The sequence below is a fragment of the Pan paniscus genome, chromosome 7 (assembly GCF_029289425.2).
Source record: "Pan paniscus chromosome 7, NHGRI_mPanPan1-v2.0_pri, whole genome shotgun sequence".
NCBI classification, from domain to species: domain Eukaryota; kingdom Metazoa; phylum Chordata; class Mammalia; order Primates; family Hominidae; genus Pan; species Pan paniscus.
The window spans coordinates 108,034,372-108,469,901 of record NC_073256.2 but is presented as its reverse complement, the minus strand read 5'-3'; the positions used below and the strand labels follow the sequence as shown (position 1 = coordinate 108,469,901).

The window sequence follows — 435,530 nt, the reverse complement described above, 5'->3', positions numbered from 1 at the left end:
TGACCTTGCTTCAGAAGTCATACAGAATCACCTCTACCACATTTTATTCATTAGAACCAAGTGACAGAAATGAGCTCATATTCAAAGGAAGACAAATTAGACTCTGCCTCTTGAAGGCAAGTGACCAAAAATTTGTGGACATGTTTTAAAACCCACCACAATCCACCCTGTAGCCATGAGCTGTTTACATTCCTCCCATATGCAAAACAGAGACACTCTTCCTGGAAAGCCCCCTTCCCCAAAAGTTTCATCTATTTAGAACATCAGGTTCAAAGATCTTGTCATCAAAGTTAGGTACAAAGGTAGATGAAGCTCCTCTGAGGCAGTTCCTTGAGTTCAGCTTGAGTGCAGTTCATCTTGACCTGAAGACCTATCAACTAAAGAGACAAGTTATCTGTCCACACATACCTAGAATACAACATAGGTAAAACAAAGGGCAGGCAATAGTTAGTCCCATTCAAAAAAAAAAAAAAAAAAAGGGAAAAATCAGAGGAACAAAGTAGCCACAGGTTCATAGCAATTCTGAAATCAAATGAGGCACAAGGTTGTCATTATTTTTGTTTTTTGTTTTTTGTTTTTGAGATGGAGTCTCGCTCTTTTACCCAGACTGGAGTGCAGTGGCACAATCTCTGCTCACTGCAACCTCCGCCTCCTGGTTCAAGCAATTCTCCTGCCTCAGCCTCCCGAGTAGCTGAGATTACAGGAACGTGCTGCCATGCCTGGCTAATTTTTGTATTTTTAGTAGAGACAAGCTTTCGCCATGTTGGCCAGGCTGGTCTTGAACTCCTGACCTCAGGTGATCCACCCGCCTCAGCCTCCCAAAGTGCTGGGATTACAGGAGTGAGCCACTGCACCCAGCCCACATGTACTGCCTGGGATTAGCTTTTGGTTCCCCTGTTTGGGCTCTTGATTCCATCCTCTTGAATTTCTTTCCTTTTCCATAAAATGTAGCCCATGTTTGCCAAGTAGTTTCCTCAGTCTGCTTCCTGTCCATAGAAGTTCAAGGTGCCAAGGGCCTCTCATTTTAATTCTTTTTTGATAACAGCTTTATTGAGATAGAATTCACATACCATTAATTCAATCATTTAAAGTATACAAGTCGATGGTCCTTAGGATATTCACCAACTTGTGTAACTACCACCATAATCCATTTTCGAATATTTTCATCATCCCCAAAAGAAAGCCTGAAGCCTTTAACAATCACTTTCCATTCCTCCCATCCACCCCAACCCTAGGCAACTACAAATCTACTTTTTATCTGTATAGATTTGCCTATTCTGGGGATTTTATATAGATGAATTTATATAACATGTGGACTTTTGTGACTGGCTTACTTTACTTAGCATGTTTTCAAGGCTGAGATGCTTTGGATATGTGTCCTCACCCAAATCTCATATCAAATTGTAATCCCCAGTGTTGGAGGTGGGACCTGTTGAGAGGTGATTGGATCATGGGGGCAGATTTCCCTCTTGGTACTGTCCTCATGATAGTGAGTTATTGTGAAATCTGTTTGTTTAAAAGTGGTGGCACCTCCCTCCACTCCCTCCTGCTCCAGCCATGTGAAATGTGCCTTGCTCCTCTTTTGCCTTGCACCATGACTGGAAGCTTCCTGAGGCCTCCGCAGAAGCAGAAGCTGTTACACTTACTTTACAACCTGCAGAACTCTAAGCCAATTAAACCTCTTTTATTTATAAATTACCCAGTCTCAGGTATTTCTTTATAGAACTGCCAAAACAGACTAATACAAAGGCTTATTCATGTTATAGCATGTACTGGCACTCCACTTATTTTTATTGTCAAATAATATTCCATTGTATGAATACATCACAGTTTACATTTCCACTCATCAGCTGATGGGCATTTGCATTGTTTCTACTTTTTGGTTATTACAAATAATGCTGCTACAAACACCATCTGTGTACAATTTTTTATGTGGATATGTTTTCATTCTCTTGGGTATATACTTAGGGGTGGAATTGTTGGGTCATACGGTACCTCTATGTTTAGTCTTTTGAGGCACTGCCAGACTTTTCCATAGTGGCCGCACCATTTTATACTCCTACTAACAGCGCATGAAGGTTTATCTTTTCATTTTATTGTCCTTCTCAATCCAACCTGATGCAAATCCTTTAAAAACTTCATGGGTTTCTTTTAAAACAGTTTATAATTCACTCCATCAGACACAAACCACACCCACAAATCTCTTTCGGATGGCCCACCTCTATCTTGGGTTCCCATGTGAAACTGCCGTGAGACATTAAGATTTTTAGGGGCCCTATTGTTTGTTGGTAACACAGCGTATTTAACCTTCCTGTTCTTAACAAAGCCTTTTATAGCCATGCCTTTTCATCTTCATCATTTTGCTGAGAGTTCCCTGGATTGGCTCTGTCTGGAACAGATTGCTTAATTTTGGCATCATTCACTGTCTGGAGAGGTTACGAATGAAAAAAAGTATTTTTCAAACCCAAAAAGTTGTGGCTCCTTTATATCGAACAATTTTTTATCTTGCTTGCCTTTCTCCTTTTGTCTTTTGCTATAGGGGCTAGAAGAATCCAGATAGCACCTTTGACATTGCCTAGAAATCTCTTTAGTGAGATCATCCAGTTGAGCTATACTTATTTTCCACTGTTTCATGGAAAATAAATTTCCAGCATTGCTAAAATTTCTGCTACTATGTCACAAGTCACCTTTCTTCCAGCATTGCTAAAATTTCTGCTACTATGTCACAAGAGTCACCTTTCTTCCAGCTTCCAATAATATCTCTCACCTTGTTTAAACCTTCACCAATAGCTTCCTGAAGTGACATTAGGCTCCTGTTAACAGTCTCTTCAAGGCCCTTCTAACTTACACTCAAGCTCAGTTCCAAAGCTCCTACTACATGGCTTAGCAGCAGCAAATTGTATATCAAGATTTAATAAAAAATAACAACAATACAAACCATTAGGAATTGTATAAAACCTGGGTTTTATTACAGGAATTTGACCTTATATAACTATGGGAGCTGGTTAAGCCCTCTATATATGGTTGTTACTTTTGTGCCCAGTGTTATGCCTTCCCTAAAATCCAGAGAAGCCAAAGGAGAAGATCTAGCAGAAGTGACAGTACACAAAGTGGCAAAGAGTCTGATCTGTTGGTTCAAGGAAGATTTCCTGCTGTTGACTGCTGGGTCCAGTCATAACGGATTAAAAAGAGCTAACCAGATGATGAAATAAATGTGAAGTGGAAAAGCATTTAAATAAAAGCATGAAGAAAAGGTTCAGGGACATGAAATACACAGGACCATGGGGAGTATAAATAATTGATTCTAGTGCATATATCTAAAGAAAGGAGTGATGGGAGGTGACACTGGCGGAGTAAATAGGACCTGTCACGAAAGACCTCTTTTAAATGCCGTAATAAGGAGACTTCATCCTATGGGAATAGGAAGCCATCATAAGGATTAGGTTAGAAAGTATATTAAAATATACCCAGAATTTGTTTTAATCAAGTGATTAAGAAGTGATTGTTACGAAGGAAATTTATACTTGAATCCCTAGAAACAGAAGGCAGGGCCACGTGGGAAAGGACTGGGGACTGTCAGGAGGTAGAAGAGAGTAGCAAGGGTAGAAAGTCTAGGCCAGAGGGCTAAGCGCGGTGGCTCACACCTGTAATCCCGGCACTTTGGGAGGCCAAGGTGGGCAGATCACGAGGTCAGGAGATCGAGACCATCTTGGCTAGCACGGTGAAACCCCGCCTCTACTAAAAATACAAAAAAATTAGCCGGACGTGGTGGCAGAAGCCCATAGTCCCAGCTACTCGGGAGGCTGAGGCAGAAGAATGGCGTGAACCCAGGAGGCAGAGCTTGCAGTGAGCCGAGATTGCACGACTGCACTCCAGCCTGGGTGACAGAGCGAGACTCCGTCTCAAAAAAAAAAAAAAAAAAGTCTAGGCCAGAGCCTTTATTGGAGTTCTTGTGGAAAATACAAAGCAGGAAAGGGTAAACAGTTTAGGACTGGCTAGTGTGAATAATTCTGGTGGGTTTGGGGATTTAGAGGTGGTTCCAGAGTACCTGGCCCTAGGATGATTAAAGCAAAGGAATATTGTCTCCTGGGGTGTATGGGTCAGACAGAGGAGGTCTGGCTTAGGACTGGTTAGTTTGCATATCAAAGCCATGCTCCTGGCTGCACCTGCCCTTTGCTATCTCTAAGAACCAACTAACCCCAGTAGGAGCACCCCCTCCTCAGCCAGAAAGGTTTTTTAAGATGTCAAAACATCAGAATATACAAAAAATAAAAATCAAAAACATAAACGATACAGGAAAGTGGTAGTCAGATTTGCATTTGTGGCAGTTCACTTTATTAGCATAAAAGAACGGTTTAAGGGAATAAGATCGGAGGCAGGGATGGCTTCTGTACTATTCCAGGTGCTGGAGATAAAGTGATAGGTATAACCTGGGGAAGACTGTGACTAGAATCTGGTCTCTTTGTAGGAACATTAGATAAGCCACAATTTAGGATGTGGAGAGATGAGAGTTGTGTAATATTTAGCAGGGTACAGCTGTGACACAGGTCTAGGTTTATTAAGACACTGAGAATCTAGGAAAGACAGATTCAGAAAAAGAGATGGAGTTTGCTCTTTCAAACTTTTCAGTTTTCACCTGCATCTTAAACACACTCCTTATGGACACCAGCTGAAAATGAAAGGGTTGCTGATCTCTGTGCCGTATAGGCTAGCCTCATGGAATGTCAGAATCTAGAGCTTTCCCAGCAACCTGAAATCAATCCATTTGGCAGGCAAATCAAAAAAATCACCAGCTTTTTGAGACAGCATCAGCCTGTGAACTCAGCAAAAAACTAGGAATCTAAAGTTGAATGTTAATCCAGACGGTTACTGACTTATTGTGTAAATTTAGAAAGTCAGTCAAATTGCCTGTATCTATCTCTCTTCTCATCAGTAAAACAACAAGAAAGAATGCCAATCTATTCCACAGAGATTGTGTGGGAAACAGCTAACTAATGATTACAAACTATTCTGGAAGTATAAAGTGCTGTAAGAATGCTAAAATATATAGCATCCTAGGAACTCAAGGACCCTAAAGTTGAAACAATCATTAATTTTATTAACAGAGAAGGGTTGTTTCATTTATTAACACTTTATAATACAAAATAATCTGGCTAATTCTTAATATGACAAGGGCCCATGACAAATTAAAAATTTTGGAAGTTGGAAAAATGCATAAAAAACAGGAGTTCATAAACACAGGTTATGGCAGAAACCAATGCACTTACTTGATTTGTTTTGGCAAGCTTATTTTGTGATTTAAAATGTGGTCTGAGACTTGGGGTAAAAGTTTCAAACATGATCAGATGCTTCATGTACTTGAAAACTGCTATAGAAATTCTGTCCTGTAATAAAGAAGGGTACTGGGTTTCTCTTGGTTAGTATTCTTTTTAAATACGGAAATGGAAGGTTTGATTTAAAGGGCTTGGGATTCTCAAAGCCTACCTTCTAGAGTCACTTACTAGCTATGTGACTAGCCTTTGGATTCTCTAGCCTGCCTTCTAGAGTCACTTACTGGCTATGTAGCTTAAGCAAGTTATTCATTCTCAACCTCTTCAAGTCTCATTTTCATTCTCTAAAAAATAGGGATGAAAATAGCAACCCCTGCTTTCCTTGAGGCATAAGTAAGCCACATATTTAAAGCATTTAGCACACTGCCTGGCACACAGTAAGAGCTCAGTAAAGGGTAGTGGTTTGCTTTTGTACAATCTCCTATACACATTTAAATTAGGAGTTCCACTTTCTGTTAACAAATCTCAAGTGTGCAAGCACTACCCCTGAGGCTGATCTAAGGTGCTAATATGTGCCCACTGTGCCAAAGATGTCTCCCTGATGCCACTTTCTTGCCACTATACTCTTCTTTATCCATCACTACTTCAACTTATTGCTTAGATATCTGAGTACACTCTTGTTAGAGAAGTTCAAATGAGGGGCTAAATAAAGATCTGTTGGAGATGTTATACAAGAGATCCTTAAACTGGCTACATGGCTGGAAATAGATTACTGGTTCACAGACTTTAAAACAGAAAGAGATTTGTAAGAAATACAGTTACCAACTCTTAATTTTGTCAAGTGAGGACAATTTTTTTTATTCACTCTCAACTACTGCCACCATAAATTCATAAAAGTAAGGACATTTTAAACCCTTCTGTTGAAAGAGAATGACATATACATAAGTTTCTTAAATTGATTAAATTTGCTTTATGAAAATCTCACTATCTTATACTAAATGTTGTTATGTTGCCAATGGGATCAGTTTACAGACCAGCATTTAATTACCACTAGGCTAGAGGAATCTCTCAATACTCTACTTAAAATCACATACACAAATACACATACATATTTTTATATTTTTGGGAAGCTTTACCAAGTATTAAACACAGAAAACAGAAGTAGCCAATCAAAACAAAAAGTAGCAATGAATAGATTACAAAATAGAACACTGAGATAAACTAAGACCAGTATGATAGCCAAACATCTACAAAGTCTAATGAAGTAGGGAATAAACCAAAAACGGGGATAAGATAATGCCAAGATTTTGGCTTGGAAACTAGGCTTGCCTTTTTTTTTTTTTTTTTTTTTTTAAGACAGAGTCTTGCTCTGTCCCCCAGGCTGCAGTATAGCGGTGTAATCTCTGCTTACTGCACGCAACCTCTGCCTCCCGAATTCAAGCGATTTTCCTGCCTCAGCCTCCCAAGTATCTGGGATTACAGGCATGCACCACCAGGCCCGGCTAATTTTGTATTTTTAGTAGAGACAGGATTTCTCCATGTTGGCCAGGCTGGTCTCGAACTACTGACCTCAGGTGATCCACTGGCTTTGCCTCCCAAAGTGCTAGGATTACAGGCGTGAGCCACCATGCCCAGCTGGAACTAGGCATTTTTGACTGAGATAAGAAATTTAAGTTAGCAGACCAGGTGGAGATGGTGGTGGGTGAAACCCTGTTTGAAACCTCCAGCCATTGCTCGCTTCTTGTTGAGTGCTGCCACAAGGAAATCCTGGCTCAGTGTAGACAGCCCTTCCAACATTTTTTAAGAAGCTGGAAATATGAATTTTTGGTGAAATCTCCCCTTAAAAGCTACCAACTACCTCACATCTTTTTTTTTTTTTTTTTTTTAAATCACTACACAGGTCTAACAAAGTATGTCTCTGAGCCACATTCAGTCCAGCAGTTTGGAAGCTCTGACGTAAGTGTGAAAAAGAGGGTCAAGGATAACATCCTAAAGGACAGTCAGGGGAAGAGGCTCAGACCAGAACAGCACCTAAGGAGGAGGAACCGTTTAGCAAAGAGTAGTGTATTAGTCAGGGTTCCCTAGAGGGGCAGAACTAATAGGATATATATATGAAGGGGAGTTTATTAAGGAGTATTGACTCACACGATCATAAGGTGAAGTCCCACAATAGGCCATCTGCAAGATGAGGAGCAAGGAAGCCAGTCCGAGTCCCAAAACCTCAAAAGTAGGGAAGCCAACAGTGCAGCCTTCAGTTTTTAGCTGAAGGCCCAAGAGCCCCTGGCAAATCACTAGGGTAAGTCCAAGAGTCCCAACGCTGAATGAAGTCTGATGTTCGAGGGCAGGAAGCATCCAGCACAGGAGAAAGATGAAGGCCAGAAGACTCAGCAAGTCTGCTCATTCCACTTTCTTCTGCCTGCTTTATTCTAGCCATGCTGGCAGCTGATTAGATGGTGCCCACCCAGATTGAGGGTGGGTCTGTCTCTCCCAGTCCACTGACTCAAATGTTAATCTTCTACAGCAACACCCTCAGAGACACACCTAGGAACAATACTTTGCATCCTTCAATCCAATCAAGTTGACACTCAGTTTTAAACATCACAAGTAGTATTACGGAAAAAGATAATTTCAAGGAGGGTGTAGTCTACAGTGCTAAAGGCAGCAGAGATTTCCAGTAAGTTAAGGATAAGTGAGCAGTTCCTGGTACTACTCTTAGAGGCAGTTTCAGTGACATGGTAGAGACCAAATCCAGACTGTTTTGAGTCAGGAGGAGGGGAGGAAGAAAGAAAACAAAACAAAACAAAACAAACAAACAAACAAAAAAATATATATTCAAAATTACAAGTTTAAATAAATAGGTCCATGTGCAAAGGGTGTCATTCATTAGCAATAATTAAAACAAGCTTTGTAAATGTATTACAACATACACAAAATATTTCTTTAAAGCACCTGAATATTCTTTGTGGAGCTTAGGAAAGGTGTTTTCTTAATTCACATTAATTCACCCACAATACCAAAAGAGTTTAAGAATATCAAAACCAAACCTGACAACCTCTATGTCAATCAAGAATCTTGACAGCTAAATCCTAAACAGAATATAAATATCAAAGTTTGAGATATTCAGTAGAAAGCAAAACAGAAATACTATTAGAATGTTTACCTTATTATATCAGATAATTTCTTGGTCTCATAGTGGTCTAATTATGTCCTACAAGTTACTACATACTAAATTCCTACATGCTTAATTCTAAGAGCAACAGTGAAACGGCCCCTCATTCTAGCATTCCAAGGCTCTGCTTTATAAACCACCTTGACAATCCCACTTTTCCAAAAGAGATTAGTAGCCTATCACATTTCTGCCTCCCATTTAGGTGACATATAATACACCAAAAACCAACCTGTAAAATAATAACTATTATTCTCATAAATACCATAAATTATATAGAATATGCTATATATATTATCTAAACATTCCTACTTACCTTTATAGTTCTCCTACTAGGAAAACATTATTATTCCTATTTTATATAAGTAAACAGGAGCTCTGAAAGGTTAGTCAATAAGCGCCAGGGTCAAGACTGAAATGATAAGTCTGAACCCAAAGACCACGATTTCCAGTACATGTAATAATGCTTAGTAATGTTCACCAAATATTCCAGCTCCCTGCCTTCAGAACACAGGGTAGGACTGCACTTCTGGGCACTTTCCTACTTAGGTGAAGCCATGTGACTAATTCCGACAATGAATGGAAATGAGATGTGTTTCTGCTAAGCCACAGAATTTACTTGCTGGAGGGAGATCCTCCAGAATGCTCTCTTCTAATAAAGTTTAAGATGGTGACAGCTTGAATAGTTTGGGTCCTACAGCACAAAATCATGGAGCAGAGCCCTCAGCCAACTTGCAAAATGTAACAATACAAGAAACACTCCCATGTTGTTATGTGACTCCAAGATTTTTGAGTTGTTACCATAGCACAACTTAGTCTATCCTGAATGCTACCACCAGTAATCCCAAAAGCCAAATAAACACATTTTAGTGGTTAAGAATATGAAGAGAAAGGAAAAAAAGTTAAGGTCCATTCAGCTTTTTCAAAGGGGATTCATGTAAGTCTGGCATTAGGCAGTTGCTAAAGTCATGTAAAGTAGATGACTAACTGCCTAATGTGTCCAATTTGTGATCTAAATGGTTTTCTTTAGAACTTTCCAACCTCATTAGCAATAAAACTTATGATTTAGTAAGTGGTTCTCAACTGGGGGCAATTTTGTTCCCAGGGAGACATTTTTTGTTCTTACAACTTTGGAGGGGGATGATACAGGTACTTAGAAAGGAGATGCTGCTGCTAAACATCTTACAATGCCACAACAAAGAATTATCCAACTCAAAATGTTAATAGTGCCACTGATGAAAATCTCTGATCTAGGTATATAAGGCCTTTCCAATGTCAGTCACAAGAGTAGCGGTGGGTGGGGGGTGGGGGAAATGCCTGATTCAAAAACAGCAATTTTTCCATCAGGATTTGGCAAAGTGAAAAAAACCCTTACTTACTGCAAATTAAAACCACAATGAGATACCATCTCACACCAGTCAGAATGGGTATTATTAAAAAGCCAAAAATTAACAGAAATTGCCAAGGATATGGAGAAAAGGGAACACTTATACATTGTTGGTGAGAATGTAAATTAGTTCAACCCCTGTGGAAAACAGTATGGAGATTTCCCAAAGAACTAAAGATGTAACTACCATTCAATCCAGCAATCCCACTATTGGTTATCTACCCAAAGGAAAAGAAATCATTCTATCAAAAAAAATCTACACTCATGTTTATCAAAGCACTATTCACAATAGCAAAGTCATGGAATCAACCTAAGTGCCTATCACTGGTAGATTAAAGAAAATGTGGTACATAGACACCATGGAATACTATACAGCTATAAAAAAAAGAATGAAATCATGTCCTTTGCAGCAACATGGGCGTAGCTAGAAGCCATTATCTAAGTGAATTAACACAGAAACAGAAAATCAAATACCACATATTCTCGCTTATAAAGTGAGAGCTAAACAATGGATACACATGGACATAAAGATGGAAATAACAGACAGTGGGGACTCCAAAAGGGTAGGGGAGGTTGATAAACTACCTATTGGGTACAATGTTCACTACTTAGGTGACAGGTTCTATAAAAACACACATTCCAGCATTATAAAATATACCCATGTAACAAACCTGCACATGTACCCTTTAAATCTAAAATAGAAAATTAAGAAATAAAATGAAATGAAAAATTTAAAAAACTCATGTAATTTACTTTTTAAAGTGAGGTCATTATTTTTGTTCATCAACTCATGCACTGAGGTTATTGATCCCCATGTTAATCCTATATTTTGTTAAAATTATAAACAATAAATAAGACTTTTTGTCAATACAAGAGTGACAAACAAGAGCTAGATTATATATCATCCCTATTCACGGAAATAAAAATTCAGCAGCCTTATAGAAAGGCAGCAATTTGTTCCAGTATGTCTTACTAGTCATCCTGATTATACTGAAATAAGACAACTATAAAACTTCTTCATGGTCAGTATATTAACAAAGGTTTTAATTTTTTTCTAACTGTACACTTATTTTATAGGATTCTTATATTTGTGTAGATTTATTAAAATCAGACATTACCCTAATTGGTATGTGAAGGTAAATTAGCTGAAACATTACTATTGGAAGTTAAGAAAAATGAAAGCTCTGTTGGGTTCCCTTTCTCCCTTCAACTGACCAAAAGACTTGAAGAATTCATCCAAGGGCAAGGTAAATTAAAAAGCAGGCCTTTTGCGAGCAAGCACAATTCTAAATCATATCCATCTCTCTATTCCCAGCAGTCTGTTAACCTAATGCAACTTCTTACTCATATCCTATCCTCTCAACTGATAAGCACGCAATGCAGACAGGCCAGGCAATGTGCTAGGTATTTTAAGAGCAGTGAACAAGAAATTCTTGTTTCTAAGCTCTTAACACAGTATGGAAAAAAATAGATGAAAAACAACTAAATTCAAGTAAGTGATTACAAGTGTGTAGGTATTAGAAAGAAACAAGATTGGGAGGAGTCTGAGGAGGGTTGTCTCAGAAGGTACTATTAATATGTAAACTGAGACTAGAAAGACAAGGAAGCTGGATAAAGCAGGTTGGGTGAAACATTCAATTCTGAATGGTAGTTCCAAGACCTTAAGTGGGAGAGAACAATGGTGGGTTAAAAGACCCATGTGTTAAGAATTAAAACCTCATGAGCTCTAAGATAAAGACTTAAGACAGGAGGAAACAATCAATGTATGTGATAACAGAACAGGCAGAGAAAAATTTCATCTGTTCGATAAAAGTTTTTTAAAAAAAAGCATGAAATCACCAAATAAATTCTCAGATCAACTGATCTAGTCCTTCAGCTACTTCATAAGAACCTGTACCAATAAGGCACTATATTAACAATTGTGTGAAAACATTTATTTGTACAAACTTCCTTCTTACTGCTCCACATTCTTGCACACAAATGTTTATTCTTTATTTTAACATCTATGGGTCTTAAAATATTTTTCAAATTCACTTACCCTAAATAAACATTCATTATTCTAAAAGGTTCTAAGATTGTACCTGATTTCTAAGAGCTATAGCTTAAATGGCTATTACTTTATTTCCCTCTACTCTGGGGCATAAGCTATGCTCATATATTTATTCAAAATCCCTTAAAATGTAAGAATCTGTGTGTGAAGACAAAGTAAAGGCTGGATACAAAACAAAAGGAGTTTTCTCCACTTCTAAATTCTCGAATTGTTAAAGAATGACAATTCAAGCAAATAAATGTTGATGTAATTCATTCATCTTTTATTCTTTTTTTGGCAAACATCACATAATATAAGCAAAACTATGCTGTTCACTATAGTTACACACATTCTTTTTTGCTTTATACAAGTTGTAAACAAATTTAAGTGAATAAAATTCTTGGCTAAAGACATATTCCAGAACTCTGACATATACTTTTCAGAGTTAGGACAAAAGAAAGCATATGTAACTTCCATTAGACCATCATCATATGAAAAAGTAAATTAGCATATGCTGCTTTTAAATTAACATCTGTCATTTTATTTAAACACTTTTTTAGGTTATAGCTAAAATGATATTTATCTGAAGTTTTAGGAAAGAACAGAAGCTGACCATACAAATCTTGTTCATAACCACATTGGCCACTTAAATTAAAAATATAACAAAATTGAAAAATAGACATATAACCAAAAAGATTCTAAATCTTGTAAGGAAAAAAAGAATAAAGCTGCCAATAAGTTATTTTAGAATACTTTAGATGTAGATAACATTTATAATACTGGGTTTCATAATATCTTGTTTTATGGCTTCCCAATGTTGACATTTTAAAGTAACAGATTACTTCAAAATAAACCCAAAGCATTTAGTGTTTTACAATTTCAATTTCATTCTTTTGTAAATTTCAGACACCAAAAAATTCACATCAAGGGTTACAAAACAGGCATCTTCAGAATATAATTTGTTCGGCAGGCAGAATGGCTTGTAATCTTTTGAACTGGAAAGCCTTCAGGAAGTACTTACTTGCTATCAATGACCCTGCCAGCTTCCCACATTGTTACCTGCCGGGCGTATGAAAAGACTGACACCCCATTTTTCATATAAACCCAATATTTACTTATAAAAATTAGTTGTACTCATGGAGCAAAAATTCAAATGTTATAAACGATACTAAATCTTACTAGTTTTATCTCTAGTTTGGGAAACACACATCAAACTAAAAAAGTCTCATTTTCATAATATTTCCTTACATAAATTATGAGAGATATTTGTATATATCCTCTTAGAAAGAATACTGTTGTGAGTAACCTGAAATCTGAGCTAGAACAACCATTCATATACAAAACTACTGTATACAAGTCTTAGCTTCCAAACAGTAGCTTTCAACTTCATTCATATATGTAACATAAAATTTCTCAAATATTTGAGTTGAAGGAAAGGTGACATTAATAAGGCTAATAAAATAAGTGGCAAAGGTTTTATTCAAATCCTAGAGAATGAGGCAAGAAGGGAAATATCTGGTAAGACAAATCAGAAAAGAGGAAGAATTTCAAGTAAATGTGGTCTTGGACCTTTTACACTGCTACTCCCTAAAATTGCACAAGGTAAAGGCCACAAAATGCTTGTTCCTTCAAGGAAAGCAAAGTAGAAAACACAAAAGGAAATATAAAAATGTGTAGTTATGAAAGACTCAAGAGATGATGGTACTAACTCCAGTCCGATGCTTAAAAAATACCAAAGAATAACAAATGCATTAAAAAGGCAGTAACCTATTAGGTCTTTTTTAAGTTATACACAAATAAAAAACTAATCTCTAATTCTTTAGAGATTTAAATTTGACAGAGAATACCTATTTACCTTTGAATTTATCTCACTTCTTTAAACAACTGAATCCCATCTAAATAAATATTTTTAAATTATTAATTATTAAAGCAAGCTTCTTAGCTTGCTTTGATAAGGCTATATATATTAGTAATAAAGCTTCACTGCATTAATCTCATCGATACCATGGTTACTGCAATCAAGTTCATTTTATAAGCAATAATTAAATTGACCATCACCATACTACATTATTGCAATGACAAAGATATTGGGTAAACTTCTTCAAGACAAATTACATTGAAATGGTTATTTTGAAAGTTTTTAGGAACAGGCAGAAAAGGGAGAATTAAAAACATTGAAAATTTGTTCCAACACAAAACAGAATGTCCAGGATCTTACATAAATGAAAATATCAGCTAATAGGGGACCATCTTGGTCTATGAATGATGTTCTCTACAATGAACTTAACAAATTTGTAAAATTCCACTAAGAAGACACTGGTTAAAGTTTATCTCTGACATATTTCTAAAAACACCTGTTAGTAGCTTTGCCATAAAACTGATATAAGGTAGTTGTGTTTTTCAGTAGCATTTAGAACAACCCAACACTTGGTAGAAATACTCAGTTCAGCACACTGTATTAAAACATAATTGTACAACATTGTATAAATTAGCTGCAATTTTCAGTAACTATGTTTACCAACCGTGTAACCGAATTATAATGTTCTCCTAAGCCATATGCATGTCTCATATATCTGAAATTAAAAAAAAAAAGAAATGAGTAGTTTTGATGAAAGCAATTTTTCTATATATATATGCTTATTATATATATATAAACCAATGATTCTGAATGACTCAGTCCACATGGGTTTCACTCAATAGACTATGTGGACATATTAATTAAGAGTTCAACACCATTTGAAAAGTGGCAGCAGTCAGCAAGATCTGGTTCAATCACTGGGGTAAAATGAAACGGCTGAGATGCTGAAGGTTCAATCAGCTTAAATTGTCATCTAGCCATTGATGACTATCTTAATAGGTTTAGCTAAAAAATACTAAAGCCAATAGCAAACCCTGCATGCTGTATTTCAGAAGAGATTTCTAAATCATGTAAGATATTTTCATAAAATGAAGAAAAATAAATCTAAGGAATAAACAGGCAACATGAATGTATTTCAACTTTTAACACTTGTTGAAACTTTTAGCATTACTAATGTCAAACCAGGACAGTATACAAACTAGTCCTAAAATGTTATAACCTTTAGAAATGACTTTATTCTTAACTCACACACAAAAATAAATTGCTAGAGGTTTAAAAAATTATCTAAGTCACATATTTTAACACATATAATCTAAATTTTTTAATATTCCTTTTTGTATTAATTGTGAAAAATAAAACAGTAAAAATGTCTAGGTACTTACACAAGTATTAGTGGTTTTTTTGAATATTCTTCGCCAACTATAATGGGAGGAGAATCTGCCTGTATTATCTCTATTGGTGTTTGTAAAATGTGAGACAGAGCTCTTAGCTACAGGAAGAAAAAAGTATCAGTAAGGAAAATAAAAATGTAAATCACATTCAAATATGTGTGAACGGGCAACCAGTCAGAGCAGGGATACGCTGTGTTCACCACTGTACACAGAGAGCCTGGTATATACTGGGCACTTAATAAATATCTGTTGAATAAATAAATATAATACAGGTTGAATATCCCTTATCCTAAATGCCTGGAACCAGAATTGTTTAAGTTTTTGAATTTTTCAGATTTGGGAGTATTTGCATATACTACATGAGATATCTTGAGGATGGGACTCAAATCTAAACACAAAATTCATTCATGTTTCATACATATCTTACACACACACCATGAAGGTAATTTTATACATTTTAAATAACTTTGTGCATGAAACTAAGTTTGAACTGTGACCTGTCACATAAAGTCAAGTGTAGAATTTTCCACTTGTGATGTCAGCCCTCAAAAAATTTGATTTGGGAGCATTTCGGATTTCAAATTATCAGATTAGGGATGCTCAACTTGTATTTATTAAATCAAATGCAGAGACTGCTCAAGCCCTGCCTGCACAAAAGCTTTGTAAAAAATATCAATGCCACAGTTAATGAAGAGGGGCAATGGGTAGACTAGGTATATTATACTAGTCTACTTTTGAATACGCTTGAAAATGTTCATAACAAAAAAAAATTTTTAAATACCATTGCTGAAGCACCGGACCAAATAAATTACAATGTGAGAAAATGGGCAGGGGGAAGAACAAAATATTTATTTTTTTAAAGTTTTTCAGATGATTCTAATCTACAAATACTGTTGACAACCACTGCTCTATAATTTTCAAAGAGTAGAATATGTATATGAATTGTACTGCCCTATCAATGAATTTCTATTTGATTAAAATATACAATTTTAAGTAATTTCATACCATACAATATAAAATTAGAGCCTAAAGCCAGATGAATAATGGTGAATAATGAACATTAATGCTAACATTTTTAAAGACTTATTATGATTACGGGCCAGGCACAGTGGCTCACACCCATAATTCCAGCACTTTGGGAGGCCAAGGTAGGCAGATACCTTGAGTCCAGGCATTCGAGACCAGCCTGGGCAACATGGTAAAACCATGTCTCTACAAAAAAATACAAAAATTAACCAGGCATGATGGATCACTTGAGCCCGGGAGGCAGAGGTTGCAGTGAGCCAAGATCACGCCACTGTACTCCAACTGGGGTGACAGAGTGAGACCCTGTTTCAAAAAAAAAAAAAAGACATATGACCAAACACTCAAGCATTTTAAGTACTTTATGTGTATTAATTCCTTTAATCCTCTCAATAACTTTATGGGATGGGTACTGTCGTTATTTTAAAGACCTAGAATCTGAGGCAAAAAAAGGGTTACAAGACTTGTCAAAGTCACTTGAACTCAGGCGTTCGAGACCAGCCTGGGCAACACAGGGAGACCCCGTTTCTACAAAAAATACAAAAATTAGCCAGGCATGGTGGTGCAGCTACTCAGGAGTGGGAGGAAAGCTTAAGCCTAGAAGATTGAGACTGTAGTGAACAATGATGGATAGCACCACTGCACTCCAGCCTGGGTGACAGAGTGAGACTCTGTCTCAAAAAGAAAGTAAAAATCATAATGCCCCGATCTATGGGGGCACTATGGGATATGGACTTGCCCCATTACAAGAACATTCCATTGATGAACATACTCCTTCCTGAGGTTTTGAAAGAATTTAAGAAATTACTTCAAAAATATGGAAAGCACTCTGCTGCATGGTGGTAAATCAAAAACGTTCCTTTGAGGTACATTTTTCTTATACCTAAAATATCATTTTTAAGAAACTAGCATAGAATAGAGGATGCGAACCAAACTCTGGGAATCCTACTATGCCTTCTAACTTCAGAGATCATAGAATGATTTTCTTTAATAACTTAAATTTACTCTATTGTGAAAACTGCAACTCTTACTTCAGATGAATTCACAGATGAAAAAAATGTATAAGTGTCCCTCAAAAGATGTTTTAAAAGGTTTTTCTTAATTTCTTGATTTAATCTCTAATACTCATATGAATGATCCTTTTAAGAAAGTTCAAGCATTTTTAATTATTCCTAATGTAGTAGTAACAAAGCTACTATGAACATTTCCTGAGTTTCCGAGGCATACAAAACTAATGGATACAGTTCCCTCTGGTGGAAATGCACATACACAGCAGTACTAAGAAAAAGATTTTGGGGCAACATTCATGTTGCATCTTCAAATGAAGCAGTTCTTAAAGTGAATTATTTAGAGCCACAGACTATTCATGATGATTAATCATCATTATATATTACTAATCGTACTGCCTAGGTTCATCCATCTGGCACTTCAGCTTACAAACTTTTATGCAGGTACTCTCTGCCTTACTTAATGCTCAAAAATGCTCAACTGAGTACACAGAGAGGGTTTATTATGGCCATATAGTAATCAAGAAACTCAAGCTTGGGAGGATGGCTGACTCCCCTGTGGCCACAAAACAGAGGGGTGGAAGAAAATGCCAGGACCTGAACCCAGAACTTTCTTTCTTATCCTATTTAATACCCAGGCTGCTTCATCACCATCTGGCCTACCTACCTGTTTTTTTTTGTTTGTTTGTTTGTTTTTAACAAAACAAAGTTAACAGTAAGATTTTTTTAAAATTAGAGCTAAAAAGTAATCTTGATAACTTCCTGTAAGTGACTGAACATACTGTTTTCTTACATATGAATTTAATGCACCAACTACTGCTTTCAAGTAAGTCAGTCACTATCAATTAGGAATTCAAAATACGATTTTAATATATATGTTGTGGTAGGATTTGGCCTATAATTTCATATAATTTTTTTTCCATTTCTGATGTAAAAAAGATATTTTTCCAATAGTGACTTTGATCAGCTGAGCTACTAGGCTAAATTTTACTTTACTTCAGTAAAATTTTCACTTTCCTAAGTCCAGAAAATCAAATGTATTGCCAATACTACTATCACGATGAAAAGACTTACACATATGTATTTCTAACACACAGATCTAACACTGAGCTATTTAAAATGTAATAGTGTTTCAATCCCTCAACATACATACTTTAATCACAGACCTAATCATGTTAACTCCCTATTTCTTTGTCAGTTGAGAAGAGCAAATATATAAAGAAAAGGAATCTTCAAAGAGAAATTGGGATCAGCTGAGAAACATCTAAAAACTACAGAAGGGATTTAGAAATAATTTAACAACCCACAATCACTATGAATAACTACAAACTTACCTCAAGCTGACCTCCCCATGCAGCTGTGTTTACAATATCTTCACAGTACTTCTGAAATTCTTCTGTAGAGAATAGGTCAGAATACAGCACTTAATAATTTTTGTAACTCATGTTACAAAATCCCTTTTATAGTTCCCACAATTCCTGACAAAAATGCCCAAGTTATGAACATTCTCCTTCTCTACCAGTATCCTCCAGAATCTAATCTAACTCCCAGGTCCAAACTTAATTCACCCCAACTTTCTACCACATTTCCATCCAAGAACAAAGCAGTCCATTTCTGCTTTTCTTCTTCTGTCGGAGGCCCAGATACCCTCCCTATACAACAAACCTACCTCACTCTACCCCAAGCGTTGACCCCAAAAATTGCCACCATATTCACTATCTTGACATGTGTTTTGAAGCCCAAACCTGCATCCAAAGGAATACCATGAAAGACAAAAAAAATGTAGTTCCTGTATAATCAGGTTTACTGTAAGACTCTGGGAAATATACGAAGAGAATTCGAGTAAAAGTACAGATGAATTGAAATTCCTTCCCCAGAGATAGCGTCAAACAGTGCCTCCACTTGTTATTTTGGAAGCACTTACATTACTTGCATAAGTATCAGTTCTAACCAAGGAAAAGGCTTTTCACATCAGCCCTGAGAAATAAAAGACCTAATCACTAAATTTACAATGGGTATATTTTGTGCATACACCTTTTTATACAGTATGTTAAAATGGAAAACAATTATCCTTACTACAGAGATGGAAGGAAAGAAATTATGGACATCTAGAAGAAAAATATGTCTCATGTGTTTGTCTCATACCCTGTTAAATCCTCAGTGTTCAGAACAGTGCCTAGAGTAGTGCTTGGCACACAGCGGCCTTCAATTAGTATTGGTTGAATAAATGGAGATAATTAATTAAGTCTTTTGTGTTTTTCTCTGACTCAGCATACTGAACTGCCACCTCCTCTATACCCTACAACTAGCGCAATTGGGGAGTTTCAATGATTCAGTAATCATTTGGGAGATAAATGACAGAAGAGTCATTTATCACATTGCCTATGCATATATCAAAATATATGGAAAAATGTGTTTTATGTTCCATAGCAAATTCTGTTTATTTAGAAAACAGCAATGACCTAAAACAGCAAGAGATAAGTTAACATTTCCAATATGACATCTATGGGAAATTAATTCACTACAGAATTAGATTATGCTTAAGTCATTCTTGAGATCTATCAACAGATACCTTAAGCCATACACACTAAAGGAGACACACTTGACTGCCAATGCTCATTCTTATCAATTCTGCATCACTCTCTACCTTTCCTCCATGGAGGACAGACTCCACTAAAGGAAAGTCAATTTTAACCTTTCTCTCTCCAACCCATTCTGGCCATATGACTTGTTCCCAATGGATACTGCCAAACCTGCCATATTCTCTCAAGGACTAATAGTCCTCTATTCCATTCATTACTACCCCAAAACCTATTCAGATTTTTACTTGCTCTCTTCCTCATCTGCTAGTTGTGTACTTTTTTACTTCCTCATAAATATTTTATCTTAACTGTGATAGTATTGTATAGAATAAAGCAGGTTATTAACCCATTTGTTTTACTTGAACACTAATCTTCCTAATTATAGCTTATTGTAAATAAAAGTAAAGTTCCCAAATTATAAGATAAAAGCAGGAAATGGTTTTCCTAGTCATTCTCTCCTTATGGTCTTCAGACCCTATATATACTTCCTGAAGCTTACCTTCCTCAATACTTCACTTTGTCAAATAAGAACTTACATTTTTTTCAAAAATGACTAATCTTATTCCTATTTCTATCTTACATAAAATGATTAGCATATTATAATTACAAAATAAGTAAGTAATTAAGAAATCTTAATAGAGAAAAATACACCAACATCTATTAAAATTACAGAAAATAATTCTGCCTAAATCTTGTGATGTTTTTTCCTCATAAGGATCATCTGGGTTCTTCTTACGCTCAGTGCTGGGAAGCACTTTATTTAAAAACAACTACAACAAAGCAACAATGAAACATAGTAAAGAAAAATAAATTACCTGGAGTATACATATCTCCTGTATTAGGGTTTGTTAAAAATGGCAGAAAGTCTTCCACATGGCTTTGCATATACTCAGCGGTCTGACTTCTCAAGGCAACCACAGTCAGAGCACAATCCTTTTCTTTCAGTTGATCTTCAATGGCTCTATACATACAGTGGCCATCAGATGGAATCTGTTTAATTTCTAACTGTCTAGCTGCCAATATTTGAGCAAGTTTCTCACTTTCCATATGTCTGGCTCCTGTTAAGTTTTCAATTTCAGCTTCAGCTATCCGTTCTTCTCGCTCCTTTTCCAATGCAGCTTTCTTTTCCTAAGAAAAGGAGAATGCATGAACGTTAATTCATAATAATTTGGACTAATTCTCATCTATTAAGGGAAGGGAAATGTAAAGGTCTCAAAACTTTTCGGTGTTTTTTCTCCCTTCTCGCACAAGGACTATCACATTGATCATCTCAAGAATTTTCTACAAGGTGAGCTCCTTACTCTCTTACTCATCTGTGTGTTTCCAGCACCTTGCTCTATACTGGACATTAAGAAAGCCCTCTAATTTTTCTTTAAAGTCTACTTAAAAGCTACATGCCAAGTTTCTAAAAACCTTACTTACTGATTTCAAAGTATTCTCTTAAGACTGAGTTATCCTAGGCCTTAAAGCACATTATTATTATATTAAAGCCCAGGCTAATCCAGGCTTCTTATCAGTCCACCAGTAACGTGTTAATATGACACAGCCTTTAGAAGGGTACAGGCAGACACCCTTTTTATCAAGCTTTTTAAAATGTCTGTATACACATACATTTAATTAACAAATATTTTGTAAAAAAAAAATTAAAATATAAGAGAGAGACTCAAGCTCCCCATAACACCATTGCCATCCCAGTGCTTGCTCTAGAGGTTTGGTATGCATCCTTCTAGATTGTTTTTCCATTCATTTTAATAAATATGGTATACTCTTGAAAATATGTATAAATTCTTAATAAAAATGGTATCATATGTTACATTCTACAATTTGCTTTCCTTATGCAAATGTCTGATAAGCTCTTCCCATGGAAACATATGCAAGGATGGAGTGGGGTGACGGAAATGAGAGATTTGTGACATGAAGAATAGACAGGAGGTGTATAGGGAAGGTTGGGGAAGAAGAAAGGAAAAAAAATTCCTAACAGATGGACTAGTAATGATCAAAAGCCAGAAAGCACTATATGTTTCATAGCTAAAAACAGTTCCTAGAGCTACAGTGCCAGAGAAAACTGTCAAGAGATGAAATTGGAGGCAAAAAGCATAGGCATATAGTTAATATACAGTAGGTCTATACTTAACATAGGACTAAAAAGAAACTACAATATACACAAAGTATTTATAGTGCTTTTCTCTGGATGACGGGATTCCAAAATAAGTTTTATTTTGGGGTGTGTGTATGTGTGTGTGTGTGTATGTCTGTATGTTTTTCTGCATCTTTCTAATTCTCTATCATATATTTTGTTTGTACACTCAAGGGGAAACTGCTTTATAATTTAAGAATAAAAACTAAGTTATATAAATTTTTACATTAATAATAAGTTACAGTGAAGGATTTGGTAAGCCAAGAATAGGAAAAGGTAAAGACTTCCATAACGCTAGCTCTAATTTCTCCTTGGAACAAAAGTGAATGGGAAGGCAAGTTTCAATTAAACTTATTGTCATGTACCTGTACTACTTGCCTGTTATGTGCCATGCTAGATGAACCTAAAGTGATTTCTAAGTTACCTGAATCAAAAGCAGTAATATCTCCCTAATAAAACATAGCCTATTTAAGGTTTGTATAAGTAATAGGAACAAATTTATTTCACTGTGAACCTAGAACTGTGGATCACAGAGGCATAATATCTTAAAACACAAGATGGCACTATTACTTTATAAAAGACTAAAAAAGTTTCAGAGGGGAAAGGAAGAATAAGCACCTTAGATATCATCTAATCCAAAACCCCTCATTTTCCTCTTCTGAGGAAACAGCACGCAGAAAGATTTCCAAAGGCCATACAGCTGGTAAGAGCAGAGCAGGGACCAAGGACAACACAGAGAGCTCCTTCTATCCAGGCACCTGAATCAGAATAAAAGTTGGAGCAGATGGGAGCTGGAGTTAATGATGTCATGTACTATTTACTGAAAGAGTGGCACTTTATCTTATCTGCAAAACTGTTTAAGCCTCTAAAATACTAATTCTAATCATTTCATTTTTTTCCCTTCATGCTTTGCTTCATTAGAACAAAGCAATTGAGTTTCCTTTTCAGGGCACTAGGTAAGAAATCCACTGAATTCTTTTTCCAGCAATATATAGTTTCCCAAGAGCACTAGGCACTTTGGTTTCTACAGCTATAGTAGCGGAGATAGAATGGCACTAATAAGTTCTAATAAAAACGTATAAAAGATGAAAATAGCATGTAAATCATAAATATATTGTCAATAAAACTACAGTCATGTTGATATAGTAATATAACAAAGAAGATTCAAAGGGAATATTAAGAGCTGGACACCAGTCCTGGGTTTGTATCAAACTTTTAGTGTACAATTGAGATAACTTGGGTCTCTGCTTTCTCATTGGAAAATAGAGAAATTGAATTCAATCTCATTCCAGCCCTCAAATTCCATATTTTTGAAACCCAGCTCTTCTAAGTTCTATTTTAGACTCTTTCTCTCATATCAAAAAGCTTCTAAGTTCTTTGAATAAAATACTGTTTTTCTAGACTAAAAATAAGAGATATGCTCTACAATATTCCACGATATTCTTAAAATAAATCTTGACAAAGTTTTATCACGTTTTTCTTCCAGAGTTGTATCTTTCTCAAAGATAAACATCATTAATTAAATGACTTTGCATTCCTTGGTGCTTCTAGCAAAAAGGAGGTTCCAAATAATCTAACACCCGATTGTGCATCCTGACTTCAGGTTCCATTTTCTTAAGCATTATAAACGTTTAATGTTTTCTGTTCTAAAATCCCATTAATATAACCCTGTAAAAACATTACTTGGGCATTTTTTCTGCCAAGTGTTAAAGCAGCTGACTATAAAAGATACTAAATGGTTTGAGAGTATAACTGACAAAAGTATTAATTCCAGTTGTGCAGTATCTTAGGGAAAAAGTAACAAAATTTTTGAGAAAGGTAAGGGAGTTTTCGTTTTGTTTGTTTTGTTGTTAGAGGTCCAGCTGGGGAGGAACAAGTTTTGATAAAGATAGGAAGAACTTGTGCCCTTAGGTTTTCCAGAATTAAATAGGCTATTATAAGATGTTTCAATTACTAACTAGACGTAATTCCAATGTTTTGTTATGTTACTGGCATGCAAAAATTCTGCCCTTCCTTTTTGATCTATAGAAGCTAGACAATTGTGAGATCATCACAAAAGAAAGCATATCCTAAGCAGACAATCTCCAAGATTCCATGAGATCTAAATTTTATGAATCTACAAAATTCACAATTATATTTACTCAAGAATAAAATTCTACACAAGAATGAGAAATGTTGGACTATGTGCATTTCATCAACTTGCAAACAAAAAAAGACATTGCTTTTAGGTTTAATTTTTTAAGAGGCATAGTATGCACTACTTAACATAGAAAAAGACATTGCTTTTAGGTTACATTTTTAAGAGGCATACTATACACTACTTAATATAGAAACAATACTATCATTTGTTGACCCATTAGTTCTCCAGGCCTTGTGTTAAAGGCTTTGGAAATAGTACAGTATTTAATATTCACAATGAATTAGCTTATGAAGTAGCTATAATTTGCCCCCGTTTTATAGATGTGAAACTGAGGCTTAAAGAAGAACCATACCCAAAGTATAACAGTAAATGAAATTAAAACCTCATCTGTTTGACACTGAACTCCATGCTCTACTAAATTACATAGTATGTCATAAGATGCAAAATGAATTTAAAAATATGCATTTAAACCATAGAAAACATCAAGTGTTAATAAAATACTCGCAACTAAAAAGACTGAATTTAATCATTTTTCTTTTTCAAATTCAAAGGGACTTACCTATCTAATCTCATTTCCATAATGCTGATATGAACTAGCTACTTCCAATAAATCAGTTTCCTTATAGCTCTTCAATAATGCAATATATCACCCCCACATTTGTTTTTGTGCATGCTGCTCCTCCTATTTGGAATATCCTATCTAAATAATATTTCTTTCAAATTCCAACCCATTATTAGCATAATGAACTTTCCCTTCTCTAAATTTTCATAATTAACCATTATATAGATACCTACATAATTCTCTAAGAATTTTGTATACCTACACATGTTAACTTCTAGGTTCAAATCCTTATTTCTCACCCAATGGTATAGTTCTTGGCCAGGGTTGTGCATCAGAATCCCCTGGGCCCACATTCTGAATTTTTAAGTCTGGGATAATATATTTGTAAAAAAAACTACTTTGCACTCCCACTCCCAGCTTCGCTCTCCTATGAGAGCTGCAACCTGAATACGTTATTTTATATTCTCTTAGGATCATTTTCTTCTCCATAAAATGGGGATAAGAAATCCTACTTCACAGGATTATTGTCAGGACTAAATGAGATGTCATATAAGCAGCTTAGCATAGTATGTGACACACAGCAGGTGCTTAATAAATGTTAGTTCAAGTGCCTAGACAAGGAACTGCATCATTTTTTTTTCGTTCTCTTCCTATAACAAGACCTAAGATAGTACCTAAGATAGTATTGAACACACAGCACTAACTTATATACTTGGTGACGTGACTTTCATACCCGTCTCTTTTGTGCTTTTGATATCCGAGGTGGCTGATTCTCAAGCACCAAGTTTGAAATGTTAACAGCAACAGAATCTATCTGAAGGAAACAAAAAGCATTAACAAGTCAATGTACTTATTAAATTACTGAAAATCATAAATATATCTAATCCCACATTTCAAATTTGAGTAACAGCAATAGACACTGTATTAGATAATATGGTTTTGTCTCCTGTTTCTATTTTTATGGAAGAATTTGACAAGTTCCCAAGAAGTTTCTTTCAAAGATCATGCTCATCCCTGCATGCTTTCCTTCCTTCTTAGAATGCCTACTCCATTAATCTAAATGCAGTACTGTACTTCCTATAATCGCCAACTCATTTAGCACTCCACTCTTCTTTTCTCTGACTACTGCCAGTACATATAAGATAAAGGTCCTGTGCTGGCTCAGTTCATTATTAGCTGCATAACCTCAACTAGCAGCAGAGGCCTTTTTCCATCTTAATTAGCCAGAACCTGATGAGTACTAATCCTTGACCCTAGTAGCAAGTTGAGCTTTTCCTACCCTACACTTTTCCATCTACAAACTGATAACTGCAGGCAGAAAATATATTTAATTTATAATATCATTTGATATTATAATCAATCCTAAATGGCTAGTGTGTGTTTGCTAGAGTAAAAAAAAAGATGCTAGACTTTTAACTATAAGGATGAGTAGCTACTATTACTGCAACTCTAAGGTAAGCCAGTTTTTAGTATAACACATGCATAGAACAACTCAAGGCCTTTAATACACAGAGACAGAAGTCTGCAAAGGCTGTGTCCCAAATGACCAAAATATCAAAATCAGATAGAGACTTCAAAGAGTGGCTATCAACTATAGTGAAATTAGGAGTCTTGTGATTCTTCAGAGGAAGCTGTTAAAATCTACAAACATCTATATTGACAACAGGCAAGATAAAAGAGATGCATCTGAAAAACAAAAAAGCAATGGCATTAGTTTTTGGTAGTATTCAGAAAAGAAAACCAATTTAAATTAATGAAACAGATAAATAGTTCAAACTAAAATGGCAGTTTGTGTTTTAACAGTAGGACTCCATGTAGCTTATGAATCAAACATTTTTGTCCTTGGAAACCTGGGAAAGAAACCTCAAAATTGAAAGGTCTGAGGCAGCAAACAAAACTATCTCATTAACAGAAAAGATGGGGAGACAATTAGGAACACAATTGTCACAACACAATTTAACGCCTGGAGTATCATATATGCCTTGTTACCTGGCGATGAAGTACATTAAAGGCAAGGAAAGTTGGGAACTTGATAACTAACAAAGTTAAAGAAATTTAGACTATATTTAATGTAAGGACCATTATAAAAAGCACAGACAAGCTGTACTTGTCAACAGCAAACCAAAAATCAACCAAAATTTAAGTATGGCAGATAAGATTTTACATAGACATAAGAACTTTCTATCAAAGATGGAGTGAGGTTGTGGGGTCTATATGACCCTTCACATCCAAAACCCATACAATAAATACCACACTATACAAAGCTGTAACAGAATTCAGTATTCACTTCCTGGAGTAAGACAGTTCTCATTTGGAATTCTGGCTTTGGCAATCAACAGCTGTTACGACTCCTGGACAAAGTTCTTAATCTCTCTAACCTGTTTCCCACTTGAAAAATGGGATTATGTATACTTACTTCACAGGTAATACCTCACAGTGTGTTACTGAGGTTAAATGAGATAATACATATAAACCAAAGTATTTGACACATATATATTAGATCCAACGATAAAATAAATATTAGTTAAAATTATGAAAGTTAGGATGCTCCAACTTACCCAAGAAACATCAGTAAAATTTCATTCATTACAACTTGTTAATAAAGCACTTTTATAACAAAAATGACTTCACGTTCACTTTCTTGATTCTTACAAAAACCTGTGCTTAGAGTGTAGAAATATTTGTATCGTATTATATATGTGGGAAAATTTGAGCTCAGAAAGATTAAGTAACCTTGCTCAGGTTACAATCCCATTCCGTCGCAATTCTGGGATCAGATGCCTGGTCTTCCAACTTTCATTTGGTGAAGCTTCATCTTTTGGGCAAGTAAATAGGTAAAGTATAGCACTTTCTTTGCTGATCTCCCTTATAGAAACACACTGCCCTGTAAACTTGGTCACAAAAACATTAATGAGAAGTGATGCATGAGCATAACTAAGTGATTTCATTTCCCTACCAATTTTATGATTTTAGATAATAAACAGTTTAACAGGGCCGGGCACGGTGGCTCACGCCTGTAATCCCAGCACTTTGGGAGGCCGAGGCGGGTGGATCACAAGGTCAGGAGATCGACACCGTCTTGGCTAACATGGTGAAACCCTGTCTCTACTAAAAATACAAAAAATTAGCCGGGCGTAGTGGCGGGCGCCCGTAGTCCCAGTTACTTGGGAGGCTGAGGCAGGAGAATGGCCTGAACCCGGGAGGCGGAGCTTGCAGTGAGCCAAGATTGAGCGTGTTTTGCAGAGCGAGACACCGTCTCAAAAAAAAAAAAAGCAGTTTAACATTTAACAGAAGTGGACAGCTGTTTTCAAATGGTGTAGGCAACGACAAACATTTATTTCACATACCTTATTCTCCTTAGTAGTCAGCTTCAATTGCTCCAGTTCCTCTCTATGTTTCTGTTCCATTTCTTTTTCCAACTTGGCCACATCTTCGGTGAGTTGCTTCCTCCTCTTCTTGTCATTTTTGGGAACAGCATTCTTCATGCCCTGAATTTTGGCTGAAAAGCCATTAAAATCATTAAGTCAGACACGCAGGAGTAAAAGGAGATGAGAAACAGGAACCAATAAGGGGATGGTAACGGGCGAAGGGTACAGAAAAAGTAATTATGGAAGAAAGTCATCACGTAACAGACAGCTACAGAGAGAGAAGGGCCCAGAAGAAGCCGAGACCAAAAAAAAAAAAAAACTTCATTAACAAAATCTTGAATATGTTTCGGTTGTTTGGCGAGATAAGAGAAGGAAAAAAACCTGACTGTAGCCAGTTTTAAATCTTTCCGGTATCCTTTCTGAACCTCCTAAACTGAGGCGGGTCCATTCAAAATACACCCATTAGGGACAAGTATCGGTAACTGGGGCAGGTATAGAAAAGGGAGGCATCGTGGGTTTGGGAGCGGACCAAGACGGCGGCTTCTAGGTATTTTCAGACACCTGCACCCCGGCGGCGGCGCGGGGTAGGGGGCACGCCGCAGGCCTCAGAAGGGGAAGCCTCTGAAGGTTGGGGAATTAAAGGGCCGCCGGGGTAGGTGAAGAGAGAAGAGGCCACTTGCTACTAGGGGAAGTCTAGGATGATCCAGATAAGTCATGCCTTAAGATTCCCCAGAATCGACCCGCCACGCGCCCTTCCCCCAGTCGCGGCGGCTTCCAGATTCCCACTTCCTTCCGCCTCACCTTGCAACTCCTTCTTCTCTTTGCGATGCCTTCTCAGCAGCTGCTCTTCCTCATCAAGCTCTTCTGTCAAGATCGCCTCCATGACGACCAGGTAGCCCAGCACACGCGCTAGAAGAAACCTGCACCGGCTAGTAGGGACCTTCCACCCCTCAACCCTCACCCGGGGCTCCATTGGCTACGGCTGGGACCCAGCCCCGCCTTCAAGGCGGCACCGGATCTAAGCAAAGCCACTGCAAAGACGAGAAACTTAAATGGGGTGCTGCGCGTGCGCACTACCGTGACCCTGCCGTGATGGGCGGGGCGGCAGGGGAGGAACCAGACTGCGAGCGGAGAAGCGGAGTTTGCAGCCTCGGAATTGGCTAGAGCGCCAGAGCAGAGTCAGCCATAAAGCTACGCGCTAGGCTCTTGGCCCTGACGTGAGGCGCGCAGAGATGACGTAACGGGAATAGTTTTCAACGTCTATTTCATTCCCTGCTTCAGAGGACCTCTTTAATCTTTGATTTTGGTCCCTGTTTCTAAGAAAAGCAACTGAAAAGGTAAGAAAGAAAAATAAAGCATTTTAATAAAGCCGTCGATAATTATCAATGGGAATCTTTGGGCTGTTTGGGGCTGTGTGGAATTAAATTATGTTTATTGTCTCCAAGGTCGTAATACCGCCCCTGAGAAAAAAGGAGCAGCGCTAAGTAATCGAGAAAATGCCTCCTCTTGAAACGGATATAGAGATGGAAACAAGATATAAGAAGGATTGAGAATCATATAATACAGGAGCTTAAACACCTATGCGCGATGATAAAGAGGGTAATATTAGAGCGCTTGGAAAATACCAGGAAGTTGAGAGAGTTAACAGAAGGGCGCACGCTGGATTGGCCACAAAATCGAATTACTGAAGTAAGTGCAAAACGACAAATTGTCACAGAATACAGAGAAAAGGGGAAAAGAAATTAAGAGGAGAAAAAGAGAGATCTAGAGGGCCGGTCCAGGAGATACAATCTATGCATAATAGGAATACCTGAAACTGAGGACAGAGCAAGTGGAGCTGAAACAATAAAGGATCTACTTGAAAAAATTTTCCAGAATTGAAGAACGAACTAGATCTACAAATGGAAAAGGCTCACAGGATACCTTTAAAGTTTAATGAAAAGAAAGCAGCATCTAGACATACCCGGGTGACGTTTTTGAATTTCAAAGACGAAACATTTTACAAGCATCCAGTCAGAGAAAGCAGGTTACTTACAAAGGGGCAAAAGTCAGGCCGACCTCAGATTTTTCTCCTGCAATTCTAAATGCCAGAAGACAGTGGAACAATATCTAGAGTGTTAAGGGAAAATAATTCTGAGCCAAGAATTATATACTCTGCCAAGTTATCATTTCTTTACAAAGGAAACTGGAAGACATTCTTAGATATACAGGGGTTAGGAAAGTATATCAACCAAGAACTTTCCCTGAAAATTTTGCTGAAGGATTTACTGCAGCTAACAGAGAACCTGAATTAAAATAAGAACAGGGAGGCAATTGTATGAAAGAACTGATGGTATGCATTAAAACTAGTTACGGAGCATTAAGTTTAAATTGTTATGTATAGGGCATTAAAACTAAATACAAAAATAGAAACATAAGCTGGGTGTAAAATTTCAGTTTACATTTAAACTGGAAGGGCATACCACATGTTCAATATATTGGACAAATACTGTTTTATTTTTAGCATGTGGTATTGTAGATACAAATACGCATGTTCTTAAGCTAAACCTAAGTAAAAGGGCTTTGTCACTGTAGATTTGACAAATAACATTCTAAATGTCAAATCTGACAAAATTGGAAAACAATACAGTTTTATTTCCCTTATTTTTAAGTATAGCAGGAAAAAAAATAACAAGTTTGTCCATGTTACTACTGATACTGTAAAGAAACTTCCAAATCACTGGTTTGGGAGGGGGTGGATACATCCTCATTTTCTGTACATGATGCATGGGGAAAAACAGTAGTTACTGCATCATATAGTTCCAAGTAAATCATATAGTTCCAAGTAAATTTGACATGGAAATAAGTGTTAACTACAAAAATAGAATATATACATTCCAATGTTTGGAAAAGAAGTGGTAAAAAGAAAAATAGCAAAAAGACATTAAAATTAGCAAAAAGTAGATTGACAGTACAGATGACCTATAAACTGGTTAAATAGCCCTATTACAATTGAAATTGGGTCAAAAATCAATCTCTAACCTGAGATACATTTGTATAAAGCAAATGATCAAAGAGTTTAAAGATAATGGAAACTATAAATCATAGAAATAGCAACATTTTTCTTAAAATCTAAACATAAGACATTTTATGTAAAACATACAATATAGGATGTAACATTTAACAAACTATATGGTAAATAATATGACATTAATATATAAAATATATGTTCCAGATCTTGATGTGGGTGATAGTTTTACTTATGTACATCGATATACATCTATTTAAAAACATGTACGTTTAAATTGTTGCATTTTATGTATTTAAAATTTATTGAGTAATCCTTCTGTATGTATTATTAAAGAGAATATAGCAAAAAAATATGTTGGACTATGACTTCAACATTTATGATTTCTTTTTTTAGAGACAAGAGGGTCTTGCTTTGTAGCCTAGGGTGGAATGCAGTGGCAACATCATAGCTCACTGCAGTCTCCAACTCCTAGGCTCAAGTAATCCTCCTGCCTCGGCCTCCCAAAGCACTAAGATTACAAATGTGAGCCACCAACCCAGCGCAGTTACAGCCTTTGATAAATCAAGTAAATGGGAAGTTAAGAGATAAAAGGTAGTTAAATAGTTAAAATATGTGTGTAATATATATATTACTTTTCTACCTTATTTTTGCATTCTCTTCAAATTATCCTGAAGCATTTCTAAATGATTTTATACTCAAATGTAGAGAAAACTTTTAATATATTTCTAGAAAGCACTCATGACCACATTACAAAAAAAAAAAAACCCTAGAAAATAATAATTTTCAACCCTGAAAAATCACGTACTTGGAATTTTTTTAATGTTCTTAAATAATCTTTCGGTCAAAGAGGAAATTATAACAAATACTGATGATTTAGGAAATACAACAATGAAGATAATTATACTTTACATGCTATGGGATGGATGTAGAAAAGGCAAGAAACAAGAATTAAAACACTAAGTGAAGAATGGAATATGCATGGGAAGGACTCAGTAACTAAAGTTCTTCAATTTTGCTACCTTTCAAATGAGGAAGTAGTCTGCCTTCATAGTGGATTTATCCCCAATATGTTATGAGACCACAATTTACTTATTTCTCCCAATTGAGCTTTAATGTAGCATAATGAATTCTAAGCATCTGACAATTGATTCTCAAGGAAAGGAAAGCCCAAGTCTCCTTTTTTCTTTCCCCTCCCTGCACTGTTTTCCCTTCACAGACCTCCATATAACAATATTTTAATGTACAACACTTTTATTGAAAAGTATGGCCTTCAGAAAAACAGCATTGGCATTACCTGGAAACTTGTTAGAAATGCAGTATCTCAGGTCAATAGCAGCATAGTATTAGATTATAAAATCTTACACATTTACAAGACTTCTCAGCACAGTGCATTATATGTTGTGAATGCTCAATAAATGCTATCCAGAATATGTGTAGAAAAAAATATTTGGATGTTGCCAAAACATTAATAGTACTTATATCTGTGTGGCAGCTTTTTGGATAGTTATTTACTTCTTTATGTTTTTTAACATATTAAAAAGCTATTTTGCTTTTATAAATTAAACATTTCCGCAGAAATTTTGAAAAGTATATAGATGATGATAAATGTTACCTGTTGTATTAGTACATTCTCATGCTGCTATAAAGAAATACCCAAGACTGGGTAATTTATAAGGAAAAGAGGTTTAATTGACACAGTTCTGCATGGCTGGGAAGGCCTCAGGAAACTTAAAATTATGTCACAAGGTGACAGGAGAGAGAGTGCAAAGCAAAGAGGGGAAAAGCCCCTTATAAAACCATCAGATCTCATGAGAACTCACTCACTATCATGAGAACAGCATGGGGGAACTACCCCCATGGTCTAATCACCTCCCACGAGGTTCTTCCCCCAACACGTGGGCATTACAATTTGAATTACAATGAAGATGAGATTTGGGTGGGGAGAAAGAGCCAGACTGTTTCACCTATGATCCCACCATGTAGAGAGACCCTGAAAACAGTATATTTCCTTCTGGTCAATTAAATTACTATTCAAATTTAGAATAATACTATATATAAATTTCTGCTTCATTCACTTGCAGTTATAGACATTTTGCCAAGTCAATTATTTTTCAAAAACATTTTTAACCGCTGCATATTTTCCCATCACAAAATAGCTGTCACTTTTTAGCCCTTATCTTGCTTAACTTCTCAGCAATATTTGACACTATTTACTGCAATATTGGCATGATTGACTCTCCCTTCTGTCCACACTGCTACAAAAACCCAATGTGCGCTTCCTACCCAGCTGTCTTAGTTTCCTGTTTAACCTGCTTGATTTCTCTCCATAGCAGTCAACGCCATCTGAGATGGCCTTGTTAAATTGGGTGTTGCCTGTCTCCTCTCTTGGCTTCTATGATACACCCTCTTCCTTTTTATCTCCTTTGGTTCTGGATGCTCCTTATTGACTCTTCTATCTCTTCCTGAAATTTGCTGAGTTCCCTAGGGCTCTGGCCCAGGCTCATTTTCACTCTACATACTTTCTGCCAACTTCATCCCATTCTTCAATTACCACATCTATGTGCCGACTGGACCTTTCTCTCAAGTTCTAGTGTGTATTAAGATTCTCTGGATAAACAGAACTAAAGGAATATAATAGATATGTAAGAGGAGATTTATTATGGGAATTGGCTCACACAATTAAGTTGGTTCTCTGGGTTTTTGGTTTGTTTAGTCTTTTGTTCTTTTAAACTAAAATTTATGTGTTTCCAGGATTCTTTTTTGAAATCTTAGTACATGACACCACTCTACACCCCAGACAGCCCCGTATATTCTGGATTCATCTCTGATCCCATTTACTCCGAGTCCTAGAGCTTTAGCCATATTTATTTTTTTCTGTGTTTACAAAAATCAGATTTCCTCCTGTCACCAAAGTTTTCCCTAGGTGCTTCCTTGACTTGGGAAAAACATTCCTGAAATTTTGTAAAACTGACTTTTTGTTATTAAGATCAAAATTTATGTTTCACTTCATCAGAGATGCCTTATGTAGTAACAACCTACATAATGGTATCCACCACATTCATATCATCTATTGCAAGGAACTGTCAATCACTTTGCCTGCTCTATCACTGTCACTTATTACTGTCTGACAGAATCTCCTTTTGGCTTTCTAAAAACACTTTTACTGAGATATAATTAACATGTAATAAACTACAACCAATCAGCCAATAAGTGGCACTACTGACCTTTTACTTGCTCATGTTGGGAACCTTAATGTAATTCTTGACTACTTTTTTTCCCTTACCCTTTAATATCAACAAATAATTAAGTCTTAGTTTCTAAATATGTTTCAAATCAATCCACTCACCTTTAGTTCCACTAGCACCACTCTAAGTCCAAGCCCGAATCATTTCTCACCTGTATTATGAAAACGTGCTTCTCTCCAGTTTATTCTTTATAACACAATAAGAACTTTATAAAATTCAAGTCAACTTAGGAGTTTCAACTTAAGTGGGTTCTCAATAAAATGTATACTTCTTAATATGCTTCTCAAGGCCCATTCCAGTCTCATCGCACACCACACCTGATATAATCTATTTGAGCCTTTCTGGACTTCAGTGCCTTGAACTTCCATACTTTCTTTTCCTCGAGGAATGCAGTGCTTCTGGAAATAGAGCTTTCTTACCACTGGAAATATTTATCCACCATCACCCCTTGACCGCCCTGTCTAGAATTATTCACAGTTCTTAACCATTCGTTCTCTATTGAAAGCACCCTATTTATTCCCCCTTTTAATACTTTTACTTGCCTTCTATCTGTTTCATGAACTTGAATATAATGAAACATAGAATAACTAGGTCTGTCTCATTTGCCTTTGGGTCCTCATTACTTAGTATTATGCTTAGCCCATAGAAACCATTTAATAAACATTTTAATCAAGCATGAACTAGATGACTACTTAGGGATAATAAAGGCAGATAAAAGAACACTTAAAGTCACCTTCAGCCTTAAAATTATACAATTATGGAAGTATTGTCCTATAATTTATGCTCAATATTTTTCAACTGTAGCATCAAACCAGCTCATGGTAATTAGAAGACAAATCTTGTCTCTGTGATGATGTTTTACCCAATGGCAACCTCTGCACTAACTGGATATCAGTAAATGAAAGGAACTATTTTATAGAACTTTATCTTTTGGCCTTTCAATTTTCTAGCCTGTCTCTTAATTTATATTGTATTACACTTTCTTCAAATATTTTCAGTCGCAATATTTTAAAATCTCTGTTTTGTTTTCTATTTTCCCATTTCCAAATTCTTTTTGCTAAGTTATTTTTCTTCTTCTTTCATGATATATTTTTTTCTTTTACTTTTCTCTGAAAACTTACATGGCATCAGGAAAGAATCCTATGTGTGAAACTTAATGGCAAGTTGGTACTCAGTATCCACTGCAACTTTACAGAGTTGAAAGAAGTTTCAAAGATTGGAAAGATAAATAATACATTTTTCATATTCTCTTTTCTGTTATCTCAGGGCCACTACTGATTAGGACATTTATGGAGAACGTGGGTAGCACTGAAGCAGCATTCTAGTTTCCAGTGCCATCAACCTCATACGTATCTACCTGGTCTCTGATCGAAGCTACCGTAACGTGTTCTTGAGGTCAACATGTTTTGTGGAAGTCACTGTATTTGCCCCTTTATGTCAATTACCTATTATAAACCGAGAGAAATGGGAAAATTAAAAACCTGTTTTGAATTATTTATAATGCAGAACTATTTTTTCAAGTGAAATCTTATACAGAAGTCTGGTATATGAAACAGATAAAAATGAACCAATGAGATTGAAGGGAATGAGTAGCATGGAATCCTGCTCACTCTTCGGAGAATTTGAGGCAACTTTGTAGAGCCTTAGGAGTTCAGTTTGTATGTTACTGGGTAATTTAAAGCAGAAATTTTAATCTGACTGCACTTAAGAATCATCTGAAGTGTTTGTATTGTTTAGTCTTATTTTTAATACTGATGTCCTGGTCTCTCTCCCCTCAAAAAAACTCTGCTGCTGGGACCAAGCACATAGATGCTTTTTAAAAAGCTCCCGAAAATGACTCTAATATGCAGCCAGGATTGAAAATAACTACCCTACACAGCATTTTTCCTGATTCTGAGCACTCAGCTTTTCATTGATTTTCCCTAGGGCAAGTCCTTCATCTTATTCTGGGTCCTTGTGTTTTCTTTCTGAACCTACAATTTCTCCATAGGTCCCATGGTTTTCAAAATTTCTCATTTTCCATTTTCTGTCCTTTTATATTACCTACTTGAAAACCACAGTCATCTTTCAAAACAAAACACTGCCTGTTTCTTAGGTCTTTATTGTGGGCTTGTTATTCCTCAATACAAATTTACATAAAATAATAACAATTAAGACATGGGCCTTGGTGTCAGAATTATTTTATATCTTTCTTATTAACTCTGCAGCTTACCAGCTCTGGATAAGTTAAAGGACAGCTATAGTCTTACCACATAGAATCATTATAAGGAATTGGTGGAGTGATCCTTATAAAGTGTTTGCATGGTACCTAGCACAGAGAAAGTGCTTGAAGTTGTTAACTGTTATGGTTACAAAATATGTAAATAATTTTTATTGTCCAATTTTCTCTCTTCATATACACTAAATTGTTCTAATTCTTGAACCACAGTAACAACGTGTGAATGACTTATGCATTCAGTGTGTCCACTCAACTACTATTTATTAAGTACCTGTTATGGTCTATGAAAGGAACTGGCAAGACAGTCATTATTCCCCTTAAATATTCCCAAGTGTTAGTGGTCAAAGTTTCTCTCTGCTGAAAATGAAAAGTACCCAGTAGGATGGAGGAAACAGCCATCTTGAGGGCTAAATCTGGTCTAACATAATATTTGTTGACCTGTTACTACAGTGTTGCCACATATGCTTTGTTGGTTTTTTAATTTAGCCCCCAAACATTTTAAAAATCAGATCATTTCATGTTAAAAGAAATCTAGACTTCTAGTTCTCTTGAAAATGTGAGCTCTGACAAACATTGAAATTATAGAGTAGCAGGGGTAGTGTGCCCTTTATTTGGTGCATGTCTTCTGCAGGTTCCCAAGTTCTGCTGTTCTCTGTTGTTGCCTCATCACTGAGGCCAAATGTCAGTTGCTGCTTACATGCATTTGAACAGTTGTTATTTTTTATAGTGAAATTAAAGGTAAAATGTTTTGATATCCATGTTTCTACCAAAGGTAAGAAAACACAAGCCAAAAAGACACAGATTTCAAAAAAAATAAGAGAAAGCATAATTCTTTATGGAAGTGAAGAATAGTCTTTGTATCTAAGTATGCCAAAAAAAGCATGTATAAAAAAATACAATTTAAGATGCCATTATGAAAAAACTCCAAGTCAGTGTTTACTAACATGTTTTCAGTTTTAGGAAGGAGGCAGGTTGTCTTGCATCTCATTGGATCTCCTGTACTACCTATTTCTTGAAATACCATAAGTGCTAATATATACTTGCAATAAATAAACATGAGGAGTATTACAAATATAAGAGATAGCAGGAACTATTTTAATATTAAGAGATATCAAATATGCACGCTAGGATTAATAAATGAAATAATTATTTTCCTTCTTCTACAATATTTACTTAATCTGGAGGCAGAAATACATGTTGTCTCTCTTTCTGCTTCTCCATCAAAATCCCGACCAAGTAATCAGGATCTTTGAGAATCACAATAAGAATTACAGCCTCATGTTTGGATTTTTTAAATTTAAATTTTAAATTACTCCTTTCCACTGATATTTATTGAGAAACTGCTATGCTCCGGGTACTGCGATAAACACTGGGCAAATGTTGGAGAGCTAAAAAGGCATATTCCTCTTATAAAGACATTATTTACTTGTAACAAACAAGTAAATAAATGTATTAGTCAATATGTAAGTAAACAAAAAAATGGACAAGCACAAATTATATTAAGTACTATGTAGGAAACCAATAGAGTACTGTAACAGAATAATAAGGTATATGGGATGGGGGTGGGAATCTGTTCAGGGATGATCTACCTGAGAAGGTAACATGTAGGCAGAGATCTGAATCGTGAGGAGTCAGCCTTTCAGAGTAAGTGGAGTAGGCACTTCCAAGAGAAAAGCATATTCCTGGCTATTTGCCTATCAATGTCATCTTGAACAAGGGTTAGCAATCTCCTACCTGTACCACAGATGCTATGTGCCACCTCCATGCTACCTTTGCCACCAAGAGATTCAATGTGATGCATGATTTGAAGGTTCCTTATCCTGATACCCTGTGGAAAGTAAAATCAGTGACAAATAAAAGCAGATCATTATCTCAGATAGAGTCTGCTAAAGATGATACTTGCTTGTCAGTACATGAGTATCCACCCTAGTAAAAAACCACAGAAGAAGTGGGATTTATCTTCAATGTTCTCTCACTTCCCCTTCCAAGTCCCTCTCCTGCCTTCTGATGCTCTTTCCCACAAGTTGCAGGCAAATAAAGCATGTATATTACTCTCTTTTTATCCAGAGTTGCTCCTTGTCCTTATATGAAGTAGATTCCAGACCTCACAATTGTATATGCCTACCCTTCTACTCCAACGCCTCAAAAAAAGAGGAAGAATGAAAGAATGAACAAGAGAAAAAGAAGGAAGGAAGAGAGGGAGAGAGGAAAGGAGGGAAGGATGGTCCTGAAGATCACAGTTCGGTGCTGAAAAAAGCATTTCTATTAAACTTCAAGACAGAATGAATGACCATAGCTAATAATGTACCTTAAGCTTTTCTAGAATCTTTATATTAAAAAAGTTGATTGTTACTAAATGTATTTTAATCTCATAAAATTTTAGGAATTTAAATGAATTTCACAAAGGGTAAGAAAAATTATATATTATATTTATAAATTTGTCATTATGATTCTCCCATTGTGGAAAAAAAAAACAAAATCTCGGTACCCCAATTCACTAAGCCAAAAGGAAAAAAGTAAGCTGAACGCTGAGTCATGCAAGAAACTGCTCGCTTTTGTTCCTAAGCTAATAGCTACAGATAAAAGGTCAGATATCTCCATAGGTAGGTACTCTATGTTCACCTTATGTAAAGTGCCAATTTATTGAGCGTAAGAGGATTACCTAATTGACTATTCCCCAGCCTGCTCCTTTTCTCTTGCAACATATGGAGTCAGCAATGGGACCATATCCTCTCTCTTTCCCCTCCAGCCTGCTTTCCCCCTTTAAATACTGAAGCCCTCAAAATCATCTTTCTAAAAAGGTATGAACCATAGATTGTTCCTGTGGATTTGTGTTTCTTTCTTCCAGGCATATCCTTAAGCTTGGCAAAATAAAATTCTGAATTGATTGAGTCCTGTCTCGGATGCTTTTTGGTTTACACTATCAAGGTTTGGAAGGCTTAAGACATGTCATTAAGGTACTTTATTTCCTTCTAGCATTTTGATTATACTGAAATTCGGTAATTAGTCGTGCCTGTTTTGAGTAACATGGTGAGTAGAATTAAGAATGGAAAGCACTGGGAAAGGGAAAACAAAAACACATCAAAGATTTCCACCTTTACTTCCTTAGTTTTTTTAAAGAAAAATTAAATGTATTATCTAATCACAAGCTACAAATTAAAATATTTGATTTACTTTTTCAGCAAAAGTTATAAATTATCGAATAGAAATTGGGAAAAGATTATGTCATTTTTAACAGTGTTAAAATCTTAGTTATACTCATTTGACTAGTTAGTACAGCTCTTATTTACTTATTCTACAGACAGGTACACTCTTTTATCCTTGTATAGAAGTTACTTTAATTTTTTAGTATTTAAGTTATCCTTAAAATACAACATGAAGCTATTTTACCATATATAATTTACTTAAATATTCTTAAAATAACATTATTTTTAAATAAAATATGTATGTGAATTTAAGAATTCCTTTCTCTAACTCCAGTCCTCAAATGTGACCACTGTTAATAAATCCACTTAATATAAATATCACAATACAAACAGCAGCTGCGTGATCCTTACAAGCTGTGTTAGTTTCCTTGGCCTGCAGTAACAAAGTATCAAAATATGGGTGGCTTAAAACAATAGAAATGTATTATTTTATAATTCTGAAGGCTAAAGTTTGAAGTTAAGATGTCAAAGCCATGCTCCCTCTGAACACATCAGTTCTCTCAGATTTATTATTTCCTTTCCTTTGCTAAATTTAGGTTTTATTTGCTCCTTTGTTTCTAGTTTTTTAAAGTGGAAGCTAAGGCTGTTGACTTGAAATTTTTTTTCTTTCTAATACAGACAGTTTCATGGGATAATTTTTTATTTGAGGATTGCTTTAGAGCATTCCACAAATTTTGGTATGTTGTGGTTTTTTTTCCAATTCAAAGTACTAATTTCTCTTTTGATTTCTTCGTTGATACATGAGTCATTTAGCATGTGCCTTTTTTGGAAAACTTTATGTTTTGATTTATTTTAGGCTCACTTAGAAGTTGCCAAAAAAATAGAGTTCCTTTATACTCTTCAACCAGCTATGCTGCCATAAAAAAAAATAAAATAAAATTATGTCCTTTGCAACAACATGGATGCAGCTGAAAGCCATTATCCTGAGTGAATTAATATAGAAACAGAAAATTAAATACCCATGTTCTCACTTACAAATGTGAGCTTAACAATAGGTATGCTTGGACATAAAGATGGAAACAATTGACCCTTTTTGGGGACTCCAAAAAGCGGGGAAGAAGGGAGCAAGAGATAAGAGACTGTCTATTGAGTACTATGTTCACTATTTGAGTGATGGGTTCACTAGAAACCCAAACCTCAGCATTACACAATATACTCATCTAACAAACCTGCACATGTACCCCCTGAATTGAAAATAAAACACGTGTGCATGCGCGCGTGCGCACACACACACGCACACAGAGGAAACTGCCCCTGATGCAATACTATTAGCCATAGACTCTTTGGATTTCACCAGTTTTACAAGCATTCTTTTTGTGTGTTCTGTACAATTTAACTGCATGTATAGATTTGTGTAACCACCCCAAAATCAGGGCACAAAAATGTTCCATCACCTTGAAGAAACTCCCTTGTACTGCCTCTTTATGGTCATACCCTCATCAGAACTCCAACTTCTTCCAACCTTCTTATCATCCTTAAACTTACTTCCTCATCTATGCAGTTGTTCTGGCCCTTTTAAATGTTCTTTTATAGTTTGAATATTTTGTTAGGAGAGTCTTAGCTAGTACACTGTTTTATTATGTTAATTTTTGTGTAGTTTTTGCTTTGTGGATAATGAAAGGGATGTTTTTCTATTCTATTTTCTATCTTGTTACTGCTGGTTCACACAAATTACTGGTCTTTCTAGCTCCTTTTTTTCTTTCTTTTTGGTTGCTCTCTCTTCAATTCTTGTTTCTTTCTTTCTCAGTCTTATCTCCTTGTCAGAGGAAAAAAAATGTATTTTTCCTTTACTCATGATGAATAATTTTCTGACTTCTTTTTCCCCACCTTCTAATGTCAGTGCCCAGAAAGTATAGGGCAGGCTGTTACAGGGGTTAGTTAGCACTGTCCAAATGGTCAGGAAAAACTGTACTGTGTTCTAGATCAAATCTGTACCCAAGGGCACCTAATCTAGCTGTGGAGGTACAGTGGCAAGGTTATCAGCCCACCATTAGTGGGCTGATGAAAGTGATTCCCCAAACATCGATTTCTGACAGAAATTCTATATTCCTAAAAAATCTTTAAAAGATAGTTTTGACAAAAAAAAGATAGTTTTGACTAGAAAAACTGCATCAGAAAATTTACAAGTATTTGATCAGAGACCATAGCAAAGGAAAATGTGAAACATTACTATCAAGTTAAAAGGTTATTGTAAGGCAACAGTAACTAAAATTTTTATGTTTACTCTTGACAACTATTATAGTAGTGCATGAAATTATCAGAACAGTGACTATTTTCCTTTTCAAATTTTAAAACCAAAAGTAAAATTCTTTATTGTATAAAAATAGAGATTATAATGCAGACTACCAAAATACAACATATGTATAATTTACCCTAGAAAGGAAAAAAATATTAATTGTATTATATCTACTCCAATTTAATTATGAGGTTTTTTTTAAAGTTGTGTCTTCAGTGAAGATAAGAATCTCATTATGTTAATGGCTCATATGAAGGGATTGGAATAAATAATTCAAATAATAGGTAAAAACCTTTGGGAGAATAGAACAAAGACATGGAAGGCAGCTAAGATAAATGACCAGCTGCAAATAGCCTTGGTGGAAGGATAAGGAGGAAGAGGAATAGTGCAGAATTGAGGAAATGATAAAAGTGAACAGCCTAATTTTCAAATTCAGGAGCAGAGCATCCTAATAGAATTGAACAACATACATTTTTGCAGACTCTGACTAAAAACTAATTATTAAAGGATTATCATAGCTACCACCATCTGTGTATGGCTTCATACTTCTCAACATAAGCAATCTCTATATGAGAGGCAGACATGTTTTAAAAGAAAGGATTTGGGACCAGATGTTTTGGATTGGGTTTCCAATTTCAATACTTAAGGCTAGTAACATAATGAGTGTTTCAGTGTCTATCTCAGTATATACTAGTAGTGTCTGTTTCAAGGATTGCTTTGAGGATAAATTGGGATGATTCACAAAATGTAGTAAGCCCTCATTAAAATGTGTTAGCTAGTGTTAATATCAAAGATAACCCAATTTATTGTCAGAAACTTTTTCACTTGAGATATAAAGTATGAAAATCCTTGGCTTCCCCAATTGGCTCAGCTTTGCATCTCTCCCATTTTTGACCAGGGCTAACCTGTAAACCTGTGTAAAAAAATAAGTAAGACAAAATACATTTTTTAAAAAAACAAAACAAAACAAAACAAAAAACGTATCCACCAGGGCCATGGTCAGGATATCATCTGGCCTCTGCTTAGGAATTCTGAGCTTATCAACTTGTGTCCTCCAAGCCACAGCTTTCCCCCATATTTTCCCAGTCTACATGTGCCTGGGTGTCTGCCACACCCACCCCCAGCTCTGATTTCTGCTGCTAACTCTTGTGCTCTTCCTTGAATTTAAACCTACTTCACTAATACCCAAGAACCTGTGGAGCCCAAGCTAACCCTTTCTCCACAGGTTAGACCTGGGCCTCTAATTATTGGCTTCTAATTCTTCATCAGCTGGTTCAGTGCTCTTCTGATTTGAATTTCAGTTCTTCCTAGATAACCTTGCCACTGTACCTCCACAGCTAGATTAGGTGCCCTTGGGTACGGATTTGATCTGGAACACACTACAGTTTTTCCTGACCATTTGGACAGTGCTAACCAACCCCTGTAACAGCCTGCCCTATACTTAAATAAATTCTACGTATTCTGCTTACTTTTGATACCCCACCTTTCCCTTTCAAACCAATTATTATTTCCTAGGATACCTCTAGCAAAACCAGTCTCAATTGTGGTATAATTGGGTATAAACCTGTGGAGATGTTTCATGAGATAAGAAATTGAGGGTTGGATATATATGGCTCAATAGTATTATCTGTCCCACTTATTTATTACACAGGTTTACTCTGAAGTGAGAATCTATATACAAAGCATCTTTTGCATTATAAATTGTATGCACATACATACGACATTTCATTTCTGGCTCACCCTTCCTCTGCCTTTCTAGTCATGCCTTTGTTTCCCTGGTATGAATATCTAATTATATTGTTCTCCCTCACTTTCTTATTTCTCTTCTTTCTTATCTTCTACCCCCCATCCCCTATGTCCCTTACATTTTACTTTTGTCATCCAATAGGTTCCCATTTCTATATGAAAGGTCAGCTCTTCTCTGAGTCCAGCTTTTACACTAGCTCTCTTCCTCTCCCTGGTGCACATGATAGGACTGAACAATCAAGGCTTAAGACCTAGTAGGTGTACGCATGTTCTCACTCATAGGTGGGAATTGAACAATAAGAACACATGGACACATGTGTGCCGCCCACCCCGGCCTTCCAAGGTGCTGGGATTACTGGCGTGAGCCATTGCGCTTGGCTTAATCTTTTAAGTTTTTTGTCTTCGATGTTGTCTGGGCTGGTCTCAAACCTCTGGCCTCAAGTGGTCCTCCCACCTTGGCCTCCCACAGTACTGGGATTACAGGCATGAGCCCTCATGCCTGGCCTATATTTTACTTTCTTCTAAAATTTTAAAGCTTTATATTAACCAACTCATATTAATTAAGCAAAAAATTAAGAAGAGTTGAGATTTTTCTCTGAGAAAATATATGCACTGAATAGTTCATGACTAGACTAAATTTAAGAGTCATAGAAAAACCATGGAAGGGGCTTGCCTTTGTGTTATTGTGTCGATAAATCCTTCTGTGGTAAGTAGAATAAAGGCCTACCAAAGATGTCCACATTCTAAACCCCAGAACCTGTGAATATGCTACCTTACATAGTGTCTTAGTTCATTTGTGCTGCTATAACAAAATATTTGTGACCGTGTTATTTACAAACAAATTTATTTCTCACAGTTTTGGATGCTGTAAAGTCCAAGATCAAGGTGCCAGCCAAATCGGTGCCCAGTGAGGGTCATTCTCTGCTTGCAAGATAGCGCCCTGTTACAGCATCTTCTGAAGGGAATGGATGCTGTGTCCTTATGTGGCAGATGGAACCAAAGGGCAAAAAAGGGATGAACCCACTCTCTCTAACCCTTTTATAAGGGCCCTAATCCCATTCATGAGGACTCTGCCCCCATGACTGAGTCACCTCTGAAATACCATCACATTGGTGATTAAGTTTTAGCATATGAATTTTGGGGGACACATTCAAACCATAGCATGTGGCAAAAGGGACTTTGCAGATGAGATTAAGTTAAAGATACTGAGATGAAAAGGTTTTCTTGGATTATCCATGTAAATAATCACAAGGGTCCTTATAAGTGAAATGAGAAAGCAAGAGAGTCAGAGTCAGAGATTTGAAGATGCTTCATTGTTGGCTTTGAAGATGGAGGAGGGAGTCAGCCAGGAGGTAAGGAATGCTAATGGTCTCTTGAGGCCAGAAAAAGTAAGAAAATGGATTTCCCACTAGATATCCCACAAAGGAATGCAGAATTCCTGACTGCTTGATTTTAACCCAGTGACCAAGGTTAACCATTTTGGACTTCTGACCTTCAGAATTATAAGACAAATTTGCATTGTTTTAAGACACTAAGTTTGTGGGTAAGTCGTTATGGCAGCAATCGGCAACTACTACATCTTCCTAATGGATATATATATATATATATATATATATATATATATAATTGGTAAATTAAAATCCCCACCCATTATGCAGGCCACTGTTAGAGACAGCTGAGTAGGATCAGTTTAGCTAGTATGACTAGTTAGTGTTGACTAATGTGGCTAGGGTGATCGGTGAGATCAGTGAGAATATGTGACAAGTGAGGCTGGTAACAAGCTGTCCAGGCAAACAAGGCGGTATCCCTCAGAAAGACTGAGTGACATGAGGCATATCAAATGTCAGATGAACAAAGAGGGAGAGCAGCCTTCAGCGTGAATGTTCAATAGGTGTGAGAGGAACCAAGTGGGAAACAACACTCTACCCACACTTTCACTAAAGGTGAAAGAACAATGAGTGGAATGGCACACATCTGAATGCCATTTAATTTAAGAGTATCATGTACTCTGGGCTTAACATGAAGCAAGAAAGAATGAGGACAGGAATTCTATCAGAAAAGAAGACAGTTTGACATTTCATGGGCTGTAAATCACAGAGAATCTAAAGAAAGATTATATACAGAGACACCACATAGACAGTAAGAATGTTTTAAACACAGCAAACATTGAAAGAGAAACTACAAACTAGGAAAAAATATTCACCTTATTTATTACAGGTTTATAACTTTCAAAAGTTGTCTGAGACTGCAGGTGTTGGGCACTTCATACAGGCTGTTGCAGCAGGGAGAATATCCAAAGAGAGTATTTTCTGGAAAACAGGAAACAAAGAGGCTTTCTATGACAAATTAACAATGTTGCCAGTTTGTCTGCTTTGGTCAGAAGGTATTGCAATCCTTTAGACAAGAGGTATCTGTGAGAGAGAACATGAGAGTGAGAGCGAGAGTGATTTGACCTGTTTGACTCCATTACCTTCTGTTCTTGGAACTGTTCGCTTAAAGAAGGAAGTAAAAGGAGTGGGTCAGTCTCTCAGTACCAGGAAACATAGATCAGTGTCCAGTCAAAGAAGAAAGTTTTACATTTCTCCATAGAGCAAAAGGTCCACATATTTAATTTATGAAGGTAAAGAAATTCTTACAATTCTTTCTATATATTTCTTTAATAGTTAGGAAATACACCTGCTGCTGTAATTGATAAACCCTGAAATCTCAGTGACTTAACACAATAAAGTATATTTCTTACAACACTTCAAAACCGGTGTTCTTAGTGGGCAACTCTCCTATAAGTAGTGATTTAGTTTGCCAAGATCCTCCCTTCTTGTGCCATTTTCACCATGTGACTCCTGTGGGCTCCTTTGGGGTTCTTTCTTTCCACTTAGCTTTGAGTAGAAAAGAGTGTGGAGGATCATACAAGGAAGGTTTTCGTGGCCTACATGGTCTACAAGTAGTCTACATCACTTCCACTGACGTTCCACTACCCAGAATTTGGACGTATGACTACCCCTAAGTGCAAGAATGGCTGAGAAATGTAGTTTATCTGGGTTTCCAGGAGGAAAAGAGAATGGATTTTATAAATAAGTAAAATTTTAAATAAGAATTATAATTAAAAATATTAAATGATAAATAGACGAACTCCCTAGTGGAAAAAAAATGGCCAATACCATTGACCAATAAAAATATTAAATATTCAGAATCATTAAGGATAAAACTAAGATACAAAAACATATTTCCCTATTAAACTGTCAATATTAAAAATAATGATAATACCATGTTATTTTCCTATGCTGCTGAGAAATAGTCTCAGACGCTGTTTCAAAAAAAACGTGTAAAAATGTTTTTTCAGGTTTCAGAGGACAATTTGACAGTATATATCTGAAAGACTTTTAAATGGGTATAGTCTTTGATCTGGGCTTCCAATTCAAAAAAATTATCAAGAATAAATAATCAGAAAAGTATTCAAAGATTTCTGTCTTTCATATTCTACATCACATCGATGAGTAAATCATGTTAGATCTAGCTTCATAATATGTCCACAATCTGATCCCTCTTTCAACCTCCACTCCTTTGTTACCTATAATCCGATTTTCACATAGTAGTCATTGTAATCCTTTTAAAACTTACGTCAAATAAGGTCACTCTTCAAAAGCCTTTAAGAGCTCTATAGTTTTCTCATCTCAGAGGAAAAGCCCAACTGGCCCCATGTGATCTACCCCATCGCAGTCCATGACAAACTTCTCTGGTCTAATATCTACTTTCTACCCCTTCTCTCCTTGCTCCCTTTCATCGGGCTACACAGACTTCATTGCTGTTCCTACACAAACCAAGCATGCTTCCTCTTCAGGGCTTTGCTGTTGACCGTCCACATTTCTGCTTCACTGTCTATGAAGCTGATCCTATTCCCTCCATGTAAAAAGCAATGTGCTCCCTCCACCCACCTTTCCTATTTCCTTCAGTAATATTTATCTCCATCTGATATACATCCTTGGTAAATTGAATTTTGCTTATCTTCCTGTGTTGTGATGTCAGGAATTTTGTATCCCTTAAAATAGTGCCGGGCACCTAGAAGGTGCTCAGTAAACATTTGCCAAATGAATGAATAGTAAAATATTATAAAAATTCTGAAACATTGAAAAATGGGAGACTGGTTAAATAAACTGGGATGGTTGACTTAAAGGCCATACAGTCAGACAAGATGGAATCAAAAGCATAAAATAAATGAGAATGTGATTCTGTATCTCACTGGAGGAAGTGCTGGCAATACCAATTTCCAAATAGATAATAGTTACGTTTCTTACCCAATTGGTTTCTGAAACCATCGGAAAGGGAAGTTTCTCATCCTAAAGTTACTTTTACATGTATCAACTAATTCTATGGTCTCAAATAGATTTCTCTGTGAAGTAAGTGTGTGTGTGTGTGTGTGTGTGTGCGCGCGCGCGCGCGCGCGTGCACGTGTGTGTGTCCAAGGGCTAAATGGATTTTTTTAAAGTAATCTTATTATTTGCAGATTACATTGGTCATTGGTCAGCTAGGGCTGCTACAAAATAATACCACAGACTGCATAGTTTAAAGATCAGAAATTAATTTTCCCACAGTTCTGGAGGCTCCAAGCCCAAGATCTATGTCCAGCAGGGTTTGGTTTTTGGTGAGAGTTTTCTTCCCAAGTTGCTGGTGGCCTTTCCATGATGCATGCTTGTGCAGACAGCGAGCGAGTGAACAAGCTTTTTGTGTCTCTTCTTCTAAGAACATTCATTCTACCAGATTAGGGCCCTATTCTTATAACCTCATTAACCTTAATTACCTCCTAAATGTCCTGTCTCCAAATATAGTCACATTGCAGATTAGGCTTTAACGTGTGGATGGCAAGGGGAGGGGCACACAATTCAGTCTCAGGTATATTTACCCTGTTTATTAAAAAAGCAAACAGTCACTAAACCTATTTTGCATCACCTCAACTAATATTGCTTTTTCCTAGGCTTTCTTTTTAAGATTTATCCAAAGATCCTGAGAATATACTGAGTTAAACTAATAACCTTTTGGAATACTATTCTAGTTGAGACCATTAATTTGGAAACACTAGCAAAGCGATTAAGTGATAAGAATAATACATCAAAACCAAATTTCGTTAGTAGGAAAAATACACTGTTCAAAGGTTAAATAAATGTTTTAATGAAGAAAAAGAACTCACTTTTTAAAAACTGTTTTGTCGGGCGCGGTGGCTCACGCCTGTAATCCCAGCACTTTGGGAGGCCGAGGCAGGCAGATCACGAAGTCAGGAGATCGAGACCACCCTGGCTAACATGGTGAAACCCCTTCTCTACTAAAAATAAAAAAAATTAGCCGGGCGTGGTGGCATGAGTCTGTAGTCCCAGCTACTCAGGAGTTAAGGAAGAGTTTTTTGTTTTTTCTTTTGAGACGGAGTCTCGCTTTGTAGCCCAGGCTGGAGTGCAGTGGCATGATGTTGGCTCACTGCAAGCTCCGCTTCCCAGGTTCACTCCATTCTCCTGCCTCAGCCTCCCAAGTAGCTGGGACTACAGGCGCCTGCCAGCACGCCCGGCTAATTTTTTGTATTTTTAGTGGAGACGGGGGTTTCACCGTGTTAGCCAGGATGGTCTCGATCTCTTGACCTTGTGATCCACCCGCCTCAGCCTCCCAAAGTGCTGGGATTACAGGCGTGAGCCACCGCGCCCAGCCCTGGAGGCAGAGTTTGCAGTGAGCCGAGATCTCGCCATTGCACTCCAGTCTGGGTGACAGAGCGAAACTCTGTCTCAAACAAAACAAAACAAAACAAAAAACTATTTTAACCCTAAGACACACACATACACACACACACACACATTTTTCAGAGAAACTTGTTTGAGACAGTAAAATGTACCTGACAGTGCTCCTTCAAGGCAGCAATGATAATGCTTAATTACACACCAAGCTAGCTGTGTAGGGTCTGGAAACATCAAAAAGTATTTTTGACCAAAATAATTTGTTACAATGGTGATAAGTGGTCACATTTTCAATGTATGTTGGTAATCTTCCCAACTTCTTCTTACACTTGTGTTTATCTCCATGGTAGGAAGGAATGGTTTGTCTCAATATTGTCCCAACTTGTAACCCCAGCATTTAGCACCAAATACTTATGTTAGTTAAAAATGTTTAAATCAAGGGGAACATGAATTTAAGGTAACAGTCATCTCTCTCTCTCTCTTTTTCCCTCTCTCTGCAGGTTATTAAATAAGCCGAACTTGTAGAAGTATAAATCAGAAATGTTTATAGTTTTCTCCAAATACTGCCACTAACAAGGCCATTTTAAATTCCCCTTACCTCCTGTAGCAGATATCTTATCACATTATCACATCTTGGGAAAATTCTATAATTTCCCAGTCCATTTCAGTGATTAAAAACCCACTTTGTTGGCCAGGTGAAGTGGCTCACACCTGTAATCCCAGCACTTTGGGAGGCTAAGGCAGGTGGATTGCTTAGGAGTTCCAGACCAGCCTGGGCAACGTGGTGAGACCCCCATCTTTACTAAAAATACAAAAATAGTTAGCCAGGTGTGGTGTCACACAGGCTGTAGTCCCAGCTATTCAGGAGCTGAGGTGAGCAGATCACTTGAACCCAGGGGTAGGGTGGGGGAGGTTGCAGTGAGCTGAGATCATGCCACTGCACTGCAACCTGTATGACAGAGTGAGACCCTGCTGAAAACAAAAGCAAACCAAAACAAACAATTTGTCTAAAAATCAAATTTCCTATGCAAATTGAAGATTTTCTCTTTGTGGCTAACTTCTAGCACTGTGGCTTGAGGGACCTAACACAGGGAAGGAGGATATGATTTTCTTTTTATTTCTTTCCTATTACCTACATTGGGGACAATATATTTTGCCTCTGGTTCTCAGCTTCTTCTTCCCTCTTGGATATTCTAGCTTCTCCAGTGAGCGGACACAAGGATGAATCAGAAAGATTCATTGGGCCATTAGTGAAGTCTTCTTTCCTGTGTTTGACATTAATTGCTGGGCCAATAATGACTGTCCATTGGCAATGCCCTCTCAATGGCAGGCACTCAAATACTGGATTTATAGAGGAGACACAAAGGTGAGTTATTTCAAAGCCTTCCCAATCCACAGCGTCCTGCTTCACCTCATCTAACCCTCCAAGGCCCTTGCATTTACTGGTATACTCCATGGGCTCTTGTCGCTGGTTATTTCACCCAAGAGTTAGCTTTTTTGTTGGTGTCAGCATGATGGCATAAGTGCAGCTATTTTTTGTGGTGCTCACTTTGCCTACTGGAAACTTGTATGCTCTCATCAAAGCAGAAGTGATAGCTGAGCTGAACCACCGGCCTCTGTGTGCCCTGCCATCATTCTCGAGTTGTTGTTTTTTTTTCCTATTCACATAGACTTTCAGAAGATTGACTAGCCTATGTCCTAACCTAATGTATAACTAGAAAATTAGGTGCTGATTTTCCTTTTTTTCAGACACCCCCAGACTTTGCCAGTGACTCCCTTAGAGTCTGTCTCACTTGGCTTTTTGGGGAGGGGCAGGAGCAAGCCATAGCAGTGCCTCCCAAGCCAAAAGTCATGACTCCAGTAATTCCCGTTTACCTCCTTCCTATTCTCCTGTTTATATGGACTGAGGTAATTGTGGTTATTGAGGGGCTAGTTCTGCTGATTTAGTATATGGGGTTCCATCCTCAATTTTGGATCCTAGCTATGTTTTGTATAACAGGGAAAGTTTCATACAACTTCAAGTTACATGTCCTCTATTGAACTTTGCATTTCACTCTTTTGCATTCCATTCTTTTCTTTTTTGGAATTGTTTGCAGAGCTTTTATTTTATTTTACTCTTATTAGCATCTTGTGAGATGCAGGACAGCTACTTCAAATTTGCTGATGAAACTGAGACAATAAGAGGCAACCTAGGACTAATTACTTGAAAAAAAAAAACCTTTACTGAGCACCACATATGTGTGTGGTGCTGTGCTAGATGCTACAAAGAAACAAGTAGTCTCTGCTCATGTATATGTGTCAAATAGAATAAAGCTATTTTAAAATGATGTTATCATGGTAAAAAAAAAAAAGTCATGCAACTATAGTAGGGGAGAACATAATTTCAACTCTGGCATTTGAATGGGTATTTAAAGGATTGGCAAGAACACAAACGGTTGGAACTCAGGACGACAAAGTCCGTAGGTTTGACCTCTTAAGTTTTCTTGCAACATCAACACTAACAGAACTCCCATGATGCCTCTTACTGAAGAACTGCTCACCTGGGAGGAAACCATGTGGTCTTGCCTTTTCCTCGAAGTGTTTGGAAATAATACAGGGAAACAGGATCTCTTCTAGTTCTATTCCACACCTATACCTTAACTTTCACTAGGCTTCTCTACTGCTGCTCTGGGCTGTTGACTGGCTCTAGCCCTTTGTCTTCCTCCCTGGACTCTTCTGTGACTACAGTTAAGCCTTCAACCTTCCTCTATTATTCCTGCAAAATGTTGTGCCCTTTTAAATTCCTGAATATGGCCTTATTCTCTCAGGATTATTACTCTGTCTGCTGGAAAATATACTTCTCATATTGACTGTAGAATTTCATATTAAACTTCCTTCCAAAAGCATAGTGTTCCGTACAGACCTCTCCTCTGTCATTCTCTATGTTTTTCTTAAATGACATGTTTGTAGCTGGACTAGATCACTGTATAAGGCCCCCAAGGAATCACACCTTTCTGCATCCGTGCCCTTTTGCATGTGACATAGCCAGTGACATAGCCACATCTTCCATCAAGAGACTGAGTTTATCCCCGACTGCTTCAATATACTCTGTCCATGTCACTTTCTCTGACCAATAGAATGTGGCAGATGCAGCCATGTGCGTTCCAAAACCTTGGACTTATGAAGCCTTGCAGCAACTGCCTTTGGCCTCCAAGGACCCTACCCCAAGACTGTCATGCAATGAAGAAACTCACAATGAAACTGCATTTGGAAAGAGAGGTTCAGCCAACCAGATTTCTTGGCTGAGATCAGTCCCCAGCTGATCCACCAGCTGAATGCATTGGCCTAAGTGGGTGCAGGTGAGACTTGGCAGAAAACTACCTGATTAACCCTAATGATTATTAAAAAAAAAACAGTACATTGACAATTGATCCACTAAGTTTTAGGATGGTGGATTCTTATAAAGCAATAGATAAATAAAACAGAACATTGTACTAAAAATAGAAAGCAACAGATAAATCCACTAGAAGTTGGCACTGAAAGTACAAAGCAATAGATAAATGTAGCAAATTGATATTGCTGTAACAAAACCCCAAGTATATGGCATTGTCTTAAGAGCCAGGCACAGAACAATACTAAGGAGGAGTATGTGAAACTAGAAGAGTAGGGAGGAAATTGCTATTGGAGACTAGAAAAACAGAGGTGCACCAATTAACTGTTGCCTGTAGTAACTTAGAAAATAGAAAATGTTCCTAATGAACTTGTTGATTTCACTAAAGTAATTTCCATGTAGAAAATTAAAAGCGACAACTAGCTTCTTTTAGCTGTGTTAAATAAGGTATTTTAAGAGAAAGTTTTCATTTTCTGTTGATGCCATAAAAATTACCACAAATTTTGCAGCTTAATACAAATTTTATATTTTATAGTTCTGCAAGTCAGAAGTTTATCATGGCTCTTATAGCACTAAAATCGAGGTGTCAGCGGGGCTATGTCCCTTTCTAGAAGTTCTAGGGGAAGATCTATTTCTTTGCTCTTTTGGGTTGTTTGCAGAATCCATTTCTTTGTGGTCTAGGACTAACATTTGTATGTCCTTGCTGCTGTTAGCTGAAAGTCTTTCCCACCTTCTTGAGCACACCCATACTCCTTGATCTCTTCCTCCATCCTCAGGCCAGCAATGGTAGGCTGAGTCATTTTCTCACTTTAAATCTCTCCTGTGAATACCTCTGACTACAGCTGAGAAAGGTTCTCAGCTTTTAAAGACTCATAATTAGGTTTGGCTCACAAGGATCATCCAGGATAATCTTCCCATCTGAAGGTCTGCACCCTGTAATCATATCTGCAACATCCGTTTTGCTAAGTAAGGTAAAATATTCACTGGTTCTGGGAATAAGAGCATGGACATCTTTGGGGAGGCATTATTTTGCCAACCACAGAAATGAACTAAAGTAGGAACTTTCAGTTTGCAATTGAATTTAGAGGAAATATAGGGGGCTTAAGACAGTCTTTCATCCAGCAACAGATTCTTGATGTAAGAAATGGCCTCAGAATAAAGTTCAAATCAGGGATATGGCTGTAAAACCCTCCCTGAAGACCTCTGAAAGACTCAAGTAGTGACTTGGAGACTTCCTTAAATAGACAAGGGAGCATCTAAGAATTTGAAGGGCCTCAAATGTGACCCAAACATAGAGAAATACCTGTCTCAAAAAAAATATTATGTTTGTGGCTTTGTGGGCATGAGGTAAACCCCATTCAGATTCATTGGAAAGGCCTACACATTTCTAAGGAAGTTGTATCAATTTGGATTAAAAGGGACAGAGGCAGTTCAAAATGAAAAGAGGCCTCCGGGTTCCCAACTTTCTTTGCGGGGAGGCAGGCTGAGAAAGGTATGCAGCTGCAAACAGGAGCCATTTCTTATGAAAAAGACCAGACTTAGTGGGAAGGGCCAAGAGCCAAATATAGGAACAGATGAGGAAAAGGAGTAGCAACAGAGGCAGACTGTGCCCTAATAAGGAAGCATTCCATGCCTCTGGGGTCAAAAGAGCTGGTGACATGGGCCCAAGTGGATTTCAGAATTCTGTGGTCCCGTGTGTTCTATGTACCTTCTATTCAGAATGCCCCCTCCCCCTTCTTCTGTCAGTTGTTATCCTGTTCTTGTTCCACTGTTAAATGTTGGGGGTTGAGACGGCTGGGAGAGAAGAAGGGCACATGCTTCGTCCTTTTAGTTCACAGGTCTCTGGATCAACAGATGCTGTACGCAAGGAGCTGGACCTGTGGAATTATCCTCCAGGAATTTTGACTGCACCTGGATTGGATTTAGGTGAAAGATACATAAAGTTGACTTTAGTGATTAAACTAGACTTTGGGGTGTTGGGAGTGGATAAGTGTAGTTTGCCTGTGAGGGGGATGTGAACCACAGTGACCAGTGGGCAGACTATGGTAGATTGTTATATAATAGCATCCAGTGGATCATGCCTTGTTGTGTTCCACACCCCTTTGCATTGTGACATTGCTACTCTTCACTTGAAGTGATGGAATCTGTTCCTCCACCAGCCTTGTGACTTCCTTTGATCATGACGAGGCCTCTAGGTGCTTGTTTTTTTCCAAGCAGGAGGTAGGCTGAGAAAGCCATTGATGGTGGGAGAATGTGATAAGAAGCGATGTTTGAGAACCAGAGCCTAGATCTTAGGGGTCTCTTACCTTCCACCATCATCCTCTTAGAATAGTGTTCTGAGAATACGAGGTATATGAGGAAGTCTGGAATAAAGACTACATGAAGAGAATTGCCCAGTAAGCCCAAATTTCCCAGCTGAGCCTAGCCCCCAGCAAACCTGCCAGCTGAATGCTGCTGCCTGAATGTTCAGGCAAGTCTGACAGAATTGCCACCCAATCAACTACAGAATCATAGAAAATAACAACTCATGTTGTTTTAAGCCACTGAGTATTGGTATGGTTTGTTAGCAGTAGATCACTGAAACAACAGCTTAAGTACATTAGATCTCACATATTATCTGTTTATAGAGTGTTTTTATTCCAATAGACACATTAGCTCATCTCATGAATAGAGATGGCAAAGTATCATAATCATAATCATAAAAATACCTTGGATTGATGAGTATTATTTAACAACTATTGAGAAACCATAAACCATAGTATGATCTTTAACCTAGAATGAAGTAGTACTCATCTCATAAAAGCCTTTTGCTTTTTGTGGAAGCTGAGATTGCTGCAAATATAATCTCAGTATACCTACTACCTTTTGTAGTGTAAGAAGAGTAACTGTCATGAGCCTCAAATGAGTTCTGCAGTAGAGAAACCATATAATGAAGTAAAGAAAAAAACAAACAACAACAAAAAAACCTTTATACTGATCATTACATGGGCAAAAAAGAAGACAGTTGTAGAGGTATGATGGAATAAAAAAATTGATCAGTCAGATGGCAAAACTGTCATCTTCATCAAAATGCCAAGAAATGTTCTTAATCTTTTTGTGCCAAACATTTTGTTTTAGTAAGATTCTGGGACTGTGTATATTTGTTCATTCACTCAATTGTTTATTTGACAAATATTGAGTGTTTACTAATGTGCCAAGCATTGTGCTAGATACTGGAGATCTAGTTATAAATAAGATAGATAGGTTTCTGACCTCAGAAATTTGGTTGGGGCTGGAGTTGTCACAATGGAGTGTGACAGGTAACACGACAGAATACTATAGTAGTAAGATTTTGTTGATTTTTCTTATAATTTTCTTTAACTCAATAGTCTCCAGGCTGCAGTTATAAAAACACTGCTGTTCATTTTTGTAAATTACAGGTACTTTTGTAGGAAGTGCTACATCTTGATTCTGTACTTTCCAGGTTCCTGGAGACCTAGAAATGCCCTTATATCATATAGGGATCCTTATATTGTATTGTATCCTGATGCTACTGATCCACAAAAGATGCTGCGCTAGTGCAAACATCATTATTTGATTTCCCCTTAGGATTTCCAGCTGATGCCTAAGTGGATTTTTCTGGAAGAAAGAATGTATCTTTAGAAAGCAGAGTGAGGATCCTTCCTAATGTAATTTGAAACATAGTTTCATATGTCTAACTTCTGCTTTGCCTCATGCTCACTGAAATCTACAGCTAGCCTCATTTTCCACTTGTTTTTGACTCTCTCAGGCATCTTGAGGATTGAGATCATGTCGTAGTTATCTTTTAGACTTAGTAAATGAATAATAAATGTTTCTTTTGAGTGACTCAAAAATTATTGCAGAAAAATTATCATCCTAGATCATTACTATTTTTCTATTGCATTTTTATTTAGACATGTTCAAAACTTTAATTTTTTTTTTTTTTTGAGACGGAGTTTCACTCTTGTTGCCCAGGCTGGAGTGCAACGGCAGGATCTCAGCTCACCTCTACCTCCGCCTCCCGGATTCAAGTGATTCTCCTGCCTCGGCCTCCCGAGTAGCTGGGATTACAGGCATGCGCCAGCACGCCTCGCTAATTTTGTATTTTTAGTAGAGATGGGGTTTCTCCATGTTGGTTAGGCTGATCTCGAACTCCTGACCTCAGGTGATCTGCCTGCCTTGGACTCCCAAAGTGCTGGGATTACAGGCGTGAGCCACCACGCCTGGCCTCAAAACTTTAATTTGTTTTCATATTCATGTAAAATACTTTTGGATAATATGACAAACCACCAAAGAAAAAATAAAAGAAAAACATATAAAACATGGCAAGAACTGTGTTTTTAAAGAAAAAAGTTATTCAGTGATTCTTGTCAAAGCATGCTAAGGAAGACTGTATTTAGGGCTATAGTGATAGGTATAGGGACCATGGCAGCAGGGTCTTGCCATGTTGAAGAAGAGATTAGGCTCAATTCTGAATACAGCATGGACAAGTGGGAATTTATAGCCTAGGAGCATGCAGGACAGGGGCAGTAGATGGAAAATTACCAAGGAAATATCAGGGATAAGGGGGATTCTGACTAAACCAAGCAAACGGGATTCTTGCTGAAGACAGAACAGGAGTTCAGGCCTCACATGGGGGATGCTGGAGGATGAGGAACCTGATCAAATATCAATATTGAGAATGGGGCTTCTTGCTAAATTAAGTTAGTAGGGTTCTTTGCTAAAACTGGATTTTATAAGGAAGTGCAGATGGGCCCAGCATAAGATTCAGAAACCTTACTTGGTTGACCCAGCAAAGAATCTTTGTCAGTGCTTAGGGTTTTTTGTGTTTTAACTCTGTTTTACAAGTAAACGATTATTTTAAAACTTTTGCCTCAAGAAACTTGTTTTTCGTTGTTTGACGTTATTCATAAACCTACTTACTGTATATGTGTCAGGGACAATAGGCTACAAAACCAAAACTAAGATGACAACCTATTTTGTAAAATGAAACTTGTAAAAGGCAACACACTGCATAGTTCCAAAAAGGTACTGTTACCAGAGTTCCAAACCGGTCAGGCCAACATTCCTGTTGTTAAAAAAAATCAATCAGGAAAAGTAGGGAATGCTGACACTTCCGCAAAGATCTACTTTCTCTTAGATAACAGATGTTGAAAACTGATTTCCCACAAAAAAACCCTAGAGGAATTGATAACCCTAGGAAGATGTTTTCTTTATATAACTGCTGCAAAGTTTGACAGCAAAGAGTCAGTCCCTCCTCCTCCTTAGGGGAGATAAACTTGATAATCTGCTTTTGCTCCAGTTTTCTTGTAATCAAGTCACAGGCCTTTCCTCTTCGCTAGCCCCTTTCAGGCTGCTTTTTATCCGTCTTTCCTAGAGCAAAGGACTTGTCCCTCTCTATCCCATTTACTCTCGACCCCCTTTCAGTTACTTGGCATCTTCCTTTCCTCGCATTTCCCAGTTGGTCCTAATTTGTTCCCCTTTTCTCTGGCTGGCTAGGCTCCCGCTCCTCCACTCCTGCTCCTCCCACTCTGCGGGTTCTTTCTTTCTCCCTCCCCTCCCCTCCCCCAGCCATGCCTCCCAGCGCGCTTCCCTTCCCCCGCCTCCCGGTCCTGCACCCTCCCCTCCCCTCCCCCTGCTTCCTGCCTTGTGACACATCCCGGGCCCTCCCGGAGGCGGCAGCAGCAGCGGCTGCAGCGGCAGCAGCGGCAGCAGCAGTAGCCACCACTCCGCCGAGGCCGCAACCCCGGCTCGGCCTCCCCAGGCCCCGCCGCTGCCGCAGTCATGGCTGCTGATGGGGTGGACGAACGCTCGCCTCTGCTGTCAGCATCCCACTCCGGAAATGTCACTCCCACCGCCCCACCGTACTTGCAAGAAAGCAGCCCCAGAGGTAAGCCCAGCGTAGATCCCTCTACTTTGCAAGGAAGTAGATTTGCAAGGAAACGCCCAGAAGGATAAAGACCTGGAAGCTCTAGCTTGGAGGTGGAGGTGAGCCTCTCGCTTGGGCTGAGGAAGGATGCTGACTGTGCCTTCCCAGGCAAGCCCGCCTGCCTGATAGCTTCTCCGCAGGGTTTTTCTGGTGGTGGTGGTGATGGTGGTGGTGGTGGTGGTGGTGGTGATGGTTTGTGTGTGTATTTCACCACTTCTTACCCAGGGCTACAGTATGTGACATGAATTTCCCAAGCTCTGCTTAGCTGTTTTCAGAACAGCCCCTAAGCGCAGCTAGGAGGTGGTGCAAATCTTTCACAATCATTCACAAATCCTTTTCCGTTGCTGAGAAACCAGGAGTATTGCTCACCTTGGCATCTGTCCTTGAAAGGGCTTTAGCTTGAACAATATGCTTCTGCTACCATTCACCCAACAGTGCTCTGTTCACTCAGTGAATTGCCATACCCAAAACGAATACAGTTAATCAATATTCCTAATATGTCTGAAATTCCTGCCCCTCCTTTTTACTCCTACTTTCAAGGAGTATGTGTTAGATTTAATTGTGAATGAGAAGGAAGGACCTTACTTCTCATAGAAGGGAAGATGGGATATTTTTAACACATATCTGGGTGAGATTGAAATTAACTTTCAAAAAGTAACCCAAATTAATAATACATATATTTCTATTTTTTTCTCAAGAAGAATAAAAAAAGATTAAATGCAATGGGATCTGGAGAAATATGAAATCTATTTACCATACTATTCGATTTATTTAAAAAACAATCATTGTTCTAAGCCTTTTAGTTGATTACTATAGTAAATAAATAAGGTGGAGTCAGGCGTTACAAGAAAATGGAAGGCAAGACTTAAAAAAACCCACTTAGGTTAGTGAAAAGATTGGTCAAAATGGCACTTGCAAATGTTCCTTAAGTGCATCTCTCTCTTTTTTTGGCTAAATATGAACAAAGTTTAAAAACCCAAGGAAGCAAAAGTTAATGATTTTGAAAATATAAATAGGTAATGTTTCTTGTAATACAAGTTTTTAAGTTCAAGTCTGGAATTAGAGCTGATGTAGAGCAGGTTGAACTTGCTTAGTATTTAAAATTTCTGTTTAACATTTTGTAACTTCAAAATAAACTATCTAGATCTTAATCCATACTTAACAAGAAGAAAAACAAAGGAAAAAGATGCTTAGCTGTAAATAATTCAGTGTGAGCCATGGCTTGAGAAATAAGGTACAGAGAGAGACTTGCCCACAGAAAACCTACAGGTCATTTTTGTTGGTCAGCATTAAACTTGTATCAGAGGACACCAGGCAAGAGAATTTCCTCTAATGGGCCAATTTGATATGAATATTTTACTGTTATCTAAATTGTATTATGTAGAATAGACTTAAACACTCACTAATGAATGTTTCAACTTCATCAAGTCAGCCTTTTATGGCAAAATGTTTGGCGGTTTATTAGGAGACAAAGTTTCAATTTAAGTATTTGTCCTATAACCTATTTTCGTGCCCTCAACTAGTGGATAAGTTATTTTTTAAAAATGGTTGCACTCAGGGACCGGCTTATAGACATCTTTATTATTTTCCATATATTTGTTTAACCTAATAAGATTCCTCAAACTACACAAGTATAAGTTCCAGTTCAGCCACTGAGAAAAAGTAGTGTCATTGTAGAAAACTTTTAACAACCAGAGAAATTCAATGACTTAGCAAAAAGCTTCTTCTGCCTTATGGTAGAATACATTTTTTCTTAATTGGTGAATGAGACAGGTTAGATGATTAGAGAAACTCTTAATTTCATATGACATAACACCTACTAAGGAAGAAGCATAAATGAGAGGTAAAAGCATTTTATTTGCATTTTGACAGAATATTTTTCTTCATAAGTAACAAACATTGTAATAAATATTATGAGTAACACACAAGATCTGGAAGACCACCACTATTCATTCATTTATTAATTTATTGGGAAGCACAATGTGCCATACACTGCTCTAAGGGAACAAGAGTGATCAATCCCATACCCTCATGAAGCCTATATTGTATTAGGGAGAAAGAATAAATAAATACATGGCTGAATTATTTCAGATTGTAAAAAAAATTCTATCACTAAATCAGATGTTTTTGGTAGTTGAAAACCATTAGGGTTGACAGTTGGAATTCAATCAGAAATAGAATGCACTTTCTGATAATGAATTTTAGTTCATGATCCCATTTACAATTATTCAGACTTTTATTTTTTTAAAAAAAGAAGTTAAAAGCTATAACTAGTGAATATTTTCTCCAATCTAACCCTTTTCTCTTTCTTTTACCTTCTAAAGTACAGGAATGTTAGTTCCCACCTCCAAGATGAAATAGTCCATTTCAGGTTGAAAGTTGGTGGAGTGTTTATTTCTAGACAGATTATTAATAATGTAGCAGGGAGCAGTTAGTATTGTGTGTTTGGTTTTAGCACAAGAAAAATCATGTGTGGTCTGTGTAACAATCCATGTTGGTTTCTAAGTGGAGCACGTCTAGTGTTCTCTACTGTCAGTATTGGATTCATGCATAGGAAATTGCTTCTCTCCTACTTACAGTGCTTTGTTTAATATACTTGCCAGTTTTTGTTTAGGTATAGAAATTAAAATTAAAGAGAGTTTTAGGCTCATCTGAAAGGAGATTGGAAGAAATACCACAAAATTTACACAGTTTTGATGTATTAATTGATTCCTTTATACATCTGCTAATTTTGTAGTTAGGATATAACAAAAGAATATGACCTTTGAATTTATAAGATTTTTTCTGTGAAAATTGTTTATATCTGGGGTTGTCTAATTATGTATTCAATATGGAAATGGGATTATATACTTCACTATAATTCATAAAGGGAAAATAATAATTTGTTATACAGAGGCAGACAGTTTGATTTACTTAGTTTATTATTCAGCAAATAAATATTTGAGTACCAGCCAAATCTGTGGTAGGAGAAGAAAAATAGACATGGCTCCTCTTCCAGTGTAGTGGGGGTATTGAGAAATAAATTATGTAATCACACAAACAGATGCAAAATGCAATGGTGATGAAGACAGTGCTGGAAATACATGCAATACCTTGAGAGTATAAATTAAGATTTAATTTTGTTGAGGGAGTCGGGGAAGGCTTTCTTGATGCTTGAATGAGATCTGAAAGTTGAGCAAGAGTTAACTTGGCAAAAGGTGGACTGGAAGACCATTATAGGCAAAGAAAGCAGTATTGGCAAAGCCATCAGCAGGGTGGAGTATGACAAATACAAGGAACTTAAGGAAGGCCAACGTGGCTAAAATGGAAACAGCAATAGGAAATGCACTGCAAAATGGGACTGGAGAGATAGGTATGGTGGATATTCTCCCAAGACTCTCTTTCCCCTTCAAAGAACTATGTCTTCTGATATTCAGTTTCCTCCCCTTGAATCTGGGCTGATGCCATGACTTGATTTCAACCTCTAGAATAAGATAGAAAATATGCTGAATGACTTTGGAGGGTAGGTCAGAAGAGGTTTTACAGCTTTTATCTTGGTCTTTTGTAAAGTACACTCTGGGGAAAGTAACTTGTCATGTAAGAAGTGGAACACCCTGAGACTGCCATGCTTTATGGAACCTGAAACTAGCCTCGTAGAGAGAAAGATGCCTGACCAGCCCTCAGACATGTGAAGGGAGATGCCATCTTGGATGCCAAGCTCAATTGAGCCTTCACATGACTCCAGCCTTAGCCAAATTCTTACTACAACCACATGTGGTCAACTTGTTCTGCAGCAACAGATGACCAGAATAATGAATATGAATCAGCCCATCCAGGATATTGTTGGTCGTGTTAAGGAATATTGCCATAAGCAAAGGGATGACTGGATTAAATCTTTATTATTAGTTTTTAAACCACTCTATAGATTAGAGAATGAATTAGAGGATTGGCTAGAGTAGACAAGAATAGATGACTTCCTTGATTATTGTAATAATTAGGGCAATTTAACTGAACTATTTCAGTAGCTTGGACTCAGGTGGTGGTAGAGATGGAGAGATGAAGGATGATGTTAAGGAGGTGGATTGAACAGGGCTTGATGATGGATTGCACATGGAAGTGAGGGAGAAGTGTCAAGGGTATCTCCTAGAATTCTGGCTATGCAACGTCATGGTGTGATTACCAGAACACCAGAAGACGGAGAACACCAGAAGAGGACCGAGTTTTGGGGAACACGGATAATGAACTTAGTTTTAGACATGATGTATTTCAGATGCTTTCAAATATCCAAGAAGAGATGTGACAATTGGATCTACAGATCCTATTTCTGGCAAAATGGGACCTGTAGTGTAGATTCGGTTGTCATATCTCTTCTTAGTCCTCGTTTCTTAGGACTAAGAAATGGGACCTGGGCTGAATATATAAAATTGTGTGTTATTTGCATATTGGTGATAGCTAAATACATGGATGTTGATTCAGAACTTCCCAGGGCCCTACCATAAGATGTGCTGTGATGGAACATACATGTGCTAAGGTAGTGATTAAAGCCTTCAGGCCAGAGGCCTCCAGTTTTTTTGTTTTTGTTTTTGTTTTCTTGAGACAGGTTCTTACTCTGTTGCTCAGGCCGGAGTGCAGTGGTATACTCATAGCTCACTGCAGTCTTGACCTCTCAGGCCCAACTAATCCTCCCACCTCAGTCTCCTGAGTAGCCACCACACTCGTCTAATTTTTTTGTATTTTTTATAGAGATGAGGTTTCACCAGCTTGCCCAGGCTGGTGTCAAACTCCTGGGCTCAAGCAATTTGCCTGCCTTGGCCTCCCAAAGTGCCAGGATTACAGGCATGAGCCACCACACCAGGCCCAGAGACCTCCAGTTCTAAGATGTCATACACATATTGTCATTTTCACTGTGTACCACAGTGTGAAAAACTTTGAGGCGCTCCATGTGAGATAACCTAGGGAGAAAGAGTAATCTAAGAAAAGGAGAAAGCCTGGACAAAGCTTTGAAAAACCTTCACATTTAATGACTAGGGAGAGGAAGGTGAATGTAGCTGCCGGCAAGGTGACAAAAACCAGGAGATGATAATATCACAGAGTCAAGAGCAAGAAAATACTTCAAGAAAGGAGTCTTCGTGCAAAAGTTTAAGAAAGAGCAAAGATGATAAGGACCAAAAATGTCTTTTGAAGTTAGTGTCATGGAGATCATTAGGGACTTTAGTGACAGTTGTTTATATTTGTTTATATTCAAGCTCTTTTTAAAGAATTGAAGAATTATCTATTTCCATCTAATGTAATATTCCAATGTACCTTTATTTTAATTGCAAACTGACCTCAAAGCAGCTTAACATAAATGAAAAGGTTAATATTCCTTTACTCTGAAACTCATTTAGGTTTTCTATGAAGCATAATTGTCATAATTGTGTTTTAGAAGACATTGCCATATCCTTTTCACCTTTAAAAAACATGTAATCTTGAAATTGCTTGAGAAAATGTTTTCAGTGAGTAGAAAAATAAAATAAATTGACTCCTGGTTTTGAGACATATCATTTAATATGTACTCTTATGCTTTCTTAGAAATCCTACAGTAAATAGGTTTATTTTTAGTGACTCTCATGTCCTATACCTGGAGAAATCTAAGGTTAGAGATAGTGTCTTAGTTTAAAGTTAGGTAAGGTCTTAGTTCATTTTTAACTATGTTCTACACTAGGCTAGACTTTTACTGAATTAAAGAGATTGAATACATTTTGGCAGTCTTTTAAATTTCTGAGTCTCCCTGCATACTTGCAGAGTATAAGATTGTCTGTGGATTGGCAGGAAGAGATGACACAGATCCAGGGACTCTTACCACATGCACAACCCATTGTAAGACTAGATTAAATTCTCACTTTACTTGCCAAGGATTCGGAAACCCACTGGAAGCCAGATTGTCACAATGAGGAGAAAAGGATGCAGGATATTTGAGAGCAGCTTCCTGAAGCTCCCCCAAGCCCCAGTAGAGTGTTCACCTGCTGTAATACTGAGCAAGCAGGGCCTTGGCAAATATGAGAAGCCTGTTGTGCTATGCTAATGCTAATGCTCCATTTAAGGGAATTTTTTTCAAAATGGTTCTTGAATCAAAATTTGCTTCACTGAGGCCACATCCTCATCAAGGAAAAATAGAGCCCACACATTGGTGAAATAGATCTGCTTCTAGCTTTCCAGTATGGTGGTGAGCTCATTTGCTGTTGTAGTCTTTTTGTTATTATTCTGTAGGCATCAGGCTCCAGGATTCTTTTATTCTGTTTTATAATGCCCACATTTCCTTTTGTCTATACTGAGCATCTTTAAAATATTAATCAAGAAATGTTTCATTCAGTCATCCTTTCAAATATTTGAATGCCTATTACAGTATTCCAGATGCTGGAGAGCTTACATTCCTGTGAGAGATACATACAGTAAGCGTTATAATTTCAGAGGGTGAAGAAAATAAAGCAACCTGTGAGGGTGGAGAGTAACTGTTTGGATGGCAAATGTTTGAGATGAGCGTCCAGGAAAGACAACTCAGAGATAGCAATCACCGAGAGACCTGAAACATGAGTTGGATCAGCCTTTGGAAGATTTACCGAAAGAGTGCTCCAGGCAACGGGAACAGCAAGTATAACACTTGCTATTTTAAAAACAAGGAGGAGGCTGGGCACTGCGGCTCATGCCTGTAGTCCCAGCTACTCATGAGCCTGATGCTGGAGGATCTCTTGAGCCCAGGAGCTTGAGGCTGCAGTGAGCTGCGATTGTGCCATTGTACTCCAGCCTGCGCAACAGAGTGAGACTCTGTCTCAAAAATAAATAAATAAATAAACAAAAACAAGGGACAGTGGGTTAGAGCATGGTGACTTAGAGGACAGCAGAAGAGGTAGAGGAGGTGTGAGGTGTAAATGAGGGAAGCCCAGGGGAGATTTCTATTCCACCTGCTGAAGAAGGGATTATGTCCTGAGGATAATGAGAAGCTATGGAGAGGTTGGAGCAAAGGAGAGACATGAAAACACTTTACTTTTTAAAAAAATCACCCTTGGTTGGCATGTGGAGGAGAACAGACTAATGAGACATGACACTAATCAGGATGCTGTTAGAGCAGAAGAGGCAACAGGGGATGGTGATCTAAACAAGGGTACAGGTGATGGAAGCACTGAGGTGTGGTTGGTGTTAGGATGTATTTTAAACAGGACTTGCTGATGGGTTGAGTCAGTGAAAAGAAAGGAATCACAAATCTCCAAAAATGACCCAACTAAGTAGGTACAAGGTTATATCTGAGATAGGCAAACAGGAGGAAGAGTTGGCCATGTGTTTGGGAGGTGGGAGAAGAACAGTGGAAATCACTATTCTGTTTCAGTCATGTGGAGTTTGCAATACCTTTAGTTATTCAATTAGAAATGTGAATTAGGCAGTTTGTTGTACAAATCTGAGGTCTGAGAAAACTTGGGGTTGGAGAGCAAATTTCATTCAACAATTATTTATTAAATGTACAGTAGCATTTTCCTGGAGAGGGAGACGATGCTCTCAATTTCCTGTTTGTTTCCAAGGACTATGCAGACTCTTCAAGAATGTAAAACTTGTAGGGTAGAGCATTCTGTTAAAATTTTGGAAGGTTTGCCAAATGCATACAAATGTTAGCTAGATGGATATAGATATTGGAGAAGAAAGTTAACAGGAGGGATGTTCATAACTATCTTTGAGGGCAATAAACAGCTATCTGGGAAGTGATCTAAATGGAAACTGTAATACTTCCATTTGGGAAAAGCAGGTAACCCTGAATACACCTTGTGCTCAGGTGTTTTGTGTTTCTTTCTTTGTTTTTTTTTTTTTCTTGAGACAGACTCTCACTCTGTTGCCCAGGCTGGAGTGCAGTGGCGTGATCTCGGCTCACTGCAACTCCTACCTCCCAGGTTCAAGCAATTCTCCTTCCTCAGCCTCCCAAGTAGATGAGACTACAGGTGCCTGCCACCACACTTGACTAATTTTTGTATTTTTAGGAGAGGTGGGGTTTCACCATGTTGGCCAGGCTGGTCTCGAGCTGCTGACCTCAAATGATCCACCCACCTTGGCCTCCCAAAGTGCTTGGATTACAGGCATGAGCCACCGCGCCTGGCCTGTGCTTCATTTTTAATGAGTAAGAGGTATTCAATAAATTGGGAATGGCATTCCATAGTAGCTCCTGAAAAGGAATACATTCTTCCTGCTGTTTCTGTTATTTTATGAGGGTTTCTGTGCTTTTTTAGAAAAATTTTTGGTGGTAATGGGGGTGTGCAAAGGAGTTTATGTTGCTTTTGAACTTTTCTAGATTTTTTCTTTTCCAGTTGCTGTTGTAAAGTGAGTTCCTTTTCTTCTGTAAAAACCACAACAACCAAATGTGAAAAAAGCAAAAAGCATGGTTCCTTTTTCTGGACTTCAGGTGCATTGTGCAAGTATTGTGTAACTAACTCCCTTTAGAGTCCAGAGAAGGTCTGCCACCAGGTAGTGTTTGGCTTGGGAGACCTGAGGCTTTTTATCTCCACCAGTTACTACCTGTTTGGCCTTGGAATCGTTACTTTACATCTCAGGGCCTCAGTTTCCCACATTTATCCAAGGAGTGGTGCATTATGTTTCCTTTGGCTTTTATATTTTATGACACAGTTGTTCTTAGGAAGCTGGACACACTTAGGAAAATATATCTATAAATTTACCTTTGGCTTTTATATTTTATGACACAGTTGTTCTTAGGAAGCTGGACACACTTAGGAAAATATATCTATAAATTTAAAATGTAGATGCTTGTTATCCTTTCTTATCTCACTCTTTTACTTCCAATGTCCCTCTTTCACCTAAATAGCTATTCCTTCCAGTATGCTTTTAGAAATGAGAAAGATAATATATTGAAGATTAAGGATGTTACATGACTCTTGTAAAAATTAGAAGCCCAACTAGCATGCACTGTTTTATTTCTCTGTAGAATATATTTGCATGTGTGTGCTGCATGATTGATTAGGGCATTTTATTCTAAGCATTTACTTCTAAAGGCAATGGCAAAATTTTTCTTCCTCTCATATTGAGATATTTAGGCTTGGTCAATCTGTAGTAAGGATTTTAAAACAGTGTACAAGAAAGCCCCGAATTTTTTGACATTTTTAACATGTGATTTCCACAGGGGGAGAATTTGGAAGAAGGCATGTTACAATATGACATTTTATTGTTTGAGAGATTAAGTGCTAAGACCGACAATCCAGAGGAGAAACAATATAGAGAAATGATAGTGAGTAGACTTAAAGTGAGATTTTCAGACACCTTTTAGACCATTGGACATATCCAAATAAACATTGATTTCTATTAGCTGTATGGATTTTACAAACTAATATAAAGTTATTTTAAAGTTTTGTAACAAAAGCATTTTCCAAGTTTATAGAATTTGGTTGTCATGTTCTAGTTCTCTATATAAAATACCTTGCCAGGCTCAGCAAAAGTCGTATTTGGATTTGCTACCATCCCTTAATGAGGACATAGGTCATTATTAAAACTATCAGACATGCCTGAATATAAGATGACCTAAGTGGAAGCCATGTGGTCTTTTATGACCCAGCTTCAAAAGTCAAATATAATGTCATTTCTGCCATCCTCTATTTGTCAAAGCAGTTACAAATACCCAGATTCAAGACCTCACCTCTCAATGGGAGCAGTGCCAAAGAAGTTGTGGCTATTTTGTAAAACCACCATAATAAGCCATGTCATATCCATAGAATGAAACAACATGATGCTGGAAAAGAAATTATTAAACTCTATATACAGTTATGGAAAGATACACTGTAAAATGGAAAAACAATGAGATGAAGAATAGTTTATAAGTCATACTCTCTTTTGTAAGTGATGGAATAAATGAGAATATGTATATGTGTATATTACCTGTGCTACACTCAAGGAATACTTAAAGGATACATAATAATAACATAAGTGGAAATCTCTGAAGTAAGACTTGGCGAATGGGCATAAGGGTTGGAGTAACAATTCTGAGCATATGCCTTTTTACATGATTTTGATTTTTGAGCCATGCCAATATATTACTAATAAAAATTTAATATGTAATAAATACATTAAACTTTGGCTACATTATATTATTGGTATTTGTGAAGTTTGTCTTGGATTAGTACCTCAAACATGTTAACAAAGCCATTTTTTTAGGCTGTGTCCCCACATCTCTGTATAGGTCCTTGCAGTTGCATATGTTATTTCATCCTGCTTGATTACTCCAGCCTATAAAGATATTAATAGGAAGAATCCTGTTTTGAGATGGAAGATCTATTACTATCTATACACTTTTCCCTAAGACCATACTCATTGCCTCATACACTTATTAGCCATTTATAGTCTTTTCCAAATGAGATCTACTTTTTTTTTTTTTTGAGATGGAGTCTTGCTCTGTCGCCCAGTCTGTAGTGCAATGGCACAAATGAGATCTACTTTTTACTTCCTATAGGTAGATGAGTAGGAAAGGGATTCTTAAAATTGTAACATTTAAATTCTACACATTTGCTGAGGCTCCTTTCTTTCATGCAGTCTTTTCTAATTTCTGTTGCTGGAATATATATGTTCCCAAAACAATACCTCATATTCGTACTATATATCTTTTTGTTTTTGTTTTTGTTTTTTTGAGACAGAGTCTCGCTCTGTCACCCAGGCTGGAGTTCAGTGGCACGATCTCGGCTCACTGCAAGCTCTGCCTCCCAGGTTCACGCCATTCTCCTACCTCAGCCTCCCGAGTAGCTGGAACTACAGGCGCCTGCCACCACGCCCGGCTAATTCTTTGTATTTTTAGAGATGGGATTTCACCGTGTTAGCCAGGATGGTCTCGATCTCCTGACCTCATGATCTGCCTGCCTCGGTCTCCCAAAGCATTTGCACTACATATCTTAATACTTATCTATGCATATGATCCCATAAGGAGAGACAAGGAGGGAGATAGGATTCCTGTCTCATCAGGGAGCTCTACTATAGTCCCTTGCCTATGAACTTTTACATTTAGGCACTTAACAAATATTGATTGTATGAATGAATGATAGCCTGAGAAAATAAGGAAGGATGTCATGATGGTGATGATGAAGTCACTTAGGAACTGAAAGTTTTACAGGTTGCTGGAGGAATGTGGGAACAAAAGACAGAAGTGATCCAGCAGAGCATGTGGTCAGATCTTTGTCCTCATTAGAAACATCCACATGACAAAGGGAAGAACTCCATGGCTGTAACCCCTGCTTGCTACAGTGGGGGTGCCATTTTAATGGTTTAATTCCTAGATTTCTTTAGTAATTTCTTTTTTGTTTTTTTCTTTTTTTGAGACAGAGTCTCACTCTGTAGCCCAGGCTGGAGTGCAATAGCACGATCTTGGCTCACTGCAACTTCCGCCTCCGGGGTTCAAGTGATTCTCCTGCCTCAGCCTCCCGAGTCACTAGGATTGCAGGTGTGCACCATCACTCCTGGCTAATTTTTGTATTTTTAATGGAGACGGGGTTTCATGATGTTGGCCAAGCTGGTCTCTAACTGCTGACCTCTTGATCTGTCCACCTTGGTCTCCCAAAGTGCTGGGATTATAGGCATGAGCCACTGTGCCCAGCCATAATTTCTGTATTTTAAAATAAAATTCGATTCATCCATGGGCTACAGATAAACAGTAGAATTTAAGGGATTTATTCACTAGATATTCTCTCAACACCTACCTAAAAAAATAAATATTGATTCTAAAGACTCTTGACTTTCTCTGGCACTAGAGCTCATACAACGGCCTTATCACATCACTTCAGTTATGAAGCAGCAGTCAAATTTAGATAATAAGCAAGTGGAATGAAGATGTGATGGGTATCACCATCCTTGCATCTTAACAGGTCTTTCCTAGTGGCACCAAGCTCTGAAATTTCCCCAGGGATGTGGTGTTGCTTTTGGTATCAGTTCCAGGGACTGCCACTTGGCCATTCCTATATTAACCTATGGGCCAGGGAACAAAGTTGGCCATTTTACTGGTTGCCAAGAATATTTGTTCCAATTTATTATTCATAGCTAATAAAATAACTTCAGAGTGGATCCCCATATCTACTGGGACCACTGTGAGTTGAATCTGGGCTAAGGCATCATCTATCACTTGATAGCCGCTTTGAGTCCCTCTGGAATTAGCACTGTTTAACCACCAGTTTCTAGTAATTCCTGAACCATCTGGGTATTCTCTTTTCCCCAGTACACAGTCTTGTAAATAGACTTGTAAATAGCCTCAGGTCTCTTTGCAGAAAGTTTGAAGGAAGATTTACAGTACATGTTGAACCTACTTTTGTTGGAAACTGGTTGAAAGATTGTGACTCTCTCTTTCTTGTGGCTACCAAAGTTGGGTTGCTGGTTAAAATACTTAGAGTTTTTTCTAAGATATACAACCAAGCAACATCTTTGCAGGTAATCCATCCATTTCAATCCTAGGCTAATTTCAATTAGCCACTGCCAAAAGTCCTGTGGCTCAAAATATTGTAATATCCACTACTTCTTCTTGCAATAAATGCACCCACCTGTATTCAGTGTTTAATTGCTGCTATTTGGCCTGTTACTCCAGGATTTCATCATCCTCATTGAAATCAGGCAGCACATCTCAATGGGGTCATCTCATACTGTAATGTCTGGTCCGCATTGGAGAGAAACCACAGCAGGATGCATGTGCTCCTCTAAATAATGTATTTATTGATGCCTTAGTGAAGGGAGTATGCTCTGGCCCTTCCCAGGGGAGGTAGTGAGGTATGAATATGCAGGTTTCATATGATAAATCCTCTTCAACATTCCTAACTCTGTATGCCTTTGATTGTGTTTTCTGCATTATTCTAGGGATATTCTAGCATCTCAGCCTCACTAAATGTAAGACCAAGTCTTCATCAACCAATTAACTAAATGTTTAAAGCTACTTCTAGCTTTAAAACAAAGATTGAATCCAGAAAATCTCGCTGAATTCATTATTGTGTTTTATTCTCTTTGGTTTAACACCCTTAGGATCCACTTCACAAGTACTCTCCAGGTTTCTGGAAATACATATTATCAAAATGTTGCAATTATTTTATGTAGAAGCTGCCTCTTACTGAATTAGACTTTGTATTTGCCCTTCTGAAACATGTTGAGATTTGACCTTAGTTATGGATCTTGAGACAAAGGGCTTGATGGTGGATTTTAAGAAGAATGGTCATCCCCTTGTAAGGCAACTGCCTCAGGCAAGGGCATTACAGAGTTTTCCAGCAAGGGAAGGCTTAGGCACAAGAAGGAAAGATATTTTCCACTTGCAGTGGAGGTTCAGAGTGACTCAGGAGTTTAACATTTTCAGCTCTGTTTGGGTACAATCAGTTGGTCTCATTCCAAGTTTTAGAGTTCCACTTCTTTGCAATCAATGCCCCAACTTTCAATGAGAAACTTGATAAGGCTGTGGATTTACCTAGTAAGGCTGTGGAATTACTTGATGTTATAATTTTGCAATTTGCACAATTAATATTTCTGTTTGATTTCCAGCAATAAATTCTTTGTTTATTAGAAATAAGTGATACTTTTAAGGTTAAGATAGACATTCCCTGGTTCTCTAACCATGACTTGAGCTGAGAATTTAAAGACCGGAGCTTCTCATTTTCTGTCTGTAGAGGCCCAATGCATTCATAAGGATCCATCCACATCATAGTCCATATAATAATTATTACTACCATAATGCTCAAGTGAAGGAGCCACAAACATCACAATCAACTACTGGGGATAATCTGATTCATCAGGATGGCACCATGTGTCATAGATTACTACCATCCCATTTCCCATTGGTAAGGAGTTTGGCATAGCATTTAAGCTCAAGTTCACCAAACCACTTCTCCAATTCCATCTTTGAGGAATTGTTTCCCGAGATCACTTCTGATATGAATTTCTATATCAGTCAGGATTGGTCAGAAGATAGAAACCACACAATGGAGTTTAATATAAAGAATCATTAACCAAGTATAAAGTTACTAACTAGGTAACTGTAAGGTAAACATATTACTCTAAGGTATCAAGGAGGTAGCAAGAAGCAACTGCCACCACTAGGGCTATGGGAAAAAAGGGAAGAGATTGGACTTACTAAAACTTAGTAACTTAGAGGAGGGGTCCTGCAGAACTGAAATATGACTTCTGAAGAAGCACTGGCTAGCTTGTGCTGTTGTCTCTGAACTCTAGAGAAACTCTCTGAACTCCTTCCTTGGGAAGGAGCACTGGCTATTTGGTGTGGGGGTCTACACCAGGAAGCTGGTTCTGGCGAATGTTGAAAACTATAAACTGACTTCAGTGTTCCCAGGGGAAAGAACTACACTGCCAGGGTGAAGTAATACTCCTAGGGTGATGTTCAGAGAAACAGCAAGCAGATTGGGAGCAAACAGGTAACAAATAGAAGGAATAAGTCCCTTATTTCTCCTCCAGCCTTGCAGCCTCCCAATATCACCTCCTATTAAGAACATAACCTGGAGCCGGCTGACAAAACCAAAATGTGGTTTGCAGAGTTCCTGCTCCAGCATCACAAAAGAGAGTAAAGGTGGATTTGGAACTGAGGGTCAGTAACCTGATAACTAGCACATTTCCTTTTCAACCTGTCTTCAGCCAGATGAATTTTTCCAAGAATGTCATTGTTCTGGGAGAACTTGAGTCCCCAAAATAGTTTTCTTTGGTTTCAAAGATGGGGAGGAGCAGAAAGTTGTCTTCGTTTGCTCTGTATTGAACTGAACTGGAGAAGTGTGACACTAAAAGCAGCTAACCCATAGTGGCCAAGCTAAGTCTGTCCCTAACCTACATTCTGCACAAAGATACTAGGGAAAATGAATCCTTGCAATGAAAATTAGAGGAGAAAAAAGCCAGGCTTTCCTCAAAGGCTGCTCTTTTATACTTTTCTTGCTCCTCTTATAATCGTAAAATATCTCTCATTTTAAGCTGACGTCATTTTCAATTTTGATATAACATCTTTGTCAAGAGCCTGAAGGGCTGCATATAGAGGATGCTAATGTAGTAAGTGAATTAAACTGCCAAATATTGTCATTGAGGAGACGTATAAAGGAATAATTGAGATAATAAAGGTCAGAGCAATCCAACAAAACAATTTAAATCTTTAAAATACTGGAGGATATATCTGAGAAAAGATGAAATATGGATTAATACACCAGGATGAATTAGCAAGACAGAGGGGCTGTTTGGCATAAAATAGATAAATTAGGTAAATGTGATGAGAAATGTAATCTGATCACTTGTGGGTTTACAGGATATAATGCTTCCTTTTGAGTGTTTTAGAAAGATCATTATGTATGTCTTGTGATCCATAAACTATCATTCTCTCCCTTTTATGAGTCCGTTTTTCTCTGAAGTTTTTACTGTGAAATGATTCTTCTTTTTAAAATATATTCTAATTCCCCCCCACCCCGATTCTTCCTTCTCCTCTTCCTCTTAATTCTCTTTAACCAAGATTTCATTCTCCAGAAATCTACATTATCAGATGTTTGCTTGTTCCTAGAAAAATCCCCCCATTGGTCCTTAAATATTTTCCCTGTATTAAGTCATTATTTATTAAAGGAGACAGCTGTTATTGTGGAGCGATCTCCAGAACAGGAGTCAGCTCTTGGTTTTGCTGAAGTTGTGTATAACCCTTAAAAAGTCAGAATTTCTGGGTTTGTTTTCTCCTTTGTAAAATAAAGAAATTAGACTTCATAATTCCGAAGATTGTTTGAATTTCTAACATTGTTCTATTCTGGAGCTTTGAGGGAGTTTTTTTTTAGGATTAAGGACTACTGGCCTAACAAATACTGCTCACATGGAGGAAAAAAGCTTTTTAATTTAGAAAAACCCCATGGAGAAAAATGACCATTGTTTAGATAACAAGTAAGACTTTTCCAAAATGAGGAATTTTTGTGACTTTCAACATCTAATGATCCTAAGTTCTGAGATTACAGTGGACTTTTTAAATGTAGTGCAGAAATTTAAAATAGGTAGGATACTGGTGATCGGTTGTTTTAAAGTGAAAATATAGGCATGGTGGTGCATGCCTGTATTCCCAGCTACCGAGGAAGCTGAGGTGAGAAGATCACTTAAGCCCAGGAGTTCAAGACTGTATTGAGCTATGATTATGCCAAAGTGAAAAGAGACAAAATGAATAAATCTAAGTTAATTTAATTATTATAGGTTTAATCTATAATAATCTAATTATTAATCATTTAAATTAATAATCTTATTCTAATTATTGTAGGTTTACTAACTGTGGAATCTCCAGAATTACAAGTCCCATATAAGAGGAGATGGAGCTACAAGTAAATGTTTCCTTGAGGTAAAATCTGAGAGAAAGGGAAAGGCCAAAAGTACAAGAAATAATCTGTCTAAATCAGTTTAAGGCTGAAGTAATGGATAGAACATTGAAATGAAAGGCCAGGAAGCACTGTTTATTGTGGCAATTAGGCTGCAGCATCTGTCATTCTATTGATCTCTTGGATTGATTCCATTCATCTGGTGGGCCAGGCCAGTGTCCCCTGACTACTTCACCTCTCTCAGTGCATTATTTGGAGAGAGTTGTCTTCTATATAAAAGAAGCCCTTGTTTTCCATCAAGCTGCACGCCCCTGCTAGAACCTTAGCTCCTCTGCAAGGAGAGTAGGGTTAATGTATTACGTTGGTGCAAAAGTAATTGCGGTTTTTGCTATTTTTGAAAGTCGTAGCAAAAACCGCAGTTACTTTTGCAGCAACCTAATACTTGGTGTTATTTTTCCAAGACAAATAGATATGCCTAATAAATTTTAGTGACTCACTGATTTATTAATTCATTCAACCATTGAATAAACATTTAGTAAGCATCATCATAGACCAGGCATTATGACAAGCGCTGGTGAAGTAGCTGTGGACGAACCAGATGTGCCCCTGGCCTCGTGGAGCTTATGGTCTCTCTTATATTAGATTTATAATCCTCACCGCTTGTTCTGTCCATGTCCCTCCACTTCCCAAGCCTCCAAAAGAGTAGATTTGAGCATATTTCTGTCATTGAAGGCGTTTTTTTTTTGGCAGATTAAAAATTATATAGTACAAATCTTAGAAGAAAAATTCACAGGGTTTTACTGGCTCTAATGCCCTTTTATTGATTGTTAAGATCACCCTCTGAAATTTTCTTAGGAGATTTCTTTGAGCAAAGCTGAGGAGTGTATGGGTTGGTGTCCTTTTATGTAGTGTAGCAATATGTCACTTCCTCCTCTCCCCCTAATGCCCTTGTTTTCTTTATAAAACTGTCTTGCATTTAAGTTTCCTTTCTATCATACTGTGTAAGATAGAGACCTGGGATTATGAGAGAACTATGTAATGTTACTGTACAACTCAAGGAAAAGGCCAGAGAGGAAGCAACTTTTGTTAATAATGCTACTGCAAATAATTATTAAAATAATATTCATTATCATATACCAGGCAGTGTGTCTTGAATTTCTAGTGAGGTACATATTCTTTCCCCAAGAATAATGTCTTTATTGAGATCTGACAAAGTAATCCGCAAATTGCAAGACCTTAAGTATATTGTTGACTCATTGTTTCTTTAACATGTTTTTTTCTTCTTGATTAATACATTACAGGTCACTCTGGATCACGCTCAAATTCTTTTCATGGATTTAAAATTATTTTTATAATTTAAGACATGTACAGCTTCTTTTGAATTTCAGTGTTTGGCAGTGTTCTGTTATAAGCCTCCCAGAAACATAAGCATATCGTCATTTCAAAGTGGCCTCTTTCAGAGCCTTGGCTGCTGCAGAAATTTGTCTTATGAATCATTTGAACGAATACCACTTGTTGCTAATCCTTAGCAGTCTGAAAAAAATCCTATATTATAACCCAAGGATCAGGTAGAAATATGTGTATTTTAAACATACCAAAATGTTTTATGCTCTAATTCTTTTTAAAATATCACAAAGTTTAGAACCTAATACAGTGGATAGAAAACCTTTATTTCAAAAATAGCTCTTATTATGATTAGCTATTGTGATTATATTTTATAGTGTTACAGAAGCCTCTTGAGATACCAGTTCTCTTTCGTGCTTCAATCATGTGTTAGAGTGTGGCCCTTTCTAAATGTCCCAAGACAAAACTTTACCTTGGAAAAGTCTTCTATTCCTGTAGTTGAGATAGTTACAGAAAGGGGTTAGGCAGTCTCCTTTAGAAATCCCATTCCAGAGTAGTATATCAGGATTCCTTTTCTCAGACTTTTGTAACAAATATACACTTCTGGTAGATACTTGATTTTGAAAGTGGGCCTCCACCCTTCACTCACTCACTGAGTCAACCTTAGGACTCTCAAAAAAAACACTGTGTGTGTGTCTTTGTATTATGGGAATTTTCAAACATTCACAAAAGTAGTATGAAACTATGACCTTCCATGTCATTATATTCATCAGTTATCAACATTTTGCTACTCGTTTCATCTGGTTCCCCATTCTTTTTGTGGTTGTTGTTGTTATGGTTTTTGAAGTTTTTAATCCCACATACTACATTTTTTTACTCATAAACACTTTGGTGCATTTCTTACATTTTTAATGGTGGGTAAATTTTGAGACTAAAAATTGTTATATTTACTTTATTTTTGTTTTGTGTCTGAAATTAGCATGGTTCCCATTTTTGTTCCATGCTGAGAAGTTTAGTTTTCTTAGGTTCATTTTTGTTTCTTCTTGACTTCCTCCAACACCTTGTTTTATTCTTGTCATAGCCAGCAGTCATTATACTGGTTCCAATATAAAGACAGAGCATGACAGCTACATAATTTATATGTATGGATAAGCAATTTTAAAACTTTGCTTTCATCGACCATTTTTATTTCCTGGGAATCCGATCACTTGTGTAAAATTTTTATTGTAGGCATAAATTACCACTCTCCTGTTAGAGACTGTATGAATTTACTAATAGGAATGGAGTGACATTTTGAGTATACATTAGTAAAAGGAAACTAGGTTATTGGGATAGACCTAGGCAAACATGATTTAGATTTTATCAGAGTTAAGAATTATTTTACTTGATAAGAGTCTCATGGATGTTTGTGCTCTAAAAGTAAGATAAATTGGCTAGCTTTGAAAAATAAATAAAAGAACGTGGGAAAATCTTGATTGTTTCTTCTTTACTTATATTGCCTCTATACTCAAACCAGCCATAGTAATTTCTCCAAGACTCTGATTCAGTGACTAACATCTTTTCAGCGGAGCTCCCACCTCCATATACAGCCATTGCCAGTCCAGACGCCAGTGGTATTCCAGTAATAAACTGCCGTGTGTGCCAATCACTAATCAATTTGGATGGCAAGCTTCACCAGCATGTGGTTAAGTGCACAGTTTGCAATGAAGCTACGGTAAGTGGAGATTTCCATTAGCAAAAATATAAATTGTTATTTGACATTTTATTCCTAAAGGAAGTACTTCAATAATGTTACTTAAAAGTATATGTGGGCTGGATACAAATATGGTAATCTTTTTTCCTGTCTTTTCTTCTGTCTCTCTTTCATCATAGGATACCTCACTGTGTTTAAAGCTAACCCCATTAAGAGAATTTCATGGTGAATTTAAATATAATGCCTTTTGGCTTTTTACTTTCAAAAACTAGACTAAGCATGGCAGTTATGTATAAATACTTTCAATATCTATCCACATCACAACTACATTCATTCTAGTTTTCACTAAAATGAAAATATTGTGTACTAAACTTCATTACAGATGTAAACTTTGCCCTATTTATGTGGAAAATTATTTAAAGTTATTTTATGTCTGTAGGATGTCACTATTGTTTTTCTGGGCTTTTGTGATTATGCATTTATTATTAGCATCTGTGCCAAAGTGTTTACAAATAGTTTGACATTTTATTCAATTTAGTTGATAGTAATTTAGGAATGTTTAAAATATTGAATAACACCTTTCCTTTTTTAAAAATTGAGCTTTGGGGAGCAACTAAATTTTCAGCAGTATTTTTATAGCTTCAAGTAATAAACTGGTAAAGCATACACTGGTTTAGATGAAATATATTTCTTTCATAGTTAGGCTTTATATATTACATTTTGATCTCTCAAAATCTGCAATTAAATATTAATTTTATCTTTGACATTTTATTTTTTTCTCTTTAGAAAAGTCTAAAAAAAGTCAGCCAGTGATTATTGTGTCTTGAAGGACCACAAAACATGAATACTTGACTTCATATGTTTTATAGAAAAATCATAAAATAAAACCTTAAGTTACAAAAGCAATATATTTCATTAGTTTTAATGGAATCCTTTCCTTTTTAAACACAAACAAACTTTGACAATCTGTACTTTGGTTAATTGCTGTGTTTGCATTTTCTTCCCTTATCCAGCCAATCAAAAACCCCCCAACAGGGAAGAAATATGTTAGATGCCCTTGTAATTGTCTTCTCATTTGTAAGGACACATCTCGGCGAATAGGATGCCCAAGACCCAACTGGTAAGAGATAAAGATTAATTCATTGATTCATTCATTTGTTCATGCAACAAGTATTTACTAAAGGTTCTTCATGTGCCAGGCTTTGTTCTAGAAAGAGTTTTTGTTTTCAAAGTCATTCCAGAATCTAGATTATTTTTTTGTTAAAGGAATGATAAGCTTAGTTTGAACTTAGTCATAGATATTTGTAGGATATAATATTCTTAAATGAGCAATTAATGTTTTCTTTGTGTTATGTAAGTACTTAATGCACTGTAATAAATCAATGACACATTGAACTTATTTAAAAATAATGAGGTCAGGCCAGTGGTTCATGCCTGTATTCCTAGCAATTTGGGAGGCTGAGGTGGGAGGATTGCCTGAAGCTGGTAGTTTGAGACCAAACTGAGCAACATAGTGAGACCCCATCTCTACAAAAAATTAGCCAGGTGTGACAGCATGCACCTATATTCCCAGTTACTTGGGAGACTGAGGCAGGAGTATCATTTGGGCCTAGGGATTAAAGCCTTCAATGAGCTATGACTGTGCCTCTGCACTCCAGCCTGGGCAACAGAGTGAGACCCCATCTGTTTGTCGCTCTCTTTTTTTTTTTTTTTTTGAGACAGAGTCTCAACGGGAAGAGTCTCAAAAGAGTTGGCTCACTGTGACCTCTACCTTCTGCCCTGAAAGCCTTCCCACTATAGCCTCCTCCTGAGTAGCTGGGACTACAAGCACACACCACCACTCCCAGCTAATTTTTTTTTTTTTTTTTGTAGAGACAGGGTTTCACCATGTTGCCCGGGCTGTCTTGAACTCCTGGGTTCAAGTGATCCCAAAGTGCTGGGATTACAGGCATGAGCCACCATGCCCGGCCCATCTCTTAAAAAAAAAAGTAATCACTTAGTTTACTTTTGATATAATTAATCTTCACCTGCAAGTGTTTTAGTTATTTTTGTGTATCTCACTGTATATTATACTAATCTCTGCTGAATGTATATGTGCAATAAATTCTGGAATTATTCGCTCATGCCCAGTACCATTATGGATGTCCCCAGATACAAGTATATAAAGGCCTTACTTGTGTTTTTTTTCTGTGATCTCTCTGGCTTTTTGACCATTACATGAATCATGTACAGCCCTATCCAATGATAGACTAGAGAATAGAAATGAAAGCAGGATCCTGTTTGCTTTCTTTTCATCTCTGATTAAATACGCATCAAGGAATATCACACTGCTCAGAGAAATTTGGTTGTAACCCAGCCCTTCGGTGCCTTCATGGCACAGAGATTTTTGTTGGTATAGAATATTTTTAACTTAGTCTTCTACCAAACTCAAGTTGGCTTCCTAGATAAGGAAGGGTAACAACTGTTTTCTGATTTGAACTTACAAAAACTTGGAAATGACAGTTAAATGGTTGCCATTGATTAGGACCAATGCTATAATATATTGTTTCTATCCCAAGTACAGACTTGTATTTTGCTTTTGAAAAACTGACTGTTGCTACTCTTCGTAGTTTTGCCTCCAGCTTGACATTTAATTCACTTAATTTATGAAACAAGTATAGCACATTTCATATTTTTGGCCATATGTTGCAGGTTTTGCTCTCAGTCCATTTGTGGGATAGTGAAGTTGTTTCCTTTCTCTTTTCACAGTAGACGGATAATTAACCTTGGCCCAGTAATGCTTATTTCTGAAGAACAACCAGCTCAGCCTGCATTGCCAATCCAACCAGAAGGTACAAGGGTCGTGTGTGGGCACTGTGGAAACACATTCCTGGTAAGTCACTGGACATTTGTCATTAATCTGTAAATATAGGTCATGATCTTACAGATTAGACCACTGCTCATAGTCTTATAGTTTTGTCCAAATGCAAATTAATCAAAATATTAAAATAGAGACTTATTTAGGCAGACAATCAGAAGTGCAACTAGGATATAGAGCATCTTCTGTGAACTAGATAAAAGGTACGTCCTCTGATAAGTCCAGTTGCAAAAAGGATCCTCTCTATGTAGGCCAATGAGAAATCGTGCCCAGGCTTAGTTCCATGAGTATCTTGGCTTGGGGAGCAGCTGAGTCTTAGCCCTGCTCTCACCTGCTCAGCAGAGGTCAAAGTGCACAATCTCATGCAGTAGATTTGCTTCATGGCTTCTAGATTCAGGAAAAATTTGAATAATAATTTATCAAAAATTTTCTGACTTTTATAAATTATTCTTGGAGCAAAGGGAATTAACAGTTACCCATAATTAGATAAAGCCATTAGATAAAGAATAAGAAAGTATAAGTAATTTGATATGAGCAAAAGTTATAGAAGTTTTTTGTTTTACTATTTCTAACTTAAACTTATTTTGATTTTTTTTAAAGTTAAATTCATAATTAACTTACCCTGTCAGGAAGGATAAGGACAGGTTTTCTTTTATTGTTCAGCCCATATAGGAGACAAAAATTTTCTTTAGAACTTGAATATGAAAAATACTTATCAGAGTATACACATGGGAGTCTAAACAAAACCTGCTGTCACTAAGACATGAATGAGCTTAAGAAAATGTAAGTGGTTTGCTTTTTTTTATTTGTAATTTTACTTTTATTAAAGAACTTTATGTATATAGTTCTAAATGTCAAATGGGACTGCAATCTTCTCATCTAGCTGACCCCTAGTTACTGTTCCCAAAATGCTTTCAACTCTTTCAGCTGCTTTATTGATAGTCACTTCTATGTGTTTATTTTTTATAATTTTTTAATTTTTATTTATTTATTCATTTATTTTTTGAGATGAAGTCTCACTCTGTCGCCCAGGCTGGAGTACAGTGGCATGATCTCAGCTCACTGCAACCCCTGCCTCCCGGGTTCAAGCAATTCTCCTGCCACAGCCTCCCAAGTAGCTGGGATTACAGGTGCACACCACCACACCTGGCTAATTTTTGTATTTTTAGTACAGATGGGGTTACATAATGTTGGCCAGACTTCTATGTGTTTAAATTGCTTATCCTTTTTCTATTTGATTAAGCAATTTTAGACATTACCCACTAAATAGTAAACTGCAAAATGAGAACTTAGCACTTACACTGCCCTCCCACTCATATTCCTTTCCTTGCTTTCATACTCCCAGTCAAATTGCAACATTTTGTTTAATTAATACTTAGTGTTTACAATTTTTATGATTAGGTAAATTTTGTTCACAGCTGAACCAAGCAATGTGGTACATTTTTCTTGTGTATGCATTTTAACATTTTCTTGGACTTACAAATAATTGCCCCCTCCTTTGGATTTAATTTTCTATGTGTAAATCATTCATTCTTCTCATATTCTTGTGTAGAACTATAAAATACCTATTACTATAATTAAATGCATCAGGGAATCTATTATTTAGGCTTCCTGCTACATAGTTGTCGTCCTTCCCTTCACCATCATCATGAAAATTCCTTTTACCTCTTTCCTGTGTTGGATCCCATGCCATCCTCAGAGTTCTTAGTTTATTCCTTCATTTCGGTGGAGCACATCTACTCTTTGCTTTCCGAGAAAAGATGCAGGGAAATATTATATTTGAGCTCTTTTTCTCTTAAGTGGTTTTTAATCTGATCTTACATTCACTTTATAATTTGTCTAGATGTGCAATTCTAGGTTGCCAGTTGTCACCTTTCAGAAATTTAAAGTCTTTGTTCCATTGTTGATGAGAAGATCAACAGCTATTGTGATACCTGATCCTTTTGATATGACATATTTTTTCTTCTTTTTCTTTTTCCTCTTTCATTTTCTTCAGTGTTCCGAAATTTCATGAGTCTGTGTCTTCGTGACAGTCTTTTTGAACTCATCATTTGGATATTCAGTGGGCCCTGTTATTGTCCGTTCCATTTTTTTTGTTTTTAATTTTGTTTTTTCATATTATTTAGTGGGAAACTTCATTATATCTCCTCATCTTAATTTAAAATTTTAATTTCAGATGATCTAACTTAATTTTTAATTTCTAGGAGCCTTTGTTTGTCTCCGATTTTTTAATAGCATTCCTTTTTCATGACATCTTTGTAAAAAGTAAATTAGAGGTTCCTCTTCAAAGACTTTCGTCTCCGTCTAATTAGGAGTAAATAGTAACTTTTCTTAGAAGCAAAATTTATTCAAAGACCTGTGCTAACATTATTAAATATCTGCTAGCTGTAATAAAGAAATCAATGTACTTTATGTTCTTAGCTCCCACAATTTAGCCTAAATATTTGCCCTGGCATGTTTATACTGGTCCAAGCAAGCATTTGGTCATAGCCTGTTCCTCTTCTTATTTGAAGGTGTTTTTACCTTTCTCAGCATTCCACAAGTTACTTCCTCCTTCCTTTGTTCTCCTCTGCCTTTGCCTCTTTTAGAAAGTTCTAAGTTGTTAGCCAATCAAGACAAATACAGAATGTGAAGTCCTGTTCCAGCCAATAGAAACCAGACACAGCAGTAAGGTAGACGCATCAGGTTATAAATGACCCTGTCTCTTTTGGTCAGTGTACTCTTGTGGCAAAACTGCTGGCAAGTGTACCCTTTCTGCAGAAAGTATAAAAATGGCCTTGCTGAGAAAATTAAATTTATGTTCAAGTGCTATTTCTTTATGGCACCAAAGAACAAGCATTTCAAACATCTGTCTGAAGCCATTAATTACATTTTTTCTGAGGTATTCTTCTTCTTTATGCCTTATCTCTGTTTTCTCACTACTTTTTCTATTGGTATTTCTTTTGATAGAAGTTTTATGCAGAAGTTTATATTTGAGAGCAAGTCACTGATTGGAGTCTCTATGTATGCAGGCAGGGGATAGGTGAAAACTTTCTCCTCCTCGTCCTCTCCCTCCTTCTCCCCCTCCTTCCACTCCTCCTTATCCTCTTCCTCCTCCTCCTCCTCTTCTTTCTTTGTAAAGCTGTCAGCTATTAGTATCAATTGGTCTTTTTTTCTTTAGGGCAGATTTCTCTGGGGAAAGATCCTCTAATCTCTTGTAGGAGATATGCCCGAGAGACAGCCTTTTAGGAGCTAAGAGAGGTAATAGGGGTGAAGCTCTTATATGCTTTTCAAACAATAGACATTAATTTAAATCCTTTGTTTTTAGAGTGACTTTTTATTCGTGCCTTCTTCTGTGCCTGGTGTTCCTGGTCCACAAGCTCTATAGTCCAATTTCTCTACAGAATAAATCATTCTTCTCTTAATGTATTGGGGAAGGGTGGTTTTCTGGTTTTGTGAGAATTTGCAATCAATACTTCTGTTTTTTTTTCCCAGCTTTATTGGGTTATATTTGACCAACAGAAATTGTATATTTGAGGTGTACAGCCTAATGTTTTGATATACGTCTATACTGTGAAATGATTACCACAATCAAGTTAATTAACATTTTGATTACCTCATATAGTTACCGTGTGTGTGTGTGTGTGTGTGTGTGTGTGTGTGTCTTTGTGGTAAGAACACTAAAGATCTACCTTCTTAGTAAATTTCAAGTATATAATACAATATTGGTAACTATAGTCACTATACTGTACATTAGATCTTCAGAAATTATTCAGCCTGCCTAACTGAGACTTTGTACTCTTTGACTAAAATCTCCCCTTTCCTCACCCACCTCAATGCCTGGCAACCACCCTTCTACTCTTTGCTTCTATGAATTAAACTATTTTACATTCCACATACAGGCGTGATCGTGCAGTGTTTGTCTTCCTGTGTCAGGCTTATTTCACTTAGCATAATATCTTCCAGGTTAATACATGTTGTTACAAATGGCAAAATTCCCTTCTTTTTAAGGCTAAATAATATTTCATTGTATGCATATACCACAATTTCTTTATCCGTTCATCTGTTGATGGAGATTTGGGTTGTTTCCATATCTTGGTTTTTATGAATAATGCTGCAATGAGCTTGGGATTGTGATACTCCTGCTTTATCCTTACCCCAGCCTCCACCTTTAAAAGTATAGGGTCTATTCTGGGTCTTTCAGTGTGAAGCAGCCTGCCATCATTGGCTTATCTCTCTGTAGGTAGTTAAGTTTCAACATCCCTTTCGCTAAGTGAGTTGCAAAGTCCGTCTGCTTTCCATTGTCCAAAAATTTGAAGTCATAGTCCCTCTTTTTTTATCCTTATGGTATTATACATTTCAAAATTCATTTACTATTATTTTAGTCAGGTTTGGAAAAAAATGGAAATGCATGAATTTATTCAATTTACTGTATTTAACCAGAATTGCTAGGATTTTTCTGATTTAGTAGGATATATCTCCTTTGTTACATTTATATTTTATTGATTAAATCAGTGACTAAGTACATAAATTAGAAAATATACTTGGTGGGGATAGGTAACAACTTTCTTTTTAAAAAGTCACTATAGGCTGGGCATGGTGGCTCATGTCTGATATTCCAGTGCTTTGAGAGACCAACATGGGAGGCTCGCTTGAGGCCAGGAGTTTGAGACTAGCCTGGGCAACATAGAGACCTCACCTCTACAAAAACATTTAAAAATTAGCCAGGGGTAGTGGCATGCACCTATAGTCCTAGCTACTCAGGAGATTGAGGTGGGAGGATTACCTGAGCCCAGGAGTTGGAGGTTGCAGCGAGCTATGTTCATACCACTGCATTCCAGCCTGGGTGATAGAATGAGACCCTATCTTTAAAATAAATAAATAAAAATCAGTATATACTGATTTAATATAAACTAAAGTACTCTATAGTTACCAATAGATATTAAATGAATTAACTAAATTAAATATATAAAGCATATTTGTTATTTTCTTTTTCATATGTGAACAAACTTTTGACAGTAACACAATTTTAAAATCTTCAATATAGATTTGTTTCAACCTACTTCTGGAGATCTCCCTTCCACAGCTACCTTGCATTCTTTCTTGTTACATTTTATATTCCAAATATTTGCCATGGATAATCCTTGTAGCCACATTACAAAAGGAATGATTTTATTTTTTCAATTATATATATTGAGTGTGTGTACCAGGCACTGAGCTAGGTGCTAGGGAAACAGTGGTGAACAGGAAGCACAGTCTGCTTTCATGAAATTTTCTAACCTAATAGGAGAGGAATGGATAGCAAAGAGACAAGCCTGAAAAAGCACAAGCCTAGAATTTCGGCTTTTATTTTTCAGCAAAGTGATGATGATAGTCAAGAATAGCATAAAGAATTTGAGAGAGAATTGACTGTACTAATAGGGTAGAAAAGGGAATGAGGAGAAAAGAACAATCAAAAAGACAGTTGTTATAAAGGTTTATATTTAATTTTTAGAATCATCTGGCAATGAATTCTAGAGAATGATCTAAATTGAGAGTTTAGGTAGATATGTATGTGCCATGGTTTCTATTATTTTAAAAAGTAATTTGTACATTTAGATATTTTTCCCCAAGAAGAAAATTACTAAAGTAATGTGCAAGCCAGAGACTTACTTCTAAAGCTGGCTCTTTCAGAGACTAACTTCTAAAGCTGGCTCTTCCTTACTTAACATTCAGTGCAGGCAAGTGAATCATATTATCATATTAGCAGAGTAATTATTATTTAAAACTTTAATTCTTTAGCAAGAAAAGATGTATTGGATTAAAATACAGTATTTAAAGATGATTTTAAAACTTTATAGAAAATAAAGTTTTTGATGATTAGGGGAACACTGTATACACCTATAGGAGAGGTATTGGTTACTTTTGAGAGTTTTGGATTAATGAGAGATGCTCAGTATTATGAAGAATACACTGACTACAAAGTTCTTACAGCCTTATCCTTATTATTATGCTGATCTTGACTAATCTTATATTCTTCATAATATGTTTTTTGCCCTTCACACTGTTAATTATTAGGTTAATTCATTTACTCATTTACTACTTTGTTTTAGACTTAGCTTGCAAGGCTAAAAGCAATTGAGATAAGTTACAAAGATACACTAAGTTCAATATGATTGAAAATCAAATGTGAAAAAAAATCAGGAAAAATAATAAGTAGGGCAGAAAAAAACAACCTGAAGTCATGCATAATATGAGTATGCTAATATTTAGTCTAATACAGTTGATAAAATCAGCCTGAATCTTAGCTCTGAGTTTTCTAGAGTCAAAGAAAAGAAAATATGACCTGTGACAAAATACTCAAGATATTTTATTGGAAAGATCACATAGGAAATGCTTTTCCTGAAATAATGAGCTCTCTCTCCTGAGAGAGAATTCTCTCAAGGATTAAGATAAAAGAACTATTATATGTGACAAGGCTTTTATTATTTAAAAAATTTATACTTAAAAATAATTTAATTTTGATATTTTACCCCCAGAAAAAAACACAATTGCTAAAGTAATATGCAAGCTAGAGACTAGCTTCTCCATATTCTCACAGCATCCTTCTGTTTATAATAACATTGTTTAATATACCAGTGCTATAATGGTAAGGTTAAATTTTCTAGGAATTCACAATATTTACACTATTCATACCACAGCCTAGCTGGGACCATGGATAAATTTAGAAAAGCCAGATTTGCGTTTTCCAAAGTGTATTCAATGGCACATTTATTTTATAGGTTAATAACAGGTGTTTGTGAGTAAAGAGTTCCATGTTTGTTGGGAATTGCTAGGATTAAAAAATTAAACAGAATTTAAAATAGGATATTCTTTAGCAGTTTTAGCATATACCATTGTATATATTTAAGAGTGAGTTTTTATGTTGTATGTCCAAACATTTTTTACCCTCCAAACCATTTTGAGATCATCTAGCTGAGTGGTGATTTGAAGGGCATTGTTTGAAAAATAATTTCCCAGAAGAATGAATTGACTTATAAAGCCTTTAGCTAGTTCTCCATAAATGCAAAGAAGTTTCTTAACACAACTGAACAGCAGAGTTTACTATTACATTTCTGTAGGGCCCATGGTCTCTCTGTTGCTGGTGAAAGGCGTATCCAGATACTTTGTTAATCAACATTGACTGAGGGTTGTTGTTCTTTAATAAAAGTGAACACAACTTAGTTCTAACTTTGCCCTGAAGTGGGCCAATTTAGTACCTTCAGGCAGGGCCAGATTTTTTTCATTTGTATCTAGGGACAAATGGGTGCCATAGCAGAGAGGGATAATAGTTTTAACTTGAACATATTTCAAAGTGTTACCAGTTGCCTATTGTATCTATCTATCTATCTATCTATCTATCTATCTATCTATCTATCTCACTAAGATACTATAAAATTAAATTATTAGTTTTAAGCAATATAGCTTTTTTTTTTTTTTTTTTTTTTTTTTTTTTTACAAATCTTCTAAGATTAGTTGCAAAATATATCTTGGGGAAACTCAATTTATCCATTACATGTTATAGAATAGTTAGAAATAAGTCAAATTTTAGAAGATCTCTACTAAAAATGATTGGGTTTTAGAGAAGTTGCTTTTAATCTTGCTGATATAATTAAGATTTTTTTCTTTTTGGTCTAATGAGACTTCAAGGTCTGGCAATAAAATTTTAAGAATCCAGAGGCCAGATTTTAGATGAGAGAACAGTACTAAGTCAACTTCTTTTCCAAAGCATAGGTTTGGGATTCATTTGAATAAATTATAAGAAAATTATTCTAATAATAGATGCTTTTTGTTATTAGTTTGCTCCGTTTAAGTGAGTACTTGCAGATAACAACAAAACCAGATGTGGTAGGTTGCTGGCAATGTAATACATTAATTACAGAATAAAGTCCCTACTGTTTGTCAGTTATCATTGATTTTATCATGCATAATTTGTGCTAAAATGAAGAACACTATAAAATGATAACATTGGACTAAACAATCTCCTTAGGCATCATCTAAAATACTGAAATTCCTATGTTAGTCTGTTAGCCTTAAGTCTTGGATTTTGAGTTACTCTTGACTCAAAGGTTTCATAATTACCTTCTCAAACCAGTTTGCTTCTTTTAACTATGAAAAACTTAAATTTTTTATTTATAAATAACATTTGAAATGACATTACAAGTTCAGTAACTATCCTAAGCCTGTAACAGAAACATAAAAAAGCACTTAATAATAGTTCTATATTCTTCCACTGCTTAATGTTCTATACCAATTTCTGTAGAAATCTATATTAATATCTGTTTAGCACATTAACTCAAGAATTTTTACTTTAAGAGCAGTTTTAAAATAAATTAACTTGTTAGAAATTGATATTATAAGTAATTCTCTCATTATAATTAATGAGAGAAATATTCACTCTTGCTTGAAAAATAAGTGCCCTTGGTTTGACATTTGCAGATGTTTAAAAATAATCATTTTGTAAAGAGAGTGAACATTCATGTAAAGTTTTATTTCTCTTTTATTTATCTTGGGACTATATGTTCCTGTTGTGACTAAGCGAGATCATAACAAGGTTAACTAAATTTCATGAGATTTGAAATAAGAATGAAGAGAAAGGAGTTTAGGAAACCCAAATTTATTTTCTTTTCTTAACTCTAATCATAAAAGAAAAAAGTATGCATCAGATATTTTCTAAAAGGTATCTTCTATTGTGTGGAAAACGTTTGAATATCCGTAAGTTATTGAAACCCCTGTATCTAGAATTTGAGCCTTCTGAAAAGAAAAATTGGTGGCCTAGATTTCCAAATGAAACAATTTTAATAAAAATATGTTGTTTTGATGATAAACTGCCAAAGTACTTTAAGAAATTTTCCCAAAACTATCAAGGAAATACACCCTTTATAAGGAGGTATATAGAAAAGCAAACAAGATAGAAGAAGATTGTTAGAAAGTCATTTAACAAAATATATTTCATGGGATAAAGATTTACTTTAAATTTATATTGCATATTCCTTCAAAGACTATCTACAACCAGTAAGTCATTTCAAGTATCTGAATAACATTCATGTGAGGAAGGTAGCACATTTATTACTTAGATTTACAGGGAAGAAAATTGTACTAAGCAGTGTGTTTTTGTTATATTGTATAAGCAATGACAGAACAGGAAACAGTTCCCGACTTTTTAGTTTATGTACTTGGTGACTTTCTCACATAAGTAGAATAAATAGTTTAATTTTAGTAATGAATCTAAATATTCAAGTATTTAAAAGGCCAGCCCTCAAGACTTAAAAGAAAAATAACTTTGATGGTATATGAAATATGATTGTATTCGTTGGAAGTGAACTGAGACTTACTGAACAAGATGACCCCGATTATGGTATTACATTCAGTATTCATGTAAAGCAAACCTAGATTGCGTCAGAGCATTGGAAAAGTCATGGGAACTATTTCAGAGGAGGATCCCAAACTGTATTTTAAGAGAGGGAGAGAAGTGTTGGAGGGAAAAGCTCATGTAACCGTGAGAAGGTGATTGCTTCTGTTGTGATCCCTGATGACATTTAAAGTAAAAGAAATGTCTTATCAGATTGGATAGTTTTCAGTTGTTTTCTTTTCAATTCCTCTCTTTATTTATTTTACAGTGGATGGAACTGAGGTTCAACACTCTGGCAAAATGCCCACACTGCAAAAAAATGTAAGTTCCCTACCATTGGAAATATTATTGAGAAATACTTGAGACAAATTTGAAGAGTTCAGAATTTTCACTTAAGTAGATTTTGATTTTAAAACATGCTGTGGAGTGAATCCATGCCAATGTATTTATGCTTTTTAAGACTAAAAAGATATCCTAAAACAAAAATATCCCATTTTGAAATTAAAATGATTAGGCTTGATTATCATCATCTAAAGGGAAATCAATTTCTATTATAAGAAAGTGAAATTGCTAAAATTATCAGTAACCTGGTTAGGATATTATAATCTGTTACAAATAATCTAAAATTTACATTCATAAAATGGGCTGTAATCTAGGAGAAAACTCAAATTGTTCTGGACTTCATAATTAGGTGATTGTTGGCCTTTTTCATCTCCTGCCTAATAAGATTATTACTGATGGCAACGTTTATATAATTATTTGTTTATCTTAATTATTTAGCCTATTTCTCTCTATTCCTAAATGATGCACCTAATGAAAATAATATGACAATATAAAATGAAAAATAATAGAAGGTATTTTGATTAAAGACATTTTATGGCGTCTGTGTTGGGGGTCCCAAGACTACACCAAGGTTCCTTGGTTTTCTACAGGGACTCATAGAAATTAATATATAGTTGTACTCACAGGTATGATTTATTATAGCAAAAGTATGCAAAGCAGAATCAGCAAAAGGAAAAGGCAGATGGAGCAAAGTCTGGAGGAAACTAGGGACAAGATTCCAAGGGGCCCCTCCCAGTGAAGTACCCCAGCAGTGAATTATTACCATGCGTGTACCATGTTGTCTACCAGGAGGCTCATTAGAGACTTAGTACTCAAGGTTTCTACTGGAGCTGGTTACACAGGCACATCCTACCTAGCACACACCAAAATTCCAAATTCCTGTTTGAATGGAATTTATGTTTAGCATAAACCATACTGTTTACACAAACAATTTATACATAATAAGCCACTCTTACCAGTTAGGGAATGTTGGGAATTCTCCCCAAATCTAAATTTCTAGATGCCAGCTAAGGGCCAACCTTACAAGCAGGGCTTTCTAAGGATAGCAGTCTCAGGCCTGCTGTGTTAACTCTTTTCTGCACTGCATCTATTTTGATAATAAAATTATAATTTAAAAAATTATTGTTATCCTCTTATGTATGTGAATTATAACTGAAGCAAAGTAAATTAAACTGGAATGCTTAGACAATCCAATTTTTATTATTGAAAATAAGAGGTTTGAAATAATATTCATATTTTAATTTGTGTGATCCTTAGTATGATATAAATACCTTATCTACATTGAGAGTTGAGAAATCCCAAGAATGGTTTATAGGAGAAAGTAATTAAAAAGTATTTGGAAGTAGAATGTGTGTAGCAAAATATCTCCATCTCTGCTAGATCTGATTTCAACTAAATATAGCTCTGTAAGAATAACTTTACAGCATATCTTAGCTTATAAAAAATAGTTTCTTTTTTATTTGTGAAATTAATCATTCTAATTCCTTACTGAATCCAATAGAAGTCTGTACATGGAGAAGCAAAGTGGATAAACCCTTAATACGTGCACAAAATAATATATATGTACTTGAGGAACACACCTATACTCCCCCCTCCAAAGTATGTGAATATGCATATGGATGATACATATTTCTGGGTATTATGTGTATTTTCACGAAAATGTACAAAATTAAATTGCAAATATATTCACCAAGAACATTAAAATGGAAATAAAGATCTTATAGAAAAGAAAAGGCAGAGACTTCTTTTTTTTTGAGACAGAGTCTCACTCTGTTGCCCAGGCTGGAATGCACTGGCACGATCTCAGCTTACTGCAACCTCCACCTCCGGGGTTCAAGCAATTCTCCTGCCTCAGCCTCCCAAGTAGCTGGGACTATAGGCACACACCACCACGCCTGGCTAATTTTTGTATTTTTAGTAGAGGCGGGGTTTCACTATTTTGGCCAGGCTGGTCTCGAACTCCTGACCTCGGGTGATTCACCTGTCTCAGCCTCCCAAAGTGCTGAGAATACAGGCATGAGCCACTGCACCTGGCCTGACAGAGACCTCTGTGGTTAGCAGACTGTGTGCTAAGCAGAGTGATAGTTGCTTTATATATACATATATACTAGCTGTAATCTTTACAGCAATCCTGTAATACAGGGATTATTTTTGTAATTTTACAAATCAGCAACTGTTAAGAGAGGTTAAGGATTTTGCTCAAGGGACTTGCTTGGTTAATTATTTTCGTACAATGGCAATATTTTTACTACTGATAAGGAAGTATTGAATGTCTGAATACTCCGTGATTTGTTAAAATATCACAAGACAGTGTATTAATATGAAGAAGAATTTGTATCAACTACTTAGGGAACAACTTACATAGAAATTCACATGGAATAAATCGGCTTAAACATTATTCTAAGAGGAAGGTTTGTAGAATCAGAGTCACATGCTAAACATGGGAGGACTCAGAGCATTCATTACTTATTTGAGTGCAAATACTGTGACCACATGAACACTCCTAGCTGGTATCTAGATTTATTTTCTTTTTGAATGTTTTCCTTCAGAGCAAAATGATGGGTCATCTGTTGGAGTAAGATTCTGAGACAGAATTTTTTTTCTTTAAACACAAATATCCTAAAATTAGTTTTAAGTTACAGAAGTTGGTAAATTTATTACTGTGAAACAAGTGTGTTATGTGCTTTTATCTCACAAAATGTATGGGGAAAGCTTCCCCTAGAGCTCCAAAGACTGAGGGGCATTTTCTCATATTGCTGTTTCTTACTCGAATGGTAGCTGGTACTATGGTAGCTAAAGGTGATGTTGTTCTTTTAATTAGGTGGCTTGTGGCCACTGCCAGACTGAAGGTGTACTTGTAGCATTCTGAAATACAGTTTGGACTATGTTTCCATGCAAATGTTATAATGGACCTATGACTAGTAGAGACATTGATTTAATCCATGACAATTATCATTGAATATCATTTCTTTTACATCACTGATGTACTTTTGTGAATCACCTCCTGCCATTTTAAACAATAGTGGGCTTATTCTCAAGTGTTATCCTTTTATTTTGCCATCTAGTGTTATATTTTATAATTATTCATTAATTCAACAAACAATTCTGTGCTAAGTACTGATTGCTTGAAATAAAAGATATAATCTTGCCTTCAAGGAATTTAGTCTTGTGGGCATAGTGGGGAGAATAGTTAATTACTATAAAGTTTTAAGTGCTTTGAAAGAGGTATGACCAGAATGCTCTGCTTTGAAGAGTCCCTAATCCAGATTAGAGGCAAAGGGATCTTGAGTGAAGGTTTTCAGGAGGGAGTGATATATGAACTAAGTTATAAAAGATGAGTGAGAATTGTGTGAAAAAGAGGGTGCACTGTAGAAGGAGCTACCTGTGCAAAGGTACAAAGGAGTCAGAGTATAGATGTACTAGTAAGGAAATGGAATGGATAGGACTGAATGTGAAGGAATGAGAGAGAGAGAGATTGGGATCAAGAATGACCCTATTTCTGAGAGGCTGTAGAACCATTCACTGAGACAGGACATGCAGGATCTAGAAGAAATGTGTCTGGCAGAAGATGATAAATTCATTTTCAACATATTAGATATAGAATAGTAGGCTTGCTAGATTGGTTAATCATCATTCCATCTATCTGCTTTTCAAAGCAGCAATCTTGGATCAATATAGCCATGGCTTCTCCCTTCCTTCACCAAGATAACTGAGAGTTGAAAAAATTCCGTATTCTTTACAAATGTATAGATTTGTAATTTATCTAAATTGATCTATATTCCTAAGTGTCCTTGATTGACTTCCCATTTCCCAAAACAGCTATCTCCAGATATCTACTATTCCTCCTAAACCCCCACCTCAGTACCCCCAACTCTCCAGGTCTCATCCAATGAATTGCCTCCTATCTCTGAAATAATTGAGGCTATCTGTGAATTCTCTCATTTTTGTATTTCATACTCGTAAACCTGTCTTTATCCATGCTCACTTCATTTCCTCTTCTCAGAGGGATGCATGTCTCTTCTTTCCAAGGCTTATACCTTCATTTGATTATTGCACCCCATTCTCTCTGGAATAAGGCACAATTAGCTATCCATCCCCAGTGGGCCACTGAATTTGCTCTAATGAAATTCACATCCCAATAATAAATTCCAATATTTTGATTCTCATCCTGCTTGTTTTCTCTGTAGCATTTGATACTATTGATCATCCTGGGTGTGCTGATTAATTTTAGGTGTCAACTTGACTGGATTAAGGAATGTCTAAAGAAATGGTAAAGCATTACTTCTGGATATGTGTGAGAGGGTGTTTCTAGAGGAGACAGTGGACTGAATGGAGAAGATCTGCCCTCAATGTGAGTGGACACCATCCAATTGGCTGGGGGCCCAAAAGGAAAAAAAAAAAGCAGTGGAAAGGCAATTTTCACTCTTCTGGAACTTGGACACTCTTTTCCTGCCCTTGAACATCAGAACTCCAGGCCCTCTGGCCTTTGGACTCTGGGACGTACACCAATGGTCCCTCAGCTCCGCAGACCTTCCTCCCCAGACTGAGAATTACACCATTGGCTTCCCTGATTCTGAGGCTTTTGGACTTAGACTGAGTCACACTGCCAACAGTCCAGGGTCTCTTACAGATCCCCTGTTGCAAGACTTCTCAGCCTCTATAATCACAGTAGCCAATTTCCTTGATAAATTGCCTCTTATCTATTTCATCTATCTATCTATCTATCTATCTATCTATCTATCTATCTATCATCTATCTCCTATTGGTTCTGGCTTTCTGGAGAACCCTGACTAATACAATGGTTTCTTTTCCTTAAAGTTTGTTTTCTTGGTTTCCAGATACTGCTTTCTCCTGGGTTTCTCCTACTTCTCACAACTCTTCTTTGTTGGCTTTATTTTCTCTTCCAAGTTGTTAAATTTTGCTATTTTCCAAAGTTGGAACTTGACCGCACTTTATCCGGGGTTTCTCTTATGTTCCTATGTCATTTAGATGCCATTAAATGACCCCAGATATTTCTTTGGAGCTTCAGATTTAAATATACTATCTCTATTCACTATCTAACCTAGAATTATTTCAACTTGATATCTCATGGTCATTTCAAGCACAACCTGACCCAGCATTCCCACCTTACTCTGCAAACCAATCTCCCATGTGTATTGATAAATATATTATGTTTTTCTTTTTCACACCCTACATTATTTCTAGAAAAAGAATATATTATTTTAATGAATGTTATCCTGTCTGTCCAACTGACCAAGAAATATTAGTGTATTTTTTATCATTCTCCATATTTAAATGGTAATATCCTATCAATTATGTCCCTTGACATTTTAATTCTGTCCTCTTATTCTCATGATTTCTACTTCAGTTCATGTATTCAGCATCTCTCACCAGGACTATTGCATTGGTTTTCTAATTTATCTCTTGACCTCCAATACTGCAATTATCTATTCATTTACTAGAGTGGTAGTTCCTAAATGCATACGTCATTTTAGATTCTCTGGCATCAAATCTTTTAGTGGCTCCCAATTTCTTAGCCATGGCATACAGTTGTGCAAGTTGTATGCTGCACAACCCGAAGAGGTACAATTTCCATTGTTATTTTAGGTTTGTATATTTAGTTTCATATAAATTATTCTGAGGACTTCTTTTACTTGTTGGCATAAATGTACCATATGGTTTACTATCAGCCCATTGCCTAAAATCCAAAATCAAACTCCAAACTTCTTTTAGTCTTTGCCTAACTTTTCTAGGGATATCTTTGTTTTCTTCTGTCTCTACACACACAACCTAGTTATTTCCTAGCCCCAACAAATTGCACTTCTACTTCCACAAACATATTATGCAGTTTCTTTCTTCTGTTCCTGAGTCTTATCCTGCTAGACCTAGAATGGCCTGGCTACTCCTTTCCTTGCCCTTGTCTACCTAGAAAACACCTATTTAACCTAAAAAATTAGCTGAAACATCCCTTGCTTCTACTCTTCATCTGTAGAAACATTCTGTGGCAGAAAGGTTATTCTGCTGCTTATTCCTTGAACAAATTTTCTTTTCACACCTGAACAATTCTAATGTAATCAGCTGAAATGACTTACTCCCCCATCTATTCACATTTTAAGCTATCCTTAAGTCTTGTGTAATAAAGCCATCCCTGGCTGCCTTGTCTGAAAATTGTAAGGTAAAGAACATTGTTTGCCACCTTTTCCCCTTATAAATTCCTGTAGCACTAGCTACACTACCATTTTTCAGGTGTTCTTCATAATCCTAGTGTTTCATAAGGTGTTTTTGTGAAGCGAAAGATTAATAATTTGAAGAGTGAATAGTTAGATGTTTGAGAGCATTGAATGGTCTTTTCAGCTTGGAGATTCACTGTCCACATTTTTGTATATGCCCCTTGACTTTCACATGCAGTAATATAAAAAACCAATTAGCTGTAAAAATCATCCTTTTAAATGCATAGCTCAGCTCATATGACAGTTAAGAAAATCCCCAGGGACCAAAAATGAAGATTAAGTGACAACCAGGACTATCCTGAAGGTATATGCCAACACTAGGGGTCTACAGCCTTGGAAGAACGAGAGAGAAGGCGTTGGCCTCACACAAGGTAGCGGGGTTAGAATACTGCCTCCTCCCAATAAAGTACTTAAAGTACTCTTCCCCTGGAAAAGAGTGAGTTAGGAAAAAGAAATCAACCAGAAAAGGAAGATTGCAGAGGAAAAAATTTATAAGAACAGTGAATTTAGGTTTATATTTTTATATCACTTATGCGATCTAGGAAAACCTAGTTCCAGAAACTGACTTAAAGTTTAGGGTTAGTATCAGTCTAGGGAGCCTGCGAAAAGCAAATGAAAGTTCTGTATGTAGGAAAGCACCCCCAAACTATGCATGCCAAAATTTTTTATATTGAGATCTGCCAAAATAAGTTTTCAACAAAAGTTACTAGTCATAGGAGAAAACAAGATTCCAGAAGCATAATCAACATTGACAGCAAACAGCATAATTAGACCTCTAAAAACTTCAGATTTATAATTATTAAATATGGAGTATGTTAAAACTATGCCTAAGATGTTTTAAAATAAAAATAAGAGAAGACATGTAAGACTATTTAAAAATTCAGGTACTCACAGAAATGTATATGTGAGTGTTTGTAGCAAATTTGACACATGCAACAGCTTGGATGAATTGAATTTATGCTGAGTAAAAAAAAAACTAGCCATACAAGGTTACCTGCAGTAAGATTTCATTTATGTAACATTTTTCAAATGGCAAAATTGTAGAAATAGGGAACAGATTAATGATGGTGTGGCAGGCACAGGGTGCGGGATGGGCAGAAAGGAGGGTGTGGTTATAAAAGGATCCTTACAGTGATAGACTGTTCTCTATTTTAGCTGTGGTATGAACCTAAACGTGATAAAATTGCATAAAATTAAAGACAAATCCATACTCATATACCTGAGAAATCTGAATATTGGTGGATTATATGAATGTTAATATCCTGTTTATAATATTGTATTATAATTTGCAAGATTTACTATGGGGGAAATAGGGCAAAGCGTACATGGTATTTTTATGTGTTATTTATTACAACTGCTTGTGAATCTATAATTGTCTCAAATAGAAATTTGCAAAAAAATAACCAGATAGATATAGAAGGAAACAATAGAACTTCTAGAAATTATTACAGAAATTAAAATGCACGTATGGTTTAAAGAACACATCAGCTAAAGGTGAAGACTAAAGTTGTGAATTGGAAGATAGAGGTAAGTGAATTACCCAGAATCTAGCATAGAGAGACAAAGATGAATGTAAGATTAAGAGAAAATATATTATTAAGATGCCAATTATATATCTGATCTGGAAGGAACAAATAAAGAATGGGATATGGCATTTTAGGAGATAATCTCAAAGAATTTTCAGATCTATGAAAGATATGAATTTTTATATTCAAAAAGAACAATGAAATCCAAGCAGGATAAGTAAATGTGTTACAGTGAAATTGTAGAAAACCTAAGAGAAATAGAAGGTAATTAAAAGCAGAGAGACAAAAGGCATATTTTCAATAAGAAAAAGATAACAGTTCTGTCAGCAAATGTCTCAACAGCAAAAATAGAAGCCAGAAAACAAGTTTTAAAATACATCAAAAATACTAAGAGAAATTAACTGTCAAACTGGTATTATACACCTATCTAAACCATCAAAGAATAATGAAGGTAAAATAAGTATATTTTCAAAAGCAAAACCAACAAACTTACAAACAAAACCCAGGGTATCTACCATCCTGGTACCCTTACTAAAAAAAAAAAACTGCTAAATGATGAACTAGGGAATATGAACAAATATTCCAGAAGAAATTTCTGCAGTGCAGGAAGGAAAGGTAAACCAAGAAATTGTAACAATTCACCAGAAACGCTGACTGTATAAAATAGCCAAAACGACAGTACCAATTATATTAATGCTAATAAATTTTGAGAAACAAAAATACAATAAAACTGAAATATTGGAAAACAGTAGCATTAAGATGCTAGTGGAATGTTTGGTGTTAAAACTTTCTAAAATCTTTATATTTATCAGGAAGATGGATTTAATAATTGACTTTAGATTTTAAAACATATGAAAGTTAAAATTTTAAGTGCAACTGCCAAATGAATGAAATAAATTGTAAAACTTTCAGAATAATAAGAGGAAAATGAAATGAAAGAGTCATGGTCAATATAAAAGAAGTCTGGAAATAAAGGTAGAAAAGCAGAAAATACAGGAATAGTAGAAAGCCAAAATAAGGTGTCAGAAATAGTCCATGTATATCATTAGACTAATCTTGCTAGTAAAACTTAACAGAAATGGTAAGACTAGATGTAAGAACAGCTATATACAATTTGAAGAAGGAACACATGAATATTAGAACATAGAGTGAACGTATAAGGATAGAAAAAGATACAACCATAAATCACTAACCAAAGGAAAAGACATACCAGGCAAACACTAGCCAACATTAAAATGTAATGTTAATATCAATTAAAATAACAGAGACTGCTGTTTTCTCCTTCCTTTTATTAGTAGACCTCTGAATTTGACTAGCCACTCAGCTAGAGTTGGATTTCCTAGCCTGTCTTGCAGATAGTGTGGCCATCTTTAAGTTAGGACCAATGGAATGTGAACAAAAGTGATGAGTACAGTTTTCTGATACTCTCCTTAAAGACAAAATTGCCTGTCTTCGTTTTTTCTCTCCTCTTTGAATTGAGTGGAAAAGCCAACTGGCAGGAATGTTGTTACCTGTGTAGAGTTTGGTAATACCAATCAGGGAGTACAGCTGACTACCAACCCTAGGCTGTACATTTACCTTTAAGTTTTATCTGCTAGAAAAATAAACTTATTTTTAAACTTCTATATTCTGAATTTCTGAATGTTATGTTCCTTTCTCTCTACAACCTCACCAGCATCTGTTATTTTTTGACTTTTTAGTAGTATTAATTCTGACTGGTGGGAGATGGTATCTCATTGTGGTTTTTATTTGCATTTCTCTAATGATCAGTGATGTTGAGCTTCTTTTCATAGAATTGTTGGCTGCATGTATATCTTCTTTTGAAAAGTGTCTGTTCATGTTCTTTGCCCACTTTTTAATGGGCTGGTTTTTTTTTTCTTGTTTTAAGTTCTCATAGATGCTGGATGTTAGACCTTTGTCAGATGCATAGTTTGCAAAATTTTTCTCCCATTCTGTAGGTTGTCTGTTCACCCTGTTGATAGTTTCCTTTGAGGTGCAAAAGCTCTTTAGTTTAATTAGATATCATTTGTTCATTTTTGCTTTTGTTGCAGTTTCTTTTGGTGTCATCATCGTGAAATCTTTGCCTGTTCCTATGTCCAGAATGGCATTGCCTAGGTTGTCCTCCAGGCAACCTATATAACTATAAATGTTATAGTTTACATTTAAGTCTTTAATCCATCTTGAGTTAATTTTTAAATTTGGTATGAGGAAGGAGTCCAGTTTCAATGTTCTGCATATGGCTAGCCAGTTATTCCAGCACCATTTATTGAATAGGGAATCCTTTCCCCATTGCTTGTTTTTGTAAGGTTTGTTGAAGATCAGATAGTTGTACGTTTGTAAGTGTGTGGCCTTATTTCTGGGTTCTCTATTCTGTTCAATTGATCTGTGTGTCTGTTTTTGTACCAGTAATATATATTGCATGTAGATACCACATATGTACTAAATATGTAAGAGATTTTATGATTAATAAGTGCTTGTTGGTCATTGCCTTATCCTGTGAGGAGATGGCACTTGAGTTGTGGAGCAGCAGTAGGTTATTTTTTTCAGAGAAGATTTCTCAGATGTAGTGACTATTTAATTTGAGTGATGAAAAGAGAGCACAGGTTTTCTAAGCAGAATTCATGCACTGAAATTAATGTACTAAAGTGTATTCTCTTGGCTCACAGAAAAGCCGCTCTAATATTCACTTAGAAACTTTTGACTTATTCAATACATAATTTTAATAAGCTTAGTTGGCTTCTAATAAATGGTATATTACAAACTGCCAAATGCAGATGCACAGGCAGTGATAAGAAACAACAACCAGATGTGATGTATAAGGCAAGAAAAACCACCAGTGGATGCATAGAAATTAAAACCAAAAATAGACTAGGGCTAAATGTTACATAAAAGCAGTGAATCCTGCATGCCCTAGTAACTCTAGATAGCAAGCTGTACAATATATAGTAATTAATGGTGGTCCCCAGGTCATCCAGATGTTTGTGTTTGGGCTCAAGTACCCAGGAAAATTTACGATGTATATTTGCAACAAACTTCATCAGTTTTTCAAAAAGATTTGGAAATTAAAGGAAATAATTTTGTATGCAAAATTAACTATTTGGAATCACATGTTTCTAAATCATGCCTAGTAAGTGATGAATTTCTGTATTTTACTTATTCATCAGACATTCTTTGAGAGGTTATTATGTGTTAGGCATAATCTTGACACTGGCCACACAAAGGTGAATCAGATACTTCTGTGTCATTCACTAACACGATGCCTTGCATATGGTATATAGTAATAAATATATGTACGTTAAGACAGAGAAGAAAGTGCTAATTTGGCTACTAATCTCTGCTATAACTTATATCATTTTGAAAATTACCACAATTGGATACAGAGAGGGTTAATACTATTAGATTTGGAATTTCAATTGAGTAGCACAGTAGAGGGTTTTTAGCAGTATGTATTAAAAACAATTCAAAAAGTTTAATCCCTTTAATTTGTAATCCTAATTCTAAATTTAAAAATCTTAAGAATGATTAAAAATAAGCACAATGCTTTTAAATGATACTTTGTTGGCATTATGTATAATAATGAACATACTTTAATGTACAATAGTAGAAAATTTTTTAATTATGTTATATTCATCCATCAGAATTTTAGTTTGAGAATATTATGGGAAAAGGTTCATGCTATATATTGGTAAGGTACAAAATTGGCTACAGGAAAGTATGCAAAAATACTGAGTGACTATTTTATGATATTGGGATTATAGGTAATTTTTTCTTTCCTTTTTCTTCATTGTTTCTTTCCTTTTTATTCTACTTTCTAAATTTTTTACATAAACACATACTCTTTTAACTGTAAAAAAATCAAATGCTATTTGTAAGATAGCTGTTTTTCCGTTCTGAAATAGATTTTTTTGGAAATAAACTTTTATCTTGGGAGATTAGTAGGTACTACAATGGATTTCTGTGGATATTATCAATTGAACTTTGTTTAAAGCCACAATAATATCACAAATTCACCCTGAACGATTTTGTCACCCATTAAAAATGACATGTTTAATGCATGTTCTTGTCTGTAAAGTTGAAGCAATGAATAAAAAGTATATAATATTACTAAAGCCATAGATAAGAACTCACAAAAATGAAATAGAGAATTTTTATGTAAATACTTAATGTTCTCTTTTGCTTTCATGAATTTGCAGCTCCTCAGTGGGTAGTGCACTTCCACGAAGACGCTGCTGTGCATACATTACCATTGGAATGATATGTATTTTCATTGGAGTTGGATTAACTGTGAGTGTTACACTTTGATGTTAGAATTCTGTCCTCTCAACTTTATCAGTAGTCAATCATGAGGCCTGGGACAACCTTCAGGGATTCCTGAAGAGGCTGCATCCTTGGCATGCCAGCACTAGAAGCTTCTGAATGATTATGAGCAATCAGAAACCCAATCCATGGACCTCTTTTTGATTGAACTCGCCCATCCAAGTGAAACGGTGTCTTTTTACCTCCAAAAGTCCTTACTGTTGGGGATTTTATCATCTATTTAGCAAAAGCCCATTTAAAAAAAAATCAGTGCCAGAACTAATTTTTATGGCTATGGGGTCTCTTATTATTCAAAGCAATATTCATTCAGCTACAGAGATCTAAAAAAAACCACTCTTCTCTTTATCCAAATCAAGCAGAGATTTATTACCAATATGAGGATGGCTTGTTTTTAGAGGAGACTGGAGCTAAGCAGTTAGCATGGGGATTATGCCAGAAGAGGAAGATAATCTCTTTTGCTGCCATTTCCATGCTCCTTTGTTTGTCAGTACAACTAGTCCCTTATTACTAGCAATGTCCTATTGTGTCCCATGATAGTAAGAAGTTACATGGATTAAATTCCTTGTAGAGATAATATAGTTTAGTGTGCTTTTTTGCTTACTTCATAACATTTATAGTTACTACAAGTAGCAGTATGGTCTATCAGTTGCAGTCAACAGATACACCTACTCTTATAAGGACTTTGTGTATTTGGTCTGGGGGTATATTTCATAACAATCACATGTAAGCTGATACAAGTTCCCTAAGCAGATATTTTCTTAAAGTTTCTAATATTTTGTTTTTATATTGCTTTTTACTTTAGGTTGGCACCCCAGATTTTGCAAGGCGATTTCGAGCAACCTATGTTTCTTGGGCAATTGCTTATCTCCTAGGATTGATCTGCCTTATCCGAGCTTGTTATTGGGGAGCCATAAGAGTCAGTTATCCAGAACACAGTTTTGCATAAGCTTGTTTATGATTCAGTAATGCAGGTGAGAGTGTCTAGCAGTTCTTGGTAAGCTACTCTGGACATCTTTAAATTATTTATCCTAATGGATTCCATTCTGGTTTATGTATAATCGTTTCAAGACTTTGGGAGTCTTTTATGAACAAATGCTCATTGCACTATATTATATGCAAATTGTTTTGCTGCTAGGTTTTCAAAATTTGAATAATAAAGCCTTTTCATGTTCTTTTACATCTCTTACAGATATTTTTGGATTTGTTACCAAACATTACATTTACTCTCACCCTTTTATTATTTTTAAATAAGTTATTTCATTACTTGCTGATACATGAGTATTCCTAAGTGTTTATAAATATTTCTACAATAGTTTCACATTTATATTTACATTTTAATTAAACAGTATCAAAATTGCTTGCTTAAAACCTAAGCAATATGCATTTTGCTTGAACTGCTTACTGTAACTTTAACCTAAGATTATAGTGACCTTATTCAGGAAAAAAATAAATAAATTTAGTGTACCTTCAAAGACTTGACATTCTTGTCAGAGGAAAAAAAATTTCTAGATACTGTATGCTTGTTTTTTGTTGTTTGTAGAAAGATAAAATATTTTGGTAGTAATTTAAAATACAAGAATGAATATTTATTTGTCCACAGTTGGAGATGTTGGATAAATGTCTTTTCTCAAAGATCACAGGACTTTTGTCTTTCATTTTTGTCTTTTTATTTACCATTTATAAAAGATCTGGTCTGGATTATGGAATTTAATGTTTATCAGCTCTATGTATTCCTTTATAGAGGCTTGAGGAAGTATTTCACATAACATGTTTTATAATACTTAACCATTTATCCAAAGATATATTTACATTGGGTTGTGCCCCTTTCCCTTAGATCATGGTAAATTTTTCTTATTGAGGTAATTATGTACTACTTATATTTGAAGGAAGCTTATGACATTTTACAGTAGCTAAAATGTTGAGATTAGAGGTACTTTTACTATTCTTCTCAAAGGTAACTGATCAGATAATTACCCAAATTATTCAAGAAAATAGATCAGAGATAAAGAACAACATAATTTTCTAAGAATTCATTGAAATTTATGGAATCAGCTCTCGCACTGCCCATCTTTGCAGTTTTGAAAAAGAAATTGCTTAATCACAAATGTTCTACAGTCTTTAAATGTAGTAGAATTAGACAGTGAGATCATCTGAGTAAATTGATTGGTGATTCCAGAGATAAGACTAATATTTTAAATTATTTATGATACTGATTAGTATAAAAACGTACTCATCACAGAATTTGAAGCAAAATACATGTACACTTCAAAGAGTAAATGACAAATGTATAAATGCTGTAGCTCAGGATTATATGTACCTTTAAAAATACACTAATAAAGATTATTGTTCAAAAATTACCTTGTTTTATTCCATTAAAAATAATGTCACTTCCAGAGTTGCCTTGAAATCTTGCTGTAAAGTTTTCATGTTTAGGAATGTACCTGTTTCTTTATATAATATTCATTTATGTTTTTTGTACTATTTTCAAATGGTTTTATTTTTAAAATATAGCTTTTAAATCCATTTGTAATACACTTGATGTTAGGTATAAAATAATCTTACTTCTTTTCCTAATGGTTAACTAGTTGTAACAGCATTGTATACTGAATAATCCATTCTTTCCCTCATTGATTGGAAAACTCACATTAAATTATATGCTATGTCATATTCCTTCTGGAATAATAACTTTATGAGAGCAAGAACCCTGGTAGTCTTGTTCACAGCTTTATCCCCACTTAGAACAGTTCTTGGTGTACATGTGCTCAATTTATGTGAATGAATATGCATGAATGAATAAATGGTTGAATGAATTGCTATTTTAAATTCTTATATACACTTGAATATGTACTTTATATTTTGTACCAGAATGTATAGGTAAGTATTTGTATAACCTTGGGTTAAGAAAAAACGTTCTAAGTAGAACCTAAAAGAAGAAATTATATAGGAAAGCATTGATACAATGAAACAACAATGACAAAATCCCCAAAATACTTCTGTATGATAAAAACCCTTAAGCAAAGCCAAAAGACAAACTGGTGAAGCTATTTTCAAAATAGGAGAAAGACTGTAATATCAGAAGGGACTAACGGTATGAAAAAGCAATTCACAAAATGACTACAATAGGTCATAAACTGTTTTTCGATTTTTCTTTTTTTTTAAACAGGGTCTCACTCTGTCACTTAGTCTGGAGTGCAGTGGGGTGATCTCGGCTCACTGCAGCTTCCACTCCCCTGGCTCAAGCCATCCTCCCACCTCAGCCTTCCAAGTAGCTGGGATCACAGCGTGCGCCACTATGCCGGGCTTTTTTTTTTTTTTTGTATTTTTTGTAGAGATGGGGTTTTGCTATGTTGCCTAGGCTGGTCTGGAACTCCTAAGCTCAAGCGATATGCCCAGCTCACCCCCCGAAAGTGCTGGGATTACAGGTGTGAGCCACCACACCCAGATCCCAATTTTCTAATATTTGAAGAATGTAAGTTAAAACAAAGAGATACTATTTTTCACTTACCATATTAACAAAGAAGTAGAAATTACAATAATACCCCTGTAATGCTGAGGACATTGGAAACACACACACACACACGCACACACACACACCACATATTCTTTGATCTAGTAATTCTCTAAGAATTTATCCTAAAGGTATTGTCAATTTTCTAATAAAGAGTAAAAATATAGTCCAATAATCCAATAACATGAGATTGATGAAATAAATTATGGCACACCTATACAATGAAATAGCAGACAATCAAGAATATGACGAAAAATTTCATCTATTGAATTGGAAATGGCTCGCAAATTGTGTGATACATAGAATATGATCCACATTTTAGAAAATGTATTTTATGTGTACATACTGAAAAAACTAAGGAAAATAAACCAAAAATATTAGGAGTGGTTATCTCTGGGTGAAGAGAGAGAAATTATTTTTACTTTATTTTTGAACTAGATTGTTGGAAAGTAGGTTTTACTCTTGATGAATAGATAAGAGTAGTATATGATGATTACATCAATATTTGTTAATTTTCATTTTGATTCTTGAAAAGTTTTAAAATGAGTTTATTAAAATCCAAACCAATGACGGTCATTGATAAAACCTTAAGCTTTAAAGTCAGAGAATATATATTTAAGCTTAGTCCTATGTGAGTTACCTAAAATTTTTAATTAATTAAATTCAAATTTATGAAACTTTATACTCAGTGTTGTCTTTTGTTATTTTGTTTTGTTTTGCTTTTTTAAGTAGAGCATGTCTTCCAGTGCCTAGGGAACATAGAAAATAACTGGGAAGAGGTTATTTGAAAGAATACACCATAGCCATGAATCAGAAAAGGAATGATGTGTTTGTCCCTTGCTGTTCAAAGTAGCAAAAATTGCCTTAGTTCTTCTTAGAAAAGAGAAAAATGGCACCATGACCAGGTATTCTTGAACAAGTCATTTGTGAGTACATATATGTTATTTTAGAAGAAAAAAGGAAACTTGACATGTGCCAAGTAGAGTGCTAACCTTACAATACATGCTGTTTAAATATTCACAAGAACCTAGGAAGCAAGTACAGCATTCTTGTTTCTATTTTACCAGAGGAAATTGAACTGCTGCTCCCACAGATCTGAAAAAGTAGATGCTGAGTAGGACAGGAATCTGCATTCAAAACAATCACTCCCTCATGATTCTATTGGAGATTTTTCCTGGATCACACCTGGAGAAGAAGAAACACTACTACACCATGTAGAAAATAGTATTACATGTTTATATCCACTTTGGCATTTATATTTTCACATACAGAAAAATGCTGTGATTTATTTTATTTTATTTTTTTCCCATAAGTTATTGGGGTACAGGTGGTATTTGGTTACATGAGTAAGTTCTTTAGTGGTGATTTATGAGATATTGGTGCACCTTTTGTTTAGCTTTTGTTTAGTTTTGATATGGCTATACCTGCACTCATATGCTATGATAAACCTCTACAGCCATTTCCCTGTTTATGATCTGCATAAATTGCTATAAAATCTAAGTTTTCATTTATTCAATGTATGTTTCTGGTATGCTCATACATACATATGTAATAAGTAATGAAGACAAAAGCCCTAGTGTTTATGTAGCCACCTTACGTATGTTAACATTTAGTCTGTCACAGTTATTATTCTACCATTGAAGAGGCTAAGACAGATTCAATAATTAAAGGTCACTTAGCTTATATGTGAGGAAGCCAGCTGGAATCAGTCTGTCTGCTTCTGAAATGTGTCTGCTTTCCACTACATAAGGTTTTATTGTTTCACTTTGTAGTGAAAAACTTTTGATTTTTGTGCCCCCTGCTGTTCATTGTCTGTAGGTCATCTGTACAAAGAGAATTATTAGAAAATATTTGCCCAAAATAGTCATTTCAAAAGCATAGAATAATTTAAAATTTTTAATGAATTTGATATTATATCCAACTACATTAATTTTAGAGCATTTTGATTTATGTAGCAAAATATTATTACGTGTATTTTCTTTTTTATAATTAGCATAAAATTATAGGAAGGCTAAGTAAAAATATTTTTTTCTTTCTTTCTTTTTTTTTTTTTTTGAAAAAAGGTCTCACTCTGTCAGCCAGGCTGGAGTGCAGAAGCAGAATCTCAGGGCTGACTGCAGACTCAACCTCTCGATCACTACAGTCTCGGTCTCTGGGACTCAAGAAGTCCTTCCACTTTGACCCCCTGAATAACCGGGACTACAGGTGCACCACCATGCCCGGATAGTTTTTTTTTTTTTTTTCTCTGTATTTGTAGACAAGTGGCTTCGCCATGTTGCCCAGGCTGGAATGGAACTCCTGAGCTTAAGCGATCCGCCTGCCTCGGCCTCCCAAAGTGCTGCTGGGATTAAAGGCATATGCACCCAGTCAGAAGTATTTTCTATTAAATATGAGGAAATTGACATGCGATGAGTTTTAAATAACATAATTGTATTTTCTTTTTCTTGTAATGGCAATATTTATGAAAATGATTTGTTAGCACAAAATGCTAATAAAAATTTGTACAGGCTTTTAATTTTAAAATTTGTTTTACATATGCAGTTACACATTTAAATAAATACTATGTTCTTTATATTTTGCTAAACATGCATATGTTTTACTTGAAGTGGAATATTAGATTAAAAACAGAGAAATAAAGAGCCTATTTGTTTTCTTTTGGGGACGGCCTCACAGAGTAAGGATCAGATCAAGCCAAAGATTTAAGAAGTAGGTCTAGTTTATAATACAGTAAATGAGAGTCTTTGATCTAACAGTCTTTTCAATTTTGTAACTAAGAGTTATTTAAGGTAACTTATTAAATAGGAAGTGATCACACACATTGCTCTTATGAAATTTTGAATGCCCTGGGTGACCTGTTGATAGGTGTAGGTAATAATGGTAGGATATACAGAGTTATGGAAAAGTTCCCAGTGTTCCAATAAATTTTTCTGAAAAACCTTGCCTCAGTATCTCATATTTCCACATGAGATATACCTTTGGCTTAAGATAGTGGACATTTAAATAATCTTGAAAATGCATTAAATTTTTTATTTTTTAAATTATTTTATTTTATTTATTTACTTTTTTAAGAAGGAGTCTCACTCTGTTGCCCAGGCTGGAGTGCAGTGGCGCAATCTTGGCTCACTGCAAGCTCCACCTCCCAGGTTCATGCCATTCTCCTGCCTCAGCCTCCTGAGTAGCTGGGACTACAGGCGCTCGCCACCATGGCCAGCTAATTTTTTTGTATTTTTAGTAGAGACGGGGTTTCACTGTGTTAGCCAGGATGGTCTCGCTCTCCTGACCACGTGATCCGCCCATCTCGGCCTCCCAAAGTGCTGGGATTACAGGCGTGAGCCACTGCACCTGGCCAAAATGCATTACATTTTTATTAGTTATTAAGCCTCAAGAAAGAGTTTAGGAAACGTGGAGAATTCCCTAGCTTATGTAAGGCCATGTTTTTTTTTTTTTTTCTGGTTTCTTCTTATGTACCTGCCTAACTCCTTTATAAACTTCCCTTCTACCTACCATCCGCCATCCACAGATCTCCTTTAACTCCCTCCTCACCAATGCAGACTTCAGTATCTGGTTTTTATTCTTATCACATGCCACTGATTTAAATGTCAATGTGAATGGCTTATCTAATACTGCAGTCTGGACTCACAGTTCTTCGTCAAGTCTATTTTCCTTTCACTTCTGGTATTCACCTCTACAGCGGCATGCTGGGTGGTTATACTCAGAACCACTCCATCTCAACTCTCACACTCAGTTATCCCACTGTCTGAAAATACACCTCTTCGAAAATATACCTCGTCTGTCCAGAAGTCTCACACTGTGAGGACTTCAGGTTTATTATTCTTTCAATTTATCATCCCTTCCTTTATTTGCCAATGAATCTCACAACCACGCAGGTAAATGCCTTTATAAATTTCTGATCTTCACCTTCAGCTGTCTCCTCAACAGTGTTCACCTGTTTTCAGGTGAACATTCCCCAGAAATGCTATCTCAAAATTTGAAAGTCCTACTGCTTTCCACAGTAGACCCCTTCCACTTATACTGGATAATCTCTACTTCACCTATTCTTGCTTTTGTCCCTTCCCTTCACCTACAATCTAGATCCCATTCTCTTGTGCCTCCTCAGGCAAATCACAGTATCTTTTTATTTTTTTCCTGTATCGCTCTGGGTGCGCAAGTCAATAACTGGCATCACTATTTTCCACTTTCCATTCTCACACTCTACACTGTTAGCAGTTTTCCTTATTCTCTCAGCTATGTGTACTTTTCTTTCCTTATGGTCACTATCTACCTTTACTTATGGCTCTCAATAAACATTGCCTGGATTACTGTAAACCTCTGAACGGATTCCTCTGCCTCTCTTCTTGTCTTGCCTGATGCCTACTCTGCTTCCCAATCCATTTTTCATGTTGTCATTTAAGTAATTTTTTCCCAAATGGTCACAGAATACTATTAAACCCAAACTAAAATCCTTCAGTGTCTCTCCATATCCTTATAAAGGAGATAAAAGACACTTCATCTTTTATTAGCCTAATATCAAGCCACTACCAGGCAGTCTCTTGTATTTTGTGTTTCTGCAGTACTGAATTACTGATGTTTTCTTTTATTGGCTGCTGCTCTATTCCTGTATATCTCTGGGCTTGTTCTTTCACCTGCGAGGAATACCCTTTTCTAAGTGGGTAAATGTTTTATCCTTAAAAATCCTGCTCAGGCATTACCTCCCCTGTGAACCCTTTCGTGATGTCTCTTCTCCATCCTCCTACCGTTCAACAGAATTACGCCTTTCCATGTAGTCCTTCTTTTATTCCACGTAAACATTTCTACTACATATACTATCTTCTATTTCACATATAGGCACTATTATTAAGCTAGCGTTCTCTTCTTGCTAATTTTGCAGCAGCCTTTCTCATCATATTTGAGTTTTTCTTTGTAACCTCAGTGTGTATCAGCCTTTCTCGTCGTATTTCAGTTTGTCTTTGTATCCTCAGTTTCTAGCACATAAACATAGGTCTTCAAAACCTTTGCTGAGCTGAACTGAGCTGAATGAAACTAAGTCATTATTATAGCTTTTAACATAGGGGTTTCTAACCACTGCCCTCCCCCAGACCCCAGACTGGTACTGGTCATTGGCCTGTTAGGAAACAGGCCACACAGCAGGAGGTGAGTGGCAGGTGAGTGACTGAAGCTTCATCTGCATTTACAGCCCCTCCCCATTGCTGGCATTACTGCCTGAGCTCTGCTACCTGTCAGATCAACAGTGGCCCATAGGAGTGTGAACCCTATTGTAAACTGCACATGCGAGGGATCTAGGTCGTGTGCTCCTTATAAGAATCTAATGCCTGATGATCTGAGGTGAAACAGTTTCATCCCAAAACCATACCCTGCCCTTCCAGTAGTCCACGAAACCAGCCCCTGGTGCTAACAATGTTGGGGACCACTGTTTTAACACATTCCTATAATAATTATGAGCATCTGTGTTGTGTGTTTGTTAGTGTATCCTTCATAAAATGCTTCGTAAATGTTTGAGGAATAAATGAATAAAAGGCGACTATTGGCAGGAGGTTGGCAAGGAAATCATTTGGTAAACATGAGATAATGCTACCTCTTCAGCTTTCTGAGTTGCCAGGCTTTCAGTGGCACCACCCAGATTTAACAACTTACTGAGTTGAAATTGTCTGTTTGCATATCTGCACCCTCACTAAACAGCACATACCATGAGATCAAGTAACCAGTTTGTATGTGTGTGTGTGTAGTTCTAGGTACTGTGAAAGTGGAGTTAAATAAAATATGAAAATATAAGTTTAAATAAAACCTCTACTTATAAGTAGTAAGACACATTATAAATTATTATCCTTCTAACTGGGATATCTATTTCCACTGTTGCTTTTTCTCAATCCATTCTCCAATTCTTTGAGTGGCCAGAGCAGGGCAGGAAGCAGGGATGGGGGGCAGTGACCAAAGTAAATATTTACTTAGAATAAGAAAATAAGTGACAACAAATTACAGATTTTTAAAAAGATGATAAATACCACAAATATTTTAGAAATTCAGTAAAATGATATTTTAAATTAACTACCTGAACCATTGCTATGTTTTTCCTATATTTTTAGTTTTCATTTTTTTATTGCCTCATCATTTGACAGTAATTTTGTAATGCACTTTCCCTGGTGATAATGAATAATGTGGTAGTCTTTTCAAAGCAAAGTTAGTCAACATGTATTTTTTGTTATTGAAAGCTTAAAAAAGTTATTGCAGTTTCACAATTTGTTATTGGTAATAATGCCAATTTTTAGTATTGCTAAATTTGGGGAAACTCATCTTGAGGTTCTTAGGTGAACTCTGTGATTTCAGGGCACTTCAAGTTTTCTCAGGCAGTGACTAACCTTTAAGTTGCTAAAAGTCATTAACCTGTTTGTTGTCAAGTTCTTGTTGTAAAGGTATGAATTCTAGATTATCCTTGTAGATGCCAAAACTTTATGTCATTATCAATAAGATTTTGAAAAGTTTCGATATATTTATATGGTTCATTTTTCTTCCTCAATTATCAAAAAATCAAGGAGTCTGTCTAGTCTAATTTCTCTCTTCCTCTCAATAAATTACTAATACTGATCTGAATTGGAATTCTTCCAATTTACATTTTTGTCACAATAGTTTCTACTGACTTCATACAGTGATATGCACAAAATAATTTTATTGTAAGATGTATATAAAATTATACATGCTTCATTGTTAAGTATATTCCTGAAGAAGAAAACTTCTGTTGTGACTAGATGGATGAGAACCACATCCTGCACTTAAGATTTTCTACATCTGGTGGTTGGAATATATTGATTCCACTGTGCAGACTTCTGGTGCCTCACCGCAAGGGATGCCCTTTTATCATGACCCATCTCTGACCCTGGACCCTAGGTCTCTGATGCCAGGCGAGTTGTCTCAGTGGATAGTAGGAGTGTTTCTGGAAGCCATTTCTAAACGGAGACAGCTAGCAATAACTTGACTATACATGGAAGTGCTTGTGAAACTTTATACCTTCCAAAATGGTAAATCCTGATAGTGCCCCACTTAAAACCGTTCAGTGTTTGCCAGTGCATTTTCAACTATCCTTTTGGTGCTTGGGGACGTGAGGGACTGCCACCTCCACGTCCCTCAGTACAAGCAGACAGTCCCCCTCTGGGGACACTCAAAGATAATGAAAAATTAGCAAAAGGATTGAAGGTGAAGATTAAAAAGAAATGATTCGGATGGAGTTGCCTTAATTCATTTTGTTCCTTTCAGGATGGCAGTCTGTGTGAAACGCTGTATCCCTGGTCTGAGGTAAACCATGTCTCAAACATCTTCCTCCCTGCCAACCCGAATCCCGACACCCACTAAATGCACCAAGGGGAAAGCAGCGCCTGCCAGCAGCTCTGACGGGGGACAGGAGTGGGGTGGACTCAGTCGTCAGCACGACGGCGGCCTCCCTCACAGAGGCGGCCTCCCTCACAGACGCTGCCTGGAACCCGCCGCCAAGCCCCCAGCAGGCGGCCCGCCTGGCGCCTCCCAGTCTTCGCACAAGCAGGGCCACGGTCTGGGGCCCCCAAGGCCGTTCACGCGGGCGCGCCCCGTCGAGGGCTAGCCTGTCAGCGCCTCACTCGCGGCCTCCTGCCCTAGACGACCGGCTCTGGGCGGCGCCGCTCCAACCCCACGCGCCCAGCTCGCCCGGGAAAGCGCGCGCCACCCTTTTAACGGTTCTACCCCGGCAGGCGTGCGGCTGCTCTCGAGGCTCAGCGCTCGAGGCCACGCCCCGCGCCCGCCCTGGGCCCGCCTCGTGCCCCTCGGAGCCGCCTCCCGCCCCGCCCCCCGCCCCTCGCCCCCCGCCCCTCGCCCCCCGCCGCCGCCACCGCGGTCAGCCAGCGGACCAGCGGCAGGAGCCGTTCCTCGACGGGCAGCAGGGCGCTCGGCCTCCGCGTGTGGGCTGAGCGCGGCGACGCTGCTGCCCCGAAATCCTCGTGGATTTTGAGTCGGTAAGTGGCTGGGGAGGATGAGCGACACTGGGGGACGGAAGTCGGGCCCCGTGGTGTGGAGGAGGCGGGTGGGCGCCGTCTCCCAGGCCCGACCCCGGGAAAGTTGAGGCGAGGAAGAGAAGCTCTGAGTTGGGTCGGGAAATCTCTCAGGGCCCCTTCAGTACCCTGTGGACCCTGAATGGGAGTGGGATGGGAGCGAGCGCGTCGGATGAGGGGAAAGAAAGTGTAGGGGGCCAGGGGAGCCCGACGGAGGGGCAAGTGGCCGAGACCAAAGCCATCGCCAAAAAAGGAGCTAAGTACACAGCTCCCCTTGGCTCTGCCCCAGCACCTGGTGCCAGGCGGTGGGAGGCTTTCAAGACGATTTGCCCCCGCCACCCGGTGGCACAAGGTTTTCATTGCTGGTGTTTTAGTCAAAGCTACGGAAAGGACAGTTACATGACTAAAGTAATCACAGACACCTATTACCTGGACAGCTTTAGCCCATCCGAATGTTAAATTGTGTTTTGTTTTGAGAAATCCCTTAAATAGACCAAAAAAAAAAAAATTAAATTAATTATAAAGAGAAGGCATGAAATGGAAGATATGTTGGAACTCTCCTAGCTTCTAGTTTTTTGATATTTTCGTTTTAATTTTTCCTTAATAGTGCAACCAGATATGTGGAACGTGAAATGTCTTTCACCACTTGAGTCATAGGTGGTTTATTTCTTACTCCCCGATGTTTCCTGTATGTTTCTCTTCATCTATCATTTTGTCAGTGTGAGCAGTTTACTTACAAGCAGTATTGGGTTTCAAGGAATCCTAACTTTGTAATGTTTTGAAGTTGGAAATTGAGATGAAATTTTATCTGGTTATCATATGGGAATTATACACAAGGTAAATTCAAATATGGTCTTTTCATTTCATTATTTCACTTTATATGATCTTATTTCTCAACGGCAGCGGTAGCATCAGTACTTTCCAAAGAAGACTAGAATTTATATTGGAGTATTGGAGTTTAAGTATAGTACTCAGCTTCTAAAAACAGTGCATAGTATATTTCATATGCTGTGATCTATGGTTAGTATGGCAGTATACCATGTCTGTAGCGTGAGGAAAGCACAGTACTCCCTAATTTATTTAGTATTCTAAGAAAAATGGTAAATTGAAGAAATGGATATTATTAGTATATACCAATTTATTCTGCATGGCCTTATAAATAAATGTTACTTTTCACATTAATTTTTAAATCTATACACTCAGTGTCCACATGTAATAAATGGACAGTCAGATATCTTTCTTTTATGTAACAAATAGGCAAGTTTTGATATAAAGGTGTGAACTTTGTAGTCAAATCCTAATATCTAGCACTTAGTAGCTATGTGGACTTGGGCATGTCTCTTATTTTTCTGAGCCTCAGGTTTCTTATCTGTGAAGTGGGACTAATAATAATTTTCTTCCACCGTTCATATATGGCTCAAAATTAAATGAAATTATATTCAGTATGTAGTAGGACCTTAAAAATGGCATCTTAATTAAAAAATAAGATTAATAAGATTTTGGCCAAAGTGGTCAGTGTATCTGCTTATTATTTTTAGACAATTCTAGGTTTACTGGTAATATCAGGACTGATAAGGCCTGAAGATTCATACTTAGGTACATTTTTTAAAACAGAAGAGGAACCTAAGATATAGTTAGTATTGCCAGATGTAGAATAGCAACTGTAAATAACTAACTGATTTACCAATATTCTATTCATACAACTTGGTCTTTAAAGATGATTTGTTAAGTGCGTGTGATCTTGAAAAAAACCATTCAGCAACCATTTCTCACTATGTATTAATAGAAAGTTTTTTGGAGACATTGGATCAAAATATCCTTTAACATTTATACCACAAAACTATACATTTACATTTTTAAATTTACATTTTACAACCTTATGATAGGCCCACTACTTGCTACCCAATGTTGTAGGCAGAATTCTGTTTATTTTGTAACTGTGCTTTGAATCGTTGATATGATACATGGCTACTCTAGGTAGCACCAGTAGCTTCAAGGGAAACTTTTTGATCTCTACATTCCATAGATGAAGCAGGCATTAGAGTTTAAGATTGAATTTATTTTGTATAATGACTTTGTAGTGCAGTTAAGTCTTTATTATTTTTAACTAAACTGAGAATTAGGTTTTGGTTTATGGAGTTCTGCCTTAATTATAATCTCGTGAATCAGTTTTACAATAATAATTACTTTTTATAAATACTTAACCTTTTTCATTAATAACATGATGGTGGAATGTACTATGCATTGTAATCCCAAACTTGTCCCCTATAATGTCAGTGTTTCCCTGCAGGCATCGTTTACTTTAAAAAAAAATATTAAACAGAGTACTGAATGACACCATCTTTTCTAATTTCCTTAACTGATGTGGATTTATATACAGGGAGCCATTGCTGTATCTTTCCTACTGTAAATTGAAGGGTAGGTGGCACCAAAAGAGCTTTGATTTTTTGTTTATTTACTTGTGTTGCAAAGTCATATAATGGAGTTCTGTAATCCCCAACTCTTGAAAATCCCTAGTTTGAATACTGTGGATTTGCCTTGCTCAGCGATTGGAAAAGACTTAACAACCTACAACTAAATTTCAGCTGAGCAATGAAAAACAACGAAGTGTGTGCCAAAGTACTCTATCCTATTGTATTCTGATTCACTAGTTTCATATGGGGAACAGGATGGAAAGTTACTACATACTAGTATTAGGGTCTTAACTAAAATAACTAGGATAAACATCAAATAAAGCAACATATATTAGGTTGCTTTTTGGTCCTTATTTTAAATATACTCTTCTACATAGAAAATATTAATAACTTTATTTGAAGTATTTTTTCTATTTGTGCTTATAACTTTTTTTCATCTTGTTATATCCAATTGTATTGCACAAAAAGTACAGAGAGCATTAGTTTTGCCACGTTGAAATACTAGTTAACAGACACATTACAAAGCTGGGTTGGTATTAACTTGAAGTACTTGCTGGCTTATCTCCAAATAGTAACTTTTGGGTGCTTACTTATCATTCCTAATTTTGAGAGGTTGTTTATAAGTTTATAATTTTAACATTTGAATCATACATGTCCAAAGATATTTTAAAAATAGGATAAAGCATTTCTGGGAACTTAAAGGGTTACTAACTCTATCTTATACTTGGTGAAATAGGCACTTAGACTTATGATTTGCTTAATATCATATGGTTACAATGATTTCTGGATAAGCAGGTGCAAAATCAAGTGGAGTTTTATTTTTGACTTTGTCTTGATGGGCATCAAAATTTGGAAATCTTGTGTCCCATACAGGTGTCAGATTTTAGTTGCAATGACGAGGTACTTAACGTTTATAGAGTTTATTTAATAAATCTATGTTGCAGATACTAGAATACACAAATAAATAAGGTCTGGTTTTTGTGGCCTCAACTAACTGATAGTCCAATAAGTAGACATGTAATATATTTACTATGATATATTTTAGAAAAACTGATAAAATACAGTAGGGACCAGTGAAGGAGGAATGTAAGGAAGGAGGAATTATTATTATTGTTATTATTATTTTATTATTAGAGAACTTCATGTAGACTATTTTATTTAACCTTACCTGTTGAGACAGGGGGATATTTTCCAAGGAAGTGGCAAGAGCTTGATCTTGGTCTTGACAGATAAATAGCTGTTTGGAAGAAGAGCAGCAGAGATAGTAAGGGAACTATAGACAAAACACCTGAATGTCCAAATATATGGTGAAACAAAATAACATTAATATTTTGGAAGTAGCGTGAACAGAAATTAAAGACTGATTTTGGAATCAGAGGCTCTAATTTAGCCCGTCAAATTGAAGGCAGTTTTACCAAGTGTGGTCCAAGGGAGTTGGTGATGACTTTAAAGGAATACAGGAGTTAAAGTTATTAATTAGATTTTAGATATGTTGAATTTGAGGTACCTGTGATAATATATAAATTGAAATATTATTAGACAATTAGAAAAATAGAACTGGAGTTTAAAAGATAAGTAGATTCTGGAAGTATAAATTAGGGCATATTTATCATGTAGATAGGAAGTTGCAGCCGTGAGCATAGATGAGTTTTAGCTAAGAAGACCAAAGCCAAATTCGGAAGAAAGACAGAAGAAGAGGAATCAGCTAAGGAAGTTAGAAGAGACAATCGAAGAAATAGGAAACAAACCAAAAGAACATAGCTGGGGCAACATAGTGAGACCACATCTTTAAAAAAAATATATTAGCTGGGCATGGTGGTTCATGCCTGTAATCCCAGCTATTTGGAAGGCTAAGGCAGGAGGATCTCTTGAGCCCAGGAGCTTTAAGTTGAAGTGAGCTATGATTGTGCCACTGCAGTCCAGCCTGGGTGACAGAGTGAGACTCTGCCTCAAAAGAAAAGAAAAACAGAAATATAGAGTCAGTAAAGTTAAAGAAAATGTTTCAAAGAGGGAATGTTTAACTGTGACAAATGCTATAAAAGGAGTCTGAGTATTGCATATTAAATACTTTTTTGTGTTTGTGTTTTCCACTTTAACTTGTAAAATAGGCATCTTAAAAAAAGATGTAGTTATTTGTATACATGTAAAGCATCTTGATTATTTTGTCCAAAAGATAAAAATGTATTTTTTCGTCTTCTAGTATGGAACCTCAAGGTCTTTGTGACAATGGAAACCAAAAAATTAATTGGTAAACCGCTTCAACCAGCAAGACCTGTTCGTCATCTGACTTCTCCCCCAGGTGAGTAATAGATTGTACAGTTCTTTAAATATTAATGTATTAATGACTAATTAGTATTTGAAAAGCTAAATAATATATAAAGCAATTGTTTCAGGTGGATATTTAAAGAAATAATGAAAACTAAGAGTTTGTAAGTATTACTGAAGGAGAAAGATTCATAATTACCTACCAATCTATAATCTACCAGACCAACAAAAGTAGGAAGAATAACCCTTGACTGAAAGTAACTTTCTGTGTGTGTGTTTTTTCTCATGTCTCATTTTTGTAGGCTTCTGGCTTCTGGTCAGAGTGATACTCCCAGTACAAACTGTGCCCTGTGATTATGATCACTGCAGGGCAATCATGCTGGAGAGAGAATTTAACCTTTTAAAAGAATAAGTACATAACTAAATGCCAAAAAAAAAATTAGCACAAATCTTAAAGGTTCTGTAGTAGTTGTGTCATACTTGTGCTCTGATAGAGGTTATGGCTGTGTTTGAACTAGAACAGGTCTAATTTCAAAATATCTATTTTAAACATTCTAAAATGTTTTTCTTTTGCCCATGAAGCTATTCTTTTGGAGAAATTCCTGAAATACCTGGTATTTAACTTCTAAATTGGAATATCAGTCTTTTAATTCTGTTCATTACTTGTTGCTAGAATGGCTTCTGTGTCTACTTTAGGTGATACACATATAACTTTTTAAACTTTTTCTTAGTCTGTGTATTCAGCTGAATTAACTTACTACTTATAAATGGGAAAATATAGATACTTTGTTGAGTTTACAAATGAAGCAAAAAAGGTAGAAGTGGCACCAGTTTCTATCCTGTGTTCATTTTCCCATCATTGGATCCTTCAAGGAAGATGATAATCTCCACTTTTGGTTATGTTTGCTCTCAATATGCCTGTGACTTATGTCAGCTAAATGAAATTAATGGATCTTCTGGGACCATAGCTGAATAATGCGATTCTGTATACTTCTGGTGCAGTGGAAGCGGTTGTGCAGGGTCAAGTCTCAAATTTTATCCTAAAGGAAAGAATGTAAAACAATTGCAGCAGCTCTTTTCTGTGACCAGACTTTCTCCAGCAACTCCCACCCCCCTTCATCTCTGCAGATCCAATTTTTCACTGATTTCTCTCCAAGGTTGTTACATGGAAGAATGAGAATGAGAGGGGATGCAAGGTGGGCAGGTAGCCCTGGTATCTTATTTAGTTGTACCTTCTTAAGATCCAGACGCAGAGTAGGGAATTATTAGGCAGAAAAGTCTAGTAAATCAGAAATTAATTTTGGTGTTTCTTAACACGCTTACATACTCCCTGGCCATCTCAGATCTCTAAAGGAATCACTACGTTTTCTTTTAGATTCAGTTTCAGATTTAATTACTTCATGTTGTGAAACCTATGTGATACCCCAAACCTATTCCGTTTGCCCTAGTACTTTCTCTAAATCTCTCAATAAGCATACTGCTTATCAAATTGTATTATAATCATTATATATGAACTTGTCTTTTAAAATAGACTGTGAAACATTATATATGAACTTGTCTTTTAAAATAGACTGTGAACTCTTATCTCTGAACTCTTTTCATGTTTGTATGTCCATCCTTTTAACACAGCATCTGACATTTCATAAGGTTGGATGAATGTTGAATAAATGAACTATCAGAACACATTTCAAAACAGTGCCAAGAATATCTTGGATACTTAAGCTTTTTAGTTGATTATATTATTTATTGAAATAATAGATATATGAAATTGTTTTCTTCCTCTCCTAACAGGAGCAGTGTTCCCTTTCAACTTTCAAAATGAATATCCATGCAACACTCAGTGCATACAAAGTGGAGTTAGCAGAGTAAGTCTTAGAAATTATAACAGAAGGAAATATTATAGATTGGAAAGTAACATGTGTTAGATGGCTATTATGTGCCAGATACTATGCTTATATACTTTATAAAAATTTATGTACATATGTTAAAGATAATGTAACACCCATTTATCTGTCACCCAGCATTTTTAAGTCTAAACATTTTGCTATATTTGCTTTAAAAAAGTTTAAAGAAAAACAACTTCACATATAGTTACAAACTCTATATATATGCTTCTACCATCGTATTTCCTTCCCATCCTGCCCATAGATAACTATCCTCAATTTATTTTTTCCATGAATATATTTGTACTTTTGCTATGATAAATATAATTGTTTTATTTGTTTTACGTAAATAGGATTTTGTCATCTTTGCTTTAACATTTTATTACAAATTTTAATTTTTTGACTAAGTAAATTAGTCACAAAGTTTAAAATTCAAAATATACAAAATGACATTTATTGAAAAGTTTCCCTCCAATCTCTGTCCCAGTCTCCTATTTCCTCTGATCAGAAGTAAGCATTGCACCAGTTTCTTAGCCAGATGCATTGTACCAGTTTCTTACCTAGATACTATTTCTTTCTCTCTCTGTCTTTTGTTTTGTTTTGTTTTGTTTTTGAGATGGAGTTTCACTCTTGTTGCCCAAGCTGGAGTGCAATGGCACAATCTCAACTCACTGCAACCTCCACCTCCAGGGGTCAAGCGATTCTCCTGCTTCAGCCTCCCGAGTAGCTGGGATTATAGGCACCCGCCACGACGCCTAGCTAATTTTTTTTTTGTATTTTTAGTACAGATGGGGTTTCACCATATTGGCCAGGCTGGTCTTGAACTTCCAATCTCAGGTGATCTGCCTGCCTCGGCCTCCCAAAATGTTGGGATTACAGGCGTGAGCCACTGTGCCTGGCCTCTAGATACTATTTCTTATCCAGGAATAGACTATGCATGCACAACCATAAGTATATTTGTAAATGGAATACTAGGCAACTTTACAATGAATAAAGCAGTTAAATATGAACTGATGTAGAACAATCTTTTAATATATGTGACTATACCACATTTTTTTTCCATTTTCTGTTGATGGGCGCTTGTTTCTATATTATAATAAATGCTATTGTGACTGCCATCTATATGTTTCATTTTTACATGTTTGAGAAGTTTTCTGTGGCATAAAGTTAGAGTAGAATTACTAAGTATTCTTAATTTCAACTTTTAGATACTGCCAAATTACTCTTCAAAGCGATTTGTATGAACAGGGGCTCTGATTTGTCTATGTCCTCACCTTACTATTGTCAGAGTTGAACATTGGGTGAGACAGTGGATGAGAAATTATATATTTTGATTGGTTTTAATTTTTAATTCTCTATTACTTGTGAAGTAGAGCATCTTTTCATATGTTTAGTTTGACCATTTGGATTTCCTCTTTTGTGAATTGCCAATTCAAATTATTATCCCATTTTTCCAGGATTTTATTCTTTTTGATTTATATGCCTTTAAAATATGTTCTGGATTCTAATTATTTTTCTTATGTGCATAAAAATATTTTCTTTTCCAGGAATATGGTCTGCTAGAGAGTCATTTTTTATGTGGCATTTTTTGTTTAAAAGTTTTAAATATTAATGTAGTGATATTATCAATGTTTTTCTTTAGGATTTCACTTCTAAAAAGTCTTCCCATTTCCAAAATTAAAAGATGTTTTCTATATATTCTTCCAAAAGCTTTGAAGATTTGCTTTCATATTTAGGTGTGTAGTCTACCTCAAGGTGATTTTTTGGATGGTGTAAGATAGAAATCTAGTTTTTCTCCTATAAGCAACTGATTGTAAAGCATAATTTATTGAATAATTCATCCTTTCCACACTGATTTATAGTGGAATCTTAATTATATAATAATTTTTCATATAGATATATCTGTTCTGGGCTCTTTATTCTGTTCTAGTGATCATTTTTGTATCTGTATAATCAATATCATGATATCTTAATTACTCTGGCTTTATTATGAGTTTTCTATAAGTCATAGAAATGTTGTATTTGTTCTAGCAGCTAACATTTCCCTAATTAAATACAACAGTAATATTCATTACTTTTTGGAACCATTGACCTTCTTTCACTTTATATGTAAAAAATTAATATGTTAACATTGCAGTTTTATAGAGAAAAATCAAATTATGAATTAAATTACTTCTAAACATACAGTTTTGTCTGCTGCTTCAATTATAATGCAAAGGCTATTAGAACCTATGTTAGAGATACTTGATATATTTTCAAACCTACCTTTATTGAGGTATAATTTACATATAGTAAGGTGAACTCATTTGTTCAATGACTTTTGAGAAATATTTATCCTATGTAATGAACCCCACAATGAAAATCTTCCATCTTCCTCCAAAATGTCCTTATATCCCCTTGCAATAATTTACCACTTACACTTAACACTAACCCCTTGCCCTCCTTCTTGCCCCACACATCCACTGATCCACTTCTTTTAATGATAAGTTAGTTTTTACTGTTCTAGAGTTTCATATAAATGAAAAATATAATGTATATTCCTTGGTGCTGGGTTCTTTTGCTCAGCGTTATGTTTATGAGATCCTTTCATGTTGTATATATCAGTAGTTGGTTTTTTTTTTTTAATGTGGAATAGTGTCCTACTTTAAATATACAACAGTTTGTTTATTCATCAGTTGACAACATTGGATTGTATCTAGTTTTTAGATATTATAAATAATGCTACTATAGACTATCATGTACAAATCTTTGTGTGGAAATACACATACTACCCAGGAGTGGAATTGATAGATCATATAGTAAGTTTGTTTAGCATTATAAGATATCATAAAATGTTTTCCAAAGTGGCCATTTTACCTTCTCATCAGTAATATGAGGGAGCTCCAGATGCTTCACAGCTTGCCAACATTAGTATGGTCAATCTTTTTATTTTTAGCCATTTTAGTGTGTAAGTAGTGGTATCTCATTGTATTTAAATTAACATTTTCCTAATGTTTAGTGAGATTTGGCATCTTACCATGAACTTCTTTGACATCTGGTTTTCTTTCCGTTTTTCTTTCTTTAAAAAATTTTTTTTTGATGGTGTGTCTGTTCATATCTTTTTGCCTATTTCTATTATTTGGGTTGTTTGTCTTTTTATTATTGAACTGCAAAAGTTCATTGAAAAATCAGTATATCATACATGCGTTAATTTATTTCAAAACTATTATGATCTGTTGATTTATGTCTATCTTTATGTCAATATTACACTTTATAGTCTACTGTAGCTTTATGATGTCTTGAAACCAGGTTGTGAAAGGTCACTAACTTCGTTTCTAAAATTTATCTTTACAATTCTAGGTCTTTTGCATTTGCATATAAATTTTAAGTGAGCTTGTCATTTTCTACAAAAAGTCTATTGGCATTTTGATTGAATTTATAGATTAATATGGGAAGAATTGACATCTTATGATCTATTAACATGACATATCCCTTGATTCTTTGTATTTTCCAGCATAGGGCTTTTGAACATCATTTATAAAATTTATAAGTGTTTCAGATATTTCGATACTGTTGTAAATGGTATTTTTTGTAAATTTTAAATTTTACTGGTTGGTTGCTAGGGTTTAGAAAAATAATTGATTTTGTATAGTGATTTTGTTAAACTCAATTATTAGATCTAGCAACTTTTTTTGTAGAGACCACCCTTACATTCTTGTGCTTATTATGATGATAATTTTACTTTTGTTTGGACTGTAAACACACAATCATTACTAATGTTTTTTTTCTTTCTGTGTTATCTTTTAACTTTAAAAACTAAAAGAAAGAATTTTATTTTACTTTCATTTATTGCCTTTCTAGAACTTTTTATTTCTTTGTGTAAATCCATGGCTCTGTCTGGTATTATCTTTCTTTATGAACAACTTCCTTTAACCTGTTTTTCATTATTTCTTCATAACAAAGTATTTGAAAATTTTGGCTTAAAACAATAGCTTATTTTTATCTTTCAAGGTCTCCTGGGATGACTGGACTCAGCTGGCCCTATCTCACTTTAGTGTAGTCATGTAGTTGCAGTTAGTTAGCATCGAGGACAGGAAGCACTTAAAGGCTTGACTGGACTGGATGATGAAAATGGCTCACTCACATGGCTGTCAATTAATACTGGCCATTGGCTTGGAGCTCAGCTGGTACTATGAACTGGAATGAGCACCTACAAATGGCCTTTCCAAGTGGCATGGGCTTCTTATAACACTATATGTGGGTTCCAAGACTAATGTTCAAAGGGACAGGAGATAGAAGTTGCCAGTCTCTTAATATCTGGAACTGGAAACTAGCACTGTGTCACTTCTGAAATGTATATTGATAGGAGCAGTCATAGATTTTGCCAAGATTTAAGTGAAGGAGATACAGAATGTACCTCGTGATGAGAAGAGTATCAAGAATATGTGGCTAATTTTGATCTGTTTCAGAGTCATTTGGATTTCCTCTCCTCTGTGTTACCATTTCTTGTCCTTTGCCCATTCTCTTCTATAGGCTTTTTTATTTTTTAAAAAATTGTTTTCCTGGGAGCTCTTTTAGGTGAAACCATTTAAGATACGAATTGTAATTTTTTTTCCTGTTTACCTTTTGTCTTTTGATATTGCCTAGAAATCTCACACTTTAACTTTTCATTCTAGGAATGGAGAGTGATACGCATTTGTCTCTTTTATTCTCTTTCCTAATCTGAGTGGTATACATTTGTTTAAGACGAGTGACAAGAGGCTGGGAACATTCTTGCTATAGAATATAAAAGGGCCAGATGGGGTGCTCACACTTGTAGTCCTAGCACTTTGGAAGGCTGAGGTGGGAGGATCACTTGAGCCCAGGAGTTTGAGACCAGCCTGGGCAATGTAGCAAGATCTTGTCTCTACAAAAACTTTTGAAAAGTAGCTGGGTATGGTGGTATATGCCTGTAGTCCTAGCTCCTCAGGAGGCTGAGTTGGGAGGATGACTTGAGTTCAGGAGTTCAAGGTTACAGTGACCTATGATCACGGCACTGCACTCCAGCCTGGGTGACAGAGCAAGACACTGTCTCAAAAAAATACAAAAAGTCTAAATAGAAAATCTGGGCATGCATATTGGGGAATTGTGCCATTGCAAAGAGCACTTGATTTGAATAAAATTATAAGAAACTTGATGCTTATCCTGCTTTACTCCTCTGTTTAACCTTTTCCATTTCCTGAACTAGCCATATTTTCCTATGCTCTTCAGTACAAGGCTATTCCTTTATTCCATAAACATTAATTTTTCATCAGTTTGCCAGGCTAACTCCTACTGATCCTTCAAGAGTCAGTATAAGCATCATCTCGTATGTAAAGCCTTTCCTGGCATTTCTAAGCCAAGTTCGATACCCTGACTCAGTCCTTTTATTGTACTTTCTGCATATCTTTATTACAGAGCTTCTCAAATTTTATTATGATTTGCTCTTTTATTTTTCTGCCTTTTAGTTTGTGAGTCTCTGAGAACAGATACTGGAATGTCATGTTCATCTTTGTATTTCCTGACACAAAGCACAGTGCTTGTCATGTCATAGGCATTCTGTGTTTGTTAAATGAATGAGTTCAACAGGTCCACTACTACACATTTGGCACCTTTGCAAGAATTAGAAGAGGAATGAAAAATTATAGAAAAATACAAGTTTTCTTTTTTTTGAGTAAGATACTTTGCTGCTCTCTGCTAGAAAATATACAGCATTTCTGTGGTGAATGGTAACCCTTTAGATGCATACCCTTCACAAATTTACATAGTAGCCTTGAGTTTCAAAACCTAGCTCAGCTGTTTCTTATCTGTGTACTTTTGGCTTGGTCACCAAACTCTTCTGGTCTGATTTTCCTTACCTATAACATAGTGATCATAGCACTTGCCTTATTCCTTATAGGATTATAATTAAATGAGATAACATATAGATAATCACTGTATAAAACTTTTTGTAGGTGTACTTTTTACATGCTATTATTTGAAATAATCAGTATCTTAAGTTTTTAATATGTACAGACATGACAAGGTACAATTTTACCTTCAAGTTTGATTTTAGATCTTGCATTTAAGTAGATGTTACACAGTTAGTGAAATGTGCATCTGCTAAAATTTCTGGAGGCAAGAAATTGTTTTTTTTTTAATTTTTAGAATACCATTTTATAGTTAATTAAATACAACAGTCTAGAAGAACTTTGGAGAACCCAAATCTTAGGCATTTTCCATTTTTTCTTCTCTACTTAAAAAGCTCTACTAAAACTTGATTTCTTTTTACATTCTTGTTTCAAGAATTTTCTACATTCTTGTTTCAATAGTGTAGAATTATCTCCATAGACTTTATTGTGTCATAGCATTAGATAATTAGTCCTACTGCCTTTAGGTGGAGTAGTTAGCATTCACAGAAATTTAAGGAATGGCTTACAACTTGTCAATACAATGATTGATGGAGCAGAGATATTTATTTTTAAGGATAGATGTCTCCAAAGAAACCTACCTTCATGATTTACCTTAATTCAGGGATGGTTTGCAAACTGATTTTCATCAGCACAAGAGGAGATAATCTCTCAGGGGTAGATAGTATTAACCAAGTTTGTAAAACTGGTTTATAAAATCAGAACACCAATTATTTTATAATGAGAAATCTTGATGTCTTGCGTTCTGGGTTCCTCTTATTGGTACAACTGGTATATTGTTTACTTCTAGGGAGATTAATGGAAAGCTAAATTGAATCTGAGTATGTCTTGGTGAGCATGGGATCAGAAGAAAAAGATTTAGGTAAAAATGGATTTTTAAAATATCATCAGATTAGCTTAGCCAATCTTATCATAAAGATGGTCTTGCAAGTGAGACTGGAAAAACTCTGCACTAAGGCGTCTCTCTTCAAGACATAGAGCTCTACCAATGTTTCTGATTTTCTTCCTCTCATTGGATACATCAATTTTTCTTATTTCTCTTATTTCCAAGGCATTAGGTGAAACAGTCCATGGGCTTATAAAGCGACATCAGTCTCTACTTCAGAAATTAAAAAAGTAAATACTCTAGTATTATTGCAGAATTTTTGTGAATAAAAATGTGTTGTTTTCATCAATTAAATTTTCTGAATGGCATTTTTGTCAAGAAAAAATACTTTTAATGGCTATGGAATTATTTATGTTTAGGACAATAAAATTCATCTTTAGTTTTATATTCCTTTTCAACAATAATTATAATAATGCCAAAAACACTGTAGATATATGTGAATATATTTTGAAAGATGTTTTTGTCGCTCATTTTAAATAAGCAGACTTATAATGATTGCTTATTACTTAGCTCCTACTAAATGCATTTATTATTAGGAAAATATTTTTGGGTAGTTAAACTAATTATATAAAATTTTAAAACCTGAGTTAAAAAGTTTATTTTCTTCATGTTTAACAGTGTAAGACGAATGGAATGCAAGCCTTTTCTCAAGGTCTTAATGAGCAACAGCAACAGCAGTCTCCAGTTAAAAAAGGTAAAATTTTATCATAATTCCCAATTTTATCATTGAATGTCTTAGCATTCATATAAAGTTAATATTACTTTATCACTTAGATGCAAACTTATATGAAATTTTATTATATATTTTTAGGTTGATTTCTATCTGTATGAGTCAGGCTACCACTTTGACTGCTTTCAAGGAGAGACCAGAATACAATGGCTTAAACAAGATAGGAGTTTATTACTAGATTTTCTATATCACGTAAAATTCTGAACTGTTGTAATGATTTTGCCCTGTGGAGTTTCTATTTTCCCACTGTTCTGTTATCTTATTGCTATGCCATCCTCAACACATGGCTTCCATCTCATGGTCCCAAGATAACTGCCTCTGCTCCTGCCATCATGTTCCTGTGTAGCCATTAGGAAGGAGGAAAGGGGAAAGGAAGTTTCCCTTAAGAGTATGACCCAGAAGTTGCACATAGTACTTCCACTTACATCACATTGCCAGAACTTGGTCATACTGTGCCTACTGGCAGGGTAGACTGGGAAACATAGTCTTTAGCAATACAGTTAATTCTATTACTGAAGCAAAAAGAAAAAACTGCTCTAGGGGAGAACCAATAGTCTCTCCCACACTAGCTATTTTAAAAATAAAATAAAATGATTTTAGTTTCCAAATTTTTGTCAATTAATGTATGTAGTTTGAAAGTTTGAAGTATGAAAAGACCATTAATTTTTTTCTTCTAATATTTATCCTCATATTTCTAAATACAATTATTTCCAAATTCCTTAATTTTTGAAAACTTTATATTGACGTTTTATCTTGGTAAATGAGAACTTACATCTTTCACATCAGTTTCTTCACTTCTTCACCTTTTCATCTCCCCACCACATAGTTATTTCACAAGTTTCAATTAAAGTGTTACTCACTCTTTATACTACTATGACTGTGTAAAATATAACTGCTTAGCCAAGAGGTGCACATCTCCCTTTTCCTGCAATTTATTGTTTTTTCTAAAGCGAATGTTTGCCTTATTTTTCTATGTTATCTATTGTTAACTCTTTTACTAAAATGCTCCAACAACTCTGTCACACTTGTTTTATACTATTTATGCTCAAGTACATCAGTTCTTTTTTTCCTTACATGGGACATTCCTTTCAGAATACTCCATTATCCTATTCCAATATGGACTAGTTGTTCTTTAGTACTAATGTGCAGCTATTTTTCCGGAGTGGACTTTTGTTATTATCTTGGGATATCCCTTTATAATCCTTTGGTTTCTTTTTTAAAAAATTGAAGTGGAATTCACCCAGTCACCATTTTAACCATTTAAAAATGTACAATTAAATGGCTTTTAGTACATTCACAATTGTTGTGCAACAATACTACCAATTTCAGAACATTTTTATCACCCTAGAAAGAAACCGCTTACTCATTAAGCTGTTACTACTTTCTCTTCTCTCTGCTTAGGCCGTGTAGTAGACACTAAGCTATTTCTGTCTCTTTGGATTTAGCTATTTGGTCATATCATATAAATGGAATTATACAATATGTCACCTTTTTTCAATTTATTTTTTAAATTGATATATAATAGCTGTACATATTTTATATCAATTAAAATAATTGAGGGCACGTGATATTTTCATAACTGTGTACAATGTGTAATGATCAAATAAGGGTAATTGAGATATCCATCACATTTACCTTTCTCTTGTGAACAATATGTGACCTTTTGAGTCTGGCTTCTATCACTTTCCATAAGGTTTTCGAGGTTCATCATGTTTTAGCACTATTAGTAGTTTATTCCTTTTTATGACTAAATAATATTCCATTGTGTGGATTATGCCACATTTTGTTATCCATTTCTCAACTGACGCACATTTGAGTTGTTTTCACTTCTTGGCTATTGTGAATAACATTGCTGTGGACATTTGCGTACAAGTTTTTGTTTCAACACTTGTTTTCATTTCTCTCAGGCATATACCTAGGAGCCGACTTGCTGGATCATTGGTAGTTGTGTGTTTAACATTTTAAGAAACTGCCAAATTGTTTTTCACAGCAGTTCTACCATTTTACATTCTTAGTTGCAAGGTACTAGGGTTTCCAACCTCTCAATATTCTTGCTATTATTATCTCTTTTTATTATAAGCAATCCTAGTGGGTGACAAGTGGTATCTCATTGTGGTTTTGATTTGCATTTTCTTATGATTATGATACTGTTTTTTCGTGTGCTTGTTGGCTATTTCTATTTCTTTTTTGGATAAATGCTTTATTCAAGTTGTTTAACAATATTTTAACTGGGTTGTTTGTTATTGAGTTGCAAGACTTCTGGATATTAGACTCTTATCTATTATCTATTATTCTCCTTCCTGCCACCGTTTTCCTTCCAGTGTGTGCATATATATATATGTTGTCTTTTCATTCTCTACTGGAGATTGTGTTATTCTCTTGATAGGGTGTTTTAATGCACAAATTTTTTAGCTTTGATGAATTTTAACTATTTTTCCTTTTGTTGCTCGTGTTTTTGGTGTCATATCTAACAAATCATTGCCAAATCTAAGGTCATTAAGATTTACCCGTTTCCTTCTAAGAGTTTTATAGTTTTAGCTCTGGCATTTAGGTCTTTCATCTATTTTGAGTTAATTTTTATATATGATGGGAAATAAAAGTCCAACTTCATTGTTTGTCATGTGGGTATCCACTTGTCCCATCGTAATTTGTAAAACAGGCTATTCTTTTTTCATTGAATGGACTTGGCACCTTTGTTGAAAATCAGTTGACTATAGGTGTATGTGTTTAATGTGTTTATTCCTGGACTCTTAATTCTGTTCTCTTGTTTTATATGCCTGCCCTTATGTCAGTACCACATTTTTTTGATTACTATAGCTTTGTAGTAACTGTTAAAATTGGGAAGTGTAAGTCTTCTAACTTTGTTTTTTCCAAATTGTTCTGGCTATTTAGGGGTCTTTGCAATTCCATTTGATATTTTGAGATCAACGTTTCCATTTCTGCAAAAGAGGCCATTAGAAATTTGATAGGGATAGCATTGAATTTATAGATCACTTCGAGAGGAATATTGCCAACTTAACAATATTAAATCTGACAATCCATAAATATAAGAAATCTTCCCATTTAGGTATTCTTTAACTTCTTTTAGCAATATTTTACAGTTTTCAGTGTACAAGTCATGTACCTCCTTGGTTAAATTTATTCCTAAGTACTGTATTCTTTTTGATGCTATTGTAAATGGAATATTTTTATTATTCATTGATCATATATAAAATAAATTTATTTCGTGGGGGACATTACTATGAATTTATGAAAATGAAAAACATTATGAGAATATTATGAACAGTTAGTTGTATGCCAAAAACTAGATAACCTAGATAAAATAGAAAAATTATTAGGAACACAGAATTTACCAAAACTAACTCAAGAAGAAATATAAAATCTGAACAAACCTATAGCAAGTAAGAAGATTGAATCAGTAATTAAAAACCTCCCAACAAAGAAAAGTTCAGGACTAGATTGCTTCTCACCAGTAAATTCTACTAAACATTTGAAGAACAATTAACACTAATCCTCAAACTATTCCCAAAAAAATGAAGAGGGGTAACACTTCCAGTGAGGCCAGTATTATTCTGATACCCAAAGCCAAAGACATCAGAAGAAAAGAAAACTGTAGCCAATATCCCTTCAAATATAGATACAAAAATTCTCAATAAAATACTAACAACTTTTTATTATCAACATAGTAAAAAGATTATATACCATGTCCAAGTGGGATTAATCTCAAGAATGCAAGGGTGAGTCAACATATCAAAATCAGTAATAATAGACCACATTAACAGGATTCAGGGGAAAACACATGATCATCTCAATTGAAGAAAAAGCATTTGACAAAACACAACACGCCATCAAGAACAAGATAAGGGTGCCCACTTTCACTGTTTTTTTTTCAATGTTATGTTGAAAGTTCTAGCCATAGCAGTTAGGCAAGAAAAATAATAAATGGTATTTAAGTTGGGAAAGATGAAGTAAAAGCATCTCTATTCACAGAGAACACAGTCCTATACAGATGTTCCCCAATTAGGATGGTTTGACCTATGAGTTTTTGATTTTACGATAGTTCAAAAACAATATCTGTTCAGTAGAAACTGTACTTTTCTCATGATGCTGGGCAGCATCAGCAAGATGCCACTCCTAGTCAGCCATGCATTTTCATCTTTTGCTATTTTTAACTTATAATGGGTTTATTAGGATATAACTCCATTGTAAGTTGAGAAGCATCTGTGTATATAGAAGATCCTAGAGAATTCACATAAACTATTAGAGCTAATAAAAATAAATTCAACAAAGTTGCAGGATGCAAGACCATTGTTGTTTATTATTTTAGTAATTTGAGTCATTTTTTTCCTAATCAGTCTTGGTAAAGGTTTTTTAGTTTTTATCTTTTCAAAAAACCAACTTTTTTTTTTTTTTTTTTTTTTTTTTTTGGTGAGTCGCCTAAAGACAGCAGAGACTTGGTTGGTGAATTCTTTATTATTATTATTATTATTATTATACTTTAAGTTTTAGGGTACATGTGCACAATGTGCAGGTTAGTTACATATGTATACATGTGCCATGCTGGTGCGCTGCACCCACTAACTCATCATCTAGCATTAGGTATATCTCCCAATGCTATCCCTCCCCCCTCCCCCCACCCCACAACAGTCCCCAAAGTGTGATGTTCCCCTTCCTGTGTCCATGTGTTCTCATTGTTCAATTCCCACCTATGAGTGAGAATATGCAGTGTTTGGTTTTTTGTTCTTGTGATAGTTTATTGAGAATGACGATTTCCAATTTCATCCATGTCCCTACAAAGGACATGAACTCATCATTTTTTATGGCTGCATAGTATTCCATGGTGTATATGTGCCACATTTTCTTAATCCAGTCTATCATTGTTGGACATTTGGGTTGAAAAAACCAACTTTTGATTTTGCTGATTTTCTCTGTTGTTTTTATAGTCTCTATTTCATTTCTCTTCACTCTGATCTTTATTATTTAGTTCATTTTTTTCTAGTATTTGATTTAGTTTGCTCTTTTCTCCTAGTTCCTTGATGTGTAATGTTAGATATTGAGTTATTTCTTCTTTTTTAATATAGACATTTATAGCTATAAACTATGATCTGAACACTGTTTTTGCTGCATCTCATAAATTTTGATATGTTGTGACTTTGCTTTCATTTGTCACATATTTTCTAAGTCCCCTGTTGTTTATTCTTTGATGCACTGGCTGTATAAGAGTGTGTTTTAATTTACACATATTTGTGAATTTTCCAGTTTACTTCTGGTTTTGATTTCTAGTTTTATTTCAATGTGGTCATAGGGCATACTTTGTATGATTTGAATCTTTTTAAAATTTATTGAGACTCTTTTGTGGCCTAACATATGAGTTCATCCTGGAGAATGTTCCATGTGTGTGGAACATGTGTGCTGTGGTTCTATGTGTGCTTCAGAAGAATGTATATTCTGCTGTTGTTGGGTAAAGTGTTGTATATATGTAATTAGGTTAGTTGGGTTGTGGTGTTCATATTCTGTTTCCTTGTTGATCTTCTGTTAAGTTTTCCTATCCAATATTGAGAATGGGATATTGTAGTCTCCAGTTATTAATGTTAAAATGTCCGTTTCTGTGCTTAATTCTGTGTTTTTCTTTCTGTTGTTGGGTATATATGTGCTTATAATTCTTATATCTTCTTGATGAATTGATGCTTTTATCATGGCATAAATGTCCATTGTCTCTTATAACAATTTTTGTCTTAATGTCTATTTTTGTCTAATGTTAGTATACTCACTTCAGCTCTCTTTTGGTTACTGCTTGAATTGAATATCTTTTACAGTCTTTCAGTTTCAACTTATTTTTGTCATTGGATCCAAAATGAGTCTCTTGTAGACAGAATATAATTAGATGATTTTTAAAAATTCATTCTACCAATCTCTGCCTTTTATAATAATTGAAAAGTTTAGTACATTTATATTTAATGTAATTAACTGATAAAAAAGGACTTAATCCTCCCATTTTGCTATTTGTCTTCTATACGTCTTTTTTTGTTACTTAATTCCTCCATTATATTTTTGTGTTTAATAGATATTTTCTAGTATACTATTTTTATATCCTTTTAGTTTGCTTTACTATATTTTTTATGTTCCTAGTTGCTGTGTTGGGTATTAATTTAATATATAACAAACTAGTTTGAATTAATATCAACTTAGTTCCAATGTTATATAAAACATTGCTCCTATATATATTTCTAAAGTCACCTTTATGTTGTTGTTGTCATAAATTACATCTTTACACATTCTGTAATCTATCAACCTAGATTTATAATTATGCATTTGTACGCACTTGTCTTTTAAATCATATGGGAGAAAAGGATGAATTTCATACTGAAAATTTATTGATGCTTTTATATTTACCTGTGTAGTTACATTTACTGGTGTTCTTTATTTCCTCATGTGGATTTTAGTTGTGTACTATCCTTTAAGTCTGAAGGATTCCCTTTAGCATTTCTTGTAAGACAAGTTTACAAGCAGTAAACTGTCAGTATTTGATTATCTGTGAATGTCTCCATTTCTGCTTCATTTTTGAAGGAGCTTTTGTCAGATATAGATTTCTTGATTGACATGTTTTTGATTTCAGCACTTTAAATATGTCATCACATGACTTCTGACATCCATAGTTTCTGATGAGAAATCAGCTGTTTATCTGATAGATAATCTCTTGTAAGTGATGAATTGCTACTGTCTTTCTGACCTCAAGATTTTCATTGACTTTGACAGATTGATTATGATGTATCTATGTGTGAAGAATCTCTTTTATTGTACAGATAGATGCTCCTTAATTTATGGTGGGATTACTTCCCAATAAACCCATCATAAGTTGAAAATATAATATGTTGGTTATGAGAGTCTTTGGCCCAGAGAGTCTTTGGTCAGAGAATCACCAGTGCTTAAAGTTGGAAATCTTGAATTGCTTTCACATCATCATAAAGTCAAACAATTGTAAGTCAAACCATCATAAGTTGGGGGTTGTCTGCATTCTATTTGTAGTTTGTTGAACTTCTTAGATGTATAGATTCTTTTTTTGTTGTTAAATTTTGGAAATTTTATTCCACGATTTCTTCAAATATCATTTCTTCTCCTTTTTCTCTCTCTTCTCCTGGGACTCCCATTATTTATTTGTTGGTATGCTTGATGGTAATCCATAAGTGTCTTAGGCTCTGTTCATTTTCTTTATTCTTTTTTCTTTCTACTCCTCAGACTGAATAATGTTAATTGAATTACTTTTAAATTTGCTGATTCTTTCTTCCACCTGCTCAAATCTGCTGTTGAAACCCTCTCATGAATTTGTCATTTCCATTATTGTACTTCTCAATAATTTCTATCTGGCTTCTTCTTATAAGTTCCATCTCTTTATTGATGTTCTCTATTTAATGAGACACTCTTCTCATAATTTTCTTTAGCTCTTTGAGCATATTTAAAATAGTATATTGAAAGCCTTTCACAAGTAAATTCAATGTCTTGGCTTCCTTACTGAAAATTTCTATTTCTTTTTTTCCAGTGAATGAGCCCATCCTTTCTTCATTCTTTGCATGCTTTATAATTTTTGTTGTGGTGGTTGAGAACTGGACATTTTGAATGTTATAAATGTGGCTGCTCTGGAAGTCAGATTTTCTTCCTTCCCTTGGGTTTGTTGTTGCTCTTTGTTGTAGTAGTTGTTGTTAGCTTAGTGACTTTTCCAAACTAATATTGTAAAATCTATATTCTTTGTCATGCATGACCATGGAAGTCTCTGTTCTGTTATCTTAGTGGTCAGCTAGTGATTTGACATAATTGCCTTCAATGTCTAGAACCATACCAAACTGAAAAACAAAGAAGCCCCTCTTTCAGCCTTTGCATAAGGCCTCTATGTATTTTGAGGTATTACCTCAATTCTGCCTTCACCTTCATTTCCTGCTTGGCAGGAATCTGAAAGTCAGCCAGGAGTGAGTGCTTAGGATCTTCTCAAGTTTTTCTGTGAACATGAGCCTAGCTTTGACATGCATGTGGGCTTCTAGAAAGAATATTTGGGATTCTTTCAGTGCCCTTCTACCTCAAAGCATCCTGTTTTTTCAGTTTTTCCTCCGAAACTTTTTGTTATGCCTAATGTTTGCTCCAATTGTTATCCCTTGTCTCAGGTGGAAGCAACTGATACATTTTCCTGTAAATGTTTGGACAAATGGACTCTGGGCAGCAGCTTTAATGCTAGGAGAATTCTTAGTTAGGTGTGAAGTACAGGCAAGCTTCTCAAGGTGGTTCCTCAGGGAACTATAAGAAAGGTCAAAACAAATAATCATAATTTTTTGAGAATAAAGTCTGTACTACTCCCTCCAGTTCTGGGAACCTATAAAAGTAATGAGGGCTGTTGTCTTCAAGGCCATGGCCTATCTGGGGGATGGTCCCAGGTAAGTTAAATGCCACAAAATTTTTCCCAAATTTAGCTATTTTTTTTTCTTCACTAAGTATTCCCCTGGTTTTTACAGGCTTTGGGTTAGAGTCCAGGGTTCTGAGAAAGTTGATTCTGACAGTTTTTATGAGCTTACTTGTTGTTTTTGTGGAGTGAAAGACTTTTAGAGTTCTCTACTTGGCTATTTTCCCTGACTTCACTTACCTCCATTTCTTGAATTTTATGTTTTCTTCTTTATTGATTTACGTCCTCATTTTGCTCAAGTACATTCTCCAGGAGTTTCGTGAAAAAAGGGTATTGGGTTGGTGAATTCTTTGAGTTTGCATATTTGAAAATATCTTTATTCTGTTCTCACACTTGATTGATGGTTTGGCTACATAGAATGTTCCAGATTAAGGATGAACCTCAAAAATGTTAAATGAAAGAAGCCAGACCCAAAATTTTTGGTAAGTTAATTTTTCCTCGATGTATTTCAGAACTGTGTATTAGGAACAACACATTAATAATTGTTACCTGTTAGTTGATAGGATGTAAGGATAGTAATTCAACCCTTCTTATTCCTAGTCTTTTCATGTATATCTTTTTATATCCATTTACTTTCAATTTATATGCCTTTATATTTAATATGTGTCTCTTGCAGACAGTATATAATAGGGTCTTCTTATTTTTTAAATCCACTCTGTCAATTTGTAGTCTTTAATGTAATGTTTAGGGGGTCAGTAAATTATGGTTTACAGACCAATTCCTGTTTTTATAAATAAAAATGTATTGAAACATAGCCACACCCTTCATCTATATATTATCTGTGGCGGCTTTTGCTTTTAACAGTAATACATATTTCTTAAAATAAAACTTAGAGAAAAAAAGGAATCTGTTATACTTACCCACCTATTTACCATCTCTTTTGCTCTTCATTTCTGAAGAGTAAAGTTTCCATCTAGTATAATTCCCTTCAGCCTGTAGAAATTCCTTTAGCATTTCTTGAAGATCACATCTGCTAGTGATGGATTCTTTCAGTTTTACTTTATCTGAAAATGTCTTTCCTTCACATGTATTTCTGAGGGTTTTTTCCCCCCACTGGACATGAAATTCTGGGTTACTGTTCTTTTCTTTTAGCACATTAAAAATATTATTCCATTGTCTTCTGGGACAGCATATAATCTGTCTTGGTGATCGTTTCTGGTAATCATTTCTGATTTGAAATCTGCAGATATTTGAAACATTGTTCTCCTTGAAGATAGGGGCCCTATCTTGGGTCCTATTCATTATTACCTAGCACAGTTCCTGATACATAGTAAGATGTACAATAAATGTTTCTTGAATTTATTTTTATTGTGTTAAGTTTTTAGTATTGATTGAGACTTGATAGACTCATTAAAGTAACATTTTGGCAGGATCTGAATTGCCCAATAGTTATTACTGTGGTTATATTTTATACAAGATCATTTTACTAGACCTGAATAACCAGATGAAAAAAGCCATGCATTTCCCATTTTCTTAATTATATTTCTTTCATTTTTCCTTGGTTACTTGGTTTTCTTTCTATGTAAAAGGAGAATTGGAGGCAGTAGATGCTTTTCAAAGCCTTTTTTCTCCTCCTTCTCTTTTGCATAGACACACAACTCATCATTTTACATAATGAATAGAGGACATCCAGAAAGAAATGAACCAAAAAGTGATCTAGACAGCTCTACATTTCCTAACATTACATTTGATGTTTAATATCTACAGAGAGAATTAAATACAGCAGAGATTTCCTGTTGAAGCTCTCAAGTGTTTCCATCTGCAGAAAAAAACCAGACTTTCTGCCTGATCATCCCATTGTACTGCAAAAACCAGTAAGTAGTTTTCTAAGTTTGTATTGTAATATTATATTACAAAATATTTTTCTTTAACATTTTCATCAGACTCTACCTCTAGATTTTTAACCTTCCTTATTATAAGATATAAGTAATTCAGAAAACTACAAAAATCTAAAGATATAACCAATTATTATAAAGTAACTCTGTTCAAAAAATAGAATGGAATAGCTGTATTTTGTTTAAGAAATATTTTTAATTGAAAGGTCATGAAAATATTATCCCATACTCTAAAAGTTTTATTTTTTCAATTAAATTATATTGTCCACCTGGAATTAATTTTACTCTATGATGTGAGGTGGGCATCAAGTTTTACCTTTTTCTACATAGATATCCAGTCATTTTAAAAATATTTATTGAAAGGGTACTTCTCTGACATCTTTGTGGCAATGTATGCATGGTCTGTTAATGGGCTATCCATTCTGTTCAATTAGTCTTTTTATACATTATAACAAATCATCTCATGTATTTTTCTTTAACATGTCTTTGCTATTCTTAGCCCTTTATATTTCTGTGTTAACTTATCAAATTCCATCTAAATAAATACACATAATAAATACATACATGCAGCTCTTAGGATATTCATTGGAAAGGACATGGATTTTGTCATCAGACATGGCTTCAAATTGTAGCTCCATTCTATGTACCGGTAGTTCGAACTTGGACAAGTCACTTAACCTCATTGAACCTTAGTTTTGCAATTGCTGATAAGGATGATAATCTCTGGCTGTTAGGATTAATAAAATAATGCATGAGATTACTGAGTATGATACCTTTCTCTCATTATGCTTTTAGTAAATGATTCCCATTCTTTGTGGTCTCTACTTACATTTGACTGGAATTTAACTTCCTATTAGAGTTTTCGTAAATACCTTTATATAGGTAAAGGCAGCTAGGACTCTTCTGAAATGAGATTCAGAATATAGGTTACTGAGAACAGTTCGAATGGGAGATATACACTACTACCTTCTATCTCCATTTTTGGTATTCTAATTCTTTGGAATTCATAGTATTTTTTTCCTCAAATTATAATTTTTAAAAAACATTATGTTGTTCATAGTTTATGTTAATATTTATTAAACTCCCTAACTTTAGATCTCTAGCCAATTCTTTTTAAAGTTAATTAAAGCAGGAATTAAAATTTTTTATAATACTTCTCATGCATAAATAAGAAAAAATGTACTTGATGTTTCAACTTTCCCACCGGTTCAAAGATCTTTGGGATATGTAATCCATGGTCTGTAAGAATAAATGTAAACTTCAGTGCTATATAAACTATAGTCACTTTTTCATTTGTAGACTTTCCATCTTTAATAACATTTTATTGTGTAAATAAAAGCTTGACATAGACTTTTTAAGACAAACTTGTACATTAGAATTCATTTTACTTGTTATTTACACATTAATACATATTTTAAAGCTAGGTGCCACAGAAACAGAAGAACAGGTTTGGAATACAATTTAATATATTTTAAAATGAGTTACATATATTTTAAAAACATGAGCCATTTTGTTATTTGACAGTTCTAGTTACTTTAATAGTTTCTATGGTAACATGCATTTAAATCTGTAAACACCCGGTACGTTCACGGTATTTGGTTTGATAAACTAGTAAAAACTGTATTCAATCATCAGTTGATAAATTAACTTTCTCTTTTATATTACAGGAAAACAACCAAAGTTTTAAGTAGCATTTTAAGAACAGATGAATTTAAGTTTGGACATCTGCAAATGAGGTGGATCTAGCAACAATAACTGTAATGGACTGTGACAATTCAATTTATTCTTAATTTTGATGGTTGGCTATTTGACTTCTCTAAAAATGAGAAAGAGCTATTTTAAAATATAAAGAATTTTCTAATCAGTTTCAGCTTTGCAGGAGGTTTCCTGCATAAATTGGGAAGTAACACTGGAAAGTAGGAATTTGGTTAGTGAAGTGGGAAGACTGTATATTTATAATTTGCATACTACTTGCAATTTTTTGTTTTTCATCACTTGTAATAATGGAATGGAAATGTAAGCTGTAAAGACTCTCAAATATAAAATATTTGCTACAGTGTATATATGGTACATAATTGCTTGTTGCTTTTAAAGTTGCTTCTGTTGTTCTGCTTCCCACTGATTTCATACCAGCTCATGAATGGATCATTACAGTCTCTCCAGAGGCTTAGAATGATTCAGAATGTTCAATGCATAGTTCTCAATAAACAGGAGGCAGAATTTTTAATGGGTATTTCTTTTCAGATATATGATTGGTCTCTAGGTTTTTGATAATAATATGGTCTTAAATTCATAATTACTAGCAGAGATTGATAATTTGGAAACAATGGTAGTGAATGAAACTGAAGTCGAAAAACGGCTGCTACTTATGTCACTAATCAGACCATATGAATAGCAGAAGTTGAGCAATTTCAAAGTAAAACTGATATTTTTATTTCCAAAGGAATTTAGACATTTGAAAATAATTGACATACATTAAGTTTTAATTCTATAATTTCTTATATATGGATGAACAATTTTTGGGTTTAAGCTTTTAATTCCTAGAAATTATATACATTAAATCTCCTGCAATTTGTCACTCTGGATGTTACTGTTAAAAAAAAAAAAAAAAAAGGGTTTCTTCCAGAAAAATCTGCTGATATATAGGTAAGTGTAAACTCTCCCTAATTCTATTTCTTAGATCCCTAGGTCTATTGGCAAAAAGTTTGTTTCACTGAATTTTGAACTCCTAAACCAGTACTTTTTTTTCACTGTTTTTTGAGCTTGTTTCCCAGATTCAAGCTTGTATTCCATGTTACATTTCCCATCTTGGTCTTTTAGTGACCTCTTTTTTTTATTTTTTAATTTTTAAATTTTTTTTTTATTTTACTACTTTGTTCTTTAGGAAAATGGGGTTTTAAATAGAAAAAAATCTTCGTTAACTATAAACTTATTGTTTAGTTTAAGATGAGATATTTATACTTAGGTCCCAGTTTTTTCTTTTTTTTTCTTTTTTCTTTTTCTTTTTCTTTTTTTTTTTTTTTGGCCCTACTAGTTTCCTTTTCTACTATAGGTTCCAGTATATATGTGTATGTGAATACACACTCACACACATTCACATACATACAACTCTCACAAACATACACAAAAATACATGTATAATTTGTATAAGAGCTGGCGTCAGAATGACCATATAATTATATTGGTTTGCTTTGTTATTTGCCCATTCTCAAGTCATTCTAATTCTTGTTTCAGAATATGATAGAGCTTATTCCAATTTGGAATCTGCAGATCCCTTCCACTTAGTACTGTTACTGAAAACAGAACCCTTTTAACAAGTAATACTACCATGCTACTTTGGAAACTGCCTAGTACCCAAAATATTTGATATGCTTTTTGAGTTGGATACTTAAATGCACCAACCAAAGCAATGTTTTGATTGGCTATAATTTGTATTTTTGAAACCATTTACAACAAACATTCTCAAGAAGAGTTTGTATGTCAAAAGTCATTTAGGTTTTAAAGTCTTTTGATCTTTTCTTACTATATACAATCAGTCTGCAGAGACTGTTATGTGTCTGTTTGCCTTTGTACATATATATATAGCTTGTTTGAATAATCATTGTGCATCTCCATTAATGTTGTTCTTTGCTTTGTAGATAAATTAAAAGAGTTGACCCAGGTGTTGTTACACAGTGTCTGTCATCCTTAGAGTTGACCAGAGGCACACAAATACACACACACACACACACACACGTGTATATGTACAATATATCAAAATTTACTACTTATTTCTAATAGAACTATGAAAGGATTTTAAAATTTTATTTATACAGAATGAGAACTGAGAGTATACAAAGGTATTGGTAAAAGTTGCTGTTTCATGAATTAGTTTGAGAAAATATTTTAGGTCAAATTTATATTTAAGAAATAAAATTTTATTAGTTCAATCTTCCTTTTTTCCTGAGTTTTTCAAAGGGGGAAAAATAGGAAAATTTTACCTTATATTTTTCCCCAAAGACTTATAGTTTCAAAGGAATTTATACTAGAAAATAACATGGCTATACATTTTTATATGTATTGTATTTTCGTTAGCAAGGTTTATAATGAGAACAGATTTTTATTATTAAAAATATTTAATTTCTGAGCTTGTTGAGCACAGTGTAGATAGTATACTATCTACAGATAGTTCTGTAGGTAGATAGTTTTAGTCATTCTAGTGTTGAAATTGGAAAACAGATGTCTTCTAATACTTTCACTACTATTTTATGACTTCCCTAAGATTTTGTGCTTGTTTTATATTTCTTAGTTATTCATTTGGGTTAAAATTTTATTTTTCAAGTATTTTGAAATCATTGTTTACATGCAAATATGTATTTTTCATAAGAAAAGTTAGCTGTCTGTATTGCATACCAAAACTATATAGCATAAAACTTGAACCACATTTTTCCAAACAGTCTCTTCTTTCTTGATATATTTAACTTACATAACAAAGAATTATGATGCTAATAAATGACACAATGTTGCTGTATTACTAAATGGTACTCCAACTTATCACAGGATTGTTCACTTTTGAAAAACCAGTCTATAACCTGATACATGGATAGAGATTCTATAGGTTACAGCCAAGGTTGTTTGATGCCTATATACTAACTTTTTAACTAATGCAAAGATAGTAGTCATAGGGCTGTGAGTTGGGTTGGGGATGGAGTAGACGTTGTTAAAGAATAAACTTCACTCACAGTTACTTAAAAATCACAAAACGCTGATTTAACCCTTTACAGTATACAACAGTTTACAAAATCTGCCCTATGAAGTAATACTCTAAAAGTTTCCACTTTATTTTTTATCATAACAAATTCATTTTCACAATATTATTCCTTTATGCATATGCTTTTTTCCACATATTAGGATTTTGTCACTAAAAGGTTTTAGGTGAGTTACAATGTAGCAAAGCATTTAGCATTAAATATTGAGAATATTAGTGAACTTTGAAAATTGAGCTAAAATTCACATGAATTGATAAAGTTATAGAATAAGTTTTGAAAGAGTGCACTTAGTAAATATACCAAACAAAAATATACAGTAGATTAACAACTGCAGATAATTTTCTAATTGACGTTTTAGATAAGAACACCTGTTTCGCACTTGGAACCATAAAGAAAATGTCTAGGAACATCTAGTTGTTGTTCAGGATCCACCACGAAGCTGAAAAGAGAAAAACGTTTTCTAAAATAATGAAAATAACTTATAGGGCAAAGAACGTTCAAGGTGCAAATTATTTCTAAAGAGACCATTCCCCTTACCTTTAGTCTGCATAATAACTTATCTTTCTAGTCACCATTTCCTGACTATTTGAGGCAAGATTGAACTCTTCCTATGCACTTGTTATTTGTACCGTATCTTTTGGCACTTTGTTGCAGTCTAAAATTTTTTGTTCTATGTGAATAGAACTTGTTTTGGCAACAAGTTTATAAATGCACTGAAGACAGAATCATGCTATTGTTCTTATTAGAATCTACCCAACACTGGCAGTAGTTAGGCCATATATATATATATATATATATATATATATAGTATTTATATACCCAATATTTATGAAATCCTATATGTAGATATACCATATATTTATACATATGTACATACATGCACCTGCATTTATATATGTATATACATATATGCATATGTATACATATACATACATATATGTACACACATAATATATACATATATGTATACATATATGTATACGTATAATACGTATACATATATGTATACACATATACATATATGCATATGCATACACATAATATACATATATGCATATGTATACATATATTTATAAATATATGCAGCTTATGTATAATATATAATATACATATAAATACATGTGTGATTTATTATACATATATTTATACCTATATGATATTTATAAATACCATATATTTATACACATAGGATCTCATGAATATTGGGTATAAGCAAGTAGGTTATAAATAATATTTTAGTATATCTGTATGTTAAAATTATAAATGTTTATCCCAGTGAATATAGATATCCTGAAAACAAACCAATGGCAAAGATGTATGATTGGTGGAATGCTGTGAGAAACAGATAAATGGAAAGGATTGAAATTTGCTTTCAAAGCTGTTCAAGTAATTTGCTGGCAATAGGATCTTTTTTTTTTGTATCCTGTTTTCTCATAACCGTAGGTTTTTCTGTTATTACCAATGGACATTCTGCTCCACAGACCAAGTTTATATATTCCTTCTGTCTGGGTGGTTTGGGCTGCCATATTCCAGTATGCTTCATTTGAATGATTTTATACTTGAGAGGTCATTGGAATATATTATAGTGTGTATTTTCATATCTGGATGCAGTCTGGCTTAGTTGCTTAATTACTTTAGATGTATCTTAGGTAAACCACTTAGTAGTCTTAACCATAAAAAGCAATCTTACCAGAAATCATAATTTGTGAGTAAAATTAGAAATACAAACTTATTCATACTGCATTTTTAAATGTAATATCTGCTTTTTTTCTTTCAGATTTTAATTTTAGGTATAAATATGTGCAGCTAATTATTTATTTATCTATTTATTTATTTATTTATTTATTTATTTTGAGACAGTCTCGTTCTGTCACCCAGGCTGGAGTGCACTGGCACGAACTTAGTTCACTGCAACCTCTGCCTCCCAGGTTCAAGTGAGTCTCCTGCATCAGCCTACCAAGTAGCTGGGATTACAGGTATGCACCACCATGCCTGGCTAATTTTTTGTATTTTTTAGTAAAGAGAGGATTTCGCCATATTGGCCACTGGTCTCGATCTCCTGTCCTCAGGTCATCTGCCCACCTTCGCCTCCCAAAGTGCTGGGATTACAGGCGTGAGCCATAGCGCCCAGCTAATTATTTTTATTTTTAATCTTCATAACCATTATAACACAAAATGTACAAAACTGGTTTTTAAAAATAGTGTTAGAAGTTATATGGCCATTAAAACCCATAAATAATATTTATATGCTAGCTTCTGCTTACTGGAATAGGCCTGCTGTCACAGTGATAAAACTTTAAAATAAGGTGGGACGTCCCAATAAATGTCAAAATGTTGTAGGTTTTAAAATTGTGTCAAAAATCAAGCCTAACTTTTCCTCTTGTTCTACAAAATTCCAGTAATCATTATTGAAATTAAATGTAACATGAAATTAATACAAAATAGGGCAGCAATTAAAAGACATTAAATTGTATTGAACCTGGATTCACAGAACAAGAATTGATCCAGTTTTATCTGTAGTCAGTTTTTCTTTCTAAATTAGGAAATGCTCTGAGAGAGAAAGAGTAATATAATGCATGTGCCAATGACACTAGTAGTGTCTAGAAAATAATTCCAGATAATGATAAAGTTGGGTCAGAAAACTATCAGATTAGTCCACATTTTCAATTCTTGCTATAGCATTTTTCCCCTCACTGATAATTCAGTAGCTTCCTGTTCTATCCTCTTTTCCTACTCTATTTTTGATCAGGTTGTTTCTGTCCTGGAAAGACTCAAGACACTAATAAGAACAAGCCTTGTTCCTTTCTTTCCACATTGGTTTGGGAGAGATGGAAATGGGTGTGATGACAGACACAAAAATTACAAGTGTCAGGACTTCGTGGAAATTTTGACCGAAGACCAATATATTTATGATGATGCCAAAGTCCTATTCATTCCTTCATTTAGGAAATAATTTCTTCTTGCCATATACTGTACTATAGTAATACTGTAATAGGGTAGGGAATGTGAAGATAAATAAAATGTGGATCTCACTTTCCTGCATTCTATGTACAAAGCCTGCAGCAGTCATATTTACAGAAGTTGTATTCTAAGATTTTTCTCCCTATTTTATTTTATTTTATTTTATTTTATTTTATTTTATTTTATTTTATTATTATTGTTTTTTGACATGGAGTCTCGCTCTGTTGCCCAGTCTGGAGTGCAGTGGTGCGATCTTGGCTCACTGCAACCCTCCGCCACCTGGGTTCAAGCAATTCTCCTGCCTCAGCCTCCTGAGCAGCTAGGATTACAGGCATGCCCCATCATGCCCAGCTACTTTTTGTATTTTTAGTAGAGGTGGGGTTTCACCATGTTGGTCAGGCTGGTTTCGAGCTCCTGGCCTTGTGATCCGCCCACCTCAGCCTCCCAAAGTGCTGGGATTACAGGCGTGAGCCACCGCGCCCAGCCTTCCTCCCATTTATAACATCATAACACTATACATCCCCCACTCATCCCCAGGAGCACTGTATCTTTGCATTTTACTCTTTTGGTTTCCTTGATACTCCACTGCTTAAAGAAAGGCATCTCCCCAAGCTTCTCTTAGATATTTTGTTCTTACCTACATACTTTCTTACCAATCCCAGGCTTCAACAATCATCTTGCTGTGGTTAACTCCTGAAAATTACATCTGCAACTGGAGTCCCAAACTCTGGCTATTTCCTGGTGCAGGTTTTTTTTTTTTTTTCTTCCCTGGCCTAGATTATTGCCCTAATTGGTTAATCTCTCTCCTCTCCATGACATCCACCTTTCTCCCTCCTGTCAGTTGTTACTGATTAGAACATGTCACCATCCCTTTCAAAACTTTAAATTATTCCAGGTTGCTGTTCAAAAGCCTCATTATGACATTCTCAACCTCACTTCTTACTCTCTCGTCTGTCTCCACTTGTACTGTAAGTTTTATGCCTTAGTGACACCTTTGCACCAATAAAGCACATTCACACTTCTTGCATTTGTTCATGTCCAAATTTACCAAAGGACCCTTCCTCTCCATCTTTACTTTTCCACATCTCATCTTTTAAGGACTAGCTCAAGTCATTTTCTTAAAAACTATTAAAGAAGTAATCTCTTCTCCAAGTCCACAAAACACATATTATCTCTAATGGTGACAGCTATTTTATGCCCTTAGCTGGGTTTTTTTTTTCTGCTAAAATTTGTCTTTGCAAACGTTTCTGTGAAGCTGGACAGAAAGCACTTTATGGGTAGGGATTTTGCCTTTAGTTTGTACCCTTTGTAGCTCCCAACACAGTGCTTGTTCAGAAATGGAGCTCAATCAGTACCAGTAAATTAGGCTAAACACCCTGATGCCTAGCACATATTAATACTCAGTAAATATATATTTAATCAGTAATTGGATGGGTAGATGAACAAATTGTATCCAGTACACTAAATTACAATATGATAAAATATTTGAATAATTTTTTGAAATATGATTTGGTGGTACTTCAAGTTTGTTAATATGATTAGCAAATGACTAATGGTTCAGTATAGCTGGGAATACAAATAGGGTCAACTAAGGACAAAATAGAACAAATATATAGATCTTTTATTTCTTCCCCCCCAATCTCAAATCATAAAATATATAAAGAAATAAATAAGAGAGTACCATTGATAAAATATAGAAGGAAAGAGCATACTATCTTTTAAGAAACAAACAAACAAAAATACAAAAGGACACAGAAGCATTGTAAACCCAGGATAATTACCAGGAACTAGCATTGTAGATGTGAGTTCTGGAGTTTCCAAGAAATCCACATTACTTCTTTGGAATGTCTTGCTATAATTTGTCTGAAGGTGGCTGTATAAATAATTATAGGTTAAGGCTGTGCATTTTTATTTACAATCTTCCCAAGTACAGCAGAGATCAAATTTGATCAAGATGGCAAAGTTTGGGATGATTTGGATTAAATAAGCTCCTGGATACAAGCTTCTTTTAATTGTTGTTCAGCTTTCAAAAATGACTCAGGAGTAATTTAATAATTGTCATCAGAAACTTTTTTAAAAAGGTTTTAAACCAGGAGAACATTACTTTTTTAGAGGATAAAATAAGAAGTAGATTTTATTGCACCAAATTTAAATATATCTTGTTTAAAAACAAGATAGATAATAAGACAGACTGTATATTTTACATTTCTAGATAATAAAAATAAATCTAAAAAGCTACGTGAAAGTGTTGGCCTGGAAGCAGAGTCGAATAAGTTACCTCGTTTCCTTCTATGGCTGAAATACTGTTGGTGTCATTTTGCCTTCCTTATAGCACAAAGTGCCTTCAAAATTGCCACAAAAATAAAACTTTTGGGTGAAACATGGATCAACTGAATTTCCAGGTATTCTATTACTTCCATCATCATATTTAACACCCTAAACATGGACTTATTTAGAGAGCTGTATTCTCTGTACCATTTTAAACTGTCGGGAATTGTTATATACTCTCAGAAGAGCAAACATTTCTTTCATTCCATTTTAAAATTATATGTTTGTTTGCTATTAGTAATTATTTTAATTTTTAAAGAAGCTGATTTATTTTAATTTTTGACAACGTCTTGAATTTCCACTTTATTTTTAGTGTTTAAAGACATTTAGAAGGTATTGGGCTGCAATGACTCTAAACATTATATGTAGTTTTATTGTAAAATAAAATAACTGCACAGACTATCCTACGAAAAATTAGGAGGTAAAGCTTTTTTTTCCCACCTCACTTTCGTCCATCCTTTGTCTCCACCCCCACCACTACCCTCACCAGCTTTAGACACTCATACCCCCTATCTATATCTTCTTATCTGAAAACATCAGTAAAATGGTAAGACTCAAAGTGGGATCATTACCAAAAGTATTTGTACTTCAAGAGAGAAGTGGTTTCTAAGCTATTAAATACATTTTTTAAAGTGTGTAGAATTCATGGTAATGGGCAAATGGGACAGGTTTTAAGGTAAGGTAAAAGAGAATGGAGCTTTCCTACAAATCCTAAAATTACATCATGCATATTGCCACCTTCCTGGCTTCACATAAAATCAGGCTTGCTCACAACTTACCTATTCCATACACTACTATTCTCCCAGAACTCATAGATCATGTAGCGAGATTCATTTGAAAGCTTCTGTATAGAAATACTGAAATGGAAAATAAAAGGCATAATTAGCTACTGGAAATTAAAGATGCAAGCTAACTTTTCTAATATCCATATGTAGTATGAAACAATCTTATCCATTAATAGAGGAAACAATCTAAGGTGCCTGCATGAAAATCAAACATATTCTAAATATGTCTGTTAGGCATAAGTGTTTTTGTTTGTTTATTTGTTTGTTTTTTTAGTTTTCTGGTTTTGCATCATGAAAACAGTCTCAGTATATTGCAGACATCACAAATGTAACTTTTGCAAAATTGTGTTCATTCACTCAGAAAGGTTTATTGAGCATCTGTTGTGCTAGGACCAGAAAAATGTGAGTGCATGCTACCTGCCTTTGCCCTCAAATGTAGCTGTTAGGATTGGCCCTATCAACCACCATACCTCTGCCAAATTCTTAGCCATACAACATTCCTGTATTGACAGATTTTGTGTGGGTCCTGCTCTATGCCATTTGAGTCACTTGGACCACACTACTGCTATACAACTGACTCCTAGTTTGCCAATACCTAATGGCTCTCTCCCTCTTTCTCTTTTTTCTCTTTCTCCCTCTCTCTCCAACTCTCTCTCCCTCTGACACACACACACACACACACACACACACACACACACAAAGTGCCTGTTGTCTCTGGATGAAGTTTGAGAGTCCATATTCTGGCCATAATTGCAAGCGTTTTTTGTTTGTTTTACTTTTAAATTTCTTTTCCAATTTGGGTGAGACAAATTTGTTCCTTCCAGTCCTTTGACTAGCCCGAAGGAGGAAAAAGTCTACATAATATGTTTTGAAGGAGTGAAGAAAGCAGGCTGGCTGAAGACACAGGTTGAGGTGACTGCAAATTTAATCCTATAGCAATGAGAAGTCACTGAAGGATTTAAAGCAGGGAGAGTGACGTGGCTAGAGCTATATTTTAAAAGATCCTTCCGATGGCACAGTGGGTTTTGTATGGAGGGTATTATAAAGTAGAAAGAACAGCTGGAAAGACAGTGAAATAGCATAGGTGAGAAATGATGAAGACCCAAATTAATTTTGAAACAATAGAGACAGATTCATAAACTTAAGAGTGGGAGACAAAAATAAAGATGCCTTTAAAAACTGAATTACAAAAATACAGATTGTTCAGCCTAATGGTTCATAATATATTCGTATTAGAAAGCAAAATGAGGGGTTAGAAAAACAATAAGGCTTTTGGGTTAACAAAGAACTTATCAGTAAACTTAACAGTAAGAGAACAAATAACTTAGCAGTAAAATAGTTGATTAACGTAGATTTAGGATTTACCTAAGTGTGACCAGCAGGTGGCAGTAACTACACACAGAGATTTTAATTTTTTTTTTTCTTTAGTTCTGCTTGTGTTTTTTTCAGTTGTTTATCTAGTTTGGTTCATTAAGGTATGATGCAGCAAATATTGTTTTTAGCTCAACTTCAGATTTTCTGGAGAAAGGTTTACTATGGAATCATAAGAATTAAATGGAAGGTGGAATTTGTGATTTTCTAATCCCAGGAGTTCATGAATGTGCTCTTTGGGGGTTCACTAAATTCCCAGAAATGATCTGCAAATGAATGTGCATATATATGTTTTCCTAGGAAGAGAATCTATAGCTTTCATCATAGTTTCAAAGGGATGTAATCCCCAAACATAACCTTCAACAGTATACTGGACAAATTACAATCCATATCAATTTTCTTAAGGGTAAAGTTTAAAATACTCAGCCTTGTATTTCAAGCTCTTCATCAACTGCTTCCTGAAAACTAATTCATTTGTTTACTTATTACATTAAAATCCCACTTACCCTGCTATTTGAACCTTTCATTTTCCAGGCTAGCCATAAGACCATAAGATAAGAAATTCATAAAATTTTAGCATAATGCTAAAGCTTTTGAAGGAGTAAAAAGGAGGACAACACAGTATGAAATGGCAGTGATTTAAAGTATAGCCCAGCAGACCTTCCACCATCCACCATTTATTAGCTGTGCCACCTTGATTCCAATACTCAACCTTGGTTTCCTTATCTGTCCAATAATGATAACAATACTTTGAGAATTAAAGTGTTACATGTAAGGCCGGGCACAGTGACTCACACCTGTAATCCCAGCACTTTGGGAGGCCAAGGTGGGCGGATCACTTGAGGTCAGGAGTTCAAGGCCAGCCTGGCCAACATGGTGAAACCCTGTCTCTACTAAAAATACAAAAATTAGCTGGGCACAGTGGCACGTGCCTGTAATCTCAGCTACTCAGGAGGCTGAGGCAGGAGAATCGCTTGAACCCAGGAGGTGAAGGTTGCAGTGAGCCAAGATCAAGCCACTGCACTCCAGCCTGGGCAACAGAGCGAGATTCTTTCTGAAAAAAAAAAGAAAAAAAACAAAAAGAAGTTACATGTAGAATTCTTAACTCAGTACTTGGCTTATTCTGTGTGTGTGTATGTGTGTGTGTGTGTGTTTAGTTGTTAGCCCAATAGCTAAAAGGAAAGTATCACTTTCATTGGGCGAGTAGCTATGAAAGCTAAGCCTTAATGGTGTCTAAGCTAAGAAGCAAAGCTAACAGAAACAAAAGGAATGGGGTGGGAGGAAAACCAGAAAAGAAATGGAGGGAAAATGCACATATCTATTAAAGCAATGAGAAGCAGCAAGCTAATACTATAAGTATTAATGGTGGTGGTGGTGATGATTTCTACATGTATTGCTCTGTTCCGGGGTCTAATTTAAGCATTTTCCATAGATAAGCCATTTTACCTTCACAGGTACTTTGGGGGTCATGTGGCTACACTGTCCATTGCCTCCCCAAATAGTACTCTCCTCTTACTAACATGACTCTGCCACTGTTCAGTTTGCAATACACCCAATGTACCACTCAGTGTTGGACTGAGAATACCCTGATAACCTTACTCCTCTCTGCTGGACACTTGTTTCCTAGCCTTCCCAGTGGCCAGCAATGACCATGTGACTTGAATTCTGGCCAGTGAGATGCAAGGGGAAGTATGCTGGGAAGCAGGGACTCTGGGAAAACATTTGCATCTTCAGGATCAGACATGAGAGGAGAGCTTGTTGGTTCTCCCTTTTTCTTCCTGACTGTGGGCCATCTGGTGAAGAGCCAGAAGGCACATCCGAAAGACAGACCTGGGATCTTTGATGACAGCATTAAGCTGTAGAAGAACCTTGAGATTGTTGCCTCCGACTTCTTTTTGAGAATAATAAATGTACTTATAATATAAGTGACTGTTACTGTGCTTACTCTAGATTGCAGTTGCAAGCATTCCTATTTGATACCGGAAGGTGCTGTTGTCATCTTTGTGTATTTATTTCTCCATTGTTTACAGATAAGGAAACTGAGGAATGGAGAGACGAAATGTCTTGTCCATGGTCATCACAGCTGCTAGTGAGTAAACCAGACTTTGAACTTAGGCATCTTTGCCTCCAAAAGCTGCACTCTGACAAAGAGTTAGGAAACCTAATAAAGGTGACTGACAAGAAGAAGATGCAGTGATGAAAGTGCAGATTCTGTCTCAAAGGCACATGGGTGAAAGTGCTAACCAGAATTGCTTTACAGAATGGGTACTTTCAGTTAAGGGCCAAAAAGACCAATATGGGGCAATGACATTTAAGGACATTGATATTTGAGACTATACCATATAGATAATGACACACAATGATCACACTGAGACAGCAAGAAAAGTCCAATTGTGAAATAATTTTTAGAAAGATTTGTCAGCAGTTGTTAAAGGCTTAGGGCTTGAATGATTAGCTTTCGATTATTTGTAAATGTAAAGCTGCACAACAACACACCTGTGATTTGTTTCTTATGTGATTCTACTCACCCGAAACAGCCTGTGTCTTTCTCCTTGAAATCTTCATACTTCCTGTGACACTTAACACTCATTGGCTAAAGCAAGAGTTCTTTGGCTAAGCTGTCTTTGGGTGCAGGCCCTAAAAGCTTCAACCTCGAGCTTTGGGAGACCTTGAATATTCCTGGATGCTGGAAAATGTGTCAGTGAAATGGCTTCTGGGGGAAATGGATGTGGCTCAGGAACAGGTGGGATTAAAGATTTTAAATGAGGAAACTGCCCATAATGGACGGGACTTTCCCTCTTGGCTTCTTCCTTCCCCATGTGCATGTCCTACCTTAAATCACAAGCAAGGCCTAACCAGTGAAGAAAAGACATGGCAAGAGGGCCAGTCCTCACATTTCTCCATACCAAGCTGTGGGTCACTAATTTATTTCATCTATATAATTACTGATTAATGAGGCTGGGCACGGTGGCTCACTCCTGTTATCCCAATACTTTGGGAGGCCGAGGTGGGCGGATCACTTGAGTCCAGGAGTTCAAGACCATCCAGGGCAACATGATGAAACCCTGTCTCTATAAGCAATACAAAAATGGCCCGGCACGGTAGCTCATGCCTGTAATTCCAGCATTTTGGGAGACTGAGGCGGGCGGATCACGAAGTCGGAGGTTCGCGACCAGCCTGGGCAACAGGGTGAAACCCCGTCTCTACTAAAATACAAAAAATTAGCCGGGTGTGGCAGCACGCACCTATAGTCCCAGCTACTTGGGAGGCTGAGGCAGGAGAATTGCTTGAACCTGGGAGGTGGAGGTTGCAGTGAGCCAAGATCACGCAAGCCTGGGCACTCCAGCCAGGGCGACAGAGCGAGACTCCATCTCAAAAAAATAAATAAATAAATTAGCCAGGCATGGTGGCATGCACCTGTACTCCCAGCTACTTGGGAGGCTGAGGTGAGAGGATCACTTGAGCCTGGGAGGTTGAGGCTACAGTGAGCCGAGATTGCACCACTGCACTTCAGCCTGGGCAACAGTGTGAGACACTGTCTCAAAAATAAATAAATACTGATAAATGATTAATGATTCAGTGTGCCACCATTATTTCTTAAGGATGTCTCAGAGTTGATTCTTACAATGTAATCCTACATTCATATTCCTTAGGCCCTTGACATGGAGTTTTGAATATATTCAAATTCTCAAATTTCGTAGCTGAGTGACTTTAGAAATCATTTTGTTCTATTTAACGACTATGAAATTTTAGGCCATGAACATGATTTTAATTGTGCTCTACCTTCATAAATGAGCATCCTATTTTCCCAACTGGAGTCTAAGATCCTTGAAAGCAAAACTATTCTCTTGTTCTCTGGTGTCAAGAATGGTTCTGAGAACATACCGTGTACACCACTTATATTCAATTGGTACCTCCCTATGACAAAAACGGGGATTAATGAGCCTTCATGATTACAAAATAAGTGAAGAATAGTGTGTGTATGTGTTGTATCAAACAATGTGTGTGTATATGTTATAAACATGAATCCACATAATCTGCTTGAGTTTTTCACTAACTTAACTTTTTAAAAATTCATCTAACTACTAAAACAAAACCTCTGTAACTCCCCATACTTCGGAGTCTCCTAATCAAAAACTTACAGGGCAAAACCTCTAATTCAGTGGCCTGAATTTAAGAAAGCAAGACCTTGTTGTAATTGGAACAGGAGTGGACTTGTGTGTTCTACCCCTGGTTAATCACAGAAAATCCAGGAAACTCTAAGGATGACCAAATATTGACAAGAAGGATTAAACGCTAGTTTTAGAGTCAGACAAACTTTAATAAGTTTTTTTTAACCCATCTGAGCCAGTTCCTTCTAAGCTGAATGTAATATGTGCCTCTTGATTATTGCTGTGAAGACAGGGGGATAGGCACAGTGGCTCAAGCCTGTAATCCCAGCACTTTTGGAGGCCAAGGCAAGAGGATCGCTTGAGCCTGGGGGTTCAAGACCAGCCAGGGCAACATGGCATAACCCCGTCTGTAAAAAATTTTTAAAAAGTAGCCAGATATGGTGGCATGTGCCTGTGGCCCCAGCTACTCTGGTGGCTGAGGTGGAAGGGTTGCTTGAGCCCAAGAAGTTGAGGCTGCAGTGAGCCATGATTGTGCCACTGCACTACAGCCTGGGCAACAGAGCAAGATCCTGTCTCAAAAATAAATAAATAAGAAAATAGGTGCAAAATGCCTAGTCTTGTTAGTCCTTAATAATATCTGTTTTATTTTATGGAGGTATTTTGTGCCTAATCATTATGAGACTAAGCTAAACATCATGGGAGAACAGAACCTCTGACATTCACAGAGATTTACTTTCTCAGCCAAGCACTAGGCAATTGTGCTGGGTGCATTGGAGCATGACTGATGGCATCAGTGGCATTTGATTATCAATTGATACAGGTAGAAAATTGAATTTGATTAACTGGTACAACTGAAAAATTGAATGTAGACAGACACACTGGCATAACATCTATACCATATATATTCCATATGGGTGTAGTGATTCCCTGAGGCTCATTCCATCTGATATAGTCTACATTTTGATAATTCCAGTAAAAGAAATTACCTGAAAAATCAGCAATAAGAAGTGAACGAAGAATTGTATGAAACAAACCAATCTTGCAAAGTAAACAGAGAGGCTGAAAATCTATCTTACAGGAAAAAGATGCTCTCCTTTCCTCTACTTCACAGCAGGAGCTGATGGAGCAATTTATTGTGGTTATTGAGAGAATGGAATTTGCAGCAGGCGGCACAAATCTATCCACTCTCTCACTCCCCCACAGCCTGTTTCCCTTTCCCTGGGGCTGTTCTAGTAGCTCGAGGTCATTTTCCCAACACCCATTAAAGTAGTGTTTCTGAACCTAAAAAATAAACTTGTGTGCCTTTTTTATAAATATAAAACATGCACTCAATCCCTGGAGATTGTAATACACTGAAATAGACTTTATCTTCTCTATATCCTCATTAAAAAGAGTTTACTGAGCTCTATTTTGGGAAGTTTACACTGTGAACGGTGTATATATAGGTACTGCTTGCATTTTTCTTTTTCTTTTTTTTTTGAAACAGAGTCTCGCTCTGTCATCCAGGCTGGGGTGCAGTAGCGCGATCTCGGCTCACTGCAACCTCCGCCTCCGGGGTTCAAGCGATTCTCCTGCCTCAGCCTCCTGAGTAGCTGGGATTACAGGCACATGCTACCATGCCCAGCTAATTTTTGTATTTTTAGTAGAGACGGGGTCTCATCACATTGGTCAGTCTGGTCTTGGACTCCTGACTTCGTGATCCGCCTGCCTCGGCCTCCCAAAGTGCTGGGATTATAGGCGTGAGCCACTGCACCCTGAATTTTTAAATATTCAATTTTATTTTCAAATGAGTGGGCTCTTAAAAACTACACATATTCCCACCTTTGCAAGTCTTGAGTCACTGAAGTAAAAAGGACTAAAATGGGGTTTTGATTTGTGCCCTCTGAGTCTGGCGTGAAATAGAATAATAAAAATAATCATGGAAACACAGCATTTCCTGTGTTCTTGTTTCAAAGGCACTACTGGAAGATGATGAGCTGTTAGTGGCACTGAGGAAGTACTGTACTCATACTCTAGAGAGGAGGTCAGCCACCCAGACAACCAGGAAACAGTAGTAAACGCAATAGTGACTTCAGCTCACGTCTTCAGTGGATGGGAAGCATTGTGCTGAGCACTGCATATGGACTGTCTCACTTAATCCTCCCAACCATCTCATGAGCCTCTTGAGGAGGAAACTAAGGCTTAGAGCCAGTGAGGGTCTTTCTCAAAACCACAAAGCTAGTAAAATTCCATGTTTATTTCCAGAGCCAGACTTCTTAGCTAGAGAAATATTCTGCTGGGGTATGAATAAAATATAATTAATTGAACACCGAGAGGAAAAGCAAAACACCCAGAGACATGAAGTATCTGTTTATGCACACATGTACACACACATACACAAACACACACACATTTTCTAAAAACCTTCCCAAAGCAACATTTGAAGAGCATTATGAAATATAGTTTAAGCAAGCTCATAAGGTAGGGTTAGACTTGGTTGTGGAAGTTTTCTAAAAGCAGATGAATTTGGACCTGGGCTCTGAACTTGAGGCAGTGCATGGGCTGGCAGAGATTTGCAGCTGGGTGCACATTTCTGAGAGGAAGAATAGCCAGGTCTGAGGCACAGTGGGGAACAAACAGATTATATCAGAAATTCTATCTGTGCATCACCGAGGCAGAGTGTTTAGATGAGGGAGAACAAATAATAGTAGTGATATGGATTCCTGGGTCTGTCAGTAGGATTAAATATAGAGTCAGGACAAATGTCTAGCCTTTGATAAGATACTCATTAGAGAGTTACTTTAGGTTCCCAGTTAAGGGAATTCTATGATAACTGTTTCCAAAAAATTATTATAGTAACTATTTATTGAACCGGTTGGAGTGAAAAAATTGAAGATGAGGAATAGTATATTTTAGTAGCTTGAGATATCCGAAGCCTGAGCTGGGTGGTACCCATGGAAAGAGGAAAGAAAAGATCCGCTGCTGCTTCATTTTCTTTTAATGACCAAGGCCTGAAATCATGACTTCAGGGATGCCTGCAATTTCCTAATGGCTGAAATGGTCATTAGGCCACAGGGCGTACTGCCAAGGGAGCAATCACAGCTAGATGTCCTAGAGTTGGCGCCTCATCTACCAGAGATGATTTTAAATCAGAGTGTGGGCTGCCTGGATGCAAAAGGGAATTTCAACTTATTTGAAATTCAGTATCTTCATTCAAGTTGTTCTATTTCATTTTACTTGGTGCCCCAATGATCAGACGACACGGGGTTTAAAGATTAAAGAGAAAACATTCAGTTAAAGGCAGCAAATGACATCACCCAGGTGGAATGCTCTGTATAATTTAATGTGAGGATTCTCAAATATCTGTCTTCTAGACCCCCAGCCTTGTCTAAAGTAAGAAATGCCTTCACTGCATTCCCAGGCTGCCAAAGGCCTAAGGTGCAGGAGTAGGAGCACTTACCGCAAGCATCCACTTTGGGAGGAAGCACTCTCCACGTAGTGTTTCAGAGCGAGCTGGAATTCTTCCAGGTCCTCTTCTATCACAGACATCTGCCGCTGCACAAGCATGATGTGCTGCCAAGGAAGGGGCGAGGGTCACTGCGTTGGCTGTCACGGAGCCCGATTTAAGCTGACTCCTACTGCCCATCCCATTCCTCCTCACAAAAACAGATGATTGTCATCCAAAAATATGACCAAGGAAGGCCATGACTATTCCAAGTATAAAACTGTATAAAGGCTGTAATCTAGGCAAGATATTTTCCTTGCCTCTAGTCCCAGAAGCTAAACAAAGTGTTCTTTACAATGACGTGTTTCCCTTTAAAAGCAGTGATTCTCAATGACTCGAGAAGTTTTAAAATTATCTTTATATTTATATCAAAATCTCTGGGAGTGGGGCCCAGGCACTGCTATTTTTAAAACCTCCCTAAGTGTCTGTATTGTGCAGGCAGAGCTGGGATCACTTCCCTATAACAACTTACCAATTTTTAAAGAGAAGTCCTATTGTTCATTGCACAGGTCCAATTTCTTGAATATTTTGTGATATTAGACATAAGTGACAATCATTACAAACAACTAGATTTCAAAAAAATTAGTAACTCATGCATTTCCAAAGGTATATCAAATATTACAGGGTTGTCAAACACATTAACTACTTACAACAGGCCCTGTTCAAAAGGTAATGGCATCAGATGGTGCTTGTTTTTAATGGATCACACTGGATTGGATGCCAACTGTTTCCTGTAACAAATCCTATTAGCATTATAGCAATTGTAGTTTCAAGGCTTCCCTCAAGATCCGCCTGTGGGCTTCTCATGGAATTTTAGATATCAACATTAGTTCTTTTCAAGAATTGGTAGTGAAAGTATAAAAGTGCAAATCAAAGTAAGGATTGGCATGAATCATAAAAGTGCATAAACAAAAACAAAACACAAGGTAAGGATGATCTAGAATATGAGAAAAATAACTTCCACAATAATACCAGCTATGTAGCATGAGAGAATTAAACCCCTGGTCTACTGTTTTCTATTCCAATGGGTTTCTCATTTCATGTCAATAGCTACTATTTGTTGAATACCAATGATATTTTAGAGGTTAGGTATTCAGTATATTCAACAAATATTCCTACTTTTGTTGGACTAACCAAAGGACATGGGTTTAGTATTAATAACTAAGTAGGGTTAATTTCTACCAAAATAATGATGGATATATCCTTTTCACAAAAATCTGCAGGGACCTCTTGGTTGGACATTTGTGATTACTAACTCAGATAATTAGGAAAGCTCATGGGCTTTCCTAATGAGATATATAAATACATCCACCTATTCCATCATAATTCTTTTCGTCTAAAGGCAATTCTTACGTGATCAAGTGGGATGGATTGTAAAAATAACCAGAATTCTTCACTACCCCCCTGAACTCATGCCCTTTGACTAATTTGACTTTTTAGCTCCTCTCCTCAAGACATGGATTCTATTTTCCCTCCCCTTGGATCTGGTTTGGCTTTCTAACCTGCTCTGGCCAATCAACGTAGCAGAACTGACAGTGCACCAGTTTCAAATTCAGGCCCTAAGAGGCCGGTGGATTTCCACTCTTTCTCTTGGATCTCTGAGATTACCATATGAACAAGACCTGCTACAGCAGGGTCCAGCAAACATTTTCTGTAAATGGATGGGTAGTATTTTATTTAGGCTTTCTGTGCCACATGGCTCCTTTTGCAGCTAGTCAACTCTGCTATTGTGTAAAAGCAGCCACAGCCCACACATAAACAAATGAGTGTGGCTGTGTTACAATAAAACTTTATGAACAAAAACAAGAGGTATGCTGTAGTTTGCCAACCCCTATATTAGAGGATTAAAAACCACATAGAGCACACTTGAGCTCCTAGACATATGAGAAGGCTCAGCCAAGATCAGCAAAGCTAACATACAGCTTACTAGAGATACAAGGAGCCCATGTGAGACCATAAGAACCAGCCAGTTGATCCCAGCCTAAATTGCCTACCTGCAAAATTGTGGTTATTGTGTTAAGCCACTGCATTTGGGGATGCATTATTATGTTAGCAATACCTAACTGATTCATTCACTTATGTACATTGATGTATGAGTTGGAAAATTTGAGCTCTCGGCTTCCTAGATTGGGTTGCAATTTCCAACTTTGCAACCCAAACCAGATGTATCTTTTTCCCCTCCTTTCCTAAGATAGTTACACAAAGAAATCCATTTAAAGAGCCCCAGATAATCTGCCTAAGTTTGATGACTATTCTGACAAGCGGAGCTTTTTAAATAATAGTTAAAGTAGATTTTCTGAAATCCAAAAAAACGCTTAAATTTTCTGTTCCGGCTAGGCCGAAACAAATTGTAGGATGTGGGGTTTGGGAGAGGTGGAACAGGAGTCTCACTATCTTGTTAATATTTCTATGTGTCTCTTGTGTCAAATACACAGCCTGAAGCTTACTAAAATGTGGGATCCCAAGATATAGTTAGCTCAGAGCACTCTGTCATGGTTGAATATTCTTTCATGGTGCTACATTTTTGTTTCTCTATTATAGGAGTAGTAGTATATCATTTATCATTTACCTTATAGAAATTTTGTTGCAATAGAAGTATGGCTGGATATTTGGAATGTCTTGGACTAAATAGTGCTGTGTAAGTATGAAAGGCCAGTCTCAGTTCACAGGATAGTATTTGCCAGTGACATGAGATTTTGTTGCATCAGCCTTTGATTTCTTGGAACATTTCAAGAAATGTCATCTTTTTTAGTCTTGGGACACAGAGGCATGTTTTAAGTACAACTTATTTTTTCATGTTACTTTGTTCTATTTACTACATTTACAGTTGTGTTTCAAATATGTCTTCAGAGATACCATAGCCTTTCTTGTATGCTCTCACTGACTCTCTTAACAACCATTGTAAAACAAGACTTATATTTTGATAGTCGCTGTTACATTACTTGAGAATAGCCCCCAAAGCCTTAGGAATGTATGGCAGAATGGAATGACTTCAAGACATTATCCATTGATTTTATATGGGTGTAGAGAGGCAGAAAAAGATAACTAGGTTTGTAGACTCATTGTATGATCAGCTATTTTAGTGTATTACAACAACAATATGCTGAAGAAAAGTCTGAGTTTTTGAAAAGCACAAGAACGTGCTCAAATGTTGTTTAAAATTATCATGACTTTTTAAAAACCTTTGAATGAAGAAAATATCTGGAAAACGATCATCTTACTCCAGTACTCTTTTGGTAAGAAGTGCCATACAGGCACATCTTTATAATATGCTTGTTATAAATCATTTGGAACATTTGAATATTTTGATCTAGCACTTGAGTGTTCTTTCAGTGCAGTGTTAGAATCATTCGATGTAGTAAGAGATATATAAGTTTTTTTAAAAAACTTCTATTTATTTTTTATGATTTCATCTTAAGTATTATGTCATTTTGGAAGTATTCCTTGGTCTCCTAAATTGAGTTGTGTCCCCTTACTGTGCAAATCTGTACTTTCCTATAATAATCCTCATCACATTTTATTGTAGCTTCTGTATAATTTCCTTCTAGTTTGTTTTCTAGCCTATAATATTCACCACTTTATTTCCAGACCCTATCTCCAGGCCTGGAACATAGTTGGTGATCAAGTTATTTGTGGAACAAACACATTAAAGATGCTTTTGCTTTTAGCCATTGACTAATCTTAGAATTCCCTTAATAAACTATTTATTCCAGGAGAGGATTTGAGGTGGCCCTGGAAACTCAACAGCACTGCATAATTGTTAGGTGCTCTTTCATCTGTCTCCACCATCCTGTCCTCTTTTTATTTTCTTCCTTCTTCTTCAAGAGCAGGCATATAAAGTGAAAAGAATTAGCTTCACTTTTCCTATGTGGCCTTTAACAAGTTACTTAATTCTTTCTCAGTTTGTCTTCTGATACGTAAAATTAGAATAGTGGTACTTATATCACAAAGTTTTGGGAGGACTAAATAGAATAGTGTGTATAAGGATCCTTTCCATGACAGGTACTAAATAAGTGTTACATCTCTTACTCTGGGCTGAGAAAAAAAAAAATGGACTTAAAAAAAGAAATCATTTCCTGGACTCATCATTATGTAATGGCTCATTGCCCAGAAAACTAGAGATGGCAGTTGCTAGGGTTCAGGACTTTTGCTGTGTGCTTAAACAAGCCTGCCAGACAATCTGCTCTGCTCTTATGGTAGAGAATCTCATAAAACAATCATCCACTCATCCACAACCTCACTAGCAAAGAGCAATTCTACTTTACAGGCTAGAAATCCACTAAACACTTAGGCTGAAAATGTTAGAGCATGGTGATGAGCATAGGTCTGGGGTTGAACTGCAGGGGTTCAGCTATGGTAGGTAAACTCCTTTAAACCTTAATTTCTTCATTGATAAAATGAGTCTGAGGATAGCACTACCTCGTTTGGCTATTGTGAGGATTAAGTGAGTTATGTATGTGTTTAGTACAACACTTGGCACATAGCAAAGGATCAGTAAAGATTAGCATTTCAAAAACCAAGTGTAATACAAATTTATTCTTTGCTTTCTGTCATAGAATTTATTTTTCCAAGTTCTCAAGCATTCACTAATGGAAAAGGGAAAATACCTCTCTACTCAATAAATTCTAAAACTGGTTTTGGGCATTAGGATAGATCATTTAACACATGGTAGGATGGAATTATGAGCACTAGAGCACTAGCTATGAAATAACAGTGAAAAATGATTTTGGTCATTCTGAATATAGGAGGTTTTACAGGAATTTATAGTAATGCACTTACTACCATTAATTAAAAAACAACTTTTAATGACAAATATCTTATTGTTACTTCTGAAAAAAACAAACCAATTCAAATCTTTATGTCTATTCCCAAAGAGCATAATTGTTATACCTCTATATATGGCTGGAAATAGGGAATATCCTTTCCTGCTTTTAAACAATATTGAGAGCTGAACGACCTTCTTCAGTCTTATTTGTTTAAAGTACTTCTATGCACTACTGAATTAGTAATGTTTTGTGTGTTGATCTTTTAAAATTGGCCTTGGCTTTGGCTGCTCAGGGACCTGCAAATGGAATAGCTGCCTCCTTTCACAAACAATCCTTAGACAATTTTTCCTCCTCATAACTAGAGAGAAAAAATAATCTCACATTAGAAAATTATTTAAGAATAGGCAATTATCTCTCACAACATTAGATAAGTTATATTTGTTTTTCCTTTGTCTGGAGTATAGTTTTTCCTCTATGCAAACCTACGAGAAGATAACAGATGCATGATCACAAGGTTAACTATTCCTGTGCCTCTGGGACTGCACAAATCCACTATTCTTAGTATGTATATGTGCTCAACACCCCTCTCCTCTCTTTCCCATGAAAGTCTACCATTTTAAAATGTTGGGGTCTTGAGGAATTAACACAGACTACATCCCTGTCTCTGGAGGGATAAAAGCACTAGACATGCAGTGACAAATCTAGCTTATCGGGGTAAAGTATTCATAACTATAGGATTCTAACAGTAGCAGCCATGATTAAACTTTTCTGAGACTCCCACAAAGCTTCCTCTGAAGAATCCCTTTGGATTATGAGTTTGGACAGATGGGCAGGAGCCTTACACATAGGTGGGTCTCACCTTCATCTATCATGTAGTCAGTGCTTGTGCACGATTCAGAGATGAAAGGTTATTTCCTATCTTGGTTTCATATAAATGTGTGACCAATCCTTTGACATCTGTAAAGTATATAATACATCTAAGGGATTAAAAAATGATTTTTCTCCTAGTTACCCAAGATTTTAAAATCCAAATTTTCACTAAATGTAAATATAAACATCCAACTTCCTGAAACAAAATGTACTATGCATGTTTGCCTCAACATAAAGTAAACAATAAAGCTTGGTATGTACTGCTTTTAATTATTTGCTAACTTCTTTTTGTTGCATCTTAATGTACTTTTTAGGATCCCTTTGTCCATTCTTCTTCTGTTTCCAAAAACTGCTGCCACTCTGGATGGACATCTTGTCCCTAGGGATACAAATGTTCCCTTTTGCATCAATTTATTCTTTGAAAAATTATTTCTGAGCATTTTCAATGTGCCTGGCCCTAGGCTAAATGCTGGAAATATAATAATGAACAGAACCAGGTTTCCGCTCAGGTATATCCAGTGTACAACATAGCAGGATTTACAAAATGTTTATGATACAACTTAAATGTTGCCCTTCTCTGCCAGTCATATTCCTTCAATTATTCAATAATTCATTGATTTATACATGTATAAAATTTTCATTTTGCACCTATTACATGCCAGGTACTTTTGCAAAAACTGTGAAGTAGGTATTAGGTTTACACAAATCACAATGTAGAAACAACACTACTGAATCTTATAAAATGAAATACGACTACTTAGTTTTTCAATTTTTCATTGAGATAACTAATTTTTGAAGAAATTAAATTATGTTTTTAAAGAATATATTTCTAACATTTTTACCTGATAAAAATACTTACAGATTTAGTATTCCCTTCAATAATTTCTTCTTCTGGTGGTTCAAGTTTGAGATCCTTCAATAAGAGGAAGAAATGGCAGAAAAGAAAAAAAATTATATCATTTTAAAAAATGCCATATATTCAAATCATAGTTCTCTCATGGCTAACATTGAACCAAAAGAACCTCATTATCTTAAAGATGAAATAATACTGATTTTTTTTAAAACTCAGCTGTTCCAATAAAGACTCTTTGTACTTATTTATCAATTGTAAGAAGCTGTTTTAGACATGTTCAAAGTATTGCTTTAAATTTACTTCTTGAATGCCATTAGAGAGCAAAGTGGAAGAGAGAGGTACATTAAAACAGAGAGGGAAAGGGTAGGAAGGTAAACGAAAGAAAAGGAAACAGAATGACTAAGCCTAACAGTCTGCTTTATTTTGCTATGAATGAGTATTGCCACATTTCTACATTTCTTGGGACATCATTATAAACATTAGTCTATTGTTACAATACATTTATACCCTGGTGTTAATTTTTCTTTATTAAATAGAAAGTGAATTAAAGAGTAAATGAAAATACAGTTGACATTTGCTAAAAGTGAAGAACTCCTATAAAGACCTTGAAGTCTTAAAAAAAGTTTTTTTTTATTTCCATAGGTTTTTGGGGAACAGGTGGTATTTGCTTGTACAGGTAAGTTCTTGAGTGGTGATTTGTGAGATTTTGGTGCACCCGTCACCTGAACAGTATACACTGAACCCGATTTGTAGTCTTTTATCCCTCATCTCCCTACCACCCTTTTCTCCTGAGTCCCCAAAGTCTACTGTGTCATTCTTATGCCTTTGCATCCTCATAGCTTAGCTCCCACTTATGAGTGAGAATATAGAATGGTTGGTTGTCCATTCCTGAGTTACTTCACTTGGAATAATAGTCTCCAGTCCCATCCAGGTTGCTACAAATGCCATTAATTCATTCCTTTTTATGGCTGAGTAGTATTCCATCGTACATACACACCATAATTTCTTTATCCACTCATTGATTGGTGGGCATTTGGGTTGGTTCCACATTTTTGCAACTGAAAATTGTGCTGCTATAAACATGTGTGTGCAAGTTCTTTTTTGTATAATGACTTCTTTTCTTCTGGGTAGATACCCAGTAGTGGAATTGCTGGATCAAATGGTAGTTCTACTTCTAGTTCTTTAAGGAATCTCCACACTATTTTCCATAGTGGTTGTACTTGTTTACATTCCCACCAGCAGTGTAGAAGTGTTCCCTGTTCACCACATCCATGCCAACATCTATGATTTTTTAATTTTTTTATTATGGCCTTTCTTGCAGGAGTAAGGTAGTATCACATTGTGGTTTTGATTTACATTTCCCTGATCATTGGTGATGTTGAGCATTTTTTCATATGTTTGTTGGTCCTTTATATATCTTCTTTTGAGAATTAAGACCTTAATGTCTTTTGTGATGACCAATGAATAATGCTAATGTCCTAATGTCCCCAGTGAAACCTAGTGCTTCATCTCTGAGAACTTCATTCTGTGAATGGCTATCCTAGCATTGTTTCCAATGAGGATTATGTAGAATAACTCCTTCAAATAAATAAGAAATAAACTGAAAACTGTAGAAATCCAGACTATCTGAAATAACATATGCCTGTTAATAATAGAGCTATGTTGCTCTAGCTGTGCTGTTATTTTGTGGTGGAACTTTCGGCAAGGTATTTAACTTCTGTGGGGTTCACTTTTCCTGCTTTGCTGTAAATTCTCTATCCCTAAATCTTTACATAGCTGCCTTCTTCTTGACTTTCACATCTCAATTCGAATATCACCTTATTAGAGAGAACTTCCAGACCACTCATTTGGAGTTTTCAACCCCCTATCTGTATTATATTGCTCTACTTTTTCTTTATAGCACTTTCCATTATTTTATATTACCTTGTTTCATGGATTTGTTGTTTTTTTGGTCTGTCTCTTCAAAGACCAAGGATATTCTTTTCATCACTGCTGTATTTCCACTGCTGGAATAGTACCTGACACACAGTAGGTACTCAATAAATGTTGAATAAATGAATGGCTGAATGAATGCCCTGTCTAAATCATAGCTTTTCTATGAGGGCAAAATTATATGTAATGTATATAGATGTGAATTGAAAACTAAAAAGTACTCCGCAGATAGAAACTGTAACCTAGTAATCTCCTTGACCACTATTTCCCTGACACTAACTAAGGTACAATTTCAGTTCTACCTTTCCTGATCTAAGGTATGAAAAACTTAAAATAAGTTGTATGAGTGTGACATCCTGAATTACATCCTTTCAAATGAGAATGTCCTGTGATCTGATGATACACTAAGGACTTAATGAAGAATGAAGAGCTTTTATTGTTGTCCTTGTTGTTATTTTGTTTAACATTAAAGGTGGGGTTTTTTTTGTTTTTTATTTTTGTTTATTTTATTTTATTTTATTTTTTTGAGATGGAGTTTTACTCTTTCCCTCAGGCTGGAGTGAAGTGGCACGATCTCGGCTCACTGCCACCTCTCCCTCCGGGGTTCAAGCGATTCTCCTGCCTCAGCCTCCCAAGTAGCTGGGATTACAGGCGCACACCACCACGCCTGGTTAATTTTTGTATTTTTAGTAGAGATGGGGTTTCGCCATGTTGGCCAGGCTGGTCTTGAACTCCTGACCTCAGGTGATCCACTTGCCTCAGCCTCCCAAAGTGCCGGGATTACAGGCGTGAGCCACTGCACCCAGCCTTTAAAGGTGTTTTCTACAGGGATCAAGCAAAACACAAGACATAACCTCAGTATATCCCCATAAATTCTCATGGAGGCTGAAATGGATACAAGGAATACCTAAAGAAACCTATTTATAGAAATTGCTAAGTGTTATATTCCCCTACATGCATAGAATAGGGCTTGGTTTCAGTGCAGGAAGAATTTATCTTAAATACTTCATGCGGAGAAAAGATAACATATGTTCCACTGCAGGTACACTTCCTTCTAATGGGAAGATTAAAACTAGTGTTAACAACTACAGGAGACAAGGTACTCAGCAGTGAAATGACGTACTCAGCCACTGTTTGGCAATTGGGTAGTTTTTCTCTAAAAACCTAATCAGCACAGTACAGAATAAGTTGTAGAAGAAAACTGAACTTGTACTGCTTCTCCATTCATTAAGACAGCTCACACTGAGCTCCACACAGCTGGAGCCCCATGCTGAAAACCATCACATTGTACTTTTAGCAAACCTCTTAGACACTGTCCTCAAAATGAAACCCTTTTATAGGAAGGGAGGGAGAAAAAAAGTCTAGAAAAAAAAGAAATGTGACATACTTTGATTTAAAGTTAGAAAAAAAGGCATGAAATAAGTTTGAGCCATTCCTTTAAAAATAACTATAAAAATTTCAGATACCAAATAAAGACAGTTTTGTCCAAAAATTCAAAACCACTTTAAAAAGAGGTATTTGTATTCTTTAAATGAATCTGGACTTATTTAGCAAATGAATCCTTATGTTTTAACAAGCTTTAGTTTGCAAATAGAGGTCCTGGATTTGATCTTCCAATATTGGAAAACTAATTTCCATAGCCACTATTTTTCCTACAAATCTTTTTAGTTTCAGCTCACATATCAATAAAATAAGAAAGGAGGAAAGTTGATTTGCAGCAAGCTAGTAGTATAGGTATTTGCTCCAGTAAGTGTTCAATATAAATTTAACAAATAAAGGCACCATGGCAGAGGGACAAGAACTCTATAGGGTTGTTTCCCCTTAACTTGGCTCTTGCACAGAATCTCCTTTTCAGAGACCTTACCCATCCTCAGGACATGAGGGTTCATCTTTGTGGAAATACGTCTAAATACCTTAACCTGTTGGCCTGACTTCTCTCCTTCTAACATCTAACTAGGTATTTCTGCCTAAGTGTCCCATTGTACCTTGAAATTCACACATCAAAAACACTAGTTTACCTTCTCACCTTACCTCACAAATTCTCTCTCATGTGTCTCTTCCTTTTCTGTTAATGGTATAATTAATTATTTCAGAAACACAGGCTCCAATCCTCAGATTCTTATTTGAGCTCCCCCTGTCCTTAACCCATTCAATAGTGCTGTTAGTTGCACTTCAAGTGTTTCAAATCTGCCATTTTCTTCTCACTCATTAGCTTAATATAGGCCCATCTCATATCATACCTGATTTCACTGGGTTCAGTTTCACAAACCTCCTCTTCAATGCCATTTTCTGAGCTGGTATTAGTGTCTCTGAGCCTCATTTTTCTTGTTTTAACCCATTTTGCATTTGTTTTAATTCACTTTGCATCTTGCTGCCCAATTTCCTATCTAAAGGATTTTTTTTGGTTTGTCACTTAGCTGTTAAAAAATAATAAATGCCTTCTGTTGCTTCCAAGTCCAAATTCCTTAGACTATTATTTGAGGCTATCCATAATCTGGCCCTCTTTGGTCCATACAACCTTATTTGTTACTACTTCTCTACATGAAAGACTCTTAACCAGGCCAATCTACTGAATCTTGCAGATGCCATCGCCTTGTTCATGCCATCACCTTACCTGAATGCCCTTTCCAGCTACCCTCTACTGAAATTTTACTTCTCCATAGCAAATATTACTTTGCTTGTTAGTTTGTTAGCTTATCAGCATTTATTCCAACTTTAATGACAATACATTTTCTTTTCATTGAATTATCTCTTCTTCTTTCTGTACTGTGCTCTGGGATTGTTATCAAGACTTTTCCCCCTCCCCTATCCAGGAGGCCAGCAATGCAACCCTACCATGACCAACCAGACTCTTCCTTCTGGGAAGCAGAATTTTGAACAGAAGGCCAGCAGACTGGAAATGGTAGGAACTCATTTATTGCAGTGGAGGTAACTTCAGAGACTGTTGACTATTTCTTGCTATTTAGATCTGTAGGGTTATCTTGTCTTCTGACTTTTCCAAATTCAGACCTCTGGACTATCTGTTGATTCTGTGAGTACTTCCATATTCTTCCAGAAAACTCTCTTTTTTATTAGAGAAAAGATTTCTATTGTTTGCAATAAAATTTTTAATTAAGTCACCATTTTTAAGGCCCCACTTGAACTCTTCCTGCCACACAAAGTCCTTCCTGAGCACCCCAGGTCACAGTGATCAACCCATCAGGTAAGCATGGATAGATTTTAACATCTGATCCACTCCTTTAACATGTCTCGGTCAGTCATTAAAATACTTACTGACCATGAACTATGAATCCCATTCTGTGCTACCATATAATTTTAAAAAATTCTGTTATCTCTCTTGCTCTGCCTTTTTAGGAGAATAGCTTAGTTTTATAAGTAGACAGTTGCTTTCTTCAAATCAGTGCTGTCACAAACATAAATGTTTCTCCCTTGGTGCCTGACATGTGCAGAAAACACATTTTTTTCTTACTGATTGACAAAAGTTGTCTCTCCTATCAAAGATGTTTAAGGAGAATATCACTACAATAACAGGACTACTTGGTACTAACTAAATTAATAAAAATACAATAACTAAGAACATAAAATGTAGTTCTAAAGAACTCTTCATCACATTCTAACTTGCTTGCTTAGATAGTTTTAATAGCAAAACCATCGGTTAATGTGCTAATTTCCAGAAGTTGAGTGTGGAATCTCATCTTTTAGTAGATAGCACTGCCATTTTCCTGAATTAATTTGAAAGATTCCCAAGACTTCAACTTATCCCTAAGTTAAAGGGATGTTATCCCTTCAACATATTATCCCTAAGAGCTGTCATTAGCATCATTCAAGCACACTGTCACCTAGTTCATTTGAAAATGTAAGAGCCAGGCAGTGCAGTAGATTTATTTAACTCTCAACTCCACATCCTATTTTAAATATAATTGGGAGTGGGAGGTAGGGGGAGAATTAATGTAAGCTTCTGTATTTAGCAATGACAACAAAAACCTCAAATAACTACCAAGCAGCCATTCATAGAATCATTGGGATCCTGGCTGTTATTCTATCTATGGGGCAGTCATGGATATAAAGCAATGGGGAATATTAGGTAACAATATCTTGAAGAGTGGAAGAGAGAATAAAGAAAAGAAAGCACCTACCTTCTTTTCCAGTCTATCGATTAATTTCTGGAGTCTATTTATCTGGGTCATCCACTGGTTGTCTTCTTCTAATAAGCCTGGGGCCAGGGGGAATCATGAGGGCAATATGTTAAACTTTAGACAGAGAAGAAATGCTTGGTTGTATCAGAGCTTTCCTTCAACCCTGAAGGAAAGATGCAGTGTCACTGACTGGTCATTTTTTTAAAATGTATTCACGAGTGCTTTCTAAGGTATTGATTTCCATAGATCCATGCATCCCAGGGGTTCACTTCCACAGGCCTGTTTTTTATGTAATTGCCTATTTGGCCTTTGATATTCAAAGAAAAGATCCTGCTGAGCCATTTACAAAACCCCGTGATGTAATTGGTTTTCTTTTGCAAACAGGAAAGCATCAATCAACAATTCTAAACTTACTTGTAGGTCAGTGGCAAGAGCCAGTGAAATCATACCCCTGACCATAGCAAGGTGTAAATTGCTACCATCAAAAAAATCCCATAAGGGCAAGATAGTTGGTGTCTCCTTTCCCAGGATCTAACTTGAGTATATATACATGGACTCTATAATCATGGCATAGTGGTTAAGAATGCAGACTGGAGCCTGTTGATCTATATTCATATATATAATATAAACATACATATGTATTTGTAGGTATGTAGTGTGTGTGTGTGTGTGTGTATCTAGCACCAAGTTAAATGTTATAGAAGTTCTGCTACTATCATTGTTTTTATTAACATTGTTATGCAAAGGGAAGAATTATGATCTGAGCCTGTGCACAAACATCCTGGCATATTTGTATATACTGATTGCAGCTTAATAAAAATGTTTTCATAGGCATTTGCTGAAGTAGTATTGTTTAATATTTCTTGAAATCAGAATGTGATTGAATTCAAGACTATAAAGCCTTGTGTTAGCTTTGAATGCAATAAAGACAAGACCTAAATTATAAAGGGAGAGTGATGTCATCAGAATTTCCTTCTCCACCTGCCTTCTTGGAGGAAGCACCGTTCAAGGCCCACCAAATTATGATGTAAAAATGAGCACTGGCACTGCCACAAAGAAGTGGCTACAAAAAAAAAAAAAAAAAAAAAAAGAGAGAGAGAAAAGAAAGGGGCTGATTGGAGAAAATATTACAAATATACTAATAAAATTTATGTTTTTTAAAAATTCTAATACAATATTTCTAATCTGGGTTATTCCCAAAATAATTTAAGGTGGCTGTCACATCAGAGACCCAAGAAAAGATATTTTGGACTATTTTCTAAATGGTTAAAATGGAAAGAACAATCTATATGTTACTTCAGGAGCTTAGCATTGTCATTTTCTAGTTCCATGTGGTAGATGATATTATTTTTCCCAATTCTTCACTTTCTTCCTGCTATAGAAGTATCTGTATATACCCTTGCACCACAACTTTGCAGTATCTCCTATTATAATGAATGAAGCACATTTCCCTCCCCATTGTTACTGTGCTTGACATGTGATTTGTTTGGCCAATGGAGAGGTACCAGACAAGATGCACACAGTACATAAAACAATGGTTTTTAATATGCATGTATAATTTTGGGCTGGCTGCATGTGCTTCTGACACCCACTAGGAGAAGAAAATGCTCCAGCTGTTGCTTATTCCAGAAGGAGGCTACATGAGGAGTGGGGCCAAACTCAACCTACATACAGCCTGGAACCACATCCAACTGAAATTGCCCAAATCACCAACCATAGACTCATGAGAGAGAAAAACAAGTATCTACAGGTGTAACCATCAAGATTTTAAGGTCGTTTCACATTAAAAATGGACTAATATTCCATATGACCTTGGACAAATCACTTAACTTCCCAGGCTTGTTTCCTTACCTGTTAAATGGAGAAATAGGGAAATTAACATCTATTTTATCAGGTGTCAAGATAAAATAAGGCTTTATTCATGAAAATACTCTGAAATCTTTCAAGTACAGTTGGTGAAAATATAGAATATAGCTTATACCTTGATTTTCTGAATATTAGATACTTAAAGACTCGTGTTAAAATGACATGTTCAAGTGACGTATGTGCATGTATATATGCATGCTTTATAAAAATTACTCCAATATTTAGCAATATGAGTTTGCATATTTCAAATTGATTTTAAAATGGTTATAAGTGACACAGTTAAAATTTAATAACCTAACAATTATGGGTATGGTTTAGCCCAGTAAATCTTATATTACATTACAAACTTCAAAAACACCAGCTATGACTAATCCTATTATGAAAAGAAGGATCCTTTCCCCAAATGAACTTAGGATAGGCTTAGGGAGGCTTGGAGATCTAGAGCATATTCGGGTAGAGTCCCTTTATTTCAAGATCATGGGGGTCCTTATAGACTTCAAGTCTTTTAGATGTTAGCTGATGAAGCTACTGCCTTCCCTATTCACCATCTCTCTGTGTGCTTTCCAGGCACAACTGCTAGGATTCTGACCATGCTGATTTTAGGCTCACCACCCCAGTTCTTCATACCCTACACTCTTCACTGTTTCTGTCTCAAACTTACTTGGTATAAGGAAAGTGTTCCATTACTATTGTCTTGTCTGTTGTTTGTTAAAATAATCAATTGGAAAACACAAGATAAATAGACTTTTGACAAATAAAAACAAATGAAGGGTATGTTACCTGGACCGCTGACATTAAACTGAGGGCTGTTTGGGGAGAAGCTGTTGTGTCTCTGGACTCGGCGGCTTGATCGTTTTCCAGGCCATTGAATCGATAGGACTTCTGGCTTGGCTGGCCCTTGCCTTGATCAACAGAGATAACATTTAACCTTAATGTTAGTGCTTCAGTCTCTTCCTTCAGGGAAGAGATCTTTATGCGTCAGTCATAAAGGTTTTCTAGTGCAGCAAAATGAAAACTTATGAGAATGACTGCTTGTAAATGCTCTAGAAACCCAATGTAATTTGGTACTACAGTATGTGAACCTAAGAAAGAGAATTCTGAGCTTTATTCTTAAAATTCTGAGTAAAAATTGTAATTTAAGGTAGGCTTTTTTCCTTTGTTGGTCAACTTTCAGTGGAAAAACATGTGTATGCAGCTATTGTATTTTGTTTAATTTGAAAACACTTATGGAGTTTTTTCTGTAATTCAGTTTTTAATTTTTTGGATCAAAGCTATACACCCATATATTTTTAGGAGTCAAATGATTCTATAAATTTATTTCAACAAACAGGAGCTCCCTCGTTTCACCCCCATATCATATTCCCACTCCTCTTTCAAAAAGGCAACACTTTTTAGCAGGTGTTTACTTTCATATGAGTATATGTTATGATATGAAAGTAGTATATGTTAAAATATATATTATATACAGTATAACTTATATACTATATACAGTATATGTTATATACTGATATGAAAGTAAACACCTTCTAAATTATCAGTATATAACATGCTTAAATTGCTATGTCTTTAATTTTTAGTTTTAGGCTTTATCTATTAACTTCACAATATGGAAAAACTCAGGCCAATGATATACAAATGGAAATGTTGTAAGGAATTTCCAGGAAGGCTGCTTAAAAGTACAGATTCAGCTAGAAGGGATCCCTTTTGTCTTTCCTTAATCTTCTTTCCTGGTTGGAATGTGAACATGGTAGCTGGATCGCCAACAAACATCTTGGTCTATGAGGCAAACTTGGCAATAGTTTATTATGTTAATATGCACTTAATATGTGAAAAAGAAAGAGTGTCTATGATAAATCTGTAAGGACATAATATTTAAGCTGCCTCCAACAAGATTTCTTTATAGCAGATATAATCCCTTGTGTGTAAGATATAATCCTTCTGTGTTTAAGACAAATCTAAGATTAATGTACTCATCCAAAAATCTTCATTATCTATCAGCTAGGGAAGATTCCTTTAGCCTTTCTCCTGTGTTGGATGACCTCTGATCCCCCTTTTACTAGATTTCATTTTTTTTCTTACCTGACTCCTTTGTTTTGGTGGAAAATATCCCCTAATTGCTTCATAAGAAAAGGTGCATAATGAAAGGTAAAATTCTTGAAACATTGCATGAATAAAAATCTTCCTTACTTTATTGATGGTTTTATGGCATACAGATTTCTAGATTGCCAATTGTTTTGAAAAATTTGCTCCATTGTGTTCTATCTCCCAGAGTCACTAGTGAAAAATCTAGTGTTTTCTTGATTATTTGCATATGGCCTGGTTTTTCTCTCTGGGAGTTTTTAGACACTTGTCTTTGTTTCCAGTATTGTGAAACTTCATAATGATGTATTTTGTGTTGGACTTTTATTAGCATTATAATGAGCTCTTGATCTGTTCTATCAAACTGGACACATATTCCAATTCTGACTATTTTTCTTAAATTCTTCCTTTGATAATTTTTCTGCTTTGTTCTCTTTCTGGAATTGCTATTTTACAAACAGTAGACCTCTTGGACTGAGCCTCTAGTTGCCTTATCTCTTATATTTCACCTCTTTGTGGAGATTTCCTCACACTTTTATATTTCAACCTTCCTCAGAGAATGTAATTTTTGCAATCATAATTTCCAAGACCTCTTTTGTGTGCTTTGAATATTATTTTTAAAGCATTCTATCCTTAATTCATAAATGCAATATCTTTTATTTAGTTTTTGAAGGTATTGAAAACTTTCTTTTGAAATTTTTTGTCTGCTCTCTGGATTATCTGTTTCTTTCGAGTTTCTTTTCTTGTGTTTGATTTGTCCTTTTGGTTGACCCCATACATTTTAGAAGGAGGAACTACAAGTCTGACTGGAACCTCTTTGTTTGTGGCAGGGATTGCCAACTTGCAGTCTTCACTGTACAGTGGCCTGGCTGGGCCTATTCTTCAGGGAACCTTGACCATTGGCATTGTTAAGTCTTTTCTCTGGGATTAATCAGATCCCTCAAAGTAGCACGCCCCAACTGGAGGGTCTGAGCCCTGTTGTTAGTACTCTGGGAGTAAAATATATGAAGGAGATTTCACATCTCACTCTTCAGTATGGTGACTTTCAGTTAGTATCTCCTTTGTTAGTATTGTGCCCTATCAGCTGTGCCAGGTATGCATATGCTCACCTTCTCCAGACAGCTTATGTCTGGGGTTCTTCAAGGATCGGGTAGGAGCAGTCACTATATAGCACTGGGTGGAGCTTCCAACAATATATCAGCCCTACCTTCACCCTCATTTTCAGTTCCACATGGTACAGCCAAGTCTTGAGCTTTTCTGAGGTTCTGTGGTACCAAATATATTGTATCTTGGCTTCTTACATTGCCTGCTTCAGTTTCAGCTTTCTCAGAGCTTCTAAATCAATTTCCACTAGATTTACCTTCTCTCCACCTTCCAAGTTTCTGTCCCTTTGGCTCTTCTTCTATTCTTATTTTTGCAGTTTAATGCCTCCTTTTATCCAGGTACTTTTAATGTCATGTTTTGAAGGGTTTAGAGAGAGAGCAAAAGAAATCATACATTTAATCATCAATCTTTAACTAAATCTCCCTATGAATTTTTCTATGGTATAAAAAAATCCAAGTTTTTGGCCAGGCGTGGTGGCTCACGCCTATAATCCCAGCACTTTGGGAGGCTCAGGCAGGTGGATCACCTGAGGTCAGGAGTTTGAAACCAGCTTGGCCAACATGGTGAAACCCCGTCTCTACTAAAAACACAAAAATTAGCTGGGCATGGTGGCAGGCGCCTGTAATCCCAGCTACTTGGGAGGCTGACGCAGGAGAATTGCTTGAACCCGGGAGGCGGAGGTTGCAGTGAGCAGAGATTGTGCCCCTGCACTCCATCGTGGGCTACAGAGTGAGACTCCATCTCGAAGAAAAAAAAAAAAAAAAAATCCAAGTTTTTGGCAGCCTTGGTGGTCAGGGGAGTAGGTGATTAGAGCAATCCTTCTCTATGTTCAAGCTAAGGAAATCTAAGCTGTCTAAACTTTTATAACCACCTGTTTGTGAAATTAAAGCTTTTCCTCACTTCTATAATAGACAACTATCGAAAGGAGAAAAATAACTTTCAAGTCAAGAAGGAATTAATTACGTTCCTGGATATAGAAAAACTTTGGGAAATAGAGCAAACTTGCGGATTCCATTATAAAACGGAAATCCACATATAATGAAAACTGTGTTCCTAGAAATTTAGTTTGTGAGGAAGAGAGTTTTATGTAAGAGAATAGGGGACCCCTAGGGGGAAACTTCCATATAACATACTTATTATTCTTGTCATTAGCTATTACGTACTTTCTGAACACATGGAATTAATGTAATTCACATTTAGTCAGTTTGCCAGGGCAGATACAAAGAGTGTTGTAGCATGCCATCTGAAAATTCCACCTCTGTGGCATTCCAGCTGTACACATCCTTTCTCTCTCAAATATCCATTTTTACATGAATAGACACAGACATTTTGCCCAACATGGCATGTCTACCTCATTACTGCAGGATGAATGATACTGTGTGATTCTCCCCTGGGGCTGATAGATGGAATAGATGACTTCCCTAAATTTGCTATATTCCAAGGAGTCTTTGTATCCCTAGGTTTCACAAATATTAAATCCCAAAGTAATGTTGATGCTGAAGGGAAAGCAAATTATCACAATCCTAGAGATTTTAATGATACCTGCAGGTTGTAACTCTTGTTTTTTATTTTTTTTTTTTGAGATGGAGTTTCGCTCTTGTTGCCCAGGATGGAGCGTAGTGGCGCGATCTCTGCTTACTGCAACCTCCGCCTCCTGGGTTCAAGTGATTCTTCTGCCTCAGCCTCCAGAGTAGCTGGGATTACAGGTATCTGCCACCACCACGCCGGGCTAATTTCTTTGTATTTTGAGTAGAGACAGGATTTCATCATGTTGGCCAGGCTGGTCTCGAACTCCTGACCTCAGGTGATCCACCTGCCTTGGCCTCCCAAAGTGCAGGAATTACAGGTGTGAGCCACCATGCCTGACCTGCAGGTTGCAACTCTTGACTGTGAAGGGCATCACAAAGTCTTCCTTTACAACATAAAAAAACTGATGAATTGGCTGGGCGTGGTGGTTCAAGCCTGTAATCCCACACCTTGGAGGCTGAGGCGGGTAGATCACCTGAGGTCAGGAGTTCGCGTCCAGCCTGGCCAATATGGTGAAACCCCGTCTCTACTAAAAATACAAAAATTAGCTGGGCGTGGTGGCAGATGACTGTAGTCCCAGTTACTCAGGAGGCTAAGACAGGAGAATTGCTTGAACCCGGGAAGCGGAAGTTGCAGTGAGCTGAGATTGCATCACTGCACTCCATCCTGGGCGACAAAGTGAGACTTTGTCTCAAAACAAACAAACAAAAAACTGGTGAATTTTTGTTTGCATCTGTCTAGCTTTTAAGATCTTTCTGAACCCCAGATGACTGTTAGATTGGTCTCCTCAGTGTTCTGGGTCCTCACCAACTGCTCCTCTGTAGCACTCCTTTCACCTAGAATTCCTTTCATTCATTCACTTTCATATGTTTACCATGCAGTTGTAGTAAGTAGAGGGGACTTATGCAAAGTCTCTGCCATCTAAAAACTCAATGTCTAATGGGGGAGATAAACAAGGAAGGGGCTGAGATAAGTAGATATAAATAGAAGGCACTATGGGAATACATGGTAATGAGGTGGGAAGTATAAATGAGCAGTGAAGGCTTCCCAGAGAAAGTACTGTCCAATCAGTGACAAGACAGACGAGGAGAAGTGAGCCAGATGAGAGATGGGTAACATGAGATGGGTGAGACGGATCCCTCTAGAGAGAATCTCATTCTGCCATTCAAATTCATCCTAAAGTTCCAGTTCAAGTCTTGTCTTCCCATTAGGCTTTTTCACTGGTCTCTTGATTGACATCATAGGAAAGGTATAGTTTTTCTCTCTCTATCTTTTCCTCACTGATGAAGGTCCCAGGGCTCTCCTCACTTTTGGTGGCCAGCTGATAGGAAGATATAGCCTTGGGAGAGGAGACACAGTCCCTTTAGGTTTGGGCATAATTCACGTGCTTCAGTCTGGTTCATCAGATATTACGGGCATAAATCCATAGTGGTACCTTATTTTCTGTTTGCTTGTTTATGCATTTCTTTATAAACCTCTCAGGGGGAGTATCACAGATTTGGGGTGGGATTTGGTCATTCCTGGGTGTCTTAGTCAAATGCCATACAACAGCACCCCTTAAACTGCAATCAGACGTGTAACATTTCCCATTATTTGAAGCTGTTTTTGAGTGAGAAATCCAGAAGTAAAAGGTTCATTAATCCTCTAGTGCCTTCTACTTTCCTTAAAGTCTATATTGTCATGCTCCTACTCATTAAGCACAGCTGCTAGGCAGCTGCTGGCAGCAGTCACAAGAGTTCAAGGTTAGCCTGTGGCCTAACACAAAAAACAGTTGTTCATTAAACATTCACGGCATGGTGGTAAATGCAGAGCACAAGTTTTCAGAGGATGACTGTAGAAAAAAACAAAAGCGCAGGTGAAGAAGGGGAGTAGAGCACTTTTTCAAGCCTCTTCTCAGGTGGCAGATGACTGATTCTAAAAAGGGAGTTCCCATTTTATTTCCAGAAAGTCCAAACAAAAGAAACAACACAGGAGGCCTCATTTTTCTCATTAGGAACATGAAATCCATTTCACTGTGCTTCAAGACATTCAGTTATCCTCTGCTCAAAGCTGAGGAGGTGGGTTTTGCTTTTCTAAAGTGAATTGTTATACTTTGCCATTTGGTATAGAATCACCCAACGCAGTGAAAACAGGAAGTTTATGATGTAGAGGATGCTTCACAGATCTGCTGAAGAGTACTTCGCTGTGACAGTCAGCTGCATAGGCTCATTAGATTCTGGAATTACAGGATTTTTTGTTGGAAGTTGGTGGTGCTCACTCATTTTGACATTGTAAACACATGGTTGAAAATTCCACTATTTTGGAGATGTCCTAATAATTATGTATCAGTTAATTTGTTCAGGAAAATTGGTCCTGCAGGGTAGTCTATTATCAGCCTGTTCAGAAAACTTACTGTTTCCTTCTCTCTAATTTAAGATGTAAAAGTTAGATAAAGCACATCTATAAGTTTAAAGTAACACATCTGCCAAAATATGCCCCAGGAGCAAGAGTTTTGCAAGCTTCTCTAGCTTGCAAGGTATAAGCAATGACAACTCAGAAAAATATCAACTGTTGGCTGGGATCACCTTGATGTGTGCCCTACACATTTTTAGTATAGGTGTCTCTTAAGCATTAGTGCCTTTATTTATATAGCTATTGCAATATGACTACTTATTTTCTCAGTGATACCTACTGGTGGCATTGAATTTTGAAATAATTTCCATCATTCACTTTTCTCCATTTCCTGAAATAATTAGGCTTACTGAATTATCAGGTCTCCCAAGTATATCCAGGTTCATGTAGTCTGTAAGGGTCTTTCCCATCATTTCCACATTTTCAAAATTACACCAAATTAACAAGGAAGGGGCTGAGATAAGTAGATATAAATAGGGGGCACTATAGGAATACACGGTAGTGAAGTGGGAGGTATGAATGGGCAGTGAAGGCTTCCCAGAGAAATTACTGTCCAATCAGTGACCAGACAACCAAAGAGAAGTGAGCCAGATGAGAGGTGGGTAACAGGAGGTGGGTGAGACGGATCCCTCTAGAGAGACTCTCATTCTGCCATTCAAATTCATCCTACAGGTCCAGTTCAAGTCTTGTCTTCCCACCAGGCTTTTTCACTGATCTCTAGATTTTGCAAGACAAGCTCAAATAGAGAAACTCCATGAAATTGACTTTCTCATCCTTCCATCCCTCTATCCATATTTAATCTTTTAATATTCTGAAAACAATTGGCAATGTATTTCCTCTTCTCTGTGGTATTTATTATCACTTTGTTCCTTGCAGTATAGTTTTTGTGTTCATGTCTTATTTATATGATAGACTTAGGCTTCCTTAAGGATTGACATTATGTTAAATGTATCTTTACATTATTCATAATACTTTAAAGTCTTCTCCATCTACTAAATTTTCAATTAAAATTTGTTGACTCAGCTGGGCTCAGTGGCTCACACCTGTAATCCCAGCACTTTGGGAGGCCAAGATGGGCGGATCACCTGAGGTTAGGAGTTCAAGACCAGCCTGATCAACATAGTGAAACCCCGTCTCTTCTAAAAAATACAATAAATTAGCTGGACGTGGTGGTGTGTGCCTGTAATCCCACCTATTTGGGAGGCTGAGGCACAAGAATTGCTTGAACCCGGGAGGCAGAGTTTGCAATGAGCCAAGATCGTGCCACTGCACTCAAGCCTGGGTGACAAAGTGAGACTCCGTCTCAAAAAAAAAGAAATATATATATATATACACACACATATATATGTATATATACACATATATATATACACGCACACATATATATATATATATATAGTTTACTAAATGACTGACAGTAAAAGAAAAAGTAGAATGGTCTTTTTAGAGGCAAATAATAAGGCAAGCAACCAGTGGAGGTCACTGTCATTCTTTTTAAATTTATCAATTCTCTTTTTTAGTTTTTGCTAGTGTAAGTACAATGCCTCTCAATTGTTTTTTCATGAACATAGAGTCACTAAATAGACATCAGATGAAAACATGTAAATTGCCTTTCTTGACGGGTTTGCTCTTCAGTGGTTTCCATGGCACATTCCAGGGAATTCTGGAGAGACTGCAGCTGATTCAGGGTTTCCTTCAATAAAAATCGAGTTACGAATTGTTCCAAATTGGAGGCTTCTTGGTAGTCCTAAGGGTGACAAAACAAATGCAATTAGAAGTATGGTAGAAAAAAATACCCAGGATTTTTTTTTTTCTTTTACCATGTACCCATCAATCCCAGATTGATCCTAGAGAGAGAGGGTGGAGAGAAGGGAAAAGATCTGTTGAGCCCTGGAGGCTACAGCATCGCTCTCATCCACCCACCAGGAGATGAATAAAAAAGCTGCAGAAATGACTGGAATATCTTGCCTCCCAATATACCTGCCTCAAGATTAAGAAAAAGGACAAAACCAGCAGAGTTGCAAAATAGACATCTGTAGAAAAGAAAAAATAAATATCCGGGGGGGAAAAAAAGATCAGAATGTGACTAACTCAGGGTTTGTTCTATGTCTCATTTGAATGTTGACCACGCCATCATATATTTTCCCTATTACCAACAAAATGCAACCATGTTTCAGCAATTGGCTTAATTCACTCCTGATGTATTTATTATGCTTGATCCGTATTATGCTGAAGACAAAGAAAATTATGTGTAGTTATTTAAAATTCAGAAAATGTTAGGATTGGAATATTTAAATGGTTTACTAAATCTGCTTATGTCTTTCCTTCAGTAACTTTACCTGAGGCTCATTGACAATTAACTTCTAGGACAACACCTGAGCCACAAAAGCAGCATTCACTGAAACAGCCCCAGGGTCACTGCAGAGGTCACTGCAGACTGAATAAGTGTACTTGCCAAGCTTACTCAAGGTAGATGGGTGAGCTGTGGATGGTACCACCTGCTGTGCTTGTCTCCCTAAAGTCTCAGGGAGAACCAACAACAAAAACCAGGTTGGTGTGGAATAAGATGGTGACAGGGCCACTCTTTCAGATCATGGGACCAGCCAGTGAAATCTGATTTTCTAGAATCTTGAGTGGAAATGGTACATTCAAGTTCAGCCAAGGAAAAGATTTATTTGTCTCTGTCCCTAAACAAAATTTTTTTACGGCTGAAAAGACAAAACACAAAACGACTGAGGGTGATAACACAATACCACGGATCCTGATATGCTGAAGAAGCTTAGGGCATAGTTATAAACCCAAACAAGTAAGATTTAGGTATCTAACCTTCCTGGTTCTCAGTTTTCCCACTTATAAATCACTAAGTAACTCTGGCATACATTCCAACTCAAAAATATTCTGTGCTTCTATCAACTTTAATTTAGGAAGAATTGGACTATGGCCTCCTGATATAGTTTACTTTGGAAGTTTTTCTAATAGAAGAATAATGTAATAGCATAGAAAATCTCATTTCTTTCTCAATTTGAAATAGTAAAAAGTTTCAATCATCAGCCTCTTTTTAAGCTCTTTCATTACAGGTGAACAACACAGGAAATTTTCTTATCTACTGAGATGGTTAATATTGAGTGTAAACTTGATTGGATTGAGGGATGCAAAGTATTGTCCTTGGGTGTGTCTGTGAGGGTGTTGCCAAAGGAGATTAACATTTGAGTCAGTGGAATAGGAGGGGCAGACCCACCCTCCATCTGGGTGGGTACCAACTACTACAGCTGCCAGCGTGGCTAGAATAAAGCAGGCAGGAGAAGATGGAAGAGCAGACTTGCTGAGTCTTCTGGCCTTCATCTTTCTTCTGTGCTGGATGCTTTCTGCCCTCAAATATCAGACTCCAAGTTCTTTGGCTTTTGGACTCTTGGACTTACACCAGTAGTTTGCCAGGGGCTGTCAGGCCTTTGGCCACAGTCTGAAGACTGGACTGTTGGCTTCCCTACTTCTGAGGTTTTGGGACTCAGACTGATCCACCACTGGCTTCCTTGCTTCTCAACTTGCAGACGGCCTATGTGGGACTTTACTGTGTGATCGTGTGGTGTGAATCAATTATCCTTAATAAACTCCCTTCATATAAACATCTATCCTATTAGTTCTGTCCCTCTAGAGAACCCTGACCAATACATCTACCATATATAATAGTCCTATTTAAAAATTAAAAATTGCAATGTCTTTAAACTCCATTTAAGAAACTAACCATAAACTAAACATAACCATTACATGCTTATAATAATCTTAAGAGTTTTGGGTGAGTTAAATCAAGCTAAAAATATTCCAAATATTTAATTTGATCTCACAGCTTGCTATTTATTGGTTAAAAAAAAACTTCAAAAAATTCTCTCTGAATGAGTTTTTAAAATTGAGGAAGGCTTTTCTTTGAGGTTGAAAGAAAATGTGATGATAGAAAAAAAGGTGTGTTTGAGTCTTTTCCCACAGTTATTTCCATATCACCAATGGATATTTTAAAAAATAAAATTTATTAAAATGAAGATAAAATATAATTGCAAAGTCAGGGATTATACCAACTATTTTTGCATCTCAATATATACTATGACTAATATAAAGCAAATGATAAAAAGTTTTATACTTATTTGTAGACTGCATTGAAAAATGAAGAAAGCAAACATTTACTGAGCAATAAAGCATATAGCATTGTCCTTACTCTTTTCTCATTTAAATGTTAAATATTTGCCATGTCAGAATTATAGAAAAGAGATTAAAAAATTATAGTTAGTCATTTTAAACATTCCAGTCATTGCAATTAGGTTTCAGCTTCTTTGACAGAAAGGTCATGTCTTTTATTTCTGTATCCCTTATGGTGGAGTAGAGGTTCATTCATACCTGATGGTTTGCAGATACACTCCTAACTCTAAGAATTTATTGCATTTGCTATTGTGATCTTACATACAAATATTTTGATGATGTTAAAGTTAAATAATTAAGAAAAGTTAAAGTCAGACAACTGGCCACTCATCATTGCTCCACCATAGCAAATCAGAAAGTTATGATTAGGCTAACCCTCTTATCTCACTCTGATGAGAGTTTGATAACCTTACTAGTGACTCTGTAGGTAACATTGAAAAGTGGCAGAACCCAGTTGGTTGATACATTTCTTTGATATAAATGTTGATGCCTTGACATTGAGAGTGGTGGTGGGTGGGTTTAAGGTTTGGAGGATTAAGTTTTTTGAGTCAATTATGAAGGTTTGCTGTTTTGTACTACCCCTCATTGATAAGGAGAAAAAAAACCTTGTTTTCTAATATTCCTACTTATCCTTCCAGACTCAGCTTGTAACACTGTCTCTGTACAGATGTTCCTGTCCTTGAACCACCACTTCTCTTCATAGGATTAGGAATACATCTTTCCACTTCTATGTATTTTTGTGACATTTCTTCCCTACCTAGGATATAGAATTTTTCATAGGATATAGAATTTTTCATTGTGATATTGTGATCTGTTGTTCATTTGTCTATCTTCCCCATTTTAGGCTAGCTCTTTAAGCACAGGGATTATGTCTTATTCATCTCTGCCTCCAGAGTACTCAGAACAAAATTGCCTCATAACAGCTGCCCCATAAATGCTTAAGAAATGTGTGAGAAACCGGGTCCCACATGGAGAGTCAGGCACCAGAGGGAGTGTCCAAGCTCTGGGAAGTGCTCTTGCCACTGGCTGGTCACCACCTGCCTCCCCCTGCATCCAGCCCTTGCTGGTTGTAGACGTTGCCACCCGACTTGCCCAGTCATGTGGGCTCTGCAATAAAGAAAAATACAGCTTTGTTCTAACAGACTGTTTGTCCTCATTTTATTTTCTGGACCATTTGTTAGTCTCCTTCCCTTCCTTTATTCTGGATCTCAAGGTTTGCGACTGCAGACCCGGGTGGCACAGATCCAATCTTCCTTCCCTTTTCTCAGATATGCAGCAGATGTTCCTTTGGAAGGCAGTGGCAAAAGAAGCAGATGGAAAATTAAATAGATAACAAGCTGGAAAATGTCAAAGCCTGGCCCTTTTAATTCTCAGCAAATGTGTTGGTAGCGAAGGTACAAAAAGAGATTTTTTGCATTCCTAATTCCCCAAAAGACTGGTATGTTGGCATAAGGCATGCATTCCTTTGAGCAAAACCTGTATTTGAGAGACTGGCAGAAAGAACTCCTACAGACAAAATAAAGTAGTTTAAAAATGTACAGATTATACTCATTATTCAGATTTTGCTTCTTTTTTTTTCAAACGCAGTTTAATCCTCCGTGTCTATCAGAAAGGATATGGGAAAGTAAAAGCTAACGTTATACTTCTCAGATCCTAATAATGTTCATTCGTGTCATTGATAATTATTAGTTACACAAAACATTAAGTGGAAATTGTCAACAAAGTAGTATTAATACCTCCATTTTTGTCTGTGGAAAGCCAAAATGTAAACATTTCAATCTACATATTTCCTTTGGTGGAGCTGGAACAGGGCTAGAATTCATCTGAGTAAAAATCCTAGCATTGGAAGCATAGTGCTTTGAATCAGGTTTCTTAGAAAACTGTCTGTGCATCTTAATTTTCACATCATTTCTCAGTAAGCAAGCTCTGCCCATCAGGTTGATGGAATCATCTGAGTTAATTAGGAAAATCAGAGCATCAGTCTTCCCTGTTTGAAAATCAATCAAGTCAGTGACATCTAGGGTTAGTGTATTCTTGTTTATGAGGTCAGATAACAATCACATTTAGCAAGGGGCACTGCTTCTGACTGTCTTTTGGATTAACTCCCTGCAGCTCTCGCCATTCTTGTGTAAGACATCTGCAGCAGCTTCTATAACAGAAAAAAAAAATAACTTTACAAAGATAAGGTTGTCTTTTGCTCTTTTCTACTCTATCCACAATTATTACTTTTTAAAATACTAAGTGGGTTACACACATTATCTATGTCCCACTTCTTTTAAATATTCTCAGGCTTTTATTTTAAATGGCACATTTTTTTTTTCCAAACTGGGAGACCACTATATCAAATTTAAGCCTTATAAAAATACAAAAATAAAGAACTGGCTCTTACTTGTCCTAATAATGGACAGAGGTTAATTCCAGCTAGTCTTTGCAAACCTTAGATGGCAAAACAAGATATCAAAATAATTTCAGACTACAGATTCCCAAGGATTAAGGAAATGATAGATTCTCAGATTAGTGAAAGAGGAGACAAAATTATAATTTTGGATTAAATATTATTAAACAATTAATAAATTGAAATAAATTCTGAGCCCTATCTTAACCAGATATTCTGTAGTTTGAAATAAGTTGATACTTTAGAGATGAATTATATTAAGACCTTTACGTTGACAAACTCCACTTTAAAGGGCTCATCTTAAAGTCATCAAGAACTTATTTTGTGTAGGATTCTTTCCTCTGGCTCCTCCTATTGCTCTGTCTCATATCAGGAGACCCTAACAAGAACATAAGACTACTTGGATGTCTTTGCCTAAAGGACAGTCCCATTCTGCTGGGAAGTAATCCTCTTCAAACACTGGGAATTTTAGAAAAATGCACATGGGTATGAGGATGGGGACATCTAGAGAGTCAGCCCAAATCTGAGATTAACTACTAGATGAGGACCCAGGTCACATTCATAGGTGTCTAATAACATAATGTAGTCGTTAAGAAGCTGGCTCTGAAGACAGTCACACTTACGTTCTGTGTTTGTGCCACTTGACAGCTGTGTGAACTTTGGAAAGTATTCAACCTTTTTAAATCCCTATTTCCTTAACTATGGATAAGAATAGTTATCATAAGTTTGTTGCGAGTATTAAAATTAAATACAGCATGTGGCACACACAGTAGGGTGTCTAGCTCATAATTTTTGATAAATGCTCATTATTGCTATTAACCCATTGGAGAAAGGATATTATAAAGTGTAATGGACAGATCATTGGCTCAAACTTCACAAGACCTGGGTTTGTTTGCCGTGATAATACTTCACCTCAGAATTATTGCTAGGACAAATATGTAGCTAGTGTTTGGCACATAGCAGGCTCTCCACAAATATTAATTTTCCTGAGTTATTTTTGACATATATTTTCTACTGCATATCTGCTAGCTTGCTTATTCAAAAATGTACACCTTTTATATACATACTTGTTACCAGATTGAAGCTGTGATCCATGGAATTTGGTGTTTGAGGAGTGTCAAGTTTAATATGTAGAGTTCAAGTGCAAAATTTATCAAAAATTTTTCCATTCTTGACTTGATTCTCCTCAAGTATAGTAAATTAGTAAATTAGATATAGTAAATTAGATACAATTTATAATATATATAATCAGATACAATTTATAAACAGTACTTCTTGCATTCCCCTCTATCTCCTCTGAATTCTATGAGCCATATCCTCCTATAGAACATCTTGTTTTCTAGAATCTTTCCAAAATTCTTTCTTAGTCTTTGATTTTACTCCTCTTTCTTCCTGTCTCTCCTATATCTTTATATGTACATTGGCTAAGATTTCTTCCTTTCTCCTCAAATTTGTATGAGTCTGGTTTTACTCATCTAGGCCCAGTTCTTGTTCTGTATCACAGTTGTGTAGAAACCACAAAATAGTAACAGGAGGATTTGGGGAAGATGGCCATGTTGGTGGCATAGTTTATAAAACCCTTGGAATCTTCACATAAAAACAGAGCAAACAACTAGAAAACAGCAACAACAAAAAGCTCCAATAGACAATGAATGCAACAAAACTAGATGACAAGGTGTCATCATCAACCTACAATTGCAGGTGGGTAAGGACAAAATCACTGACAGCCACAAGAGGTGCACTGCATGGTGTTGCTGGATGTGTAGGCAGAAACAAAGGAACACAACGGGTTATGAGACAAACCTGAGAGCAAGAGAACTCCAAAGTAGCCAACAAATGTTCACTAGAATAACAATGGCTAATTTGAGAATAGCAACTGAAACTGGCAGTCATTTTATCCAAAAGTGGTTGAGTACAAAAATGAGAGAGCACAAAAATCTTAGTAAGGCCTAAAGGGATTGGAACTGTGTAGCCCCTGTGAACTCTTAAAATCGGTCACTCCAAAGGCTATGTCAGGAGGGACCTACACTGAGGAATTAGCTAGGAGTGGACTCAAAATTGAGAGGGATGGTCACAGAGACAAGAAATAAAAAGGGAGATTCAGATAAAAAGTTGGGGGGAGAAACAGAGCCAGAAAGCCTTGGAAGAAAAGCTCCCTTATTTTTTCAGTACTATAAGACAAACCACTTAAGAGGAAGCCCTGTGAAGTTAGAAAAACAATTTTGAACACAATTTCCTTTGAAAAAATTCAGGAAAACTGAATTCTTAAAAGCAGCAAAAAATTATTAAGGTCAAATCCTATGCAAGGTTATAATAAGAAAAAGAAAAATAAGAAGCACAATAACATCCCTGCAGACAATGAAAGCATACCAGAAAGACAAGATGACAAAACAGACCCAAGTGCAATCAAGTATTTAAAAATAAGCTAGAATATATTAAGAAAAAGATTTCAAGAAATGAACAAAAACATAAATCAGAGTTAGATTAACTCAGAAATGAAGTGATAGGATTCAGAAAAGAATTAGTAATGGAAGAAAATATTATTTCCAAAATTAAGTCAAAATTAGAAGGAACATAAAAACAAATAAACATTACATGTAATACCTTAATAAGAGAAAATGAAAGGAAAGAAAGCTTTTAAAATCAAAAATAACAAAGAAAACAAATAAAAGGGATTTGAGAGGAAGTGACAAATGTTGAATATACAAAGAATATACAATATACTGATAATGGAATTTCTAAGGAAGTATAGAAACTAACAAAGGAAAATAACACTTGAAACTATTATTCAAGAATGTTTTCCTAAAATAAAATAATTTGATATTATACACTGAAAGTATGCCATATGTATGAGAATATCGACTCAGAACAAACACATCAAGACATATTTTCGTAAAATTGCTGGACTTTAAAAGACAAAGCAAGAATTCTTCATGCATGGAGACATATAGAGCAAATGACTTATGGGGTAAAAAACAAAACAAAATAAAATCTAGATTACCACAAGGTTTTCCAAGACCAACACTTTTATTCCAGAAAAAAATGTAGTAACATATTTTAAGATATTTAAAATAGAGCCAAGAATTTTGTATCAGGAAAAATTGTCTTTTAAGTATAAACGGTCCCCGAAAACTGTGAACATACTAAAACTCAGGTAATGTTGTTCTTGTGAGCCCTTCCTCAGGAATCTTAGAAAATGAGCTGCAGACAACCAAAACAACCAGGGAGACTTCAACATAAATACTGGTGATCTAGACCAGATCCAGGCAACATTTTTTTTTTTTCGTAAAGGCCTAGACAGTAAATATTTCAGACTTTGTGAACAAGAGATCACATGAAAGCAGCCATAGATAATACTGAATTAGTTGGACTATGTTCATAGACCATATAAAATATATGACTGGCAGAATTTGGCCAATGGCTGGAGTTTGCTGATCACTATTTCAGTCACTGAGTATCAAAGGCTGCCAACCTAAAAAATAAAAACAACTAAAAGATGTGATCCTTGACAGGAGAACACACTATCCACTATAGTTTTGTCAAATTAGCCTCTGGATTTAGCTGACAATTTCTAGCAAAGATAGAGTTCAGAAGAACGTGCTTACTTGTACCATGATTGGCAATCAGTAAAGCCTAAACCATGAGCATAAGCACCTCTCTGGGCTCTGTAACGGATAAACTGTAAAAATATATAAATAAAAGCGATTGCAAGATAGCCTATAAATTAAAAGAAATGCAATACAGAGAAAATGAGTACAATTTAACTACAGTTTCTGGGAATGAAAATCTGTGTAATAAAACACAAGGATGTGACTACTAGAAGGATCCATTGGTAGCTATTTTCAGGGGAAGGAGGAATCATAATTGGGACAGAGCATGTGGAAAGACTTCTGGGGTAACTGGTAGGTCAGGTTTCTAAAATCTTGGTGATGGATTCAAGAGTGTTTGCCTTATGATCATGAAGCTCTACATTTGATTTGTGTGGCTTTCCTTTTTGTTTTACAATAAAAAGGTTAAGGTATGTGTAGGAACCAGTCTAGTAGAAATATACTATATTCATATGTTTGAGGAGCTGTGGAGTAGACAGATAGGGGCTGTAAAATACAGGACTCTTTGGCAGGCAGTAGGACAAGAAAATCTGTAAACACTTCCAAATTAGTAATTTTTGTCACCTCTTATATGCCATCTTCTCAACTGCTAGCATGCATTTTTCTGGAGTGTAACGTAGAACCAAATGTTATGTTTTTAAGTATGAAGAGCACAGAACTATGTTCGTACATAAATTGGATTCAATTTATGTTTGTTGATATTGATGATAAAATATCACCAAAATTTCTTCCCCATAAATACACTGCTTTCCACCTTATTGCTCACACACGTTTCTTTGAATATCATTTTTAAGCTTGTGGAATACACATGAGACAAAGTTGACATAAATGATACTCAAAGGATAACACTCATTTGTAATGTTACTATTCCTAAACAGTATATGTGTCAGATGGATAGTTCTATTTTAACCACAGTCCTATAATATGTTGAGTTAATAGGCCTAAGTTACTAAATTTGTCAGACACAAATACATTTTTCAAAATATCATATATAATCTCTCTGCTTTCAAAGGCGAATTATCCTTGCTTTTGATCTAAACAAATTTTGTGACAGAAGAATAATTGAACATTAAAATATTATGAGCATTTCTAAACAGCATAGTGTATGGAAAACAATAGTTTATAAATATGTGAAAACTGACACATTTCTGGATTTAATTTTCCCTTGTGGCTTACTATGAAAGAATACCAAAATATTCCGGTAATTTTTTATTCAGGAAAAAATAACCTTTGGGAATAGATAACTTGCTCAGAGTAACAAACAGGTAAGACTTTTTTTTCCAGTGGGATTTAAAAACCAAAATACTGTACTTCATCAAATATAAAGTGCCATTAATTATAAGATGCACCACTATTTTGGTATTTTATACACCACAAGGAAATAACAATATCACCAGTTAACTTTTATGCACCATCAATTGATAGATATATCCCAATTTCATAGCTGTCAGAAAAAGGAAACATGTATCCTAGAAATAGTGAAATATGTTGTATTTTTTATTACATTTCAATATGGCCCGTGACTGAAAGCAAGGGGTGTGGATGATCTGTCTGTACCTGTAACTTTATTGTGTTCTATATCCCACATTTAGAAATCAGGATTGAAAGACAGCACTATTTCTCACACATGTTCAAGAAAATGACTGGGTAACATAAGAGACTGGCTATAGCCTGAAATCATAGCCTGGGCTTGCCTTTCTTAGCATTGAGTTTGTGTCAAGGTCTGCTGGCATTTTAGGAGTATCTAGACAGGCTCAGAAGCTAACTGGAATTTTAATGGTCATCCGGAAAAATAAGCCAAGAGTTCATAGTATTAGCTAGCTAAAACAATGCAGTCTACTAATTCTCTCTCTCTCTCTCTCTCTCTCTCTCACACACACACACACACACACACACAAAATTGGGTGGATTATAAGAAGTAAAGACCCTCAAATTTTCATTATTAAAAATATATATGATATGGGAAATTAGCCAGGCATGGTGGCATGTGCCTGTGGTCCCAGCTACTCAGGAGGCTGAGATGGGATGATCGCTTGAGTCCAGGAGGTCGAGGCTGCAGTGAGCCATGTTTGCACCACTGCACTCCAGCCAGAGCAATAAAGTGAGAAGATATATATATATATGTATATCATATGTAAGGAAAAGGTGGATTATTCAAATCTACCTGCATACTCCTTTCTAAGAAAGGTTTCTAGATGACTATACAGACTACTTAAAATTAGTTCTGAATGTCTTATTGATAAATTGGAAGGTAATATTTACATTAAAGAAAATTTCTGAAAGTTCCAATTTTGGCATTAGGAGTAGTTAAATATCCTAAAATACTCCTTCTATAGAATGCACTATAAAAGGTAAAGTGTGGCAAATATTATTTGAATGTACAGCAAAGCTTCTAAGAACATAAGAGAAAACCAAGAGTGTCAACAATGAACAGGAGACAAAGAGACTGACAGTAATCTTGCATTGAAGGCCTTGCTCTACTGCAGGCATTTTATTTAACTGGAGACTCTTAAGTTCCAGATTTTAACAACTTTTGGAAGAACAGAGGATGAGTCAAGGTAGGGGGTTGAAGCTGGAACACTCAAAGGACCACATTTTTACTAAAAGAGAGCTGGAAAAAAAACTCTATGCGTGAACAAAGGAAGATGACAAATAAGTTTTCTCAGTCTTAACTCTGGGTGCAAAACTCTGTCCTGAAAACCTAAAATCAAGATTCAGTCCACTCAGCAGTCTGAGGTTCAAACTCCTATACCTGCATATTCAGAGAAGCCCAAAACTGAGAGATTAACTCACCTCAGTTCTGTATTGGTAGTATGTTGAGGCAGCTGGCATAAACAAAAACATATTCTCCGTAAAGAAATACATCAAATCCCCAATGATTTAATCAGCCAAGTATAAACTAATAGTGGAAAAATGCCAATCTATCTGCACATATCCGTATCACACAAAGAAAAAAGGTATCAAAAAAAAGAGTCAGCGGTAATATGCTTCAAATGTTCAAGGACATAAAAAGGGTAATGAAAAGCAGGAGAAAGGAGTGAGAGACTATTGCAAGAAACGGGGCAGGTTTCAAAAGAGGCAGTAAGAACTTCCAAAAAATAAACATCCAATGGATATGTGAAATAGATTAGATACAGATGAAGAATAATTAGGAACTAGAATATTAATCTGAAGTAATTATCCAAACTGAAGCAGACAGATGAACAATATGAAATAGAAGTGACAGAGAAGAGAACGAGAGTATTTAACTTACATATAAGGAGTTCTAAGAGGAGAACAAAGAGAACAGAAAAGAGACAATTGCTGATAATTTTGCAGTATTAAACAAAGGTATGACTCTTCAGAGTCAGAAATCACAGCAGATGCCCAGCAGCACAGATGAAATTAGCACCCAGATGCAATATAGTAAAACCTTAGAAAATAATAGAACAATTAATCTGCAATTTTTTTTCTTTCTCTCCTTTCTTGAAATCCACAGCTAAACCAATATGTATGAATCCTTGTTCCAACTGCCTATGAACCTGTGGCTATTAACTGTGCAGCCTTGCTCTTCTGTCTTCCACCAGACACTTAAACTCTAGGGTACAAGTGCTAAATTATCTGCACGGACCTCTTGAACCACTGCACTAACTTGGCTTAAGATAAGTCACAATTGCCCAACACTGCACATTACAACTCTCTGCAAACAAGAGTTTCAGTAATTCTTCATAGCTATGTTGGACTTTCCCTGGCTTCTTTTTGAAGTTCCTGTTCCTGTATTTTGCCAAATCATTTGCTATTATGTATTCTAATTTTTCCTTATTGATTTATAGCATTTGTTTAAATGTTTTTAACACCAGCCCTTGGTAGTTAAGTTTTGCAAATTCTCTTGGTTTGTTTGTTTTTTCAATTTGTAAGTGCTGTCTTTTGATATACAACTTAATAAAGTGAAAGTTATGCCATACTATGTTCTAAAGGTATAGTTTATATTTTGCATCTTGTTTAAGAAATCCTTCTTACTCTAGTCAGTCATTAAACTATTTTCTTCTATACTAAAACTTAAATTTTTACACATGTAAGTCTTAAACTGGGATTGATTTTTGTGTATGGATTCAGAATTTAACTCTTTTGTTTTCATATAGATAAGTCATTTTTCTAGCACCATTTATTGAACAGTCCAGTATTTTTTTTGGCACTGATATGTCATGTCAGCTCTTTCACAAGTAAGATTTCTATACATTTTTGCCAGATCCATCATAAATTAGGTTTCTATACATGTTCTAACTATTCTTGGTTTATAGATATACAATTTTTTTATTATTTGTCTTCTCTGCTAATTTTCTCATTAATTCTTTTGGAAATTTGATTAGAGGTATATTGGACCTTCCCACTCAATCTTCTAGGTCTCTTAACTTCTTTTCTATTTTCTAGATCTTTGTCTCTCTAAGTCACATTCTCTGTGGTATCTTCGGTTGTGTCCTCTAGTTCACTAATTCTCTTTTCTACTCTATTTAATCTACTGTAAAACTGGTTTCCTGATGTTTTCATTTCAATTATTGTATTTTTTAAATGTTTAGCAAATCTTTTTGTGCTTTCTCAAATTTGTTTTGTCTTTTTTATATCTTGCTCATTTCTCCTATTTTTAATCCCACATATATTTATATAAATACATTAACATACTTATTATTTAGCTGATGATTTCAATATATAAAGTCTTTTAATACTGTCTGAAGTATGTTTTGAGATTTTTTTTTTTTGCTTTCAGTACATATTCCTTGCAGGATTAATCTGTGGAAATTTTACCAGATCTAGATTAAGGGAGAATTTGATTTTGCTTTTGTCCAGTATCTGGGGGCACCATCATCTTGGAATAATTTTAAATTAAATTCTTGGCTTGAGGCTTTCCCCTCCACCCAGGAAATTGATTTGGCCTGCACATTTACATGAGGGCTGACTTGCAGTTATAAATTCTCAGGGCAGACTTCTTTCCCCCTTTGTTTATTTGGTGCCCTGGATCACTAGGGGTAACTTTCCTTTCGAGGAACAGTAAAGGCTTTTGGGTTCCAAGTTTTTGCAGAAGGTTGTTATCAGAATCCTTACCTTGCGGGGTGCTGGTGGCTACGCTTTCTCTTGCCCCAGTGCTGAAAGTCTTCAAAACTGAAATGTAAGGTCAATGAGTTAAAGCCGCTTCCAACTGCTTATTTCTTTGTGTTCCCTCTTTCACTTAGATTTTGGCCTCTGAGAAGTCTTTGCTTTCTTGCCAGGGCTTGGATACATTTCAGAAATGTAAAAATATATTCTATCCATTATTTTTAGTTTGTTTTGGCAACAGAATTGTTGAAAGAATCTCTTCCCCCAAACTGCTATAAACAGAAGTTGCTAAGTATTTTCTATGGATTCATTTATTTGGACCTCCCAAACTTGTCATAAGAGATAAAGTAATCTGCCTAAAGTCAGATAGCTAACAGGTAAGTTTTGACTTTTTTGTTCATGAGTAAGTAATCATTGATACATAGAAAAAATTAACAAATAAAAAGCAACTGGTTTTAGTAACTACCTTAAAACTCTACTGACTTTTATTATAACAAACTTACAATTACAGACTAAAGTGGTTGAAAAGATATGTGACTTTTTTTTCTGCAGATAAAGCTGTATGAAAATTTTAAATTAAAAATATAAATAACTTTCACTTTTGAAGTAGCAATGTTATAAATTAGAAAATACAGATTGGCAACATAAAATATTTTTAAAAAATTGTTCTAAAATGGGATTGCAGTGGTTGTTGTATAACTCTATAAATTTAATAAAAATATTTAATTGTATGCTTACACTTGGTTAATTTTATGGTATATAAATTATAACTCAATAAAGCTATTGAAATATCTATAATATATTGTTTTTTTAAAACCAACTACATGTACATTTTAAATCAGTTATTTGCACATAAAAATACATGCATCTTTCCATGTCAATTGTATTCATATATGACATAGTTTTTAATAGCCAAATAGTATATTTTATATTTGTAATTTATTCATCAATCTCATATTGTTGAATATAAACTAAAGATAGTTGTCTAATTTTTCTTAGTATAAACATTTATATGGTGAATATTCCTTGTATACATACTAAATTATTTCCGAGTTAATGTTCTAGAAATGAAATTACTAGGTAGAATAATACCTAAATTGAAAATGTGAGACATATTTTCTCACATTTGCCCTCCTACAGGTAGAAGGTCACTAAGTTTGCCCTCCTACAGGTAGTACTAATTTAAAGTCCCATTATCATGTTTAAGAGTCTTCATTTTCCTGTGTTTTTGAACAATTGGCATTATTATTTTAAACATTTTTAATTGATAGAAGTATATTTTATTGTCAATTAAATTTATATTTATTTAACTATTGATAACCTTGAACATTTATAGAATATAAACTGTAAAATGTGTGTACAGGTACATTATACATATAATTTATGTGTGTGTTATACACACATGAAGAGAGACAGAGAGCCCCTTTGCATTAGTAAGTACAACGTAATTCAATTGACTCCTTTTCTACATATGTAACTTAATAGTAATAATTGTTTGTTCGTTTGTTTTTTTAGAGTCTCACTCTGTCTCCCAGGCTGGAGTGCAGTGGCAGTGGATCTTGGCTCACTGCAACTTCTGCCTCCTGGGTTCAAGCGATTCTCCTACCTCAGCCACCCGAATAGTTGGGACTACAGGCATGTGCCATTGTGCTTGGCTAATTTTTGTATTTTTACTAGAGGCAGGGTTTCACCCTGTTGTCCAGGCTGGTCTCAAACTCCTGACCTCAAGTGATCCACCCTCCTCGGCCTCCCAAAGTGCTGGGATTACAGGTGTGAACCATCACACCCAGCCAGTAGTGATGTTTCATAACAGAACAATCTGAGAAGTTTCAAAAAACAGGCTTTTCTTATTTTTAAGAGAAAGAATAAAATATGTGGATTAGTACCTCTATTATTTATAGAATATTCCTTTGTAAATATAACTGTGCAAAGTACATTAAAGAAGGAAATAAAACATCCTTTCACAATATAGATTAAAATGCTTCAACAAATACTTATGTAACATTAACACACACACACACACACACACACACACACAAATACAGAGAGTGCAAATGAGGTTTTAGCCAAACACTAAATATAGATAGGGTTTGCTAATGAAGGAACATTCTCATTCCTCCATTAAATGTGTGTAACTACAAGGCTCAAGTTAGTGTGAGAGAGTGATACTATTCAATTAATGATAAGAACAGAGTATACATAGTCTGTTGAAGCGAAAAACAAAATTCAGGGTCAAATGGTCGTACTATACAAATTTCACAGGCAATCAGCAAACCCACCAAAGACATAGAGCTAGAAGGAACCACTGAATACAAATTCCTCATTTTCAAAAGGAAGCCCAGATAAATTAAGGAGACTTGCTGAAGACCACATAGCTCTCCTCGGCTAGGCTAGAATACTGGTGTCATTTTCCTGCACCCTTTTATCAAAAGATGTTTAAAGCACAAAACACGAAAAGCTTTTCGATTGTTCCCAGGTCTGTGTTAAACATACCTGGAGAGAAACAGCGGGTTCTAGTCTCATGAGGCTACAGGGGTCAAAGGCTCTTGATTATAAAACTGTGCCCTTGAGGGCACCGCTGGAAGGAAAGCTTTTCAGAGCTGAAAACCAGCAATTAAAAAAGGAAAGGAAACATCATCTAAATTGCAGCTGAATTTCTATTTAAGCTGAGAGTAGCAAAAAGGCAGCATAATTTATAAACACCAATTTTTTTTTTTTTTTTTTTAACAGAGAGACTTAAATCATATCAGCCTCAGAAGGTTTTTCTCAAAAAGGTTTAACTGCCTTCAGGAAAAGATTTATCAAAGCCTATGCTGGAATGAATATCTCCAGGCTGCCAGTTATTTAATTAATAATTTTATATTCCTCTTTTATATTTGAGATAGGTTTTCTGTGTTTTATATTGGAGCACTAAAAAATATTAATGTTGAAGGGTAAATTTTTAGATTCTAATTTATAACTTCACTCTGCCTCAGTCTATTTTTTACCACTGAAATAAAAATGTTCAAGTATTTAGACTGATTAAATATCTTACTGAAAAATTACTGAAGATTTTATCTTACTGAAAAATCATCAAGAAACTGCTGGAGCAAAACTAATTCAGTTATTATACAAACAACAAAAAGAAATTTCAAGTAGGCACTTTGAGCCCCAGGCTTGGGGTCATATAAAAAATGACAAAGAGTATAAGAGCGTGATGAAACCCTGACAGGGATCTTGATTATTTCTTACAAAAGCATTCATTTTAATCAGGGGCTTACATTTTGCTCCTTTGCCATGGCAACAGATAAAGAATCCTGTACCTGGAAGGTTACAGTGATAGTTTTAATTATGCTCCCAAGAGGCATTGTGTTAACAGTTTAGTGATTGGAAGGGAAAGAACTAATTCTACCCAATTCTGAATAATACTTTTCGTACCCTTATAGAGGATAAGATTCTACACTGGGTTATGGGCTTTGCCATTGACTCATACTATGATTTTAGGCAAGTCTATTAACCCCTTTGTGTTTGTTTTCTCAAATATATGAAATGAGAACATGGGGCTCAGTTTCCATCCTGGAACTGGCTAAGTCTGTGTTCACTGGTTCATCTAGAGTTGAAGAAGAAAAGAACCATTTTTCTTCTTTGTTCCATTGGTGAAGCAATTCTGTCATGCCTACTCTACCCTTCTGTTGTTACTTTCTGGCCTCAAAAGTGATCAATGTGGGAAGATTCAGAGTACACAGAATTATGCTTGTTCTGTTGTGTGTAGCTTGACATTTCACATGACCCTTGAATCATCCCATATTGGTATATAAAGACTAAGGTCAGTTGCTCTACTCCCGGGCAACTGCCTATTTTACTAATGAAATGAAAATAATTCTAATAAGGAAAATGCAGCAATGCTAAGTTTACTCATAGAGAAAGGCAGGGGAAAGGTTCATGCCTTTACAGCAACGTATTAAACACTAAGGTACTCTTCAAGGCTCCCCATTGAGTGCTCATTGTTGGTTTAGTAATGCTTATTATTCTCACTAGTGTATCAGACTGTAGGGAGGAAGGAATGTTTCCTTTCTTCCTACATACTGTGCAGTTTAGGTCCCAGAATATTCTGAAAATAATATTTTCAGAACTATTCTGTTTCAATATTTTCAATAGTTTCCAACTATTATGTTTAGCTTCATGCTGGTATAAGAAACAAGCACCCACCTGAATTATGAGTTTCTTATGACAAAGAAGGAAGCATTGTAAACCTTTCTGAATCAAAGGTATAATAAACACATACAAAAATCAAGTGTACTATACAATATCACATACATGAGGGACAAGATTTGAGCATCAACATATTTTAAACTATGGCAGAGCTAAACCTAGGGAATTGGTTTTTGGTTCATCACTATTTCTTTCTGCACATCTCTCTGTTCCAGAGTTTCTAAACTTGGTCCAGCTCAAATAAATTTTGGGTCCCATCTCTTTACTTTTAGTGAGCTTTTAACTACCCTCTGCTAAGTTATTCAGTAACTAGGACTTTAGATCTTTCTATTCCCAGGGATATTTACTTTTAAAAACTTGTAAAGACTAGACTCTTAAAGACTGAAAAACCTTTGAGAGTAAGAGAAGTGGATCTTTAAAGCTGAATTTTCACAGATTCTTGAATTTTTGCCCATGTTCCTCAAATCACATCCTGGTATACACTATGGCAGTCACTGAGGTACCACAGAGAGAAACTGTTTTAAGTATGCTTAACTACCCATCTCCAGCTGGGGGATCAGCAGTGTTCATGCTGAAGCCACATCCTCTCCAGTATTCCTTGCCACGGACTAAGGATGGTGTAAGTCTGGGGGGACTCCTCTTATGAGCAGTCTTTGCCCTCGGGCGTCCCATTGGCATAGCCAGAACTTTGTCAGAGGCTCTCTGCCAGCCCAACTTCCGTTTCTTCCTCTTTTCACAGGTGCCAGACCTGCAGGGCAGCCTGAAGGATCTTCCCACTGCTCTTGTTCCCTCTCCCCTTTACCTTCCAAGGGCATTTCTCCCAACACATCTCTTGCACTTGGCTTCTGTTTCTAGAGGATTTGAGCAGACACAGTATTCCATAAATACTTGTGCCACATGAACGAATCTCAGTTGGGATGAGACAAATGAACTATTAGGAAGGTGAAGAGAGAGCTGAGGAAAATAGATTGTGTACCTACCATGTACCAGGTGCCTGATTGTGAGAGTGACTCAGTGCAGTTGGGCTAAAAGACTAATTGAGATAATGCATGCACTGTGGTCAACATGTATTATGCTCAATAAATAGTAGCTATCTCTTTCTCAATAAATGCTGAATTAGGTGTGAAAAGGACAGATGGGTATGAGATACTGGGCATTATAGAAGATGCAATGAGCCAGGCAAGAGAAGAAGACAGGGGTATTGGAATAGGAAGCACAGTCCAAGCAGCAACTAGGCTTCAAACTCACTTGGAGCTGCTACTTCTGTTGAAGTTTTAGGCCTTCTGGAGACTGTCAGTTCTAGGTGGCCCCAAATATCAAATGTGTTAATTTTTTAGGGTCCTGTGGTTTTACAGATTCCCAAATGGTTAATATGATGTCTAATCTCAGTGAAATGGGACAATATTGATTTAAATACAAAAGTTGTGCTACTCTTAAGTCTAAAGACAAGGCTATATTTTAAATTTGGATTTGGGGCACTGAGTGGTGGTAGTGATGGAAGAGGGGAGGTGAGACTCAAGAGAGAGCATTGGGGTGAGCCTTGACTTCCTTCCTATCTAAACTTATTCTCATGGGAGCAGCCAGGCTTGGTAGTTCTTTTTTCTACTATCACTCAAAATGCAGCCTGATAGTGAGGTGTGTAATCATGGGCTTTTCTTAACTGTAATTTGATTACAGAGATGTTCTATATGCAAGGAACAAATTTGAGGTCATATTACCTCCAAAGAAGATACAGGCTATAAGTAGGAAAACTACTACAGAAAATGACAGAGGATAAAAAGCTTATAAAGAGATGATAATCTTATTCTGTAGCAATAGTAAAACATAAAAAGGAATTATTCTTTAAATCAAATGATTACTCTCACAGCCATTTAAATCATCTGCCAACAGTGACTTACAGGAGGTAAGTCCTGATTTCTCTTAGTAAATTAAGCCTACAAATGAAGGCATTCTTCATTTATTTCACGCCAATACACTTGCCACAAGCATTATCAGTTGAGTCTCCTAAAGTGTCATTTTTGAAACGTTAATAAATTCATTTACATTTTCCACAGACCACTGGGGGTCAATTTTCACTTGTCTATGCATATTATTTGACTGCTCTTTGAAATGCAATAAACTTTTCCAAGAATTGATAGTTTTTTGTTTTACTTTGTTTTTTAAACATAAGATAGTATTACATTTCAGCATTGCTGAAGCATGCAATCTGATAGTCTGAAAAAATAATTAGAACATCCATTTCCATAACATATATAATGACATAGCCATCTTAATTTTTTATTGAAACCATTGAGCCAGATACGTTTCAAAGTTCAGAATTTTTCAGGGTCTAGAGAGGTAATACCTAGCATATGTCATGTAATTATATAATACCACAGCAGGGTCTAGAGCAGTACCCTGTAATGACCATATTGGTAGTTTTGCAGCAAAATTATTAATATTAAAATAGATTTTGCTACCAAATGGACTTTGGTGCTAAGTTTACCAAACAACAACAACAAAACCAAAACATTCCATTTTCAGAATCTTTTGGATTTTGGAATTGCAGATAAGTGGTGGACCTATAGTAAATCTGTGCCCCTCAAAGGATCCTCTTAAGGATTGTGGGAACAGAAGAGGAAGAGTTGCCAATAATTTGGCTTGTAATTGAAGAAGAAAATTTTATTGCTGCTTTCTGCCTGCTAAATTCTTTTTTTAAATTTTTTTTAAAATTTTCTTTTTCTCAGCAAAGCAAGGTACTTCTATATAGAAGGAACAATGGAGTGCACACTTGCAGAAGGGAGGGCAAGGGGTTCTTATCCCTGACGCACGTCGCCCCAGCTGCTGTGTCGTTCCCCTATTGGCTAGGGTTAGACCTCACAGGCTAAACTAATTCTGATTGGCTAATTTAAAGAGAATGAAGTGGTGAGTGCTTTGGTGGGAGTCAGGGCAGAACAGGTAGCAAGTAATCAGAATGAGTTAGTGTGGAGCAGGTGATCCAAATGAGTTAGAGTGGAGTAGGTAATCTGAATGAGTCAGGGTGGAGTAGGTAATCAGGATGAGTCAGGGTGGAGTAGATAATCGAAAAAGATTGCTTTACGAGGAAGTTAAGTTTAAAAGTGGAAGGCAGAGAATTGAACATACTGACGTATTAGTTTGTTTTTTCTTTGTTTGTTTGTTGTTGTTTTTTTTTTTGAGACAGAGTCTCGCTCTGTCGTCCAGGCTGGAGTGCAGTGGCGTGATCTCGGCTCACTGCAAGCTCCGCCTCCTGGGTTCCCGCCATTCTTCTGCCTCAGCCTCCTGAGTAGCTGGGACTACAGGCACCCGCCACCACGCCCGGCTAATTTTTTTGTATTTTTAGTAGAGACGGGGTTTCACCATGTTAGCCAGGATGGTCTCGATCTCCTGACCTTGTGATCCGCCCACCTCAGCCTCCCAAAGTGCTGGGATTACAGGCGTGAACCACCTCGCCCGGCCGACATATTCTTTGAAAAGAAATTTAGAACTCATACCTAACAACTCTTCCTCTTGTATTTCCTTACAGCTTTCTTTTCAAACTTTTTAAACATGTCTTAGCTTAGTTGTTTTGCTTGATTTTCCAAAAGAAGAAGCTTCTCTGGATAAGGTGGAGGATAGCTAAGGGAGGTTTTAGTAAGTGCCGTTTTTATGAGCCTCTGCATCGACTTACAGATGCATGGTATGACACAGCACCCGACAAGAATAAGTATACCTATTACGGGTGTGAGGTAAATTCTTAAGACTCATCTGCAGAATGTCTCTTAGGCTGCATAAAATACAGACTTTGCACAAAACTTGGTCTAAAATGAGTAACTTGAAAAAATTATTCTCTACTGACATCGGCTCATTGAGCTTTAATTGTGCCTCTGATTTACATGAGAAAACATAAAAGGGAGTAGAAAGTTACAATTAAAGGAAGGAAAACAGTCCCTTTCAGCTACTGCCACAGATCTATTGTACAGAATACTTCTCTATGGAATACTTCTTCTATGGCCACAGGCCAGTTCCACTCAGCACTCCTCTCTTTGAAAAGAGGCCACAAATCTGACTAATTTTCATTTAACTTCATGGGGCAAGGAAGGGGGCTTCACAGAATTTCCTAATCTGTTTCTCTTTATCAAATACATAATCACTTTTTCTATCTGCTGAAAAATAAACCTGCAACAAAATGATCAAGACAGTAGAAAATGCTGTTATTATATTATTTGATTGGAGAGCAAAGGCTAATTTTTGTTTCCTATTATATTCCTTTTGATTACTAGCACATGGCAACACTCTGAACACAGTAGGTGCTTTTTGTGTCTATTAAACTGGATTTGAGGTGGCACCTGCTCTGTACATACATGCCTTTGGTTTGTTTCTTTTTTGCTTTTCGAAAGATTCCTATGCTTCCTCAGTGTTGAGACTACTTTTTCTGTTTTCTTTCTCTGGGATTCAGAGACACTGAGTTCTGCTCCTGGAGTTATTTATAGTTTTGGTAGCTAGGTCTCACATACCTCCTTTGTGCTTCCAAGAGTGTTGTAGGAGTATATGTTCTGTCACTGCAGATGATCTGTTTTCATCATATTAACAAGGAGATGGCTGACTAGGTGCTGTGCTTCCCTTTTAGTTGTTCCTTTATATTTTTATGAATTAATTTCTGTTTAGTTTTGATAATTTTCTTAACAGACATTTGTGCCTCTATGCAATCATATGTGTCTGTTCCCATAAGCAGCAGCTTAGTCAATCACTCAGGGAAATACATGCATCTCTATGCATTCACCAGACTGAAGTTCTCCCAGAAACAAGTCCCTGTGCTTCATTAAACTATTGATTTGGTTGTCATAGATCAGCTGAAATGTATATCCTTAAAATGAAGGGAAGTCTCATGAAGCACTTACACTTATTATCTGTTTATCTAAAAAAATCAGCATGTAAAATTCTGACTTAAAGTTAAAATTTTCTCTGAAGGGTCAACATTCCAAATTTTTACTTAGATTATTAGTTAGCTGCTCTGTTGAATTCTCCCCTCTACCTTATAGAAATAAAATATTTTGGTTGTTGTTGTAAGAAAGAATCCATCATATCCATATAAAGCACCAAGCCACATGTTTAGCAATTGTTTCCAATAACAAAGTATGAAACTTGAGAATGACCTTGGAAGTAGAAAGATAACTAGTCCCATGACTATTATGCCTATATTGTGCCTATTATGGGCCACTTGCAGTACTAGACCCCCTACATGCATTATATCATTTTATCCTCCCAACATCTGACAATGAAAGAAATGAAGGCAAAAAGATTAACTTGGGCATATGCTAGCAAGTAGCAGAGCTAGGAATCATATCAAGTTTTTCCTAAGTATGAAATTGTTATTTCTGGAGACATCTCTCCATTTATCCTACATATTCTGATTTGTATAGTTTGGGGAGTGAGAGGTAGTTTTCCATATTTTAATGTATATAAATGACCTATGCAGAACTCAAAGGCAGAATTAACAAGGAAGTGAAAATAGTTTTATTCTTCTAATATCATGTATTTCCTTATATATTAAGGAAGAATTGGTCTCTGTTTAGCATAACCATTATTAAAAATATTTATGTGAGAAAAAATGTGTCTGGAACTGTTACAAATATACAATTAAATATGTTATTTGTCCACTTTATATGATATTTGTGCTATATGTGTCTATTTCTCCTCCTTGCTTTTTAGGTTATCAGCATGAAAATCAGCCTCTGTTTCTAAGAAATTCTAAAAACATTACTCACCTATGCCTATCATGTCCTGCCACATTATAATCTTGGTTACAGCTCTCAAAATGTCAGAGCAGATCATGAACTAAAGATGTGTCATAGGCAAAATCATTTAAAAGGCAAATTCAACATAATGAACTGAAGAAAAAAATCCAACCATGAGAATAGTTGATGTTGACTATAATTTAAAAAAAATAGCATTCTTTACAAAATGCAAAACTGTATGAGCACTAGGATTAAAACTGCTAATCCCTTTCTTTTCCCCAGACCTCCCCAGCTAGCCATAAAATCCATCTAGCCGTTGCAGGGGGCCCTGATTGCCTCCTGCACTGCTGGAATTCAGGCAGGATGGAGATAGACAGTTTTCACCCCATGAGTTGGTGAGTCCAGAAAGAGTATTGTGTTGCTCTGGACAAGCAATCATTCCAAATTTTAGAAACAGTCTGGGGATGTGTATTCTAGAAATCTGCTCCCTTTTCACGTTCTCCCTAGTCCCTTGGAAGGGACACCCATCTGGGCTGTCCATCTGTCCAGAATTGGATTGTGGTCGCCAAGTCCCTCTTCCTTTCCAGGTGATTGATTCATGATCATCAGTGATCTTCAGCACATCCGCAGCTCCCCTGGGAGCCGATATATATTTTTAAAAATTAACTGAGTGCCTTAACTAGTAGTTGTCGGTGATACAGTGAGAGAGAAGACACTTCAAGACAGTTGGGATGACAGACAAGTAAAAAGTAAAAGGAGCTATCATGGGGATGTGCAAGAGGCGGTTTGAAAACACCTAATCTCCCCTCTACCCCCACCGACACCGCACTTGGAGGATCAAGAAAGGATTCCTAGGGGAAGTGACAGTTAAGCTAAGTCCCGTAGTATCACCAGGAATATTAGAGGACCAGCCAGATGAAGAGCAAGTAGGTAACTGGAGGAGCCCTGAGGAAGGACCTAGGGAGGGCAGAGTGATGTCATCCACAAGGAAGGACCACTATATGGCAAGATCCAGTTGGGAGACGGAGATGGTGGGGAACTCAGAGAAGTGCAAATGGCTGAGCATAGCTGGAGAGAAAATCATCTGGTAAGGACTGGCACGAGGTGGAACTAGAGAGATGGGGAGGGTACCAGATGAGCAGGGAAGGCTCAGATTTGGGTGGGCCTGTGTGCTCTGGGCAAAGAGTCTAGACTTTGTCCTGAGGTCAATGAGGAGCCAATGTAAGGTTTTAAGGAGGTGAGGGACAGTCTTATTTTTTGGAAAGATGTCTCATCCAGCAGGATGGAGCATGGTCTGTAGACAACACTGGATGAAAAATAATGACTTCAGTGCTGTGACAAGGAATCCCTGTGCGAGTCAAGGAGGCTCTGCCTCATGTGGCCCAGACAGTGGGTTGCGAGGGAAGAAGATGGACATGACCAACATCAAGGACAAAATCATTAGGAGTAGGTGACTGACTTGATCGTAGAGAATAAAGCAAAGAGCACAAGGCAACAAAGATCTAAAGGGGGTACAAATATGACAATCACCTTTTGCGGGGGTTAATAATCACATAGGTCATTTCTTTTTCATTTAAAATATTTATTTACTGTTAAAACATCATTTTAAATATTGTATGTTACAAAGAAAATTTGATAGATGTGATACTTAGCCAATGTTTTTTATGAAAATGGAAATTATGATGCTATCAATGTTTATTATAGTTAGATAGCTATTAATGCTCATATTTGACTGAATGATGAAGAAAATCAAGGCACATTTCTCTCCCACAATAGAGAAAAAACCTATGCATTAACCCCTCACCCACCTCAATTTTATTTCATTGAAATGCTGATATTCAAAGTAATATAGAAAAACTACATGACCATGTAAGGAAGAGAGTGATAAGCTATGTCTTCTGATGCTCCTGAGAAAACCAGGAAAAATCCTTACAAATATTTTCTGAACATTTTGCATAATTGCCATTTTGCCTGTCATTATAAACCAAAAATTCTTGGCCTTTAGCTGCTATGTTTGGATAAACATAAAACTTTATCAAGTATAAAAGTATACTTGAGGCTGGGTGTGGTGGCTCATGCCTGTAATCCTAGCAATGTGGGAGGCCAAGGCAGCTGGATTGCTTGAGCCCAGAAGTTCGAGACCAGCCTGGGCAATATGGTGAAACCCTGTCTCTACTAAAAATACAAAAATTAGCCAGGCACAGTGGTATGTTTCTGTGGTCCCAGCTATTTGGGAGGCTGAGGCAGGAGAATCGCTTGAACCTGGGAGGTGGAGGTTGCAATGAGCTGAGATCCCACCACTGCACTCTAGCCTGCACAACAGGAGTGAAAGCCTATCTAAAAAAAAAAAAAGAAAAAAAATCTTGACTAGGACAGCATTCAGTACTAATAACCTAAACTTTGTCTTTCTTAATTCCTTCTGTGACTGTCAACAACCAAAAAAAGAATCAGATCAAGAATGACATTTTTTAAAATGAGAAAAATTCTTGGTTCTATTACATTTTTTTATATATGGGAATAGGTAATATTTGTTGAAAATTGTGAAAAACCCTCTAGAATTCATAGAAATACCTAGAATATATATAAATATACACAAAATGGCATAATATGTAGAATAGCTACATATTATGTAAGTAGGAAACTTACAAATAAACAATAAAGATCAATAGTATGACTAAACATTATCCTCATTTTAGAGGTGACAGTTGGGAAACAAATAAGTAGATATGAGAGAAGTAAAGCTTTCCTAACTGACCCTCATGTGACCAACTTTCTTTATTTCCATTATTCAAAAACTTCCAATATACCTCTGCTACTTAATGATTAAATGCTAAATTTCTCAGCCAATTTGCCTGTCAGCCTGGACACTCACAATGTCCAAAATTGCTTAATGCTTCAAACACTCTGTATTCCCCAAATTTCTATGAAAATGCATTGTGTTTCTCACACTTTTGTTTCTATTACTTCTTTTCCTTGAAGTGACTTTCATTCTCATTATTTCCCAGCAATCTTCGGCCATAAACCTTCCACTCTTTGAAGTTTATCTTCAATACTGTTTACTCCATGATAACTTTCCAGATTTACTGGACAAAGCGATGCTTTCCTATTTATTAGTCTTACCACATGTTGTTTAAACCTTTCTTATGAAATCTACTTAAAGTTTTGGATGGCAGATAGTCCTAAATTACCCATTTTGCTTTATGGTGAGACTCTTGAGGGCATTGTGTTGCAAAACTTAGATTCCTTTCATTTCCTAGAATGGAATTTCTGCTGAACCCGTGAATAAACTGAGTTGTTTTTCAGGGACATGGATTTTCAGACATTAAAATCTGGAACCCTCTTTGTTTGAAAGCTGATAGTTTAAAAATACTTCTTTAAAAACTTGTTTTAGGGTGACCATATTTAATATTAACTCAAACTCAGGAAAATGTATTTTTCATCTTGTTATATGTGTTTTGGCTCTATTGATATATATTCATTATATATACATTTGTATATGTGGCTTAGTTCTAAAGATAAAACATAATTGATTCTCATTATCTTTCAGAATTTTTACTGTATTAGTCTGTTCTCACATTGCTATGAAGAAATACCCAAGATTAGGTCATTTATAAAGAAAAGACATTTAATTGACTCACAGTTCCACATTGCTGGGGAGGCCTCAGGAAACTTACAATCATGGCAGAAGGCAAAGGACAATCAGGCACCTTCTTCACAGGGTGGCAGGATGGAGTGCAAGAAGGGGAAATGCCAGACGCTTATAAAACCATCAGATCTCGTGAGACACATTCACTATCACGAGAACAGCATGGGGGAAACAGTCCCTATGATCCCATTACCTCCACCTGGTCCCATCCTTGACACAAGGGGATTATGGGGATTGTAGGGATTACAATTCAAAGTGAGATTTTGGGTGAGGGCACAGCCAAACCATATTAGAAGCATTCAACTAATATAAGGGATAGGCATGTATGTCAGAGTTTCAAAAATCAATTTGATTTATTTTAATGGGGTAGATATAAATGGAGGGAAAAAACAGATAAAGATTTTCTTCCACCACTCCACCACACACAAACACACACACACACACACACACTCACACACACAAAGTTAAAAGTTGACCACTATGGTAGTTTTAAAGATATATACACACAAGTGGAGTTTAATTCTGCTCCCACTGAGTGTGGGCTGGACTTATTGACTTACTTCTAGTAATAGAATATGGCAGAAGTGATCCACCTGCTTAGGCCTCCCAAAGTGCTGGGATTACAGGCATGAGCCACCACGCCCAGCCCATCTCTCTCTTTACAATCACTTCTTTAGAGAAAGCCAGCTACTATATCATAGGAGCAGCCCTATGGAGAGGCCCATGTGGTGACAAATGGAAGCCACATAGCTGACTCTATTTCCTTGGAATGTGTCAGCAGCCATGTGAGTGAGCTCAAAAGCAACTCCTCAAGGACCTTAAAATGACTACAATCTCATGATAATCTCTGAATAGGAATCACCCACTTAAGCCACCCTTGGATTCCTGACCCACAGAAACTTCCACAGTAGATAACGATTACAACTAACAAATCCTTCAATATATTTTCTGTCTTCTCAGCCATAATTTTTGTCATCTTCTCAAGAAATTGACTAGAAACTATAATAGCTTCATGCCAAGGAGGACCAGAAAGCAATTCATAGGGATCAACTTAAGATCGCTATCCACATCTCAGCTGTGTGACCTTGAGGGAGTTAGCTGACATTTTTTGTCTTCGTTTCCTATTACACTTACAGCGATAATCACTGAATCTACCCCAAGAAGATTAGGATAAAATAAACTACTAAAATAAAAGTACTTAGGATTGTACCTGGAAACCCTGGTAATGGCTCCATAGATGTTAGCTATGTTATTACATTATTATTATTATTATTATTTTGGTTCATAAAATAAAGCTAAGTGGTCTCCCAGATAGACATTCAGTCTTACAGAGTAGTAATACACAGCCAGTATTCTGAAACCTGCATGTACAACTGATGAAAACATCTCCTTCCCATACTGTCAGAAACTAGGCTGCTTGTGGCATAATTGGTAGTCCTAAAAAGTGAGTATGATCCATAACAGAAATTCAAACTGAAATCCAAAGAAAGTGTAGGAAAGTTTCCCAGAGATCTCAGTCAATTCAATAACCCTGCATGGCTGTTAGAACTACATTCCATGTGTTATTACACAACTGACAGGTCACGGGATAAATCATTCCAAAGGGATGTCACACAATACCATGTGGCCCTGAGCTCTCTTGTCCTGCAGCCAAGGGGAAGCACCTATAATAGCTTTTTTTGCACATATTCATTTTCTTTTTGAAAGTACATTCTTTTGGATGTACTTATTTTGAAAATAAGAACTTTGCCAAAACTAATTAATTCTCAAATAACATTTAGTATTTCTGGTTTGCAATATTTAGTATTTCCTTTTTGTAAATAAAAATGGGAAAGAACAACTTCAACATGATAATAACTGATGCCTATCAGATCTGAGAAGCACAACACAGACCAATTTTTAATCTCTCCCTCTGCACTTTTCCACTTCAGGCAAAAGAAATGAGTCATATCAAATTTAATTCTCGTGACAGAAGGAATCACATACTGTGCTGTTTATCCCCCATGAATGTCTGCATTAACTTCTCTCCCTTATCTAGCTTTTAGAATTTCAAAGTTCAGTTCTTCAGAAATGGGGCTGTATGTTCACTCAGGCAACTGTAGTTCAGAACTATATTTTTGGGCAAAGTAAAACAGCTTTTCTTTTTAAATAGAACAGTGTACTTTGTACTCGTCCTTTCATTAGGCAGAAAATTAACTCCCACTTTCTATTAGGAATATAAATGTTCCCGCTAGCAATCTAAGTAAGATAAATAAAAGAAAATCCCTACAAAGGAAAAAAATGGCTATTTGAAATTATAGGTACATGAAACAAAATAAAAATAATTTATCACTATATCTTATTTCTGGTTGGGATGGGGAGGAAGGATTGGTAGGTCTGTTGAAAATAGAAAACAATCATGAAAAAAATGATTACTAATAGGGACCTCTGTGGATTTGGGATACACCAGCAGTTGACCTGGAGCTTCTACCTACCACAGCTCTAGCAATCTGTTAAGTATTTTTTTTAAGTCCCCTTGATTCAAGATTATTTGCAAGATCGCAGTTTGCTATTTATACATTCATTCGAGAAACTGTAAATAAGGTGAAATACCAACTGCAGTCAGCATGACCTGACCCCTCCATCTGTAAACCACAGCCTCTTCTGGACATGAAAGAGGGCCTCTGATGGAACTAGGCTTCATAGCTGCCTCCTTAAAAAGTCAAAGTAGGGTCATTATCTGCAGGTTCTTCTCTTCTCTTTTTCCTTTATTAAAATTGCCCATTCTTTGAGACTCATTTGAGTCTCACCTTCTCCCTGATGTTTTATCTGATTACTCAGTGAGCACTGACCTCTCCCTTTTCTGAACATCAAGTTTATTTCTGGCCTATATCAATGTACTGCCAATTAATTAAATACATTATTTACTTACTTGTTTGTGTCTTTTCCGTTAAAAATGCGTAAGAATAGGCTAATGTTTTACATGTTTGTATTTATGGAATTTTGCTACTCAAGCTTTTTAAAACTGTGTTTGGTTTTGTGGAAAATGATCTTGTTCCCTTCAGACACAAGTTCTAAAGTGTAAGTCATAGTTTATTACTGCCTTGTGGTAATGAAGTAGAATTTGAAATCTTATGTAACAACAATAGGTGTAAAGTATAGCTTCAAAGTTCAGATAAAAAAAATGGGAGAAGATAGTCAGGGCATTAAAGACTATATACAGATTGGTCAACTTCCCTAAAAGAGAGATTAGGTGGGTTGTTTCTTACAGTGCAGAGGCTCTCGATGTTCAAGCTGTAATATCAGTAAAGGATGATAAATGGCATGTCACGGACAGAACAGCTACTCAAGATGGTAGCTAATCTAGTTACCAAATGTGTATACAAAAATTAATCATTTTCCAATATACCACCAACATTATGTTAGGAAGTTAGAGAGGGTGGCCATTTATAAAACAACAAAAATATAAAATATATATGACCTGATTTAACAAGAAATGTTTTGAACCTATATGAGGTATCATAAAAATATTTAATGAGACAAAAATAAGCTTGAATAAATGGAAAAATATATTTGTGCCTGCATGGGAAGGAAAAATATTACCAAGATGACAATTCTCTCAAAATTACTTTATAAATTTAATGAAAATTCCAATAAAAGTTTTTCCCAGAATTGAAAAAAACAATTATAAAACTTATGCAAACATGGCAAACTAAGGGCAAAAATCTCTGCTAAAGAAGAACAATCAGGACAGGTGCTGTGGCTCTCGCCTATAATCCCAGCACTTTGGAAGGCTAAAGTGGATGGATCACCTGAGCTCAGGAGTCTGAAACCAGCCTGGGCAACACAGTGAAACCCTGTCTCCACCAAAAAAACAAAACAAACAACATACAAAAATCAAAAACGAGAGAGAGAGAGAACAGAGAAGACCTGCGCTTTTACATTTTCAAATATATCTAAGTATACAAGAATTAAGATAACGTGTTAATAATACTTAACACTAGAAAAGACAGTTTACCACAGGAACAGAATAGTGAGCTCTGACACAAAACTGAGTACATTATAAGTATTTAGCAAATAGTAAACATGGCATTTTAAGTGTCAATCAAGAAATAGTACAGTTACCTATTTGAAAAAAAAACAAATCAGTAGGACTCCTATTGGAATGCTTTCGGATCCTTTATAAATTCATCCAGAGCCCAGAAGACCAATATTTTTGCTTACTTCTCTCAAGTACAGTAGCCTTTCCTTTGGATATATTTCATTCTAGTAAGTAAAAAGCTAAATATCTATTGTTTGACCTGGGTATGTAACTTCTCTTATTTTCTAATTAAATTTCATTTCTCTAATGACAACAAACTATAATAAAAAATATGAACTTCCTTGCCTAGAACTTTGCTTATGCACCTTCATCTTTTGATTTCAGGATTTAATTATGATTTCAGCATTTAATTATCATCTGCTTCTGTCTATAATTTCTTTCATATTTTCTTCACATATTACACTGAGCTCTGGACACCTACTTATTCATTTGTCAAAAACAAAACTGAAAATATTTTTAACAGAGAAGCTAAAAATCTTTATGCCTTTGCTGAGCCACAGCTGAACTCTAAAGACTTTGATTGTTTCAAAGACCAAAGGTACCTAATACCAGAAATGTTTTGTGTCATGATAGAACCTACAGCTGCATATTTATAGTATGTTCATATGGAACCACATAAACCTTAAATAAAAAAAATTAAACGAGAATCACTTGGTTTAAATCTCATTATCTTTAGGATATTGATAAATCAACTAGCCACATTGTGACTCAGTTTCCTCATTTTTGAAATGTGTATATTACCTTTTGCCTAACATTCCTTACTAAGATGTGATGAAGAGTAACTGAAATACTGTATATGAAAACATGTTGAAAACTCCAAGGTGCTATATGAATGCTAGTTGGCATTGACAGCTATTCCTCATTCTCTTTTTGGTCATAGCCACGGAAGCCCTAGTCCGGCAGGAAAGAAGAGTCATTAGGCATCATCTGGCAACTTGGCTCGGAGAAGTCAGATCAGTCACCAAGAGTCTGGTGGGGCTGCAGCAATGGCTAGAAAGAACCAGTGACATGGTTGCCAGGTAGGTGCCAGGGCAAGTCTTGAGCCTGCCCAGACATTACTATGTACTCTGTCCTCCATCCTTCTAGCATATCCACCTTAGCCACCACCTTGTTGATGATCTTTGCCTGAACTACTCATCTATACCACTGTGTGAACTCTATCAATAACCTCAAAGTGGTATTTTATCACCTTTAAATTATACCCAAAGTCATGCTCACATGAATTAGAAGGGTTAGGGCTCTCATCTGAGTTCTATCTCCTCCTTACCCAGTTAGAGGTGGAGGTTTCTCTGTCCAGGAAGTAGGTACTGCAGAGTCCTTCAGGATAACTAGGGTCTGATATGAGAGAATATGTTCCTCCTTACTTCATTGAGCAACCTTTCCAGAGGCATTGAGTTCCCCTTTGCCAGGTGTTGGGCAGAAGTCTGGCCAGGGCTGCATGGAGGATTCCAAGGCTTGGGCCTGACTCAGGGCTTCTGTCCTATTGAACCAAACTTGCAACCTCAAGACACTTCTCTCCTATTTTCCATCCTCCTAGTCTCTACTTCCTCTTCCCTAAGCAAACTTATTTTGACAGATAATTTCAAGGAAAAAAGAAGATGTCATATAAACGGTTTAAAAAGTATTTTTGTGGTTGCTCTGAAGTCCAAGAATAATTTTTTCATTTTATTTTTAAATACTTAAGGATTGAATACGTAAAGGATTGCAATGAAACTATAATGAATAATTAAAATGCTTGCCTTCTGTAAGCCTACAAGGGTATTTTACTATGCCACATATGGTATCATTTCAGCTTGGATATTTTGCATAAAACAAGGGAAAATTTTAATAATAAGTCCTACATAAAATTATAGTAATGATGTTTGTCCCAAATAGAAATTCTGTGTCCTATTGCTATTTCATCTTTTTCATAGTAAGACTCAAATAAAATGATTGTGATCTTTAGTGAAAGGACTATGGAGCCCTGGGAGGCCCAGATGCTCAACATAAAAAAACTAGAGATAGAGGAGAGATGAAAAGATTGAGATAAAGGGATCTGTAGATGCTAAAATCAACATAGTTCCTGAAGACAGATGTAGGAGAGTAAGAGAGAGGCAGAGGCCTGGCAGTGCTAGGATTCAAGTCTATTTCTTTCTTAGAATTATTGAAAATGTATTGTAGGCTGTGTTTGTTTGAAAAATAACTGTCAGAAGAAAAAATATATATACATTTTAATTTTGGAAAATTTAACGGCTGCACTCATTAAAGTAACTAACAAACCCCAAATAATTATTTTAAGAATGCCATTCTTCACTTTAGCTTATGATAATCTCCTTTTAAGCCCTACTAATAAACAGGGAATCCCATTTGTGTTTATATAACATAGCACACGATGAATTCAGCCGTAGCATCAGAATTCTACATTTGCTTTGAGATTACAAGCACTTCACATACTAATGCTGCAAGTTAGCTTATCACCTCTACCCTGTAGAAAGAAGAAAAACTAATTGACAAAGCTATTTTTTTGTGTGTGTGTGAGACATTCCAAATTCAGACAGAGGGTTCTGGTTTTCGTTACCTCTGGGACTTTCAAATGGCCATTTGGAATTTGACCTATGGTGTTTTGTTCCAGAATAACAAGCAAAGTAAAATAATCCATGTAGCCCTTGAGGATCTGACAAAAGGCTGGGGTTAAGGGAGAAAGAGGAGGAGGGAAAATAATGACGGATTGTATCTGTCCTGAGTCACTTCCTGGAGTTTAAGGTAGGCAGCTAAATCCCATTTTATCCATTCTCTGACACTGCAAACAGAGGTACTGCCAGTCAAGATAGATCACAAAAGGCTTGTATTTCATTTTTCATAAAACCCTAGAACAATCAGATCTTCCTACTGAGACAGGACTTTTTATCTGGGTAGAAATATAGAGAAAAATGCTAGATTTCTCATTCTGAAGGGTCCATGTGCTAGACAGTGTGAAGATGTCTATTCAACAGTGGCTTGAGAAACGTCAAAACTCTTGCATTTTACTCATCTTTGAGCTATTACACAAAGGGGCTTTTTCTAATTTTAATTTTGACTAATTCTTTTTTTCTTTTTCCTTTTTAATTTAAATCAGAGACATATGTTTTTCTTGGTTAAACAGTATAATATGAATCACATGCATTTTTAAGGGTCAGTGCCAAGAAAAAGATTTTGTAACTTAAGAAACCAAAACAACAGGTTGACCTCAATTTAAATCCCACAAAATCTCATTGTCTTAATACAAGGAAAACAGCATGATTTTAGTGCATATTTCTGAGGAAATAAAGAAGATTATATAACTTGTTTTTTTCTTCCTATTAGAGGCAATCTGGAAGCTTCTTAAATTAACTTAGGAGCAATTTTTCTTTTAGGAGCAAAAGTATTTAGCTTTTGGAGCTATATGTGTGTTCATTTAACCAATCAATTAATTTAATCCATCAATAAATTTTTGAGTATGATTTTAATTGTCAGGTCCTATGCTAGGTTCAGAGTAAACACGGTAAGCCAAAAACAAAACAAAAAAAAAACATAAAAAAACAAAAAACAGTCACTGCCCTTCTCTCTCTTTACAGACAACAAATAAACAACAACGAAAACATTGCACAGTTACTCACTGATTATGATAAATTGCCAGCAAGGAACAGATGATCTACTCTAATTGAGATGACCTTTTCTTTTTTTTAGATAGAGTGGTCAGAGAAGACCTTTCTGAGGCCATGGTATTTAAGATGAGACTTGAAGAGCAAGAAGAAGCTAGACACACAAAGCAGATAATTTTTTAATGGCCATTTCTGGAGAGAAGTTTCCAAGGGATGAAGTTATTATACAGTTTCCAAATATTCCTGAAGAGGTCTAAAGAAAATGTATTCTGATTCCACCTTTTACCTGTTTTCCTTTATTTTTTTTCTCTCTCTCTCTTTTTGGAATTTGTTATTTGGATATAGGATACACTAGGCTGGTGCTCCAATTTTCCTATATTTTCTGTTTTCCTGGAAGTTTTAGGGGACTTTCTGAACTTTATTTTTCAAAATTCAGTTGAGTCTTTATTGTTTTCCAAATATCAACATTTCTTACCCAGACTAATGAATTAGCCTACTCACTCATCTTTCTGATCCTATTCCTCTATATTATCCACCCCAATCCCAAGTTAATTCTTGTATGGTCTTTTTGAAAGACTGCATGAGGTTTTTTGTTTTTATTTCTGCTTAAATTATTTGCTGATTTATTTGCACTTAGGATACAGGCCTAAATCCTTAGCTTTGCTGACATCATGAAAGATGTGGGCCCTCCCTAGCACTCCAGTTTCATCTTACATCATGCCACGCTTTGGTACTTTATCCTTACTGTCCAGCTTCATTTCCTAGAGTGTCCTGTGACCCTCTTGACTCAGAGCCTCTGCACGTGCTGTTCCCTGTGTTTGTCTCCTTTGTCCAGCTCTACCAACTTCCTTTATCTCTAAGCGTTCAGGTGTCATCTCATCTCCAGCATGAATTAGATGTGTTATCTTGTGCTTCTCATTGGGCTATACTGTAATGCTTAGCACATTAGTCAGTTCCCTCATTGCTATAAAGAAATACCTGAGGCTGAGTAATTTATAAAGAAAGTAGGTTTAATTGGCTCACAGTTCTGCAGGCTGTACAGGAAGCATAGTGGCTTCTGTTTCTGGGGAGGCCTCAGGGAGCTTTCAATCATGGTGGAAGGCAAAGGAGAAGCAAGGCATGTCACATGGCCAGAGGAGGAAGGAGAGGGGCGGAGGAGGCGCCATACACTTTTAAACAACCAGATTGCATGATAACTCACTCATTCAACATCAGGAGAACAGCACTGGGGGAATGGTGATCCATGATCCAATCATCTCCCACCAGGCCCAACCTCCAACCCTGGGGATTACAATTCGACATGGGATTTGGGGAGGGACAAGATCCAAAACATACTACTTAGTTAACACACTTGCATCACCACCAGGCTGAGAGCTATTCTAACAGCTCTTTGTATCTTTGTATCCTCAACACAAAGCACAGTCTTTAGCATATAGTGTTTATAATTATGTTACAAATGAATAACATAGCTCATTTAGTATGAAGAAAAATAAACTATCAGTGATAATAAAGAATCTATAGTTGAAAATAGGTATGATTTTCAAGAAAAATCTTTTTCAAAGAAGAGATTTTTATAGAAAATAAACATTAACATTTTCTTACTTTCTTTGTTTTGCCCATTGCCTTCAGGATGGAAAGATTCAGGTCTTCAAGTGCTGCTAGTACATTCTCATACTCGCCCAAGTGCTGAGAAAAATATTCTGAAAAATGAAAATATTGAAATAAATTCATATTTGAGTTTAGGTAACCATAAAACAAAAAAATCAACTAATTCTTTACTCCTTAAATGAGTAAAACAAAATGTCAGCTATAAGTGAAAACTGGAAGGTTTCCAAATAAGACTAAATAAGGTGACAATCTGCTCATTTCACTAAGACATCAAGAAAAAAGAAAAGGAAATCTGAATGATTACCATTATCCTTGAAGAAATGTTCCTTCCTACAAAAGTAGGAAAAAATGAATCTGAATCTACTGACAAGGATGTTTCAATAAAAAATTGTTTTTGACAACATAGTATTATAGATCTCACTGGGATAGTAATTTTAGAAAAAAGTTACATTTTATTGTTTCTTGGAGGAAACATTTAAGGAAGGTAAGCTCTTTTCAAGGTTAAGAGTCAGTGATGCAAAACATGAGAGGGTCTTCTGTGGCACCTTCTATGTAACTGTCCCTGTCACAATCTTTTTTTTTTTCCCAACAATTTGGGCAGAGAAAAAGTAAAATCTATCACTCTTTTCAGTTGCTAGGAATAAATAATATAGTGGATTTGTGATTAAAATTAAAAGTATGGAACATGGACTGATCCTAAACTAGTAAGTTGAAATATATATAAATGCAAAATATTATATTTACTTATAGAAATCTATGCATTTCTATAATGAAAGCAAACCAGGTTAACATAAATTTATATATTGAGAAGATCTAGGGTTTTCAGACACTAAAACATGAATAGTCCTCACCATTCCTGTGAACCCTTCCTTGGATGAACTGTAGTTTACTGCCATCTCTCTTTAATGTGCCACAGTATTTGTGGAACTAAATTAAAATGATATATATTATCACATATAAGCCACTTGAGATTATGGGAATACATTTCAGCATGTTTGATGGAAACCGCCTTGATTAATTTATTTAATACTCTAGGAAATATTTGTTTATATTGATATTAATAACAACTGGAAATTGCCATTGACTGATATATTAGTTAATGTACAGACTTCTTTTGAGAAGAAAATAAACACAGGTGGACACTAAATCAATTCCAGATCATGGTTGTCAAAATACAGTCTGTATACCCTTAGGTTAAAAACAAATAACATATTTTTGACAAAAAGTAAAATGCATTCCTTAAAAACAATGTGGTGTAAACTATCTCTTATAAAGATTCTTTAGAAAGTGATTAGTTGGAAGATAAATAAAATATTTACTCCTTAAATACCTGCTTCAAAATAACATTTTAATTTGTGGTTATAATGTTGACTTTTTGATAAGGTTGACAAATATGTCTAACTTTATTTGTGCACTTATTTATAACAAATGAACACTCTTCATCAACCAGCGAGCAGTTAATGTGGCCGTAGAATATTCATAAGTTGGAAAAATAATGAATATCAGAACTGAGTCTATACTATGTTGAAACAAGCAAAAAGCATAAGAGAAATGCCAAAAAGTGAAGCTGTTACTTCATTTTTATTTTAAAACTTGTATATATAATGCCTCAAAGAGGATTGTGACAGGGGTTTTAAATGCAAATAGACAAAAACATAAAGTGAAAACAGGTTGGGCATGGAGGCTCGTGCGTATAATCTCAGTATTTTGGGAAGCCAAGGCAGAAGGATCACTTGAGCCCAGGAATTCATGACCAGCCTGGGCCACACAGCATGGTGGTATGTGCCTCTGATCCCAGCTACTTGGGAGGCTGAGGTGGGAGGATTGCTTGAGCCTGGGAAGTCGAGGCTGCAGTGAGCCGTGATAGTGCCACTGCACTCCAGCCTGGGCTACAGATGAGACATTGTCTAAAAAAAAAAAAAAGAAAGTGAAAACAAAAAAATTGTTGCTAAAAAAGCAACTCTGTCTCTCTCTCTCTCTATATATAATATATAGATATCTATATTATATATAATATAATATAGATATCTATATTATATATAATATGTAAGATATATAATATATTATATATCTCTCTATATATTATATATAGATATCTATATAGATATCTATATTATATATTATATATAAGATATATTATATATTATATATAAGATATATTATATATTATATATAAGATATATCTTATATATATTATATATCTTATATATAATATATAATATAGATATCTATATATAATATATTATATATAATATATATTATATATAATATAGATATCTATATATAATATATGTAGAGAGAGAGAGAGACAGTGATTAGTTAGAAGATAAATAAGAAAATAATTACTATATATATATATAGAGAGAGAGAGAGGTAAAGCCTCTTTTTAAAATAAATATTTCGTTCATGGACATTTGGCTTAATTAGTAAAGGTTCCTGGAGAGAATTTAAGTTGTCTTTCCACTTTGAAATTGGACCTATGCACACAGATGCAGTCATATGCTGATAAAGCATATAAGAAAAACAATGACTAGAAGCTTCAGAGCTGACACCTATCTAGACTTCATTCTTTCTGTCCATTCATCCATTTATTCATCTCAACTCTCCAAGTTAGAAAAAAAGAACAATCACTAGATAGTAAAGAAAATGACTGAGAAGGAAGAGAATTACAATACTTAAGTCGTGGATAGGAGCTTAAGTTGGAAATCTAAGTGTAAGGATTATTTTGAGGTGGTGCAGCTCAGTGTCACTAAGGCTCTTTTATAACTTACTCACTGAGGGATATGGGTCAGGCAGTCAAGGCAAGGGGGCTCCAATAAACTCAAAGAGGGAAGTTAGATGAAAGAGCCAGACACATCCAACATAGATAAAGAGAGAGAACTCCCCTCCACTTCATCATAGCGAGTGTTCACTTACTCATTCTGTGGCCTAACAAACCTTTACTTAGGGCACATAAAAATGTGCCAGGTGCTATCATAGGAGCTTGGAATACAAAGGTGAAAAGACAGAAGCCCTAAAGTCAGAGAGGAGAGAGAAACATTCCAAGTAACAACTGCAATACACATAATCATTGTTAAAGACAATGGTTCAAGGGCCCAGATACAAGGTGCAATCCAAATAGAGGATAAGGCAGGAGAATTGCTTGAACCAGGGATACCAAGGTTGCAGTGAGCCGAGATTCTGCCACTGCACTCCATCCTGGGTGACAGAATGAGATCCTGTCTTTGAAAAAAAAAAAAGAAAAAGAATGCCCAAGTCTGCCTGGGTGAGTCAGAGAGGGCTTCATAGGAGAAACACCAGCAATGGCTCAGTTAACAGATGAATAGGACTTAACCTGCTGGATACTCAGAGGAAAGGCATGGAAGCAGCTGTTTTCCTGTCATGTTTGCAGGAGTATGTGTAGTTCAGCACTGCCAAGACATAAAGAACAGGGCTGGAACATATTTGAGAATGGGAGGCAGCAAGGAAAGAAATCCTAAAAGTCAGTGTTGGGAGATAAAGCTGTATGTGTTGGAAACAGTCCTTGCCAGATGCTCTTTGATCCTCAAGTCTAGGTAAGTGTTTTTGACCACCTGCGTCAGAATCCTCTAGTACCTCACTGTCCAAAGTTTGTTTTGTGGACCAGCAGCATTAGTTTCACCTAGGAGCTTGTTAGAACTCAGTGTCTCAGGCCCACTTCCAGTCCTGTTGAATCACATTCTGCATTTTAATAAGACCCCCAGGTGATTTGTAGGCTTATTTAAGTTTGAGAAACACTACTCTAGGGTACTTGTTAGACATGAAGATAACTGAGAAGGTCTCATCTAGTAAATCACAATCTTTGGGTTGAGGGCGAGGTTCCCTAGGAGATTATGATGCAGAGTAAATTCGAGACCACTATGGGCAATGGGAAGCCATGGAACGGAGAGTGACATCCTCAAATTCTCCTATCAGAAAAGGAAGGGATGCACTAAGGATGATTTGGGAATGTTGGTGACACCATCAAGAGAGAAGGGAGGTATCAACTGCCGGGAGGGATTTCATCATACAACTAGGACTATGAGCCATGCCAAAGCTTTGAAGTGGAATGAGCGGTGGAGTCCAGAATTTCAGCACATCTGCAAACTCCAAGATGTGGCAGGCAGGAGGGAAGGACAGTGACATCTTTGGAAGTGGCTGAGCTTGGACTAAAGTTTTATTCCAAGTTTCTCATGTTTGTGACTGATGTTTCTCATTTGAATCACAATACCAGTGTGAGTAGGGCAAATGTATATTGTCCTTAAGGCATGGCATTAGAAAGAATGACTTGGAACAAATACTGATTCCTTAAAATGCTTTTCCTTTGGTAACTAGAAGAACTTCCTGAAGAAAAGACCTATTTTGTTGAAACCTGTATGTGGGTTTCATGAACTTGAGCAAAACAGAGTTATATTACACTTATGGAAATGTGTGAAAACCAATTCTCATCAGTTTAAATGAAGTATCATTGAAAAGTAGAGTCTGAACATTAGGTATGATGAAAAAGTAGAGCACAGTTTATAGGCAGATGTAGTAGGCCTGTTATCTGTCAGGAAGCAGGCTATATTCTCATGGATATCCAGTGTGCCATCTTCTCTACTAAAATGCTAACAATAAATTAGTTTCTACCTGCCTTTCTGTACTTAATCAGTGGTGTTGCATTACCAAACTACAGTTTTGTTCTGTTTTTCTATCCTGCACCTTAGTATTTCAAGTTGTTGAGTTTTCAGGTCAGCTTAATAATTCTGTCAGAAGCAAAGGACCCACAGCTGCCACAAAAGTCTCAGTGGAAACTGGTCTCACAAAGTATTCTCATGAGTTTAGATGAGTCTCATCTAAACTTCTCAAGCAGTTAGGATTTCTCAAGTAGTAGACTAGGTAGAAAAGAAAGTAATTGAGATGAGAGACAGTGTTAAAACCCGCATGTTCTGAATAGGGAGGTCAGTCAGATCTAGAAATGTGGGCTATTTTGAGGGGATAAGCGACACGCAAACTCTCTTACATCTCAATCATCAGTGACATGTGCCACTGGAGGAGGACACAGCAGTCTGGAGGAGGGCATAGAGCCTTCTGATTTCCTAGCACTCAGACTTGCTGGCACAGGTCTCTGAGCACTGTCCAGGCTCTGCCAATCTCTGCAGCCTTGGTGCTTAGTGCACAGCTACCGAAAGGAACCTTGGGTATGAAGGGAATAAGCTTTTATTCTGGAGTTTCCCGTACGCTCATTTATTTTATTTTACTTTATTTTATTTATTATTATTATTATTTGAGACAGAGTCTTGCTCTGTCGCCCAGGCTGGAGTGCAGTGGCCTGATCTCAGCTCACTGCAAGCTCCGCCTCCCGGGTTCACGCCATTCTCCTGCCTCAGCCTCCAGAGTAGCTGGGACTACAGGCGCCTGCCACCACGCCCGGCTAATTTTTTTTTTTTTTTTTTGTATTTTTAGTAGAGATGGGGTTTTGCCGTGGTCTTGATCTCCTGATCTCGTGATCCACCCGCCTCAGCCTCCCAAAGTGCTGGGATTACAGGCGTGAGCCACAGCGCCCGGCCCCCGTACCCTCAGTTTTTATCCATCTTATTTATAGACTTCATATAACTTTTAAAATAGTTTAATATTTGGTAGATAACAGCCGACTAGATGAGAAATTACACTATTAAATATATTCAACCTTCCTCACAAAGCTTTCTTACAGAAAGGCTTTCAGATCAAGCACATTCATTGCAATTATTCTTCGCTCATCTATAAATATTTCAACTACCTATTCTTAACTACCAACTTCAAGATCTGCAAAACGGTTCAGTAAAAATGAGTAAGGTTATGAAAACAGTCATAAACAGGGTAGGGCCAGGAAAGGTAGTAATTATACTCCTGAATGCTTTAGATTAGAGCTAATTATGGTAGAAATACAAAATCAAAGCTTTAATGCCAGAGTTCAAACACAATTGCCTAATTAAAACTGAGTTATGTATTGACTGATCGTGATAAGATAACGGCAAAAAAAAATGCATTTAGGAAGGCCTTCACAATTGTATGTGAAGAGTGGATAATTTCGGCACTTCTATAAACTGCTGGTGGGTGTGCACCTTAGAGAAAACTTGATTGAGGAATTACATGTTTGGGAATCTACCATTCAGAATTCAGAATTACTTGAACATGAGTGTGAGAATAATGTATATGAGAATATTTATTTCAATCCTGTTTTTCCCATGGAAAGTTGGATTCAAATTGAAAATCCATTAAAAGGAACTTGATTGAAAAAAATTAAGGTACATGAGACACTATGCAGCCTTTAAATAAAATGAAGGAAAAGGGGATGCAACTGCACTAATCATATAGTATAATCTCACTGTTGGAAAAAACAACAACACGTACACATATATATCAATGTCAATATACACATAATAATGTCTGGAAGAATATGTTCCAAGTAAATAGTAGAGCTCAGTATTGGGGACGACAATGAGTGGCAAAGAAGATTGACATGTTAGCTTATACGCCTACATAATTCTGTTAAATTTTAAAAAAGTAGTTATGTATTACTTTCACAATTAAAATTACAAACACATTTTTTTCAAAATAAATATTTTAAATTCTAGGTCCTTAACTTAGTAACTGACAAATTAAGTAAAAGCCTCAGAATTAAAGTTTTACATACCTGCAACTTTTAATTGGCTTCTAGGAAAGAACATATGAAATCTACTTTTCATGCCAATCAAGTTCTGCCCCTCCCACGCACAAGGGGGAATTTGTGCCGGGTGTGAATTGACATATTTCACTTGCTAACACTGAAGCATTTGGCTTTGATTAGAAGCCAACTTAAATATTTACTTTATATTCACAAAATAATGAGAAATGAAATGACACTCTGGAGATTAAAATGCATATTCTTGAACAGAGAGGGGGAGGATTATAACACATGACTGTGAATACAATCACTGGATTTAAAAAACACAGAACAATTCCTGTTGAATTAAAGCCCCACATACCAGTTCCCTAACTAAAGCTATAGGGGGAAAATCATAGCCAAACCTTTTTCCATAAATACAGGATAGGGACCTAATCTAGTTCCATTATAGAAAAAAGGCATATTTTTAAAATATTTTTTTCAGTAGAGGAGTAAGTGGAGATATGCTATCATACTTTAGAACTTGAAGTACTTTCAAGGGAAAACAGAGGATAACACAACATTCCTTAATGACAATAGGCAGGCAACATAGCAAATAAAGAAGAACCACTTAGTGTTTTTATCTTAAAAGCCTTTATAACAGTTTGCTTTGTCATCAGCTGCGGCCTACCCAGGCAAAGTTAAGTGAAAAACCAAAAATAGATATAAATGAATGATTTGCGGAAATAATTACTTTGGCCTGACATAGCTAGACATTTTAGGGAAATGGGTCTGCTACCTTAATGAAATTATCAAGATAATCTTGTGTTCTCCATTTTATCTTTTCAGTTCACTGACCAGGACTGTGTGCACATAGATGAGAGTGGACCACAACTTGGCCTTTATGGTGACTGCTATTCATCATAAAGCCTCACGGCAATGGTCCATATGGGCACTTTCAGGTACTTAACCATGTGTGCACAATGCTACTATCTGACTGTGTCTGAAAGAATGGCATGATTTTCCCTGTTGGTATTTCATAACTAACAAAAGCATGTCCTGCTTTGGTACCGGAGTACCTTGCTCCTCCATAAACATATCTTGAATTTCAATTGGATTTTCCTCCCTGAACCTGAGATGGACACTATGCTAGGATAAGAAGCATGAGTTTTTTTACAATCATTGGAAAATTTGAAAGGTCGTTGTTGGAGATTATGCTCATTTTGTTCAGTTATTGCCTTGAAACCCTGTATTCTGATATTTTGTTCTCATATAACATCTTTTGGTGTTGCTCTACCACTTTGATGAAATGGAAAATAACCACTCTTGAATATAAGAAAATGGCCTTTTTTATGGTTTTGGTAAATTCTGAAACTGTAAGAATTAGAAGATGTTCAGGAAATGCTGATAGTTTCAATGAGGAGTTCTCAGACAAAACTCAACTCTAACTACCAAAAATGTTTTGAGTAGCCTAGACAATAAGATCAAACTTAAATAAAAGTATTATCTTAAACATTTATCTTAAAACATAAAACATTAAACCTTCCAGTATTCAGAGAAAGATAGCTGTTTTAAATGGAATAGTCTCATAATGTTCTATTTTTTCATAAAATAATAAAATTTTAAAATTTTACCTTTCCATATTTCTAATCTTTAACTATTGTTCCAACCATAAAGATGAAGAAAATAAATGAAGAGGCTATTAAACCAGGCATTTGTAAAGATGTATCTGTCCCCATTGAATCACTTGTTTTGCAAGTGACATTTACAACTCCAGAATGGTTTAGGCAGGTATGAGACAAAGTTATTTTTACATTTCAAGAAGAGAGCTTTGTAAGATAGTAACAAAAGGCTCTGCACAATATATCATGCAGAGAATAATGAAGTTGTATTAAACATCAATTTAAAAATATATTCAAACTTGTGGAGAATTTGCTCTTGCGAAACTAATATACTGATTGTAACAACAATTCTTCTTCTATGAACGAACTAATGAGGCCCAACTCTTTCTGGAGTGAAATACATACTTGAGCAAAATTCATGGGTAAAGATAAATCCCTTGAGATCTCGATTAATTTTTCCTTTGTTTTTGAACTCCTAATATACAACATTAATTCCAAGGTTGATATATATCAGACAATACTCTTTTTCCTTCTTAAGCAAGTAATGGGTTTGACTGATCTTAAAGAAACACTTACCACATAGCTCTTCTGTGTCAAGATTACTGAAAAGATGAAACAAAAAAAAAACAGTGTTATTACTTTGGTAATATTTTTAACTACGTTTTAAAATAGTTAAATACAGTTAGTCTCCAATCTATATTATTAATTGATGGTATGTAGTTAAGGTATTTCTCTTATAAATTCTACATTATTTAAATAGTCTTAGGTCAATTAACAATGATTATGTCAGATTCTTTGGACAAATAATTCCTGAGATTTCTATTTTCCTCTGCAACATGATGGGGAAAAGAATGCATATTGGTAAAGAATGTAGGCTCTGGATCCAGAATGCCTGAGTTCAAATCCTGACTCTGCAATTTACCTTCTATATGACTCTGGCTACTTTACATCTCTGTGTCTCAATTCGTCTGACCCAAGATGATGATAGTAATAAAAATTTCTGGTTCATGGGATGCTGTAGGGTTTAAATGAATTAATACATAAAGCACTGAACTGTAATTGGCACAAAATAAGCACTTGATGAATGTTAGCTATCATAAGTCCTGACTTGATAGAAATGCTAGAATTTCCTTCCTAAATTCAGCCTTTGAGGTAAGTTTGATTCAATGCTTATTTCATATGATTTCTAAAACAAAATAAGAAATTAAATTACTCATCAACAATATAAACCTATTACTCTTATGAAGGCAAATGCCAAACATCAAGATGAAATATTAGCAAATATAATACATGACTATCAGAAGAATAATGTCCTTTACCAAGAAAGGTATGGTACAGGAATGCAGACGGTTCAATATCAGGTAATAAATCATTATAACTTATTACACCATAACTTAAAGGAGAAAAATGATCATATTAGCAAATGCTGAATGGGAATTTCCTAAAAATTTAACAGTAATTCATAAGTTTTAGAAAGTTTAAATGAAATAGAAATAGAACTCAACCTTGTAAAGATGCTGAAGGCTATTAAAGAGCAACGGAAAATATTAGTTTAGTTAACTGAAAATCTTGACTTTATATAGTTGTCACATGTCAATGCTCAATGTAAATATTCTTCCTAATCCAGTTGTCCTTTAAGTAGTAGCCAGGTTTGCTAACCAGGAGAGGCATTGGTATAAACATTCCAAACATTGGGTACTTTTATGAACTCTGTCACTCATTTTTAAAAGTTATTTTAAACTCAGTATTTCATTCTAGACACTAAATACTTGATCTTAGATAAATTATATCTTCATAACTAAATGAATATTTTTGCAAAGTAATATTTGCCACCAGGTAGAATATGTTAAGTGTTCTCCAGTAATTTTGGTATGGACTCCCATTCATTCATTAATTCCACAAACATTTATTGCTATGTGCCAGGCATTATTCTAACTGCCACAGATGTATGAGGTTGCAATATCTACAAACACGACTCTGTCAGATTACTTGTCTCTAGAATCTCAACTTAGAGGTAGACTCATACAGCACATAAACAATTTTAATACAATAAAATAGTTGTTACAAGGGAAATAGAGAATTGGCAAAAGGTGTCCGGAAATATATCATAGAAGATAAAATTGTCAAGTTAAATCTCAAATGTTAAATTGTTGAGCTAAATCTCTAAATAGTAGTAGAGGAGGCAGCCAAAGGAAACACATTCTGGTTAAAAGAAACACTGTAATAAAAATTAAAAGTATGAAGAGCATTCAATTTCAGAAAACCGAGTAGTTTTTTTAGTTAGAACATAGATCAATAATGAGAGAATGGAACTAGACAATAAAAGGCCTTATATGATAACCTAAGAAGTTTCTACTTTACCTTTCTGTCAGTTTGGAATTATAGAATACTTTTTAAATGGTGAATAACATGGTCATATTTGCACTTTAAACAGGCCCCTGACAGATGGGTTGAGGTTGGACAATGTATTAGTCTGTTCTCACATTGCTATAAAGAACTACCTGAGACTGGGTAATTTACAAAGACAAGAGGTTTAATCGGTTCATGATTCCACAGACTGTCAGGAAGCATGGCTAGGGAGGACTCAGGAAACTTACAATCATGGCAGAAGGCAAAGGGGAAGCGAACACCTCTTACATGGTGGGAGCAGGAGGAAGAGAGAGAGAGTGAAGAGGGAAGTGCTACACACTTTCAAAGAACCAGATCTTGTGAGACCTTACTGACTATCACAAGAACAGCAAGAAGAAAATAAGCCCCCATGACCCAATCACGTCCCACCAGGTCCCTCCCCAACACTGGGGATTAGAAATTCAACATGAGATTTGGGTGGAGACACAAAGCCAAAGCATATTGTTCCTCCCCTATGCCTCCCAAATCTCATGTCCTTCTCACATTGCAAAATTCTATCATCCCTTCTAACAGTCCCCCAAGTCTTAACTCATTTCAGTGTTAACTCAAATGTCCAAGTCCAAAGTCTCATCTGAGATAAGGCAAGTCCCTTCCACCTCTGAGCCTGTAAAATCAAAAACAAATTAGTTACTTCCAAGATACAATGGGGGTACAGGCACTGGCTAAATACTCCTATTCCAAAAAGGAGATATCGGCCAACACAAAAAGGGCTACAGGTCCCACGCAAGTTTGAACTTCAGCAGGGCAGTTATTAAATCTTAAAGCTCCCAAATAATCTCCTTTGAATCCATATCTCACATCCAGGCCACACTGATGTGAGGGGTGGCCTCCCAAGGCCTTGGACAGCTTCAGCCCTGTGGTTCTGCAGGGTCCAGCCCCTGTAGCTGCTTTCATGGGCTGACATTGAGTACTTGTGGCTTTTCCAGTTACACAGTGAAACTTGTCAGTGGATTTACCATTCTGGGGTCTGGACGATGATGGCCCTCTTCTCACAACTCCAGTAGGCAGTGCCCCAGTGGGGACTCTATGTGGAGGCTCCAACCACACATTTCCTCTCTGCTCTGCCCTAGTAGAGATTCTCCATGAGGGTTCTACCCCTGCAGCAGACTTCTGAGTGGATATCCAGGCATTTCCATTCATCCTCTGAAATCTAGGCAGAAGCTCCCAACCCTCAGCTCTTGCCTTCTGCACACCTGTAGGCTCAACACCATGTGGAAGGTGCCAAGGCTTAGGGCTTGCACCCTCTGAAGTAACAACAAGAGCTGTACCTTGGTCCATTTTAGCCATGGCTGGAGCTGGAGCAGCTGTGGCCGTGATGCAGGGCTCCATGTCCTGAGGCTGCACAGAGCAGCAGGGCCCTAGGCCTTGTCCATGAAATGATTTTTCCCTCCTAGGCCTCCAGGCCTATGATGGGAGGGGCTACCACAAAGGTCTCTGAAATACCCTGGAGACATTTTCCCCATTGTGTTGCCTAATAACATTCAGCTCCTCTATACTTACGCAAATTCCTGCAGTGTTGAATTCCTCTCCAGAAAATGGGTTTTTCTTTTCTACCACATGGATGGGCTAAGAATTTTCTAAACTTTTATGCTCTGCTTCCCTTTTAAATATAAGTTTCAGTTTCAGATAATCTCTTTGTTCACATATATGAGCATATGCTGTTCGAAGCAACCAGGCCACATCTTGAACGCTTTGCTGCTTAGAAATTTGTTCCGCCAGATATCCCAAATCATCTCTTTCAAATTCAAAGTTCCACAGATCCTTAGAACAGGGGCACAATGCTGTCAGTAACTTGGCTAAAGTATAGCGAGAATGACCTTTATCCAGTTCCCATCTCCGTCTGAAACCACCTCAGACTGGACTTCACTGCCCATATCACTATGGACATTTTGGTAACAACCATTTAACAAGTCCCACTTTCCCTCATCTTCCTGTCTTCTTCTGAGCCCTCCAAACAGTTCCAACCTCTGCCCATTACTCAGCTCCAAAGTTGCTTCCACATTTTCAGTTATCTTTATAGCAATGTCCCACTTCTCTCTTACCAATTTTCAGTATTGATCCATTCTTGGATTGCTATAAAGAACTACCTGAGACTGCATAATTTATAAAGAAAACAGATTTAATTGACTCAAGGTTTTGCAGGCTATACAGGATCATGGCTGGAGAGGCCCCAGGAAACTTACAATTATGGTAGAAGGGAAAGAGGAAGCGAACACATCTTATATGGCAGGAGCAGGAGAAAGAGAGAGAGTGAAGGGGGAAGTGCTACACAATTTCAAACAACCAGATCTTATGAAAATTCACTCACAATCACAAGAACAGCAAGGGGGAAATCCACCCCCATGATCCAATCACCTCTCCCCAGGTTTCTTTCCCAACATTGGGGATTATAATTCAACATGAGATTTGAGTGGGGACATAGAGCCAAACCATATCAGACAGAAAAAGGGTGAGAAAGGGGGCAAGAGAACAGTTTGCAAGTTACAGTCCAGGCCAGTTCTCAGAGTGGGGAATATAACCCAAGTGGCATAGAAGGCCAGCCACTGAATGGGCAAGAAGAAATATTTGAACTTCTATTTGTATTTATATTTACTTTTAAACGTTTTTCATTTATCATTGTATAATTTTACAATGTATAAATGTTAATACAGTGGTGCATTTGTATAATTGATAAACAAATCTATATACCTATATCTGGATTGCAAGCTAAAAAGCAATACCTAATAAGGGAGTTTGATCAGTAACAGTTTAGAAGTCTCGAAATGATAGATAGAAATGAATAGATAGATGCAAAGGATTCTGAGGTAAAAACCAACAAAACTTGAAAATGTATTAGATTCAGATTAGATAGCTTAGAAATTTTTAATAGCATCATTGAAAACATTTTGGTCATTAAAACATGTCATTTCCTAATCGTAGTGTTTTCATAGCAGTTCAGACTTGAAAAGGACATAAAAGTTCATCTTGTTTTTATATTTGTTTTCCTCAGAATGGTTTGCAGCTTCATAATGAGATTTATTTTGAATTTCCAAAAGAATAAACAGCCCTAATCCATTATTGAAAATGGAATTACTTGGAATATATCATACAACATAGCAGTTTAGAATAATCTGCATGACATTAGTTCTACTTGTTCCTTAATAAGAGACAAGGTTTGTAAAATACTATAGTGTTTGTGGCTTCACATATTCCTTTATTCAGCTGTTTTTGTGCTACGTTGTTAGTAGTGGGTAGCAAAACACTGTTGCAGAAGGCTTACATGGATGAATTCTAGTAGAATTCATTTCTTACTGTGATATATATATCCATTCTTTAGTAGTACAGAATTTTAAAAAGAATACTAATCCATAGATAAGCCTAATGTACATCTGATAGCATGCAACATTTTCCTGCTGCTTCTTATGTTTACAGCAAGAAACTCTATTCTAGTGATGCCATCAAATTTATAAAAAAAGCTAAATGGAAAGATGAATGCTAGTTACATAGTAAACATATTCTTGCAGGTTGTTACACAAGAATGCATTCTCAGCTAGATGCCAAAGAAGAGTAAAGAACAAAGATGTTAATCCCAGCCTGACTGACAATACTGAAAAGAGTGAAAACAAACTAAATGCTCATTAGATGAATACCTAAGTAAATTATGTATCACTGTAAAATCATTAAAATGTGTCTAAAGGGTTGTCAATAACTTGGTTATGTTTAAAAGTTATGTAAATATTATGCCAGATTAAAAATAGTATGCATTCGTCCTTTCTCACATTGCTATAAGGAAATACCAGAGACTGTAATTTATAAAGAAAAGAGATTTAATAGACTCACAGTTCCACATGGCTAGGGAGGCCTCAGGAAAGTTGCATTCGTGGCAGAAGTCACCTCTTCACAGGGCAACAGGATAGAGAATGAGTGCCAGCAGGGGAAATGCCAGATGTTTATAAAACCATCAGATCTCATGAGGGCTCACTCACTATCATGAGAACAACATAAGGGAAACCACCACCATGATTCAATTACCTTCCACGACACATCAGGATTATGAGAATTACAATTCAAGATGAGATTTGGGTGGGGAGACAACCAAACCATATCAAGGCATATATACAATGATGAAAACATGTATTTTTAAAGGCTCAGAAGAAATGAACAGCAATAGCCAACAATGGGCCACATTGCTTCTGGATGCTAGGGCTTCCAGTGGGTTTGCTCTTCTGTCTTTATAATTTTCCATATCTTTGTTTTCTCTAATCATTAGGTTTCATCCATAATGGGAAAAATAAAATAAACATTGTGATTAAAAAGAGAAGAAATCAGGAAAAGTAAGAGGTGTGAAGCATAAAATGTAAGTTTCATAGTTATTCTGTTCTTATTATTTAATTTCCTATGCACTTATTTGGTATAAATTGCATTTGATATGTCAGTTTGGACCAGACTCTCCATTTTGCAAAAAGCCACAACATATACAGCTTAACACCATTCATTTACAATCCTTAGGGGCAGTCAAAGTTGTTTTGACTTTATTCTGTATTGGGCACTCCAAGTTCTGATGATCCAAATTCCTAAAAAATATGTTTACTGATCAGGAAAATAAAAAATATTTGGGATATGCAGTCTGATATCTACTGGGAATTTAGAATCCTCCTATTACCCCCCTTTTATATGCCAACTCTCAATTCTAGAGTACGATCTCAAAACAATTTTGCATTCAGGTTAATATTCTTAGTTGTCTCTCTTTGAAGTGTTTTTCTACAGATTTGCTGCCTTTATCACTTCAGTTTATTTATTTATTTTATTTATTATACTTTAAGTTCTGGGATACATGTGTAGAACATGTGGGTTTGTTACATAGGTATACACATGCCATGGTGGTTTGCTGCACCCATCAACCCATTGTCTACATTAGGTATTTCTTCTAATGCTATCCTTCCCCTAGTCCCCCATCCCCCAACAGGCCCTGGTGTGTGATTTTCCCCTCCCCGTGTCCATGTGTTCTCCTTGTTCAACTCCCAATTATGAGTGAGAACCTGCGGTGTTTGGTTTTCTGTTCCTGTGTTAGTTTGCTGAGAATGATGATTTCCAGCTACATCCATGTCCCTACAAAGGACATGAACTCATCCTTTTTAATGGCTGCATTGTATTCCATGGTGTGTATGTGCCACGTTTTCTTTATCCAGTCTATTATTGATGGGCATTTGGGTTGGTTCCAAGTCTTTGCTATTGTGAACAGTGTTGCAATAAACATACATGTGCACGTATCTTTATAGTAGAATGATTTATAATCCTTTTGGTATATACCCAGTAATCAGATTGCTGGGTCAAATGATATTTCTGGTTCTAGATCCTTGAGGAATCACACACTGTCTTCCACAATGGTTGAACTAATTTACATTCCCACCAACAGTGTAAAAGTGTTCCTATTTCTCCAAATCCTCTCCAGCATCTTCTGTTTCCTGACTGTTTAATGATTGCCATTCTAACTGGCGTTGATTTGTATTTCTCTAATGACCAGTATAACTTCAATTTATAAATAAGAACAAAGGATTGTGACTTTTAAACTCCTCCTTTGCTTTTCCTGATTATATTTAAGTTTATTTTTAGCTTCCTTTGCTTCAAAGCTAAAATTTCCATACACTGTGAACCTAATTATGAATCTTTAAATTCTGAGTCCTAACTCATGTTTTACTGAGTTTTCTCTTCTTCACCCATCAGTCTGAATATTACCAGTGCAGAAGAATATTTTTCAGTCGGCAAAATAGTCTGCTAAACACTGCTATACCCCTTAATAGCCTAAAAGTGTTAATTGGGGCTTACAAAGACATTTACAACAGTATTTGAGGCAGGAGAATCTGACCCAATAAGCAATATGCTGAGCTACTCTGATGGAAGTAGATGCACCCATTGGTTTATTGGCAGACTAAGCAAGTAACAAATATGCTCAGCCATCATTGTGTTCTCCATTTTACAAAGTAATATTATAATCTCTCAATTCATAAAGATAATTTGAGCAGATTATGTTTCCATTATCAACAGGGCAAATGTGTTGAGTTGGTTCTGGCACACTAAACAGAATGGCATCAGTGGAAATCAACAGATGCAGAATTGGGAGATTAGAATAATGATCAAATATCTGACCTTGCAAATATTTTTGAGTTGTTCTTAATTCCATGAATTATATTTGTAATTGGTCATATAAAAATCAGGTTAACAGCAAAGGGACAGTAAAGACTGTAGGAAACACTAACCTAGAAATAGATGTGCCTCCTGAAATAGATCAGGTGCTGCAGATACCAACTAAACTGAGTTGAGATCTATGAACTGGGTGAATTTAACCTAGAAGAATGTGGTGACATAATAGATGCAACCAAAGGGATATCAGGAACAGATGTTATTCTGATAGCCCAGTAGGCAGGGGCCAATTGTTTCAGTCACCAGAGTACTGAGCCCATATCTGAACACTAGGGCCTAGCACAAACACAGGCCTTGCTTCTAGAGGAACAAGGATATTGTATGGGTTATTAAATAGGGGCTTGAACTGTGCAGTGAGCTGAGAAAGCCATACCAGGGTAGAAGTGGAGACTGGTTCCTATAATCAAGATAAATACTCAGTTGTCAGAAGCAAGATGATACATAAGGTAAGGCTGTCAACATAGTGCTCTTCAAATCCCTTCTGCTTAAGACCACAATTATTCCTAGAACCCTGAGTGGGTCAGAGCCTAAATATATAGAGGGCTATGGAGACTTGTATCAGAGAGCATTTGGCACCCAGTTGGCTTGAAGTCTGTCTTACAGAGGGTATAGTGATCATCACACACCCCTCTATCAGGAGTCTATAGGAGTCCAGTCTATAGGAGGTCCCATAAGCAAGACTCTGAACCTCTCTAATTCTGGGGCAAATTAGGGTCAGACTATTTTCATATATAAACACAGTACCTCATGCATGAGAGAGAAAATGGAATTGGAAAAACATATCATCTTATTTTTCTCAAGCTGCTGGGGATGAGCACTTCTTCCCTTTTCATTTTCCTGATTGAATTTTTTCTTATGTCTTCTACCACCTGCTACTTCTCATATTTGTTGGATTCCATGCTTGTTCTGCTCCGCCCTTCTTCCATTCTTCTATAACATCATCTCCCTATCACTGGGGAACTTGCCCTTAACAATGTGCTTCCAGTGGGGCTATTGATCATAGTTCTCCATTTGCGCCCTACCCCACTCTAACCCACCCTGGCCACAGACATGTGCATAGATGTATTCTCCTCTCTCCTTGGCTGTGAGAAATGGTACAAAATTGAGCACACTGAATAAGTGGGGCCGTTAGAATACTCCTTGGGTATTTTATGTCTGCTCTCTTAGGCTCCCTCTTACCTCTGAAGTGGCTAAGGTAAGATGACATAAGCCATGCGCCACCAAAAGCTATCCCCTCTTCCCCACTACATGGTAGAATCCCATCTACAGTAAAACAGTATAGGACAATCCTGACAGAGAAATGATGGGAGAGAGGGGTAGGAGAAGGAGTGGGACAGCATAAATGAATAAATAATAATAATGACCCCAAATCTTTAGAATCTCTGTGACAAGCTTTATACCAAGAGTCTCCACTTATGCAAGTCAATGGGTTATCTCATTCTGTTTATGCTGTATTGAGTTGGGTTCTGTCACCTGAGGCTGGAAAGAGGCTGACTTAAACAGAGAAGTCACAATCAATGAGAACACTTGAAGGGGAAAATTAATCTTTCCCTCACATGGGACATACATTTCCAGTCTTCTACTGTGTTCATTTGTGTCTGTTGCTGAGTAGTTTAAGTCCCTCCCTCCCTCCATCCTTCCCCCTCCCTCCCTCCCCCTCCCTCCCTCTCTTCCTTCCTTGTTTCCTTCCTTCCTTCCACCCTTGCTTCCTTCCTCCCTTCCTTCCTCGTTTTTTTTTCCACCAGAGAGTTGTTTCTTATCCATTTCCTTCTCTACCTGAAACTCTTCCAGAGTCTCACAAATGTTCTCCAGAGCAGTGCTTCTCAGACTCTCTGTGGTAAAGAATAAGATTTTTACATTTCCAATTCCTGCCAGATTGACATTTTTTTGAAAAGTATAAAAACTAATTACTAAATTGTGTGCTTGGATGTTGTAGCAATATCAAATTGCTATAAAAGTTTCTAAACAACTCAAGTTTTCTTCCTATGTCAATATGAACAAGTAACACTTTGAGGACCAGCATCAGTCTGTGACCCACACTTTGAGTCACACTAATATAAATAGCTGCTACAGTTCAAATGGGTTCTAATACTTCTGTTTTAATTTTCAGAATGTATTTCCAAGAAATGTGGGTTGTGTCAGAAACATTAGCACAATATGGAATAAAAACTAGCTTCTATTTCTGGTAGAACTGCTTCTTGTTCTGCCATTAGTAAGTAGTTTCCATTGTCTGATCTCTTAAAATAACTGGATTTTAGAAAATCCAATTTAGCCCAATTTTAACTAAAAAAAAGAAATAATTCTAGATTTTAAAACTTAGGAAATAATGTAAAGAAAGTATTAAATATAATAACACTCTCTCATCTCCTTATTACTTAGTGGAATTTCTATATAAAATGGCTAGTTCTGGCATATACAAATTGTTTTTGCTAATAAGGGGGTTCCACCAAATAAGTGGGTTTAAATTTCAGAAAACTCATGCACATATTTTTGTAAGTATACAAAAGCATCAGAAAATTGTCCTAACTTAAGAAAGCTTGGTATGACTAAGAATGTCTTAATCTTTTGAAAAATTGAAAAGAACTCAGAGAAATAAGAATGTTACTTTAGAGAATAGGAAAAATGATGGGTTTAGGGCATGTTGATACTTTTATTTTTATGCAATGAAAAATTGTTTTGCATAATTCTGAACCTGGCATGCCTCATAAAATGCATGCTTGATCTTTCTACTAGTATTCTAAAACCGAATGTTGTGGGCTTATTTCAAATATTGGTTTGCTTTTGAGAAATCAGTCTTTGTCACCAGGCAGACAGTATAAGAAAGGCAAGTAGAAACATACCAGAAAATTGCTCAATATAGCAGAGAAATATTGGGAGTGAAAAGTACATTCTTTTTTTTATTCTTCTTCTTCTTTCAAATCAGTATTGGGTTTTCACCAAAATCCATTCAAGCACTTGAGATGGACAAAGGGGGACAATCGATTTTTCTGGGGTTTACATATACTGATGTTACTGGAAGGGGAAGATTTTGCAAAAATTAAGCAATATATAAAGTTTAAAAATGTAAAATATTAATTATAAGTGAAAGAGAAGGAAGATTATTGTGTGGGAACAAAACACTTGGTATCTATTTCAGTTTTCTCATGTACTCATAGCGAGTTTTCTGGTATTCTGAACTTTGTATGTGAGTTGGGGATGGGAAAATAAGGGAAATATTTTGTAAAAACATTTTAGACTTTTCATATACTTTATATTTCCAACATTCAATAGAATTTCTTCCAATCTACTTATTAATTTATCCCCTCAAAATATGGCTTGTTAGTGATCTTATATTTTAAAAATTCAGTCTCAAAGAAAAAACATATTAATTCAAACATAAACAAGTACAAAAGTCTGTGTACATATGCTGAACAATATATTCCTTCAATAGCCTGCATATGTCCCTTCAGGACCAATAAATGAACTTACGTCATTGGTTTGCTTCATAAAATACCTCATTTTACTAAGGTTTCTAAAACTAAAATTTGCAAGTTTATTTCAAATATCAACCTTGCCATTGAGAACTCCACCTGTGTCATCATACAGGTAGAATACCTCTGTGTTTAAATGGGTAATACATGCGCACTGCCCAACATCCAAAAGGTAAAAAGGTATCTCCAATGAAACTTCTGTTTCCCTCCCACTTCATTACCTAGCCACACAAGGACAGCTATTATTTCCAGTTTCATGTGTGTCTTTCCATGAATATTTTTATATTTACTAACAAATTTATGCATATATCCATTTCATCAGAAAGTAGAAAACTGTACAGGATATTCTATATTTTGTTTGATTTACTTGAAAACATATCTCAGACATCTTTCTTTATCCATATAGAGTATTGCTTCATTGTTTTTAATAGCTACATTGTTTTCTACCATAATTTATAGAATCTCTATTGAATGAATGTAACTGTTAAAACAGGTCACTTCCAATCTAATTGAAAAGTATCTGATACGGAAAAGAGTACTATATTAGTGTGTTCCTAACTATTCCTCCTAAGCCCAGGCAATTCCCTCTCCCATACATCCTCCATTCATCGCTATTAGATGACATCTTATTCTCAAGGTATTACTATCATGTTTCAAACTTGGACTTAAATCTGTACCAGAAGGCTGTATCCTGTAGTGGCAGAGAATCAAGAGATCTGGGTTTGGCCCTGGCTCTCCCATTTACCAGATGTGTGATCTTAGGCAGGTTACTTACATTTCTAAGCCAGAATTCCCTCAAGTAGAAATTAAGGTTAATAATATTTTTTTCACAACATTGTTTGTGAAGATCGAATAACCTAATATATTCAATGTCTTTAGCCCAGTGCTTAATACATAATTAGTATCCACTAAAGTGGTAGCTCTTATTCCAAGAGACACTTAGATAATTATGCTTCAGCAGACCAAAGGGGTAAGAGACTCCTGGTCATTTGCCATGTGACAGCATTTCCTTTACTCTTAACCATATGGAATTGGTTACTTTTCATCAGGAGAGGACGGTGTTGCAAAGCCTAGCCTATTCCATTTCTAGTGACAATTTATATATATGACAAGGTAAAGATAATAAATGCATGAGATGCTCTTTAATATTTATATCTTGCCCTATGTCAGGGAAATTTTCCATGCATCCTTCTTTGAAAGAAGCTCAAAGAGGAAGGGAAATGTGGAATTATGTGTCATCCTTGCCAGTCACATCAGGTTACCTTGAGAGACAGAAGTCCCTATTTACAGAGCTTGCCTGTGGGTCAACCTCTCCTTGGCTGGCCCTCCTAAGATGGACAAGGGAGACATTGTAGAGGATGCCTTTAATTCTCCTTGGACATGGAAACAATTGTAATAAAGGCCTCATCACAGAAATCAGAGGAGCCACTGGAGGTGATACTTGACTGTTACCGAATGTTATATTAAATAGAAAATAAAGCAATCTGTAAAAGTGTCTTCTGTCTTCTTAGAGCATCTACTTAGAGCACTGAGCCTTTCACTCACAGTCTTATAAAAGCAATCTATTAATTAGTGAGAGATCTAGAAGGAAGAAAATATCACCCCTGACATTTAACTTACGAATTTCCCAAGGAGCCTCAAGGCTAACCTTCCCTCACAATTCCCTAAAACTAGGGGGAATATTTTTGCCTTCATAGCTTTGTTCCTGCTCCACTCTGGATCTTCCTTCCTTCCTCTCATATCATCATATTGGGTTCCTTCAATGCCCTGCATGTGTTCTATCTTCTTTGCAATGATCTCTCTGACCACTGCATCATTAGCAGCTTTCCCTCTTCTGAACCCTCAGCAGAAATTCTTAGCCTTTTCTGCATCAATGTTCATACTGAGAATCTGACAAAAGCTATGAATAATCTCTTTATTCATCTATCCATCAATCAGTCTTGGAACTGAATATATACTTATGCAGAAAAACTAGCTTGGTGATCTCAGGATGTCCTAAATCTATCCTTGAAACCCTCAGGTTCTACAGCATTTGTCTCCAAATCAACCAACACAGCACAACCTTGTATTGTTATTTAGCTGATAAATACATCTGTTATCTTCATACTAGTTTAGTAAGTTCTTGAAGACATGGATAATAAGTTTTTAAATGTATTGGCATCATTTTTAGAGCTCTATAAATACTTCTTAAATACAGTTGCCTTCTAGGAGTTAGGAGTGTACCAGGAATAGCGAAGAGTCATTGTGCAGTGATCCTCAAAACTGGCTGCCCATTAGAATCACCTAGGACGTTAAAAAAAAAAAAAAAAGAAAAAAAAGAAACAGAAAAACACTGATGCCAGGGCCATGACCCTCCTGAGAATTCTCATTTAATTGTTTCTGGGTACAGCCTTGGCCTAGTGATATTTTTTAAGGTCCCAGATTATTTTAACATGCACGAAAAGTTGAGAACAATTGGTGGGTGGCCGGTAGTGAAATTTTCAAAGTCAGATTTATCAGGTTTGAATCCCAACTCTTGTCCTCTAGCTGCATGGTCTTAACCAAGTTATTTCCTTGCTCTGAGGCTCACTTGTAAAGTTGCTGTGGGAGTTTGGCTTCAGGAGAGAATATTTCCCTGTAAACATTTTGGTGCAGTAATAATCTATGTGTAACTATGTTTTTCTCAGCTTCAGATAATACTATCTTTATTTTAGGATTACTGTAAATTTGAAAAAGTAAAAAAAGATACATTAAATATGTATTTATTACATTAGAAAAAATGGTGAGCTCTGTTTCAATTGGCTGAATAGTGCTGAAACCAGCTCAATTTTCCCACACAACTAATGTTTATGATTTTTTGGATAAATATAGAAATTGGCCCTCCCCATCATAAAGCTTGAAACTTACATTTGTCTTACCTGAGTTCCTTTGTTAGAAAACCAACTATCAGGCCTCTCAGATAGCATCAAGGAACTGAAATTCACCAGATCCCTGCATCCAGATGGTGAGACAGCAGACACCTCAACCATCATAACTGACTAACCAACCACTTGCTTCTTGTTGACCTACTCCTCTTCCTTATCCCTCCCTAATTCCCGTTTTGGCACACATAGTTACATTCTTTCCCCACTCTACAAAACTCTAATTTTAGTCAGGTGGATTTGAGACTTATCTCCCATCTCCTGGCTGACATCATCCACATTAAAACCTTCTTCCCTAGCAATACTCGTTGTTTCAATGGATAGCTTTCGATACAGTGAGAAACCACAGCTGGGCCAACACCCAGGCATTCAGCAATAAAATTCTGGTGCTGTGACTTGGATTGCAGTGCTTGTGGCTCAGTGGCCACAGGCTAGAGAGATCTGGAAACCCTCCCAGCAGCTGCCCAGCTATATTCGTCCAGAGGTGGGTTTTTGTTTCTCTCTCTTCCCTCACTGCTGCTGGCCCCAACCATATTCTTGATTACTTAAGAAGGACAGGCTTTGAAATTTGACATCTGTATCCATCAAGGTGAGTGTCTTTTATGGGTACTAGACCGTGGGAGCTACTCCTCAATTTGGGGAATTCCAAAGGAATTTCCATTTTTTTGCAGGTTGGAAAAGCCCAATTGACTGGCATGAGAGTAAAAAACACCCCAACTGTTTGAGTTTGAACTCTCGTGGCTTGTTAGTCACTGCTGCAGTTAGATTGTATTTTGATAATTGTTTATTTGCTTATGTGTGTGTGTGTCAATGTGATCAAGGGAACACAGGATTTGATCTAGGAATGCCTCCACTTGGGTGCATTCTTCAAAACTGGTCTGAATATAGTTACGAGCCAATGGAATGAAAAGAAAATGATATTCTTTTGTAATGCTGTTTGGCCCCAATATTCTTCGGAATCTAGAGAAGTTTGGCCCTTCCAGGGGTCTTTCTGAGGAATTACATTTGCTGTTTTTTTTTTCCTTCAAATTGTGAATTTTTTTTTCTTGTATTGTAATTGGCTATGACCATAAGAAGTAATTTATTCTTCAGTCTCAGATATTCATGGATATACGCTCTTTCTTTCATTAGAAATGTTTTTCTGGCAATGAGGAAGTGTTTAGCTGAAGAAGTTCAAAACCCTTTATATAGAGAATTTTATAAGTTTGCAAATATGTTAACAATATTAAGTGTGAAATAGAACTTCTATAAAATAATTAGAACAGAGTTTTACACTTAATGTTTTAAATTGTGGCAGATGGTACTGCTGATTTCAGGGGACTTCCTTGGATTACTCACATTTCTCTGATGTACTTACTACACCTGATGCCAGTTGGCGACAGGCTTCAGTGTCTTTATTTAAAGATTGATACAGCCTTTGATATTTTATTATCACATTCTCAGTGCTCATATTGGGACTTCAATTATTGCTACAGAGCAGTAGTGGTTAAAAATAAGACTTTATGGATTTATTAAAGGAGATTTTCATTGTTGTTTAAGTACATTTTAGATTAGGATTGACAAGTAAATATATTGTTGCAGGATGATACATTATAGTTTCTGCATTGTGTGAAGCTGTTTTTATTGAAAATCAAGTGATGTTTCAGAAGACGTTCTATAACAATTATGCTTCATGCTTAAAATAAAAATTCTCAGTTTAGTTTTAAAAATGTAATTGTTAAATTTCAATCTTATATTCCCAATATTTTCATAAACCTATATTTTGATAAAGTACTGAGTCACCACTTTATATCCACAAATGCAAATAACTAATGTATGAGAATTGAATAATTTTCACGAATTATTGTAAATTCTCCTGCTCTTTAAATGAGTAAGAGGTCCAATTTCATGAAAGATTGAAAATAAATTGAATATCTGGTATAATATAGGAGAGGTTGACCAAGGAAGAATTGTAGCTTGGTACCAAGGTTAAAATGACATTTCTCTATTGCCTATCTTTTATGTTAAATTTGATTTCTTTTTCTTTAATTACATTTTTAACATTGCTGATAGAAATTATGTTCCTGTGTTTCACATGAAAAAGCATATATATACTAGTTAAGTATATTGAGTAAAACATTTTACAAAGTCATACATTTACAAATTTTTGAGAGGTTAGCCACTAAAATTAATTTCACAAGGGAAAATCCTTTGTTCCACAATATACAGTTTTTCTTCTTAGTTTTGAATTAGAAGTGGCATCTGTTTTAGTTCTTAAAATATAACTTGGCTGTTTCGCACTGTGTCTGAACATTGTTTTCTGTAGGAGTGGGATAGATAATTATATATAGTATCATAATATTCTTTGCATCCATGTGCCAAATAGGAGTAATATTTATTTAATCCTCTTAGATGCCTTATGTTACCCAAACATACAGTAAAAACATAGAAATTTAGGCACTTGTTCTTCAAGTCACCTGCTTGGGTCTCTTCCAGGTATACCTTCCTTTCTTTCCTGTTCTAAAGCCTTTTTAAATAAACCTCCACTCCTGCTCTGAAAAAAAAGTAAAAATTTATGAAATATTTTCTGATAAAAAGTTTATTTTTTGCTTACCCTAGGGAATGCTTTCACAATAGTGTATCATTCCTTTTGTTGGAGTTGGAATTTCTTCTGTTGTCAGCACTTAATTAGTCATGGCAAGTCCTACTTTTAAGACCTTTAGAGATTAGACATTTCTGTTTCATTAAGTCTTTTGTTCATTCTAAAAGTTGCCACGTTACTTAGTTCAGAGGAAATCGGTCATCTTACAAGGGAGGTGATCATCTTTAGGAGGCAGTTTTACTAAGCTACCTTGATACGTGCATGGTAGCAAGTGCTGCACTTTGTCAGCACTCTGGGTCAAAGTATAGGCTAGAGGTAAGGATACTGGCAGACTTAGGGATGCTGGATAGACCTGTAGTTCTTCTAAAGTTTTGTTTTCAAAGGAATTTCCACAATAACACACTCATGTGCATTGATCAGACCAAAACACGTTCCAAATAAAAATCATGAGTGGATTTAAAATGTTTAGATTATTCAATTTCTGTTCCATTACTATTGAACTATATAAACTATTCCATTACTTCAGATATTTAAGTATCAACTTTAGTAAGCTCTTTTTGTTATTGTTTAAAGAAGGTTGCCCATGGATCTTTGCCTAATGTTAAAGCTGATCTTGTTTTTAATCCTCCTTTGAAATCCTTTCTAGCTCTGGGGTGCTTTGAGGGTGATTGGATTAGACTTTGGGATATCATTTCTCAGACTCAGACTTAGTTTTTAGAAATTAAATACACTTTTTTTAAAAAAAAGAAAAATTCTTCTATGCATTCTGCTACCTATATGAACAATACATTTGTTATTATGGCAATGAAGTCAGTAGATTGGAAACCAGTTATTCCTCCTCCCTTTAAAAAATTTGAAAATGTGTTAACAAGTGACTGAAACTGTTACCTTGAACAGAGTCTCCAAAACTAGTCTAGATTTTGCCAAATGTTTACTTTGTATTTAATTCCAGAAGATTCCTCAAGCTCTGCAATCTAGGGGTGGTAACTGTGTTTCTGTTATGCTTGGAGTAAGGTCAGGAGAATGTGCATCCTAAGTAACAGGAACCGTTTCTCTTACCCCCCGGACTCCCTATCACTTGAAGATTTTACCTACCCCCAAACATATATAAAACAAATAGAAAATATATTAAGTAGTCCATCTAAGTTTGCTTCCAATAGGCTCCAGGTCCCTACCAATGTGCCTTTCTACTATTTGAAACTGAGGGACCAAGTCCTGCTGAAAACCTGGAAATCCCACCAGGCTGAAGACCAGCTGTGACCACAACTGACCACCCACTCATCTGACAAGTTAAGCCATGGATTCACAAAAATTGGGTAAAACTAGTCCCTCAAATATCCCTCCAGAGGAAACAGTCATGGTATTGTGAGCCGTCCTACAACTTTAAATTAATATTCAAAGTCCAGCCAAAGATCTTACATAAGAAATCATAAAGGAACATGTGCTTTCCAGGCTGTTATGTTCTCTAGATCCTTCCTGATTATAGATGGAAGGATAATTCACTAATTCATATTTCACAAGCTATTGCTTCATAAGCAACCTTATCCCACTGTTGGATATGTGACCCAAAGTTCCAATCTGTTCTGGACCATAATGACTCCTTAATCCAACCAGTTCATACCTTTTTGCATATCTCTATCTGCACATTTGAACATCCAAAGACTCCTAAAAGAATAGTGTAATGAGTATGCCTTACATGGACCCTTTTAGGGACCAGGAAGACCTCCTGTTTCTATTTGTCATCCCAGAAAGGCTATTCCTTACTCTTCCTAAAATAAATAAATAAAAAGTCAAGCACTTTTTTTCTTTGATGGTGACCCAGACAGAACTCCATTTGATCAGGATATAAGGAATCAGGAAGACTTTTGAGCAGGCTTGGCTTTGTCTGGATTTGGTAATAATCTAACTGATCTCTGGTTAGAAAAGATAGCCTGAATGACTGCTTCTGCCCAAGATACAGTGACCTGTGCTCCTGAGGGCTACATGTTTGTTTGCAAACAAGAGAATAGGCCTTGGGCATATAGATGCCTAGGAAAGGAGAAAAAGGGCACTGTCTATTAGGATACTCTGTCACCCCTTTTACAGTAGATAATGAGAGCTTGGTCAGACATTGGACTAGTTCTTTGAAATTATTCTCCAGGGTAACTAGAGGACTCTTGGAGAGAGATCCCAATTAGGGTGTCCCCAAGGAGTATTTGCCTGGGAGCATTCTTGACAGAACCAGATATTTTTTGGTTACACTCCCCTGGTGGGGAGTAGCAGCTCATTAACATGTACTTAGAAAGCTCTCCATTACCCTGTGGATTATAGCAAGTGAAACAGTGACTGCTATTGTTGCCCAAAAAAAGTCTCTAGACTCCTTGGCTAGAGTAGTTTTATATAACTACATAGCTTTGGAGTATTTGCTCACTGAACAAGGCAGGGGTATATGTAATTGCCAAATCATCTTGCTCTACCTACATTAATACATCAGTTGAAGTAGGAGTACGTATTGAAGGATAAGACAGCAAGTCTCCCAGTTATAACATGTAAAGGAGAGCAGACCTGGATTAGGGGACAGGTTTTCAGGATTCCCTGGTATTTTTAAAGTTGGGTCATCTACGTTATTAATTATCTTGGTTTTACACATCATGCTTAGTCTTATATTTAAATGTGGCTTAAAATGTTGTTCTAAAACTGTTAATGAGAGTACCCAGATCACAGTGCTCCAACAAGCCCAATGCTGACCAGGTACTCATGAGTACTTCAATTACAGACATATCGTTTTCATTCCTCATTATCCCAACACTCCCTTTCTCAGCATTAAGCAGTCAAAAGATCAACACCAAGATTCCTCATGATTGATGAACCAATAATAGAAAGGCGGGACTAAAACCAGCCCAATTTTCCAATAGAACTAATGTTCAAGATTTTTTGAATAAATATAGAAATTGACTCTCCCCATCATAAAGCTTGAAACTTACATTTGTCTTATCTGAGTTCCTTTGTCAGGAAACTAACCTTCAGGTCTCCCAGATAGTATCAAGGACCTGAAACTCACCAGATAATAGCATCTAGACAGTGAGACACTAAACCCCTCATCCCCTATGATTGCCTAACCAATGATCTTCTTCCTGTTAACCAATTCCTTTTCCTTACTCCTCCCTAATTCCTGTTTTCCCTTATGTAGCTACATTCCTTACCCACTACATAAATCCCTATTTTTAGTGGGTTAGGGGGACAGATTTGAGACTTATCTCCCATCTCCTGGCTGATACCACCCACCTTAAAGCCTTCTTCCCTGGCAATATTTGTCGTCTCAATGACTGGCTTTCTTCACAGCAAGCAACTGGACCTTGACCAAACCCCTGTTGTTTGGCAACAATACTAGTTTCTTAATGTCTTTATATAAAGATGAAGTTGAAAAGATAAAATTGAATATAGATTTTAATATTGTATTCTCTCCAAATAAACAAACAAATACTCTAAGAAGTATTAGTGAGCTGCTAATGGAGCTCACTAATAAATAAACAAATATTCTAAGAAGTATTAGTGAGCTGCTATAAATTAAAAAAACAAGATTTAAGCAAGTTACTCAATCATTCTCAACTTCAGTTTTTTTCTATTTAAAATGGGTGTAACCAAGTTTAGGATGAGTGGGAAAACATGTAAAACCCTCAAAATATGCTCCTTCTAACATTCCACTTATTTCTGCTGAAGCAGGACATTTTCCTGACCCATTCATGGGACTCACTGCAGTGTTGCCTCATTTACCCAGCCCGCAGCTTTCAACTCCTTGTGGGAGAGAGCATGTGAGAGAAAGAGGCAGGAACTGGAGTCCATGAGTGCTGGAACCAGCTGGCTGCTTCTGCACTGGCAGGAGTTACCTCCACTCACTCAGACCCGCTGCACTCCACCCCTCACAGGTGGCAGCATGCAGGTGAGCAGTTACAGGAGCCAGGGCAAGTGCTTTGCGCACCAGCAGAAGCAAACTCCATGCAGGCCCCATGGCAGCCTCAAGGGGGCTGCCTTTGACCCCTGAAGCCCCAGAATGTGTGTTACAGTGCTCTTTTAGCTCTGGCATCCAAGGACAGCTTAAGTGTTAACAACTCAGTGGGTCCTCTGCCTTTTCGCATGAGGTGGCTGCCCTCCATCAGCGAGGGCAAAGGGCCAGTGTGATAGCCTTTTGCATCCACACTTGTGGCTCTCAAGCTCTTGTCCAGTGTTCAGGAAAAATGAGGTTGCACGAATGAATTGAAGGATGGTAAATGAAGGGGATTTTATTGCTGATGAAAGTGGCTCTCAGCGGGAAGGGGAGTTGAAAAGGAGACAGGGCAGACACATAATCTTTCCCCAAAGTCTGACTGTCTTTGGCCAGATTCTTTGCCAAAGTTACACTGTCAAGCTGTCCCTCTGAAGTCAAGCCACTTCTCTCTGATATCCAGCCCAACATCCCACTGCTTCTCCTCTCTGCTGGCTGAGTCTGGGGTCTTTATAGGCAGAGGATGGAGGGCAGGGTGGGCCATGGGTGGTTTAGGAAAAGGCAACATTTGAATGGGAAAACAAGGATGTAGGTTCTCATTTTGGGCCACAGTTTCAGGCCTTTGGCTTGAGGGTGGGGTTTTGTCAGGGACCTGCCTCTTCTGCCTAGAATTACTCTGCCTCCTGTCCCTATCACTGGTACAACCAGTGTGTATGTACAAAATATTATGATGGAGAAATACAAACCTTGAAGCTATGATGTCCTGGTGTGATCCCTGATCCATCCTTTACAAGTGATGTGATAATGGGCAATTTACTGAACTTTTCAGGGCCTCGATGAGTGGTGGTAATTTTAAAGGAGGTGACAGTATAGAATGTTTAGAACAGTACTTTGTACAAAGTAGGAATTCTGCAGATGTTAGCTTGCACCCTTCTTAATGGACATTCATATAAGGTGAAATCAGGTATTTATCCCAATGAGTGAGCATGCAGCATATCGAGGAGAGGCTTCTACTGATGCATCTCTTCAAAAACAATACCCACTTTCTAAATAAAATTAAAAATAACAACAACAACATTATATTGATTCATTTTAACTCATTTTAGTGAAGGTGACATTGGAGCCTGTGTACTGGGGAAGTAAAGAAACACTTAAAAACAAAATGGGGTTGGGGGTGGGGAGGGATGCACAGGTGGACCACAGAGGAACTTAGGGCAGTGAAATTACTCTTTATGATACTCTAATTATGGGTACATGTTATTATAAATTTGTCTAAACCCATAGAGTGTACAACATGAAGAGTAAGCTCTAATGTAAACTTTGGATTTTGGGAGATAATGATGTGTCAATGTAAGTTCATCAGTTGTGACAAAAGTACTCTCTGATGGGGATGTTAATAATGGGGCAGGATGTGCATATGTGGATGCAGGGGGTATATGGGAAATCTCTGTATCTTTCACTCCATTTTGCTGTGAACCTAAACCTGCTCTAAAAACTAAAATCTATTTAAAAATGGAAATAAAAGATGCCCCCTTTTTTTTTCTATACCCACAAAATACTTATGACACCAAATGTATGGGGTTTTTCCTTACATCAAACAATTCTCCAACAGTCTGGATATCAATTGAGTGTCCTAATTCAATTATGATCCTTAATACTGGGAGTTTAGGCAAACTCCACGGGTTATAGGCTTCGTCCACAAGTCTGCCCCTAGCCCACTGCAGATGCCAATTGCTGGTAGAGTGTCCTCAGGTTTCCCACAACTTCTGTCCTGTCCAGAGGATCCCGCACTCCCTCCTCAGGTTTGATAATTTGCTAGAATGATTCACAGAACTCAGGAAAACACTTTACTCACTATTACTGGTTTATTATAAAGGATACAACTCAGGAACAGCCAAATGGAATAGATGCCCAAGACAAGGTATTGAGGGCAGTGGTGCATGGAGCTTCCATGCCCTCTTTGGGTATACCACTTTCCCAGAACCTGCATGTGTTCACAAACCTGGATGCTGTCTTAACCCCATCATTTAGTGTTTTCATGGAGGCCTCATTATATAGGCAGTTGAGTAAATCATTGACCCTTGGTGACTAAGTCACTCTCTAGCCCCTCTATCCTCCCTGGAGGTTGAGAGTTTGGGCTGAAAGTTCCGATCCTCTAATCACTTGGTTGGTTCCTCTGGCAAACCAGCCCCCATCCTTCAAGACTCACCTTATTAGCATAAACTCAGGTATGGTTGAAAGGGGCTTACCATAAATAACAAAAGATGCTCCTCTCATCCCTAACACTCAGGAAATTCCAAGGCATTTAGAAGCTCTATGCCAGAAACCAGGGACAAAGATCAAGTATATTTTAATTATATCACAATATCATATGAAATGTAATAATTTCAATGGAAACAAAGAGGCTTGAACCCCAGTAAGAAGATATATAGACAAAGCACCAAACCCCTAGTTTTCCTAGTGACTAATCCAGTACTCTTTCCTCTCAGCTGTCCAATAAAGCATACATTCTGATTTGCATGGTGTTCTTGTATCACATGCTACACATTTATCAGCTCGCTGTATTTATGACAAACAATACTTTACATGATTCATCTTCCCTCCCTCTCCAGGGTTTGCTATTTGTTCCAGACTGCTGGTTCCCCAGGCCTCTCTGACATTACACCAGATCTTTTCAAGCCTAAATCTTCTTTCTGTTGTTCATTAATTTTACTGATTCCTTACTCAATATCCTAGTGGGAAAATGTGCTCCTTTATGCACAGGACCATCTTTAAGTTACTGAGATGACGATCAAAGGGCATTACTATCAAAGCAGATAATTTTTCTTCTTCCAGAGCAACTTCATCAGTCGTGTTAAATCATTTCATTTATGAAAATGGGCCTTAAAATTAAACAAGTAATTGTCTTTTCCTACCTCCACCTTATTTATGCTCCTTTTGTCCCTCTAGCTATTTTCCACATCTCCACTTTTATCTCTCTCTCTGTTCCTTGCTGACAACTCGAAGAAGTTTAAGTGATTTGAAATTTCCTTGCTGACAGCTAGAAGTAATTTAAATGATTTGAAGTTAATTGGTGACTACTCTGTTTGACAGAGTATATTGAATTATTCTTTCCTTTTACCAATTCTGGCATATTAAATTAATGCTAGACCACAGTCCCTTATCTTTCTGCTTTGAAGAGTTCAAGTGCAAAAGCAGATAATTTTATTACAAAAATGGAAATTATAACCAAACACAATGATCAACTATGGCCGTTTTGTTAATAGTCTTGTTAAAAATAAGTAATAGTGTACTCGGGAGGCTGAGGCAGGAGAATGGCGTGCACCTGGAAGGCAGAGCTTGCGGTGAGCCGAGATCACGCCACTGCACTCCTGCCTGGGAGACAGAGCAAGACTCCGTTTCAAAAAAAAAAAAAATTTACTGGAAACTTTAAACATAAAAAAACTAGTTTTTTAGGTCTTCTGCTATAATAATACTAAATCTAAAAAATAACAATTCAAATTATTCTGCTATATTAACCTATAAGTCAATCTTATCTGGACAGTTTGGCATATAGGAAGCACTCAATTGTAGAACAAATGAGTAGGACATGGCAAAAACAGAAAAAAAAAAAAAGCATTTTTCTTTTTTGAGATAGGGTTTTGCTCTGTTGTCCAGGATAGAGTTCAGTGGCCCAATCATAGCTCAGTGCTGTCCTGAACTCCTGGGCTCAAGTGATCCTCCCACCTCAGCCTCCCAAGCAGCTGGAACTACAGGCACCCATTGCCGCACTCACCTAATTATTTAATTTTCTGTAGAGACAGGGTCTTGCTATGTTGCCCAGTCTGGTTTTGAACTCATGGCTTCAAGTGACTCCCTTCTGTGGCTTCCCACAGTACTGGGATTACAGGCATGAGCCACTGTACCCAGGCCTGTACTTGATTAGATTGATGCAGTCTCCTTACTGGATGCACTAAATTTCCTGTCTGATATGGTTTAGCTGTGTCCCCATCCAAATCTCACCTTGAATTGTAGCTTCCATAATCCCCATATGTCATGGGAGGGACATGGGGTGGGAGGTAATTGAATCATTGGGGGTGGGTTTTTGTGTGCTGTTCTTGTGGTAGTGAATATGTCTCATGAGATCTGATGATCTTATTGATTGATTGAGATGGAGTCTCACTCTTGTCACACAGACCGGAGTGCAGTGGTGTGATCTTGGCTCACTGCAACCTCCACCTCCTGGGTTCAAGCAATTTTCCTGACACCACACCCAGCTTATTTTTGTATTTGTTTTAGTAGAGACAGGGTTTCACCATGTTGGCCAAGCTAGTCTCAAACTCCTTACCTCAAGTGATCCGCCCACCTCAGCCTCCCAAAGTGCTGGGATTACAGACATGAGCCATTGCACCTGGACTGATCTGATGGTTTTATAAAGGGCAGTTCCCTGCACAAGCTGTCTTGCCTGCTACCATGTAAGAAGTGCCTTTGCTCCTCCTTTGCCTTCTGCCATGATTGTGAGGCCTCCCTAACCACGTGGAACTGTGAGTACATTAAACCTTTTTCTTCATAAATTACCCAGTCTTGGGTATTTCTTTATTAGTAGTGTGAAATGGACTAACACAATAAATTGGTACCCAGTAGTGGGGTGCTGCTGTAAAGATACCCAAAAATGTGGAAGTGACTTTGGAACTGGGGAACAGGCAGAAGTTGTAAGAGTTTGGATGGCTCAGAGGAAGACAGGAAAATGTGGGAAAGTTTGGAATTTCCCAAACTAGAGAGTTGTTGAATGGCTTTTCTCAAAATGCTGATAGTGATATGGACAGTAAGTCCAGGCTAAGGTGGTCTTAGAGGGAGATGAGGAACTTGCTGGGAACTGTAGCAAAGGTGACTCTTATTATGCTTTAGCAAATAGACTGCTGGCATTTTGCCCCTGCCCTAGAGATATGTGGAATTTTGAACTTGAGAGAGATGATTTAGGGTATCTGATGGAAGAAATTTCTAAGGAGCAAAGCATTCAAGAGGAAGCAAACCATAAAAGTTTGGAAAATTTGCAGCCTGACAATGCAATAGAAAAGACAAACCCATTTTCTGGGGAGAAATTCAAGCCTGCTACAGAAATTTGCATAAGTAACAAGGAGCCAAATGTTAATCACCAAGACAATGGGAAAAATGTTTCCAGGGCATGTCAGAGAATTTTGCAGCAGCCCCTCCCATCACAGGCCTGGAGCCCAAGGTGGAAAAAATGGTACTGTGGGCTGGACCCAGAGGCCCCTGCTGTGTGCAGCCTACGGACTTGGTGTTCTGTGTCCCAGCTGCTCCAGCTGTGGCTAAAAGGGGCCAAGATACAGTTCATGCCATGGCTTTGGAAGGTGCAAGCCCCAAGCCTTGGTGGCTTACATGTGGTGTTGGGCCTGTGGGTGCAGAGAAGTCAAGAACTGAGGTTTGGGATCCTCTGCCTAGATTTCAGAAGAGGTAAGAAAACACCTGGATGTCTAGGCAGAAGTTTGCTGCAGGAGCAGAGCCCTCATAGAGAACTTCTGCTAGGGCAGTGCACAAGAGAAATGTGGGGTTGTAGCCCCCACACAAAGTCCCCACCTGAGGCACTGCCTAGTGGAGCTGTGAGAAGAGGGCCACCATCCTCCAGACCCCAGAATGGTAAATCCACCAACAGCTTACACCGTGCACCTGGAAAAGCTACAGACAATGCCAGCCTCTGAAGGCAGCTGGGAGGGGGCTGTACCCTGCAAAGCCACAGGGGCAGAGCTGCCCAAGACCATAGGAAACCCCCTCTTGGATCAGCGTGACCTGGATGTGAGACACAGAGTCAAAGGAGATCAGTTTGGAACTTTAAGATTTAATGACTGCCATATTGGATTTGAACTTGCATGGGGCCTGTGGCCCCTTTGTTTTGGCCAATTTCTCCCATTTGGAATGGCTATACTTACCCAATGCCTGTACCCCCATTTTATCTAGGAAGTAACTAACTTGTTTTTCATTTTACAGGCTCATAGGTGGAAGGGACTTGTCTTGTCTCAGATGAGACTTTGGACTTGAGCTTTTGAATTAATACTGGAATGAGTTAAGACTTTGGGGGACTGTTGGAAGGGTACCATTGTGTTTTAAAATGTGGGAACATTAGATTTGAGAGGAGCCAGGGCACAATGATATGGTTTGGCTGTGTCCCCACCCAAATCTCATCTTGAATTGTAGCTCCCATAATCCCCACATGTCATGGGAGGAATCCAGGGTGGGAGGTAATTGAATCATTGGGGGCAGGTTTTTCCCATGCTGTTCTCATGATACTGAATAGTCTTACAATCTGATGGTTTTATAAAGGGGAGTTCCCCTGCACATGCTTTCTTGCCTAATGCCATGTAAGACATGACTTGCTCCTCTTTTGCCTTCTGCCATGATTGTGAGGCTTCCCCAGCCTTGTGGAACTGTGAATCCATTAAACCTCTTTTTCTTTATAAATTACCCAGTTTGGGTATTTCTTTATTAGCAGCATGAGAATGGACTAATACACTATCTTAAATCTTTTGCTACAAAAGACTGCAGACCAGTCATAGCTAGTCTCTTACAATAAGAAAACTCTAAAACACTTACTAAGGTAGCTTTTTGAGGCTTGTACAACTATTGCAGTTTTATCTAAACAGAGATCAAGCAAAGTTCATAGATTCAATCTATTATGACATAATTACTGCATTTCCATTTTGATGGCAATAAATGTCTGTTATTTTGTTTCTACTTGAAGTATCAAGAGCTGCTTTAAGCACATTCACAGTGAAATAATTACTTCTGCAATTTCAATGTTAAACCAAAAGCTATTTTGTTATAAGAAGCCTAGGAAAGTATTAAATACCAGTGACCAAAAGCGTACCTATTGAAATGCAATATTAAAATGCAAGTTGGCAAAATTGGTAAAGTCAGTTTGGTTCAGAAAGGTAATCTTGTGTAACTCACTTTAAAATCAAACACCATCTCAGCTGTGTTCGGCATTACATTAAAGCTGGCATGAAGGTAATTAGGTATCATTTGTGGTAATTAAGGATATTCCACTTTTTGTTCCTTAGCCCAGCTTGAGCTCTGCTTCAGATAATTTAAGATGTACCAGGTGGCACTTCAGGCTAGAAAACTCCGTGGTCTCCCAGCAACTTAAAGGAAGATGTAAGTATTACTCTGTTGGCTTTCAAAAATCACTCAGAGAAAATCTACTTTTAAAATTAAGAACACAGATGATATTCAAAGAAGAAAAGCCACCCTGCTGTTTAAAGCAAAAACCATTCCTCACTTTGGAAAATTTTTTCTATAATTTTTACCTGACTACTGACCTTTGATTTTGCATAAAGGCAAAAAATACAAGTCTCAAAACATTGTTTTTTTGAAAATCAAGTTCAATGAAAGCATTTACACTTCGATTTTTTTCTGGTGACAAATATTACTTGAAAGTTGCATAGCTTTCACTTAATACTGTGTTGTACCTTGAGGTTTAAAATGAAATATTTTCAATTAATGGAACTTACTGTCTATTTATACAAAATACTGCAATCAATGGGAGATGAACCAATACCTACTTTTAAGAGGCTTTATTTTTTTTGAAAACCAAAGATTAAAACCTCTGCAAAAATGAAAACATACTTATGAAGTAGCATACTGGGTAGTTCTAATTAGCACAAGTGAAAATAAATAAATACATAATATAAGTATGCATGCTAGGTATTTTAAAAAATATAAACCAAATTCTCTCCATCTGCTTTTACCCCACAGCACCTGCTATTATTTCCTTGTACTGAGTAGGCTGCTGTTATCTTAGAGAAGCAATGACAAGGCAGGCAACAGACAGGAGAGGGATGTGATAATTTTATGTGTCATCTTGGCTTGGTCACTGTGCCCACACATGTGGTCAAACATTATTCTGGTTGTTTCAGTGAAGGTGTTTTGGATGAGGTAAATATTTAAATCAAAGGAATATGGACAAAGTAGATTGCCCTCTGCAATGTGGGCAAGCCTCATCCAATCAGTTGAAGGCATTACTAGGAAAAAAAACTGACCTTCTATTAGCAACAGGGAATTTTCCAGCAGGTTGCTTTTGGACTTGAACCGGAACATCAGTTCTTCCTTGGTCTTCACCCTGATGACCCACCCTGCAGATTTTAAACTTGCCAGACTTCATAATCGTATAAACCAATTTCTTACAATAAATCTCTCTTCTTATAGATACACATCCTATTGTTTCTGTTTCTCTAGAGAACTCTGACTCAAACAATGGGCCAAATTTTTAACTTTTCAATTAAAAAAGTCTAGACCCAGGTGTAAGAGAAAAGATTTAGAAGAACGTAGCTCAGTAATAACTAAGTCAAGCCTTTTCATCTCCCAACTGGATAAAGATTCCCTAGAACAAGAGAGAAAGTGAAAGTGAAGAGAGCTTAGATTCAGGTGAATCCGGAGCAGGTGTTATCTATGCTGTTTTCCCCTGTAGGTCAAGCCTGTAAGATGAAAACAGTGGTGGAAATGATGTTGCGGGTGGGAGAGCCCTACAGAAGTTTAGACATAAGGACAGTAGGGAGGATCTGACAATAGGGAGGATCTGTGACCCATCTGCAGATAGAAAGAATGCTCTCTTCCATCAGCCTGGTGGGGAGCAGCAGACACATCTGCATGGTATGTCTGGCCAGAAGGACTGAGATAATTTTGAAGAATTACTTGCACTAGAGACTGGTTTGAAAACACTATAGGGACCCTCAGGATCTGAGAGCAGTGGTAACATCACAGAGGGAGCTGGCAGACTTGAAAAGGGCTGGAGGTTAAGAAGAAAGGAGGAAGTGCAGGGACCTACCTCAACTACTAACCAAAGGTCAAGTGGGAATGAAGACACCCCTGCTGATACATCATGGAGAACTAAGCAGAGAGAAAGAGATGCCTCTCCTCTCTCATGACTTTGCACTAGGTAACACCCCAGATTTGTATACAACCCTAAGGCATGGAGGAAAGTTACCCCAAGTTGACTGAAATTAAATTTCTAACATCTGGTAGGATTAAGACTTAAAATGGAAATTGAGTTACAGGGAAAAAAAAGTTCCATTTTCCTTTTCTACCCACCTGAGTTTCATGATCTGTTATACCTGTAAGGAAAAAGGCAGTATAGAATAGAGGAAAGATGGAGGGATGGATTCAGGAGACATGGGTTCCAAGCTAGGATTCATCAGTCATAATTTTGGGAAGTCCCTTAGCTCTGCTGAACTCAGTTTCCTCAAATGCAAGATGAAGAATTTAGACTAGAAGTTCTCTGCCAGAAGCAAGGATTTTTCCTTTTCCTTGATGTACATTGTCAGTGATCTAAAAATACAAGAGGAAGATCCAGCTTAAAAGGAAGTACTGCTGTCCAAAAATGATACTAGATTTTGCATTTGCACAGTTTCTAGCCCACAGCCAGTGCTCAATAAATATCTGTTTAAGCGAAATGAAGCAAATCTCAGGTTCAGTGTTGAATTATCTTTGGGATCTTGCCACCTACTTTGTCTCACTGTTCTGGCGGATGAGCGTATAATAGTCAGTTGTCTCTAACAATAGACAATACAGCCAAGGAAAAGTCAACAAATTCATTCTCTGCTACACGCTAAGCAATATTAAAGATCTTCTATTCATGACCCTGCATATCATAGTTGCTTCAGAACTTAAAGAAAAAGAACAGAAGGAGAAAGCATAAAAAGATCCTTCTCTTTCTTTTGCTACGGGAGATATTTACTCATAACTCTCTTATATATGATGGGGGGAAAGAGACCAGCAATTATACACTTATTCAACCAAAGAAATGGTGTGATATGGTTTGGCTGTGTCCTCACCCAAATCTCATCTTGAATTGTAGCTCCCATAATCCCCATGTGCCATGGGAGGGATCCAGTGGGAGGTAATCGAATCACGGGGGTGGGTTTTTCCCCTTCCTGTTTTCATGATAGTGAATAATTCTCACAAGATCTGATGGTTTTATAAAGAAGTTCCCCTGCACACACTTTCTTGCCTGCTGCCATGTAGGACGTGCCTTTGCTCCTCCTTTGCCTTCTGCCATGACTGGGAGGCCTCCCCAGCCATGTGGAACTGTGAGTTCATTTTTCTTTATAAATTACCCAGTCTCAGGTATTTCTTCATAGCAGTATGAAAATGGCCTAATACAATGTGAAAGGGACACAGAATAGTGAGGTAAACCTTACATGTTTCCATCTATCCCTACCTGCCACTTTCTGAGGCAACCTTTCTAGAACTTATAATCATGTACCATTAGCACTACCCATAAAGGCCTTAGCAACTTTAGTGAAACTCAAGGCACACACCATAAAAATCATGCATAATGTTCTGACATCCATTAAAACAGACAACAAAGGAAAAATCTCTGGCCATCTAAATGACAGCATTTTCTTGGCAGTTTGTGTTGTTACAGAAAATGCCTTACATTGGAAAAGTCTCTGAGTGTGGTCACAAAACTCTAATGGTGCACAATGGCAGGCCAGACAGCCCAGCATTCATTTGAAGAGCAAGGATCTCTGCAGACAAGCTGCTCTAGCAGGCAGCCCACATGAAACAAACAGCTCACAGCAACCAATAAGCCCACCCACACAGCCAGGTCCTTGAAAGCCTGCTGATGATGTTCCCCTGCAGACAGCTTCTATCATGTGAGATGCAGCTTAACCAACCCTCACTCCTACCCTCCACCTATCTTTAAGGAATGAGAAACAATGGAAAATTTCAAAAAAAAAGGCAACATCACATCTCTTCATTAGGCATATAGATTTGTAGTGTATACAACTTCAAGCCGAAGGATGAAAGTTGACCTTTGAGGTTGAAGGTGGATGGACCTTTTAGGAGGCTTCCAATGGTCTATGATGTAATACTCCCCAGGCTCCACCTTTTTATTATTATTATTTTCCACTTTTTATTTTAAGTTTAAGGGTACATGTGCAGGATATACAGGTTTGTTATATATGTAAATGTGTGCCATGGTGGTTTACAGCACCAATTATCCCATCACCCAGGCATTAAGCCCAGCATCCATTAGCTTTTATTCCTCATGCTCTTTCTCCTCTCACCCTCGCCCTCCCACAGGCCCAGTGTATGTTGTTCCCCACCATGTGTCCATGTGTTCTCATCATGTTGCTCCCACTTATAAATGAGAACATGCAGTATTTGGTTTTCTGTTCCTGTGTTAGTTTGCTAAGGATAACTCAGGGTCCACCTTTTAGAGAACTGCATGGGCTCCTGACTGTTAAAGCCTCCAAATTTTATTTCTCAGGCCTGAGATGCCTCCTTATGCCATTTTCATGCAAGGATTCAGATTGCTTTTCTGTAATTCTCAGAGCTGTCACCTCCCCATTTTTCATCAAGAGGATTCTTTTCTCTCAATACTGAAACCCAGAATGCTCAGTTCCCCCTTTCCTTGTTGTCCCTGAAAATAAATCCCCAGGTCATTTTCACTGTTGCTGAAGTAAACCCTAAGGAGGAGAGAGGCAGGCAGAGTCCCCAGCAGGTATGGCAGTTCTTAGCTTCCTTTCTTAGGTGATACCCACAAGCTTAAGTGGCCTCCAATATTCTCCTATTATTAAAAATGTGAAGTTGCTTTTGACCCTCATGCATCTCAATACTATGTTAATCTCTGTTTTCAAAGAAAACCCATTTTACAAGGTACTATTGCGTCTTGAAGACATAGTGAGGGAAAAATCAGTTACTGTCAACTGAAGTGCACATTTCTAAGCCTCTTCAGAAAGGGAGATATTAATCTTGAAGGGCTCTCTGCCCAAGATAGGTCACTTCTATGCACTATTTTCCAATGAACTACATCAACTACTTGGTCCCTTTTTTTTTTTTTATTTTTTTATTTTTTTTGAGACAGAGTCTCGCTCTGTCACCCAGGCTGGAGTGCAGTGGTGCGATCTCGGCTCACTGCAAGCTCCGCCTCCCAGGTTCACGCCATTCTGCTGCCTCAGCCTCCCAAGTACCTGGGACTACAGGCGCCTGCCACCATGCCCGGCTAATTTTTTTTTTGTATTTTTAGTAGAGGCGGGGTTTCACATGTTAGCCAGGATGCTTTCGATCTCCTGACCTCGTGATCCGCCCGCCTCGGCCTCCCAAAGTGCTGGGATTACAGGTGTGAGCCACTGCGCCCGGCTTTGGTCACTTTTTTTTTTTTTTTTTTTGAATAGATTTACCACTACCATTTTGTTCTTCCTCCTGAAATATTAGATTTCTATTGATTGAAGATATCTGTGTCCCCCACCACAAATAGCAGCAACATCCCCCAAAGAAGAGTTAGGACAATGTGCAGAGAACTAAATGAATGGTCTGGCTTCGCTGGTACCACAATTTTCCCGTTGTGAACCCAAGAGCCGGCAATGAGCAATGACTGTGCGTTATGTGGTTCTGCACTCTAAGAACTACTAACCCCAGTCAAACAAACCTCATATATTGACATATCACCTCCCCTGGCTAGCAGGCTACACTACTTTTAAAAATTTGCTCATAAGTTTTTACAATTTTCTTGCCAGAAAATATTATTAGCTCCACTTAATATTGAGGGATAGTAAAGCAATAAAAAATTTGCTCGGCCAGGGCCTTCAGAAACAGAATGAAGATTACCACTCTGACAGATTCCAAAGGCAGTGAACAAAGTTGGATTTAGCAAGAAGCTGCATAGAATAACACTTAAGAGCCAGAGTGGCTTGCCTTAGTGCATACTCTCTGGGCAATGTTGAGAAAGTGACCCAATCTCACTGTGGCTCAGGTTCCTTATGTGCAAAATGTGGTCAATCATAGATCTGTTGTAAAGATTAAGTAAGTTAATGAATGGAAAGTGCTTAGGTCTGGCACATAGTAAACGTTAACTGTTATTATTGTTAGTAATCCATAAATGTTATTATGGAGATTAGGGAGTCTCCCTGACTGTTAAATTTGAATTCTGAAGTCAAGTCACGTCTAACTCAATCCGTGAAGTCAATTCTGTATTGCCTATGCAAACTGAGCCATATATGTTAACCATTATTATTGTTGTTGTTATTATTATTGTTTTGTAACATCGGGGTATTCTTATTCAAAAGCTTTCCAGATCAGAAAGATTTAGGCAAAATCAGAAAGACTAGAGATTCAGATCTTTCAAAATCCAGCTAACATTTTTTAAAGCACAGCTGAAGCACCTCTTACCTGGTTTTGCTGTCTCCAGACTTGTCCTCTCCCACCAATTCTCTTTGCCTTGGGGAGATCTGTCTTTTGAAAACATAAACCTAATCCAGTCACTCCCAGGTTTAAGACCCTTCAATGGCTTGGCACTGACCTCAGGATAGAAATTTGATTACCCCACTGATTCTCAAGCCTTTTACAGTTAGGTCCCCTCTTGGCTTTTCTAGCCTCTCTCCACCCTGATTCAGTGCTCTGTGCATGCTGAATGCCCTTCAGCTTCTCTAACGTGCCACACTCTCTCTCGTCTACAGGCTTCCATATGTGCTATTCTCTTTGGCTGAAAACATCATCTCTATCTCCATCCTTATTCATACCTCTTCTTAGTAAAACTGTATGGCTTCTCTAAGAGGTCCTGGCTAACCATTAAGATAAGGTTAGCACACCCTGTTCCCCTCAAAGCACTATATCTCCCTGTCATAATTAATCAAGTTATTGCTTGTCTACTTTCTCTGCTAAACTATAAATCCCTTGTTTACCACCACTATATCCCTAGTAGCTGGTACAATAACTTGCACATGGAGAACACCAGGAACTCCTCATTGAAAGGGAATAGCAAGCTCAAGCTCAGTTTGTATAGGCAATACACAACTGACTTCACAAATTGAGTTAGACTTGGGTTGACTTCAGAGTTCAAATTTAACCATGTCCTCTCTCCCTAATCTCCTGGATCCTCTTCCCAGGAATTCCTAAGAAACTTCACTAGCCTTTTGTGGTAGCCTCTTCCGATATTTAAACTGTTTTTGTTATAGCAAGATAAATATAAAATGATTTATTAAAAGTTGATTAATTATTTGATTTCGAAGTTAAGAGAGAAGATGAGTAGTGGTTCTTTGCTGTTTTGGCACAGAACACTGAAAGCCTGATAAAATGTATCAATCATCCCTTCCCTATTCCTCTCAAAATAAAAATAGGCAATATGCAATAACATTTTATATTTAATTTTATATTAAATTTCCAGGGGTTGATTTTACCCAGGTTAAGAAATCTTGTGCAAGCAACTTTAAGTAACAAATCAAGGACAGAATTTTCTATGTAGTCTGACTGTGAAAGGGAGATTTCTGTCATGAGTTTGGAAATATAGATTATAGCAGGTAGTTGAATAGAGTTGTTTCATTCAACTTCGTTTTGTTATAACATAGACAAGGGAAAAAATTGATACCCCACAGAGGCAACTGTTTGTGTGGAGTTTGTATGTTCTCTCCACGTCTATGTGAGTTTTCTCCAGATACTCAGATTTTCTCTTACCCCTCCAAAGATGTGCACATTATGTTTACTGGCCTGTCTGAATGGTTCCAGGCTGAGTGACTGTGGGTGTGAGTGTGCATGCACCCTGTGATGGGACAGCATCCTGTCCAAGGCTGGTGCCTACTTGGTGCCTGAACTGCCAGAATAGGCTCTGGCCACCTGCAACCCTGAACTGGAGTAAGTGGGTAAATAATTGTCTTATTTGTTTTTATTAGTCTTTCTTAAATGTATATATAGCTCACACTTATTTCAATATTTAGTATTAGAAATGTTTTGGGTCTTTATTTAGAGGTTTTATGATGCTTTTATGACTAGAAATATGCTATAGGAACTTAACTCTTATTTACATCAATTAGCCTATGGTAAAATTGGTTTTGTTATATATTGTTTCACTTAAAGTCTCAGTTTCCAAGAACCTATCAATGATGTAAAGTGAAGACTTACTGTACTTTCTTCACCCTAGTGAATAGTTTCAATCAAATACAACAAGGATAATAATTTTTCGTACATTCAACAAACTTAATTAAAAAAACACACCCTTATTTTTTCATTGGAATATGTTTCTTTGACTATGCTCTATTTTAAAGACACAATCCCTATGAATTTTTATGAGCCAACCAGGACATAGACACAATTAGCTCTACGCACAATAAAGAGATTTTGAAACGTAAAATATAAAGGGCAAAAATTTGGGGCTAGGAATTCAGAATACAAGTTGAAATGAAAAGAAACAATTAGATTAAATAGTAAAACAAAAACTCAATGACTGGAAACCTCTTACAGTCCATTCTAATTTAAACAAGTCTGGTACAGACATAATGATTTGTCAAGCTCAAGCTTGGAAAAGGATCACAGCAAGAGAGCAACAAGAGGCGGAGAGAGAGAGAAGCCAGTGGAAGAGACTCAGAGACACTAGACACAATTCTATTATTTCCACTTGTATTTTAAAAATAAAGGTCAAATGGTAATTGTGCCTATTTGATTCTTGATGAATCCACAGAAGGGACCCTGATCAATCATTTTTCAATTACAGTAATTTTCCCTTCTCCAAGGTTTCACTTTTCGTAGTTTCAGTTACTTGCAGTCAACTGTGGTCCAAAAATATTAAATGGAAAATCCTAGAAATAAACAATTCATAAATTTTAAATTGCACACTGTTCTAAATAGTGTGGAGAAACCTTTCGCAGTTGCACCCAGGATGCAAACCATCCCTTTGTCCAAGGTAACCACACTGTATACAATACCTGCCCATTAGTCATTTAGTAGCCCTCGTGGTTATCAGATAGGAAAAAACATAATATACATAGGGTTCTGTTCTATTTGGAGTTTTAAGCATCCACTGTGGGTCTTGGAACTTATCCCTGGCAGATAAATGTACTGTAATGGGATTTTACTGCCCCGTCTATATTATTTCCTTAGGTGGCTGGCCTTTGGCCAAAGTAGCACAGGTGACCTCCCTGCGATCAGCACATTACCCAGGCATGTCTGGCTTTTTGGAACCATTTTTTAAACGTTAATTTCCCATTAATAATTTTTGGCAGTTTAATTTTTGTAAAAAAATGATGACTTAAATGTGTTAAAGTGCATTTTATCAACAATTAACTATTGCAAAGATCCTGAGTTAAAGACAAGCATAGAGATAGAAATGTTAAAGAACAAGAGTGCTTCTTATGCTCCTCAATCATAGTAAATATGAGCCATTGCCTTCATTTTGGCAAAACATCAGCCTCCATGAGATATTTGGAAAATAGTTTTCTATCCATCAGTATGTCTGCATCCCATAAAAATAAAGTAATATTCATTCATTTATGCATAATACATGGCACATGATATCATTGCAGATTAATAAATGCTTGTTGAATAAATAAATGAATAATTAGGGAACAAATGACTAATTTTTTGGAAGCTGCAAACTCAACTAGAATAATAGTTGTCAAGTCTGACAAACTGAATTTTCACTTGGAAACTATTCACAATTCAAACAAAATAAAAACTCTTTGTGCCACTCTGAAGTCAAAATTTATTTTAATCTGACGGCAATGAGGATGGTGGAAGATTGAGGAAAAGTTAGTTATGTAAATGATCAAAACCCTATGGCCCACCACAGGTAGATTTCTAATTATTCTAAATTACCATTTTTAATCTAAAGTTGACTAAAAATAAGTTCCCAGGAGAACCTTAAAATAAAATTAAACTATTAAACCCATTAGTGAATGAGACAAGAACAACAACGTTCAGCTGATTCTCATGCCCAGTTTTCTTCTTCTTATATTTTGAGTTAACTGCTAAAAGCTTTTGCTATTTAGTCTATTTTTCCCAGTGAGAAACCTTTTAAGAGATCAGAAAATATAATATTCGGTGTAGCAGGAGCTTCTTCTTAAGCAATGTTGGAGCGTCTTTTTAAGCAATGAAAACTTTTTTTAACATATAAACGAAGATCCAATAATTATATTAGGAAAAAGAAACTCCTCATTTGAACGTATTTTGTGTCTGTTAAAATATGAAAATAATCCACATTTACATCCAAAATTATATTTCACGGCCTTTAAATCACAGGAGTAGAGAACTATTTTAATACAGCAATAGCATTCAAAAGTGCTTGAGTTTAACTGAGAGTCTAAAGTCAAATTTATCATTTATCCTCCTCCCAAACAAAAGGAATCAGTTCTCCTTCTGTGTTTGATAAGATCTGTTAATGGCATTACTCTTTCTATGATCAATCAGGCAGGGTCTAGACTCTAAAAGTCACCAGCAATGTGCTTTTGCACACCTTTCTTACATCAAATCAAAATATCCTTTTTCTATATCAGTCAAGTAACCAAGCACTTATTGAATGTATTACAGCAATTGCTGGAAGTAGTAGAGAACAATGGTCCTTGCTTCACAGGAATTTACAACTGTATTTGGAGACAAGATTAACATGCTAATGAAACAATTAGCAAACATAACAGAAGATATTATGCAATTAAATGGTACCTCTTGAAGGTGCAAACTATAATTACAGAAATTTGGAGAAAGCAAATGATCCAAAAGAAAAGGAAAGGTTAGTGAATACATCTTAATAATAATAATAATTATTATTATTTTGTGGCAAGTACTTTTATATTAGTCCTAAATTCCGCAAAATGGGTTCTTATGTTGGCTCCCTTTTAAAGCCAATGAAATTGTGGTCCAGTGAAAGGAAATGACCACCCAAACTCCTCATAGACAGATAGTGGAGGGACATAAGCCCAAGCCTGGCAAGTCTGAGTTCTTTCTGCATAGCAATACTGCTTTTTATGGCATTGAGTGGCCTCTAATGCCTGGAAAACTTTACTATGTTAAGGAGAAGAGCAAGGCTAGTCAGGCAAAGTGCATAGCATGAGATTTGAGGAAGCAGGAATTTATCTCTTATCATCTCAAATGTTTATTGAGCTTGCAATATGTGCTAAACACTATGCTGAGAATCAATGAAAAGCAAGATAGTTATGGCCTCTGCCTTCGTGGAATTTAGGCTAGCAGTAAATCCCAGTCAAATAAACACCCTAATAAATATAAAATTGTAAATAATATAGGTGCTGTAAAGAGCAGTCCATGTTACAATGAGAATGCAGAATAGAAATTTTAAACTAATAAAGAAAGTCGATGCGGGCTCTTTTTTCTTAGAAAAGAAAAAGAAAGTCAGGGAAAGCTTTCATGAGACATATAGATGTGTATATGATTACATAAACATGGAAAAAATACACAAGACCAATTTAGGTGATAAAGATTGGTTATGGGGGATAGTATAAGGATAGAGGGTAGAAAAGGAAAAGAAATCTAAAAGCAAGAGTTTTCCATGATTAAAATAGAATGCATACATAAAAGCTATGGTAACCAAATGCTATTGGTGATTATCTCAAGATTGTGAGGTTTCAGATATTTTATGCTCTTTCTTCTAATTTTCTATATTTTCAACTCTTTTTATAATAATTATGTACTGTTTATATTATTTGGTTTGTGAGTGTCTTAGTCATTTTGGGCTTCTCTAACAAATACTTCAGACTGGGTAATTTATAAGCAACAGAAATTTATTGCTCACAGTTCTGGAGGCTAAGTCGAAGATTAAGACACCAACAGATTTGGTGTTTAATGAGGGCTTGTTACTCATCAATGGCACTTTCTATGTATCCTTACATAAGTGGAAGGGACACACAAGCTCCTTCAGGGCTCTTTTATAAAAGAGCACTCATCCCATTCATGAGGGTGGAATCCTTATGACCTAGTCATTTGCCAAAGGCCCTCTCTTTTCATACTATCACTGTGGATATTAAGTTTCAACATATAAATTTCCAAGAAACACATACATTCAGACCATAGCAGTGGGGGAAATATTTTCCTTAAAAAATTGCTCTTGAAAAAACCTGCACTTCAAAAGTAAGCAGTGACTTTTTGGTTATTTGTAATCTACATTTATTTCTAAAATTCTGTAATCTTTTTTTTTTTTTTTTTTTTGAGACACAGTTTCACTCTGTCTCTTAGGCTGGAGTACAGTGGTGCACAGTCTCAGCTCACTGCAACCGCCACCTCCCGGGTTCAAACAATTCTCATACCTTAGCCTCCCAAGTAGCTGGGATTACAGGCATGTGCCACCATGCCTAGCTAATTTTTGTATTTTTAATAGAGGTGGGGTTTCACCATGTTGGCCAGGCTGGTCTCGAACTCTTGATCTCAAGTGATCCACCTGCCTCAGCCTTCCAAAGTACTGGGATTACAGGCGTGAGCCACCACGCCTGGCTGAGAATTCTGAAATCTTAAGAATTCATGGAGAACAACTGTAACTGTTCTCTTAAACTGACCATTCTTGAGAAAAATGTACAGAATTGGTTGGGGCATTGGAAATGGAGGAAAAATACTGTCCACGAAGTGAGCACCATGTATTTTAGAGAGATTGGGGTTACAATTTTACTGCATTGATTTCATCCATCTGGTAGATATTGATGACTTAAGAAAAAAAATGCATTTATGTGAATAAATCATTCATCTAGCTTCCTCAGTAGACAATTTTTATTTTGAGCAGTAATTGATTTTACTTCACTAATGGCAACTCTTTCATGGCTGATGGAAAGAAAGAGTTCAATTAAGTTTAAAAAAAATTTAAACACATGTATGCTAGATGTAGCAAACCACCATAGCACATGTATACCTATGTAACAAACCTGCACATTCTGCACATGTATCCCAGAACTTAAAGTAAAATTAATAAAAAAGAATTTAAGCTTTTTTTTGGGAGGAATAGATGAAAACCAGAAAAATAATTCTCTAGATAAGAAAATATAAAAAAGATATGAAAAAGTTTGAAAAGGCCCTTAATACAAACGATTAAAGGAAACAGTAAAACTCTGTGAGTACTCTGAAGAGCAATAGAGAAAATATGGCAAATGCAAAGTGATGAGATGGAGGATGGCAGGAACTAAGTCTAAAAGTAGATGATGATTTCTAAGTATAAAGGTAGGATAGAGGGAGGGAAAATGTGCAAAGAGTGGAAACAATGTCCACAGAAAAGAAGAATAACATTTCTACATTGTAGCAACTCCCACACTGTAAAAACCCTACATAATAGATATAAAAAGAGAAGAGAAAAAGGCAGCAATTAAAGCAATTACCTCTATAGTATACATCAAATATATTCTACTGTTAGAGAGAATTAACCATCTTTTCATCAAGGATAAATTACTGAAAGCGATTTTTAAAAATTGCCTTGGAATATTTTGATTTCTGATACATGAAATATAAAGCAAAAAACATGAAATTTTATTGAGATGATACGGCAATGGAAAGAACTTGGGTTTGGTTTTCAGGCAGACCTGGGAAAACCCCAGACCCTTAATCATAATATTGATGTAACTTTGGGCAAGTTATTTAACTTTTTGTATCAGATTGCTTAACTGTAGGCTATGAATGACAATACATTCTTATTTTGTTTGTTTGTTTGTTTTAAAGATTAAATAAGATGATACAAGTTAATTGCCTGGTACATAATCACTTCATAAATGCATTTTCCTACTCAATTAGAAATTAAGCATTTCCTTTAGAAATTAAATATTTTTAGAAATTATATAGAAACTGCCTTGACACAAAATTTGACTTGACTACCATTTTTGTCAGAGAAAATTAGAACCAGTTTTTCTTTTTCCAAAAAATTATAACTAAGAATAAACCATTTACATGTCATTTGAAAAAATCCCTTTAACATTCTCTCCTTTAGAAATTCTCCAAACTTTGCTAATCCTTTAATTATGAGGCAGAATTTGGCTTGTTGATTCTGCACTCTTCCTCCAGGGAAGAATGCAGTGCCCCAATCCACACTGCAGGTTGTGGAGTGGCCTGATTTAGAAGGAGATGGTAGTGATGCCAGTGAAATGCCTTCCTAGGAAAGAAGAGTTTTTAAAACCACTTTGGGTTTTTTCTCTCTCCATATCTTTGTGAGCTTATCAAAGATTCTCAAAGCAAGTAAATGGGTTTCAGTTAAAGCAAGTAAATGGGTTTCAGTAATTGTTGAAGTGAAAAGCAGACCTAAAAATCAGTGAATGATAAGGAAATCCGATGGCTACAGGTTAGTTCTAATATCCAAATGGAATCAATAATCGTAGGCCCAGTAATGGTTTAGAGTGAGTCCTGGTAAAAGTGTAAGACTTCAATTTTCAGCCTCTAAAAATGTGGTAAAAGGCACACCTGTACAGGATATAATCAAATAGTGTTTCTTAGCTTTGTACATAATTCTTCATAATTTTTAAATTCTCAAGAAATAAGTGTAGCACAGTATGTGAGAATTTCCCAGAACATCTATACTAAGGGGGTGATTACAGAGAAAGGCTAAGGAGAAGAAAACCAGATGTTACAAAATCTAAGTTTTGGAAGTTGCTGAAGATACAAAGAGCTGTCAAGACCATTAGGAGAAAAGAAGGGCATCAGAGGCATGGCTGTACTAGGAAGAGAATGGGAAAGCAGGACTCCTGGGAATGGAAACAATCAGATGGTCAGGAAGGGCGAGGGTGTCAGGGGATAGAACCCTGGGCAGCTCAGTGGGACCAGGAAGTCTGACAACAGAATTCTCCCTGACTTCAGTGTTTCCCATTATAGATAGCTGCAGATTTTCCTGATTGATCCCACAATTAGTAAGAACTCTCTGGAGTTTAAACTTCATGCCCCTTGCCCTCTTGGGGAAGGAGATTATCTTCCTCTAAAATATGAGAGGGTAAAGAGAAGTCCTTGAGGCTGAATAAGCAGTTATTTGATCTGCGGGGGACTCAAGTTTTGCCTGCCTGGCATCTATTCACCTTTATTCTGAAACAGCATCCTGGTTCTATTTTGCATTATGTTTTCTTGAAAATGCTGATTTGTCCAGGGATATGCATGAGATCTAAGCCAGGCTATCATAATTCAAAACCAGGAATTGCTGAGAGTTATTGGGAAATAAAAGCAGTTTCTCTGAGTATTTGCTAAGCCAGTGGCAATATGAACCTTGAGCTTCTAGTAACCATCTTGGCCTCTCAGTGAGAGGGCCCTCCCAAGAGAACAGCTAACACCATCAAAAGAAGAGGTGAGAGATGATGGGAGACAGATTTTTCAGCAACACCATTTGAGTAGCTACCTCCAGCACACATGAAATCTATCTCTGGACCTATAAGACATGTGAGCCAGACAATTATTTCCTTAAGTCAGCTTAATTTGTTTCTGTCACTCACATCTGATAATTCTTGCCTACTACAAAATCATTTGCCCTGCTGTGACTTCTCTCAAGTAGGGCCTAAGAGGAGTTGAGAAAAATCTGTCAAAAGTATGTTATTCTCTCCACAGCTTTGTGGTTCCTCTGACTCCATCCCTCATCTGGCATGCAAAGTATTCTGAAAATCATGCCTCTCTCTCAAAAAAAGCATACATCTGCTGGCCTGTATCTGCTTATGCCAAGAAAGCTACTTAAAGCCTGGACAAAGATCAGCCCACCGCCTAGTTTCCACAGCCAAGCCTCGGTTCATGGATAGAAAGAAGTTCTAACTGGACTCTGTGTTCTATGCTAGTTTACTGATGGCCAGTTCAGGGCTTGTCTGAATACCTGGAGCACAGTTCTGCCATGGCTCCTTGGCCAAATTTGTATTGCTGAAACCCAAGCCTGGCAAGCCCGGTTTGTTCATTGCATGTTAGTCTGATGTACTCTGGACTTTGATCTTTACTTTGTTCTCTTGATATATAGCCACACCATCTCTCTCTCTTTTCTTGTTCCTTCCTGTGTATCTCTCAGTCATACCACACTTGCTTAGCTGAGCACCTGGGACTGTGGCCTGCTCTATTCTCCAGGAACTTAAGTCTTGGTACTGCTTTCCAAGACTTCAGCTTAGTTGAAGATGGTATAAGCTATGTTAAGCAGGAGATCTCTCTTGTCCACTATTGGAATTGCAATAAGCTTTGTAGTTGCAATGTCATGCAGATTGTGCTCCATGCTCTTTGGACCAACTTACTGCCTATTCCATGAGCACTGACCCTTCCTTCTTTTTCTACTGCCCACAGCATATGTCCACTTAAGCAGAGTAAAAGATAACTCAAGAAAGAAAGGGGCTTCATCACCTAACTCATCAAGCTTTAGAATGTATCTGCATGCACAAATACAAGGTGAAGCACTTTTTCTGTTTCCAAAGGAGCAAAATTCTGCCATCTGAAACAAAACCTTTGAAATCATTACTTTCCAATTATTATGGGACTTTATCTCATTGGCGCATGAAAACTGTCTTCAAATATTAGAAAGACTTGTCATAAAATATTCATATTCTGAATGGCCCTACAGAGCAGAACCAAGTAGAAGTTAAGAGAGACAGATTTCAGTTTGGTTTAAAAAAGAGCTTTTTAAACTTTCAGAGCTAGCTCAAGATGGACTATGCTCTTTTAGTAGGTGGTGATATTTTTGTCACTCTGGTGTGCTTCAGTGATTTAACAAGTACTGGGTTGAAATCCCAGTGCTCAGCACCCAAAAAATTGTTTTAGCTTGGAACAAAGAACACTTGATCAGAAGATATCAGTCATCTATCTCTAGCCACAGACTCCCATCTGAGGGCCCTGGGATGCTTTTCTGTACGTTCACTCTCTGACACAGAAGTGAAACGTCCATCTGGTCTACCATTTGATGTACCCTAACAATCTGGAACTCCAAAGTGCAGTGTGCTGGGAAAATTGGTTTTGGTCTCCAGGGGATCTCTCCCCTTTCTCTACTATAATTAACATCACAAGGATTTATGCTAAATTCATCCTAGTTTCCTATAGCTAACTGCAAAATGTAGACAGACTAACTTTCTGATGAATAAGAACACTTTTGAGGAACCATGGAAGTCTCCTCTTAATGATCTTTCCTGTATTTATTCTTGCTCTTTAACTGGTGTGATGGTTCCAATTTGTAAGCTACCAAGCTATAGATTTAGTTTTTGCTAGGTTAGTTTCTTTTACAAACAAATTTTAAGGGCTCTAAGTATCTTTTCTGAAGAGTAACTTTATAAAAGTTGAGAAAAACGTGAGTTTAAAACATCTTTAATGAGTCTGGAAAGGGTGCAATAAGGCTCACTACAATGATTGAGAGATTAACAATTTTTTAAAAGAAAATGAAAGATTAAGCATATTTGGCCCAGAAATAATACAGTTAAAATGAGGCTTGACAAAAATCTGGGAAATTATGAAAGTTTTATAAGGTGGACATGATATCCTTCAGGTTACTTCAGAATATTAAATTGTATGCACTTCTCTTAAAGCTTGAGAAAAATCAAAGTTTTCAGCAATACTTTGCCCTGATGACAAAAACATATTTGACTTTCTTCTCCTTTGCCACGCAAAATATCCCAAGTACCATCAACAGAAAGAAGCTGGTCTTTTGTTCTACACTCAATCAATTACTATATGCAAGAAAAACTCAGGAAAACTTTCCAAATGTCTGAACATAATGAAAAATATCTATCAATTTAATAATTTAAAAGGTGATGGAAAGCTGGGTTTCCCATGCCTTCAAATTTCTCTTACTTTTACTCAGGGTTCTTTTCACTTCTAAAGTTGCTGCTCTGAATGAAATCTTCAGGATATATAGATTAGGAATTCTGGCAAACAGTCACTATACAAGGATTCTAATACAGCAACAAACAAGTAGGATGATTCATGGAATTCTCATTAGAGTGAGATTATACTGAGCATTGAGCTTAAGCTTGTGCCTGGGCAGGCTTGAAAGGTGATTACAACTGCTAGACACTTTCCTTAGCATATAAGGACATGTGGTTGATACAGGTAGTTTGGTTTTGAAATGCACTAAAAACATTCTCTATGATTAAGACCTGAAATATCTCCAACCTTGGTAATATTCATATACAAAAATCTTTGCAGAAATCTTTGCATAGTTATTTTGAGGTTAAATGTATTTGGGGTTTGTTTTTCTGGGATTTATTTGCATTCCTGAGAGAAAACCTGACTGAAAAGATCCAAGTAATTCCAGGGCATACAAAAGAAAAAAAAAAAACTGCAGTGAACTACTCTTAAGGAAATTTCTCAAATGAACATATTGATTTCTTAAAATGAAAGATTAAAGAAATAAGTGACTAAAACAAAAGAGAAAAACCAGTAGAGTTAGATTTGGGAATTATGACTGCTATCTAAATTTGTGTGAAGAGGGCAATATATTTTTGTTTTCTTAAGACTTTTTTTAAAATAATTACACTACTCTATATTTATCATTTGTTCATTTAAAAGTAACTTATAAAACATGACCTTTTAAAGTCCATAAGTTTACATGATGCTTTTTAAATGTAATTTTATGAGGAATAATGTACTTAATTTTGACATTTAAAATAATTATACTGCACTATAGACACAAGCTCTAATTATGCTTCTGAACAATATTTGCTTTTCATAATCAAGCATAATATTTTAAGAGTATTTTCATGAGATAAAAGGAAAAAAATTAAGTAGCCAGATATGTTCTTATTATTTTCCTTCTTTCTTTCCAAATATTCTCAAAGTGGATAAGTCACTCCTCAAGCGTGGCGAATATAATATTTGTAGCAAAAAGACTTGAATTTTTAGAGATGGCAGGACTGTGATTGGGTAACACTGTCTCAGAACATTCTTTCACAAGGAACAGAACCTTAAACAAGTTCAAGAAAATGCAGTGTATTAGGGAGACACCAATTTAATGGACTCCAAAGTGAAGTCACAACTCCAGACATAAGGAAAGGCAGGAGCTGGGTAGCCACAGGGGCCTCAGCAGCAAATGTTCATAGACTCTGACTCTCACAGCCTACCATAAACAGTGTGAGACAGTGAGTCTGACTGTTTTGGTCCAGGTTATGTATGACTGACTCCTTCAGGCCAGGCTGTACTCTTGATTAAATTAGAGTGGTCAGGCATATGAACAGAGGCAGGATTTGGAGGAAAACTTATCTTCTTAGAAGGTGACTGGAAGGAGAAAATAATTGGCATATATAGTGCATTTGTTAAAATAATTAAAACTTGGATCATGCAAAGATAAAAGTTATCAGTTGCTTCGAATATAGCTCCAAAATTTCTGTGCCAACATTTGAATTAATCTCAGTAAAAGATCAAAGACTGACACTGATATCCCTTCTTAAGAAAAAAAGGAATTTCATGAATATAATTCAGAAGTCTCTACCTAATATACACTTTAGCTCCAAATTAAAGTTGAACATCATTATGATCAGAAAACACTTGTTACTAATGCATATGAGAGAAACTGGTAGTAATAATTATTCCTTTAGACTTACTGTATAAATCATTACATATACTTCTTTAACATTTAGTAGTCTTAAAGCTATGCCAAGTAATCCAAATTAATAACTATATAAATAAAATAGCAAAACAGGCTAACAAGATCTATTGAAAACTTTATTTTTCGTTAGTATGAATAAATATTAATATTAATATAAATTAAATGTAACATATTAAAAATCTTCATAACACCCAATTCTGGAACTATTATGGCTTTCAATAAATATTCCAAACCCAAATGTTGTTTAAACTTCAATACTATTTGTAACGAGGAAGAAATAATCAGCATACATAACAAAGCATTAGCATCTCAACGTCCAACACCTAAGCCGCAAGGGGAGCCTCTGCTCTTTTATTCTTTAAAGCATCATATCCCAGTAAAGTGCAACATGGCTTTCTTTCTTTCACGAATAAACATTCTTCCCCAGTAGCGATTTAAGGAGTCAACTATTACCCCTTTAAGCCTGTCCTTAAGTAGATCCACAATTACCTATAAAGACGTTGCAGCCTGGCTCAATTTCCTTAATAGTTTTCCCTGGCCTTCAGAATAAAGTTGAAGCACTTTTGCAAACACAGAATGCAAATTCCATCTTGTCTGGTCCTTTCTTTCCTCTCCAGATTCATCTTTCACTCTCAGCCTTCCAGCTGATACTTTAGTAGTAAGAAACTACTTGTTGCTGCTCTTCACCTTCTTCTTCCAGGACTTTTCTCATGCTTCTCCCTCTGATTAGAATATTCTTCTCCCCACCCCTTTCTTTACCTAAGGAATTTGTAATCTCTCATAATGACTCAGATCCTGTAAATATTCCCCGAGCCTAAAAAATTGGGCTAAAATTTCCTCCCTTTTGGGACTTATGGTCCAAAAGTGTCCTGTACATAGCTCAATTACAGCATTTATGAATTATATTGATACGATCAGCTGATTGGTCTATTTCTCCATAAAACCGTAAGCTGGTTCCATGTTGTACCACCAATACCTACTATGGACTTGATATGCTAGAGTTATTGTTGAGTATAGTTACCCATGAATACTGTTTCTGTCAACAAAATACTTAAGCTGTTTGATGAAGAATTTGAAACCCCAATGAAGTCAAGAAAGTTCTAAATTGGTTGTTTAAAAAATATTCAACTGCTTGAGTAAAGTGAATTTAATCTTTTAATTTTTCTTAATAGTTAGCTTCAAAAAAATGTCTGTTTATAGATGTAGCCCAAGAGCATTTTCTTGGCATCTTGGCTCACTGCCTGGAGCCATCTCAACACTTTGCCTAAGGAAATATAATGATTTTTCAAGCAATGGACACACTGATAGGTCTGAAGACATGGTTGAAATGGTGGTTTTTCATATAAGCGTTTTGTAACTGTGACTGTCACAAATAATCTGATTTGGTTCAATTGCCCAAAACAAGCAGCATATTTCTATTGCTCTATACCCTAAAGTCCTCATTATTTTATATTTTTAAGCATAGTGAGAATATAAATAGAAACTTCAGAAATGTTATGCTAATACAAAAGAGAGATCTATATAGGCAAAATAAGTAAAAGAATGGATCACCATATACATTGGCTCTCCAGAGATAATTATGTCCTCAGGTAACAGTGATTTGGAATTCAGCACACCTGAATTGTCCAGATAACTGCTACAATTCTTCCTTTTCACTGTGTTAACGTAAGAATGGCCTAAGAATAATTTTTAAACAAAGCAAATTGAGATTAAGCCTAAATAACAAGGCAAAATTCTACTTTTTAAATTAATGGCAGAACTATATTTATTTATAATTTATACTTTGTTTTACATTCTGCAAAGTGGGAACAATCTAAAAACACTTCAGGGGAGCTTTCTACAAAAGATCATTATTTTCTGATTCAAAGTCAATTTTTCAGAGCAATTTTAATTACAAAAGAGGTATCTCAGAATTAAGCATAGGCAAACATGGCAAAATATACCCTCTATATTGTTCCTCCCTTTCTTCTTCCTGGACATGAATGCATTCACGCTCTCTGTGCCTCACTTGTGGAATCCAGTGATAAAAAAGTTTCTTACTTAGTATTATGTGTATCAATGGTATGGAAAAGCTCGTGTAATTCTTCTCCACTGAGAACACCATCTGCAAAATATGCTTTGAATTCTTCAAAGGATAATTTTCCATCATCTGAAATGGCAAGAACAAAGAGACACAAATTATTTTAATTTTGTACATTGTTCTGTTTTTGCTTTATAAAACTTCACCCAAACGCTTGTTCATGTACACACGTGTACTCAAAAAGAAAGAACAGCTGAAGGTGTTAAAAAGAAAAATAATTTAATATATCTTTATATGACATAGAACACAGATGTGTACACTCTAATAAAATATAAGTCTACAAGGTTCTAGGTATTTTTTGGTTCATTTATTCACATGACAAACATTTAACATTTAATGAACCATTTAACAGGCCATACAAGAAAGATGTCCACATAACCAAATAAAGAGCTCAACACAGAGTCAATTATTTAGATGTTTTACCTTCATGGTACCAAACACATATAGGACCTAGCAGATTGCAGGATAAATATGGTGTGTTTAATAAATGTATATCAGAGTTGTTATTATAGTCTAACAAACTATGTCCATTCCTATGCCCTTTAAATCAGTGAGTACCTTTAAAGCCAAAGACATTTTACTTACTGTAGGGCACAAAGGTGAAACCCAATCAGAGAGATAACATATAATAAAAGAGATCATAAAAGAGATAATATATACAGACATTATAAGTATTTTATACAGTAGAATACGGTTAATGCAATAAGAGACAGAGGTATTTTAACTGTATGGGAGTTTGGGTAACAAAAGATTCTTTCCATTTGAGGGCCTGAGGGGTTTTAGTAGCATTCACCCCTGACTTTGGACAACAGGTAAAATCTAGATCAGCAGAGATGGAAGAAACACATTAATAACAGGCAAAAGATTTGTACAAAATGCAGCAGCAGCAAACCTAGAGAAACGAATGGACGAGAAAAGAGAGGGAAGCATCTTTCTCTCTGTGCAGGGAGCTAGTTTTTCAGTTATCTCAGATAAGCTGCCAAATAACTGTAAAAGATAGTAAGATCCCTTCCATCTACAATGAGAAAACTGAGGTTTAAGGAGGATGGAATTTGTCCAGGGTCACGAAACTCCTATAATGTACTTCTACCAACAACTCTATACTGAACAAAGTGGAATTTGTCTTTGAGTAGAAGAATGTTTGATTTAATAGAATGAGCTCCTCTAGATTCATCTAGAACATTTTGTTTCCCCAAAATATGGCCCACACATTGCCTGGAGCACTGCTGAAATGCAGATTCCTAGGCCCCACAAGCGAATTAGAATCTCACAGAGGGCATGGAGGGGTGGGTAGACAAGAAATTTGAATTTTTATTATAAAGGATAAAATAAGCCTAATCATAGAATTACTTATTTTTTTCAGATAAGGACTTACAGACTACGACATTTTTTAAAAAATCATTATTTGCAAAAAATATAAGTATAAATAGTCCTGGAAGGTTTTAAATTGTATTTCATTTTGCTTTTTAACACAAAAGGCACAATAATCTAATTTTCCAGTTAATTTTTGCTAACATTTAACTGGGCAGACACAGCCTTAGAGGTAGAATAAATCCAGATCTGAATCAAGCACAGATCTAGGGACCCGATCTTCTGGGTCCTCCTGGGCCAAGCCAACTTAGCGATTCAGGTGACATAACAACCCATTGCAAAATGAAGTTCAATCCCCAGGCTCATCAATTTCCTAATTTTGTGTTTCTGTTTTTGAATGAGGTAGTTTTATGCCTCATATGACTATTTTAAACTTAGCCCCATGTAACCTGATGGATATGCTAGACAAGGCAAAGTGTGGTATTTCTACTGTGTATCTCCTTGCTTTGACGAAAAATATATTGCCAGGTTGAAAAACTGGACACAAATCAGACTGAGGTTAAAGAGCGAAAAAGAAAGACCTTTTCTTGTACTATTTAAAAAAAAAATAAAGAAAAAAGAAAAAACAGAAATCGACCTGCTATTTCCATCTCCAACACTATGATATGTAGTGAATGTAATACGTATACATTGATGATGGAATATGTTTTCCTTGGTGAATGGTTAATATTTCTCAGGTGAGTGGAAACAGGCTATTACTGCGCTCGGGTTGCCTGTGCACCCTGTGGATAGGGTGGGCCCCTGTAATACTGCTTTATAATTATGATAAGTAAGTGATTTCAAATAATAATGTTCATTCTATCAAATAAAAGCATCGATTAATAAGGGCTCTGATGATTCTCTGGGGCTAAAAGCCTTTTATTTAGGAAAAAACCCTCTTATTAGAAAAAATATATAAAAAGAAAAAGGAAGCATTAGCTTATAGTCTTGGCTTGAAGGGTGGAAAGTATGCTTTGAAAACCTGTTGTGACCACATGCAGTATTCCTGAAAGACTTCACTTTAGGTGGCCACACTTTTAAATAAGCAATTGCAAAGAGTTACTTTTGAAGAGTTGTAGACTAGAGCCTTAATGTTAAACAAAAGTATTACATTTTTTAAAGGAAAGGGAAAAATATTCCCTTGTAGTATGATTCTGTATTTATAAAGCAATTATAAATTTGTATTAGAAACATTTTATTCAAACTTCAACTTTCCTATTGATATTTTCTTTTGAAATGGAACAACAGAGTTAACCTTTGATTTATACTGGTTTGGCTCACAGAATAGCCAAATCTTGTGAGGTCTGATTTCCTATGGTAATCAATTTGAACTTTTACCACCAAAGGGTACAGGTTTTTCAGCTTTTTCAATTGGAATTACATGCTTTGTCCAAGTTTATCCTGAAAATAGTTGGCCCTCCTCTGCTTTACTTAAAAATTATCCTGGCCTTATGTTCCAAATTCCAATAATTTTTTGAGATGGAGGCAGCAGAGTGCAGTTGCTTAGACCACAGTCTTGGATAAAAAAATCTTGAGTTTTTAACACGTTTTGCCATTTGCTAGTAGGGCACTTTATCCACTCTTTCATCAAATGTTTATCAAGGTCCTAGTGTGTGCCAAAAAACTGTGTTTTGTATTAAGAACGTAGGTAGACAAGCTTTTATGGATCTTATAATTATGACATAGTAAATGGTATGATATAATAAGGGGGATTCTACGAGACACAGGGCGATGTGAGAGCATTTTGAAAAAAGAAAAAAAAAAGTCTAGCTATAAAGGGATAGGGAAGGTTTCCCAGAAGAAGTGGCACTTGTGATGAGACACAGATGAAAAATAGGGATTAGTGAAGGAAGATCTTTAAAGAGAAAGAGTACTCCAGGCAGAGGGAATGCAAATGACAAGGCTAGGAGGCAAGAAAAGACTTGGGTTGGAAACTGAAAAGAAAAATCACTATACTCAGCCAAAGGGTATATATTTGGAGGATAGAAGGAGGAGTCAGAGTTAGATATGAAGAGGAAATATGAGAAACCATCAAAATTGTGATAAAGAGATTTTAATTTACCCCAAGAGTGCTCAGGAGCCACAGTCATATTTTGGAAACCTTACTGTGGATAAGACTTGCTTTCCAAACTGAGCAATGGATGGTATCACCATTCATTGCTAGAAAGAACACTGAGCAAAAGCATGGAGTGAGCCAAGAGTGTTCTTCTGGATATGTTGAGATTGGGGGTACCTGTGGAGTAAGTAGAGGCATCTAGTGCACAGTAGTAGAATCACAGGGGTCTAGAAAAGTCAATGGGTGATGGGGGCTTGAGGTGTATGCTTGGGAGTTACCAATACCAAGTAATTGACTTAGAAGTGAGTGAGTTCTCCCAGGGAGAATGCCTACAACAAGGAAGAAAAGGGTCTAGAAAGAATGCTGGAAGTACCAACTAATTCCTTTAAGTTTCAGATTTCGTAAATGCCTGGCTATTGAGAGGATTAAGAGAAAGGCTATATAGAAAACACTTAACACAGCACCTAGCACATAGTAAGAGTTCAACAATGGTAGATATGGATTTACTAGTTCACTCTTGCTAAGTGAAGATCATTTATGTGTTTTTAATTTCCATTTTCTACTCTTCCTTGAAAAATATTTATTGAGTACACATAGAAAATGGGTATTTAAGGTATGTTTAATGACAGACATTTTTTTTTAGGTAATCAGGTTTGTAAATCTTAAAACTAGTGCTTCTTTAAAAAAAAAAAAAGACTATTTAAACAGTAATTTAATGTCTCCTTCAAGCTGCATCCACAAACATGACAACAACTAGAGCTCTGATCTGAGTATTGCCCCTCCCCCACAGCAATTTTAATCCTGTTTTTGTGAGCATTTAAAATGATTATGCTCTCAAAACACTGGTTTTTCACTTATGTATTACTTTAGCATTTTTGAACACTTTAAATATTGTAGTTTATCAAAATGAAAACATCATGTTCAATAATAATAATGGAATCCTTAGAACCAAATGAACTCATAGAAATTATTACTGAATTTAATTACTCCTATTCTGACCTTTTCATGTCATATATTTGTTTTAAAACAACTTACTAACAATATATAAATGAAAATAAAATACCTCTTCTGATTTTAGCTCCAACATTAAGCCTTAGATGTCATCATTTCTGTCCTTAAAACAACAAAAAGCTGAAAAACCTGAAATTCAATGACTTTTCTTCGACTCATTGGACAACTGAAGTCAGGGTAAACTGCTACCCCAAATCTGGAAAGACAGGTAAAAGCAGAGAATCACAGCTAAGACCTGCTTATTTGGAACAGAAGCTACTGTAGCCATAAACTGAGAGGGACCCTTTAATGGTAGTTTTGATGAATTGCTGGAGGCTGATTGTGGATGAGCATGAGAGGGAGAAACTGCTGGGGGTGCAGCCTTTGGGGAACCTCCATACTTTGGTGGGTTTTACCTCCAGAAACTTCACCAGTTTCTCACAGTGAGGAGGTAAGAAAGATTCCTTTGTGGCTCTGGCAGGGGAAGGGGAAGAGTTATCAAGAAATATACCCCAAATGTTCTCCCTAAAAAAAGATCTACTCTCCAGGTCAAAGACTTTACCAGAGCCCTGTCCCACCTGAGAGGACGGGCATTTTTCTCACCGTAGTTTATACTAACCTTTCTTCCTCAACTAAGAGCATGGACAGCTAAGAAACACCTGCAAAGGTGTCAGCCCAGGCACACACGCCCACAAAAAGACTCAGATTTAATCATAAGTTTAGAGATCAAGTCTGCTTCCCCACTCCTTACCACCACAGAAGGACTCCTGTATGATATTGGTGAATGGCAGCTGAAAGAGCTGCCAGACTTAGTCCTTTTGAGGGGGAATACTTAGGGAAACTCAGAGTCAACAGAAAAAACAAAAAGACACAAAAGGAATTTGAAGCTTCTGGCCCTACCACTAGAGCAAACATTAAACACAGCCCATCCTAGTGAGATTGACATAAATCCTCATACTAGAGGCCTATTTATCTCAGTTCCCATTACCTGATACATCATGCCAGGCTTTCACACACACAAAAATTCACAAATCATGCTAAAATGCAAGGAAAAGCACAGTCTGAAGAGACAAAACATGCATTAGAACCAGATTCAGATACGACACAAATCATACAATTATGAAACAAGAAATTTAAAATAACTATGATTAATATGGCTCTACTGGAAAAAAGTAAACAATATGGAAGGAGAGATGGGTAATGTAAACAGACGGATAAAAATTCTAACAAAGAATGAAAAAAATACTAGAAATAAATAAAAACTGTTACAGAAATGAAGAATACCTCTGTTGGGCTTATCAGTGGACTTGACACAGCTGAAGAAAGAATGAAAGAACTTGAGGATAGGTCAATAGAAATGTCGGTATTTCTCCTCCCCTGTGACAATTTTAATCTAGTTTTTGTGAGCATTTAAAATTATTATGCTTTTAAAACACTGACTTTCTGAAACAACAATGCATAGCAAAAAGAGAATTAAAAAAAATCCAAGAACTCTGGGAAATTTCAAAAAGTGTTACATGTAATTGGAATACCAGAAGAAGAAAGAGAGTACAGGGCAAAAGAAATATTTCAAATAATAATGGCCAAGACAAAATTCATGACAGAAACCAAACCACTGATCCAGGAAGCTCAGAGAGTACCAAAGAGGATCAATCTCCCCTCACCCAAAACCAAACTCATACCTCAATATATCAGATTCAAACTGCAACATACCAAAGACAAAGAGGAAATGTAGACAGAACGAGAAGAAAACAACAAGCATCTCTGCTATAGAGGGCTAAGGAGAAGAATTGCAGTTACAGTGGACTTCTTGTCAGAAACAATGCAAGCAGTAAGAATATGCAGTGAAATATTTAAAGTATTGAAAGAAAACATCACAATCTAGATAATCTCTTCAAAGGTAATGGTGAAATAAAGTCCTTCTCAAACAAATAAAACTGAACAAATTAATTGTGAGCAGAATTGCTCCGCAAGAAATGTTAAAAGAAGAAAGATCCAAAATCAATATCTGAGCTTCAACTTTAGGACACTAAATAGAGAAAAATAATTTAATTCAAAATAAGCAGAAGAAAATAAATAATAAAAATTAGGGCAGAAATCAATGAAATTCAAAATAGGAAAACTATGGAGAAAATAAACAGAACTAAAATATGATTGAAAAGATTGATAGACTTGATAAACCTCTAATCAGCCTAAGCAAGAAAAATGAGAGAAAACATACATTATCAATATCAAAAATGAAGGAAGAGTTAATCATTGTTGTTCCCACAAACATTGAAAGGATAATAAAGTAGTACTATGAACAACTCTATGTCCATAATTTCATAATTTACCTGAAATGGATCAATTCATTGAAAGACACAAAACTGCCAAGGAGAAATAGTTAATCTCCGTAGGTTGATATATATTAAATAATCAGTTATTAATAACCTTACAAAAAATAAAGCACAGACCAAATGGTTTCACTGGTAAATTCTACCAAGCATGTAAGCAACAAATGATAGCGATTCTCCATAATCTTTTTCAGAAAACTGAAGCATAAATAACACTCCCTAATTCATTCTATGAAGCTAGCATTAGCCTAATACCAAAACCAAATAAAAACGTTACAAAAAGGAAAACAACAGAGCAATATAGCTAATGAACATAAATGCAAAAATTCTCAACAAAATATTAGCAAATCAAATCCAACAATGCTTAAAAATTACACACCAAGATCAAGTGGAATTTAATTCAGGTATGGAAGGCTGAATTGATACTTAAGAATCAATCAATGTAATCCACAAAATCAACAGGCTAAATAGGAAAAAATCATATTATATCAACTGATGAAGAAAATGCATTTGAAAAATCATACACCCATTAATAACTCTCAGCAAACTGGGAATAGAAAAAAACTTCTCCAACTTGATAAAAAAAAAACTACAAAAAAATCTATAGCTGACATCATACTTAATGGTGGGAAAGCAGATGTTTTTTTCCTTAAGATTGAGAAGAAATCCTAGGAAGTATCCTTTTTCACCAATCTTATTGAATAATATATAGGAAGTCCTACCTGCTGCTAAGACAAGAAGCAGAAATAAAGGATATATATTATATAGATTGGGAAGGTAGAAACAAAATTTTATTTCTTCACGATGACATAATTATCAATGTAGAAAATCTCCCAAATTAGCAAAACACAAAACAAAAACCCTAGAGTTAAAAAGCAAATATACCAAAGTCATACGATACAAGGTTAATATACAAAAGTCAATTGCTTTACTTATTTCAGCAATAAGCAATTGGAATTAGAAATTTAAAACAATACCATTTATAATCGAAGCTGAAAAATAGTTTGGTGTAGATCCAACAAAATTGTAAAGGTTCTAAATGCAGAAAACTACAAACTCTGATGAAAGAAATTAAATAGGATCTAAGTAAGTAAATAAGGAGATATTCTACGTCCATGGGTTGGAAACTCAATATCATTAAGATGTCAATCCTTCCCAACTTAATCTATTGATTCAATGTTACCTCAACCAAAACCCCAGGAAAGTACTCTGTGGTGTTTAAAAATTGATTCCAAAAAAGACCTAGAATAGGAAACACAATAATGAAGAGGAAGAATAAAGTTTGAGGACAGACACTTCCCAATTGCAAGATTTACTGTAAAGCTACAGTAATTTAACCAGTGTTGTATTGTAAAACAATACATGCATAAATAAACTGATCAGAATTTAGAGTCCAGAAGTATACCCACACTAGTATAGTCAACTGATTGTTGACAAAGGAGAAAAGGCACTTCAATGAAGAAAGGATAGATCATCTTTTCAACAAATAGTGCATAAATCACTGGATATCCATGTATGAAAATTTAATCTAGACACAGACCTAACACCTTTGAGATAGCGAAAATTAACTTCAAATGGATATTAGACATACATTTAAAATTAAAAATTAGGAGAAAATCTAAGTGACCGTGATTTGAATGATGAGCTTTTGGATATAACATCATAAAAGAAAAATTAATAAATTGGACTTCATTGAAATGAAAAACTTTTGCTCTGTGAGGAGGGGAAACTGTTAAGAGAATGAAAGACAAGCCACAGTCTGGGAGAAAATATTTGCGAAACCCATATCTGAATAAGGACTCATATCCATAATATACAAAGAACTCTTAAAACTCAACAGTAAGAAAACAAAAGCCAACTAAAAATCAGCAAAAGATCTAAACAGACACTTTACCAAAGAAGACATGCAGATGACAAACAAGCATTTGAGATGTTCCATATGGTCATTAGGGAATTGAAAATTTAAACAGTAATGAGATACAAAACCTGAAAAAAACTGATAATACAAATTTTTGGCTAGAAAGTGGAGCAATGGAAACATTCATTACTGGTAGAAAAGCAAAATAATTTAGCCACTTTGGAAGACATTTTGGTACATTCTTATCTAGCAATCACATTCCTAGGTCTTTATCCAACATTTGAAAATTTTTTCCACTTAAAAACCTCCCTGTGAATGTATATCACAGCTTTGTTCATAATCACAAAAAATGGGAAACAAATTATTTTATTCATGTCTCTACTGAAGTAGCTCAACTGAAGTAGACACATGGATAAAATAATTTGATACATCCACACAATGAAATATTATACAGTGATAAAAAGTTGTGCTATGAAGTCATGGAAAAACTTGAATGAATCTTAAATCCATATTGCTAACTGAAAGAAGCTAGTCTGAAAATGTTACATAATATATGATTCCAATTTTATGATCTTTTGGAAAGGGCAAATTTATAAAGATAGCAAAAAGATCAGTGGTTGTCAGGAGTTTGGGGAGGTTGGAGGGAGGGGTGAATAGGACAAGAACAGAGGACTTTTGAAGGTAGGTAAACTATTTTGTATGACATGCTATGATAGATATATAACATGCATTTGCCAAAACCTATAGAAGTTTACTGTGCAAAGAATGAACTTTAATGCATGCAAAATCTTAAAAAATAATTTAAGAGTTCAGGGAATCTCAGGATAGAATGCAGAATGTGACAAAACAATTTAACTGTATTAGGAATGTACAAAACAATCTCACTGGAGGGATTGAGGGAGAGTGGTGCTAACTTAAGTAACTGTAAAATAGTGAAGTCTATAAGCTAAAGGCAAAAGAAACTGTATATAAGACTGTGCTGTAGTCGATGAAGTTTTTTTCCATAGGCTATGAGTTAAACATTCTGATACTGGTACAAATGTAGACTGGGATTAAACAATTATGTAAATAGGTGGCTGAGGCTAGGAGCCAGTTTTCTCACTATTGAGTAAGAGGATATGGACAAGCAAAGACAGGAGTCTAGAACGATCCATGTGGTAATGGATTAGAGTCTGAGACATTAATATAAACTCATGTTTAGCTCAGTATAGATACCCATGGGTACATAGAGAAATATTTATAGATATGTGCATATACATGGGTTAGTATACACATATGTATTTCCTTACTTCTTAGCTGAAAGGGCTTAGGAGCAATGATGACACATCAGTAACAATGAGCACAATTATCCAGACCTTGGTTTCTAATAACATTCTCTGATAAAAAAGACCTGAGTTCCTCAGAGGAATAATTTTTTCTAGGACTGGAGTAGAGATTATAAAAGATGAGCCTGAAGCATCTGTTAATACCAGAATGTAAAAACTCCCCACCCATAATTATGAGGGTATGTCAAAGGAACACAGTAGTCAACTAAAGGAGCTCCCAATGGCCAAAGAGGGAAAATTTGAAGAACAAAACAAATTGAGTAATATTGGATTATAATCCAAAGTATACAATAAATATCCATGTGTCCATAATGTTGTGAATAAATGTTAAATAAATAAATAAGAAAATAGACAAATCTCCCATGCAGAAGGGTTCTAAATAATTCATGGAGATACTCAACCGTCAAAGAGGTAGAGCATAACTCCCCTCTCCTTGGGTGTGGGTTGGGCATAGTGACTTTCCTACAGAGTAAAGTATGAAAAGAGGTGAAAGAGTAAACTTTCCAGTGGAGAAAGCTGACAAATGCTACCTCAGCCAGGTGATCAATATCAACATCAGCATCCTAAATCATATTGATCATATGTATCCTTGATATGATATAATGGCATTTTACCTCTGTGGTCTTTCTCTCCGAAACACATAATTCCAGTCTAATTAAGAGAAAAACACCAGACAAATCCCAAATGAAGTGCATGCTACAAAATAGCAGACCTAGTACTCCTTGAAACTTGTCAAGATTATCAAATCAAAGAAAGTCTGAGAAACTGTTTCAACCAAGAGGAGCTTAAGGAGACATAATGACTGAATGCAGTCTCAGTATCTTTGATGTGATCTTGGAACAGAAAAAGAATATTAGGCAAAAACTAAGAAAAATCTGAACAAAGTGTGGACTTTAGTTGACAAATAATTTATCAACATAGATTTATCAGTTACAACAAATGGACCACACTAATTAATTATAATGTGTTTAATAACAAGGGAAACTTGGTTTTGGGTTATATGGGAACTCTGTACACTAGCTTCACAATTTTTCTGTAAATCTAAACCTTTTAAAACAAAAACTTTTTTGAAAAATTAGTTTGGGAGGCCAAGGCAGAAGGATCACTTGAGGCCAGGAGTTTGAGACCAGCCTGGGCAACATAGTGAGACCCTGTCTCTACAAAAAAACTTTAAAAATTAGCTGGGTGTGGTGGTGTGCACCTGTAGTACTAGCTACTCAATAGGCTGACAAGGAGGATTGCTTGAACCCAGGAATTCAAGTTTATAGTGAGCTATGATTACGCCACTTGCACTCCAGCCTGGGTGACAGAGTGAGATCTTGTCTCTAAAATAATAATGATAATAATAAAATATGAAAATTATGTAGCATTAAAATATTTTAACATATTAAAATATATTAAAAGCTGACTCTACATTATCAACATGGCAAAATTAGTTATACTTATTCATATTAGATATTGAAATATAACATATATTTAACTCAGTAATAGACTCAACAGATTCAGTTTCTTAACTCTAGACATTCTACCCTGGCTCCATGTATTTTACAGATTATTTGGAGAAATGAAATTCGTTTCATGTGTCACTGCTTATACAAGTGTGTGTGTGTGTGTGTGTGTGTGTATATATATATACATATATATTTATTTATTTAATTTATTTATTATTTTGAGACGGAGTCTCGCTCTGTCGCCCAGGTTGGAGTGCAGTGGCACAATCTCAGCTCACTGAAAGCTCCGCCTCCCGGGTTCCCGCCATTCTCCTGCCTCAGCCTCCCGAGTAGCTGGAACTACAGGCACCCGCCACCGCGCCTGGCTAATTTTTTGTATTTTTAGTAGAGACGGGGTTTCACCGTGTTAGCCAGGATGGTCTCAAACTCCTGACCTCGTGATCCGCCTGCCTTGCCTCCCAAAGTGCTGGGATTACAGGCGTGAGCCACCGCGCCCTGCCACAAGTAAGTATATTTTGACCTGTTATTTTGCGAGGTACTTTTAGTCTAAATTTTATTGACTGTAGTCACAATAATTTCTTGAAGTAGTTTCATCTTCTTATTTGTCTTTTCAGGAGGGGAAGGAAACTGAAATATGACAAGGTTAAATGATTCAGATGAGGGGCCGGAAAGCACGCCTCCCGAGACCCATTCCTGGAAGCGGGTCTTTAAAGCTGCTCTCAGTTTAAAATCAACCAAATGCTCAGATATCAGGTAGAAAAATGAATAATTCAGTCAAATGCTTGGCTCTTTACTGACTTGACATCATATATTTAGGTACTTTTTGGGGAAGGCTCATTTGTTACATCAAAATATTTTTGTCACTTGGAAATGTGCTGGGAAAATGAAAAAAACTGTCTTCATTCTGAGGGAATGAATGTGTATTAGTTTTCGTGGCTAGAAAGAATGTGCTCCTAATTTAGTGAAAAAAAATCCGTTTAATGTCATTTCCATGGAGAATTAACAATAACATTTTATGTGAGCCTAGGAGAAAAGTAAGAAAAAAACACTTCTATTTACTCAGGCTTTCGTAGAATGACAGATGAAACGTGTCGGAGGAATATTTAGTTTGTAGCGGATGTAGATTCAAAATTAGCAACGTGAAGAATACTCCATTTGTAGACAAATTTCACTGGTAAATGAAAATTAAATATTTTAACACAGGCATTAGAGGTAGAAAGAGGAGTACAATACATAATCGAATCGCTTGCATTTCCCCTCCTCTATACCTGCATTCTCACTGGATAATCACTGCTTTTTCAGCTAGTTTACCCTCCAAAAGAGGAACATCTGTTAATTTTGCCTGGTCAACATCTATTCTCTCTTCTTTTGGTAGAAACACTGATTTTTGCTTGAGAGATCATCTGCTGTCTCTCCAGCTCTATTTGAGGTGCAGCTTTATGCACCCATCATCTCCTGGGGGGTGTATATAATCTAAGCCTAGAAAACCACTTCATCCAAACCCTCAGTTATTGCTTCAAGGATGGGCATGTGACTAGTTGATAAATCAGAGAAAATCTTGAGATTTTTGCTAAAATTAATGTAAAGGAGAAATTCTCTCTTTATTCTGACCTGTTGAACCGGTGGGATGGGTTCTAGGTACTATCTCGCCACCCTGATAAGAAAGCCTACCTGAAAGGAAGACCAACCAGACACAAACCAAAATTGAGATGTAGAGACAAGAAACGAGATAGATAAAGAGAGTAATTTCTGAACACCTAGATAAAGCTGTACTCAAAGCTTTACCATTTGGGGGGTTTTTCAATTATAGGAGCCAACAATTTCCCAATTTTACTTTAATCTGAATTAGGTTTCTGTCACTTAAACTGAATTGGTCCTAATTGATAATCATCTTTCTTTTTTGCTAGCTATCTGAATTTTTATTCATCCTTGGAGATTTATTTGAGGACAATGAGTCCATAAGCCTTCCTAGGCCATCCTATCCCAGAGACCTCTTCCTCCTCAGAACTCTAATGCATTAGGGTGTTTTCTCACTCATTTGGCTTAGTGATGCCTCTTGCATTGTGAACGCATTGAAAATTATTGATGCTTCATTTGCTGTAGCTCTTCGCTGTAGCAGAGTTGTGCTGTTGACGTTGATGTTGAAAATTAATCAATTTTCGCCAGGTGCAGTGGCTCACGCCTGTAATCCCAGTACTTTGGGAGGCCGAGGCAGGTGGATCATGAGGTCAGGAGATTGAGACCATCCTGGCTAACAGAGTGAAACCCTGTCTCTGCTGAAAAAAACCCCCAAAAATTAGCCGGGTATGGTGGCAAGCGCCTGTAGTCCCAGCTACTCGGGAGGCGGAGGCAGGAGAATCTCTTGAACCTGGGAGGTGGAGGTTGCGGTGAGCCGAGATTGCACCACTGCGCTCCAGCCTGGGAGACAGAGCAAGACTCTGTCTCCAAAAAAAAAAAGAAAAGAAAAGAAAAGAAAAATATTCAATTTTCTCCATGTGCATGACTCATCTATCAAGAAGATGCTGAGCTCCCAGAGGACAATGTTGTCCCCAAACACCATGCCCCTTACCCCACCTCAAATCTCTAAGAGTTTAGAGTTTATTGACTAAGTTTTCTCAAATCCATGTGCAAAAATCAAAGGTGAGTTCCCTTTATTACATAAGTATATAATTTTTCCTAGTAACGTAAAATTTTGTAAGGGCTCAGTTTTTTTATAGTCTGCCTTCCTTAGTTCGCAAGTGAAGAAATCATATCTTTAGGACCTATAAGAAATTAGTGAAGGCAAAGGGGAACTGACATGTTTTGATTACTCACAATATTCTAAACAACATCCTTGGGACTTTAACTATATTTACTTGGCTTTTTCTTCCCAGTAGTCCTGCAAATTCTTATTATTCCTATTTTCAAAAAATGAGGAAATGAACTCAGAGAGGTTAATGAATTAGTCTAAGATCACATCCAAGTAAATGTATACTAAAGTAAATGTATTCTTTTGTCTTTGTATTCCCGCCATCTAGCACAGTCTCCGGCATTTAAAGAGCACTCACAAAATATTAAGCAAATAAAGGAATGAGTGAATGAACAAATGGCAGATTAAAGTTCCAACTCTCCATCATACCATGCCACCTTAAAACAGGAACATAGCCAAAATAATTTCAAATATTTTTGTCTTTTTTTTAAATTACACTGAATCATTTAGGATTCTCCATGTGGAAATGTCGGTATTTCTAGATTTCAACAGCACAATTCTGCTACAGAGATGAGCCACAGCAAATGAAGCATCCTGGTTAAGTGCTAAGACTTTTAGTTTAGAAGAAAATCTGGATACAAATCCTATTTACTCACTCCATGCCCTTGGACGAGTTCCCTATGTCTCAGATTACTCATAAATAAAATTGGGACAATGACAGTATCTTCCTTGCAATATTGTTATACAGATTAAATAAAATTATGCCTCGCACAGCATAATAATCTTTTAATAAGATTGTTTACTGTTATTACTGTAATATTTTCTTGTAAAGTCTAAACCAGTATTCTCATGGCCATAAAGAGTTGATAATATAGAGGCTATTACATTTTTCAGTATTTTTTAACAACTTAGGTGTGATTTTGAATATTAAGAAAAACACAGAAATATCACTTATTACTAGATCAACAGATATTCACAGGAGAACTCTCATAACTAAAAGTAACCAATATTACAACAAAATCAAGTTTTTCACATGTAAGGCACTTTCATAACCATAAAGAAGTTAATAGCCTCATTATCCATCTAGTTACTGAAGTCAGAAACTGGAAATCTGAAACATACACAACCTTGCACATGTCCACGTCAGTAAATGCCTTCATCTCTCTTACTTAACACTTCCAATTAATTACCAAATCTGCTAATTATATATCCAAAAGTATCAAATGCATTTTCTTATCTCTATCATCTTTGCCACTGATTTTCTGGTCTTCAATAGCTCTAATATGGAAATTTTTGCTGTATGCTAAGTGCCAGATTAAGGAGGCTTTAATTAGGGTTGAAGATTTGGAAATAGCAAGAAGTGACTAGGTTTTGAAGATGTTTTGACAGTGGAGCCAACAGGGCCTGCTAATAGATTGGATGTGGAATTACTAGAGAAAGAGAAGAGTTGTGGAAGCCTCTGAAACTTTTGGTTGGAGCAAGGGTTGCTTGGTGGTTCCTGTCCTGAGATGGAGACACATCTAGAGGGGCAAGTCAGGTGGCTGGGCGCAAAGCACCAACTCCAAGACACACGAGAATTTCAACTAGGATTATTGGTTTGCAAACAATAAGAAAAGCTGAATGACCAGGGCAAAGGCAGAACAAACACTAGTGCAGCTCTGGAGTCTTAGTAAGGTGGTCATGGACAGACCTCTGGGCACTGCCATGTGAAAAATTCAGCACCAGGACATTGTGATTGACAGTCCCGCCAAATAAGAATAAGAATTAGGATGAAAAGGCCGGGCGCGGTGGCTCACGCCTGTAATCCCAGCACTTTGGGAGGCTGAGGTGGGCAGATCATGAGGTCAGGAGTTTGAGACCAGCCTGACCAGCATGGTGAAACCCCATCTCTACTAAAAATACAAAAAATTAGCCGGGCATGGTGGCACGCACCTGTAGTCCCAGCTACTTGCGAGACTGAGGCAGGAGAACTGCTTGAACCCGGCAGGTGGAGGTTGCAGTGAGCCGAGGTTGCGCCACTGCACTCCAGCCTGGGCGACAAAGTGAGATTCCATCTCAAAAAAAAAAAGAAAAGAAAAGAAAAAAAGGATTAGGATGAAAAAATGGAAATAGGTAACACATTAAGAACTTCCTAAGGGCCAGGCACCTTTCCAAGAGTTTCTGTGTATGATCTATTTAATTTTCCAACAAGTCTGTGAGAGAGGCATTGCCTTTATTTCCACTTCACATGTGGGGAAATTAAGTTACCCAAATTGCACCATAAGTGGAATGGGGATTTGAGCCCAGGTAATCTGACTGCAAAATCATACATAAGCTTAACCCTTATGCTACATATCTCTGGGATCTAGATGGAGCAGAGTAGACCATTAAATTGCAGGAACAGAAAGGAAAGGAAGGCTGGGATGACAACCACAGATGCCCATTACAGAAAGCACTTAAGGTAGCAGCCACGTTTTGGGATAAGTCTATGCTGTGTGCCCTCCAGTATCTGGTATTGGAGCAGGACCTGATTTTTGAGCCTTTGACAGCCCTTGGGAGCCATTTTGAGGGCTCAGGAAAGTGAATCTGAAATTTCTGTTTGTTTCTGTGGCAGCTGATAAACCCAGCTATGTAAAGATAAGAATTTTCCGTTTTCTGCTTTTAACAGAAAAGTAACACATTTATGGGTGTGAAAGTGCTTTGCATTTTAGAAAAAAAAGTCATACTATGAAAATAGAAAATTTATTTTTCTTTATTTTGTTAAAAAAATCATTACAGTCAGAACTTGCACTCATGGGTTTCTCCCACATATTTTGCAGTGGTGGAGGAGACATTTCTTGCAATAAGGTCATTGCTAGGGCACTTTTTTTAAATGAATCACTTCTAATAGACTTTGCTTTGACTTTCGAGCTGGTAGATGTGTAGTTGAGGTGTCTGCATGTACCTGAGAGTTAACATATGAGTACAGAGCTATGTGAGAACCCTACTAATCTATAAGTTATCTGATTCTCAGTTTCATTATTTTCCCAAAAATGTTTGCAAAAAGTATGAGGAATTATGAAATACAGAGCCTTATGTCAATGTCCCTCATTTCTAGGGCCCGGCCCTTAATCTTTACATTTTACTTGGAGCTAGGAGCCCCGATTAGAAGATAAGAGGGTCTGGAGAGCACAGTGCGGGGTGGTGATGCTTGACTGAATAGCTCACATCAAAGGGCAGCTTTATTCCCAAGTGCGAAAGACAGAATCACAGAGCTCTGCGGGACTCTGAAGTGTTGCTAGGTGATGACCCAGCCTTTATTGGAAATACTCATACGTACCGAACCTTTGTTCCAGCTTCTACTCAAGGTCATATTTTTACATGTTAATAGAATAAACCAAACTTTAGGTGACCAGTTTGGAAAGACTATTACCAATTCTTACATAATCAATTCCAAATGAATTGATCATAATCCAATGAAGTATTTAAAGTATCTCTAAATACATAAATACTACATCAACTATTCTTAGGCTAGGATTTTCATTGCCAACATTATTTTCTGGAGGTATATTAGTCATTCATTCATAATTCAGACTACCAAGGAAACATCAAATGCATTAAATCAATTAAACTACCACATATTGGAGCATCAGAACATCATATTCAAGATGTATACAAATTCAGGCTCTAACTATAATTATATTTGTATATTTGTAGTCTGAAATACATACATAGGTGACATAGGTGCATATACAACAAAGTGAAAAAAAATCACCAAATATGAAGTGAAATAGACCTGGGTTCACTAATCTGGTGCTACTGTTAACATACAATGTAACCTGGAGAAAGTTATCTGACATCTCTGAGCTTCATTTGCTTCACTTAAAAAATAGGGAAAATAATAAAAATAGCTAAAAATATTGAGCAATTATCACTAGGTGAGATCAGGATAAGTGTTTCAGAGGCATAATCTCATTTAATTCTCAAAACAACTTTATGAGAAGTAATATTATTATCCTTCCTTTGCAGATGCGGAAACTGAGGCACAGGGAATTTGAACAACTTGCTCAAGGTCATAAAGCTAGAAGGAGGCGCAGCCAAGCATGGGCTTGTGTGACCTCAAAGCCTATGTTCTCGCCACTGCTCTAAACTGTTTATTCTGTTGGCTTGTCATAATGATTGAAGACAATGTATATAAATCACAGAGGGTAGGACTCAGCTTGTAATATGTCCTCCATACATTTTATCGAACATTATTAATTAATAAGCAACAGATAAATAACAACAGTGCTTTGTTTGATTAAATTATATATATGATTATATTTCTTCAGTGAAATTGTTGGTTATGCATTTCTTACAAATAATTCACAAATATTAATGAATGTCTGTGTTGCAGCAGGCATTTTGCTCACCACGGTGGACCTGGGGGTATGTGAAATAGGCACCATCTCTGCTCTCACAAATTTAATACGTGCAGGCTGCTGGATTGGACTAAAGTCCTGAGGAGAACTATAACAATCTCTTAGAGGGAACAGTGATTAAACAGGGATCAATTGTGCCACCCATATAGCCTTCCTACTTACTGATCAAGAATGATAGCAGACCTTAGCAAGTGCAAATCAACAAGAGGAATCCAATGGTGCTATTCACTACTACGAAGCTTTTCATTTTGCCTCTTACTAAGATTTCAAAGCTATTCTTGCCCCCCACCCCACACAAAAACAAATACTGTGCAATCTCACTTACATGTGGAATCTGAAAAAGTTGAACTCGTAGAAGCAGAGAATACAATAGTGGGTGCCATGGGCTGGGGGTGGAGGAAATGGGAGATGATAATCAAGGGTACAAACTTTCAGTTATAAGATGAACAAGTTCTGGGGCTCTAATGTACACGATGGGTGGTGATGAATGTTTTAATTAATTTGATTATTGTAAGAATTACACAATGTATACATTTATCTAATCATCATATTATATACCTTGAATATATTTGACCTTTATTTCCCAATTAAATATTTTAAAATAAAATATATTTAAATTTAAAAAATATTTTTGCAAATTGTATAAATACCCATGTATCATTTCCATTTTCATTCATCCTGTAAATAAGCTTTCTCAGAAGTTTTATATTTCTAAAAATTTGAATTTGGGTTTCTTTGGCTCAAAGCACTAGCATCTCTCCTAAGCAATCCTACTCTGAAGGCTATCTTTATGTTTAGGATCCTAGCCTATGATTAAAAAAAAAAAACAACCAAAAAAATCTCTCCAAGATGTCATTATTATAGCTAATTGTTAATGTGTATCCCTCCCACCCCACCCAATTTATCCAGCAGCTTCTCTTTTTTGTCAGATGTCAGATAGATTCCAAAAGCTAAATCTGTCCTCTGGGCAGGCGAACAATTATACTGCCTATTGCCTCTTCTTCCTTTCGTTATTCTGTCACCAATTATGCTGTCCACAAGGGATTCTATCACATGAGGGTCTGTTAGCAAGAGCTCAAATACATGTAGCAGCTGTCTATTTGCAAATACAGAATGCCATGAACACATGGTACAGAAGGATGCTTACTTTTATATGCTTTTATCTTCTCATTTACATTAGATTATCCACTATCCTTTTCCCTTTCAAATACTCCATATATGGTAAATAGCTTTATTTTTCTTTTCTACTAAACTCCACTGCAATAGAAATAACTAAAATGTTAAAAAGTATCTCAGATAGCCAAGTCATCACAGCAGAAAAAACAGCTCAAGCTTTCAGTAGCAATAGAGATGATATTAATCATAATAGCAGCAAAATGAGCAAGTGTTTAGTTGTTACTACATTCCAGGCACTTGCCTGGTAACTTTATGGATAGTCCCTCATTTATTATTCATAATTACCACATGACATGGTAGAGGTCATTATCTATGCTCTTTATAAGGTTCCTAGGTGGCATACTTGTGGTTTAAACCCAAACTGCCTGACTCTGCTTCCCTCCAACTTTACACTGAGAACGAGGGAGAAGAGTAAGGTGGGATGAAAGGCAGGGGGAAAAGTGGACAGAGAGAAGAGAGAGAAATAATAGAGCAGAACATCCTCAATCCTCTTTTATTTTAATTGTTATCATAAATTGACAAATTATAGTTGTATTTATTTATGGGATAAAAAGTGATGTTATGATTTTTGAATACAATGTGGAAAGATTAAGATTAATGTCTCTATCACCTCAAATATTTGTGATTTCTTGGTGATGAGAACATTAGAAGAAATTTACTCTCGGTGGTACTAAAATGTACAGAACTCAATGATTAGCTATATTCACTATGCTGTGCAATTGATCTAAAAATAAATTAAACTTATTCCTCCTGAAACTTTGTACCCTTCAACTATTACCTCCCTACTCCTTTCACTCCCCAGCCTCTGTAGCCACCATTCTACCCCCTGCTTCTATGAGTTCAATTGTTTTAGGCTCGATATAGATGTATAAGAGGTATTTGTCTTTCTGTGTTTGGCTAATTTCACTTAGCATAATGGTCTCCAATTCCATTCATGTTGTCACAAATGACAGAATTTCTTCTTTCTTTTAAGGCTGAATAGTATATATACTGTATTTTCTTCTTAATTCATTAAACAAATGTCTATTGAGCATCTAGCACTGGCTGGGCATACCATCTACTTGTAACATAAGTTCCTTGCCTTAGAGAGGCATGCTTGGCTTAGAGAAATAAAATCTCCAGCCAACAAGCAGTCTCCACCTTAAGGACAATAATCAATATGTGCCAAAGTGCTGAGAACACTCAATTGTGCTAATTTGTCCAATTGTGCTGAGAACACAGGGAGAGGGTGGGACCCTGTCAAGGGAACTGGGGGAGGTTTCCCAGATAAGGTGTCTTTGAGCAGGAATGTAAGCAAAGCGTGAGTGTTCCCAAGCTGACTGAGGGTGGAAAGTTACAGGAGGCGGAGGTCACAGCAGGGTAACATAACAGTGTGGCAGATGGAGGGTGCCCAGGGGGACTGAGTGCTTCAGCAGCTGCAGAGGAGGATACATGTGGAAGATTTTGAGAAGTAAGAGCAGAAAGGCAGGTAGTTTGACAGCATGTTGGAATGGACATTAGGAGAGGCGGTAAGGAAGGCAGAGTGGGGGCAGGTGACGAAATATGAGACATGGGTCTGCCAGTGCAAGTGACCACTTCATGCAGCACGATATTTGAGGTTATCATAAGCCATTGAATCATGTGCATTGTTTTGTTCAGTGCTTTTTGTTCTGACTGTGGATTATCCTAATTTTGATGGAAAGAAGAGAAATACATACAAAGGTAAGGGTGGACCTAAATCAGAGCTTTGGGGTCTAGGAAATGAAAGTATAGCCTGAGAAAACTAGGAGCTTGGGTGGAGAGGGAGCAAAAGCATTTCTGAGCTGGAGACTGCTATTAAAATACAAGGCAGGTGGCATAGAGACAGGTGGGCTATTCAATTGTACACCAGGCATCCCTGGGGCTGGATATCAGGCAAAAGACCAAAGGATGAGATGAGAAGACAAAATGATGCCATCATTATTTCTGTCTTTAAAAGTAATCAAATGGGCCAGGCGCAGTGGCCCATGCTTGTAATCCCGGCACTTTGGGAGGCCGAAGAGGGTGGATCACTTGAGGTCAGGAGTTTGAGACTAGCCTGGCCAACATGGTGAAACACTGTCACTACTAAAAATACAAAAATTAGCCGGGTGTGATGGCGTGTGCCTGTATTCCAAGTTACTTGGGAGGCTGAGGCAGGAGAATTGCTTGAACCCAGGAGACGGAGGTTGCAGTAAGCCGAGATCCCACCACTGCACTCCAGTCTGGGTGACAGAGCGAGATTCTGTCTCAAAAAAAAAAAAAAAAAAAAAAAACCCAAAAACTAAAACTAAAAACAAAATAGTGAAATGCTTCAAATGGGAACAAAAAGCACATTTGAACTGACAATATATCAATCACCACAACAGAGTCTGAGAAAATAGTTTGATGGCCAAGCACAATTAAATATTATTGGGACTTGGGATGCTATTACATTGTTCCTTGGATTAATAATCTTCTTTTGTGTAGAAAGGTGTGTCTTGTCAGTCAAGCTTTTCTTGATCTGCCCGCGTAAGGGTAAAATAGACCACAACATATATCTTTAAACTGTCAGATCTGGACTCTGCCTGTAATCTCTCCCCATAGATAAATGGGATTTCAAAAAAGGGAAAGAACCCTTTGTATCCTAAATTTGTCAAGAAATTCTTGTCAAGAATATACCTCTACCGTGGTACTTATAATATAGCAGCAAAAAGAAAAACAAAACAAAACAAAAACAAAACAAGCTTTTATTTGGTGTTCTGTGGGACAAAGTTTCTAGTGGAATAATAGAGTCGAAAGATACTGCTTATGACAACTTAGATGTTGTGCAGTCATCATTAAATCAACAGAGCAAGTTTTTACTTCGAGGTTGCCATCTCCTACTTCTCTGTTGCTATAGATGATCATTTCCAGGGCATACACTTCAAATAGGAAAGCAGTGGCCAGGAACAATGGGGTAGAGATAAAGCTAGCAATGCAGGTTTCCAGGCAGACCTCTTGGAGTACAGTAAAATCCCCAAAGCCATGTTAAAGCTCAGTGTGGAGAGTCTAGACTTGCGTGTCATACAGACCTGGGGTCCAGTCTCAGCTTTGTATCGTAATAATTCTAGGACATAATATGCACAAAGCACTTGGCCCAATGCCTGGCACACAGTAGACACTCAATGAATAGAAGCTGCTATTGCTGCAAAATTATTTTTTGGTGCATGAAAAGGAAAAGCCAGAGTCCAAATATGGCAGAGCTCCTCACTTCAAAGGCATAAACATTCCTTTCAAATGTAAATCCTTCTGCCAACTTCTTATGAATATTTAGGGCCTAAAACTTATCTAAAACGATCACTAGTACAATAAGGTAGTATTTTATATGTAATTTTCCCGGACTCTCCCCTTTTTCCTGATTATTATTTATAAGGTAATATAAAATGTAAGAGATTAATAAATAGATATTGTAGATTTTTGGTCTTACCATTTTTGTCTGCTCTCCTCAGTATCTGGAAAGGAAAAAGGAAAAAATTTTATCAGCATTTTAAATAAATATTGCAGCGAACATTACACTTACACATAATTTATTCGTAATTAAATAAAATATATTCTAATTTTAAGTAAGCGTTTCCCAATTGAGATCTTTCTTTATAATATCTAAAACCTGAAAATGACCCAAATGTCCATGGATAAACAAACCGTGAATGAACAAACCAACTGTGATATAGCCATACAATAGAATACTACTGAGCAATAAAAATGAATGAGCTATTTATACACACAACAACTTGGATAGAACCAAAAATAACTAGGCTGAGTAGAAAACCTAGATGCAAAATAATACCTACTTATAATTCCATTTATATAAAATTCTTAAAAATGCAAACTAATCTATAGGGACAGAAAACAGATTAAGCTTCCTAGGAATGGGCAGGGCAGGGGAGGGTGGATTACAAGAGGATGTAAGAAAACTTTTGCAGGTGATAGAGATAGTGATTATCTTGAATGTGGAAATGGTTTCATATATGTTAAAACTCATCACGTTTACACTTTACATATGTGCACATTAATGTAAGTCAATCATACCTCAATAAAACTGGGATTCAACAAAACATAAAAGAAAAATAATACATCATAGGTAAAGAGTAACCACATGTCTATGCTATATCTACTTTATTTATACTTTATTAATCATATTATCTTGGACGTATTTTAAATTGTCTTGATGTATAAGAACTATTTGGCCATCCGGTATCCATTACTCTTTAGTAATGATTTCTAATGTTCTTCTGGAAAGCCAACCTTTCCTACATGCTTGGCCTAGGCGCTCCAGTGCTGGGCAGGGCACTTATGTCTGACAAACACGGTGTCATATCCCTCTTGTCACGGTGACTGCTCAGGGATGAGCACATTAGGGCCAGTGAATGACAGGCCATGGTTTTGCCTGAGTGGTTAGGAGAGAGACATACTCTTCTTTCTGCTGACTTTGAACCTAGGAATATATAGGCAATGCACTGCTGTCATTCGTTTTGTTATTGGATATATTGTAGGTTGAATTGTGTCCTCCAAAACCAAATGTTGAAATCCTAATGCTCAGTATCCACGAATGTAACTTTATCTGGAAATAGGGGTTTGGGAGGAAAAGCCTTTGATAAAATCCAACCTTCCTTCATGATAAAAACTCTGAACAAACTAGGCATTGAAGGAACGTACCTCAAAATAATAAGAGCCATCTATGCCAAACCCACAGCCAACATCACACTAAACAGGCAAAAGCTGGAAGCATCTCCTTGAATGCTAGAACTAGAACTGGAACTGGAACAAGACAAGGACGCCCACTCTCACCACTCCTATTCAACATAGTACTGGAAGTCCTTGCCAGAGCAATCAGGCAAGAGAAAGAAATAAAAGGCATCCAAATAGCAAAATAAGAAGCCAAATGGTCTCTCTTCACTGATGATATAATCTTATACCTAGAAAACTCAAAGACTCCACCAAAAGCCTCCTGGGACTGATAAATGACTTCAATAAAGTTTCAGGATACAAAATAAAGGTACAAAACTCAGTAGCATATCTATGCAGCAATAGCATTCAATCTGAGAGCCAAATCAAGAATGCAATCCCATTTACAATAGCTACACAAAAAATAAAATACCTAGGAATACATTTAACCAAAGAAGTGAAAGACATCCACAAGGAGAACTACAAAACACTGCTGAAAGAAATCATAGATGACAGAAACAAATGGGAAAACATTCCATGCTCAAGAATTGGAAGAATCAATATTGTTAAAATGGCCATACTACCCAAAGCAATGTATACATTCAATACTATTCCTATCAAACTACCAATGTCATTTTTTACAGAATTAGAAAAAACTGTTCTAAAATTCATATGGAACCAAAATGGAGCCTGAATAGCCAAAGCAATTCTAAACAAAAAGAACAAAGCTGGAAGCATCACATTACTTGACTTCAAACTATACAATAAGGCTACAGTAGACAAAACAGCATGGTATTGGTACAAAAAACAGATACAAAAATGAAACAGAATAGAGAACCCAGCAATAAAGCTGTACACTTACAGCCATCTGATCTTCAACAAAATCAACAAAAATAAATAATGGGGAAAGGATTCCCTATTCAATAAATGGTGCTGGGATAGCTAGTAGGTCATATGCAGAAGAATGAAACTGGAGCACTATCTAATACTATAGACAAAAATTAACTCAAGATGGATTAAAAATTTAGATATAAGACCTCACACTATAAAAATCCTATAAGAAAACCTAGAAAATATCATTCTTGACATTGAGAAAAAATTGGCCTTGAGAAAAAAGTTATAACTAAGTTCTCAAAAGCAATTGCAACAAAAACAAAAATTGACAAGTGGGACCTAATTAAACTAAAGAGCTAGAGCACAGGAAAATGAACTATCAACAGAGTAAACAGAGAATCTAAAGAATGGGAGAAAATATTCACCAACTATGTATTCAACATATTACTAATATACAGAATCTGTAAAAATTATATTTCAAAAAACAAAAAAGAACCCCATTAAGAAGTGGGAAAAGACATGAACAGACACTTCTCAAAAGAAGACATACAAGTGGCCAACAAACATATGAAAAAATGCTCAACATCACTAATCATCAGAGAAATGCAAATCAAAACCACAATATGCTATCATCTCACACCAGTCAGAATGGCTATTATCAGAAAGTCAAAAAAAACACAACCAGATTCTGGAGCTGCTGCAGAGAAAAGGGAATGCCTATATACAGTTGGTGGGGATGTAAATTAGTCTAGCCTGTGGAAAGCAGTTTGGAGATTTCTCAGAGAACTTAAAACAGAACTACCATTTGACTCTGCAATCCCGTTACTGAGTATATATCCAAAAGTAAATAAATCATTGTACCAAAAAGACACATGGCACTTGTATATTCATTGCAGCATTATTCACAATAGCAAAAATGCTAAATCAACTTAAGTGCCCATCAGTGGTCAATTGGATAAAGAAAATGTGGTACATATACATCATGGAATACTACACAGCCATAAAAAAGAACAAGATAATGTCCTTTGCAGTGACATGGATGCAACTGGAGGCCATTATCCTGAGTGAATTAATGCAGAAGCAGAAAACCAAACACTGCATATTCTCACTTATCAGTGGGAGCTAAACATTGGGTACACATGAACATAAAGATGGCAGCAACATACACTGGGGACTAATAGAGGGAAGAGGGAGGTTGGGGAGAAGAGTTGAAACACTAACTGTTGAGTATTATGCTCACTACCTGGGTGATGGAATCATTTGTACCCCAAATCTCACCATCATGTGATACACCCATGTAATAAACCTGCACATATTCCTCCTGAATCTAAAATAAAACTTTAAGTTATAAAAAGAAAAGAAATAGGGTTTGCTGATGTAATCCCATTAAGATAAAATATAACTGGATTGGGTGGTCCCTAAGTCCAATGACTGGGGATCTTACAAGGAGAGAAATTCAGAGATGCAGAGATAGAGGATAGAGACCATATGATCAAAGAGTCAGGTATTGGCGTGGTGCAGCTGAAAGCCAAGGATGCCAAAGTACTGACAGGTGCCATCAGAAGCAAGAGAGGAAGCATGATACAGTTCCCCCTCTGGAGCCTTCCCAGGGAGCATCATCCTGCTAGCAGCTTGATTTCGCCCTTCTCACCTCCAGAACTGTGGAGGGTACATTCTATTGTGATAGTTTGTTAGAGCAGCCCTAGGAAACTAATACAATATATAACCTGGAAAGAACCAACACCCAGGAAAGTAGTTTTCAGAGACTTAGGGAAACTGGGTCCAGATAGCACTCCTTGAGTCTCTGATTAAGTAATCTTGATGAGATGATCTCTGCTTTTTCATTACAGGAGCCAATACATTATTTTTTAAAACAATCTTAAAACAGTTTGCATTATTTTTCCTGCTAGCTGCAATGAAGTTAATCCTGATAGGTATGCTAATAGAAAATAATCTGGATAACATACTACAGAGCTATGTTATATACAGTACCAAAGAGGATGCCCCACTAGCACATTGCAAAGACAAACTTTAATTGCTTGGAAGGGGCCCTTGAGGATGACTTTTTTTCCCTAAGTAACCTGTAGTTATAGTTAAATAACCAGAGCTACTCTTATATTTAGATCGTCACTTCTTGCTGGCCAGCTTGAAACATGAGCAATCATTTTTATTCCCAAGTTGTCTGTTTTACTGCTTTCTACTATAAAAACATTATCCTCCTTTCATTCTGCCAACTTCACGGAAATGAGGTATAGATAAATCTAATCATTGCCACAATGTGTTTTAAGATACTAGTATTACTATTAAAGATCTCACCCATGAAACTGTTCCAGCAACAGGTAGGTATCACCTAGACTCGCATGCAGAAGAAGATGGTCCTCGTTTTTTACTAAATTGATGTAATTACTGCAGGAGGACTGCTTTCAATAGTAAGAGCTATGCTTAAAGCAAAATGAGACCCAGATTATTTTTCCTCCATAGAGTTAATTGATAGAGGGGATTTTGAGGATTCATTCCCTTATCACAACCAGCTTCTTCCTGTCCTCTGCAACCATGGAGCCCCAGCTGAGAGTCAGGGAGACATGAAACGCATCCTATTTCTTACTTTTGGTTCATTCTAAGATTCTATTTCAAGCTGTATTTTGTCCTCGGGATTTTGAAGTAACTAGAATAGAATAATCACACACCACAGAGTTGGACCCAGGACTTCTGTTCATTTCATTTCATAAAGAACAATCTCAAGTAGCATTTAGCCTCTGAAAGATGAAATAAAAACAGCAGCTTTTGTTATTAAGACAGTTCTTGTAATTAAATATGAACAGAACTGTCTCTGCTGCAAATTTTGCCTCTGATCCCACAGACTAATAAAAAATGTACTCCAGATGAGAATCAAGTTCATTATGTTATGGTACCAGAATAATCTGTGTCAGCCGATCTTAAGGTTGCTACCACTGGATGGATGGTAAATAAATTTAAATATTATGGTCAGGCTTAAAATTTGAAGACAGGCAATACTGTGTTTTCACTACAATTCAAAGATTATCAAATAGATTCCTTTATTTCAAAAATATTCTTTGATGGCCTCAACTAAAATCCCTTATTCATCACTTTAAGTTATTGAAGGCAGGTGTTAAAATGTAAATGTTATCTTTGAAACATTAAAAGATGGACACAATCATAATTTACTGAACTAATATTTCTAAGTGCCTCCTACCATGAATTAGGTTAAGATTTGATAATGAGGTGAAATAGTCCCTTGGTAGATTCCTGAGAAACTAGAATATAAGACAGGGACTCAGGACTAATCCAGAACATGGAGTCCCACCACACAGGGTCGGCAGGAGTCTCTCCCATTAGAATGCCTGGTGTTGCCCAGGTGTCTCAATCATTAGACTGCCTGGGGTCAGATGGGAGTCTCTCCCATTACCAGGGTGGGTGGGCCCAGACTTCCAGCAGGTAGTTTTACTACCAGGCCACTGGTTGCCCTGAAACTGGATAAGGGGAAGCAGGCACTGAAAGATGGATGGAGAGAAGGAATCAGCGCACATATTTTCATCTTCTTAATTTTGCCTAGGGTAGGCCCAGTGTGGGAAAACATTTTTTAATGTATGATAACAGTAAGACTAAGTGTATTTTTAAATACTTTAAAAAAATTTTTTTAAGTTCCGGGGTACATGTACAGGATGTGCAGGGTTGTTACATAGGTAAACGTGTGCTATGGTAGTTTGCTGCACCTATCAATCCATCACCTAGGTATTAAGCCCAGCATGCATTAAAATTTTTTTTCCTAATTTCTGCTGTTTCCTGTAACTACAAGAGTGACATTTGCCTTGCCAATGAGGGTAGACAATGATGGGGTTAACTGCCATCCTCTGAACTGGACAATCTCACTCAAATGAGCAAGTGTGTGTGTGTGTGTGTGTGTGTGTGTGTGTGTGTGTGAGAGAGAGATGAGGTGAGATGGGAGGTGTGTGGCTATAACAGAGTTCAGTCACAAAACCATTGCATCTGGAAGACTCATTCGGCTTCGACATTCCTCTGTGCATCTCACACATCATACAAATGAGCATATATGGGGCTTCAGAATTAAGTGTCCTTGTGAAAAGAAACTATTTCTTGTTTTCACCAAATTCCTGACCATCTATGCTCTGTATCTTGCATTCAGAGTGTACATGAGTGTGCATGCTTAGACGAAGGAAGGAAGGGAAGACAAGCAGTAAAGTCATTCATCCCCTTCACAACTTTCCAGCCTCATTCCAACTTTAGCAGTGAAGTGGGGAACAGTCACTTCCCTTCCAGTTAAAAATCAAAGGAAAACTGATGGGAAAGGAAAGTGGCATTGGGTGGATGAAGTTGCAACTAATTTCGTTTGGGAATTTCTCTTGCTTTTGGGGATGAGTTGAAGGTTTGTTTTTCTCCCTTTTCACAGTAGCGGAGTTGATTAATGTAATGACTTAAAAGAGGAGACACATGCTACATGGACTAGTATTCCAAACTAGAGTTCCTCTTCTGTTAACTGGATTGCAGCAACTGGGGAAATGATAGTCCATTGGTGTAAAAGGAAAAGCAATAGTAATCCCTGTGGTCCTATGTGTTGCCAGGACCCAGTTGAGTCCCTCTCCTGTGGCTGGCAGGCATGCCATATGCAAATGCTTGCTCCAGCCTCAATGCACTGGCATACCTTGGCACCAGTGCTAGGTTTTCTAAGCCTCCCGTCAGTATTCAAGAGTATTTATGATGAACCGATACTTAATTCTGTCATATTCTAGCAAGACAATTCTATAAATTAGATTCATGAAGAAATAGTCCCTGCATCAGTTTGTGGATTTAGCTACTGTTACTGTTATTTAATACACTCAGTGTGCAGCACTGAAATAACCATAATACTTCAAATTTATGCAATACTTTTTGCTTTGTTTCCATTTTCCCTTATTTCATACTCACAACAGCCTAAGGAAGTATCATAGTGATTACTATTGCTGATTTGGAGAGGATACTGAAGGAAAAGCCAACAGTTGTGGCAAATCTATCTCTGATTTTCTTGTTAAAATCTGTCTCTAGTTTCTAACCAGCTGGTCATGTATCATGTCATTAATAGTGTTCTCAGTAGCAGTTTACATCATTTCTTAAATGATTGATTATTCCAGTGACATTGCAATAAAAAGCACTGCAAATCAAAGTTTTCCTCAAATTTGGAAATTGTCTGTTTGATACAGAAGACACACAGAAAATTACCTGTTCCAGTTTGGAACAGGTAATATCTATCACCTATGTATTATAATATGAAGATAATTTTAAAAGTAATCTTTCTTGCTAGTGCCGCTAGAATATATTAAATCAAATAAATAAAGTGATGCATGTATATTTTACATTTTATTTTGCTAAAAGTGGTATGATCCAGAAATGAATAATTCACAAATCCCTAAGTAACAAATCATTTTTCGTATCACATATTTCACCAGTGTTAGATTTTTCACAAAATAACTCAAAGAAAAGTGTAAACAAAATCTTTTCCATTTGACACAAAATCCAATGGCAGGTTTTTTTTGTAGACTCTAGCATTTTACCGACAAACAAGCATGCCAACACCTCTCATAGGGAATCAGTTTCCTATTTTTATTTTTAAATCTCTGAAATATAAAAGGCAAGACCACCCTATTCACAGACTACAAGTTCCTTTAGTACAGGGACCTGATGCTATTTGTTTACAGACTTGGAAACAATCATGCATACATAATAAAAAATGAAATTTTAATTTTCTCTTCGAAAACATTGCAGTTGAACACTTAAGCAATGGCTGGTGTATGAGTCAGGAGGATGATTTTCCATTTGTGTAGTTTTAATCCATTCATCTCCACACTATCACCGGGGTTTGTTAAGTGCTTTTTAAAAAGCACAGGGAAGCACTTGATCTCAATGGGGGACAGAGTGAAGATCAGGTCAGAATGAATGGAGGCCCCACTTGTCCCCTTTGAATCAACTCCATGGCCCCTTAATTGTCAGCCTCATAACTGACATGATTTCCAGGGGCCCTGACTTTTCAGGCATGTTGTGGTGCCCTTCTCTTCTCTCAGCTTACCTCCTCAAGTGCTTTATGGCCCTGAACAGCAAAACTTGCATAAGATCAGCCCATTAAGCCATGAGCACCAATAATACCATCTGACTGACCCAAGCCAGGCAGAGATAAATGCTCATGAAGGATAAGGTACTTAACCACCTGATTGGGTGGCTGAATAGGAATGACCACACCTGAGATTTGGTGGGAAGGAGATGACCAGCCCAGAATGCCCGGATCGCCAATTGGAGCCACCAGGTGATAAAGGGTGAAGGCTGCCAGTACACACAGTTGAACCTCACTTCTATCATTTGCCTTACAACAATTTGAATTATTGATAGGAGTTTCTTTCCCTAGAATTAAAAAGAATTCTAGCCAATCCATTCAAAATAAACTTGGGAGAGCGCCTCACATCCTCCTATCCTCTTTATCTCTGCCTCACCATTATGATACTAATAATTTGATTTCCTCATATTTTCATCTCTCCACAAACAAATGTATCTGGCTTCTGGCCCATCTCCCACTCATTTTGACTTTAATAAGAAAAGATAACTCAGAGAAGGGTAGAGGACAGAGCACGTAGCACTCCTCCATGTCCTTTGACATTTTCTATCATGCCTAAACAAGAAGCAGACAGAATTGTCCCCACTGAGATAGACACGACCTCCGGCAACAGCATGAATGTGACAACTGAGGGGCTGGGAGAGCCTGGAGCCCGGCAAGCAGCTGAGAGAAACCCCAAAGCAGAGAGAAGAGATAGGCAACAGAGGGAAAAATAGAGAGAACAGAAACAGCAGGCAGGAGAGGAAAACAAAATTGAGAAATAAATAAGAAATAAAAGTGCTGTAAAGATAGAAACCACACCATACGGGAAAAAGAAACAGCACAGAAGGAAAAGAAAGGATGTAATCAGATCAGAGTAATGAAGGCAGGCAGTCGATACCGAAGTGAGAAATAGGACCAAAGGGAAAATAGTCAAAAGCTAGAATTGATGGAGGTGACAGTAGTAATTAGAACTTGGAGAGGTACAGAGAAGGAGAATATCAGGGAAGAAAAAGGGAAAATAGAAGAGGTGGCAGTGACAAAAAGAATCATTATGAAAATGATCTTTCCCACCGCTGTAAAAAGAAAAACAAATATGCTCAAAGTAATTGTTTTCCGAGGGGGTCTGGGGGAGGATGACGAGGGCGTCTCAATCGCTGCTGCTTCCCTGGCTGGGTTGCTTGAGAGCATCCACGAGTGTGAAGGCTGCGAATAGGGCGCATTAGAGAGATGAGTTGGGACACTGTCCCCACCTCACCCCCCACACCTTGTGCCTCTTTAAAATGTCCTATGCACTCAAATGTTGTCTGTTGTATTTGCAATAGTGTCTCTACGAAACCCAGCCTGTTGGAAAATCTAACTTTTGCAGTTTTCTTAAGGGTGTTAAGCCACAAGCTGCAGGTCTGGGACAGCCTTAGCTGCAAGTTAAGGGACAGTCGTTCCTCCTGCATTTGCATCGGTGGTTCTCTAGAGGGAAAGGAGGTAGTTCTTGCCTGTGTTCTGGGGACAAAGCATTGGCTGGTCAGCACCTGAGCCGAACCCCTTCCTTTCGGGGAAAAGAAAGGTGCTGGGAAGCAACCGCCCAGCTCCCACCATCTGTACTTACGTCGAGGAAGATCGACATGCCCTTGGACAGGTGCAGAGCAGAGCTGAGCTCCTCCGAGGAGTTGTTGGAGGACGGCGATGTCTCCTGGGAATCTTCCATCCTCGGGAGCCCTGACGGCCTCAGGCGGAGCGGGGCTAGGCGGACGCACCTGCTCTGGCAAGGGCGCGGCCGCAGCTGCTGCTTTGCCGCCGCCGGGCTCTGGATCCGGGAGGATGTTCGCTCCCGCGCGCGCCTCCCTCCGCGCTCTCCGCGCTCTCCGCGCTCGGTGTCCCCCCTCCCTCCTCCGGCCTCTGCGCTCCCACGCGCTCCAACTCTCGCCTCCCCCTTCCCGTAGTTGACAGCGTCTGGATCCATGTCATCCCCGCACGTAGCAACGCGCAGAGGGGAGCGGGCTCTGCCCCCGGCACGGCCATCGGCCACGGCTGGAGATAGCCTGGGGACCCCTACCAGCCCCACGACGGCCCCAAGTGCAGGGATGGAGGAGGGCGTCCGGACAGAGAGAAGGGACGAATGGCAGGGCGTTTGTCCTGAGCAGCCAAAGCGCAAGGTAAGGACGCCCCCAGCCTCACCTGAGTGGATGCCATAAATAGGGAGGAACTCAGAGAGGTTCTACCTACTCTGCTTTTGGTCCCAGTGGCCTGTCTGCCCGACCTTCCCCAAAGGCGGGGGCAGGGTTCACGAATACCAGCAATCGAGGAGCAGCTGGTTTGGTGTAGGGATTAAGCCATTCGGTGTTATCTTGCGCTCTAAGGACTTAACCTGTAAGCCTCACTTTTCCTCATCAGTAAAATGGTTACACCGGTCTCACCCCAGAGGGTTCTGAGGCTTACCTATGGCAGTGCTGCAGACAAAGGCGGTGCTATGAACTCTGCCTAGAGTAGGCTTCGAAACGTTTGCTATGGGGCAAGGATTGTTAGGTAATGTTCAAATATGAAGTTTTCCAAAGTCACAAGACGAAGTCCTTATCTGTGTTTAAGCATTTAAACCAGGGTAATTATTCAATATTTGACGGCTTCTGCGAAGGCTGTAAAAATAGGAAACTGACCACACCTTTCATCAGGAGAGAGATCCAGTTTATTGGGCATCTAAAATGTGTATGTGTTGGTTACAAACTTGAGCTATCTGGGAGCGAGATAAGGCAAAAAAGAGGGAACTTTGTCTAAACAAGACTCTGCCTCTACCAGTGAGAACGGGTGAGGAGGATCCAGATCTCCATTTTGTGGCCTTCGGAGAAAAGTAAACATATTCTTCCTATAAGACAGGCCCACACACAACCAAAATGCTGATCAACATGTGAGTGTCTTAAAGGCATGTAAAACATGCTAGGGGTTTCTCAGGAGAGACAGGTTACACTCTGGCTGTGGGGACCAATAAAAGCTTGATGAAAGAAGCGGTATATGAAATGGACCTTAAAAATCAGTGGATACTCCATGCTTGATAGAAATAGAAGGAAAACACTTCCAGGCAGAAGGAACAGCGTAAGCAAAGCATGGCACCAGGAAAGCACGTGGAAGCTGGAAGTAGTCCACTGGGGATTCCTATAAACATACAGAATCCCAGATCCTACCTGGGCTTTCCAAATCCCAATACTAAAGTACTGTCTAGTCCAGAAATCCAAGTCCCCCTCACCCTAATGATTCATACACAGTTGCTCTGTAGTAGGCTCAGGACTAGGGTGTGGCAAGTGGGGCCACTTGAGCACAGAATGTAAGGAGGCACTTGCTCTCAATCTCTATCCTGTGCTTGCATGATCCTGAGAATGATTTTCTTAAATTTTGCACCCTAGGTGTCTTGTTCACTTCACCCAAGTCCCACTGCTCCTTTGTGGATGGGTGCTTACAAAAAAAAAAAAATGAATCCAGTTGTTCTCAACTCTGCCTGTACATTGGAATCACCTGGGGTGTGTGGTAACTTTAAAATGTGCCCACAAATTCATTGACATTCTTCCTATAGAGAAGTGGGTCTCCTCCCCTTAAATCTGAAGGATTGTGACTGCTACAATGAATGAAATGGAACAGAAGTGTTGCTGTGTGCTTTCCGAGGGTAGGTGCATAAAAGCCTTTGCAATTCCACTTTTTACAGTGGATTTGCTCCTGGATTCTTGAACTTCCGTATAGGAAGTTTTTCTACCTTAAGCCACCATGCTTTGAGGAAGCCCAAGCTATGTGGAAAGGCAAGTGTAGACACCTGGCTTACAGGTATAGCTAAGCAGAGCCTTTGCATTATCCCAGCCTCAGCAGCAGAAATGTCAATGAGGAAGCCTGCAAATGACTCCAGCTCCCAGCTCTTGCAGACATCCCTAGCCGTGTGAGTTGTCCCAGCCAAAACCCCAGGCATCATGGAGTAAAGGCACACTACCAGTGCTGTGCTGTGACAGAACAGTTAGACCACAGAATTGGGAGCATAATAAAATGTATACCGTTTCATACAAATAAGTGTTGAGGTGGTTGGATTTGTAACAATAGATACACAAACACACACACACACAAACCAAACTGATGCCTGTGCTTCATCCTCAAATTCACTTTCAATTAGTATGCGGTGGGCCCAGTGGATTAATGTTTGTTTGTTTGAAGATTTCCATGTGATTCTGATGTGCAGCAAGGATTAAGAATCACCAAACTTAACTGTGCTGTACATACAGTACAGGAAAAAAGTAGAATAAAATCTCAGAAAATAGGCAGAGGCTATAGGATGAAAATCTGTGAAGCCCGGGGATAGAACTCTGGACTTAATTAGGTAGAGAGTTAGAGACATTAAACTTAATCAGGGGTGAGATATTGATTGGAGCTGTGCTTTAGGAATATTTATCTGGCATCTTTATGTGCATTTTCCTCATTAACTGCAAATTTCCTTACCTGAACAGTGAGAATAGACCCTTCTCTTTGACAACTGTTCATCAAAATAGATACAAAATCATTAAAAAAAAAAACATACTGGTCAACCCATCAGATAGACACAGGTCATTCAAATCACTGAAGGAGAAAAACCACGAGAAGGAGGGGGGCTGTCAACCATTAACATCAAGTTACTGAATTTATCAAAATAACATGTTGTTTATTCCTGCCATTGGATGAAGAATGGAATAGATTTTTCTGCAACAAGTGCAGTTTAAGTCTGACCCCTCTAACCCAAGTTGTGCGGGTCCCTCAGCCCTCAAATTCAACCACACAAGTGATAATATTTTTATGCCAATCCCATGGTAACAAGAATAGTTAATAAAGGAGACTTTCTCTGATTATAAATGAAGAACAGGAGAATAATCAGCAGTCATCATTCAAAACCAGGAAGCTGTTTGTAACACTTTAGTTACAAACACTTCAGTTACAGGAAGCTGTTTGTAACACTTTACTGACAATGAATGACATTTTCTGTACCTGTGGATTTGCTTATTTCCTCTAATGGTCTATCAAGAAGAAACATAAATTATTAAGCAATCAACCGATCATTATTTATTTTTATGATTCCTATGTGAACACAGGAATACATTCTGCTGTAACTGACTTCTCTTTTTAATGGAAATGTAATGTTCACAGAGGCTGTAGTAGAAAAAATGGCAATTAGATTCACATTCACAGACAAATTCAATAGGCTCTACGAAGTGGCAACCAAACATATTTTTATAGTTTTCTTTTTATCTAGATGGCATGCATTTTTGAAAGCAGTTTTCACACATTTTCGTGAAACACACATGCCTCACTGCTGTGCATAGTATCAGTCACAAACAGCAGACAACCCACTTGAGGGAGGAAATGCAACTTCTTTGTAGCAAGGGCCTAAAAAAAATAGAAATGTAATTCCAGATTCCAGCTCTCAGGCTTCCTATGATAAGACTTTGACGTGAAGATATTTCTAGCATTTCAGGAGATGATAGCTGTGTGGGAATATATTGTATTTCAATCCATCTCTGCCTTGTAGAAGAACTATTATCTAAACCATTTCAGACAGCTGGGAATCTATCTTATTTATATCTTAAATTCTAGGGAAGGTTATCCTTCCCTTTTGAGTGATGACTCAGAATCCTTTCAGTCAGGTTAGTGGACATTTTTGTTGCCTTGGCAGCTTAGGATCCAAATCCCCTTCCGCTTTAAGTGCCTATCCCCATGGTGTGTTTCCTGACTGGGGGCAGAACTCGCCCCTTCTGAAGGAAAGGAAGGAGATCCTCTCCCTCTTCCCTGGTAGCTGGAGCACAGGCTGAGAGCCAGGCTCAGCTGATAGGACACTTCACTTGTGTGTTTAAACCTGAATCAAGGGATGTGCAGGGAAGTTTATTAATGGCAGTAGACACTCACAGTGTAGTGTTGAGTGTGGCCACAGTGCCAGGGGAGCCCTGAGGATGAATTAATCAAATGGATAATGGCACTCTGTGATTTCAGCAGCCCTGTCCTCCAATCTTGATCTCGAGGCTTTCTGCCGACTTCCTGAGAGACCTAGTATCCTTCCAAAACTTTCTTTTCTGTTTTACCTTAGTCAAAGTTAGTTTTTTATGTTTGGATTCTGACAGATAAATTCAATCTAAATTTCTAGTGTTAAAGAAGGCCATAGTTAAGTCATTGGAAATAGCTGTTTAAAACATTTAATTATCTTCAGACATTTATTGATTGCTTGCTTCAATCCAGGCAACTGACAGGCAAGCTGGGGAAATGATGAAAAGGACTGGCCTTGCCTTTGCAGAACATACACAACTTAAGGAAACACTATTTTAATAGATAATTTTAATGCAGTGAGACAAGAGTAACACCAGATGTTTGTGGTGAAGGCTGAGGCAGGACAGAGAAAGAGACTTCTCCCCATAAGTGCCTATTCTGTGTGACCGTTTATCTAACTGAAGAGGGCAAAATTAGGACTCAGGAGTAGTAAGTGCCATGGGCCAAAATTATTAACTAATAATGGTGATCTTCCTATGAACTATTTTACCCTGAGGATACATTTTTGTGTTATGCCACTGTGTGCTACTAGCTTACTCAACTTGGAGCTCTTCCATTTTGAAACAAAAAAAGAAAAGAAATCCTCAGTGCCTAGTATCCTCCCTTAACCCTCTGTGTTGTTACAATTAGTGTTCCCTGTCTTTATCTTTATCACAGGCAAAATTTCTCATCTGTAAAAGCAAGAATGAGGTATTGTGTGCAAAGAGCTTAGTAAACAGTAGGCACAAAGCAGGTATTCAACAGTTAGTCACTGTTTTCCCCACCAGCACCACTGCTTTGCAACCATGTTGTTAAGAATAGAGAGACTTCACATAAGTACCCGGTAGGGTATGGTGTCTGGAACATGCGGGTCTGGTGAGCAGTGGTGGTCACTGTGACCAAGACATTGCTGTCTATTGTCCTGGATGCTACAGATTTTCCCCTCCTTCTTGAAACTCTTGCTTTTTCTTTCTGATCATGTTCCTCCTACTCTCCTTAGTCTTCATGGAGTCTCCTAATTCTTCTAGCCTTCTAGATGTTAGATTTTCTAAATTGTACCCTTGCTTCATCTGCTCCCTTCCCATTCTTGTTCTCTTTCTTTCCTCCATACACTGATATTACCCAAGCCCATGATTTTTCATGTGTAGGCTGATGACTATGTAGATTCATATTTCAGTCTGACTGGTACACGTCTTCTTATTAATGTTTCTTAGGCATTTTGAATTGAGCATGTCTAAAAAGGAATTCATCATTTTTTCCTAATTATTTTATGCTCCATCACTTGTTGAATAACATCAACCTTCACCAATTCATCCAAAAGAGAAACCCCAAAATAAACTTGGACTCCTTCCCTCACTGTCCTTCACCCTACCTCTATCCCATCCTCACCTCTCTCTAATCAGTTGCAAGGGTTATCTTTGGAATCACTCCTCTCCTCTCCATCTCTGTCACCACTATATGCGACCAAAAACCTGTCATCTCTCACCAGGAGCAGTGCCCAGCTGCCTGTCTGATTTCTCTGTCTCCAATCTGGCTCTCTTCTCATCTGTACTTTATCCTTTCCACAGAGTGAGGCTTCTAAAATGCACATCTAAGCATAGCACACACCTGCTTAAAATCCTTCAGAGGCTTACTGGAGCCTTTAAAGTAAAATCACCTTTTCTGTGTCATCTCTTGCCTTTCTCTCCCTGCCTCCTTCCCAGCCTCAATATTCTAGCCACACAGAATCACTGGAGTGGCATGGGGTGGTTGAGCAGGCAAATTATGATATTCAAAAGACTGGTGCTCAAAGCCCAGCCTAACTTCTTATTATCTTTGGTTAATACTAAGGTATGTTATTTAGCCTCTGTTTTTCTCAACTCTCAAATAGAAATAAGAATGGTACCTGCTGCACAGTGTTTAGATGAGAATTCCGTTAAATAATGTATGCAAGACACTTAGCATAGAAGCCTGCACAAAAATAATGACAGAAAAAATGTGCCTATTTATCATTACTTGTAGATCCCTGGTTGTGCACTGCTCTCCCATGCTCCTGGGCCGTTGCCCTTGGCATTATCTGCCTAGAATACATGTCTTTCTTAATCATGTGGCCCATCACTTAGTTGGCTTTTTAAGAGTCAGCTCAGACATCTTTTCCTCTGCAGAAGAGCCTCCTCCCTGCTCCAGCCCCACCAATCCCCCGGGCTGGATTGGTTTCTCCTCCTTGTTTCCATAGCACTCTCTGCGTACCCCTTTCACGTCCTTTATCATATTTTTAAAAATGATTTTTTAGTACCTTCTCTGCCTGCCTGTCTGAACTCTGAGATGCTTCAGAGTAGGAACTCTATTTTTCATCTGTATCTTGTGCCTGGTATATTGCTACACACATGGTAGGCACTCAAATGTGGAATGAATGAACAAAGGAAGGAAAGGCTAAATCAATCTTATACTGAACATAGGCATCAGAGTAAGAAATTGAATGATGTTAGCTGCTTCCTTGTCATAACGTCCGATGACATGAATTGATGATTAAAAAGATACAGAGACAAAGCAGAGAGGCCTCAAAATCTGGTGAAAGATTTATAAGCATCGGCTTCTAGAGGTGGGCAGAGCTGAGGGCTGGGTCACCAAGTGGCAAATTAAGGATGTGCTTAGGGAAACAAAGCACAGGAACCCTGCCTCCCCCAAAAAGAAAGGTTAAACTTTGATGAATTAAGCTACCATGTCACAGTCAGAAAATGCAGAAAACAGCTATTATAATTTTGCATCTACTTTTTTTTTTAATTAAGGGAGATGTAGGGAGATGGAAGAGAGGATCTGGCAACTCTGTATAGAGGCCCTAAGGGTTTTGCCCAGGTCTTAAAAAAAAGGCCTAATTTATTTCAGACTTGGCCTATTCACACTAATGGGGACACCTAGGAATCTCACAGTAAATTCCTAAAGATGTGTTACTAAACCCTGGGGAACCATTAGGAAGAAATGCAGTAGGGGCAGGATTTGGGAGCCGCATCCAACTTGGCCATGCCAGCCACTGAGCCATGGGCAAGTCACTTAACTGTCCAAGCCCTAATTTTATTTCTAAAGATCAGATAATAATAGCCACTTCATAAGACTTTTGTGAGATTCATGATGATGGATGAAGATTTTGCTGTGAATACTCTATGGGCAGCCCCTGTCTGTTTTGTTCATTGTGTCCCAGCTCTCAGTGAATACTGGTTGAATAAATCAGCAACCCGTGCACAGTAGGATCATCATTACGTGTACAGTATCATGAACTTTATTAACCTCAAAGAGATGTAAAGAGAGGCAGGTGCATGATACTGTGAATGCCATAATGTGCCCACTCTTCACCTTGGCAGGCATTGTGGTAGTCATGACGTTCTTCATAAGCCTGTAATTATCGAGAGGGTAAAAGCACCCAGTTTCACCCTGGTTTCCATTTTCTGCTCTTGGTTGCTCCTTTATATATGCAAAGGGGCTTCTGTAATGCATTTGACATTTCCCTTAAACTGTGCAAATTAGCTTCTAATTAGGGAAATACATATAAAACAGATGGACCACTTAACAATTTCTCTAAACAGAACCCCTGAAAGCTAAAATATGTTACTTAGCTTGTGAGTGAGCCAAGGTTATTTGAAACAATTTTAAAGTGATTTTTGAACTAGATTTATTAACCTGCTTTTCACTCCATGAGTTGGAAATTATATTCTTCTATTCATGCAGCTATTCTTCTAGTAGACGTTTCAGAACCAACAACATAAACCTGTTATAACATTTTTTAAGAACAAAATTAGTCCTTGTGGATCGTAGTTCACCCTTGAGGTGAGTAGATTCAATACTATGTAGGTACTATATAAAATACAGCATTTTATTTACATCTTTGCAAACGTTTTCCAAAGAATCTACTTTACAAAAGCAATTTACAGACTGAATTACACTTGGGAAAATTCTCAGAGCTTAACAACAGCAGTGACTTCCTCCTTCCAATTTCCTTCACAGCTTCAAATTTGTCTTTTGTTTAAAAAAAAAAAAAGGAGAAAGTTTTGGCTTAAAAGCATTAACACTTTAAAAATTAACAATACTGATCATTTCAAAAATAAAAAAAACTTCTAAGTAATCATGAAGTTCTGCTCCACTAGCCTTAACTGATACTTAATGTCTAAGAAGTTGGACTTTTAAAATTCTTTTAAGTGAACTGCCCATCTTCCAATTGGCAAACTTGCTTTAGGTTTAAAAGGATTCCCTAACGTCACTGGATTCTCTTTGATTGTTGCTACTAGAAGGCATTCTATTAATTGGCTCAGGCTGCCATAACAAAATACCACAGACTAGGGGGCTGAAACAACAGAAATTAATTTTCTCACCGTTCTGGAGGCTGGGAAGTCCTAGATCAAGGTGTCAGTTGATTTGGTTCCTGGCAGGGGCCCTCTTCCTCTCTTGTAAACAGTTATCTTCTTGCTATGCCTTTACATGACCTTTTCTATATGTGTGTGTGGAGAGAGAGCTTTTGTGTCTCTTCCTTTTCTTGGTAGGATACCAGCCTTATTGGATTAAACCTTCACCTTTGCAACCTCATTTTAACAAATTAATTTGGGTGGTGGGGTGGCGAAAAATCCAGTCCATAGCAGTCATCAATATAATGTGAAATTTTGAGAGAGGGAGAGAATTAGGTCTTGCACAGGCTCTTTTACTTCTGAACTGTGTGTCCTTAGGTCAATCATTTGACCTAAGGACAGTTGTGAGGATTAAATGAAATATCTGACCTCTGGCTCAAAATGATTGCTCAGTAAAGTTCATTATCATTAGTTTATGTAATAAGCAATTTTATAAATCTCTTTGTAATGCCTTGTGAATATGAGCAAGAGAACAGGACATGCTTTGATGAACATTTTCATCTTTTTATTTTTAAAGAAGAGTAAGAATCATCTTTGATTCCCTTCATCTCTCACAAATCTGGTCATCCACAAGGTCTTGTGAATTTGAACACATAAATAGTTCTGGGATGCACAGCCCTCTACCTGCCTGAATTTCTGCCCTAGTTCACCTCTCTGACTACCTCAACTCCAGAGTTATAGCCTCTTCCTGAAATACCTGACCTCTCATATTTCCTTTCCCTATTAATGTCACAGTCAGAGCAACAATCTTGAACATACTATCTCATTTTTTATTCTGTTCATAAATGTTCATTGGCGATCACTGACCTTGAGACTGAGTCCAAATATCCATTGTGTTGCTCTCAAGACTCTGCAAAGTCTGATTGCCTCTCTCCCCATGAGCCCACCTTCCAGACACACGCTCATACATGCCTATGCACACACATACATGTGCACATATACTTACCTTCACATGCACACATGCACACACACACACAAGACTTTGGGAAGGAAGATCACCAAAATGCAAAACATTAATGGCCATTTTATCTGGATGAAAGTATTTCAAGTGACTTTTGACCTTCTTTCTAAATATTTTTTGTATTTAAAAATTACAACAAATGACTGCATACATTTTATAATCAGAAATATTGCAGTTATGTATATTTTTAAGCATTTCACATTAAGATAGATGGTCATATAATGATACCATAGCACTTGTCATAAATAAAAAGAGAATAATTTTCATTTTGGGTCTGCTTTTCTCCAATAGATCCACTGTGACTCTAACCTCAAAAGATTTGGTATGTATTTCAACACCCCATAACATTACCTATGGTTTTATTATCACAAATGAATTAATTTCATTTGCTGTTAAGCAACAAGGCTGACGCATGGATACATCAAAAATGCATTATTCAAGGATTTCTATAGATGTGTCCGCATAATACCTTTCTAGCCATTTGTTCGGACTGTGTTCCAAACTGGGCACCAGTAGATTTGTCTCACTCTAACCCCATCCTTTCCCTTCCCCACACCTTTGCTCATGCCATCTTCTCTCCAGTATATCCAACTCTCTGCTCTCCCCTACCCCATATCTGCACTTGGGGAACTTGACTTCTTCCTCCAAGTCCCAGCTCACATGTCACCTCTTCTGCAACACCTCTCCTCCCCAAATTAATAAACCCATTTTGCAATTTACTATGATTCTTAAAATTCAGATTCCCTTTTTAACACCTTGATAGAATTCATAATATTAAATATTGTCAAGAATCCCAAAGAAAAAAATTTAATTTGCTTACATAAAGCATGAATAACTAGATTTGCAGTTCTAAACGAACAAATTTATCATTTTATGTGACATGAAAGAATCATGCTTGAAAATAATACTCAGCTGCAAAATGAGACAGCGATACAGTACAAATATATTCTAAAGCATTGAAGTTGAATAAATGAAATGACATGGTGGTTTTGAAGACTCTTACACTCTGAAGCTGGCTCTTGCTTCATAATGTGATTAGTTCCAAAGCACAGAGACCATAGTAAACTCCATTGTACTTCTTCCAGGGGTGGGACCACTTCCACCCAATGAAGACTGAGAGGAAGTGAGAGATAGTTGAGAGGGGGCTGGAGTTAAGAACCAGATCTGCCCACTGGGAGTGGAGGCCAGCAGACAGAACCTGGGATCCAGGAAGGAGGTTGCAGCCATATCCAAAGAGACTAATATGAGGCAGGATTGGGGTGGGAGAGCATTGGTTTCCAACACACGAGTTCAGTAAAGCCCTGGGGAATGCAGGAAGAGGCAATATTCCGAGTCCCAAGCAAATAACATCCATCAAAGAACTCTTACAGTAGTGATAAAACGATATTTTTTATTTCTGAAATGGAGCCAGGGCCTTTTAGAATCACATGTCCTTCTCAGAACTCATTTATCATTCTCCCACTATGACGTAGGTATTATTGTTATCCCCATTTCATTCACAAGAAAATTGAGCCTCAGAAATTTAAATAATCCCAAGATCTTACAGTTTGCAAGAGGCTTGATGCTAGTTAGATGACCTTGTAGCCACAGTGCTTCTGCCATCTCTGCTAGATTTATGTAGGCCACAGTTTTGTCCAAGCTTCCAAGCATGATCCCAGAAGCAAGTGTATTAGGAGTAGCTCTAGAGACCTTTGCCAGGACATAACAACCAGGAGACTGGGAGAGTTCCCTATATTGACAAAATCTCCTGCATCTTGCATTTCATTCACACCTCCCACTTCAGTCCGCACCCTCCAGATTACTCTGAGGCACACTCACGTTCTTTCTGGGGGTACTTGTGCACCCTCCCCAGTCAGTCCTACTGAGATTAGACCACTATACTGCCTCAGCAGCCAGGCATTTGTCATGTGGGGCTTGGAGATGGGGAGAAGAGTAAGTTCCCATCAGGATGTAGATTTGAGCTGACAGTAGCTAAGACCCAAAGCAGCTGGGGAACTGGCACACAGCCTGGTAAAGGTAACTGGATAGACCATCACAGGCATGGGGCAGAGTACTTTTCCTGAATCTGGTACTGCACCTGAATTTTCGTACCGAGTCCAAGATTCAATAAACTGTCCAGAGAAACTTGGATGCTACGTCTCTCTTTCCATACACTAGAGCCCTGCCATACTGGGGCCTGATGTGAAGCCTGAAGTCCTGCTCTTTAAGGAAGTCAGATAATGTAGTAAGTAAGACTACTTTGAGGGAATTAGAAAAATTATTCTAAATTTCATACAGAACCAAAAAAAAAAAAAAGGCTGAATAGCTAATGCAATCCTAAGAAAAAAGAATAAAGCCAGAGGGATCACATCACTCAACTTCAAATGATACCAGGTTATAGTAACCAAAACAGTGATACAGAAATAGACACATAGACCAACGGAACAGAATAGAGACCCTTGAAATAAAGCCACACACCTACAACCAACAGATCTTTGACAAGATTGGCAAAAATAAACAATGGGGAAAGGATACTCTATTTGGTAAATAGTGCTGGGAAAACAGGCTAACCATGTGCAAAAAAAATGAAACTGGACTCTTATCTCTCACCATCTAGAAAAATCAACTCAAGTCTGGGCACGGTGGCTCACACCTGTAATCCAGCACTTTGGGAGGCTGCAGCAAGTGGATCTCTCGAGCTCAGGAATCCAAGACCAGCCTGGGCAACATGGTGAGGCCCTGTCTCTACTAAAAATACAAAACAAACAAAATATCTAGGCATGGTGATGCACACCTATGGTCCTAGCTACTCAGGAGGCCGAGGTGGGAGGATCGCTTGAGCCTGAGGGACGGAGGTTGCAGTGAGCCATGATGGCACCACTGCATTCCAGCCTGGGTGACAGAGCAAGACCCTGTCTCAAAAAAAGATAAAAATAAAAAATCAACTCAAGATGAACTAAATATTTAGGGCTTAGGTTTAAGCATTAAGGTTTAAGCCCTCAAACTATAAAAATCCTAGAAGAAAACCTAGGAAATACTCTTGTAGACATAGGCCTAGGCAGAGAATTTATGACTAAGTCTTCAAAAGCAAACACAACAAAAATGAAAATTGACAAGTGAGACTTAATTAAGCTAAAGAGCTTCTGCACAGCAAAAGAAATTATCAACAGAGTAAACAGACAACATACAGAATGGAGAAATATGCATGTAACAGAAGTCTAACATCCAGCATCTATTAGGGACTTAAACAAATTTATAAAACAAACAAACCACCCCATTAAGAAGTAGGCAAAGGACAAGAACAGACACTTTTCAAAAGAAGACATACAAATGGATAACCAGCATATGAAAAAATGCTCATGATCACTAATAATGAGAGAGAGATGCAAATCAGAATCACAATGAGATACCATCTCACACCAGTCAGAATGGCTATTATTAAAAAGTTAAAAAATAACAGATGTTGGCACAGTTGTGGAGAAAAAGGAAGCTTATACACAATTGATGGGAATGTAAACTAATTCAGCCACTGTGGAAAGCAGTTTGGATATTTTTCAAAGAACTAAAAATAGAACTACCATTTGACCCAGCAATTCAATTACTGGGTATATGCCCAAAGGAAAATAAACCATTTTACCCCAAAGACACATGTACTCATATATTCGCCACTGCACTATTCACAATAACAAAGACATGAATCAACTGAGATGTCCATCAATGGTAGACTGAATTTTTAAAATGTGATATATATGCACCATGGAGTACTACACAGCCATAAAAAAATAATGAAATCATGTGTTTTGCAGCAACATGAAGGCTGCTGGAGGCCATTATCCTAAGCAAATTAACACAGAAACATAAAACCATATATTATGTGTTCTCATTTACAAGTAGGGGCTAAATGCTAGGTACTCATGGACACAAAAATAGGGCCAATAAATACTGGTGATTCTAAAAGAAGAGAGAGAGTTGAAAAACTACCTATTGGGTACCATGTTTGCTACTTGGGTGATGGAATCATTAGAAGCCTAAACCTCAGAATCACACAATAAACCCATGTAACACACCTGCACAGGTACCCCCTGAATCTTTAAATTAACTAATGAAATAAATAAATAAATACATTTTAAAAGAATGTTCTCAGGCAGTTTAAGCAGGGATCTGTTGCGGGAAGTCAGGGACCCCAAATGGAGGGACCAGCTGGAGCTGTGGCAGGGGAACATAAATTGTGAAGATTTCATTTTAATGGGGACATTTATCAGTTCCCAAATAATACTTTTATAATTTCTTACGCCTGTCTTACTTTAATCTCTTAATCCTGTTACCTTCGTAAGCTGAGGATGTACGTCACCTCAGGACCACTGTGATAATTGTGTTAACTGTACAAATTGATTGTAAAACATGTGTGTTTGAACAATATGAAATCAGTGCACCTTGAAAAAGAATAGAATAACAGCGATTTTTAGGGAACAAGAGAAGACAACCATAAGGTCTGACTGCCTGTGGGATCGGGCAGAAAGAGCCGTATTTTTCTTCTTGCAGAGAGCCTATAAATGAACGTGCAAGTAAGGAAGATATCACTAAATTATTTTCCTAGCAAGGAATATTAATATTGATACCCTGGGAAAGGAATGCGTTCCTTGGGGGAGGTCTATAAATGGCCGCTCTGGGAATGTCTGTCTTATGCGGTTGAGATAAGGGCTGAGATACGCCCTGGTCTCCTGCAGTACCCTCAGGCTTACTAAGGTGGGGAAAATCTCTGCCCTGGTAAATTTGTGGTCAGACCAGTTCTCTGCTCTCGAGCCCTATTTTCTGTTGTTTAAGATGTTTATCAAGACAATATGTGCACCACTGAACATAGACCGTTATCAGTAGTTCTGCTTTTGTCCTTTGCCTTGTGATCTTTGTTGGACCCTTATTAGTAGTTCTGCTTTTGCCCTTTGTCCTCTTCCCTCAGAAGCATGTCATCTTTGTTCTGCTTTTTGCCCTTCGAAGCATGTGATCTTTATACCTACTCTCTGTTCTTACACTCCCTCCCCTTTTGAAACCCTTAAAAAAATTGCTAGTTTGAGGCTCAGGTGGGCATCACAGTCCTACTGATATGTGGTGTCACCCCCAGCAGCCCAGCTGTAAAATTCCTCTCTTTGTACTCTTTCTCTATATTTCTCAGCCGGCCAAAACTTATGGAAAATAGAAAGAACCTATGTTGAAATATTGGGGGCAGTTTCCCCTGATAGGGATCAAAAGTTTTGGAGAAGTGAGATTGCTAAATTTATTATGTAAAACTGGAAGATCCACTAGTTGACTCCCTGGGAAAGGCCAAAGAACATTTCTTTTGGCAAGAAGGAATATTCTGGTGAGAGGGATTCTATAATCACTGACAAGCACAATGGTGGCTGTCTCCTGTAGGTTGATAGTGGAAGATACTGTTACAGAAGTGGGCTCCTTAATAACAATGGGAAGGATGGATCTCAGAATAGCAGAAGTCAGGCAACAGCATGTAACTACCAGAGACAAGACGAGTATAATTACTGTTATGGGCAGTAAGGTCAGAATGGCGGCCAGGGGGCCTGGCCTTCAAGAATTTATGGAGATGGCTCATAAAACATGGTGTTCTCAGAGGCAAGATACATGGATAGCCAGTTGTACACACACACACACACACACACACACACACACACACTCTCACACACTCCCACAAAACACAAGCTGCCCAAAGGAAAGGCATCATCTCTCAGCCAGTTTTCAGACTTGAGACAGTTCTCAGAATTAATCATTAAAAGAGGAATTAAGCCACCTTGAATAAAGAGCCCCACAATACCACAGCAAGTATTAACTCCCAATAATTCCCCTAAAGGGACCTACAGATATTTACTGTGTAATTGTACACTGGAGATACCCATAGTTTTTGAAGGTTGTTGGATATAGAGTCTGAGCTGACACTAACACTTGGAAACCCTAAATCCCACTACAAGCCCCTCTTCCCACATTACAGCAGCAGTCAATGGAGGTCACATAATAAGTAGAGTACTGTCTTGGGTGTATTACCCGATTGGTCCACTGGGCCCACAGACCTACCCAGTGGTCATTTTTCCCATTCATAAGTGTAAAATAAGAAGAAATATATTTAGTTGGCTGAATTGTCACAATTTGTTCCTTCCCCTGTGGAAGAAGAGTTACTGGAGTAGGAAAGGCCAAGTGGAATCCCCTGAAACTTCCCTTTTCAAAATAGTAAACAAAAAATAGTATCACACTATGGGTAGAATGGTAGGGATTAGTGACACTCTCAAAGACTTAAAGGATATAGGAGTGGTAGACTCCATCATATCCCCATTTAATTCATCAGGTTGGCCCTGCAAGAACTGAATACAGTCGATGGCAGTAGATACTGCAAAATTAGCCAAATAGCTATCTGTGCCAAATGTACTGTCTTTACTAAAAGAGATAAATATTCCTGTCTCTAGTATGTAGTAGGTGGCTATTTATCTGGAAAATGCATCCTCCAGCCATCAAGAAGGAAGATCAAAAAGAGTTCACACTCCTATGTGGTGTGAGTAAGATGTAGATGACAATGTATTCTCAGTTTTGCTCCAGTGCTAGTTAACTCTCCTGATATCTGTTACAACATTATTCAAAAGCATCTGGATCATCTCAGTATCCCATGGACCTTAATGTTGGTCCATTATATTGCTGATATTTTATTTGAAATTAATGGACATAAATTGGCAGGTACCCTAGATGCACTGATAAGACACATACTCCAGAGGGTGAGAGCTAAACCCTGAAACATTTGAGAAGCATGTTATATTGGAAAAACTTTTAGGGGTCAGTAGTGTGGGATATGCCAATCACTTCCTTCACAGTGAAGGACCTGTTATTTTGCCTTGTCCCTCCTACAACTAAGAAAGAAGCACAACTAAATAGGCCTCTTTGGGTTTTGGAAGCAGCATACATTGCTTGTGGAAATGCTTCAAATCATTCATAAAGTCATATGGAAGGCTACCTGTTTCAAGTAGGATTCAGAGCAAGAAAGTATTTTGTAGCAGGTTTAGGCTGTGGTACAAGCAGCCCTGCCTAGTGTGCCATATGATCTGATATAGTTTGGCTGTGTCCCCACCCAAATCTCATCTTGAATTCCCTTGTATTGTGGAAGGGACCCAGTGGGAGGTAACTGAATCATGGGGGCAGGTCTTTCCTGTGCTGTTCTCATGATAGTGAATAAGTCTTCTGAGATCTGATGGTTCTGTAAGGGGGAGTTTCCCTGTACAAGCTCTCTCTTTGCCTGCTGCCATCCATGTAAGACGTGACTTGCTCCTCCTTGCCTTCCACCATGATTGTGAGGCTTCCTTAGCCACACAGAACTGTAAGTCCATTAAACCTCTTTCTTTTGTAAATTGCCCAGTCTTGGGTATGTCTTTATCAGCAGTGTGAAAATGGACTAATACATGACCCAGTGGATTCCATGGTAGTAGAGCTTTCTGTGTGGAATTTCCAGCAAGGCCTAATAAGAGAATCACATTACAGATGCCTAAGGTTCAGGATGCAGGCCATGTTGCCTGCAGCAGAGAACTATATGAAGAATTAGAAAGCATCTTTTGGCATGTTTATGGGCCCTAGTGGATAGTGAGCTCATGATTATGGGACATTAGTTTACCATAAACCCTGAGCTATCTACCCTGAACTGAGTTCTGTCAGACTCACTGTCATATGATCAGCAGAAATCCATCTTCCAGGGGAGGTGGAATATTTGGGATTGGGCTTCAGTATGTCTAGAAGGCAAGAGTAATTTAGAAGAACAGGTGAGCTAAACCTTCTACATCCAGCACTTTTGAACCAATACCTCTCCTTCAGCTCTCACTATAGTCTATAGGGCTCCCTAAGATCAGGTGACAGAGGAGGAAAAAAATGCAGGCTTGGCTCAAAGTTGGTTTAGCCCAGTATGTTCTGCAGGTTGAAAATGGACTGATGATTAACTACATCCTAACACATGGGTGGCCCTAAAAGACAGTGCTGAGGTAAGCTCCTCCCAAAGAACAGAGCTCTTTGACAGAGAACCTCATAATGTATTTGTATGGAAAGAAAAATGGTCCGAGTTAAGACTTTACATAGAATCATGGGTAGTGATAAATGGCTTCACTGATTCATCACTGACCTGGAAGAAGCAACATAAGAAGACTGGGGGCAATGAGGTCTAAGTAAAAGGCACCTTGGTATACCTGGGGAAGTGGGCACAAAATGTGAATATCTTTATTCTACATTAATGCCTGCCAGAAAACATTCAGTGCAGATGAGGCACTGAACCGCCAGGTGAATAAGATTTCTTGCCTGTCACCTCTGTCCTTGTCTACCCCTGTGCTTGTGCAATGTGCTCATCAATGGAGCAGGTGTGGTTTCAAAAATGGAGACTATGCATGGGCCCGAAGCTATAGGTGCCTTCTCACCAGGGATGATCTAGCTAATGCCACTGCTAAATATCTGACCAATAAGAAAGGGCACCCCTGAGCCCCTGATATGGGATCATCCTTTAAGGAGATGAATCAGACAGCTGGTAGCAACTTGATTACATGGACTACTTCTTCCCTGAAAAAGAGATAGAAATATGGGTTAACCTGTCCTTTCCATAGTGCTTCAAACAGTACCATCACCAGAGTACTGGCTTTAAGAAAAAATGATATCCTATATGACATTGCCTTGGACCAAGAGACTCACTTTATAGTAAAGGAGGAACAGTAGTGGTCACATGATGATGTGAGGACCCACTGCTCCTACAACATATCGTTTACAGATACAATATACCTGCAAATGTGTAGCACTCTTCTTCAGGGTAAATGCCTGAAATCAACAACCTTTACGTGGTATTGTGTTCCCAATAGATAGAACACTTGGATCTAGAAACTAAGGCACAGAAATAGAAATGGCCCGAGTCACAATCATTCCCAGTGACCTACTTGCGGAATTTGTGTTTCTCACCTCTGTAAGTTTAGACTCTGCAGGAATGAAGATCCTAGTTCCTGGAAAGGGAATACTTTCACCAAAGGATTCAGTAAAAGTTTTTATTTTTTTTATTGTACTTTAAGTTCTAGGGTACATGTGCACAACGTGCAGGTTTGTTACATACGTATACATGCAACATGTTGGTGTGCTGCACCCATTAACTCATCATTTACATTAGGCATATCTCCTAATGCTATCCCTCCCCCCTCCCCCCACCCCATGACAGGCCCCAGTGTGTGATGTTCCCCTTCCTGTGTCCAAGTGTTCTCATTGTTCAATTCCCGCCTATGAGTGAGAACATCTGGTGTTTGGTTTTGTGTCCTTGCGATAGTTTGCTGAGAATGATGGTTTCCAGCTTCATCCATGTCCCTACAAAGGACATGAACTCATCCTTTTTTATGGCTGCATAGTAATCCATGGTGTATATGTGCCACATTTTCTTAATCCAGTCTATCATTGATGGACATTTTGGTTGGTTCCAGGTCTTTGCTATTGTGAATAGTGCCACAATAAACATACGTGGCATGTGTCTTTATAGCAGCACGATTTATATTCCTTTGGGTATATATCCAGCAATGGGATGGCTGGGTGAAATGGTATTTCTAGTTCTAGATCCTTGAGGAATCGCCACACTGTCTTCCACAATGGTTGAACTAGTTAGGACTCAGTAAAAGTTTTACTAAACACAAAGCTGTGGCTGTTACCTGTGCTACCTATTTACTTTGGGATTATAGTTTCAATAGACCAGCAGACAAAGAAATGAGATACCGTGTGGATAATCGTGAGAATATAAGGCTGGTGGTGTACAAGAGAGGCAGGGAGAAATATGCTTGGCAAACACATTATCCACTAGGCATCTCTAGGTCACCTCCCAAGTCCAATTTTAATTAAAATGGGCAAATTCAGCTATGGCCTGATAAGCGCATGGTAATCAAGGGCTCAGAACCCTCAGGGATGTGAGCCTAGGCCAGCCAGCAGGCAAGCCACCTATGCCATCAGACATATGAACTGAGATTGAAAGCAATAAAGAATAGTGGTAAAGAAAGGTCATCATGAGTTTCACTTGCTTTTTCAGGACCAATAGCAACAGTGGGGCTGTAGTTTGTCTCACTAGTTTTCATCTTGTAATTTTTACTCAGAAATTATGACTAAACCAAAACCAGAAGAAGCTGTGAGTATATTGAGAAAACTTAATACAAGCGGTAAATAAATCTGAGTGGTGCCAAGTGGGCTGGAGCCAATGGTGGTGGTGCTTTGCCCAGATGCCCTTTGCCAGGCCAGTGCACCTGTCCCCCAGGTACTGCAGGTGTTGGCTGCTGACAAACTTTCTACTGATGAGCACCATCTTACCTAGAGATATCCCAGTTGTGGACCTGGTCCCTCGTGGAGGGAGGTCAATCCAAAAATTGACTTCTGCAGACCTATTTTAGTAACATATTCCCCTTACCTCTGGAATGAGAATTGCACCCTTGGGGTCAGGAGATCAGGCTGAGGCTAGACTTATTCCTAAACTGTTGCTCAAATTCCTGTACTATTCTGGTTTTCTCACTCCCTGACTGGTTTCTTCTGAGAGCATTTTGACTATAAATTATTTGCCCAATCATTTCAGACTCTGCTTCTAGGGAACCTCAAGTAAGATAAGACACTAGCATAGTTAAAAAGAAAAGTATTAGTACTTTGGTGTTAGACTACCATGACAGATGATGGAATAGTAAAACTTGTATCTCTGAGCTAGGGATGCTTAATTCTTTTTAGACTGTAGTTGAGGGTGGTGCTAGGGATTGGAACAGGGCTGAAAATGAGCAGGGAGATGTGGCAGTGGGAAGCGTCACCAGTGATGAGAAATGCAAATACCAGAGGATTGCACTGTAAATTCCAGGCAGTCCTAGCCAAGTCAGAAATAAACTCTGCAGGTTAGAAAATGTGAGCAGAAGGAAGAAGCAGTCTCTGCACTTGGGTGAACTGCCCTCATGGCAGTCATTTTATATTTGGGCCAAAGAGGTCAACAGGGATTTGTTGTCTTTTCTAAAGACAACATCCCACCCTCATGATCACTGCCTTTAACCAGGCAGACAGTGTCTCACCTCCTACATGTGTCAGCCCCTAGGTTATATAGTTATGACACTAAATAAACATTTGCTTAGGGAATGAATGCATCCTAAATCCTCAGTGTCAGCTTGTGTGTATCTGAAGTGCCTTGAGTCTGCTTATCGTTGTATATAGTATTCATAAATCATCTTGAGCCCCATAACAGAGGCTCTTTGCAAATAGGCTACAGTTATCTCTCTCTAAAGGATATGATGAAGATTAATTAGTTAATTTCATAAAGTGCTTCAGGGATAAAAACTGCCTTATAAGAACTAATTATAAATATCACATGTATAGATACCATAAATTCATACCTCTGAAGTTGAATAGAACTTGTTTTTTTATTGCTAGAAAGAATACTTACTGGAGTTGATATGCCATTTCTTTTTTATACCACTTAAGATTATTCTGCTGTTCAAAATGTAGGTTATGGGTATCATACCACAAAGGCAGCTGTGTCTTGCTGTGCAGCAAGGGAAATAGCACCAACTACTTTTCATTTTGGGTTCATTCAACACTGCAGACATAACCTATTATCATTTAAAATACATTAAATGTATCAGAGTTCATATCATTGCTCTACTGTATACCAGCTGGGAAACTTTGGGAAAATCAGTAAAATGCTTTCTGAGTCATAGTTTTCTCGTTTGTCAAATAATCGAAACTATCCTGTGGAACTAAATGACACAATGCAGCTATAGACTTAGCAAAGCACCTGACTCATGGTTAGCACTCAGTAATTGCCAATCTAATGACTAAGTCAAACAGTCATACTGGAATTATGTTACAAAAATACTCCATATTTTTCTTCCACTGTCTCCTTAAAATTTATTCATTGTGGGCACTTTTTAACTGTGCCACTGCATAAAAACACCTGGAAGGCCTCATATGTTTTTCTGCTCATTTTTTGGGTCACTTACATCACAACGCAGCCTCAGTGTGGTAATTAGAATGGCCATTTCTGTAGCAATAAATTTGGAGGTAAACTCTCCTTCCCAGCTAGAATACAGTTGTAGCTAGATTACCTGATTTTGGAGCATGGGCCCTAGCCTTCTAACCATAATACCAGGCAATCCAGGCTTCAGACTTGGTCCTTCAAGCCTGCGAATAGCATTCCATTCATAGGAACCTGGTTCCTGAGGCATGGAATCTGGTCCTGCAGGCATGGAATGACAGCCCCCTACTCCCACCTGGGCATGAAACTTGGCCCCATGCATTTCCATCCTTCAGTGTGAAAATGGACCCTCTACACATGGAAAATTGTATGCAGTCATATACCACACTCCACATATGTGGACTCACCTCCTCCAAGCATACATTCTGTCCTTCTAAGTGTAAAATCTGTCCTTCTAGATATGGGAAGAGACCCTGCAGTCACTGCAGTGTGTAATCTGCCTTTGTGCTATGGTATCTTAGTACATGAATGGAACTTGACACACTAGGCATGACGCCTGAGCTTTCAGATGCATAATCCAGCCTTCCCAGCATGAAGCATGGTCATCCATTTGTGAAAACTGGCATTCAGGCATGGAGCTTTGCACTCAAGGCATGGAACTTGGCCCTAGACATAGAGTTTGACCCTACAAATAAGGAACTTTGATCTCCAGGTGTAGAACACGAGCCTAGAGGAATGGAATCTGACCAACCAATTATGGATCTGGTTTTTAAGGCATTAATTTATGTCTTTTAGGTACAAATTATGCCTTTCCAAGCATAAAATATGGTTTTTCACATAAGATCCAGCCTTACAAGCATGAATTTAGATCTCCAGGAGTGGAAACCAGCCCTCTAAGCATGAAATCTGTCCTTCCTGGCCATTCAGTCATGGAACGTAGACCTCTAAGTACAGCATCCGACTTTCCAGACAGAGAAAGTAGCTCCAAATATGAATCCTACTCCTCTAGGCATAGAATTTGGCCTTCTAGGTCTGGAACCAGGACTTCTACATGTGGCTCATAGACATCTAGGTATAGAATACATGTTGACTATCCAACATGCGAAACCTCGCCAATTTTGCACTACGCATATGTAATCTCAATCTCCAAACATGGAATTTAGCACTATAATCGTAAAAACTGACGTGTGGGATTTCCATCTCAGAGTATGACACCTGACCCTACAAGCATGGACTTGCCACTCCACTAGTGGAAACACAATGTTCAGTCAAGGAACTTGGCCCCACAAACATGCAACTTGGCAATACTTGTGTGGAATCCAAATCTCCATGTATGGGATATGAACTTACCTGTGGTGAGTGTGCTACCTCAGACTGGAACCTTGCATCTGAGTTATAAAATTTGTCTCTCCAGGATATGGTCTCATGTCTCCCAAGCATGGGACTACTCTACACTACATATGCATGCTCAATATCCAAACATAAAAACTGGCCCAACAAGCATAGAATCTAGCATTCAATGTGTAAACTCTAAAATTGCATGCATAAAACCTAGCTTTACAAGCTTGTAACTTGACACTTCATATATAGGACGTCATTTTCAAAGCATGGAACTTGACTCTACAAGCATGAAACATGATCCTCCAGGTATATAACTTCATATTTCAGCCATACATACACACTCTCCAGAACTTGGAAACTGGTTTCCTAGTCATGGATCCTGGAATTACATGTATTTAATCTCAATGTCCAAGTAGGTGAATGCACAGAGAATGGCTTCACATATATCACGTGTGTATCTTGACACCCAAGACATGGAAATCTATATTTATCTCATAGATTTTGACTCTCCACATATGGAATGCAGTCTTCCTGGCAAGAAACCTAGAATTCCATGTATATAATCAATCTGCAAGGACAGAAACTCCACACAAGCACCAAACCTGGCACTTTGTGCATGGAGGCTCAATATCCAAGTATGGATATCCAATATACAAGTACAGAAGCTGGCATTCTATGTGTGGAATCTCAATTGCCAAGCATGGAGTTTGGACCTACAAATGAAACCTGGCACTTCCAGTGTGGGTTACAAGCATGAAACTTAACCAAATGAGCTTGAAACCCAGTATTTGAGGCATGGAAATTGGCATTTCAATCCTAGACATTGACTCTCCAAAACATGGAAACTGCCCTACAAGGCATTATACCTGGTGCAGCATGTGTTATGGACTAAATTATGTCACCCTCAAATTCATATGTCAAGGCTCTAACTCCCAATGTGATTGTATTTGGAGATATAGAGCCTTTAGGGAGGTAATTAAGGTTGAGGAAGATTATAGGGTGGGGTCGTAATCCTATAGGACTGGTGTCCTTATAAGCGGGGTAAAAAGAGGAAAAGACACCAGAGATCACTCTCTACCTGCATGCATAGAGAGGAAAGGTCATTTGAGGACACAGTGAGAAGGTAGTTTTCTGTAAGCCAGGAAGAGAACCCTAACCAGAAGCCAAATTTGCTGGCACCGTATCTTGGAGTTCTAGCCTCCAGAACTGTGAGAAAATAAATTTCTGTTGTTTAAACCACGCAGCCTGTGATATTTTGTTATGGCAGTCCGATATAATGTAAGGAATCTAAATCTCAAGTGCTATAAACATGGAACCTGTTATACTACTTGTGTAATTTGAATCTCTGAGCATAAAAGCTGGCACTGAAAACAAAGCATCTGGCTCTCCATGTGAGGAGTCTCAATCTCTGAGCATAGTATATGTCCTTAAAAAAAGGAACCTGGAGTTCTAGTGTGAAATCTCAAATCCAAGGATGGAACATGAACCCACAAGCATGGAATCTAGCATTCCATGTGGGGAATCTCAATCTCCATGCATGGGACAGATATGGCCTTACATGTACTGAAACTGGCATTCAAAACATGGAGTCTAATGCTCAAATTATGTAAATTGGCACTACATTATGTAAAACTATGCATGATATTTTGTGCTTCATGGATATTATCTCAATATCCAAGCATTGAAATTGGTCCTACAAGCTTGGCACTTCCAATGATATGTGGAATATCAATCTTCACATATGGAATTTGGCCCAACAAGAATTTAACCTGGCATTCCACATGTGAAATCTCAATCTCAAAGCATATAACCTAGCCTTAAAATTATGCAACTTGGAGCTGCACGTCTGAAATCTCAATCACCAGACATGGCATCATGTCCTATAAGCATTATACTGATACTCTATGTGTGAAATCTCAGTCCCCAAGCATGATCCAGAACCATATGAATCCACATGGAATTCCATGTGTAAAATCTCAAATTCCATGCCAATGGTCAATTGGAACATTGCTCAATTAAAATGAAAACTGGCACTTTATGTTTGGAATCGATATCAATAAGCATTTTACCTGGCCTACCGAGCATAGAACCAGGCACTCCATATCTATAATCTCAAACTGCAAGCATGAAACATAGTCTTATTTGAATGGAACCTGGCACTCTAGACATTAAACAGCAGTTTGAGGTATAGCCTTTGGCTTTCCAGGACAAGGAAACTTCATTCCCTGGCATGGAATTTTGAACACACATATACGTTCTCAACCTCCAAGCACGGACTTGTTTCTAAAAGCATGGAAAACAGCATTTAGTATATGGAATTTCAATCTCCAAGCATGGTACCAGGTCTTAGCAGCATGGAAATTGGCATGTCATATATGGATTATTGATCTCCAGGTATGGACTACATCATCCCCAAAAAAGGAACTTGGAATTCCATGTGTGTAATTTAAATCATCAAGTTGGAAGCATGCAACATGCTTGGCATCTTAATCTCCAAACATGTAACTTGGCTTCATACATTTTAAAACTGTCATTCCACACAGGGAACATGAGGTCTGACTCCTAGAATTTGGCTCTCCAAGACATACAAACTTGTCTCCCAGCATGGAACTTACTACTACCCAAATGGATTCTAAATCTGCATGCACACAACATTTCTCACCATGTCTGAAATATAATGTTTCATGTGGGGAACATGGACCAACAATGATAGGTTCTGGCACTCCATGTGTAGATTTAGAATATACAAATATGAAACTTGACTGCAGAAGTGTGGATTATGGCACCTTGGCATGTACATTTCCTCATCACTCATTGACATAGTTTATTTCAGTCCAGTTGATGAAACCTGGTCTCTAAGACATGGAATCTGGAACTTTCTGTATGGAATATCAATCTTCAAACATAAAACTTGGCCCTAAAGCAAGAAACCTGACACTTCACATGCAGAATCGCCATGATCCCTCTATTGAACATAACCCTTCAAACAAGATACCCAGATCTCAATGTGTGGACTTTCAAACTACAAGCATGGAACATGGCGTGACATGTGTGGCACTACAAACATGGAAACTGGTGTTGCAATAATAGACTTTGGCTCTATAAAAGATGCAACACAGATTCCAGGCATCATACTTGATACACCATGCATAGAATCTCAATCTCCAAGCATGAATCCTGACAATCAACTTGTGGAATTTCAATCTCTGTGCATAGAACCTTGCTCTAAAAGCATGTAACCTGGAACTCCACATTTTAAATACCTATTCTTTAAGCATGGAATTAGGTCTACAAGGACGAAATTGACACTCCTTATGAGGGTACCCAAAATCTACCATGGAAAATGACACTCCATGGTAGAACCTCAACCTACATATATGGAACTTGGCCTCCCATGTGTGGAGCCTTATATTTCAGACACAGAACTTGGCATTTCAATCATAGTCTTCGGCCAAGTCATGGTAACTGATTTCCTAGGCATTGTACCCATGATACTATGCATAAAGCCTAACATTAAAAGTATGGGACCTGATATCTATGTGTAAAATTTCAATCTTTGAAAATGAAAATTAGCCCTCCAAACAAAGAACCTGGCATCTCATGGGAGGAAACTCTACCTCCATACATGGAACCTGACCCTACATAGAGAATGGAACATGATACAATAAAGGTGGAATCTTAATCTCTGAGAATGTAACCTGGCCTTACAAGCATTGATCCCATTTGTAAAATCCTAAACCTCAAGCACGGAACATTGCCTCTATGTGAGAAGCTTAGCACTCAAGACACAGAGCCTGACATTTCAGTTAGAGAGGTTGTATCCCTAAGATATGGAACCTGGTTTTCTAGGCAGTGAACCAGAGATTGTGAAATCTCAATCTCCAAGCATGAAGCCTGAGCCTACAAGAATGGTACATGGTGCTTCATGTGTGGAATCTCAGTCTCCAAGCATGAAACAAGGTCTTACAATTGTGCAATATGGCAATCCAGATCAGGCATGAAAATTGGTTCTCCACTGAGACTTAGTATAACTTTCTTAGAATCTAAACTTCCTGTAATGGAACCCAGCCCTTTAAGGATGAAGGCTGGTCCTCTAAGTGTTGAATGTAGCTATTTAAACATGAGTCCTGACCCTTCAAGTATAGAATCTGACTTTATAGGCATGGAAAGTCCATCCAAATGTGAATCCTGCCCTTCCACACATAGGATCATTCCTATAGAATCACTCCTTCTAGAATCTCATGTGGAATCTGGAATTCAAGATGTGAATCAGAGCCTCTAGCCACAGAATTAGACCTTGGAGGCAAACCATGACTTCCTACCCGTTTGATGTCTCTTTCTCCAGGCTTAAAACATAGCCTTCTAGTGGTAGAACCAAAATTTAAAGAGATGTTATGTAGCCCAACAACTGTGGAATCTGATCATCTAGGCCTAAAATATCTAATCTGAACTTCTAGGTCTGAAATAAAACCTTCCAGTTTTGACATTTGACTGTAGACATGAAATATAATTCTCCATGTTCAAAACTGGCCATCTATAAGTAAAACCTGAATTTTTGAGTGTGGGAAGGTAGTTCTCCAGACATTGAAGTTGACCCCCCATTTATAGAACTGTGCCTTGAGGTATGGAACATGTCACTTCATGTGTGGAATCTCAGTCTCCAAAAATGGAAACTTATGAGCATGAAACTTGGCATTCCCAGTATGAAGTCTCAAATTCCATGCATGGAACATGACTCCACATGCAAGGCACATGGCAAACTATGTGTGGCCTTACAAGTATACAGCCTGGCACTTTGTGTGCAGACTCTCACTTATCAAACATGGAACACTGATATTACAAGTGTGGAAACTGGCAACCTAGACATGGTTGGTACCTGAATTTTCAGTTATAGATGCTGTGTTATGTAAATGAGCCAAAGATGGCCTCTGTGTATTGGTCCCTAAGTTATTTCTTCACTGCTGGTTGAGAACCATTAGCTCAAAAGCCTACTGATCTCACACTTAAATTTTTACACATTTAATTGTTTTAAAAATGCTCCCAAACAAGCATAATTTTGGCATTTAGGGCCAACCTGCTTTGCATATTCAATGAAACTACACCCAATATCTGCTAGCCATTGATAAGGTAGAGTCTTGTGGTTATAAGACACCAAGGTGCTGCTGCCCTTCTGAGTTTTCTGACCCAGAGACACTCTGTTATGCTGCTGAATGAACATCACTTAGATACACAGACTCCCTCTTCTATCCCCTTAACCCGAGGTTCCCTTGCCTCCTCCTTTTCTGGATGATGGCCCACTCACCATAAGCCTCTGGATGGACTCATCCTGTAGGGACGTCCCCTCTATGCCAAGCTGTCTAAGCAGCACACAATAAAGCTTATTGGGTGTTACTGCATCTTGTGGTCATATCTCTTTCCCTGATTAGCCCCAAGTCTCTTAAAGGAACCCCTTACATGTTGCCACTCTAAGAAATGGAAACCAGTCTCCCAGGCACAAAATCTGATATGTCGTATATAAAATCTCAATCTCCAAGCATGGAACTTGGTCATACAACATGGAATCTGGTCCTCCACATGAGATGTGGCCCTAAAGGCATAGAACTTTGACCCCATCATCTCCAGCATAAAACCTAGCCCTCTAAGCAGGCACATTGGCCTTCCAGGAGTTTAATGTGGCCCTTAAAAATATCAACCCTGACTCTCCAAGCACAGAATCTGATTATTCAGACATGGAATATCTCTGCAGAAATAAATCCTGCCTCTCCAAGCATACACACTTAACCTAGATATAAAGCCTGAGCTGCTATATATGGATCCTTGTCTTCTAGCCATGGAGTAGTCCTTCAGATATGCCACAGGTTATGACCTATGTGAAGTATCTTTTACCAAGCTTGGACCTTCAGGTTCTTGGATGAAACCTGAATCTCAAAACATGTCATCTGGCCCACTAGAAATGGTTCCTGGCCATCTAGATCTGAACTCTGGACTTCTAAATATCTAACCTGTACTTCTGGGAATGAAACAAGATGTTTTAGTCTTAGCACTTGATCCCTAAATATGAAATCTGAGTCTAAATGTTTGGAATTTGGCCATCTGTGGATAAAATATGGCTTTCTCAGTATGACATCATACATCTCCAGGTGTTGAATGTGGCCTTCAACTGTAGAACTGTGCTTTCACGTATGGAACATGCCACTCCATGTATAAAATCTTAATCTTCAGTATGGAATATTATCTTTGGAATATGCCATTCAGTGTATACAATCTCAGTCTCCAAGAATGGAATATGACCATATAAGCAGGGCAACTGACACTCCATGTTTAGAACCACAAATTCCAAAAAGGGAACATGGCCATACAAATGCAGAACTTGACATTCCAGACATGGAACTTAGATTTTGGTCATGGAAGTTGGTTTTCCTAGACATGGAACCTTGCTTCCTTAGCATGAATAGTCAGATTCCATGCATGGAATATAATCTTTCAATCATGGAATTATTCACCCACCATTGGATATGCCCACTGAGGCATGAAATATGGTCTTATAAGTTTGGATTTTGTCCTCGATGGCAAGGAAACAAGCCCTTAATATATGAAAAATTCTTTTCTAGAGAGATAGATACATATATACTTAGATAAATAAGTAGATAAACACAAGTAGGCAAAGTATGGGTGTTTTTTTGGGAAAATTTTTCTGTTAATTGTCTTATTATAAGAATTAAGTTACTTCTAATTCTTTCAGAACAATGCTTGGTTCATAGTAAGCCCTTGGAAAATACTAAGTGACATTGTTATTATTGCTACTACTACTATCTCTTTTATTCATTTATTCCTTCATTCAGAAAATGTTCAATATAACACACATAGGGTTCCAGTATGTATTTGTTGTTCTTATTAAACAATAAGAATACTCATTCACTTGTGTGAATAAAATTTTTAAAGAATTTAAATACTTTTCTATTTTTATGTATAGCTGTATAGATGTGACTTGTATAAGAAACTTCATGCATTTGATAACATTCAGCATCTCTTCATGATAAAAATCCTCAAAAAACTGGAGACAGAAGGCACATACCTCAACATAATAAAAGCCATAAATGACAGATCCGCAGCTAGTATCATATCGAATGGGGAAAAACTGAAAGCCTTTCCTCTGAGATCTGGAACATGACAAGGATGCCCACTATGACAATTGTTATTCAACATAGTACTGAAAGTCCTAGCTAGAGCAATCAGACAAGAGAAATATATAAAGGGCATCCAAATTAGAAAGGAAGACGTTAAATTATCCTTGTTTGCAGATAATATGATAAAGACTCCACAAGAAAACTATTAAAACTGATAATCAAATTCAGTAAAGTTGCTGGTTACAAAATCAACATACAAAAATCAGTAGCATTTCTATATGCCAACAGTTAACAATGTGAAAAAGAAATTTAAAAAGGAATTCCATTTACAATAGCCACACATAAAATTATATACCTATTAATTAACTTCACCAAAGAAGTGTTATAACCAAATTAAATTTAAAGGAGTTTAATTGAGCAGTGAACAATTCATGAATCAGGCAGCCTCTGAAGTCAGAGTAGGCTCTGAGACTCCAGCGCAGCCATGTGGTGAAAGATGATTTATGGACGGAAAAAGGAAAGTGATGTACAGAAAATGGAAGTGAGGTACAGAAACAGCTGGATTGGTTACAGCGTTTGATGGGCCCAAATTCGGTGATTCGCACAAGTGTATGCTATGGTCTACTTACACCTCCACTTGTTATAATTCATGATGTACAGAGAAACCTCTAGGCCAAACCTAACATATGTAAGGAGGCAGCTTTAGACTGAACTTGGTTTAACAGAAGTGAAAGGAAAGCAATAAAACACTGATGAAAGAAACTGAAGAGGACACCTAAAATGGAAAAATAGTCCATGTTCATGGATTGAAATAATCAATATTGTCAAAATGTTCATACTGCCCAAAGCAATCTACAGATTCAATGCAATCCCTATCAAAATACCAATGTCATTCTTCACAGAAACAGAAAAAACAATTCTAAAATTTATATAGAACCAGAAAAGATCCAGAATAGCCAAAGCTGTCCTAAGCAAAAAGAACAAAACTGGAGGAGTCACATTACCTGACTTCTAATTATACTACAGAGCTATAATAACCAAAACAGCGTGGTACTGTCATAAAAAAAGACACATGGACCAATGGAACAGATAGAGAACTCAGAAACAAATCCACATACCTACAGTTAACTCATTTTCAACAAAGGTGCCAATAACATACACTGAGGGAAAAGACAGTCTCTTCAATAAGTGGTGCTGGGAAAACTGGACAGTCATATGCAGGAGAATGAAACTAGACCCCTATCTCTCACCATATACAAAAATCAAATCAAAATGGATTAAAGGCTTAAATCCAAGGCTTTAAACCATGAAACTACTACAAGAAAACCTTGGGGAAACTCTCCAGAACGTTGTCCTCACAAAGATTTCTTAAACAATATCCTACAAGCACAGGCAACCAAAGCAAAAATGGATAAATGGGATCACATCAAGTTAAAAAGCTTCTGCACAGCAAAGGATATAATCAACAAAGTGAAGAGACAACCTACAGAATGGTGGAAAATATTTGCAAACTACCCATCTGACAAGGGATTAATAACCACACTATATAAGGAGCTCAAACAACTCTACAGAAAAAAAATCTAATGATCTGATCAAAAAAGGGGGGCAACAGACTTGAATAGACACCTGAAAAGAAGACACACAAATAGCAAACAAGTATATGAGAAGGTGCTCAACATTATTGATCATCGGAGAAATGCAAATCAAAACAACGAGTTATCATCTTACCCCAGTTAAGTGGCTTATATCCAAAAGACAGTAATAACAAATGTTGGCAAGGATGTGGAGAAAAGGGAACCCTGTATACTGTTGGTGAGAACGTAAATTAGTATAGCCACTATGGAGAACAGCTTGTAGTTCTTCAGAAACTAAAAATTGAGCTACCATATGATCCAGCAATTCCACTGCTGGGTATATACTCAGAAGAAAGGAAATCAGTACCTCAAAGAGATCTCTGCACTCCCATGTTTGTTGCAGCACTGTTAACAATAGCTAAAAATTGGAAGCAACCTGTGTTCATTCAACAGGTGAATGAACAAAGAAAATGTGGTATGTATACACAATTGAGTACTATTCAGCCACAAAGAAGAATGAGATCCAGTCATTTGCAACAACATGGATGGAACTGGAGATCATTGTGTTAAGTGAAATAAGCCAGGGACAGAAAGACAAACATTACATGTTTTCACTCATTTGTAGGATCTAAAAATCAAAACAATTGAACTCAATTATATAGAGAGTAGCAGGTTGGTTACTATAGGCTAAGAGGGGTAGTTGGGGGCTGGGAAGGAGGTGGAGATAGTTAATGGGTACAAAAAAATAGAATGAATAAGTCCTGCTATTTGATAGCACAACAGGGTAACTATAATCAATAATAAGTTGTACATTTTAAAATAAGGAGTGTAATTTGATTGTTTGCAAATCAATAGATAAATGCTTGAGGGGCTGGATACCCCTTTCTCCATGATGTGATTATTTTGCTTAGCATGCCTGTATCAAAATATCTCATGTACCCCAAATATATACACCTACTATATACCCACAAACATTGAAAATTAAAAAAGAAACTTCATGTTAAATTATTTTTAGAAATCGTATCAGGATAATATGCAGGGCTGATGTAGGTGTTGGGAGAGTGGGGCCTTCATATACTGCTAAGGAAAGAAATTCTTGGCTTTTGTAGAGAGCCATTTGATGATGCCTGGAAAAGTCTTCAAAATTCCAATCTTCTGACCAATCATTCTGTTCCTAAGAAAAGTTCTAGGAATTTTTGCTTAGTCAAACATATAAGCAAAGATATATGTAAAAGGATCCTCACTGCATAATTGTGTATCATAATAAAACACTGGAAACAGCTTACTTATCTAACAGTAAGGGAGTGATGAAATAAATTAGGGTACATGCTACACTGGAACACCATGCTGCCCTTAAATGATCACACAGAACATTTTTAACCCCCAAATACCCATTACCTGTTGCTAAATGAAAGTGGCAGTTGGTAGAGCAGTTTATATATTTGATTCCATCGGAAAAAGCATGGATACACAGGCACCAGGATGCTGCTGATAGCTGTCTCTAGATTGTGAGATTGGATACTTTTAACTTTAATTTGTATGTGTGTGTGTGTGTGTTGTTTATTTCTGCAGTCATTATGTAATTTAAAAGGAAGGAGAAATTTGCACAGGGAAAAAAGCTTTCTTTAATGAGAAAGGAGAATTATATAATGTAGATTCTGGTTTGCAATGCAGTCCTTTAAGGGAGTCCATCCTATTGTGTATAATTTTCTATTGCTATAACTCTTATGCCATCTTCTGGTCTAAATATAATTCAACTATTTGGGAATGTCTAGCATCAGAAAAATAGCATCACTTTAATGCTATTTCAGAAACTTTACTCATCCTGCTTATGATTCAAATATCTCTTTGCAAATCAAGTATAAAAATTGAAGTTGGCAACTTAAAAATTTATGATCAGAAAAAGCAGTGCCAGTGCAGCAGGAAGAGAATACTGAAAAATTTTGTCAAAATGTAACTTCAGAGAGATTAAATACACATATTCTTGAATTAATTTACATAAATTTTAAATACAACATTAATGTAGTTCTAAATATTGATTTAGATACATTATAGAAAAAATACAGGACTTGGAATCAAAAAGCCTGGGTTTGAATACCACCTCCAGCACTAAGTTATTACATAATCTAAAACTCATCTTCTCATTTACTTATTTCATCCTATTAAATGAAGACAACATCTGTCTTTCTCACTACCTTTAACGCTTTTCCTTCCTTATTTTGAACATCTGAATTCCTATAAGTCAGTATATATTGCTGGCTATACACTTAGGAAATAACAAGAGACTTTAGTTCAGAAAAGATAACCCATTATCTTTTTAGGACAGCAAGGAAAATAGCTGTTCAGAGTTGGTTGGTAATCTAGAGTTTATATCCTAGAATTTTAAAAAAATGTATGTTACTACTCCACATATGCTGAGATACAAGGAGTGAGAATTGGTAAAATAACATTCCCTTATCTAGCATATAATGAGGAATAATCACAGACCTGGAGAAAATAAAACCCCAAAAGTGCCAAAATAGAATGAAAAAGAGATGAGCCCTAAGAAGATATAACATTAAAGTTTAGGTTCACTAATCTGAATACAAAATCACAACTATTTCCTGGTGATAATTTTTAAAGCTAAAGCCTGAAGGCAGCTCCCGGTTCCATGTCTGGCTCCAAAAGAGCTTTGGATATCTGCTCAGTGATTCTTAGCTCTGGCTGCTGACTATTAACTAGACTCAGCATTTTCCTCCAAACTATGGGGTGTTTTACACTTTGCTACTGGCATGCTCTGTACCTCAGATGAGATAGACATCATTCTCCATTTATTTTGGAGTGTGCGTGATAATTAGTGAATATCTGTCCACAGTCCTGTACTCCACACCACTGGTCAGCTTCAGGAGAACAGGAACCCATGTTTTGACTCACCATTAAAACCCAAAATCTGGCAGTGTTTGGAATGTAATAGCTGCTTTACGAATACTTTGGAATCAATGATTGAATGAATGTAAAGAGTCAAGGGAAAGGAGATAAAAAGAAAGGAGGCAGGGCGTGGTGGTTCACGCCTATAATCCCAGCACTTTGGGAGGCTGAGACAAGCAGATCACCTAAGGTCAGGAGTTCAAGACCAACCTGGACAATATGGTGAAAACTGTCTCTACTAAAAATACAAAAAAATTAGCCAGGCGTGGTGGTGGGCTCCTGTAATCCCAGCTACTCAGGAGGCTGAGGCAGGAGAAGTGCTTGAACCCAGCAGGTGGAGGTTGTAGTGAGACGAGACTGTGTCACTGCACTACAGGCTGGGTGACAGAGCAAGACTCCGTCTCAAAAAAAAAAAAAAAAAAGAAAGAAAGAAAAAGAAAGGAGACAAAGATGAGAAAAGAGCGTCTGCATTTAATTCACACAATGTTTTCCTGCTGGCCATGTTACTGAACATGTCTTGTTTCACTTTTTTTTAAATGGCTGAAATAAGGCAAATTTTCTTTTCCCTCTTTCTTTCTTTCTTTCTTTCTCTCTTTCTCTCTCTCTCTCTCTCTTTCTTTCTCTCTCTTTCTTTCCTCCTTCCTTCCTTTCTTTTTCTTTTCTTTTTTTTGTTGAGACACTCTGTCATCCAGGCTGGAGTGCAGTGGTACCATCTTGGCCTACTGTAGCCTTGACTTCCTGGGCTCAAGGGATCCTTCTGCCTCAGCCTCCCAAGTAGCTGGGACCACTGGCACACACCACCACATCTGGCTAATTTTCTTGAATTTTTGTAGACACAAGGTCTCACTATGTTGCCAGGCTGGCTTGAACACCTAGGCTCAAGCAATCCTCCTGCCTTGGCTTCCCAAAGTTCCAGTATTACAGATGTGAGCCACCATGCCTGGCCGATTTTTCTTTTTTAAAAAGAGCAAATTATTTTCCTGGGAAAAATTTAAAAGTATAAAAATTATTTCAGAAAATAATATAGTAATTACCACCCTCCAGAATTATTCCCCACAATATCTTAGCATATGTGTTCCCAGTATGTTCTATGTGTATATACTTCAATAAATGAACACTATATAAGCATGCTGCTCTTTTCTTTCTCAAAAAAGAAATATCTTAGAAATATATAATTATTAAAGTAATATATACTCATTAGCTAAATTTAAGGAAGGAATTACTTTAGATCTGTGGTGTTCCATGGTTATTTATGGACCTATATTCTACCTCGGCTTCTGTATGTGGCATTACAGCAGCGACATTTTGATAAATACAGTCATAACAGCAGCACTGAATTATCAAGAAATGTTTACTTTGTGATTGGGATTCTGTCTTCTATGGCAGAAAAGTGTGTAAAAGGCTTTATATGGAATAGTCAATAATAATGTTTAACTATTAACCTTCAGATTTTATGTAAAAACTCTTTTGGAACAATTCACTTCCTTATTATAGTGTATCAATAGGTGAAGTTTTGCCTTATAAATTCCTATGTAGAGAGGAAAATAGTGACCTATTCAACATCCTGTCAAACAGTTCACATTGGCTCTAGTAACTGCATGTTTGACAGAAGTAAACGTTTAACTAACACATATTAATTAGGATGTTTCACTGAACTTACCAGTATTTGGCCAATTGCCAAAACATTTCAGGACTCCATAATTTTAGCTGAAAGTTGTAGAATCCTGTGCTGTTTCCCTGGAGTCTTAAAAAGAAAAATTATTGTGGTCAATTTGGCATTGGTGCTGATGGGGCAGAGGCTCTGGTCTACTTGACCAGGAGTGACTCAAGTGACCTTCAATTTCTCATGGATAAGTCTCTGGTAAATTGTGGTATTTTTAAAGAAGTGTCAAAAATCTGGTGCTATAATACAAATATATCAACATATGGTGTCTACATTTTAAAAAATGGCTTCAACTTTCACCTGTTATTAGTTTTATAATCTTTCTGATGCCTTGCACTATATACTAGTGATAACTCATCTATATATTACCTAAAAGTATCTTAGTTACATTTATCATAATGAGAAAAATCTATTCAATTTAAGATTTGACTTAAATTGTTTATGCTGTCATAAAAGCTTAAAATTGTTTAAATTTCTATGTTTATGTTTATGCCTTCAAGAAAGGAATAAATTTTTTAAATTATGTTTATGTTTAAACATTTAAACATTGTTTAATTAAAGGTTTAAAATTGTTTATGTTTATGCCTTCATGGAGGCTTGCTTTTCAGAATGACATTTTTGAAAACAATAGCTGACATTTTCTATATATTTTATAACATACAGGTATTCTTATTTTTCAATAGCAAGTGTCCTTTTATATTATTGTTCTCTTTTAAAATATTTTATTACATAGATAAAAGATGCTCCCCTCCAGCCATTGCTAAATCCCTTCTAATAACACTACAGAATATATCCTTTTGTCTCCGAACCAAAATATGTGAGGGGAAACAGCTTAACATTACATTATTTTTATTTGCCTCTCTATGTTAATGGATATATAAAAATGTTCTGTTAAAAAAATTCTCTGTTGAGACCAATGCAGCCTCATTTCTTTCATTCAGAGAAATAAAAAGTACCTGTGTCTCTATTAAACACGTCATTTCACGAAGTGCAAAGATTTAGAATAAGATCATAAAATAAGGGACAAGGAGCAGAGAGGGGAATTAGTCCTGGTTGCCTTAGGCATAAAGTTAAGAGAGAATGACTGCAGGTTTTGAGCCATTTTATTACTCTTATTTAGGTCATCTTGACTTATTTCAAATTCTTACAGTCTGTTCTCCATACCTGTCTTCTGACTAATCACTGTACCTGTGCTGATTTATATCCCTACGGTGACATTCTCTGTGGTATCAGAACAAGGGAAAATATTCTCTTGTTTGTGATATGATCCTACAATAACAGTTACTTCATGAGGAAGCAGTAGAGACATATATTTGAATGACAGTTTGGGAATGAATAAGCTAGATTGAGCAGTACCCTCAATTGAAACTAAGTTTACTGGACTACATGTAAGTTGGCTCAATGGGGTCAATATTTCTTTCTCTACTAGACCCCTCCTCTGATTCTGCAGCACTGCCTCAGGCAGCTGGGTCAAAGAACAGAACCTTTATCTTTCTCAAAGTAATGGAGGTTCCAGGGCAGAGTCAGCAGCCACCAGCAACAGAGCTCTGGACTGAATACTTGTGTTGGTAGAATGCAGGCCCTTTTGTATTTGGGAAAACAAACAAACAGAGCATCACCATTTTGTTTTGTTTCATTTTCATAAATCCTAAGGGTGACACCAACTCACATTATCCAGAAATGGGAACAAAGTCAAAAATAACACAATGAATGTGACTAGGCTCTTAGCCTCACAGCACAGGACTCTAATGGGGCTGGCTAAGCCGGCTCAGGTATGATTGGGGGTGTTGGGCACTTCCCGAGGCGTAGCTTACCTCTCCTCTTAAGGGCTGGATTCTGTTTCACAGTTCATCTAGTTCGTATAGTTGCTGGTTGAGATCCTATTCTAACCTGGAGCACTTCCCTAAAACATCTTTTCCTTGATGTCTAGGAGCACTGCCATGGTCCACAGGCACTCCTGTGGTGTCCCATATGACTGAATCACTTCTCATAGATACTGGTGCATAGCATTAACCAAGACCGACTCTGTGTTCCCTTTCCCTTCCCAACCAGGTTGGTGCAATTAATTTTCTGCTGGTTATACTCACATTCTGCCTTTCAGTTTCCAACATACTCAATCCTAGGTTTAGCCAAAAGGATCAATCAATCCTCATAACCAAACCATCACCCTTGTGCTAGCCTTGCCATTCTCAGCTTCTTCTCTGTGGTTCCTACATGTGGAGTTTTTCCACTGCTTAACAGCCTACAGAGATGGTAAGACTGTCTGAGAACCGACTGAACTTCCAACAAAACATGGCTTAATTAATGCAAGTGTTTACCTGTCACAACCCTCACTGGCTCTGGCAAAAATCAATGGCTTTATTCTCTGTGAAGAGATTGAACCAGGGACACAAGACGTAGATATGGTGGTACTCTATGACGCATTGCCAGACTAAGTAAATATCTCTATTTTGGATCATAGAACCCTGCTTTCCTTTTTCCCAATTTGGGTCCTGGAATGCTGTCAATAAAGCTCACATTTCCCAACAGGAGATTGGAGGATTCCTCCCTCAGGCCAAAGAAACAGTTCTATAAATCATAAAGCAGGGTTTTCCTTCATGAAATAGCCCAGTCAGTCTTTCCTCAGAGAAGCCAACTAGACAACAGCACTCACACTAGCACTCACACTAAGATCTTTTTTTTTTTTTTCTGGTTACATGGTCAGCTTTTTTTTTTTAATTTTATTATTATTATACTTTAAGTTTTAGGGTACATGTGCACAACGTGCAGGTTTGTTACATATGTATACATGTGCCATGTTGGTGTGCTGCACCCATTAACTCGTCATTTAGCATTAGGTATATCTGCTAATGCTATCCCTCCCCCCTCCCCCTCCCCCCTCCCCCCACCCCACAACAGTCCCTGGTGTGTGATGTTCCCCTTCCTGTGTCCATGTGTTCTCATTGTTCAATTCCCACCTATGAGTGAGAACATGCGGTGTTTGGTTTTTTGTCCTTGTGATAGTTTGCTGAGAATGATGGTTTCCAGTTTCATCCCTGTCCCTACAAAGTACATGAACTCATCATTTTTTATGGCTGCATGGTATTCCATGGTGTATATGTGCCACATTTTCTTAATCCAGTCTATTGTTGTTGGACATTTGGGTTGGTTCCAAGTCTTTGCTATTGAGCACTCACACTAAGATCTTATCAGCTTTGGAGTGCCTCACTCCTAAATTTGAACAGTATCTGAGGGTCAGTCAATACATGAGGAAAGCTTCAGGCATGAAATGCCAGAATAAACAGGGAAAAAAGGACAAAGAAACTTTCAGAGAACAGTAATAATATAGGGAATAGGAAAAAAACAACAATGAACAAAACTTCTATAATTAGTATCTTCTCAGAAATACGATATTAAATCTGTGAAACAGTATGCAATAAAAAAGAAGTTTCACTTGAAAACAATAGAGGAGGTTCAAGGTAGCTGACTAGAAGCAGTTAATGTGCACTGCTCTCACAGTGAAGAATCAAAGTGGCTAGTAAAGAGTAGTTCTTCAAGAAAATTAGAAATCACCTCTGGATCCACCAAGGAAGCCAGGGGCCTCACAGAGAACAGAGAGGTAGCTGTACACCAAGGACTGGCATGGAGCCAGGAGAAGCTCTCTAACACAGGAAAAGGTTGAATGAGTTAGAGTCCCCAGGGGATCCACACTTCCCACATGGACTCTCACAATCCTGGCCACAGGAGAACCCCCCGAATTCTCTGGGCCTCTAAAGAGACTCCTGCAGTTTTTGCACAGGCACCGCTCAAGCCCACAGGGAGCCCAACAGGCAGCCCAGTGCCAGCTGCCCTAGCCTTGATAGAGGCCACAGTTGTGGTGTGGAGGAGTGGTGGGACTGCCCTGCTCCTCCTCACCAAACAAGGTTTGGCTGGGGCTTCCAGCACAGCAACCCTGCCCCCACTTGAGCAGTGTGGTGGTTCACAGCACTGCATTCCCCTGGGACAAAACTACCAGAGGTAACAGACAACATGTGACACATTTGTGTGCTCCCAGATGAAGTTCAGTAGCTATTGGGTGGGAGAGAAGTACAAGGATCCCACACATACATCCCATAACTACCAGTTTCCATTGCTCCAGCTGAGGGTTCCCACCCTTTCCAGGGAAAGGCCCAGAGCACAGCCACCTTTCCCCCACCTGAATATTTTACCTGCAGCCCAGAACCCTTCTGAGAAACCAACCTCCAAAGGCCTGTGATATTCCTTTGGACTTCCACTACCTATGTGTTGGCCAGCCCCTGCCTGAGAGTTTGGTTGGTGATCTGGGGGCCAGCCCGACCCCTACCCACCACAGCCAGTGCCTGAATTCTGGGCTAACCTGACCCTCGTCCAGCCCCTGAAAGACTCATACGTGCTGTACATCAGGCCATCTAGGGACCTGGGAGTGGGGGAACTATCTACCCCATTCCAACTCTACTGTCCCCTAGCCACTTACCTCAGGGCCTGAGGTCAGGCCGTCCCAACCAGCCAACACCACCACAACAAACACCCACTCACACTGGTCCAAAGATGGAGCCTTCTCTTTACAAGAAGCAGCAGTATTGCCACACTGGAGAACAAGTGAGCCTTAAAACTATATCAGGTTGAGTGATGAGGTTATACCTTGGAATGACTCACATGGAGAGTCACTAAACAGGCATTCTGCATGGCTCTCAACCACATTGCAGCCTGGAGATAGACTACAGTGTGCATCTGAACTAGGAATCACAAGTCCTGGAAAACAGGATGTAAATAGGGAAATAGATTGTGCTCCTGCCTATCTAGGATGGGGAGCTGGGGCAGCCTTCTCAATCCACCTGCAGAGATATCAGCACACTTCACCAGTAGCTCCTCCCAAGCACGCTCTTGAGGACTGGTGCTTGTGCTCACCATTGGGATATTCATGGGTAAACCAGGGGCACCAGCTCTGCCCAGCTGTGTCCTGCCACCTTCATGGAATAGGAAGCTTAGGACACTGGGCATTCTACTGTCTAGCCAATCACCTGAAACAACAGAGCACCTCACAGTAAACAAAGATCAGGTCACATCCAATTGCTAATGTAGCAGCTGACTCTTAACTGAAAACACCGTCTACTAGCTTGCAGCTTAAATGACACAGCCTAATAAAAAATGTGCTGAGAGGAGTGCATAGGATTACAGAAGCAAAGACAAAAGACACAACCCAATACAAGTCTTTCCAAATGAGAAGGAACCAGTATAAGAATTCTGCCAACATGAAAACTCTGAGTGTTGTAGCACCACCAAAGGCTCACTCTGGCTCTCCAGTGGTGATCCCTAGCCAAAGTGGAGGCACAGAGATGACAGACGGGGAATTCAAATTATGGATTGCAAGGAAACTTAAATGAGATTCAAGATAAGGTTGAAAATCAACACAAAGAAACCTGTAAAGGAATCCAAGAAACAAAGGAAGAGGTAAACATCTTAAAAAGAAATCAATCAGAGCTATAGAACAGAAATACTCACTTAAAGAATTTTAGACTGGGTGTGGTGGCTCACGCCTGTAATCCCAGCACTTTGGGAGGGTGAGGCAGGCAGATCACGAGGTCAAGAGATCGGGACCATACTGGTCAACATGCTGAAACCCCATCTCTACTAAAAATACAAAAATCAGCTGGGTGTGGTGGCGTGCACCTTTAGTCCCAGCTACTCAGGAGGCTGAGGCAGGAGAATCGCTTGAACCCAGGAGGTAGAGGTTGCAGTGAGCCAAAATCATGCCACTGCACTCCAGCCTGGCAATAGAGCGAGACTCCATCCCCCACCCACCCAAAAAAAAAAGAATTTTAAAATACAATTGAAAGTTTTATCAATAGACTAGATCAAGCAGAAGAATTTCAGAACTTAAAGATCAGTCTTTTGAACTAATTCAGTCAGACAAAGATAAAGAAAAAAAGAATTTTAAAAAAGAAACAAAGTCTCCAAGAAATCTGGGGTTATATAAAGTAATCATACCTACATATTATTGGCATTCCTGAGAGAGAAGGAGAAAATGTAAGCAACCTGGAAATCACATTTGAGGGAATAATTCAAGAAAATTTCCCTAATCTTGGTGGAGATAGAGATATCCAGATGCAAGAAATACGGAGAACGCATGCCAGATACTAAACAAAATGAACAACATCAAGGCATATAGTTACCAGACTATCTAAGGGAAATGCTTGAGAAAAAAATCTTAAAGTCAGCTAGAAAAAAAGGTCAGCTCACATAAAAACGGTACTTCATCAGGCTAACGCACACTTCTTAGCAGAGGTCTTACAAACTAGGAGAGATTGAGGGCCTATTTTTTATCACTCTCAAAGAAAAGAAACTCCAAATGAGAAGGCAAGGAGGCCTCACCCAGTGAGGAAGGAGGGTCAGGGTCTGGCCTGAAGAGGCAATCTGGCCACAGTCTGCCATACCCAGTGTGCTCTTGTGGGAAGATGATCCATGATTCCCCTTGAGACCAAACTGTCCAGCCTTCCTGGCTCCAGCAGGGGAAAAGCATGGCCTAGAGGTATAGTGATGGCTGCTGCCCCTCCCCCCTGGGGGGCTTAGTGTCTTAGGTAGCTAGCAGCTGCAGTGTTGGCGGTTGCCCTTCCTCTAGGGAGCTCATCCAAGGGTCAGTAGCCTCAAAGACTGAAACTAGACAAACTCATTAAGAAGAGACAGAACCAACAAAAAAACACTGAAAACCCAAAAGGCCAGAGTGCCCCTTCTCCTCCAAGTGATTGCAACACCTCTCCAGCAAGGGCACAGAACTGGAGAGAGGATGAGATGGACAAATTGATGGAAGTAGGCTTCAGAGGGTGGGTAATAACAAACTTCGCTGAGGTAAATGAGGATGTTCTAACCCAATGCAAAGAAGCTAAGAACCATGATAAAAGGTTACAGGAGCTGCTAACTAGAATAACCAGTTTAGAAAGGAAGATGAATGACCTGATGGAGCTGAAAAATACACCATGAGAACTTTATAAAGCATACACAAATATCAATAGCCAAATCGATCAAGCAGAAAAAATAATATCAGAGATTGAAGACTATCTTGCTGAAATAAGGCAGGCAGACAAAATTACAGAAAAGAGAGTGAAAAGGGATAAACAAAACCTCCAAGAACTATGGGACTAGATGTAAAGACCAAACCTACAACTAATTGGAGTACCTGAAAGAGATGGGGAGAATGAAACCAAATTGGAAAACACACTTCAGGATATCATCCAGAGAAACTTCCCCAATCTAACAAGACAGGCCAACATTCAAATTCAGGAAATACAGAGAACTGCACTAAGATACTCATTAAGAAGATCAACCCCAAGACACATAATCTTCAGATTTTCCAAGATTGAAATGAAGGAAAAAATGTTAAGGGCAGACAGAGAGAAAGGCCAGGTAACCTACAAGGGGAAGCCCATCACACTAACAGAGGATCCCTCAGCAGAAACCCTACAAGATAAAAGTGGGGGACAATACTCAACATTCCTAAAGAAAAGATTTTCAACCCAGAATTTCATATCTGGCCAAACTAAGTTTCATAAAGGAAGGAGAAATGAAATCTTTTTCAAACAAGCAAATGCCAAGGGAATTCATCACCACCAGACCTGCCTTGAAAGAGCTCCTGAAGGTAGCACTAAATATGGAAAGGAAAAACTGGTAGCAGCCACTGCAAAAACACACCAAAATACAAAGACCAATGACACTATGAAGAAACTTGATTAACTAGTGTGCAACATAACTAACTAGTGTCATGATGACAGGATCAAATTCACACATGACAATATTAACCTTATATGTAAATGGGCTAAATTCCCCAATTAAAAGACACAGACTGGCAAGTTGAATACAATCAAGACCCATTGGTGTGCTGTATTCAAGAGACCCATCTCATGTGCAAAGACACACATAGGCTCAACATAAAAAACAGAGGAAATCTTACCAAGCAAATGGAAAGCAGAAAAAAGTATGGGCTGCAATCCTAGTTATTGACAAAACAGACTTTAAACCAACTAAGATCAAAAAATACAAAGAAGGGCATTACATAATGGTAAAGGGATTACTGCAATGAGAAGAGCTAACTATCCTAAATATATATGCACCCAATACAGGAGCACCCAGATTCATAAAACAAGTTCTTAGCAACCTACAAAGAGAATTAGACTCCCACACAATAATAGTTGGAGACTTTAACACCCCACTGTCAATATTAGACAGATCAACAAGACGAAAATTAACGAGTATATTTAGGACTTGAGCTCAGCTCTGGATCAAGCGGACCTAATTGATATCTACAGAACTCTCCAGCCCAAAACAACAGAATATACATCTTCTGAGTGCCACATGGCACTTACTTTAAAATCAACTGTATAATTGGAAGTAAAACACTCCTCAGCAAATGCAGAATAACTGAAATCATAACAAACAGTGTCTCAGACCATAGTGCAATCAAATTAGAACTCAAGATTAAGAAACCCACTCAAAACCACACAACTACATGGAAATTGAACAACCTGTTCCTGAATGACTCCTGGGTAAATAATGAAATTAAGGCAGAAATCAAAAATTTATTTGAAACTAATGAGAACAAAGAAACAACATATCAGAATCTTTGGGATGCAGCTAAAATGGTGTTTAGAGGGAAATTTATAGCACTAAATGCCACATCAGAAAGTTAGAAAGATCTCAAATCGACACCCTAATATCACAACTAAAAGAACTAGGGATGCAAGAGCAAACAAATCCAAAAGCTGGAAGGACACAAGAAATAACAAAGATCAGAGTGGAATTGAAGGAGATAGAGACACGAAAAACCCTTCAAAATATCAATGAATGACTAATAAAGAAGAAAAGAGAGAAGAATCAAATAGACACAATAAAAAATGATAAAGGGGACACCACCACTGACCCCATAGAAATACAAACTACAATAAAAGAATATTATAAACACATCTATGCAAATAAACTAGAAAATCTACAAGAAATGGAAAATTCCTGGACACATACACCCTCCCAAGACTAAACCAGGAAGAAGTCAAATCCTTGAGTAGACCTATAACAAGTTCTGAAATTGAGGCAGTAATAAATAGCCTATCAACCAAAAAAAGCCCAGATGGATTCACAGCAGAATTCTACCAGAGGTACAAAGAAGAGCTGGTACCATTCCTTCTGAAACTATTCTAAACAATTGAAAAGGAGGGACTTCTCCCTGACTCTGAGGCCAGAATCATTCTGATAACAAAACCTGGCAGAGACACAACAAAAAAAGAAAACTTCAGGTCAATATCCCTGATGAACATCAGTGCAAAAATCCTCAATAAAATACTGGGAAATTGAATCCAGCAGCACATCAAAAAGCTTACCCACCACAATCAAGTTGGCTTCAGCCCTGGGATGCAAGGCTGGATCAACGTATGCAAATCAATAAATGTAATCCATCACATAACCAGAACCAGTGACAAAAACCACAAGATTATCCCAATAAATGCAGAAAAGACCTTTGATAAAATTTAACATCCCTTTATGTTAAAAACTCTCAATAAACTAGTTATTGATGGAACACATCTCAAAATAATAAGAGCTATTTATGACAAACCCACAGCCAACATCATACTAAATGGGCAAAAGCTGGAAGCATTCCATGCAGAACAAGACAAGGATGCCCTCTCTCACCATGCCTATTCAGCGTAGTATTGGAAGTTCTGGCCAGGGCAATAAGGCAAGAGAAAGAAATAAAGCGTATTCAAATAGGAGGAGAGGAAGTCAAATTGTCTCTTTTGGCAGACAACATGATCCTATATGTAGAAAACCCCATCATCTCAGCCCAAAGGCTCCTTAAGCTGATAAGCAACTTCAGCAAAGTCTCAGGATACAAAATCAATGTGCAAAAGACACAAGCATTCCTATACACCAATAATAGACAAGCAGAGAGCTAAATCATGAAAGAATTCCCATTCACAAATGCTACAAAGAGAATAAAATACCTAGGAATATAGCTAACAAGGGATGTGAAGGACCTCTTCAAGGATAACTACAAACCACCGCTCAAGGAAATAAAAGGGGGCACAAAAAATGGAAAAACATTCCATCCTCATGGATAGGAAGAATCAATATCATGAAAATGGTCATACTGCCCAAAGTAATTTATAGATTCAATGTTATTCCCATCAAACTACTGCTGACATTCTTCACAGAATTAGAAAAAACTACTTTAAAATTCTTATAGTACCAAAAAAGAGGCTGTATAGCCAAGACAATCCTAAGCAAAAAGAAAGAGGCTGGAGGTATCCGGGTACTTGACTTCAAACTATATTACAAGGCTACAGTAACCAAAACAGCATGTTTGGTACCAAAACAGACATACAGACCAATGGAACAGAATAGAGACCTTAGAAATAAGACTGCACATCAATGACCATCTTATCATTGACAAACCTGTCAAAAACAAGCAATGGGGAAAGGATTCCCTAATAATAAATGGAGCTGGGAAAACTGGCTAGTCATATGCAGAAAATGGAAACTGGACCTCTTCCTTATGACTTATACAAAAATTAACTCAAGATGGATTAAACACTGAAATGTAAAACCCCAAACCATAAAAACCCTAGAAGAAAATCTAGGCAATACCGTTCAAGACACAGGAATGGACAAAGATTCTACGATGAAATTGCCAAAAGCAATTGTAACAAAAAACAAAAATTAACAAATGGAATCTAATTAAACTGAAGAGTTCTTGCACATCAAAAGAAACTCTCATCAGTGAACAGGCAATCTACAGAATGGAAGAAAATTTTTGCAATCTACCCTTCTGACAAAGGGCTAATATCCAGAATTTACAATGAACGTACGCGAATTTACAAGAAAAAAACAACCCCATCAAAAAGTGGGCAAGGGACATGAACAGACACTTTTCAAAAGAAGACATTTATGCAGCCAAAAAGCGTGAAATAAAGCTCAACATCATGATCATTAGATAAATGCATGTCAAAACTGCAATGAGATACCATCTCATGCCAGTCGGAATGATGATTATCAAAAAGTGAAGAAACAACAGATGTTGGCAAGGCTGTGGAGAAATAGGAATGCTTTGGTGGGAATGTAAATTAGTTCAACTGTTGTGGAAGACAGTGTGGGGTTCCTCAAGGATCTAGAACCACAAATACCATTTGACCCAGCAACCCCACTACTGGGTATATACCCAAAGGAATATAAGTAATTCTATTATAAAGATGCATGCACACGTATGTTTATTGCAGTGCTATTCACAATAGCAAAGACATGGAACCAACTCAAAGGCCCATCAATGATAGACTGGATAAAGAAAGTGTGATACATATACACCATGGAATACTATGCAGCCATAAAAAAGAATGAGATCATGTCCTTTACAGGGACATGGATGAAGCTGGAAGCCATTATCCTCAGCAAACTAACACAGGAAGAGAAAACCAAACTCTGCATATTCTCACTTATTAGTGGGAGCTGAACAAGGAGAACACATGGACACAGGGAACAACACACACTGGGGCCCACCAGGGATGGCAAGGGGAGGGAGAGCATCAGTACAGATGGCTGATGCATGCAGGGGTTGATAACTAGGTGATGGGTTGATAGGAACAGCAAACCACAGTGGCACATGTTTACCTGTGTAACAAATCTGCACATTCTGCACATGTATACTGCCTGGAACTTTAAGTAAAACAAAAAAACAACAACAACAACAAAAAAAAAACAAAACAAGTGTCACTATCTTTATATCAGATTAAATAGATGTTTTTTGATAGAGTCTTGCTGTGTCTCTCAGGGCTGGAGTGCAGTGGCACAATCATGGCTCACTGTGGCCTCAACCTCCCAAGCTCAAGAGATCCTTCCACCTCAGCCTCCTGAGTAGCTGGGACTACAGGCAGATGCCACCAGGCCTGGCTAATTTTTATATTTTTATAGAGACAGCATCTAACTGTGCTGCCCAGACTGGTCTTGAACTCCTGGACTCAAGTGATTCACTCACCTCAGCCTCCCAATGTGCTGGGGATTACAGGCACAAGCCACCTTGCCTGGCCCAAAATAGATTTTAAACCAACAACAGTAGAAAAGGACAAAGAATGGCACTACATAATGATGAAGGGTTTGATCCAACAAGAGAACTTAACTATCTTCAGTATATACATACCTAATATTGGAGCACGTGGATTCATAAGACAACTACTTCTAGACATTACAGAAGACTTAGACAGCCAAATAATAATAGTGGGGGACTTCAACACCCTGCTGACTGTGTTAGATGGACCCCTGAGGCAGAAAACTAACAAACAAATAAGCCCCGGATTTAAATTTGACACTTGACAAATTGGATCTAATAGACATCTATAAAATACCAAATAATCACAAAACATACATTCTTCACATCTGCACATGGAGCATACTCTAAGATTGACCACATGTTCCATCATAAAGCAAGTTTCAATAAATTCACAAAAAACAAAATCATACCAAACATGCTTTCATAGCACAGTGGAATAAAAACACTATCAATACCAACAAGATTCCTGAAAACCACTCGATTACATGGAAATTAAACTTACTTCAGAATGACTTTGAGGTAAATAAAAACATTAAGGTAGCAATAAAAAATTTGAGATAAAACAGAGACACAACATAGCAAAACCTCTGGGATACAGCTAAAGCAGTATTAAGACGAAAGTTTATAGCACTAAATGCCTACATTAAGAAATTAGAAATATCTCAAATTAACAATCTAACATCACACCTAGAAGAACTAGAAGAACAAGAATAAATTAACCCCAAAGCTAGCAGGAGATAAGAAATAACCAAAATCAGAGAAGAACCAAATAAAATTGAGGCCCCCAAAATCCATACAAAGAATCAATGAAACCAAAAGAGGTTCTTTGAAAGAATAAACAAGATAGATAAAACACTAGCTAGATTAACAAAGAAAAAAAGAGAGAAGATCTAAATGAGTGTTAACAGAAATGGCGAAGGTGACATTACACTGGATCCCACAGAAATATAAAAGATCCTCAGAGACTATTATGAACACCTCTATGCATACAAAATAGAAAATCCAAAGGAAATGAATAAGTTCCTGGAAACACACAACATGCCAAGACTGAGTCAGGAAGAAATAAAAACTCTGAATATACCAATATCAAGTTCTGAAATTGAATAAATAACAAAAAGCCCACCGATTGAAAAGAGTCCTGGACGAGATGGAGCCACAGCCAAATTCTACCAGATATGCAAAGAATAGCTGGTACCAATCCTACCGAAAATATTTCAAAAAATAGAGGTGGAGGGACTTCTCTCCAACTCATTTTACAAAGCTAGCATAACCCTAATATCAAAATCTGGTGAGACACAGCCAAAAACAAAACTATGGGCCAATATCTCTGATACAGCAGCACACAAAAAGTTAATTTCACCACAATCTATTAGGCTTTACTCCTGGGATAAAGGGCTCGTTTAACATATGCAAATCAATAAATGTGATTCACCACATCAACAGAATTGAAAACAAAAAACATGTGATCATCTCAATAGATGGAGAAAAAGATTTTGATAAGTTCCTACATACCCTTACAATAAAAACCCTCAACAAACTAGGCATCAAAGGAATATACCTCAAGATAATAAGAGCCATCTATTACAAACCTACAGCCAACATTATACTGAAAGGACAAATGCTGGAAGTATTCTTCTTAAGAACTCAAACATGAGAAGGGTGCCCACTCTCACCACTCCTATTCAACATAGTACTGGAAGTTTTAGCCAGATCAAGTAAGAGAAAGAAATAAAAGATATTAAATAGGAAAATAAGTCAAATTATTTCTCTTCACTGATGATATGATTCTATGACTAGAAAACCCTAAATACTCTGCCAAAAGGCTTCTAAAGCGATACATGACTTCAATAAAGTTTCAAGTTACAAAATCAATGGACAAAAATCAGTAGCATTTCTATACACCAACAACATTCAAGCTGAAGGCCAAATCAAGAATGCAATCCCATTTACAATAGTCACAAATAAATAAAATAAAATATCATGGAATACATGTAACCAAAGAGGTGAAAGATCTCTACAAGAAGAACTGCAAAACACTGCTGAAAAAAGTCACAGATAACACAAACAAATGGAAGCATCCCACACTCATGGATTTGAAGAATCAATATTGTTAAAATGGCCATACTCCCCAAAGCAATGTACATATTCAACTCTCTTCCCATCAAATTACTGATGTTTTTCATAGAATTAGAAAAAACTATTATAAAGTTCATATTGAACCAAAGTAGAGCCTTAATAGCCAAAAAAATTGTAAGGAAAAAGAATAAAGCCAGAGGCATCACACTACCCAACTTCAAACTATACCGCAAGGTTGCAGTAATCAAAACAGCATGATACTGGTACAAAAACAGGCACATAGATCAATGAAACAGAATAGAGACCCCTGAAATAAAGCTGCACACCTACAACCATCTAATCTTCAACAAAGTAAACAATAACAAGTGAGATGGTTTCACTCTGTGTCTCCACTGAAATCTCATGAGGAATTTTAATCCCCACATGTTAGGGTAGGGATCTGGTGGGACATCATTGGATCATGAGGGCAAATTTCCCCCATGCTGTTTTTGTGATAGTGAGTGCCCATGAGATCTGATGGTTTAAAAGTGTGGCACTTCTCCCCACTCTGTCTCTCCTGTCACCATGTAAGATGTGCCTTGCTTCCCCTTCCCCTTCCCCTTCTGCCATGATTGTAAGTTGCCTGAGGCCTCCCTAGCCATGCAAAATTATGAGTTGATTGAATCTCTTTCTTTATAAACTACCCAGTCTCAGGTATTTCTTTATAGGAGTGTTAAAATGGACTAATACAACAACAAGTAATGGTGAAAGTACTCACTTTTCAACAAATGGGGCTGAGAAAACTGGCTAACCATATGCAGAAGAATGAAACTGAAGCACCATCTAATACCATATAGAAAAGGTAGCTCAAGACGGATGAAAGACTTAAATGTAAGACCTGAAACTATAAAACTCCTAGATGAAAACCTAAGAAATATCATTCTGTAATATCCATTATCTATAAGGATCTTAAACAATTCAACAAGCAAAAACCGAATAACCCCATTAAAAAGTGGGCAAAGTACATGTACAGACACTTCTCAAAAGAACACACATATATGACCAACAAACACATGAAAGAACACTCCACATTACTAACCATCTGAGAAATGCAAATCAAAACCACAATGAGATACCATCTCACCAGTCAGAATGGCTATTACTAAAAAGTCAAAAAATAACACATGTTGACAAGGTGGCAGAGAAAAGGGAATGTTTATACACAGTTGATGGGAATATAAATTAGTTCAGCCTCTGTGGATAGCAGTTTGGAAATTTCTCCAAGAACTTAAAACAGAATTATCATTCAAGCCAGCAATGATATACCCACTACTGAGTATATACCCAAAGTAAAATAAATGGTTCGACCAAAAAGACACATGCACTTGTATGTTCATTGCAGCACTATTCACAATTGCAAAAACGCAGAATCAACCTAGGTGCCCAATAACGGTGCATTGGATAAAGAAAATGTAGTGCATAAACACCATGGAAAACTATGAAGTTATGATAAAAAACAAAATTATGTCCTTGCAGCAATGTGGATACAGCTAGAGACTATTACCCTAGGCAAATTAATGCAAGAACAGAAAACCAAATATCACATGTTCTCACTTATAAGTGGGAGTATAAACATTGGGTATTCATGGATGTAAAGATGGCAACAAGGGACACTGGAGACTAACAGGTGAGAAGGAAAGGAGGGGAGAAAAGGTTGAAAAACTAACTTTTGGCTACTATGCTCACTATCTGGGTGATGACATCATTTGTATCCCTGCAGCTGACAGCCAATCAGCCATCCAGCCTTTGGAATTGAACTAAAACGTTGGCTCCTTCCTAGGTCTCCAGACTGTCAGGCTACCCTGCACATTTTGGACTTGCCAGTTTCTATATAACACAAATCAATTCCTTAAAATAAACGTCTTTCTATCTATACAGACTTCCAGCTGGTTCCAATTCTCTAGATAACCCTAATTCAATCAGTAAGTCATCAAAAACTTGATGTTCTATGTACTGCACTGTGGTTCGAATGTGTCCCCCAAAGTTCAAATGTTAGCAATTTAATTCTCAATGCAACAGTGTTGAAAGGTGATACCTTTAAGAGGTCATTAGGTCATAAGAGCAAAACCCTCCTGAATAAATTAATATAGTTGGTTCATTATTGTAAGTGAATAGTTATAAAAGACAATTAGGTCCTCTCTTGCTCTCTCTTGCCTGTGATACCTTCTGTTGTCTTATGACACAGCAAGGAGTCCCTCACCAGATATAGGCACATCAATCTTGGACTTCCCAGCCTACAGAGGTGTAAGAAATAAATCTTTTTTTAAAATAAATTAACCAGTCTCAGGTATTCTGTTATAACAGCACAAAATAGACTAAAAGATACCTTTTCTTGGAAAAAGTGTTTCACCAAAATACGAGAGTCAACAAATAAAAGGAAAGACATTGCATCCAGGACATAGGAGAATTCCAAGGCTGAAGGAGAAGCAGGAGCCCATGAGGAGACAGCAACAAACCAGAGAACAACCATTTCATCAGGGGGAGGGGTTGTGAGGGCTGAAGAGAGAATGTTTAAGACAGAGAGAGCAAGAGAGTCAGGGAAGAAAGAGGAAGAAATTCATAGACAAGGAAGAAATTTGTAGAAAAAGGAAGTTTTGACTGCATTGAGAGGTGGAGTATTTGGGGACAAACTAATGATGCTTAGGAAGTAACAGGAAAAAAAAATCTCCTGAGAAGAAAAAACAGTAATATAAGAAAGACTATGAAATTATAGTACACTACGTGGTTTAGTTGTGATAAGGCAAACACCAAATTGCAATCTTACTAAAAATTATGATTTATAACTTGAGAGAATGGAGGATAAGGAAGTATAAGTTTAGCTAAATTATAATATTTCAGAAAAGGAAACCAACAAGTGTTAAGATTTAGAAAATCAAGAAATATCAGTATAAGAATTTTTTATTTTTGCATGCAATATTTCTTTTTAACTTATTTTTCTAATTTTATTTTTTCAATTTTTAAGTTCAGGGGTACATGTGCAGTTTTGTTATATAGGTAAACTTGTGTCATGGGGGGGTTTTTGTACAGAGTATTTTGTCATCCAGGTATTAAGCCTGGTACCCATTCATTATTTTTGCTGAAACTCTCCCTTCTCCCACCTTCCACCCTCTGTCAGCCCTAGTGTCTATTGCTCCCTGCTATATGTCCATGTGTTCTCATCATTTAGCTCCAGTTGTAAGTGAGAACATGTGGTATTTGTTTTTTTGTTCCTGTGTTAGCTTGCTAAGGATAATGGCCTCCAGCTCCGTCTATGTTCCTGCCAAGGACATAATCCTGTCCTTTTTATGGCTGCATAGTATTCCGTGGTGTATATGTACCACATGTTCTTTATCTAGTCTCCCACTGATGGGTATTTAGGTTGATTCCATGTCTTTACTATGCAAATAGTGCTTTATTGTACATATGCATGCATGTGTCTTTATGGTAGAATGATTTATATTCCTTTGGGTATATATCCAGCAATGGGATAGCTGAGTCAAATGGTAGTTCCATTTTTAGCTTTTTGAGGAATCACCTCACTGTTTTCCACAATGGTTGAACTAATTTACACTCTTACAAGCAGTGTAAAAGTGTTTCTTTTTCACCACAACTTTGCCAGCACCTGTTATTTTTTGACTTTTAAATAATAGCCATTCTTACTGGTGTGAGATGGTATCTCATCATGGTTTACATGTTCATTTCTCTAATGATCAGTGATGTTGAACCCTTTTTCATATACTTGTTGGCTGCATGCATGTCTCCTTTTGAAAGTGTCTGTTCATGTCCTTTGCCCACATTTTAATGGGGTTGTTTGGTTTTCCTTATATGTTTAAGTTCCTTATAGATACTGGATATTAGACCTTTGTCAGATGCAGAGTTTGCAAATACTTTCTCCTATTCTGTAGGCTGTTTGTTTACTCTGTTTATAGTTTATTTTGCTGTGCAGAAGCTCTTCAGTTTAATCAGATCCCATTTGTCAGTTTTTGCTTTTGTTGCAATTGTTTTGGTGTCTTCATCATGATATCTTTGGCCATTCCTATGTCCTAAATGGTATTGCCTAAGTCGTCTTCTAGGGTTTTACATTTAGGTCTTTAATCCATGTTGATTTGCTTTTTGTATATGGTATAAGAAGGGGGTGCAGTTTCAATCTTCTGCATATGGCTAGCCAGTTATCCCAGCATCCTTTATTGAATAGGGAGTGCTTTCCCCATTGCTTGTTTTTGTTGACTTTGTTGAAGATCAGATAGTCATAGGTGTGCAGCCTTATTTTGGGACTTTCTAGTCTGTTCCATTTGTTTATGTGTCTGTTTTTGTACTAGCACCATGTTGTTTTGGATACGGTAGCCCTGTAGTATAGTTTGAAATTGAGTAGCATGATATCTCCAGCTTTGTTCTTTTAGCTTAGGATTGTCTTAGCTATTTGTGCTCTTTTTTGGTTCCATATGAATTGCGAAAGTTTTTTCTAGTTCTGTAAAGAATGCCATTGATAGTTTGAGAGAAATAGCACTGAATCTATCAATTGCTTTGGGCAGTATTCTCATTTTAATGATATTCTTTCTATCCATGAGCATGTAATATTTTCCCTTTGTTTGATTCATCTTTAATTTATTTGAGAAGTGTTTTGTATTTCTCCCTGTAGAGATCATTCACCTCCCTGGTTAGCTGTATTACTAGTATTTTATTCTTTATGAGGCTATTGTGAATGGGATTGCATTCCTGATTTGGCTCTTGGATTGACTGTTGATGTATAGGAATGCTATCAATTTTCATACATTGACTTTGTATCTTGAGATTTTGCTGAAGTTTTTTCTCAGCTTAAGGGGCTTTTGGGCTGAGTTATGGGGTTTTCTAGATATAGGATCATGTCATTTTCAAACAGGGATAATTTGACTTCTTCTCTTTCTATTTGGATGCCATTTATTTCTTTCTCTTGCCTGATTGTTCTGACCAGAATTTCCAATACTATGTTGAACAAGAGTGGTATAAGAGGGAGTCCTTGTCTTGTGCTGCTTTTTAAGGGGAATGCTTCCAGCTTTTGCCCATTCTGTGTGATGTTGGCTGTGGGCTGGTCATATACGGTTCAAAATTTTTTGGAAGTATGTTCCTTCATTACCTAGTTTATTGAGATTTTTTTTTTCAACATGAAGCGGTGTTGAATTTTATCAAAAGCCTTTTACACATCGATTTAGATAATCATGTGGTTTTTGTCTTTAGTTCTTTTTATGTGATGAATCACATTTATTGATTTGTGTGTGTTAAACCAACCTTGCATCCCAGGGATAAAGTCTACTTGATTATGGTGCATACACTTTTTGATGTGTTGCTGGATTTGGTTTACCAGTATTTTGTTGAGGACTTTTGTATAAAGGTTCATCAAGTATATTGACCTCAAGCTTTTTTGTGTGTATGTGTGTGTGTGTGTGTGTGTCTGATGGATTTTGGTATCAGGATGATGCTTTCCTCATAGAATAAGTTAGGGAGGAGTCCCTCCTTCTTAATTTTTGGAACAGTTTCAGTAGGAATGCTACCAGCTCTTCTTTGTACATCTAGTAGCATTCTGCTGTGAACCCATCTGGTTCTGAGCTTCTTTTGGTTGGTACATTATTTATTACTGATTCAATTTTAGAACTCATTATTGGTCTATAAGCAGATTCAATTTCTTCCTGGGTGAGTCTCAAGAGGCTGTATGTATCCAGGAATTTATCCATTTCATCTAGATTTTCTATTTTATGTGGATAGAGGTGTTCATAGTAGTCTCTGATGGTTATTTGTATTTCTGTGGAGTCGTTGGTAATATCCCCTCTCTCATTTCTAATTGTTTTTATTTTTATCTTCTCTCTTTTCTCCATTAGTCTAGCTAGTGGTTTATCTATTTTATTAATTTTTTCAAAAAACTAACAACTGGATTCATTGATCTTTTGAGAGTGTGTGTGTTTATGTGTGTGTGTGTGTGTGTGTGTGTGTGTGTCTAAATCTCCTTCACTTCAGCTCTGATTTTAGTTATTTGTCTTCTGCTAGCTAGCTTTGGGGTTAGTTTGCTCTGGGTTTGCTAGTTTTTTAGTTATGATGTTACATTGTTAAATTGAGATCTTTCTAACTTTTTGATGTGGTATTTAGTGCTATAAATTCCCCTCTTAACACTGCCTTAGCTGTGTCACAGAGATTCTGGTATGTGGTATTTTTGTTCTGGCTAGTTTCAAACAACATCTTTATTTCTGCCTTAATTTCATTATTTATGCAAAAGTCATTCAGGAGCAGGTTATTTGATTTACAGGTAATTGTATGGTTTTGGGTGAATTTCTTAGTCTTGATTTCTAATTTTATTCTGGTGTAGTCCAAGAGAGTGGTTGTTATGATTTCATTTCTTCTGCATTTGCTGAGGAGTGTTTTGTGCCCAATTATGTGATTCATTTTAGAGTATGTGCCATGTGGCAGTGGGAAGAATGTATATTCTCTTGCTTTGAGGTGGAGAGTTCTATAGATGTCTATTAGGTTCCATTTGGTCCACTGCTGAGTACAGGTCCTGAATATCTTCATTAATTTTCTGCCTCAATTATCTGTCTAATATTGTCAGTGGGGTGTTAAATTATCCCACTATTAGGGGCATCTGCAATTGCTGAGGCTTGAGTAGGTAAATAAAGTGGCTGGGAAGCTCAAACTGGGCAGAGCCCACTGCAGCTCAACAAGGCCCACTGCCTCTAGACTCCACCTCTGTGGGCAGGGCATAGCTGAACAAAAGGCAGCAGACAACTTCTGCAGACTTAAACGTCCCTGTCTGACAGCTCTGAAGAGAGCAGTTGTTCTCTCAGCACAGCGTTTGAGCTCTGAGAACTGACAGACTGCCTCCTCAATTGGGTCCCTGACCCCCAGGTAGCCTAGCTGGGAGACATCTCCAAGTAGGGTCCAACAGACACCTCATATAGGCGGGTGCCCCTCTGGGATGAAGCTTCCAGAGGATCAGGAAGCAATATTTGCTATTCAGCAATATTTGCTGTTCTGCAATATTTGCTGTTCTGCAGCCTCTGTTGGTGATACCCAGGCAAACAGGGTCTGGAGTGGACCTCTACCAAACTCCAACATACATACAGATGAGAGACCTGACTGTTAGAAAGAAAACTAACAAACAAAGGAATAACATCAACATCAACAAAAAGGTCATCTACAACAAAACGCCATCTGTAGGTCACCAACATCAAAGACCAAAGGTAGATAAAACCACAAAGATGGGGAGAAGTAAGACCAGAAAAGCTGAAAATTCTAAAAATCAGAGCATCTCTTCTCCTCCAAAGGTTCCTTGCCAGCAATGGAACAAAGCTGGACAGAGAATGACTTTGATGAGTTGACAGAAGTAGGCTTCAGAAAGTTGGTAATAACAAACTTCTCCGAGCTAAAGGAGGATGTTTGAACCCATCACAAGGAAGCTAAAAACCTAGAAAAAAGATTAGATGAATGGCTAACTAGAATAAACAGTGTAGAGAAGACCTTAAATGACCTGATGGAGCTGAAAACCATGGCATGAGAACTTCGTGACGCATGCACAAGCTTCAATGCCAGTTCAATCAGGTGGAAGAAATGGTATCAGTGACTGAAGGTCAAATTAATGAAATAAAGTGAGAAGACAAGGTTAGAGAAAAAAGAGTAAAAAGAAACGAACAAAGCCTCCGAGAGGTATGGGACTATGTGAAAAGACCAAATCTATGTTTGCTTGGTGTACCTGAAAGTGATGGGGAGAATGGAACCAAGTTGAAAAACACTCTTCAGGATATTATCCAGGACAACTTCCCCAACCTAGCAAGGCAGGCCAACATTCAAATTCAGGAAATACAGAGAACACCACAAAGATATTCCTCGACAAGAGCAACCCCAAGACACATAATTGTCAGATTCCCCAAGGTTGAAATGAAGGAAAAAGTGTTAAGGGCAACCAGAGAGAAAGGTCGAGTTACCCACAAAGGGAAGCCCATCAGACTAACAGCGGATCTGTTGGCAGAAACCTTACAAGTCAGAAGAGAGTGGGGGCCAATATTCAACATTCTTAAATAAAAGAATTTTCAACCCAGAATTTCATATCCAGCCAAATTAAGATTCATAAGTGAAGGACAAATAAAATCCTTTACAGACAAGTAAATACTGAGAGATTTTGTCACCACCAGGCCTTCCTTACAAGAGCTCCTGAAGGAAGCACTAAACATGGAAGGAAACAACCGGTACCAGCCACTGCAAAAACATGCCGAATTGTAAAGACCAGTGATGCTATGAAGAAACTGCATCAATTAATGGTCAAAATAACCAGCGAACATCATAATGATGAGATCAAATTCACAAATAAAAATATTAACATTAAATGTAAATGTGCTAAATGCCCCAATTAAAAGACACAGACTGGCAAATTGGATAGAGTCAAGACCCATCAGTGTGCTGTACTCAGGAAACCCATCTTATGTGCAAAGAAGCACATAGGCTCAAAATAAAGGGATGGAGGAAGATCTACCAAGCAAATGGAAAGTAAATAAAAAAAAAAAGAAGAAAAACAGGGGTTGTAATCCTAGTCTCTGATAAAACAGACTTTAATCCAACAAAGATCAAAAGAGACAAAGAAGGCCATTACATAATGGTAAAGGGATCAATTCAACAAGAAGAGCTAACTATCCTAAATATATATGCACCCAATACAGGAGCACCCAGATTCATAAAGCAAGTCCTTAGAGACCTACAAAGAGAATTAGACTCCCACACAATAATAGTGGGAGACTTTAACACCCCACTGTTAACATTAGACAGATCAATGAGACAGAAGGTTAACAAGGATATCCAGGAACTGAACTCAGCTCTGGAACAAGCAGACCTAATAGACATCTACACAACTCTCCACCCCAAATCAACAGAATATACATTTTTATCAGGACCACATCACACTTATTCTAAAATTGACCACATAATTGGAAGTAAAGCTCCTCAGCAAATATAAAAGAACAGAAATCACAACAAACTGTCTCTCAAACCACAGTGCAATCAAATTAGAGCTCAGGATTAAGAAACTCACTCAAAACCACTCAACTACATGGAAACTGAACAACTTGCCCCTGAATAACTACTGGGTACATAACGAAATGAAGGCAGAAATCAAGATGTTCTTTGAAACCAACGAGAACAAAAGCACAACATACCAGAATCTCTGGGACACATTCAAAGCGTGTGTAGAGGGAAATTTGTAGCACTAAATGCCCACAAGAGAAAGCAGGAAAGATCCAAAATTGACACCCTAACATCACAATTAAAAGAACTAGAGAAGCAAGAGCAAACACATTCAAAAGCTAGCAGAAGGCAAGAAATAACTAAGATCATAGCAGAACTGAAGGAGATAGAGATGCAAAAAACCCTTCAAAAAATCAATGAATCAAGGAACCGGTTTTTTGAAAAGATCAACAAAATTGATAGACCACTAGCAAGACTAATAATGAAGAAAAGAGAGAAGAATCAAATAGATGCAATAAAAAATGATAAAGGGGATATCACCAGTGACCCCACAGAAATACAAACTACCATCAGAGAATACTATAAACACCTCTACGCAAATAAACTAGAAAATCTAGAAGAAATGGATACATTCCTGGACACATACACTCTCCCAAGACTAAACTAGGCAGAAGTTGAATCTCTGAATAGACCAATAACAGGCTCTGAAATTGAGGCAATAATTAATAGCCTACCAACCAAAAATATCCAGGACCAGACAGATTCACAGCCGAATTCTACCAGAGGTACAAAGAGGAGGTGGTACCATTCCTTCTGAAACTATTACAATCAATAGAAAAGGAAGGAATCCTCCCTGACTCATTTCGTGAGGCCAACATCATCCTGATACCAAACCTGGCAGAGACACAACACAAAAAGAGAATTTTATACCAATATCTCTGATGAACATCAATGCAAAAATCCTCAATAAAATACTGCAAACTGAATCCAGCAGCACATCAAAAAGCTTAACCACCATGATCAAGCCAGCTTCATCCCTGGGAGGCAAGGCTGGTTCAACATATGTAAATCAATAAACTTAATCCATCACATAAAGAGAACCAACGACAAAAACCACATGATTATCTCAATAGATGCAGAAAGGCCTTTGACAAAATTCAACAGCGCTTCAATAAAACTCTCAGTAAACTCGGTATGGATGGAACGTATCTCAAAATAATAAGAGCTATTTATGACAAACCCATAGCCAATATCATACTGAATGGGCAAAAACTGGAAGCATTCCCTTTGAAAATCAGCACAAGACAAGTATGCCATCTCTCACCACTCCTATTCAACATAGTGTTGGAATTTCTGGCCAGGGCAATCAGGCAACAGAAAGAAATAAAGGGTATTCAGTTAGGAAATGAGGAAGTCAAATTGTCCCTGTTTGCAGATGACATGATTGTATATTTAGAAAACCACATCATCTCAGCCCAAAATCTCCTTAAGCTGATAAGCAACTTCAGCAAAATGTCAGAATTCAAAATCAATGTGCAAAAATCACAAGCATTCCTATACACCATTAACAGAGAAACAGAGAGCCAAATCATGAGTGAACTCCCATTCACAATTGCTACAAAGAGAACAAAGTATCTAAGAATCCAGCTTACATGGATGTGAAGGACCTCTTCAAGAAGAACTACAAACCACTGCTCAACAAAATAAAAGAGGACACAAACAAATGCAAGAATATTCCACGCTCGTGGATAAGAAGAATCAATGTTGTGAAAATGGCCATACTGCCCAAGGTAATTTATAGATTCAATGCCAATCCCATCAAGCTACCAATGACTTTCTTCACAGAACTGGAAAAAACTACTTTAAATTTCATATGGAACAATACTAAGCCAAAAGAACAAAGCTGAAGGCATCACACTACCTGACTTCAAACTATACTACAAGGCTACAGTAACCAAAACAGCATGGTACTGGTACCAAAACAGATATATAGACCAACAGAACAGAACAGAGGCCTCAGAAATAACACCACACATCTACAAACACCTGATCTTTGACAAACCTGACAAAGACAAGAAATAGGGAAAGGATTCCCTATTTAATAAACGATGCTGGGAAAACTGGCTAGCCATATATAGAAAGCTGAATCTGGATCCCTTCCTTACACCTTATACAAAAATTAATTCAAGATGGATTAAAGACTTAAACGTTAGGCCTAAAACCATAAACACCCTAGAAGAAAACCTAGGCAATACCATTCAGGACATAGGAATGGGCAAGGACTTCCTGACTAAAACACCAAAAGCAATCGCGACAAAAGCCAAAATAGACAAATGGGATCTAATTAAAGAGCTTATGCACAGCAAAAGACACTACCATCTGAGTGAACAGGCAACCTACAGAATGGGAGACAATTTTTGCAATCTACGCTTCTGAAAAAGGCCTAATATGCAGAATCTACAAAGAACTCAAATTTACAAGAAAAAAACACACAACCCCACCAAAAAGTGGGCAAAGTATATGAACAGAGATTTCTCAAAAGAAGACATCTATGCAGCCAACAGACATGAAAAAATGCTCATCACTGGTCATCAGAGAAATGCAAATCAAAACCACAATGAGATACCATCTCACACCAGTTAGAATGGTGATCATTAAAAAGTCAGGAAACAATAGATGCTGTAGAGGATGTGGAGAAATAGAAATGCTTTTACACTGTTGGTGGGAGCATAAATTAGTTCAACCATTGTGGAAGACAGTGTGGTGATTCCTCAAGGATCTAGAACTAGAATTACCATTTGACCAGTAATCCCATTGCTGAGTAATACCCAAAGGATTATAAATCATGCTGCTATAAAGACACATGCACACGTATGTTTATTGTGGCACTATTCACAATAGTAAAGACTTGGAACCAACCCAAATGTCCATCAATGAGACTGGATTAAGAAACTGTGGCACATATACACTATGGAATACTATGCAGGTATAAAAAAGGATGAGTTCATGTCCTTTGTAGGGACATAGATGAAGCTGGAAACCATCACTCTCAGCAAACTATCACAAGGACAGAAAATGAACTACCGCATGTTCTCACTCATAGGTGGGAATTGAACAATGAGAACACTTGGACATAGGAAGGGGAACATCACACACTGGGGCCTATCGTTGGGTGGGGGGAGGTGGGAGTGATAGCATTAGGAGAAACACCTAATGTAAATGATGAGTTGATGGGTGCAGCAAACCAACATGCACATGTACGCGTATGTATGAAACCTGCAAATTGTGCACATGTACCCTAGAACTTAAAGTATAATAAAAAAAAATAAATAAATAAAATAAAGTCTCCCACTATTATTGTGTGGGAATCTAAGTCTCTTTGAAGGTCTCCAAAAGCTTTCTTTATGAATCTGGGTACTCCTCTGTTGGGTCCATATATATTTAGAATAGATTTTCTTATTGAATTGAACCCTTTACTATGAGGTAATGCCCCTTCTTTGTCTTTTTTGATCTTTGTTGGTTTAAAATCTGTTTTGTCTGAAATTAAAATCGCCACCTCTGCTTTTTTTTTTTTTTTTTTAGACAGAGTCTTGCTCTGTCGCCCAGGCACTGGAGTGCAGTGGCACAATCTCGGCTCACTGCAAGCTCCGCCTCACAGGTTCACGCCATTCTCCTGCCTCAGCCTCCTGAGTAGCTGGGACTACAGGCACCCACCACCACACCCAGCTATTTTTTTGAATTTTTAGTAGAGATGGGGTTTCACCGTGTTAGCCAGGATGGTCTCGATTTCCTGACCTTGTGATCTGCCTGCCTCGGCCTCCCAAAGTGCTGGGATTACAGGCATAAGCCACCACGCCTGGCCACCACCTCTGCTTTTTACTGTTTTCCTTTTGCTTGGAGACTTTTCTCCATCCCTTTACTTTGAGCCTATGCGTGTCATTGCATGTGAGATGGGTCTCTTAAAGACAGCATACAAATAAGTCTTGGTTCTTTATCCACCTTGCCACTCTCTGCCTTTTAATTGGGGAATTAAGTCTGTTTACATTCATGGTTAGTATTGATATGTGTGGATTTGATCCTGTCATCATGATGTTAGCTAGTTATTATGTAGACTTGTTTGTGTGATTGTGTATAGTTTCACTGGTCTGTGTATTTAGTCACGTTTTTGTAGTGGCTCGTAACAGACTTTCCTTCTCATATTTAGTGCTTCCTTCAGGAGTTCTTGCAAGGCAGGCCTGGTGGTGATGAATTCCTCAGCATTTGCTTGTCTGAAAAGGATCTTATTTCACCTTTGCTTATGAGGCTTAGTTTGGCTGGTTATGAAATTCTGAGTTAGAATTTCTTTTCTTAAGAGTGTTGAATATTGGTTCCCAATCTCTCCTGCCTTTAAGATTTCTGCTGAGAGATCTGCTGTTAGAATGATGGGCTTCCCATTGTAAGTGACCTGACCTTTCTCTGTGGTTGCCTTTAACAAGTATTCTTTCATTCTGACCTTGGAGAATCTGAAGATTATATGTTTTTGGGATGATCTTCTTGTGAAGGATCTTACTGGGGTTCTCTGCATTTCCTGATTTTGAATGTTGGCCTCTCTAGCTAGGTTGGGAAAATTCTCATGGATGATATTCTGAAATATGTTTCCCAAGTTACTTATATTCTCCCCATCTCTTTCAGGGACACCAATGAGTCATAGATTTGGTCTCTTTATTTAATCTCATATTTCTTGGAAGCTTTCTTCATTCCTTTTCATTCTTTTTCTCTTTTCTTGTCTGACTACCTTATTTCAGAAATCCAGTCTTCAAGCTCTGAGATTCTTTCCTCAGCTTGGTCTATTCTGCTATTAATGCTTATGATTGCATTATGAAATTTTGAAGTGTGTTTTTTGGCTCTATCAGGTCAGTTATGTTCTTTTCTATACTGGCTATTTTGTCTGTCACCCACTTTATCATTTTATTGTGATTCTTAGCTTCCTTGGATTTCAATGTACTCCTGCATCTCAATGATCTTCATTATCATCCATAATCTGAATTCTATTTCTGTTATTTCAGCTATCTCAGCTCAGTTCAGAACCCTTGCTGGAGAGGTGGTGCGGTCATTTGGAGGAAAGAAGAACTCTGGCTTTTTGAATTGTAAGATTTCTTTCTTTGGTTTTTCTCATTTTTATGGGCTGATGTTTCTTCAATCTTTGAAGTTGCTGACCTCCGAATGGGTTTTTTATTTCCCTTTTATCCTATTTGATGACATTGGGTGTTTGTGGTATAAGGTGAATTCAGCCAACCGGCTTCATTTCTGGAAGATTTTAGGGGGGCCATGCTCAGCTTCCAACTCCTGAACTGTGTGATCTAATTATGGGAAACTTTTATTGGTCCCCAACTTTGTTCTCTGGCTCCTTGAGGTTAGGAATCCACTGCACTGAAGGGTAGAGGGGGTGGGGAAGAGATGCTCCCAGACCACTGGTCATTACACTTCGATAGATGGTGTCAGCCAAAGTATTTCATAACGCAGTGGCAGCAGGGTGCATCCTCATTCATATGTCCCAGCAGCAGCGGCAGCAGCAGCATGGTGGGGTGTATGCTCATCAGCTGCATTAGGGTGCTAGGGGGTGCCAGGATGCTTGCCTTTGTGCCCATGTTCACCACAGGACAGACACAGCACAGCTTGGGGGATGGGGGTGCCCCTGCCAGTGACAGCGACTGTGCACACCTTCACTGGGGTGGTGGTGTTAGCACAGGGGTGGGGCACTGCCAGGGTCATGTCTGTGTGTGTTCTCTGTGGGCTGCAAGTAGGGGTGAATGTTCATGGTGGGGGAGGGTCAACTGTTCTCTGTGGGCTGCAAGTAGGGGTGAATGTTCATGGTGGGGGAGGGTCCACTGTTCTCTGTGCCTAGCTTCACTCCTGTGGCAGTGTTGGTGCAAGGGTGGGATGCTGGTGGAAGTGGGCTGGCTGGCTCTGTGCCTGCCATGGCTCTGACTGCAATGGTGGTCCAGTGGGTGAAAGAGGGATGGAGTGTACTCTCATGCATTGGGAAGGCAGGGTGCACACAGGGTGCCAGTAGGGCAAAGAAGGCAAAACCCACCCATGCACAAATGCACCAGCAAAGCAATATGGGGGGCTGCTGTGGGCCTGAGGGAGACTGCAGCGTTGGGAGGGAGCAGGTAGACTGGTGCGTGGTTATAGGGGCCATCTCGCTGGAGTTCTCAGCTGGTTAGGTAGGTCTGCCATAGGCAGGAACTATGATACAGAACCCCAGGGCACCTAAGTGTGCCCTGCAAGCAAGTGTGGCCAGTCTGGGGCCCCAGGAGAGACCAGCAGGCCAAGGGGTGCTCAAGTTGGAATGGTCCTTCCTGTCTGATGGGCAAGACTGCCCTGCAGAGTTCAGGTCTGACAGTTCCCCTAGGGTTAAAGTCTGCTATGGGGGCAAGTCGAGCCTGGGCTGATGGGCTTCCCTGGTCATGGTCTGCTGCAGACACTCCTGCAACAAACCCTCTGGGCTCCACATCAGTTGGCTTGCTTCCCCTATCACTTCTCTAAGCAGCTCTCCTTGCCAACTTGAGTGTCCCTGGTGGGAGGGGTCTCCTCCTGTTGGGATTCCAGAGGCCCCTGGTAAGAGTGGGTTGCTCCTTTCCAGTTCAACTCACCCATTACCCTGGAGTTGTTGGGGGCCAGAACAAGTCCCAGTGCACAGTAGCCCCACGCAAGGTTCCTAGCTTCATCTCCTTTCGACCCAGCTTCTGTTTCTTCTCTCCATCCACTCTCAATGGGTTCCCTCTGAAGATCTGTTAGGAGTGCGCCAGTCCTCTGGGTCCCTCAGTGGCAGCTGTTCCATGTGACTGCATCTAGTCAGCCATCTCGCCCTCTCTCACATAAGCATTTTTTAAAGAAAAATGAAGGAAAATACTAGAAAAAAATAGCTAAAAGAAGTGAAAGCAGTTGCTTCCTGTGAGTATGAACTATCTGACTAGCTATAGGAGTGGAATATGAAATAGCCTATTTAATATTACAAAACTTGCAGAAATATTTTATATTTTAAAGCACATATATGTAATTTTATAGAAGTAAAGCTAACAAACAAAAATTAAAATAATTGAAAAAAAAAGAAAAACCTAACTTTTGTTACATATGCTGCCAGGGTATCACAGTCTGTATTTCTTCTTATTGGCCCAATTTTGTAAGTCCCTTAGCCTTAAATGTCATGCTAGGTTCAAAGAAAAGATCATACATTTAAAAATATTTTTATTAAAGAAGATCAATGTTATTACATCAACATTCCTATAATTTGAATGGATGTCACATATATGCTTCTTCATCCATTGACTGTTCCAATTTAGCTACCAGAGATTTTTTTTAAAAGTGGAGTGTAGGTGGCCCACTAGTCAGATATAACTTGCTGATATAATTTATAGTGTATAGACTATATGTTTGCATAGTTTTCTAAAATCTTTAAAAATTAGTATCCTATTTTAAAATATGGAAGATTTAACATAAAATCTTTAAGCATTGGTGTCCTTTAGAAAATTGTGATTTGGCTACATTGGGCCTACATTCCTACATGGCTACATTAACAGAAGCTGAGTAAGGGACTAGTTAAATTAATATCATCCCATATGCAGTCATAAAAAAGAATAAGAAATCTCTTTATGCAATGAATATATACATATGTAAAACATAAATTAATAACATTAAAAAACTCCAAAGACACAGAATAATGCATGTAATATGCTACCATTTGATAAAAAATGAAAATATAAGTTTATATATCTAGTAGAACATGTGCAGAATGCTCTGCTAGCATACACAAACAATTGGTAATATCTGAAGGCAGGATCTGGTGTCTGGGGGACAGGAAGAAGGAATCATTTTTGTGACTATTGAATATTGGGCTATGCAAATATATACATCTTCAAAAACTAAAGGTGATTTTAAAAATTCAGAATTACTTAGCTCTAGAAATATAAATATGTATATATAATATATAAATATGTAAATATAACTCTAGAAATATGAATTTATTTCTCTGTAGTATATATTCATATAAATACATAATAGCTTTTCCCCATTTGATGGAATGCTTTGATACCACATCTGAGGATGGAATGATACAAAGCAAATTCTGTTTTGCACTTAAAAACACCAAAACCCAAATCCTGAAATCTTTCACTAACATTTCTTCTGTTCTTTTTTGATGTTGATATGTACTACTGAGTTTCCTTCTATGCCTACAAAACTATACCACCCAAAGAAAAAAATGTTAAAGACACCACATTACCAAATCTACAGTGTTAATTCCTGAGAGTTAAACATTTCTAATTGCAAAGACAATATGTCTGCTTCATAATTCAATGAATTATTTTTAAATATTTCCTCTACATGAATAATATTATTACACTAGACTGCCAATTATTTTTTTCCTCTTGTATTTGCTATGATAACAACCAGAAGGACTCTTCCTTTGATTGAGGGGCTCAGAAACGTCTTACAGAACAGTGATCCCAGTTTCCTTCTCCGGATTTTAACTCCTTTCTAATCATCATATTCTTTGATTTCAATTCTGATTGAAGGGAGCTCTCATGTATCTCAAAGGTGAGTGAGTAGCTTTAGTGGACCATCTGTAACTACTGACTTAGCCTTATTTTATACAGACAAGCCTAGTAGCTGGGCAGATGTTAATGCCAAATTGGCTGAACAACCCACCAAACTACTCAGTGGACTTGAGTACTTTTGCAGCCCTGTAAGAGAACCCAATGCCAGTATTAAGGATATACAACACATGGGGGCAGAGTCTGTTTAGGCAGAAAATTGAAAGAACTCCATAGAGAAAAAAAGAGAAAGGAGAAATGAGGCCCTAGTTATTTGAGTTTTTTGTCCCTTAAAGTAAGGCTGAGGTCTCTATTTTAGTTTTTATTCATGTCATAGTTTATTTTCTATTAAAATACATCAAAGAATAAAGCAGTATTTATCTGAATAGGGTATGATTTTTTTAAACTACTGAAATGACAATGATGATAGTTATGCCAATTTTCTGAGCCTTTTAGGTTAATAATATATTTTTCTTGATGAAAACTCTTGTAATAGAATTTTTAAAATAAAAACTTTTATTTTTATAAACTATCATAAAGAATGACTAATATTTTAACAATTCATATGATTAGTGGGTAGGAACAGTAAGGTATAACTAAACACAGATGCTCAGTAAAGTTAAATATGTCTATAGTGCTTTTTAAAATCAAAATTGGAAAGGAGATATGTTAGCATATTGAAACCATTAAAGTAGGGTGAGTCACTAAAGATGATTAAGACAAATATCTTTTTCCTACCTCTTACTTACTTTTTGTAGCTTCTAAACTGTGATCTAGTAAGCCATTGCTTTAGACTAATACACCTTCTGTCCCCAGTGGAAGGGAGCATAAGATTAATTAATAATGTCAATTCAGGAGAACGTGCTCCCAATTTCTAATACCAGCATCATCATTTACTAACGCTGTGACCTTGGGAAAGATCCTTATCCATCCTCTCAGGGGCTGAGTTTCTTTATATGTGAAGAGGAATGATTAATTGTAACTACCTAATGGATTTGTTAGGAGGATTGAGTATAATAACAACTAAAAGAACTTAAAACAGTGCCTAGTACATTGTAAGTGCTTAATAAATATTGGCTATAATTGTTATTACAACTGGACCCAAAGAATTATTTAATTTTCTTGATGTACTTAACAACAAAGATATGCCCAATTTCCCAACTCCTGAAGGTCAAAACAGAGGAGACTGAGCTGTAATAAAGTTAATCTGCTATTTCTCAACTACCCTGATAGGACAACAGTTAGCCGTATGGACAGCTACTGTGCCTGAAGAAATTCTAGTGTCAGAGTTTCTATGGCAAAGATCCCTTCTACAGGAATGGGGATGATTTTACCCCTTTCACAAATGTTGCTTCAATGTACCCCACAAAATTTCGGTTATATTGATTCAGTAATAGTATGAATCATGCTTGGTAGTAAGCAAGAAAAGTTATGATTTTGTAGATTATCCAGTTTTACTTATTGTTACAATGGGGTTCATGTTCTTTTGTGACTTTCTAGATCCTAAAGAGAAGCAGAACTAACTTGGGCATTATTTTGTCAAATAACCTTTATGCTCTAGCATTTCTTTCTTTTAATTCTAGAACTATTTTACGTATAATAGAACTTTAGATATTTTCCCACATGTCTCTGAGGCAATGCTGATATTTTCTCAATCTTTCTCTCTTTATTCTTCTGATTGGATAATTTCTAGTAGTTTATGGACTCTTTCTTCTGTACCCTGCTGTTAAGCCCAGCCAGTAATTTTTAATGTAATAGAATGCATTTTTAGTCCTAGAATTTCCTCATTGAGCACTTACTGGGTCCCAGAGGTGACTTTATGTTTTGTTTACACCTTAATTTGAGATGAATTTTGGAAAATCATAACTCTTCAGAACCATAGTACACCCTTTTCACATTGATTCTCCTTGTTTCTACTTTAAAATAGTCCACTGAAATCAAATACCGTTTAGTAGAGCAGCTGTTTGTAAGGAAGTGGCAGAGGAAAACATTTATCTCAGACCTCTAGATAAGGTATAAATTCTCCTCTGATTTAACTCTCTATTGGTTGGACATGTCTTTAGTATCTTTCTTGTTCATATTCACAACTAGTTTACTCATATTCATGTGATTGTCCAGTCCATTTTAGCAACTTATTTTCTATACCACATCTAATGTGTCTTGTCGTTTGGTTAAAAATAAATCAGTCCATTCTAGTTTGTATATTCATCTAAGTAGCTTCAGGATAAGGGCTCCTAGCAGAAATTTTTATCAGATACCAGTACCAGGAACAGCTGTGCATCTCCTGAACAATTGGTTTGTTTGTGAATCTTCAAACAATCGTTTGTAGTACTGTGAATCTTGAAACTGATTGTTTTTCCCTCTTTGCTTTGTCACTAAAAGAAATTCAGAGTCAAATGTGTAGCTCACCTCTAAAAATACTACATAAACTTATGATAAAGATTTTGGTATACTAACCTTAGCTTGTTTTATTTTCTACCACTATTTTCTTTTGTACCAGATAGTCTCATCAATTTATCCTTTCTATATTTTTGTGATTTGTAAGAAACATTAACTTTCAAAGTGTATGTAATTAATAAATAAATTTAATTACTATTCACAAATTGAAATGCTCCAAATTGTGATATTCAATCCTTTATATCCTAATCCTGGTGAGAAAAGTGTTGTGAACAACATAATCAATTTCCCACATCTTTGAATTATACACAATGTGCATTTATTTTAAGCCTTGGTCAGTGAACTGGTTTCTGAATATTCTTATTTTGCTCCCACTCTAAGAAATATACCTTCTACTTGGAATTAATAAAATTTATTGAGATAAAGTTATCATTTCTTTGTAAGTAGCCTTGTAATCTTTAGTTTCTATGTGCCTATCATTGTAATTAAGGTTGCTATATTCCACTGTGTTACGACCATCATTGTTGGAGAGTATCTATAAACTTCCTAAAGTCAGATAATTTTTGCTTAAAATTAAAAGTCTTGACCTTTGTGGTAGTTACATTGAATATTCACTTTACAATAATTAGTTGTGTCTCGATTTTGTATGAGTTTTTCTAAATGTAACACAATTCACAATAAAAAAGTTTTTCATAACTAATATTACTAAAAGCCCAGCCAGATATAAAATTAATTATAAATATAATCCTGGGGAGATACATAAACAAATTTAGGAATTATGAAAAAATGTATTCAGCTTGGTCAACTGGTTGATCTGAACCAATTCTACTGCCAAGAACAACTAGAAAAGTTTGATAAACAATGTTTTTAAAAATATGAGAATATTGGTGAGCTACAAAGGAAGAAATGAATACCAAACAAAAGCACAGAGAAGAAAACCCAGAAAGGCAAGCCTGATATTTGGACTAGTTTTCTGCAGAGACAGTAGCTAATTCTACAAGAGAAGTTTCAGAGGCTGGGAAGCTAAACTGAGCTTTCAACAGCACTGTGAGCTTAGGAGGGTGCAAACTAGAATGTAGAGTCTTCCAAGGAGAGGGAGGGCCCTACAAATCTCCAAATTTTAGGACGAGACCTCCACCTAAGGACTGAGGGTAAACTGGTGTAGTCCAGCCCTCACAAGGACTGACATTCAGTTTTGAATCACCTCAATTCCTGAGTGGATTAAGGTAAGCTGGTATTGCTTTTGTTCCAACAATCTGCCAGAAACAAATGCAAATATTATTTGAGATGAAGTTTACTTTAGACTTCAAATTACCTCTATAATTTTTCAAATACCAACAACTGGCATGAAATTTAAAAGATCAGGCACACAGGGAGACAAAACTACGGGATGGAAACCAAGAAAAACAATAGACAATATAACAGATGCTCAGATCATCCAGATAGTGACATTTCAGACACAAACACAGATCGTTTAAATCACAAGTAATAACAATATATCGTGTGGTTTAAATTATCTGTAAAAGTCAAATGGATGACAATAATAGCACAAAGTACAAGTGTATAAATCATAGTATAGTTTGGAAGATTCTTACCTTATAAGGAAGTGCTGTAATATTAATTTAAAATAGACTGTGATAAGTTAAGGATACATATTATAATAACTAAAGAAATCACTAAAAATAAAAGAGTTACAGATAAACATTTAAAAGAGGAGGTAAAATGAAATATAAAAAAATTGACTAGTCAAAAAGAAGGTAGAAGGAAATAGTGGAGTCTCAAGAAAAGATAGAACAAATAGGAAACAAGAAGCAAAATGATTGTTTTAAACCCAACCATACTGATAATCACATAAAAGGCAATGAACTAGATACTCCAATTAAAAAACAGAGAGTATTAGAGTGGAAAAAAAGCAATGCCCAACTGTATGCTATTTAGAAAGAAATGCATTAAATGTAAAGACATAAATATATTAAAAGAAAAAATATGAAAATAGTAAGAATGAGAAAGAAGTATTTATATTAATAAGGCAATGTAGATGTCAAGAAAAGAGTACCACCAGAGACATCACCATTACATAATGACAAAAAGTTTATTCATTAAAAGACATATCAATTCTGTTTCACGAATGAGCAAATACAGTCTGTGAACCAAATCTGGCTTGCTACCTGTTTCTTTCATTTTTTATATTTTACTTTAAGTTCTGGGATACATGTGCAGAACGTGCAGGTTTCTTACATAGGTATACATGTGCCATGGTGGTTTGCTGCACTCATCAACCTGTCATCTAGGTTTTAAGTCCCGCATGCATTAGGCGTTTGTCCTAATGCTCTCCCTCCCCTTTCCCCCCACACCCTGACAGGCCCTGGTGTGTGATGTTCCCCTTCCTGTGTCCATGTGTTCTCATTGTTCAACTCTCACTTATGAGGAGAACATGCGGTGTTTGGTTTTGTGTTCCTGTGTTAGTTTGCTGAGAATGATGCTTTCTAGTTTCATCCATGTCCCTGCAAAGGATATGAACGCATTATTTTTTATGGCTGTATAGTATTCCATGGTGTATACGTGCCACATTTTCTTTATCCAGTCTATCATTGATGGGCATTTGGGTGGGTTCCAAGTCTTTGCTATTGTAAATAGTGCTGCAATAAACATATGTGTGCATGTGTCTTTATAGTAGAATGATTTATAATCCCTGGGTATATACCCAGTAATGGGACTCCTGGATCAAATGGTATTTCTAGTTCTGGATCCTTGAGGAATCACCACACTGTCTTCCACAATGGCTGAAGTAATTTACACTCCCACCAACAGTGTAAAAGTGTTCCTAGTTCTCCACATCCTCTCCAGCATCTGTTGTTTCCAGACTTTTCAATTGATCACCATTCTAACTGGCATGAGATGGTATCTCATTGTGGTTTAATTTGCATTTTTCTAATGACCAGTTATGATGAGCTTTTTTTCATATGTTTGTTGGCCACATAAATGTCTTCTTTTGAGAAGTGTCTGTTCATATCCTTTGCCCACTTTTTTGATGGGGTTGTGTATTTTTTTCTTGTAAATTTGTTTAAGTTCCTTGTAGATTCTGGATATTAGGCCTTTGTCATAAGGGTAGATTGCAAAAATTTTCTCCCATTCTGTAGTTTGCCTGTTCACTCTGATGCTAGTGTCTTTTGCCATGCAGAAGCGCTTTAGTTTAATTAGATCCCATTTGTCAATTTTGGCTTTTGTTGCCATTGCTTTTGGTGAATTAGTCATGAAGTCTTTGCCCATGCCTATGTCCTAAACGGTATTGCCTAAGTTTTCTTCTAGGGTTTTTATGGTTCTAGGTTTTACGTTTCTGTCTTTAATCCATCTTGAGTTAATTGTTGTACCTGTTTCTTTTTTAAATGAAGTTTTATGAATGCAGCCATCCTTATTTGATTACATATTGTTTTTGTCTACTTTAGAGCTACAAAGACAGATGTGGGTTGTGACAGAGACAGTATGACACCCAAAACCTAAATTGTTTACTATTTGGCCACTTATTTTTTTAAATGCAAAATTTATTATGTGCATACAGATTAATAATAGAGCTTCTAAATACAGAATAAAAAACTGAAAAAACTAGAGAAAAAAACAAGTTCCAAATGTTTAGCAATCAAGTGGCACATTTATAAATAATCCCTGAATCATAAAATATTAGCAAATCAAATCAAGAAATATGTAAAAAGTTTAACACATCAAGACTAAGGATTTTTTATCCCAGGATTGGTCTCATGTTGTAAAGTTAAACAATGTAATTCACCACATTAACAGAACAAAACAAAAATTATATTGTCATTTTACTAGATCCAAAAAAATCACTGGACATAATTCAATACCTATTTATGATTGTTTAAAATCTCAGAAAACTAAAATGAAAAGAAAGCTTATCAATCTGACCAAGGGCATCTACAAAAATTTGCAGCTAACAGTATATTTAATGGTAAAAGACTGAATATTTTACCCCGAATTCTTACCACTTATATTCAACATTGTACTAACCTGTACAACAAGAACTGCCAAGACCAGCTCAGTCAGGGAGACCCTAACCCAGTGGCGCTAGAGGAATTAAAGACACACACACAGAAATATAGAGGTGTGAAAGGGGAAATCTGGGGTCTCACAGCCTTCAGAGCTGGGAACCTTGAACAGAGATTTACCCACATATTTATTAACAGCAAGCCAGTCATTAGCCATGTTTCTATAGATATTGAATTAACTAAAAGTATCCCTTATGGGAAACAAAGGGATGGGCTGAATTAAAGGAATAGATTGGGCTAGTTAACTGCAGCAGGAGCATGTCCTTAAGGCACAGATCGCTTATGCTATTGTTTGTGGTTTAAGAATGCCTTCAAGTGGTTTTCCACCCTGAGTGGGCCAGGTGTTCCTTGCCCTCATTCTGGTAAACCCACAACCTTCCAGTGTGGGCATTATGGCCATCATGAACATGTCACAGTGCTGCAGAGATTTTTTTTATGGCCAGTTTTGGGGCCAGTTTATGGCCAGATTTTGGGGGGCCTGTTCCCAACAAAGAACTAACCATGAAATAAGGCAAGAAAAAATATATATATATAAATTGAAAAGAAAGAAATAAAACTCTCTTTATTTTAAGATAAAATGATACTCAATTTAGAAGGTCCAAAGGCATCTACAAAACAACTATGGGAGTTAATAAATGAATTTAGTAAATCCACAGGATACAGAATCAATGCTATCCCTATCAAATTACCAATGTCATTTTTCACAGAATTAGAAAAAAATTCTAAAATTCATATGGAATCAAAAAAGAGCACAAATAGCCAAAGCAATCCTAATCAAAATGAACAAAACCACAGGCATCACATTATCTGACTTCAAGTATATTTCAAGGCTACAGTAACCAAAACAGCATGGTACTGGAACAAAAATAGACACATGGACTAATGGAACAGATTAGAGAATCTAGAAATAAAGCTGCACACCTACACCTAACTGATCTTTGACAAAATCAACAAAAATAAGCAATGGGGAAAAAACTCCCTATTCAATAAATGATGCTGGGGGAATTGGCTAATCATATGCAAAAGAATGAAACTGTACACTTATCCCTCACTATATATCAAAATTAACTCAAGAAAGATTAAAGACTAAAATATAAAACCTCACACTATAAAAATCCTAGAAGAAAACCTAGGAAACACTATTCTGGACATCGGCCTGGCAAAGAATTTATGACTAAGTCTTTAAAAGCAATTGCAACAAAAACAAAACTTGACAAGTGGAACCTAATTTAACTAAAGAGCTTCTGCACAGCAAAAGAATAAACAGATAACATACAGAATGAGAGGAAATATTTGCGAACTATGCGTCTAACAAAGGGCTCATATCCAGAATGTACAAGGAACTTAAGTCAAGAATAAAACAAATAACCCCCAAAGAAGACATACAAGTGTCCAATAAACATATGAAAAAATGGTCAGCATCACTAATCATCATAGAGATGCAGATCAAAACCACAGTGAGATACCATCCCACATCAGTCAGAATGGCTATCATTAAAAAGCCAAAAGATAACATGTTGGTGAGGATGGAAAGAGGAAAAGGGGCAAGAGCTGCAAAACTTCCTATTCGATACTATGTTTACTATCTGGGTGATAGGATCAACTGAAGCTCAAACCTTAGCATCACACAATATACCCTTGTAACAAACCTGCACATGCACCCCCTGAATCTAAAATTAAAATTAAAAATTTAAAAATAAAAGAAGAATTTGAAAAACAATAAACAAAAATCTAATCTTTTTTCTTGTTCAGTTCAAACTTCTTATTTTGTTAAGCTTGTAAGTGTTATTATACTTTTCACTAGGGTTCATTTAAATTAAGCCTCAAGGGTTTGGAATAAAATTAATTAACATGTGTATATTAAAGAACATATCTATATATTTTTAAAAATGCAGATCTTCTATTCTGTTCTTCTATTTCCATAATGCCATTTGTTGAACACTTTCTCCTAGTTCAGTGTTTAACACTAAGTCCTTTATGTAGATCATGCATTTGGATTCTTATTACAATCTTGTAAGTTATCATTATCATTTTATAAATAAAGAACTGAGATTTAAAAATAAATCAGTTATATTTTTATATATAAGCAACAAATAATTGTTAAAATGTTAAAATATATATTTAAAAAGCATAAACACATAAAATACTTATGAACATTTAAAATATATATAAGACCTCTAAAATAAAAACTATAAATAATTGAGGTAAATTAAAGGAAGCCAAAATAAATTGAGAAATATACTATGTTTATGGTTTAGCAATAATATTGCTAAGATATTCTCCCTAACTTTACCTGTAGATTCAAATCAATCAAAATCCAACAGGCTTTGTGTTGAAATGAACAAGATAATTCTAAAAGTTACATGGAATTTCTAAGTATTTAGACTAGCTGAAACAATCTTGAAAAATAAGAAGAAAGTTGGAGGAATTAACTGTAAAGCTATACTACTGAGAGAGTATGAGTGTAAGAAATACAGATAGATTAAAGGAAGAGAGTTTAGAAAGAGACCCACATGTATATACTCAACTGAATTTTCAACAAAAATGCCAAAACAACTCAAATGGTGAAACCTTTTCCACAAATATTGCTGCAAAAACTGAGTATCCATGTGGGGAAAAAAATGAACTTCAACCAAAAATCCACTTAAACAAAAAATTTAATTCAAGGTGCACCACAGTCCCAAATACGAAAGCTAAAACAGTGAACATTTAAAACATTTTTTGTAACCTTTGACTAGGAAACATTTCTTTGATAAGACACAGAAAGAACCAACCATAAAAGAAAAAAAATTATAAATTTTATTTCATCAATATTCAAATCTGCTCATCAAAGGACCCTATTAAGAAAATGAGTAGACAATCAATAGCCTTAGAGAATATATTTGCAATACATATGTCCTACAAAAAACTTGCATTCAGAACATATAAAGATTATTAAACTTTAATAAAAAGACAACACATTTTTTTAAAAAGGGCAAAAGACAAGTCACAAAGGAAGATATACAAAGAACAATAACTACATGAGAAAATGCTGAAAATCATTTACCATGGAGAAAATTAATAGAAACATAAATTAGACTTAAAATATTTTTTAAAATACATTGAAGAGAGGAAAGAAAATGATTTGAAGTAAAATAAGAAATAAACAGGTACAAAGGATCCAAAAATTAGTGACAGATATAGAAAAATGCACAAGAGTATTTAGTACAACTGGAGTTCCCAAAGGTGAAAAAAATTGCAACCAACAGGTCTAATACTTAAAACTATAATCCAAGAAAGCTTTATGGATATAAAAGACCTGAATCTACACATTAAAAGAGCTAGGCAACCCCTAAATCCAAACTACTAAATATTGCTTGGATTTATTAACTCCTTTCTATCTTCACTGCTACTCCCTTAGCTCAGGCCCTCATCACATTCTTCCTGGATCACTGCAGGGTCCTCATGCGTGTCCCTGTCCAATCTTGCTCCTCCTTCCAGACTGCAGCCAAAGTGTGCCTTCAAAAATGGTGAATCTGATTATGCCTTCACTACTTATAACCTTTTTCAGTAGTCTTTATTGCCCATAGTTTCAAGCCCTTTGTCATCTAGCCTAGCTTACCTGTCCAGTCTGCATTTACTTCCATCTCTTGTAGCATCTCTTCCACTTCTCTGTCATTGCCTTTTCACAATGTATAATTCACTGAGCTACAAGTCTTTGGAGGGCAGTAATCACTACTCACTCACAGTAGTACTCCTAGCGCCTAGTACAAGGCCTATACCATGGTAGTAGAATTGGCAAATTAAATAAGGATGTCCAGTTGAATTAAAATATCAGATAAACAACAAAGAATATTTTAGTGTAAGTATGTACTAAGTATTCCATGGAACATACGTATATTAAAAATTTATTCATTGTTTATCTGCAGTTCAAATTTAATTGGATGTCCTGTATTTTTGTTTGCTAAATCTGACATCCTACAAGGTAGGCATCTGGGAAGCATTATAGTTTATGAATAACAGCATTCTGGTTTTACATGAAGTGAAATAGGTACTGTGGAGGGCAGAGGTTTGAGAATCAAGAAATAAATTGCTATTTAAAAAACATTGTTACACAGCTATTTTACTACTTTCAAAGAGGCAAGCAGAACAGAGATACTGTGTGTTTCACAGTCATTACTTTAGTTTCCAGTCTTTTTTTAAAAAGTGACCTCTCAATATGAGTAGTATTTATATATAACAAAATTTTGAAATTTGTTCCAGTTATATTTTGCAGCTCTGTTCACTGTATAACCTTAATCATGTGGTGGAGAATTCATTCTTATATAGAAAACCCTGCTTTCAACGCAAATTTTGGCAATGACTAAGCCCCAAGATGCTGAAGAATGCAGCATGTCCTAAAAATTAAAAACAATGCCATTTCTAAGTAGCCTCTGACCCCTGAAATGTACCTATCCTAACTGCTGAAGTCCTGAATCCACTAGGTTTATGCATTTAAAAGAGGGTGGAGCCCTGGCGTGAATGCAAGGACTGCAGGCAAAAGTAGCGAATTCAGTGTACTCAGCGGAACAGAAACTGTCATCTTCTGAAGAAGTTTAATGGAAATGTGAATGTCAGCTTATCAGCAGTGGCATGTGTTGATGTCATGCTGAATTTTTAAAAATAGGTCCATTGATCATTGTTCTGCTAGGCTGTCTAAGTTTCAGTGTAATGCAAAAATGAAGAATTTAATCCTTGGTATTAGATACTTGAAATACTTGACCTCAGCCACTGATCAAATCTGTGTGATAGATTGTATTTCTCAAAGGTATCTCTAATAGGAACTCTTATCCTACATTTTCTTTTGTGATGTGAGTTTTCCACAATCCCCCATAAGTTGGTGTCCATGTCTCCAGCTCCTGAATCTGGGCAGGCACTGCAACTGCTCTAATCAATAGAACATAGTGGCAATGATGCCCTGCCAGTTTGGGCCATTGGCCTTCAGTGGCCTGGCATACGTGCTTTGTGCCTTATGGATGTCAGTCCCCATCTAAGGAGTACAAATACTCTGAGTTCACCACGCTGTGAGAAGCCCACGCCATGTGGACAAACCTTGGAGGATGAGAGACCATGTGGAGAACAAGAGAAGTCAAGGAAACTGAGGTGCGGAATGTGTCATAAAGAAGCCTTCTTGAAAGTGGTTCCTCTAGCCCCAGCTGCGTTAGCTGATACCATGTGAATTAGAGACAGACACCCAGGCAGGCTCTTCCTGGATTCCAGACCACCAAAAATGTGAGCAAAATAAGACTACCATTTCAAGTCTTAAGCAAAAGGTCTGTGACACAGTAATAGATTACGAAAGTAAAGTGTGACCTCGGGTTACCTGTCTAGGTCTTCTGAGCCTCAACATTGTAGTCTAGTCAGCCCAACTTCTGACTTTACAACTATCACCACCATTATCATTACAGTAGCTCTTAAAAATTGAAAAGTAAATTATTTGATGGAGTACTATTTGTACTTTTGTGGTTATAGGTTGCGAGTTTTAGAATTTTGTGTTTAAATCCTTGTTATATCACTTAACATTGAAGTGACACTGGACAAGTCACACAAATTCGCTAAGACTCAATATACTTGTCTATAAAATAAAAAGACTGTGGTTTCTTTTTAACTGTGTTGTGATGAGAATTTAATAAGATAATACATATAAGCCCGGGGTCCCCAACCCCAAGTCCATGAACTGTTAACCAGTCCACGAACAGGTCATCAGGCTTGTTAGGACCCAGGCTGCGCAGCAGAAGATAAGCAGCAGGTGAGGGAGCAATACCGCCTGAGCCTCACCTCCTGTCAGGCCACCATTAGGTTCTCATAACAGCATGAACACTACTGTGATGTGAGGGATCTAGATTGCATGCTCCGTAAGAGAAACTAACTAATGCCTGATTTTCTGAGTTGGAACAGCTTCATCCCAAGACCTCCCTGCCACACCGCCCCCACCTGTGGAAAAACTGTCTTCCATAAAACCGGCCTGTGGTGCCAAAAAGGTTGGATGTAAGGTATTTATCAGAGTACTCAATACATTAATGAGAGTTACTGCAATTAGTAATATAATTTATGAAATTACTCCATAAAACTTCAATCTAACTGGAAAGATCACTTGCCAAAATAATAGCTGAACTTACAATGAAAGTATTTTGTATTTTCCTATGATGAATTTTCTTTAAATGAGTTTCAGGTAGAATTATTAATTATGATTTGATATCTTGACACCCAAAATGCTAACGCTGAACGTTTAAATGTTCCTTATGCTTGTAGATCACTGAACAATTTAAAAATATATCCAATTACATTATCTTGGTTTGACCTCACAGCTCTGCAGTGGAACGTCGGGGCAGTATCACTCACCCAACTTACGGATGACAAAACCAGGCCAGTAAGGATCGATGACCAGAAAGTGGAAGAGTTAAAATTAGGAAAGATGTTCTCATTTTGTTTTTCTCATCAATACTCCTTAGAGAGATAATGAAAATGTTCTTTCCTACTCTACCATTAAGAATCTTACCTATTCTAGATCAACTTTAATATCATTATCAGATTCTCTGTTGATATCCCCAATTCAGAAGAGATCTCCCTCCTGAACACCCATACTTCTTCAGTTACATATGCTTATACCCTTCATGACATTTGACATTGCATGATAGATACATCTGTATCTCTGTTAACAAATGCCTGGGAGAAGTGCTGCAATGAGAGGTGCTAGAATCCCTTCCCTTCAAGGCTGCACTCTCTACAAGGATAGGAGCCATATCTGTTTCTCTCCTTGCTTTGCTGTTCACCTGGCACTAAGCACAGTGTCGGTATCCAGTAAATACATACTGAAAGAACAAATGAAGGTGTGAATTTGCACCAGAGCTTGGGACTTCAATTCTTAGCATAGAAATATAGAAACTAAGTTCCATGTAGCCAAGGAGTATGTATATGGATATGTGGGAGATCTCTCAGTGTGAGACAGTGGTCTGGATTAAGAAGTAAAAGCTAGCTCAAAATGGGACTAAGCCAGCCAGAGGGCTAGGCAAGGTAGGGCATCTCTGGGAGCTGCCAGGATGAAAACTACTAGAACCAAGTAACGGGGAAAGGTTTCGGGAGTAAGAACATGATGTCCAACACAGGACAGGCAGGGTAATATCCAGAACTGAGACCATGATGGAAATTTAATTCTGAGACTAGAGTGATATTCAAAGGAGCAAATCTACCTTCATAGGAACCCTGCTAATGTCCAACATTATACCCATGTTCTAATCATGTAAGTCGTGACCGAGGGTGGAGAGTTACTAAATTTCTCTTTATTTTCAATAATGTCTTGCTCATATTAGAATTTCAATTAGTGTCTGAATAATAAATGAGTTATAGAAAAAAACTTTATTTTAGGACAATTACAATTGTTTAAAAGAAAAAAGCACCTTGACAGAATTGGAGGTTGGATGTTAGTGAAACATTAACAGTAACAAGGTTTATGGGCTGCGTGTCTGCAAAGGTAGCTACAGTGAGTTCGCTTGTATACAGGTAACGTTTTAGAAGCAGAGAAAGAAACAAGTCTCTAGTGGAGAAATTAGAATAAAGTTCTATGTGGAAATTTATGGTGGATTTTAAATGAACTTGGATTCAGGAAAAAAATTCTATATACAAGAATTTGAATGAAGGAAATAGTTTTATATAAATGGGATTATAATTGCAGCATTTTAATAATAAAAATAGTGGAATAATCTAAATACTTAAAAATATAGATTTGTTAAATGAATTATTGTATATGCAAACAACTAAAGATAATGCCTATATTATATAAGTACAGTTGATTGAGAGAGATGGTTATTATTTATTTTAGAGTGACTAAAGGGTTTTTATGTATAAATGCAAATAAAAAATGTCACAAAGACATTTTTATACAAAGTGCAATCAATGATTATCTCTGACTTGTAGATTTAATAGATAGCTTTTATTCTTTCTTTTTTAGTTTGCATGTTTTAATTCTTCTGCAATGAACACACAGTACTTATAAAAAACAAAACAATAACGTGCTTAGATTGGGTTTATGTTGCAGGATTCTAAACGGGATATGCTTTTTGTTTCCAGAATTCATGAAAGCTGAGCAAATTAAAGATGAGTCTTTAAAGATAACACAAAAAGTTCCCAGCCAAGATGGACGAATAGGAACAACTCTGGTCTGCAGTTCCCAGTGAGACCAATGCAGAAGGTGGGTGACTGCTGCATTTCCAACTGAGGTACCCAGTTCATCTCACTGGGACTGGTTAGACAGTGAGTGCAGCCCACGGAGGATGAACAGAAGCAGGGTGGGGCATCGCCTCACCCAGGAAGTGCAAGAAGTTGGGGAACTTCCTCCCCTAGACAAGGGAAGCTGCCATGAGTGACTGTGCCATGAGGGACAGTGTTATCTGGCCCCAATACCACACTTTTCCCATAGTCTTCACAACCCACAGACTAGGAAATTCCCTTGGGTGCCTATACTACCAGGGCCCTGAGTTTCAAGCACAAAACCGGGTAGCCATTTGGGCAGACTCCAAGCTAGGTGAAGGAGTTTTTTTTTCATACCCTAGTGGCACCTGGAACACCAGTGAGACAGAACCATTCACTCCCCTAGAAAGAGGGCTGAAGCCAGGGAGCAGAGTGGTCTTGCTCAGTGAATCCCACTCCTATGGAGCCCAACAAGCTAAGATCCACTGGCTTGAAATTCTCGCTGCCAGCACAGCAGTCTGAAGTCAACCTGGGATGCTCGAGCTTGGTGGGGGAAGGGGCGTCTGTCATTACTGAGGCTTGAGTAGGTGGTTTTCCCCATTCTCTTGGCTTTTATCACTTGGCTTATCTTTACTTATGCAAATTTATGCAGCCTGCTTGAATTCCTCCCCTGAAAAATGGGCTTTTCTTTTCTACCACATGGCCAGATTGGAAATTTTATGAACTTTTATGCTCTGCTTCCCCTTTTACATATAAGTTCCAACATTAGGTCGTTTCTTTGTTCACACATATGAGCATAGGTTGTTAGAAGCAGCCAGGCTACATCTTGAATGCTTTACTGCTTAGAAATTTCTTCTACCAGATACCCTAAACCATCACTCACAGGTTCCAAATTCCACAGATCCCTAGACAGGGGCATAACACAGCCAAGTTCTTTGCTAAGACATAACAAAAATGACGCTTACTCCAGTTTCCAATAAGTTCCTATTTTCATCTGAGACCTCATCAGCCTGGCCTTCACTGTCCATATCACTACCATCATTTTGGTCATAACCATTCAACCAGTCTCTAGGAAGTTCCAAACTTTCCCTCATCTTCTTGTCTTCTTCTAAGCTCTCCAAACTCTTCCAACTTCTGCCCATTACACAATTCTAAAGTCACTTAAACATCTTCAGGTATCCTCATAGCAATGCCCCACCACTCAATTCCAATTTTCTGTATTAGTCTGTTCTCAGACTGCTATAAAGAAATACTTGAGACTGGGTAATTTACAACAAAAAGAGGTTTAATTGGTTCATGGTTCCACTGGCTGTACAGGAAGCATAGTGGCTTCTGCTTCTGGGGAGGCCTGAGGAAACTTCTAATCATGGTGGAAGGCAATGGAGAAGTGAGGCATTTCACATGCCTTTAGCATGAGCGAGAGAGAGTGAGGGGAGGTGCTGCACACTTTTTAACAACCAGATGTCATAAGAACTCATTATCATGAGAGCAACACCAAGAGGATGGTGCTAAACCACTCATAAGAAATCTGCCCCCATGATCCAGTCACCTCTTACCAGGCCCCACCTGCAAACACTGGAGACTACAATTCACAATGAGATTTGGTTGGGACACAGATCCAAACTGTATCACATTCAAAGAGACTTAGACTTCAACACAATAATAGTGGGAGGTTTCAACATCCCACTGACAGTATTAGACAGATCATCAAGGCAGAAAATTAACAAATATATTCAGGACCTGAAATCTGCACTGGATCAAATGGACCTGATAGACATTTATAGAACTGTCCACCCCAAAACAACAGGATATACATTCTTCTTCTAACCACATGACACATATTCTAAAATCAACTATATAATTGGAAATAAAACACTCTTCAACAAACTCAAAAGAACTGAAATTATAACAACCACTCTCTCAGACCACAGTGCAATAAAATTAGAAATCAAGACTAAGAAAATTGCTAAAAATCATACAATTACATGCAAATTGAATAAAATGCTCCTGACTGACTTTTGGGTAAATAATGAAATTAAGGCAGAATTCAAGAAGCTCTTTGAAACTAATGAGAACAAAGATACAACATACCAGAATCTCTACGATCCAGTTAAGGCAGTGTTAAGAGGGAAACTTACAGCACTAAATACCCACATTAAAAAGTTAGAAATATGTTAACAATGCAACATCATAACTAAAACAACTAGAGAACAAAGAGAAAACCAACCCCAAAGTTGGCAAAAGACAAGAAATAATCAAAATTTGAGACAAACTGAAGGAGATTGAGTCACACAAAAAAATTCAAAATATCAACAAATTCAAGAGTTAGATTTTTGAAAAAATTAATAAAATCAATAGATCACTGGCTAAACTAATAACTAATAGAGAAGAGAGAACACCCAAATAAACAAAATTGGAAATGATAAAGGGGATATTATCACTGACTCCACAGAAATACAAATAACCATCAGAGAATATTTTGAACACCTCTGTGCACACAAACTAGAAAATCTAGAAGAAACGGATACATTCCTGAGCACATACACCCTCCCAAGACTGCTCCAAGAAGAAATTGATTCCCTGAACAGACAAATAGCTCTGAAATTGAATCAGTAATAGGCTACCAACCCAAAAAAGCCCAGGACCATGGATTCACAGCAAAACTCTACCAGATGTACAAAGAAGAGGTGATACCATTCCTACTGAAACTATTCCAAAAAATTGAGGAGGAGCACTCTTCTCTAACTCACTCTATGAGGCCAGCATTAACCTGATACTAAAATCTTGCAGAGACGCAATTAAAAAAAAAAGAAAACTCCAGGCCAATATCCTTGATAAACATTGATGCAGAAGTCTCTAACAAAATATTGGCAAACCAAATCCAGAAGCACATCAGAAAGCTTATCCATCACAATCAAGTGGGCCTTATTCCTGGGATGCAAGGTCCCATATGAAAATAAATAAATGTGATCCATCACATAAAAACTAAAAACAAAAACCACATGATTCAATAGATGCGGAAAAGGCTTTTGATAAAAATCATGTTAAAGACTCTCAAGAAACTAGGTATCGAAGGACCATACCTCAAAGTAATGAGTTATCTTTGACAAACCCACAGCCAACATCAAACTGAATAGGCAAAAAGTAGAAGGATTCCCTTTGAAAACCTGCACAAAACAAGGATGCCCTTTCTCACCACTCCTATGCAACATAGTATTGGAAGTTCTGGCAAGAGCAACTGTGCAAGAGAAAGGAAGAAAGGGCATCCAAATATGAAAAGAGGAAGTCAAGTTATCCTTGTTTACAAATGACATAATCCTATATCTAGAAAACCCTGTAGTCTCAGCCCAAAAGCTCCTTAAGCTGAGAAACAACTTCAGCAATGTCTCAGAATACAAAATCAAAGTACAAAAATCACTAGCATTCCTATACACCAACAGTCAAGATGAGAGGCAAATTAGGAATGCAATCCCATTCACGATTGCCACAAAAAGTATAAAATACCTAGGAATACTGCTAACCAGGGAGGTGAAAGTTCTCTACAAGGAGAACTACAAAACACTGCTCAAAGAAATCAGAGATGAGTCAAAGGGGAAAATATTACATGCTCATGGATAGGAAGAATCAATATCATTAAAATGAGAACACTGCCCAAAGCAATTTATAAATTCTGTGCTATTCCTATCAAACTATCAATGGCATTCTTTACAGAACTATAAAAAACTATTTTAAAATTCATATGGAACCAAAAAAGAGCCCAAATAGCAAAGGCAATTCTAAGCTAAAAGAACAAAGTTGGAGGCATCATGCCACCAGACTTCAAACTATACTACAGGGCTACAGTAATCACGACAGCATAGTACTGGTACAAAAACAGACACATAGACCAATGAAACAGAATTAGGAGCCCAGAAATAAAGTCACACACCTACAACTATCTAATCTTCGACAAAGCTGACAAAAACAAGCAATGGGGAAAGGACTCCCTATTCAATAAATGGTGCTGTGATAACTGGCTAGCCACACGCAGAAGATTGAAACTGCACCTCTTCTTTACACCATGTACAAAAGTCAACTCAAGATAGGTTACAGACTTAAATGTAAAACCCAATCTATAAAAACCCTGGAACACAATCTAGGCAATACCATTCTGGACATAGGAACAAGCAAAGATTTCATGATGAAGACATCAAAAGTGATTGCAACAAAAGCAAAAATTGACAAATGGAATCTAGTTAAACTAAAGACCTTCTGCACAGCAAAAGAAACTATCAACAGAGTAAACAGAACCTACAGAATGGGAGAAAATATTTACAAACTATACATCTAACAAAGGCCTAATATCCACTATTTATAAGGAACTTAAACAAATTTATAAGCAAAAAACAACCCCATTTAAAAATGGGCAGGCTGGGGGTGGTGGCTTACGCCTGTGATCCCTGCACTTTGGGAGGCTGAAGCAGGCGGATCACAAGGTCAGGAGTTTGAGACCAGCCTGGCCAACATGGTGAAACCTCGTCTCTACTAAAAATACAAAAATTAGCTGGGTGTGGTGGCTTTTGCCTGTAGTCCCAGCTACTTGGGAGGCTGAGCCAGGAGAATCGCTTGAATCCAGGAGGCAGAGGTTTCAGTGAGCCGAGATCACACCACTGCACTCCAGCCTGAGCGACAGAGTGAGACTTTGTCTCAAAAAAAAAAAAAAAAAAAAAAAAAAAAAGTGGGCAAAGGATAGGAACAGACACTTTCCAAAACACAACGTACATGTGGCCAACATGAAAGAAAGCTCAACATCACTGATCATTAGAGAAATGCCAATCAAAACCACAGTGAGATACCATCTCACATTAGTCAGAATGACTATTATTAAAAAGCCAAAAAATAACAGATGCTGGCAAGGTTATGGAGAAAAAGGAATGCTTATCCACTGTTGGTGAGAGTGTAAATTAGTTCAACCGTTGTGGAAAACAGTTGGTGATTCCTTGAAGAGCTAAAAACAGAACTACCATTTGACTCAGCAATCCCATTACTGGGTATATAGCCAAAGGAATATAAATCATTCTACCATAATGACACATGCAAACATATGTTCATTGCAGCACTATTCACATAGCAAAGACATGAAATCAACCTGAATGCCCATCAATGGTAGACTGGATAAAGAAAATGCAGTACATATACACCATGGAATACTATGCAGCCATAAAAAAGAACAAGATCATGTCCCTTGTAGAAACATTGATGGATCTGGAGGCCATTGTTCTTAGCCAACTAACACAGGAACAGAAAACCAAATACCTCGTGTTCCCCCTTATAAGTGGGAGCTAAATGATGAGAACTCATGAACACAAAGAAGGAAATAACAGACACTGGGACCTACCAGAGGGTGGAAGGTGGTAGGAGGGAGAGGTTCAGCAAAGATAATTAACAGGTCCTAGGCTTATACCTGGGTGACAAAATAATCCACCACAACAAACTCCTGTGACACGACTTTACCTATATAACAGACCTGCACATGTATCCCTGAACTCAAAATAAAAGTTAAAAAAAAAAATAAGTTTTCCTCATAGGAAAACAAAAAACATATTCCTCTTCAGGGTTCAGGAATGTCGTCAAACTTTGTAAAGTAATTGAATTTTCTCAGCACTGTGATGTTAATATTTTATAAACATTGCCTCATTTAATTTTTATAATAACTTTATGAAATGGATATTTTTCTTCCTACTTTACACAGGAGGAGGATGAAGCTCAGAAAGTTCAGTTGACCTGAGAAAAGTCACACAGACAGTGACTAGCAAAACTGCAAGCGGACTAATACTTACCTGATTCGAAGTCTCCTGATGGTTTTGCTATGCCTCCACGTGTAAGTGTCATAGTGGATTCTACATTTCTATACAAGACATACAACTTCTGTATGAATCACCCAAAGTATCACTAATTAACTACAAATTAGACTTCAGTTTATTGTATTATATACAGATTTCTTATTTATATAGAACCTATTGTTAGTTTGAATGTAATTTTATCTGAATTACATGACTCCCAGGTCATATCTTTTTTGGGTATCTTCAAATTTATACTATTATATCCGTTATACAAAGTCATTATTCTTGCTCTACTCAAGGGTCATACTAACAAAGAGGTGACATTAGAAATTAAGAACATAAGAAAGGCAGTAGGATCCAGGTTTTATTTCTATGCTTTTGGTAAAATCATTTTTCATATGAAATAAAAACTTGGACAAAAATATGACATTAGCAAATAACTTTTTTCTCATGAGGTACTTGCATTTCCTCTGAAACAACAAAAATCTTTGGTTTGATTGCAACATACGTTAGGGAAAATATGCCCTATTTTGTATTCAGAAACTAAAATGAAATATGGTTTGTGTTACTTGTTATACACACATAATTAAAAACAGTACTCTTAAATTTAAATTCTCTGGTCAGTAGGAAATAATAAAATCCAATCAATAAACCAAGGGTATATGCACTATGCACTGTCGTTGTGGTGTTTTTAGAATCTGAACATCAGCCTTGACAGGTAAGATTTTTGCCCCAGAGCTGCAGCACTAGCACAGTAAGGAGACTCCACCAGTGCCCTGTATTCAGTTCCAAGGGATCAGTGTCCTTGTGTTTGTTGCCACATGCTTCGATGACTACTGTACCACAATCCTGCAGTATTGGTTAAAGTACATTTTAAGGAGCCAAACCCCAGAATTAATAGAATTTCTAAAGCCCATCAGTCTGCAGTTTTCAAAAGCTAGAAGCTCCCTAGTTTAAGAATTCTGCCAAGCACTGTGGCTCACCATGTAATCATAGTACTTTGGTAGACCCAGGTGGGATGATTGCTTGAGGCCAGGAATTCAAGGTTACTATAAGCTATGATCACACAACTGCACTCCAGCCTCGGTGACAGAGCAAGGCTGTAGAACACTACTCTGACCTTCTGAGAGTAGCAAGATTTGCAAAAAAGCCAAGGAGAATGTTCAATCCATGATTGCAACAAACTTAAATACCAAAACTCCCAAGAAACTTATGTTTAAATGTTTTGGACTTTGGGGGAAAGAATATCAAATATTTAAGCTCATTTCTTGTCTAATAAGCAAAAAGCCTTTCTTGGGACATAAAAATATTTCTGCTCTAGTAAAATTTTTAAAAAGCCAAGATACAGCAAATAACTCCATGTTCCAGTGTTCCCTTCCTAAATCAACTCACAATTACTCTTCTGACATGTACTAAGAGCTAATGTTCTTTCTGACAAACCAAGTGTGGACTAAGTGAGCACATTCCACAATGACACAAGGCAGAATAATGAATTTCTATAGACACTCACTTCTCAACTTTTGTATTTTCTGTGCTCTCAGAATCTATATTCATGGTTGCCTCTGCATGTTTCACGTACTCTCATTGGTTGTCGCTTCTAGAGGGGGTCCTCAAACTGCATTAGGTTTGTGGATCACCCATGCTAAGATATCTGGACCCTTCATGGATTTGATGATATAATATTTGCTGTTAAACTTTCCAAATAGTTCCCCAGGGTAATGCCACTTATGGTAATGATGGCTCCTTGAGTGAGCATGGTTATTTCAAGGTTCTCTAAATGAGGTGTGTACAACAACTTCCCATTAACTGACACCGAATTGCTGACTGTGATATTGTTGGTGCAACAAAGTTCCATTTTCTTTTTCACTAGATCAAGAATCAGCAACACATGGTCTGCAAGCCAAATCTGGCCAGTCACTTGTTATTGTAAAAAAAAAAAAAAAAAAAGAGTTTCATTGGAACATAGCCACAATGATTCATCACATGTAGTTTATGACTGCTTTCACAGTACAATGGTAGAGTCAAATCATTGCGACAGAGGTGGTACAGCTTGCAAAGCCTAAACTATTTACTATCCAGCCCTTTACAAAATGTTCTTTGATGTATGTCAAAATCCTACTGGTTTCTAAAATCTGAGGTCTCATCACTTTGACAAGAGTGAGCAATCCCCACTTGATGCTGAGAAAGTGCTGCCTGTGAAGCCTTCCAAGAACATTAATATTCTGCTTTTATGCATTTACTTCCCCTACACAATGGTCATGAGATTCAAATATTTTCTCATAGCAGCTTCGATGGCTATGTCACATGGATAGTCAAACACATATTCTGAGCGCTATGTCCTTATGTATGCAACCCCGGAGGCCTAGGGCAGAGAGTGGCCCAACCTAGAGCTGAGCTGCTCATGTCAGCCACCCACCTATCACTGACCTGGGCATGCTGCACCACAGAGGCTGAGCCCACTGCCAGGCTCGTCGTTCACTCAGCCTGAGGGAGTGGGGCTGCTGACACAATAATTTATGTTTTCCTCCCATCTTTTTTCTCATTTCATATTTTCCTGTAGCAAGCATGGCTATTCAAGTTATCACTTTTTATTAGTCAGCTTTCATTAGGTTATACTGCGGTAACAAACTTTATTATAAGCCGTTAGTGCTTATAACAACAAAGATATATTTCTTGCTTATGTTAAAAATCAACTAAGGATTGTCTCAGAGTCTGCTCCAGATGTGTCCTTTATTCCAGAATCCAGGCTGAAGGAGCAGATTTTCTTTGGTATGTGTCACTCTAGGGGCAAACATAAAAGAGAACTATGGCAGAATTATGTAATAGCACTTAAAACTTCCGCTCAGACATCCTGTGTGTTTCTTCTAGTCACATTTCACTGACTAAAACAAGTCATGTAGTCAAACCTGATATAAGTGGAATTGGAAGTATATTCCTCCCATAGAGAAGGTGCTACTGCAAGTCACGTGGCAAGTCACAGGATTACAATCTTCTTTTAGGGAGGAAAGAGAAAAATTGGGAACAATAATACAATTTATATACATTCTTTTGGTGTTTAAAAGTAAATGTCCTTCTGATTTAAGTTGCCATCTCATCAGGACGAGGAATTTAACTTGGGCTCTCTCACCTTTAAATGCTTGAATCCAGACTGGACATATCCTGTGTTTACCATCCTCTGATGCTTTAAAAACCTTAGTGCCTTTTCTTGCCAGGTAGCCAAATTGATCCTGAAATTTAAATCCCCAAAGTTTCCTATTTTAACTTCAGCTCCTAGAAGTCTCTATTTAAAGTTAAAATTCTATTGGTAGAACATGATGTTTTGCCTTTATCATTTTCAAAGATTTTTATGTACTGGATAAATGGTACGAGTTATGATGAAAAAGCTAATATCCTGTTCCTGTGCCCACCTCCACCTACCCACCCATGCGGTAAAAGATACATTAAACAGAACTTTTTGTATCATTGATGACTTTGAAGCTAATGGCTCTTGCTTAATGAGCCATTCTGAGAACTTGTTTCATAGTGAACTTAGAGCCAGTTTATTAAACACAGGTAAAAAATCTATCTCACCATTGTATAAATATAGAGCACATAAATTTGCACAGTTACATTTTTTCTTTTGTCCTTTTTTGCTCTTTTTGGTTTATCATTCAAAAAATATGTATTAGATACATTTCATGTGCCTGTTACTCTTCAGTCTACCAGGCTTTAAACCTTTATGTGCTGGCCTGAGCTGAAAGGCTCCAGACAGAGGCCCTTCTGGGCTAGCCTGAATTGGGCTGCCAGGGGAAAGGGCTGTATTGTAACACAGCCATGAGAAGGCTGACTGAGGCCAATTCCTTTAAGTATTGCTTACTTCCTTAGCTGCATGCTGATACAGGTCACAGAGCAACATATAAGGAAATCACTTGCAGTCATTATCCTGAAACTGAGGTCCTCTAGGCACCCGAAATGTGAATCCCTGATTGCAGAGTATATCCTGGGAAATAAGATATATGTTACAAGGCTACTATTTGCTTTACAAAGATTTACTATGAGGTCTTTACTTTTTAAAAATCTATTTACTTTTTAAATGATAATACATGCACAGGGTTCAAAAATCAAAAGACACAGGGAGGCTTGTAGTGAATGCTAACTCTTTCATCCTGTTCTCCAGCTATCCAGAGACCCTCCCAGAAAGCAACCATTGTTATCATTTCCTTGTGTACCCTTCTAGAGATATTCTATGCACATGCATGCATATTTTCTCGTAATATTTCCTTTTCTTTTTCTTCTATTCTTTTCTTCCTTCCTTTCTTCCTTCTTTCCTTTAGGAAATGGTAGCTACTCTTCACTTTACAATATATCTTGGAGAGTGTTCCTTTCCCTACACACAGAATTGCTTTACTCATTCTAACTGTGAAAAAGACTAGCATTAAGTGCAGAGACTAAGGACCAAACTGCCTGGGTTCAAATTTTAGTTTCATCACTTATTAGCTTTGAAATGTTGGGCAAATTACTTACCCTCTCTGTTCTTCAGTTCTCTTGTCTGTGAAACATGAATAATAATTATTTCTCCTCATAGGGGTGTTATAATACTTAAGCAACTTAATGTGTAAACAAAGTTTGGTGTCACCTCTGGGATCCAGTAAGTGCTCAGTGAGGTTACTTATTGTCATTGTTACCATTAGGTATTCCTGTATATAAAAGTACCATAATTTATTTCATCAGTTCCCTCTGGATAGTTATTTAGGTTATTTATAATCTTTATATGTACAGTGTTCAATGAATTGGTCAATGTAGATACATATCTACAAGGCCCTTCAAATAAATACCTCAGGATGCTTGAATTACATGGGAAGACAGGGATAGGGAATGAGAAAATATTAATAACTTACGTTTGTATCGCACCTTATATCTTGAAATAATATTTACATGCATTAGTCTCATTTGAAGCTTAGATGACACAATGCCTCTATCTACTTCTCTCCATCTTCATCACCATCACCACCCTTTCAAAGTGCTATCAATATGATCTCAGCACCCTCAGATGGCACACATAGTGGGTATAAAATAAAATGTATTGAATATATATATAAGAGGAAATAGAGAGTAGAAAGTAGTAAACAATTTACTAAGTAAACTAATTACTAAGTTCCTATAGTTGGGGAATGCTGAAGCCAGACCCCCTGTGCACTTCCAGAATTACTTCACTGCATGTCTTAACAACTAGTAGTTACAGCTACCAGCAAAGATCAACAGAAAAGAAGGTAAACTTTCCCTCTTACCTAGTTATTGCTGGCACCAGTGGGATAAGAATATTCTCTTCACACAATTCCCTTTGAAAGAAACGTTTTCATGAATAAATTTATATTTGTGTTTGTATTACAAGAGCAACTCTTTTGCAATTCAGAAAACTGCTGCAAATTTAAGTAACTTGATTATGGTTTTTTTTTTCAGAATTGTTAGAAAGGAGAGTCAAAATATGTGATAATATACTGAGGAAAGAACAGATAATGAAAATAAACTTCTATAATTAAAGTATGAAACATGGTTATCAACATAATTTCTCAAACTCCCAACCTCAGGTGATCCGCCCGCCTCGGCCTCCCAAAGTGTTGGGATTACAGGCGTGAGCCACCGCGCCCGGCCTAATTTTTGTATTTTTAGTAGAGACGGGGGTTCTCCATGTTGGCCAGGCTGGTCTTGAACTTCCGACCTCAAGTGATCCACCCGCCTCGGCCTCCCAAAGTGCTGGGACTACAGGCGCGAGCCACCGCGCCCGGCCCAACATAATTTCTAAACAGGTGGATTTACAGTGCTTATTATTCATTTTTTAAAAGGCTTACAGAACTCAAGGAAAAGCAAGTGTATCTTCTGAAAGTTAATTAGGATACCATCTGAGGAGCCTATGGAATGACCAAAACATCAATGATAGGATTGCTTGAATAACTATGGTAGGACAATGATATCCCTGATTATTTACTTCCTCATTCCCAGGTTTAAGTAAAATTACCTTACTCACACCAGCTCACTACCAGGCATCATGCAGCTCTGTACCTATGTAAACACAGGGTGCTGGGTGAAGTGGAAATTCTCCATGATTTATCCACTCCAGCGATCTCTATCAAAGGGCTTCCCTCAAAAGATTTCCTTTATGTGAACCTACTCTACACACCAGAATTTCTCAAAGTGTGACCCATGGACAACCTGTATCAGAGTCACTTGGAGTAGTTCTTTAAGAAGCAGAGCCTTGGTCTCTATCCCATACCTACTGAACTCAACATATCAGAGGGTGAATCTGGGAATTTGCATTTTAGTTAGTAGTGTGAGTGGTTGCTATTCACACAAAAATTTGAGAACCACAACTTGACGATTTAGGCAAATTACTCTGCAAGTACCACAAGTTATAGATGGATCCACTTTTCCAGGAAAAGCTTTGAACTTCTGTATTAGCTCTGCAACATGATCCCTAAATCTCAAAAAAATTACAGGAAGTTGCTATTGCCTGGCAGAATTTTTTGTTCTTCTTTAAAGTAATTTGTGGTCTAATTTCAGTCCCCCAAAGACCAGACTATAAAAGCCAGAATCAGTCTTAAAAGGGAAATTAATTGGTTGCATTGTTATCTTTCTTGACAGAGGACAGTGTTTATCAAGTAGAATTTGGAACACTAGAATAAAGGAATAATCAAGGTTAATGCTACAATAGTTATAGAAATCATGTTGACAGATACTTAAAATATACATTAGACAAATTCAGAATTCATCTGCAAGGCAATAGATAAGGGGGAAAAGAGATAATGGGTCATAAAACATAAATTATCATGAACTTCCTGCATTCCTCTCTATAATCACCTGCTCTCCTTGTATTTCTTTTCCAAGCTTTTATTATCAACGGTCTAGTGAACTAAGAATAATAACTACTTTAAATTAAATAACACAAACATCCACAATAGTTTAGAATGAGAAAGATGGTAAAGTACTTAAGTAGAATTCACTTCTTGACTGCTGGAAGGTTACAGTAAAGTAGGTATCAGTGACAGTAACACTTTCATGCAGAGACAAACATGTGACTTCAAAACCTGCCTTCTTCAAGCCCTCTGGTCAGTACTCAGCTGATATCTTCACATAACTAAGGTAAGGTTTCTTCTGGACTTTTAGGTATACTAGGTTCAGTTTGCAACTTCATAGATGGAGGGAGTATTGGCCTCCCAGCTACAAATATCCTACATCCTGCGGTTCAAGCCCAGGGAGATGTCTGGAGGTTCACTTTGGAAGGCCCTCATTCTTACTTCAGCAAGGGCATCTCCAGAATTTTTCCATGAAATGCATTTAAAGAAAGAGTCCTGCTGCTAACAAAAACTGAATGGGAATCACTGTCCAACTACAGCTGATGAACTGAGAGATATGAGGAACCTAGAGAGCTAGATTTGTTTTTCTACCTGCACTTCCTCCAACCCCCATGCTGCTTCCCCTTCTTCCTAGCATCCTCTGAATGTAGTAGCTCCTCAGGACTCAGCCCATTATCCTCTGCTTTTTATTCTTATCAGCTCCCCACAGGAGAAGTAATCCAACCTGAGAGCTTCACAATCCTCTCTCCATGGACAATCATTGCATCCACCTCCCATTTCCAAGCCTGCAACAAAACTAAGGCTTAGAGAAATTAAGTTATCTGCTCGAGGTCACTAAAGAAGCTGTAGCCTGCAAGTGGCAAAGATGGATGTATTGTCACTCCCACAGCCCATGCTTTAACCCCTGAGCATCTTTTGCTCACAGCCTTCTCTCACCTGAGCCAAATTATTATTGGAAATCTTGGCAGTATGTCAATTTTGACATGTTACAAATAAATTAATTGTTTTCCCCAAAGGGAAAAAAGCCTTCCTCAAGTCGATATTTTCATTAGTGGCATAGCTTTTTATCAACCCCCTAAACTCAAAATCAATAGAAACAAATGCTCAAAACAAATATGGTCAAACTCTTGCCTTGAAATAGATTATAGCTGTCCATTTTTATATCACGATCATCACTTTTATTCAGACCCTATCACTTCATGCCTAGACTGTGTAGGGTTCTCTTAATGTGTACCTGTGCCTCCACACCCATGTCTTTCAACCACAGAAAACTTGCTTGAAATACAGATTCCTGGGTCCCACCCCCAGAGGGGCTGATTTAGTAATTCCGATAAAGTGGCCCAAGGAAAATCCACTGCTCTGGACTTTCCTTATAAGGGTCCAATCTGTATGAAAGTGCCAAAACCATTCATCATCATTATAAAACACAATTTTGGAGATGTATGTATAGACAAGTGAGGATGAGGATTGAGAAGCTTAAAAATGATTGTTAAATTCCTTTGGAAAAAATGATAAATTGAAACAGAAAGATTATGAAACAAATCACAGAGGAAAATGTAATATTTTTAAAATGCAAGATGTAAAAAAATGCATAAAGTTATAAGGAAGGCAAAGGACAACTGAAAGCATTAAGCACAAACATGGTATTTTCATCTGTAAAGAGTGCATGCTCACTGATCCAAAACATGATATTCCTGCTCCAGACCATGCAATGAGTGTCCATGTTTGTCAAGGGGCAGACATTTTCAAGTGAATTTCATGAGCAGAATTTCTTCTTTAAATAAAAATGTATGTGTAACCCCAACTTAGTGAATGTTGAGGAGTTGCAGTGGTTGAAGAAGGACAGAGGCTCTGAGCTCCCTGACCAGCTCCACCTCTTCCCTCCAGCAGACCTTGAGAAATGACTCAGGGTCCCAGGGATTCTGAGAATGCAATCTTGGGAGCCACTACTGGAGACCATTCACAGGCACACACAACTACAAGCCACAAGCCTAGTTTATTTGTGTACTTGTGTGCCTCCAGCACAGGCATCTGGCCTGCACACCTTGCTGCAACAAGAAACACTTCTGCTGCTGGGATATAGAATTTTAAGTTTGATGTATTCCATTTCAAACTGTTTATAGAAAATAATCCCAATTTATATAACATATTCAAGGAAATAAGACTTGGATGAAGATAACCAAAAAGTTAACAGAGATAAAATATTTTTAAATGGAAAACAAAATAATTGCTTTCAATAAAATACTATCTCAAAAATTTTTGGTTGTCATGGGACACATTCCAAACTTCTTATCTGGACATGTGAGCTACCCACCGCTGGTGTCCCAATAACGTATTTTTGAACACTTTCCTAAATGAGAGCTGTTCCCTAAGCCAGCCTCAGCCGCATTAGTCTCCCTGTTGTTCTCTAAACATCCATTGGGTGTTGCTGCTTCTCAGCTTGGTTCACATACTTCCCCTCATCTTCCTATTCAAATTCTATTCATGTTTCAATGTCCAGTACAACTTTCTTTCCCTCATGAAGCATTTTGTGAGCTCCTTGGGACACAGCAATCTCTTCTTATTTGAAATTGTAACACTGGTTTTCCATACCAATCATTTGGCAAATGGGCCTTGCAATATATCCAGTATTTTAATTTGCCTTTATTTCCTTAACATCTAAGAGTGTATATTACATTCAATCTCTCTCCTTAACTTAGTTCTGTGTTCACGGTGTATATATAGAATGTGTTTGCCTAAAGAAGTGCAGTAAAAAGATCAGGTTTTAATGTCAGACTGCTCTGGGTGGGGTTTAGTGGGAACAGTATAACTCAGTTTGGTCATCTGTAAAATGTTGGTAATAATATTCCCTAGGATAATATGAAATGTGAAATAATATGTGTAAAACTTACAATTCCAGTCCCAGGAACAAAGAAGGACTTAGTAAATCATAGCTATTATTTATGATCATCATCATCATTATGCCATTATAAGGTTCCTCAGATCAGGAAAGATCAGATCTACAATGTAGCCCTAAATTACTACTTATTCAGCAAACATTTATTGTGGTGCCTGTTGCATCCCAGGCACTACATTATGGTAAACATGGCGATTTAGTTCTTGTCCTCATTGTGCCTACAGTTGGGTTTCATTATAGATGCAAATCTTAAACCATCAGGGCTAGAACAATTTTTCCAGGTATAATGGTGTTAACTAAAAGTCATAGTTTTCTGTTGTGAACAATAATGCCCCTATAATAACTTTTAAGTACAATATATTATTTCATCAATTCATTTGTCTTCAGAGAAGTTAGAAAGACAAACAGCTTCACATCTTAACATACTCATTAATCACAGTTGAACTCTGTTTTGCATTTGATATGATTTGATGTCGCTTTACTATGCCTCCATTGTTCATCACCTAAGAATGAAAATGCTCTGCAGTAATGGCAGAGAGGAAGATAGTGAAGCATCTGAATCCCCTACACACTTGCTTGCACACACACACACACACACACTTACTCATGGGCTTATAGACTGTACGCAATATTTGTAATGGCTCCTGGGGTATCCGATCAACGGGCCCCACCATGAAACTAGATGACTTCCTTTTCACTCATTTCCAAAAACCCTGTATACCATAGCTTTCTCCAAAGCAGGCTCTGATTCCATTAACAGCTGTTACTGAAGTACCTTCCTACCATCAGCTGAATAAACATTTAAAATAATAATAACAAGAAAAACGCTGGCATGTACACACACTGACTCACTTAAACTAGCTCTTGAAACTCTGACCTATAAATTTAGGTCATTTTTCCACAGCACCTGTTAAAAATGCTTCTTGGATAAATGACTCAGCTGGTGGCTTAATATTTTCCCATATTAAAAAAATGTCACAGATAGACTGGTATGTGACCTTGTGTACACCCATGAAGGGTAAACCATGAGGGTGAAATGAATATCATGAGGAAAGAAATAGCAGTTACAGCATGGGACTACGATCAGGAAATGGAATGCTTCACCTTGCCTCTTACATTTAAAAAAGTTACTTTCAGCTAGTTTATTTTTTAGATATTATTTGATGGGATAAACTGAGCCTCCTTAGTGATATGCTTAGAATGATGAATAAGTTGCTATTGGTTTGATTTGGTGATGTTTTGTTTTGATTTTGTCTAGCTAATTGTGGTATGCGAGCACATTTGAAGCTTTGTACGTGAAAGTAGGGAAAGAGAGTGGCAGGAATTTTACTGGCGCAGCTGAAAGGATTTTTCTGGAAGAGAGAAGAAAGATACACAATAACTTCCATAGCAAATGGAATCATGGAGAAAGAGAGAGGCATTAATAGAGAATTCCTAGGAAGTGTTGCTATGTGCTGTGGGATCAAACTCTCCCCTCTGTTGGTGATCCCCACTAACAACTTCAGAGTTGTATTTGTGTGTGAGAGAGGCAGGCAGCCTACGGGATGAGTGCTTAGTGAGAAAGAGCGTTATAAACAACTTAGAATTGTATTGCTCAAAGGGGGATAATGCCATTCTTCCGTTTAAATTTTCATTTAATTTTCCTTTAGTGTAAAGAACACTTGAATCTCTAATAAAAAATCTTGGACGATGTTATGGTCTCAAACCAATTTCCTAAATAGGGTCATTCAAGATTTATATAGCTCAGATAAGCCACCTTAATTTAAAGACATATTAGCAAGCAAACAGCTCGGTGTTTATCATTTTATTGGTTTTAATTTTTTTCTAAATAATCCATGTTCATTATCAAAATTGCAAAAGTTAAAAAACTGGTACACAGTTAAAAGTCCCCCAAGGGTAACTGGTAATCTAAATTAGAAACTCAGTGTCAGGTCACCTAGACTTTTTTCTAAGTATTGACTATTAATCTCTTTAATCAAAGCTACCTCCATAGTTGTTACAATGACTTTACAATTATAGCCTGGTCCTGCACTATTTTAACCTTTGTTATTTTACATTTATTGAACCTATTTACTTTTTGGAGTTAAAAGTTACCCAGTAGGATTTATATTTGGAAAGTAACTATTAATGGGATAGGATTCTAATTTTTAAAATATTTTGTATTCATATTATTGTTAGGCTCTCAATTCTTAGCTTTATTTTTCATGGAAAGTTTCAAATTTTCCAGGTTTTCCCCTAAAAATCCTAAATTCTGAAACTCCTTCTCAGACTTCCTCTTGATTGATTCCTGTTGACATAATACAAAACTGTATTATGTTTTGTGAGTATGTAAACCGCACTGTTAATTTAAGCAAAATGAAACTAAAAAGAATTGTCTGCCTTTGTGTACTCCAATACATTAATGCAATTTAAAGTTAAAGAAGTGTAAGTTTGAACTTTCTGTGTTACTGACCCCTGGATGAAATAAATGAAACTTACCAATATTCACATTTAAAATGTCATAGGCCTCGTAATTATTCAACAAGAATTAGTATCTAATTCTGACAAATAATGAAAAGAAAGAAAAAGAAAATAAAAAGGAGAATCTTAGAAGTCAGGAAGAGAAATAAATAATTACGTTATTCTTTGTTTGTTATTCAAAATGGCTTTCAAATGAGGAGGCTGCCTCTTTCCCTGGAATAGCTTCACAAATGTTTCCTTCCACATTGAAACTATGGTCAATCATTTGTCCTGGCTGTGGATTAATGAAGCCTCTTCTGTTCCTTACTTCCTGACTTTGGTCACTCTCTACATCCTGATCAGCACAAAAAGCTGCAGCCAAATAAAAAAAAGATTCAACAAGGACAGCCTCATCTCTTCCCACTGAATTTAGATGAGTCTTTATTGCTTTTAGCACCTCACCCAAATAACCTACCCAGACAATAGGTAATCAATCTCCTTCCATTTCCATTTGATTAAATTAAAAGCGGCACTTAATTTAAGCAAATCAAAGGAATGTTCAGGCCTCTTTGCCTTTCTCTATTTCCTTCACTATGACTTTTTTCATGTTGTTCATGTAAAATCATTTCCTCTTTTGTATCATTTAAGTTAGTCTCTCTATTCCTAGTTCAAAACTCAAAATTGCACAAAATGTATTTCTTCCAGAAGTTTACCCTGAATAATCTTGTTAAGGTAAAGATGAGGGTAAACTATATAGTTCCTAACCTTGACTCACACAAGATATACCCTATTCAAGGATTCACCACCTAGGAAATGTTTTCATTCATTCATTATTCATTCACTCACTCATTTAAGAAATTGGTATTGATTTTGCTATACCACCAAAACTAGATTACCATTGTTTCTCACTGTGTCCTAACAGAGAATGCCTATCCATTGCAATTCCCTGCCTCGGGACCAGTGGAAGAAGGGTGAGAGCAAAGAATTGGAAAGAGAAGATGTTGGCTTTCCTCTTTTCTATCTGCAAGACCCCTGCCTAGACATATCTGTGTGGTGAGTTGGAAAGGATTTTCTAGAAGCTCTTTTCCCCTTAAGTCTTCTAGGCTAATTCACAGAGTCCATTTGTACCAGTATAAATTGATTTTTAGAAATCAATATTTCAGCCACTCTTGGTGGCTCACACCTGTAATCCCAGCACTTTGGGAGGCTGAGGTGGGTGGATCACTTGATGTCAGGACTTTGAGACCAGCCTGGCCAACATGGTGAAACCCCATCTCTACTAAAAATACAAAAATTATCCTGCTGTAGTGGCAGGCATCTGTAGTCCCAGCTACTTGGGAGGCTGAGGCAGGAGAATTGCTTAAACCCAGGAGGCAAATGTTGCAATGAGCCGAGACTGCACCACTGCACTCCAGCCTGGGCAACAGAGCAAGACTCTGTCTAAAAAAAAAAAGAAAAGAAAAGAAAAACGAGAAATCAATATTTCATATATGAATACCTATAAGGAAGGAAATCTGAATAAAGTATAGACTTTAGTAAATACTAATATATTATTATTGGTTCATTAGTTAGTATGCCATACTAACATAATATGTTAACAATAGGGAAAACTGGGTATGGAATATATGGGAACTCTTTGTACTATCTTCATAAGTTTTTTATGAAATCTAAAAATATTCCAAAAGTTTGCTTAAAAATACAATATTAAAATTAAAATACAATCTTAAAATATTAAAGGTTTGCTTAAAAATTTAAGCAAAGTATTGCTTAAAAATACAATAAAAAAATTTGGTGCAGCCCTTTTCTCAAATTCTCCACTTTTTTGTTTAACTTTTGATTAAAGAGAATTTTGTTATTGTTCAAATTGAGACTCAAAGTTTTGTTTTCATTTTAAAAAGTCAACTGTTCCTTTATAGTCAACTGAATGTGGGGAATGGAAGTAAGCCAACCATCTGCAACCCCAGTCAGTTCAACTTCAAAGTAAAATAAACTTAAAGCAAATAATTAAATAGAAGCAAAAGCTTACATACACTAGCTCTACACTACTCTCTCTCCCCTACCCCCCAAAATAAAACAAATATGAATGTCTGTCATTAGGTAATGGTTTTAATAAATTATAGCACATAAGCATTATAGAATATTATGTGCCCTTTCAAAATAAAAGGATAACCATAGGAATATTGAGAATTCCTTAGTATGTAGTAACAGGTGAAAATAGCAACATATGAGAGTTTATATTCAATAAATGCAAAAATAAAAAGTGTTTACATATTGTAAGTATCTTACAAGAGTAAGATATGTTGTTTATTTGTTCATCAAAACATCAAATGATATTATTATGAAGTAGTTATATTTCTTGTGGTAAGACTGTCAGTGAATTTAAGTTTAAAAAGAAACAATAAGCACGTCATCCTTTTCTATATCTTCTAAATCTAAATGGGTTGACTTAAGAGCCCTAATTCCTGTAATAGCAGGATCTCAGTCTCTCTTCCTTTTTTTTTTTTTTTTTTTTGAGAGGGAGCCTCACCTTGTTGCCCATGCTGGAGTGCAGTAGCGCGATCTCGGCTCACTGCAACCTCCACCTCCCGGGTTCCAGTGAATCTCCTGCCTCAGCCTCTGGAGTAGCTGGGATTACAGGCATACACCACCACATCCAGCTAATTTTTTTGTATTTTTAGTAAAGACAGGGTTTCGCCCTGTTGGCCAGGCTGGTCTTGAACTCCTGACCTCAGGGAATCCACCTGCCTCGGCCTCCCCAAAGTGCTAGTATTACAGGTGTGAGCCACTGCGCCAGGCCCCTCTCTTCCATTTTTTAAGGTTCCTGTTCTAGTGGCATGACTGGGAAGGAGGGTGGGAGAGAGGGAGGGAATTGCCTATGCCTCAATATCCTCTGTTATTTTGTTCCAGAATAACCTTTGCTTTTCACCCCATTTGTTTTGCTGTTTGTTTGTTTTAGGGCCACTGTCCTCCATTAAACTAAAGCTGGCCTCAAGTAGAGCTTCCTCCTGTTCTTTATTATTTTGCAGGTCAAAATTTAGGCACTTGCATTGTTGTGCAGAATAAGTTGTTTTTAAATTTTTAATCTATAACTGAACTTTATTCAAAAGCTTGTCTTTCTGCATAGTTGTAAGCTTACAGTGAATCTTACAGTCAATTGCTTTCATTAACAATATCTTATAGTTAATCTACTTTTATTAAATTTACCAAGACAGAGAGAGAATCCTATATCCTACATCTCCGATGTTCAAAAGTAACTTTTGGAAGCTTTTGTTGAGATTACTATATGATATAGTTTGTCTCTGTGTTCCCACCCAAATCTCATCTCGAATTGTAATCCTCATGTATTGGAGGAGAGGTCTGGTGGGAGGTCACTGAACCATGGGGGCGGACTTCCCCCTTGCTGTTTTCGTAATAGTGGGTGAGTTCTCAGGAGATCTGGTTGTTTGAAAGTGTGCGGCACTTCTCCCCTCACTCTCCTTCTTTTCTCTCTCCTGGTCCGCCATGGTAGGATGGGCTTGCTTCCCCTTCACCTTCTGCCATTGTCACCGGTGGAGGGTGTCCAGGTTCTTGGCGTCTTGAACAAAGAATTGGACAAAATGCACAAACAGAGCAAGGAAGAAATGAGGGATTTATTGAAAATGAAAGTACACTCCACAGTGTGGGAGTGGGCCCGAGCATAGGGGCTCAAGGACCCCGTTACAGAATTTTGGGGAAATACCCTCTAGAGGATTCCATTGCTTACTTGGGGTGCACCCTATGAAAATGAGGAGTAAAGTTACAAAGTCATTTACTTGGCCTGCACCCTATGGAGAGGATATTTCCTGTCATAGCTGAAGTGTGAATCGGCCTTGAATTCCCTGCCTCCAGACCTTATTTTTCTGCCTCATCTCCCTGCTGAAAGATGTGATCCCCATGGGAGGCAGAGGAACCGATGGTCTTTTTTTCTGTAACTGCTTCATGCTGGCTTGAGGCGTAGCCCCTACCTATTGGGGATCATGGAACTCTCACTCTGCTCTGTCTAGTGGAGGCAGGGAAGCTCCTTGATGGCCCGGGGTGGTGTCTTCACCTGGAACTGGCTAGAGCCCTTGCTGCACGATGGTCTGAAGCTTGATGGTCTCTAGGCAAAAAAAAAAAAAAAAAAAAAAGAAGTTGGTTAAAAGATTTAATGGGAACTTCAGGGGCCGGATACTTATGCTGTCAGGAATATTTATTATAGGGATTTGCAGGAGAAAAATGAAACCTGATTTGTGGTGTGTTCTAGGATCTATGTGTTTCCTTAAAGTCTTAGCATGAAAGGCTCCATTTTAGTTTGGTTTGGTCTGTTGGGGCCTAGTGCCTGAGCTCAGTCCAAAATAATGGCCTCCCATAATTTTATTTAAAAAATTCCCCCTTTTGGTTAGGTTCTCACTTAGGTGAGATTGTGACCAAAACTTACGGCCTTAGTGCCACTCTCAGTTACCATCATTTTTGGTTTCCCATCTCAGCACATCATTCATAGGTTACAGTGTCCTCATGGTTGCACATTTCTTTCAGCTCTTGTCATTCCAGTTGAAGAGAGACCATATGACATTCTAGAGATGGCTGCATGCAAACATTTAAAATCTTTGAGAGAATACAGTGTACCAGGGAGACTATTATTATGACTATTGGGAGGATAATACCAAGAGTTTGGAGTATGTTCCTTACCCAAGGTCTTCATAAACCAAACCTAAAATCAAATAGATCAAAAAATGACTTAACTAAGCAGTTTCTTCATTAATCCGCTACAATCAAATTTCTATGATCTTCATTTGATATATTTCTCCATAGGCCACAAGTGCCAGCAGCTGCACAGATACTTCTTTGTTCAGCCAATCCTAACATAACTTTCACACGAGAATTTGAAGTCTGTTGTGTAACTGTAGACTTTACAGTAGAATTTGCTATAGAGCCTATCATGAGGGAATCATTACTTCTTTTACTTTAAAACATGGAAAAAGGACCTAACAAATGATGCCCTTCTAGAAGAGCAAAAGCCTCCTGGCAATGCTCTCCTTAACCCGTGATGTGGGTCAAGAGGAGTGAACTAATGTTTTGTTTTTGACTGATTATGAGGCAACCTATGTACCATTAAAGTTTCCTACCTACATTGGGCCTTCATCTTTTATTTATCAAAGTATAAGTTTATCCATATATAAGGCTGGCTGCAAACTCCTTTACAAATCAAAGTACACCCCATAAGTGCACATAACAGACTCCCTTTTCTCTTCTATTGTTCATAGAGGCATAAGCAAGAGAAAATATTCAAAGATAAGAGTTTCATGATAGTAGAAGTCTTAATCTGTGAACTTAGGAAAAGCTGTTCACATCAAGGATGCCATTTTCTTCTTGGGAGAAATTTCCCTGGTTAGTTTTACCTTAAGGGTTCCAATGGGTGTACAGTTTTGAGAGCATGAAGGTACCTTTCTCAGTTATGAGATTATGAACTCAAAGCTCAAGCTCCCGAAGTTTTGTTGTAATGTGGATGGCAAGGACAGTTTTTCTTTGATGTTTCCAGAAGATCCAAACCATAAAAAGCCTTCTTTACCTGGTGAAAATACACTGTAGCATAATAATCTTTTGTTATAACATCAGCCCTCTTGCATAGGAAAGCTTTTATACAACCAGAAAACATGCATTGAAAATAACAATTGCATGAAATCCCTTTATAAAATGTTTAATTGGCCAACCAGGTGACCAAATGTACCTGAAGCTTTAATGGTTTTTTCCAGGAATATGGGATCAAACATTGGTTATAAACTATGTTAGTAATTTGTAAGTCACCACACCAATGTATTCAATTTGGATTATTTTATCTTTTCCATGATGAGTCATGGGATGCAGAACTTTTAAGAATTAAAGCTTTAAGGACTCAGGAAGGACAAGGAGGCCATCCTGGTTCTCCATGAGTCCATGCTTAATTAACATTAGACTTATATCCTCTTGGATACACCTAATTTGTTTTTCCAAATTAGGTGCATAGCACTGACAAGGAAATTTGGTTATTGCTGTGGTTTACAATAACTTAACATAATAACCATAATTATAATACATAGCATATACTTAGACATTAGAATTTTAGAAATCCCATGTAATTTTGGAACATATATTAGTATTATTCACAAAAAAAAACATAACCTAAAGAAGACTGAACATCATTTGGCAATCCCATGTATCTAAAAATGTCAAATAACCCTGTTTACTTCCTTTTTGTATGTTTTCAGGGGCCCTCTGATCCATCCACAAAGCCAGGCATTAGGAAAGACAATTTTTTTTTTATTTTAAGACAGAGTTTTGCTCTTGTCGCCCAGGCTGGAGTGCAATGGCACGATCTCGGCTTACTGCAACCTCCGCCTCCCGGGTTCAAACAATTCTCCTGCCTCAGCTTCCTAAGTAGCTGGGATTGCAGGCGCCTGCCACTACTCCCGGCTAATTTTTTGAATTTTTAGTAGAGATGGGGTTTCACCATGTTGGCCAGGCTGGTCGTGAACTGCTGACTTCAGGTGATTTTCAGGTGACCCACCTGTCTCAGCCTCCCAAAGTGCTGGGATTACAGGTGTGAGCCACAATGCCTGGCCAGGAAAGACAATTTTAAAACTGAAGTTTGATTTTGGAATTCCAGATTACCATAAATTATTTATTTCGCCAAAATAATGACTAAGAAATTTTAAAGAAGTAAAAACCTTTTATAACGTTTTACAAAAAAACCCTACGTTCTACTCTTCTTACACTACTTGCATGTAAAACTGTTTCTAGTAGTCTAAATTGCATGTTATAATGGTAAATTCTAACATAAAACCTGGTAAGTTATGTTCTGAGAGGTTTGACTATTTCCAGCATAGCTGGGGGTGTTGCCAGCTCCACGTGTCCCCAGGCCTTACCTAGCTGGAAAGCAGGCAAGTTAAACAGTTTTCAAAAGCCAAAGAAGCAGCTTATGTCCTTAAAGCATTTAGCAAACCTAATATTTGAACATAATTTAGACCACATGTTTACATTTTGAAGACATTTGTATTTTACCAGTAATCTTTAAAACTGTCTTCATTTCCCAAAGATTACTCAAGTCACATGAACTAAATAAAAGTCATTATGTTTTTCACTTTTCTGACAAAATATTTGATTTTTGTTTTTTCTTATTATTAAACCAATTAGTTTAAAACTTTACAGAGGTAATAAACAGTGACTTTTACTTTATATTTAACCAGTTTGCACAGAAAGAGGCCAGAGACTGACTGATAAGAAATTCTTACCCTTTTGCCAGCATGCTAGGTTTCTGGGTTCTCTCTCTCCAAGAGGCCCTAGTGACCCTGCTTGGTTGTATGCAAACAAACACATTGCCATGAATTAAGAATATTTAGGAAGGGTTTACAAATTTTGGAGAAATTAGGCAGAGAGAGAAATATGACTCAAATTCTATTTATGAGAGTATACTTAATAGGCTTAAAGTATCAAGAAGCCTAAAACCCAAAAAGTTAGTTAAAGGTTAAAAGGCTGGTACAGGCCAGGCGCAGTGGCTCACGCCTGTAATCCCAGCAATTTGGGAAGCCGAGGTGGGTGGATCACTTGAGGTGAGGAGTTTGAGGCCAGCCTGACCAACGTGGTGAAACCCCATCTCTACTAAAAATACAAAAGTTAGCTGGGTTTGATGGCGGGTGCCTGTAATCCCAGCTTCTCAGGAGGCTGAAGCAGAATTGCTTGAACCCGGAGATGGAGTTTGCAGTGAGCTGAGATCACACCACTGCAGTCCAGCCTGGGGGACAGAGTGAGACTCTGTCTCAACAACAACAACAAAAAGGCTGGTGTGCTCTATCAATTTCTGCAGGCCTGAAAAAGGTAGCCTAGGAATTCCAGATAAAAGGAATGAATGATGACTTGCTAGAAATGCATAGGAAACAAAATAAGTATTCACAGAACCAAATAAAAGTCTTCCACTAGGACCTAAAAAACATCATGGTTATACGTAAATGCATATACAAGTAAAGCCAGAGGAGAATAAAAAGCAAATGAGTGAAAACTAGAAGTAAAAACAAACAAGAAACCAACCCTAAATTTTCCTACTTAATTTTACCTGGAGGCTACAGTGTTACCTAGGGCCCCAGAAAACCCACATAATGAATATTTTATTCCTGACACATAATTTAATATCTTTAAGTTCACCAATATTATTATACGTTCTGTGCAATCAAGAAATCCACTTTAGGCACATGAACAATAAGTACTCCAGTGCCAGCATTATCCATGCAAAACAGTAAACATAGTGTGAAGCAATGCAAGCATGTATGTGAAATTTGGCTTCACACTAAATCCTGCTTCATGCTTAACTATATTTTAAAAAAAAGAATTGCCAAACTGCTGATGCATTTATTTACAAAGCTTCTAACTTTACTTTAATCAAGACTAAGAGCTTTATGAAAATGGTAATTAGCCAAATGTCTCCAATTCTCTATCAGGTTTTAAAGAATATTTTATTATTTAAACTTTTCCACATTTTTCTCTCTTACTTAATGATTCCTTACTACATTGTTTCATAAATAACCTTTTCAAATATGTAATTTGAACTAACTTTTAAATAACTTCTGAATTAGACAAAATTTTTTTCCACTAATAACAATCCTTTCTGGCACATTTTGTATACAGAATTATGTGTTAACTAGAATTTTATCCTCAGCAACCTAAAACTTCAGTGTAACCCTAAAAAGCAAGAAATCCTGAACTGTTAGATATGGGCATTTATGGATAAGAACAACTCCACAATTTTAGAAACATAGTTCCCCGTATCATAACCCCTTCTTAATTGGAAATGACCTAGATATTAAATGAGCATCAAAAATAACTTAAAAGATTTTAATTTACACAAAAGTTTACGTAAAACATTTATCCAATTCACTGTACCCAATTTTTTACTTTTAACAAGGGAGACCTGAGACGTCAATCAACACATGTAAAATGAACATTGGTTTGATCCGGAAAGGTGGGACAACTCGAAGCAGGGAGGTGGTTTGGGAGCTTTCAGATCACAGGTAGGTGGGAGACAAATGGTTGCATTCTTTTGAGTTTCTGATTAGCCTTTCCAAAGGAAGCAATCAGATATGCGTTTATCTCAGTGAGACTTTAAATAGAATGGGAGGCAGGCTCACCCCAAGCAGCTCCCAGCTTGAATTAACACTGACATTTTAAAATATCTAGCAAAGACAAACATAAAATTTAGACAAAATGTATGCTGGCAATTCTGAAGGGATTTCTATTTTTATTCCACCAATAATTTTAAAGCTAGCTTGTTTAGTAAAGTTATACTTTAAGTCACGTGAGCTTGAAAATTGCTTAGAATTATTTACTTATGAGCACTCTTTTGTTTATAAGCCAATTTTGGTAGACACAACATATAACAATAAGGTACATACAAATAAACACATCTAGACATATATACACACATATAAACAAAGATCCAATAGCTTGGAACCTTAGCCATGAGATAGCAATACAGGCTTGCTGGTTTTACTTTGCCCCAATAGATAATCCAGTGAAGGCTGTGAACCAAAATTTTGGGTAAAGCAGTCGCCACGGCAGTTTGATTTTTAAAGGCCAAGCCTCCCCAGACTCCAAAGAGCACTGGGACCAAACAGCACCAAAGGACATCATCACACATTAACCAGGCCCCCTTCTAGAACCACAGTACAAAAGCCTGGATACATGCAACACATTCCACTTTGCCATTAGACAGTAAACTATGGGGCAGAAAGGAAAAAGTTCGACAAAACGCACAAACAAAGCAAGCAAGGAAGGAAGGGATTTATTGAAAATGAAAGTACACTCCACAGTGTGGGAGCGGGCCCAAGCATAGGGGCTTAAGGGCTCCATTACTGATTTTTTGGGAGTTTAAATACCCTCCAGAGGATTCCATTGGTTACCTGGGGTACACCCTATGTAAATGAGGAGGATGAAGTAAAGTTACAAAGTCATTTACTTGGCCTACATCCTGTAGAGAGGATATTTCCTATCATAGCTGAAGTGTGAATCAGCCTTATGTTCCCTGCATCTAGACCCTATTTTCCTGCCTCACTATGATTGTAAGTTTCCTGAGGCCTCCCAGCCATGCTTCCTGTATAGCCTGCAGAACTATGAGTCATATAAAGCACTTGAGCAGTTCTTTTAAGGGAGGAGAGCACCCCTCGTATTGTCTTATTCCCAATTTCTGCCTCAGAGAAAAAGTAGGAGTTAAAGAAAAGACAGAAATGAAATCAGCAGTCAAACAGCCCCATGCTGCATTCCAGGCCTCGTAGTTAAAGATCGACCCCTGACCTAACCGGTTATGTTATCTATAGATTCCAGACATTGTATGGAAAAGCACTGTGAAAATCCTTGTCCTGTTCTGTTCCATTCTGATTACAGGTGCATGCAGCCCCCAGTCATGTACCCACTGCTTGCTCAATGGATCACGACCGTCTCATGCAGACTCCCTTAGAGTTGTAAGCCCTTAAAAGGGACAGGAATTGCTCACTCAGGGAGCTCAGTTTTTGGAGACATGAGTCCGCTGATGCTCCCAGCTGAATAAAGAGCCCTTTCCTTCCACAACTCGGTGTCTGAGGGGTTCTTGTCTGCGGCTCGTACCGCTACACTTTATAACAGTGTGAGAATGGACTAATATACTGTGTCTAAACAGAGTTCTTCTAAATTTGATTTAACTTTGACTGAAACCTCTTTCCTCCTTTTTAACAAAATCAGAAACTGGAGGGAAAAAAATGTGATTCTTTGCATTCTCATGAAAGGCTGAGCCTCAACTTTTATTTTTTTCTACTTTTACCAAACCCATCTCCTGACACACTACATTATCCATTTAAAAATACTCAGCATAAACATGTTTCCATTTGAGTGATACTTAACTAGTAGATAATTAAGTTAATGAGATGAGTCAAGCAAAAGAAGAGCTTCTGCATAAAACAAATAAAATAAGCAATAATTGCCCAACTCCTCAACTGTGTTAATAACAACAAACTCAGATAAAGGAGATAAGCTGTTCTTGGAGCCAGCTCTGACTAGGTAAAGTAAGTACGCTTTAGTTGATAGCCTCTCCAAAGTGCTGTGCTTATTTAAACATATTATTTATAAAAGACAAATGCTGAAATATACTTTAATTGAGTGTCCATTTTGAGGTTGGCCAAGACATTTTTCATTCTTGCCTTTCCTTCAGTATAAAGCTACTTTCCTTCCCCTACACTTTGCCTTCTCTCTATTGGGCCACCTTGCCACATGGAGCCCCTACTGCCATCTCAGTGGTTATTCAGATAGAAGAAAACCTGGCCCATCACTCAAACTGTACAGGTGAGGAAGACATTTAGAATCAATCTCATATAGATGATTCAAAACTTCAGAATAAAACCCAGGAGGTAACTGCCTATTCTTCTCTCTACCCTTTGTTTTTCATGGAGGAGATCCCATATCCTTCCCTGACATTCTAGTCTCTGACAATTTCCATAGGCAAGACATGCTTTATATCTACTAACTTTCTCCTCTTGTTATGCATGAATATGCCTTCTTGATGTACCCTTAGTGGATATAGACACTATTCATTTTTTGATAATTTGTTGTAGTATACTGCAGCAGGCTATGTACTAGCCATCCGAAAAAATGACCCTCAAAATTACATGTCAATTACTCTTACCATATAACCTAGCACTATGTTCTTCAGTAAGGGAATGAATAAATAAACTGTGGTACATTCAGACAATGGAATATTACTCAGCACTAAAAAGAAATAAGTTATCAACTCATGAAAAGACATGAAGGAAACTTAAACGCATGTCACTAAGTGAAAGAAGCCAATCTGAAAAGGCTATGGTATGCTTCCCACAAAACTATGAAGACAGAAAAAAGATCAGTAGTTGCCAGATGCTGAGGGAAGGGATAGAGGAACAGGCAGAGCACAGAGGATTTTTAGGGCAGTGGAAATGATATTACAGTGATAGATACATGGTATTATACATTTGTGCAAACCCAAGAGTGAACCCTAACCTAGACTGTGAAGTTTGGGTTATGATGATGTGTCAGTGTAGGTTCACTGATGGTAACAAATGTGCCAGTCTGGTGTGGGATGTTGATAATGGACAGGCTATGCACGTTTAAGGGTAGGGGGTATATGGGAAATCTCTGTATCTTTGTAAAGCAAAAATAAAATTCTAAGCCCTGCAACAAATTGAATGGATCTCTCCTCTCAGTCAAGGACATTTGAAAGTAAACCTGAAACTGTAGTTCAGGCCACAATGGGTATAGGTTGTCACACATGCCTCATTATATCTTCCTTTCTTTGGAATTCAGGCACAGCTGACCAGCATTAACATTGCAACAGAGACCTGAAGACTGACATAACAGGCTATTTGTAACAATAAAATACCAGTATGACAGACAGCAGGCCCTGAAAGAAATCAAAGTATTTTACCACAAAAATGTATTTCTTTGACATGTTTTGAAATGGTCCTGCAAAGCTGTCTGTTGTGGAAAAAAATCTATATTCTGTAGAGAATCCCCTTCCCTCTCCAGGTCTTTTTTCTGTCCAGGAGAGAACTAAAAATCTAGTACCTTATTAAGTCTGATAAGAAATATTTACAATTTATTCTCTCTGAAGCCTGCTACCTGGAGGCTTCATCTGCATAATAAAAACCTTAGTCTCCACAACCCCTTATTTAACCCAGACACTCCCTTCTAATGATTCCAGGTCTTAGATAAACTCAATCAATTGTTAATCAGAAAATGTTTGAATCCACCTATGACCTGAAAGTCCCAACTTTGATATGTCTCACCTTTCCGGACAGACTAGCTTTTCAAGGAAAACACAAGCATCTACTGTCTATTTTAGTATGCTCTTTAGGTCATCATCTGCTCCAATTTCCTGGTACCTCATTTCTATACCTATCACTTGCCAATTTTGTTATTTTCTTTTTTTCAGCACATTGGATCAAATAATATCAGAAGCTCTCCCATCTGTGATCTGTCTATAGCCTTACCATTAGAAGCCTCACCAGAGCCAGGCAGCTGCAGAAGCCTCTTTTAAAAATGGTTTAGAATGATGACTGGACTTGGCAGCAACTTGCTTTGGAAGCACCAAACAAAAAGTGCTATCTGGTGTTTGATTTGATTAACTGCAATCTAGACATCCATTTTGTGGACCGTATTCACATAAGCAAGCAGCTGCAATCCAGGCCTCTGTTTGGGGTTGCTGAGCTGAGCCAAGACATTCACTCTTCAACAACAAAGGCATGTTGGGAGCAGCCAGGAGCAGTTCTGGAGCTTGGGAGTGAAGGAATGTTCTGCCTAATGAGTGCCAGATGAAATAAAATCTTTGATATATTATTGTTTAGTGTTCCCAAAGGGCTGAACCATTACCCAAGTCACTGTCCTCTGTTGCCTAAGTTACTACACTATCCCCTAACCAGTTTTCCTGCTTTTTTTGTATCAATTTTCGATAGGGTGTTTTTTTTTTAAAAAGAGACCTACTAATGCCATCTAGCTGCTTAAAGTTTTCTAATGGCTTCCCATCATGCCTAGAATAAAATCCAAATTTCTTATCCTGATTTTCAAGGACTTGTCTGATCTGGCCCCTGCCAATCTGCCTAAATTCATTCTTTACAACTCTTCTTTATCCATCATGTACCAGGTACACTGCTCTTTTTGACTCTCACACATGCCAAGTTCATTCCTGGCTTAGGAACCTTTATGCTTGCTGTCCTCTCTGCCTGAAAGCCCTAAAGGATTTTGTCAAACTTTCTTAATGTAACTGAAAATTAACTGGTTCAAGTAAACAGAATTAGAGCAAGCCTATGTTTACTTAAGTTACCTTTCTTACAGATATAAGCACAACCAGGGAGCTTCTTGTCTCACATACCATTCTTGGGATGTATTAATAATATACTAATAGTTGTCATATTATTTATATTAAAATTATGCCACTCATTTCTCTAAGAAGTATAGTAGCTATACCCCATAGGGCTAATTTGTAGCTAAAGACATTCGTATGATAAATTCAATCTACCTCTCTGCATCTTATAACAGTGATTATTTAAGGCCAAATCAACTTGATCCTGGGTGTTAGGGTAAACACTAAGCTTCTTTAAGAAAGATCCCCAAATACACAATGGAAATGAGATAAATGTTTATTTCACTTTTATGTAATAGGGCAAGGTAGCATAGTGGGCCAAGTCTACTCTCCAAGGACATCCAGCAACTCAGATTCCCTCCACAATGCTGCTCTATTAACCCCTGGGACTCAGTCCTCCTCTGAATAGTCAAATTAGCTTGAAGCTTTTCCTAAGGTCTAGTCCACAGGAAGACAAGAGAAAGTAACTTCCTTTGAAGCAAGTGAGGTAGAAGTTGCACTCATTGCTTCTGATCACTTTCCATGGTGATATTTAGCTCTATGGTCACATTTTGTGCAAAGAGAATGGGAAATATGGTCTCTAGCTGGATATCCATGTCTGATTAAGAATGGAAGGGCAGATTTGGGGGGCCCACTAGCAGTCTGCCACACTCACATAATGCATGCTATACTTGATGAGTAAATGATTAATTGGCACATGAGATAACAGTCCTTTCTCCCACCCAATACTGATCTCATTGAGAAACAAAAGAATAACAGACAGAAACTAACGTAACATTTTTATTAATAATAGAGGCCAGATTGGAGAATATAGCTTTATGTCTGTTAGCCACAGGAATTTGATAATGTCAAATCTCAGAATACAGCAGATTTAACCAAGTTCAAGGCAGCATTGGACCCAAACGAGTCTTCTTATATGGGAGAAAGAGCTTGTCCTTGGAGGAGAAGGAGAACATATGCTCTCCACAAGAAATGATGCTCCTGAAAGGAACGATGGCTGAAGCTCAGCCAAGGATACTCTTATTCTAATCAAATTTACTACATATATCATTGGTTCCACCTCGCTTGAGATGGTGTGGGTGAAGGAGTAGAGACAGTGCAGCATGTTCTTAGGCATACTCCTAAGAGTAAGAATGAAGAAATCAAATATGTGACTGAAATCAAGCCAAATTGGCTTTCAATGCATTTCTAAAATCCCCAGTTCTTCACCTTTCAGTTTCTTTTGGTCTCAGGCTAATCCCTTCACCAACCCTTCCTGCTGTAGCTCCGTTCCTTCTAATGTATCTCTGCTCTTGCTAATTTCTGCTGCATACAGTTTGCCCTCTCTTTAAGATTTTTTTCTCCACTAATTTATTTTCACTGGGAATATTTTACACAACACTGTCTTCAGAGTTCTGGTAGAATTACCTTTAAGTTCAGTCTTAGACTTCTTCAGAGGAGGGAGAGGATGTTTGCCCAAACTGTGATTAGTGTTTTTGAGTGGTTAATCCTAATGTATACTTACTGAAACAAATTAGGCAATAGCACCTCTGTTTATTGCATCCTCCACATGACACTACTTGGAGTAGCCTTTGCACAGATCCTTGTTCAGTGGAAATACTAATTTAAATGGTGGAGTGATTCCTTTGAAGTATCCAGAGCTTTACCTGATTTTATATCAAAAGCTATCACTATAATCACCCGTATAAACAAAGGTATCAAAATGGTATTTAGTGCTATAGTACCCTCCAGCAACACTGTTGTAACTCTTCCAGAACCAAATATATTCACAGAACCCCAAACTCAGAAAAAGTTGGGGGCAACTTCAAAGGAGCTATCATTTTACTATATTCTGAAGCAAGGAATTGAATGTCAAATTCATTCCTTCCCACTCTGCTGAATTTGCTCTGATATATCAATTATGAAATAAGCTGGTCCCATATTAACTGTGGGAAAAAGTTGCACACTGACTTGAAATAATATGTGACTAAAATAGTATTCATTTATTATATAGGGAACTATAAAATAATATTGAATATTATTGCTATGAAATGCTTATTTTAAGTGCAACTAATGCCAGTTTTAAAAAAATAGCTGTAAAATGCCATTTTAACATCCAACACATGAAATCCTGAAAAAGAGTTTTTGGACTCTTTTCTTAGCACGTTTTGCCACAAAATAGCATTTCCAGTATTATAGTACATATTAAACTATATTAGCATCCTCTGATTACTTGTCTGTCTTCTCTAATTGGCTGTATATCCCTTGAAGGCAAATAGTCATCTCTGTACCTCCAGAGTAGTATAGTCTGAGCTCCATGAATAAATAATGAATGAAAGCTCCTGGAGCTTCCAGGGTCAAGGTTAATAGTACTATACTTAATCGTATAATTAGTATTACTACTTCAAAAGCCTCAGAAAATTGTGTCACATGCTGAATCTTACAGCCTAAGTGGTTAACATGGTGTAACAAGAGTACTTTACTCACATCTCAGATTTCACTTTCTGTTCCTCTGCTTTTGTGTGGAATGTACTGGTTTTTTTGTATATATTTTCCCTTTTCCCCTCTTCTACTTGTCATTCCTCCTCTGCATAGCTGTTCCTATTATGGAAATAAATTATGTTTAAATGTTTATGAATTGAGCAAAGTTGAACTTTCCTTGATTAAATAGCAATACGGTATTTAAATTACCATTTTTTTTTCTCAGAACGAACATCTTTCTGGATTCCTTTTAATACGGAGGGCCTTATAATTTGACAATGTAAATTAAAAGGCATCTAACATAAAAATGATACATAAATTTGTTTTTTTTTTAAAAAAAAGCACACGCATCATATGTAAGAATTTATCACTATCTTCTGCTGTCTCAAATTTCCACTTTAAAGAAATATAAAAATTTGTGTAAGACTAGCAAGCAGCAACTGCTTTTATAATTGACTTTTCCAGTCCTATTCATCTTTTTTGATTAAACATAAGGTATAATCTGTTGAAAATTCAGTAATTCAAAAAATGAAGAATCATTTTTGATATCTATATCTAGATTAAATACTGAAAAGATCTTTTTGTAAGGTACTTTACATAAGTGGAACTGTGGGGATTATCTAGAATAGAAATACCATTGTGCACCAAGAGTTATTTGTGACCACGTGTAAATACAAAAATACATTTGGCCTATAGTTTAAAATTTTACTTATATGTAACTTTATTGATAAATTTTGATGCAGTAAAAACTGTATTATACTGTCCAGATTTATATAGATGTATTATATATTGCATATAGAGATGTATGCACCATTTTATAATATCAAAAAGTTAGTGGTATGTACTTTGGAATTGAGTTTCAGATATCTTCTAAAATTAATTTCTGAAATAGTAATGTAACAATTTATTTTTCCTTGTCTTTCTAATGAAATATAAGAATTAATGAAGCATAAACATAACTGATCATGAATAGCTGCAGCAACTACAATAGTTAGCATACACATTAGACCTCTAATGGTCTTTGAATGAAAACCTGGAGGTGATCAAATGAGCAAAATGACAAAAAGAGATTACTGATTTGTCTGCAAAAAGGGATTGCTGAGTGTTTCATTCATTTATCCAGTGAATGGCTATTGAATATCTAATATATGCTAGGCCAGGTGTTGGGCCCAAGGAATCCAGCAGTAAACAAGACAAAGTCTTCTGTACTCTTGTGGTTTACAGTCTAGCTGAAACAAAAATTTTCATAATGAAATTACAAGTGAGCATACAAAAAAAGGATGGTTCATTGGGCTACAGACACATAAAACCTAGTCTGAGAGGCTAACAAATTAAAATGTGTGTGTGTGTGTGTAATTATGAGTTTAATTTTCCTAACATAATCAGTTATTTAAATGATAATACTTCCAGAGTTAATCTTGGTTAAAGACTCTATGCTTTAGGAGACATGATGAAGCCCTCCCCTAAATACCTTCCCCAATAGTGTTCTGAATAAAGGTTACAGTCAAGTGTATGATTAAATGCCATTCAACAGGAAAAACAAAATCTATTGAGTGCCTAATAAGTGCTGGAGAACAAGACAGACATGTTTTGGCCCTCGGGTAGCTTCCAGTCTAGGAAAATGATGGCTGTTGAAGAATAATACAACATGATGAGTATCTCAGTGGGAGAAGGCCAGAGAGCCAAAGGAAGATACAATTTGGAAGCTGAGCCAGTCAGCTGTTGGCTGAAGGTTTCCAAGAGATTCGCAGACAAGTAAACAGCTCTACCTTTGGCACCTTTAGCATTCTGTGGGATTTGCTGTTCTTTGTCTCTTATAGAGTGTGTCTTTTCACATAGTTTTCATATTAAAATGCTCCCTTTTCCCCCAACACACACACTCACACATGCACACCAATGGCTCATGACTGGGTAACACAGGTAAGATCAGTTTTACGTTATGAAGGAGAACTGATCTTTTACCCTTGGCACTTTTCTTTCTTAAACTTGACTTTCCCCCTTCTTACTGCTGAAGTTACAAGACTCTGAAAGCAACAATTAGGGCGTAGGCCTAGGGCAGTGAAATCAAAGGAGCCTCTTTGCTTTCTTTTCATCTAGGCTTTAGGCCAGCGGCACAAAAGGAGACTTTGCGGAATGCCATGACTCAGCCTCACTCACTAGGGCTCTGGTTTAGTGCCAGAGACTCATCGTAAAGAATGCGTGTGTGCTCAGACTTTTTCATGGGTCCCTAAGCAATCAAAAGATGGCTGATTTATTTTTTAGAGACTTGAGAGTTCCAACAAAGCTTCTTTTTAACAGAGATTTATCTAACAGAAAACAAGATTACAATATGTTGTTTTCTTTAGGAAGGATACTCAAAATTTGCAATATTTTTGTTGTTTTTAAAGTATAGAACTCTAGTTGACATTCACACCCTTTCCACCAGTTTAGGGAGTAGGGTTGCTTGCTTTGATAAGATCACATGATATTGATTGAGCTGATTTTTCTAGGGTCAGGTTTTCCCCTGGTGTCAAGAGAGAGGTCACCACAGGCCTCCCTTCCCTCTTGCTTCCAATCAGATGGCTGGCAGAACAGGGTTGGAAGAGAATTTGGGGATAGAGGGGTTGTCCTCTCTTCCTTCTTCTCTCTTAAGTTCGGAGCACAGCCTACACCACATCTGCAGTACACAGGGAGCTAACAGGGTCCTCTTGTTTGTCTTTCTCTCCATTTCCATTAGTGCCCACTGGAGTCTAAGAAAAGGAAAAGAAATGAAGAGAGAGCATCCTAAGAGCCTGCCTTAGCTTAAGGCTATTCAGGCCTAATAAGCTCAGGAAAAAGAAGCCTTTCATGTACTCAGCCAAGCTTACTAGAGCTTTGTAGAGTGGCTTGAAGCTAAATTCCTAACTAATAAAGTTTTTTTTTTTTTTTTTAACTGTTGTTGCTTAGTTACTTTCTCCCTTGAATCATTTGCTTTGTGAGAATACACCTCTCAGAGGTATCAGGGGAGGAGACTTAGTTAAGGCGAGTTTAGAAATACTCTTAGCACTCTGACAAAACACATTAAATAGTAACCCAATCTCCCTCAAATTTCTAAATAATGTACACATGAACTATTGATTTAAAAGTAAAAAATGCTGTTTTTGTTTGCAGAATATACTTTACTGATATTGGTGTCAGTAAAGGCCTTGACATTCACTGTAAACAGCATAATATACAGAGCAATTACATATTTGTAAACCAATCCATGGAGTTCAACAAAATCTTGACAGTGAAGCCAAGACTGCCCACGCTGAATAAAGGATACCCATACTACGACCTACACTGTTCATGAGCTGCTCCACTTGACTGCTAAATTTAGAATTAGAGAACTATTAAATATTAAGAGAGAGGAGAATGGTTTGAATGCTGGTAATAAAATATATCTACCATGAGTTACTTTGCAGCTATGTGGTTGAAATTTTACAATGAATAGAACTACTAATCGCTGTAATATACCATGCTAGACTTTCCAAAAGCAAGTGCTAACATAAAAATTTCCCTTTGCACACATTCTTAGAAATGGATATTATCTGTTTTTAGCAAGAGTGTCGTGTAAATTCTGGCATTTATATACTGAGTCTCAAAGATCTCTACCTATATGGTTTTCATATAAGTAGAGATCTATATGGTTTGCTGCTCTTACCCACCCTGTGAGGTGAGTGGGTCAGTCACAGCCATTGAAAAAATAGCTTTGTAGAGTTCCCATTCTCAGCTGGCTGCTCTTCTTATTCATCAGGGGTGTCACATATATAGTCTGAAAAGGCATGTTAAATATTATAGTAATTTGAAAATGAAGCCAAAAATGTTGGTTTTATAATGTAGAAAACAAAAACAAAGCTGGAACTAGGTGGATGTTGAGGCTAAGATTCTCAATGATGATGGGGTGGGGGAAAAGGTGTTCTGTTTATTCAAAAAAGGCATGGGCTTTAGAAAACTGATAGATAATCTTTTTCCTAGATGATCTCACACCCTGCCTTGGTTTTACCAACTACTAAAATACTGGTATCTTCTATATTTGCATCTTTAGGCTGGACTTCTCTTTCATCTCCTGACTGGTATATTCATTTACTTACTTAAAAACTCCTTGGAAAAAAAAAAGTCAGCTTGATTCATACTGTCTCAAGGCATGAATCAATGGTCTTGCAGAAGAGGTTCTTCTACAGCATCTGCAGATAAATAGGTTAAGGAAGGCAAGTTATGGAGGCAGCAAACGTAGATGGTCTTCATCAAATCTGTTGTGTTCAAACTGCTTTAGTTTATTCTTTATAACATGATTTTTCTATTTCTGAAAAGTAATACAAATTTTTAAAATTCTTTTTTTATTTTCTTTAAATTTATTTTCTTTAAATTATTTTTGATCTTTAACAGCCCCTCAAAGTGAGATAAGCAAACCATTAGGCTCAAACCAGATTTAAATTAAGCACAAGTTACTAGTGGGTTGATCCATGATAGGCATTAGCCCTCTCACAGATAAAATGTCTACATAGTCATTACCAAAACATAATACGAGGTTATCTGTTGTTATGCTAATAGGTAAATGCTTAAACAACAATTGCAAATCAAGTTTACAAAAGCAAATGTGATACCTACTAATTTACAACTGAAATAGTGATTATCCCCTTATTTTCAGAAATTGATGTTTCAAAACATTAAATCAGCAGAAAAGTTGGACATTGAAACAGGAACTGCTACTTAAAATAATTAAGACAAGGAATCACACAGACCTTTATATAAGGCTTTAGTGATGATTAAAAACTCCTATACTAGCCAGAAATGTATGAATGCATGACTCCCACTGGCTTTAATAGCCATTTTGTGTAAACTCAGCTGTAATATTTACAACTGGGAGGTATGTTTTTCAAGGTTTTTCTGCGGATATTTGCACAATGAAGCTTCTCTTTAGTATTTGTCTATTCTTGCTCTTATTTCTCATTGATTTAACTATGTATCATATAATAGAAAACATTTCACCAGGGGGAACATTTTTATATTTGTCTTAAAATATGAGTAGTTCCATAAGTGAATGTTGTAAGTCTTAAAAACCTAGTGCAACTTTATTCTAAGTCCTATTTGACATTTTTCTTTGTGTTTTGAAGTTGAAACTGAACACCTGGAAAGCAATATTACTGGTTTAATATGTCTCCACTTATATATTTTATTTGAAAATGCCCATAAGAAACCTTACTGAAAATATAGGAAAGAAGATTCACTTCGAGAAGCAAAATGGCTTTAACGCAACAAAAATCTTTTTCAGAGTGAAAAAGCAGCAACGCCAACACAAAACTGATTTTATTCTTTCTACCACCTGAATCATGCTTAAAATAAAGTGCTTTCTGGCTGCTTGAATAGAACAACAATGGATTTCATGTTAACTTTTCCAAAGATTTATCAAACAATGTATTACCAAAAACCAATACTGCTGAGATAAGCTATACATAGAATTTAATGGCAAAAAGATAATTCATTAAAATTATATGCATCTACATATGTATACAAATACATTTCAAGCTTCTGTCTAATGAATTGATAACCACCATGTGGCATTCTAAAATCATAGTAGATACCTAGGTACTTAAACAAAAATATAATTTTATCACCTTTTCTTTTTAACTTAAGCTAAAATTGAGTATGTCAGTGATCCCATTTGATTTTTCTCTTCCATTGGACAATAGTTTCTAAATATCATTTTATACTTCTCATTTACAATGAATTTGGATTAAGTAAAATATGTACAATGCTGGCTCCTTGGTGCTTATGTGCCTCATGAATTGGTAAGTCACAAGAAGACTCTTCAACACTACCTTTGCCATACAAAGGTATCCCTACATACGTAGGGATTCCTTAAAAGAGATTAATGGGATTCTCCAGCTTCTCTAACTGATCCTGGGGAAGACAACTGTGAACCCAGCTGTCTTCCCTGGAGGACAGGCATTAGAGACCCCACAGCTATCTCCTTCCCCCTATTTACATTTGTAGAATAAAGCTGACACTTTAAATTGCAAATAAACGAATGTAAATATCTATCAGATTTTATTATAGAAAGTTAGAAAGGAGTTTTTGCCCTCCAAGATTTGAGGCTTTTAGCATGCCTCAGCAACTGGGAAACAACAAGATAGTGCCTAAAGATCAATTCTGTGAGCTTTAATTCAGGAAGGAAAATGGGAATCCACTGGAATTGTGAAGGACACCCCAGATCCCAGGGAGGATAATGTGGGCAAACAGCTCCTGTGACAGCATCTGGCTACTAAAAGTGCGTGAAGCCCCAGTATGTGAAAGAGGCAGAAAACCTTCCTCTGTGACTTACCTTTCCACTGGGGATCCAAGCAACCCAGGCCAAGGGAAAGCACTTTGTTTCTCCCAAGCTCTGAATAAACTGGGGAGAGGCTCGGAGACACTGTGAGGGAAAGACACCAGAAAAACCTGCAGGCATTTTCCCAGACCCGGGACCTAAAGCAGGATGCCATTTTTAATCCAGATGCATACAAAGTCAGCCATTCTTTGTCAACCTAGCAGCCTGGCTGTGGAAGCATTTTAGTCTCTGCCAAGAGATTGGAGCACCTGCCCTGGAGTGGGGTAGGGAATTACATAGCCACAAATTGGGAAGTACCTCAGCAGTAGGCACTGGAATTGTGCTCTCTCCTATCACAAGGCTGGGGCAGGAGAGAGCTGCTACAGCTGTAGTTTCTCCTGGGTGGCAAGACTTGCAGCTAGGGCCAGCTTGGTGACCTGGAATCAGTCTGCATGTGTCCTTGCTGGGTGCCCCAGCCTGCTCCCCAGAGATCATGGTGCAGCAAGGTCTTCTCTGTTCCACCCCTAGGCAGAAATCCAGGCACTCAGAGCACCCACCTGCCTGGACCAGCAGCCTGAGCTGCCCGACCCTTCATGGACATGGACATGGTGTAGCATGGGACATAAACATGGAATAGCAGGTCCCTCTCTGCTCCATACCCAGGCAGGTCTCTCCAGGTATTCAGAGCACCCCTCGCCTGTATCAGCAGCCTGAGCTGCCCCACCTTTCCTATATATAGATTGTGGTGCAGTCAGGCCCTCTCCGCTCCATGCCCAGCAGATCTCCAGGCATTCAACGTATCTCCTCACCTGGATTGACAACCTGAGCCACCCCACCCTTCCTGTGCAAAGATCCAGGTGCAGAGGGACCCTCTCTGCTTCATACCCAGGCAGATCTTCAAGTATTTGGAACAGATCACCTGATTCAGCAGCCTGAGCTGATCCACCTTTCCTGTGCAGAGATCTGGGTGCAGAGGGGCCCTCTCCACCTCATACCTAGGCAGATCTCCAGGAACCTAGAGTACCCTCTATCCTCATTCCCATGCAGAGAACTGGGGCTGAAGAGGTTTCTCAGCTCCACACCTAGGCATACCTTTGGGCACTTGGTGGCCACCCACTGGATGCTCCCTCAGTAGTGGTACTTATGCCTGCCATTGGAGGATCTGCAGGTGGACCTTCCCAGTCCAACTCTACTCATCTTGCCCCTCCACCACCCAGGGCTGAGCAGGGAGCTCAGACCACTGTGCACTCCATAAATCAGTGCATTGTCAGAGGCAACAGATATCTTCTTCCAGTAAACAAGGATCAAGTATATACCCAGCTGCATTGGCCACAGCCAGCTCTTACCTATAAGCAACATCTGGGTAATATCAACTGAACAAGGTGAACTGGTGTTCCAAGTGCCTGCAGATCTGCCTGGCATAAAGCAGAGAGGGTCCCTCTGCATGCAGATCTCCACACAGGAAGGGTGGAGTGGAACTGCATAACCCAGTAAAAAACCTGCTGACAGAAGTGCATAGGGCTATAAATGCAAGGCCAGAAGGCCCTAGCCAAAATTCTCTGCAGCCACATCCCCTAAGGAAGCAGGGAAATGGAAAGAAGAAAAAAAACAATAACATAAAGAAAGAAAAAGAAAACATCCTAACCACAGGAAAATAATTACAAAAATTGGAAGTGCCAGCATCTCCAGATGACAAAGAACCAGTGCAAGAATTCTAGGGCCATGAAAAATCTCAGTATAGTGACACCACCAAAGGATTGCACTAGCTTTCCAGCCATGGTCCTTAACCAAAATGGAAAATCAGAAATGACAGATGAAGAATTCAAAGCATAGATAGCAAGGAAGCTTAATGAGATCCAAGATAAGGTTGAAATCAACACAAAGAAACTTCTAAATAAATCCAGCAAATAAAATAAGAAATAAATATCTTAAAAATAAGTCAATCAGAGCTACCGTAACTAAAAAACTCAATTAAGGAACTTCAAAATGCAATTGAAACTTTTATCAATAGACTGAAACAAGTAGAAGAAAGAATTCAGAGCTTGAAGATTAGTCTTTTGAATTAGTCCAGTCAGAAAAAAATGAAGAAAAAAGAACTACAAAAATGAACAGTCTTCAAGAAATATTGGATTATGTACAGCAACAAAGCCTATGGATTATTGGTATTCCTGAGAGAGATGGATAAAAAGAAGACAACCTGGAAAACATATTTGAGGGAATAATTCAAGAGAAATTTCCTCATCTTCCTAAAGACATACACATTCAGATACAAGAAATCCAGAGAACACCTGCAAGATGCTATATAAAACAAATATCACCAAGGCATATAATCACCAGTCTGTCTACGATCAATGCTAAAGGAAAAATTTTAAAGGCAACTAGAGAAAAACGTCAGATTATGTACAAAGGCAACCCATTGCGCTAATAGGAGACTTCTCAGCAAAAGTCATACAAGCCAGGAGAGATTGGGGACCTATTTTCAGCATTCTTAAAGAAATGATACTTCAATCAAGAATTTCATATCCCATCAAACTAAGCTTCATAAACGAAGGAGAAATAAAATATTTTCCAGACAAGCAAGCACAAAGAGACTAACTTTACAAGAACTCCTTAAGGGAGGAGTGCTAAACATGGAAATGAAAGAATAATATCTGCTCCCTCAAAAAGACACTTAAATACGTAGCCCACAGACTCTGTAAAGCAACCACACAATAAAAACTACAAAGCAACCAGCTAATAACTTCATGATAGGATCAAAATTTCACATATCAACATTAACGTTGAATGTAAATGGTCTTAACACCCCACTTAAAAGCCACAGACTGGCAGGTTGGATTAAAAAAACAAGACCTAGGCCTGGGGTGATGGTTCATGCCTGTAATCCCAGGACTTTTGGAGGCCAAGGTGTGCAGATCATTTGAGATCAGGAGTTTGAGACCAGCCTGGCCAACATGGTGAAACCCTGTCTCTACCAAAAATATAGAAATTAGCTGGGCGTGGTGGCATGTGCCTGTAGTACCAGCTTCTAGGGTGGCTGAAGCATAAAAATTGCTTGAACCCAGGAGGCGGAGGTTGCAGTGATCACACCACTGGGCAACAGAGCAAGACCCTGTCTCAAACAACAACAACAACAAAAACAAAAACAAACCATCTATCTGCCGTCTTCAAGAGACCCATCTCATGCGTAAGGACATCCCATGCTCAAAGTAAAGGGTTGGAGAAAGATCTATCATGCAAATGGAATGCATTAAAGACAGAGGTGACTATTCTTATGTTAGACAAAACAGACTTTAAACCAACATTAAATCAACAACAGTAAAAGAGGACAAAGAAGGACATTACATAATGATAAAAGTTTCAATTCAACATGCAGACTTAACTATCCTAAATATGTATGCACCCAATGTTGGAGCACCCAGATTCATACAACAAGCACTTCTAGACCTATAAGTAGAAAGAGCCACACAATAATAGTAGAGAACTTCAACACTCCACTGACAGTGT

General features: G+C 37.1%; 4 protein-coding genes and 4 long non-coding RNA genes across 12 annotated transcripts; 5 read left to right on the top strand and 3 right to left on the bottom strand.

Moving 5' to 3' along the window:
* Positions 1–12,112: 12,112 nt before the first annotated feature.
* Positions 12,113–28,999, bottom strand: OTUD6B (OTU deubiquitinase 6B). 4 transcript variants are annotated; one of them, XM_003821139.5, is made up of 7 exons: positions 28,722–28,897; positions 27,900–28,051; positions 25,286–25,366; positions 20,529–20,841; positions 18,466–18,527; positions 15,093–15,199; positions 12,113–14,425 (listed from the first exon to the last, which is right to left on the bottom strand). In XM_003821139.5, the coding sequence occupies exons 1-7, from the start codon at positions 28,891–28,893 to the stop codon at positions 14,341–14,343; spliced, it is 972 nt and encodes a 323-aa protein (XP_003821187.1). In that variant the 5' UTR covers positions 28,894–28,897; the 3' UTR covers positions 12,113–14,340. The 4 variants fall into 4 exon arrangements, with proteins under 4 accessions (XP_003821187.1, XP_063462920.1, XP_054972693.1 ...); XM_063606850.1 differs by lacking the exon at positions 28,722–28,897 and adding an exon at positions 22,469–22,608 and having other exon boundaries at positions 25,286–25,362; positions 27,900–28,028; XM_055116718.2 differs by lacking the exon at positions 28,722–28,897 and adding an exon at positions 22,469–22,608 and having other exon boundaries at positions 27,900–27,953.
* A 119-nt stretch (positions 29,000–29,118) lies between these two features.
* LOC100983661 (uncharacterized) lies at positions 29,119–31,280 on the top strand. Its single transcript, XR_157252.4, has 2 exons — positions 29,119–29,257; positions 29,366–31,280. It is a non-coding gene; the product is annotated as an uncharacterized LOC100983661 (long non-coding RNA).
* A 394-nt stretch (positions 31,281–31,674) lies between these two features.
* On the bottom strand, positions 31,675–74,811 carry LOC134730990 (uncharacterized). The gene is made up of 3 exons (XR_010112987.1): positions 58,625–74,811; positions 45,785–45,890; positions 31,675–38,221 (listed from the first exon to the last, which is right to left on the bottom strand). It is a non-coding gene; the product is annotated as an uncharacterized LOC134730990 (long non-coding RNA).
* On the top strand, positions 58,186–104,886 carry PIP4P2 (phosphatidylinositol-4,5-bisphosphate 4-phosphatase 2). Its single transcript, XM_034966331.3, has 7 exons — positions 58,186–58,552; positions 77,784–77,932; positions 78,925–79,031; positions 80,660–80,783; positions 90,386–90,438; positions 102,409–102,499; positions 103,335–104,886. The coding sequence occupies exons 1-7, from the start codon at positions 58,447–58,449 to the stop codon at positions 103,476–103,478; spliced, it is 774 nt and encodes a 257-aa protein (XP_034822222.1). The 5' UTR covers positions 58,186–58,446; the 3' UTR covers positions 103,479–104,886.
* Positions 104,887–108,603: 3,717 nt separating this feature from the next.
* C7H8orf88 (chromosome 7 C8orf88 homolog) lies at positions 108,604–141,395 on the top strand. The gene is made up of 5 exons (XM_034966330.3): positions 108,604–114,034; positions 118,685–118,783; positions 120,541–120,614; positions 128,043–128,118; positions 138,308–141,395. Exons 2-5 carry the CDS (start codon positions 118,711–118,713, stop codon positions 138,469–138,471), a joined length of 387 nt encoding a protein of 128 aa, XP_034822221.1. The 5' UTR covers positions 108,604–114,034; positions 118,685–118,710; the 3' UTR covers positions 138,472–141,395.
* On the bottom strand, positions 139,721–309,015 carry NECAB1 (N-terminal EF-hand calcium binding protein 1). 2 transcript variants are annotated; one of them, XM_003821141.7, is made up of 13 exons: positions 308,698–309,015; positions 298,923–298,947; positions 275,831–275,939; positions 226,648–226,673; positions 217,843–217,940; positions 181,359–181,495; positions 173,428–173,549; positions 170,782–170,858; positions 164,720–164,773; positions 158,180–158,292; positions 149,252–149,329; positions 147,926–148,017; positions 139,721–143,622 (listed from the first exon to the last, which is right to left on the bottom strand). In XM_003821141.7, exons 1-13 carry the CDS (start codon positions 308,794–308,796, stop codon positions 143,594–143,596), a joined length of 1,059 nt encoding a protein of 352 aa, XP_003821189.4. In that variant the 5' UTR covers positions 308,797–309,015; the 3' UTR covers positions 139,721–143,593. The 2 variants fall into 2 exon arrangements, with proteins under 2 accessions (XP_003821189.4, XP_057159032.1); XM_057303049.2 differs by having other exon boundaries at positions 275,734–275,939; positions 308,698–308,810.
* Positions 240,799–294,680, top strand: LOC134730991 (uncharacterized). The gene is made up of 4 exons (XR_010112988.1): positions 240,799–241,619; positions 287,481–287,737; positions 287,848–287,986; positions 293,910–294,680. It is a non-coding gene; the product is annotated as an uncharacterized LOC134730991 (long non-coding RNA).
* Positions 309,016–309,081: 66 nt separating the features above from the next.
* Positions 309,082–425,872, top strand: LOC117981448 (uncharacterized). The gene is made up of 7 exons (XR_008626441.3): positions 309,082–309,244; positions 321,034–321,147; positions 373,200–373,280; positions 391,271–391,391; positions 397,122–397,250; positions 410,300–410,430; positions 422,333–425,872. It is a non-coding gene; the product is annotated as an uncharacterized LOC117981448 (long non-coding RNA).
* Positions 425,873–435,530: the final 9,658 nt, after the last annotated feature.

What these genes read in the sequence shown, in the direction of transcription:
- NECAB1 (XM_003821141.7), bottom strand. Translation starts at nt 308,796, where the DNA reads ATGGAAGATTCCCAGGAGACATCGCCGTCCTCCAACAACTCCTCGGAG. An exon ending in CAATGGGCAAAACAAAGAAA is followed by an intron (nt 181,496 to 217,842) that starts GTAAGAAAATGT and finishes TGTCACCCTTAG; the next exon opens with GACTACCAAGAAGCCTCCAA. An exon ending in AATAGTAGTGTATGGAATAG is followed by an intron (nt 148,018 to 149,251) that starts GTAAGTTGTGAG and finishes TTATTTATACAG; the next exon opens with CCACCTTCAGACAAATTATA.
- OTUD6B (XM_003821139.5), bottom strand. Translation starts at nt 28,893, where the DNA reads ATGGAGCCCCGGGTGAGGGTTGAGGGGTGGAAGGTCCCTACTAGCCGG. An exon ending in AGGAGATATGTATACTCCAG is followed by an intron (nt 18,528 to 20,528) that starts GTAATTTATTTT and finishes TATTCTCTACAG; the next exon opens with AAGAATTTCAGAAGTACTGT. An exon ending in AAAAAACCACTAATACTTGT is followed by an intron (nt 14,426 to 15,092) that starts GTAAGTACCTAG and finishes TTTTAATTTCAG; the next exon opens with ATATATGAGACATGCATATG.
- C7H8orf88 (XM_034966330.3), top strand. Translation starts at nt 118,711, where the DNA reads ATGGAAACCAAAAAATTAATTGGTAAACCGCTTCAACCAGCAAGACCT. An exon ending in TCATCTGACTTCTCCCCCAG is followed by an intron (nt 118,784 to 120,540) that starts GTGAGTAATAGA and finishes CTCTCCTAACAG; the next exon opens with GAGCAGTGTTCCCTTTCAAC. An exon ending in GCAGTCTCCAGTTAAAAAAG is followed by an intron (nt 128,119 to 138,307) that starts GTAAAATTTTAT and finishes TAATATCTACAG; the next exon opens with AGAGAATTAAATACAGCAGA.
- PIP4P2 (XM_034966331.3), top strand. Translation starts at nt 58,447, where the DNA reads ATGGCTGCTGATGGGGTGGACGAACGCTCGCCTCTGCTGTCAGCATCC. An exon ending in CAGTTTGCAATGAAGCTACG is followed by an intron (nt 77,933 to 78,924) that starts GTAAGTGGAGAT and finishes TCCCTTATCCAG; the next exon opens with CCAATCAAAAACCCCCCAAC. An exon ending in TGCCCACACTGCAAAAAAAT is followed by an intron (nt 90,439 to 102,408) that starts GTAAGTTCCCTA and finishes ATGAATTTGCAG; the next exon opens with CTCCTCAGTGGGTAGTGCAC.